Source organism: Typopeltis vanoorti, chromosome 1 (genome assembly GCF_054136105.1).
Source record: "Typopeltis vanoorti isolate ZY-2024b chromosome 1, IOZ_Tvanoo_1.0, whole genome shotgun sequence".
Taxonomy (NCBI): Eukaryota; Metazoa; Arthropoda; class Arachnida; order Uropygi; family Thelyphonidae; genus Typopeltis; species Typopeltis vanoorti.
The window spans coordinates 103,878,029-104,454,744 of NC_143549.1; the positions used below are offsets into that span (position 1 = coordinate 103,878,029).

General features: G+C 34.9%; 2 protein-coding genes and 1 non-coding gene across 3 annotated transcripts; 2 read left to right on the forward strand and 1 right to left on the reverse strand.

Annotated features, from left to right (window-relative positions):
* The first annotated feature begins 24,159 nt into the window (after window positions 1–24,159).
* fus (epithelial splicing regulatory protein fusilli) lies at window positions 24,160–147,638 on the forward strand. Its single transcript, XM_090392436.1, has 13 exons — window positions 24,160–24,563; window positions 57,353–57,496; window positions 81,419–81,638; window positions 94,282–94,371; window positions 104,876–104,930; window positions 121,048–121,158; window positions 124,974–125,149; window positions 126,211–126,305; window positions 130,339–130,554; window positions 130,794–131,027; window positions 132,143–132,338; window positions 140,657–140,838; window positions 145,275–147,638. Exons 1-13 carry the CDS (start codon window positions 24,438–24,440, stop codon window positions 145,428–145,430), a joined length of 2,001 nt encoding a protein of 666 aa, XP_090248562.1. The 5' UTR covers window positions 24,160–24,437; the 3' UTR covers window positions 145,431–147,638.
* TRNAF-GAA (transfer RNA phenylalanine (anticodon GAA)) lies at window positions 28,429–28,501 on the forward strand. Its single transcript has one exon. It is a non-coding gene; the product is annotated as a tRNA-Phe (tRNA).
* A 13,936-nt stretch (window positions 147,639–161,574) lies between the features above and the next one.
* Window positions 161,575–468,872, reverse strand: IntS8 (integrator complex subunit 8). Its single transcript, XM_090392448.1, has 25 exons — window positions 468,700–468,872; window positions 449,786–449,959; window positions 435,740–435,839; window positions 427,876–428,016; window positions 403,541–403,606; window positions 394,627–394,687; window positions 392,632–392,805; window positions 382,456–382,548; window positions 369,751–369,897; window positions 348,563–348,660; window positions 325,518–325,650; window positions 315,973–316,037; window positions 306,625–306,785; window positions 297,324–297,457; window positions 279,956–280,066; window positions 261,451–261,649; window positions 248,474–248,583; window positions 238,845–238,929; window positions 227,794–227,896; window positions 219,513–219,546; window positions 215,060–215,119; window positions 193,382–193,443; window positions 187,501–187,619; window positions 177,497–177,651; window positions 161,575–161,966 (listed from the first exon to the last, which is right to left on the reverse strand). Exons 1-25 carry the CDS (start codon window positions 468,818–468,820, stop codon window positions 161,667–161,669), a joined length of 3,006 nt encoding a protein of 1,001 aa, XP_090248574.1. The 5' UTR covers window positions 468,821–468,872; the 3' UTR covers window positions 161,575–161,666.
* Window positions 468,873–576,716: the final 107,844 nt, after the last annotated feature.

The following is a 576,716-nucleotide window of genomic DNA, read 5'->3' on the forward strand; positions in this document are numbered from 1 at the left end:
ATAGTTTGTTAACTGCAACCAAAGATGAGAATTGAAGGTAATTCGAGTTTAATGCGTTTCTCAGAACAGTTAAAATGCCGTTTCTTTAATGCAAAAAAAATACAAGTTTCATTCGAAAACTAACGTTTCATTGTTTTCTGTGTTGCCACACCCTGCATCACATTAACAAAAGTATTGAGTTGCATTTGCCATAAATGAATTTTATGTCCATAAAAAATAAATTAGCATATTTTGTGAATAATAATTGTAATAAAAACGCGATGTTAGGGGACATTTGTTTGGTCGATAAAGTTAGAATAATGATCTTTGAAAAGTTAAAGAATGCTAGGAGTTATTTGGCAAGAAAATATAGTTCTTCGAGAATATTCAATGCATTCGAACTTCTTGAAATACAAAATGAAATAAAGTAGCATAAAAAAATTAAAAATTAAAAAAAAAAAATGTAAGCGTATAAAGTGAAAAATAAAACAGAGCGTATAAAATGAACAGACATGCTTCTTCCTATTTGAATACAGCGGTTTTCTCTTTTTAAATTTTAATTATTTCTTTATTAAAATTTATTAATCTTTATTAAAAAATCTTTATTAAAATTTATCGATTTAATTAATTTTGGTTCAAATTATACACTGTGATTTATCTACACAGGATCTTATTGTGTAAAGTGGGTTATTCATTCTAGAATTACTCTAAAATTTTCTGTTGTGGGATTTCTTTTGGATGATATTATTATGTCAAAACTAAACAGACAGGGTGTGAAGAGCTGACACTAGATTGTTAATTAACAAATATTAACTATGAATGCTACGCAAGAAAACTCTTGTCTGGCTTTATATCGACTTTGATATCAACATTGTTATAGGTTGTGTTCTGAGATGGATAAAACCCAATGTATACAATGAAAATGTACCCGATGAAAGTCTGAAATAATTTGTTTTTGTTTATCTCTGAAAACAGTTCATAACAACAACAACAACAACAACAACAACAAAAAAAAACATAAGTAGATTAAAATTTTACTGTGAACATTGAGCGCATACTGAGTACTGATTATAGTATATTATTATAGCCAAATTGAATGAAAATCATTAGTTATCATCATCATTATTAATTGCCGGCCTGATTGGCAGAGTGGTTAGGATATCCATGCTAACCGCTCTTTCGAAATCCTATGATTGCACCTCTTTCGCAATCCAGTATACGGTCATCTACAGTTTACAAGTTCTTACAGACTTCTCACAGATGATGTTCACTGCAGTTGATTTTTGTCGATCATGTCGCAAACCAATAGGCCACAAATACTGCATCTTCTGATCGCACCTTTTTCGAAACCTTTAAGATCTTCTCCACAAGCCAATGTACAATCGATTCTAGAAATATATATCTGTTTTCCAAACAACAGACTGCAAGTTAGAATTCCGGCGTGAGCATGGATGTTTGCTGTTAGGTGGAGATGAATTTCCATAGTTTTTGAGACCTCCATCCTGCTTATTGGAGGCCTGAAGTGACTTGAAAAAGTTCCATGTTTGGTCTCTAGAGCAGGGTCTCCGGAATATGTAAGATGAATAAAATATTAAAAATATATGAAATCAATCAAAATGGGGGAAAAAGTATTAGTTCCCCACGCTTACGAAAGTACTATAGGTTTTTGCCAAGCAAACGTTTTGTGGGTAGGAACCACATAAAAAGAAAAAAAAAGTAGTTCACCAGAATTAAGACATTTTACAATATCATAACTTAATCGAAAGAATGAATTAAATTAATGACTGATTGTAGAGTTATTTTTATTTTGTTGACGTTCTTTTGGTTGTAATAGTAACTGGAAAATAAGTAGTGAGTAAAATTGAAAAAAAAAAAAAAAAAAAATCTGTTCTGATAACATCCCCAAAATGTAGTTTTATATCACTTCCTACCACCAAAATTTCCACTCCAAAATATCACTGAAAGACTTTTCCTTAATTTCCATACTTGCTATTCAATGCATTATAAAAAAGTATGCTACTGATAGGACTTTTCTGATAAATATAAAAAACATCTTTAAAAAGTTTATTAAATAACTTAAATTGTCACTAGTTAAGTCGTAAAAGATTTGTCTCCCGTGCATAGATCTCTGTATCCAAATGTTTTGCGAATGAAGATCACTATGTGAGACTGGTTACTTTTATTCTCTATTTTATTCTTTTTTGTTTTTTATATTTATTATATTTTATTTTTTCATTCTTCAAATTTATTTTTTACTCAATTTTATTCGCTATAATAATTCATATAAATAATAAATATGTTTGAACTTTCTTTACCTCTAATTTCTTGGTATTACCTGGAAAAATCGAAGGTCTGCTCTTTACTGATTCTTTCCAGAATTTCAATTATGTTTTTTCATCGACTGCTAATTCATTTCAAAATAGTACTTCGATCTTCTTTTTGTTTCAGAAAATCTTCAATGTAGAAATGGTAATATTGTATCAGTAACCATTTTGAATGTTCCTCTCCACATAATTCTTCAAAGAAAAGATAAATCTAGTACGCTTAAACCTCATCAAAACTTAGTCCTGTCCTTCCAAAGGAAAAAAAAAAGAATTCTTAGCACTTTGCTGACTCTTAATATCATCAAAATCATCAATCTCGATAACGTCACCTTCTTTGAAGGACTTTCATGTTTTTAATTTTATAGTTTTTCCCTCCAGGCGCTACTACCACTACTACTCATTAAAACGACTGATTTTTCCTCTAAAAATTTCAGATCCTCTCAGCTATGGAATGCTGCTGTCAAATCTGGGGAAATTTCGTTTTAAAGCCTCATTAAGACTTCATCTCCTGACTATCACACGCTCTTCTTCGCCGAAATTCACAGTTGAGGATGCACTCGGGCATAAAGATTTCCCCAAGTAATCTGTCACACCAACGTTCTATGCATAAGTCATGATATTCGACAATGTAATTGGCTCTATTGATTACTATAGTGTTTAAGAGAGTTTGGTTTGGTCTGGACATTCGTTTGTCGTTTGAAGGATTAGGAATAGCAAGCGACTACTAGTCAGTGAGCCTATATATATACTAGGGGGCTCCGCCTCCCCGACGCCTACTCCCCCGTTTCAAAAAACTTGACAGAAATTTTCAATTTGCTTAGGATCCGATAGCTGAGCAAATTAAGGAACTATGATACATTCACTTTCTTGATCACGAGCAACTTGTGCCTTTCGGTATAATGGATTATCTTGATGGAAGCACCTGTAGTGTGATGGGTAAACTGTGAGCATGAAGGTATGCACAGGTCGTCAACAGTGTTCAACTAGGCTGAACATTGTTCACACTGCTGTTGCCACACTGGCCCCGTTATTCAAGTAGAACCGAGATGCCCTGGAGCGACTTTTTTTCCCTCACTTTTCTGGTGTCCAGTATTAATTTTCCTTCTCCACCTCATGTCACCAGTTGTTTGTTAAACTGGTAGGAATTGAACTAGACGATATCATCTACTGTATATCCCCATCCATCCAATGCATTGTAATCCAATATGTTCTTTTGGACCGTGGATGTACTTGCACTGCCAATTGGCTGATTGAGGTTTGCCTGTTAGACTACACAATTCTCGTACCCTTCTGTTGTACTCTCATATGAACAAGCTATTCATAACCCTATTAACATTGGCTATGAATTTTTTGTACTTTGGTAAGAATGACCTATGTTCAAATTTTATAATGGACGAGAAGAACGTTTACACAGGCTTTTGAACTGAAAAGGAGTTAAGTAGTCTTACATGGCAAGATTTTTCCTCTTGTAAAACATAAAAATCTGATCAAGAACATAAACATCAAATTATGGAAGTAGGATTAGCAGTCTTATCGTTATTAAAATTATATGCAGCCAAATTACTTCTCTATAACATACCTTTGTTTCTTTTATTATTTTTTTTAATGCACTAGTTTTAGAAACTGTGGTTGTTTTTAAATCGATTGGTACTGTTATTTACATCGAAGAGCTGCCTATTTGATCAAAATAGGCAGTTCTTCGATGGCCCAATAATTATTAGATTTATTTCAGTTTGAGTTTGTATGTGCTGTTTATAAATATGTTTTTATCATGTCTGAATTATTTCTTATAGAAATATTAAATATATTGAAGCTTGAAAAAGTCTTGAAAAAGATAGCTTCTTTGCGGTGCGTTCAGTTCAGTTTTTGCAATTATGGTCACAGAACATACCATGAAGTCTGCGGTGCTAAGATTTCTGTATCTTCTCAACGAAAGGCAAGCTATCGTTCCTGCTGTAACTTTACCAAGAGTTAACCCAGTATTGCACTACTGAGAAGATATAATCGAGAAAAAAGATATCATTTTGTTAGTGCTATGTAGAATTTCACTGACCTGGCTACTGTTTCAAAGTATTTAGAAGTTTTTTTATTCGTATGATTGTTATCGACTGGAGATTTAAATATTGTGTTTTTATGCCCTTCTCAATATCAGAAAGTTTGGTTTCTTAGAACAAACACCGAGTTGGAATACTTAGTTTTAAAAACGGAATTGTGTTGTCATTCATTTTAAATACCTGAATTTATTTATTTTTAATAACTGGAGTGTGCTGCAATATGTTTGAATCCCCTTTCTGTAATAAAATTCATCTTTATTCAGAATGATACTGTCATATTGATGAGGACTTCATGTTGCTGTACATGAGGATTTGATCGATGTTAGTTTGTTGTTGTTGTAGTCCATAAATGGACAATTTATTGCTTAAAGTTTTCATTTTAACTTGTTTACAGTTATCGAGAATGCTAAATAATACGAGTTGAAAGACCTGATATGGAAAGTAAATTACTTCTAACAAAGAAGAGTTTTTTTTTTTTTTTTAAATAGCCAATACTAGAATAACCCGTTATGAACATCTAGGTAGTACGAGAAAGCTAGTATGAAATTTTTGTTTAATTATGCAATCCTCTTTCCCTCTTCCCCCCTCTTTTTTTGTCCTATTTCGGCTAAAATTGTATTATACCGTTTTGTCACAACGGCTGGTAGCCAAACATTGATCCCTGACGTTGTGATATGTGGCAATGGACAATGCTTACAATAGCAATGAAAGAAAGCTATCATATATTTCGATTTAAATTAAGTATAATAACTAAAACAAGTAAGTTTAGTTTGCAGCTAGTTGATTTAGAGAAAGGCTTTCTTATTCATTCTCTGGCTATTTATGAAGCATCATGACAGCATGTCAAAGAATAAGATCGTATTTTCATAGTATTAGAGGAACTGGATATCCAATCCATGAATGATGGATTGGATATCCAGTTCCTCGAATACTTAGTCTCTTAACAGACACGCAACGTACGTTTTTTTTTTTTTTTTGGACAATCCAGGAAGGAATTAAAAGAGCTTTTATATGCTTTTCATATGAAAATATTACATGTTATCTGGAGGTGGAAAAGTTTTACTGAGGGAAACTGACTTGGATTTTGCCTCCCAAACATGAAATATAAAACTGGATGGAGAACGCACTCAGCAACCAAACCAACCTTGATTTGGTTTTTCTTTTCTTTTCTTTTGTTTGTTATTAGATTGAACTCGACAACAAATTACTCTGGTAACATATCAAAGAACTCCTGTTAAGGAAGAATGTAAAAACATACAAGACACTTCCTTCTCCAATTATTTTGGTTTCATTTGGCCACTTCTTCCAGGTCAATATTTTTTAAACATTTTTTCAAAAGGCGCATCACACTTTTCGACTGATAGAAAATTCCCTTACGTATTTCAACTTTTTCCCCCCACAAAGTGTGGAGGAATATCTTATTTCAAATTTGAAGTATTATACAAATCCTCTTCTGAGTTTCAACCGGAGGAAGAGTAAGTAATTCTTCGGTTTCAGAAGATTTAAATTTAGATTATTTAAATTTTTTTTATTATTTTTAAAATTCATTAAATAATACTTCATTGCAAGCGAAATATGATTCCAAATTTTAAATCTTTCCGACTAACATGAAATCCCTTAGGACCATGCTAAACCATAAAAACCTCATACATTAGCCATCCACCAATACATAATGTAAAAACAAAGCGACTCATCACGGAGTTTTATATTATTTAAGACTTTCCAAGCTACAGTTTCAAATTAAAATTTCCTATTGCTAGCTTTCGTGCTTAAGAGTACGAAACCGTATGAATAAAAGGAGTAGCAAAAAAAAAAAAAAAAAAAATCGGAAAATGCCTTACTTGGTTGCTTTAGCACGGTGCTTGTACATATTTTAGGAGGATCTTGATATTCGTGGCTTACTGATAGAGATCTTGACAGTATATAATAATTATTATAATAATAAATAATATATAATAATTATTATTATTATACAGGCACCTTCATGGAGTCAGAAGACTCATCGCGGGAGACCCAATCTATCCATAAAAAGCAGTAACTGACTCTGGCAACGCATTCCACTCATTCACCACTCTCCAAGCAAGAAATCTATTTCTCTCATCCCCTACTGACCACACCTTTATTCAAATTCCAGGCATGACCTCCCCCCCCCCTTGTTCTGGTCCATATAGCGAAGTGCTGAAACATTTCCCTTGCATCTATCCTATATAATCTTTAAACAACTTAAAGGTTTCTATCATATCTCCTCTTTTTCTCCTATCAACCAACTTCCACACACCTTCAATATATCCTCATAAGGAACATTCCAAAGGCCACTCACCATCTTGGTCACTCGCTTCTAAATCCTTTCCACCGTTTCCACATCCCAGGGAACCAGACTTGATCATAGTAATCCAGATGTGGGCGTATCAGGGCCTTATCTTTACTTATTAATGTGTTCTTCAATAGCCAAGTAATCTTATGGGCTACCTTAGTAATATGTCCTCTCTTTAACTTTAACTCTCTCTCTATCACCGCCCCTAAATCTTTAGCTTCATCTGTTTCCTGGAGTACAGTGCCATCAATGTGATACACAGCTTGTAATCTATTTATCCTAAAATACATAACTTTGCATTTCTCGACATTATACTGACGCCCATTAACTTTTGTCCATACTGACAGCCTATTTAAATCTTCCTGCAAACTCTCCACATCGTTTTGATTAACTATTAGTCTACCTAATTTCGCATCATCAGCAAACAACTGAATATTTCCTTTCGGGTTATTTCCCATATCATTTATGTACAAATTAAACAGCAATTGTCCCAGCACTGAACCCTGTGGTTCAGTGCTGGGACAATTGCTGATGCACAAACACAGATGAATAGTGCACACCACTATTCATCTGTTTTTCGCCTCGATTCTGCCCTCCATATACCACTTTTTTGATATCTGTCCATTATCCACTTAAGCAGTGTCATATCCATCCTCATTTGTTCTAATTTGTATAACAGTATTCCATGTGCTATTCTGTCAAATGCCTTTACAAAATCCACCAAAATCATCGTGTATCCATTTCCTTTATCCAACTCAACTGTTACTCTATTATAAAAAGTTAGTAAATTAAGGCATGACCGACCCTTCACAAAGCCATGTTGACCCTCATACACTATCATATTTTTATCTACCCATTCTTGAATTTTCTTTTTTACCAATTTTTCTAGTACCATTACCACCACGCATTAGATACTGATTGGCCTATAATTTGCTACTGAAGTCTTATTATTAAATGATTCCTTATGCAAAGGAATCATTTTGCCCTCTTTCCACTCCCTTGGAACTTGAGACTTAAACAGTTTCCCTTGCACATTCTCGCAAAACCTTAACTGATATCCCATCTAATCCCGCAGCTGTATTTACATTGAGATTCTGCAACATCTTAAGAACCTCCAATTTATCCACTTCTGTTCCCATATTAGTGTCTGTCACATTGGTGAAAGCAGTAACCTCACTAGGAAGATATACCCTTGCAAAATGGTGACTCAGTAACTTAATTATTTTATCCGCTTCTGTCTTCTCGTGGCCATCATCATTCATTAAGGTTAATCTTCCATAGTCGTTCTTCCTTTTACTTGCCACATAACGAAAGAACTCTTTGCGATTTCTTTTGGACTGCTCGGCTAATTTCTTCTCATAATCTGATTTTTCCTTCCTTGCCATGCTGGTCACCTTTCTTGCCTGAGCCTTGTACTGTTTGTGAGTTTACTGGTCACCTTTCTCTTTATATACCTTCTACAACATTGTCTTCTTCTGTAGCTCGTGCTTAATGATACCACTCATCCATCTAACTCCTATCCGATTAACCCTCCTTACCCTAGGTACAAAATTTAATACTGCTTCATCTAGAAGACCCTTAATTATATCCCATGCACTACTAACATCCTTACCTTGCAGGGTTTTATGCCATGGTGCAGATTTAATCTTTTTTCTAAGCAAGTCAGTAGTGCCTTGTAGTTCCAAAAATATCCCTTCTTGATAGAATATTCCTCATGTTTTATAATCTCCCAAGTCAAGACCATGCGGTCTTGACTTGGGAGATTAAAAAATGTCACCAATTGGAGGCAATGTTGTCACTTTGGTTGGCTCTTCTGATTCTATGACCAAGTCCAATACTCTCCTACTTCTAGTCTCCCCCTCTATTACATGCTGCCTTAAGTAATTATCCCTCAGCAGGTGTATACATTTTATATCGTTTCTGCCATGTGATCTTTCTTCCTTCCAGTCTCTATATCTCCATAGTTGAAGTCCCCCATAATAATAATCACTCGACCTGTACTCATTGTACTAACTTGGAGATGCATGTCTTCAGATCATCTGTGGAACTCCCTGGCCTATAGCAACAGCCAACTGTATATTTGTCTTATTGGTCTTAATCTCACACCAGGTTGCTTCAAATGAACAGCCGCTCTTCCGCCTGTCTCCTATTCTTTTTGGTTGCAATTCATCTACTACCATCAGCAGTGCTTCCCCATCCCATATCTTATCTAGCTTCCCTGAAAATATTAAACTCTTTACATTCTATCCATGTAACTACATCATCTGCTGTTATCCAAGTCTCCCTAATGCCTATAACTTTTGGCGAGCAATATATATATATATGTTGCTAGAAAATGAGGTTGGAAATTAAAAGAATAATAAAAGAGAAACGCAGATGTTTCTACTAATAAAAAAAAATAGAAATAACACGATTTCTTTTTATTTTTAAATTCTCATTCTCGATTTTTCAAATCTGATTTTGATATCAATGGAAATATATAAACAAATAGTATAAAATTATACATTATAATTATAAATGATACATTTTGAGAGGTCTGTTATTTACATTAACGTGTTAACCGCGTCGTGATATACTTAGTTTTATAGTAATATCATTCAATTTGCTTATTATTATAATCATTTCAAAATCGTGTCCATTCTGCATGATAGACTACTTAGAGCTTGCACTTTTAACTGGTCAGTACTTTATAAGGGGGGGGGGACATATGAGAAGAAACTAATTACTGAATTTAGCGCAACATGTTTTGGGTTCCTTAGGTCCATATGCATACACACTGAATGTGGGCGCATGCGTATAACAAATTAAATGGTTGTAATTACGTATTTAATATCGCGTGATGTTCCGGTCTGAACAATGACAGTGCAACAACAATTAGATGTATTTCGCTATTATGGAAATTTGGGCCTTTTCGTAGAAGTCAGAATAAAAAGAAAAAAAATACCGAAGTTGGGATTAAAAAAAAAGTCTTGGCAATATTAATTACTAATCCGAAGGATCTGTACTTACATGGCAGTTTAATGGGATTTTATTAGTGATATTAAACTGTCATGTGTAAATTAACTAATAAAAAAAAGAGCAGACGAAACGCTTTATCTAATGGCAAACTCATTAAAACCTTTAGTGCAAAGTATATGAGGCCACGATAACAATTACATAACTGTTTCTTGACCCTGCGTCCTTATTTCTATACAGTATAATTGAAAATGGGAACTTCATGTCATCAGAAGGCTATCCGTATAATACAATCCTGATTTTTAAGGGGGTTGGACCATTATCATTTGGAAATTGTATTCTTATTTATTCCATTTTTTTTCATATAATATTATCCATTCATCTTTTAATATTTTTATTTATTTTTTTTACATAATCCTGAATTCCTGCTCGAGAGATCAACCTTAGAACTCTTTCAAAGACAGTGCAAGCCGCCAATAAACGGGCCGATAGTTTTCACACCAGGCTGATAAAATTTATCTCCCAACTAAAGCATTCACAAACACCCATACCAATGAAAGGAATTGAACTTGCAACCTGTTGGTCGGAGAGCGAGTACGTTAATTACTTGCCAACCATGGGGGCAATTTGTCCACTATTTTTTTTTTTTAATAACTCTAGCATGTGTTGATTCTGAATCCATCTTTGTGAATTCTCTATGCGACTGCGAGACTTGACGATTTACATTGTATCGCGTGAATAGAATGAAGAGTCAGACTCAGGCTTTTACAGATGTTTTCCACACTCCTGAGTAGATTACTTACCACAGAAAAGGTTATGATTGATGTAATTCAAGCTTTCTCTGTTTTCATTAACGTCCAATCGATGAAACGAATTGGTGTCACTGGGATCCTCGTGCCTAAAGCGAAATTAATTAGGTTAAGTAAAAGTTCCTTGTTAATACAAATAAAAAGTGATATATTATTATGCTGCTCATCAACTTAAGTGAACTTCAAACGAACTGCTCAGTCTGTATGAACGATAATGAGAAAATTTGTGTGTGTGTGTGTGTGTGTGTGTGTGTGTGTGTGTGTGTGTGTGTGTGTGTGTTTTCAGTTTTCAGTTATTCAAATTACTTGCTTGTTATGGTAGCTTCATGGTCATCCATTCTGTCTACATCGTTTAATATTCCTATAAATCTAACCCTGTGCCATTCTTCGTTTACTGAACAGCATCTTTTTATTTTTTTTTTTTTATTTTACAGGAATATTTTCCATTAACAAATCACAGAATATTTTTATAAGGATGATTTACGTACTTTTCTTTCAAATTCCGTGGACAGTCTTGGTGTTAGGGGATTTTCTTAAATAGGTCAAGTGGAATACTTTCTCCACTGTATTCCAACGAAAGTCAGCTTAACACATCTGTTGTCTTTTTTCTCTTTCGCACTATTTCTTTCTTTTTAATTATATACATTTACCTCTAGTGCAGGGCCACTAACCTTTTTTAAAAACTATGCATACCCCTGTCAACTAGGCGATTAGATGCACCCATGAGGAAAAACCTAGTTCAAATCGTTATCCTTTTTTCTTTTGTTTTTCCCATTTCTCTTTCAATTGACGTTGCTGTCATCACTATTCTGTCCCTGTTTAATTGTGCTTGTTGTTTGAGTACTTGCCACGAGGTTTTCTTCTTCTTTTGACTATTCCTTTTCTGCTTCGTCCACCTTAACTGGTCGTCACTTTACTGAAGAGACATAGTTCGTGGCATTTTTGTTAGCCAGTTCTCTCAGAAACACGCTTTACCGCATTCCAGAGGTCGTGACACCAGACAACAGTGCCAAACATGTGAGGGGTAAACTCCAGGGTTCCAGCGAACTCCTTACAACTGAAGGATAACTTCTTATCTTTTGTTGTATGTGGCTATAGACAATACATTAATGTGCTGTTATCAGTGATGTGCAGTATATTTTCTACAGACCTGTTCTTTTGAATAATTATCGCAAATTATTTTGATTATTAATCACATTCCAACAGAGTTGAAATACATGGGATTTGTAGCTAATGGGAACAATTTACTTGTACTTAATTGGACTTTTTAATGAGACACACGGAGTGGACATATCCATTTACTTATAGAGAGATTAACACTTGTAGAGATGCATATTATAAGAACTAATCGTTGCAAAACTTCGCTATTTCTTACAATATATTCATTTATTAGTTCTGTTGAACTACTTTGAGGGTATCTCTTGAACAGGCAGATGTGGCTCAGTCTTGTACTGTAAACCTGTGGAGATACTCTCCCCCCCCCCCTTTCATGAAGTTCCCTGTAACAAGTGCAGCGAAATAGTGTAGTTCAAAGTGATTTATATTGATACATATACGAACAATTTACTATAAAGAAATAAGTAAATAATTAGTACCCGTATTTCACTCGATAGCGTTCCCTTTAAACTAACAGTAAACGCTAAACTAGCAGTAAATGCTTTCAAAATTCGCATCAATGCAAATCGCCGCCCTCGTTAGCTGAGTATCCACTCACCAACCCAGAGGTTGCGAATTCGAATCCCGTCATTGGCACATATATTTTTTTTTTTTTGATTGTCTTTAGGTGAAAGATGAATTTTTCATCGCCGAATTGTGAGATCATCGCCCTACCTGTTGGAGGTCTGAAGTGGCCTTAAAAACTTCCATTTTTGATTGCACGGTTTCTGGATAATGTAAAAAAAAAAAAATATAGAAATAAATTCAAAACATATATAAAATAAATAGAAAATAGGGAAAAATGTCCTTAACCTACTCACAGTACTAATGTATTATAGTTTTACAAACTTTCCTGGGTGGGAGTCACATAAAAGAAGAAAACTATTTCCAGTTCATGACTTCAACTTACAACCAAGAGATATTCAAATCTAATAAAAATGAAAGGTTTGTCCTTGTTTATCAGTCTTCAGTACATTCAAGGAAGTACATTATGATATAACAGAGTATACAATGTGTTCATGGATTATTTCCTGTAATGTCACTCATTTACTTTTCAGAATTATTATTTTTTAAAGTAAATAAAACCTCTAGGCTTCATGTGTGTGTTGATCACCGATGGCTTCACAGAATTTACGACGTTTTAATCCAACTCATATCCAACCTATAAAGGCCATTGAATGAACAGTGTTCATCACAATCAATTTTCCCGGTTGTGATTTCTCTCTCTCTCTCTCTCTCTCTCTCTCTTTCTTTCTTCAGTATTACAAGGACGGACGTGAAATTTTTGAAATAAATGCAAACTTTTAATTTAAAAACAAATTAATATACACCATATTTTTCTTCATAATGGATGTTCATAAACACGTTCTCTTTCTGATATGTCCACGATAGTGCTATGATGATATTGCAGTCCAATGGCTTGTTACGCAAATAAAAACTTATACAAGTAGATCTTTGTGAGGGCTAATGTGCTACTTCCTGATTTGCAAGTAAACCTACACTTTACCGTGCAAGAGTTCGAAACCAAATCCGACGGAATTGGTTTCGAACTCTTGTTAGACGTCCTTATTCTGATATTGTCTTATGTCTATATGTTGCGTGTGTTCTTCTGGCCGGGTTTGCCTGTTTTGAGGGGAAAAAAACCGAGTTTCCGGAGGAAAAACTTCCACCTCCATATGAGAACGGCTAACTCACCATTTTATTGAAAAAACACCTGATAATAGTTAATCATGCCATAGCTACGGAGGCTCAAGAGCTGATGCATGTTGTAATAATAACAATAATAATAATAATAGTAGACAATTTGATCAAGAAACTGAAGTTTTCGATAAACCGCTAGCGACATATGAATTATGAAACTTACTGTATATTTGCGATCATTACTTTTCTTATGGTAATTCACCAACGAAAAACCTGTTAGCCTATAATGCATTAGTATTAGTACCGTGGACTGGCTAAAGATTAAATAATCGAGAAATCCCACTCTTTAGACTAAACATGGTACATTTTTTTTTCCAGGCCACTTCAGGCTTACAGTAAGCAGAGTCAGGAGTCTAACAGTGGGTGATGAAATTCATCTCCTGGATGATTTATAAATGAAATACAAAACATCCATGCCTATGGTGAAATTCGAATTCTCAGTGTATTGCTGGGAAGCAGATACGCTAACCACCCGGCGATCGCCAAATTGTACGCTATTATAATATTTAACTGTGCGTTGATATAACTGAGAAACACCGTCCTTGATCAGGGCCATGATGGATCGAAACAGCTGTAAAATCTTAAAAGATAGTATAATAAAATGTGAAGCATAGTCCCTACTGAAGATCACGCCTTTTAATTATACCATGGCATGCAGACTATCCACCGGAGATCACAGACTATTTCACAGTGAGACATTTCAATTTGTTAACCTGACTAAACAGTGCAAACATTGGTTTTTCCACGATGAAAGAGGACAGTATGTTAACAACTGTATTGGGACATGGACTAGTGACGGTGAGATTTCGAGTTATTGTTCAGTTTGAGGTTATTATAACAGCTTCTCTGACGGAGCGCTTGGTAAGTAAATAAATTTGCGTGTGTGTGTGTGTGTGTGTGTGTGGTATTCATCTGTAGAATCTTATTCCAACGCCTATCACATCAAACTATATCATTGCGAATCTGTAAAGCTTACATTTTCTAGACCATTTTATACAAAATTTTGTACTGTTTTATGAAATAATACTTTTAGTTTAGTTATGTTAACTGATGTTAAAGGTGAAATCAACCAATTATGAAAGGAGGAGTGCTAGAATCTAATCTTCTGGCAGTATGGTTAACAAGTCCCGTGTATTCTTACTTTGATTATTAATATTTTTAAGCATTTTGTTTATTATAAGTTTATACAATATATAAAATAGTTTCTATGCGCAGTTGGTAGTGAGCTTGCAAATAATATATCTAACCTAATAGACATACTTTCCCAAAGATTGCCGTTATTTTGAATACAATTTTTTTTAAACCAAACTATTGAAGTTACTTCATCTAAGATGTTTGTTCGCCTACTAAAAGACATGTGCTCCTCATTCTAATCTGTAGGTGTCAAGATGGCAGCATTTCAATGGAGAAAAAAATGCATTTTTGAGTTAGAGATTGGCAAATAACAATAATTTAGGCGGATCTATCAGGCTAATCTACTTCACGGGAAATGCATTAAGCGATGACGTGTATAAAAGCAATGGCTGATGTTGAGAAATGTCAATCTATAAGATTTCCGAAAACTTTGAATATTAATTTCCTAAAAAGGTTGCTGAGTGGAACAGGACCAGTTTCTCAACTACCTCGTAGTTCTATTCTTACACTTTCAGATTTCTTTTCTTTTGAAGTTACGTAAAGTGTAAAGCATACACATAAAAAAAGAAACGCTAAAAGAGAACATTACACACGCTATAGTTATTCGGGACATGGAGCACGTGGTTGATGTATTCCGAGCTCACGTTGTTGCTATTGATTTTTTCAGTACATTTTTGCACTTAAATTAATGACATTATTTTGAGGGGAAACCCTTTGTATACATGTAATATGCATATAATAATGAAATTAGTACCGATATTGTATCAGATTGAATTGTCCGCGCGGTTAGCGTAGTGGCTTTGCGCTTCGCAGCCATATGCCTGGGGAAGGAGTGTCCCAGGTTCGATTCCCATCGAAGACGTGAGGAACTTGAGGATCTTCCTCAGGCATAGCCAAGTTAGCCGGTCTTGGGCGCGGGAAGTAGGGTTTTTTCCGTCAGTTTATCTGGCGTTTTTCATCCCGCAAACCGGCCCCATGAACATACCTCTCTACAGTCCAGAATATATCCTCCCAGCAGCAGACTAGGCGACAGGTCGGTTGGGAGTGGTACTAACAAGTAGTCGCATCTAAGTAACACGCAGACTCTGCATAGGAAGCGGGAATAATGCGCAGTGAAAGAAAGATTGTATCAGATTGAATTATACTCATCTAACACAACACTCAAACTTCAATCAAGGAAATCATGACATTCACTAATTTAAAAAAAAAAAAAATATTGGGGTTGTGTTGTTGTTTGCAATTACAAAAAACGAAGTAAGACTATGAGGCCAGTGTATGTCTGTAAATTGCGTGTTTTCTTTTGCCGATTTGCCTGTTTTGCAGGCTGGATACCGAGCGAGGCTAAAAACAAATAGCGAAATATAAAACTGTAATCTATCAAACTTTCGCTTTTTGTTTTAATTTCAGCAAGCATTTACACATTAAAAATAAATACAGAAAAAACACTTTTCCTTACATACTCGGGTAAGTTCCATCAAACAGAACAGTTGATTTTATCACACTATAAAAATAATTTTAAAAATACTTAAGGGCACTTCTTGCCTATCTCGTTGACCAAGTATAGGGAACTGTCATTCTAATCAGGCTGAAGACTGGAATACAATATCATCCTTGGTGATGGATATTTTGCATTTGTAAATGTTGTTAGGTGGTAGATGAATTTCATTACTCAGTGTTGAGACAATCACTCTGCTTTATTGGAGTCTGAAGTGGCCTAAAAAGTTTCGTGTTGGTCTCTTCAACACTATCGCAATCCGATTTCAGAAAGTCACATTCATCATGCGAACTATCAGTAGGTACATAATCGAAAGTATAGAGCTGAAAAGGCTTCAATTTGGACTAAGTCAGATGTTAAAATAAACATTATTATGGATCCATGCATATTTTATATCCTGGAAGGAGGTCGTATCTTTTAAGTAGTGCATACCAAAGCAACTCCCGCTGAAGATTATATTCGAATAAGCCCGGTGGTAAATTTCGAAATTTAAGCTACTTTGTATATTGGGATATTAAATATGAGTGGATCTATAATATCCTTTATTATAGTTTCTTATCTCTGCCAAATTAAAACTTTTCTGCTCTATTCTTTAGTAACTGCTTATATACCTTTTAAGAGTTCACTTATGTTAAATATAACAGAAAGTTTTTTTTATTTGTTTGTTTGAAATCTAATTTAAGCATCAATGAAAGGTGAATATGCAGTCTCCTGGTGGAACTCCAGGTATTTTAAATAGTATATTTAAATAGTGTTTTTTAAGTAGTGCATACCAACCGATGCCGAATATTATATATTCTGATAAACTCTCAGGTACATTTCAAAATTTTAAAGTTACTTTTTTATATTTGGCTATAAAATATGGATGGATCCATAATATCCTTTATTTTAATAACCATTCCTATATTTTATTCACATCTAAAGCGTGTTGTTAAATTATCGACAAGCACCAATGAGATTGATGAAATTAGCGAAAGTGAAGATAGTTCTGTTATCTACTTGCATTTAATTGAAGTTATCAGTTGATTTTTATTTGTGAGGGGAATTTGGAAAGCACTACCATAAAACATTTTTGTAATTCGCATAATTTATTTCGCAAGAAAAAAATATTTTATTGATTATTACTTAAAAACAATTAAATAGATCTATCATCTGTATTTTTTTTATTTCTATAAAATTACACATAGCGTTTTGTAAACCTTATAGACCTTCAGATATTCTTATACTTACTTCTTTACATGTTATGTTTTATGTTCATAATTCCCTCTGAGCATTTGAACTAAATGTGTTGGCAAGTTGTTTCTAACAAAATTGAATAGCAGAAAAACGTTGTCAGTCAAATGACATTAAGAAAGTTTACGATGTTATCATTAATGGTCTCGCATTTTACAGATTAGGAAACAACCAAAAACTAAATAAATTTTAAATGTAATTCCAAAATGATAATCTTTTGTTTCGATAGTTTTCGATTCAATGTACCAAACACGAAACTGTAAAGTCAGACTTTTTGCAATGGCACTGTTATTTATGCTTTCAGCCATCCAAAATTATTAATAATTAACGTGTTGCAAACAATTAAAATACTTTACGAGCTAATATCCCCTTAAAAGCGAACGATTTAAATATTAATAATTTTCGCGTGGAGCCCAAGAGAATTCTTCGTGGACCACGAACTAGAATCTGTGAAAGGGGAAAGCGTATTTTTCCACGACACAACTGGTAGAGGCAGATAATCTGTTTTTTATTTCTCAAATTATTTATGCGTAGGCATAATGTGTGTGTGTGTGTGTGTGTGTGTGTGTGTGTGTGTGTGTGTGTGTGTGTGTGTGTGTGTGTGTGTGTGTGTGTGTGATAACCCTGGCGAAAAACGGGTATTTCTGCTTGAAATCTGTAAACATATAATTATCCCTTATCATGTTATTAATTCAATTTTTCTTGTTAATCCCAGTTTCCTAAATATACTATCATTATAAGTTAAAAATAAATGTTGATTTTAATATGTACATACCAAGAAACTGATGTCGAATTCTCAATATTCTGTCTTCTATTCCATTTATATGTGAAAACATGTCAATAAGTACGCTTAATACCTGACAAACTAGATATAAATGAAAGAATTGGAATATTCGTATTATTTTTGTAAATAATTTTACCTCATAACTAATATAAGAAGTGTTATTACATTTTCTTTGCATTTTTTTTTACAATCTAATGGCGCAGAAAAATTTCCAAATGATCCAAAACTCAATCAAAATCAAAAATAGAAATTCCATTTCCGTCTGATGGCCTCTGTAACACAGCTGGAAAAACTACAAATACCCTGTAGTTGATAAGACATGAATTCGAATTCTATAAAGGAAGAGCGAAACACTTATAAGAGCTTTACAACCGAAGGTCATTGTTATTTGGGGATTATGGAAGAGGCAACTAAGGCTTGTATGTGTGTGTGTGTGTGTTGGCATTTTGCCTGTTTTGTTATCCAACTTTTCCGGAGGAAAAACTCTTTTACCACCGTATGAGAATGAGTAACTTATTTTCAGATAAAATCAAGTAAGCTAACGGATCAAATCAAACGAAGTAAGCTAACTGATCTTGTAGAAGCGGCAGGGTATAAGTCATATACATCCTATGTCACAAGCGTCTAAGTTACACGTCATATAAGTATACACGTCACATACGCATATAAGGCAAGCATCATATGAATATACACATCATATAAGCATATAAGGCAAAAGTCATAAGTATACACGTCACATAAACATATACGCACACGTCATATTCGTCATATACATCAAAAGACCCCTTTTGGGAAACTTGGATTTTTCCCACTAAAAAAAAAAATAGATAATCGGCAGTAAAAAAACATGTAGTTAATAGAAATAATGCACTCGCTTTGTGGCTTTATTGCCTCTTTTTTGAAATTCTAAAACAATTAGTCTTATCTTTTTTCCTCACATAACTTAATTCCTCTATATGAAGATTGTCCCCTAATATCTCAAAAGCAAAGTTTTCGCTCTTTTTAATAAAAAAGCAACCTCGCGTACTTTATATAATACTCTTGCAATAAGGTATTTCAATGAGGTATTTCCTATATATATGTGTGTGTGTGTGTGTGTGTGTGTGTGTGTGTGTGTGTGTGTGTAGAAAGTTTTTTACCTTGGGTATATATATATATATATATATATATATTATATTATGTTAAAGATACCAAGCAATTTTATAAGCTAGGTTTTTTAATCCTTTTTCCCAAGTAAGCAAACAGTTAAAGATACCTGTTTGCTTACTTGGGAAAAAAAGGATTAAAAAACCTAGCTTATAAAATTACTTGGTATCTTTAACATAACCTAATATATATATATATATATATATATATATATATATATATATTTTTTTTTTTTTATTGTCACGTTTTTTTGTCTCTTCATTGTTTTGAAACGTCCAACAATGTGTTTGCCTTCATGAGACAAAAATTTGTTAGACGTTTCAAAACAGTGGAGAACCGGCTTATCAGCCCGGAACTCGGGAGATTGTATATATATATATATAAGATGTCAGAACTATTTTGAAGCATCGGTTCATCGACAAAAATCATAATCATTTGTAGGCAATAGCAGAGCTGGATTAGAAAAGGAAATCATATAAATAATATCACTTGCTAGAACGTATTAGCACAACGTTATTAATAAGATTATGAAAATGGAAGAAAATTAAAATATTTGCTTAAATAGTTACATTTTTCATTGCATTTTTCATAATATAATTTAACGAATTGCATTTGGAGTTCTTATTGTTCCAACCTTTGCTTACATGAAAGTAACTCTGATAAAACATGATTCATTTATCCTTCCTCAAATCGTCATTCTTTCTTTCCGTAGTTACTTGGCATTAAAAAAAAAAAAAAAAAAAAAAAAAAACTCAGACGTTTAATCACTGATTGCGCAGTTATTATAGTAAATACTGCGAGACCACAAATGCTAGACCCCTTGACACTTCTGCGCATGGCAGAAGACTGCGAATCCATTCCGATACCGATAGTAGGGTAATCAATGCGTTTCATGGGATGAGTGTTTATTATTATTACGCGTCGGAAAATTAACTTTTCTTTTATGATCATTGTAGTTTTTAAAGTGGTAACTATTTTGTTTGTACAACAGTTGGAAATGTTTATGTATAAAGCACGTGATTTTGCGTGTTGGTAACGAATTCGTACATCGCCTTATTCCTTTCTCCACTTCAACATGAACTGACTTTTCTTGGCACAGTGCCAGCCAAGGGTCTCGCATCTGTGGTTAGACAGTATCAATGTTAATAACCATAGATAACAGTTTTTTTTTTTTTTTTTTCATTTGTGACAACCTACCGAGAGGTTATAACTATTAGTATGACCGGTAGATTAAGAGTTAGCTAATCTGAAAACGCTGAGCTATAGATTTAATATAGAACTTGTTTAAGCCACCTCGGTAGTATGAGTCTTGCTTAGCAAGACTCATACTAAAAATGTTTAAGTACAGATGAAAATCACTGGGCAATGATATTCAACTACATACAAAGATTTTTTTTTTCTTAGACATCCATGTCCACATTCTTATTCGAACCCATGGCCTCTTCGTTGAACGGAGACGCTATTCATTCGGTCAAACAGCCCTACATCCCGTCATTTATATTAACTCCGAATGAATAACTGTTATTCCATAGTTAACCATTTCACTATCACAACAAATATTTATCGTTACATATAATCATTATTAGGTGAATTCGTCTGTGACTAGTTTCACGCCTAGTATGTTGAAACCGCTTTTGTACAAAGAAGGAAGAACTTACGCCAAAGCAAACATGCTGAGAAAAGTTACGGTCATAAATGTTACCTAATTCTTAACCACTCCTGATCGAATTCACCAGTAGTTAAAACAACAAGAATGTCCTATCTGTAGAGTAAACAGCAAATGTAGATGTTACAATCTTAATTATCTGGGTTTATCTGATAATTGGAAAAAGCAGGGAAAATCAAAGTGGCTGTTGGGGACGGGATAACTGTTCTTAGACATGTTAAGTGAAATATGTGAATATTCTAGGGATATACTTGAAGAGAGGCAATTTAAGCTTTAAACCTATTGAGATGTTAAAATAACTAAGTGACAATTTCGTTCAATAGAGCAACATGAAAGCGTTTATAGAAATAAATAAATAAAATTTGGTATAAGAACTGCCTAATCATAAAAGAATGTATAGTATGCATTGTTGCTTTTGTGATTTAGTAAATTTCATTGTTCTGATTAGCATGATCAGCAGAAACTTTTCTCCACAGGTGATTGTCACTCAGTGGTGATTCATAGGTTGCATCCATTTCCCCCTACTCCACCCATAGATGCAGGATAACATGAAGAGTATCACATTTCTCTGCGAGTGTCCTTCATTCACCGCTTGTCTTGTCTAGTTGACAAGTATGGTTTAAGTTTTCTGTCTAAGCAGGTGTCCATCACTAATTTTTCTTCTATTAACCTTTGGAAATGTGTGATGTGGATTGATGGGTTACTTAATAGCGATTTACACGGGTTCTTCAAGTGTGTTCTGGAAGCTATGGCCTCTTTAAGGATGAAGTAAGCTAATAGCACAACTTGATCACTTGTGCTATTGGCGGGTATTAGTTCAAGGAGTAGGAAACTGACTTTTTTTTCTGTGTCATTCTACACTATCACATTTCTCTCATCATTCAGTAGTTCAACTTAGCATTTTAAAATTATTACAGTTGATGAATTTTCTTCTAATATATGGAACACTTGAATATCCTTTTTTTAGTTAGATAAGTAGAATGCGATGTCATAAAACCAAAGGTTCTCCAAAGAAGATGAAACCAACACATGACCGCCATAGGATTACGAATTTAAATCTATCTTTAGATATACGCTTCGCGGAACCCCCTCAAAATAACCCTTATATCTTTAAAATTTGTAAGGATTATCTTTTTTAAAATTCAACGAGCTGAAGATATACTGTCTGGAGTATTCATAACTACCTGTGACGATCTTTACATCTACATCTAATTAATTTCAGTAATATTTCTCCAAAATTTCATCAAAATTCGTAGAAACTAATTAATTTGCATAAATTAAACCTCTTAATAAGAATCTTCAACTAAATTTTATCGAAATCTTTTACATGATATAGTTCCTTATACTACGTTAGGCTCATTACAGTTTAGGAAAATAGACTAAACTCCGAACATGCGCTTTTGCATCGATAAAAGTATTAAAAGTTTTCCAAAAAAAAAGGAAAAGAAAAGAAAAGGGGGGAATTAATTGAAGTGAAAACAGCACTTACTGTTCGTTATTTATTTTAGCTCATAATTAATTTATGTTCTGATAATTTCTGTTTTTTTTTTTAACTAAAATTATTTATCCTTTTAGTGCCCGCGAAAAGAAAAATATAAGAAAAATATAACTGTTGCATAAAAGCGAAATGAAATGGATTAAAAAAAGTTAATGCTTTGTATCCAGTTTTGGGTAATGATTGATGAAGCAGTCTTGTTGGAATAATCGAATTCATAGCTTGTATTATCCTATGTGAATGCATGTGATGTGGGTCATGGTCACTGTTGGATGAAACTCGGAAATCGTCCAGCATATTAATTATAAGCTCTATGCATAGAAGAATAAATGCTCAAATATGATCCATGAGTTACTCAGCTTTCTTGTTATATACTGTACTGATTTTTAAATTATATGACCGCAATAATTTTGCGCTGCATAAAACAATTTTGTTTCCGTTTTTAAAATTTCTTTTTCTAAAAAAAAGCAAAAAAAAAAAAAAGAGATTAAAGATGCTGGTACCATTTATACAATATCTACCTGTCGCTTTATGTGAACAGATTCATGTCCATTTCTGTTTAGTCACTACAGGTGCAGCGCCCTCTTCACAAACCTACTTTTATGATCAGTTAGGATATCATTTTTATCTTCGCTAATAAAATTATAAAGAATATACGCTGTAAATAGAGGGCGTTAAACCTAGACATCTGAAAAAAGAATAAAACAATCTTTTAGAAAGGATAAATTAAGTTATTGAACATGTTAATAAATAATATCTTTCAATCTAAATAATAAATAGCAACTGTGAATTTGTTTTCCATTTCGTGCTATAATCAATCATAGAAAATATTTTACAATAACATTAATTATTTAAATGTATTTAATGCACACTTGTTAAAAATATTAGCGCATTACAGGTACAGCGACACTTAGGAAGAAAAATAACAGTATAGGTAACCAGAAGAAAAAAAATTACATTCCTGCCAGGTTATCCTTCCTCTTTTTTTAAAATTTTTTTTTTAAAATAAACTAGTTTTTAGCTGTTTCATCAACACGTTTGGCTTCAGTTTTAATGAAATGCATTCAGCGCAACACAAGTATCATTATGATGTAAAGGCAATCTCGTGACAGATGGTCTGGCAGAATATTTGTCGTCTGCTGATTGGCACAACATTTTCGCTTTGAAACACGTACTTTTGTATGAAAATGTGAATTGTGTTTGTTATGCGGAATAGTTTCCTTATTTTATCAGATACTTCGAGCTTTGTATTTATCTAAATGGTGTATCACTTGGACTTAAAAATTTTTTTTTTAATTTTTTACGGTTACAAAAAGAAAATAAAGCAATATTTGCAATTCAAATTTGGTGTGTTTGTAAACATTCGCTTCCTGGAGTATTTTGCAAACAACTAGCTAAGAAGAGTGAAAGGTAATTAGCATTAATTAAGTCCTCTCATTAAAGTTAACGAATTGCTTAAACTCAGTTCATGCACCGCTCGCTTCACAATCGTATATGGATTGGATGATAAAAGTGAACCCTTCGACACAATAAAGAATTTTATTCACATTTGATGAAACAAAACGTCAAAGACAGTATATTCTCGCTTGACCTACACCAGATGGAGATATTAGGAGTCCAATGACCAGTCCTATCCGGGTGGTGGGGTCAGTGCTTGGCTTGAGTCCTTGTGGCGCCCACCTTCTTTTCCCAGCCACCGGACCTAGACGAGAACCTGTTGAACCGGCTTTCGTTCCTGACTTTTTATGTGGGCTCTGACTCCGAACGCCGCGGGGCTCGCGAGTTGCGCCTCTGCCCAACAAGATAAGCGAGTGACGCCGCAACTACCTGTAGCTCCAGGGACGTACCTGCGCACGCATACAGAGGTGCCACGTTTTCAGGTGTGTTGGCCAATGGCAAGTTGCCGGCCCGATGAAGCCGGGCGTCTCGTTGATGCTATCCAAATAGGCCTGTGTTGTGAGTGTATGTATGTGTGTATGTGTGCGTGCGCGCGCGCGTATGTATGTGTGTGTATCTCTCTTGTCTGTGTGTGTATGTATGCATCGTCGCATGTCATTACTACGCCGGTGGAGGGAGTGAAGTAGCAGCAGTCTCCGATTCCGCTTCGTTTCGGGTTGTAGTGGCGGGTATCTTGGTCCAGGTATCACTTGGGGAGGGGTTTAGTTTTCTCTTTCTGTCTGTCTATCTGTCGGTATGGCGTCCAGGTACCTGGTGGTGGTGTATGTGGTGACGGCGGGCCTACACGGCGACGGGCTCGGCAGCGACGAACAAGAGGTCGTGCTGCTTACCTGGTTGGTGGTGGACCTGACTAACAGCAAGGTAAGAGAGGCTCGATTCGGATCTGGGACGAAAGGCTGTATGTGTGTGTTTCTAGGATACTTACTATACCTTCATTTAAACATACTTACCTGGTAATGTGTAGTGTAGTTTTTTTAACTCTTCTGGTTGTCTGGGTTATTGGAAGGGGTTTAGTAGTAACTCTTCCGTATGGTAGGGTTGAATGAAGTCACGTGAAGTACTTCGATCGTCTCTGGCGTAAGGTAAGTTGCATGTCGCCTTTAACTTGACACTAACGATAACTGCTGTATGTCAGCAAAAAAAAAAAAAAAAGTGGGTTTTGAGAGATTGTGAGATCCTATGGTGTTTTTGGGAATTAATATTAATATTGAGAACCTTGAGATAGATCTATATAAACACGTGTGTGTGTGTGTGTGTGTGTGTGTGTGTGTGTGTGTGTGTGTGTGTGTGTGTGTGGTTGCCTACTATGTAACAAGAACAAAGTATAAAACATAGGTTGGGTTATCTCTAAGTACATTGAGTATAAATGTATCTGTGAAGTTCTTTATCAGGTTGGAAGACAGCGGATAAAGCGGATCTATTATGATGTCTTTTATTTACAAAACTTTTGATTTAGATAACAAGAGTAAAGGTGAAAGGAGTGAGAAATATCCTGCCGGCAATTCTGTCAACTGCTACCTGGTGTGTCGTTAAGTTTTTTTTTTTTTTTTCCTTTCTGAAGCGTTATACTTAAAAAACAGACTTCTGTCAGATCTACATTTACGCAAGCGCTCTTACACACACATATACGGTTCATGATTTCGTATATAATTTGCGAAGCCAGACCTTTCTCTTTGCTTCATGCTAACCTGTCTACCTCAGTTCTTACGGTGAGAGAGTACTGTCGGTTGGAGCGAGAGGGAAATAACCCCCAAGGGTATTCAGGCAGCCGTTCTCACCTGCCTCTACTGTGGACCGCCAACGAGGGGTGAAGAGGTTGGGGGAACTTAAGTCTGATAGACGACCTTGGATCTCATGCTCCAGTCAGGGAACAACGGACTAAAAAAAAAAAAAAAAAAAAATCTTACCGTACCTATAAATCCAAGGGAAAAACATAAAATTTATTTCAGAAATGTGTATAATTTTGTCACCCTTTATTCTTGTTATTTTCAAATTTAGTAGTTATGCTAGGGTGTTGAATTTACTCTGTAGAATTTCCATACACGCAAATAAAGATGACATATAAAGAAAACAACGTCAGTTGATTATAATAATAATTGGATTACCAAACATAGACTTTTTGCCGCTATATAAATAAATTACAAATGTACTACACAAGAACACCGGCTACAGTTCATTATATGAATCATGGCTTCGATCGGAAACATTGCAAATAACAGTAAGGTTGAATTCCAAAAATGTGTTAAGTTCAAATTCTATTTGATCGTCATATATATATATATATATATATATATATATATATATATATCAGAAAAAGTTTTGTTTGCATTTCATATAATGTCATGCCTTTTAAACTCTAATTCATGTAATAAGTTATGACAAAAAGCATCTTGCATATTAATTAATTTGAATACATTCCAATATTTCTGTTTCTTGTATATAATCTACTTTTATTTAAATATGCACAATGTTTCCACTAATTTAGTCACCGATTATCCTATTTAATTAGCCCTTTTCTTCTGCTTTTTTTAAATAGTTATGATTGTGTAAATTGATTAATTTTAGGCCTTATTTTCACTTCACAAAACTTAAGTGAAAATTCACAAATGCCAACAATTTTCACAATACTTGCTTAGATATGGGGGGGGGGGGAAACCACTTGGTTGAATTATTCTGTTGTCAGAGAGCAAACGGGTGATCCGATCGAGTATCTTCATACTCGATTTCCTACTCGACTTCATACTCCAACCTTCATAGCTACGCGAGCTTTTAGGAAGCTTTGTTTTTAGACTTTTTAGTTTCAGCATATCCATAGTTCAAATATAGACTTAGAGTTCCAATCCCCTCTTTCTTTTCTCGTATTACAGAATTGATTTATTATTACGTTAAAGGATACATAGGCAAAAGCGATGTATTTTTTCAAGAAATCTCTCAAAATGTTTTGAATACTTCTGAAAGTTTCAAAAATAACATTTAAAAACACTTCAGTCTGTTTTTAAGTCAAAAATTACAACCATTCTTACAATTGTTACGAGTTTTATAACTACATTTCATCGTATTTAAAACTCAATGGATATTGGAATTATTCGGTTTGTTTACGGACTTATTTCTAATAAGTGTGTGTATGTGTATCAGTTACTATAGAAAAGCTGTTTCAGAAGACTATGACATTCCCATAAGGAATAATAAATACGAAGTATAAAGTTAGTTTTAGATAAACCAAAGTACCAAACTATTAACACGATTTTTTGTTAGATTCTTCATTTGATTCATCCTGAATAATGATTACTTATTGCTATAATTAATTCTATAATATTGATTATTTAAAATCCCTTTTTATTTTTTGAAAATTTTTTTAAAATTAGTTCTTTACCATCTATAAATCTGTATTTTAAAAGAAACGTTCTGCTATCAAAATGTGATTGTATGCATTCATTTCAAATGTAAATGAAATCAATTATTTCACATTCCAAACGAAATACCAAACGATTTATAAAACATGCAGACTTTCTATATATATTACAATTTATCGTATCTTTTGTATAATATTCAGAAGAGAGGTAAACGACAAAATACTGAATTATTTTTAGCTATTGCTTATTATATAATTTACTTTAATTTTTCGCTTATAACATTCATTTCATCAGTTTAAAATATCAATGACAATAATTACCTATTTTTCTTACTGTTTGCTTAATTTATAATACATAATAAAACTAATGCTTTTATTACCGTATCTAAAAAAAAAAAACTGAATACGACTTAAGTTTAGATGTAATGGAAACTTTGATTCTTAAAAATATATTTTTAGTGAATTATCTTAATTATGAACAAAGTGGTTTTTCATATTTCCAGATAATTGGCCTAACTTTGAAAATAATTGAATCTGCACTTTAATTAAAACAGAGTAACTGACTATTTACGAATGATTTTGATATAATTGTATAAAAATCCTTAGAGTATTCTACTATTTTAACTTGCTTTTCTGTATGCGCGATTTGCTGTCTTGGGCCACTCCTCTTTGCAATGCAGAAGTCTGCTATGCTTCGATTGAGCGAGATACCTCACCGTGGTGAGAAGGGAAGGAGGGGGTGGGGGTGGGGGACATTTGGGTGGGGGAAGGTGGGGGTAGGTATTTTCATTGTTCTTGCTCATGCGATACAGCATTTAAGAACTACGCTATTTCCTTTGGAGTCTATTAAAGCACATGTAGCAACTATCTATCATGCATTCGGGCGTCCATATTTACTTATTTTTATTTATCGAACTAATTTATCTTCCTCTTCATTCATTTCTTCTATTTATTTTCGTTTGAACTGTCGTCTTTCATATATATTTTCTACAAAGTATAATTTAACGATGCTCAGATCTTTAATAAGTTTCTGTGAACTTATACAGTACTCTTCGTATTCTGTAGTTTATCGCGATGTCTTAGGTTGTCACAAGAGGAAATAAAACAACTTTTTTCTTTTTTTTTTAATTATACCAGATTTTTTTTGTAAGGAAAAAATGAGACAAATTTAAGATCTAGAGCAACTTCTTTTAATTTTTGAATAACAAGTACAATGCCTTAAAAAGGCATAAAGGTTTAGACGGCATTCTCAATTAGTTTTTCTCATGAAAAGAATGGAGAAATATGCAAATTTAATGAAGTATAAATTCAATATATATGTAAATATGCACATTAGCCAATACATACTACAACAACGATAGCTTTAGAGCAGCCGCCGAAATAGCTCAGTTGGGAGAGCGTTAGACTGAAGATCTAAAGGCCCCTGGTTCGATCCCGGGTTTCGGCAGTTTTTTTTTTTTTTTTCCCCTTTCTCTTTTTGCCTGTTAACTGAATGAATAATTCGTCTACTCTCCAACTTGCAGATTCCTGAATGTTTTTAAGCTGTTATTGCTCTCTATCTCAGTTTATTCAAAGTCTGAAATGGCTTGGAAAATTTCCATATTTGATTTCTTTAACAGGATTTTTGGATTTTCTAGCCCACTCATGAAAGATTGTAAACATAATAGGTTTCTATTATACTTAAATGTACAACAGGTTTAGAACTTTTCACGGATGTTATTCATATAAAATAATAATAATACCACAGTTTTTGTTTCTGTATGTTTTCAGAAGGCAATATCTTGTTATAAGACTGGCTAAACTAACCTTTAGCCTGAAAATCTCCATAAAATGGTCTTGCATGCTGTTGAGAATCTAGGCCCTCCCAGCGGAATGTCATATGTTTTTCCGACTGCAATATGGAGGTGTACCTTTCTCAATGAAGGCATAAACAACTATGATATTTTAGTAGTTGAAATTAAAATCTTAATTCCGATTTGGAATATCCATATTTCAAAATATAAATATTTGGAAATTGGAGCTATCATTACTTCATGGATTTAAGTAATTAATTAGAACTTAATAAATTTTTTCCTTCAAAATAAGTAATTTATTTTACTTTAGAGTATCTATTGATTGCTACTGTTATATTGTTTCATTTTCTCTTATTATTGAGATATGTAATCAGAACTTGTCTCTTATTTATTGAGGATTCCGAGGTCCATCTTTTGATTTAGTTTCAACATTACAACTTTAGTAAGATCACCAAGAACAACTCACTTAGTTGTTCTTGATATTTCTGATCATGCTTGGCATTGAGGCTTCCTTAGCAAGGTGCTATCTTGTGGCCCTCTCTCTCTCTCGTGTCCTTTGTGACTGTCCGTTGTATGATCCTTCTCTCACAAACTCCCCCAAATCACTTTCTTACAGATGTTGTGTTTAAACACAGTGCTTTTTATTTTTTATTTTTTAAATAGGTACTTTCATGGCTTCTCCACTGAACTGGCCATCACATCATCACCCCTATTCCTCTTCTTTTCTCTAACCATGTAAGAACACAAGCAGTTGCTTGTCAACATCTAGATACAGTTCAATTCCAAACTTATTGAAACAACTTTTCCTGAAGTTGATCCATTACGTTGACCTCTGTTCTTTGGAACAACCTCCCTGTACTATTTTTCTAATGAATACAGCCCTAGGTTTTCTAGAACCTCGTTACCAGAGGAGTTTTGTGACCTTTTGTGTATAGAGTTGGTGTGTGTGTGGGGGGACTTGTTGAGTCTTCGCAATTCTGCTTGTTGTTCGTTTAGATTATAAGCATGCCGTTTTTCTGAGAAATCATACAACCGCGATATTTTAAAATTTCTTAAGTTTTTTTAAACCTGTTGAACACAGTTCCGGGTTGTTAGGTAAATTGTTTTCTACCGGTTTCTGAGTCAACTTAACTGCCTTTTACTGTGTCTTTCGTTATATTTTTTTTTTTTTGTTTCTCTTTCACGTTCTCTTGACCAGCTGAAAGGCGCTTGATTTCCCCAACAAGATCATTTTTCTCACAAGCAGTTTCCGTCACTTTTATATTTCGGCATCACAAAGGCACTCTACACATCATAACTTGTAAAATCTCACGAGTCTGGAAATGACCTGAAAAGAAGGCAGTGTAGAAAAAAGGAAAAAAAAAAAAAAAAGAGTGGGGAGCGGGTCTGGCTCTTACTTCGCGGTACTCAGCTCTTTTTTTTTTATTTGAAGTGTTTAAGCAGAAATGGGGATAGAATAACAATATCAATTTTTTTTTTAAGTCTACATAGTAATTCCATACATGAAACGTTATAGAACCTATTACTGGATAATGAGGCAATGGCGAATATTACTAGTCATATTTTATTCAAATATTCAAGAAAGGACGAGTTATTATATATGTAAATGAATTCTCGCATAGATCTACGAGTGCAATGCATGAAGTTGTTTCCGCATTTTGTTTCCGATCTTTCTCTCGATGAATAATGTCAAAATATCTTGAGAATTTTTTTTGTTGACTTTTAGTTTGACAATCTTATTTACATTGTATAATCAGCTTCCTGATTTTCTACTAATTAGAATTCTAACTACTGGAATGATTTTACAAAGATCCCTCCCCGACCCTCTCTGTAAAACGAAACAACATTCTAGATGAAGGAATTAATAGTAACATAAAACGAACACTCTCGAATGATTCCCATTAAACTAACAAGCAAATTTCCATTTCCAGAGGTCATTAGATTACCAACCCTAATTCACTTTTGGAGTCTGTCTCTTCTTTGCTCACCCAGAAAGCAAAATTCTAATACCGACACGCTACATTCATTTAGTGAATTGTTCTCATGCGTACAACAGATTATTAGAATTAGAGTTTTTTAAGACGTGATTGGAAGCAGAGTCGAAACAAAGACCGTGATCCCAAAGGACAAAACGTGTAGCTCCAAAGGAAATATTCAAAAGAAAAAGTGGAATTCAAGAGAAGTAATTGAGTTACCACTTTTGAATAAGTGGAGCATGGCACTCGCCGTGTACTAAGAATGAGTTCTCGGAAGAACGGAAGGGCCTTAATGTAGAACGTGCTCTTTTACTTATTGCTTCTTTCTTTTAATTCTTTCAAATTCCCTTAGTTAATCATCTATTTTAGAAATTCACTCATCAAGAGGTATAATTAATAAAGATATTACCAAGGTTAATCACTGAGGTAGACGAAATAAGCCAACTTTAACAATTGTTCTACCAAGGTCTAGTCTCTCTCTCTCTCTCTCTCTCTCTCTCTCTCCCTTGTCCGATTAAGTGGTGGCGGTCAAAAGCATCTATTGTTCTCCATTGTTAATGGCCTTGCATAAACACGATACCAGGATACAATAATCCAACCGAACAAAAACAAAGGTAGTCAATATTCGTTGTCCTATAAAACACATCCAGGTGAGGTCAAAAAGAAACAAGACCATAAATATCTGTTCGATGATCCATCCAATGACCTTATAACTATAAATATCAACAGTACATTCCAGTTTTCAGGTATTGTTATTTGATGGATGATAACTTAAACAAGAGATCCTGAATTTTTAAGGAAAAACTGAATTCGAAGAGGATGTCACATTTTACTGTTTATCATCAACATATTTGCAACCATTTCCTGGTATTTGTCCTTATACATTGGTTTTGTAATGCAACTTAGGAACCATTTAGATGTTATGATGGTCTGTATCATGCAAATACACGTGGGGCGTTGTCGGGTCATGCATCATTAACCGATTCTGTGCCAATTCTCATTTGCAATATCTGATTTCTCTTTCCGTTTTAACCATCTCACCTACACACACACACACACGCCCACCTCCGAAAACAATTCGTTTCATGATGACCTTGTGATTTTCAGTCAACCGTGCCATACTTTTATTAACCTATACCGTAGGGGTTTTCTTCCTTTGTCCTGTTCTAATTTACATAGTTTTACGTTTGAACGCATCGATATTTCTGACGCAAGTGCTGAAGCATAGAACGGAAGGATGCTAGCTGTGTCAGTTCCTCCTGCTGGGTCATTTTCAAATTATTGAAGCATAAATTAGGATACGAGAGCGATTAATTAATGAAAGAGGCAAAACAGTGAGCTAAAATGTGTGGCACCACAGCGAAACAGATGCGATTAGAGTAAGTGAAATGTATCTAGTTCTATTTGCTGCATTATGAGTCGGGACAGTTAGTCTTTAGTGGCAATGAATTTATTGCCTAAAATAGGTAGTCGCAGAAATTCTGCTATATAGAATGTTTAGAGTCCTTAGAAGGTGTTTAATCGGTTTCTATGGGTGAATATCTTGCATTCCTGTATTCCACGTCATCACATCATTAAAATATAAACACTTTGGCTTGTTAAGAAATTCTGAAGCGCTTTATTACTGGGTTGTCTACTTTATAAAATGCTGTCGAGTACTTTTTTAGATTATTAATTTTTCTCTGAAAGCTGAGAGTTGAATATGTCCATTCATTCTCTCGGCTGGTTTCTATGGCCATTCCGGGAAATGGCCATAGAAACCAGCCTTTCGTGTTCATACAACCAGGAAGAATTGAGTAACCATACAGGAGAATGTAGATGAATGAAATATGTTGTAACGGATTCACATATAAAAAAAAAAAAAAGGGAAAAAAACATGACACCACGAAATTGAATAGAAACAGTACTGAATAACACAATGTTAAGCTGGTGGTAAATTAAACAGTTGCAGGTATTTTCAGGTTACTGGATTACATATTGATCTTATTCACTGTAGTGGCATTTAACGGAGGCTCGTTCTCTCTCTCTCTCTCTCTCTCTCTCTCTCTCTCTCTCTATATATATATATATATATATATATATATATATATATATATATATATATATATATATATATATATATATATATATATATATATATATATATATATATATATATATATATATATATATATATATATATATATATATATATATATATATATATATATATATATATATAGAGAGAGAGAGAGAGAGAGAGAGAGAGAGAGAGAGAGAGAACGGGCAGGTACATGAGTTATTTCTTGCTCAATATGTACGTATTTGTTTTTCAGTATTCAATATTCTCTTTCCTTGAAGTATTTTTGTTTATTTTTATTTATTTCTGGGTTAAAAACGTTCCCAACTGTCGACTTTGAAATTTAAAAACGTTTTTAATTGCCTATTTACTATTTTTTTAAACATAATTTGGCATAGGCGACATTAGGAATAATTTTATGCTTCTAATTTCAAAATCATTGATTCATTTAGTTCGAAAACGCTTTTCAGTGGATATTACAAGAACAATTAGTTAACACAAGTTTTGCTTTTTGAATTTTGAACTTCTGATCAGATATCCAAACACGATTAGATTTCTCCACTTGGACTCACTGGCATCTACGATCTTTCCTGGCATAACCATATTTCAACTATAGCTTCTGCAGCCGCCAAAAAAACTCGGTGTACTTTTTCGCACTAGACAACGCTACTTCACACCTTCTCAGCTGCTAACTCTATCCAAAGCCCAAATCCGCCTAGCCATGGAATATTGCTCCCATATTTGGGGTGGAGCACCAAAATCAATTTTAAGATTGCTCGATTCTATCCAAAAGAGAGCAATCCGGCCAATTAATGATCCCTCTCTCAGGTACCCACTTCAATTCGCACAGACGTTCAGTTTCTGCCTTGTGCCTCTTCTAAAGGTACTTCCACGGCCAGTGCTCTGCTGAATTGGCCACTATTATTCCTCCATTTTCCTCCAAAATCATTGAAACAAGAGCCCCTGCTAACCAACACCCTTTTACTGTCCATCTTGAAACTCACCGAACCAACTTCACTGCCATCTCTTTCATTCTACCTACTTCTGTCCTTTGGGACAGTCCCCCCCCACTCTGCCTTCCCCCAAAGATTATACAACCCTCAGCTGTTCAAGCAAAATGTGAACAGACTTCTCCTTTCTTCTATTCCTCTTGCTCACAGAAGGCACTAATGTGCTAGATCTTGTGGCCTTTCGTATGTTGATCAGATATCAAAAAAAAAAAAAAAAAGAGTTAGCCAGTTCATATCTGTGATCTAGCAGCTAAGCCAACAGTTTCTCTTATAACTCGTATAAATGTGTGTGTGTGTGTGTGTGTGTGTGTGTGTGTGTGTGTGTGTGTGTGTGTGTGTGTGTGTGTGTGTGTGTGTGTTACATACAGCAGATTCGAATCTCACGCGTAAAATTATGCGTCACATTAGGCTACATGCGTAAACAAACCTTGCCAATAATGTATTAATTTAATATTAATGATATTGATAGTGAAAGATCACAGATGCAGTAGCGACAAGGGATCATCTTCATAAGTACTTGATAGTACGTGGTATTTGTATGCACTTGTGTTACTTCGGTGTTTCAAATATTGAAAAATTAGAGAGTAATTAATGATAATATCAATATAAGAAAATAAATTAAAGATACCAAGAAATGATATACTTGGCTTAATCTTTTATCCAAGTATAAGCAAACAAAGTTTGCGCCTGAAGTATTTTTAGGACTGGGCAACTCGTATAAAGAAGCTAATGACTTTATCACTTGCCTTAGTATCCCATAATGCAGAGCACATCCTTTTGGCTACTCGTATATGAAAATATGACTTCTACATTGCTTCAACCTTCTGCGTCTGGCTCCCACTGATGAGACCTCAATAAAGGTCGAAACGGGTCTGGGTAATAACCTTCCCATAATGCATAGCATTATACATGTCCGTAAGGATATGTGCTTTGCATTATGGGATACTAAGGCAAGTGATGTGAAGTCATTAGCTTCTATGTACGAGTTGCCCCAGTCCTGAAAATACTTCAGGCGCAAACTTTGTTTGCTTATACTTGGATAAAAGATTAAACCAAGTATATCATTTCTTGGTATCTTTAATTTATAGTATAACCAAGTAGAAAAACTTCCATCAATATAGGAAGTTACTTGAATGCAAATTATTGACCACTTCGAAGAAAAATTCTTTAAATATTTTGTAGTGAAAAATAATAACCGACGTGGACTTTCGAAATTGTGCAAATGAAAAAATTTTACAGTGTTTTTGTGCTGTTAATTTATTTCGTAATTTTTTTTTTCATATGAGTTGCGATGAAATTCACACACACATTTGCAGCTGTGTGTGAAAGAGAGAGAGAGAGAGAGATGCTCTCATTAATTATGTGATCCTTAGTAGTTTTTAGGGTTTGGAGAAGATTGAAACGGTGTTAGTTATATGCTAAATGTTGAAGAATAAGTAGAAATATTTTTATGATAATACTTATTATTATTACATGTTGCAATAAAGCGTTGATTCCATATAGTATATATTATACTATATTCTATACTATACTAGACATATACTATATTCTATATAGTAGACAGATTAATTGAAATAAATTGCGGCATAAAATGATTTTACAATATGTTTTGGTTGCAGGCGCATCTGAAAATTATATTGGAAAGAATAGCAAGATGAAACCCCAATTTAACAGGTCAACTCATGTAACTTGACATCAGAACTTGTTCATAGCGTGATTATTGCATAGCCCAAAATCGAATATTCTATGAGTTGACAACTTCATTCAAACAAAAATGGACGTTATTCAGTTTAATCTTCACATGATTAATTTTATAATCTCTCACGTTTAACATATCCGTGCGTTTCTGTCATTATGAAATCCGTTTAAAATCTAATCTCAGTTCATGTGGAACAAAGTTTGTCTGGTTGACAACCTTGCTTATTTGACTGATCATAGAACGACTCAAACGTGTTTCACCTTCATATAAACTATTCAAACAGTTATACTAGCCCGTAACTCTTGCACCGATTCATTCTGTACCATAAAGTACCATTTTTCCTCCTAAAGTACACTTATAACACTTTTGGTTTTCAACAACGGCAACAAAAAACGTAGAATTATAAATTGCGTGCCTGTTAGGAGTGAGGATGTCCATTGCCAAGCATTTAGTAGCTTTGCATCGCAGTTGTTAGATGATATGTAAACAAATAATCTCCCGGAAACCTTGCATCTAACCTCGCAGTTTCAACAACATTCATCAAACGGTTTATTTCACATAACAAATGCGTCAACATTTCGCGTACTATCCCATATTATAAAAGTTATCCTTGGAGTAAATAATCAAGTAACACGGTTGAAAACGTCATGCATGAAATTGAGTGCAATATCGTATTAAAATATTTACACAGCCATTTGGATATTTTACTTTCATCTATGATTAAGTCGATTACCGAAGTAATCACACAGTTGATTGTTTACTGACAATGTTTCATATTCAAATCCTTAGGTAGTTTCGTATACAGTTTCATTAACGAAGTCCAGATCTCTACAAAACAGGACTTTTATTTTTTTAGTTCCTATTCATAGAGGGATTCTAGTTGTTCCATATATTCTTAGAAATATAAATTTAAACAAAGGAAATGGAAAATCATTGTATTTAATATCGCTTCGTCAGGTCTGTTTACGAACTAGTAACAAAGAAATTATTATTATTATTACAGTGCTGCCACTGGAAAATGCTAAAAAATCAATTCTATTTTTTACGATAATTTTAAATAGGCATGTTTGTTGGGCATATGTTACTCTACTATCATTGATATGCTAAACGTTGGGGACGAAAAAGCTAATTTTTTATCGTTCCATTCAAATATATGTGGTTGTCATTTTCAGAGAATATAAATGAACGAAGATCGCTCCAGATAATAACGAAGTATAGAGGAAGAGGGGAGGAAGCGTTTGTTTGGTCAGTTAAAGCTGAAGTAACAGTGGATGGCGATTGGTTTCCACACGGTGTTTTAATGTAGTTGCGCTATTAGAAAATGTGTGTTGAGACAACAGATTGGGCAACTTCGACTCCAGACCTCTATTTAATATATTATTCAAAAGAACCAGATGTTGTTTAAGTGAATAAATGCGTCACACACACACACACACACACACACACACACACACACACACACATTCTACTCTTTCCTGTGAAAATCAATGCGGTTACTGTTCTTCGTCAATGATTAATTAATTCTGTGATTATGCTGCCTTTTGGAACCTCACTTATTTGCGTATTTTTTTTTTTCTTTTTCGTTTCTATGGAATCAAAAATGCTGTCCGACTTTGTAGAATTGAATGTTTTGCATTACTGCATTACTTCATAGACTATCGTGACTCCTTCGATTTCATCTATCTATTTCCGACTGGAGTAGAATCTGCTGCAGTGTGTATCTTTATGGTAGATAATTCGTAGTTCTAACTTTGTTCAGATCCTGTTTGTCACACTAACATTATGATGGGGGGGGGAGCTTTATTGAACGAAAGATGTTTTAAAATCACCTGATTTTAAAACATCATTCGGTTGGCATTCGAATAAGCAAAAGCGAGTGTTTGTATGGTTTGTGAGTTCATTCCACCATCAGATGGCATTACGTGGATTTCTTCTGCCGTTTACCATCAGTTGCAAGGTGGCTGGACGATAAAAAAACATGGTCATACATAAGGCGAGCATCAATTGTTGCGTGTTAGCAGTATCCTATCGACAGAAGTCATTGCCATTTGGTAGACCTGTATGTCTCAAATGTCCAGTCACTGAAACAAGAATGGATTCGATGCATTTCTGCAGAATACTAGATGTTCAAGATGAGTAATTTGAACTTGGAATCCAACAACGGCCTCCATTGATGATAATGTTTGATGCACAAATGCTTTAATTGGAATAGACAGTTTGAGTGATCACTCAAAAGATTAACATCTCACTGTCTGGGTAGGGAAACAACTCACGGATTCACAAAGTTCTGTGGATGAGACTCTCTCTCTCTCTCTCTCTCTCTCTCTCTCTCTCTCCTCCCCTTCCTGATGTATTCTCCTGTTAAAAAAAAAGTCGCCATTAGCGAAGAAGATCATGGCAACAGTATTTAATGGAGTGCCAACCAGAATCGGATATAGAAAAATCTGAGATGGATAGAAACAAACTTTTGCTGCCCTTGTTTCGTGTAACTTTATTTTTTAAAAGAAGAATTATTTTTGTACTTTACGCAAAAAAAAAATGTATAAGGAATAAGATTTTTTTTTCTATTTAGCAAAAAAAAAAAAAAAAAATTGTGGGTTTTCTGCTCAGCGATGGAATTTATGATGGTTTGATTATAGTTTATTTAATATGCTTTTCGTTTTCGATGGCCTAAAATTGCTAGGCTCGAAAAGAATTCCTAACTATTTGCTAAGAAAACGCGCAACTAAACTGAAAGAACAACATAAAATTCATCTTCTTACAATGCGATGCAATTATCATTGTCATTTTAAATATTTTTCTTTCTGGTTTGTTTCGTGTTCAACATAAATTTTGATTCTTTTTTCCTTTTTGTGGCTCCATTATGTTGTCCCCTGGGGTCAATTCTTCGGTTTGTCCCTCGTACCAAATGCTACTGTAGCACTGGATCAATTACTGGTAATCAATAGTCGCAAATATCTTGGGTTTGCTGCATGAAGGTATTATCATGTTGCATGATAATTTCGTGCCGCACATAATGCCAACAGCACATGCTAGCGGTTACAAATGGGAGGTCCAGCAACACCCACCGCATAATTCTGATCCTGCACTCAGCGATTCCCACAAATATACAGCCTTCGGCAACTATGTTGAAAATTGATGTGTACTGAAGAAGGCTCACGCGGCATGCACTCGCCTATGTTGAAATAAAGTCTGCCACACAGTGCTTTTTATTGTTATCATAGTGTTTCACTCCCGAGTAATTTTATAAAATATTTTATGTGAATTCAAAATTTGCATATTTTGCTTCTCTGTAGTCAATGAGGTTTATCATATGACGAAGAATGATTTTGATACCTTTTGATTCGGTATAACAGTTTCATTTTATTTTAATTGAAATTTAACAGTTTAATTTCATCAGTATAAGAGCTTGCATTGGACTTATCGTTGCATCCATGACCATTTGCTTGTGAGACAAACTCTCGCATCGCGACAACGCATCATCAAGCTGTTATTTTTCGGATTCCAGATCGAAAGTGTGCTTTATCTTTCTGATCTGTTTTCATTTGTACAGCTCTTGAAACAGACAATTATTTACACTGAATAATTTTAATCAATTTCACCAAGATCCTTTGATTTAAATATATGAAAGAAAAAAAAAACTTCTGGTATGGGCTTAATAAATTACGTAATAATATTTTTGACATTTTTGAATTCCCTTCCGTCACAGACTTGCCTATAGTATAACGAACTTTGAGCATGCCCTCCCAAAAGACGAAAACGTTAAGTAATAATGGATGTCTTAATTAGATTGCTTTTGTGACCTTGCGAAAAAAATAAGTATTGAGGTGGAGAGATTGTTCAAATCCTACCTAGGAGGTGAGCAATATTAAAAAAAAAAAAAAAAAAAAAAAAAAGATGGTGGGGAAAAAAAAAAAAAGATTTTTTTATGATTCTTACGACTTTCAGAGGGGAATTTACATTATTGTTTTAACTGTTAAATTTACCCTTATTTGAAATATGTACATTGCTATAACAGCAGTAAAATAACATTCGTTATTAAAAAAAAATAATATTCAAGTAGCCACATCTAAACTGCAGCCCTTAGTTGCTTCGTTAGTACTTAGTTCTCACTATTTTGTAAATACTGATTGCATATTTAATTGTGTACACATTTTTTTTTTGGGGGGGGGGAGGGGCTTCAGCTGCGACCGAGACACGAGCAAATATACGCATGAATTATGACTCATTATTGTGATTCATCTTTTGAATGTAGTTGATGTTCTCTCTGCCTGACGAAATCCACGTAACGTTGGATTTGATATGTTCGCGTTTTTAAATAAAATTCTAATTCATTTTTTTTGCTACATGTGTAAGCCGTAAAGTTAATTTATAAAGACATTTATACAGTTTGACTATTTTTGATTTCACACTATGTATGATTTATGATAACGTTCGGTTGATTCGATCAGTTTTATTCTGAACAAATGATACTGATGTTTTTATTTCGGAAGTTACGAAACATATTTTATGTTTATTTTTTAAGACATTCGCAAACATCCACGTCACACTGGATTTGAACCTGTAACCTGTTGATTCGCTGAGCGGAAACTATCTACTCAGCTAGTGAGGCCAACACTATTTCTGTTTACAGATTAATCATGAAAAATAATAATCTATTGATAAAATTAATTTCAGAATTTGAATCTAATGAATATTGAAAGTCATAAGTGGAAGCCAATTTTAGAAGCCAAGTGTTGGCGTATATAATAGCTTGAAAATAATTAATTCTTTATTGACCTAGATGGATAGCAACGTCTACCAGTGCGATAACTTGCTCCGGGCTGCTTCCTGTCACTTGACTTACTTCACTAACTTAGCCTGTCTACCGCATAATTTTATCGATCTAATCCTCATCGAATGCTCGTGTAGACGTTCGAAGCTATAAGGACTTTAATGAAACCATGTTTGTTCAATGTATACAGTGTTCACCCTACCCTATTATTTTAGTTGATAGGAAATAACTGAAACTTTTTTTTTTTTTTACTCTTCTGTGCTAGTAAAATTGTAATCTAAGCAATTAGATATCGAAAAAACATCTCAGTGTTTCAAGTTTCCGTATATTAATGAAGGTATTGTCTCAGCAAGGTTGCTTTGTTAATACTTAGACAATTTTGCTTGTTTGATATCGATAAAAAAAAGCAGGGAGGAGTTTTTAAGCGAAATGAAAATCAGTTAATTTTATCAAGCAGTTTTCTAGATACTGGATGCATAACGTTGGGAATACATACTCTTTGAAACATGATAAATAAATCGCGCGCCAGGACAGTTATTAGGGGGGGGGGAACCGATTTGATACCTGCTATTTAAAAACATTACTGGGTGCTTTTTTTATACAACTTTATTTATTTTATTATTATTATTTTAATTTTTTTTTTTTTTTTTTTTTTTTTTTTGCGCCCTTAGTAGCTAGTAGCATTATACGTCGAACAACGATAGACACCACGCACATTTTAAATCTAATTTGATTTGAGACTCATTTATCTCTATAATTGCTATGCAATATCTAAAAATGTAGTTTTGGAATTACGTTAATAGATTACAGGATGAATAATTGCACTCATGTCACGGCATTGTCCAAATGTTTTCTAGTTACCCACTCAGATACAGTTTTAAATAAATAATAGGTATAAACCCATTATTCTTTATGAATGAAATCAGAATAATACGAATGATTTAACTAAGAGAACATCAAAATTGAATGGTCTTATCTTCATATTTCAAAAGGTAACCGGAGTACAATATTGTGTTTCCCAAATAACCCACCATGCTTATAAAAACTATATATATTGTCTGATACTAGAAACAGTTAACTCTGCAGGAAGCCCATCATATGTCAACCATTATTGCTTTTCGTTCTTGTCTCGAGTTACTTGCATGACAGGTATACGATCTCTATGAAGAAGATATGTCTTCGAGTAGACTGTGATGAATAAATTTTGTTACTTATATAAACTCTGTCAATTATGAAATTTTAGTTTGTCAATCTCACTGTTTGCATTATAAATAGGATGTTTCTGAAGGTTACGTACAGTGCATCTAAATCGGTGATTCCAAAACTGGTTTGTCAATCCTTTTAAGGGATTTAAAATACTTCAGGGGTTTACGTGAGGAAATTTTACTACCTACAGATGTTAACTTTTTTTGACCGGTAGTTTTTATTTTACCTGAAACAAATTTATAAAAGCAGAAGATATGTTATTCTTTTGGTTTTAATAAGCTTTCGTGGTTTTGATCTTATTCTTACAAGATACATTTAGAATCAAAAGTCGCTAAAGTTAAAACAAAAGTTCTTAGAGTAATAAATTTTAGTAAACGCTATTCTAAATTATAGCACGAATGCCCTTTGGAAAGAGCTGACTTCGAATCTTGTCTAGAAAGCGAAGAATCTGGTGAAACAAACAAACGAACTGGTCAGAAGAACCATAAAAAACGACAAAACAATACTAATGATGATGCTGACTGGGCATGAAAATGTTTGCAGTAGAAGTACAGAGTAAACGAATTTTTTATGTTACTGTTACTTAAACACACACACACACACACACACACACACACACACACACACACACACACACACACACACACACACACACACACACACACACACACACACACACACACACACACAATGATAAAAAAATAATAATGATAAAAAAAATTCATGATAATTTACAAAATTTAGTCCTCGTAGTAGCGATGCTTTTTTTGTAGAAAGATGACTTGGGTTTCTCGGTTTTTCAATCAAAATCGAGTCGATCTCATAACAGAGGTAGCGGTTTCTTTTCTCCTCCCTTCTGATTAATAAACAGAAGACTCGAGAACATCAGCCTGATACTGACTGACGAAGCAGATTATGAAGATGAGATTAACTTTTCTATCGACACAAAATTAGTTTTATAAGAAGCTACCAGGCCTTAACAGGTCGATCATTCAGCTTAAATACAGAAAGGAAGATATAGATGAGATCAGATAAGAATTCATAAAAAAAAAAACGAATTACTTATTTAGTGGACCTTTTTTAGATCTTCTTGCTTCAGATCTTGAGGTCAAATTATTCCTTTCGACTTTTCTTTATTTTGTCCATGTTTCTTCATAATCAAAATTATTATTATTATTATTATTATTATCTGAGACTTCTAGGGAGTCAAGGACTCATCGAGGGAGGCTGTAAATTACCCAACCCAGCTATCATACCGACTCTTGAATTCATTCACACCAGATGCACTCACCACCCGTAAGGGCAAATTATTCCACTCACTCACTGCTCTCTGGGAGAAAAACCTAGCTCTTAACCCTTTCTTAACTGAGAACAACCTTAACTTCCATGGATGCGCCGTGTTCTCTCCCCGCCTTCCATATAACGAAAAATTTCATCAGTTGAAATGCTATAACACCCATTTAAAAGTTTATAGACCTCTATCATATCACCCCTCTTTCTCCTGTTAACCAGAGTCTGTAATTCACATACTCGCAATCTGTCCTCATAATCTAAATCCCATAATCCGGATATAATCTTTGTAACTCTTCTTTGCACCCTTTCCACAGCTTCTTTATCCCGTTTTGAACCCGGGAGACCAAATCTGCGCATAGTAATCCAAGTGTGGTCTTATCAAAGCCTTATAAAGATGCAAAATTACTACCTTATTCTTACATGTCAAGGTTCGCTTCAACGTAGCAGTTATCCTCTGAGTTGTATTTGCAACTTTTGCTATGTGACCTTTGAACTTTAAATTCTTATCCATCAATACACCAAGATCCCTTGCCTCTTCAGTTTCTTGTAGCATAACCCCGCTAATATAATATGCCGCTGGAACTCTAATCAAAGTGCATAACTTTACACTTACTAACATTAAACTGACAGCCATTTTCGTTAGCCCAGCAGATTATATTGGTATATAAATTTTTTAATCGTTTTTGAAGTGTTTTTCTTACATCCTCCACTTTCATATGTCATTTTTTTTTCTTTCTAAATAAAGAAAAAGATGTGCGCTACAGTTTACCTTACTTTTTTTTCCTTTTTAATTTAATGAAGTGTGTCATTCCTCATACGACGACACCTCACTGAGAGTTGGACACTTCCAAGTGCCGCCCCATTTTCAATATTGTACAAAAGTACGAGTGTCCTTGCGTTTATACCTTGCCGTACCACGTGATTTCTTCCCGTTAAGCTGTACATCCAAAAAAAAAAAAAAAAAAAAAAAATGCATTCACAGAATAGTGTATATCTTACAATGTCATTAAACGTCTGACTATTTTTGTGTGTTTTCCGAAGGGGAAACCCAAACTTTCGGAAGGGAAAAATCTGCTACTTCCTTGTGAGACTGGATAACTGATATTAAGTTGAAAACCTTCAGAAATGTTGCTTGCTTCCTATACAGGATTTGAATCACATTCTTTCCAAACTAAAAGGAATCATGTATCGCATTATGAAGGCAGTTTATTTGGTGATTCTGTTTTTAGTAATATTTTAAATTCAAGTGTATAGTTAATTTTTTCGGAAGAATTTATTTTCTGTTTTCTATTTTTAGAAATATACTTTCATAATTAATAGAATTAGAAAACTCACGATAAATATTTTTATTCTTCCAATTTTAAGTAAATTTTGATATGATGCAAATATAAACTGTTTTCTAATAAATAAATAGTTTGATACGGAAATACATTCTTCTAATGACGGAAGATTTACACAATATTTATCTTTTATTTTCTCCCCATTTCGAAAAATTATTTTACGTACACTGAGCGGCCAGTTTATTATTTAAGTCTCCATCATTCATGGAATCCACCCTTACGTCATTTAATAGTCACTTGGCTGTTCCATACTATTATAAAACAGGCCGGCACGGATAGCATATAAGCAATTCAACGTGATAACGGGCCAATAGCGCGAACCTAAGTGACTTGACTTTGAGGGGCAGTATAATAGTCGGCGCCAGACGTGCCGGTACAAGCATCAGGAAAAGTACTGTCCTGAAGGGAAGTTCACGCACAACGGTGTCAGCAGATTTCCTAGAATTATCTCTCCACCAGAAAACACCCATTCTAATAAGCCTATGGATGAAGACAAGGGTGAAGTGAAAGCCCGACGGAAGCTAATAAAAACTTGCAATCATTCCAGTGGCGGCGGAATAGTGACAGCATATCAAAACGAACAACGCTTAGGACCCTGTGATGGTTGAAGTATCACAGCAGACAACCTCAGTGAATTCTACTTTTGCCAGCTAAAGGAATCATTACAGATATACTTGAAAGAATAGTGTCACCAGAACATATGAAAAATATACAAAAAAAAAAAAAAATCGTGATATGACTAATCCTAATTTTAGTTATTCAAAGCAGATGGCACTACAAGTAGTGTGCAACAGTACCTCGAATTGATGGACTCAATTCACTGTGGTAGGCGGCAATGGCAATGGCAACGTCTAGATTAGTAATGGTTTGGGAAGAATATTGATATACGATGAAGATAGGATGATATTGGTGAAATGCTAATTGTTGCAGCTTAGTTAAACATTCTAGCCGCTTAGGGCATCACAAGCATATCTTCCCAGATCAGCAGAATACTGTACTCTGTTAACAAGATATGTCATTCGAGAATGATTCAGGCCCATGACGTTGACTTGACCATACTTCATTGATTGAACGGGTCTCGTACTCGATGTGAATTGTATGAAAATCGTTCGCTTATAGTGATAGTTTCAGAGCGATCTATGCTGATATCGATAACAATTCATTACAACAAGAAATTTTACCAAAATATGGTAGAGATACACATCTTTGTTAAGGGAGAAAATATTTGATCTCTTGAATCCTTCCGTGAATATACTATACAATAGTGATATATGGTGCCAACGACCTCTGGTTGTAAATGCTCGGGTTCGAATCCAGTCTAGGACTAAAAGCATTTATAAGAGATATTCAACTGAAAATGCGTTAGACAATCTCATATGAAGGTAGAAGAGTTCTTTTCTACCAGAAATTTATTTATTTTTCTTCTGAAAATATAAAAACTAGCCAGAGGGATATATGTATTCTTTGCACGATAATAATTGATTATCGAAGAAGTGAATTTTCAAACCTTCTCCATTCTTTTCCGTATTTCGCTTCCTTCATATATTCTATCATACCCTCTCTCTCTCTCTCTCTTTCCTTCTTGGACGCTTTCTCTTGCACTTTTTCTGATTTTGTTTCATATCAAACAAACATTTGTTTATGTCAACTGCAAAACGAGAGGTTACAGGACTAATAATGGTATATCAGTACCTTGTATGAGCAAGTAGTTAAGGAGAAAGAGGTAATCTGTTGATGTATTTCAAGAACAGGTGGAGGTTGTAGTTCTTCGGGGAAAAAAGTGGTAAGAAAACTGTTCCAAAAAACAGAGATAGACGAAATGAAAGAGGAGGAAGAGAAATTGGGTCTGTGAATTTAAACATAATCCAAGGAAAATTTTAAATTTTCCTTGGATTGTATGGATAATGATCCACAGCTGCTTGTATTTTTAAAGGCTTAACTGAAAAGAAGGAATGATGGTGGCCATTTCGGCAAAACATTGTCATGAAAATCTCTTTAGAAACTTTAGAATGTGATCGAGTGGTTCTATAGTTCACATATTAGCTGGATTGCCCTGATTCGGTTAGTGCTCTACATTCTGGCTTTTACTGCAACAAGTATCCTTATTTCGAAAATGAGTTTTCTTTTTTTGTAACTTCCTTTGTCACTTCTGCACGTTCGTTTCCATCTTTTCCTAAAGTATTCGATATTTCCCCTCCATATAATAAAGTCGGAATTATAATTTTTTTTTAAATTATAATTTTTCTTTTTGGATTCATGGTGACTTTATCACACATAACCCTAGACAATGAATTCCATTTTTGCTTTTCTTTATTTTCTGGATGGAATTCAAATCAACCGGCTATGGGCCCGAATCTCACTACGGCATGAATTCTTGTGAATATCTTTAAGTGGTAAATGAATTTCATCGCCAAGTGCAAGCGGACTTAGACCGGAACTGATTTTGCAAAAGTTTGCTCTTCGGAGCACGTCTTCTAGATTATCTAAATTAGCTATACTCGTCTAACCTTTTGAGAAGAATTGACAAAAATGTTAGTTTCTAACTTCTACTTCTTTTACTTCCTTCTGGCTCTCCATTGCCTCAGTATTTTCTACATTGATTGTTAACTCTTTCACATCCAGTTTGGTTTGAGGAGCGGGTAGCATATGTTAAAAATGTAAATTCCGTTATGGTGATAACTATTTAGATATTTTTGAATGTATGTAAATATGTAAATGATTCTTATTGAAAGCCTGAATTGGCTTACAAAAAGACTGTGTTTTTGATCTATAGGGCAGGATTTCCAGATTATGTAACTTTTAGTCTGCCCTGGTGCTAACGTGCTATGATTTCAAAATTTTCATGCGTGGAAAAAAATATAGATTTTTTTTTTTTGCCACTCCATAATTTTCATATGTAACAATCTTATTCAATGTAGAAAAAAAAAACACGCTCATATCCCAATATGTCTCTTCCCTTTTTTTTTTAAAATTCAATGTAGTGTTTTTTAAAGAGAAATGGGATCAGAGTTAACTCTTGATGTAATTCTATCTTAATAGCAAAGTATTCTGTTAATACACATGTTTGTATTTTCCGTTTGGAATTTCCTACATTGCTTGAATCATATCTATTATTTTCTTTGTTATTTCTTTTTACTACAACCTTTTCTTGAATTGTAGGTTTTCTCTGTCATATGTGTCATAGTTACGGAATACCATATTCCTTGGCACTCTGTAATAAACCTCTTCGAGATCTAGAAATGCATTATAACTCTATTTTCCGCGACTTGAACCGAACTTTTGTGAAATTTCCTCAGCATGCATGTTACTTCAATTTTACGTTTCATAAATCAAAAACTCTATTTTTCCTGATACTCATGATGCCAATCTTTACTTTATAGTCCTTTCACAATTTTTTCAATAAATATTTCGTTAACTTGATTCCACTGTAGTTATAACATTCCAGTACGTTCCTTTTTTGTTAATAAATTGGTACAATAAGACTCTTTCACTGACTCCTTGTATTTCTGGTATTTATGGTATGTCTCTCTCTCCTTCAATATCACATTCGTTTTGTTATCAGTTCTACCCCCCACCCCATTCCACCATGGATTTTTATCACCTCAATATCTCACAACTTCAAGTGATTAGATTTGCTTGCTGTTTTCTCTGCCGCTTTCACTTCATGTTCCATGATTTTTGGCACATTTAAGTGTTCACTTTTATTTTAATGTATTCTTAAAGTATTTCTCTTGTTGGTAAACGAGTGGAGTATATAGAGTTGGAGGGAAGGAGGAAAAGAGGCAGGCCCAAGCTCAGGTGGAGGGATAAGATGACAGAGGATCTTAGGGAGAAAGGATGGAGTCCGAAGGATGCTCTGGACCGGGGAACTTGGAAGAGGAAGGTTAAAGATTGGTGCGCCGACCCCGTTTAACATGGGATAAGGCAGAGTGAAAGAAGAAGAAAAATAAGATTCTTAAGGTATTTCTCGTCTATTAGGATGCTGCCATTTTTATCATTATTTACCATTATACGGCGGAAAAGGTCAACCTGGTTGGTCGAGTGGTTAGCGTTTCCGCTTTCCAGCCAAGAGGCTGCTGATTCAAATCTTTCCAGGGGCATGGATATATGTGATTGTCCTACTAACTCTCTCTGGAAAGGGCATCTGCGACCCTACCACTTTTCCTAGACGAAGGCTTTACTCCCATGACCCAGTGAGGTACGGCAGTGATCATACAGATTCAAAATGACGTCACATGTGAATGACTAACTAATTGCCGAAAACTTTCCCAAACAGATCCGTTTCCTTCTTGTTCAAATTACCACAAATCATTTCAAGCAGTCTTCGTTTATCTCACTTACTTGCTTCCCATTTTGCTGCTTTCTTATATTCTTATATGTTTCTTTATATCATATTTTTCATCTAGTCCTTCAGTACTGCTGCTTCTCTTTACTGCTTCCTGTGTGCTTATTCCTTCTATCAAATTTCTGTCTTTTCGTTCTCTTCTTCTCTACTCAGTCTTCCTCTTTTCATCTTCCCCAGCTTCACTTTTCTCTACTTAAATGTTTTTTTTTTTTTTCATTTTATTTCCGATTATTTTTATTATACATTTTATTCCATTCGCGTTTCTTTATCAGGAGTAATTTGACTCACCCTTTAAGAATTTCTGTATACGCCCATGTTTGCAATCTTATGGTTGTAGAGTTACAAGCTACTTTATCATGTTGAATTAGTGACTCCACCATATTATATTCTATAAGATGAATGGTCAGTCATGACATGAAAATTTTACCCTACACATAATATGCTCTGAGTACTGGCTGACCTACTCATTTACAGAAAAGTCACCTTTTCGATGTACAACATTAGTTCGACCAAGAAGAAGTGGTTGTGAGCCTCGTGAAACGAAAGACCTTGACCCATTTTTCGGGACAGGTGCATCCTGAAACAGTTTTTTACACAGTATTTAATAAGTTAAAATACTAATTATTAATTATCATCAGGGCGTCGGATAATGAAATTTCGGTTACTATTAGCCCTTCATTAAGTTCAAAGTGCTTAAAATAAAAATCGAGAGACGGTGATATTAAGGTTTCTTCAAATCCATACTCAACATATGATGCTTTCAATGTGGAGTAGGAATTAAGAAACACTTTTATATTAAGCACTTTTGATGCAGTTCCAGTTGTACAAACTGTTGGTTCTCACGGTGTTTTCATTTCGTAAGCTGCTAAACATGTGAATAATACGTATATGCAAAATGTTATGTGAATAGAAAAATTGTAATTTATTTCTGAAAATGTTAACTTCTGAATAGGAAGAAAAACTTTATATTTTTAATGACAATTGAAATGCTATGATAAGAACTAATTTTGTGTCTTAGGAAATAAGCTTTATTTATCTCTTGAGCTATTCTTTTTCAGTAATTATAATAATTGAAAGTTGATCTATGTCACTATATTGGTTGTAATTATATAAGATCAGTATAATGTAGTTAGAGCCTCTGTAGCTCAGTCGGTATAGAACGGAGGTCTTTGTTTGGAAAGATCTGGGTTCAAATCTCGTAGAGAATGCTAATAACTTTTACCAGAGCTTTTCAAATGAAGATGAGTTAGCCAGTTTCATACGAATGGGATGGGGTTTTTCTTCTAGGAAACTCGATTTTCATCTCGCCAAGTCCCGTTAACAGACATATCTTATTATTATTCCTTCCCTCCTCTTTTGCCTTGCAGTGTCGAGGGTTTTTCTACATTTAATCTCTACCGTATCGAGGATAAGGTGGTTAGCCCTATGCCTCCCGATGTGTCTTATGTCTGTAGATGCGTATGTTTACGCGTCGGTTTGCCTGTTCTGGTCGGATGAGAAAACCCCCCCTAACCTCCGTATGAGACCGGCTAACTCACCTTTAGTCGAAAGAGACCAGATAAAGGTTCGTCACGTCACTGACGGGAATGAAACCCAGGTCTTTCCGACCAAAGGGCTTCGTCTATACTGACTGAAGTACGGAGACTCAACACACACACACACACACACACACACACACACACACACACACACACACACACACACACACACACACACACACACACACACACACACACACACACACACACACACACAATCTACAGACAGACTTATCTAGATTACTTAAACTAATAATACTTATCCTTAGAGAGATGCAGTAGAGGAATGGAAAGCTAGCTGCATTAAATTTCCTAAAACTACTAATTAACGGGACCCAACTCTCTTAAGGACGAATGAGAATTGGATGATTGTATGAACTATAGTTAATTGCTTTTGTGTTCGGCGGCAGATTTGTCTGTTTCTCAAGAGAGAGAGAGAGAGAGAGAGAGAGAAACTGTCAACTCCATATGAGACGGCTAATATCGTGAGTTGAAAAACTTCCATAAAGATTCCTTGCATCCTAGAAAGAATCCGCACAGAGGTTTTTCCCGGAATCGGAAATGTCGCGTGGTCCTCCTGGCTGCTTTACAAAATCATTAAATTGGAACAATCAGTAATTTCTAATACAAAATCTGAAGAAAGAAAGAAAGAAACAATTAAACAATGCTATTGATTTAAAACTATACCAAATTAATCAAAACGTATTTGTTGATAGATATGTATGAAAAACTAATCGTTCAACAGTATGAAAAAAAAAAACTTTAGAAGAAAACACACACACACACACACACATATATATATATATATATATATATATATATATATATAATATAATATATTATATTCGTGATCATGGTTACTTTATTTCCTATGTAATTATTTTAGTTTGTTAATTTGATGAGAGTTTTTAGTCATTTTTCGATATTTTGTCGCCTTGAGCTGCAGTCCAATCAGCCTATTAAACTTGTTCCCGTTTATGGGTAAACGCACTTGAATGTAATCAGTAACTGATATCTACTGTTAACAGAAGTTTAATTGCTTTTAGTTTTTTTTTTTCTCGGTATATTTATCGGTTATTAACAGCAATATATCAAAAGCAATTTTGCTTAAGGATTGTGTATATAGGTATAATATATTCAAAACAACAACAAAAAAGTGCATTTAAATTTTCTTGCTTCTCTTCTCTTTTATGTCATTTATTACTTCTTTGTTTGGAAAAACTCAATGGGAAGCTATTATTTGTTTATTTTTTTTTTGGACAATACTTACTACGAAAGGCTGTATAATGTATGATAAACCATATTAGTATCATGAGTAGGTTAAGTAGGATAGATAATCTGTGAAAGAAACAGAACATGGTCTTCCTACACTTGTGAAATCATCTTCTACCTAGAGACATTCACAATATTCATGCTGCAATGGACTTTGAAACCATAGCTCGCTGCTTGGAAAAGCAGAAACACCACTCACTTAACCAGTTACGCCAAAGTTTATACAAAAAAAATTGCTAAATAAAATAAAAACACATAAATTAACAAAATAAGTGTTTTTATTATTTTATTGTTACATATTATTTAATTATTAAAATATTAAATGAGCCGGTTTTTGGACTCAGATTAATATTTTTAATTTAATTTAATTTATTTCGAAAGTTTAACTATAGGTTAAACTTTTATGTGTAGAGTGCGCTTCCTTCAACTCTTTTCTGATTAACTCTGATTTGATATCGGAATGGTGTTTATGTCTAATATCGTCTGCTAAAGCTTAATGCTTATTTTAAATGTTATATGTATTTATTTTTTCTTTTTTTCTTGGTGCTCTAATTTATGACCTTAGCTAATTGCTGTAAGTTAGATTTTAATTTCTATTTATACCTGAGCTATTCATATAGGTAAAATATTGAAAATCGGTGAATAAAAATATAAATAAAATATTAGTGAAGAAATAAAAATTAATTAATAAATAAAATTAGTGAATGAATTGTTGTTATTTTTTTAAATTTAATTATTCTTATTTAATATAAAGAAATCACGTAAGGAGGTATGCAGCTTAATCGATTTTTAGACAAATATTAATCCATATTAATCAGTTAGCAAATTTATTATTATTATTATTATTATTATTATTATTATTATTATTATTATTATTATTATTATTATTATTATTATCATCTGCAAGCATCTACAGGGAGTCAGGGTCTCATCGAGGGAAGAACCTGGAAGGTGTAATTCCATGGCACCTATTACTATTATATCTATTCTTTAAAATATTCATCGATGATCTATTCACAGCGTCTACTGGTTTGGCAGCTTATTTCATCCACTCACTACACGCGCCATGAAAAGAAAATGAATCTCACATTCTTCCTCACTACGCTTTACTCAGCTTCCGAGAATGACCCTAGTTTATCTCCAACCTTCATGAGTTGTAAAATTTCTCTTGCATTTATACTGTAAGAACACCTTACCAGTTTGTATGTTTCTATCATATCTTTTCTCCTCTCCTATTTCTCAAGCTATGAAGACCACCCTTCTTCAGTTTATCTTTATATGTAATGTTCCGCAAGCCTGATATGATGTTGTTAGCTGGTGCTGAAACTTTCAGACTGTTTCCTTTGTGAATATTTTGAATTTACTAGTGTGCTTGATGTGTCCTGGTGCGTGATCATAACGAAAATAGGAAATATTTCCATGGTGATGCTGACAGAGTGAAGAGAGTGCAAAAAAAGGGTGTTAATGATGATTATTGGAATTGCAGAATAACAGATTATGAAGACAGATTGAGAATTTGTGGACTGAAGACACCAGCAAATAGGAGAAAGACGGATGATATGATTGAGACTTGAAACTTCTGAAAGAGTCATACAGGATACTAGTAGATGGAATTTTTCATTTTATGGAAGGTAGGAGAGGACGAGAGGGGGTTCCTCTCGATGAGTCCATGACTCCTTAGAGGTCTCTCTTAATAATAATGATAATAATAAGTCCCTTCCTCGGCCAATCTCTTTTTTTTTTCCTGAGAGAGAACAGCGATGCTTGCGACATTATTTTAAGGTTCATTTCTTCCCCCCCCCCCCCCATTTTATTTCTTATGGAAATGCTAGTGGTTTATGAACAGAAACCCTTACATTTCTGTTTGAAAAACGACCTAACATCGATCAAGAAGTCCCTAGAAAACTTCTTCATCGCTTCTCACAAATTCGAACACATAGCTACGAAGGGACTTTTGTCCTAACTATAGTGCATATTCATATCAGATTCATGTCGTTTCTGTGATCAAATAAAACAATAATTGATTTTATCACAGTTAGCAGAAATTGGCTTACTCCTAGATGGAAATCTTCTTCTAGGGCAAAAGTAGAGGTGCAAAGACACAAGAAGTGCACCTCTACTTTTTTTAATATATATATATATAAACCTTACAAAAAGTTACTTAATAGAAGATCTTTTTTGTTTTTCTGAAACAGAAAAGAAAATTTTTTCTTTTTAGTTTCTATTAAATAACTTTTATTTAACAGTAGTATTTCTATTAAATAACTTTTATTTAACAGTAGTATTTCTATTAAATAACTTTTATTTAATAGAAATACTACTGTGACGAACACACAGTAGTATTTCTATACTTACAGCATCGTATTTCATGATGAGTTTCTTGAAGAATTCTAACCTTTCATTTTATGAGGAAAGTCATCACGCTTTATTCATAACCTATACTAATTCGAAAAGCAAGCATGTTGACCAGTACACTAAATATGATACTCATATTCTCTTAAATCTAGGCCTGTTTATCTGCCAGAAGTTCCCACATGAAACACCTTCTTAGGGAGTAACGTGTAGACCTGCTAATTCTACATGTAGCAGATTTCGGTGAACGTATGGTCGCAAACATGGTATGTGCTTTCAGTTAGTGGGCTTGTGATCAGAGTGATTGATCAGTTGTTTTGGTATTTAGTTTACAAAGACCGTCAAATGCCTTATTGACTAACCTAACTGTTCTGGAGAGTAGTTCCAAATGAAGATACCAACACTTGAACCCTCCTCTCCCTCTCTTTCTGTGTGTGTGGGGGGTGACAGTTTAGCTCACCATGCAGAATAATTTACTAACCTTTACGATGATTTAGGGGATATAATAGATAGAAATTTAACAGGACTATATCGAAAGAATTGCTTAGATTGATACAAAAACAAATGATGTCATTATGCATCAGTAATGTTATGTAATATTATGTCGGTATAGATATGTATTTATGTAAATTGCAAGTATTTCTCGGCTTGTTTCGTCGCTAAGCGAAAATCGTTTATAGTTTAAAAGATTAAGAATTTAATTAAATATGTCGATTACGAAATGTTAAACGCAACGAGCAGTTTGTTTTGGAAGGTGACCATGCATGTGTTATTAAGCCCATTTATGGGGGCACTCAATACTACCGTCTGAGATTGACTGACCTACAGTGCAGACTGAAGTACAGATCTAAATAAAGTCCCTTCCATTTTGAGAGGATTCCAACGTAGAAGCATCGATTCTTCAGATTTGCAGAAGCTACAGATAAGGCTTGGAAGTAAAAAATTTAAACGATCTATTAAATAACTTTTATTTAATAGAAATAGAATTTTTAATTTTAATCATGTAGGGGTGTTGATTAATTTTTTTTAAAAAATAAACACGATAACATTATAAAATAATATCACCAAAAAGTGAAAGATGTGTTATATACACATTTTTTCATAACCATATTAACTTTTTTTTTTTCGGTTTGCATCAATAGAGGCAACCGAGACTGTGGATTGTATGAGGGTGCGGACAGACAGACAATACTGAGTAAGTATTTTTAGAAATGTATCTAAAATGTAGCTAGGGTGATTTAATTTCATCAGATGTTTCAAGTACAACTGCTTAAGTAGCTTGGATTCGCTGTGGGTGCGAAAATCACAAAAACAATGCGAAAAATGATTTAACGACTTAATTTTAATTAAAATAAATAATAAATTTAATAATTTTTGTAAAATTTTGCAAAAATTATCACACACACACGTACACACACACACACACACACACACACACACACACACACACACACACACACACACACACACGCACATAAATACCTATATTTTAATTTTAATGAATGGTTTCACATCCGTTCACAAATCTGCAAACAAATCAAGAATGTAAATTTGTGAACGGAATTACAGTAATGTAATAATAAAACTTTATTATTGTTAATATTATCATCATCATCATCAGACCTCCATGGAGTCAAAAGATCTAATCGCCGAAAGTCCCACTGTTTCCTATAAGTATCTTTTTATAATTTATGAATAATCACGCAGGATGCCCTTTCATATTTTGAAGTAAAGCGCAAATAATAAAGCTCTAACAAATAATTTATGAAAGCAAGAAAAAAACTGCAAGAAGGTATATCATTCTTTTTTAAAAGAAAATACTATTTTGAATTAAACAATATACAAGATAAAAGTTTGACAAGAAAAAGTCGAATACTGATTGTATTATTTAACTATGAATACTATTTAATTATTTTATTATACTGCTATTTCGAAACAGTTTAGTGTAATTTCTTCCCTTTATGAAAAATTGCGTTGGCAGTACTTCCTATGTAATTAAGTATAGCACTGGTAATATAATGCGAGAGATTTAAGCAAACACTTTTGCAAAAATAAATTCGCTGACTCTATATGAAGTCTTTCGCGAGGAAAATGTATATAAGAGAGAGAAGTTATATGACTAAAGCTGGAAAATAAAACATGGAAAGAAGCTCATCTCCTTAATGGTTGAACGAATTTTGATGAAATTTGATATTCTGGATCTTTACTAAAATTTTTGTAGTAATCTTGGGTTTGTGTAAATATGACCATATCTAGTAGAAATTTCGTAAGAAATATGTGCAAATGAAAGCACGAAGTGGGTGAATTCCATGAAGTGATGAATGAATGACGTCATTATTGCAGGTCAACGTAACGTCAACCCCAAGACTGAGGCTACGCTACCAGAAAACGAATATATATATATGACTCGATTTTCAAACAGTGATAGCAAGATCTCATTGGTCCATGAAACCTGGTACCTCGCTGTGCTGAACGTACCTGTTAGAAATATCCCTTACTTCTGTTCTACTTTTATATTTAGATACGAAATAGAAATGACTGATCATAGCCTAAAGCTATCAATCGTTACTGACACGAGTTGTTCACGGTAGAAGAAAGTTTGTTATTTGTTAGGTTCCGGAAATGATAATTTAATGGGCACAAGGAAATTAATTGATATTTTTAAAACTTTTCTTTATTATTATTATTATTATTTATTTATTTTCAACGAAAAATTCAAGAGGAAATAGTGTTTGTAAAAAGTTCATTTTAAAAATGCATTCCTTTTTTTTTTTTTTTTTTAAACAAAAGCATTAATCTGAAGATTATTTCGTAATGCTGTCAGTCAATCTCGGATATTCATTTAAAATTATACCAATATAATTAAATGATTTTTTCCTTCTTAACTGCTTCTTCGTACAGTTCCGTGAAGGATGAATCAGCGTACGTGATTTTGATTTAACTCTACGATCAGCAGAGCAGGTTACATGTGAGCATTGTCTCTTTTGCTTGCGTGCGCTTGCGCGCGCGCGCACGCACACACACGAGAGAGAGAGAGAGAGAGAGAGAGAGGGGTGAAGTATTACGGAAATAAAGTAGACAACTTTAAAGAGGAGAGATGAAAGTGCAAATAGGAAGGCAGAAACATGAAAAAGGTGTGTAGTGGGAGGAAGTTCAATATCAAGAACTAAAACAAACGAAAGCAGAGATGGCGTTCTTAATAAACGCTATAAAGAATCAAAATGTAGACTTCGTTACGAGTACAAGCTAGGAATTGTAGGTGGTTATTTATTTGGATTACGAGAATAACTGACGCTGATAGCTTTCCAGCACAAAGTAGCCTTTCAAAAATAGCCTGAATATAGTAATATTCAGGCTATTTATATTTATATTTCGGCTTATTTATAGCGTAATATTTGAACAGTCTTACGAATCAATATTGACTATTATTAAGGCATAAATAGAAAACTTCTGCAGATATATTTATGTATTTATTTTTCGTAAAATTAGTCATATAGAAGTTTTTTTTTAGTATTATATAATTTTATTTTTACTAATAATTTAGCAAAATTACATTATCATTTAGTCTTGCTAATTTTTTTTTTAATCCAGTGGTTGAAAGTTATTGATTTACATATTTCTTTTCTCTCTGTTGTCTTTAGGTGGTAGCGGCTCAACAACATCTGGTGAAACCGCGAAGTGCGGACGTTAATGAAAACCTACTCTCTGAAGTATGCCGTAACGAAGTAGGATTGAACGAGGAACAGATAAAGAACGGACATCCACTAGAGCAAGTTGTGGAACAGGTATGTCTACCACGTGATTAGCATTACTCACGGTTAATGCACAGATAGATCCTGGTAGCGATTATCCTCCTTGTGTGTATGTTGTCTTTACTGGACGTCTATGTCATTCGCAGTGTTCTCCTGCTGTCTGCAGATAACACACAGATGTTACAGCGCACTCTATCTTTTTATTTCGTATTAAAGCAAGTTTTTGATTATAAAATGAACTTTTAACAGTTGTTACGAATTTCGATTTTATTATAAAAGGAGTCCATATATTTAGCATACATAGGGGATATTTTTGAACAATTGCCATGATATCAAATGTGAGAGAAGAAAGACTATTGACTTTTATAAGAAACCAAATTGCTTTTCCTCAAAATGCTTATTTAACTTGAGAAATGAAAATACAAGTAGCCCTTTGAATATATTACTAAGAAAAACATTGTCTTTGTTGAAATGTATGCTGCTTTAAAGACCGTAAAGATACTTAATGAATTGCTACAGACCAGTCAGTCAGTCCGTTACGGTCCATTAAGCATCCGATAATTAATGGACTATTGCGCAAGCGTGATCCTTCTCTTTTTCGTGTGCGAATGACTTGAAGCGTATGCTTGAATTTGACTTCCATGCATGGCACAAGTTATGACTTACCGTATAATTACTTTTTTTTTTAATTATTTTAAAGCAATTACTTTTTAAACTAATAATATTCAAAACCGAATTTCAGAAATTCGCAGCCACGTCAATTTTAAATAATCAATCGACAATATAAACATACGTTTACTTTAGCTAAACGTGTTAAAAATATTAACTTGAGAAAATGGTTATTAAACTTTTTCTCAAGTTCACATTATAGTAAATTGACTGTGTTATCAACTTGTGCATAGTTCTGTGTAAGAAAGAGAGAGAGAGAGAGAGAGAGAGAGAGAGAGAGAAATTCGATTGAATATCTTCCAGCAATAATTCATAGCATCATTATTAAAAACAGCAGGCGGGCCATCATTAAAATATAGCAGTTTAGAGACTCTCCTTGCTTTGTTACATCCAGAGGCGTAGCTAGGGGGGGGGGGGTGAGCAAGGGGCAGTCTGCCCCGGGAGGCACTTTGAACCTTTTTGAACTTTTGCAGTTAATTCTAAAATAGTCTTGAGAACTCATTTTCAAATATTGTAATACTACTGCGTTTCCTCACAATTGCTAGTTGTGAGAGGAGTTTTTCTAAATAAAATTGATTAAGAATTACCTACATTACCATGAAACTGACTTTGCCAATGTTATCGACGATTTTGCTAACAGAAAAGCAAGAAAACTAGCATTTCAGAATGTTGAAATTAAAGTTTTACTTCAGAAATAAATATAGTGTTTTAATTTATTTCCCTATACGTCGTTTTGACTTTTCATAGTATTTTTGATGTGTATTGAGAGGGGCGGCAAACTCAGGGACTTAGGAAGCAAATTCTTCCTAATTCATCTTCTCCTTTTTTCTATTTTTAATTCGTCTTTCTCCATAGCCCATGCCCCCACTCTTTATAACATTACGGGAGTGACTATTGTCTTGTACACATGCATTTGATTTTCAGCATCTTGTCGCATCATTCCTAACATCGTTCTCTCTTTATTTCAGCTAGTGTTAATCTTCTCTCTCTCTCTCTCTCATCACTTCACCCAGGCTTTTCTTCCACAATATGTTTGCCAAGTATGTAAACTGCTAGTCACTAAACTGCAAATATCTACTCAGACACTTTTATCTTCATTTCCTATCTGTCCTTCAAGGTTATCTACGCTGATTCTCTGTTTCAACGTCACCCCCCCCACACACACACAACATTAATAACCTCCTCTTACTTTGTTGCCGCTTCTCAGATCTCTTTTGTACTTTATCCAATTTTTCTACTGTGATGAAAAGATCGTCTAATGCGATGAATAAAAATAAACAATATGAATCTCTTGTATAAACTAATAATAAAAGAACTAAGGCTAACTGTCCCAGACGTTTCTGCGATTTAAGTAGCCTTTATTATTCGAACTAACCTATCGCTCTTTTATTTCTTACTGCTGATCAGATTAACATCGGTTTTTCCATTAGAGATTTATTATTTCTTTTTGTGTATTCGGCCCAATGGTTTGCTACAAATAACTAACTAGACTTCTTATAAGCCTAATTTTGGTAATGATAGTTAATCTCATCTCACTAATCTGCTATCATTCAAAGCGCGTGTTCTCTGGCCAGTTTTCTTTGCACGAAGAAAATTCGGAATTTTCGCGATAGCTTGAGTTTTTTCGTGACCACTTCCGCTTTCATATGAGACTATCTAATTTACCTTTAACTGCAACGCCCTTAAATTTTATTCGTATCTTAGACAAGATCTAAACCTTGATCATAAACATTTGCCATTATTTCTTTAATGCTAACATGCATATACACATTAATGTAATGTTAGCGTTGTATAACGAATGCTAACACATTCATATTTTTTTTTATTTTTAATTTCTTTAAAATTTAGATGCCATAACAGTGCATAGCCTCCTGTGGGTGCGCAAGTGATTTCCACCTTCGGAATTCAGCTCATGGTAACTACATTCTTCCGTTAAGAAAAGAACCAGGTCGTGTTAAAGGAAATTTTTCTAAAAAAAAAAGTATTATCTATAGGAAAATTACTAGGACCTTAGTCACGTTATGCGGAAAGCTAAGAATATAATGCTGATGGGGCCCGGGATAGGGAAAAAACAACCCTACTTTTTTCTCTAATTCATCTCTGATGAGAAAACAATTATGTACTACAAAGCAATTTGTTCACATATTTCACTTATAATTATTCATGTTCGACAGCATCAAGGGCAGATTAAGTCATCAAGTGTTGTTCATCGTTGAACCTGAATTGTTTTATTAGTTAGTTTGTTTATGTTTGAAGACTTGCTGATACAAATATGGAAATGATCTGCGTATCTATATACACAGATTACATACATCAATGCGCTTCGTGCTTTAAAAAAAAATAATAATTTAAAGCACTTTTGCAAATCTGAGGATTAATTCTTAGAAAATTAGAAATCATCGACAATTCGATATGAGAAAAACATAACATAAATAACTTCCAGAAAGGGGTTATTTTTGGTACCCGAAGCGAAGTCCTAATATCAGAACAACAACAGCAAAACGTATGGAACTGACAAAAACTACAATTGCAAAAATGGAAAAAAAAGATACAGATTGATTAAAAAGAATCTGTTAGAAACAAATACTATGCGAAAGAAAAAGGAATCACAAAGCTTTCTGAATCGCTGTTACTGCAGTTGACTAAATCTCTCAATTTAGACCAAGACGGACTCGACTCGACTCATGTTGATTATGGGGTCAGTATAAGCTTTTCCAAAACTGCTCCTTCCAGAAAAGAAAAAAAAAAAAAAGAAAAAAGAAAAGAAAAGAAAAGGACAATAAAACTCTGGCAGTTTCCGTGATAATGTAATTGAATTGCTGAATCTTTGAAAGAAACACTGTGGTCAGATGAATCGAGATTTATTATACAGACAAGACCTAGGATATGGCTGTAACCATAAGACGATGAGGGAATTTTTACTTACGAATTCATGGCATTTATTTGTATTCGTTATAACTATGCAAGTTTCAATATCTCAACCCTAATATGATCTTCAGAATTACATTAGATAAGGGATAGCTAAGAATATAGAATCGTGTATCTGATGTACTATTCTAAGCAGAGCTGAATTCATGGCCCAAACGTGAGGGGATGGTAGTACACGCTGAAACCAGTAATATTCGTCATAGAATATGAGGCCGCAAATGCAGGCCGGATTCCGGTAGGGGGCGCAGACGCCCGACTGTCCGTCGCAGCCGGCGATGTGCGCGACAAGCCCGGTGTTTAAGAGAAGGTACGCCAATCACTATTCCGCCGTTGTCCCGCGTGTATCAACGTTGGTGGGCGGACTTTGGGCATTTGTAATGATCTCCAATAAATGTCACTTGGAAACCTGTGTCTGTCCTTCATTTCCGACTCCTCACTGCGTTTGCGGCCGCATATTCTATGACGAATATTGCTGGTTTCGGTGTGTACTACCATCCCCTCACGTTTGGGCCATGAATTCAGGGACACCCTGTATATCATTATCGCGTGTTGGCATGGCATAGTGGATAATATTGTCACTCTTCAAATGTAAGTTCAAATCCCACTGTAGACATGGATGCTCGTGAATATGTTTAGTGGTAGGTGAATTTTATGGCCGGGGTGAGATCTCAACCCTGTTTATTAGAGGACTAAAGTGGTTTGGAAAAAAGTTCTGTATTTGGTTTTTAGAGCATGATTTCGGATTATCTAACCCTTAGCCTACTCAGGGTACTAAATGAAATATAGGTTTACAATTTTTCATAGATGAGATATATATTAAGTCTGGATGAAGACTGACGATGACCAGTAGTAATAAGTAATTACTGCCGATCATTTCATGACGTTTACAAGAACTGTTCTGTTGAAGAGGCAATCGTGCTTTCATGTCTTGGCGACTTCTGTAGATGAGGAATATATTCCAAGTTTACGTTCATTATATAAGCCACATGGAGACTATTTGTTCATGAAAGAGTTCCAGTTGGCATATACATTGGATATAAAGATGAATTAATTCTATTCAAAAATAAGAAAACTCATGTAGATTTTAGCTGATTTTATGTTTCTTCTAAACGTGTGCAGAATAAGTTCCCCCCCCCCTCCCCCAGATACTTTGTATCAACTTTACATTCATTAATTTTCATTATTAATTTAATTAATTCTTTAATTAAATTAAATTTATATTAAATATTTATTATTATTTAATATAAAATGGAAAGTCATTACTTTACATGACGCATGTGAGCCTTATCCTTTAAAACTGTATACCTAAAATGTATACAGTGTTTGACAGAAATCAGCACAAGAAACATATAAAAATTAGATATGGTTTTTAGTCCTTTTTTGTAATTGAATATCCTTCCAATCTGTCTTTTCTTTTTTTCTTGTGGGAAAATTAAAATGGGAAGAAATATCTCGTTTGTAGTATTGAGGTCTTTTTAATATCTAATTTGAAAGTTTTTGTGTTTTCATGTTTGACATAATCTTCTTTTGATATTATTCTGATTAGAATATTGCTTTTACATATATATTTATATTGTTTACGCGTTATTAAGTTAACTAATTTGATTATAGTTAATAATTTTGTTATTATAATTTTAATATTAAACAACACTTACCATTCTGCTCATCATTCCGTTATAAATAATAATAAAAAAAATCGGTTTGTGCGAAGCTACAATAGAATATTTCTTGAAATAAAAGGCAATCGATACTTATTTTGTCATGTCTGTGCCTATGGAGACCATTTTATTGGTTGTCCAATTTCATTTCTGGTCTGATTGTAATTGAGATGATTTTGTATGCTTCGATGTTTTTGAAATTATTTTATAGTTAAAATTTATAATGTTTTTAGAATTCTTAACTTCTGGTTGGTTGATGGCAAGTCGCATAGATGTCTATAGCCGGATTCTCTGTAGATGTCAAAGTTGAGGTCTTGATTAGTATGCTACTGTTATTATTCATTTTTGATGTGATTGTGGATCCTGGTAAGGTAATGCCGCAGCTGTATATGTCTTTTTCACGTTGCTCGTCCTATATAGTGGCAATTGTCTGCAAAAAAAAACAAACAAACATTTGAAATGGCTGAAAATGGTCTGCCTGTAATGCATTTTAGATGTCTATAAAAATTCCAAAATTTCCGACATGAAACTTTTTTTGCACTTCATGAAATACAGAGTTTGTCTTTTGAACACTAGTTTCTAACTTAGCGGGACATTTTTCCGCTTCTGGATTGTGTAGTATATTATAAACTGACAAGATATTATATTCTTTTATCCATAGCCTACCAAGCGTAAGAAAAAAAACAATAGTAGTTTGCAAGGTAAATACCTTCCTACTTCAGGAAGAATACTTTACGTTGCATGAATACTTGCGATGGAAATACTTGAATACTTTTAATGAGGTAAACTGCTTTCAACAGCTTTTAGTGTACACATAAAGCAAGTCGTAAAGTTACTTAAGTGAAAACATTTTGTAAGTATGATTTAAATGAAATTTCTGAACTAGAGCAATAGGGCATGCCTTTCAAAAAATGTTTGCAAATTGATTTTTAAGGCAATTTCCCCTTCTACTTATGGGGCGGGAAAGTACTTTTCCACCTTCAATCTGAAATTATCAAGACGATATTATATAAGACGATAATAATAAAAAAAAATAATAGTTCATTTTTGTTTTACATAATAATTTAGTTCTAAAATAAGAATATTTTCCTAAGAATTTGGCTATTTCCCTTCTTTTCTATTAAAACAACAATAATAATAAAAATTATTATTATTATTATTGTTTGATCATGATCCCCCTCCAGATAATGAGGGGGATCATGATCAAACCGGAACAAAGTTTTTGACTAAGGTAGCAGTAGAGAGAACTGTCTGTTCAATATATTCTATGTAAGAATGATTTGAAATGTAAGAAAGACTTTATCTTCTCCTCCCTTGTCGTCCACAGCTACTTGTCAGCTATAAAAGGAAATAAGGTGATAGCAACGTCATTCTGAACATCTGATCTATCCAATCTTTCCTTTGAAGAAGGTTGAATTGAGGCAGTAATGATATAGCTCAGTCACGTCTACTTAAGATGTCAGTTTTGTTCATTTTGATATCGCGTAGCTTTCGATCAAGTTGCTGGAATTTTTTAATGTAAGATTCTGTTTCTCCTTGTTGGACCCATAGTAATTTCACTACATATTTTATTAATAGGCATGTTGCTGAATCGCTGACATTCATGATTGGAAGAAACATTGCGTCCCCCCATAAGGGGGGACGCAATTTCAAGATGATAATAAACCTATCTAGATTTGTCTGTTAGTTATTTTTTTAAATTGAAATCAAGACTCAGATGAAACATAAGGAGCATAATCCGCCTGGTCAAGGCACATCATACCATCGTAACGAGTCACGTATCTTTAGCCGGTATAAATTGGAGAAATATGTTGCTCCCAAGTCAGTGCAACTGTTCGGCTGAAATGGTTGCGAGAAGGGAACTGATGGAGTTCGAAAGAGGCGTCGTGATAGGATTCCATGTTGCAGAGCTATCTGTTCGGCAAATTGGGACATCCCATGTCAACAATCAGTGACACCATACTGAGATGGAAGCGCAGGGAGTCATCTGTAAGTGCTGCCCGCAGTGGACGACCCAACACACTCATCGAACGTAACCGTAAGGTGCCACGAAGGATGATATGTAAAAATCATTCGTCAGCCGACACGTTGAATGCCGAGTTTTTTTTTTGTGCAGGAATCTGCACAAAAACATCCAGAACCGAAGCTAACAGCATAGTTTCCATGGTAGGATCACTTGTGGGGCTTGCAATATGCAAGCCCCCACATTACTCGAACCAACATGTAGCGTCGTCTTCAGTGGTGGTGCAAAGAGCATGTACAGTGGGATGTGGAAGCTTGGAAAGCTGTGTTATGGAGCTACGAATTACGCCGCACCCTTTACCGAGCAGATGGACAGGTGTGGCGGATGCTCGGTGACTGTCTCTTACTGAAATTCAGAGGTGGCGGTCCTGTTTTTCCTAGTTTGGCTTCGGACCTATGTTTTTCTATTAAAACATAGTTTGTGGTGCCACAAACATTGAACTCCAAGAGGTATCGGAACATTCTGGACAATACAATGCTTCCTACTTTGTGAGTTTCTACGGAACTGATCGTTGTCTCTTTCAGCAAGACAATGCATCGTGTCATAAGGCTATTGCTGTAACTACCTGGTTTGTGGACATGAACGTCACTACATTTGACTGGCCTCCACAGAGCCGTGATCTCAACCCTACTGAACATCTGTGGGATGAGCTGGCGCTTCGGATGAGGTCAAGGGGTACCCGCCACACAACAGTCTAGGATCTCATCACATGCCTACAGGAAGAATGGGCAAAAATTCACAATGATCGCTAGCCTACGCTTATGGAAAGTATGCCCCATATGCTGCAATCATCGTAGCTCAAGGAGGTCTTACATCTTATTAAGATGGGAGCCATGGCTGATTCTCACACTATGGTGTCCTTGACTTCTTTCCAAGCAGTGTATTTTCTGCTGCAAGAATAGATTCAAATGAACTCGGATATTACATCACATCGAATTCAATCACTGTTATTAAGGCACTTGGAGATCTTTTATGATAATGAAGTGCAGTTTTTGTTCTTTTTCCAGCTATATATATATATATATTTGTATATATATATATATATACAAATTTTGTATATATATATAAATCGCTGCCTTTATTGAGACAATATAGCTGTTGTGCAATTTGACAACAAATCAACAAATGCATGACCACTCTATGAATTTGACATAATAAAGTTACGCGCCTCTGTAGCTCAGTCGTTATAGACAAAGCCCTTTGGTTGGAAAAAATTTGGGTTCAAATCCTGTTTAAAACGCGAAGAATCTTTATCAGAGCTTTTCAACCAAAGATGAATCAGCCAGTCTCTTACGGAGATGTGAGGGTTATTTCTCCTGAAAACTTGGGTTTTTCACTTTGCAAGTAAGCAGACCAGCCCCCTTCAACAGAATCAAAATATTTTTAGAGGCAATACTTACTACTGGAGTGACAAGCTGGCTGCATCAAATTGCTTATAACCCTTAATGAGTGAACTCAACCCTTCTTGGACTAACGAGAATTGGGTGGATGGATGAATACAGTTTGGTATTATTTAATTCAAAATTAAATTGTATGAATTTATTTTAATTGATATTCTAACGGAATAGAAATGCTATTTTAAAAGACAGTGATTCTATAAGGTGTTAGGCTTTGTTCCGAAGAGTAAAGTTGATCTTAACTCCTTTAGTTCAGTTGTCTTTATGCGAGGATTTTTACATCCAGTAATCGTGCCTTTATGAATGATAAAGCGTATTTTAAGAATCATGATGCTTCTCAGTTCTGTCCCAAGTTTTGTTTAGGATCACAGTGGGGAGGCTAAGGGAAGACATACTACCACCTCGATATGACATCGGCTAGCTTACCTTCAGCTGATTTAGAAACAAAACAAACATTGTAGTGGTCTATTATCCAAAAACTAGTTCATTCGCACTTGAAACATCATTATTTGTTTCTAATAAGTGATAGTTTCTTGATTATAATAACAATAATTTGCAGCTTACTGGCCCTTAAGACCCACGAACCTGTCTAGATTGACTTTCCTAATCATAATTTTAGGATGAGATGGTTAGTCTTGTGGCCTAAATATTTGTTCTTATGGCCGCTTTGCCAGATTTTCCGAGAGAAAAATCTTTTTCATCTGATAATTCACTTTTATCGAAAAGTCCTGATAAGTTCTTTACGTTCTAAACAGGATTTGAGCGCATTTTTTTTTTCTTTCAACCAAAGGACTTCGTTGGAACTGGATGAGGTCCGGAATCATCTTACACGTAAAGAAACATCAAGATGTTATTGTCGGGATGAACGTCTCTGCTATAATAGATTTAATTAATTCTTACTGTATTTAAGTTAATTTAGAATAATTATTTTGTTCTAAGTATGCAAATGACATTATAAAAACATTATTTTTATAATTTCATTTGCTTTGTTTTATTATTTTTAAAAACTTTTCCTAGAATTAGAATAAATAAAATTTATAGTGAAATCTCTTACTACAACATTTTCCTACTTTTTCGTTCGTGGAATTTCTTCCATCAGGCGACTCCGTGTCGGCATCGCTTAGGGCGATGAACCACTTTTTACAGTCGTCTAAGTTGTTCATCACGGAAAGTTGCTGCAGAGGAATTTCGTAATTTATTGGCTGTGAATTGCATAGCTTAGGCAACTTTCACCTTTAATTTAGTGCCCACTCTTTCTGGTAACAGAATGTCAATTTCGGTCTCAAAGTGTTTAAAAGTGTCAACATCCATCAGCTTAATTTTGTTATAATTTTAACTTGAAATTTTATATAAGAAGGGGGTAGAGAGAGGCTTTAACTTATTTCCTTCCCCGGAGCTTCAAGGCCTCGTCAAAAGGATGTGCAGTGTGGATCATTATTTAATAATGATTGAAAATGATCAAGGGAACAGAGCAGGTCGAAGAAATATTTTATACTGTAGAAAATAAAATGTGCTTGAAGCCATAAAAATATCATTAATACAAGGTAGAAAATCAGGTCATATCTCTTAAGTAGTATCATACTAAGGCACCTCGGAGCAAATGTGGAGCAAGCGCCATAATATTATCGCATAATTATGTGACTTTCAGAAATTTAATTAATTGTGTGAACGGATGAGAAGTATGTGCGTACGTGTGCGCATTCAAAAAAAGAACACGACGTTTTTCGGAAGAGCTTGAGCTATCTTAATTCAAGAATTACCGAAGTGTGTGTCATTGAATAGTATATCTAATTCAAACTCAGCAAAAGTACCTGCGAAAAAGAATAGTATAATTACTGAAATTATATCATCCGTTACAAGAACCTCTGCTCTATGTGCAATAGAGTGATGCGTTACAAATAGAATCTTAAAGTTTCAAATATAACTACTTCAGCTATGTTAAGATAAATTCGTATTTTCTCCTCTTTCCATCATTTTAAAACAGCATCTTTGAAACATTGTTCATGATCATTTTTATTGTTTCAATTAATACAAGATGTTTTACAAATAATTTGCACTATTTTTTATCATCTGCTCTGAGAATAATACCATGCATAATATAATTAAAAAGCAAATATAATCTAAAAAGAAACTTTTAAAGCTTGCATTGTTCACTTGCGAATAAATGGAAAATCCGTACAGTTTATTCAGTAATGCTCATTTAAGAGCATCGTCGGAGAATGACTAGCAAAGCATCGTCCTTTTGAATATCAACACCCAAACATTTTTTTAGCCTATAGTAGATGAACATTAAACTTTTTTTTTCAGTCCACTTCATGCCTTCAATAAGTAGAGTGATGATCCCACACTGGGCGATGAAAATCAGTTCCCACCTAAGACATTCGCAAACATCCATGCCCAAGACGGGATTCGAATTCGTATCTTGTTGATTCGAGAAAGTGAAAACACTCACACTCTTAGATTAGAAGGTCATTGGAGGTTCATCTTACGCGACAGAGAGAGAGACCTGAAAACACCTTTTTTTTTAATGAAAAATTTTATTCCCAGAAATCTTCTGTAGTATTTGATTGGCAAATATGCGGGCCATTTACTTTGGTTTTCATTTGTAACACGATGTTGCTAAAAGTCCTTCAATCTGAAATACTCGTTCCCTGGATTCGCGACTGTCTTAGTATAGTCATGTATTCCAGGATTACGCAAAAACTTACCTGACTTGAGCAAGACTTTCTGTGGCTACTAAGAATCGAACGAATACCACTCACTAGATTTATATGATCTTATAATTTAGTCATCTTGCTGAAAACTGTTTTCATCGTCATGCATCATAAAACACAAAATAAGGAGTCCCATCTATAAAAATCACAGACTGTAGCCAGCTTTCTTCACATTTCGAAATTCTATCACTGTAATATGCAATGACATTCGCACTTCGGTGGTTTATTGTTAAATTTAGACCAAAAAAAAAATATCGCTAACTTTTTTTTTTCAGTTTTATTTCAAAAATATACAAATACGAATGAGGGAATGCAAAAATTTTGAGTTTGAAAAACTATAATGTATAGTGATGACTTTATATACCCTGTAATACTGTATATCATATGCACCATTTATTGAAATTCCCACCCACTTGATGTGTCTAGTTAAAAAAAATAAATAAATAAAATAAATCCTGAAATTCCGCAGTAGAGGTAAGAGAGATGACGTAACCCCCTCTTTAATAAGTGACATGCATTAAATCTGCGCTTCTTAAAGTATACGTGAAATAAAATATTAATTTTAATATTTTAAATTTAATATTTTTCTTAAGTTTTAATGTTTTATTTTTTTATTTAAATTTTATTTAGTTTAAAGGGCTCTAAATTAATTTTTAGATTAATTTTTAGATTTATTTTTTAATAAATTATTTATTTTAATATTTAATTTTTTCATTAAAGATGCACGATTATATTCGCGTTACTAGTTTATTACGGAAAGTTTTATTTATTTAAATGAATACAATTAGATTAGCTTGATCAGATCTTCCTTTCTCATTAAAGGATGTTAAAGGACTGCTGCACTAGCGTGTTGTAAACTAGACCGACCACTCTGAAATCAAGTTGAAATGTTCTAATTAATCTCCTTGACAGTTAAAGTGAATGAACGGTTCTATTACCCATAAGAATAATTTATAGAGGATTCTATTAAGAAAAAAAAAAAAAACAGGGAGTAGCATTTTAACTGCAGAATTAATGTGAGGTTGTCAGGGAAATAAGTTCTATTAAAAAAAAAAAAAGCAGAGCAAGTGTGGTGAATGTAAAAGATATTCTTTAATCCGTTGGCCTAAATACGTGATTTGCAGACATGCGTGATGTAATGAGAATTACCACAACGAAACCTGTACCAAGCTCGTGCAGTCACGTGGTAATTATTCCGCCTTATTCTCAGTGGTGCACCATCATGGAAGCCAGAAACCAGTAGTAACGGTTAAAATTTTGGACGAGTAAAGTATAAGGTAAGATAACTAGAAGTTAGAAGTGGCCAAGTATGAATTAGCAAGTAGGACATGGCGCTGCGTCAGTAAAGCAGAGATTGAAAGGAGGGTGAGGTGGGGTGGGGGAGGAACAGCTGAGTGCTGCTGGTCATATGTTCTGGTTGCAAATGTTGTTTACCTTAAGGGTGCACAACTTTTTTTTTTTTTTTTTTTCCCTCTTTTAGTGGACAGGTATCGCTTGAAGGGAGCAGAAAACAGCTCGCATACTTGGGTTAGTTGAGTAGCCCCCAAAATATTATCCCTTTATCTCAAGCTTTAGTTAACGATACCTGTGGCGTTCGTCAGCGCTGTGGCTCAAATTTTCTTGCCTTAATCATGTCTTTTAGAGATGCCTGGAGGGTAATTACGGAATGTTAATATTGAAAAGGAAAGAGTTGCCAGCTAGGCAACGTTTCCGCACTCGTGCGGTTCGAATAACAACCGGGAATTTCCTGAAACAACAAGGAATCGTTTGTTGATTGTACCAATACATAAAAAAAAAAAAAAAAAAAAAAAAATTGCATTTAAAGATTAGCTACAGAATATTTTGAACCAGAAAAAAATTACAACTAGGACTCTTGACTTTCATCTTCTTACATCCAATCTTTGAATTAAACTTGATTCTCGAGAGTTTCTTAGGGAAAAAAAAAAAAGCATTTAATCTCAAATAATGTATTCTATTATTTATATAAATTACACTCATTAAACTTCACTTAATTTTTTTTAATCAAGCCACATAACGAAAGAACAAAGCCTTTAGTATATCAATAATGAATTAAGGGTTGGAATAAAGATGGAACATGCTGTAATCTTTGCAGGAAAAAATGGAAGTAGAAGAGAGAAAGATGAAGGAAGAGAATGTAGAACTAGAGTTGCAGTTGGACTTTGTGTGATTGTTGGTCAGTTTCTTTCTGTATTTTTATTTCTATAGGGAGAGTGAAGAGATTATGGATTCCATTCGACAGCTACCAAAGAGATGCTGTTAGGAGAATTTGGGGTTTACATAATGTGAACAGCTGCTCCGAAGAGAAAGTGCCTAGAATGAAATAGGATACCGATTTTTTTTTTTTTTTGTAAGCCGAAGAAGCTAAGGATACCACTTTTTATTATTTCATTTCATTATTATTATTATTTTACCAGGAATGGAATGAGTATACAGAGAGTAGTCCAAGACTTATATATATATAAAAATCTCTCTTCCCCATATGTCAGTTAAAATCAATTATAAAATATAATGATAATCTTTATCATCATCATCAAATTCTTAAGATATATCCTCAGGGGTGTGCACAAGATATTATGATATTTATGAGTGATAATCTTAGGCGAGCTATTTGTGATTAGTTAAGGATGGAGATCAGCTATCCCCCAGTTTCCAAAAGTTAGTTAGGGCTAAAACGGCCTCTAAAACTTCCTTTGGGGAATAAAAGGCGTTAGCCGATTTATTTATTATAATTTATAGTATTCGAACTGTTAAGGGGAAAAAAAAGGTAGAATTTTATTAACCATTGATTAATGGAAGTGAGAGTGTCAGGGAAATAAGTGATATAAAAGAAATAAAGCAGGTGTAATGTGTTATCAAAAGAAAGACCTTTTATGTGGGGAATAAGGCAAGTTTTTTTTTCTTCTTTTTTTACGTAAAACTGTTATCTTCGCTCCATTTAAAGACTTAATTATGGATGTTCATAGCAGGAACATCCATATTTAAGGCATTATAGCAGAAGATCTTGAATTTTTTAGGCAGGCATCCTCCGTTTTATTGTGGAAATAATGCGATTGTTTTTGGGTGTAAAAACTTGTCACACTGTCATATTCATTCTGCACAATATACTTCAGCTTGGTCGTTTTTTATTTATTTTCATTATGGTAAAAAGAGAAGATCAAAGAAAATCACTGAAGCCTTCTGCACGAACTGTTTTCATTATTAGCACGCATTGTGTATATGCATCGTATCCTTTCAAGGCTTAGTAATTGTTAATTACTGAGCCTTGAATTACCGTCTAATTTAATGAAAATTACTTTCTTACACTTGAGGAAGTGGCCTTCAGATACAAAAATTGTTATTTTTATTTAAAAACGTTTATTATCATATCGAATATTTACATATATACAATTAAAACATAAATTACATTTACCGTTCTGTACAAAATTCTGATTACATTAATTTATGATAAATATACTGGCCCAGAAATTAAGTATTTTTCTCCCCAAAAAATATTTTCTTTCTAACTGAGCACACATACCCGAGCAAGATGAGATTAATTTGCACATCTTTGCAGTTTCACACGAACTCTGACCTAGTTAGTCGTAAACTGGCTAGAATACAATTAATAGACATAATACACTAGTTTCATAGCCTTAGTTGTCTGGGCCGTAATTCTAAATAGCAACAACAACCTAGTTATCCGTGCAGACAGTGTTTCTTCCACTCTCCAACTTACATCTGCGGGCTCAAATCTTATTGTGACATGAATGTTTGTGAAAGTTTTTATTTGGTAGATGATTTTTATCTCACCCAGTGTGATCCTTAACTGTGCTTGTTGGATGTCTGAAGTGGCTTTAGATATCTCGTTTGGTCTCTGCTGCAGGGTTCTCAGATTCTTTAACCTTTACTACGCTCGTGGTTCTAAAATTACGACAGTTTTCCAACCATAAGATAAAATTTAATAAAAAAAAATAACTTATTTTCCCTACCCATTAGGTATTCTGACTGTTTATTTATGCGATTTATGCATATTCTATATGAATACTGAATGTCACTACAGTTTTGTGTTATTTCCATATAATGGGTTCCATTGTTTTAACTGACTTATTAAAAATTAGCAATAAGAGTATGGATTATGGAGTAGAAATCCGCTTGATAACACCATTTGAAAACCATCAGCAATATGCAGTCCCATATATTGGAGCACTTTACTATTAGCACAAAGCAGATAAATCGGATACTCATGTGTCATATAGTTGGGAGTATGAGTTGAGAAAAATATGTGAATAGATTTTTGGTAGAATTCTTTAATGAAGGGTGACTTCCGGCAAATACTTAAGCCCATTCCTGGGAGGTGCTGGATATCACAGTGCGAGTGCGTCTATTTCCTGGATTGCAGTGCAGGTGAAAGCAGAGTCAAACTTAGACATTTTGGCGTCTGAACGAAATATCCCCTTTGGCGACGAAATATCTAGCAAAAGGCTCAATTTTTAGGAGGATTGGCTGCTTTTATTAGTGAAGATCTGAGGCATCACCTGTCGGGTCTAGTTGAGATCGGGAATTAATTCGAGAAGTATTGTATGCGATTATACCATCAAGAATCCAAAGACTGTCAAAGGTCTCTGTTATGACAGTCCGTGAAATGCGCTGTTCTGTAAGAAAGTTACACGACTTGCCATTGTAGAGATCATGCGGAAGTCTACTATCCATAGAAAAGGGGATAGCTGCTGGGCTAATGACCAATAGAAAGGTGCTAAATAAAATGAGCTATATTAAGTTGGTAAGAGACAGCTTACCTCCTTCTTTAACCATTCTAAATGTCAAGGTGCAAAGAGCGAATGCAATGGACCTTGTAGCAGTGGCAGGGGATGATTTTGTGGAGCGATGACTCGTGCTATATTGCGGTCTTTTCCGCTACTCGTCTTCCTTCATATTATCTCATCTTGTGTTGGCAGACTAATTTATATATTCTTTTACTTTCGCGTGCAGCTGCTTACATGTTACCTACTTTGCTTTGAAAGTGTTGAGTTGTTCCAATATGCAGTATGTTGGAGAATGGTATATACAATGTATGGCATATTATGAAAATAGCTTATGAAAAAGACATGAAGCAAGAAAACTTTTGATTTTATATTATTTTTTAATTTGTTGTTTTTAATATGCAGCCACAGCGTATATGCAGTTATTTAAACGATTTAAAAACGAAACAGAAATTAAAATCACTCAGGAAAGTCTGAAATCTATTATATACTAATTTGGAATGGTAATACAAAGAACAGATTGAAACTCTGGTACAGTTCCAAGCAGCCTTTATTTTAACCTGCAGCTTTTGTAGTTTTAACTACAAAAATATAATAATAAAATAAAATAAAAATTGTGTAGTATAATTTGCATAATACTTTTGTTATGCAAATTAAGGGGAAAAAAGCCTACGATAAAGTCTGATTCTAAGTGTAATCGAATTCAACTTCTGAAAAAAAAATAATGTCGACGTAATAGCATGATAGTTTACTGTTCATTTTTTTATTTTGTATTTTGCGTACTATATCTGACTCGCAAGAGAAGGATATTTCACAGCGAAAAAAAACAACAACAACAACCGAAGAATACGTCGAAGTCACAAAGAAAAATAAGGGTGTACGTGTGTGTGTGTGTGTGTGTGTGTGTGCTTGTGGTGATTGGGTTGAGTTCTTTGGAATTACAGCAGAAGCATCTAATACCATGAGGGTAGTGTATTATGTCAATGTATTGTGTTGTGTGTGTGTGTGTCATTTCTTCCACAAACAAATACATAGTTATTGTGCCATTTCATATTGTGATAAGAAATTTTGATAACCAGATTAGGTGTAGAAATATACACGTGCCACACCTTTACTTACCTTCATATATAAAGTTGCTATATATGGGCAGACTACATCTGCCCTTCAAGGTCATTAACTTTTCTAATTCATTTCGCCCATTTTGCATGACGTCACCGATTTGCTACGGTGAACACTGTCTGTGTATAGGGGTGTTAAATCAGCCTACTTGTAAGATCCTTCGCTGTTTCAGATTAATGAGCAGGAATAGTTATTTGAATGTGTTTTTCTCTCGGATTCTTTGGAACTAATTGTCCACTGTTTGATATTATTATTCTTGTTAAATGTTATCTTTGTTGCCAGAGATCACCGTAAAGAATAGGGTTATTCCTAGAATGATATCCTCATCACTGAGAATGTAAGCAGATAAAGCGAAATCTTTTCAGAAGGAAAAAAACAAAACGAAACTTCAAGAAGCAAATGTAAATAAACGTAAAAAAGGTGCTCCCTAAATACTTCAAGCCTATCGGCCCTTATACTTGATGTTTGCCAAATATTTCTCAGGAATAATATTAACTTGAGCCTTGCTTTAACGAATTTCCTAATGGTGGGTATAAGAATTGTCTGTCTGTGCTAACGCTTTTTATCAAGTATGCAATCAATATCATTTGATCGTTTCCAGACCAGTTTAATTAAAGTTTTTCTTCCTCCTTTGTGTGCTTCTTTCACCTTTTTGTGATCACCAGATTAATTTTATAGCTTGTCGATGGAAATAATCCACATCCGGGTTTATTTGCATATGTTACGATTAAATGGGACTAAAAAAAACCAGTTTTACCGATCGAACAGCATTCTAGATTCAACAGATCTTCAAGGAGAGCAAGAGTAACTAAGTAATTTAATAAATCAAAAAAAAAAAAAAGTAGCGAAACCAGAAAGGGGAAAAAAAAACAAACCGCGTTCTCATTTCATACTGGTTCAGGTGGTAGACAGTGACGTGTTGTGTCAGACAACATCAAAGTTCATGGCTTTAGTAAACAGTCCGGTAAGTGTGGGTAGTCAGAGGGTAATTTTATTGAAAGACTGGTTTATGCAATTAAATATCAGCTACTTAATTTAGAGTATTTACTTTCTCTTATTATTATTAAAACATATTAAAGTAATTTGATAAAAAGAACTAAATCGGAAAAAAATTGTTTTTTTATTAAGAATTTCAGTTTTCTTTATTTTTCCGAGGGCCACATCACAATGCGTATCTAATAATACGCATTTGTGATGCGTATTACTAATGAACAACACTAATCGCGCGCTCACGTTCCTCGTGAGCGCCAGGAGCATGCGCATTGGAACAAAACAGTGTAAGAACACTTCTTTGACCCATGTAATATTTGAAAAACACGTGGGTACAATATAGTGATGTAAAAACACCAAATAAAATTATCAACATCGACATTATCGATTAGTGATAGAATTAAAATATCTAATACGCATTCGATTCAAATTGTTATTTTATTTTTCCGCTCGTGAAAATCAAAATCCACAGGCGGGCAGCACAAAATCGCACCACGGGCAGTGCTTTGGACAGCCCTGGCTTAGACCATTACCGGAGTACACGTGTTTATCATTGGAACTGGGTTCCCCCCCCCCCACCGAAAGATCAGGTTAAGTTATTGGTCATGGCTATTGTCCGAAAGTCAGTTTTCCTCAGTGAATAAACTGAAATTAGAAATGCAATATAGGTTATTGTATTAATACGAGTTTTTGAAGAACAAACATAATTATTTGAATTAGGTAAAAAATCGAAATTGTATTATTATTAAAAATATTGCAATCATTACGTGAAATTACGTTTTACAAGCTGTCAAAAAGTGATGCAAACAAATCTATTTAGAAATATTTTCAGGAGTGATATAAATTTAGACAAGGAGTTCTAAGTAACAAAACCAACTTTTTTTTTTCTTTTTTTTTTGCCAGGAGTGTTCGCAGTGTTTTTAAATAATTTTTAAATCGGTCCTTTTCTCATACTTAATATAAAAAGAACAAATACTTATTTCAAATTTGTTTTTTCAATAAAAACGAAGTGGAAAATACTAAAAAATATATTTTCCCATTCATATTCTAAATCGTATTTTTCTGGTCTTTTGATTGTTATTTGAGGATTGGAAAACAACTTCAATGACCGATCTCTTTCTCAGACTTAAAACCTAAGTGTGAGAAAAAAAGTTAAGAAATTATTATCATCACTTATCTTATCATCGTTAAAATTTAGATCAGGCTCTGAAAATTCTCCGTATTAACAATTTAGAACTATTTTCGGAATACTTTGTATTGTAATGTTAAGTAATTACAGTTTTATCTACAATTTGATTTCTGTTTTACGCATGCGAGTATTGTTTTCGAAACCAGATCTGACGGAATATTGTGGTTAATCGTTATTAGTCTGCCATGTCTGTAAGTTGAGTTTTTGACGGTTTGCTTGTTTTGCAGAATGGAAAAACCCGAGTTTCTGAGGCTCTGATGTGATTTAAGAAAGCAAATATTTTGTTAAATATTTTATTGGTACGGATAGTAAGCACATCCCATAATATTGTCTAAAATGAAAAAGACTCAAAATAACTAACTTATCGTTCACAGTTTATAATGCAACTGAATTAAAGTTAAAGTTTTTGTAACTTTTGGCACGCTCTCTTGTTTAATGTTGTAGACACGTGTTGACTATTTTAATATGCATGAGACACGTTACAAGCTTCATGTTCATATATATATATATTAACTAGTGCAGAAGTCATAACCATAGACCTTTGATTCGGAGATTTGACACCAGAGTGTAATAAAAAAAAAAAGACATTTTATAGATGATGCAAAGTAGCACTATTTGTTTGTAATATCCATCGTCACTGTGTTCATTACTAAATTTCAAAAAAATAAATAAATGATATAAAATAATAAAAAAAAGATGAAGCTCTTTGCAGAAAGACCAAAGGGCTTCATCTGGGTTCGATTCCCGTCAATGACGTGAGGAACCTTTATCTGGTCTCTTTTGACGGAAGGTGAGTTAGCTGGTCTCATACGGAAGTAAGGGGAGGGTTTCGCCGGAAACTCGGGTTTTTCGTCCACCAGAACAGGCAAACCGGCCCTGTGAACACACACATGGATTACAATCATGAATACGTCCCAGCCATATGCCAGTCCCAAGCCCGGATAAAATGGGGGGGGGGAGCAATGGTGAATTACTCTGTAAAAAATCTCACCAAGAACACTTTGTGGGCAAGCCTACAAAGTCACCTAGGGTCGGAAACGACTGAAGGGATAAAAAAACCAATACAGAATATACGTTCACGGCATGAAAGTTTCATTCTTCATGAAGATTTCTTCATTCTTTTCAATAAACTAAGAAACATCAAGGGAAAAAAAAAAAAATTAAAGAACAGTTTATTTTTCTTTCTATTTTCTTCCGGTGATAATCCAAAGTGCAAACATAAAAGAATAAATGAATTATTGCTTTATTAAAAAATTGGGTCTTAATTAGACAGTTGATGGGAATAAAGGTCAAAAGTCATTCCAATGGATCGCTGCATTATCGGCGAAATTCCTAATAGCCTATTAAATAACAGACCAGCTGCACATTGATTGATGTTTGTAGTACTGTACTTGCCAGCAACAGGTTGTAGGTTCGAATCTTACTGGGTTTTACATTTTTAAAACTATTTCCTTATTAAAAAAGTTATTACATTTAATTAGTGTATTGGGATAAAAGCGATGGCAAACGCTAAAACTAGATAAACTTGTTAGAATATCTGACAAACAGTCGCCATGTACACATTTCCGTCCGAAATGCATCTTTTTTTTTTTCTCCTCTATTCTGTTCTTTGGAACAATTTCCTTCAGATATAATTTCCTGAAAATTGCAATCTACAGAAGTAGTTGCGTGTCAACTGGTTCAACTCTAATCGTTCTATGCTGCTGGCTGTAGGTCAAACAGCCTTTCATTTTAAGATTTATAAAAAAAAGTATTCGGGAAAGAATGACGAAACACACGCCTTGTTAGGCATGTTTTTTCATTCTTTATTAGCTCTGAGTTACCAATAGGCTGTAATAGTGAGAAATAATAACGTTAAATAGAATTTATCTAGTAGAATGAAAATATAATGCGCGAGACCGGAAAAATGCATGAAAATCATTCTAAACAAGTCAAGTGATAACAATGACTACTCAAGAACAACTCGTTTGGTCGCTCTGACATATTTATTCTTAGAATGATTAATGATAAATGAGTAGTTTTAGGACAAACAGAGGCACTGCATGGTCGATTATTTTTAATATCTAAACTAGGCCACGAACGAACAGGTAGGAATTTTTTTAAATCCTTTATTAATGATTCAATTGTTACTTTCTACAATGTCAGTTCTTTTTTTCGGGAAGTTCCTTATGACAATTGAATATTCATTATTTAGGTATTTAAACTTCTTAGTTCTTAAAGGCGAAATAATCATTGATTTATAATTTTATTTGCTGATTAAATTAAATGTAACATTTTCAAGGTACAAAAAATAAGCAGACCTAAAGTTCATACCAAAAAAAAAAAAAAAAACGTATCTTATTATTTATTATATAATAATAAATTATTTTGTAGTTCAGTCATCTCCTCCTCACTTGCATCTTTGCTAGAACGACATCAATGTGAACAACTGAGTTTCATTTGACCCCTTGTGAAAATCAGGAAAATTCATTTTGCAGATGTTTTTAGTGTTACACAATCAGCTGGTTCAATGAAAGATTCCAAAGCCGTTTTTCAAAATGGCTTTGGGATAAATCCCAGTTCTTGTTCCGATTGTCGATGTACCAATATATTTTAATGATTGTAATTTAAAACTTTAAGGAAAAGGTAAAGTACTGTCTCGCATGTTTATTTTGAAATGAAATTAAAATTGCTGCATAAAACATATTGTTTCTTTAATATGTTTATGCAGCAATTTTAATTTCACTTCAAAGTAAACATATGAAAGAGTATTTTACCTTTTCCTTGAAGTTTTAAATTAAATTCATTAAAATATATTGGTACGTGGACACTCAAAACAAGAAATGGAATTTATTTATCTTCATATAAACTCGTGACATACTTTTACCATTGTGCATAGTGGAGTTTGCTATTAAAATTACAATATTTTCACACCATTCTTAAATAAAAACATTTTGCAGGACAGTTCCCCCTAATGTGAAAAAACGGGGATTTCAAAGCTCTCTTGCCTAACTTCAGAGCGAATTAGTCCCACCACACTGGTCTAAGAATCATATTTACTTCTGTCACCGTCTGTTATTGTTTTTTTTTTAATTTTTTTTCAATCTAATTTCAAAGAAGTGTTTCTTTTATTTTGGAACAAATTTTTGCCTGATCATAGTGCTTTTTAAACTGTATAAATCAGCTCTAGTTTAATAGCTGGGTTCCATGATTATCAATGGCACATTATTTTCTATACCATCGCCTTCATCTATCGCGAAAACAAGTGCATAAGCAACAGAACATTTGTTACCGTTGTCTTAGTTAACAAGTGAAATAAATCTGCACCCATCGTTCTGTATGCTTCGCACAACTTTTTGGCGTAAATAGGCTGGTATCTTGAAAGTTTTTCTTTTTAATCAAGGCACACCTATTCAGCCACAAATAATAAACATTGCTTCGCAAATTCTGATCAGTAGACCTTTGGGTTTTCACACTTTCGTCTGTCACTGCATAATTCATTACGAATTCGTTGTTTCTTAAAGATATTTTATTGGTAACTCGAAGAAACTTAAATTTTATTTTTTCTAAGTTTACAAGAGAAAGAATCAAATTGCTTTTAATGTTTTATTTATTTTTTTCGTCTAATGACATTTTATATATTATTTCACATCAGAAATACTTTTCTAAACAGATAAGACAAACTGGCTTGCCTTTGCTCTCAACTGGAAAAAAAAAACAAAAACTTGTTACTCCAGTTGTCTTTAAACGACTGCAGTAGCAATGCCTTAGATAGGATAATAACAATATACAAAAACTCATAAATAATTCAACTTCTTTTTTTTTAACAAGGTAATTTATAGATTAGTGAAATTTTGGGTTCGTTAAATCAAAGCGCACTTTTAATAAAAGGTTTGAATCTCACTACAATGTTTTGTTTAACATTTGATACCATTAATGATAGGAAAGGGATAAATAAACGTTGACTAATTCTAATTCAGTAAAAAAAAAAAATTAAGGCTAATAAAATGACAGATTTTATGGTTTACCAAATGATTCTCACACTGGCCACATTTCAGCATTTTAGGGAAAACATTTCTCCTCTGGATAAATGGACTCTAGGGTCAACAGTTATCGACATTTGCATTAGTGTTGTGCAGCAACTGTTCGAGAATTTTTTAAGGATGTAAATGTGTAATGAGACCATAGACTCGTGTAATGAGATTATGGAATCCCGAGTCTCATTACACGAGTGAATTTTCACTCAGTAATATATCGATTAGTGATAGAATTAAAATATCTAATACCATTTGATTCAGATTATTTTATTTGATTATTTGACTCATGCATAGGATACGATATATCAATTTTTTTAAAATTAATTTTGCATTCTCTTTTGCTCAATTAAGTTGTTTATGTATTTGTTGGTTATTTGGTTTTAATGCAACTTGATTTTAACTATTCATAACTGACATATTTCTCGTTAGATTTTTTCCATTATATGTATGCTTTTCTTCATTAACAACTTATTTAATTATTTACTTTTGCAGTTTGATAACTTTGTACGAGCCAAGATAGCCAATGACGTCGGACGTCCTTTTCAGTTCCTTACAGACGGTCAACTTCACCTTCGGCAAGTTCTACACCCTGAAACATGTCGTAAGGGCATCACCTTGCCAGACTACTACTTCTCTTTCTTTGATCTGCGTAAAGAGTTTAGAAACTTCTATCATTCCGATGAAATCCACTCTATACAAGATATGCTTAACTGTATCCTTTTTTAAATGAATTATATAATCTAGGTTTAATAGTTGTATTTCCAGTAGCGATTAGTTCTAAATCTATCTATCTATCCGTATCTCTAAATATGAGACAATAACGTGAAATGACGTTGAGAAAGATGTCCTGATAACGTAAACAAATTTGGTATCTTCTCCTCTGAAGAGGCTCTTCGTGACAGTTGACTCGAGTATTTATTCACTGAATATTCTGAAGCGAAGTTAAAAAAAAAAAGATACACCAGGTTTATGTATAATATTTATATTCCGTCTAATCGGAGATCTCAGTTAATATTTCAGTGTGTATGTTACACGAATTCTGGAAGGTTCTGGGTCTCCAATAGAAAACAAAATCTTAGCTTAAACAGGTTTTGGTCAATGTGGTTGTTGTTTTGGCTCACGCCAAGGTAGCTAATGGCCTTGCCATAAAGCTAGGGTGTTAATGCCTCTCAACAGCATGCGTTTTCAAGCCAGTTTATTTGGTTGGCGGGCAAAGAAAATCCGTTTCCTGGAGATAAAACGTAACTCCTCCATGTGTTCCTCGTGTCATAAGAGTAATTTTCGAGCACTGGTCTTTCCAAGATTATTACAACCTGTGTGATTTAATTTAATTTGTATTTAGTAAATTGTATATAATCTAGAAATAGAAATCAGTATCATCATCACGACTTTCGGATATCCTCAAAGAATAGTTAGGATACCATGACAGTCAATTCATTAACTTATTTACCATCGCCACTTTTCTGCCAAACTGTTTGACAGATCGCCACCCTGGCACTCTTAACCATTTTTGTTTCCACAATGTTTTTCTAACCTTTTCTGTCCATTAAGATTGTACCACCTTAAATTAGTTCTGCTTGATATCCTTGAATACTAATAATGTCCACTTCCATATATTTACCTAATATGGTTCTCTTATTGAAGCAATAAATAGTTCACTTCTAATTTTTTCTTTCTTTCTTTCTCATCATTGCAGATTTGATGTTTCAGTTGAGAGCCCTTTCCAACGGATTCTCCACTATATCATCTTTTCCATGCTTCACTTGTCATCTTCAATAAAAATTTTGCAAAATAGTTAAAATGTTTTACTTTATATGCTCAAAACTGAGAATGCAGAGATTTTTTTTTTCTTTTTATCTTTTAACTGATTTTCGTACCAAAATTTTTATAGGATATTTAATTTGATTAAAGATTTTTGAAAACGCAGAAAATTTAAGAGAATGACATATTTGCATAATGGAGAACTAAGCGTAATGTTTGAAACCACTTTTTTTTTAAAAAAATAGAATTTAAAATAGCATCCATTATGGATTTCAAAAAGTAATAAATAAATGGAGATAGCGTGCAACTCTGCAATACATTTAATTTAATATCGCACAATATTTCTGCACACGTCCTTGAATTCTGTTGACTTACAATTGAGATACGGTAAGTAATGCACATAGCCTACTGTTAATAAGGTTCTGTTTACATTACAATCTTTGCTCTTTTGAACAGTTTTGCCAAAGATGCTTTATCATACCCATTTCAAGATATACAACACTTGATAGAGATTCCGATATGCTATTTGTCTTAAGGTAAAAAGCTCTAGATGGTTTCTATTTGAGGATTTGAATGCTGGCCCTTTCCAAGGGTAGTAGGGACGGGAATTGTTATGATTGCACAACCCTCTTCCTTCTGGTTCTGAGTTTCTGGTGCTATATGAATTGTCCCCATAAATATATCGGACCTGTGTATGTGTATATATATATATATATATGTTAAAGATACCAAGTAATTTTAAACCTGGTTTTACTCCATTTCCTTGCCTTTAATACAAAACATCATACATCCCCTTCTTGGAGATGTGTTTTGGCATTAAGGGTAAATATTAAGATTAGTGATCTGATCTTGTTCCACCTTTGCCACGAGTTGCCTGGTCCTGCACTACCTGTGGGATCAGTTAGACTTGCATCAATTGCAGGCGCAAACTTGACTTTTAGTCTGTTTGCTTACTTGGGAAATGGAGTAAAACCATTAAGTAATTTGTGAATATATGTTAATACGTTTTTTTTTGCTAAATATGACAATCAAGACCGATTAAATAGTAGCCAACAATCTACTGTTCTACAAGGAATATTTTAACCTAATCTCGCGAAAAACATATTTTTTTTTTGTTTCGCACAATGATATTGCTTTAGAAATACTTTAATTATTAAATAAATAAAATAAAACTAAAATGGGAAAGATGAGGATTTCCACTATTTTTATAATCAAAACTGCACTTCCTTTCGAATTTCTTTGCACAATAGTTTCATATGAGTTTATTCAAAACATTTTCCTGTTCCTTGATTGCAATCTTTTTCTTTTCAAAGCGATTTAAAAACGTTTCTGGGTTATTTTCCCAATTTCGTGGGAAAATAACCCAGAAATGTTTTTAAATCTTAAATATTTTTTGCCCATTTAATTTTTCACGTTTTTTACTTCTTCTTCTGGTTTTGTGAACTTAGCCCTTACTCATTCTTCCATTTGGTCAATTATTTTCCGAATCAAACAATTTTGATTAATTCTTTTACACATCACCGATCTCAGACTTCAAGTGAAATTTTATCTTGCCGAACAAAAAATCTAGGTTCCTTTTTCTAGAATTAATGCGCTTAGAGTAATCGAAACACTGCATACGTGCTGTTTCCCAACTAGACGAGGAGGTTGTCGTCATCGGAAAGAAGCATCTTGCACAGGTGGACCACAGAACTGTACTTTAATACTACGGTGTTTACCTTTACAACAGGTGTGATGTGAGAGACAACGGAATTACCTTATCACTACGTTCCGAAAATAATAATAAATAACAATTATTTTGAAACTAACTGCACCAAGAATGTTCTAGTGAGAATTAAAATAAATTATTTAAAAAAACGTATATAATTTAAACTCGTATAACGTATCCCAACAAAATGCTTAATCATTAACAAACTTGTTTAAAGGATACTTTTTTCATAACGGGGAAAAATATCCTTTTGAGACTCGGTAAAAATTGGTTATCAAAAGGAAAACAGAAAATTTTTAAAAAACATTGGAATTGAATATACTGTTTTTTTTTAAAAAAATTTCCGTGAGTTTATTGCTCATGATACTATGCATATCTTGTTGACAACTGACAGTTGCATACGTCTATTAAGCGTCGTGCAGTTTTTGACTGCAGTGCTAGAATGAAATGGTTAACTGACACGCGTCAACTTGCCAAGTTGGACTTGTTAAAACGTTTCTCTGCAAAGCAGGCACGTTGCTGATCACGTGTGCATTAAGTGTCACATCTGTGGCATGATGAACACTTTTTTCCCCTGCGTTTTAATCAACTGATGGGGAGGGATGGAGGGGAAAGTGGATAAAAGCGATAGTGAAACGGGTATGGTTCCATTCGCACATGAAGACCATTATCTCTCTCTCTCTCTCTCTCTCTATTTCTATGGCAGATTATGATAACAAAGACTTCCCCAATAATTTGTGATAAGGGATTTGCACAGTTTGAAAGTCGACATTAATACGGCAGCCTACGTACACATTGAATCAGCAAACAAACTGGAAGTTCTCTCCAATGATTTCTGAGGAGCACAGTCAATAGATTAAAAAAAAAAAGGCTTTGCTAGTCTCAGTAAAAAAAAAAAAGAACATCGTTAAGCATTCATTAACCCTGACATGCGGAACTCTCTTACTGTAGAGATTAATTCGAGAAGGATTTCATTCTTATTTCTCTTTATGTAAATTATATTCTTAAAGACGTGACGGTGGATAAAAATTAGACAAAGTCCCAATAAACTTAATTACACTCTGAAACCCGTTCTCATATTCTGAGAACACATTCCCATAACTTTCTTGGTGGTAGAGAATGATGGAACTCAAGGCACGTTCAAACTTTGTGTCGTGTTTCACCAGAGTTAAATAAACTGGAATCCAGTTCTTATTTTTTAACCTCATTCTACCACTTTTTCTGAAAGTGAAGGACCGAAGATTGATTCATGATGTCAGTTGTGAAACATGTTTTTGAACTTCGAAACTGGAAAGAGTTTTATCCTGTTAATTTCAGGAATAATAATAATAATAATAATAATAATAATAATAATAAGGTGTTTTAACTATTTTTGCAAATAAGAGCATTTTTTTTTTATTTTAACGGCTGAACTAATATTCCAAAGGAAAGTATTTTCAAATATATTGTTTCATCATATGGAGGTTTAGCGCTGTAGATGTATTTTTAAATGATTGTTACATGCGAATTTACATCATCCATGAAATGCTATTACGTGAAAGTAGCACGACGATGTACAACTTACTATTATACTATTTTACGGTTTGTGATACTACCAGAGTAGCGGCATTTGACCGTATTTCTGTTTAATCCCAACATGTAGAATCCTATCATGCTTTTCCTTTCCTCTCAAAATTCATTAAAATTGTTACAGTTCCTAAGAAGCGCGACAGTAACTTTCATTTAATATTAATTTAAAAGCAATAACTATTTAAATTGTTTACCTGATTATTTTAAGTAGCAGCATGACGTTTATCGTCATCATCAATATTTCTAAATTCTTTACAACTTTCCCCCATTTCTTTCATCTAAAAAATTGTTCTAATTTTTTCTAATAAATAAATACTCTAATCATACTTTAACTATTAATATGTTTTTAAATTCTCGCTGGTCTTTGTATCCCAAATACTTTCCTTCCCCCAAAAAACAAAAACAAAATTCTTTTACTCGTTCAGATCTATAAGTAAAGCTTTCTTTTTTGCTCATTATTTACTTCATTTAAAATCAGTTATCATATCAAAGTTTTAATTTTAAAATAATATGGAAGCAATCAGTATAATATTTTATTATTAACACAAAAGAATGGTTTAGTTTTATCACAGCAATAATTAAAATATTTATGTACATTTAAAATCTATAAAATGGGATTAAATTCACTACTTCATGGTTAAATAAATTATCTGGGAAGATCTATAAAAAAAACTTGCATTTTTTAAATCACGAAACCAAAAATTACTGTGAAACTTACGACTCAGGAGTTAAAGTTTGCATCAATACCATACAGGCAGTGTTTATAAGCTCTGATGCAAAATACATACAAAGATTGTATGTATTTTGTATGTATGTATGAATTAGTATCGCGTGTGCAGGACAAGATCAAATAACAAAGCGCTGAAGATCAAGTACATTTTATTGCGCTTCAGGTTCTCCAATATGCAAAGTGATGGATGTCATATTAAATAATGAAAATCGTGTTATTTAAAGATTTTTTTTTTACAAATACTGATGCTATAGTAGGATTAGAATCAATAACCTGTGTGTGTGTGTGTGGAACAAGCGCAATGTTTCTATCTGTCGAAATATTCAAATTCAATGGTATTGATTTGGGTCGGTCACTAGACTATACGAAGAGGCATATTATATCATTACTTAATTTGAGTACCACAATGTCTGCATTAATCTATAAAATGTACAATCAATTATACCGTAATGGGTATGATATTACTGCTGTTGCTAATAAAATATCATAAACAGAATGACAGTAAAATATCAAAACAGTAACGAGTTCGATGTTTTACTGTTTAGTTTTTTTTTTTTTTTGTGGAAATGAACATTTCCCCACGTTCAATGACTAGTTCTTTAAATTTCATCTTAAACAAAATTGGAGCATTTTGCACAAAAATGGTTTTTATGTGTTGAAATATTCAAATTTCAGATACCAGATTCATCCAAATCCGTTCGTCCAAAGTGTATCTGTTATTTGTAACATTAATAATTAACAAGAGATTTTGTAGACTTCGATATTTTAAAATTATTTCCAGTTTTACAGACTATTCAAGATCTCAGAATTGGTTTGCTAAATAATTTGAATCAAGCGTTAAGATTGATCACTTTTAACCAGTTCGTATTTAAATATTTAAGTCATAATAGAAAACCAAATATTTATTATTATGTATAAAATTATGTTTACTAAAATTGCAAGGATGATTTTCATAATAGTTATTCAGAGACTAGTATAGATCGGCAATAGTCACAAGGATTTTTATTTTTTAAAGGGAAAATTATTTGCATTATAACACGATAGGAATACATTTGCAACTTTACTGCAAACACTCCCCATTTTTCTGATGGAAACTGTCTAATAAATGTCCACAAACTTTTTCGTTTTAGAACTTTGAAATAGTACACCTGTTAGAGCTCATCGTGATAATCATAGTTCTCTTCACGGGATTAAAGATTATTCCCTGTTCTTGCACGTATCTGATATCTCTTTGAACTTGAAGATAACGTAGTATAGATGGAGCAGTGGCCGCCACCCTTTATTTATCTTTACAAAGTGCTGATGAAATATTCCTGTTAATAATCCTCTGTCTGCTTCCTGTATTTACAAAGCAATGACTTAAAATCAAACAGATCGGTGATAATTTAAATAATCTTAACAAAAATTTGCTAATAATCCTTAGGTAAGATATTTAATGCTAAATTGTAAAAAATAGTTATTTATTTTTATTTAAATGAATATGCTAATCCGAGTTGTAATCAACAGTTTATGATTTAAAATTAGAGCGGGTGCTACCTAGTAACTATCTTTAATTTTTGTATTTGCATACTTTGGACAATATATTACTGTTTAATGAGCAGTGTTTAGGCCCATAATACTGCATTGACAGTAGAGGATATGAAACATATGATATTGCATTACTTAGGATTTTGCAATCAATGACTAATTCTCGCCTAGTTGATCACACACTCTATTCATTTGCAGTAGTAGTTGTAAACACTAAAGCAGTTTGATGAAGGATAATCGTCGTAGGCATATTGTGACCAGATAAAATGTGAAAATAATCCTGTGGTCTCCTGGACGTCTACCTGGAGTGTAATGGGATACCATGAAGTGTACGTGACTACAAGAGAAATAAAAGCAATACAGATGGCATTAGTATTGTTAGATTAGAAGGTAAGGTTCAGTGTTTAATTAAATTTCAAATCGATTTCCTAGTAAACAACTGGAATTTCCAAAGTTTCAAACAGCTGGCGATATTTCAGTTTTATAGTTCAGGTTGTTCCCCAACACCATTGAGTAAACGTATTGTAGATCCTTTATATATGTATTCATTTCTTGATGGCATGTTTCGAAAGAGAATGGAAGATAAAAGCGGAAAAGATAAAATCCAGATTTCTGTGGTGTTTTTTTTCATCTTCTTCTATCTACCTTGAGTTATTGTCACTGAGTTCGGACTCAGTCAGACTAACATCCATTAACATGCGTCAAATGAATGGCCCATTGATAATTAATACGAATTTTGATATTTTGAATTTCATCATTGCAAATATTAAGTTAGTAGGATGAGTTGTACAACTAACAAGATCAGTGACTCATTCTTAAGGTTTTTTTTTTAAAATTTCCTTTGAACTCAGAATAGTGTATATGATATCACACGACAGCACAGAATTAGTAATTATTCTGGCAGCTATCTGTAGAAATTGTGAATGAATGAAACATAAGAATGACATCAATCAGAACGAAGAATATCAGTAAAATATTTTGATGACTATCGTTTTTTTTTAGTTTATAATAATTTCCTTGTCAGCATGTTATTTTATAAGTTTTACCTGTATCTACCTAACTACTAATTTTATATTTGAATGAAATAATTTGCATTTATTTGAACTTTTCAATCCACACATCTATTACTTAAAGTTATCTGCTTCAAATGGTGGTTTTGCCACAGAGGTATAACCTGATACGAACAGATAGATTCGCTTTAAGGAAAAGTATTTCTCATATGTAATAATAATATTCATAGAGTTGAGTCTGTTTTCCCCATAACGACCCAGTCCATATTAGTAGATGTATATCTATTTTTATGCATGAATTTATGAGGCAATCACAAACATCTATGCCTATCGCAGGATTCACACTCTACCATGGGTTCGAATTCTGTACGAAAGAGGAAATCGATCTCGCCTCCTTGGTGGAATAACTTAAGGGGGAAAAAAAAGCAATCACCATGCGTATATCAGAATGGACTCAGTTTTAACATCCCAGTTTGCGTTTTATTTGGGGGGAGGGAGGGAAAGATTAATGTAGACTCGAGATACTATGCACTGAAGTTCCTCCGTGAGCATTACCACAAAACAACGAAGAGCCTATTAGCCTTGAACAGCCCAAGAAAATAAGCTCGAATCTTAGTTAAAACGACAATTAATATATTTAATTAGTAATCATATGGCATGTCTTTACAAAATATTGCGTTGTTTATATAATTTACTAATTTGAAGGAATTTAGAAGATTATGACGAATGTCAATTTTATTATTTTTACGAATCCTCACGTAACCAAAGAAAGTAGAACATTTTAAATATTTACCAAACTAATCATATTACTACTACTACTTAAGGCTTTGTTTCTTTTTTAATGCTTATTTTTGCATTAAAAAAGAAACATCCTTCATTGCGAACCTGTTCTGATTAAATGTCTCTCTTAATACCATTTCATAAGATAGTAAAGTCTTTACAGGGTTTCTCATATATTTGATAATTTTATGCAATTCGCATATGTCGTAGCAGAAGGAAATTTGTAATATCTGTTAGCGAATATTTTTAATTGAGGTTTCTCTTCCATCAATTTGTTTTCCTACCGTTATCTTTATTAGTCACTACTGATGGATCAACGATTTATGGATGAGGCTATTGGCTCTTTACTTCGATCTCAGTATATAAAACAACAAAACTGATATATTAGAACAATATAGAAGTTGCGCATGTACTTAAGTTATGTTTCTTTCTTTCTTTTTTTTTTTTTTTACTTCGTCGTGAATACTAAGCATAGCCTTGACCAGCTTTACATTGTTTATTGAAACAGAATTTTTTCCTTAGATGTTTTGGCAGCTTTCCCATTTTTTTAAGATGTTTAACGTGCAAGCGTGTGTATACCCGCATGCAAGCACACACACACACACACACACACACACACAGACAGAGTGAGTTTGGTTCACGCTCCATATTTGTTTGTATCATGCACTTGACACTGACCGTGAGAGATGTTGCATACTTCTTACTATAACCTGGATCACGGTCTTTATCTGATGACCTTGAATCTCTTGTATTTTTGAAATGAATATTACGTATACCTGAATGCTCTACTCTAAAAAAAAAAGGGGGGGGGGAAGACATACAGACAGAGAGCAGATTTACTGCTATTAAAAACAATTATTATCAAGGAAGCAGACAATGTTTGCTTGTGGAAGGCTCTATCATTATTCCTAATCTGAATTATTCAATAAATCTCTCTCTCGTAAGGATTTTAAGCATACTTTATGAATAATATATATATATATTTTCGAATTCTGTAATTACGATTTTAATTTTAATTACCAAAGTATCACAAATATAACAGTGTATCTGAACTGTTTGCAAAAAGTCTTGGTGATGTAACGTAACTGAAAATTAAACACACAAACACGTACTCCAAGAGAAAACACTTGTGTTATCACGTCATAACAATGTTATGACCACTTATAATACCCTATTTTATTTTTCTTCTTCATGGAGTCCAGAATGTTATTTTATGACCAACATGCAAAACACTTCCACAAAAGGTTTCTCTATTTTGCCACCACAAAATATAATAAATAAAATATAAACACAATAAATACAATTTGGTTTCTTTATTTGTTATATTACATACCCATCTACCCCCACTAACCATCCGCAATTAGGTTTGATTCCAGAATGAAGGCATAGTGTTACTATTAGTGGTCATAGAATAATTACAGAATCATGTATGAAGACTTTTTTCCCATTTTTATCTCCTATTATAATAATATTAGCGAAAACATGTTTTTGTTTGCATAGTAATTACCTTGAACATAGACGTAATATCACGCAACTTGAAAATTTGAATCCAACGCGCACTTTAGAAAGAATATATGCACTAAAGAACGAGGGGGTGTGTTTTGTGTAATCATTGGTGTGTGGATAGGTGTATTTTTCCCCGAGTTCTCGTAATCTACAGTTTTTCCCCCTGTCTATAAGTTGTATGCTGTGGCACAGAACCAAGACAGTTCAAATGAAGCGTATCTGATAAAAAATACTCAAGATTTGTGACATTTTCGAAATGGGAACGTGTTTCACGCAGTAGTTGCCTAAATCACTCTTGCAAAACGGCCACTCTGATTGCTGTTTTTGTTTATCTATCCATAACCATGAATAAGAAACTATTCCTGTGTGTGTGTGTGTGTGGTTCTGGCTTCAGTTTTCTAGTTTAATTCGAGTTCTCGAACATTTATTCAAACTAACCGGAAAATCGAGGTAAATAAGGCACTCTTGTTGTTAAAAAAAAATGTGCATACAAACACACGTCCATATGAAGCCATAAAAAGAAACAAGTAGAGATAGCAACATCCACCCATCACTGCTGTTACTATAATGCAGTTCTCTATTGTCTAGCTTTAAGCTCATCACCCTGTTCACAAACAAAAGTAGTACAAGAGTGTTCCTTAAGAAGTCATACTGGTTATTTTCCTTGACTTACGCAAATCTTGTAGATAATGCCACACGTATCGTGTAGAGGCAGGCAGTTGTACTTCAGTACCAGTGTATGATGACGTCATTGAGCTCCAAAATAACTTCCGGTTTCGTAACTCGGCTGGATGAAACGATTACACGTCGTTACAAAAGTGACGGAAACACCCATCTCTATCATCACAGGGAGTCTTAGTGCCATGACCTACGTGGGCTTAGTTGGAAACCTAGTATTGCTTGCATTAAGGAGAATGTAGAAATATGGAACATCAAGAGTTATTTATCCGTTTTAATTATTTCATCTGTCAGCTTTCTTTATAAACAAAAATAATACAGGTACGCATGCGCTCTTCGCAAATTCCTACATAAAAAAAAAAATTTGGGAGGATAGAGAATGTTGTATGGATAATAATTTTAAATGCTAATAAAAGGAAACGGGGATAAAAACAACAGCCTCCCCAGCTGTGTGTATAATTGCCTCAATCTGAAATCTATTTACTTATATTTTTCTTTTTGTTGTTACTGTTATTTTGCAAGCAATAAAATATTTGTTTGTTTTTCCCATTGCAAGATAAGAGAATTTGAGATTGCATAATCCAGAATAACGTAACATTAAAGAAACAAGGTCTTCGTATTGCTGTTCTTTGGAAAAACAAATGACAGTAAAGATGTCAGTTAAGCAGGCAACCATGTTAGCAATTTTCAGAAATGTATTGTGAAATCTTTTACTACGAATACCCGTCACAGTCGAAATAACAGTTTGAGACAGCCGAGGGGTGGATTTTCAATGAAAAGTATTAATATCCAGAACTAAAAAAGTGTACTTATTTAAGAAATGTTGATCGGTGCAGATGAAGGGTTTCCAAACTGAGATGCACATGCCGATGCGAAGGCATTTTATGCAGTCCAGATGACATCCTATACCCAACATACGTGAATATGCTGCTTTATTATATAAAAATGAGTACATTTTAAGTCGTCTTCTAGTGCGATATCGCCACCTTGCTTATCCGGTAGTGATTTCCAAGTAGCCCAAAAATCTTGACTAGCCCATAATAAATAGAGCACTGTAGGCATTTTATATTTCGTTAACATCAATTTAACATTGCTATTTGCACGCGCCGAAATTACAGCTAGTAACACATTAGAAATTAGCAATATGAACTGAATAACAGAGTTGGCTATCATATAAGATATCTCAGCTTTTTTCCCGTTTGGTCCTTAAGTCCTGATGTAAGTTTTATTTTCAGAAGGCATGCCACCTCCAGCGAGAGGGGAAAATAGCTTAGATCAAATTATATAATTTTGCAAACTTATATGAAATTAAACCGCAGCATTAAGATAATGCATAAGAATTCATTTTTAAGCCTAATGAAGTGTTTGATTTTGAGAATGTGTAAAACATGCTTAGTACACATGCGTATGAATGTGTATTATTATTATTATTATTATTATTATTATCACTGTGCATCATTCTTATGAATGTGTGTGAAGTACAACGAGATAACATACTATATGAATACCAGCACTTTATTTTGGAGCCAAATGGGACATCTAGTTTAAAATTTAAAACATTATGTTTAGTTTAGATTTGAACGAGGCAATAGCTACCACAGAAGTTGATCTTATACTTTTCCTGAGTGTCAATAAATTAATTTCCATAGGACTATTTTAAAAACACTCGTTTCCTTATTTTTTATAACAAAGAATATGATCAAAATTACAAATATTTTATTCAAGTGTAGCAAGTGAGATTTTACAGTTAAATCTTTATTTTAAAAACATGCTAATATAAATACATCTATTTTAAAAGCTACAGATTATGTTTTCTGCAACTAATCTGGAAATATTACTTTTATTAATAATTAGCATTTCTCAATTTTTTCGCGATGTTTTTTGAAAAACATCGTTAACGTTAAGTTAACGTCAAGTATTACTTTGTGTGTTTCTGTGTAATTAATAATACAAATAATATGCACTATTAGGCTGCTCAAAATATCAAGCAAGTATAGTTTGTACGCTTCCTTGAAACATAGCCTAATTACCCTATTAAGAATTTTTAAACTTTTGTTTTGTTTCCTTAACTGACTTTTCCTTGAAGATCTCGGATTGGAGGCTGATGGATCAGCAGACTATGGAATGCGCCAAGTGCAAGACATGGCCCGCATTATCTTACGGTTAATAGGAGATGGTAAGAAAAAGAAAATATTTTTTTTTATGAAACATATGTTTTTGAGAAAATTCATCAAAAGCAATTACCTCTTGTCTGTTTATTAAATAAAAAAATACCCAAACGATTTCCTCTTTTAAAGATAATAAGTACAAACAAACAGAAAATAAGATATTATGGAATAAAATATTTTTCCTGCATTAGATTTAGCCGAATATAAGTGGAAATGGATTTAGCATTTCGAAACGTCATATGAATCATGCTGTATCACTGTCTCCTTGTATCAAAATGGTCTTACTTGAAATGACTAAAAATAGATATTTTCTCGTGATGTGTGTTTAGAAAAAAAAAAAAATTAGGTTAATATACTAAATAGGAAATATGGTCTCCAAAATTCCCTCACTCCACTTCCATTGGCTGGTTCGTTCTCACATATATATTTTTCACTGTCTGATGAAATATCAGTATGCATTGACAAATGGTAGAATTGTTTTTATTTTTTTTATCTATTATCTTTTCTTTTCATTGTTGCATTTCATATATTTTAATTCAAAAACGATCTATAAAATTAATAATTACTGTATTTTGAAGAAAAAAAAAAAAAGAAAGAAAGAGCTTTTTTTTTTTTTTTGATAATGACAGTTTTACCATTTTGGTAAAAGCTGAGGTACATTTCCTGTTGCAATCAAAAGCATTTGAATAAAATGGCTGATTCTAGACAATTATCTAAAGAGGAAAAAACATTAGCTAACTGCATTTGCATAAAAAATACCTCTTCTTCCCCACACAGTTGGGATTATCATTTGTGCCGGAGATTTTCTACGGAAAATTACCTTGTTTTAAGAATCAGAACGCAGAGAGCTCGTCTTTTGACCGATGCAATCCATCATCTGAATGCTCAGTCACGGTTTCTGTCAAGAATGCGAGTTTTAAGATTTACTTCGCTGTGTGGGGGTTGAGAGTGATCATCCGTATGGACAGCACAATGAACTCTAAAGGTTGGATGACCAGTTGAGATAAAGCGTAATGGTGGTGGTTGCTCACAGCGACATAGAGCTGGTTTTTACAACTTGATATACTGACTTAAATGTCATCCAAGTTAATGGTAATCCCAATGATCATTACAGTGTTTAATGAATCCATATATTCTTACAAGACAGTTGATTAAAAAAAAAAAGATGGTATATAAAAATTCAGAATTTCATTTTTGCCTTTTTGTCATATTGCTTGAAACATGTTTTTTATTGATGAGAAATTTATCATTCTGCAGAACAAGAGCATATGAAAAAGATATTTAGATAATGTATTTTATTATTATTATTTTATTATTATTTTTTTTTTTACGAACAAAGACGGATTCATAGGCAATAACACACGTTGAGTGGATTCCATCAATGAGACTCCAAGATAAACAGTTTAATTAAAATCATGTTTTTTTTTAACAAAAAATAAAAAGCCTCTGGTTCTTCTGTCACAAACTGATTCATAATACTGCAAGTTATTACAGTTAGTTACTAATTTTTTTATTTCAGGAATTCACCTTCAATAGCGTGGAAATCTGAAAAAAAAAAAAATTAAATAAATCAACTTTCTTCTTAAATCCAGAACCATCAGGGTTGAACCATGATATTTTGAGTATGAAATGGTATCATCCATCCCATTTATCTTTTCTTTGGGCTTCAGATGTGTCGAAGCCCACAAATATAGTTTGGTTATGACTATTTTTTGTCATCTCATATTCGAAAGATCTTATCGTTTGGGGAATGAAATAGAATTCATTAATCTCTGCATGTAAATTTTTAATTTACATGCAGAGATTAATTTAAATTTAAAAAAAATAAAAAGCCTCTGGTTCTTCTGTCACAAACTGATTCATAATACTGCAAGTTATTACAGTTAGTTACTAATTTTTTTATTTCAGGAATTCATCTTCAATAGCGTGGAAATCTGAAAAAAAAAAAATTAAATAAATCAACTTTCTTCTTAAATCCAGAACCATCAGGGTTGAACCATGATATTTTGAGTATGAAATGGTATCATCCATCCCATTTATCTTTTCTTTGGGCTTCAGATGTGTCGAAGCCCACAAATATAGTTTGGTTATGACTATTTTTTGTCATCTCATATTCGAAAGATCTTATCGTTTGGGGAATGAAATAGAATTCATTAATCTCTGCATGTAAATTTTTGAGAAAAATCTTACCCAATTAATAACCAATAAAAAAAAACACTCGGTGAGCTGGCCGAATGGTTAGCGTATCCGCTCTCCAGCCAAAAGGCTGTAGGTTCGAATCCCGCAGTGGGCATGATTGTCTGTGAAAGTACTAGTGGTGGTGGCGGGCAGTAGATGGCGTTGGTGTAGTTCCGGTTTGTTGTAATTGGTAGAATGAATGGTAGAGACAGAGAGTTTTGAAGTAAGTCCTCCCTCGATGAGTCTTTGGACTCCTTGGAGGTGTCGCATAATAATAAAATAAACATTGACTCAAAATTTCATTAAAATAAACATTATTTTGTTTCTTCGAATTAGAGTCATAAATTAAGAGTTTTCATTTAAACTTGGGATTCCACAGTAGCTGAGAGTCATTGCTATGGGATGTAGTCAGTCTTATTAAGTTTGATTCGGACTTCGATATGTTATTGCGTAAAATTTTATCATCACACACACACACTTTTGTTTTAGTGTAAGCAATTAACGCTTGTAAGTAAACGAATCATAACCCAATGGATCAAATGTCAAAATATAACATGGTCACCGTTTTTCTTTACTTTTATACAGATTTCATTATTATCCTAATAATATAGTCAGAAAAACATCAAACTTAACTCAGATAGAGAGAGAGAGAGGGGGGGGGGATTTTTAGGAGATTTTAGATAAATTGAGTAATGAAGCCTTAGCAACAAACTAGCAACAATTATTGTAGTTGTTAAGTATCGTCTCTTTATAGTTATCTCATGTATAAGCAAATATGTTTGTTAGTTCTTTGTTATACGAATTTGATAATAAAGTAATAAAGTACTAATTTAAAAAAAAAAACTTAATAATTCAGAAATAGAAAGGTTCCCACGTAGCCTCGCAGAAATATTCTATAGTTTCGATTCTCGTTACTAACCACAGGAACTTTTGTACACTTTTTATCAACTGGTTTTCAAGATAGCCGATCTTTGGCAGCGCAAGTAAAAATAGATTATTTTTTTATCTCGGAAACTCAGTTTTTATTTATTTATTTTTAACTCCAGAAGTCAGTAAAATCAACTGCAAAACTCACACTATTTCATACAATAATATCAGGATTAAAAACATGAGGTGAAGAAAGTAGCAATATAATGTTCCGGCGATGACGAAGGTCGTTACCGGCTACCAACTGATTTCCAATGGGGCTAATAATTGCCAATTCCGTTGGAGAATAAAGCGGTCTATAGGGTTTATTTTTATTTATTTAGCAAGCAAGAATACTTTAAACTGTTTATTAAAATAAAAACTGATTCATAGATCTGAATAATGTGGGGATATCTATATCTATCTATTTTCCATACAAATTTCCAGGTTACTTACTTGGCCTATCACGGCCAACTAAGTAACTTGGCAACGTAGAAACCCGACTATTGTATATGGGAGGGCAGTTAATCCTAAGTTTTATTCTATAAATGTATATTGCGTGTATTCTTCTGGCCAGTTTGGAGAATGAAAAAAACCCGACTTTCTGGAACGAAAAACTTTCATCTCCGTATGAGACCTGCTAACCCATCCTCACCTTGAAAAGTTCTGATAAAAGTTCTTTGCGTCCTAGATGAGACTTGAACCCGCGTCTTTCCAACCGAACAGCATCGTCGAAACAGATTGAGATACGGAGGCTCTTTATATACCGCACTCCAACTAACAAGTTGCAAATTCGAACCCCGTGGTGGGGCATGGATGCTAGTGATTTTCTAAAGATGGAAAATGAATTCCACCACTCTTATTGAAAGCCTGGAGATTGAAACAGTTTCATGTTTGGTCTCTAGTGCAGGGTTTCTGGACTATGCTAAAAATAAATAAAAAAAATAGCAAAAACTCCTTAGGCCATCCACAGTATGAATGCATAGAGGTTTACAGAACAAAAACCTTTTTTTGTGTGTCGGCGGGATATATATACACATACATAAAAGGTCGCAAAATATATAACACAACAGTGCCGTATGTTGGAAAGACATCATGAAGAAAGAAGAATCCGTTAATAAGTTTCTTGAAAAGCAGGGTCATGTTGGTTGGGAAAAACAGCATGGGAAAAGCCACTCCAAAGAACAGAGGTAGAGGGAATGAAAAATGAGACGTTGGTTCATTACGTTTGAGTTGAATTGTGCTTGTGGATGTTGACCAATGGTTGTTCTTATGCTATTAGAGGAAAGTGGAGAAATGTAATGGCCAGTTCGGTATTGCAGCATTCGTAAAATTACCATGGAAAGGCATAAATGCAGAACCAGCGCTTATGAGAAAGTGACTGGAGAGAGTCTGTGCGAGATCGCCACTTAGACGCATTGCCCACTAATGTATATAATCAAAAATTCTTAGAGGGAGGGAATTTTATGTGCATTACCTCAAATGTAAAGACAATATTCTACGGTCAGTCGATTTTGGGATTTATAAAGTGTTAGGAACTGAGCAGAGAAGAAGCAGTGTTGTGAACGAAAAAGAACACGAAGTTTTCTTTTTTTTTTTTTGAGGTTGCGGAGGCTATGTATGTGATATATTTATGCCAGGATAAGCTAGATATGAAAATCAGTCCAAGAAGAGAAAAACTGACCTCAACTGAGATTGAAAGATTATCAAAAGTAAGAGCGAATGAGGTAGGATGTTTCTTCCAGGTAATAAGACAGGTCTATGTTTTGACAGTATTGAAATTCACTGTTATCTTCACCCTACTTGAGAATGGTGTGAAGACGAGTGTTTAAAATATTATTTATGAGAGATCTCGAAGATTGAACTATTTGAGTACAACAAGGTTTCTCGAATGAAGAGACATCAGCAAAACTATGGATAGTATTTGAACTTAGAGAGAGAGAGGGGGGGGGGAACGGGGGTTTGAAGTATATAAGTTAGAGCAGTGATTTTCAACCTTTTCCATAATACGGCACACCTAGACTAATTATTAAAATTCTGCGGCACACTAAAAATATGTTCTTTTAATTTTTTTGATGATCTGGCAAAAATAGGCATAATTTTGATTGATTTACACACACAAGAAGAACAGACCAGACACTAATAAATAAATGCGCAAATTACGACATGATTTCTTTCAATTAATTTGTTTTCATAAATCTCGCGGTACACCTGACGACCTGTCGCGGCACACCGGTTGAAAATCGCTGCGTGGACGAGAATGCAGCATCCTACGATACTCTAGCATTAATAAAGAAATCTGATGAGAGGAAATGATCTCCCATGACACGCAATGAGAGGCCTGAAAGGAGATTAGCAATCCAATCACAAAAGGTAGGAGGGAGACCATAAATTGTATTTTGGTAACAGAATATCGCGATGCCAGACATGATCAGATGCTTTAGAAATATCAAGAGCCACCCCATGAGTTTCTCTAGATCTTGAGAAAAGGAATTACTTATTTTTCTAACTTATTTCTCAAATTCCAGAAAAACATATGGGAACTGAACTTTCTTCTTTTAAATGCTATTTACGGTGGAAAGCTTCAAAGTATTTTCAAATTTGCGAAAGGTGTAAATTTGAAACCTGATGGTTTGATGTAAAATAGAGAAATACATACAGAATTGCATCATATCTTCATTCTCATTATTATTATTATTATTTACTTTATTTTCTAGAGCAGAGTTTTTTAGACGAACTTGCTCCACATACAGTTACTATACATTCTCATACAAGAAAAATGAGTTTTGCAAATTGAGCGAAAAAAGAGCACTCAGTCATCACCGACATCACATCATCTCATTGAAATTTTACAGGCTTATTTAATAAGCTAATGATCATTCATTGATTCAGTGACTTTGTAGTCTCTAAAACTAAACTGTAGACTTTAGGCCTACAGTTTAGTTTCGAGATCCTGTTGTAAAATAATATATATCATAATGTGTGGTAACTGTGTTCAAGTCCATCCAGAAAAGTCTTAAAACGAAATCTTATGTTTTCGAAAATAAAGTAAATAATAATGAATTACTAACTACGATTTCATGCATTTCTGTATACATTTCTTTATCTTTCCATAGTGGAAATTAAAAATACTATTGTATAGGGTTTCTAAACCGAAGTTTGGAGAAAAACAAACTGAGTTCCGGGTAAATAAAGGTTGTTAGGATCAGAGTTTCACTTTAAGACAAATAGTTGAGAAATTGAGGGAATATAATAAGCATCTGTATTTAAGTTTTGTAGATCGGGAAAAGGCATATGACAAGAAAATTTCAAAACACTACACTTATATGATGTAAATAGGACATTATATCGAACAATACTTAATCTATGTTTGAGTTATTAGTGCAGTTAGAATTGAAGGAAATATAGGAAGATGGTTTGATGTAAAATCAGATGTGAATAAAAGTACAGATGATGTGTACCCTTCTGGGTGCACATCATCTGTACATTCATTCATCATCTATATGAATCATATTATGAAGGAAAGTGACATTAAACCTGATATCAAAATTAGCGATGCTAATCTTATCTCTTTTCTTTATGCAGGTGACATTATACTTCTAAATAACTCCAGCACAAGTTTGAATGATTACCTTACTAAATGGAATAATTGCTGTTATAAATTTGGTATGAAATTCAGCAATAAAACGACAAATACAAAGTAGAAACATTGAAAGCATCAATTTCGCCTGAATAGAGAGGCTATAAAACAAGTAAAACACTTCAGCTACTTAGGCACAGTTTTTTAGTGAAGATGGCAGGTTAAATGTGGAAATAGACAACAGAATTAGTGAAGCTGGCATGGTGGGAAGTCGACTGAATAAATTTATACGGAAAAAGAGAAAAAGTAGTCAAAACACTAAATTAGTTGTATACAAGACAATGTTCACACCAATTTTAACTTATGGATCCGAGAACTGGGTTAGATGTAAAAAATGGCATCAACGGCAGTATCATATCAAATCAGGATATTAGAAGTTGATATTGTTAATATTCAGGAACGGCATTAGATATATGAAGAGCCAAAGGCTTCAATTCGGCGACATATATTCAGGAAAGTGTTAGCAGAGCCCATCTCGTGGGGTATGTCTCTTAAACAGAATCGGAGAGCAAAGGTTAGCGTAACGTGTTTTTTTTTTTTTTTTTTTTTTTTGCCAGGATGTCAGGAAAAAGACTCAGAGGAAGACCAAGATGTAGGTGGATCGATACAGTAAAAAAGTGAAGAGAGAAATATAAGATCTGATAATATTGGAAATTTGACAGCTAACAGATTAATTTGGAGGAAAACTGTCAATAGAAAGTTAGTAATGATGTAACTTTTTCATGTAGCTATCATATTCTGTACACCCCTGAGGATACATGTCAATAATTTTATTATATATATGTATATATTATAAAATATTATAGGGCCATACGCAGATTCTAACATGAAATGATTAACTATAAGGATGTTCGTCAGAAAATTTTTATTCTGAAATGCGTTCAGAAATTTTCTAAAATTTACAGTTCTGTTCTATTCTATCATCTACTTTTTCATAAATTTTGGATCCTTTGAAGACATATTAAACGGTTCTGCTTTTCCTACCACCAGCCCCACCCATATGAGTATGGGATAAAGAAGAAAAACATTTATTTTTAAGTGGATTTATTTAAAAAGTGTCAACTGCACCAGTTGTCGGTCTCGCAACCTTATGTGGGGGAAAGAAAGAAAGAAACATGTACTGATCAAGTCACTGCATTGACTCATATATTGGTTTTAAGGACATTTGACTTATCTAATCAAATAGAAATACTCTATATAACGTACCCTTTTGTTTATCTTTTATGTGGGCTTCAAGGATAAGTGAAATTTCCGGTAATGTGTTTTGATATAAAATTGTTCCCCATGCAAATTGAAAAAAGAAGTCCACATCATTAATAATATCTTATTCTTTTTGTTACGATAAATGAATTATCTGAATTCATCTCTTGATGCGAGTCGGCTGAGGAACGTTGAAAAACCGAAGAGAAGTTTAATGTTAATAAAGGAAAATAAACAAACTGCCCAGAGTTGTCCTTGAGCTAAAACAGTCAGTTCTGACCAGTGATTACATAACAGAAGAGATCATCCTCTTGCATTCGATTTAAAAAATGGCATATCAAAATTTTTCATAGAATTTAATTATAAAAATGCAGCACTGACTGAAGTCTATAAAATTTTCAAAATTGCTAAAAGTGTAGAAAAGGGAGTGTTAATAAAGTCTGTGGTTTTGTTTTTGTATGAATTGATATTCATCAAATATAATGACGAGTATCAAAGGTTTGCTTACATTAGGGCACAAATATTAGTTTATGGCAAGCCTAAGTTTTCTGGAACATCTGTGTGCTTGAAATGATTTCGAGTAATTATGCCCACAAAATTCATACTCTTGCGATTATCAGCCTCGTTTAGAATGTCGTTTATAACTTAAAAAATGAATCCATACAACTTTGTGTGGATTCAGAACTATTTTCTAGTTCTCTTCGATCTTGACGAAACACAGACATTGGTTTCAAAATCTTCATTTCACAGACAGTTCCTATTTTGTACGATAGATGGCGTTTTACATGTCCAAGTTCAGAAGTTTAACCCGAAAAATATTTAAACTTTTTAAAAAGGGTGAAATAAAATTGTTTGTTTCTTTACCACGTTTATAGAGAGCCTCCTAACAGCTTTGTACAAAAAGTGTGAAAATTTATATTCAACATTTTCACTTAAACGGGAAAAAAAATTTCGACACGAAAAGTACGAGAGCCACAAGCTTTGGACGAAAAAAATGAACATGCTAAATAACATCGTTTTTTGTTTTGTACGATACAACCAAATTGCGCTGCACAATCCATACCATGTTATCAGAATTTAACAACTAAAATAACAATGTTCCAGTATGATCTCGATAAAAATGAACCACTAAACGAAATGATGAACCGATGTATTCCGGACGGTTTGGTCCATGTATTGAATTTTATTGCTGTATGATAGCATATTGGCAGATAATAGTACAAAAAATTATATTCTAAAAGGTTAGACCTCCCATGGACTTTTCCTTAGGAAAACCAGGTTTCATGACTTTCCCCTTGAGGAAATTTCTTCCCCCACACTACTGATATATATTGTGTTAAAATGCTTTGACATTTTGCCCTATTAAAGACAATACAGAGAAATGATGCATTGACATTTCTTTTTTTTATTTTCTTTTATTTATTTTTTACCGAGATGGACGAAAAACTTGAACAATGATCTCCTGATGTTGAGGCGATTACTGAGTCTTAGAATTTTATGTTATGGTTTTGCTCAAAATATAAAAACAGAATGGCGGGAGGGTGGAGAGTGAGAGAAAGATGTGGACATGCAAACGAAACTAAAAAAGCGTCACACACTGCTGGTATTGTTAAGCAGGTGTTCGTGTTGTCTCCTCGTGATAGGCTTATCTGCTATTTGTATAGAGGAGAGGGGAAAAGATACGGGGGTCGAAAGGGGCAGTAGACAAAAGTGGTGGAGGTCAGTCGACATGCAGGGTAAAGAACGAGGGCAACAACCTGGACAGAGGTGGAGCCTTGCTACAAACCACGCCGGTAAAATGTTGGGATACAGGTGTATGCGCCCTTCGGCTACGACGCATGAACGCTAACACGCGCCAATGCCCTCTAGTGTACGCATAGTTAAGACCAATTATATTCTTTTGTTAGGTAATGCGGTACAGCAGAGAATCATCATGCTTAAGTGAATAATTTGAACTGATAAGTTTTGTTATAATAATACCAATGGAATTCTTTCTTTGTCTTTTGTAGTTGAGTGCAAAAACGCAGGACGAGTTTAAATTATATGTGAGTTAGTTTTGGTATTAATTCGATTGGTATTAATAAAACCAAACATTACTTGAATGATTATTTTATTTATTATTTTTTGTTGCATATATTTCATTTTGTAAAGAACTCAAAATGTAAAAATGTTTAATCAAAAATATACTTTCCTTTTTTCTTATTTACTTACATATTTATTTATCGAAAATACACGAGGAAAAGTGATAACTTCATCGGAATAAAAATAAATAAAAATCTGCATTCAGAAACCAGATCTAGCCACGAGAGTACTCTGTAAATAATTGGTTTATGTTATCAATTAGTTATAACAATCTTTCCAGGAGGGGAAAGAAAATAAGCGCTTTGAAAATAAAAGAACCCGTGAAAGTAGGTTACTAAAATCTTCAGCTATATCTCTGAAATTGTTTGAATAGTGTGTGTGTGTGTGTGTCGATTTATCGAATAAATATGTAAATAAATAAGAAAAAGGAAAGTATATTTTTGGTTAAACATTTTTACATTTTGAATAAATATCGATTTACTTATTTATCTCGTTGAATATTTTAGGACATAAGTTTGAACAACCGGAAGAAATAGATGACCATCTTGAACCAGGAATATGGTGAGCAATGTTTATGAACTTTATTTTATTTACTATCATTTATAAAAGTATTTCTTTCGAGACTATTTGCTTCAGTACTTGTGCTTTTAAGCAATCAGGCTATAACCATCCCCCCCCCCCCCCAGAATTTTATAATAATGAGTGAAGGAAATTTTTCACTGGATGCTGTCTTAACCCGAAATCGCACACTTTCCTCAGTGAGAAATATCAAGATTTGATTTAAACTAGAACCGTAGAAGATAAATATACAAACGCATCACACATATACACATCTTTTTAATAATCTAAATAACTAATCTTATGAAAAATTTTTTTTAAAAAAATCATATATTTGGCAACGCTAAATTATATAATCTATGGGTTAAGATCATCCCTTATTACGACAACAGCTGATGTACACCTTTAGAGTGTTAGTACTTACCTCTGTGGCAATAACAACAAAGAGTTTTTGTTAGTGTGTATGAGATAATCCTGTTTCTTCCAATACCTCCCACAAAAAAATGAAAGAGAGATAGAACACTATCCACTAAAGCAGCTTCATTTTATAATGTTCCGACGTAGATATAGGTAGAGAGTTTCTGCTTCCTCTTTTACGAGGTGGGGGGTCTGGAAAGTTCTGATGAACACCTAGAACAAAAATGATATTAAAGCAACGGATATAACCACAAGAAAGAACATACCAGTAGCAGAGTTATGAAAGTAATTTATGTTCTTCTATTCTTGTATTGTTCTTTCTTGTTTATATCAGTTGCTTTAATATCATTTTTGTTCTAAGTGTTTATCAGAACCCGAGATTGCACACTTTCCTCAGTGACATCTTTTTTTAATAATCGAAATCTCTCGTAAATGCATCAGTTAAAATAAAAACCTCTAAAAAATCGAACAAATTGAATCTGATACTCCCGAAATAAATCAGATCTGAAACTGTAACGGTCAGAGGTTCGAATTTTTTTAGAGCAATATTCTTCTTTACTAATAACATACAAATTTCAACCATGATTGAAATTATTTAAACGATCAGAATATACTGATGCCCATAAAGAATGTTCATTCTGTAAAGTAGAGGTAGGAACAACACCTTCGATTGTTAAAAAATGCGATTATTATTATTTCATATTCATTCATATATTATGTTAAATCACCTGTTAGGTCCAGTTAACATCTTTTGCGTAAATCCAAATTTCATTGGGATAGAGCGGCTAATCCTGTCTTCATCTGCTGTCTGCCAGAGGCATGCGAGTTAGTCAATCTTATGCAGAGGTAGAAAAATTATCGCCTTTCTCTCACAAAGGTACATACTAGTCGGAGAACTTACGTCATTATGTTAATAATGACGTAAGTTCTCCGATGTTAATAAAAATTAAAAGTACTGAAACTCCCCAAATGCTATATATTTATGTCTCAGTCCACTCAGAAATGACATATAATTCGTCATTATTTTATGATCTCCAGCATTTTTAAAAGTTAAGACAACAACTTTTGTGGTTTTCTTTAGTTTAAGAAAATTGTATTTGTTGAACAAAATTACGGTAGAATGGTTGTAAAATTTTAACTACTACTGCTAATAATAATAATAATAAAAAGATTTTAGGAAAGTGAAAGAACACAGGAGGTAAAGAATGGTTTCCGTATAGTTATGTAAAGTGTACATATTCCTTTATGAAAAAGGTGGAGAAATTATTTTTAAATAACGAGAAAGAACGAGTAAACTATTCTTCACCTTAGCCCAGGATGTTTCAAGCGTGACCGTCATTTTAAATCTTCACCAGAGAAGTCGTTTCCCCGCAGTTCACCTTGTACCACATTCACTGGCGGTAGACGGCCTCGTTCAAGGTCAACAGGCAAACAGGTAGTGAGAAGCGTTTTTATTTGGCGAACGAAGCACTGCTCTCTCTCTCTCTCTCTCTCCTCGGCGAGCTAGAACAAGTATTGAAAGAAAGATCTGGATGCACACACATGGCAAGTGTGACCGAAAGTGAAACGATGCCGGTTATTCCGGTTTGTGGAGCTCACAAGACAAAGAAACAGCCAAAAGACGGCTGGAAAAGTTATAGCAATTACTTCTTAGCCATCATTATCTTCAGCAACTTTCTGAGCCTACTCCGTTTTCTCTTTCTTTCTTTTCAGAATTTAGCCGCACTCTTAAGATTTATGGTTGAGTGCACAGATTGGTGCGCTGCAGAAAGGCTTGCCAGGTCCTTCACACCTTTTAACCACTGTAATAACGAGAAAACACCTTACGAGCACCGGACACCATTCGTAGGGAATTCTAATGCCATTTGAAATAGTTATACTGAAAGAACGAAGTTTAACTTTCCACTTATTTTTCAGGGAATTCCGTTTTATTGCATCTGTTGCAAATGCAGCTTTATACTGCTTCCCCCCCGTCTATTTTCTGTTCATTTTTTTACTGCCTCTGCTTTCTCTTCATTTTTTAACCTGACCTCCTCTCATAAATCTTAAATCAATTTAAAACTTTTAAATCGATTATCCTCAAAACAATCACCTCTATTACAATCAGTGTCTTTTCGTCAAAGTGGAGGATCCTCAACATGATCATGAGGACAGTTGTTATATATAATAACTAGTTAAGAAAAAAAGCCTCAATTTCCGAAGGAGAGCCCTGTTTGTCTCCTGTATGATGATGCGGGCTGTTCCCCTTCAAATCATAATTCAATACAGATGTTCCTAGAATCCCAAATAAGATTCCAATCCAGGTATTTTCAAAGGGAGTTGCTGTTCCTTCACTGTACCCTAGAAGGCACACAAACCATTTGAAAAACCTTAACCTGACATAAGTTTCGTATCATTACATGTAAGGGTATGAAAGTTCAGGATTGATTCCGTAATCATCACGAAATATTGCAGATTTTCAAGAATGTGATAACGCACTTATTTCGTTACGTTTTAAAGGTCTCCACTTAAAAAAAAAAATCATGATAGCACTCCAGAATGTTTGATTGACATACAGTCTGTTCCACTTGTAATAAGTCACTCACCGACAAATTTCATCTGCCACCGAGTTCTTACTCAGTGACTCACATCAGTGAGTTGCATCGAAATCGATTCAGCTTGCACTAAGTTGTTCCATCCTATGGGGATCTGTTCGAGGGAAGTGAAGTGCGTTAATGATCATTTGGAGATGTATCGCAGTGAATACTCCTGAGAGTTTCTGATGCATCTGAAGTGAATACGTGATTAAACAATAAAGAACGCTTTCCTCTTAATTACAAGTTCTTACGACCTTCCCTTTGGATCAAAAATAAATGTTTCGTTTTTCTAAATGTGTGAAAGCATTTCGCAGTCAACGTTTAAAGTTGATTGAAAGGTAAAATCTCTCTACGTTCATCTATATATCTATGAGTGCGAAAAAAAAAAAGAATTTAATAGATTATGTTTTTAAATTCATAATCTCGCTTCAAACTTCGAGATAAACCATGAACAGCGATTTTCTTTTTCCTTTCCAGGATGTTTTGCAGAGACGAAACGATTTTTGGATAGAATTAAATCTTTTACATAATCGGAAAACACCAAAGAAAGTTTTGCCAGCGAGGCAGAACCCATGTTTACAAATAGTTATGTGAAAGAATTAGTAATATAATTAAGCAATCAAAACTCTATTTTTTGCAGATCACGATTGTAGTTCATTGTTCTGCGACATATGTTTTCTTCAGACACACTTAGAGCAGTGCTTGGCAGGCTACAACAAATATACCCTAGGACTTAGGTGATCCACACTACAGGAACCAATTTAAACCATTAAATTTTATTGTGCATAATTTTGAAAAATGACTTCTTTTGCAATGGCCAATACAAAATACTTCGTATTTTTATACCAAAAACGATCACCAAGTTTTTTATTATTATTATTAATTTGTTTTATTTATTGGAGTTATTTTAAAATGTTACGTTTTGACATAAATAAAAATTTAAAGAAAACGCAAAGTTATGAAGGAAATTCCATTGGACACACGTATAAGTGTGTAAACAGTTCTCTCTTTCTCCAATGTTGCACGAATTTCGCCTTCCGCCCATTATTCAAGGACGCGACGCTGGTTTTAGACAAATACAGCGACAGTGGATTCAGTGTTTCATCGAAAACATATTGCGCCTGATCGTGAAGGAAGAGAACCAGTGAAAATCTAAAAAGCACGTGCAAAGAAGCACCGATGTGAAGGAAGAATGGTCACGACTTCGCCAGTAGAGGTCAGCTATACAACGCCTCGAGTGGAGCTTTTGAATAGAACTTCAAAGGCTGCTGTACCAGCTCACGCTTAGCTACATCCCTGGAAAACCACTTAATTACTTAACAATTTAGGTCTTGAACAATGAGCTTGTGTCGCATCCAACAAACTGGAAACTATGGATTTTAATTTTTATTTCCCACTTTTCCCTTGAACTTCGACATCAGACAAGGAAAGCATAGACAATAAATAGAAGGGGCATGCCTTCATTACTTACTATAAATACCTGTAGGTATCAGACGACGTTGATGTTAGCTAAAGCATGTTTAGTTCATAATGTGTGTGAAATTCGTTAATTATATGTATAGCTATTGTCTTTTGTACTTTTCCTCGTTCTTCAAGACTAAAACATCGTCTTTATCTTTCTTTGTCCCCCCCCCTCCACAATTTAAATATTTCTTGGCAAGAAGCAAAATTTATTATCAAGAAAATATTGCAAACCTTTTATAAACTTCTAATGAAATTATTTCATTCTAGGCAAGTAGTTGTCTTACTTGAAGGGGAAAAATATTTCGTCCCCCCAATTCAAATGAATATTTCTGGTATTAGTAGGACTCAACGCAGAATGTTCGAAAATAGTAGCGTGCCTATGTTAAAGCTTCTTAAATATTAAAGCGAAATCTTCTTCTACAGCTTTTCCCGCTTAAGTAGGGTTGTTGTTTGTAGTGAGTCTCCTCCACAACCTCCTGTCATGGGTTGTCACCACATTCAAGTTCTTCATCTTCAAGTCTTCCTCCTCCACCATCTCCCTCCATCTCTTCTTTGGCCACCCGCGCTCCCTCCTCCCCCTGCACATCCATCTGCATGACCTTTCTTCCCACATACTCTTCCTCCCCCCTCATCACATGACCAAACCATCTCAACCTTGCCTCCTGTATCTTTGCTCCTAAGTTCGTTTGGTCACGGTCAAATGACTATGTAAGACGATCCTTTCTGGTCACATATCACATCCACCTAAGCATTCTCATCTCCGCTACCTCCATCCTGCTGATGTTATTTTTCCTCAGGACCACAGTTTCCATAGCATATGTCATAACTGGTCTCACTACTGTCCTGTAGATTTTGCCTTTTAGATTGATCGGCACACCCTCTTATCGCATAGCACTCCAGCCATCTCTCTCTCTCCAGTTCCTCCATCCCACTTCATTCTCAGCCTCACCATCCTCTCTCATTGTTGAACCTAATTATCTAAAGTCACTGACCTTCCTGATGACATTTCCTTCCAGCTCCAGATCTGTCCCCTGGCTGCCATTTACTTTGCAACACATATACTCTGTCTTACTTCTGCTCAGTCTCATACCTCTCTCTTCTAGTACTTTCCTCCAACTTTCCAGTTTAGCTGCCACTTCTTCTCTTGATTCTGTACACAGCACGATGTCATCTGCATACAACATAGTCCAAGGCGCGTCTTCTCTCACCACCTCCATCACAATATTAAACAGGAACGGACTTAATGCTGACCCTTGACTCTTTATTAAAGCGAAATCTACTGTTGTTATGGGAAAATTGCGTTACAACTGTTTGTTGTTGTAAACTATCTTTTTCTTAATTATATAAAGTTACCAAATGTTTGTATCTTGTTCACCCCTTATGATGTATTTTAGAAATTTCACTTTCTCGTTTTCAGACACGTGCAAATAAAAGATTTCACAAGAAAATTAGCTACGAGTATACATATTTTTGATAATATCAAAAATTTTTCAAATATAAAGTCTAACTGCAAAGGGTCGGCTTTTTGTATGTTATATTTTCAGTAAATTTAATTTTTTTAAATATTTTGAGGTGTTTATAAGAACGTTTATCCAAAGCCGCCAAAGCTCTGAGTTTGAATTCTATAGTACCGTATTGTTGTGTCCCATTTTACAATTTTTATTCTATCTAATAATTTCCGCTTATCTATGTTCTACTATTATCTATGCTCGAGATATCACCAAAATTTTTTACTAATATCTAGGTTATTTCTCCCCTTAGTATCCCTAATATCTGTATTATGCTGTGCCTTTTGGGACATTTAGTTTAATATATTATATGCAAAAACAAGGAGAAAGAACTAAAATATGTCAGAAAGTGTAACTATGTTGCAGTCGTGACACTTTATCTCGTTTCTTAACACATTAATTTCCCGCGTGATTAGGTTCGTATTTTTCAAGTGGTGCATTGGACAGCAATTTCAGACAACTGTTTTATCATTGGACAAAAGATTTATTAAATTCCTTAACATGGTACAATTCAAATTTTAGTTATTACTCAATTCCATGCTATACTGAATATTTACAAACTAATATTAGCTAATTACAAGTAATTAGGCTATGATCCTATAATGAGTATTACGATCATACCGCCATACACATTCAACACATAACTTCATATGACATGGACATATAAGATTAATTCACACTATTTAACTATCCAAACTAAGTAGCTTAACTAAACTATTTACTGCACTAACACATAACTATGACATCTAAAAATTTCTATACATTACAATGGACATGCAAAATTCTTAGGACACGTAATTACTTATATATTATTCATGTTAGCAAGCTTACTTTCATTATATTCTGTCAGATACTAAAGTCCTAGTATAATATTTTCCTTGGTCACTTCAATAGTTCAGTATTAGAATAATGATAACTATTACAGACGAATTATAGTTAACACGAGATATATTTTACAGTACCTTTCTTTCTTGATTTTTCCATATGGGCCTCCACCCTTTTCTGATCGAACTATCTTGGTATAACCTCTCCGATAATCTGTTTCTCCTACGTTCCTTTTGGAATTGAACTATGCTTATGCGGTCTTAACCTCTCGTAACTTAGGACACACTTTGAATCATCTATATAACGACTGTACAACTCGGGACGTGGACATCGATTTCTTTACTTCTTTCCCTTTCTCGTGGTTGTCACTGAAGTTGAAACACAAAGAATATGTTTCCTTTTCTTTGACTCTATGGCATTCTTCGCTTCTTACATAGGAAATACGGAACCGAAATTCCGCTCACTTTTGTTTCCGTGTTGTGACGATGGAGATATAACTCCGATCTCGCCACTCAGGAAAACACCGTGAAACCCATACGAAGGAGCTCGCGAAGAACTCTCCTGGAACAGAACCAAAAACCAAAAGCCAAAAAGGTCTAAAAGCCTCAAAGTCCCGTGGAGGGGGGGGGGTTTCCAACCCTTTTATACTTGCTCTCCCAACGGCACCTTCTATAACTTCTTTTCTCCGCCCCCTACTTGATTTTACTTCACCGACCAATTAGGATGGCGTTTTTCTACCAAACGTCCTTTGGTCGGCGAGCCTGTAACGATGTCTTAATCCGGGAATCATCCCTGAGCGATTGTCTGTTGTTTTTCTCTTGCTAGCCTCTAACTTAATCCCCTTTCCAAAATTTCTCTGTGAATTCACTTAATATTTTAATCTCTAGCCTCTCACATACCATCTCTTATGACTAATCCTTTTCTGTCTTATTTAATTAAATTTTCTCTCTTATATCATATCACAACATTAATATATTCTTTCTTTTTTGTTAGTTAGTTCAACAATCACCTTTATATATTATATATTTTATTGGATGCAAGAATATTTCTTTTTCTTTTAATTAATTCATCTATTATCTTTTATGCAGGGTTCTTAATTTATTTATTCTTCATGTTACACCATGATAGCTGAGAATTCTACATTCTTAAGATATCAGGCGTAACAGTATAAACTACTGAACTACCTAAAACATCCAAGGATTTTTAAAATGTTCCACTATATATAATTTAAGTTTGTTCCCCAAAGAGAAGCAGTTGCTCCCTGTTTTGGGAATCAGATATTAAGAGATTAGCTATTGCTATGATAAAAATAGGAATAATACTTGAAAAGCCGAAAAAAATTATTCAAAACATTACGTTTGTAAATTAAGTATTTATTAATAAAATTTTATAAAGAAATTTTTGTACATAATAAAAAAATAATTGAAGTTTGATGTGAGTGTCTCATTCTTTAGAGAATCGTATGGTTAATACTGATAACTCAAGAATAAACTGCTTACTGCAAACACGTGAAAACAAGTATTAAGTTAATAATTTTAATTAAATATATAATACGCTAATAATAAGTCAATAATTAGGAAAATCGATTTTATTATAATTTTAAATTATTTGGAAAAGTATGAATATTTTTTCTGCATGATAACTGTAATGTTTTTTAGCAAACTATTTGATTGCGTTTTAGGCTTAATTGTGGTAGAGTTTTCTGAATTTTAATTACAGAACTTTGGTTGGCAGTACGATACTAAACAGATATGTATTATTTATAAGCCTATTTAAAAATTTATTTCTGGTACTCAAAAACTTTTCCAGTTTAAAGCAGCACTTGTGTAAGAAAAGTCTGGGTTACATATAAACTACGCTAAGAAACTTAAGGAAACGCAACCGTTATCTGAATTTTTAAAATAACTATCTGGGGCATGAAATTATGATGCAGCATGTGTTTTTTGTAAAGGATCTCTTTAAATGCTCTCGGTGCTACTACGAGAGTGCACCGAGCGAAATAAGTTAGTGATATACCTCGTTACAATGCTGGTTTCCACTGGAAAAAAAAAAAAAAACTATATTTTTATACTTACAATAATAATAATTTATTCAATATAAATTTAACAGGTTTGTGATGGCTATAGCACTTAAGTACATAGATGGGGGCGGGGAGAATAAAGGAATGTAAGCGTGGACTTTAACAAATTCTTATTTATATTTTAACAGAACAAATAAATTCTTCATACCAGACTTCTCCTAGTGACATTTTTTGGATGGAACTTTGGCAAACTTTTATTTTATAACAACAAAAATATCCCTATGTTTGGTCACCTGAAATTTCGCAACACTTAAAGAGTACATGAAACGTTTTATATTTCGTGCAACAGTGAAAACGATTTATGACAAGCATTTTCCAATGTTTTTATATGTTGCTTGCTCTCATGTTGAATTACGTTTTCCAATTTGTTCTAATTTTGTTAGCGAAAAGGTATCCCGTCTGCTCTTTTTAATGTTAATTTTTTTTTCTTCAGAAAATTCACTTTTTTTTTTTTTTTTGCGCGCGCGCGTGTGTGTGTGTGTGTGTGTGAAGTATCATGAAACGAGCTCTTTCTAGTCCCATGAGGGCTGGGTCGTCACAATACGCCAAACGATCATTACCTGAGTCACTGTAAGCAAGGACACAATGACTAGCCAAAAAGGTTAACAACTACGCAGTTTTCAGAAGCTGGGTTTGTTTTATATTTTTACATGTACGAGTTAGCGTCCAGTTAAATGAACTTTCTGCACATCCACCCCAAAACAGGGTTCCTCCTTAAGCCTTTAATTTTTGAACTAAACTTCCGTGTTTTTCTATGAAACTGAAAATTCAACTACTTTTTCAAGTACTGTATACAGCATAAGAAGCCTCCCCCGTAATATTCTTGTTGGATTTTAAGCATTTTGAATAATTAGATATCCTCTCATCATTCATATTCAGCAGCCTGAAAAATTACTCTTGATTATTACAATTTAGAATTTCAGAAAATTTACACCATACTCCACGGATCTCTAGACCTTGACGTTTACAAGGTTGTCTGTTTTACTTTAAATAGGCGATAATATGGTCAATTAAATATGTTAACGACATTCGATCACCGGTGGGTTTTACTTAAAGCCCGTTATTTAAATAAACTCTCTTCGAATTGTGTATTATTTCGTCATGATCTCGACAAAATGGCTATCTTGATGGCCGATTCAGTTTTTTTGTCTCTGGTCCAATAAACTGCATCAAGCTACACACGAACACACGTGAGCATGATTTTTACCTCGGAATTTAAAACGTTTAATAATGGGGGGGAAAAAAAAGAGGGTCAACCTTCATCAAGACTGCTGACGTTACTGCTAGTAACATTTGAACGCTGGCGGGAAACGTGATGTGAATTAGGACTGGTGTGATAAAAGTATCTTGGTACGTGGCAGCTATTTCTCTCTCTCTCTCTCTCACTTTTCTAAAACGAAGAAGGACGTTGAAACTCTGCTTTAGTAATCTAGGTCGCTGAGACCAGGAAAGACCTTCACAAGTGACTCCACCCTTTTCGAATTCGATTGTTTGAATAGCGGACCCCCCTTTTTTTATATACAGTATTATTTGCAAAGATCATTATTTTCGAGAGTGTTTAACGCTCACTTGGTTTCCTAATGATAAAAGGGTGTATCCAAGTGACTAAACATTTCATAAACAAGTATATTTTGTATATCGCTTAACACATATGTATTGTAATATAAAGTTAACGAATAGTGTTGAATAGTGTATTGATAGCATTTTAATTATCAGCAGATCAAAATAAGCCTAAAATATAAAGTGAAGCGTGATGAACTAATCATTTTTCATTGTCACATCATATAGTAAGATTTTCACATATTTTTATTTTATTTTATGTTGTACACAGGGACTGCTCGTGCATAGGCATGCGGAACTGCAGCACCCCCAATTTTTCTCGATACATAAATATATTTATTAATTTATTTATATTTGCTTGTAATATTTAATTTTATCATCAACAATCCTATACAATTCTCATATTTTGTATAAAAAATAATAAAAATCCATCTTGTAGCACTTAGGAGGGCGAAGGACGCTAGCAGCATCGTGTTTACCACAGTGTCATATTGCTACGCGCGCAAGCATATGCACGTCATAGTGAGATACGAGCTATTAGCGTAATGCGGCACTGTCGTCGCGCTGTTCCACTGTTGTTTATATGCAGTTTGCGCCAGTAGTAGAGTGTTCGTAGTGCTTGTCGTGGTTATTCCGTCTCTTTAAATATTTGGAGATTACAATTAAAGACATGACATTTGTTATAGTTTTTATTTTAGAACATTATTGGGGTTATGATAATGGATTTTATTTTTAAGTAATTTTGAATTCTACCAGACTGTATGATTTTATCGATAATAAACAATATTTTTTCATGTTTAATTTTTTTTTAAATTTTTACCATAATTTTGATATTTTATCCAAACACGTATGCACTGTACTTGCAGTGTGTATGTATATTTCGAAAGTTGCAGCACCTCCACGATTTCAAGCCACGCGCCTCCACTGGTTGTACATAAACTCATAACAGCAATACTGACATAGTTCCAACTCGCTAAATTAGATAATCATTATACTTAAAATATGTAAGACATTTTTTAATAAAAAAAATACTTACGTGACGAATCATTCTTCAAAGCGTTCAAGCCTCAGAGCCTCTTTAATCAGATATGGGAATTTCTTTGAATTGTTATTCTAAGAATGTTACTCGGCTGTTTTTTCACCTGACTGATATACGCGACCGTGTCTCCGTGCACAACCACACACACATTTTGTGCAAGAATAAGCGTCATTTACACTCACATCCGAAGTCCTAAGAAGCGAGCAACCATGCAGAATGACTCTCTTGAAAATAAAGTCAAACTTAAATTTTCTTACTCGTGTTAAAGTGTGAAAGAAATGCGTTTCTTAAAAGATTTCCAACTTCATAACAAGCGAGGATTTCTTTTCTTCTTTCTTATTTTTTAAAGGGAAGGGGGGGGGAAGGGGTTCGGAACTGGACTTCCGCGCTATCCTATAGCAAGTTTGCTGGCTAGTGAGCCAGTGCTTCTGTCTGCTACTACACTGTAGAGTCGATCAGACCCATGTCGGAAATTATTCAACAGTCACGTTCGACACGCACACGCGAAACGAAAACCAAGATATTAATCACGGAGATGCTACAATTACACTGAAGTCCACTGTTGAACCGAGAACGTTAGCCTCCACAAAAAAGAGAGAAAATAATGGATATCTATAGGTTGTATATTATAAGAATCACATATCGCCTTCATATGACAGGTGAAGAAATAAAAAACCAATTCAAACAAAATTAATTCCTTTCAAATTAATTAATTCACTTAATTTCGGCTGACTCCTAATGAAGTTCTAATTTCTGTGTTAGTACTACCAAAAGTTGACAGCACTTAAACATAAAAATTAAATATCTTAACAGTGTCTCCCTCTAGTGGCATAGCGCCCGTTATAATATAGATCATTGTAACTCACAAACGATGTTTAAATTACCTATTCCTAAATGGTTATTTTAGAAAAAGAAAACTTGGGAATATTATAAATAAATTTAATGCAATTCAGGGTGAAATGGCACGAATTAAGTATGAAAAATAACGCGGATTCGCATTTTCTTTAACTGCGAATAAATACTGAGGCACACCCAATCTACAGTTTCAGAGAACGGTATTTACAGGAATAATTGCATTATGATGATAACTTTCAAATACTGATTGAGCTTTAAAAATTCAACATGTTTTTAATTAATGCAAGAAAATATCTTATTCCACTAAAAACTGGGAGCATGAAAAAAAAAAAGTTACTTGTATAAGAGACTAGAAATTTTATAGTTTGAAGTAGGAAACATGCATAGCGGCCGTTTAGAGCGAACTCAACCACTTTTGAAACATCGTTGATTTTTTATTATTTTTAAGTTCTGATTCCTCTCCTTGAAGCTACAGTTACTGAAAGAATTGAAAGTTAAGCACAGCTAAAACACTGGAGAAAATTTATTTCGTAATATGAATAACGTTAATCAATTTAAATCAGTAAAATGGAATTTATTTATAAATTTATTTAAAACTGATTAAATACTAAATAAATTTAGCATTTATTTAACTCTGATATTTTAATTTGAACGCCTGTATCTAAGGAAGTGATGTTTGCATTCATCGCACTAGGCTGCCCAAAGAAAGCTATTCTGCATTTGATTCTAGTCGCCGACTAGAGTAACTTTTCTAACCTTTTTTTTTTTCAACCGGTTCTAGAGTTAGTCTGACACGGGCAAGCCGGTTGTTTCGTTCCATAAACTCAAGAAAATCGACCGTAGACCTCACACAATTTCAGACAAATATACATTATGTTTGGGTCGGGGAGACCACGGCACTTGTCTACCGTCTTTTAAGCTGATACCTTTAAAATTGGTGATAGTCTTGGGCCAGCTATCTCGATTGGCTAAGATTGAGTTTGACTGATCTCAGGCTTCAAAAGTTAGATAGGGCTAAAACGGCTTCGCCTATTCTCTATGGGAATAAAATGCGTTAGCAATTAAAAAAAAATTAATTTGAGCAGTCATTTGATCAGTATACGTGGTTGTAGGGGCCCTATGACATTTCGATACTTTCCAGCATAGCAGGTGTTCAAAGAAGTGATTTCGTTCTCGTTATTATAGCAAGTAGGAGTGCTTGTTTGCTACATTATTATTATTTATTATTATTATGCAAATACACCCAAGGAATCTTGATTCTCAAAGCAGGCCTCCCACGATAACTCATATAACGATTATCATATTTCCCCATAAACTGATTCATTGGTAATGCATTGTTACCATTTTGTCTGGCAATCTATGTCAGTCACATGTCACCCACCAGAGGAACCATAGGAAAATGTTTGTCCATATACTCTTGCTGACTCATATTAATTTTTGTAGGAATATCCCTTCATACTGTCCCCCCTCTTGACGTGTATTTATTTACAAATCTCTTGTACATCCGTATAGATTATTAAGGTAAATTATCACCCACTATACCAAGAACACATGCCTTCTCTGATTTGTATTTATTTTGTTTTTGCTTGGATACCACTAATTCTCCTAGTATAGATGGTATCCCACCAGAGTTTCAAACTTTGAAACAAATGTTTGATGTTATACAGAAGAAGGTAGTCCACTTAATAGATGATGACTTACTCACTCCAGTCATTTTCTCGTGGACGTTCTGTTTCTGCTCTTTTGCCTTTTATATAGGCATTTACATGGGAATGGCTCCACTGAATTGGCTACCATCATTTACTTTTGGCCACGTCAATATCCGTACACACTTCATCTTCACACTTACCGAACTAACTTCTTATTCTCCTCATTCATTTCAACTACCTATTTAAATCTTTAACTTGTTGTTAAAGACAGGAATGTTGGTTGGTGAAGCAGATGTGGAAACTTTTTTTTTGACAAGTATTATTACTATTTCTTTTTGTGGTGAGGGGGGAGATCGTTATTTTTTATTTATTTGATTTTTGTTGTATTTTATGTATTTTTGGATTTTTTGTGGGAAGATTTTTGTAATCTGCAGTAAAAACCGAATTTAAACAATGTGGTATCTCAACGTAGGGGTGGACGAAGGGTGAAATAAACAGGGGTAGGTACAGCGAGATTGAATTAACTGTCGGACATGCCGTTCTCATCAAGAGAGCTCATTCTCCTGTCAATTGCATTGGCACTGATATCAATCATCAGATTGATACCAGTGCCGAAAATAATTTCTCTTTTTAATGTGCATCTCGCCCAGGATAGGTTGTAAATCACGGAATTGTGTTTCGATTGTCAGCTATTGGCTAAGATAATACGGATTATTTAACAGATTATTCATTGATGAAATAATCAGAGAATACTTCCGGAAGCTGCTCTAGACACCAAGTATAGAATATTTCAGAGTCAAATAAACGGGATGGCGGTGGTCTCACACCGGGCGATGAAATTCATCTTCCATCTAAAAAACATTCATAAGAACGATCATGCACGATGAAGTCAAACCTGTGGAATGGAGAGCTCTCTCCGTTACCCTCTCCTACTGAGCCGGCATTCGTAACCATTTACACTATTTTTAGCTTTTAATTGTTTTTGTTAACGTTAAACCACTGACAACCCAAACCTTTGTGAAAAGGCTTTGATGGTAGTCGTAACATTTATAAGACATTGAAAGTGATTCAGAACACTCGACACTTATAAAGGAACTTCTCTTTCTAATAACTTCCAGCTGATTCTGTTTGCTGCTAAACCTTCCTTGTTAAGGAAATGACTTTCAGCAATTAAGGATATGCCTATCTAACATAGTGGCCGAGTACTGTGCAATTTCTTTGTTTTGTTTCGAATGTAGCTGCACTTCATGACTGACATGTAGGGCAATAGCATTCTCTCTTTCTCTCTCTCTCTCTCTCACTAACTCTTTCTGAGTTAAAAAGCATAGTTAAGGTATCTTACGCGATCATTTAGTAAGTAATTTGATGAGCTCAACGTGTCGGACATACACGGTGTATGTACACTCAGGCCGATGAACTGCATAGCAATCACGAGAGGGTACAACGCAGACAACTTAAACGTTGCCTAAAGGCGGTATGTGTGCAATTAACTGATGATTATACTCCTATGGAATCAATGCAGTTCCCTGACACTGTAATGTAAGAGTTAATTCACTTTTAGCACAAACTAAAATGCAAGAATGCATACCTTAGAGGTGAGTGTGTGTAATTTAAAGATGAGAGCCATATCCGTTTTGATTTTATTGATTCATGTCCGACCTATCTCAATTTAAAATTAGCAACAGAAATTCTTTCATATATTAAGGTAGAGAGCGAAGGAATATCCGTTCCGCTTCATCTACTTCTGTGGGTTTAATGATAATAAATTATAATGGCGAAAGAGATATGGTTAGACGTGATGTCATTAGAATTCCTCGTTAGTTCATAAAGAATCCATAACGATGTGGTAGGGCATCTTTTGCTATTGCTAAATGATTGTCATTGAAAGGAAAGAATCATAACTTTTTATTATTATATTTTTATTTATTTGGAAAATCTAAATCACCGTGTACATCCTATCAAATATTATATGAAAAGTTTAATGATCTCATAAAAATAAAAGGATTTTATAAGATGAAAACGGAACGTTACATCTCGTTCAAAGTATTTTCGACGTACTGAATTAGAATATGAATTACCTTCATTAAAACTAATTTCATTTATAGTAATAAACCAACCTAACGAGCTTTGTGTTTTCCATCTTGCAGTACGAAAAACGAAGTGGTGGATAATAACACGGTTGTGAGGGCGAGAGGATTACCTTGGCAATCTTCAGACCAAGATATTGCAAAGTTTTTCAGAGGATTAAACATCATGAGGTGAGTAATGCAGACGTTGTTAAAGTTTTGGTTTTATTTCGTTAATTTTCTAATTTGTTATTTTTTTGCGTGTTGTGTCCAAGCTATGAAGCATAACTTGATCATAAATGATGAATCCTCTTTAAGCTCTGGAGAAACTATAGGGATAAATTGAATATATTTGAACCTAGCAGGATTTGCTAGAGATCCATTAGAATTATTAGCCTTACAGAAATCATAAAATATAAAATTATTTTATAATTAATAGATAGGTGGTTTCATCTACCTTATATAATAAAATCTTTTAAGTTATAAGGTTCGTTTCTCAAAATGCTTAAACACCTTTTAGATTCATTTGGTCCGTCCACCGTCTGTCTATACACATATGACGACTTCATTCCGACCTGGAATTTAACGAAATTTAGTATTTGGGAACGTTTCGAAATGATAAAAAGTAATAATTTGTCTTTGCCTGCACGATATTTAATGAATTTGATATTTAAATATCAAATTTGATATTTGATATTTATAACTTTTCGCGAAAAGTTGTAAACTATCTAGAACACATTATTGTCTTCAATGATTTCCATACTTGTTTCCTTTCCTGACAGTCTAACCCACTATGAAAAAACGGTTGCATTATGACACATTAGTATCGTGGGTGGGATAAGGACTAAATAATCTAGCTCCAGACTAAACGTATAATTCGAAAATACGTATAATTATAATTAAACGTAGAACTTTCTGAAGCTATTTTAAGACTCTAAATAAACAAGGCGGTTGTCTTACATGAAATGATGAAAGTCATCTACCGCCTAAAGCTAGGGACAAACAGCCATTCTGCAATGAGTGTAAGATTTGATGTTTGTTCATTGATATCTGTCCACCCATTCGAACCCACGGCCTGTAAGCTGAAGATATTATTCACCCAACTAACGAGACGGACAGTGACCTGAATTTAAAGCATTTGTTAGGCTCACGTTTTCTGATATTCAAAAAACAATTCAGGATAGCGCAGGAAAAATATGATATTAAAAGAAAAACATATCTACCCTTGCATTTTTTGCCGACTAGTTATCAAAGAATTCCCCTCTTTTTTTTAAATTTCTTATCTACTTTTGTGATAATTTACTATCTATTATCTAGAAAGAGACTGAGCTCTACATTCGTGACATCACATCTTATTCCGGGTCCTCTTATCTTCTTTTACAGAATATTTCTGAACATTTCCCTGAACAACATTTTGATGAACTGGAAAGGTCTTTCTGAACATTTTTTAAGACAATCGATAATTAGTTTTTATTAGTGTTTGCACCATTGGGGCATAAAAGATATGCCACAATGGTGGTATATCTTTTTTCTTTTTTTAAATTAATTCGTGGATGAAATGGAGTGCAATAATGCTTCTTAAATTTTTTTAAATCGATTTGAAACAGTGTTCATGAACCGAACTAGCGAACGAAAAAAAAATACGCAACCTATCATTCTTGAGTGAGATTTACGCTGTGAGATTTTTCTTGTCTTTACTTCCTTCGTGATATCACTGAAGTATAATTAAAATTTGAAGAACAATGAAATATTTCTTAGGCATGCGTTTCTGGTCATTCAGAGTGTCATTTTCTATCTCATTATTCTTACCATTCTTTGTACTATGTTAGATCTTATCTCGAAATCTGATCCTCATAAATTAGACACATCAAGAAAACAGTAATGGAAAACATGTTTAACTACATACCGAAGGGTATTAAAAAATGGGAAACGTGTCAGTTGATCGAACGCATGCAATTGAAATGAACTCAATACAAAGCACTAAGAACGAAATGAAAACTCAGCCATTCTGACTTCAGCAATAAATGCAGTATAATAAATATAACATTAGACGATGGTTCCTGTAAAAGAATTGACCTCTTTGCCTAATAATAATATACGCTGTTAGATAAACCCTTAAGGGAAAAAAAAAGATAATAAATTAACGCATGGTTAATAGCGTATAATTTTGATTTCATGCCGAAAGAAAGAGTGAAGATTAATTGCTGTCCATAAATATTCATGGAAAGAAAAAAAAAAAAGAAATACTTTCTGCAAATTTGCTGTTGGCGTAAATAGGAAGTCCTGCGTACAAACTGAAGCAAAAACAGCTTCCTATATCTGCTGTTCCTTTGGCTATAAATTAAAAAAGAGAGAAGTAGGAAAAAGAAAAGACGAAAATAATCGGCTTACAGCATTCACAAAAACATGTGAAGCACTTGTGTGAGGGAAGCTAGAGAGAGAGAGAGAGAGAGAGATAGTCATTTTCCAGTTTCAGCTGTCTTGCTAATTCATACCAGGAATCATGCTGACAGTGTATTAAAGGAATGCAATAATGCTGGCGTCATGCACGTGTAAAATATTTCTGCAATAAAGATTGACGCTGTAAATTAAATTGATAGAGTTATGCGATGAGCGTCAAGGACCAGGAGGACGCGACACAAGCTATTGTTGATTTCATTACTTTGGATTATATTTCCTTTCAAATTACAGCCGTAACTATGTTTCACGTTCAGTAATCTGTCCACCTTTCTTTCTCTCCTCTCTCTGCTTCTTTTAGTTAATAAAAATGTGCAGTAGGTACAAAATCATTATTAATTCTCAATAGTTCTCCTTTGGAGTTGATACAAAGTCAGCTGTTCACAGACACTATCCCTAAAAATAATTAAAATGTTATTATAGTAAAGAAAAAAATTCTCAAAATATTTTCCTTCAAATAAAAATCCTATTTCGTATCTTTAAAAAAAAAAAAAATACGAATTCTGAATAATATCTATGCGTTTGTCTAGGTCATTTAATTTCTAACAGGAAGGTATGTTTGTCAGCTGTTTGTTTTCGTACGGATCTTCAGAATAATACTTTCAAATTTGTTTTCATAAATGACCTTGATATAGGTTTAAAGTTCTGCAATAGCTTCAATAATTCGTCACGACAGGATATTTTTTATCATTAATCCAATCATCCTGCTTTTCCCATGTAACTTTGGTTGATGTAATCGAGACCAAATGAGATTTGTTAAGTAGAGGTATAACCCGCTAGCTTTCGAGGATACACGCATAACAAGTGCGACAAAGAGAAAACAATTAAATAATTTAAAATACAATAACGTGTACATTTTCTACTTAATATAATTTGTTTTGAAATAATTCATTAAACACTTTAAAACATATATTAGCAAGTTTTTTATATACGAAATAATAAACTTATGCTTAAAATGAGCAAAGACAAGAAGTGAGCTAATGTAATATATAATGACGTCAAGTTACCACGACAACAGTACCGCTTTCAGTAGCTCAGTGGTACGATACATACTATTTCTACTAAATGTTCTTTCTTTCTTTCTTTTTTTTTTTTTTTTTAATCCTGTTTATATTCTGATCATTCTTTCTTCGAAAATATTCAAAATATACTAATTACTTCCAAATTAGTAAACATTTTCAACCTTAAGATCTAATAAGCTGCATCGAAAATTTGCAAGGAAAAAAAAACTTCCATGTCTCTAACTCGAGCCTTGTTATAACCAGCTTTCGATACTTCTAACCACATATCTTTGATTCTCTTTTATTGATCTAGTAATCATCTTAATTGATCTAATTTGTATTTTTCTCTTTTATGATCGTCAGTCGTGAAGGTCTAAGGACCATGAGTTTTATACTTAGCTGGTAAGCTCGCTAACAGAGTGTTCTTTTAGGAAGAAGACGAGAGAGGGGGGTGGGGGAATTCAATATAAATAAAATCCTATTTATGACTTTCAGATATGAATCAAATATCATATAGCTGATCGTAAATTATTTGTTTATTATCTATAGAGGAGGTGTGGCATTATGCTTGAGTCCTCAAGGTAGAAGGAATGGAGAAGCCCTTGTGCGCTTTATCAATCAAGAACACAGAGACATGGCTTTGAAGCGACACAAACATCATATTGGCCAACGCTATATTGAGGTCTATCGTGCAGCTGGGGAAGATTTCGTGAATGTAGCTGGAGGTAAGTGTTGTATTACTATTTCCTTGTACTGTGAGCAACAAAGAGATTCTGAAAATATTCGAATAAAGAAGATTAAAAAAAACATCAAAGAAATGCAGCTGACAGTTAGAATAGTTCTCTTCTCTTTGTGTGTGTGTGTGTGTGTGTGTGTGTGTGTGTGTGTGAGAAAGAGAGAGAGAGAGAGAGTATTCAAGTAGCTAGTACAGATTATGATGATTTACTCTTTATGTTTCTGTTTGTATATTATAACCACTGATAACCTATTCTGAAAAAACAATTATTCAAATCACTGGATATATTATATTTCGAATTAGTCTTGGAATCCATGTTATCACTACATCGTACGCTTAGAAATCTGTCTCTTGAACACACATATACTGTATATGCTTATTTTGTCTAGATAATTTCAGGAGTATTTTTTAAAAGATCACTTCTTCCAGAAACATTATTTAATGTGTTAAAATATTAAATTTACTACAAGATGTATTTTTATGACTCATGCTTCATTCTTCTGGAAAGTGGTTGAAGGATGAGCTTTTCAGGGGTTTCTCATGTAGGGTAAAAACGGGCAAACTTCCACAAATACAGGTATTTATTTGACATAATAGCTATAGTCCTGACTTGATCGATTCAATGGTAATGATACTTTAGTATCCTGAATAAGTACTGCGGGCATTTTAAGATTAATTTAAAGAGCTTCAGAGAGAATCAGTAACTTCCTCAAATTGAAAAGTTCTCGCGTAATGTGAGTTCCATCACAAATTTTCTGTTCTCTTAGAGTCTTCATAAAATAGTTTCTTTTAATATAAAACGTATGCTACAACCATATGAGTATTCCTGAAATGTTTTGTTACTGGAACAGTCAAGGCGTTTGACCTCCTGTATTAATATTAATGTAATTATTAATAAAATGAAGTGGGCTTGAAATCCTAAACTCGTTTTATCTTCTTTGTAGTTTCCCAAGTAGTGAAGTGTTCAAAAAATGAATTGCAAAAGTTTAATGAAGTTTAAGTTAATTTCAATATGTTATTCTCACTACTCTTTTCCCGCTTTTTTACCAGGTAATAACAACGAGGCTCAGGCTTTTTTGTCAAGAGGAGGCCAAGTGATAGTACGCATGCGAGGGCTACCATACGATTGCGCAGCGAAACAAGTGGTAAGTGTGAATATAAGAAGGGCTGGAAATAGAGATTCACGCTTGTTTCTTAGTACATATGTATTTCAGACTTCAGTGTTTCTTAAGATGCATATCGAAATGTAACTGGTTATGTTTCTGAATGGCCCTGGTAATTTACCAAATTTCTTTCATGAACATAACGAGTTAAATATTTTGTTTTTATTTTATTTTATTTATTTTTTTGCTTCGTTTGCAAAAGATTTGCTCCTTTTTTGTTTATAATGATTTAAGTAAAATTTTAAAATGAGTCTAAGTTAACAGTTTCATGTAAAATAAATTAATTTCACCCCAAAATGATAAAGTTTTCGATATACTGTATATGCTCTGTGATTCTAGCATATCTAAAATGAAAAGCTATTTGTCAAACAAACTAGTGCTCTCTGACACTTTTTGGTGTCATTGGCTTTCGTTCTCTTAGGATTGATTATTATCTCATGATTAAAATAAGAACATAATGAGAAAACAACATATTCTGTCAACATCATCAAAATGATGTCCTTCGGCAAGTGGAGAATTAAAAATAAAGTTGTTTTTTTTTTTAATTCTTTGAAGGTGAAATTAAAAAAACACGAAAACTATATTTCTACGTCTTCTAGAGCAGTGTTTCCCAACCTGTGGTCCGGGGATCCGCGAGTAATTCAAAGGGGATCCGCGGGATAGTTTATTTTCATTAAACTTTATCTTATCATGTTGCTCACACCTGGCCTAATTGATATGTTCATATTCTTCCGAATATCTCCATTTATAACAGTATTGCATTGTCATCAATGACACGTTTAGTGTTATAAAATTGTAATTTATTACTTCAACTTTATGATATGTAAAATATAAAAAATTTCCATTTTGGATTTTATGGGGGCTGCGGTGAATTAACATTAGCTACAGGGGGTCCGCGATATCAAAAAGGTTGGGAAACACTGTTCTAGAGTATGACATGATAACGTCACGGTCATCAGTGGAAATTAATAACAAGAAGCAACAGAAAACCATGCGAATAACAATGACTATCAAAATTTGCAATAACTTGTAACATATATTTTTATACCTTAAATTTAATTCCATGTCGTTGAAGTTGGAGACCACAAGTTTTTTTTTTTTTTTTTAAAGCAACCTGAACGAAATATCTATATATATTTAAGTGAAATCTTATATATATATATATATATATATATATATATATATATATATATATATATATATATATATATATATATATATATATATATATATATATATGTGTATATATATATATATATATATGCGTGGACACAGATATTGGCTATTCATGTCAGTTAAAGAACTATAACGAATCTAACATTAAGAAATGCGGTCTCGTCAATAAAAAGAAATAAAACGATACAAATAAGCAATCATAATAAATATAACGATAAATAATAATTCCATTAATTCATCATTATTTTCTTGAAATGTTTGAAATGTAGCCTTACTTTGTTTTGCGTCAGTGGAAAAAATCACCAAGACAACACATTAAACGAGTATGACCCTTGCAAACATCTCTCGCATCTTGACATAAACATTGTTGTAAGAATCTTTATTGCAAACTACACTAATAAACATCATGCATTTCATATCCTTGCAGTTGAATGCCATTGAATTCAAATCAAATTTAAGTGTCAGAGTAGCCAATAGTTTGTAGCACTGCTTCATTGTAAGGTTTCTAAATAGGCTAGCATATATATTTAGATACTGGCCTGGTTGGCCTCGTAGTTAGCGCATCCGCTATACAGACCAAAAAAAAGCTGTGGGTGTGAATCCTGCCAGGCGCATGGATACACACGCACACACTTTCAATACGGAGTGGATCGCCATGGGACAAGTAGACTCAACCCTCCCGCAATGGGAGAGGCCTTCACCCAGCAGTGGGAACGATACAGACTGAATATCATATATATTTAGATAGCTAGCTTGTCCAAACTGAAAATATTACGAACAGAATCAGGAAGTGACGACATCCAGGGCCATACTTATGCATAGGAGCTGGGACCCGAAAAATTAGGCCCAATTTGATGACCCCAAACAATGATGGAGGATTCTGGAGCACTTTAGCCTCGGGAAAAGTGTATGTACGGCCCTGACGACACCAACAAACAATTAAGTCAATCATGCCTGTTGTTTACTGTTTTTTCGCATGACTTGCTACATTTAAAGTAGAATATTACGTGCACGCTGTTTTCCTTATTATAAAATGTCATAAAGAAGGAAAGTAACATTGCACACTATCTCCATGAATAGAAAGCACATTAAACAGCGACTCAATTGACAGACTTCAGTATTTTTATTTAAATATGAATTTTTCCCCCATATCACTTCATCTCTTGGAAGAGCAACCGCAGACTATACTGTCTTCCGCCGCTATCGACTCTTTCTTCGGATTGCAGCTTCCTGCATACTTTTGCCTCAATGGCGGTCAAAGAAAGGGGAGGAGGAGGAGGAGGAGGAGGATGATATAGACACTAAAGATGATATAAGATTAGTGTACTGTAGCACACGTATTCTTCCTCCCACACTCTTTTTCTTCCTCTTCCCATTGCACATGCAGCCAAAACTTCCAACAATTGTAACATTACACTTTGTCGCATACCGCTACCCAATTGCTAATCTCATGATTAATTATGTTCTCGCATAAATCGTAACAGTAAGTTTCTTTATTATGCATATTGTGTAAACCTGTTTTATTATCTGCCTTTTCTTTCACATACACTCGAGACTTCTAGCCGCAAAGTTCAAATTTCCTTGACGTGGAATCTTTATGAGCCTCTCAATTGAAGGTGAGGTAGCTTCATATGGTGGTGGCAGGATTTTTCCCACTAGACAAATTCCAGTTTTTTCATCCAGGGATTTCATATGGAAAAAACCTGGAAAAGCAATTTACAGATTGCCAGTAAAAATTAACATTGACTTTATGTTAATTCAAGAAAGATCTAAAATATTAAGATTTTTTTTTTTTTTCTGCAGTGGAACGAGTGCAATCCTATTCGGAAAGAAATTACGAAAGTGAATTATTGTATTTATCCATTTTATACTTCAATCAAACAACAAAAGTTTGTTGTACGTGTAACTTCATCCCTTTCTATAAAATATATTTTGCGTTAAAGTGCATCTTAGGGAATCTTGAAGAAGAGTAAAAAAAAATTAACTGTCCGTAATCTGGTAATCCTATAGTTGACCCTCCTCGATTACTGTTATGTTTATCCACTTATTATATTAATTTTGTAAAGTAATGTTTGCAAAATTAATATTTTATCACTGTTTTCTTGTTTTCCATTTTTTAAAAATTTTTTTTATTTCGTTCATTTTCGTTATTACCAATAATGACATTTTCCCAGTGGACAACATTCTTATTCTCCAGCCAATAGTATCTAACGTCAGCAACCTTGCTGACGTTAGATACTATGTTAAGTTGTATGGCTAAGCATTAAACAAAAATAATTCATTAAAGAAAAACCAATTTGCGTAGCTCTTAGATAGGTCTTCGTATCCGAAAATGAAATTAAAAACGTTGTTCCAGACAATATTGGTATCTAGTCTACTCATTTTTCAGCAAACTATTTTATTGTCTCGATGTTCTGCTCAAAATTGGTAACTTTAGTTGCCTAATAAGTCATCGTTGAGCCTCTTTTAGAGATGGGCACTTTTTTTTTTACACATTTTGTGGTGTTTACTAATATTTCTTCAATTTTTTTAAAACTATTATATATATATATATATATATATATATATATATATATATATATAATAGTTTTAAAAAAATTGAAGAAATATTAGTAAACACCACAATTTTTTTCGAATAAAAACGTGTATCATTTCTTTTACTGGAAGCAAATAAATAGCTCAACTCTAAGATGTTAGATGTGTTGTTGTATTGTTATATGTTGTATTTGGTATAAGTCAGCCAGTTGTAAAATACGACTTGGGTGATCTAAACCGAATGCTAACTGAATGCTTTTACCCCATTTAAAACCATTCAAAGATGTTTATTAATTATTCCTAGATCGCTTTCTTTGCAAATGGCGATCACGCTTGTCAGGTGATGGATGGCGACGATGGCGTATTGTTTGTTCGAAAACCTGATGGTAGGGCTACGGGAGATGCATTCGTTTTGTTCGAAACAGAAGAAATGGCAGCTAAGGCTCTCCAAAAACACAGGGAAGTTATTGGATCTCGTTATATAGAACTCTTTCGAAGTACGACAGCAGAAGTACAGCAGGTAAACATTTATTTATATTCTATATACATTAATTTAGTCTTTCGAAATTTTTTGGCTCCATTCCAATATACAGTACTACATATCGTTGAGAAAAGGATTTTATTAATTTTTCCTAACCGGGTAACAACAGGATTAAACAAAATTATTCGTACATATTAATGTGGGGTAAATAATGGATACCTTTAGATACAGTACACGTGAGGATTTGGCACAACGATAATTTATTTATTTCTAACCAGGTACTAAATCGTAGTATGGATCCGAGAACGTATGAACAGCCGCAGCCCTTAATCGCCAGTCTTCCCCAAATACCTCTCATTTCAGCGCAGATTTTACCCCCAGGGTCGAGAAAAGATTGCATTCGACTGCGTGGTCTTCCATTTGAAGCTCAGGTGGAGCATATTTTGGAGTTCCTAGGCGAACATGCCAAAAACATTGTGCTGCAAGGAGTACATATGGTGTATAATTCACAGGTGAGTTTATTTATTTAATTTCTTCAGTTTGTAAGCATTTTATTAAGTGCACTTAATATATGCACATTCGACACGAAGACTAAAGTATACTTTAGTCTTCTACTCATTCTGAAACCCAGATGTGCACTGGAAAGTACCCGATTAGTGTTATTGGATTTGGAAATTACGTTTCATTCTCAATTTTAATTTTCTTTGCTAATAATAGGAGCACAAAGCTCAGTTATTAAATTATATAAAATGAAGAGATGAAATACAAAACAGCAACAAATAAAATCAATCGGTTATTACTTAAAATTGGTTTCGCTTGTTAGCTTCAACTATCTCTATTATTTGACCGTTGTCCTTGATTTTACTAGAGATACTCAACTAACTGCTATACTTACTCAGTTTATCGGTTTAATTACACACATTTTCTCTCTCTGACCGTTCGATGTCATGTAGTTAGATAATTCTCCACAAATATATCTAGAAATAGTGATTGATAGCTATTTGCTTTAAGTAAAGCAGTTGTATTTCATAGATTAACGATAATCATTCAGGAAACTAGGGATAAAAAATATTTTGTCTTTTATTTTATTCCTATTAACTGTTTTAATAGACATATATTCCAGTTCTGAAGGCACAGTGCTAAGAAATTCCTAAAGGAATTTCCTAGTACTGTATTAAATAGTAGTATAAGGGCATTTCCTAATACTACTATGCAGTATTAGGAAATTAAGATTAGAAAGATGCAAACAACGACATGAATTCGTGAACACATCATCTCAAGTGGAAGGACTGCAGATTGGAGGTGTTGGGCAGTGTGATGATTTCCTTTATTTATATTATGCTCCTGATACCAGCAAAGTGACACATGAATGTCAACCTACATGATTACTGCTATTAATCAGATGCGTGTATTCATGTTCTCACTATTATTTGTTAGCGGCAAAATAGAAACAAAATCCATAGCTCAGGCATGGTATTTGGGACATGAGTCACATAAAAACTACTATAATTATAAATGATGAAAGCTACCAAGACACATATACACACACAATATTGTAATGTTAAGTAATTCTGAATATTTAGTTCTTTCTAGATGCATCATGTTTATTGTCTTTTTTTTATTTTAGGGACAACCTTCAGGAGAAACATTTATTCAGATGGACAGCGAGCATTCAGCATACATGGCTGCTCAACAATGCCATCACCGTTATATGGTGTTTGGAAAAAAGCAGCGGTATATTGAAGTATTTCAGTGCTCTGTTGATGACATGAATTTGGTTCTCACTGGTGGTATTCCCATTCAGAGGTCGTTACTCTCAGCTGGTAAGTTATTTCACATCTTTTATACATAAATAAAAAAAAAAACTAGTGCTTTACATTTCACCTTTCAACTGCCATTTCAGTTAGCGAAAGGCCAAAAAAAAAAAAAAAAGACTGATTTTCCCTATACTTTTGAAAGTGAGATATAAACATAGTACTGGTTCCATAAATAGCCGGCCGAATGTTTAGGAGTATCCGCTCTCCAGCCAAAAGGCTGCGGGTTCGAATCGCGCCGTGGGCATGGATGTTGTGATTGTTTGTGAAAATACTAGTGGTGGGCAGTAGATGGCGCTGGTGTAGATGATGCGGTTCTCTGTAGTTGTTGAATTGAGTGGTGGAGACGGAGGGCTGTAGGCTAGGTGCCTTCCCTCGATGAGTCTGGGACTCCCTGGAGGTGTCAAGTAATAATAATATTCCTTCACTTGAAACGATTCAGTTCTGAATTCTGTCTGAGATGTAAGGAATATATATTTGGCAATTCAATTCAAACCCTTTAACTTCTTGACCGATGCAAATAATGGACACAGCATACTACATAGGATTATCTGCATTTCATTCCATTAATTACGTTTATATGAAGCCAAGTTACTTGTCTGTGAGAAGCCATTTCACTTAACAAATTTGGGGAATGATAAATGAGATATTAATCCAATAACAGCCATAGGATTTCTTAAATGCGGTATACAATTCTTGAACCACTCTTTATCTTTTGTGTTTTACAGAGCTCTCACTTTTCCTGAATTCCAAATCTTAGTATAAATGATAAATATATACATATATTCCATAATAAAGATATCAAATAAAGAACCATTTTGATGGAAATCGAGAAGAGACTGAGATTATGTAGTGTATGTGTGTGTATTTAATTTTTAGACGTGTATTCAGAGTTGAGAGATTGTTCTGTATTCTGATATCAACGTGCTCAAAAATACTGCATGGCTGCATGCATATTTTAATATGAAGTGTAATCAAAAATAGTAATCACTGGTTGATTATGAGCTATAATCGCAGCCTTATGAAAATATATAAAGAAACGGGTAAACCCATTAATAACTAAAAACAACTGGAATTGAGGTCTGGACACTGAATAATTGCTACAAACACCAGGTGCCGCCATAATGATGTTAACCACAGGTAACATCAGTAAGATGTTTCAGATACGTAGTGCACACTTAAATATACAATTATCATGCAGGAAAGAAATGAGAAGAGTCAGAAAACAAAAAATCACACTTCTGAGCACAAAATAAAGTCATAAAAAACAAATTGAGAGCAGTCGATGCAACTGTGTGCGGGTGAAACAGTTGCGAGAAGGAAACTGAAGGATGCGTTGTGATAGGATGATGTTGTAGGCCTATTTGTTCGGTTGTTGACAAATTGGGTCATCCTAGGTCAACAATCAGTGATACCATACCAAGGTGGAAGCGCAGGGAGTCAATTCCAAGTGTTACCTAGAGAGGATGATCCACTACACTCACCGAACGTGACCGTAGTGTACTACGAAGGATAATATGTAAAAAACCGCCATTCGTCGACCAACACGTTGAATGAGAAGTTCTACGCATCGATTGCAACACGAATCTGTACAAAAACATTCATAACCGAGGCTCACAACATAGGTTTCCATGGTAGGACCGCAATATGCAAACTCCACATTACCCGAACCAACATGCAGCGTTGTCTTCGGTGGTGGTGCAAAGAGTATGTACAGTGAGATGTGGAAGCTTGGAACTGCGTTATGGAGCGACGAATCACGCCACACTCCCTGCCGACCAGATGGATGGGTGTGGCAGATGCCCGGTGACAGCCTCTTACTAGAGTGGGTAACCCCCAACTATGAATTCAGAGGTGGCAGTGTGATGGTATGGTCATGTTTTTCCTGGTTTGGTCTCTGGTCAGTGTTTGTGATACCACGAACATTGAACTCCAAGAGGTATCTGAACATTCTGGACAATGCAATGTTTCCTACATTTTTACGAAAGTGATCATTGTCCCTTTCGGCAAGACAATACACTGTATCATAAGGCTGTTCCATATATATATATATATATGTATATATGGAGCAGATATATGTGCTATCTAACAATAATTGTCCAGACACTAGCAATTTACAATTGATACCAGCAGGCAAACCCTAATATCGGGTATGTCCACCTCTGGCTTTGATCACCTCCAACACCCTTTGGGGGAGGTTTTCCATCAAAGTATGAGACATCAGCTAGAATGTCTCCATTCCTCTGCCAAAGCAGTACTGAGTTCAGTGACACATCGAGGACTTGCTGCTCTGAATCAATCGCTGCTCCAATTTGTTCCACAGGCGTTCGATGGGGTTGAGGTCAGGACTCTGCGCAGGCCAGGTCAGTTATTTAACAGCCATCCCTTCATACCATTCCATAAAAACTCCAGGTATAGGCAACACCTGATTATCCAGAATATCAAGGTACTGAGCTGCCTTTATGGAACCAGACTAGTGGTTCCCATTCCAAACCAGCTGAATGAACCTCCCCACCACCACTCCCCTGCAACCAAGCTTTACTGTGGGTACAACACAGTGGTAACAAGTATTTACCAGGCTGCCTCCACATCCTGCTATCAGTCTGAAAACAGGTGAACCTTAATTCATTGCTCAAGAGTACTGTTTTCCAATGGTCGTCACTTGTCCAATTCACACACTCATTGCACCAGGCCAGATGAGCAGCCTTGTTCATCGTTGTGATGCTTCGCTTGTGTGCCACTGCTCTTCCGTGGAAACCCAGTAAATGGAGTTCTTTTTGTAAAGTATTAATGTTCACCATGGTGTTATTGGCACTCTGGAACTCCTCACGGATGCCTGTGCCGATTGCAACCGTTTTTTGTGTGCCACCTGTTTTAACACCCTCCTGTCCCTGTCAGTCATTTTCTGCAGCTGCCCTGGGTGTTTTCCTGCACTAGTGATGCCAAAACATCTCCATTTGTTGATTACATCGACAACTGTTTTGCGATGTTCCAGTTGAACGGAAAGGGCACGTATGGACATGTCCTTCTCTCAAAGTGTCATCTCAGAACTCAGAGCTCAACCTTACTGATCTTTGGGCTGAATTAGAATGCTGAATTCACTCCAGACCACAGTGTCCATCATCATTATTAGCAATAGAGGTAGCTTTGCATGAGGAATAGAAAAATATTCCTGTTGCGATGTATAAATTGATCGAAAGCATGTCCCAAAGAATATTTGCTGTCATTCATAACAAAGGTGGGCCCACTAAGTACTAGAAATGTAATTAAAATGCAAGATAGAACATAAAGGTAATCTATGTTCTTATATCCCTCATATGTTCTTGTGGTTATATCAGTTGCTTTAAAATCATTTTTGTTCTATGTATTTATCAGAACTTTCCAGCCCCCCCCATGTGTGTGTGTGTATATAATATATATATATATATATATATATATATATATATATATATATATATATATATATATATATATATATATATATATATCACTTTGCTATATACATAAACTGTGAAGAAATAAACTCAGAACAAGGGTAGAGTGGAAGAAACTCTTGCAAAATCCCATTCTCATAGTTCATTCTAGTATTGAGGTTATATAAACCAAGTTAAAATCTCAGATATTATCATTGCAATGTCAAGTTTTAATAACATTTGGCAGAAAACTACATGGTAAAACTATACAAAAATTGGAGCACATGGGAATTGGTATGAAGCTTGTGGCATGGATAGGGATGTCTGATGGACAGATACTAGATGTGTATATCAGCAGCCAAAGAGATTCTATTATCTTTCTATAGTAGTATAGAGTGGAGTGGAATCTAGGAGAATCAAAGAGATGAGTGAAGCGTCTTACTCTGTACTAAGGTCAATACTCTTTAACCTGTATATTAATGATATAGGAAATGATTTAACTGGGATATTTAGTTGTTTGCTGGTGATGTAAAACTTGAGAGGGCAATAGTTGATGTAGATATCTTGCAAGATGATTTAAATAAATTGGCAGAGATTGAGTCAAAATGTCAATTTAATGTTGCAGAATGTAAGGTGATGCAATTCAAAATGAAAAGATTACATGCCATGTATCACATTGATGGTGTTGGATTGCAAGAAATTGATGAGGCTAGAGACTTTGAGACAGAAAGCATATAGCAAAAGTTGGTAAAATAGCTCCAAGGATTACTTGAACGTTGAGAAACACACTAACAGGTAAAGGTAGGGAGATTATTATCCCTCTTTATAAGGCTATGCTGCTGCTGCATTTTGATTCAGAGATGAGTGATCAAGCTGGTGATAGGTTTCTGGAATGCTCTGTATGAGACAGATTAAAGGTGTGTGGTTGCAGAGTATTTAGTTGACAGGTAGGGAGAGGAAGCATGATGGAAACTTATAAATTACTAAATGGATTCTATAAGATTGACACAAAAGAAATTTTTCAATAGATGACAAGTAAGGATAGCACAAGAGGTCATCCCCTGAAAGTTGTGTAAGAATATGGTTAGTAAGGGTGTACAGACTAGATTTTTTTTGTTTGGAAAGTGGTAAATGAGTGGAATGGGTTTCCAGAGGTAGTTGTGTCCTGGATTTAAGGAAAAGTATGATAGTTATTGTGTGTATAAAGATTAAGTCTCTTGTGATGACTTTTCTGATTCCATGGAGATACACATATAATAATACTAAAATGCTATATTGAATGAAAAATGCTATAGTGAATGGATAAAAGATACTTAGGTGAACCAGACAAGTTAATTAGGAAACCTCTGTTTTTATCTTCTAAAATGTTTGAAAATTTGTAAGCCGTTTCTGACTAAACATATATAAAATAGTCAATAAAATGATGTGGAGTAAGGAAGAGATATGTTGCATTATTTACTTATATATGATATTTTTCACATTTTTTCTCTCTCAAAACATTAAGTCACATTTCTATGTAACAGTCTTAGTTATTTTTTAGGTCTTTTATAGCAGTAGTATTTACAACATTATGCTCTCAGATGTGATATAATGCCCTAAAATACACAAAGATTACTGAAAAGAAAATGAAAGAGTTTGAGAACAGGAATCAAACCTTGGAGATTCAGTGGCAAACTCTGAAGAAAACATTGATTGATTCTGCCAGAGAGGCATGTGGTGAGGTTGTGTGCAAGGATAAAAAAATCAGAACTCCCTGGTGGACACAGGAAGTTAAAGAGGCAGTGAAAGAAAAGAAGAAAGCATATCAAAAGTTCCTGGCAAATAAGTCAGCTTTTACTCTTACAGAATACAGAGACAAATGTAAGAAAGCTAAACAGTGTGTAAAACTAGCTAAACAAAAGTCATGGGAGAACTTTGGCAAGAATATAGAAAATAAATATCAAGAAGGTGGCAAAATATTCTGGAGGTTGTTGAAGAAGCTTAGGAATGGAGGAAAGAGTGCTATAAAAGGAGTTAGAGATGATAAAGGTGACATGAAAACAGGAGAAAAAGATATCCTTGAAGTATGGAGTAATTACTTTGAAAAACTGCTAAATGAAACAAGCAGTGATGATAGCACAGTGATAAAAAACACTGACCAGGCATGCAGTCAGGAATATATATCCATACTTGAAGTAGAAAAAGCCATCAAAGGCTTGAAATGTGGAAAGGCAGCAGGAGTAGATGATATTCGACCAGAAATGCTGAAGTATGGTGGTATAAAAGTCTTACAGTGGCTGCACTGCATAGTTCAGAAAGCCTGGACAGAGGGACGAATTCCCGATGATTGGAGTAGAGCTCTCATAGTACCCATATATAAAAAGGGAAATAAAACTGATTGTGAGAATTACAGAGGTATTTCCTTACTGAGTGTTCCTGGCAAGATCTATGCAAGTATACTTGAGAAACGGTTGAGAAGAATTGTGGAAGAAAAGCTTGGTGAAGAACAAGCTGGATTCAGGCCAAATAGAGGCTGTCAGGATCAGATCTTCACTTTACGACAAATAGTCGAGAAAGCATGGGAATATAACAAAGATCCGTATTTAAGTTTTGTCGATTTGGAAAAGGCATATGACAAGGTGCCAAGAGAAAAGCTATTCAATACGCTGCAGTTATATGGTATCAATGGGGCATTATATCAAGCAATACTTAGTCTTTATTTAAGTTGTAAGTCAGCAGTTAGAATTGAAGGAAGTACAGGAAGATGGTTTAATGTTAAATCTGGTGTGAGACAAGGATGTACATTATGAAGGAAAATGGAATTAAACCTGATATCAAAATTGGAGATGTTAATGTCAGCTCTTTGCTTTATGCGGATGATGTTATACTTCTAAATAAATCCGCTACAAGTCTGCAAGATTCTCTGACTAAATTGAATAGCTGTTGTAATAGATATGGTATGAAGGTCAGCAATAAAAAGACAAAGACAATGAAAATAGGCAGAATCATTGAAAATGTCAACTGTGTTGTGAATGGAGAACCTGTGGAACAAGTAAAACATTTCAGCTACTTAGGCACAATTTTTACTGAAGATGGTAAATTAATTATAGAAATAGACAACAGAATCAGCAAAGCTGGTATGGTGGGAAGTCAATTGAATAAATTCATATGGAATAAGAGAGAAATTAGTTGGAACACTAAATTAGCTGTATACAAGACAGTGTTCAAACCAGTTTTAAATTACGGATCTGAGAGCTGGGTCAGAAGTAAAACACTTGACCAAAGACTAGAGACCGCAGATATGAGAGTCCTGAGAAAGATTAGAGGCATGAACAGATGGCATCAATGGCAATATCATATTAAAAATGAGGATATTAGGAAAGAACTTGACATTGTCAGCATCCAGGAATGCATTAGCAGAGCTAATCTAAGGTGGTATGGTCACTTAAGTAGAATGGGAGAGGAAAGATTAGCAAAACAAGTGTTCTCTGCCAGGTTGGCAGGAAAACGACCCAGAGGAAGACCAAGATATAGGTGGATTGATAAGGTACAAAGTGCCTTAGACGATAGAAATATAAGATCTGATAATGTTGGAGTCTTGACAAGTAACAGACTGATTTGGAGGAAAATTGTAGATAGGAAGTTAGTAATGATGTAATTTTTTCATGTAGTACTGTCATATCCTGTACACCCCTTGAGGGTACATGGCAGGAATTTGATGATGATGATGCTTTTATATAATACAACACGGGGGGGGGGGGGCACTATGATAGTAAAACTTGTTTAACCACTACTGTAAACTAGAAATTAGCTGTCTTCTAAAGTTTCTATTTTCTCATGTCACAACTGCATTCAAGTGCAGCACTGGTACTAGGAATAAGCATGTAAAATATCTTCCTAAGTTTTTTTTTTTAATTAGCTAAAAGTGCCAAATTATTATTTTTTGACATATCAGAGTTTTGTCTGCTCAATTAAATTGTCCATAATTTTGAAAACATTTACTGTTGTCCTCTTTGAGATGGCAAAAGTTTTATCTCTTCAATGGGAAAAAGTAACTTGTAAAACTTAAATAATAAGCTATATTTGTTTACGTGTGGATTTGTAATCCAGAGGAGATGTTGCTCTTGTCTTAAAACTGGAAAAAGGTAAATAAAAATAAAACCACTTACATGCAAACAAGATGGATGATTTGCAAACACAGAATAGTTTCTTAAGCTCTTATTTTTAAGCTGCTAAAATACTAAAGGATTAGTAATTCATATATTAACAGCAGGAACTACATGTGTGTGTGTGTTTAGAATACAAAAGTTTAGGATATAAGAAATAAGCAAGCATAGATATTGTTCAGCATAAGGGCTATACTGCAAACAACAACAACAACAACAAAAAAGACTAGCAAAAAGTTATACAAAGATCATTATACAGAGCTTGTCTTTACCAAAATGCTTACTATGACAGAACTGTTAATGCTGAAACTAGAAGAAGGAAAATAAAATATACTGGCAATATCAACTATAAAAATGTTTGAGTATGATGAACAGATAATGTTCCAGAAATCTTAAACTTAATGGAAAATTGCAACAAGCAATTGTCCTAATTATACAAATTCAACCCATACTAATTAATATAAGGTTAACTACAAAAATAATGGAATGACTTTCTTGTGTTAACCAAATATAGCAAGGAAGGGGAAAAAATGGTTTTAAAAGTATTTTCATTAAACTTAATTATAATATAATCATTAATAATTCTGAAATTTTGTACAGGATTATTGTTTATTCAGCATCAGTAGATTATAGTTGCATTTTTAGTTCTATAAAATAAATATAAGATTTGAGTAAAGATATGAAACAAAATATTTTACATTAACTGCATTCATTGTTCAGTGTTGGTGAATATATGAATTTATAATACTGGTTTCACTTTCTAATTTAGGAGGAGGAATACTCCCACCACCTTATGGAGCCTATCCATATGTTCAGTCACCACAGGTGTTACCTGCTGTTACTCCATTGACACCTCGGTTACCAACCTATTACTCACCAATATTTTACTGGCCATACCCAAGTCCTCCAGTTTCTCCAAACACATACTATCCTACATCAGGACATGCCATGGTGAGTAGTTTTCTGGGCCTTTAGATTTTTGCCATAACAATATATGCACATTTGCATATATTGCAAGCAACTGGATGATATGTGAAAGATATTCATGTTCTCTTCTGATAGTTCTTTGCACTGATTACATATAAGGAATGAAGTAACCTCAATATAGGAATATAATAATCTCAATATATAGGAATAGCTTCAGTATAATAGGAAGAACTGGCATGGTCACAGGATGAGATCTTAGTGAGTTTGAAATATGCACCAACTTCAAGAAGTTTTGGTGCACATTTTAAAAATACTCAACAAGCATTAATCCAGAAGTACCAAACAAAACAGAATAACAGATATCTTACATACTGAATTCATTATAGATCCTGCATTTCTTCTGTTCTTGAAAACTTTTCTTCTTTTTCTTCCCCACTTCATATAAAGAGTATGCAATAGTCATCTAAAATGACTCAAAAATTTTGACTTTTCTTAAATATGGAAACTTGAAGTTTTATGAAATGAATATATTTTTCCACTCCAAATTCCTACACACTGACCGTTCTTTAAAACCTCCATGTAATAAAAAACTAAATGAATTATCCCCCTTCTCCCCTCATTTCCATATAACTTCAAGTAATTGAGATTGTATATAATAATTTTGTTTCTTTTCAAAACCCCATAATTATTAAAAAAAAAATTCTGCTCCTTTGTCCTTAAATGACTGTTTTTACCATTCCTCTTTTATAACAGCAATCTGCTGGTAGTTTTCTGAATAGATTGTTCTTCTCTTCAACCAGTAAGTTCTGGGTTTGAATCCAACTGCAGGCCTGAATATTTGCTAATGTATATGCCGGCCTGGTGGTTAGCGTATCGGCTCCAGTCAAAAGGCTGGAGGTTCGAATCCCGCCATGGGAATGGATGTCTGTGAGTGGTGGTCGGCAGTACATGGCGTTGGTGTAGATGATGAAGGTAGTTGCATTTGGTGGAGACAGAGAGTTGGTCGAGTAGGTGCCCTCCCTCGATCAGTCTTTGGACTCCCTGGAGGTGTTACATAATAATAATAATAATAATAATATTGTAGGTAAATTTCATTGCCTTGTGAGACCACTACCCTACTTATCTAATTAAAGGCCTGAAGTGGTTTGAAAAGGTTCCATGTTTGGTCTCTAGTGTTTCTGGATTATCTATTACTGCCTTCTCACCTCAATTTATATACATGCGAAACATTCCATTTCACCTTACTTACTCTTTCGCTGCACCAACATTCCTGGGAAAATACTCTAAATAAGGGTGCAAGAAATGAACCTTCAAGTTCAGATTACAATTTAATTTTTCATCTTCTTGAGCATGCTTTTCATTATATTTCTGAAATGAGAATCATTGTTATTCAAGAAATTCTGTTATATTTTTGAAAATCAATTCATGTTTCTTTTGACTAGGTCACTGTTCCTTCAAACAGTTCTTTGGCAGCTAAGTTTATGTCAAGTTCCAATGAAACACCTCCTTTTATAGCACAGATACTTAAAATATTCACTATTCTTATCCATCCTTTACCAACTGGATAAAACAACCCTAATTTTATATAAAACTGTAGCAAGAGAACTTTATTTGAATACATTAAGCTCTTATGAAGAATATTATCTGATACAACAATATGTTAGTTAAAATCTTAGGAATACTAAGATTTTAACTAAGAACATTGGCATTCCATTGTCATTTATAAGGCAGTAAGTTTAAAGGGTTGCCAAAAATAGCTATGTTTTTCAAACCATAATTTAGAGTAGTTATGGTTGATAGATTAGTTATATGTATCAAGCATGTATGTGTGCTAACATATAATGCAATCCACAGTTTCACATAGCTCCTAAGTAGCTGTTAGCATAATAAGGGTCTAATATACTAAAAGACTTCCTAATGTCATCATGTGAAATGATATTTTGGTTCCTGTTTTCAAACTACCATACAAAGAACTTTTCTCAATTCCTTTGAAGAAATGAAATGGAGATTATTTTAGAGATAGCACTGAAACTAATGGCCAATCCATTTCACTTTTCTGCAAACACACAAGCAGTAAAGCCAGACATCTGTTTGTAGCAATGCTACCTATGGTGTTTACCTTCCCAGGCTGACCTATGGTCTGGTGAAGTTATGAAATTCAAGAAGCTGAACTCCATGGCAACAATGCCTTGCAAATAGCCTGTGAGGAACAGCAGATTTTATAGGTACCATTTATTTCTCTTTTTTATGTGGATTCTGCCCATAAAATGTTGGTTTACAACATTTTATGGGCAGTCTTTTATGTTGTAGTCTGAGGAGCCCTGATCTATAGACCAAACATAGAATCTTTTCAAGCCACTGCAGTCTTCTAAATAAGAGAAGTAGCAATTTCACACTGAACAATGAAATTCATCTGTTCCATGCCTACAGCAGAATTCCAACCCATATATACCCTAGTGGCTCATTGAATGGACAGAATTTTGTCAGTAATGATTTTCATCACCTGGTGTGAGATCAATATTCTGTTTATTGGAGCCCTGTAGTGGCTTGAAAAAGTTCCTTGTGTGGTTTCTAGCAGAATACACATACAACAACAACGTGCACACAAACACACACACAGCTAAAATATACTATCACTTTCCAACTTGTAGTAGGTGGGAGAGATATATTAAAAAAAAAAAAAAGAGCTTAAATTGCAAGTAATGACAACTGATCCCATGAGTGCATTGTGCTGTACCCTAGACCAGTGCTTCCCAAACTTCTGGATGTCAGGGCCCCCTTTGCAAAAATTAAAATATTTCACGACCCCCTCGAAAAAAAATCGTAATAGAGAGATATATTATTATAATATTTATTGTATTTATATTCCATACAAAACATACACAGTGAATATTGCAAAAATCAAATGCATATATTACATTTTTTGCCTCTTACCATTTGGTTCTGAAGATGATGTGGGCTGTTCTGGTAAAATATGAAATACTGTCCTTTTTTTTTGAGTCTGTTTCTGCTTCTTCTGATTGTTCGTGGGAATTTTTTTTAAATTTTTTATCAGCCACTTATCCATCTCAGGGTTAAATTTTTTAACGTAGAATAGATCAAATAATGTCACCACTTACCGATACTGGCACACCACAGACTGATAACATGAAATTAGTGAATATTACCTGAATAAGGGAATCCCCGGACCAGGAACATTTTTCTCTTTTGTGACTTTTCTCCCTTTAAGGTAATTAAGCCTAACGCGAAACAGACAGCAAAGGCAGGTTATTAAAACGTGCATATGATTGGTGTGGTATTAACAAAAGATCACGCAACTGAAAGATAAAAGCATAGCTGACAATTGAGTTGAAATGCTAACTCTCTTCAACAATCGAATTCCATATGTGAAACTGCCATAACATTCATTATATATATATATATATATTACTTAGTTTTAACACTTTTACGAATTTTAACACTTTCGGTTGAATTTTATTGCTGCCTTGGGAAATCGAACTCACATACATCTAATTAATAACAATAGTTTTTAGTTAGATACTGTGTTTGCCCATGCAACATATGGTTTTGTTTCAGTCTATACAGCATAGTTTCTGTATGAGGGGACATGTGATTCATTAATTAGTGTTTTTATTCCAGTTGTCTCTAATTGCACTATTTGTTGAGAAATATATTACACAGACTCTTCATACCTTATTCACTGGCATAATAAAAGTACTTGTTTTTATTGCCTCTGCAGTATAGTGGCTGTTAGGGAGTGGTGTTGTTTACCACTGCAAGCGAGTTACTATCTCCCCACTTGAACTCGTTTAAGCTTTTTTTTATGTGTGAAGTATATGCGAAACTTTTATTGGTAACAGAAAACTAGCTCGGATGACAGTGATAATATAAAACGAGTTTTGATATGTATATAAAGTCAATATCAACAGTCTCTGATTATGAACACGTGATGAAAGGGACAGGAAGATTTGGAGCTTCCCTGAAGAGCATTCGAAGTAAATACAATTAACCATTGCTTTGAAATGAAACATATGAATAAGCAATATTTACTAATATTCATTAAGCGCCGAAATACGCAGGAAGCAAAGTTTGTGAACCAACACCAATGTGTGAATTTTTCCAGTAAAATATAAAAAATAATAAAAAAGAAATAATAAAAGTTAAATATCTTTTAAAATAAAAAAATCTACTTAGTCTTAAAACATTTTAAATTTGTTTTCATTATTTCACGGCCCCCCCTCAACAAAACCTATGGCCCCCAAGAGGGCCGTGGCCCACAGTTTGGGAAGCGCTGCCCTAGACAGTGTTCCACAGTTGACTACCTGATGTGTGTTGTTGCCATATTTATCTCTCAAAGTCTGTCTCTGTCTGCTCAGTTGGTTGCATGATAACTTAATAACCCTGTAGTTTTTTTTTTTTTTTTTTGTTGTTGTTGTTAATGCCATTATTTTTTTTTCCAGCTTACAGAATGCATTCCAGTACAAAGGAACGGTGATGGTCGACCTAATGGGGAGGCTTTGTTGGCTTTTCCTACACGAGCTGATGCAGAGAGAGTCATTCAAGAAAAGAATCGTCAAAATATTGGTAGAAGTTATATTGATATGTTTCTAGCTTGACGAGAGCAGCAATAATATTTGTTCCATCCATTCGTGATATACAAGTATATTTACTATAAATGTGTGTGTTTGTATATTTTATTCCATATAATTAACTTTGCACAGATGTAATATTTTTTTATCTGAAGAGATCTTAATACAACACATCACGTTGTCTTCCAATGATGTATATATATTTTGTCAATTTATTATGTTTGTGTTGTCCATTTTTAAGTGTAATTATAGATTTTTTTTGCTTGCTAATGACATTCCACTGATGGTAATAGTTTGAGCAATGTTACCATTTAAAATTTTTTAAAAATATTATACAAATTTATTAAGATTAACAATTGAAAAAATTGTAAATTAAATTTTTATAGCATTAATGAATACTATTTTTAGGAACTCACTTTTAATAATTTAGTGTAACAATTAAAAAACGGTTTGTATTTATATAAAACTGAGTTTCTACTCTCTTAATATGAACTGCTTTTAGTTCTTTTTATCAAGATATTTGTCCAGAAAGTTTATATAAAAGGGAAAAAATCCATAATTCACTATATAAGAATATATATATATATATATTAAAATTTAATGTGTTTTTCCACTTCTAGCTATTCATTTCTCTAACTATTAATATACACATATCTACATAATTATTGCTCACAACCTACGATTCACTTACTTTTCTCCACTATTTTTTTCTCTGCTTTTATTACGAATTTGCTGTACTGCCATCATATGTTGTTGCATGCATTTAAGACTTTCTTATTTACTAATATTTTATTTATTTGTAGTACTGGCAGATATGCCAGTGAAGTGCATTCCAAGTGCCTTATTAATAATTATTTTGTTGTTTTTTGTTGTCTAGTTTCATTTGTGTTTTTATGCAATGTATAGTTGTAATTTCAAGTGCAACATAAGTCATATCATTGATGTGGCATTACAGCCCTGCTGTTTGAGTCTCTTATATAGATATATATGAATGAGGAATGACTGAAATCAAAATATTATCTCCTCATTGTTAATATAGTGTGATGAGATTGAACATATGGTACTACTTAGTTGGTGCTCTGAGAGCAAAGTAACTAATGAATCATATCAGTACCATTCTCTTTTTGCAATGTAGTTTATAAGTGATGCAAGCCATGAAGTGCCTTTCCCCATATTCAAATATTTTTTGTGATAAGCAGGAAAAAAAAAAAAAAAGAGAAAAAAAAAAAGAGAAGGAAATATGGCTCTATACAGTCCATCTCATGAAGAAAATGCTGAAAAAAAAGCCTATGGAAACTTAATGACAAGACATTAGAAGTGCATATATGAATGTGTAGTCTACATGTAGTTTATCATATATATAGAGAGATAAATATATAGTAATGCTGCTTATACATAACATACTGACTTATTATATTTTTTTGCTGTGAATGTCAGTCTTTTGTAATTGTTGAAAGATTCTTTATAGGAAACCAACCTGTGTGATAGAGAAAAATATTTGAGACTATATTGTACTTTTTAAATGATCTTAAATGGTTGGACTGAGTCTGATTTGTTTATTGATGAATGAGCAGATAGCAATAAGTTATGAAGAACTGAACAAAAAATATTTGCTGTTTAAAAGACTAGTTCCTAAATATGAATGATGCTTGTTATTTCCAAATTACTAGTAATAACGTATAGAAGTTAATTTTTTCAACTTGCACTTAAAAAAAAAAAAAGCAATATTTGAGACTATGCTAAAAGCTATCTGCCCATTCCACCATACCAGCTATTTTTATTGATAATGTAAATAAAGTTTCGATCTCATATAAGAGAGACGCTTTTAATAATTACACATTTCCTAGTCTTTTCTGTGTTTGTTTTCCTTTATTAAAGAATTTTCACAGTGATCACCTGCATTTTCATTGCAATTTATTTACTATAGTATTTTATGTATGCATCATAGATGCACTCACTTAGTAATGAATCACTATTATGTACATGCAATATTTGTATGATAAATATATTTTAATAATCTTTTACCTGTCAAGAATTTTAAATTATGCAGTTCACTGTAATGATATAAAGCTGCTAGAAACACTTGCCAAGTTGACTGAATTAACAAGTTAAAAACTATACAAGCAATGTTTGTGCCTTCAAATTTTCATAACTTCATAGTTAACTTTTAAGCAATGTATATTTTACATGTTTTTCCCCGTTTATAATTTTCGAATAAAGTTTCTATACTTTATAGATTTTCTGCCTTCTTCTTTCTTTTAATATATATATTAACCACTAAGACAAACTAAGTGGTAATATGCATCTGTTGATTTGTGCATTATGATGTATGTAAAAATATAGTTAAAGGATGGAATTATACATAGTGACAAAGGTTAATTTTTTTTTCTTTCAATGAAGGATCTACCAATTATGTTTATTATAAAGTGAAAGAAAGGAAAAAAAAGGGAAATTCTGATAAATTAATAAATGTAGCATCTGTAAATGAATAACCAACTTTTAGATGCATATGTAAATGGTATTAAAAAATTATCACAAAACTGATAAATTATAAAAATTATGAGGACAACAAAATAAGGGGGCTGAAAAAAAAACAGCATATTTTTGTAATCTCTTGTTTCAGCATTTTCAACCAAAATAATTTAAAAAAAATTTTCATATCAGTAAAATATCATCCAAACACCTTTTATATAATGAAATGATTGACATTATAATAGCATTTTTTTTTCCTTTCTGAATACTCTTCACAAACAGAAACACTTAATGGGTTAAACTGCTTCAAAATTGAATTTTATCATGCTAAACATCCAATGGGTTTATGCTTTACAATTAGGGAATAGCCTCAAACTATAAATATGGAAGAGAATTTGAATACTATATTTGCACTCAACATTTAATTAAGTTAAATATGAGACATCAGTTTATTATAAGAAGCAACCAGAAATGATTGATGAAATCATTATATATCCTTGCTAAAACTGAAACTGCTAGCTGTTTTAAGAGTATGCTGGAGAAGTATGAGAATTTTAATGACTTGAACAGAGATGTAGTCCCTGCCTTCATCATGGGCTGCCTAAAATTGCACTCAGTATTTCATTCTTTAGGCACAATAGGTGTGTTACATTGGAAGCCTCCCAAAACCATGCTTGAGAAAAGCCTGGTGTTCTCCCCACCTATATTGCACACCCAAATCTTTTTCATACTCTGTGTCCTTACTAATCTTCCAGAAAGAATGAAAAAAATACCCGAAATGTTTAAAATACACATCAGTGATATAAAACTTAAACAACCACCTCAACAATAAGTTAGAAACTCTCCAAAGACCAAATGTTGGTTATGCCTCAAATTAACATTGTAGTATTACACCTAGTGATGAAAATAATTAACCTTTATTATTATTTTAAACCTTACAAAATACATGCTTCCCTGACTGATATTTATATGAACTCACAGACTCTAAGATAGTAACAACTTTATAAAACAAAGGTAGAACCAACCCAGCCATCGAGTGTTAACTTACTCTTGTACTCAATTACAACCTCTGATTTTTTAAACATTAAAGTCATCATCTGCATTTATATTATATTTTGATTTCACACTTCAGAAACTGTCTAACATGGAATCTCCTTTTACTATTCTTCTCTGGCTCAATTTCTTTGTTTCAGTCTGTTTGTCTGTCTCATATTGCTGCCTCCACCACTTCCTCCTGATATTCTTTTCTCAAACTGAGACATTTTTTCAGTCAGAATTGAATTCCCTAGTTGTTTTCCTCAGCAAGTTCACAATGTGATATCACAGTAATCTCACTCACTAAAATGTACTAAAATCCTTACTGTTTACTAATAGCACGTTCTAATAACACTTATGTTACCATATCCATAGAAAATCTGGATTGCAACTGGAGAAGCTGATACTAGGCATCACATTAAAAAAGAAGCAAAACACCTGGATAAGAAGCCAGATTTGTATCAATGACATCATTCTTCACCACAAGCGACTAAAATGAAAATGGAGCAGACATCTACCCAGAAGAGAAGATGAGTGATGGACCACCAAACTAACAAATTCGATTCCAAAAGAAGGGAAACAAGGCAAACGTCCTAAAAGAAGGCGGAGTGATGAATGTCAAATTTTGTTGGGAAAAATTGGTCAACCACTGCCAAGAACAGAGAAATGTGGAAGGAACTGGAGGAGGCCTTAGTCCAGCAGTGGGCAGAAAATGGCTGAAAAGAAGAACCATTTGACATTACAATAGGTAGCAATAAATTAAATAATATCATTAATTTCTGCTCTTCATTTTCTAGAATGAACTCTTGTTTTCTAATAACACCACTTTAACTAAACACATTACAGAAATTATCCTCATCAATCTAAGTATCATTATCTTTCATACACTTTTTCTTCTTTTTTTACTAATTAACTTAAGGAATTCACAGCATACACTAGAATATAAATTAAAAGTAAACTTTAATATATATATCCAATATTTCGGCAACGTCACGTTGCCATTTTCAAAGGAACTTACAATAAAGACACATGCATGCAGGCACTACATACAGTAAATGTGAACAAAGCAGGGAGTTATAGTTTCTCCTAAAAGTCCTGATGGTGCTCCCTAGTGGGCTAGGTAGGTATTCTTGGCCGTTGGGCTGAAGTTCTCATGATGCATGTCTCCCAAATTTGGGGTAGTCTCATGCAACCAAATTTGTTGAGGTTTGGCATATTTCTTAGGGCTGAGGCTGATTCCATAAAAAGTCTTCCAATTTTGTACTTGCTACGGTGTATTATTGTGGCTTTCTTCCACCGTATTCTGTGGCGAGTATCCAAAGCATGGTCTGTAAGACCAGAGTGGCTATACTGGTGAAATCAGATGTAGTCCTTGTGTTCTGAAATTCTGATATTTGCTGTCTTGCCTGTTTGGCCAAAGTAGGATAGCTTACAGCTGCAAGGGTCTAGGGGAAGTGGTCTAGGGGAAGGGGTTGCTCTTTAGTGGAGCGGATAAGGGATGCCAATTTTCTATGTGGTCTGTAACAAGAGGTCAAGTCATGTTTTTTTAAAATTTTGGTAATTTTTTCTGAGGTGCCTCGGTTGTAGGGAATGGTGATGGATTTAGAGTAATCCTTGTGAATGGGGAGGGGAATTGTTGGTGAATGTATCTGCCTGTATGGGTGGATTTTCAATAAACAGAGAAAACCAAGGTTCCATCAGGCTGGTGGGTGACTTGTGTATCTAGGAAAGGGAGGCTGTTGTTTTCCTCTTTTTCCAGGGTAAATTTGATTCTGGGGTGTTGGTTGTTTAAGTGTGTTAAGAAAGAGAGGAGTGTATCAGAGCCATGTGGCCAAATAGCAAACACATCATCAACGTAGTGAAGCCATATGGTTGGTTTTTGTGGGGCAGAGTTTAAGGCTTGCTCTTCAAAAGTCTCCATAAAGAAGTTGGCCAAGAGTGGGGAGAGTGGTGAACCCATGGCTGTCCCCTCTATTTGTTGTAGAATTTTCCTTGCCAAATTATGGCACTTGAAGAAGGGCTTTCTAACATGTTAAATCATGAGCTCTGTTCAATTTTAAATGATGTCTCGTCCACTGCGACAGATAAAGAATTTGAAAAAATATGGGGTCGACATATCAAGAAGTTTGAGAAATTAAAAAAGAACTCAACTTCCGAACCAAAACTTCCAACCAACACTGTAGTCAACCTTTCTTCAGTTACGTTGAAGCTTGCAGCATTCAGCGCCCTTTCACGTGGTCACAACTTCGCCATTGCCCCAAGAAAAATACCGGCTGAGGATATAATGATCCAGATCGAACACGGGATTTGCCACCTTCCAAACCACATCACCAATGATATTAGACTGGATGTAGCTTGTGTTCTCAACAAAACAAGACCACCAAAAACCAACATATCCAATAGTGAATATAAAGCTCTGCAAGGAAAGGAGGAAAAACAAAGAAATAATAATCACCAAAGCGGATAAGGGAAATGCCACCGTAGTACTCAACCAAAAGGACTACACAGGTAAGGTTAATGCTCTATTATTAGATCGGGCTACTTACCTCCCTATTGAATACAATCCCACCAACTCACAAATTAGAAAACTCCATAGGCTCCTTAAGAAGGTCACTTCTTGGCCTGTGGAAGTTACTAACAAATTAAAACTGTTTAACTCTATACCCCTCCCCCCACGTATTTATGGACTCCCTAAAATACATAAAGAAAATGTGCCATTACATCCCATAGTGGATGGCATTGATTCCCCCACATACAAATTAGCTAAACATTTGGCCAAAGTGCTCACACACCATACTGGCAACACACCATCACGCACAAAAAACCCAGCCCACTTCAAAGCGAGCATAGAAAACCTTACACCCCAACATACTGACATAATGGTCAGTTTTGACGTCTCCTCCTTATTCACAAATGTCCCACTCAAAGAAACCATAGAGCAAATCCAAGTTAAATTTCCTCCCGATATCTAAGCCCTATTTCAGTTCACAATGAACTCAGGCTATTTCGTTTGGCAAGGAAAATTCTACAAACAAATAGAGAGTACAGTCATGGGTTCACCACTCTCCACACCCTTGGCCAACTTCTTTATGGAGACTTTTGAAGAGAAAGCCTTACACTCTGCCCCACAAAAACCAACCATATGGCTTCGCTACGTTGATGATGTATTCGCTATTTGGCCACATGGCTCTGATACATTCCTCTCTTTCTTAACACACTTAAACAACCAACACCCCAGAATCAAATTCACCCTCGAAAGAGGAAAACAACAGCCTCCCTTTCCTAGACACAAGTCACCCACCAGCCTGATGGAACCTTGGTTTTTTCTGTTTATAGAAAACCCACCCAAACAGGCAGATACATTCACCAACAATCCCCCCCCCCCCCTTGCGCACAACAATATAGAGTCATCAAGACACTTTACAACAGGGCTAAGCTAAACTAATCTGTTCAAATGACAATGCCCTAACCACTGAACTAAATCACATCCTCAACACTTTCTCTGCCAATGGCTCCCCCCCCCCCCCAAAAAAAAATATTGATACCAGCAAACCACAACCCTCCACTCCCCCTTTCAAAACAAAAGGATTATTCTAAATCTATTACCATTCCCTATATCCGAGGCACCTTGTCAAAAATTACCAAAATTTAAAAAAAACATGACTTGACCTCTTGTTACAGACAACACAGAAAATGGCATCCCTTATCTGCTCCACTAAAGAGCAACCACTTCCCCTAGACCTACCTGGTGTATACCAGGTCCCTTGCAGCTGTAAGCTATCCTACTTTGGCCAAACAGGCAGGACAGTGAATATCAGAATTTCGGAAGACAAGGACTACATCCCCTTTCACCAGTACAGCCCCTCTGGGGTGACAGACCATGCTCTGGATACACGCCACAGAATAGGGTGGAAGAAAGCCACAGTAATACACCGCAGCAAGTATAAATTTGAAAGACTATTCATAGAATCAGCTTCAGCCCTAAGAAACATGCCAAACCTCAACAAATTTGGTTGCATGAGACTACCCCAAATTTGGGAGACATGCATCATGACACCTTCAGCCCAAAGGCCAAGAATACCTACATAGCCCACTAGGGGACACTATCAGGACTTTTAGGAGAAACTATAGCTTTCTGCTTCGTCCTCATTTACTGTATGTAGTGCCTGTGTGCACGTGTTTTTATTGTAAGTTCCTTTGAAAATGGCAACATGATGTTGCCGAAATATTGGATATATATATTAAAGTTTACTTTTAATTTATATTCTAGTGTACGCTGTGAATTTCTTAAGTTAATTAGTAATTATGTATAACCAGCGTATAAGCCTTTTCTTATTTTATCTGAGCCTCAGTACTTTGTTAAGGCAATCTGCATAATCTTAAAAAAAATTACATACCATAATTGATCAAAAGTATAATACTGAACTTCTGTACTGAGGCTTATAACTGCAAACAGATTACCAAAAAATTCATATCAAACTTTGAAAGGCCATTTGATATATCACACCATACTTTCTTTTACTCCTATATCCTGATGTGTTACATATAATGCTGAAATGAAGAGATGACCTGACATTATGCTTCTCCTCTTCAAATAATCCTGCATCAATACCCAAAGAAAATTTCATCCTACCATCTTAAGTACTCTACAGTTCAGTACATCTCACGATATTTCACCAGATAGTGATCAATAAAATAGAGAACCAACTGGATGGATATCACAATCTTTATGGTCTCTACAACTGTTCTCAAATGCTGTGCTTACCCCCCCCCCAAAAAAAAGACCTAAAATCTACACAATTACTGATTTGCTGGTCTCACCTTAGGGTGCTTAAGGGTCAAAGATGGATAACTGAGTGGAGATATCCACATAACCTTTTAAGGAATGCAGAGAATTGACCAGGAATTCTAACCTAATGTCCAGTCCTCACCTTCTTGTGGTGCACCCTATTAGATATCTATCTGGATACTGCATGAATGAGGACAGCTGTCAATTTCAGATTTAGTTGATAACTGTGTTCTTACTGGCTTAAACCATAATGCAAAATGATGATATAAAAAAAAATAGAATTTCATGCCACCTGGGTGTTACCCAGTTAAACAAGCCCCCATTATTTACATCAGGAAATCAGAGCAAACGGTGAAAGGACAGCTTTAGTGAAACAAATTCTAATACATCAGCAGAGTTAAAGATGGGAACCATCAACAGAAAAGAAATGGATAAGTACCAGACTAATAAAATAGGTGTTGCTGAAACAAAGATGATAAAAAACAGATCAGATCTCTCTCTCTCTCTCTAAGATCTAATCTTTAAAATGTGCCCATGGTCCAAGAAGATTCTAGTTAGGAAGAAATGAAGGAATTTTTAAAAGACATTAGAGAAGGCAACTGAAACAACAACAACAAAAAAAGAAAAGTTCGTCCTTGTTGGTGATCTAAACAGCAGAGTAGGAAATGATTACTAAATATAGAGGAATGTTCTAGAAAAATTTGGAGAAAACAGTAAAGCTAATAATAATAATGGTAAATACCTACTGGATTATTAATTACTAACACCATGTTCCAATATAAAAACGAATGTGCACAAATTCACGTGGAGAAAAGATGCAAGAACTAAGAAAAGTCTTATTGGCTATGTTACTGTTAATAGCAATGTTTTCTCACTAGATCAGAACACAGGGTTTTCAGAGGATTCCAAAGTAAAAGTGATTATCCTTCATATTGGAAAGAAGGGTGTATAAGAAAGTTTTAAAGCAGGGGTGAATGCTGGTCTAGAAATTCACGCTTGCTCTTGTTATCATTCAGGGAGTAAGAGGTATGATTGAAGTCTGATTACCGGAATAATGAATTACTGACCATTTAAAACTATATATTTAGAAATTTATGTACATTTAATCATACAAATGATATTCTATATTTTTTCAATTTAGCTACTTGAATACAAATTCTACCCTACGGTTCTTCTTTATGAACTGGTCAATAACATCGTCATAAAAAGTTGGTTGTAACTTAATTTTCCCAAGCAACACGCACACTTGTAAAGACTGGCTGAAGCTCACTGGCTAGAGCTACGTTGACTGCATATGGCCTGTGTTTTAAGCAACAGAGTGAGATGACGTGAAATGACTATGCACGCGCATGAAATCACAGTGCTGCTGTGAGGACCTGGAAGCTCCTACAACCAAGCAAGCCAAGGTAGCTTTGACTAGACAAGCAGGCATTGGCCTTCGATACACAATGCAAAGCTCAACTATTGCTGCGCAAGCTTAAGACATCTTTTGTCTACAAAAATAAAAGCATAATTGGAATGCTTATAAATGCATGCATTTATTAACAAATAAATATTACTTCTTTCTCAATTAATGAGCTTGCGCAGCAAGCATGGAGAATTCACCACTGTTTTAAAGGGAATCATAGTTGAGCAGCTTTCAGAGTTGAAATGTAGATTCAAATACACAAACATTATACAAGAACAAATGCAAAAATTGAAAACAAGAATCCAACCTTTGAGACTTGGTGGCAAATCTTGAAGAAAACAATAACTAATTCAGAGAGGCATGTAGTGAGGTTGCCTGCAAGGATAGAAAAATTAGAACTCCATGGTGGACACAGAAAGTTAGAGAAGCAGTTAAGGAAAAGAAAAAAAAAGCATATTAAAGTTCCTGGAAAGTAAGTTACTTTATGATCTTAGAGAATTCTGAGAAAATGTAAGAAAGTGAAGCATGGTATAAAACTAGCTAAAAAAAGTCATGGGAAGACTTTGGTAAGAACATAGAAAATAAATATCAGGAAGATGACAAAATATTCTCAAGGCTACTGAAAAAGCTTAAAAATGGAAGAGAAAATGTAAAAGGAATCAGAAATGATAAACATGACATGAAAACTGCAAAGAAATTACTCCAGACATCTAGAATGTTCGGAGGGATTACTTTGAATGACTGTTAAATGAAACAAGCAGTGACATGATAGAAGATAGATGGTAGAAGACACTCAATAGGAATGCAATCAAGAATACATAAATACATGAAGTAGAAAAGGCCATCAAAAACCTGAAACATGGAACAGCTGGATTGAGATTATAAACAAATAGATTATATTTGACTAGAAATACTCAGATATGAAGGCATAAAGCTTTACAGTGATTAGAAGTTAATTTTCCACTTGGTTAGACTATAATAAATTTAGTTTAATCCTTTACCCAAGTGTAAGCAAATAAAGTTTGTGCCTGAAGGACTGAGGCAACTCAGGAGATGAGGAGATGTGCTTTGCATTATGGGAGATACTGAGACAAGGAGTGATGAGAGCTTGGTCCATTTTTACAATGGTTAGTTCAGAGTTCACTGCATAGTTCAGAAGGCCTGATCAGAGGGTTGAATTCCAGATGACTGGAGTAGAGCTATCATAGTACCATCTATGGAAGCTTGGAGGAGGAGGAGAAGGATTTAAGCCAAATGAGGTTATCAGGATTAAATTTTAAGACAAACAGTGAAGAAGTCATGGGAATATAACAGTGATCTATACAGGTATCCCTTGCTTAAAGCAGCAATCCCTTGATATATGCGGCAAAAATTTTGATTAACGTACCTTTAATCCTGAGGAGCTCGCAGCTGATCTGACAGATACAAGCAAAATGCTTAATATAAATATTCTCACAAATTCAGTGTATAGCTTGGAGGTCATGAGTAGCTGTGCATTCATATGTTACGAGTGAATATTCCACACTGTTTTTTGCTGTCAGTTTGGTTTAACACATGATATGTAAAGGTTTGTGATATTTGACAGTAAACTGTATCTGAGAGATACCGTGACCTCCGATGTTAGTATAGTATGGTTTATTTTTTTATTTTTTTTATTCTTTGTTCACTAATTTTTAGATTGTAACGGAAAATAAATAAACCATCATGCATTACAATAGAGAGCCAAAGACTTATTTATCATACATGTCCTCTAGGAGATGTGCTTTACATTTATGGAAAATACTAAGCAAAAGTGATCTGGAGCTTAACTCCACCTTTACTACGGTTGCCCACAAGGTTGGTTATGCTTGCATCCACCGAAACTTTTAGTTTCTATATATTTGGCACGAAACTCTTGTAGTTTCTATATTCGGCTTCTAACATCACTATGAAATAATGTTGGATTCAATAACTTAATTTGTACCATCATGTATTATATTTGCAGTGTTTTTTCTTTGTTTTATTGCTTTTTTGCCTAGGTCTGGAGAGTCATTTTGCTTGTTATCATAGAATTTATGCCGATAAGAAAAAACACTAAAACTGTTCAAACATATTGATAACTTCTTTTGATAAAAAAATTGCTGTAAATAATGTAGGTACAAGCATTTATTAAACATTTACTTTGCATTCATTTTTTATCTTTCTTAAAAGAGTACCATATAAAACGAACTATTAGTACAGTAATCGATCAGGGACGCATTGTATTTTTTACCATTGATTATTAGTTTTGATTAACGCGATTTTGATATACCCGGTAACATCGAGGGATTAATTAACAGTGTTAATCGAGGGATACCTGTACTTAAGTTTTGTAGGTCTTCAAAAGGTATATGACAAGATCTGTTTAAAATGCTACAGTTATATGGTGTAAACAGACATTATATCAAGCAATTAGAATAAGCCAGCAGTTAGAATTGAAGGAGGTACAGGAAGATGGTCTTATCTCAAATCAGGTGTGAGACAAGGGTATACACATCTCCACTGTTATTCATCACCTACAAGGGTGGTCTGAAAAGTTCTTGGCCAAATAATGAAAAAACGAATTTATAATTTCAAAATTATTTTTCAACATAATCTCCCTTGAACACCAATACATTTATTCCAGCAATGCTCCAGCACCATTATCCCGTCCCTGTAGTGGTTCTCAGTAAGATCTGCAAAATACTCCTCTATAGCTGCAATCACCTCTTGATTCGAAGAAAAACACTGACCAGCAAAGAAGAGTTTTAGTTTTGGGAAGAGAGAGAGAAGTCAGAGGGAGCCAAATCTAGGGAATAGGGTGGATGTTCAAACAATTCATAGTGCAGATCCCTTAATTTTCCCATTGGCAAAACACCTTTGTGGGCAGGTGCATTGTCCTGATGAAAGATGATTTTTTTCTTCTGCAAACTGGCTCTTTTCTCATGGATTTTTTTCGTCTGGTCTGGTTACATGATCTGAATAATGTTCCCCGGTTATTGTTTTACCCTTTTCAAGATAATTAATAAACAACATCCCAAAACACAGAGAGATGCCATGACCTTTCCTGCTGATGGAACCAACTTTGTCTTCTTTGGTGCTGAACAACCAGCTTCTGTCCACTACTGTTTGGATTCTAGCATGTAATGGTGAATCCAAGTCTTACCCATAGTAATAAATTGATGCACAAAATCAGTTTTATTCTTGTTAAAACGCTCCAAGCACTGTTCAGAGATTTTCATGCGAGTGCATTTTTGATCTGATGTGAGCAAGCGCAGCACCCATCTTGCACAAAGCTTTTTCACTTGCAATTCTTCATGCAAAATATATCCTACATGTTCTTTTGAAATGCCTATAGTCTCAGCAATTTCACGCACTTTGACTCGCTAGTCATCCAATACCATATCGTGCACCCGCTCAATGATTTCTGGTGTTGTTACACTTTTTGGACGTCCTTCACGTGGATCATCTTCAAGGCTGGTATGGCCACGTTTAAACTCTGCAGCCCATTTCTTAATTGTTGAAAATGAAGAAGAGTGCCCATAAACTTTTATGACTTCGAATGAATTTCTTTTGGCGTTAAACCTTCTTTTACAAAGAATTTTATAACTGCGCGATACTCAATTTTATCCTGAAATGGATAAACTTTTGCTTCAGACTGCTGTATAAAACAAACTACTTGATAGAATGACTTGCAATTTCACATGGATGCTTATGACAGATGTATCAACTTAAAAAAAAATCTTGCTGATAGTGTTGCCATCTATGGTCGAGGCTGAGAACTTTTCAGACCACCCTCATATGTGAATCATGTTATGAAGGAAAGTGGTATGAAATCCAATATCAAAATTGGATATATATTAATCTCAGCTCTTTACTTTAAGTAGAGACATTGGAAAATTCAGTAAATAAATTCAGTACAAGTCTGCAGGATTCACTAAACCGAGTAACTGCTGTGATAAATTTGAAATGAAAATCAACAATAAGAAGACATTGAAAACATCAACTACATGGAGAATTCATAGAACGAGTGAAACATCATAGCTATTTAGGCAAAATTTTTAGTGAGGATCGTAAATTAAATATGGAAAGAGACAGCATAATTAGCAAAGATGGTACAATAGGAAGTCAAATGAATAAATTTATGAGGTGTAACAATTAAATTTCCAGAATAGCCACATATTGTTGCCTGTGTGTGGTGATTTGATTGGAGCCATGTGAGTAATCGTCTTTGTACGTCTTTTAACTAACATGTGCGTAAACCTCAAGCTGATAAACCCATTTGCTAGTTGGCTATTACAAAAACAATAGAGATCTGCATGTAAACTTTTGCATAAAAATGTGTGATCAAAATTTGGAGTGGTATGTTAACATCAGATTTTGTGTGAAAATTGGCAAAACTGTTACTGAAAAGTTGGAGCTGTTGAAAGTGGCATATGGTGTGGATGCTCTGAAAAAGTCAAGTATCTTTGAGTGGCATAAGAGATTCAAAGGTGGGCAAGATGTGAATGATGACTCCAGAAGTGGGCAGTCAAAAACAAAAATGACAGATGAAAATGCAAACAGAGCATGAGATTTGGTACAGTCTGACAGATGATTAAGTGTGTGATTAATGGCTGATGAATTGCAAATGAACTGAGAAACAGTCGGGGTAATTTTATCTGAAGAATTGGGTATGTGAAAGATTTCAAAAGAAATCACGACAATGTGCCAAGCCATAATGTGCTCATCGTGAGAAATTTTCTGGCCAAAAAAAAACGATTACCAAATTAGGTATCCTACTTATTCATCAGACTTAGCTCACTGTGATTTCTAGCTGTTTCCAAAATTAAAGACTGCACTAAAAGGAAGAAGATTTTCTGACATTGCTGATATCCAGCATAATCTGATAAAGGAACTCAAGAATATTCCAAAAAGAGTTCCAGGCCTGTTTCTAAAAATGTGAACACTGTCTAAAGCTATATAAATGCACAAGGGGGGAGACTACTTCGAAACATAGTAGAAAAATTAGAACAGGAGGATAACTTCCTTGTTCTACAGAGTCCTGAAATTCTTTAGGAAAAGCAGCCACAGCTGCTGCTGCAACATCTACACTTGCTGCCTCACCACATAATTTGACACTATAGCACTTACTTCGAGACATAAATCTCATGAACCAACCTTTGCTTCCTAAAAATGTTTCTTTGCCTCCATCTGTCTTTTTAAAATCCTCAAAAATTGTTTTTGCTTTCTCAGTTATAACAGCCTGTCAGAGGAATGTTTTTCTGATTCGAGTCATCCACCCATAATGATAATAATTTTTTCCATTTTTTCATGGAGTTTACCCCTGCTATAACTTACATGCTTTGCATTTAGTACTGCCGTAGATTTTTGCGCAGACTGTTTTATTCTATCTGCATTTTTCATAATTGTAGTAACAGTCGATGGAGGTAAGTTTATACTTCTACAGACATTAGCATGTGTCTGCCCATCTTCCATTCTTCGAATCACCTCCATCTTCTGTTCAAGTGTGATTGATTTCCGTGCCTTCTTAACACCAAGTTCTGCTAACTTTTCTGCACTTCTTTTATCAGATATGGTATATAATTACATACTTTATCAATTTAAATACATATGTATGTAAAAAAAAATTAAATAGAACAATTAGGTAGATTCAACAATAAAACTAGGTTTGATACATATACGTCGTAGTAAATCGGTAAACACCCAAACACTAGAGTGCCTGCTAGCATCGTTTCTCAGTCAGATCACACTACAGTAAGAAAGCACGTGCAGGCATCTGGCATTATTGTGAATCACCATAAATCGAGGGCTGCCTGTACTTTAAAAAAAAAAAAAAAAAAATGTAATGCGTTTGCATAGTTGAAAGAATAACAGGACTGTGTCCTCTGATTGAAAAAGACCCATGTTCGATTTTCATCATAATAATATGGACTCTTTTACTTTAAGGTGAGTTAGTCAATCTCATACAGAGGTAGCATGGTTTTCTCTCCAAAACTCAATATTTTCAACCTACATATACTCTGCTAATTGCATGTTCTCTGGCTGATTTGTCTATAAGCAGGTAAACTTGACAGAAACATGCAATTAACAATCAAAAATACTATTAGTGGGCAGCAGATGGTGTAGTGTAGACAGTTGTGATATGCCTGCGACAAGTCATTAGACAACTTTGGAGGTCACATAATAATAATAATAGCCAAAAAAAAAGTATACTTTAAATTCCTGAATTGTTTCAATGATAATTCTGGTAAGTGCAACAAGTGGAGGTGATTATATGCTAGTAATGAAACACCCATAAAATGTACTTTTTCTTAATGATTCTCATGATGGTTACCTTCATGCTTGTGAATTTGGATTAAATACTTATTATCAGTTCTTATGTAATATATATATTTTTTAAATTTAAAATGATGTGTTTAATTGAAGGTGCATAAAAACAGTACAGTAAGTAAATCAGCTACAATTATTATTATTTTCATTTACTATGTTGTTGCTTACACAGTAAGTAACGAGAAATATATTTACACATTTTTCATATTTTCACACGATCTAAAAATCTTTATAAATACTGTTGTGCCATTGCTCTCAGAAACTTTCCTTTACGCAGATTGGCTGCTTCTCTTTGAATTTCTTCATTGTTATTTGAGTTTAATTCTAAATGTCCAATGAGAGATAAGACTAGATGCCTCCTATCGATTTCTCCTCTACGTGCATGTAAGTTCACGAGAAATTCAAGAAGTGTAACATCCCAAATGCATGGGTAATAGACATCACAACTATCATTGCAAACCCTTTCACTCAATGATTTGAAGGCTTGAGTGTAGTTTGGTTCCTCTAAGAACTGGCTAAGAACAGCAGCCTAAATAAATAATTGCATAATAAAAAATAATTTAAACAAACTAAAATATGAGATTGAAAGACAATAACATAGGTAAAATACAGTAAGAGTTATATGACATATATTTGAGTCTAGGAAGAGCCACTTATTTAGAATAATTGTTATATGTTATATAACTCATGAGTTATGCATGAGAGATGCAAGACAAATATTATTAATTATGAGTATCTTCAGAGAGAGAGAGACCAAAAACTCATTAAAAAGAGAACAACACTAGTAATCATTTACACAACTCCTATCACTACCTTCATCAAATTCCTGATATGTACCCTCAGGGGGAGGGAATACATCATATACAGCAATCCCTCGATTAATGCGCTGCCGATTAGTGCATCATTTTTTTTCGATACCCAAATTCAATTAGTGTGCCTATATACATCTTAAAAATAAATGTTACAGATTTTAAAAATTTTCAATGTATACATTTTTTATGGCTAACTATTTTAAAAAATCACTCACCAGGATGAAATAATTTAGTCACCAATTTGAAACATTTTACAGAGTTATTGTTTAATGGCATACTACACTAGTTCCATGTATGCATGTTCCAAATTTATTGCCAAAATTTATGTCGTCTGCTTTACATAGCATTTTGCTGATCATATCTCATGCAATTGTTTTCCTTACTTTTTTATTTTAAATTATTTTCCTAACCTTTAATCATGAGTAAAAGAATTAGTGAGCAAAAAAGAGAAGTGTGAAAATGATTCGAAAAGTAATCTGATTGGAAGAAAAACTTGAAATAACAAAGAAAAATGAACAAGGCAAGTCCAGAGCAAAGATAGGACAAGAACACAAAAATGGGTGAATCAACTGCTGAATACAAAGAGAAAGGTAAGGTTGCTTGAAGTTCATCATGCATGCATGAAAATCAAAGTATTATAATGATTGAATTAGAGAGACTTCTTTTTACATGGATCGAAGATTGTAACCAAAAACGGATCCCGCTAAACACTGGCCTTATTAAATCAAAAGCATTGTCTCTTTGTAACCTGGAAAAAAAGGGCTATCAATGATGGAAAAGAAGAATTCCATGTTAGTGCTGGGTGATTTCAGGGTTTCAAAAAAAGAAATAGCCTACATAATGTTCTAATCACAGGCGAAGATGCAAGTGCAGATAAGGAGATATCCAGAGATTTTGAAGAAAATTGTATAAGAAGAGGACTATCATGATCAACAAATATTTAACGTCGATGAACCCAGCCTTATTTTGGAAGTGAATGCCTTCCAAGACTTTTCTAGGTGAATCAGAGAAATCTCAGCCTGGTTATAAAGACGCAAAGTCTAATGAAATTACTGTTAGCAATATGCGAGCCGTTTGGTAGCACATTCTTCCACATTGTGCAAATGATTTTAGAGGCTTTTCAAATTAATCTAATTAATTAAATCTCATTCTGAGAAATTGAGTGATTCCGACCTACTAAATTTAGATGCACAGCGGGAAGATCCTGAAGAAAATTTAATCACTGACAAGCCCAAAGAGGTTTCACAGAAACAATTTGAAAATAGTTTTCGTACAATCGAAGTTTTTAAGCAGCAATTCTTAGAGACTCCCTGGTGAAGAGAGAACCAGTAAAATTTGCAGAAGAGGCAATAGGGCCATACCATCAGTTGTAAGAAAAAAAGAAACAGAATGCTCGCCAAACTATGTTAGCTCAATTCTTTGTTAAGAAGCAGAATAATAAATTTATATTCTGAATATGTTTTATCGACTTTTAGCTTCATGGTTTTCCTTTAACTATGCCCTGAGACATACCCTAGTTCTTTTATAAAAAAAATTAAGGATCAAAAAAGAAATCTGAGGAACGAATTATACATTTTCCCATAGGTTATTATATTCAATAGTGCGTTTTCGATTAATGCACCTGTTTTAAAGAAAGCATTAATCGAGGGATTGCTGTAGTACCTGATATCCTGTACTGCATGAAAAGTTTACATTATTATTAACTTCCTATGATCAGTTTTTCTCCAACTTAACCTGTTATCTGTCAGGACTCCAATATTGTCAGCTCTTATATTTCATTCTTTCTTCTAAGGCACATAACTAAATTAAAGATGCCAAGAAATTATATTCTTCTTTAATCCTTTATCCAAAGTGTAAGCAAACAAAGTTTGCACATGAAATATCTTAATAACCAGGCTACTTATATATAGAGGCTAGTGGCTTTACAATGTGAAGTCATTAGCTATGCTAACAACTTTGGATATAAAGGATTAAACAAGTATCTACCGTATTTGCCGGGGTATAAGACGCACCCCCCCCTTTTTTGTACACATTTTGTAGGAAAAAAACTTTATCACTGAATATTATAATGAATTTACAGTATTTCAAATATAAAGTAATAAGTAGGTCTACTTTCAACAAATACCTAATCTAACTAGGAAAGAGTACCACCTTTTAATCTTCTTCATCAAAACCAAAAATTCATCTCCAGAGCTAAATAAGAGACACTTGAAACCTCTTCTAAATCAGAATCTGAGTCCTCATACAACAAATTGTCCTCTGTACCATCCAGTGCATTACTAATGCCACATTTCTTAAATGATTTAACCACTGTCTCAGTTTTTATAGTATTGCATGAAGCTTTGACCCACTCACAAACTTGCAAAATGCTAGGTCTCTTCCTTCTTCCTGATGGCATGACCTCAAAATCTGAAGACTGCACCCAGCAGTCTTCTGGATGCAGTGTTCCACTCTCCTTCATAAATCCCTGAAATGGTTTATTAATACAGACATCTAAAAGGTTGAAGCTGACTAGTTAGACCTCCTGGAATTACAGCTAATTGAATTTTCAATTCCTTGAGTTTATTTTTAACATCTTCTGTTCTGTGAAAACAAAACTGATCCCATAGAAGCAGGGCAGGCTTCTTCAACAGTCCACCAGAGCACCTAGACCAAAAGTTATCTATCCATAACTGGAATTCTCTCACACACCACAAGGAAGGAAGCAAGAAAGAAATCGCATAACTCGGAACAGAGAAAATTTCCAGAAATGAAAATAATAAAAAACTGAGTATCGGCATATAAGACGCACTCTGTTTTCAGACCTATTTTCAAAGAAAAAAAGTGCGTCTTACACGCTGACAAATATGGTAATTTCTTGGCATCTTTAATTTAATTTATCACCATGTGGGGGGAAAAAAAAAACTTTAAATGAACTTCTTTACAGTATTAATTCGCCTAGATCTTGGTCTTTCTCTGGATCTTTTCCCTACAATCCTGGCCAAAAAATAATCGCTTTGCTAACCTTTTCCTCTACCATTCTGTTTTAAGTGACCACATGCATTCTTGAATGCTAATCATGTCAAGTTCCTGTCTTCTAATATTCTCCTTTCTATGGTTTCTGCCATTGATACTACTTTAACAGGTCCTATTTTTTTCTCAGAACTCTTATATCTTGTGGTCTCCACAGATAGAAGAGCACTGAGACAATGTACCATTTACACCATATAACTGCAGTGTTTTGAATAGCTTTTCTCCAGTCTTTGATCATGTATTTTATTTCTGATTCAGCTCTCAGATCCATAAGTTAAAATTGATTTGAACACTGTATTGTTTATGCCAAGTGTAGTGTTTTGATTAATCATCATCATCATCATACGTATCAAGGATTTAGGCCTAGTATGGCCTGTTCCGGCCTTAGAAGTCATCGTTGAATCGTTTAAGAGGACGTCCTGGTTTTCTTTTTCCTAATGGCTTGTACTTTAAGGCTTGTTTTGGTAATCTTTCAGTTTTCATTCTTTGATCGTGTTCCATCCATCTATGTTTATATTTTTTAATTTTTTCAATTACTGGTTCTTGGTTTAATTCTTTCATAATATCTTCGTTTCTTTTGTGATCAAATAGGGTATACTTTGCCGTTTTTCTCATAAACTTCATTTCTGCTGTTGTTAATCTTTGTCTTTTTGTTTTATTGTCCAGATTTCGCTTCCATACATTAAGACCGGTAGGGCTAATGTATTGTATACTTTTAGCCTGGTTTGTTTTTGAACTAGGTTTGGTTTAAATATAGAGTTAATTACTCCTGTTATTTTTAAATATTTTGCAATTTTTATGTTTATATCTTTTTCATTTTCATAAGTGATCATACATCCTAGGTAGTTAAATGAATTCACCTGTTCTAAGATCTTGTTATCTAATACTATTTTAGTTCTTGCGAGATCTTGTCCTTTAAAGGCCATAGTTTTTGATTTTTCCATTGATATTATCATACCATTATCTTTAGATATCTCATTTAGATTTAAAATAGCTTTCTGTAAGTTATCTTCAGAATTTGTAATTATTATTTGGTCGTCTGCAAAGAGGAGAGTGTTTAAGTTAACTGTAGGTGAAAGTTTAATTCCTTGATGTAAATTTTTACTCCATTTTATTATTATTTCATTTAAGTAGATATTAAAAAGAGTTGCTGAGAGGGGACATCCCTGTCGGATCCCTTGGTTTATCTCTCTTGTATATGATAGCTCATGATTTAATCTTATTTGTATTTGATTATTTTCATATATACTTGTGACAGCTTTTAGGATATTATTTGGTATTTGTCTTTCTTTTAATATGTTAAATAATATGTTTCTTTTAACTTTGTCAAATGCTTTTTCAAAGTCAATAAATGCAATATGTGTTTCTAAATTATATTCTCTTCTTTTCTCTATTATTAATTTTAGGCAGACGGCTGGGTCTATACATGATCGTCCTTTTCTAAATCCATTTTGTACCTCTAGAATAAAGTTTTCGGAATATTTCATTAGTTTGTTATTTAAGATTCTGCTGTATATTTTGTAACATGAATTTAGTATACTGATACCCCTATAGTTTTTAGGGTCATCTCTATTACCTTTCTGAAAGATAGGAATCACAATTGCTTTTTTCCATTCTATTGGGGGGATACCAGTTGAGTAAATTTTATTTAAAAATAATAATAATCTTCCTTTGAATCTTGTTCCTGCGTATTTATATAGTTCTGAACCTAGCTTATCTTCTCCAGGTGATTTTCCGTTTCTTGTTTCTTTCAGGCCGATTTCTAATTCTTCTTCAGTTATTTCCTTTTCGTTTTCGTTAATTGTTTGCCAGTTGTCTTTTTTAAAATATTTGTCTGTCCACAGTTCTGTGTAGTAATTTAGAAATTCTTCTAATTTCAATTCAGTGTTTAATTTTATGTTTTCTTTGGTATCTGCATTTAGGTGTTTCAAAATCTTATGTACATTGGGTCTTATTTTATATACATCATGTTCTAAATTAGAAACAAATTTATTCCATGATTCTCTATGTCTTTTTCTGATTAATATCCCTCTTATTCCATATAATATACCTGGTTGACTTCCTATCATACCAGTTATGTTAATTCTTTGTCTATTTCCATATTTAGTTTGCCACTGTCCTTAAAAACTGTGCCTGAAATGTTTTAATTGTTCTGTATGTTCTTCATTCAGGATATAGTTTATGCTTCAGTGTTCCTGCCTATTTTCATAGTCTTTTTCCTTTTATTGCTGATTTTCATACAAAATTTACTACAGCTGTTATTCAATTAAGTTACAGAATACTTATGACTTCTAATGGATTTGTTTAGAAGTAAATCGTCATCTGCATAAAGTAAAGAGCTCAGCTGAATATCTTCAATTTTATTATCAGACGTAATGCCATCTTCCTTCACATTGTGATCCATATAGATGATGAATAACAGTGGAGATAATGTACACTCTTCCCTCACATCTGATTTAACATCAAACCATCTTTTGTACCTCCTTCAATTTTAAAGTCTGACTTGCAACTCAAAAACACACCAAGTATTGCTTGATCAAATGTACCATTTACACAATATAACTGCAGTGCTTTGAATAGCTTTTCTCTGGTTATCTTGTCATATGTCTTATCCAGATATACAAAACTTAAATATTAGATTTTTGTTATATTCCCATGATTTATCATGGGAATATAACAAAGATGTTGGTCTTAAAAGTTAAAATCTGATTCTGGCAACCTCTACTTGGCCTCAACCCAGCTTGTTCTTCTCTGAGTTTCTCTTCCACAATTTTTCATAGCCTCTTTTAAAGTATGCTTGCATAAATCTTACCTGCAATACTAAAGAAATGACTATGTAATTCTCACATTAAGTGTTACATAAGTGTTTCTGTAAGTTAAAGAACACAGAGAAAAATCATGATTGATAACTCAAAAACTGTATGATGAATATTCATGCAATTTTGTGAAAAGCAGTGTGATGTGATATGTGAAAGAAACACCCACAAAAAACTAAATAAATAGTTTTACTTCAGTAACATATGGGTACATGAAGACAATGGTCAAAAACAACAGATCAAAATGAGATTGTCATACCTCAATAAGGAATATGGTCACCCCGCAGCAATATAGTGCTCACAATCATGTTTCATACTGTTTATAATGATTTCCAGGAGCTCAGTTGGTAATAACAATTATTGCAGAAGCAATGGTTGTTATTACCAAATTGTAGTACCTGATCTACCCCTCCCCGAAACCTGAAGGTTTTGGGGAGGAGTAGTTGAGAGCAGCATCCAGACATGCTCAACAGGTTATCAGGAGACCTGGATGGCGAGTTCATATGTATGATAGGGTCTTTTTTGAAGATATTGGCCCATAAGCTTTGCTCAACAACAACAAGCATTATCATCTTGTAGGATAAATGTCTCTTTTGTAGCACTCACATATGGATGAACATGGGGTCCAAGACCCCCATCTCTCTAAGTTTCAGCATTCAGGGTTCTGCTAGAAAGCACATACAGGTCAGTGCACCCACCCCAAACCATTACACTATCTCCACCATGTGTCCCTTTCACGGATATTAGAGGAATGATGCCTGATATCGCTTTGTAGAGCAAATCAGGACTCATCTGTAAACAATAGTTTTGAGTCCAGTTGACATGGAGCATGGTCCAATTTAAATGTTCTCTCCTGTGGTGTGGGGATAGGAGCATGCAAACTATCATTAGCACATAGACCACCTTTGTGGAGCCTTCTGCACAGAGCGAAAGCAGATACTAATTGTTCCTGTAGCTGATGTGAGGCCAGATCATAGCTGATTTGGAGTAGAATTTGGTGAGGAGATATCGGTGCCCCACCCACACACTGTATCTGTATTTCCAGGATGCTTTTTTTGTGACTGTTAGAATTAGTTCCACAATCTGTGAACTATGTAATGACTCACATGTAACCATTTGGCTACCTCTGCCTGACTTTGGTTGGCATCCTAAAAGTAGGTCTTAGGATGCCTCACCACCAGAATTCATCAGTTAAATGATGTCTTGCAGTCATATCAAAAAATTGTGGTATCATGAAATGTTTTGTTCTCAGTCCTGACACAAAATGGAAAGCCACTCCAAAATGCTTGCTTCTATGACATGGCTTATTTACATATACTTCTGACAGTGCCACTCATTTGTATGCGCTAACTAGACTCAGTGTCACTTTTTACATCATGTACCTGACTTTCATATGTTCCCAACCAAGCTATTGCAGTTTTTCTCTTTGTTCCTTAATTTATGAAAACTGGTGTATTTCTTAAATATAAAGAGCCAATAGGCTTCATTTCGGCAATATAAACATTATTCAAATTAAGGGGATATTAAATCCCACATTGTTTTAAAACCGAATAAGAAACTCAAAGATTGGAATCAGAGAGTTTCATGCCGAATATAGTAAACTATAAAAGTATTGGCGGCCACTAGCGTGAGCTAATGCAAGTAGTCCTAGTACGTAGTACAATCTCAGGCAACTCGTTGCAAAGGTGGGGAAAGTTCTGATTGCTAATCTTGGTATTTTCCATAATGTAAAAACACATTTCCTAGGAAATGTATGCTGTTATTACATTATGGTGGGAGGTCACTACCCAGACTGGTTTCAGCCTTTTTTGAGGCTTCACTGATGAAGCCTCAAATGAAGCCTCAGTGAGTAGCTTCACTGATGAAGCTACTCACTGACGAAACCTCAAAAAAAGGCTGAAACCGGTCTGGGTAGTGACCTCCCACCATAATGTAATAACAGCATACATTTCCTACGAAATGTGTTTTTACATTATGGAAAATACTAAGATTAGCGATCAGAACTTTCCCCACCTTTGCAACGAGTTGCCTGAGATTGTACTACGTACTAGGACTACTTGCATTAGCTCACGCTAGTGGCTGCCGATACTTTTATAGTTTACTATATTCAGCATGAAACTCTCTGATTCCAATCTTTGAGTTTCTTATTCGGTTTTAAAACAATGTGGGATTTAATATCCCCTTAATTTGAAACTGGTGTATTTCACTTTTTATAGACTGGAGTAGAGCTCACATAGTACTACCTATCCTTATGTGGTGAATGAATGAATACTTTAATTTTATAGGAGGTTTAAATGTAATTTTAATCTTGTACCTCTTTATATTTCCAAATATTTTCTAAGTTTTGGTGTACACATATACAATACTGATAACAATGCTCATCCTCAAACTGCCTAAATTACCCAACTATAGTAACACTAATCTCTAAAAACCAAAATAATCACACATTAAATATGTATTGGATACTTAAAAGTAAAAAACATCAACAGGAGAAGTAAGTTTTTTTTTTTTTTAAACCGGTCTGGTTGGTTGAGTGGTTAGCATATCCACTCTCCAAACAACAGGTTGCATGTTCAAATCCCACCATGGATATGGATGTCTGTGATTGTCTTTAGGTGGTGGGAGCGCAGTGTGAGACTACTGCACTACTTATTGGAGGCCTGAGTGGCTTGAAAAAGTTCCATGTTTTGTTTCGAGGATAGGGTTTCTGGAATCTGTAAAAAAATACAGAAAAAAAAAATATAAAAGTAACATAACTATAATCTAGGCAAATAATTAACAGAAGTAAGTGAATAAATACATTAATATAAATTGACAAGATTACTATACGGGTTTAAGAAGAAACTGATCAGACTATAGAGGAATTCTGGAGTTTTACTAGATAGCAAGTTGAAGTTCAAGATTGCAAACACAACTCAGAAGATAATTATAATGCTGAGATAAACATTAACATGACCTCGTCTGCAGATCTGGTCTCCTGGTTTCCATGGTGATGCAAATGTAGTGGAAAGAGTGCAAGGAGATGTTTAAAGGTGATATCAGGCTGTAAAATGCAGATTATGAGGACAGATTGAGGATTTATGGATTGCGGACATTCACAAAGAGGAGAAAGAGAGGTGATATGATAGAGAACCTACAAACTCCTGAAAGGATCATACAGTAGTATATTAGTAGATGAAATTTTTAATTTTATGGAGTAGAAAGAGGATGAGAGGGAATCTATGGAAGTTGCAAATGAAAGAGAGAAAAATCTAGTTCTTACCATTCTCTCTCACACACACACACACATCATCACACACCTAGTTCTTACCAATCCCACACAGCTCTCACAGAGAGCTGTGCGTGTGTGATTGGCATGGTTTTGAGTGGGCAGCATGAATGAATTCAAGAATACATATGACAACTGGTGTGGATAATATGCCTCCCCCCCTCCTCTACAAGTCTCTGACTCCCTGAAAGTCTGATAATAATAATAATAATAAAACAACTAGATGTCAAAGTCCATAAATTTAATTTCACCATTCAATGACACTGAAAGAAAATATCTGCATCATCCATGAAATGAGTACTTAAAAGCAATGCAGCTACTATGGTAAGCAAAAAAATACATGTCTAAGATCATCAACCATCTAGTGTTTTGAAAAAGATGCCAAGATAGCAACGTGATCCCTAATTGCACCAAGCTGAAAAATAGCTTGGCTCCAACAAAGCTTTCTGGATATTAAGTATTACATAGAAAAAGCTATAATATGAGAACAAATTCAAGAAACAACCCTGTCTCTTCCCAAAGAGACAAGTTCACATTAGTCAGAATTCTCATCACAAAATCCCTATGACACTGAACTAAAAATCTATCTATGATTGAACCCAGGATATTCCTAGTAATGTAAATGCATACAGTTTTTTTTTGGAGTCATTACAATTACATCACCTTAATAAAAATTAGTAAGTCACTTTAGTATTCATAACTCCCACTAGTGCTAACACACAGTGTTTTGGTCTTGATGTGCAAACTCAGAAAAACTTATCTGTCTTTATATATCTCAGTGGGTTTCACTGAACTTCAAGTATACATCTTTCAAACTAAAGAGTATAAAGATGCTTTATGTACTTGTATATATATATTATTTTTTTTTCTTTTTAAGGATTGAGGATTAGCACAACATAGCACACACTCATGATAAAAAAAACTGTCTTGATAGGTTGATATACTAAATATGCTGAAACAAAAAAAATGCAATTTCTTCATTTTCAAAAGGCTATTTATGCTAAAGGGATGAAAACAACAGAATGGAGGAGACCAATTTTGCTTCACAGCCACTATCAAGAGTATCTCATAAAAATATCAAATTTTTATTTGGTTCCCTACATAATTTTTTTGCAATTTCAAACTTAGCCATGTTTAATTATTTTCACAAATTTTGAGGAAAATTTTTTCACAGAGGAAAGGATTCAATCAAGGTGATTTTGGGCATACATATTCCACTACATGAACAAATAAATCACACAAAAATTCAGACTTGTGCATTCAGCCTAGGCCTGCAGGGTAGAGTACAAAATGAGGGAAAACAGCACTCAGAACATCTAAAGCAATGAAGACATCTTGAAAAAATTAATTTGTCTGAAAATACAAATAAGAAATAAAAAATACACATCTTGAGCATTAGAATGGCAGTAAATCAGAAAGCAGACAATCTGGAAATAAGCTGTGATTTTTTTTAAAGCCCTCTGAAATGTGCAAATTCTGTAGTCTGTTGAATAAAAATGGCTATCATAATTAATAATAGGCTATAAGGACAAATATAAAAAATATTCTTTCATCTAAAGGAAAGGGCAACCAAAGAACTTATCAAATATGAATTATACAGATTCAATTTAACTTTTAATTTGATAATTTCATGCAGAATGACTGCAGGATTCCCCCCCCCCCCCAGATCCTGATACAACATATATAATATGAGAACAGAATCATTCATTCATTCAATGTGGGATTTAATATCCCCTTAATTTAAATAATGTTACATCGCTGAAGTGAAGCCTATTGGCTCTTTATATTTAAGTAATTTAATGGGTGCACCTTTTTGACAACTTTTCGCTATACCCTTGGTATTAATTTGGTCTACCTACTCACTGATGAGACCTCAATAAAGGTTGAAACAGGTCTGGGTAGTGACCTCCCACCATAATGTATAACATCATACATCTCCTAGGAGATGTGTTTTACATTATGGGAAATACTAAGAATAGTGATCAGAGCTTTACCCACTTTTGCTACGAGTTGCCCTAGTTTGTACTATGTGCTTTGGCTTACGCTAGTATTCGCTGATACTTTTATAGTTTACTATATTCGGCATGAAACTCTGATTCCGATCTTTGAGTTTCTTATTCGGTTTTGAAACAATGTGGGATTTAATAACTCCTTAATTTAAATAACGTTACATCGCCGAAGTGAAGCCTATTGGCTCTTTATATTTAAGTAAAAAGAATCATTCATTGTTTCATCATTATCAGTATATGTAATGCAACTTTACATATTAACTTTCCTTTGCATTTGTTTGATTTTGTCTGTTACCTTGAGACCTTTTGTATGTTATTAGTTAATCTAATCATGATTGTTGCGAATTACACACAAAATTTAATATTGTGTGTAGTTCACATTATTAAAATCTGATGTTAAATAGTCGGGTTGTTTAAGGGTCAAAGCTGTATAACTGAGAGGAGACCTCCACATAGCCTTTAAAGGAATGTGGAGAACCAACTAGGGCTTCTGACCTAATGTCCAATCCTCACCTTCTCGTGGTGCACGTTGTTGGGTATCTACTTTGATACTGAACGAACGAGGATGGGCTGGCAATTTGGGATTTAGCCGACCAAATTGTATTCTTATTGGTTAAACCAAAATAAAAAAAAATGATGGTACAACATGACAAAATTTCATGCTGGCTGGGGCGTCGCCCGGTTAAACAAGGCCCCCGTTGTTTTCGCCAGGGAACCAGGGTGAACAGCGAAAAGTCAGCTACTGGAACAAATCTGAAAACAAACCCCAACTCGACATCACCAGAGTTAAAGATCGGTACTATCAACGTAAGAAGCCTGAATGGCAAAGAAATGGAGCTAGCTGAGGAATTAGATAAGTACCAGATCGACATAATAGGGGTGACTGAAACAAAAAAGACCAAAACTGGTGAGATCTTTCTGAGCAATAAATACAAAATGTTATATTCAGGCAATGACAATCAAGGAAAAGGAGTAGCAGCCATAGTATTCAACACAAAATACGAGGCTAATATTCTTGAATGGCAGGCAGTCTCGAGTAGAGTAATGTGGGCAAATATGAGAATGGGGAACTGGACAATGAGACTTATTTGTGCCTATGGTCCCACAGAAGGTTCTACTAAGGTAGAAGTGGAGAAATTTTTTGAAGCTTTAGAAAAAGCAACTGACACAATGAAAATGGAAAAGTTGGTCCTTGTTGGGGATCTAAATAGCAGAGTAGGAAATGATTGTGAGACATACAAAAATATTTTGGGAAAATTTGGAGAAAAGAGCAAAGCTAATAATAATGTCAAATATCTCTTGGATTTCTGCTCAGGACATGGACTGGTTATTACTAACACCATGTTCCAACATAAAAATGTGCACAAATTCACATGGAGAGAAGAGGTGAGGAATAAGAAAAGTCTCATTGACTATGTTATTGTTGATAGTGATGTTTTCTCCCTGGTGCAGGACACCAGAGTGTACAGAGGATTTGAAATTGGAAGTGATCACTATTTAGTCTTGAGCAGGATAAAATTGAATTTCATATTGAAAAGAATGACATGTAAGAAAGTTTTAAAGCGAATAAAATTTGAGCAGCTCTCAGATGTGAACTGTAGACTAAAATACAGAAAGATTATTGAAAAGAAAATGAAAGAGTTTGAGAACAGGAATCAAACATTGGAGATTCAGTGGCAAACTCTGAAGAAAACATTGATTGATTCTGCCAGAGAGGCATGTGGTGAGGTTGTGTGCAAGGATAAAAAAATCAGAACTCCCTGGTGGACACAGGAAGTTAAAGAAAAGAAGAAAGCATATCAAAAGTTCCTGGCAATTAAGTCAGCTTTTACTCTTACAGAATACAGAGACAAATGTAAGAAAGCTAAACAGTGTGTAAAACTAGCTAAACAAAAGTCATGGGAGAACTTTGGCAAGAATATAGAAAATAAATATCAAGAAGGTGGCAAAATATTCTGGAGGTTGTTGAAGAAGCTTAGGAATGGAGGAAAAGATATCCTTGAAGTATGGAGTCATTACTTTGAAAAACTGCTAAATGAAACAAGCAGTGATGACAGCACAGTGATAAAAAACACTGACCAGGCATGCAGTCAGGAATACATATCCATACTTGAAGTAGAAAAAGCCATCAAAGGCTTGAAATGTGGAAAGGCAGCAGGAGTAGATGATATTCGACCAGAAATGCCGAAGTATGGTGGTATAAGAGTCTTACAGTGGCTGCACTGCATAGTTCAGAGAGCCTGGACAGAGGGACGAATTCCCGATGATTGCAGTAGAGCTCTCATAGTACCCATATATAACAAGGGAAATAAAACTGAATGTGAGAATTACAGAGGTATTTCCCTACTGAGTGTTCATGGCAAGATCTATGCAAGTATACTTGAGAAATGGTTGAGAAGAATTGTGGAAGAAAAGTTTGGTGAAGAACAAGCTGGATTCAGGCCAAATAGAGGCTGTCAGGATCAGATCTTCACTTTACGACAAATAGTCAAGAAAGCATGGGAATATAACAAAGATCTGTATTTAAGTTTTGTCGATTTGGAAAAGGCATATGACAAGGTGCCAAGAGAGAAGCTATTCAATACGCTGCAGTTATATGGTGTCAATAGGGCATTATATCAAGCAATACTTAGTCTTTATTTGAGTTGTAAGTCAGCAGTTAGAATTGAAGGACGTACAGGAAGATGGTTCAATGTTAAATATGGTGTGAGACAAGGATGTACATTATCCCTTCTGTTATTCATTATCTATATGGATCACATTATGAAGGAATGTAGTATTAAACCTGATATCAAAATTGGAGATGTTAATGTCAGCTCTTTGCTTTATGCGGATGATGTTATACTTCTAAATAAATCCGCTACAAGTCTGCAAGATTCTCTGACTAAATTGAATAACTGTTGTAATAGATATGGTATGAAGGTGAGCATTAAAAAGACAAAAACAATGAAAATAGGTAGAATTGTTGAAAATGTCAACTGTGTTGTGAATGGAGAACCTGTGGAACAAGTTAAACATTTCAGCTACTTAGGCACAATTTTTACTGAAGATGGTAAATTAAATATAGAAATAGACAACAGAATCAGTAAAGCTGGTATGGTGGGAAGTCAATTGAATAAATTCATATGGAATAAGAGAGAAATTAGTCGGAACACTAAATTAGCTGTATACAAGACAGTGTTCAAACCAGTTTTAACTTATGGATCTGAGAGCTGGGTCAGAAGTAAAACACTTGACCAGACTAGAGACCGCAGATATGAGAGTCTTGAGAAAGATTAGAGGCGTGAACAGATGGCATCAATTGCAATATCATATTAAAAATGAGGATATTAGGAAAGAACTTGACATTGTCAGCATCAAGGAATGCGTTAGCAGAGCTAATCTCAGGTGGTATGGTCACTTAAATAGAATGGGAGAGGAAAGATTAGCAAAACAAGTGTTCTCTGCCAGGTTGGCAGGAAAACGACCCATAGGAAGACCAAGATATAGATGGATTGATATGGTACAAAGTGCCTTAGACGATAGAAATATAAGATCTGATAATGTTGGGGTCTTGACAGGTAACAGACTGATTTGGAGGAAAATTGTAGATAGGAAGTTAGTAATGATGTAGTGCTGTCATATCCTGTACATCCCTTGAGGATACATGGCAAGAATTTGATGATGATGAACTTTGACATCACAGCACCAACTCTGAATTAAAAAATATATAAATGCAAAAAGACCAGTCTCCTGGGAGAAAGAAATAGTTTGGATAAGAGATTAAATACCCCTCCCCCCAAGTGCAGTTATTCTCAAACATACTCTACAAGTTATTAACTCATTTGGCTAAAGGAAGGAAAAATATATATAAACTGGTTAATGTTAACCCTTCTGTAAAGAATGCTTTCCTTTATGAAGCATATGAAAATTTTAAGTTCATCCAATATACGCATAAGTAATTTTAATTTTTATTTAAAAAATAAATTAGCTCATGTTAAATGTTTTTATTTTTGTTCTGATTCATGTGCATATTGTAGACAGACAAAACTTATGTACAACATTATTTGTAAAAATTGTGATTAACTAAACAGATTAAAACAATTAATGCATCTGTAAGATAACGTTCAATATATCGCAGGGGGAAAAATCTATATAATTACCTGAGTATGACTTTGCAGCTTGGTACAACAATGAATCATGTGTTTATATTGCACATCATCAAATAATACTCTGGATAAGGGCTGAGAGAAATAATCACTGCAAACCATTGCAGCTGACAAGTACTGCTTCATTGCTGCTGCATAATGTCCTTGCACTGAAAGGTTTCAATTAAATATTTGAAACTGGTAGCCTTGATAGCAAATAGTTATAATAATCAAACATGAAAAAAAAGGACTTTAACCTTGTGTAATTATTTTAAATTGCATAATACAATTTATTTGTATTATGCAATTTAAAATTTGTATTATGCATTCACATTATTTCTGTGGTCCTTCTAAAAATAAATCAATAAAGGTGATGGAAAATAAATGTGAATGCAGAAAAAGAGTTCAAAAATTTAAATAGACCTTAAATCAGATTTCAATACAAAATTATTTTCTTCATATGGATTAAATATGTTGTATTAAAATTCAAACTTATTAACAACCAAGATGGATACAGGATTTGTAATATTGCAAAAAGCTAACATGAAATTTCATTGATAAGGGCTAGCAGAATTTTTTAAACAAATTTAATGTATGTAATATAAGCTATATTTTAAAATGTATAACTTAATTTTGGCACAGGTGAAAATGGGATTCAATGGAAAAGAGGTGGAACTAGCAGAATTACAAAAAGACCACGTGGAAAACTAATGTTACTGAAATGACTAATACTGGTGAGATTCTTCTAGATAATAAGTACAAGATGACTTACTCATGATGCAACATAATCATGGAAATGATGGAGTATAGCATTCAACACTAAATACATAAATGCAAAGAGCAATTTCTAGAATGAGGTGGATGCAAGTAAGAGCAGCATATACGAGTTTTAAAATGTGACTTATGTCTACAGTCACAATGAGTGCCAGTAATAGTGAAGAACTAGACAAAATCATCAAAAAAACTTTTCTTGTTTTAGATGTAAACAGCAGATTAGTAAAGGAATTCCAGACATAAGTCCATTCTCATCATAATAAATTTATAAGGACCACAGAAATAATTAAAGCAGATAGTTTGCTTTAACATAGAGATTATGATTATGGGACTTTGGTCAGACATTTTCAGTGTTTTGTTTTAGTGAGTAGGTTTGTTATACATAGTGTTTGCTATAGTGAGAGCTGAGCATAAAAATGTTTTGGAAAACATTTATAACATACCATTAATATTTAGACTAATGTTAATGGTAATTATTTGTGAATTTCTGCTGAGGATATGGATTAGTTATAACTAATACCATGTTCCAACATATGGATATGCATAAATTTACATGCAGAGAACACATTGTTGTGTCGGAAAAAGTGATGAGTCATCCTTTTTCCCACCCAACATTAAGTTACCTCAAAAGGAAGGGATAAGGACATGCTTATGCCTCCTGATGGGAAGTGTACCGCATAATGTCCTAAGAAAATGTAAACATCCAGATGAGTAAATTCCAAACATTGTTAAGATAGCCCATGAGTTTATTAAGATAGCAATTGTGAATGAATTAAAGTAGAAAGTCATGTAGTATTAACAAATAAATATGTATAAGCTAAGTACAAGCTTAAGGCATGTAAAGACAGTTCATGGCCACAGCGTCCAATCGGCTTCCGCCGTATGCATGACGACATCGCTGAGTGAGGGAGCTGTTCCGGAGTATAAAAGTTTCGGCGGGAGTTTGAATCGCTCTCTTATCTCTTATCGCTTGTGTCTCGTCTCCGAGGTTTGTCGGCACCAAGTTTCCCGTAGGAGAGCTATGTAGAGCTTGCCGCCACGTGTAGCAAGGATCTCCCCTTACTATGCATGTTACATTGGTCAAAGCTACAACTACAATGTGTTCAAACACATAAGGAGAAAGAGCCGCTGATGAAATCCATGTCAGCGTACAGATCTGTGCATGAGTGTTTTCGGTTCGTGTAGAACAAAGGAACAAAGCCCGCTATCAGAGGAGGTACAGTGAACAGATCAGAATACCTAGTCAAAGCAAGAACGGTAAGCAAAGATTTTCTTATATTAATGTAGGATTAAAGTATCCGTGGAGTAAAGAAACAGAAATTAAGAACACACGCCATTTACGTGTTGTGCCACAAGAACAGTCTGCAATTTGGAGACACGTTTGTCTACTGTTAAGAAGAAAGCATATTAGGCTCCAGCCGAGCAGGAGGCCGAGCTCCAAACTGTTTAAGTGATTTAAGAAAAGTAATGTCATATGATCAGAAAGTGATTAAGTGTTAACAGATATTTTGGGGGAGAGAATTAAGTAGAAATAAGTACTATTGTCCTAGAGAGTTACATGTCAGATTTATTGAATTGTCTAGTGTTTATATGTAATGTTTCATGTATGATATTATCAGGTAACTTAATTGTGAGAGTCTGAGGATAGATATATGTACAGAAGTGAGGAGTTTATGTCTAGTAAGAGATCATAGTGCAGAAGTTTAAATGTGTTTAATTAAGTAAGGGGAACCCAGACTCTTTTAAGGTTAAGAATTTAAATAACACGTATACTTGTCTTTGTGAAATAATAAATGTGTTTCTTTTTACATAATCAATTGAGTTTGTCATATCTTCTGTGGATTTGAATTACCGTTTGGAAAATTTTGTACCATGCATTAAAAGGGGAAACCAATAGTGATATGAAAATAGGGACCACGACTGCATATATCTTGATCCCTACAATTTTCCTTAAGTATTTTAGATAGTGTATCAGAATTTAGTTGCCGGCTGGCGCAGTCCTTAATCTATACAAATTTGTCGGCAACCGAATATCTGAGAATAAGAGATACAAAACTTAATGTTAAAAGTTAAGGTAAAGTCAAAAACAATTAAAGATATATATAAAGAGGTCAGCTAGCACATAATCAAAACGGGGATATAACAACATAAAAGTATGAAAATACTTCTCATACTTTTTTTTATTTTTGACCAGACATTTTAGACTCTTTCAAGATACAAAAGTATACAGGAGATTTGAAATAGCAAGTGATCACCACTTACTGTGTATCACACAATGAAAACAAAAACAAATATAAAAGTTTACACCAGAATGAAAGTCAAGTATTATCAAGTGTTATTTTTTTATTTCTAATGATTTCCTTTATGTTTTCTGTGATTTCTTTTGTGTTATTTCCAGTGGTTTATTTTATTTCATGCAATTTTCTTTTGTTATATTTCTGGAGATTTCCTTTGCTCTGTTTGCCATGATTTCTTTTGTTTCACAGGAACGAGTGCAGTGGTTAGTATTTTACTCTGAATTCGATATAGCAAGCCTTACATTATAACAACCTATGTCTGTGCTCCATAGTTGTTGGCTATAGTAATTATCTACTATAATGTGGTATTATGAGTGTTCTGCTCATCCCTTGAGGATTAGTAATTTGATTATCTTTCTTTACAAAGTAACATTTTGAATGAATGAAATATATATATATATATACACACACACACACACGTGCCTACTTTATAATGAAGTATATTTTTCAAAATTTATATAATAAATATGAATGTTCTATACAGAAAGGCAGTTAGGAATAAAGCAAGTACTAATGAAACTGTGATAGTAAATTATTATTATATGAATTTTTGAAAAATTTGACACATTTACAGATTCTAGCAGAAACTAATTTAATCGATTCATACATTAGAGCGCCATGATTAATCTTTCATTTCTTAATCATGAAAACTAATAAATTTAGTTTAATCCTTTATCCAAGTGTGAGCAAACAAAGTTTGCTCCTGAAAGTATCTTCAGGACTGGGGTAAGGTGGTACAACACCAGGGCACTCCTTGCAAAGGTGGAGCAAGCTACCAACACTCCTATCTCAGTATCTCCCATAATGCAAAACACATCTCCTTGCGGATATGTATAATGTTATGCATTAAGGGAAGGGCCACAACCCAGACTAGTTTCGACCTTTATTGAGGTCTCTTCAGTGGGAGCCAGGCCCAAGTGGAGATACCAGGCAGAAGCAATAGAAAGGTCATCTCTACTTATACGAGTTGCCAAATGGTGTGCCACCCTTTTTTAATAAATTAGAAATCAATAAGAAACTAATCTGGGTTGTGGTCCTTCCCTTAATGCATAACATTAGACATATCCGCAAGGAGATGTGTTTTGCATTATGGGAGATACTGAGATAGGAGTGTTGGTAGCTTGCTCCACCTTTGCAAGGAGTGCCCTGGTGTTGTACCACCTTACCCCAGTCCTGAAGATACTTTCAGGCGCAAACTCTGTTTGCTCACACTTGGATAAAGGGTGAAACTAAATTTATTATACTCTAACCAAGTGAAAAATAAACTTTCAACATCTTTCTCTAAATACAGAGTAATTTATTAAAAAAGGGTGGTACACCATTTGGCAACTCCTATAGGTAGAGATGACCTGCTAATGCTTCTGTCTGGTATCTCCACTTGGGCCTGGCTCCCACTGAAGAGACTTCACTAAAGGTCGAAACTAGTCTGGGTTGTGGCCCTTCCCTTAATGCATAACATTAGACATATCTGCAAGGAGATGTGTTTTGCATTATGGGAGATACTGAGATAGGAGTGTTGGTAGCTTGCTCCACCTTACCCCAGTCCTGAAGATACTTTCAGGCGCAAACTTTGTTTGCTCACACTTGGATAAAGGGTTAAACTAAATTTATTATACTCTAACCAAGTGAAAAATAAACTTTCAAAATCATGAAAACTGATCACAAATTAGAAGTCCCATTTTATTAACTCAGAATAGTGAATTGCAAAAACAGACATGAGATAAAATAGTGTTCATAGAAGCATATTATATTGGTTTTAGTTATACGATGCTGATATTATTTCATTAATTAAAATGTTGTATTGCAAAAAATGTACATGGACTTCAAAAATTCACAAATTTTGGATGGCCTTTACTTTGCCATGTCAGCAAGCCTCGTTCTAAATAAAATGATCCTTATAGAAAGGTATTTTACTTTTTTTTTTCTTTTATGTTGGGCCCATATACAGGAGGTTGGCTGGTCAACCTATAGTACGTTAGTACCGTATATATGGGTGATGGGTTGTGAAAGGAGAAACTTGTTTACATTTGATTTGAACGCCTGTATATTGTATTCCTTGGGAAATACGTCAGGGGGGAAGACTGTTCCACAGTACTGTTACATCCTGAATGAAGAACTTTATTCAAGAAATAATTCATTCAGGATTTAACAAATCAGAAAAATCAGCTGAGAGAAAAAACTTATACTCGAGCAGAAGAATTAAAGTACTAACTGTAAATGGAAATAGAATTACCTTCTTTTAGTAGAATTGTAATACCATGTAAAGAACTTTGCGTATAAATTAGTATTATATGAATGGGTAAATTAGATGTAAACAATAGTCCAAAGGTCATGGGCAGGCCTGAGGCATTAGCAATCTCGGAAAGCGATGCACGTTTGTTTCCCGGAAGACGCTGCAAGAAATCTCGCGATGTACCGAAATTCCCATGGAAAAGTAAGAGGGCGCTATTGCAGCTAGTAACAGGGTGCTAAAAAGGGGGGAAGGAAGGGAGAATAAAAAGGGTTTGCACCCCTTTCTCAAGGCTTTTTTCTCACCTATTGGATGATGATTCGACTTCTCACGTGGACTGGAAGTTCCTGACGGTGTTTCTTGGCGATAGTAGGACATCAGACGGTGCGCTTTTCCCTACGATGTCTAAATTTCTGCTGGTACTAAAGCGTGAGATGTTGGCATATGCTGCCTTTGCTGAAAGTTCCGACGGAATAATATTGCGGATGTATATTATGAACCGGCAGCTAGAAACGAGCATCGCTGGCTCGAAACAGATCGAGAATAGACAAGGGAATAACGCCAGGTGCAGAGCATAGCTTAATCTGATGACCATAGTGATCCACCACATGGATGCAAGCTTATGGAATTATTGAGAGGTAATTCAAACAAAGGACAGTTCAGACGGACCTGGAGATCCTGCCACAAGAAATGATAAAGTACAGATTTTGTTGTATAATTACCCAGTCGGTAAAAGGGAGAGATCATTGTAGTGTAATAATGTATGGCCAATATTTAAGAACTTTAAGTGATTATTTAGCAGTGGCTAATGTCCATAAGACAAATTGTCTGGAATGATTACAGATGATTGTGACTAGTTTAATACGCAAGCCTAACATAGTAGGTAAAATATTGATTAGAGGTGTATAATGTGTATATTATGTGTGTTTAATCTCTAACTTAAAAGAAGGATTAATTGTTCATGCATTAGAGTATTAATCAGTTTGATACAGTTTGATTTAGCATGTCACTGAACTAATTGAAAGTGAGATTGGTCTAAGTGTATAGTATGTCTTTAGATTCCAATAAATATGTTTTTTCTTTTCTATACCTGAGTTTTGCCTGTGACATGAACCAAAACTACCACTCATTAATCTGAACCACAGCGGGGGGGGGGGGGGGGGGTGAAAGAAAGGTACAACATGTTGTTATAGAAGTTATGACTGCAAACCAGAATTTACTTAGCCACAGTAAAGCGTTTAGTTTATGAGTTTAAGCACTAAATTTATTCACCTATGTGCACCAAGAGTCTGGAAAAGTCTCCCTGAATAAGAGTCCCCTCTATTCTAAGATATTGGCTGGTGCAGCTTTAAAAAATAAATTTGTCAATATCTGAAGAGGAGATGGCCCCAGAAAGAAATTAGAGGATTCGTTTCTTTTAGCAAGGAATAACCTTTAACAGTTAGGGTAAGACCGTGAGAAAAATTAGGAATTGGCTAGAGATATAGAATTTACTTTCCTTACAGAAAGAACACGTAAGAAGTGATACAGATATTAGAGTCAGGGCAATTTTGTAAGTCTTGTAGTTATTGTAGAGAGGAAAATAAGGGAAGTAAATTATTTAACGAAGAGAAAATATATAACAGTACTGCAGTAGCAGGGATGAATAAGGAGGAGAAGAAACTTGTTCTGTGGGTTTCGAGGTGTACTGTAAAAGGATGTTGGGCAGCAGCTGTACGTGTTCTAATGGGCTTGGTACAGGGTGGGGAAATTATTGATGTTGTTTCAGATGAACCTTTCCCATGAAAGTATTTATAGAATATACAGATTGAAGAGACCAAGCGTCTATGTGAAAGTGGGGGGAGCGAGTTGGTGAGGGATGGGTCATTTATTAGTCTAATTGTTCCCCTCTGTATTGAGTCCAGCATTTTGGAGTCCCACTCCAGATGTGAGAGCAGTATTCGAGAACTGGGCAGATTTGTGACTTGTATAGTGTTAACAGCTGTTTAGAGGTGAAGTAGCATCTTGAGTGAAAGAGAAAACCTAGTTTTTTGGAAGTTGAGGATGCAATGGTTGTGATGTGTTTATGCCAGGAGAGGCTTGATGTCAAGGTAATTCCAAGAAAAGAAATTTCGTCTTGTCTGTGAATTTGAGTGTTACCGAAAACAATGCTGGGGAAAATGGTTCTTTTTTGTGAGAAATAAGACAGAACTGCGTTTTACTAGCGTTGAAATTGACAAGGTTGTCTGAGCCCCATCGGAGGATGGCTTGGAGGTCGGAATTAAGGGCAGTGGTGGTTGATGTTCTGTGGGTTGAAGTGAGTTGTGTAGGGTAGGGTTTGTCAAATGAAAGGGAGGAATGTAGTGTGCTGTCATCTGCAAAACTGTGTATTTGGTTAGAGGTCAACTGAAGTAGGTCATTGCTATATAGAAGGAAGAAGGGTTGGTGAGAGAACTGAGCCTTGAGGGACCCCAGCATTAGTTGGATGGTGAGAGGATAGGGAGCCGTCTACCATCACACACAGTGTGCATCCAGACAGGAAGCAGGCAATCCATCTGCAGAAATCCTGAGGCAGTCCAAATGATGGGAGTTTGCTTAGTAAGCCTTTGTGCCAGACTCGGTCAAAGGCGTTGGAGATATCAAGTGCAACTACTTGGGATTCGCAGAATTTCTCCATAGCGCTTGTCCAGTGATGGGTGATGTATGAGAGTAGATCTCCTGTTGAATGGCTTTGGCAGAATCCGTACCGGTGGTCACTTAATAGCTGGGTACCTTCAAGGTAGATTAGGATTTGAGAGTTGATGATTTTCTTCATTACTTTAGATAAGACTGAAGGGAATGAGATAGGACAGTAGTTAGATGGCAGTGATTTGTCACCCTTTTTAGGAATGGGTTGAATATAGGCCAGTTTCCAGGTTTTGGGATATATATACCAGTGGAGTAAGAGTGTGTGTACAGGTGACATAGGATAGGAGTTAGTTCAGATGCACAGACCTTCAGAATAATTGGAGGAATTCCGTCAGGGCTAGGAGACTTTTTTGTGTCTAATTTAGACAGCAGGTTTGTGAAGTCTTTTTGGCAAAAAGATATAGGGGGACATTGCATGTTGGGCAGTTGGAACGACTGGAGGGCATTTCCTATTGTCAGTTATGTGTGCATTGGAGGCAAAGTGTGATGCCAGGAGGTTAGCCTTTTCTATGGGTGATGTTGCAAATGAGCCATCTGGGTATGATAGAGGTGGGAATAGTGTAGGGCATTTCGGTTAAAAAGAGTAGGTGGGGTTTGGTGGACTGCATGTGGTAGTGGATGCTGTTGAGGTCAGAGTTGAGGCCATGGATGTTGGAGAAGGATATGCAAGGTTCTGTAAGGCATGGATTTGACCCCAAGGGTCCTGCACGTTTCTTATGCAGTGCCTGCATGCTGGTGTTCTTGGTGGCTACTGGCGTCACTTGGTTTTTGTACTAGTTTGGATTGTTTGTAGTCTATTACCCAACTATTGTCTCCATTTTGGCGTTTTTCTTCTAGTTGTTTTCGGAGTTGGCATCTTTGTTCTCTCTGGGTTAAATCAGATTAAGCACGTATGAGTGACTGGGGACAAGTGTCCTTTAGCTTGTTGTTTATCGCTGTTATAAATTTGGTTGTGTTTATTGGTGAGTCGCAGGTCACTTTCATGAGACGTGGATAGTTTGTTCCGTCCTTTCTTTTGTTTATGGGTCCGATAACATTTGACTATGTTTCTGGGATCGAAATTGTATTCTCCTGCAAGTTTGCCCGATGTCTTATTTTAGGAATTTACCGTTTTCTGTCGGAAAGTTCAGGATAACAGCGTTGAGTTTCCTATTTTCGGCCTCGAGCGACTCATGTACCGATGATGTGATTAGTTCACTAAGTTCGTTAGCAGGCATGGCCACTGATCGTTGAGCATCTCGAGCTTAGTTTCCAACTTTCCGATTTTGGAGGAGAAGGTATCGATCACGATATTAAGCTGCTGCTCAAGGTTTGCGACTCTTTTGCCTAGGTTTAGTATCTGTTTTGCGGAAGGGAGGCACATCGTACAGAAGTAGGGCTGGTTTAGATCGGTGAAAAGCTTGTGTGCCGATTCATTTCTTTTCGCGCAAGAAATATGTATCCAGTTGCAGCAGAAATTGCACAATATACCTTTTTTCCCCTTCTTTGACTTCTGTTTCACAGCTGCGGCACTTCTTAATGTCATTCGGTTTGTTGTTGATCGGCAAAGCTATGCTGACGGGACTTGAGGTAGTCTTCCGTTGTTGGCTTTTGTTGCCGCCATCTTTATTTCGGACAGTAGGCATAGCGATTTCACGTGGCTGTTTTTTAGTTGTAAAATATAGCAGATTTAATGGACTATGGGTACTTACGAGTTGTACTGTAGTAGTCAGATGCTTAGTACCTTCTGTTACTTTTCCGTTTGCTGCTTATTTTGTCCAAAAAACACTTGCAGCTACGATAAAATGCAGGAGCACAAATTTAACGATGATTATTCGCTGGCGCCACCTATACTTATCAGACCCAGAATAGATACCAAGGTTGAATTAATGCACCTGTATAAATATATAAAGGAATCATATATTTCTCATATACAAGGAATACAAGGTGTAGACTTGGTTACAAATTAAATTAAACTTGCCAATAAATTATATTCTGGTTCAAAGTAAATCAAATTTATTCTGTACTTCACATGCAATCACTACTGTTTAATTCCCTTCCCAAGAGCTTACCATAATATAAATCTCCACGTGTCCTTAGCCAAGAAGAATGGGTTGGATGGACTGAGAGTGCATGTTGCAATGTCTCCTGGAAAACTGCTGTAACTGATGAAATATTGAATACAGCAGCACTGAAAAATAATGATAATAATATATGCACTTTTTTTTTTTTTTTTCAAACTGAAAAGTACAACTGCAATATATATAAATTTCATATACATAATCCTACATAATATGTACTTTAATCTCTTTGTAGGTTAATCTGCATGTATCTAAAATTCACATGCAAACTTTTAACACTGCAGATTGAATATATCACATGAGATACTAAAAAAAATAAAAATAAAATCTCAAAAGTATTTCAAAAAATTGAAATCTTAAAGTTGGTATCTTATAGGAATCTTAGAACTCATACTTTCAAAAAGTAGTAGTCCAAAATCATCAGCGGGAGTCAGACCCAGAATAGATACCAAGGTTGAATTAATGCACCTTTATAAATATATAAAGGAATCACATATTTCTCATATACAAGGAATACAAAGTGTAGTATCTTATTATTAAAATACACTGGATCAGAAACAGTTATATACCTCTGAATCAAAAAATTGGAATAATCAAAGAAAATGTGTTGAATAATTTGTAATTCTAATTTATTGCACAGAAAATAATTATTACCAAATATGAATTAGCATAATCTAAATCTACATACTTTGTAGATTACATAAATTCTTATAATTTATATTACATAAATATGTAATATAAATTATAAGAAAACTGTTATTTGAAAACATTCACAAAATTAGAATAATTTTTAATATGGTGCAAAATATTGGAATATTTTAAAATTTTCCGATTGGATTTGAGGAGAGCATAGAAATAGCATATATTTCAGTAGCTGTGGGACTGACTCGTGTGAGGAATCATTTGTAAAATTTTCAGTTAATCATTTGCTAAACATATGCCACATAAACAAAGGCCAAACTGAACAGTATATAGCTAAGGAATTGAAATATTCTCAAACAAGCAGGAGTAGAGACGGATTCTATTAACCGGAGTTTTCAAAATAATCACTGCAATAGCGGCCGAAAGGTAATAACTACATCAAGAGATGAGAGGAGATTGAAGAATATCATGAAGAAAAACCAATTCCAAAGTTTAAGGTATTTTTGCAGGAAATGGAAAGAGCTAGATGTAAATATGCCTAAATCAACGACATTGAGACAACTTCCCAAATTGGGTTTTAAATCATGTGTGCCTAAGATTCATGGGTTTTAATTCATGTGTGCCAAGCAAAAGACAGCTAGAGTGCAATGGTGTAAGCAAAGACTGATGTGGGGTCAAGAGGATTGGAAAAGGGTACTTTTTAGTGAAGAAAGTATGTTTTGTCTGTCCCATTGTCATCAAGGGATACAAGTTTGTCATTTTAAGCAAGAAGCATTTGATAAAGAATGCATGAAACATTCAGTGAAATTTGCAACCTCTGTCATAGTATGGACCACAGAGGGTCCAGGAAGGCAGTGTATTGTTAACAAAAGAGTGAATTCCAAAGTGTACCAAGAAATTCTTGAGCACTTTATGTTACTGGCATTGGAAGATTTATATGATGGTGATTTCCTTTTTCAGTAAGATTCAGCTTCTTATCAAACTTCCAAGACCACTACTAAATGGCTCAAAGAAAGGCAAATCAATGTAATTCCTTGGCTGGCAAACCCACCAGATTTAAATTCCACTGAGAATTTGTGGGGTATTATGAAGAAACATCGTCAACAAGTTGCCTCAAGAGACAAAAATGAACTTGTTTCTAGTCTGCAGACCACGTGCGCATGTTTTGACAAAAAAGACTGTCAACCGCTAGTAAATAATATGCCCAACCATTTACAAATGGTCATAAAAGCTAAGGGGAATGCAACAAAGTACTAATTATCATGTTGTTACCCTTTGACTATAATTTTTGTGCATTTATTTTTGCATTATTCTAATATTTTGAACCACATTAAAAAGTATTCTAATTTTGTGAATGTTTTCAAATGACAGTTTTCTTATAATTTATATTACTTTTTTGTGTGTTTACATGGTTATATAATCTATAAAGTACATAGATTTAGATGATTCTAATTCATATTTAGTAGTAATTATTTTTTATGCAATAAATTAGAATTGCAAATCATTCAACACATTTTCTTTGATTATTCTAATTTTTTGATTCAGAGGTGTAGAAAGTACTTGGTAACAAATTAAATTAGACGTGCCAATAAATCATATTCTTGTTCAATCCTTTATCCTAGTGTAAGCAAACTTTTTTTTTTTTAATATACATATCTGGTCCACACATGAAAGGTCACAAGACTTACAGTCATTAGTGCCATGTGTGGGCAAGCAGAATAGAAGAAAGGAGGAATCTGTTCACATTTTGCTTGAACAGCTGTGGGTTGTAATCTTTGAGGAAGGAATAGTGGAGAGACTGTTCCAAAGGATAAAAGTAGATGGAACGAAAGAGGAGGCAGTGAATTCGGTTTGGTGAGTTTTAAGGTGGACCATAAAACGGTGTTGGTTAGCATTGACTCTTGCTTTAATGATTTTGGAAGAGAGTGGAGGAATGATAGTGGCCAATTCAGCACAGCACTGTCCATGTAGAAGTTCACATATCTGTAGAAGAGACACAAGGCAGAAATTGAACGTCTATGAGAGAGAGGAACTGAAGTGGATTGAACAATCTCATCAGCATTTGATACAAGGATATGATCTGCATTTATTAAAATTATTATAAGAGTCTGAATTAAAAAAAAATGGTTTATTTAGAAATCTCCATATTAAACCTCTCTATATTTGTGTTTATTATATCAATCTGAAGAAATACACAATAGTGCTGCAAGATACCATCTCTTCGAAACCTCACTGACTTCCTTAATGGTTTAAATCTAATTTACATCAGCGATAGAAGAAGAAGAAGATAGATCCACTTCCTTCTTGGATGTTCTCATCAGTTGACGATCATAACAATCTTACTTTTGAAGTATACAGAAAAAAGTTTGATACAGTATCTGCATTCACGTTCCCATCACTACTTGGCACAAAAAAACAGGGTATCATCAAAACATTAAAAAAAGCCATTATGTTATCAAGTGATCATAATAAAAAAAACAAGGAAATAGCTTATATTAAAGACATTCTTCAAAAAAATGGTTACAACATCAAAACTATTAATAACATTGAATAAACCATCACTGGCTCCAAGTAGTTATGCAATAACAACCAGACAATGATACAGACGTGGTTTCTTTATCTTATATCAAGAATGTTACAGACAAAACAGCAAAAGTTCTACAAGAACATAACTTAAAAGCTGTAATAAGTTTAGTTTAATCCTTTATCCAAGTGTGAGCAAACAAAGTTTGTGCCTGAAAGTATCTTCAGGACTGAGCTAAGGTGGTGCAACACCAAGGCAACTCGTGGCAAAGGTAGAGAAAGCTATCATCACTCCTATCTCAGTATCTCCAATAATGCAAAGCACATCTCCTTGCAGATATGTGTAATACTATGCATTAAGGCAAGGGCCACTACCCAGACCAGTTTCGACCTTTATTGAGGTTTCGTCAGTGGGAACCAGGCCCAGTAGTGGAGACACCAAAATAAACTCTCAACTTAAAAGCTGCCTTTAGACCTGTACAAAAATTCTCCATGATGTTTACCTAAACAACCCCATCACATCAACCTATGAAGAGACCAGGAGTTTATAAAATCTATAGCAATTGTGGTGTTTGTTATGTTGCACAGATGGGATGTCTTGGAGAAATCTGACAAAAAGAACATGTCAGAGATTTAAAGAAAAAAATAACCATATAAATCTGGATTGGCCTTTCACACTATCAATGAAAACCATCAAGTCAATTGGCAAATCGCCAAAATACATAAATAGAATTTAATACTTATGTATGTAAATTTAAAGAGGCTAGTGAAATAATATGATGTTTGACCCAGTGTAATTTAACCATTTCACCTTTGCAATACAGTCAGACATTGTTGCTGTTAAATAGCTCTTGATCAATGCCCAAGCAACATCTGTTTTCTTTCCACTCAACTCCTCTTTCCATGCTATAGCTCCATTTATCTCCTAAGTTTTTTATAATCACCAACCTTGTAGTTCCAGATATATTCATTCACCATGGAAATTCTCATATGACTGACTACAACCCAAGTAATCAGATAACCTCATGGTTACGCTTGACAACTGGGGAAAGATTAGACACTGAATTCACAATCATATCCTCTGATGATATAATCAGATCTAAGCCTCAATATTTATGTGCCCTCCATTACATACTGCCTAAGAAAGATGTCCTTTAAAAATTAAAAAAATTCATTCTCCTTATTTCCTAATGCTATTTCTTCATTACAACCAATACTTCATCATAATTAAAATTACCCATAATGATTGCCTTCTCGTACACGCTAAGTCAAGATGCCTATATATTTCTTTGTTTCCACCTTCCATAATTATTACCATTATTATTATTCTTGCATGACACCTCCAAGGAGTCCAAAGACTCATCGAGGGGGAAGGCACCTACTCTACAACTGTCGCTGCCACTCAATCCACCAAACTACATCATCTACACCAACGCCATCTACTGCCCACCACCATCACTAGTATTTTCACAGACAATCACAAACATCCATGCCCACAGCGAAATTTGAACCTCCAGCCTTTTGGCTGGAGAGCGGATGTGCTAACCACTCGACCAACCAACTCCAGCCTATAGCATTACCCAACTGAATATCTCATCCTGTCAACCTCCACTTAACACCATACTGCTTAAAAATTGTTGTCACTATTTACCTGTTACATCTCATCCTTGTGTGGACATAATTTCCTTGATATCATCAGCAGCATTCTTCCATTATCATCAGGATATCATTCTCATCAGGATATCATTCTCATCAGGTCATGTTTCACTTATTCCAACTATTTTCAGGCAAATAAATTCAATCAATGAACAAATTTCATATTTTCTTTCAGATACCGTTGGGATTCATAAACAAACATAGGAATTCATTTCTTGATTTATGAGTAGTCCTACTGATGCCACCCTTCACCTGTGACTTCTCCACACTTGTTTTTTCTCTGCTCAACTTTACCCTTAAACCCCAGGCTAAATTACTCCCCATGCATCACATGTCATTCCATTGCTATGCTGAACATCCCTATACATACATTCATCACTGCTTCCAGAATATACTCTGCTTATAACCCCCCCCCCTCGTTTCCCTGTCCAACATGCATACCTCTTCTCACCTCTCACACTACTCTCATCTCCATTCACAATCACTTCAGTCTCACCTGGTCCACTCTCTAACTCACTTACATTACCTTACCTCAACTGATACCTTGTTCACATCACACGTTACACTTCCTTCTAGCAAGAGGCTCTCCAGTTGATTTGCACCAAATGTTATGTATTTAAATGGAATCCATCTCTTTTATACAATTCCACACACTCCTTGAATGCATTCCAACACCAGCAAACTGTACTTGTTTTTCTCCTCACACAACCTGCTAGCATACCATTCATGATTTTTGCTCCTTGTCTGAACTCATCATACCTGGACAGCAAATTAACTGCCCATCCTACCACTGTTGTCCTTCATTCTTCTCAATAAACTCCTGATATCCATCCACACATTCCCCCCATGTCCAACAAAAACCATTCATTCCTACCCAGTAACTCTCTCGTATACTTATTTCTCCTATCCTGAGCATGAGAAGTTTCCTGTTTTTTTCAAAGAGAGAGAGAGTTTCCCAAGTATGCTGAGACACTTGATAACTATCTTACATTTAACATTTGCTATTTAACCAGAATGTCAGAGTGAAAAAAATGACTTCTTTTATACTTACTTGCTGACAACTGATGGCCATAACAGTTGGTATTCTAAAAATACTTCACCATTTGTGTCATCCTGTAAAATAAGTAAAAAATACTAAGTATTTATCACCTTATTTTTGTTAATTTAAAATTTCTTTAAGAAGTTAAATTAATATTTATATTCTAAGTGTAAGCATTCAAATTTTATATTGTTCCATGCATGGCATATTTACTAATACTTCTGCATGTCTATGTACAGTGAAACAATGAAAATCAGTATTGGTATTAGTTGTAATTATGGCCAAAGCAATTAAGGTTATGAGACTAGTATAATATGTCAGTTAACTGAATTTATATCAATAGGATGAAAAACAGTTTTTGGAAGAAAATTCTGTTATCTTCATAAGAAACCAGTTAACTTACAACTGAAAAACCCTTATTTATGTTCCTAAATCCATATTTTTTCAAAGTGAAGAATAAATGTTGCATTATCCTTGCAGTAGAGGTGTACCAAGTTAGCAACAAAGCTATTTGCACAGAATGTTTCAAAATGCCTTATGTCTGTTGGCCAGTCAGGCCAACAGGCATATAGTGGATATACAACCATTGGCCAAGTGGTTATTTATCCACTCTCCAACAGGCTGAAGGTTTGCATCCGCCAATGGGCATGGATATTTGTGATCAGCTTTAGGTGGAAGATGAATTTCCTTGCCCCAGTGTGAGACCACCACCCTGCTAAATTAGAGGCTGAAAAAAGTTCTGTACTTGGTGTCAGGGTTTCTGAATTATGAAAAAAAAAAAATACAAAAAAAAACATATAAAATCATTTTAAATAAGAAAACAAATATCATTTACAATTGTGAGGTATAGCAATTTTATTGCTATGCCCCACAGTTGCAATGTAATTACTAGAGCAGTACTCTTTGACCTGGGTAGTACCACCCACCAGTGGGCGATTTAAGCTTTCAGGTGAGTGGCAGAATAATTATATGCTATATTAAAAGCATTCAAAATGTACAAACTCGAATTTGTGAGAGAATGTATGTGAAAAGAAGTAGTTACTATCATAAATAAAAAGTTTAAAAAATATTTGTGAGATATGGCAAATAATATAATACGAGATTGTTCCAAAATGACTTTATTCATCATGCCTTGTTGGTTGGATGCTTGGAGTGCATATGGCTGTACAGATATTGAACATACATAAAACAAGATTGTGCCGAAATGTTTTCATTCAACATGCCACGATATTGGTTCATTGGTGCAGATAGCCTCTGTGACTCAGTTGAAACATTGATGAGATTTCTGATTTTTTCGTATTATTATTGTGTTGCGATTTGAATAATTTGTACAGCAAATATTGAAACCATGTCTTCTCAAAAAAGCTCGTGGATCTCAAGATCGGTTTCATCTATTACAAACAAGCAACTTCCAACGTGTTTACTGTGCTACAAGATATTTTCTAATGAAGCAATGAAACCAAGTCAATTGCAAGAACATCTTGCTTTAAAGCACCCAAAAGATAAGCCCATTGCATATTTTTAAGAACTATATATGAAAGATTTCAAAATTGTTCTACAATAACTACATCATTCAAGAAACAAAATGCAAATGCAAAAACAAAGAATGAAGGTGGATTAACTGCAGCTTATCATGTATCACAATTAATTGCAAAAAGTAGTAAAAGCCATAACATCGGAGAAACTTGGATAATACCTTCTATCAAAGAATTTGTCTCAACAGTGATGCATCAGGATTCAACTGAAGTTGTTATAAAAACATTGCCCTTTAGCAATTCCACGGTAAGGTGATGCATTGATGAAATGGCAGTTAATGTTAAAAATAAACTTATAGTGTTATATCGAGGTCTATATATTATCGATGTTTCTATATGATTTAATACAGTTATTTCCTTTCTGTCTTCTGTAATAGTTTTCCAATAAGTTAAATAAATCAGCTATCACTCTCCTTTTCTTAAACAAACTATAATTCAGGCCGGTCCCAAATTTTGTGATGTGTAATCCTTTCATTCATTAGGGCTTTGTCTATGTATGGGACAAGGCCCTAAAATTATGTCCTCTGAGAAAGTCTGCCTGTTAAATATTGACGAATTTATTTTTTTGCTGCACCAGCCAATACAGAGGATAGATAGGATTCTTATCCAAGGTGGCTATCTCAGAGCAATACACAGTAATAAAATTTCAAACACTAATCTAACTATTCTCACTTCTCTTTGTTTTACATGCAGTCGTGGTCTGAAAGATCAAACTATATTCATATGTCCCTCCCGCTAGGTTCGGTAGTAATTTTATGAGTGGCAATTTGAATTCATAAAATCGGCTGGATTCAGGCAAATGATATAAAACATATTTATTAAGACTTAAGAGATATACATGAAAAATATAAGGTACATAATTAACTTAGTCACCTTCCTAACAAAATTCTGATATCAATAATAACACTATAATACATAAATCATAACTTGGACCATAGAGTTTCTATAAACATACATATTTCCAGCTTAAATTATCTTATCATCCACTCTAGGGTCATTAATCATATCTCACAACATATCAAAGTTATTTCACATACAGATTCCTTCTAGGGTAACATTCTTCAAAGTAGGGACAGGGTACTGCCAAATGGGATAATCACTAAAGTTCTCTACAATTTGTTCATTCATAAATTAACCTATAGAGTTCTGTCATATCTTTAATTGGAAATCAGATGCTTTAACATTCTACGTTACCATCCCATGGAATGTCTTTCTGTTCTATCTTCAGCCTTGTCTGGACATCAAGGCACTGTTGTGGGCTACCGTTCTTCGGGTCACATATGATAGCAGCACGATCAGGTTCTCCGGGACGATAAGGCGGTGTGCCGCTCTGGTCTTTCTCTGGAATCGCAGGAACACATTTGTATCATCAGTCACACAATATAGCTCAGCTATTCTGTTATGAAGAGATAGCTAGCCTTGCCTCGCAAACCTCGATAAGCCTTTCATGACTTCTACGGCCGACCAGGAATCATCCCGTTGGCAGAGACGGAGAGCCAATGTCCAAGAACGCAGGAACCAGGAACCAAAAAAGCCTCGTGTGGGGGGGAGCTTGACCCTTATGTTTTCCCTCTCTTTCTCAGAGTCTCTCACGCTTAGCTACATTGTTTACCGCACGGCACTCATTCACTTGCGCATGGCGTTCTTCCGTGAAAGCGTTCTAGCTTCGCTATCCTTATAAATTCTCCTTCCCTTAGGCTACATTGTACTGGACAGCTAAAGTGTGACCTTTGGACTATAGCTTACACTCAACTTGCCTTCACACAATACATAGAATGGGATACTTTAATTAAATAATAACCTTAAATAAATCCCTTTATTTGACTCTGTACCAAACTGGTTAAGTCTCACATTTCTTAAACTAAACATTTCTTCAGTTTTGCTTTAAATTATAATGTACATTTCAATTTCCATGCCAAAACACAACATTTGTCTTAGAATGAAATATATATATATATATATACGGCATTCCTATATTACCCAGAGGCAAACATATGTGCTTACTTTCCTATTTATTGGGAAACCCATGTCGAACTATGATAAGATAGGAAATCTTAATTTCATAATCTATCACAATTCAACAATAGCTATTCTTCAAAACTCAACATTTTTCATGCAGTTGGACAATGTCTACCACTGCATATAATAATGCTTTATTGATAGAATAAGTATGGTACCTTGATAAAAACAGTACATTGCAAAAAGAAATATTATTTACTTTAAATCTTATTACAGATGCAAAAGAATTATGAATATTTACTGCTGTGAAATTGCTTTGCAAAAAATAATATACCCTTCAACAATACCGTTGCATGCACTACTGATGAAGCAACCATAAATGATAGGTCGCTATTGTGGTTTTGTAGGAGGAGAAAGTGCCAAATGTTTTGTGTATTCATTGTGTGGTATGTAGGCAACATATTGTAGATTTCAGTACAAGCCTTCATTCATCATTAAGTATAATAATTAGGGCTATAAATAAGATCAAATCAAATACCAAAAATGATAGAATGTTTTGACAGCTGTGCCAGGACAATAATGAGCAATTTATTAGGTTACTGTTACACAAAGAAGTTCGTTGGCTTTCAAAGGGTGCGTGCTTGACTCGTTTCGTTGAATTATATGAGTGTCATCATACAGTTTTTTGAAAGTGAAAATGAGGCTGTACTCTGTCAACAATTAAAAACATTAAAGCATGATTTTATTTGGTAGGCATTTTTAAGAAATTTAATGAAATTAATTTGCAGCTTCAAGGAGCCAACATAACATTTATCAGTTGCAAATTTATTCATTATTCAGTGAAAAACTTGATCTTTTCCATCATAATCTTTTGAAGAGGGAATTTCATCATTCAGAATTGTCATCAATAAAAGATGATGTAACTTCAGAGGAGATTGAAAGGTTAAGTAGTCACCTCAATAAACTTCAAATGGATATGGAAAAACAATTTAGTGATATTTTGAACTTGAAGGTGTATGAATGGATGGTAAATCCTTTTACTGCAAATGCTGCTGAGGCTGATATAACATGTCAAGAAGAACTATTAGACTTTAAATATGATGAAAAGAGCAAATCGAATTTTAATAGTGGTGGATACCAAAAACTCTGGCAAAATAAAAAAAAAAGCATGCCTTATATTCAAATACATGGAAAATGATATTTGATTTACTGCTATCTTTTCCTACCTTATATTTAGTGGAATCAGGCTTTAGTGCTGTGAATCATATTGTCACCAAACAGAGCTGTCCAAAAATCACTGAAAGAGGAGACCTTCGCCTGTTCCTTATGAAAAGCGAACCAGATATCCAAGATTTAGTTTATCAGCATCAGGCTCAAGGGTCTCATTAAATTAAAGGTGATTTCAATTAATTAAATTGTTTACGTAGAGTGTGTAACTTTTTTTTTCTATTTGAATATCAGTGGATAAGGAAATTTTACTCTCACAAAAGTTACAAAAGTGGGCACTAAGTATTAAAACGCTGAAGAGCACTGACATTTAAAATCTTTTGTGGATTGGGAGTCATAAAAAAATTGTGGACTATGAAGTTCACAGTAGTCTGATGAATTAGTTAAAAATAGATGGATCTATATGAGGAAGATTCTTTCATATAAGTACAAAGAGGTATGATTAATCTAAACAGTTTGATTACAAGGCACTTATTTCACTTTCTCTAAAGAAAACAATGGCAAATATTTCTTTTATGTTACAGGAAAAAATTGGCATAATAATCATCATCAAATTCCTGACATATCTTTAGGTGATGTACAGGATCTTATGATAGTACTACATGAAAAGTTACAACATTACTAACTTTCTATCAACAATTTTCCTCTAAATTAGCCTCTTATCTGTCAATGTTCCAATATCATCAGATCTTATATTTCTATCTTCTAAGGAACGTTTTACTGTATCAATCCACCTACACCTTGGTCTTCCAAAGGCAAAGAACACTTGGTCTTTCCTGGCAAAGAACACTTGTTTAGCTAATCTTTCATCTCCCATTTTGTTTAATTGGCCATACCACCTGAGATGAACTCTGTTAACACATTCCTGCACTAACAATGTCAAGTTCTTTATGACTCCTAATATCCTAGTTTTTAATATGATATTGCCATGAATGCTATCTGTTCAGTCCCTTAATCTTTCTCAAGACTCTCATGTCTGTGATCTCCAGTCTCTCATCAAGAGTTTTATTTCTAATTCAGCTCTGAAATTTTTAAGTTAAAATTGATTTGAATACTGTCTTGTATACAGCTAGTTTAGTGTTTTGACTAATCTCTCTCTTATTCCATATAAATTTATTCAGCTGAATTCCTACCATACCAGCTTCGCTAATTTTGCTGTCTATTTCCAAATTTAATTTTCTATCTTCACTAAAAATTATGCTTAAATAGCTGAAACGTTTTACATGTTCAATAGGTTCTCCATTCAGGATGCAGTTGATGTTTAAAATTTTTCTGCCTATTTTCTTTATCTTTTTAATGCTGATTTTCATACCAAATTTATTATAGCAATTATTCAATTTGGCCTAAATAAATCCAGGACAAGTCTGCAGGGAATCCAGCAGATTTACTACTTAAGTAATTCAATTAATTAATTGCCACTTAATTTTACACAAACACAAACAAACAAACAAACACACACACACACACACACACACACACACACACACACACACACACACACACACACACAGTCATCCCTTGACTTACGTCTGTTCAAAGATACATCTGTGATCCTATAAGGGAATAAATAACATTTTCAACTATACTTTCATGTGCAGTGACAACAGCGCAGCATTCAGCAGCACGTTCAGTAGGCAATCGGCACATGTCTTCAACAGTTCTTCTGCTGATTTTGTGTTTGAGAAATAGGTTATTTGTGTGTTTATCATTAAATATTTTGTGCAACATGGCCCCTCCCTGCACACCCCCCCCCCCAATCAAAAAACCTAGTGAAGAATCACAGAAAAAGAGCAATTGATCTTGAAACGAAGTTGCAAGTTATAAAGCAATGAAGCTGGTAAGCCCGTCACTGTGATCACACACGACTTCTGATGGTCTCTTTCTACAGTGACAACCATTTTGAAAAATAAGGATAAAATCGTAGAAGTAAGTTGTGGAGGGATCTGCTTCCATTAAATGGACTATAGTGATGAAGCAACAAGGTTCTATTGGTGATATAAAAAAGCTACTTGCATTATGGATAGAGCAGCTGAACCAAAAACACATATCCCTTAGCACTATGACCATAACCACTAAGGCTCTTTAACATGTTGAAGGAGAAAGCAGGGCTCAATTATGACTATGAATTCAATGCTTCTTCTTCTGGTTGATTCATGATGAAGTAGAGTTTTGCGCTGCATAATGTGAAAATGTATGGTGAATATGTATCATGCTATTAAAAATATTGCTGTGGCTTGGGACAAAGTGACCTCTCAATGTATGGGTGGCATATGGAAAAAGACATTAAAAAGGTTTGTTGGAAGTTGTGAAAAAAATGAAGACCTTTGTAAATTGAGTGAAGAAATAGCGGGCCTAAAAACAATCTGAATCTCGAAGTGAATGATGACGATATAGTGCAACTCACAGAAAGTGCCCATAAAAAGTCGACCAATGAAGAATTGGTCGAACTGGAGGAACAACATGTTGCAGAAGAGAAAATGAAGAAGGGAAAAGAGAAACAAGAAGGGGTAGTTAAACAATTCACAGTGAAGAGTCTTGCAGAAATGTTCTCTGAAGTTAGTGATGATCTCAAAATGGCTGAAGACATGGACCCCAATGTTGAACACTACTTATTAGTAAAAATGCAAGTACATGATGCATTTGTTTGCCACAAACAAATTCATGATGAAAATAAGAAGAGGAATAAGCAAAGCACATCAGACATTTTCATCAAAAAACAAAAGGTTACACCAGAAGAGCTGCAGCCTGGTACTTGACATAGAGAAGGTAATGAAGATGTGATTGTAGAGGAAGATTTGGGTCTCTTTCTACAGTGACAAACATTTTGAAAAATAAGGATAAAATTGTAGAAGTAAGTTGTGGAAGGATCTGCTTCCATTAAATGGACGATAGTGATGAAGCAACAAGGTCCTATTGGTGATATAAAAAAGCTACTTGCATTATGGATAGAGCAGCTGAACCATAAACACATATCCCTTAGCACTATGACCATAACCACTAAGGCTCTTTAACATGTTGAAGGAGAAAGCAGGGCTCAATTACGACTATGAATTCAATGCTTCTTCTTCTGGTTGATTCATGATGAAGTAGAGTTTTGCGCTGCATAATGTGAAAATGTATGGTGAATATGTATCATGCTATTAAAAATATTGCTGTGGCTTGGGACAAAGTGACCTCTCAATGTATGGGTGGTATATGGAAAAAGACATTAAAAAGGTTTCAAAGCTCTTAAAAAACGGTATGACAATTCTGTTAGGGGTGATGTGGCTGGATATAAACTGAAACCAATTGTGATATGGCACAGTGAGACTCCACGAGCCTTCAAAAACATTTGGAAGCATACTCTTCCAGTTCATTATCAGAGCAGTAATGCACAGTACAGATTTATATGGTTTAATAATTAAAATGACACTATACTTATTACAGTTAAGTCCCTAACCCCCTATAACTTTGTTGCTTTAATGTATCGACTTGCATCCTGCCAGATGGAACTGAACCCTGACGTAAGTTGAAGGATGACTGTGTATACATATATATACATACACAGTATATTCATTTTTAATATAAACTGACTATAAACCCGAGAATTATAACAAATTGAGATTTATTTGAAAACGCAACATGTTTCGTCGATATTGACTTCATCAGGCATTAAGAACATAGAAAGATATCAAAAGACACTGAAATAAACATTGAGACACCCTAAAGCTATACAATTATAAAGTTATGATATTCGACTGTAAATTACAGTTATTATGAACTTGTGCTATAGTCCTTGTTAAAGTTTTATTGTTGTACACTTGTGCATGTGTGGAACCACGCGATCTCCAGTATCTGATAGTAGAGCTGAAAGAGTCAGGCAAATTATAGCTGAGATTATTGTTCGTATGAAGAGGGTCCAAGGTGATTTCTTTTGACTCTACAATGCGACGTTCTACCTCATCATGGCAAATGTGTAGGTTTGAAGTTGTTGTCCAATTTACTTCGTGTTGGTGGCTTTCGTTGATCGTGTTTATTGAAAACAGGACATGGCTGACAGGGCAGTTGCTCTGGTTCTCTTATAAGCAATGTCTCTGAGGTGCTCCTCGAGACGTAGGAGAATAGATTTCTCCGTTTGGCCATAGTAAGGTTTTCCGCACTCACATGTGACTTTGTATACACCTGGAAATTGTGCCAACATGAAGTAAATTGGACAACTTCAAACTTACACATTTGCCACGATGAGGTAGAACGCTGCATTGTAGAGTCAAAAGAAATCACCTTGGACCCTCTTCATATGAACAATAATCTCAGCTATAATTTGCCTGACTCTTTCAGCTCTACTATCAGATACTGGAGATTGCGTGGTTCCACACATGCACAAGTGTACAACAATAGAACTTTAACGCGGACTATATCACAAGTTCATAATAACTGTAATTTACAGTCAAATATCATAACTTTATAATTGTATAGCTTTAGAGTGTCTCAATGTTTATTTCAGTGTCTTTTAATATCTTTCTATGTTCTTGATGCCTGATGAAGTCAATCTCGACGAAACATGTTGCGTTTTCAAATAAATCTCAATTTGTTATAATTCTCAGGTTTATAGTCAGTTTATATTAAAAATGAACATATCCCAACCCAAGTTAATAGTAGTAGTCATACACAGTATATATATATATATATATATATACAAATATACAGTGGTACCTTGACTTACGAACTGCCCAACATACGAAGTTTTTTCATATCCCATTTTGATCTCTAGATACGAACCACGATGCTTTTCTTTTCAAAGCCTGTTTTGCATTATACCATTTTTTAAACTTTTTTATGCACGTTTTGCTGAGCGCACACTGAACTGTCTCAAGTGTAATGATTGTTGTTACTACGTCGTATTTATTTGAAATATGACGAACACTGCACGTATTTGCTTTTTTGTGTATCTATTTCAGTATTTGTGTAAACAAACAATACACTTTGTGAAGATTTTTTAAGGTTTGTATTTATTATGTGTACTGTATGTATTTCTTTTTATAAGTGACGTGTTTTATTGTAGCTTCACGATTATTTTCTGAATAATCTACCAGAAAAGTGTCATTTCACTGATCAGCATATTATTTTCAACATGGAGCCAAAGAAAACTAAGAAAGAAGAGAAGAAGAAAATCACAATAGAACAACAAACAATAGAAATTAAGAAAGAGATTGTGGAAAAATATGAGAAAGGAGTCAGGCAAAGTGATCTGTGCAAGTAATATGACTTGTCCAAATCCACCATAGCTACAATTGTGAAGAAAACAGATTTTTATAAGGAACTGGATGTGACCAAAGGAGTATCTATCATGTCATCTCAAAGAAATAAAGTTATGGAAGAAATGGAAACTTTACTACTCGTCTGGATTAATGACATGCAATTGAAAGGAGATAGTGTATCTCAAAACATGATCTGTTTACAAGCTCAAACTATTTACAAAGATCTTTCGCAGAACTTGCCTACCCAATAGCAGTAGCAAAGACATCGGCAAAGAATTTAAAGCTAGCAAAGGATGGTTTGAGAAATTCAAGAATAGAACCGGTATCCATAGTGTTGTTAAACATGGAGAAGGTGCTAAAAGGTTGAAATTCCTGCACGAACCACTGAAAGGTTTGGAAAGGAATTTCAGAAACTGATGGAGTCAGAAGGTTACAGACCAGAACAAGTTTTCAACTGTGATAAAACTGGGATTTTCTGGAAGAAAATCCCTTAGAGAACATTCATCATAAGGAGGAAATGGCATTGCAAGGACACAAGTCAATGAAAGACAGACTAACTTTGCTTTTTTGTGCCAATGCCAGTGGTGATCTGAAGATAAAACCTCTGTTGGTTTACCACTCTGAAAATCCTAGAGTCTTTAAAAAGCAGAAAGTTAACAGGCATAAACTCAGCGTTATGTGGAGAGGTAACAGCAGAGCTGGGTAACCAGGTAATTCTTCTATGAGTGGATGACAGAGGTCTATGCTCCACAGTGAAACGTTATCTACAAGAAAAGGGTCTGCCTGAGAAAGTTCTTCTTATAATGGACAATGCTCCAGCACATCCACCACATTTGGATGAAGAGTTTAATTTCATCAAAATTAAGTTCTTGCATCCTAATACCACACCACTCCTACAACCAATGGATCAATATGTTATTTCCAACTTCAAAAAGCTTTATACCAAAGTTCTTTTCCAAAGATGTTTCAAAGGTATCACTGACAAAGAATTAACTCTCAAGGAATTCTGGAAGAATCACTTCAATATTCTTCATTGTTTGCATCTTATTAGTCAGGCATGGGAAGATGTTTCTGTAAGAAATCTAAAATCAGCCTGGAAAATGTTATGGCCCGACTGTGTCCGAGGAAGGACCTGAAAACAAAATTGACATTGTAGATACAGTTGTCTTCCTGGGCAAGACCATGCATTTGGAAGTTGATGAAGCAGACGTAGAGGAGCACAATGTTGAGATGACCACTGAAGAGCTACAGGAGTTAAGAAGAGAGCAGGAAAAAGAAAGGGATGAGGAGGAAAAGCAAATGTCTTCAGAGAATGAAGACAGCAACAAAAAAAGGGAGCAATTCCAACAAGTGATGTAAAATAAATCTTGCAGCACTGGGGCGAATTGCAAGAATTGGTTAACAAGTGGCATCCAAATCAAGGTGTTGTTTCTAGAGAGCCACGAATATCTTCAATGACAATGTCATTAATCACTTTGAAGGGTGTTAAGGAAACGACAGATTCACTCAACGTTGGATAGGTTTTTTTAAACCTCCCTCACCTAAGAGTAAAAAGCAACTGATGACAATAAATCGAAAACTCCTGAATCACAAAACCAGCCACAAGAAAATCGATTTTTTTACAATTTAATGGAAGATGATTTTCATACTAATCATGTAAAACCAAAGATTTCATAAATAAAAATTAATATGTAATGGTATACAAAATGCATATTTATAGTGTAAAAATGCTCCTTCTCCATTTCTTTGCATTTTCTTCATTTAGTTGAGAATTTTTTTTTTTTTTTGAATTTGGGAACGGATTAATTGATTTCCCATAAGATATAATGGAAAATTGGGTTTCGAGATATGAATCGCAGTTAGGAACGAATTAAATTCCTAAGTCAAGGTACCATTGTATATATATATATTTTGTATTTTTAAATTTATATTTCAGATAATCCAGAACCCTTAAATCTAGACATCAAGTGGAACTTCTAGCGACTTCAGGTCTCCAATAAGGGGCAGTGATCTGGGTGATGAAGTTCATCTCCCAGCTAATGACAATCACAAACATCCATGTCCATGGCAGGATCCAACCCACTGATAGTTTATTACTAGCCATCCATTAACAGTTTGTAATTCTTTTATATGGATTATAACTATAATTCATAACACTTTTCATTATTCTAGCAGAAAAACAATCTGAAAGAAAAGAGCAGTTAAGATACTGAAATCTAAACAACTTTTATAAGATACGCTGAATAAAAACATGCATTCATTATCCAATGAAAATCAATCACTGATATCATTCTCTACTGTTCATAAGTACAGTATGTTCTTGTAAAAAAATTTTCTACTGTTACAAAACATATTTTGAAAACAATATTCCTATTTAATCCCTTCACCTAAGTGTAAGCAAATAATACACAAAAGGATATCTTCCTAGTTGGAGGAAATGCTAACTAGACTACTAGGAGGTAGATGACCTTCATCGCCCCAGTGAAACACCAACACCCTGCTTATTTGGGACCTGAAGTGGCAAATGCTATGTTTGGCCTCCAGAGCAGTGACTCCAGCATCCACCCCCCCCCCTCTCTCTTCTCCATGCAGTGTGAGTGATACTTTTCAAGGGTATGCCTAACATATTTAGAGACCCTGACCCTCTATGTTTCAGCAGTTAAAACAGTGGTAACGCTGGCCAGTGTTACTGTTCAGGCCCATATATTAAACTGCTTTAATATATGGGCCTGAACCAGTCAATAACAAGTCAGGAGACTTCCTAGTTGATTGGTGCACAATCCCACTGCCACATGCTATGCTGGATCATACCTGGTGAGGGAGTCCAAGTAGTGGTATGTGGGAGACATTGTTGAGGTCAGAATGACAAGGAGACTAGTTGCTCTCTGTATGGGTGTCATGTTAATGTGTCTACCTTATCCACTGCATGTCCCCAACTCTTTACTTTCATCTAACAATAAACCAAACATGAAACAGACAAACAATGATGTCAACACTGTGAACAAAATAAATCTCCCTCAACAACAAATCAAACCAAACATAATATTTTAAACTTTACCAGAATCCCTACCAAAAAAAATAATTTCTGCACTTTCCAAATATCCATGATATAAATTCCAACATAAACAATATTCATCACCACTTATACACATCCAAAACCAGACCTCATTCTTTTAACAGAAACCCAAATTGCAGCTATATCAACAACAGTTCACCTCCAATGCCTCAATTATATTCTTCATTCATTTCACCACAAAGGTGGCACCTGTGTCTTTGTCCATTCTGACACTGCCAGCCAGAGAATGCCAAATTTAGAATCTTCTGCTTTTGACCTGCTCTGACTGAAGGTTTCCTTGCCCCACTTAGTAACATTCATCTGTTGCATTTACTGGTTTCCAAACTTTGAAAACCATAAAGACCTCTTCATCTTCCTCTCCATGAAATTCTACCATCTACAATCCACATATCCAACCCACACTACTAATCAAGTAGGTCAAAAGTTTTTGCTACAAGCAACGATCTAAAGCAAATTGTGCAGCAAGGGTGTAAATTGGGATCTCTGAAGATTAATGTTTCCCAAATTTTGGGAAGTTTCTTGCAACAGTATTTGTTTGCCAAACAGATAGGCCTGCAGCATGGCATCCTATCACAATGCCTCTTTCTAACATTGCCAGTTCCCTTCTTGCAGCTATTTCGCCTGGACACAGTCGTGCTGACTTGGGAGCATTATATTTCTCCAATTTATACCAGCTACAAACATAACTTGTTACATGGCATGATGCACCTTTCACATGGTGGTGTGCATTGACTTCTTTCCAAACAGTGTATGTTGGTAAGCTTTGACATCACCTCACTGTTTACCAATCTTACTCTGAATGACACCTTAAGATATCAAAATTGGAGATGTTAATCTCAGCTGTTTGCTTTATGCGGATGATGTTATACTTCTAAATAAATCCAGTACAAGACTGCAAGATTCCCTGACTAAATTGAATAACTGTTGTAATAGATTTGGTATGAAGGTCAGCAATAACAAGTCAAAGACAATGAAAATAGGCAGAAGCATTGAAAATATCAACTGCATTGTGAATGGAGAACCTACAGAACAAGTAAAACATTTCAGCTAATTAGGCATCATTTTTAGTGAAGATGGTAAATTAAATATGGAAATAGACAACAGAATCAATAAAGCTGGTATGGTAGGAAGTCAACTGAATAATTTTATATGGAATAAGAGAGAAATTAGTCAAAATAATAAATTAGCTGTATACAAGAGACTATTCAAACCAATTTTAACTAATAGATCTGAGAGCTGGGTGAGAAATAAAACACTTGACCAAAGACTAGAGACCATAGACATGAGTCCTGAGAAAGATTAGGGTGTGAACAGATGGCATCAATGGCAATATCATATTAAAAACGAGGATATTAGGAAAGAACTTGCTATCAGCATCCAGGAATGTGTTAGCAGAGCTGATCTCAGGTGGTATAGTCACTTATACAAAATGAGAGATGAAAGATTAGCAAAACAAGTGTTCTCTGCAAGGTTGGCAGGGAAAGACCCAGACCAAAAAAAAAAAGATCCAGAGGAAGACCAAGATATAGATGGATTGATAAAAAAGTGCCTTAGAAGATAGAAATATAATATTTGATAATGTTGCACTCTTGACAGGTAACAGACTGATTTGGAAGAAAATTGTAGATAGGAAATTAGTAATGATATAAATTTTTCATGTAGTACTATCATATCCTGTACACCCCTTGAGGGTATACAGGATATGAAATAATAAAATAGTTCATAAAATATTTCATAAATAAATAATAATAAAAATATCTTTTTCCTTCAAGAAACACATTTTTTATTAGTGGATATTCTGGATATTTTTCTTAGAGAAACAAAATTTATAAACAGATAGGGGAAACTGCTACAGGTTCCTCCTCTCATCCCTACTTGCAAATTTCCACAACAAAAATTTTAAAAAATGAGCTACAGACTCAGAACCACCTCCCCCTTAAACCTTCTATTTGGCTAAGATGAGTAGATGATGTGTTCTTTTTTTCACTTCATGGCCCAGACACATTAGACTCCGTCCTCTGTCACCTCAATAGTATACATTCAAGAATCCAGTTTACAACAGAAAAGGAAAGTAATGATTAGTTTACCCTTCTTAAATACCTTAGTGACTTGCCTTCCAAATCTAACCTCTCTTTCACTGTATACAGCAAACCAAGTGACATAGGCAGATACATTCATAAACTCTCCCACCACCATCCCCCTCAATTACAATCTTTGTTCCAGTGGAACCTTTTTTTTTCAACAGAACTCAGCCACATACAAAACACCTTCCTATCCAATGGTTACAGTTTGTAAAAAATTAAAAAAATAATCAGTCCTAACACTAATCTGCAGTCACCCCTTCAGAAGGATTTCAGAAATGCCATCAGCATCTCCTACATCTGGAGTACAGCAGAAAAAATAGCCAGCTTAATAAAAAAAATTACACCTCTGCACTGGAAACTTACTACCCTTATCTGGTCTACCAAAGATCAGCTCCATACTCTCTCAATGCCTGGAGCATGTAAAGCACCCTGTTCCTGCAAGCTGGCATATTATGGGCAGACAGTTAGATCAGTTTAGATGAATACAAAACTTATATCTGCAATCATGACTACAGTTAATATGATCTTGTAGACCATGTATTGGATACCACTCACAGGATCCCTTGGAAGAAAACCACTGTAAAACTCAATGTAGCTTAAAAATACCAAAGCGCTTTACATCAATTTTTAAGGAGGTCAAGTACTCTCATGAGAACTGTTACAAAAATAACCTTGTTTGTCTCTGTAATTTTTACTAAATATATAATGTAAATAACCCTATGGGAATTGATTGTATTTACCATTTTAACTAAAGTTTCTAGAATGTCAAAAACAAAGGCAATGCTTTGCCATCGGAACTTTGTATAATGTATAATAGCTATGTGTAAGAGCAAAGAAAGTTGTTTACGAGTAAGTGCGTGAGGAAAGTTGTTTGTAAGCTCTGTGCATGAACACCTTCAAAGCTAGTATCAGAGAAGTTTCTGCTGCCTGACAAGACAAAGAAAAAAAAGCACACGGAGGAGAAAAAAGAACGGGCCAGCCTTATCAACCCTTTATGCAAGGTCCCAAGAAGGTGAAAATAAAAGAGGACTGAGCCGAACATCGGTGGGCAGTTTCTGGCAGAGAACTAGAGGCAGTCGAATTCCAGCTGCCGAGAAAGAGCAGAGGCGAGGTCCAGTTAGTGAAGCAGGAGAGGCAAAGCGCTGTTACTGAGGAGAGCCAGAGGCAGTCGGTGGAGAACCTGAAGCATACTGACCCAGAGAAACTGACTTTATGGCGAATTCACGCCAGAGGAAAAAATTGGGAAGTCAACCAAAGCCAAAAGCTGCAGAACGATCTTCAAGCCTGTATGCTGAAACTTCTTGCCTAAGCTTTTTGAGTACCGGGAAGACTGCAGTACAAGACACCGCTGATATTCCGATGAAACACCCCCTGAAGCAAGGCCTGAGATGAAAGAAAAACCATAGCGACTTTGATACAGGACCTTTGGAAGGTGTCGTGACAAAGAGCCTCCATAAGTGTGTTCCAACCTTTAATGTAGATCCTTTTTGTAATCTAGGAGATATGTCATAGATGGACTGATAAGAAATAGTAATAAGAAATATCTATAAGAGAGTCCTCTGATTTGTTGTTAACTGGAATATTAATTGTAAGATAAGTTGCCATAGTTTGCTAATCTCTTTATGAGTAAATTAGTCTCAGCAATTTGGTTTTCTTAAGCAGAGAAGTAACAAAGTAATTACATTGTTTAGTCACTTAATATCGAAAAGGGAAAGTTTGTTTCTTTATACCAAAAGCATAAAGGATAAGTAGAGAAGAGTAACCTCCCTATCGCTTATTTAATGTACTTTATTTTAATGTAAATAAATGTGTTTTAATTATATGTCAATAGAGTGCCACCTGATTGTATATTTTACAATACACTGTTCCTAAAAAAAAATATCGGACTTGTGAGCGGGAAACCAAGTGAGATAGCCGAAGCGTATAGTTATAGTTGAGTTTTATGCCAAGTGAAAGATATTCATGGCACAGTCTCAATAAAATAAATTTTCTAGTATTCATAGACATAAGACTTGTAGTGCGAAAGGTAGATAAACATAGTACACAATAGTATAAGCAAGAATACGCAAGAAAGGTTATGAGAGAGAAAGCGCGCTCTGCTAATTAGAATAACAGTATTTCAAAGGCGCAGTAACCAAGAAGGTTTATAAATAACAAGTAATAGCGCAAACAGTTTACATCACAGTAAATTTAAAAAAGAAAGATGTCTTTGGAATCTGCAGCAGCACCCGGAAATCAACCAAATTTAAACAAATACAGGGAGGTTGGGATGAGGTAGGTTTCTTATAGCTGTAAGAAACCTCCCAAAATTTTGGAAACATTAATCCTCAGAGATCCCAATTTACAACCTTGGCCTCCTACAAATGCCCATAGAGGACACACTACCTAGATAGGACTTTAGAGTCATAGCCACATGTTTCATTCAGTACTGTGTCGCCTTTGTGTGTGTGTGTGTGTGTGTGTGTGTGTGTGTGTAACAATTGTTAGTTGTAATCCCTAAAGATGTCTCAGTAACTGAGATGAAATATTGGAAACATTAAAAATAGTTTTTAATCTTTTACAGAGAAGTATAGCACCATCTCAATTCCCCCCCCCTCCCAATTTTATCCGGGCTCGGAACAAGCATAGCTGACGAATCAGGCCTATGGCTGGGTCTTAAGTATTCCTGACTGTAATCCTTGTGTGTTCATGGGGCCGGGACCCTTCCCATAATGCAAAGCATTATACATGTCCATATGAATATGTGCTTTATACAAGTTGCCCGAGCCCTGAAATATCTCAGGTGCAAAATTTGTTTGCTTACACTTGGATAAAGGATTAAACCAAGTATATAGTTTCTTGGTATCTTTAATTTATAGTCTATGCCAGTGGTCTCCAAACTTTTCGCCGTGAGGGCCACATTGGGTACTTCAGCACTGTTCAGCGGGCCATAGTAAAAAAAAACTCTAGAACTAGATATGAGTTTTATTGAAAGCAGATAAAAACTGATTACAGAGTATGTGAGATTAAATTATCGTATATTAATGACAACAAACACTATCAGCAAATTCTCATATTTTTATCACAAATCATAATAAAACCATTAATGTGAATGATGTAACTATGTTTGTGTTTTTAAAATCTTATTAAACTCAGGTTCAAATTTTGAAGTGCTAAATTCATCAGATAAATTTGCTCTGTATTTTGACTTGATATATTTCATTTGGGAAAATGTTTGTTTGCAAAGATACGTTGTCCCAAAAATAGAGATAAATTTATAAGCGAATTTCTTCAAATTTGCTTGTAAAATTTTGTAAAATTCAAATTTTTTTTCTTCATTAGTCCATTTTAACTGACCTTTTACAGTCAGAAAGACCGTACCTTGGATTACAGTTATTTTTTGCTATTCAGGAATGTATTTTGAACACAATTTTAATTAATGCATTTGAAATCTATCAACACCCAGTGTTTTTTTTGAGGATTCTTATTGAAAAATTAGTCCAATTGGCAGGGTGGATAAAATCATACGCAGGCTGCATCTGACCCGCAGGCCTTAGTTTGGAGACCCCTGGTCTATGCTATCAACTATAGGGCAGAGGTGAATTTTACATTTGTGGAATTTAGATACCACATAAATACAAGGTGGTTGAACATGAACAAATTTTATTTTGTTAATGATTTCTTTGGGCCAAGTCACTGTTTTTCAATAATTTACAGACTTTTTTCTTTCGAGACATTGTGGGGTCTTAAGTAGAACTGTTACTTAGGAGATCCTGCATTTTTTTTTTTTTTTTTTTAATCCTCTTCATTTTCATGATAACTGTTTCATTACCCATATCAGCTTTAGTAATCACAATATGTTATATTCTTATATAACATTTTTAAAGCAACTATTTCATTCTTTTATTCGTATCTATTCATTTGATTCATATTTTTATTAGATTTGTTTAGGATGCTAGCTGTCTAAATGCATATTATTGGCTATTAAAGGTGGAAGATTGTAGATGCCATGTTCATCATAATTTCTAGTTTTAGAACTTGTTTAGGTGTAACAGTGAAGTTATGAATACAACTGAGAGCATTCTTGGCCTCTACTGTAAGTACTTGTGATGATAAATTTACGACCACATGATCCTGTCAAAGTTGCAGTTGGAGCATAGTACATTGGCATTATTGTAGAATTTCAAATTTCTTCAAGTGCTTGCTTTTGCAAATTCTTTTTTTGCTGAAACTTCAAAAAATGTGATACAGGATGGTCCACAGTTCAGGATTTAAAACATTAAATAGTTCTTCATGTATAGTGCTGTTTAACTTGGTAAACCATTATAGTGCTGTTTAACTTGGTAAGCTGCATGTCAGTAGTGGCAATTTTTTCTCGGTAAATACGATGTGCTTTAGCCTAATTGAACTTTTTCTTTAAATATGATAAAAGCAGGAATAATATTGCTGGAATGGCATCATTTAAGGAAGGCTAACCCATTCAATTGTTTGGCTAATTTCAGTTTCAATTTACCAAACTGTAACACTTTGTATACAATATCATCTCCGTGTAGGATCATCAATCTAATAGACCAGCTTAGATGTTCAACATTATTTATAACTTATTTTAACAGTATTACAATGCCAAATAAACTAAATTATATAAAAAAAGAGATGTTTATTACACACACACACACACACACACACACACACACACACACATATATATATATATATATACACACACATATTTTAAGATCTCTTCTCTCTAAAGCCTTCTCTTTTAAACTCTGCTTCTTTCTCTCTTCTCTTTAAAGATTGACCTTCTGCAGTCAAAATACCCCAACAGTAAGGTCATCCTTCTTGGGGACTGCAATGTCTACAACTCATATTGGCTCCTCTTCTCCAGTTTCACTGAACAAGCAGGCAGGAATACCCAGGTGTTTACCATCAGCAATGATCTAGCTCAGATCATCAACCTTCCTACCAGAATACCAGACAATCCCTTCCAATTTGCCAACACACTTGACCTCTTCCTAACAAGCTCCCCTTCCAGGTATACTATGGTTGTCAGTTCTCCTCTTGGTAACTTGTACCACAACTTCATACAAGTCTTTTTTGCCACCAAACAACCTTCACCCACCAGTTGACAGTCTTGTGTCCTTGGGAGGTTTTGTTCCATTGGACCTGATGATTCATATGTATGCATATGCATAGTTTGTTACTCCAATATACTTCAAGTAATGGACATAGAAACTATGTTCCTCCAGACAAATATTAATAGTTTTTCCTATTTGTCCAAAATATGAAAGTTTGCAGGAGCAAGGGGTGATGTAGACAACAGGATGGTCAAAACGATGGAGAGGATTTTTGATGAGCAGATAAGGGTAGCTTCAAGGAGATCTTTATATCGTACCTTTTTAGAACATGTTTTTTTTTTTTTTTTTTTTTTTTTTCTGGAGTGCCCCGGATGTAGGGAATAACAATGGATTTTTTTTATGTTCTGGATTTTATGGGAGGGGTTAGGTTTGGAGGAATAGGAAAAGAGTTCTACTGATTTTGTGAAGAGGAAAGCCATTGACTAAAATAATATCCCAGACATAATTGAGTTCTATGGAGAGACTAGTGTAGTCAGAGTAAATGGTTCTAGCTCAGTTTGATTTTTGATGATACCATATTGCCAGGCAGGGTAGTGATGTGATAGATGATGGATACATTTTCTGCAGAGTAAAAAAGTTAAAGTTCCATTAGGAAGTTTGGTGACCAGATTGTCAACAAAGGGCACACAGTTGTTGCTTTGCTTTCCTTTTCAAAGGTGAATAGAGTCTTGGGCGTTGGTTATTGAGATGTGCCAAGAACATATCCAATATATCCCAGCCACATGACCAAACAAAGAAAACATGTCATCCATGTAACATAGCCATACTGTGGGTTTGAGAGGGCTACAGTTTAAGTCTGTGTGTTCAAAATGTTCCATGAAAAGACTGGCAATGGTGGGGTGTGTGTGTGTGGGGGGGGGGAATTGGAAAGCCCATAGATGTGCCTTCAATCTGCTTGTAGGTTTTCCTTGCTATATAAAATAGCCAGAGTTCATGGTAATATTTAAGGCTTCTATAACAAGGAGAAAGAGTTCATTCTGTTTGTGAGAACTTCATAAAGCATTTTTTTCACAAATGGTTAAGTTAGTAAGGCTTAAACACAAATGGCAGGGTTTTCTCTCCAGAAAACAGACAAAGTGGCTTGTATTTACTAGTGTGTGCAAATTATAAACACATGAATCACTGACAGCCTAATTCCAGGTGGTAAAATAAGCAGGTAGTCAAGACTGCAGACAATTGATACCAGTAGAAATTGACAAAGGAAGATGGTAAAATATGCAGCATTTTTCATTCTGATAAATTTCGTTACAGTTTTGTAACAGAATTTTTAATGAGGTGCCATCACACTCCAAAAGCTTCATAATAAAATGTTAGTATAACTGTTAGAAAACTTAGCAGGTTTAAACCAATATTTCAAAATGAAGAAAATTCTCTAGTAGTACACAAAAACACACAGATTCATTATAACACAAATACCATAAGTAAGGTATAAAAATATTAGTGCTGGATACTTACTTTTAGGATATTATACAACTTTGCTAAACAGGAAATTATAACAGTAAGAGTCAGGGTATCCTAAAAATAGTTAAAAGAAAAAGTTGATATATAAAAAATTTATTTTATAAATGCAATATTTCACAACTATTAGAAAAATCTAAAAAGAAAAAGCTCATATTACTTAATAATAATTCTGCTTGTCTCATTCCTGTGAAAAAAAAAAGGCCAGAAAACTAACAATTTCATAAGTTGATGGACTTATCATTCAATGATAGTAATGTAAAAACGTGAATATTTATAAGCATATCATTTTACATGCACATTATTTATGGATGCAGTCATCAGTTCAATATATTGATTGGGTGGTTGGTAGATTAGGGATTTACTGGCACAAGGACAGCAAAGGTCATACTGCACCAAAAAAAAAAAAAAAGGTTATAGTAGTATTCAAGGTAATAATAAACAGTACAAAAAGAGATAATTTAGTAAATTACATTAAAAAAAGCAAGTATCCAAAAATAAATATAATTTATAATCAAACGTGTTTGTATAAATTAATTATTTTTAAAAAGTTCAAAATTCATGCAATTTGTCTGAGTCTGTTAAGATTAATTCTTTCAATATTTCGTGTCAGTTACAGAGACATCATCAGGTTGTACAATGAGACTTGTAACACACAAAGACAAAAGTGAATCAAGTGGATGAAAGATTAGAGTCCTAACTAGGTGGGACATCAGTCAGGGGGCCTAGGATGATCAGGCAACCCAACCTAGTTAGGATTCTAGTCTTCCATTCATGTACTTCACATAGTTATGAGCTGCTTTCATGTGTGTGTGTTATGTCTCATACTGTGCTCCCTGACGATGTCTCTGTAACTAAGATGACATATGGAAGAATTAAATATTTTTAATCCTTTCCAATGCTTTTTCATTCCATTAAACTTCTAACATAAGTTTTTCCCAAAACTTAAGCTTACAAATATATTTATACTATTTATATAATAACACATTATTATATTATTTATATAATAACAAACAAATTTATTATTTTCTTGAATGAAGTCACTCCATCAGAATGTGATAAATGGTGAGATCATCAGTCCTCAGCAAATAATGTGTGAAATGAACTGCAATCTATGCAGAGTCTAGAAAGAACAACTTCCTCTCTTCTGTTTCTATGCTGATTAGACTGCTAATGCTTAATTTCAAGTTTAATCTCGTGTAATTAATTTGTCAGTACTTCCAGCTATGATGACTGCCATTGGGTAATTAGCTTTGATCTTATAAACTGTAGTATGTATATGGGACTGACAAACAGTATGTAAAAAAAAAAAAATGAACTGATCTGGAGGTCCCATTTCCCTCGTTTTAATGTGGCTGGGAATCCAAGCACAACCAAACATCAAATTTAAGGTTCTTCATTTTAAACATACAATTTTAGAACCTCACAAAGCACTGGATGTGGATTGTACACAAAGAGGAGATGGCCTGTAAGAACTCAATGCATCTATATAAATCATACACTTTGATAGCAGTTTTCTTTCACATATACAAGCTGAATCAAGTGATATTAGATTGGACATGCTAAAGTCAAGAAATACAGCAGCCAAACAGAAGTCTCAGACCTTGAGCTATAATGGGAAAGAATTCAGAGTGTTCTGTTCTGTGTACATTAAATGGTGCATATAGAGATGATGGAGTGCAAGACTTTCTTAGTCAGAACAGTGATCAGGTGCAGGACAGAGTACAAACCTGCCATGGAGGAATGCTGTTACATTTTGTGTAGGTAATGTTGTCAACATTCATGCTCATAGCTTGCATAATCTCTTTAACACACATACAAAAGGGGCTTTTATCAATCTGACGTGTCATATTGAGCTGTGTAGGATGCTCTCAAAGATACTTTATTTTTAGAACAGATTTGGTATACTTCTGGATGGGCAAGGGGAGGAAGGGGATCTTTAGAAGAGCTGAGGAGGCTTTTTAATGTAGCCTTAATATTGCATTTTTTCTATTTTCTCAGATATATCCTTAATGTAAGGAATGGCTATGGACTTATTTAATTTTTTTTTTATCTTTGATAGCATTCTTGTGAAGGATTCTGTTGACTCTCTTCCTGTTGTAGTCACTCTTTATAAATGCTATGCTATTATTTGAAACTCATTTTGTGTTTTAAAAAAAACAAAATTACTTAAGTTGGTCGCCACATGCCCAATGGAAACTGTTAAAAACACTGTTATCACATTATGCTCATGTCCCTACTCATACACTAAAACAACATGCCAGCATAGCCAACAGAGGAAGGAAGTGACAGCCCTAATTATCACTTAGTCAAGAAAGTAGCATCAGCTTTCAAGGAATTGGCAGATCATTCCCTCTCTCACCTATATAAAATACACTAAACTTCATAAACAAAATTAAAAATGTTACATTTAATAATGAAAAGTTATTAGTCATCTCTGACATAACTGCCTTTTTTTTTTACACAAATGCCCAATCACTGATATGTTTCTTCCTATTCTTCTTCTACGGAACAAATTTCCAGCCAATATCATGGCCCTTTTTTACCATGTAATTATCTTTTACTGAAGAGTGCCTGCATACATGTTCCCCTGAAGATGCCCATTTAACTTTGGCAAAATGTTGAAATAATAAGCTAATTTATAGCATATCACATACAATAACTAACACTATTATCAATTTTGTATAATTTGAACAATGAAAGCAGGGCACACAGCATTTATCAGAGGTGTGTGGCTATTCTTTGAATTTGAAAGTACGGAAAATAATCAGAAAATCCTTGATACATGAATTTCAAGCTAGAGAATTACAAATGCACGACTCCTTTCCATTATTAATATTAATGTAGAATTAAGTAAAATATTACTCTACCAAAGTGAAAATATTTTTCTCTGTCTTTATCTGCACTGACCAAATTTTCCAAAAATATGGATTTCTTCTATACCATTACTTTATTATATATATTTATTATATATTACCATTATTATACATAACGAGAATTACTACAATGCTATTTTATTACACTAACAGGAAATTTAATATTTCCATTATTCTTGTTGAGAGGCTTATACGCTGGTTATACATGATAACTAATAATTAAGGAATTGACAGCGTACACTAGAAATATAAATTAAATAAACTTTAATATATACTTTCCAATATTTCGGCAAATGTCACGTTGCCATCTTCTTGGGAACTTATTACAAAGACAAGTGCACACAAGTACTACATAACAGCAAATGAGAACCAAAGCTAGGAAGCTAACGTTTTCCTAAAGTCCTGATGGTGCCCCCTGGCGGGCTATATTGGTAGTTCTTGGCCTTTGGGCTGAAGTTCTTCTGATAAATGTTTCCCAAATTTGGGGCAGTCTCATGCATCCAAATAAAAAACATGACTCGACCACCTGTTACAGACCACATAGAAAATTGGCATCCCTTATCCGCTCCACTAAAGACCAACCACTTCCCCTAGACCTACCTGGTGTATACCAGGTCCCTTTCAGCAGTAAACTGTCCTACTTTGGCCAAACAGGCAGGACAGCAAATATCAGAATCTCAGAACACAAGGATTACATCCGATTTCACAAGTACAGCCACTCTGGGCTTGCAGGCCACGCTCTGGATACTCGCCACAGAATAAGATGGAAGAAAGCCACAGTAATACACCGCAGCAAGTTCAAATATGAAAGACTATTCATGGAATCAGCCTCAGCCCTTAGGAACGTGCCCAACCTCAACAAATTTGGATGCATGAGACTGCCCCAAATTTAGGAAACATTTATCAGAAGAACTTCAGCCCAAAGGCCAAGAACTACCAATATAGCCAGCCAGGGGGCACCATCAGGACTTTAGGAAAACGTTAGCTTCCTAGCTTCGGTTCTCATTTGCTGTTATGTAGTACTTGTGTGCACTTGTCTTTGTAATAAGTTCCCAAGAAGATGGCAATGTGACGTTTGACGAAATATCGGAAAGTATATATTAAAGTTTATTTAATTTATATTTCTAGTGTACACTGTCAATTCCTTAATTATTAGTTATCATTAATATTTCCAATTCTAAATACCACTCTTCACAGCATCTAGAGTATAACTCAGCAATTTGTATATAACAAAAAACAGACACTGTAAACCATATTCAAATATTTAATTAATACAGCAGTATTTTGCCTACATCATGACAACACATCTTCAGCACAAAATACACTTTGACATGGATTTTAAAGCACTATACAGAATTAAAGATTTAATTAATATTGCAATGTTGTGACAACTGTCACAACAGCAAAATCAAATTAATTAAATCTTGTAATATTTTTGGTCTGTTATTTCTTTAACCACTGTGATTCAAGATAAAGGACACATCAGTTTAAAGACATATCCAAAGTTTATGGCAGGTTAAAATTAATAAAACTTATGTCATTTCAAATATATTATTAATGAATATGATACTTACAGTTATCTTTATAATAAATTTCATAAGTGAAGATCTGTAAAAAAATTATTCGATTTTTATGCTTATATAATGAACTCTTATTAAGTTACTTCATAATGCTATTGTAGATAGTGATAATTACTCATATTTAAACAAATAAAATATGGAAACACAGATATAACATACAGTACTGTAAAAATTACATGAAACAGCAACATTTCTAGTTTTTATTTTTTTTATTTTTTAATTTGAAAGCCCTTATCTCAATAAGTATCCATAATACTAACATATTATTGTTCACATTGTACATGTTTGTAATATTTAGTGTAAAAAATACAAAAATAAAACATGAAAATATACCCTCCTTCAAAAAACCATATATGTTTTTTTTTATTTTTTTAGTATCCTGTAGAAGATCCTTCTACAGAATACTATGAACAACTATGACAGCTTTGTAGTATTCAGGTAGAGATTTTACAAGTGACTGGTAAAAATCACATGATACCAAAGTCTCACGATTTCCACAATTTTAAGTGGCACCCAGTGAAGAGATGGCCAGCAAGTGCCATCAACTCGTGGTCCTTAACACAATATTTTTATTGTATGAAATAGTATGGGTTCCATGGAATTTCCAGAAGAAAAAAACAACAGTTCCCTGTGTAGGACATGATCAGTTCTTACCAATATCATATTCCAACATAAAAAAAAGCATGCATAAATTCACATGGAGAGAAGATGCAAGAAATAAGACAAGTCTCATAGACTATGTTATTGTTGAGAATGATGTTTTCCCATGGATTCAGGACAAAGAGCATATGGAGGATTTAAAATTAGAAGTGAATAAAGAAGAACCCTTTAGTTCTGATCAGATAAAATTTCAATTTCAAATTTGAATTTTATTGAAAAGAAGATCATGTAAGAAAGTTTTAAAACGAATCAAAGTTTAGCAGCTTTCGGTGGTGAATTGTAGAATTGCAAACACAATTCAAGAAAAAATGAAAGATTTTGAAAACAAGAACCAAACCCTGAAGATTCAGTGGAAAACCCTAAAGAAAACATCAATTGATTCAGCCAAAGAGATATGTGGTTAGGCTGTCTGCAAAATATAGAAAAATCAGAACTCCATGGTGGAATAAGGAAATTAAAGAGGCAGTTAAGGAAAGCAGAAAGTATACTGAAAGTTCCTAGTAAGTAAGTCAACTTATGCTCATAGAGAAAAACATTGAAAAATGTAAGATAGTGAAGCACTGTATAAAACTAGCTAAATAAAAATTAATGGGAAGCCTCCTTTGGTAAGAACATAGTAAATATCAGGAAGGTGGCAAAATATTCTGGTGGCTGCTGAAGGAAGAAGATAAGAAATGGAGAAAAGAGTACTTACTGTAAAAGGAATCAGAGATGATAAAGGTGACATGAAAAATCGAAGGTAAAGATACTGTGGTTGTTTGTAGTAATTACTTTGAAGGATTGCTAAATGAAACAAGCAATGTCAACATGGTGGTAGAAAATACTCAACAAGAATGTATCCAGGGATACATGTCCATACTTGAAGTAGAAAAAGCCTTCAAAAACCTGAAATGTCTAAAGGCAGCTGGAGTAGATGATATTCGACCAGGAATGCTTAAATATGGAAGAACAGAAATTTTACAGTAGCTGCACTATACAATTTAGAGGGCCTGCCAGAAGGTCAAATTCCAGATACTGGAATAGAACTCTCATAGTAGTTATCTATAAAAATTGAAATAAACCTGGTAAGATTTATGCAAGTATACTTGAGAAACAGCTAAGAAAAATTGTAGAAGGGAAGCTTGGTGAAGAATAAGCTAGATTCAGCTCAAATCAAGGTTGTAAGGATCAGATTTTTACTTTAAGACAAATAGTTGAGAAATTGTGGGAATATAATAAGGACCTGCATTTAGTTTTGTAGATCTGGAAAAGGCATGTGACAAGGTATCAAGAGGAAAGTTGTTCAAAATGCAACAGTTATAGGGTGTAAATTGGACATTATATCGAGTAAAATATAGTCTCAATTTCAGCTGAAGCCAGCAGTATCAAATAAATTAGATACGGGAAGATTTTGATGTTAAATCAGGTGTGTGACAAGGGTAAACATTGACTGCACTGTTATTACTTATCTATATGAATCACATTAAAGGAAAGTGGTATTAAAATTATATAAAATTGATGTTAATCTCAGCTCCTTACTTTATGCAGATGTTATACTTCTAAATAAATCCAGTAGAAGTTTATAAGATTCCCTGACTAAATTGAATAACCATTGTAATGAATTGGGTATGAAAATACGCGGTTGGTGGAGTGGTAGAGACAGAAAGTTGTAGAGTAGGTGCCCTCCCTCGATGAGTCTTTGGACTCCCTGGAGGTGTTATGTAATAATAATAATAATATTAAAAAAACAGCAATAAAATCATATATCTTATGATTTTATTGCTGAATTGCCTGACAAATCCATGCTGTGTGTGTACACGAAACAAATGAAGACGCGAAACACGTTATTATTGTCCTGTTTGCCAGGAAAAACTACCATCGTGTGTGGAAAATTGTTTTAAAATGTACTATTCTTAATTTGAATAAATTGTTTTTTATTTTATTGATTGGTTTTTATTGATTTTATTAGTTTTAAATTGATTTACAAATTACGTGTTATACTACGGATTAATTCGCGCTTGGCATAGGAGGTTGGTAATCGACATACGAGTATATTCGTAGTTGGCTTCTGAGGCACATATATAATTACTATATTTTAGTTGAAATTATTTCCCTTCTACCAAGCCCCCAGATGTGCTCTTCGCTTTATTCAGAATCCAAGAGTCCAAATTAAGTTAAATATATTAAGGGTTAACTCGTTTTTGGCATAGGAGGTCAGTAAATCGACATACGAATATACTCGTAGTTGGCTTGTAAAGCTCATACATGAACTACGAGTATACTCGTAGTTGGCAGCGAACGTGTTAAGAGTGAAGATATTAGGAAAGAACTTGCCATTGTTAGCATTCAGGAATGTGTTAGCAGAGCCAATCTCAGGTGGTAATGGTCACTTAAATAGAATGGGAGAGGAAAGATTAGCAAAGCAAGTGTTCTTTGCCAGGGTGGCAGGAAAAAAGACCCAGAGAAAGACCAAGATATAGGTGGATTGATACAGTAAAAAGTGCCTCAGAAGACAGAAATATAAGATCTGATATGTTGGATAGAGGTTGGAAACGATATAACTTTTCATTTAGTACTATCATAATATCCTGTACAACCCTGAGGATACATATCAGGAAGTTGATGATGATGATGAACTCTATCCTATGGAACAGACCTACTCATAAGTATTTTCCAACAACTACAACATCTGAACTCAAGAAAAGTATCAATATATATTTCTACTTTCTCAATCCTCACCTGCACACCACACAGCACTGATGTCTATAGGTTCTTCCACCTCTCATGTATGGAATAAATAGTGTTAGATTTGATTATAGTCTCAGAGGGTGTTTTAGTTAAAGACGTAACTATTCTTCCTCTGGTTGGTGACAGTGATCATGCAGAACTCACTTGGATAGTGGCTAAGTTAATGAATGTTCCATTCAGGAAAGGTTACATGCTGAACTACAAAACAGGAAATTATGACCAACTGAGGAGTATACTGAGTTCAGCACAATGGTATCGGTTCCTGGATGGGAAGAATATTGACAGTGCATGGAAAGCATTTAAAAAATATTTAAATGATGCAATATCAGAATGTGTCCCGAGAGTTCGAAGAATAAATAGGGTAGGAGTGAAATGGATGATGTGGAAGGAATACTGTGTTCAAAAGGATGATGTCCATCATGAAAATTATAAACAGCAGGCCAGAAGAGACACAACTGTTGTATGGAAAGCTAAGTCTGAGTATGAAAAGAAACTGGTTCTTTTTATGCTGCAAGTAAAAGAAAGAATAACTCTACTGAATGCAGATGGTGTGAGGGTGACAGATGCAGAAGAGGTTGTTGTTAGGGCTTGCATTTATTTTGCTAAAAGCTATCAACCTGGTGTATGCAACATTGAGCTCAATGCTACCTCTTCACTGGATGAAGAAACCGAGGTGTATGAGGAGGAAGCATTACAGCTGTTGCACACAAACTCAATAAGAATTCAGCAATAATGACTAATGGGATACTAGCACAGATGCTAAAAGAATGTTGCTGAACTGGCTATTACTTTAACCAGGCTAATAATTTGAATAAGAACAGGGTACATTCTGCAGCAGTGGTAAGAATGTATGGTAATCCCATTGCACAAGGGTTGTGCAAAGACCGATGTATTATCCACTATCAACCAATCAGTATCTCAGGCTTTTGAGAAAACAAAGAATGGAAGACAGCTGCATAAACTGGAGAATACGGGATTGGAATATAAACTATTGGCATGGATAAGAGAATTGCTGACTGATAGATATCAAAAAATCATATATTGGGGGGGGATCGGCAAAACTCAAGGTAACCAGTGGTGTGCCTCAAGGATCAGTGATCAGTACTTGGTCCATTGTTATTCGATCTGTACATTAATGATATTGGGTTGGATTTGACATGTGACATACAGCTATTTGCCGATGATACAAACATAGGTAAAGTAATCAGGATTGCTCCTGATGTGCAGCACTTGCAGAATGATTTGAATAGGCTAGAATTGTGAGCATGTGAAAATGACTGTCGTTTTAATGTTAATAAATGTAAAGTCAAATAAATCAAAGGCTTAAAATGTGGAAAGGCAACAGGAGTAGATGATATTCGACCAGAAATGCTGAAGTATGGTGGTATAAAAGTCTTGCAGTGGCTGCACTGCATAGTTCAGAAGGCCTGGACAGGGGAACAAATTCCCGATGATTGGAATAGAGCTCTCATAGCACCCATATATAAAAAGGGAAATAAAACTGAATGTGAGAATTACAGAGTGTTCCTGGTAAGATATATGCAAGTATACTTGAGAAACAGTTGAGAAGAATCGTAGAAGAAAAGCTTGGTGAAGAATAAGCTGGATTCAGGCCAAATAGAGGCTGTCAGGCTCAGATCTTCACTTTACGACAAATAGGGGAGAAATCATGGGAATATAACAAAGATCTCTATTTGAGTTTTGTAGATCTGGAAAAGGCATATAATAAGGTGCCAAGAGAGAAGCTATTCAATACGCTACAGTTATATGGTGTTAATGGGGCATTATATCAAGCAATACTTAGTCTTTATTTGAGTTGTAAGTCAGCAGTTAGAATTGAAGGAAGTACAGGAAGATGGTTTAATGTTAAATCTGGTGTTAGACAAGGATGTACATTATCCCCTTTGTTATTCATTATCTATATGGATCACATTATGAAGGAAAGTGGTATTAAACATGATATCAAAATTGGAGATGTTAATGTCAGCTGTTTGCTTTATGCGGACGATGTTATACTTATCAATAAATCCGCTACAAGTCTGCAAGATTCCTTGACTAAATTGAATAACTGTTGTAATAGATATGGTATGAAGGTCAGCAATAAAAAGACAAAGACAATGAAAATAGGTAGAATCGTTGAAAATGTCAACTGCATTGTGAACGGAGAACCTGTGGAACAAGTAAAACATTTCACCTACTTAGGTACGATTTTTAGTGAAGATGGTAAATTATATATGGAAACAGACAACAAAATCAATAAAGCTGGTATAGTAGGAAGTTTATTGAATAAATTCATATGGAATAAGAGAGAAATTAGTCGGAACACTAAATTGGCTGTATACAAGACAGTGTTCAAACCAATTTTAACATGGATCTGAGAGCTGGGTCAGAACACTTGACCAAAGACTAGAGACCACAGATATGAGAATCCTGAGAAAGATTAGAGGCATGAACAGATGGCATCAATGGCAATATCATATTAAAAATGAGGATATTAGGGAAGAACTTGACATTGTCAGCATCCAGGAAAGCATTAGCAGAGATAATCTCAGGTGGTATTGGTCATTTAAACAGAATGGGCGAGGAAAGATTGTCAAAACAAGTGTTCTCTGCCAGGTTGGCAGGAAAACAACCCAGAGGAAGACCAAGATATAGGTTGATTGGTATGGTACAAAGTGCCTTAGACGACAGAAATATAAGATCTAATAATATCGGAGTCTTGATAAGTAACAGACTGATCTGGAGGAAAATTGTAGATAGGGAGGAGTTAGTAATGATGTAAATTTTTCATTTAGTACTATCATATCCTGAACACCCTTTGAGGGTACATGTCAGGAATTTGATGATGATGATGATAAATGTAAGGTCATGCACTTTGGTGTATTTAAATATACAATGTTGTATTGCTTGAAGAAACTGATGAGGCTAGGGATCTTGGAGTTTTAGTAGGCTGGAAGTTGAAGTTCAAGGCTCATATAGCAAAACTAGTAAATACAACTCAGAGAATAATGGCAATGCTGAAATGAACATTCACATGTAAAGATAAGGAAGTCATTTTGTCTCTTTACAAGACCTTGATAAGACCTCACTTGGACTATTACTTGCAGGTCTGGTCTCCTGGTTTCCGTGGTGATTCTGATACAGTGGAGAGAGTGCAAAGGAGAGTGTAAAAAACGATATCAGGATTATGGAATACTGATTATAAAGACAGACTGAGAATTTATAGCCTGCAGACACTAGCAAACAGGAAAATAATGATTAAGACTTAGAAATTTCTAAAAGGTTCATACAGGATTTCAGTAGATAGAATTTTTCATTTTATGGAGGGTGGGGAAAAGGATGCAAGGGCATCCACTGAAGTTGAGAAAGGATGCTGTCAATAAGGAGTTAGGGCTAGAGTTTTCTCTCATAGAGTAGTATGCGAGTGGAATGGACTGCCATTGAATGTTGTGTGTGTGTGTGCAAGTAGTGTGAATGAATTCAAGAACAGGTATGACAGCTGGTGCAAACAGTACAGCCTCCCTCAAGAGTTCCTACTCCATGGAGGTCTCCTCTTAATAATAATAATAATAATAAATATTAACAAAAAAAAACAATATTACATTTCAACTGCATGTTTTTGTAAAATTTGCCTAGACGAATTTCATTGCAAATGACATCTATAATTATGCAACATTCTTCAAAATCTATTAAAACAAACAATCATTCCATCACATAGGTAAATGAATAAAAGGATAAGAGGGTGACACAATTGAGGTGAAACATGTGACTAGTGGTGTGCCACAAGGCTCAGTGCTGGGGCCATTGCTGTTTAATTTGTATATAAATGATATAGGAAATAAACCTGAAAGGATATTCAGTTGTTTGCTGATATAATGCAAAATTAGGTAAAGTAATGCAATGTGGAGAGCTTACAGGATGTTTTAAATAGGCTGTCAGTATAAGCAAATGATAACGGTGTCAGTTCAATGTGGAAAAATGTAAAATTATGCATTTTGGGATAAACAGCTTTCAAGCTGTGTATAGCATTGATGACACTGTACTCCAGGAAATAGATGAAGCTAGAGATTTAGGGGTGGTGGTAGACAGAGAGTTAAAGTTTAGAGGATACATTGTTATAAAGTAGCCCATTAGATTACTTGGCTATTGAAGAACATATTAACAACAAGAGATAAGGAAGTTGTTATTCCTCTTTATGAGGCCTTGATACATCCACAACTGGATTACTATGCTTAAGTCTGGTCTCCTGGGTTTCTTGGGATTGTGGAAGTAGTGCAAAAGATTTCAGAAGTGAGTGGTCTGTGGAATGTTCCCTATGAAGATAGACTGAGGGTGTGTGTGTGTGTGTGTGTGTGTGTGTGTGTGGATTGCAGAAGTTGGTTGATAGGAGAAAAAAAAGGGGATATGACAGAAAGATTTAAGTTGCTTAAAGGGTTTTATAGGATTGATGTAGGGGAAATGTTTCAGCACTTGGCTGGAGGGGGCCAGAACAAGGGAAGGAGGGTCTGTGGAAGTTGAATAAAGGTGCAGTTAGTAGGGGTGCAAGTACTGGATATTTTGCTTGGAGAGTTGTGAATGAGTGGAATGGGCTGCCAGAGTCAGTTGTGAGTGCGTTATCTGTTAATGGGTTCAAGGTATTATAGATTACATGGATAGTTTAGGTCTCCTGCGATGAGTCTTTGGACTCCATGAAGGTGCCCATACAATAATAATAATAATAATAATAAATTAACTTTCTTCCTGTTCATTCAATCCTTTTATCTCCTTTCTGTGGAACTGGTATTCTCCCTCATCCAAATTTTATTTAGTTTTTATTTTTTTCAAAATTACAGTGAGAGATTTTTATTAAAATCAAAATAGATAAAATTTTCAAATACAACAGTTTTACCTGGTCATAATAGCATGTAAGGCTTCTCTGGGAATCTCTTTTATAACTCCAGAACCTGATCGTTTATGATGTCCTCCTGTATTATTGCTAAAAATTGGTAGCACTAAGAAAAACACGAAAAAAAAATTAAAAAGCAGGAAAATTAATGCAAAAGGAAAGGAATATGATTTTTATTTCATTGAAAAAAAAAAAAATCTTTTTACAATAAACTTCTCATATTGCTTTATGAATGTACAATTTAGAATGCATTATTCCACTTAAATAACAATTTGCATAATAAAAACCCATATGCACTTTCACAAATGATTAAACATTTTCAGAATAAATCACCAGTCTCTTTGATACATTTTATGCAACATTTTAAACCTGCATTCTAAAGGAACAGCTTTTTATTTTTTAAATGAAAGCCTACAGTTCCATGTGAGAAATTCTGTGTTGACTCTCATTCTATCAAATTATGAAGAAATTGTATAATGTTTTAAAAAGTTTAATGAAATCCCACTAAGCATAATTCTCTTTGAAAAGAAATTGACTATAACAAAAACTACTTCTGAGGTCTCTGAGAGTTTGTTTTAGCGAGAGGAAATTATACTGCAACTAACCCAGTACTATATGTTAGTTGAATTAACTTATAATTAATATATTTATCATATACATCAAACTTTTCTATTACAAGCAGATCTCAATTTAAAATGGATTTTATTCTTGAAAAATTTTGCAAACTGAAACATGACTTTCCATAACATGCATCATGAAAAATAATGCCTTCCACAACAACCAAAAAATGTAAAACTAAAGTAATTAACTGTTGACAATGGATATATATGAATAAAGTATAAAATTAGATCCTAGCATATTATAGGATTATGGAAGCTGCACTTTCTTCAGTTACTTCTTCAGCATGACTCACAGTGAAATTATAGTTGATCATGACAGTAGGCCTTTTTTTTGTATGAAATTTCTTTGTGAAGTAATTATTGCAAATACAGTACTATATAATTAATAATTATAATATGGTAATGTATAAAGCAATAAATTAATTTAATAAAAATTAAATCAGTACTATCTGTAAAGGCTTCCCTTGAATTCTCGACTCCCTGGAAGTCTAATAATAATAATAATGAAAAATATTTAACAGTTATAATAAACATGAAATGAAAATGCATAACTTCCAATTTTCTTTCCTATAACAAAACAAAGGCATTTTTTTATAACTCTGAAATGATCAACAGCTATAATAAACTGCATCATGAGACAAAAGAGAGAATTGTGAAAATGCCAGTGGATGCATTGCAATTTTACAAATCGTAAAATCCAGAATATTATCAAGATAATTCAGAGAAAAACTTGAAGAGTTATTTGCACCTGTCAAGGAAGGTAACAGAAAACATATTATTTTCTTAAAGGTACCGAAAGAAATTCTTCAGTGTCAATTGTATAAAGACTCTTTAATAACTTATGTATCTATCAAGTCACCTCTTTTTCACCTATTAACTAGTCTTTAAAGTCCACAGATCTTCAGTCTATCCTAACAGGGAGTATTCCATACACATGTTCCAATCTTGGTCACTTGTCTCTGAACCCTGCCACCACTTCCTCATCCCCATGGAATCCATATGATCAGATCTATGCACAGCAGTCCAGATGAGAAATAATAATTCCTTCTGAAGAGAAATAATAATTTCCCTATCCCAGTCTTCGTCAAGTCGAGCAGTTATTGCTGTGTATCCATTTTTTTTTATCCAACTCAACTGTCACTTTATTATAAAATGTATACTGAACAATGAATGAATAACAGTGAAATTTCATGGGAAGAATGAAACCAAATTTAATGAACTATCGCCAGACATTTTCCTCAAGAGCATGTGACAAAAGGACCAAAAGGTAAAAAGACAGATCTGATTATGGTTTCAGAGGGGGAGGGGGTTCAGTGTTTCACTTAAATATGACTATTCTGCCTCTGACTGATGACAGCAATCATGTTCTACTGATCCAGGAAGTGGATATGTATAAGAATGTCCATCTCAGAAAAATTAATGAATTAAAACATAAGAAATTATGAACTGAAGAGAATAAGAGGCTCAGCCCTATAGCATCAATTGCTGGATGAAAAGGATATTGACAATGCATGGGATACATTTCTATCTAGTAAATAATGCAAAATCAGAATGTGTACCTAGTTTGAAAAATAAATAGGGCAGGAGTGAAATGGATGTGCAATCTTATAAAGAAAGAGACTTAAGAAAAAGATGATGCGGAAGGAATACCACATGTGCTGAGGATGATGTCAGTTATGAAAATTATGTGGCACAGGTCAGAAGAGTAACAAGTATTTTGCAAAAAAAAGCTAAGTCGAGTATGAAAAGAAATTGCTCTGCAAACTAAAAACAATCCAAAAGAATTTTATCATTATGTTGTAAGTAAAAGAAAGAATGAATGTGAAAGATGCAGAAGACACTGTTCCACTAATGAGTGCCAATTTTCTGAAAATCTATCAAACCAATGTAAAGAGCAGAGTGCTACCTCTTCAGTGGATAAAGAAACTCAGGTGTATGAGAGAGGAGGTACTAGAGCTGTCGCATAAACTGAATAAGAATTTGACCAATAAAATAGACAACAGATGCTAAAAGAGTGTTCAGCTGAACTGGCTATGTCATTGACCAGACTGTATAATTTAAGTCTCAGAAGAAGGAAGATTTCACAGGAGTGGAAAGAATGTATAATAATTCCATTATACAAGGATGGTGCAAAAACTGATGTGTCTAACTACTGATCTATCTCTGGACTGGTGGTGAAGAATTTGGAAAGGTTAGTAAGAGCTCACATAGAGATGAATCAACAGTGAATCTATACTTTGCGAAGAACAGCATGATTGAGCTACTTGCTCACATTTTATAATAATGTTACAGTTCAGTTCAACAATGGGAATGGATACATTTGTTAAGGCTTTTGGCAAGATGGAAGGCTGTTGCATAATTTGGAAGATATGGAATTGGATTATAAACTGTTAGCTTGGATAAGAGAATGGTAGATTGACTGACATCAAAAAATGATATACGGGAGTGAGAGTCTGCAAAATTTAAGGTGATCAGTGGTGTATTACAGGATCAGTCCTTTGTGCAATTACATTAATGACATTTAGAAGGATTCGAGAGATGACATAGAGCTGTCTGCTGATGGTGCAAAGATGGGCAAAGTAATCAGGAATGACATGCACTTACAGAATGATTAGAATATGCAGGAATTGTGGGCATGTGAAAATGGCTATTAGTTAAATGTTAGTAAATGTAAAATTACAGATTTTGATGTAATGAAACTGATCGTGCTAGGAATCTTGGAGTTTTAGTAGATAGAAAGTTGAAGCACAAGCAATTGCAAATATAACTCAGAGGATAACTGTAATGCCAAAACAAACATTGATATATAAGAATAAGGAAAAGATATTCTAAATCTTCACAAGGCTTTGATATAACCTCATCTAGACTATTGTGCACAGATCTGGTTTCCTGTTTCTGAGGTGATGCAGATACAGTGGAGAGAGAGAGAGTGCAAAGGAGAGTGTTAAAGATGATACTGGGACTTCAAAATGTAGATTTACTACATAAGACTATATAAACATAGTTACTATAAAATACTTGTTCTTCCTTTCAGACAGCAAGGGATCTAACTATCCAAAGTAAAACATGCTGCACAAGTAAGGGATCTGGTAGATACCTGAAAGCTAAGTGTAGGAAGTTTGTCATTAGGTGAAGAAAGGATGAAACTTTCATGACAAGTTGAAGGACACCACAATGTTGAGAGGCCTCAGCACTCTAGCAATATGGTCAGATGTTCCTTTAAAATATAAGGGAGAGGAATCTGAGAGATTTCTTCCTGAGACAGAGATTAGGAGCCTAAAACTATTAAATGTGTTGCCAAAAAAGGACTTTCATAAAACTTTTTTTTGTAGAAAGTCTGATTTGAGGCAATTCATGGAGTAATAGGTCCTTTTCTTGAACATAAATTATGAGCACAGTGCCTACAAGGTTTTGATGGTTCTGATTTTTTGACTTGGTTGATGTGATGTAGCATGGATATAACAATCAGTGTGCATTTCTTATCGAAATCCTGAGAAATGCAAACTAACCAGGATGATGAAGAATCAATAAATCTAGAAAGGCTAGCTGGTGATTTTTATTCTTCTCTAGAGTGAACTGAATTCTAGGATCAATTGCAGTTATTTTAAAGACAAAAAAAAGTTTTAAAACTGATGGAGAACCATTCATTTAGAAAATATGTTGTCAATATATTTGTACCACAAATTAGGTTCATGAGAAATGTCATTAAGGAAATAATTTTCAAAGTGTTCCATAAAGTAGCTAGCAAGTATAGGAGAAAAATGAAGGTACACCATAGGTGTGCCTTCAATCTGCTGTTTGAATGAAATTTGAAAAGGAACAGAGAGAGAGAGAGAGAGATTTTTCAAAGCATCTACATTATCCTGAATCTTTAATGCTTTGAATTTGGATAATTAATTATCAGAATGAATCTAAAATGATTTCTATCCTCAAACTGGCCATGCTTCTTTGGATATTTATTCATGTTTAAATAGTGTAAATTTTAATATTCATATTATCATTATATATTATTATAGATTACGAAATCTCAGTGTATAGCAGAAGTGATTATGATCAGTATATGCTTGATTATCTGTGCTATGATTTGTTCTTTAATTAAATGAGTATATGCACTATAAACATATACATTTGAGTATTTGGTTCAAATAAAGTGAATACATCCATGTGTGACATCTCCTGCACATGAAATGTCACACACTTTCCACTCTTCTCTTACACGCTTTCCTCTAGCACATAGTGCTAGAGGAAAGCGTGTAAGAGAAGAGCACATTTCTCTGTCTATGACTATCTAAAGAAGTCAGTGTTTCTTAGTGGTAATTTAACAACATAGTTTTTTGTTATATGTAACTTTTCAGTGTACACTCTCAGTAAATTGTCTGAAAAATGGAAAAAAGTTGTGTTCACTATAAAACAAAAGCTTCACTTGATTAAAAATTTTGAAATGTGAGCATCAGCAACAAGTAGCTTATAGAAAATATGGCATGGGCAAGACTGATAGGTGTGGATCCTTCCAAATGACAGAGCATGAAAAAGTCATTTATGGAGGGGATTTACCCTTACTTCAATTCAATCAAAAATGAGAGGAAGGAATACCAATCTCTAGTCCGATGTGTACATATATAACCCAACTTCTTTTGAACTCACAGGAAATATTTCTGGGATTCTCAAAAAACATGCAAAAGTTACATGTTGAAGTTTCTGGAATAAAAGATATGTAGAAACAGAAATGAAACAGATAATTTATTAAATAAAAAATATATTTACAACCTGACATTTTGCCAGCGCCAGCTAGCATTCAAAAGCACATTAAAGATACCTAACCAGCAAAGACTAAAATTAAAATGATCTCCAGAGCAAGGGCAGTCAAGTGTATGGAGGGTGGCAGTGGCGGCACTCTCTGCAGTGACGACGTTCTGTAATTATTACTTGCAGGGAGATAGGGCAGTGGTCTAAAATTTATTTAGAATTAAGCTATCATTTCTATTACCGTTCACTGGGTTCTGTAGCACGAGCTGCTTCTAGGAACAGTAGCTATGATTTAAACTGGGATCTGTGCAGAAGTTTTGCTTTTTTCCATATGACGAAATGATTTTCATCCAAAGCATGTTGAGCAAGTTTGCTTATTTGGTTCTCCATATTGAATAATATTTTATATGTTCTTTTCTTATTATAGTGATCTGTCTTGCCTGTAAAAAGTACTGGATCCCACACTGACAGCAGATACTGCAAACAAATGGGAAGGAGAGAGGATACTGGCAGTCCTTAATTTGCTTAAAGTGGAGACTTTTCCAAAGGTTTGGACTGTTCTAATATTGTGCTGTTTGAGGAGTGAGCCTAGTTCAGTGGTCGCCAAAGTGGTCAATATCGATCCCAAGGGGTCGATATAACTTTGTTAGGGGTCAATTCAGGCTCAGGGATCGATTGGGGGTCAATAGAAAAATATAAGACATCATTGTACGGGTAATATTTAATTCGGTTAACTTGGATTACCTCCATCCTGAATGACAATGCAATTAAGAGTGAATCGTGGGAACAGTGGCATGAATAGGACCTGTAAGATGGAGCAAGGTCATGAAAATAGTTACAGAGGCCAATCAAGTAGGCCAAAATGACGTATTTACCAATAAACGGATGTGGTGGTTCCCGCCTGGCCGGCGTGGCAGGAACGACATTGCAACATGTGCGCAGTTGCTTATTTACTTATACGTACACGTATTCGAACCCAGTCTCATTTTTGTGCATTGACATACAAGTGGGCGTTAATGTTCTAAAATTCATCAACATACATATTAAGTAATATTAAAATTACGTAATAGTAAAATAGAGGGGGGGTCGATAAAAAGTCAAGAAACTCTTGAAGGAGTCGATGGTCAAAGAAGTTTGGCGACCCCTGGCCTAGTTTATCTGTTGTACCTTTAATATAATTAGAATATATACAAAGATAATGAAATAAAAATAAAAATAAATGAAAAAATGTCAGAAAAACAATCTACAAACCAAGGAATACGACAGGGATGTCCTCTGTCTCCAACACTTTTTAATACTTATATTAATGAAATATTCATACAGTTAAATAACCCAGGCGTAGAAATTTATCAGAATAACAAAATAAATACACTAATGTTTGCAGATGATCAGGTAATAATATCAGATAAGGAAGACAATTTACAAAGAGCAATATATATTTGAAACATTAGTTTGGAATGAAAATGTCCATAGATAAAACTAAAACAATGCCATTTTGTGGAAAAACTCCAGCCAGAAGCAAAATAGTTATTAATAATAAAATAATAGAACAGTTAAATACTTTCAATTATCTATGTGAAATATCATATGAAAGAGAAAAAGGCATAAAATTAAAAACTTCAAAATTTTTACAGATTATAGGCCTGATAAATAGAGCACTCAATCCAAATATACAAAAAGAAACAACACGCTTGAAAATATACAATACTTTAGCAGTACCTACGTTATTATATGGCAGCGAAATTTTGGCAATAAACAAAGAATAAAATGAAGTAAGTGAAATGAAATTCATGAGAAGAACTGCAAAATACACATTATTAGACAAAAAAAAAGGAACAAGGATATTTTAAAAGAACTAAAAATAAAATCAATAGAAGAAAAACTAAACAATCACAAACAAAATTAGATAGAACATATAAACTGAATGGTCAACACTTGCTATCCGAAACTATTAATAAAATATAAACTAACTGGAAGGAGAAGCCTGGGATGAGACTATTAGATGGATAACGAAAATGGAACAGACCAATATGGTTTATATCCATTTGCGATGACGATGACCTTTAATGTGGGGTAGAGATATAGTGCACATACAGTCTAGTTGAAGAGAGAGAGAGAAATTTTTTTCTTTCCTTTTTAAGATGTTTGGCTTAAAGTTTAGGGGGATGGTGATGTGAAGAGGTATGCACTTGCTGTGTGTGTGTGTGCGCGCGCGCACATGCGCTCTTCTAATAGACTGAGCATATGGAGTCCTAAATTAGGAGTGCCATGTGACTAAGATATCCAAGAAGGCTAGAGCCCTTTCTTTTATCTCTTCAATAGTAAAGGTAATTTGGAAGTAGATATTGTTGAGAAATTATAAAAAGTTAGAAAGAGCCTGTGGGCTATGTGGCCAAATGGCAAAGATATCATCTATTGTATTTTGGTTTTTTTTTTTTTTTTGGGGGGGGGGGAATTACACGCCAACGTTTTTGAAGAATTCCATGTATAAGTTAGCAATGCAGTGAAATTGGGAAGTCCATTGCTATGTGGACCTTCAATTTGTTTAAAGAGCTTGTTATTCCAGCTAAATACCTCACTTTAAAGCAGTAGATTATGCAAATATCAGGGGATAATTATCAAAGAAAGAGCCAAACAACTACAGAGTTTGTACATATATTCAACTTTGAAATAATGTTGGATCTTTAATATCCCCTATATCTATATAACAAAGCAGTAACATTTTGGAAATGAGTTCTAGTGTATCAACCACTGGAACATTAGTGAAAAGGGATGACACATCAAAGTTCACTAAGTGATAATTTCTCCCCAATTGAAGGTTATATGTGGTGGGGTTTAAAATATGTGGAGTTTTTTTTTATGTATCATCATCATCATCAAATTCCTGCCATGTACCCTCAAGGGGTGTACAGGATATGACAGTACTACATGAAAAAATTACATCATTACTAACTTCCTATCTTCAATTTTTCTCCAAATCAGTCTGTTACTTGTCAAGACTCCAACATTATCAGATCTTATATTTCTATCGTCTAAGGCACTTTGTACCGTATCAATCCACTTATATCTTGGTCTTACTCTGGGTCATTTTCCTGCCAACCTGGCAGAGAACACTTGTTTTGCTAATCTTTCCTCTCCCATTCTATTTAAGTGACCATACCACCTGAGATTAGCTCTGCTAACGCATTCCTGGATGCTGACAATGTCAAGTTCTTTCCTAATATCCTCATTTTTAATATGATATTGTCATTGATGCCATCTGTTCATGCCTCTAATCTTTCTCAGGACTCTCATATCTGCGGTCTCTAGTCTTTGGTCAAGTGTTTTACTTCTGACCCAGCTCTCAGATCCATAAGTTAAAACTGGTTTGAACACTGTCTTGTATACAGCTAATTTAGTGTTCCGACTAATTTCTTTCTTATTCCATATGAATTTATTCAATTGACTTCCCACCATACCAGCTTTGCTGATTTTGTTGTCTATTTCTATATTTAATTTACCATCTTCAGTAAAAGTCGTGCCTAAGTAGCTGAAATGTTTTACTTGTTCTACAAGTCCCCCATTCACAACACAGTTGACATTTTCAAAAATTCTACCTATTTTCATTGTCTTTGTCGTTTTAATGCTGACCTTCATATCATATCTATTACAACAGTTATTCAATTTAGTCAGGGAAACTTGCAAACTTGTAGCGGATTTATTTAGAAGTATAACATCATCCGCATAAAGCAAAGAGCTGACATTAACATCTCCAATTCTGATATCATGTTTAATACCACTTTCCTTCATAATGTGATCCATATAGATGATAACAGAGGGGATAATGTACATCCTTGTCTCACACCAGATTTAACATTAAACCATCACTCTTCCTGTACTTCCTTCATTCAGTTCTAACCGCTGACTTACAACTCAAATAAAGGCTAAGTATTGCTTGATATAATGCCCCATTGACACCATATAACTGTAGCGTATTAAATAGCTTCTCTCTTAGCACCTTGTCATATGCCTTTTCCAGATCGACAAAACTTAAATGCAGATCTTTGTTATATTCCCATGCTTTCTCAACTATTTGTCGTAAAGTGAAGATCTGATCCTGACAGCTTCTATTTGGCCTCAATCCAGCTTGTTCTTCACCAAGGTTTTCTTCCACAATTCTTCTCAACCATTTCTCAAGTATACTTGCATAGATCTTGCCAGGAACACTCAGTAGGGAAATACCTCTGTAATTCTCACATTCAGTTTTATTTCCCTTTTTATATATGGGTACTATGAGAGCTCTACTCCAATCAGGAATTCGTCCCTCTGTCCAGGCTTTCTGAACTATGCAGTGCAGCCACTGTAAGACTTTTATACCACCATACTTCAGCATTTCTGGTCAAATATCATCTACTCCTGCTGCCTTTCCACATTTCAAGCCTTTGATATATTGTACTTGTTGAATTTGGATACCAAATGTTTAGTTAGCAAATTTATAGGTAGGGTAATTTATGGCATCAGTGAGGAAGAGGGGATCCAGGTTTGTGGACCTTAGGTAGCCCATACAGTCTTGGTGTGTTTGTGTGTGAGTAAAAAAAATTTACTTTGGACAAAGTTTCTTTCCATTGGACAGCTTGTAATACTGTCTAACAAACTTTTGGTTTTACTTTTTATCAATTGTAGATCCTTCACTATTGGAACATATAATGATATATTTGATAATAATTCTTTTATTTTGTTACTGTAGTCATCTGGATTGAGGATCACCATGGTATTTCCTTTATCGGCTTTTACTATAACTGTTTTTATTTAGTTTTAGATTTCTCAAGGCTGTCTTTTCTTGGATATTGTTATTTTTTGGAGGGTGTATGTTTTTTTTTTTTTTTTTTTTTTTTTTTGCTAGGTTGAGACTTCCGGCCTAATAATGTCAGCTTCATTTTGCAGTAATCTTTTTTGGTGAATTCAATGTTTACATTGATCAATGTGTAAAGAATATTTTTCAGAGTGTAAAATGAAAGCCTTTGCTTAAAATTTTAGTTGCAGTGTAATAGTAAAGGAGAAGTTCGCATGTGAAAACACCTCACGAGCAAACATTTCAATTTCTTGGCATCTTTAATTTAAATTTTCACTGATATGAATCTGATATATATGCACACAGAGTAGAAACAAAAATTATGAAATTTAGTTGACTGTGTGGTTTGAACCATTTGAATTAAAACATGATTGTATTTAACCAGAAGTAGTCCTAATAGCGGTTAGTTGATACATACAAATCCACACTTTGTTTAAAGCTTCCTTTAGATTCTTTAGTTATTGAAAAATTAATCATAGAAGAAACCCATGCTTATCTGAGACAATATAGTGACAAAATTATAAAAAAAAAAAGGGGAAGAATGGATACCACACTTTACCAGCAACCTATACAATCTACTTACTGTGCTGGTTCACCATTTGTAATTCTCCATATATCTATTATTGTATAATCAAATAAATTGTTTTTTTTAAAGAAAATAAATGTAATGTAATGCAGTGTATCAAATGACAGCATGATTTCAAACTTGAAAATTCATAATAATGAAATAATAAAACAAGGAAGCAAATTAAAGGAGAAAAGCATTTGAAAAAAAAAAAAAAAAAAGATGATGGGGAGGGATACAATTTTTGTAAATATACATTAGAAAGAAAATAAGTGTCTTTATGAACACTCACCCATTTCCCAGAGTTCTCTTGATGCTGCTCTACTTCCTTTATTCAGATATACATCACGGGATACTGCAGCAAGGCTACTGGACAACTTGAACAAAGCAATAGGTTTTATATGAGACAAATATCGCAGATTTAAGTGTAGCATAAAAGAATTTTAGTATCAGCGAGAGAGGCTTAATAAAATAAGAGTGCAATATACTTGTTTAGCACAAGGCTTTGGAGTAACTATGAATGTAATATCTAACACTTCAAACACCTTCAGTCACATTTCTGTTATGTCCTTACAATTAACATTCGTTCAAGTTATTCCATAACTATTCTTACTTTTACCTGTTGGGTTGTGAAAGAATTCTTTGGGATTTACTTTAGCCTGCTTAGCTAATTTTATTTTATTTATTTATTTTTTTTTTATGTGATTCTCACCCTTGTGTTTACTAGCAGACCTACCAATCAACTAATGAATAATCTTATTGCCATTTATTCTGCCAAGGTTGTGTGCATGAGGAGAGTGAGTATAGTGGTGTAAATGGTGGACTTTCAAGGTCACATAAAGGACCAGAAATTGAATTCTCTCTTTGTGGGAAGCATATCTATGGGTCTTTTACTCCTACTACATACCCCTACTCTTTAGCTTTTTTTTTTTTTTAACATTAAACAACCATAAAGGCAACATAAGAAAATTTGTTAGTATTGTGGATCAAAAAAAACTCCCTAAAATTAATACAAAAAACTTCCCATATCCACTTTGTCAAAATTTATGTTCTCAACATAAATTTGTTGTATTAATCTGCTATTCTTAACACAACCTCAACAGCCTCAACATATACTGTCCACCTCAACTTTCCTACACTGTATTATTCCTTCCATCAGAATGATAGAACCTGTGAATTTGAAATCTGATGTCTTGTGCCAGGAATCCTCACTTTTATGATCTACTGTGATTCAAAATTTACTTGTTCAATTCAGTTACTGAATAACATTCTCATAAATATTTCCATTCCTTTTGAGCTATTTACTATTTATCTGAGAAGCTTGATCATCCACAGTCCAAATACTGAAACAGTGAAGTTGTCTTTATGGGGACTTCACAATGTTCACAACTCAGAATGGCTTCCCTTCTCCAATTCTACTAATCAAGCTGGTAGAGATTCTAAGATTTTCACTAACAGCAACAACAAATTGCCCAACAGAATACACAATAATCCACTCCACTAACACAAGGCCCTTAATTTCTTCTATCAAGCATACTGATTAAGAAGAAATTAAGGGCATTGTGTTAATGGAGCGAATTATTGTATATTCTGGTGGGCAATTTGTTGTTGCTGTTAGTGAAAATCTTAGAATCTCTACCAGCTTGATTGGTAGAATTGGAGAAGGGAAGCCATTCTGAGTTGTGAACATTGTGAAGTCCCCATAAAGACAACTTCACTGTTTCAGTATTTGGACTGTGGATGATCAAGCTTCACAGATAAATAGTAAATAGCGCAAAAGGAATGGAAATATTATGAGAATGTTATTCAGTTATTTTTTAAGTCTCCTTTCCAGCAGAACACTTTTCAGTCACTCTTAGCCTAGTGTCCTTTGGCACAATAACAGCGTTAAATACGATGACCTGCATGACTTTTATTCCTCCTTTCCTATTCTTGGGCAGACTATTCTTTTCATTCTTCAGATCCAGATTGCTGTTCCAACTGAATAACTAAAATAATTCCTTCTGGAAGGGAGAACTTCATCCTCCACTCCACCCAAAGAGCCTAGACCATTATTCAAACCTTAAAATTAATTCTTCATAACACAAGTGGCTTGAAACCACAACTGGAGCATTCCACGTAGTCTACAAGACAGTATGTTATGCACCAGCTGCACAAAAAATCATCAGCCAGTCCAAATCTTACTTTGAAAGGACCACATGCAACAAACTTGCCTCTTGCCGAATGGCAATCAAGCAACCATTCTTAGTTCCTCACAAAGCCACTAGACAAATTCTGCCCATCCATATTTCCACCTCTCTCACATGCAGATGGTACCATTGTAACATTATCCAAAGACAAGGCTGATTATTCTATATCTGCTATATCACAGATGTATTGGGTAACATCATTTCCCCATATGCAATCAGCTGCAGGTCAATATTCATTCACTGTTCAGCTCCAACCATACTGAACTAACTTCGTTACCCCCCCCCCCCCCCTTTCATATCTTCTATCCCTGTATTCTGAACAGGCTTCCCCACAATTTTCTTTAAAGACTACAACATCTAGTTGTTCATAAAAACATAACAGGTCCTTCTTTCTTTTTGACAACTTGCCCACACAAGGCAAGGCAAGGCAAAAATGTATTATAAGTCTTGAAATCTCTCATGTAGGATTGATAAAAGACAGCATCAATGGTAAAATCATATTAAAAATACTGGAAAGAACTAGACATTATTATCATTTAAGAATGTGTGAGCAGAACTCATCTAAAAAAATACTGATCACTAAAACAGAATGGGAAATTAAAGATTAGCAAAAAAACATGAAACAACAAATGAGGAATACAGTAGGAAATATGCACTTTATAACAGCATTGTTGTATAATAAATTTAGTTTAATCCTTTATCCAAGTGTGAGCAAACAAAGTTTGCACCTGAAGTATCTTCAAGACTGGTGTAAGGTGGTACAACACCAGGCAACTCGTTGCAAAGGTGGAGCAAGCTACCAACACTCCTGTCTCAGTATCTCCTATAATGCAAAACACATTTCCTTGCGGATATGTCTAATGTTATGACCTGCTAATGCTTCTGCCTGGTATCTCAACTTGGGCCTGGCTCCCACTGAAGAGACCTCAATAAAGGTCAAAACTAGTCTGGGTAGTGGCCCTTCCCTTAATGCATAACATTAGACATATCCGCAAGGAAATGTGTTTTGCATTATAGGAGATACTGAGACAGGAGTGTTGGTAGCTTGCTCCACCTTTGCAACGAGTTGCCCTGGTGTTGTACCACCTTACACCAGTCCTGAAGATACTTCAGGCGCAAACTTTGTTTGCTCACACTTGGATAAAGGATTAAACTAAATTTATTATACTCTAACCAAGTGAAAAATAAACTTTCAGCATTGTTGTATAGTTGACACATTTATTATCACAACAATTACAGCTGCTTTTGTCACAGTTTGTCATGAAAACAATGCCATTTTAATTGAAAACATCACTTTTCAAATCATTCTGATAATAAAAACAAAATTATAAAGATGGGTAGAAGGATTGTTTAACAATGAAAATTACATCCAGAGGCATAATGACCCCTGAATATCCTGCGATCACTCTGACGTCAGCAGTCTTGACCTTCAATGTAGGCGGGAGACTTCCTTGCTCGAATGATCTTCAGCATTTCGTTTTCAAGTCCCAGACATAATCTTCTGTAATCCCATTTTACTTAAGGTAAAACTATTTCAATACTAGGCTATTTTTTACAATATCACTCCTGGATTTATATAAAGTGCACAATTTAAATATTTATACTATTTCAATAATTTTATAAACAATTCAGTGTTACTCTTTTTTTACCAGATACCCTTATGGGTTTATAATCAGTATGGCAACGTGTAGTTTTGTTATATTTATAATACTTATGACCTCTGTAGTCGATGCCTAAAAATTAAGAACTTCTCTTGCATCGAATTTTACAACTTCTTGAATCCCCAGGTCTGGAGTTTGATAGCACAGGATACTGTTGGGAATTTGGGACCATAACATGTAGCACTGCACTGTTTTCAGCACAAAGTTAGAAATATAACATAAAATAAATTTATGACCTTTTATATATGGGATTCAGATTAAAAAAAAAAAAAAATCATCGCATCTTTCCTTTAATATGTTATGCCAAATGATATGATGTAGCCAAGTAAAAACCAGTTAACACTCCATAGGGAAGTTAATCATATCCAGTGGTAACCAGCCATATGAGGGCATCTGTGAAGAAAGGACACACTTAGAACTACAATGGTGTCCAAAATATAAGGACGAACATTATTTCTGAAGATTATAACAGCAAATTTCAATGAATCAGCTTTTGGCAGTTCATATAATTGATGAACTCAGGGCTCACTTTAGTGAGTATGGGCGTGGCAAACCCGAGGTACCTGATGCTGGACCATGCCTTACTTCATGTAATATACATCTGTTATATTATCTGTAGATTGGTCCCTCCTCTTCCTTCCTTGCTTCTTTCTTCTCTTCTTGCTCCTTACCCCCACTGCTATCAGAGTATTCGAGGGCTAGGGGTGAATATTTCCTATTTTGCTGTGTCATTTCATCTTATGCACTATTGTAAGGCACCAACCAGTCTGGCCAGCGTGGTGCTATAAGTGCAAATACCTCCCCATGAGGACAATGCAAATGATGAATAAAGTAGGAAAATTACATACTGGCTGTCCGTCATCCAGCATAAAAAGGGACGCGTTCTGGACTTAGGCAGAGGGTTTAGGTCGAAAAATATGCTACAGTCTCCACTAGCTACAATGAGTCCACCTACAGTGCACAATGATAGAAGGATATTAGTAGGAACATATAACTGCAGATCTCTAAGGGATGATGATAGAGTGGAAGAACTGATGAAGAAATTGGACCATATAAAATTGAGACATTGTGGGCCTTTCAGAGATAAGAAGGAAAGAAGAAATTCTCATGCGATTAAAAGATAGACATCTACTCTACTACTGTGAATGTGACAGAAACTCAACTGGTGGTGTAGGATTCCTAATAAATAAAACAATCAAGAACAATGTCCTGTTTGTTAATAAAATAACATCAAGAATAGCTGAAAACTAAGTCTCTTAAATAAAAGATACCAACTGAAAATTATACAAACATATGCCCCAACTACGGACCATTCAGATGAAGAGATAGATTTCTATGAAACATTAGAATCCACATTAAATAATTCTAAAAAATTCTATCATAATTATAATGGGTCATTTTAATGCCAAGATCGGAAGCAGAGATGACCATCTGAACTCCATCAGTAAATTTGGATTTGGACAGAGGAATGAAAGAGGAGAAAGATTTATTGAATTTGCAGAAGAAAATAACCTCTTTATTATGAACAGCTTTTTCAAGAAGAAAATCAACCAAAAATGGACAAACTTACAATGAAATAGACTTCATTCTCTCCAACAGAACATATATAATAAATAATACGAAGTGCTTAATAGATTTAATACAGGAAGTGACCACAGACTAGTAAGGGCAAAAGTATGGACCAACAAAAAATGGGAACGGAATAAGCTCATAAGAAAAAAGTCCAATTTAGTGAATCTACAAAACCTCTACCACAATAAAAGCTGTTATAGAGAATCACTCAAAAATGAACTAAAAAAGTTAAACACAGCTACTACCATTTATGATGCTAATGAAATCTTAACAAAATCATCTTGAATTGTGCACTAGAAACAGGAGGCGTAAAAAAGACACCAAAGAGAGGAAAAACTAAGACAGGAAACCTTAGATCTGATGAAGAAAAGAAGAAATATGAAAAGAGATTTGAATGACACCAATAAAATAGAATATGCAGAAATTTGTAAAACTATACATAAAACAATGAAACATGAAATTAGATTGTATAATACTAGGAAAATTAAAAAAAACAATAGTAATATGAAGGTCCTAAGGTGAACATTATCAGTTGGAACAAAGGAAATAGCTGTTGTAAGAGGAAAAAATGGTGAACTTATAAAAAATAGAGATGCAATAATCAAAAGAATTCAGGAATTTTATACTGAACTCTATGAAGACAAAGACTGAGACATCCAAGAATCATCTATGGATAACTTGAGTGAAGAACGCTATGTCTCTGAGATCTCACAAGGTGAAGTGGAAATGGCACTGCGGGAAATGAAGAATGGAAAGACCCCAGGAGAAGATGGAATTATGGTAGACTTCTTAAAACTGGGAGGAAGCACTGTCATCAAACAGCTGACTAAACTCTTTAATAAATGTCTAAAACAGAGAAAAATTCCCAAAAAATTGGAACAATTCACTTCTAATATTAATTTTTAAAAAGGGCAATAAGGAAGAAATTAAAAACTACAGACCTATAAGCCTACTTCCCACCATATATAAAGTCTTCACAAAAATTATAAATAATAGAATAAAATCTAACTAGAGGGAATGCAATCCTGTGAACATGCTGGATTTAGAAAGAATTACAATACTTTGGACCATATTCACACATTAAGACAGCTCATTGAAAAATCAATTGAATACAATAAACCCTTATGTCTGGCCTACATAGACCACGAAAAAGCATTTGATTCAGTTAAAACATCTGCAACACTAAAAGCTCTTGAAACCCAGGGAACCGAGAAACCGTATATTGAAACACTAAAACATATTTACAATAATGCAACTTCTGTAATTAAATTATATCAAAAAAAAACAGTGAAAAGTTCCCAATACAAAAAGACATCCTGCAAGGCGACACCATATCTCCCAAATTATTTACAGCTGTACTAGAGTAAGTCTTTACAAGCCTTGATTGGGAAACAAAAGGAATAAACATAAATGGAGAAAGGCTGCATCATTTGAAATTTGCAGATGATATTGTCCTAATAGCAGATAATCTTGAAGATCTGGAAGAAAGGCTAAATCAGCTAAATGAAGTCTCCAAAGTAATTGGATTAAAAATAAATAGAGAAAAAACAAAAATAATGATGAATAAATACATAAACCATAGAACTGTCAAAGTTGAAAACCATGAAATAGAACAAGTTACTTCATATGTATATTTCGATCAATTGTTATCCTTTGAGGATTGCCAAAGAAAAGAGATTGAACGGAGAATTCACCTTGGATGGATGGCTTATGGGAAAATGAGAGACATATTCAGAAGTGACATCCATATGAGTCTAAAAAAGGAAAGCTTTCGACCAGTGCATACTTCCTGTACTAACATACGGAGGAGAAACATGGACTTTAACAGAAGCCCTAAACAAAAAACTGAGAACAACACAACATCGCATGGAGAGAAGTATGCTAAAAATAACATTTTTATGCTAAAAATAACATTGATCTGGAGCTCTGGCTCCAGATCAATCTACTTGGGTAGACCAACCTGTAGTGCCAATCTTGGCACAAATGCACCACAGCAGCTTCCAAAAAGTGGATGTTCCTTGTCACTCAAATCAAAGATAGGAAGACAAATACCTGGATAAGATCTCAAACAGGTGTCATGGATATTGTAAAATACATTAAACAGGCTAAGTGGGGATGGGCTGGCAATATTGCCAGATGCAGTGACGGGAGATGGACTAGAAAAACAACAGAGTGGAGACCAATGGATAGAGCAAGACAAAGAGGAAGACCGAGAAGAAGGTGGAGGGATGAACTGGAACAAATTGCAGGCGTGAGATGGATGGGAGAGGCAGAAAATCGAGTGGTCTGGAAAATCATGGGGGAGACCGTCCAGCAGTGGACAGAACCAAAAGGTTGAAGAAGAAGATAGTTTGAAATATTCTGAACTGACTTTTTGAAAAGTGGATATTTCCAGTATTTTTGCTTGTGTTATCATGAAGACAGTGACAAATTTTAATAGAACCTAAATACCAAATTTCATTAAATTTTGTCCAGTCAGGGTTGAGTTATTAATACCAATTCAAATCATTTTGCCAAATTTTGAATAAAAATGAGCCCATCAAGATTTTCCAGTGTGCAATCTAAATTCCAAATATTAAATTCCATCAAACTTGAGTGGAGTTTTGCAATATATTACTTCTAAACATTCTGTTTCTTTGAACCCTCCTAAGCATGTCTAAAAGAAACAAAAATAGAAACGATTAACAAATTTCTTATTCCACAGACCAAATCTCAATACTCTATGTCAGCCAGAGCTCTAGATCAATCTGCTTGGGTAGACCAACCTGTAGTGCCAATCTTGGCACAAATGCACCACAGCAGCTTCCAAAAAGTGGATGCTCCTTGCCACTCAAGATGCACTTCCCTATCTATTCAACTACTATTAATATGTATAAATCTCAATTCCCCTCTGAATATTAAATTTACATGCAGGGTGATGCACGAAAAATCTTCCTAAAAATACTTGATGCTGTCCAGAATAGGGAGATCTGCTTAAAAGATGTCTCTTCATCTCTCTCTCTTGCACAGACCTACTGCAATGAATTTTGCATACACCTTCATCATCATTTATTTATAATTTTGCAATTATAAATAGGGGAACCAATCAAAACAAATAAGCAGTGTGTGTACACTAAGATAGGACTTGGATGTTCTTATGACGTGAAGGAAAACCAGGCTTCTCTGTCATAAGCTAATTGATGGATCTCTGATGCGGAGAGTTGGGGGGAAAACAGCGAGAATATTGCTGATATACTTTCAATATTGAGAACGGGATCTGAATCTTTTTCTTTTTCAATCTGTAGGGGTGCAGAGGACCAGTGCATAAAGATGCAGAGGGTGGATGTCTGAGTTGGTGGTCGAGCCGTTTTATTTGGTTTCTTTGAACAGTGCTGACTAGAGGATCTTACTGGATTTCATCTAATATAGTAGAGTTGGGAATGTGATCTTGCCAGGAGTAATCCAAGATGTTTCTTAGACAGGTAGTTCCAAAGCTATTTATAATATTGGTTGCTGCTTTTGTTGAGATGTTCCAGGTTTCAGAGACGTACAGAAATGTAGACTGGCTGGTGCACTTGTAAAGACGAACTTCGTCTCCTTTGAGATGAAGCTCGACTTGCATATTTTATTAAGACTTGTGTGGAACTGTGCATACCTTATACTTTTTTTTTTATAGATATTTTGTTGTGGTTGCTTCACTGAACTGCATAACTTATTTCTTCACTTTTCTCTAAGCATATAAAAACATGAACTCCTCCTGGTCAATATCCACATAGATTTTTAAGCTTATTGAGCTCACTTCTCATCCTTCTCTTTCATTCCATGTACCTTTGTTCTTGAAACAGCCTTACTCACACTGTTCTCCTGAAGGACTAGGATAGCTGTTCAAGAACACCAACAAGGTCCTTTTTCCTTAACGTACTTTCCTTCACACATGGTACTGGTTGTGCTATAGGTTTTCACAGCCTCTTGTATGCAGTACTGATATAAAGAAAAGACGATAATGAAAATCCCTCGATTTTCATTATCATTGCCAATTATGCATATAAAGACTTTGAAAGATGTATCACTGGATTACATATAAGTAGCATTTGTCATAACTCTGGTAAATGCACTATCAAAAACCATCTGAAGGATTAAAGGAGGACTCATACTATTGAGATGAATATAATTTAGATTTCCATGAAATATAGTGCTATTGCCATACTTATTTCAGTACAGTCTCTATGTATTTTCTTTCTTATGTAGATCTGGAATGAAAGTGTTATTTTTCAACTATCCAAAATATTTGAGCAAAATACAAATTCAGATGTTTGCAAACAAGGAAATTTGTCTTCATGATTATTTATTAAAAGAGTTAGAGTCTGCTGTTTGCCCCCTCCCCCTTCTGCTTTGTAAGTATGTTTGCATTCAGTCTGAGTCTAATGATGCAATGAGTAAAAATATAAGTAAAATTATAGAAGAAAGAAACATACTTTTCCATAGTTTAATAATTTCTATAAGCCAAGATATCTAATTACCTCAAGGCAACCCTCACGTCTGGTATCTAACTCAGAGAGAATATCCCATTCTCGAAAATTCAGTAAAACAGCAGCACAGAGTTCTAGTAATGAAGGGTCAGGTGGTGTATCTAAGAGAAAAAAAAGAATAAACAGAAGATATAGACTTTGTTTATTTTAACAGTTATAAGACATACTATTATTATTATTACATGAACCTCCAGGGTGTCAAGACTCATCAAAGGAGGGACCTACATTACAACTCTCTGTCTCTGCCACTCAATCCACCAACTACAACAATGAACTGCAACTACCATGATCATTTACATCAACGCCATCTACCACCCACCACCACCACTACCATTTTCATAGACAATCACAAACATCCATGCCCATGGCAGGATTCAAACCTACAGCCTTTTGGCAGGAGAGCGGATATGCTAACCACTCAGCCAACCAGGCTTGCAATTTCATTTAATATCATTAATCTTGACAATGATCTGAATTCTCAGGTTTTTGATATTTCACATTTCTCAGGTTCATGACATTTCTTTTTCTGAATCAGCTTATGAATTTGCAAAGCTTTATCTAGCCCTATTATACCAAATCTGAAGCAGATTTGGTATAATAGGGCTAGATAAAGATGTAGTTCCAAAATGGGGAAGAAACAGATATTTCTGTGTGTTTCTTCAGGAAATCATTATTTACAAAAATGATTCACAAAAATTACATACTATTTAATCATCAATTCCAGATATGTACAATAAACAGTGTAAATAATGAATTTAAACTTAGAAAGTTTCAAAAATAAACCAGAGCTTGAGAATACAACCCTCAGCAATGAAGATGGCTCGGCCTGAACTACTTAAACTCTTCTCAGGAGCCTATATTCCTCACAGAATTCACGTCTTATAAGTAGTATAAACCAAAGCAACTCCAGTACTGAAGGTTGTATTCGCATACTCTCTGATCTATTTTTAAAACTTTCTAAGTTTAAATTTATTATTTGCCTATGAAATAAAGATGGATTTCTAATATTCTCCATTTCATTTATTTCACATCGCCAAACTGAAGCCTTAGAACCTTCTTCAAAAATTATGGTAATAAATAATTTTTCACCTAAGTTATCTGTAGTTCACATGAAACACACAAGGAAATAGTAATAATATTTATTTAAAGCCATATATTTCAGTCTGAACATTACAGGCAATCATCAGTGGCAATGATAGTTAATTACAAGGTAGAATGCAAACAATGGTTGATTTGAAACAGTAAGAGCCATATGATGTTATACACAAAACAATGCAATGGTATAACTGAGTAAATATTGAATTGTTAATTAAGTCTATTAAAAAAACCTTTAGTGATGTGTGATTAAAGATTTTCCCATATCTTAGATAACGAGAGGAAGATGTTCTGATTTAATTTTGGATGGTGAAGTAAGGGGCCTCAGCACTTTCTTTAAACAAACATTCAAATTTATAGTGACATAGATGAAGTAAGAATGTTTCAGACTATTGGATATTGTGGTCTGCACCAATTCTCTGCTGTGCCAAGTCAGATTTCTCAGATTTCCTGTTACTAATATAAGATTGTTGTTTTTCTATTCTTTTTTCTATTGAACGTTCAGTTTGTCTGAAGTAAGAACCATGATAGCCACAAGGAACTTGGTAAATACCAGGAAGAGCGAGAGGAGAACATTTATCTTTGGAAGATGGAAACCATGATGATATTTTGTTGATAGGAATTAAAGTAGCAACTAAATTGTATTACTTAAGAATTCTAGAAATGGGTTCTGAGATGTCAGAAATGTAGGGGAGTGGTAATGCACATAATATTTCCTTGTTACAAAATCTGAACTAGGATTATAGGAACTAAAAATCTGTTGTGTGGTCCTTTTTAAAAACTGCCTTGGTTACAGCCTGGGTGTGTGTGTGTTCACAAATACAGACATCTTTGATTAGACATACAAATGGCACAATGGGTCAAATTCTTAGCATTCTAATGGTTAAACCACTCAGAAGGCAAAGCAAAGTGTGCACTGTGACAATAGCATCCAGAAATCAATGGCTGTGCTTGGATATTTTGTCAATCAATCCAACTGAACATTGTCATTTGTCATGAGTTGCTGTTTTGTTTTCCTGAGTTTCATCTGTTTTTGTGTGTGTGAACTGCAAAATGACATGTTTAAGACACTGATATAGAAAAGTTTTTAATAAACAATTTTCTATAAATAATTTAAAACTTTTTTGCCGATCTTTACAATGGGAAAAAGTGTTGACAGAAGTGATGTACTGAATGTCCCATTTTCTGCCAAAGCTTTCATGAATTGTGTGATTATAGCCAAAAGAGATTGCAACTTGTGTATAAATAAGTAAGTAAAACGAGTTGTTTTAGCCTTTTTTTGGTTCAATCTGGGAAAAAATAAAATTTCCCAAGTGATTAATTTTTCCTGATGTCTGTGCATATTATATGGCTGTATTTAAAAATCTTATCAAAATTCAAATTATTATTATTATTATTATTGTATGGGAACTTTCATGGAGTCCAAAGACTAACTGCAAGAGACCCAAACTATCCACACAATCTATCATACCTGTCCTTAAACCCATTAACAGACAAAACACTCACAACTGACTCTGACAACCCATTCCACTCATTCACAACTCTCCAAGCTAAAAATCTAGTCCTTACATCCCCCCTATTAACAACTCTTTTATTCAACTTTCAGGGATGAACCCTTGTTCTGGTCCCTCCAGCCAAGTGCTGAAACATTTTCCCCTGGATCAATCCTATAAAACCCTTTAAGCAACTTAAACGTTTCTATCATATTCCCTCTTTTTCTCCTGTCAACTAACTTCTGCAATCCACACACCTTCAACCTATCTTCATAGGGAACTTTCCACAGACCACTCACCATCTTGGTCACTTGCCTGTAGATCTTTTCTACCATTTCCATATTCCCAAGAAACCCAGGAGACCAGACTTGAGCACAGTAATCCAGATGTGGATGTGTCAAGGCCTTATAAAGGGGAATAACAACTTCCTTATCTCTACTTGTTAACATGTTCTTCAATAGCCGAGTAATCTTATGGGTTACTTTAGCAACTTTAGCAAAATGTCCTCTAAACTTTTAACATTTTGTCTACCACCACCTCTAAATCTCTAGCTTCCTCTATTTTGTGGAGTACACTGCCATTAATGTGATACAGCTTGTAATCTGTTTATCCCAAACTGCATAACTTAAGATTTCTCCACATTGAACTGACATCCATTATATTTTGCCAATACTGACAGCCTATTTAAATTATCCTGCAAGCTCTGCTCACTGCCTTGATTGACTATTATTGTACCTAATTTCACATCATCAGCAAAAAACTAAATATTTCCTTTCAAGTTACTTCTTATATCATTTATGTACAAATTAAACAGCAATGGTCTCAGTGCTGAACCTTGTGGAACATCATTAGTCACCCATTTTCATCTTGATTCTGCCTCCCCTTATACTACTTTTTGATATCTGTCCAGCAGCCACCTTTTATCCACTTAACCAGAGTCATCCATTCCCTTTTGTTCTAATTTACATAACAGTGCTATGTAGTATTCTGTCAAAAGCCTTTGCAAAATCCAGCAGAATCACTGTATAGCCATTTCCTATATTCAACTCAGCTGTTACTCTATTGTAAAAAGACAGCAAATTACTAAGGCATGACCAATACTTGACAAAGCTATGTTGTCCCTCATACGGTGTCATATTTTTATCCATCCATTCTTGAATTCTGTTTTTGACCAATTTTTCCAGTACTTTGACCTCCACACACCTGAGATTCTGATTGGCCTATAATTTGCTACTGCACTCTTAGAACCTCCCTTATGCAAGGGAATTATTTTGCCCTCTTTCCAGTCCCTTGGAATTCTACCAGAACTGAGACTTAAACAGCCTAGTCAAAGGCATTGCCAGTTCCCTTGCACATTCTCGCAAAACCCTAGCTGATATCCCATCTAATCCCACTGCATTTACACTGAGATTCTGCAATATACTGAGAACCTCCAATTCATCCACCTCTATTCCCACATTAGTATCTGTCACATATGTTAAAGCAACAACCTCACTGGAATGACATACCATCACTCAGTAACTTGACTATTTTATCTGCTTCTGTAACCTTGAGACCAACATCACTCATTAAGGTTAATCTTCCATAATCATTCTTCCTCTTACTTCCACATAATGAAAGAACTTTTGGGTTTTTTATTTTGGCTTACTCAGCTAGATTCTTCTCATAATCTTATTTTGCCTTCCTTGCCATACTTGTCACCTTTCTCCTTTATATACCCTCCACAGCATTTTCTTCTTCTGCAGCTCATACTTAAGCAAGAAAGGTGACTTTGTGTTACTGGCCTTGGGTAAACAATTTAATATTGATTGCTCTAGATGACCCTTAACTATATCATACACTACTAACATCCTTACCCTGCAGTGTTTTATGCCATGGTACAGATTTAAACTTCTTCTAGAGCATATTACAATCACCTGCCTTGTAGTTCCACAAATATCCCTTCTTAATAGAATATTCTTCAAGCTTTACAATTTCCCAAGTCAAGACTGCATTGTCACTTTCATCAATTGGAAGCAATGTTGTCATTTGTTATGGACAGCTCTTCTGATCCTATAACCAGGTCCAATACTCTCCCACTCCTAGTCCTTTCCATCACATGCTGCCTTAAGTAATTATCTCTCAACAGGTGTATAAAATTCTATTTCCTTCTTGCCATGTGATCTTTCTTCCTTCCAATCCAAATCTCCATAGTTGAAGTCCCCCATAATAATCACTTGACCTGTACTCATTGTACTAATTTGGTGATGCATGTCTTCCAGATCATCTGTGGAACCTCCCTGGCCTATAGCAACAGCCAACTATGTTATTATTATTATTTTTACATGACACTTCCAAGGAGTCCAAAGACTCATTGATGGAGGGCACCTACTCTACAACTCTCCGTCTCCACCGCTCAAATCCACCAACTACACCACCACCACTAGTATTTTCACAGACAATCACAAACATCCATAACCACGGCAGGATTCGAACCCACAGCCTTTTGGCTGGAGAGCAGATATGCTAACCACTTGGTCAACCAGGCCAGCATTTTGTGTTACTGGCCTTAATCTCACACCAGATTGCTTCAAGTGAACAGAAACCCTCCTGCATGTCTCCTATTTTTTTTGGTTGCAATTCATCTGCTATCATCAGCAGTACTCCTTCCCCCATCCTATCTTCTCTATCTTCCACGAAAATACTAAACCCTTCACATTTGATCCCTGTAACTACATCATCTGCTGTTAGCCAAGTTTCAATAATGGCTATAACCTTTGGCAAGGTTGCACTAACTAATGCCAAAAACTCCTCCCTCTTGTTCCTGATACTTCTGGCATTAGTATATAGAAACTGCATTCCTTTAGGGCCCACCCAGCTTTACTTCCTTAGTTGACTACCCTATTCGATATTTTTTCTTGAGAGACTACATTTTCACAGTTGGTCATTTTCACACTCACTTGCCTTATGGATGTCTTAACATAAACTCGCCTGCATCCACCTTAATTGCTAAGTTTTCCTGAATTGGCGCTTCAGCATGCTCGGTGAACAAAGATGTCTTTCCAGACACTTAACACCAAAACCATTTAGATGCAGTTCAACAGCATTGTACAAATTCTTCTTTCTGTCAAATACAGACCACAGATCCACAAATCCTACACCATTCTTTCTGCACAACCTACATATAGACTCATTAACTAATAATGTCCTCCTTCTCAGTTTGCCTCTATAATTTTTTTTTTATTGCCCCTATCTCGCTTACCTCAGTCCTGTCGAAGGTAATGGAAAAAATCATCAATTCCCAACTCCTACACTATCTTGAAGACACTCACCAAATGAATGACAGCCAGTATGGATTCCGCCACTGTCGATCAACAGGAGATCTACTCATATACGTCACCCATCTCTGGACAAAGGCTATGGAGAGGTTTGGCGAATCTCAAGTGGTTGCACTAGATATCTCCAAAGCCTTTGACCGGGTCTGGCACAAAGGCCTACTAGGCAAACTACCATCATTCAGTCTGACCCAGGGCTTCTGTAGGTGGATCACCAGTTTTCTGTCTGGATGCATACTCTGTGTGATGGCAGACGGCTCCCTATCCTCTCACCACTCAATTAATGCTGGGGTCCCACAAGGTTCTGTCCTCTCACCAACCCTCTTCCTGCTATATATCAATGACCTACTGCAATTGACCTCCAACCCAATACACAGTTTTGCAGACGACAGCACACTACACTCTTCACTTGCATTTGATAAGCCTTATCCTACACAACTCAACTCAACCTACAGATCAACTACCGCGACCCTCAACTCCGATCTCCAAGCCATCCTCTAATGGGGTTCAGATAACCTCATAAATGTCAATGCCAATAAAACCCAGTTCTGTACTATTTCCGATAAAATAGAACCATTTTTTCTCCATATCCTTTTTAATGACACCCAAATCTCCAGACAGTTTGAGATCTCACTCCTTGGAATCACCCTCACATCAAACCTCTCCTGGCATAAACATATCTCAAACATTGCATCCTCAGCCTCAAAAAAACTAGGATTTCTCTTTTGCTCAAGACGTTACTTCACCCCCGAACAGCAATTAACATTATACAAGTTACAAATCCGCCCAACTTTTGAATACTGCTCTCACATATGGGGTGGGGACCCAAATTTTCCTCTTCATTCATCAAAATGCTCGACTCAATACAGAGGAGAGCAATTAGATTTATCAATGATCCATCCCTTACCAACTACCCCCCCCCCCCCTTTCAAACAGACGTATGGTCTCTGCAGTATGTATATTCTACAAATATTTCCATGAGAAATGCTCATTTGAAATATCATCACTAATTCCTCCACTCAGTACTAAACTCATTGGAACACATACAGCTGCTGCACAACATCCCTTCACAGTTCACCTAGAAACAAACAGAACAAGTTTTTTTTCCTCTTCCTTCATCCCTGCAACTGCTGCACTGTGGAACAGTCTCCCACCTGCTGTGTTTCCCAAGGAATACAATTTAAAGTCATTCAAATCAAATGCAAACAAATTCCTCCTTTCCCAACCCACCACCCATACACAGTACTAATGTACTATAGGTTGACCAACCAACCTCCTGTGTATAGGCTCAACATAAAAAAAAAAATCATGGCGTGGCAGGAGACATACAATCTTCACCGTCTCACTCTTCTGTTTTGCTTCTTCTAACAATTCGTTTACATCCTCTCTCATAGAATACTTCTCAACTCTCAAATCATTTGTGCCAACCAAGACAATCAATTCCTTTGACTCACCTTTGTTACATCCTGAATGAAGAACTTTATTAAAGAAATAATTCATTCAGGATTTAACAAGTCAGAAAAATCAGCTGAGAGAAAAAACTTTTACTCAAGCAGAAGAATTAAAGTACTAACTGTAAATGGAAATAGAATTACTTTATTTTAGCAGAATTGTAAGACCCTGTAAAGAACTTCGTGTATAAAGTAGTATTATATGAATGCATCATGTATACAATGAATGGATAAATTAGATGTAAGCAATAGTCCAAAGGTCACGGGCGGGCCTGAGGCATTTTTAATCTCGGAAAGTGACGCACATTAGTTTCCCAGAAGATGCTGCAAGAAATCTCGCGATGTACCGATGGATGGTGTTCCGTGGCGATAGTTCGATATTGGAGGGTGCGCCTTTCCCTTCGATGTCTGAATTTCTGCCAGTGCTAAAGCATGAGATGTCGGCACACACTGCCTTTGCTGAGAGTACCGACGGAATACTATCACATACATACATTATTAACCGACAGCTAGAATTGAGGATGGCCTGAAACAGATCAAGAATAGATGAGGGAAACGGATGGCCATAGTGAGCCACCACGTGGACGCAGGCTTATGGAAGATTCGAAAGGTAATTCAAACAAAGGACAGTTCAGACGGACCTGGAGACCCTACCCCAAGAAATGGTAATGTACAGATTTTGTTGTATAACTATCCAGTCGGTAAAAGGAAAAGATCATTGTAGTGTATTAAATGAGTATGGACAATATTTAAGAACTTTAAGTGATTGTTTAGGAGTGGCTAATGTCCATAAGACAAATTGTTAGGAATGATTATAGATGATTGTGTCTAGTTTAATACGCAAGACTAACACAGTAGGTAGAATACTGATTAGAAGAGTAATGTGTATATTATGTGTGTTAAATATATGAACAATAAATCCTTCTCTAACTCAAGAGAAGGATTTATTGTTCATACGTTAGAGTATTAATCAGTTTGATAAAGTTTGATTTAGCATGTCACTGAACTAATTGAAAGTGTATATTATGTCTTTAGATTCCAATAAATATGTTTCTTCTTTTATATCTGAGTTTTGCCTGTGATATGAACCAAAACTACCACTCATTTAATTCGAACCATAGTGGGGGGGGGGGATTGAAAGAAAGGTATATCATGTTGTTATAGTTTACGACTGCAAGCCAGAATTTACTTAGCCACAGTAGAGCATTTAATTTATGAGTTTAAGCACTAAATTTATTCACCTATGTGCACCAAAGGTCTGGAAAAGTCACCCTGAATGAGAGTCAATCTATTCTAAGATATTAGCTGACGCAGCATTAAAAAATAAATTTGTCAATATCTGAAGAGGAGACGGCCCCAGAAAGAAATTAGAGGATTCGTTTCTTTTGGTAAGGAATAACCTTAACAGTCAGGGTAAGCACGTGAGTAAAATTAGGAATTGGCTAGAGATATAGAATTTACTTTCCTTATAGAATGAACAAGTAAGAAGTGATACAGATATTAGTCAGAGAAATCTTGTAAGTCTTGTAGTTAAAGGAGAGGTTAAATTCATAAGGGAAGTAAAATATTATAAAAAGAGCAACGACGACAAAGATAAAAGATATATGTTTCTGGATTGTCTGACTAATATCGTGAATTTTTGCTCCAGGGAAATAATTTTGTCAAAAAACTTTCATAAAATATTCTCCCGATCATCGAGTCTCCTTAGATAATTTTCTCTTTAACTTATTTTTCTTTTTTGTTCACTCAGTATTTATTACTACTTCAGACTGCCTTCTTCTTCTTTCTCTTCTCAGACGTGCTAAGTTCTTGCTGCTTCTAGAATTTTTCAATTTTGCGCTTTTGTCCTGTGAAGGATAACATCATTACTAAATAACTTAAGGAATTCACAACGTATACTGGAATATAAATTAAAATAAATTTTAATATATACTTCCTATATTTCGGCAACGTCATGTTGCCATCTTCATGGGAACATAAGATTAAGACACGTGCATGCAGGCACTAAAACAGCAAATGAGGTAGAAGCACGGAAACTACTGTTTTTCCTAAAGTCCTGATGGTGCTGCCCCCCCCCATAGTCAAATGAAGGGCACTGCTGTTCTCCAATCAAAACAGGATTTTCATGGAGTGTTCACAAGTAATAGATTGATTTGGAGGAAAATTGTTGATAGGAGATTAATAATAATGTAAACTTAATTATGTAGTGCTGTCATAGTAACCTGAACATCCCTTGGGGATACATATCAGGAAATTGATGATGATGATTTTCATTATCAGGTATAAGACTAGGTGGCAGATGATTTTTATTGTCAGGTGTAAGACTAATATCCAGCATGTTGAAGACCTATAATGGCTAGTAAAAAGTTCCATGTTATCTGAAGATTTGGATTACTGGATTATCTAACTCTTTATCCACAATGCATTTATAACGTTCCTTTTGTAGGAAACTGCTTCTTCAACTACAAGTGAGTTAGTCTTACATTCCCTAGAAATACAAGTTTTACCTCCTGAAAAATATGCAAACCAACCTGTGAAAATACACAACTGCACGTCACAGAAGTTATAGAAACAAGACAAAGAAGACTATGGAAATAAGGGTTAGCTATCCGATTCTATCAAATATGATTTGGTAGTAGATACAGTTCTGCACAGAAGTCACAAAGTTACAATATCACAATACACTAAAATTTAACTAGAGGAAGGTAAAATTACAAAGCTGATATTTACATTTTCACTAAAGTCAAAATACAAACTTTGGATTAACATGCTGATGCCAGGCAGTGTCTGCACATGTCAACACTGCCCACAGGAACTAACTTCAGCATATGTATATGTTACTTCCGCTTTGAGAGAATACATTTTCATACAATTTATATGCCATGACAGCTGCAACTTTTCTGCTAGAAACTTATTTGCAAAATGAGTATTTGTGAACTGTCTTATGGATGCAAATATAATAGGGAACTGGATGATAAGACTTATTTGTGCCTATGGTCCAACAGAAGGTTCTACTAAGGAAGAAGATGAGGAATTTTTTGAGGCTTTAGAGAAAGAAGCTGACACAATGAAAAAGGAAAAGATGGTCCTTGTTGGGGATCTAAATAGCAGAGTTAGGAAATGATTGTCTGACATACAGAAATATTTTGGGAAAATTTAGAGAAAAGAACAAAGCTAATAATAATGGCAAATACCTGTTGGATTTCTGCTCAGGACATGCACTGGTTACTACTAGCAGAATGTTCCAACATAAAAATGTGGACAGTCACACAGAGAGAGAAACGGCAAGGAATAAGAAAAGTCTCATTGACTATGTTATTGTTGATAGTGATGCTTTCTCCATGGTGCAGGACACCAGAGTGTACAGAGGATTCGAAATTGGAAGTAATCACCATTTAGTCTTGAGTAGGATAAAACTGATTTTCATATTGAAAAGAAGAACATGATTTTAAAGTTTTAAACAAGTTTTAAAGCAAATAAAAATTGAGCAGCTGTCAGATGTGAACTATAGACTACAATACACAAACATTATTCAAGAAAAAATGAAAGAGTTTGAGAACAGGAATGTAAATTATTAATAATTCATTTATCAATAATGAAAGCATCTCTATTTATGCCTGTTCTTTCTCTCCCTTATATATCATTCTCCCCAGTTATTGTTTTTTTTTAATATACGTCTGAAAAGTTCTTGGCCTAACAATGAAAAAACAAATTTATAATTTCAAATTATTTTTATTTTTCAACATAATTTCCCTTAAGACCAATACATTTATTCCAGCATGCTCCAATGCCATTATCCAGTCCCTGTAATGGTTCTCAGTAAGATCTGCAAAATACCCCTCTACAGCTGCAATCACCTTTTGATTCGAAGAAAAATGCTGACCAGCGAGGAAGAGTTTTAATTTTGGAAAGAGACAGAAGTCAGAGGGAGCCAAATCTGGGGAATAGGGTGGATGTTCCAACAATTCATAGGGCAGATCCCTTAATTTTCCCATTGAAAAAACACCTTTGTGACCAGGTGCATTATCTTGATGAAAGATGATTTTTTTCTTCTACAAACCGGGTCTTTTTCTTTTCTCATGAATTTTTTTCGTCTACTCTGGTTAAAATATCGGAATAATATTCCCCGGTTATTGTTTTGCCCTTTTCAAGATAATTAATGTACAAAATGCCTTTAGCATACCAAAACACCGATGCCATGACCTTTCCTGCTGATGGAACCGACTTTGTCTTCTTTGGCGCTGAACAACCGACTTCTGTCCACTGTTTTGACTGCTGTTTAGATTCTGGTGTGTAATGGTGAATCCAAGTCTCATTTGTAGTAATAATTCAACACACAAAATCAGTTTTATTCTTGTTAAAACGTTCCAAGCACTGTTCAAAGATTTTCATTCGAGTGCATTTTTGATCTGCTGGAGCAAGAGCGGCACCCATCTTGCGCAAAGCTTTTTCATATGCAATTCTTCATGCAAAATATATCCTACACGTTCTTTTGAAATGTCTATAGTCTCAGCAATTTCATGCACTTTGACTTGCCAGTCATCCAATACCATATCGTGCACTTGATCGATGATTTCTGGTGTTGTTACACTTTTTGGATGGTCTTCACGTGGATCATCTTCAAGGCTGGTACAGCCTTGTTTAAACTTGGCAGTCCATTTCTTAATTGTCGAAAAAAAAGGTTGAAGAGTGCCCATAAACTTTTATGAACTTCGAATGAATTTCTTTTGGCGTTAAACCTTCTTTTTACAAAGAATTTTATAACTGCACGATACCCAATTTTATCCATTTCAAGGGATACAGACAACACTTTTGCTTCAGACAGCTGTATAAAACAAAATGACTTGCAATTTCACATGGATGCTTATGACAGATGTACCAACTTAGAAAAAAAATCGTGCTGATAGTGTTGCCATCTATGGTCGAGGCCGAGAACTTTTCAGACCATCCTCATATCTGTAAGCAAACATATTCATTTCCCCCTTTCTAAGGAAATTGAGTTATAACTGAAGAACTCATCATGATATGTGGCACATCCACCGATATGCAAAGCGGAAATTGTGGCAGGGTGAGGTGTATTTTCTTCACCCACCAGAAGGTGAAGGTGGTGGTGGCAGACCCAGTGTGAACGAGTTAATCATACTGTGTATCTATTTAAGGGGATTCTACCATTAACGATAATTATTTTTGTAGCTCACTGAAAAACTATCTCACAAACTGGAAATTCATGTTTATACATATGAGTGGTATACTGTTTTTTTTTTTTTTTTTGGACAATTCAGATCTTATCCACTGGGATTTGTAGTTATTTTCAAATGTAGAATTTTCTTTTAAAACACAGAATGTGTATGCCAAAAGTGGCTGGCCAAATTCCATTTTCTGAAATCATTTGAATTCTGATAAGCTTTAGACAGTGCTCTTATCCAATGTTGAACAGATCTCTATCTTCAAAATGAACATAATGAATAGTACAAGAAGGTAACTGTTAAAGAGTTAAAAAAAGGGACATGGAAGAAAAATCCTTATACGAGTCAAGAATAATATGAGTACTCTTTGTGAATGTGTCTAAACAGCAAGGTGATTTTATATGCATACCTTCTATTATAAATTCATACCTCTATCTTGGTAATAAGCAGCAATACATGCTTCCATCTGCTGAACAAGTTCCTGTCTTTGGTTTGAATTCTGATGTGCTGATATTTCAAGTAAGTCAAGGCGCAACATCTCCCATCCCACAAAACGTGATAGCTGTGGCATAAAGTTCTTGATTTCTTCTTTTACTGTTTTAAGGAGCTGTCGTGTTTCTTCATACCGCTAACAACAAACATTACTTTTAATTCAAAACAGCATTTAACTACAGAAATTCAGAAATATTTTATATAAAAATGTACCATAATGACACAAGGATAATATAAATGTTAAAATTTACATATAACTCTGAAATTAGCATTATAACTATTGGGTTGGCAAATAAGTTCGTTTGGTTTATGCATTAGTACAAGTTTACGCCGCTTCGCCTGTCACTATTGCGCAGTTGAAAGGCAACATTTCACATAACCTTTCGTTCGGCCTACTTCAGTTGTGTGTGTTTAACATATTTTTAGAAATGGAAGGAAATAATGTACATTACCGGCATATTTTGCTTTTTTATTTCAAAAAAGGCAAACGAGCTACGGAGGCCCATAAAAAATATGCAGCGTATGTGGGGATGGTGCCTTAACAGAATGTGTATGCCAAAAGTGGTTGGCCAAATTCCATTCTGGAGATCGACGTCAGTGATGCACCTCGTGCCAGTCGCCCGACTGAGGTTGATTTGAGTGTTGTGAAGGATATCTTCGACAAAAATCTGCCACAAACAGTGCGGGAGATTGCTGCAGTACTGAACATATCCCATACAAGCATTGAAAACCATTTGCACAAGCTGGGATTTCAAAACTCAATGTTTGGGTGCCGCATGAATTGACTTAGGCCAATATGACTGCTCGCATATCCAACTGTGATTTGCTACAACGTCGCCAAGAAAACGACCCATTTTTTGAAGCGGATGATTACGGGAGATGAAAAATGGGTCGTGTATGATAACATGGTACATAAAAGATCACGTGGGCACAAGAGCGAACCGCCGCAAACAACCTCAAAAGCGGGATTGCACGCAAAGAAGATTATGCTCTCTGTGTGGTGGGATTATAAAGGTGGTGTCCACTACGAGGTGTTACCGTCAGGCAGAACGATTGATTCAGCTGTCTACTGCTCACAGCTAACGCGACTGGCCTGTGCAATTAGCACAAAATGTCCTGAATTGGCAAATTGGAAAGGAGTTGTCTTTCACCACGACAATGCCAGACCCCACACATCGTTAACAACCCGGAATAAATTGTAACGTCTTGGCTGGGATGTTTTGCCACAACCTCTATATTCACTGGCCCTGGCACCTTCCGATTACCACTTATTCCGATCATTGCAGAATTCTCTGAACGGGAAACCTTTGCTAAAAGAGGAGGCTTTCAAAAGACATGGATCAATTTTTCACCAGTTAACTTCAGGAGTTTTATGAACGCGGCATAATGAAGTTGGTGGACAGATGGCAAGAGGTCATTGATAAAGAGGGTCAATATATAACTGACTAGTATGTATTATATATATTAAATAAAATGTGTTTCATTCCACTCTGAAAAATTGAATGAACTTATTTGCAACCCAATATTTCCAGTAAATCCCAATTTTAGTCAATGTCAGTTAATTCAATGTATGTCAACAAATATTCTGTTTTGCAAGCCTCATGGTTTATTTAAAATTACACTTAACTGTTCATCCAAATAAAAATTCTATCTAATGAGAATTGTAAATTCAATTGATCTGAAGCTTACAAAAATGCAACAATTTAGAATAAATAATTTTCTTACCTGAATTATTTATTCATAGCCTGTAAAATACCATCATCATACAATTAATGGATTTTTTTTTTTAAATGTAACTTCCACCCATGAAAGGTTATAACCTTATGGCACATTAGTACCATGAGCAGGCTAAAGATTTTTTTTTTTTTCCTATTTTTATTCATTTTATAGCTTTTTGTATTTTTAAATTTATTTCTGATACAATTTTGCATAACTAAACACGAACCTTTGCAAGCCACTTCAGGCTTTCAATAACCAAGGGAGTGGGTTCACATCAGGCAATAAAGTTTATTTCTCATCTAAAGACAATTATTACAAATATCCATTCCCATGGTGGGATTCAAATCCCACTGCCAAACGGCTGGAGAGAAGATACACTAACCATACAGCCAACCAAGATGACATTGCTAAAAATCTAAGTGATGTGTGTGTTCACTGCAGTAAAATTAACCATGCTATAACGATTCTAGAATCTAGTAGCACTTTTAAAATACATGCATTTATGTATTATGAAATACCTGAACTGAAATCTTTTATACTCCAATAATTATTTAATTTTTATTTAAATAATTTAATTTCAAATAATATACTAACACTATTATGATAGTTTTTTATTATTATTTTTTTATTGGTATTAAAACTTATTCATTTTCTGCAAGCTGTAAACATGCATACATACATATACGAATGTGTGGCAGCAAAAAGTATTTAAAAAAAAAAACTTGTTCCCAGCTATGTAAACTCCGGAAAATGCTGGTTTAACCTTCAACAAAGTCTCATTAGTGGGAGTCACCTCTAAAAGAGACACGAAAGTTGAATTAATGCATAAGTCATATATTTCCCATATACAAGTAGTGAAAATGTCTATCATCTTATTATTAAAATACTCAGAATCAGAGAGAGTTGTAGAAAGTTCTTTCACTTAAGAATTAAATTGAACTTGTCAAGAAATTATATTCTTGTTTAATCCTTTATCCAAGTAAAAGCAAACAAAGTTTGCACATCATTGAGTATCATGTAGAGCAGGGGTCGGCAACTGGCAGCCCGCATGCGGCCTAAACGTGCATTTTTAGCAGCCCATAATAGGTTGACCATACTTATATGGCATATTGCCCATATGTTGAATTATTTAAATAATACATTTTATAATATGAATAATAAATTAAAAATAATTTTATACCTATATTTCGTGATATCGCCATGCAACTTGGCACGAGTTAACTGTGTGAGTCATCATTAGTGGGGATAACAAAGGCAACTTCATGCGACGACAACCGAGATTTTGGTTCACTTTTGCAATTTTGTTCCTGGTCCGTCTTTTAATATAATTCAATAACATCAACTAGTATTTTCAGAGGATGTAGTATATTTGTTAAAAATAATTTCAAAAATGGGTTTAAGAAAACATAAAATTGCAGATGTAAGAAAAAGTTTTAATGATGAATGGAACAGCAAGTACCTCTTTATTGAAAATGGGGGTATTCAATTTCTATCAATGAAAGACGTTATGGACATCGTGATAATACTGTCAATTACATCTGACGCAACGGTCTGAAACACTGCCACTTTCAGAATCCATTAACAGAAATAGAATCAGAGTGTAAGGACATTATCTACTACTCAGCTATTAGATGGTTAAGTAGAGGTGCAGTGCTAAAATCAATTTTTAATTTACATGAAGAAATATATATTTTCATGAGGGAACATGAAAATACTGCTCACAACTATCGGATAAAAAATAGATTATGTCTCTTCCATTTATGGTAGATATTACAACGTACCTTAATGAATTTCATGTGAACCTGTAGGGCCAAGGTAAATTACTAGTCGAAAACTGTTTTCTGACATAAAATCTTTTGAAGGGCAAACTATGTTTGTTGAAGAAACATATGATGGAAGAAAATCTACATCATTATATATGTTGCAAATCTGCATCTACAACTGGATGGCAAACACAAAAGGAAACTTTTGTTGGTATTATTGAAGATTTACAAACGGAATTTTCAACAAGATTTGTGAATTTTCATAAAAATAGCATCGAAATGCGATTATTTTTGAACCCTTTTAATGTTGACATTGATGACGTACCAAACCAACTACAGATGGAAGTTTTGGAACAGAATGAAACATTGAAGAACACATTAGAAAATGTTGAAAAATATGAAGGATTAATCAGTTTCGCAAAGAAGATGATGGTCACATTTGGAAACACACACACATTTGCGAACAAGCATTTTCTACCAAGAGTTTTAGAAAAAGTAATTTTCTTCTCGACTGACTGATGAACATTTGCATGTTTCGATTCGAATTTGAACATCAGGTTATAAAGTGAATATAGATAATTTGACTAAGGGAAAACAATCACAAAAGGCACATTAAGCAGGGAGACACACATATTGTGATGCATAAACTATATTACTTTGTTTTTATGTGATAATAAGTTTTCAATAAGTTTCATATCTCGTACTTTAAATATTTCTGTGTTTTTTAAGATTGATATTTTAAAAATTGATAAATGAAGTATTTCTTTCACTCACTATTTTCTCTTAATTAAACGTTTTGCGGCCCGATTATTAAAAATAAAAGTTGAATGTGGCCCACGAGTCTGAAAAGGTTGCCGACTCCTGATGTAGAGTAACAATATTATACATTGGCTATTCATACCTATTATTTTTGAGAAAATTAGTGTATACTGAATATTAATTATATTAACTTTAATTAATACTTCTGATATTTTGGCAAAGTCAAATTCCCATCATCAGGAACCCAGAATAATGGTATGTGAACAAAGGCACTAACACTGGGCAAGTGAAGATGAAGAAAGTCCACCAATATTGGGTGGCCTTGGGCACTGGGTCGAAGATCTGAGGATGAGTACTTCCCAAATTTGGGGCAGTGTCATGCACCAAAATTTGTTGAGGTTTGGAATGTTTCTCAGGGATGAGGCCAATTCCAGGAATAGCCTCTCATATCTGTATTTGCTTGAGGAGTGGCCTTCTTCCAGCATATCCTGTGGTGGGTGTCCAAAGTATGATTAGCAATTCCAGAGTGACCATAATGGTGGAACCAGATATAGTTCATGTGTTCAGAAATTCTGATATTGGCTGTCCTGCCTGTTTTGCTGTAGTAGAAGAGTTTGCAACTGCAATGAACCTGATATACACCTGGCAGGTCTAGGAAATATGGCTGGTCTTTGGTGGAGCAGATAAGGAATGATTATTTATGTGTCAGTAAGTGGCTGTAATGTTTTATTTCTTTAGGATTTTTTTAAATTTAGACTAAAACGATCCCACCAACACACAGATGAGAACACTTTACAGACTCCTTAAAAAGGTCACCTGTTGACCTGTGAGCAGTGCTGTGCCGTGGTGAGGAGGTGCCCTTGTGCAAAACATTTTCAGCCCCCCATGGAACATTTTTGTGAAAAATTTTACTTTGTTAAATGTACAAAGCAGTTTATACGCATACATAAAAATAAATTTTATTTAACAATAGTAGAACATTGTAATCACTAAAATTTTCAAAAATGTTTATTTCGTTAATACATAAATACAACAGAATATATATATATATAAACAAAAATTACTTTTATTTTAATATAAAAAGAAATATTGCATAAAGATAATTTGGAGATATGCTTTTAACTATATAACAATTAGGATAAATGTAGATTTATTTTACATGTTTATTAGTCTTGTTTTAGCCACCACAAAATTTTTAATATCTTTAATGTCTAATGAATCCATAATATTAATTTAAATTAATATAACTGATAAATCCGTTAGATGCTCTCCATAATTTTTTATTAGTTTCGGTTTTGAAAAACTTCTTTGCCCTGATGCTACGGATAATTGTAATGTTAAATAAATATGCATTACAATTGCAGTATTCGGAAACATGTCGGTTAATTTATTTTCATATATATAATTTAAAACATCCTGAGGAGTTGACTCTTTTTTAATAAAACATTGTAAATTTATACATATCAAATTCCTCAAATAAAGTCATACCATCAATATCGTGATTGTCGTTCAGTTTTAAGTGCAAATCTTTATGTTTCATTAAATCTTCATCGCTCCAATCTTTTAATTTGCTAATGTCTCTTATAACTTTGAAGTCCTCGCTATGTTGTTTTAAGAGTATGAATCTTTCTGTGACTGAAGTTATTGTCGTGTCTAAAATCGCAAACAAAAAATTTATTTAAAAATTTTGTTTAGGATCATGCGTTGTCTCATCTGATGCTTCATTACCAAACATTTTTGTTTTTGTTATTTTGCGAATGTCTTGAAAAATAGGATCAATATTAAGATTGTTTGCTACTTCTTTTGCAGTTCTAATAATATTTTCAAAATATTGGTCTGTTTTCGGTGAGTATTTAATTCTTGTATAACATAATCAAGATTTTCTGTAATTTTTCCTATATCAAATGTCGGATTCTACATTATTTTGCTTGCAACATTTACGAGACTTAAGATTTCGTACCAAACATGAACAGAGCAAATAAATTTAAATGAATAAATCTTTGAAATTAAGTTGTCTGCCTGAACTCTAGAATCGATATCTTTAGTTTCATCTTCCGTAATATCAAAAAGAGTCTGTGCAGTTAGCCTAGTGGTTATGCGCTTCGCAACCATATGCCTGGGGAAGGAGTGTCCTAGGTTCGATTCCCGTCGGTGACGTGAGGAGCTGAAGGATCTTCCTCAGCCATAGCCAAGTTAGCCAGTCTTGGGTGTGGACAGCAGGGTTTTTTCCCCAGTTTATTCTGGGGTTTTTCATCCCACAAAGCAGACAAACTGGCCTTGAGAACTTAACACTACAGGCCATAGGATATACCGGGGCATAGGGCTGACCACCTTGTCCTGTAAATGGATTGAGGTCCGATGATCAATGGACCCTCCACACCGCAAGGTAAAAGAGGGTATAAAGAAGATGAGATGAGATGAGAACCATTTCTAAAATTTTTTGTGTTATAGCTTCAGAAATTATACAGATGATTTCATTTTGTATTTTATCACCTAAATAATGAGCAATGTTCCTTTTTTGTGATGTTTGGATGTGATTCGAGTGTTCTGCCATTATCAAATCAAATTTAGCGAATTTCTACTAACTTTAAAAAACTGTCGTTATCATTTTCAAAATGTTTTTGTGAAGAACCTCTAAAAGCTCTACACTGTCTTGATAAATACTGTATTATGTAGATTAACCATTCTATAACAGATTGCCAATATTTTTTATCAGTTTCATATAATCTTTGTTGTGTGCAACCAATAATGCATTTCTTAATCAATGACATTTTAAGTTCGCTGTATTTTGAACAGTTTTTAATGTGCGCGGAACTTGTCTCGTGTATTTTTAGTATATGACTCAAATATTGCCAATGGTTACAACTGTATTCATTAGTAACTTGGGAATTTTGACTACCAAATATTTTGCAATAACAACAGAAAACCGAATTTCACGATTCTGAATAAACTAAATAACTTCGTAAAAGTTTTTCTCCATTTGCTAGAGTTCGATAATAGTATGAATTGGAAAACTTGAGGCCGGATTCATCTTTGGGAAATTCTTTATTAACTACTTGATGCAGGCAATGCTCAACTAAACAATCTCTAACTTTGGTAGTTATATGATTTGGCCAAATACCTGGATCATTCACATTAAAATTTAAAGTAAAATTTGAAGTTTCGGGTTTCACTGAATCGGAATACAATATTTCTTCTGCTGCAACTTCTGCAAGTCAGGCCAGTTTCATTTTCGCATGTAACATTTGTTTCTTCATAGTTATCTTGTGTCCTCTCTTTTTCTGTAGTAGAGCTACACGAAGTATTTGCTTTGTCAGAACTTTCTGTTCTTTGTTTTTTATGCGGTCCTGAAGTTAAAATTTTATTCTGCGATCCGGCCAATTTATGTTCCATTAGTTCTTGTTGCAATTGTCTTTTCCTGTTTTGTGCACCAGATAACTTTTCTTTGGTTTTTTTTTTCTGACATCAAAGGGGTTAACAGACTTGGTTAGACTTTAACACGTTCGCTGCCACGCTACTTTGGCACAGTCTGTTCCCGTACGCCGCGCAATTTTACTTCTTCAAGGTCAGTACGGTACTCTTGTTGCTGGCGGTCAGCGTCATACGAGTATACTCATAGTTGGCTTGTGTAGCTGGTTTACCAACTACGAGTATACTCGTAGTTGGCAGCGAACGTGTTAAAATAAGAAGAGTGATAAAAGTTGTTTGCCAAAATAAATAATAATTTCTGAAATTTCCCCTTAAAGTTACTCTTTAACCCCTTAACCGACTATTATTTTTCAAGGTGAATGGCCCAAAACACTTTTTTTTTTTATTACAGAATTTGATTTTTCAGATGTTTTGAATAATAAATATGCTTACATTTTAGAAAATTAACATGTAGAGGTATTAGCCACTGATTGATATTTCAGTGATATTTATTTAATATTTTTTATATTCTAGTAATTGTTTAATAATTAAGAAATTTCTAGAATATTAAAGTTATTTATTAAAGAAATTAGTAAAAGGACCCCAACCCCAATGTCTTCCAATCAGAACAAGAAGAAATATATAAATAAATCTCTTATTGAAAATTATTTATTTTCTAGACGTTTACCCAACATAACATAAAAATCTTTTATTTTCAAAATAAGATAATTAACTAAAATGAAACAATTTAACTGATTTTCAAACTTAGCAAAAATATAATAGATGTACTTACTTTACGTGAATAATAATCCAAATTCACAAAAAAATTACTAAACAACAATAAATATATTTTATAAAACAAAAGGCAACTGCACAATAACACTGTAACACACAAAATGAAATGATGCAAAATACATCAAAAAAGTGTCAAGAAAGAGCCAATTGCAGTATGCGTAAACAAACTTAGATCATCTAAAGAGTTTTATAGCTCATAAATAACCTATGTTTATTAATTTAAGTTGAGCCGCATCAGCCTGATGCGCCGATAAGAATGCCGATAGTTTACCCTGCATATATACAGGATTTTTAGCTATGGTCCCACAGCAGCGACCCATATATATACGAGATAATCGGTTAAGGGGTTAAGAAGAAAAAAAAATGAAAATTATTCAACTATACAACAAAAATAAGTCATTTACAATTTATTTTTTTTTAAAAAAAAAATGTATAAATGTTTTTCGTGAAAACTAGAGGTTCAATTAAAATCAAAATTTATTTTGGCTGGTAAATTTTAACACCCTTTTTTATTTTAAAGATAATAAACACTTACTGTCGAAAAAAAATCAATTATGTTATAGTTTCTTACCTTCCAGAACAATGTCACAATCACACATCCACAAAGAGCAAAGCACAGCATAAGAATTCATTCTTACGCTGTGCTTTGCTCTTTGTGGATGTGTGAAGCATAGCATAAGAATGAATTCATGGTCTGTCTTAAACTAACAATTTCCACTAAAAATATAATAAACAATTGAGAATATTCATACAATTTTCGCTGAGTCGATGCTTACTCTGTGAAATAAAATCTGTGGTAATATTGATAACGTTTCACTTCAAACAAATTATAATAAAACTGATGATGTATTAAGTTAAAAATATTGTTAGATTATTAAGAATTCATAATAATTTGACTGATTTTAAATTTCATTTTTATTGCATTAACTATAATTTGTAATTGTGTAATTTACATAGTATGATATAATTCAAGAATAAGAAAATTTATATATATATATTTTTATTATTTCCCGTGGTGTAATGGCACCCCTCATCTTCAAGTGCCCTTGTGCAGGGCACAATCTGCACAACCGCACGGCATGGCCCTGCCTGTGATGTCACCAATACACTAAAACCATATAACTCTATTATGCTGGAGGTTTAATGGATTTTTTTACAACCCTCAAAAAGAATTAAATTAGAATTTAATACTTCCTATATTTCGTCCTAGTCACTAGGACATCTACGGGGATTACAAAAACAATTAATGTAACATGCACACAAAAACTTACAATACTAAGCCCAACCACGTGGGTGACACTAAAGTCCTATCTAGGTGGAGCGTCCTTTAAGGGCGGTAGTAGGTGGCCTGGAATGTAAGGTGGGACCTCTGGTGATGAGTGTTTCCCAAATCTTCGGAAGCTTAATGCAACCGTATTTGTTAAGATTTGGTTGGTTTCTGAGAGCTGCTGCTGCTTCTAAGAAAAGTCTCTCTTTCTTGAATTTGCTGTGGTGGAGCATGGTGGTTTTCTTCCATGATACTCTGTGGGTGGTGTCCAAAACATGGTCAGCCAAGCCTGAATGGCCATAGTTGTGTTTAACGATGTACGACTTGTGTTCCTCCAGGCAGATGGATGTTGATCTGCCTGTCTGTCCAAAGTACGCAAGCTTACAGGAACAGGGTACTTTGTAAACGAACGCCGCCATTGGCTCCTTACATTCAGAGCTCTCCACCGTTCTTAACCCTGAACTTTGGTCGATTCTCTCTGACATTTCGGAAACTTCCGCACAGAGAGAATTTCAAAAAAATAAAAAACAAACCGTCAAGAAATACAGCAACCTGGTTAAAGACAAACCACAACCACAAATTCAACCGCTCCAGACAGTAATAAACCTCTCTTCCAAAAGGCTCAACGAGGATGCCGTCAGCGCCCTCTGCCTCGGCCGTAATTTTGCTGTCACCCCGAAAGAAGTGCCGGTGCTCGATGTAATGGTTAACGTCGAACGGGGGATCGGTCGCTTACCGTCGGAGGTAGCCAACAACATCAGACTCGACATAGCCAACATCCTCGCTCACTCTTCGCCTCCAAAAAGTAACTTATCTTATGCCCAACGCATGGCTCTCCAGAAACTATACAAAGAAAAAAGTATCGTCATCACCAGAGCGGATAAGGGTAATGCCACAGTTGTTCTTAATACCAGCGAATACAATCGTAAAATGAACATTATCCTCCGCGATCGCGCTACCTACATCCCGCTAGAACACGACCCCACAAAAACACAAGTTAAGAAATTAAAAATCTTACTTAAAAAAGTAACCTCCTGGCCCCCTGACGTCACAAAAAAACAAACCTTTCCACTCCCGTCCCCCCCCGAATATACGGTTTACCAAAAATCCACAAACCCAATTCCCCACTCAGACCTATAGTAGATGCCACCAATGCACCTTGTTACAGACTGTCTAAACAGCTGGCCAACTCTCTGTCCCCCCTCACCGGAAATTCAGCTTCCTATATAAAAAACTCGACCCACTTTAAAGCCCTCACAGAAAATTTAACCTTGAACAATACAGACATATTAGTAAACTTTGATATCTCCTCTTTGTTTACCAATATTCCCTTAACTGACACTTTATCTCTCTTAGAAAACGTTTTCCCCTCTGACATCTTAGATCTCTTTTCCTTTGCCATCAACTCTGGGTATTTCTCTTGGAATAACAAAATCTACAAGCAGATAGAAGGAACTGCCATGGGTTCCCCCCTCTCACCCCCCTTGCCAATTTCTATATGGAAGATTTTGAAAAACGAGCCATAGACTCAGCCCCACTCAAACCTTCTATCTGGCTAAGATATGTAGATGATGTGTTCTCAATTTGGCCTCATGGCCCAGACACGTTAGACTCCTTCCTCGGTCATCTCAATAGCCTACATCCAAGAATCCAGTTTACTATGGAAAAGGAAAAGAACAATTGTTTACCCTTCCTAGACACCTTAGTCACGCGCCTGCCTAATGATACACTTGCCTTCACTGTATACAGAAAACCCACACACACAGGCAGATACATTCACAAACTCTCCCACCACCGCCCCTCACAACAATATGGCATCATTAAAACCCTTACCAAGAGAGCCCACAATCTTTGTTCCAGTGGAACCGCCCTCACTACTGAGCTTAACCACATACACAGAACTTTCCTCTCCAATGGCTACAGCGAACACAGTATCAAAAAAATAATCAATTCCTCCCCCATTCCCCGTCGCTCTCGTCAACAAGATTTTAAAAATGCCATCACCATACCCTACATACGAGGCACTTCGGAAAAAATAGCCAAGATACTAAAAAAGTATAACCTACACACAGCATATAAGCCCTTCCGCAAACTTGCTACCCTTATCCGTTCTACGAAAGATCAGCTCCCTCCTCTCTCTCTGCCTGGAGTTTACAAAGTACCCTGTTCCTGTAAGCTTGCGTACTTTGGACAGACAGGCAGATCAACATCCATCTGCCTGGAGGAACACAAGTCGTACATCGTTAAACACAACTATGGCCATTCAGGCTTGGCTGACCATGTTTTGGACACCACCCACAGAGTATCATGGAAGAAAACCACCATGCTCCACCACAGCAAATTCAAGAAAGAGAGACTTTTCTTAGAAGCAGCAGCAGCTCTCAGAAACCAACCAAATCTTAACAAATACGGTTGCATTAAGCTTCCGAAGATTTGGGAAACACTCATCACCAGAGGTCCCACCTTACATTCCAGGCCACCTACTACCGCCCTTAGAGGGTGCTCCACCTAGATAGGACTTTAGTGTCACCCACGTGGTTGGGCTTAGTATTGTAAGTTTTTGTGTGCATGCTACATTAATTGTTTTTGTAATCCCCGTAGATGTCCTAGTGACTAGGACGAAATATAGGAAGTATTAAATTCTAATTTAATTCTTTTTGAGGGTTGTAAAAAATCCATTAAACCTCCAACATAAAGTCCTCACAGCACTTAAGCCTCTACACAAGAAAGCATATAACTCTAGATCTCCTCCCTGGATAAATGGGCTACCAAAAATCCATAAAATGTACCATTACACCCCATTGTGGATGGCACTAAATCTCCCACATACAAATCAGCCAAACACTTAACCAAAGTGATCTCACAACATACTGGAAGTACCCCCTATATCAGTCCACTTTAAAGCCAGTATAGAAAGCCTTGCACTTCAACACATTGACATAATGGTCAGTTTTGACATCTCCTTTCAGTTCAATAATGTATGACTTAAAGATACCTTCTAAGGTGTCTTTAATACATTATTCAAGGCATATTTCTTCCCAATATCTAAGACCTGTTTCAGTTACCATGTACTCTATTTCAAGGGAATTTCTACAAACAGATAGAGGGACAGTCATGGGTTCCCTGCTTCTCCATCCTTGGCCAATTACTTCATGAAGACCTTGCCAGCAAAGGTTGGTCGATTGGTAGAGCCTCTGCTACTAATGGCTCACGCAAAAAGTTAAGCAAGGTTTGAGCATGGTTAGTAGTTGGAAGGGGCTCAATCATTCGATGTTGTTGACACACTCTCCCTTGATGAGTCTTTGGACTCCCTGGAGGTGTCACATAATAATATAATAATATAATATTACCTTTGAAGAGAAACACTTAAACTCTGCCTCACATAAACACACTGTTCAACTATGATACACAGATGACATATTCTCCATTTGGCCACATGGCCTGGAATACTCTCAACACATTCTTAACAGATTGAAACAATCAACATTCCAAGATCCAGTTCACCAAAAACTTATACACCAGATCCAGATTCCTGACATTCTCCATTTACAGGGAGCCCACACATACTTGTAGATACATTCAACAACAGTCATACAATTCCCCCTCCCAACAATATGGGATTATAAAAACCCTATATAACAGGACAAAATTAATCAGTTCTAATAACAGTGATCTAACTACTGAACGTGACCATATTCTCAATACTTTCTTAGCCAATAACTACCAAATCCAAAATATATTAAAACTCATAACCCCTTCCCTCCAGAACAGAGACCTATTCATTTGCACAAAATTTATCACAATTTCATTAGCTGGGGCACATATGAAAAATTAACAAAAATCCTAAAGAAACACAGCATTACAACCACTTACAGACAACATAAAAAATTGGCATACCTTATCTGCTCCACCAAAGACCAACCACATTCCCTAGACCTGCCAGGTGTTTATCAGTTCCTTGCAGTTGCAAACTGTTCTACTGTAGTAAAACAGGCAGGATAGCCAATATCAAAATTGCTGAACACATGGACTACATCTGGTTCCACCATTACAGTCAATTTGGACTTGCTGACCATGCTTTAGACATCCACTACAAGATATGCTGGAAGAATGTCACTCAACTCAACAGCAGCAAATACAAATATGAGAAGCTATTTCTGGAATCAGCCTCAGACCTGAGAAACTGTCCAAACCTCAACAAATTTTGATGCATGATACTGCCCCAAATTTGGGAAGCACTCATCTCAGAACTTCAGCCCAATAGCCAAGGCCACCCAATTTAGCTCACCAGGAGGCACCATTTAGAACTCTGGGCCCAACATTGGCTGCCTATTCTGCCTCATTTACCCAATGTCAGCGCCTGGTGCACATACCATTGTTCTTCTGTGTTCCCTGATGATAGTAATTTGTCTTTGCTGAAATATCACAAGGGTTAAAGTTATACTTAATATTCAATATATACTGTAATTTCCTCAAAAATAATAGGATGACAAATAATCAACTAACTTACAATAACAAATTTGGATCCTTATGAATCTGCTGTAATGAGAGCTGACTATATATCATATCATCATCATTTTGAGATATAAGTTAACCCTCACTATAGAATGATAAATAAAGTACACAAATACTGCAGAGAAAATGGTAACACATGGATAAAGAGATTACAGTTATCATCTATAACTCTGCAAGTACATGAGGACTAGAGTGAGAATTCTCTTTCTCTGCTCCTAGCAATTGCTTATTACAGTTGACAATGACCACACTAAACTTAAAGAGATCACCACAAATAGTTGATACTTTGCTGTGATGAACACTCTTTATGATAGCACTGTGCAGTGCATAAGGAGTTTAAATTAGGACTGTTTGGTAGTTTGCTATAGCAAGCAAGCCTGTTTATAATGGCATTGAATTCCTCAGTGCTGAGAAAGATCCATCTAAATTAGAGAGAAACAACACAGGACCAAAGTATGTGATGCTAAATGAATATAATGTACAGATATTGATTTCTGCAAGTCAGAATGCTAATTATAACAGAACTAGCTGCAGTTAAAACAAATTAAGTAGGCCTATTACTTAATAAATCTTCATTAACTTTCTTAATATAAAGGACTTAATTTGCAGGGACTAAAGCATAGCCTGCCCACACTGCTACTGTCTTAAGTGAATGCCAACACAGAACAAAACAGTAAAATTATAGCTAAATTAACTACATGCAAAGTTTAACATGGGTCATAAATAACATCCTATATTGATAATCTAAAAAAGTTCAAAGGGAACTTCACAAAGTGACATCATAGTTAAGCGGATCTGCATAAACTTCTTCCTCTTTATATGCACTAAGCAGAATAAAAAGTGCAGGGTATGCTATGATTATGCGACTGTGGAAAACCCAACCAACTTGTTGCAAAGGAGATTGCTTAGTTCAGTGCCATGGCATGTAAATCTGCAAGGGCTGGATGTCGATAGAGCATGGGAAGTGGTCAAGGAGCATTTACAGGAGGTTATTGCTGATTGTATACCTAGGGTCCAAATAGTAAAACAAGTAGGGGTTAAATGGATGAATAACACCATTAAGCTTGAGCTACAAAAAAAGAAACAACTGTAGAGGGAATTTAAATAGAAAGGTGACCTGCAGGCACATGAATGGCATAAAGCACAGGCCAGAAGGGTAACGAGTGTGGTAAGAAAAGAAAAAGCAGATTATGAAAGGAAACTAGCTATGCAAGCTAAAGAGAATCCCAAAGTTCTTTAAATATGCTGCAAGCAAAAAAAAAAAAACTGTACACGGCAGAATGATTTTAAGGAATGCTGATAGTAAGGAGGTCACTGAATCAGTTGATATAGTGGAATTACTGAGTGAGCACTTTGCAAGAGTATATCATCCAGGTGGTGATACTGAAAGAATGAAGGAACCATTAGTTTATACGGGAAATGTGATGAATGAAGTGGAGGTGAATAGTCTATTACAGAACCATAATGTGAATACATCTGGGGGATTGGATGGTATATCGGCACGGGTCTTATGTGAAGCGGCTAAAGAATTATCAGTGCTCTTGACCATGTTGTTTAATCTGAGTCTCGGGTCTGGTTTAGTTCTGAAGGCGTGGAAAGAGGGGAAAATAGTTTCACTGCATAAAGGAGGATCCAAGACTACTGTTGCAAATTACTGACCGATCAGCATATCAGGAGTCGTTGTCAAGGTCCTGGAGAAAGTAGTCATGGGAAAAATACAGGAATGGATTGATGAAAATGAGATACTGTTATGGGGGACAGTATGGCTTTGTGAAGGGTAGATCATGCCTCAGTAACTTGCTCAAGTTTTATAACAAGGTGACGGCTGAACTGGATAAGAGTAATGGGTTTACAGTGATACTGCTGGACCTGGCTAAGGCCTTTGACAGGATACCACACGGAATTCTAATCCATAAATTGCAACATATGGGAATGGATATAGGGTTGGTGAGATGGATAGGTGGGTGGTTGATGGAGATATCAGAGAGTAGTTTATTCAGGAGTAGAATCCAAAAGACGGCCTGTGACTAGTGGTGTGCCGCAGGGTTCTGTTCTTGGACCAGTGCTATTTAATTTGTTCATTAACGATATGGGGAAGAATCTAAGAGGAACGGTTCATTTATTCGCTGATGATGCAAAGCTGGGTAGGACAATAGTGAACACAGAAGATGTCAAAATCTTGCAGGATGATTTGGATAGATTGGAGGTATGGGAGAATGGATGTCAATTTAATATGACAAAATGTAAGGTTATGCATTTTGGGGGGGAAAAGATTAGCAGCAGTATACCACATTGGTGGACCTGTACTCCAGGAGATTGATGAGGCCATGGACTTGGGAGTGTTGGTGGATAGGGAGATGAAGTTTAGGAGACACACTCCAAAATTGGCTAAATCAGCTCATCAAATCACTTGGTTGCTGAAAAATACTTTGACGAGCAGAGACAAGCAAGTTATTGTTCCTCTGTACAGAGCCCTGATAAGACCTCATCTTGACTACTGTGCCCAGATTTCGTCACCTAGGTTTCCTCTTGATGGGGAGGAGGTGGAGAGGATCCAGAGGCGAGTGACCAAGATGATAGCAGGTCTATGGAATGAACCTTATAAGAACAGGTTGAAGATTTGTGGGTTGCAGAAATTGGTTGATAGGTGGAAAAGGGAGATATGATTGAGACATTCAAATTGCTGAAGGATTTCTATAGGATTAATTCAGAGGATATTTTTGAGATCAGGACTGGTGGTGGGAGAACTAGGGGACATCTATGGAAGCTGGGCAAGAGTGTGGTTAGCAAGGGTGTTAGAGCTGGGTTCTTTACTTTTAGAGTGGTAAATGAGTGGAATAAGCTGCCAGAGTCTGTTGTGGGTGCTACGACAGTGAAAATGAGTTCAAGACAAGGTATGATAGATACTGTGAGAATGTTGAATAGTTGTGTGGACATGATGTTGAGGGCCTCCCTCGATGAGTCTAAAGACTCCCTGGAGTTGCCCATAATAATAGTAATAATAATAAAAAAGTCTGCCATTTGGGGGGGGGGCACTTTTTGTGACTGTGAATGTTTGTGTTCATGGGGATGAAAATTCCGAATTTCCAGGTGAAACCCCCCCCCCCACCTCCATATGAGACCAGCAGGGCTGTTGCCAGATTAGATCTCCAATTACTATTTTGTTTTTATATAAAAGAGAAACATTAATGCAAAACGATTACATAATAATATTAATTGTTTGTTCTAGGGATTTGGCACAATAAAACTGTTTATAAGCTCTTCTTTAAAGTATAGGCTATGTTACCCTCTATCGATATAGTTGCTAGATCAACCAATCTTTCTTGGGTCATTGCTAAATTATTTGCTGTTCGCAAATAATTTTTAATCATTTAAGCTTGGAAAAACTTCTTTCCACACCCAGAGCCTACTGCAATATGGCTGAACGAGCACCCTTATTAAGCCGCGCCGTGAGGCAGGCTGCCTCTATGCTACACCCTGTCAACGGTACTGGAGACCAGCTAACTCACCTCTAGTTGAAAGAGACTAGATAGAGGTTCCTCACATTTTGGATGGAATCAAACCCAGGTCTTTATATTACATTATGCATTACACCATCGAATTCACAAATGCACATTAATGGAGCAGTAAGTAGCTGATGCGGGAGCCTCCGTAGCTCAATCAGTATAGAGGCAACAGCCTGTTCACAAGGTAAAAGAATATCATTTGGGGGGGGGGGGGTCTGATAAGTCATTCTTCACAATTCTATAGATTTTATGTTTACAATTTCAAGAGGACAAGATTCTGGAAGATTCATAATGGTGTGGAGTGCAGTTTTCTGACTTCACTTGGGTAATCATTCCAATAGAAGAAAGGGTGGAATGGCATGTCCAGCTGCTAGTTGGTTGAGTGGACAGATCTCTGCTCTGAAACCTACAGGTTGAAAAGGGGGGGGGGAAGTTACATTTGAATGCTACTGCAGTGTCTACCATACTTAATGGATCTTTAGTGCAGAACTCCTGGATTATTTAACTGTTAGCAATTGCACAGTAGAGGGATGCCTGTTAGATCATCTGCATGTAATATCAGTGATCCTTTAGGACTGCATTGGTATTTCAGTAAAGCATATGTCATCTATTCAAAAACTACAAACTACTAGACTACTAGTCTGGGTTTCTGTATAAGATATGATGAAATGAGTATATTATATTTATTAAAGTATTAATCAAGAGCATACCTTTATTTTCAGAAGATGGAGAGCTTTAGCTAATAATATGTACACCAATTCTTCATCAATATGGGATGCCGCTGTTTTCAAAAATCCTTGTACAAATCGTGGTAATTCCCACTATTATATAAAAAAGATTTTTATAAAAGTTAAACGACATTGTTTAAGTTATAAATAATTACAAAAACTTAGTGAAGTCCAATTTTGATTAGAACTTTATCAAAATTGGGCTTCAAATAAAAATGGAGAATCAAAAATTCTCCATAAAGTATAGTAAATTTTCTTTTTAATAAAATAATACAAGTAGATATTACTATTACACAGGCATCTCCATGAAGTCTGAAGCATCATCATAGGTGACCTATACTACTTATTCACACAATACTTATCTAGGCCTCCTTAACTCATTCACAGCAACATACTCATGACTGTCTCTGGTAACCCATTCCACTCACTCATCACTCTCCAAGCAAAAATGTTAGTCCTCATGATCTCTAGGGGCACATCATACTACTACACCATTACACAAGAATATAGTACAACAAGATCATAAGAACTAAAATCATAATTATTAGTCTATAAACCTCTTTATAACTCACATGTTTCATCATATACCCTTTTAGCCTATCAACTAAACTCACAGATGCTTATAGGGATCATTCCATAAATCCATCTCTGGAGCCTTTCCACCTTACCACATCTGTGCAGAATAGTCCCATTTTGGTCATATTGAAGCATTATAAAGCAGGATAATAACTTCATTATCCTGGCCACTGTGTTTCTAAACATCCTTTGAGTTATTCTGTCCACATTTGCAATATGTCCTCTTAACTTCAATACTGTTCATCATCACCTCCAATGTCTGCACGGTTAGCCTAGCGGCGTTGCGCTTTGCAACCATATGTCTGGGGAAGGAGTGTCCTGGGTTCGATTCTTGTCGCTGACGTGAGGAGCTTAAGGATCTTCCTCAGCCATAGCCAAGTTAGCCAGTCTTGGGCATGGACAGCAGGGTTTCCCCCCCAGTTTATCTGGGGTTTTTCATCTCGCAAGCAGGCAAACCAGCCCCGTGAACACACACGGATCTACAGCCATAAATACTTAACCCTCCATGAGGGGGGGGGGGCTCGACTTGCCCCAATAGGGATGGGGAAGAAAAGGGAGGAAACTCCATATGAATAAATAAATAAATCACCTCCAATTACCAAGCATCATGAATTTATTGCAGTTCAGTGCTATTTATGTAAGATATAACTTTTCTATTTCAAAGTGCATAACTTTACAATCTGTACTCTGAAATGGAAGCCATTATTTCTTGCCCAAACTGCTAAAATTCTCACCTGTTTAAACTAATTAGTAGTATTACTCATACTCAAATTTAACATCAGCAGAGGTACCATCAATGTAAGAAGTATCAACAGAAAAGAAACGAAACTGGCAAGAACAATTACAGAAGTACTAGAGTGATGTAACTGGTGATACCAACAGCTAACAATAGGTGAGACTCTTCTAAATAACAACCACAAGTTGTTATATTCAGGCAATAATGATCAAGAGAAGAAAGGAGCAGATATAGTAATTAACACTTACATGAAGACAATTTTCTTAAAGGGCAGGCAATATCAAATAGAGTGATGTGGACAAACATCAAAATGGGAAACTGAACAATGAGACTTATTTGTATCTATCATCTTACAAAAGACTCCACTAAGGAAATGGAGGAATTTTCATTTGCAAATGTAGCTGACATAAAGAAAAGGAAAACTAGAGTAGGAAATCAACACCAGACATATAGAAATATAGAGAAATTGGCAAAGTTAATAATAATAAGTAGCTGCTGGATTTCAGTTCAGGAGATGAAATACTCATTAAAAACACTAGGTTCCAACATATGCATAAATTCACATGAAGAGACACACAAGAAATAAGAAAGTCTCATTAATCTTGTTATTATTGATAGTGATATATTCACACTGATTTATCACAGAGTACATAATGATTTTGAAAGAACAACTGATCATTTAGTTTTGAGGAGGATAAAAAATGAATACCATATAAAAAAACAACAACAAAAAAAAACATGAACAAGCATAAGGGATTAAAGCCAAATAACTAGGAGACTTCCGCATAGTGTTTTAAGGAATGTGCAAAACTGAGCAGAGCTTCTGACCAAATGCCCAATCCTCACCTTCTCGTGGCATTATCAAATATTTATATGGATACTGAATGAAAGAGGATGGGCTAGCAATATGGGATTTATCCAACCAAACTGTATTCTAATTTGACTTAAACTAAAAGACAACGATGGTACAACATGAAATGTTATGCTAGCTGAAATGTTCTCTCTGACAAAAAAAAAACAAGGTGACCACTGTTTTGTCAGGGAACAAGAGAAAACAATGAAAAGTCAGCTACTGAAACAAACTCATCACCAGTGGAAATCAAGACAGACCGCACCATCAACCTAAGAAGTATCAACAGAAAAGAAGTGGAACTGACAGAAGAATCAGAGAAGTACTATAGTGACATAATTGGTGTTACCAGAACAAAGACAAAAGCAGGCAATATTCTGTCAAATAACAACTACTTATCAGGGAAAGGAAAGAGTAGCTAGATTATTCAACACTAAACACAATAATCTTCTTGAACAATAAGCAATTTTAAGTACAGTGATGTAGGAAAACATCAAAATGGAAATGAGACTTATTCGTGCCTATTGTCCAAGAGAAGTTCTACTAAAGAAGAAGTGGAGGAATTTTTCCAAGTCATTACAGAAAGCAGCTGAGTAGGAACTGAATACCAGACAAAGAAATGCTTTAGAAGAATGTGGAGAAAATAGCAAAGCTAATAATAATGGCAAGTCCAAGCTGGATTTCTGTTCAGAACACAGACTAATCATTACTAATATCATCTTCAACATAAAGTTGTACACAAATTCATGGAGAGAAGATACAAAAAATAAGCATTTCAATGATTATCATTAATAGTGATAATCTTTACAATGGTTCATAACCAAAGAGTATTCAAACCACAGGTGATGTGAAATAGAAAGTCACCATTTAGTTTTAAGCAGGATAAAAATGAATTGGAACAAAGAGAAAAATATACACACAAAAGTTTTAAAAATAATCAAGGTCAAGTAGCTTTTGAAAGAGAACTATAGATTCAAACATACCAATATTATTAGGGGGAAAAAATGAGTTTGAAAACAAGAATCAAACCAAACCATGGAAACTTAGTGACAGACTGGTTGATTCAGCTAATGAATGAATCAATCAATGTTTTTGTTGATAAGTGGGAGACACTAACAAATTGTTGGTAAGGACAGGAAAATCCAAACTAATATACACACAAAAGTTTTAAAAATAATCAAGGTCAAGTAGCTTTTGAAAGAGAACTATAGATTCAAACATACCAATATTATTAGGGAAAAAAAAAAAGAGTTTGAAAACAAGAATCAAACCATGGAAACTTAGTGACAGACTGGTTGATTCAGCTAATGAATGAATCAATCAATGTTTTTGTTGATAAGTGGGAGACACTAACAAATTGTTGGTAAGGACAGGAAAATCCAAACGTCCATGGTGGCCTCAAGAAATCAAAGAGACAGTACAGAGGGAAAAAAAAAAAACATACAGAAAGTCCAGGAAGAAAGTCAGCAGATGCCATGAGAAAATACACAGAAAAATGTAAGCTAAACTAGAAGGTAAATGAAAAGTAATTAAATGAAAGTAATGGAGAACTTGGTTAAGAAAACACTGAGCACACAAGTCAGAATGGTATGGTGTAAACAGGGAATGATATTAAGCAATATATAATCTCAACTTTTAAGTCAGCAGTTAGAATTGAAGGAGTTGCAGGAAGATGTTTTGATGTAAAATCAAGTGCGAGACAAGAGCATATATTATCTTCAGTGTTATTCATAATCTGTATGAATCACATTAGGAAGGAAAGTGGCATATCTGATGTCAAAATTGGAGATATTCAACTCAGCTCTTTATTTTATGTAGATGATGTCATACTCTTAAATAAATCTAGCATAATTCTAATGCAGGATTCCTAAACTAAATTGAATAATTGCTGAAAAAAATTTATTATGAAAATCAATAATAAAAAGACAATGAAAATAGGCAGAAATGTTGAAAATATTAGCTGTGCTCAGCAGAAAACCTACAGAACAAGTAAACACTTCTGTTATTTAGGCACAATTTTTAGTAAAGATGGCAAATTATGAAAATTGAAATAGCAAAGCTGCATGGTAGAAAATCAACCAAATAACAATATATGGAATAAGAGAGAAATTAGTCAAAACATTAAAGCAGCAATATACAAAACAGTGTTTATGTAAAACATGTACAAGGGAGGTCAGAAAAGTTCTCGGCCTAACAATGAGAGGGAATGTGGACTGCAGAGTTTGGAGGATAGAAGGAGAGGTGATATGATTGAGACTTTTAAACTGTTGAGAGGTGGTTACAGGGTTGACATTGGGGAGTTCTTTCGCTTGGTTGAACAGCAGGAAGTGTGATGCCGAGGCCATCCCTGGAAGTTACGAAAGGAAACTATGAGTAAGAGGGTGCGGAGTGGTTTCTTGGCATGGAGGGTGGTTGAACCATGGAATGCACTGCCTGATGGAGTGGTGAAAGCGAGAATGGTCAATGAGTTTAAGGAATGGTATGACAGACTTTGTGTTTCTTGGGGGGGGGGGGGACCACCCCTTGATGAGTCTTGATAGACTTTGCGTTTCTTAGGAAGGACCTCCCACGATGAGTCTTTTGACTTCATGGAGGCCTGAATAAAATAATAATAATTAAAAAAAAAACAATTTATAATTTCAAAATTATTTTTATTTTTCAACATAATCTCCCATAAGACTACTATTCCAGCTCCATTATCCTGTCCCTGTAAGGTTCTCAGCAAGATCTGCAAAATACTCCTTTACAGTTGCAATCATCTCTTGATTCAAAGAAAAATGCTGACCAGCAAGGAAGAGTTTTAATTTTGGGAAGAGACAGAAGTCAGAGGGAGCCAAATCTGGGGAATAGGGTGGATGTTCCAATAATTCATGGTGCAGATCTTTTAATTTTCCAATTGCCAAAATTGTGGGCAGGTGCATTGTCCTGATGAAAGATGATTTTATTTCTTCTGCAAACCGAGTCTTTTTCTTTTCTCACGAATTTTTTTGTCTAGTCTGGTTAAAAGATCGGAATAATATTCCATGGTTATTGTTTTACCTTTTTCAACATCATCATCAAATTGCTGCCATGTACCCTCAAGGGGTGTACAGGATATGATAGTACTACATGAAAAATTTACATCATTACAAACTTCCTATCTACAATTTTCCTCCAGATCAGTCTGTTACTTGTCAAGACTCCTATATATTATCAAATCTTATATTTCTGTCGTCTAAGGCATTTTGTACCATACCAAACCGCCTATATCTTGGTCCTCCTCTGGGTCGTTTTCCTGCCAACCTGACAGAGAACACTTGTTTTGACAATCTTTCCTCGCCCATTCTGTTTAAATGACCATACCACCTGAGATTAGCTCTGCTAATGCGTTCCTGGATGCTGACAATGTCAAGTTCTATCCTAATATCCTCGTTTTTATTATGATACTGCCACTGATGCCATCTGTTCATGCCTCTAATCTTTCTCAGGATTCTCATATCTGTGGTCTCTAGTCTTTGGTCAAGTGTTTTACTTCTGACCAAACTCTCAGATCCATAAGTTAAAACTGGTTTGAACATGTCTTGTATACAGCTAATTTAGTGTTCCGACTAATATCTCTCTTATTCCATATGAATTTATTCAATTGACTTCCTACTATACCACCTTTATTGATTCTGTTGTCTATTTCAATATTTAATTTACCATCTTCACTAAAAATCGTGCCTAAGTTTGCGAAATGTTTTACTTGTTCCACAGGTTCTCCGTTCACATTGCAGTTGACATTTTCAACAATTCTACCTATTTTCATTGTCTTTGTCTTTTTATTGCTGACCTTCATACCATATCTATTACAACAGTTATTCAATTTAGTCAAGGAATCTTGCAGACTCGTAGCAGATTTATTGATAAGTATAACATCGTCTGCATAAAGCAAACAGCTGACATTAACATCTCGAATTTTGATATCACGTTTAATACCACTTTCCTTCATAATGTGATCCATATAGATAATGAATAACAGAGGGGATAATGTACAGATTTAACATTAAACCATCTTCCTGTACTTCCATCAATTCTAACTGCTGACTTACAACTCAAATAAAGACTAAATATTGCTTGATATAATGCCCCATTGACACCATATAACTGTGGCGTATTGAATAGCTTCTCTCTTGGCACCTTATCATATGCCTTTTCCAGATCTACAAAACTGAAATAGAGATCTTTGTTATATTCCCATGAGTTCCCCACTATTTGTCGTAAAGTGAAGATCTGATCCTGACAGCCTTTATTTGGCCAGAATCCAGCTTAACTGGTAATTAGTTTACGGAATTAACAACGCATATAAAGTATATTAATTAAAGGTAACTTTAATGAATAACTTCTATATTTCGGCAACGTCACATTGCCATCTTCAGGAACATAAAGATATGGTATGTGCACTCAGGAACTAACACAAAGCAAATGAGGAAGAAAGCAAGAAACTAATATTGTTCCTAAAGTCCTAATGGTGCCCTCTTGCGGGCTAATTTGGTAGTCTTGGCAGTTGGGCTGAAGTTCTCATAATGAAAGTCTCCCAAATTTGGGGCAGTTTCATGCACCCAAATTTGTTGAGGTTAGGAACGTTTTTTAGAGCTGCTGAAGATTCCCCCCGATACATAAACAAAATACATTTTGTTCATGTATTTTTGGACTCCCAAAAATACATAAACAAAATGTGCCATTGCATCCCATAGTGGATGGCATTGATTCCCCCACATATAAATTAGCCAAACATTTAGCCAAAATGCTCACACACTACACTGGCAACACACCATCACACATAAAAAACTCAGCCCACTTTAAAGCCAGTATAGAAAACCTCACACTCCAACACACTGACATAATGGTCAGTTTTGACGTCTCCTCCCTATTCACTAATGTCCCACTCAAAGAAACCCTTGAGCTCATCCAAGCCAAGTTTCCTCCCGATATCTCAGCCCTATTTCAGTTCACAATGAACTCAGGCTATTTCGTTTGGCAAGGAAAGTTCTACAAACAGATAGAGGGGACAACCATGGGTTCACCACTTTGCCCACCCTTGGCCAATTTCTTTATGGAGACATTTGAAGAGAAAGCCTTAAACTCCGCCCCACAAAAACCCACTATTTGGCTTTGTTATGTGGATGATGTGTTTGCTATTTGGCCACATGGCTCAGACACACTCCACTCCTTCCTAGCACACTTAAACAACCAACACCCCAGAGATCAGTTCACCTTAGAAAAAGAGGAAAACAACACCCTCCCCTTCCTAGACACTTTAATCACCTGCCAGCTTGATGGATCTTTGGTTTTCTCTGTTTACAGAAAACCCACCCACACTGGCAGATACATTCACCAGCAATCCCCCCCCCCCCCCCTCACAACAATATGGGGTAATAAAAACACTATATAACAGGGCAAAATTAATCTGCTCAGATGACAAGGACCTGACTATTGAACTAAACCACATCCTCAACACTTTCTTAGCCAATGGCTATAACCCAAATAAAATCCAAAAAATACTAAAACCTGTAAACCACAATCCCCCTCCCCCCCTCCACAATAAAGATTACACCAAGTCTATCACCATCCCCTACATCCAGGTCACCTCTGAGAAAATAACCAATATCCTCAAAAAATATGACCTTACTTCCTGTTACAGACCATATAAAAAGTTGGCATCCCTTATCCGCTCTACCAAAGACCAACCACTTCACCTAGACCTACCTGGTGTATACCAGGTCCCTTGCAGCTGCAAATTGTCCTACTTTGGCCAAACAGGCAGAACAACAAATATCAGGATTTCAGAACACCAAGACTACATCCGGTTTCACCAGTACAGCCACTCTGGGCTGGCAGACCATGCCTTAGATACCCACCATAAAATTCGTTGGAAGAAAACAAAAATAATTCATCGCAGCAAGTTTAAATACGAAAGATTATTCAAAGAATCTTAATCAGCTCTAAAAAACGTTCCGAACCTCAACAAATTTGGGTGCATGAAACTGCCCCAAATTTGGGAGACTTTCATTATGAGAACTTCAGCCCAACTGCCAAGACTACCAAATTAGCCCGAAAGAGGGCACTATTAGGACTTTAGGAACAATATTAGTTTCTTGCTTTCTTCCTCATTTGCTTTGTGTTAGTTCCTGAGTGCACATACCATATCTTTATGATCCTGAAGATGGCAATGTGACGTTGCCGAAATATAGAAGTTATTCATTAAAGTTACCTTTAATTAATATACTTTATATGCGTTGTTAATTCCGTAAACTAATTACCAGTTATGTCTAACCAACGTATAAGTCTTGCTACTAGAATCAGAATCCAGCTTGTTCTTAACCAAGCTTTTCTTCTACAATTCTTCTCAACTGTTTCTCAAGTATACTTGCATAGATCTTACAAGGAACACTTAGTAGGGAAATACCTCTGTAATTCTCACATTCAGTTTTATTTCCCTTTTTATATATGGGTACTATGAGAGCTCTACTCCATCGAGAATTCATCCCTCTGTCCAGGCCTTCTGAACTATGCAGTGCAGCCACTGCAAGACTTTTATACCACCATACTTCAGCATTTCTGGTCGAATATCATCTACTCCTGCTGCCTTTCCATATTTTAAGCCTTTGATGACTTTTTCTACTTCAAGTATGGATATGTATTCCTGACTGTATGCCTGTTGAGTGTTTTTTTTACGACTGTGCCATCACTGCTTGTCTCATTTAGCAATTTCTCGAAGAATCAGTCCATACTTCAAGGATATCTTTTTTTTCCCGTTTTTATGTCACCTTTATCATCTCTAACTCCTTTTCGAAGCTTCTTCAACAGCCTCCAAAATATTTTGCCACCTTCTTGATATTTATTTTCTATGTTCTTGCCAAAGTCCTCCCATGACTTTTGTTTAGCTAGTTTTACACATTATTTAGCTTTCATACACTTGTCTCTGTATTCTCTAAGAGCACAAGCTGACTTATTTGCCAAGGAACTTTTGATATTCTTTCTAGGTTGTGTGCAAGGATAGAAAAATCAGACCTCCACCATGGAGGTCTGATTTTTCTATCCTTGCACACAACCTCAACACATGCCTCTCTGGCTGAATCAATCAAGGTTTTCTTCAAGGCTTGCCACTGAATCTCTAAAGTTTGGTTCCTGTTCTCAAACTCTTTCATTTTTTCTTTAATAATCTTTGTGTATTTTAGTCTACAGTTCACATCTGAGAGCTGCTCAACTTTAATTCACTTTAAAACTTTCTTACATGTTATTCTTTTCAATATGAAATTCAATTTTATCCTGCTGAAGACTAAATAGTGGTCACTTCCAATTTCAAATCCTCTGTACACTCTGGTGTCCTGCATCACTATCAACAATAACATAGTCAATGAGACTTTTCTTATTTCTTGCCTCTTCTCTCCTGTGAATTTGTGCACATTTTTATGTTGGAACATGGTGTTAGTAATAACCAGACCATGTCCTGAGCAGAAATCCAACAAATATTTGCCATTATTAGCTTTGCTCTTTTCTCCAAATATTCCCAATATATTTTTGTATGTCTCACAATCATTTCCTACTCTGCTATTTAGATCCCCAACAAGGATCAACTTTTACTTTTTCATTGTGTCAGATGCTTTATCTAAAGCATCAAAAAATTTCTCCACTTCTACCTTAGTAGAACCTTCTGTGGGACCATAGGCACAAATAAGTCTCATTGTCCAGTTCCCATTCTGATATTTGTCCACATTACTCTACTTGAGACTTGTCGTTCAAGAAGATTAGCCTTGTATTTAGTGTTGAATGCAATGGCTACTCCTTTTTCCTTGATTGTCATTGTCTGAATATAATGTTTTGTATTTATTGCTCAGAAAGATCTCACCAGTTGTTGTCTTTTTTGTTTCAGTCACCTCTATTATGTCGATCTGGTACTTATCTAATTGCTCAGCTAGCTAAATTTCTTTGCCATTCACGCTTCTTATGTTGATAGTACCAATCTTTAACTCTGGTGATATTGAGTTGGGGTGTGTTTTAGGGATTGTTCCAGTAGCTGACTTTTGGCTGTTCGCCCTGATTCCTGTCAAAAACAATGGGGGCCTTGTTTAACCAGGCGACATCCCAGTCAGCATGAAATTTTGTCATGTTGTACCATCATTTTGTAATTTGGTTTAAGCAAATAAGAATTACAATTTATTCGGCTAAATCCCAAATTGCCAGCACATCCTCGTTCGTTTAGTATCCAGGTAGATACCCAGCAGGGTGCACCACGAGAAGGTGAGGATTGGACATTAGGTCAGAAGTACTGGTTGGTTCTCCGCATTCCTTTAAAGGCTAAGCTTCTCCTCTCAGTTATTCAGCTTTAACCCTTAAGCACCCCTTTACCCTTTTTAAGATAATTAATAAACAAAATGCCTTTAGCATCCCAAAACACCGATGCCATGACCTTTCCTACTGATGGAACCGACTTTGTCTTCTTTGGCACTGAACAAACGGCTTCTGTCCACTGTTTTAACTGCTGTTTGGATTCCTGTGTGTAATGGTGAATCCAAGTCTCATCCATAGTAATAAATCGATGCACAAAATCAGTTTTATTCTTGTTAAAATGCTCCAAGCACTGTTCAGAGATTTCCATGTGAGTGCGTTTTTGATCTGCTGTGAGCAAGTGGAGCACCCATGTTGTGCAAAGCTTTCTCATTTGCAATTCTTCATGCAAAATATATCTTATGCATTCTTTTGAAATGCCTATAGTCACAGCAATTTCATGCACTTTGACTCTCCGATCATCCAACACCATATCGTGTACTTGATCAATGATTTCTGGTGTTGTTACACTTTTTGGATGTCCTTCACGAGGATCATCTTCAAGGCTGGTACGGCCATGTTTAAACTTGGCAGTCCATTTCTTAATTGTTGAAAATGAGAAGAGTGCCCATAAACTTTTATGAACTTCAAATGAATTTCTTTTGGTGTTAAACCTTCTTGTTTGTGCCTGAAGTATCTTTCAGGGGCAACTCGTGGCAAAGGTGGTATGACTTCACATCACTTGCCTTAGTATTCCATAATGCAAAGCACATCTCTTTGTGGACATGCATCCTATGCATTATGGGAAGGGTCACTACATATAGGAAAATATGACTTCTGCATTACTTCAACCTTGGTATCTCACCTTCAGGTCTGGCTCCCACTGATGAGACCTCAATAACTGTTGAAACCAGTCTGGGTAGTGATCCTTCCTATAATGCATAGCATTATACATGTCTGCAAAGAGATGTGCTTTGCATTATGGGATACTAAAGGCAAGTGATGTGAGGTCATACCACCTTTGCCACGAATTGTCCCAGTCCTGAAAGATACTTCAGGCACAAGCGTAATTAAACTTTGTTTACTTACGCTTGGATAATGAATTAAACCAAGTATATAATTTCTTGGTATCTTCAATCTATAATATAACCAAGTGAAAAACCTTCAACAACTAAATATGAATTTTTTTTTTTTTAAATATCTTTTAATTTTTGATGTCTAGCATAAGTAATACGTATAACATCTACAGTGTTTTGTATCATACAAGACAATATTGATGTAGGTACTGACAGACGATTCATCTTGTAAACAGATGAAGTAAACATATAGTATCGATAAATACAGTACAATACTGTAAATGTATTTTCTCTTATGATTTTCTTAATAACATTTTCTTTTCTCTAGCTTACTTTATTGTAAGAATACAGTATATAATACACAACTTACAAAATATGTTTTAATTGACTGTTTATGTTATCAGTAAGGCTTCTGGTCAACAGTAGGATATTAGTAGTTAAGTTTCTGGGGAGTCAAAAATTATATGCAGATTTTCGACTGCACGGGGAATCAGTGTCCCTAACCTCTGCATTGTTCAAGGGTCAACTGTAATTTCTCTTTATGAAAAGAAAGAGAGAAAACACTCCATTTTATCAGGATTACTTGTTTATATGATTATTTTATGTGTAATATGTAATATTTGGGATTTTTTCTGGTTTTCACCTTGCTTGTTTCCAGTTTGAAATTTGTTTTTTGTTTTCAATTTTGCTGCAGAATGATTTCTGGTGTTCTATGTGGCAACACATTTATATAGGGTTTTTATATGTTATATAAAAACCCTATATAACAGGGAAAAATTAAATAGTTGTGATAACAATGCCCACCTTCTTAGCCAATAGCCACAGTCCCCACCAAATTCGAAAATATTAAAATCCCAAAACCACACACACTTCCCTTTCTCTCCTGAACAGAATACATTAAACTATCGCCATTCCATATACCAGAGGGGTACTTCAGAAAACTAATGAAAATCCTAAAAAGATACAACATTACAACCACTTACAGATCATACAGGAAATTGCATTACTTATCTGCTTAACCCAAAACAAGCCACATTTCTTAATTTTGTCAGGTGTTTACCAGGTTCCTTGCAGTTGCAAATTGTTCTATTATGGCCAAACAGGCAGGATAGCCAATATCAGAATTGTAAACACAAGGACTACATCTGGTTGCACCACTACAGCCACTCAGGACTTGCTGACAATGCTTTGGACACCTACTGGATATGCTGGATGAAGCCGACTTGACTGTACTGCAGCAAATAATATGAGATATTATTCCTAGAATCTGCCTTAAGAAATTACCCAAACCTCAACAAGTTTGATTGCATGAAACTGCTCCAAATTTAGGAAGCACTCATCCTCTGAACTTCAGCCAAGACCACATATTAGCCTATTGGAGACACTATTTAGGAATTTTTGGAATTGCCATGCTTCAGCCTCATTTACCCACTGTTAGCTTGCATGCACATATCACATACTGTACTGTGTTCTCTGATGATGGCAATTTGATTTTACCGAAATCTTGGAAATATTAATTAAATTTATTATAGTTAGGACCATTCCTGTCATTAGTCTACATTGTAATTTTCTTAAAAAATACAGTGATGAATAGCCAATGTATAAACTTTTCCACCAGAAATGTGTTTATAGTTCCTTTCACAGATGGAACTCTTAAAAATAAAGTATTATTATTACATGGCCTTTTCATGTAATGCAAAGCACAATTATTTCAACTAAGTGTGACACTGAAAGCAGGCACAGTAACATGGCAAAAATGCAAGTTTTAAGTAACATTATAATATGACCAACTGAGGAGTATACCGAGTTCAGTGGAATGGGATTGGTTGCTGAATGGAAAGAAGACAGTGCATGGGAAGCATTTAAACAATACTTAATTGAGCTCACTGTTACCTCTTCACTAGATGAAGAAATGCAGGTGTGTGAGGCCAAGGTATTAGAGCTGTTGCACAAACTGAATAAGAATTCAGCAATAGGGACTGATGGAATATCGGCACGTGTGCTAAAAGGGTGTTCAGCTGAACTGGCCATTCCTTTGACCAGGATGTTTAATATGAGTCTCAGAACAGGGAAGATTCCACAGGAATGTATGGTAATTCCATTGCACAAGGGTGATGCAAAGACTGATGTATCTGACTATCGACCAATTAGTATCTCAGGAGTGGTGGTGAAGATTTTGGAAAAATTTGTTAGGGCTCACATTCTGAAATGGGTTGACAATGAATCTCTACTTTGCAATGAACAACATGGGTTTACTAAGGGAAGGTCATGTTTTAGAAACTTGCTCACATTCTATGATAATGTTATCACTGAACTAGACAAGGGGAATGGATACACCATGATACTTTTGGATTTTGCTAAGGCTTTTGACAGAATACAGTACAGCAGACTGCTGCATAAATTGGAGAAAATGGGTTTGGGTTATACAATATTAGTATGGATAAGAGGATGGCTGACTGACAGATATCAAAAAGTGGTATATGGGGGATCTGAGTCTGCAAGGTTTAAGGTAACAAGTGGTGTACCACAAGGATCAATGCTTGGTCCACTGTTATTCAATCTGTACATTAATGATATTGGGAAGGATTTGACAAGCGATCTACAGTTATTTGCTGATGATGCAAAGATAGGCAGGGTAATCAGGAATGCTGCTGATATGCAGTCTTTGCAGAATGATTTGAATAGGCTGGAATTGTGGGCATGGGAAAATGGGTGTGAGTTCAATGTCAGTAAATGTAGTGATTCACTTCGGCATGATTAGATATCCAATGTCGTATTATATTGGTGGGATTAGGCTAGAAGAAATTGATGAGGCTAGGGATCTTGGAGTGTTAATAGATAGGAAGTTGAAGTTTAGGGGCCATGTGGCAAAGATTGCAAATACAACTCAAAAGATAATTGCAATGCTGAAACGAACGTTCACATGTAAAGATAAGGATGTTATTTTGCCTCTTTACAAAGCCTTGATAAGACCTCACTTGGACTATTGTGTGCAGGTCTGGTCTCCTGGTTTCTGTTGTGAATCTGATATATTGGAGAGAGTAAAAAGGAGAGTGCTAAAAATAATATCAGGATTGTGGAATACTGATTATGAAGACAGATTGAGAATTTGTAGACTGCAGACACTAGCAAACAGGAGAAAGAGGGGTGATATGATTGAGCCTTACAAACTTCTGAAAGGGTCATACAGGATTTCAATTGATCGAATTTTTCAATTTACGGAGGGTGGGGAAAAGACGAGAGGGCATCCTTGGAAACTGAGAATGAAGGCTGCCAAGAAGGGATTGTGAGGGCTAGATTTTTTTCTCAGAGGGTGGTGCATAACTGGAATGGATTGCCATTGGATGTTGTGAGTGCAAGCAGTGTGAATGAATTCAAGAATAAGTATGATAGCTGGTGTGTGTGTAGTATGTGGCCTTCCTCGATGAGTCTCTAACTCCCTGGAGGTCTTTCTTAATAATAATAATAATCATTTAATCCAATTATTCCATTCTCAGTATTATTTTCACTTAACTCCTAGAAATACACTTTTATATTTCAAAAATTCATCATTGAATTCCTGATAAGTACTCTCAAGGGGCAGACAGGACACTATGTTAGTACTACATGAAAAAGTTTTCATTATGCCAGCCTGGTTAGCCAAGTGATTAGCATATCCACTCTCCAGCCAAAAGGCTACGGGTTCGAATCCTGACCTGGGCATGGATGTTTGTAATTGTCTGTGAAAATACTAGTGCTGGTAGTCAGCAGTAGTTGATGTAGATGATGAAGGTAGCTGCTGTTGGTGAAGTGTTGGTGATGGAAACTCATAGAGTAGATGCCCTCCCTCGAGTCTTTGGACTCCCTGGAGGTGTTACATAATAATAATAATTGCTTCCCATTGACATTCCTCCAAATTAGTTTATCTTTCAAGACTCCAATAGCATCAAATCATATAGATCAATCTACTACATTAATCAATCTTGTTTTTTCTGCAGATCTTTTTCATGACATCCTGGCATTAAACACCTGTTCTGTTAACTATTCCTCTCCCATTTCATTTAAGTTACTAACTACATTAGCTATGCTCAAACATTCTTGAATGCTAACGAAATCTTTAATATCCTAATTTTTCATATGATTCTGCTTGTGATGCCATCTGCTCACTCCCATATTTTTTCTCAGAACTCTCATATCTGACTCTTTATTATCAAGTGTTATTTCTAACCCATAAGTCAAAATTGGTTTGAATGCTGCCTTGTATACTGCAAGTTTAGTGTTTTGGCCAATTTCTCTGTATCACACATAAATTTATTAAACTGGCTCCTCACCATACCAGCCTTGTCTATTTCCATATTTAATTTGTCATCTCCAATAATTATTGTACCTAAACAGCTGAAATGTTTTACTTGTTCTATGGTTTGTCCATTCTTGATGGATGTGGGACATGTCTATCACAACTCGAAAAATTGTGTGCATTTTTATGTTGAATGGTATCAACAATGACTAGCCCATGTCCTGAATAGAAATCCAGCAGAACTTACCATTATTTATTAGCTTTGCCCTTTTCTCTAAATGTTCACAAAATATTAGTCTGTTATCTTTATTTCTGTTTATCTGGTATTTATTTCCAACTCTACTGTTCAGAATTCCAACTGCGATCTAGTTTTCCTTATAAATCAGCCACCTTCATCTAATGACTCAAGAAATCCCTCTGCTTCCTCCTAAACCTTCTGTGAGACCATAGGAACAAATAAGCTTCACTGTCCAATCTCTCATTTTGATGTCTGTCCATTCCACTTTTTATCTGGTATTTATGTTATCTTTATTTCTGTTTATCTGGTATTTATTTCCAACTCTACTGTTCAGAATTCCAACTGCGATCTAGTTTTCCTTATAAATCAGCCACCTTCATCTAATGACTCAAGAAATCCCTCTGCTTCCTCCTAAAACCTTCTGTGAGACCATAGGAACAAATAAGCTTCACTGTCCAATCTCTTATTTTGATGTCTGTCCATTCCACTTTTTATCTGGTATTTATGTTATCTTTATTTCTGTTTATCTGGTATTTATTTCCAACCCTACTGTTCAGAATTCCAACTGCGATCTAGTTTTCCTTATAAATCAGCCACCTTCATCTAATGACTCAAGAAATCCCTCTGCTTCCTCCTAAAACCTTCTGTGAGACCATAGGAACAAATAAGCTTCACTGTCCAATCTCTCATTTTGATGTCTGTCCATTCCACTTGATACTGTCTGCCATTCAAGAAGATTGTCTTCGGATTTAGTGTTGAATACTACAGCAACTTCTTCCTTTCCCACATTATTATTGCCTGAATATAGAATGCTATAATTGTTATTTAGCAGGATCTCATGATTTTATTTTTTTTTCAGTAACTGCAATTATATTGACATGGAACTTCATTCATCTACCAGTTCTGATTTTCTGTTGCTACTTCTTACATTGACTGTGTCTATCCTGAATTCTGCTAATATGGAGTTTGTCCCAGTACCCGACTTTCATGTCATCCTGGTTACATGACAAAAAAAAATTCTGCTCATAAAAATCTTAGTAAAAATATTTTCTGCTTTTTTTATACATAATCTGTGAAAAACAAATGAAATTAATAAATGTGAAGCACAGAGTTACTGAACAGTCTTTTTTTTTTTAAATATACTTAAATCCTGGATGATGATATTCACTAAATATTTGAAATTCAATTTCTGTTTTGAGTATGGAATTATTTATACAAAATAATACAATTACTACTTAGCAGAAATTTCTCATCCACAAGCCATAAATTATACTGAATTATTAATTAACAAATAACAAACTGCAGTAACCTTTTTGTTTAATGTCCAAAGTGGTTTAGAACTCCCAGCTGCTCTCAATTGATTTAGCAATGATTTAATTGTTGAAGGATTATGGGAAGTTATTAATTCACCTTCTAGTTGACCAATTCTTACAGAATTATCATCTGGAATAAACAATATATTTGTAAATCAAGTTGAGACAGTGATATTTATTTATTTATTTATTTTATTATTAAATTTAAATGTGAAACTTGTTGACACATTTCAAATCACAGGGAAATATTTCATACTGAACAATATTGAGAAATACTTTGCTTTTGTCTTCATATAATCACTTTATTCTTCAAATATATCTGAATACAATCATTATGTATTAGAGGCATTACTTCTGATGAGAAAAAATTATGAAGAAATTCTGAATTGCACAATCCAACTAAAGATTAAAAGATTTTCTTTAGGGATGCATTACAGTAAATGCTCACTACAGAAAATCTTTAGAGAACAGAGAAATAGTTTATTACAGCACAAAGTTCAGTGGATTTCATTTGGATAATTTCCTGAACTTACTCTCAAAACAAGCTCTAATTGGTCTGTTGGGATCACACCCCCCCTTCACACAGATAATACAGTAATTGGCAGCTAGCAATTATGAAGCATTTTAGACTTGGAATAGCTAAAGACTAAACTAGATTCTGTTGTCACAATATAATTTTATATTTCAATAAAAATTTTTAGATTTTGTACTGATAGAAGTGTAAATCAAATTCAAAATTCATATTGATATGGATGAAAACATCCAAATACTGCAAGCAATAGCAAAAAGGCAATAATAAAGGATAAAAAAGAAAAAAAAAACACATTTCTTCTTCTTTTTTTTTTTTTCAAAGAAAACTAGTACATAATAGCATAAAAAAATTTGACTGCCATGATTTAACAATGCATACTGCTATAGTGGTATCTCGCTAATCCAAACTAATAAAAACCGTGCTCATTCGGATTAGCGAATTTCCCCCCAAAGAGACAACAATAACTAGTGTTTAAGACAAAAATAATGAGATTCTAATGGTACATCAATTTAATTCTATAAATAAATGAAGTATCTGATACAAAAAAAAGTGCTATACTGTAATGTAAAACTTAAAAAATAATTCAGTACACAAGTTTATTTTAGTAAAAAATTTAGTTTGTATGTACCTGTATTGTTGAGGATTCTGATTTAATAAAATTGCATAGTTCAGTATATACTTAATTGCGGTAAAAAATATCATTTCCTTGTACACAACACACAAAAAAAGTTTCACAAAATAACACACAAAATAAGTTTTTTTTTCTTTGTAAAAAAGTCACTGATTTTCTTTTGCTTCTTGGAAGCTAAACTTTTCGTATGCGTTCTTCTCGGAGCTGCATTAGCAATAAAATTTTGTGGAATGGCGTATCATTCTTCTTAGCCCATTCTATACGCATATTAAAACTGTCAACTGCCTCTTGATGTTTTACTTTTTTTTTCTTCGAGTTCTTTATCGTCATCGTCATCATCTTCTAATTCATTTTGTAGCATCATATTTATAATTTCAGCATCTGATTTGATTTCAAATTCACTTAAACCATTGCGTAAACCATTCCGTAATATCTGTTTGTGAAATTTCAACATCTAAATTTATATTTTTAACCAAATTATGAATGTTTTGAATTTCCTCTTTTGTGTATCACCGTAGTTATACTGTATTGTAATAATAATAAATAAATAATAATAGTTAACATAATAATTATTAAATAAAAATAATAGCAAGCAAAATAATAAGTAATAAATAAAACTTTTTTTTTTCTTTCAAAGCACAGTTCGGATTACTGGAGGGTTTGGACTAAAGAGGTTTGGATTAGCGAGATACCACTGTGCTTGAAGAAAAAATAAATAAAAAAAGGCTTATAAATATCCAATATTTTACAGCCAAGACAACATGATTTTCTACTGAAGAGTGATAAATTTGGAGAGAAAACTGTAGCTTAGATCAGTAAACAAAGGAAACAAGAGGATATAGAATGAATGAATGAATGAAAGAAAGAATGATGAATATGATGACAGAACACAAAGGTCTGGTAGGAATAATATAGAGCACATAAAGCAACAACATGAACAAGTGTAATTTCAAACAATAATGGGAGAAATGTAAAAAGAAGAAAACTAGAAGAGTGAAATTATAAAAATTAAACTCCAGAATTAATGTTTAAATTTTAAAATGTTACAATAACATAATGTTACTTAGTGACCTACTCATAATGAATTAAATATGAAAACTTTGGCAGTCACTTGACTTTATAATTGGTCACCACCAATTATAAAGGAGACACAAGTGATAAACAGCTAGCCTGAATCAGTCAGCCTAAGGTGAAGGAAAAAGTGAATGATACAGCTGGTGATAACAAGTCAGCTTCCTAATTAGACAGAGACTTAATGATGGGCAGTAGTATAATTTGATATAGCTCTCTTAAAACTAAATAAAATATGGTATACTATACAATATTTTTTTAATTAGAAGATTAATCAAAAGTTGTGGAAGTGATTAAATGATGTGTAAAGGCTTGCTTCACTTAAAATGAGCAGTAATTGAACAAGACAATAACAAGCAAGTCAGAAAAGGCACTGGAATTAAAAATAATATAACAACATAGAAGTAAAAAAAAAAAGAGAATAAGACGGTTCTTTTAAAATTTTAGTACCAAATAAATGAATGCTGGCAATTATATATATATTGATAAGCAAAAACATATTAATCTTTTGATAGAGTGAAAGAAAGAAAGCTTGTGCATATCCAGAAAGAAGTACAGTACTTTTGAGATAAAAGAGAGAGAGAGGCACTACACAGAAATTTTATCATGGGGACTAACTAATCCAACATGTTATGTAGCTAAACAAAATTTAAAATAAATACTGTCTATTCTCTGCAAGAGTAACAATAAATCTTTATTTAAATATTAGAACAAGCTGAAAATGCAATATATATGTTACGCGTAAATTGTGAAATCGCACAATTCACGGAATGCGCAACACTTTTGCTCAATCCATGAACTGTATAACGCACTTGTACAGTTCGTGGAATGTGTAGAATTTTGCACAATTCATGAAATGAACATTACATTTCCTGCTTATTTCATGAATTGGGCCCTAAACCTAACCTAAGGTTAGGTTCCATTTTGGATGTAGGGATCTAAAATGTAACAAATATGGATTTAAAACCTAATTGTCACATAATTATATAAGCCGCGGGTCGTGCAACTCATGCCAATGAGAAACTAACCTTACTAAATACGACAAAAGGAATTCTGATGTTAGGTACAAATTTACTGTAACACTTGACTAACTGGTCAGGTTAGGTTAGGTTCCATTTTGGATGTAGGGATCTAAAATGTAACAAATATGGATGTTTAAAACCTAATTGTCACATAATTATATAAGCCGCGGGTCGTGCAACTCATGCCAATGAGAAACTAACCTTATTAAATACGATGAAAGGAATTCTGATGTTAGGGTACAAATTTACTGTAACACTTGACTAACTGGTTAGATTAGGTTAGGTTAGGTTCCATTTTGGATGTAGGGATCTAAAATTTAACAAATATGGATGTTTAAAACCTAATCGTCACATATTATATAAGCCGCGAGACAACTTTCAGCAACAATGAATAAGAAATGCTCTTCACTAGTTTATCACGAGATGCACCCAATTCATGAATTGAGAATTACGTTTTCTGCTCATTTCATGAATTGTGCAAAATTCTACACAATTCACGGAATGAGCAAAAGTGTTGTGCATTCCGTGAAGTGTGTGATTTCACAATTTGCGCGTAACATATACATTTAATTAAAAACAGAAATACTGCAACAAGGAGAGCACAAAGTTTCTTTTTTAAATTAAACTTTAATGCTATTTAAAAGTTATGTCATCATCAAATTCCTGACATGTATCCTCAAGTGGTGTACAGGATATGATAGTATTACATGAAAAACTTACATCAGTACTAACTTCCTATCTTGTATATAAACTTATACGTTGGTTATTCATGACTTTAAATTTTTCAGGAAATACCAATGTATAATAAAATATTAATTAAAACACTTTAATCAATACCTTCCAATATTTCGGCAATTGCCATCTTCTGGGAACATAAAACTATGATATGTGTACACAGGTACTAACAGCAAGCAAATGAGGCTGAAGAAGCCAACTGGCATTGGTCCTAGAGTCCTAAAGGTGCCCTCCCTAGTGAGCTAAATTGGGTTGTCTTGGCTGTTGGGCTGATGTTCTTAGGATGCAAGCTTCCCAAATTTGGGCAGTCCCATGCACCCAAATTTTTTGAGGTTTGCAAGTTTTTTAGAGCTCAGGCTGATTCCAGGAATAATCTTTCATATTTATATTTGCTGCGGTGTAGTAAAGTGACTTTCTTTCAGCGTATTCTGCGGTGGGTATCAAGTACATGGTCTGCAAGTCCTGAGTGGCTGTATTGGTGAAACCATGATGTAGAGAAACCAAATATAAAGACTATATTCAGATATCCTGATATTAGCAGTCCTGCCAGTTTGGCTGTAGTAGGACAGTTTACAACTGCAAGGGACCTGGTATACTCCAGGTCTAGGGGAAAGTGGCTGGTCTTTGGTAGATCGGTTAAGGGATGCTAATTTCTTATATGGTTTGTAACAGGTCGTCAGGTCATATTTTTTTAGGATTTTTTTTGTTAGCTTTTCAGACATGCCCCGAATATAAGGAATGGTGATAGATTTAGTGTAATCTCTGTTATGAAGGAAGGGAGGGGGGGGGATAGTTGTAATTAACTGATTTTAATTTTGGGGAGGGAGTGGGAATTGTAGCCATTGCCTAAGAAGTTGCTAAAGATATGTTTAAGTTCAGTAGTAAGGGCATTGTTATCTGAACAGATTAATTTAGCCCTGTTATATTGGGTTTTTATAATCCCATATTTTTGTGAGGGGGGGGGGTGATTGCTGGTGAATGTATCTACCTGTATGGGTTGGTTTTCTGTAAACAAAGAAAGACAGGGATCCATCAGGCTGGCATGTAATCAGTGTCTAGGAAAGGGAGACCGTTGTTGTTTTCTTTTTCCAAGGTGAACTGGATTCTGGGGTGTTAATTGTTTAAGTGTGTTAAGAAGTTGTGGAGTGTATCTAAGCCATGTGGCCAAATAGCGAACACATCATCCACATATCATGGCCAGACAGTGGGCTTTTGTGGGGCTGAATTTAAGGGGCTGAATCGTGCTTTTTCTTCAAAAGTCTCCATAAAGAAGTTTGCCAGGGGTGAAGAGTGTGGAGAACCCATGCTGTCCCCTCTATCTGTTTGTAGAATTTTCCTTGACAAATGAAATAGCCTGAGTTCATGGTGAACTCAAATAGAGATGAGATATTGGGAGGAAATTTGGCTTGGATGAGATCTAAGGAATATTTGAGGTGGGACATTTGTGAATAAGGAGGAGACATTAAAATTGACCATTATGTCAGTGTGTTGGAGGGAGGGAGGTTATTATTCCATAAAAATTTATTCAGTTGACTTTCTACCATATCAGCTTTGTTGATTCTGTTGTCTATTTGCATATTTAATTTACCATCTTCACTAAAAATCGTGCCTAAGTAGCTGAAATGCTTTACTTGTTCTATAGGTTCTCCATTCACAATGCAGTTGATATTTTCCAAGCTTCTGCCTATTTTCATTGTTTTTGTCTTGTTATTGCTGACCTCCATACCATATCTATTACAACAGTAATAGATATGGTATGGAGGCATTCAGTCATATGGTATTCAATTTAGTCAGGGAATCTTACAGACTTGTAGCTGATTTATTCAGAAGTATAACATCATCCACATAAAGCAAACAGCTGGCATTAACATCTCCAATTTTGATCAAGTTTAATACCACTTTCCTTCATAATGTGATCCATATAGATAATGAATAACAGAGGGGATAATGTGCATCCTTGTCTGACACCAGATTTAACATTAAACCATCTTCCTGTACTTCCTTCAATTCTAACTGCTCACTTACAACTCAAATAAAGACAATGTATTGCTTGATATAATGCCCCACTGACACCATACAAAATGTAGCGTTTTGAATAGCTTTTCTCTTGGCACCTTGTCATATGCCTTTTCCAGATCTACAAAACTTAAATACAGATCTTTGTTATATTCCCATGATTTCTCAACTATTTGTCATAAAGTGAAAATCTGATCCTGACAGCCTCTATTTGGCCTGAATCCAACTTGTTCTTCACCAAGCTTCTCTTCCACAATCCTTCTGAACCGTTTCTCAAGTATACTTGCATAAATCTTACCAGGAACACTCAGTACCTCTGTAATTCTCACATTCAGTTTTATTTCCCTTTTTATATATGGGTACTATGAGAGCTCTACTCCAATCATCTGGAATCCGTCCTTCTGTCCAAGCCTTCTGAACTATGCAATGCAGCCACTGTAAGACTTTTATACTCTATACTTGAGCATTTCTGGTCAAATATCATCTACTCCAGCTGCCTTTCCACATTTCAGGCTTCTGATAGCTTTTTATACTTCAGGTATGGATGTATATTCCTGATTGCATGCCTGGTCAGTGTAATTAAAAGTTATGTTTAAGTTATTAAACATAACTTTTAATTAATTAAACTCTGAATTAAAGAAATATTCATGCCATACACATTTCTTATATTTATAATATCCACTATTACGGTATCTACAGAACAGTATCCATTTATGCCAGCTGTCCACTAGGTCTTTGTCTAATTAGAAAGCTGATATGTTCATACAAGCGGGGTCCATCACTTTTAACTTCTTTTAAGCTGACTAATGAAGGCTAGCTGTTGATCATTGGAATTACCAACCATAATGTTGACAGACTACCTTGGTTTTAAGGTTATTTTTCATTTTAACAGAGCAGACTGCACATACTACATTATGAAGATTTGAACATCAATTTAAGCCATCATAACACAAAATTTGAATATCAATTCTGATTGTCATTTTCATAATTTTGTTTTCTTCTTCTTTACGTCTCCCATTGTTTTCTGCATTTGTACTTTTTCATGCTCTTGTCATGTGTGCTTTATATACAGTTCCTCTCCATCCTTTATGTTCTATTGTCATACAATATTTCCCACCATTTCCTTTCTTTACTGACCACAGATACAGTTTTCTACCCAAATTATCACTCTTCAGTAGATCATGTTGTTTGGTTATAAAATACTGAGTATATTTATTAGCCTGTCTTTTAAGTTTTCTCTCAAGTAGCAGTATGCATTATAAAATTGTGGTAGTCAAAACCTTGACTTATCCTCACTACCTCTTAACTTTTTTTTACTTCATTTTATTCACTCTTCAGTAAATAATCATGTTGTATTGGCTATAAAATACTGTGCATTTATTAGCTTTCATTTTAGTTTATTAAATTCATCATTTTCCTGATATGTACCCTCAAGTGGTGTACAGGATACTATGATAGTGCTACGTGAAAAGTTTATATCATTATTAATATTCTACCAATAATCTTCTTCCACATTGGTATATTTCAGTCTTCTAAAGCACTTCAAATCACATTAATCCACCTAGATCCTTGTGTCACTAGGTCTTGTTTCAATGCATCCTGGACTCACTCTAACACCAGTTTTGCTAGCCTTTCCTCTCCCACTCTATTTAAGTGACCATATAACCTGAGATTAGCTCTGCTGACAAATTCCTGAATGCTCACAATGTTAAGTTCATTCTTAATATTATTGAATATTTTAATATGATTTTGCTATTTGTAGTATCTCTTCACTCTTCTAATTTTTCTCAGAACTCTCATAGGTGGGAAGGGGGTACCCAAAAATAACTAGAATTATTATTATTATTTTTTAAATTTATTATCTTCATGAGTCGTTTTTAGTGAGTTAAAAAAAAAAGAGCAAATGAAAGAAGAATTGAATCATCCAAAATGAAATTTCTGCACAGAACTGAAGTAGTCACAATAATGAAAAAGGACAAAATGAAAAGCAGCAAAATCAGAAATAAACTTGGAATTACAAACTCCCTAAATGAAACAATTATATGCTATAGAGAAAAATGGGAAGAACACATACTGAGAACGAATAGAAGAAGAAAACCTAAACAAATTCTAAATTACCACCCAAAAGGTACCCGATGCAGAGGAAGAGCCTTAAAAAGATGGAATTGAGTCCAGAACAAGTCACTTGGCCTATAAGCCTAGAAAGGAAGAAAAATAAGAAGAAAAAATTTATTAAAGTTTATAATACAATATTCTAGTCTTCACAGTACTCTCCATGTGAGTCAATGCACTTGTCCCAACAATTTTTTCCCACTGCTGGAAACAGTTCCAGGATAACTGCTGATTCTACATCAACAAATCACTGCCCTTTCATGGTTTTCTTTATCTGTGGGTATTAAAAAAAGTTACATGGAGAGAGAGAGATCAGTGCAAAAACATTTGTAAATTTTTTTTTTATCCTCTGTGAGCAAACGAGGCACAAATTTAACACACACACACATTTCATTTGCAAATCTCCTGTTAAAATTCACTGGCACAAATTCCATGACAAATGGATCTATTTAGAAACTTGCTCAATGATCTTGCGACGATCTTCATGGATTGCCTGGCAAACCTTTTTGATGTTTTCATCATTCATCATTTCATCATTCATCTTCACATATCATGAGCGTAAACAGACCTCTTCCTGGAATTAGCAAGTTGACAAATTACAGACTAGTCAGTCTTATTAGTGTTGCAGACTATTAATTAAAAAAAATTAATCCACATCCAGACTATTAATTATAAGGATCACTTGTTGAGCAGGGTGCAGAATGATTTGGGGAGATCAATCAATTATGAAAACCTACTTAATTTGATATGATACATCGGATTTCTAGCAAAACCTTTGATAACTTTCTGCATAAGAACTGATTAAATTGCAATAAATGGGATTAATAATCAGATAATCAATAACCATCATGCATGGCACTATTGTGCTATAGGTTCTGCAACATCATGTATGACAGTGATAAAGGTAAGAAATTGGTTGATAAATAGATGAGAGAAAGTAGATTTAGAGGGGAGTCTACTAAAAGTGAGGTGACTGAGAATAGATAGCCCTCGGTTTAGTGTTAAGATCCTTGTTGTTTAATATTCATAAATGATTTCAAATCCACTGTGAGGGGAAAAAAACAAACTTGAACATGTTATTTTTAAAAATTCTTGTGACCTACTTCATAACATGAGGTTTGGAGAAGATTTATAATTTTGGTTATAATAAAATAATAATAATAATAATAAAAACTTACTTGTGAACGTCTGTTCAATTTTTAGGCTTTCTAGTCTCTCAGTTACAGCAGGAACATTAGATGTCAAAATCTCAAGTTGTTCTCTTGACATTGATAGTTTAGCCAAGATTCCTTTAGTCTCAAATTCTTTTAAAAATAAAGATGATATTGTACACAGTATCCTACAGTAAAATAATAAACAATTAAGATAATCAGTTTAAAAATCTTTTAACATTTCTATCAAGTGTGAAGGTTCATTCAATTAATGCATTTTTCACATTTATTTTTGTAAATTCTATAAATATTTATTCTTATTAATATGAATGGCATCAGTTATTTATATTCATGAATAAGAAGGCATGTACAATTAAAAAATAAAATAAACAGCAACTATAAAAGTGTTAAATGTGTGCACTCTAAAATTCCAAGTGCAATGCTGAGTATGACAATGAAATTCACTTATGATTATTATTATTATTATGAGGGTATCTCAATAGAGTTAGAAGATTCACTATGGAAGGTCCATTATTGACATAGAAGCCATTATTCACATAATATTTATCATACCTCTCCTTAAACTCATTCATTGAAAAAGCACTCACAATCACCTTTGGCAACCCATTCTACCCATTCATCATCCTCCAAACAAAATCCTAGTACTAACATTCTAAATCTTGTAAAATCCTATAAAACCCCCTTTAATAACTTATATGCTTCTATCATGTCTCCTCTTTTTTTGCCTAGCAACTATGTTTTGAAACCTACAGACCTGCAAGCTATACTCAGAGAGAGCATTCGCAATCTTTATCACCCAACACTGGATCCTCTCCACTACTTGGTTATCTTCAAAGAATCCAGGTGACTAGATTTGCATGCAGTAGTCCATATGTGGACTTATTAAAGCCATATAAAGGAAAACAATAACTTCCCTATCCCTGCTTGTCAGTATGTTCTTCAACCATCTAATCTGATGTGCCATTTTGGCTACCTTTGCAATATGTCCTCTAAACTTTAACACTCTATCCGTAATCAAGTTCCTGGCTTCATCAGTTTCCTGCAGTTCAGCTCCATCAATATATTATATGGCTTGTGATCTCTTCTTCCCAAAAGTGCATCACCTTACACATGGCCATGTTAATCTGGCAGCCATTTATCTTTATCCATACTGCCAGTCTGTTTGTCATCCTGCAGAATTTCTACATCATTTTTATTTTTATCACTCTTCTGAGTTTTAGATTCCTTTTTACATCATCTGAAAAAAAAAAAAAAACTGAATATTATCCATCACATCAATTCCTATCAGTGATGTACAAATTAAACAGCAGAGGACCAAGTATTTAGCACTGCGATATACCACCTGATGTCTATGCCAATATGATCAACAGTTAAAACATGCCGACTTGGACATCGCCAGGATGAACATGGTCTGCAATGGCGATCGGGAATGCATCAAAAAGTGGAATACCGAAAGGAAACAAACTGAAACTAACAGAACTATTATCAGTAGGAACATGGAATGTATGGACACTTTGGATGTCAGGAAAACTAGAATTACTTTGTGAGGAAATGAAGAGATATTGGTGTGATATACTAGGACTGGCAGAGATGCGATGGACATCATCATCAGGAGAGAGAGATTAGATGATGCAAAGTCATATAGTCAGGGCATGACACCAAGCACAAAGCAGGAGTTAGTTTCTTTCTTAACAAAAAAAGCTAGTAAGGCACTTTTAGGCTACAAACAGTCAATTAACGAATCACAGTAGCAAGATTTCAAGCAAAACCATTTAATATATCAATAGTTCAGATATATGCACCCACATCTGAACTTTAATCTTTAGAGGTACCTGTGGCATAATAAATTTAGTAACTTAACACGTATAAAACCAATGGTAATAACTTTAATGAATTAAAAGTACAAATATTTCATACTGAAAGTAACAGTACATCATCAGTGTAGAACAAACAGTTAAAGGAATGGAATACAAAGTACAGAACAGTAGGTGGATTACCAATTAAATTGTTGCCGTGTGCCAGAAGATTAATTAATAAAATATTATTAAATAATTCTTTAAAAATAATTATTTCACTGATGGTTGCATAAGATAAGAATCTCCCAAACTTTTGGGAGAGAGAGAGACAGTCATTTCGATTCAAATTCAGCCAATGTAAAAGGGCTTTGCAATTTTCTTTAAAAAGGCTTTCATATTAAACCTGCATCTGTGGAGAAGACAAGCTTTATCCCACTGGATATATAGTTTAGTGTCAATGCTATATTGTGCTAGACCAGACTTATGAGGTTTCATGTATTCGATATAATACTGATGTTCCTTCATTCTTTTTTTCCATAGAACGGCCTATTTGTCCAAAATATGATAAATTACATTCACATGGTATCTGGTAAACACCAGCCAATGATAGAGATGCCAGTTTGTCTTTTGTAGATGGCAACAAGTGAGAAATTTTGTTGATAGGAAAATATGTGGGAATAAGATGATACTTCTTCAAAATTCTGTTAATAGGTTCTGAGATGCCCTGAAATATAAGGGATTGGAACTTTGCGGTCTGTTGGAGAATCCTGAGGTGATGGAAGATGAAACCCACATCTGAAGATGAAACACAGATGAGGATATTGACTAATTTTACGAAGATCTGACAGAGACAATAGAAATAATACCAAAGCAAGATGTACCAATTATTGAAGGAGATTGGAATGCCAAAGTCGGAATAGATAATGATGGTTGGGAAAGTGTCATGGGAAAATATGGTTTTGAAGAAAGAATGAACAAGGTGAAAAAATGTTAGAATTGGCTGTGTACCACGAGATGATTATCTTTAACACAAGATTCCAGCAAAAGGAGTGTAGAAAATGGACGTGGTGATCAAATGATGGCAAAATCAAGAACATGATCGATATGATTAAAAGAAGATGGATAACATCAGTAACAGGAGCAGATATAGATTCGGATCATAGTTTAGTGATTGCAAACTTCAAGTTGAAATCAAAAAGAAAATATAAACTTCATCATCAGAAATGAAGAGATACAGCAAGAATAAGTGAAGCAGAAATAGGAAGAAGGTACAAAACAGTGTTAGAAGAGAAACTTAAAAGTGTAGATGGGAAAAAAAATTCGAATCTAAGAGTGAAAGGAGTAATGAAAGAAATAGAAGACACGGTTGAAGAAACAGTACCAGAAGAAGAAGAGAAGATTAAGAAGAAGTGGATTAGACAAGAAACATTGAAGTTAGTACAGGAGAAGAGAATGTTGAAGATAAGAAGGGATACATCAGAAGAAATAGAGGAGCAATATAGAAGGAAGTGTAATGAGGTGAAAAAAGCAGTCAAAATAGATAAGATGAAATGGTTCGAAGCCCAATACAATAATATAGAACAGCACAAAACTAGTGTTGTGTCCCAATTTATGATTTTTATTCTATCTAATAATTTCCGCTTATCTATGTTCTACTATTATCTATGCTCGAGATATCACCAAAATTTTTACTAATACTTAAGTTAATTCTCCCCTTAGTATCCCTAATATTTGTATTATCCTGCGCTTTTTGGGCCATTTAGTTTAAGATATTATATACAAAAACAAGGAGAAATAACTAAAATATGTCTGAAAGTGAAACTATGTTGCAGTCGTGACACTTTATCTCGTTTCTTAACACATTAATTTCCCGCGTGATTAGGTTCGTAATTTTTCAAGTGGTGCATTGGACAGCAATTTCAGACAACTGTTTTATCATTGGACAAAAGGTTTATTAAATTCCTTAACACGGTACAATTCAAATATTAGTTATTACTCAATTCAGTGCTATACTAAATATTTACAAACTGACATTAGCTTATCATAAATAATTAAGCTATGATCCTATAATGAGTATTACGATCATGCCGCCATACACATTCAACACATAAATTCATTTGACACAGACATATAAGATTAATTCACACTTTTTAACTATCCAAACTTAAGTAGATTAACTAAACCATTTACTGCACTGACACATAACTATGACATTTAAACTTTCTTATACAATATATTAGACATGCAAAATTCTCAGGACACTTAATTACTCATATAATATTAACATTAGTAAGCTTACTTTCATTATATTCTGTCATATGCTAAAGTCCTAGTATTGTTTTCTTGGTCACTTCAACAGTTCAGTATTAGAATAATGATAACTAATACAGACGAATCTTAGTTAACACGAGATATATTTTACAGTACCTTTCTTGAATTTTCCATATGGGCCTCTACCTTTTTCTGATCAAACTATCTTGGTATAACCTCTCCGACTGTTTCTCCTACGTTCCTTTTGGAATTGAACTATGCTTATGCAGTCTTAACCTCTAGTAACTTAGGACACACTTTGAATCATCTATATAATGGCTGTACAACGCGCGACGTGGACATTGATTTCTTTACTTCTTTCCCTTTTTCGTAGTTGACACTGGAGATGAAACACAAAGAATATGCTTTCTTTTCTTTGACTATATGGCATTCCTCACTTCTTACATAGGAAGTACGGAATCGAAATCCTGCTCACTTTCGTTTCTGTGTTGTGACGACAGAGATATAACCCCTATCTCGCCACTCAGGAAAACACCGTGAAATCCATACGAAAGAGCTCGCGAAGAACTCTCCTGGAACAGAACCAAAACCAAAAGCCAAAAAAAAGTCCCTCCTTCCTTTTCCTCTTGGGGGGGGGGGTTCTAACCCTTTTATACCCTCTCTCCTAACGGCATCTTCTCTAACTTCTTTTCTCTGCCCCCCTTTTTGACTTGACTTTACCGACCAATTAGGGTGGTCGGTAAAGTCATTTGATCGGTGAGCCCGTAACGAAGTCTCAATCCGGGAATTGACCCTAAGCGATTGTCTGTTGTTTTTCTTTTGCTAGCCTCTAACTTAATCCCCTTTCCAAAATTTCTCTATGAACTTACGTAATATTTTAATCTCTAGCCTCTCACATACCATCTCTTATGACTAATCCTTTTCTGTCTTATTTAATTAAATTTTCTCTTTTATATCATATTACAACATTAATATATTTTTTCTTTTTGTTAGTTAGTTCAACCTTTATATTTTATATATTTTATTGGATGCAAGAATATTCCTTTTTCTTTTAATTAATTCATCTATTATCTTTTATGAAGGTTTTTTATTTATTTATTCTTCATGTTACACCATGATAGCTGAGAATTCTACATTCTTAAGATATCAGGTGTAACACTATGGAGGTGTACAAAATAATTTTGAACTTGGAAAAAACAAAGACAATGGTATTTGGTGAGAAGAATATGAAAAAAAGATACAAGTGAATGGAACTGATAGAGAAAATGTAGAACAATTCACATATTTGGGAAGTAAAATGACATATGATTTGAACTGTAAAAAAAGAAATAAAGATCAGAATTGCAAAGGGAAGAACAAATCTGAAGGCCATGGATAACATCTGGAAAAGTAAAGTGATCAGCCTGCAAACAAAACTAAGAGTACTGAAACATGCATCTTCAGCAGTGTACTGTATGGATGTGAAATGTGGGTAATAAATAAGGAATCAAGAAAAAGAATTTTGGCATTTGAAAGAATTTGTTACAGGAAGATTCTAAGAATAGGATGGGTCCAGAAAATCACAAATGAAGAACTCTATTGGAAGATACAACCAAAGGAGAATCTAATGCAGAAGATTATACAACAGAAGCTGCAATTATTTGGATACATCTGCAGAACAAATGAGGACCGAAAGATAAAGACATTTATGTTTGGTATTATGGATGGCGTAAACAGAAGAGGCAGACCATGCAGAGAAGGGATAGACAACATAAAGGACTGGTATGGAATGGATTTACAGAAACTGCAACACTGTGCACTGGACAAAAAAAAGGTGGAAGAGGATAGCGAAGGTGGCATTGGACACCAACAGGCAGTGATTCGTGATGATGATACACCCCCAGTTATGGAGGAGCTGAGTTCTCCTGACTCAACTCCTCCATAAACTATTCTTTGACATCTGTCCTTCAACCACCCTCTAATCTAAATGCCAGATTCATATTATCCCCATTTGCTCAAATTTTTGCAAGAGTTCTATGTGGAATCCTGTCAAATGCCTTCGCAAAATTCAGCAGTATCAATGAGTAGCTATTTCCTTTATACAACTCAACTGTCACTTTATTATAAAAATAAGTAAATTATTAAGGCAAGACTTATCCTTCACAAAACCATGTTGCCCTTTATAATTATCATATTCTTGTGAACCCAGTCTTGCATTTCTTTTACCAATTTTTGCAAATTCCTTAACCACCACTCATGAGATATTAATTGGCCTATAATTTACTACTTATTTTGGAACCTTCTTTATGCAGTGGGTCTATTTTGCCTTCTTTCCACTTCACTGGCACCTTCCCAGTGCTGAGGCTTAAATTAAACAGCTTGATCAGAGCTGATAATTCTCTTGCACATTCTCAGAATACATAGGCTGATATTATCAAATACTATGGTTGTGTTTGCATTAATGTTCTGCAATATCTGAAGTATCTCCAATGCATCAACCTCTATTCTCCTATCAATGTGACACCTGGCATTGTAATATGGTGTACCTATCTAGGTACACCCATGTAAAATGATCATTCAATAACTCAGCTATTTGGTTTGCTTTTATTACTACCTACCATCAACACTTTTTTTAAAGCCATCCTTCCACAGTCATTACTCCTTTTTAAATGCCAGATAGTGAAAGAACTCTTTAGGATTTCTTTTGGCCTCATGAGCTAGCATTATCTCATAATTAGTTTTGGCCTTCCTTACCATGCACAAGCTGCCTTTCTTGTTTGCACCTTGTACTACTCATGGGCATGCCAATCACTTTTTCTTTACACTTCCTCCACAACGTTTTTTTTTTCAATGTAGTGTAGATATTGCACCTCCTGCATAATGATGCTATTCATCCATCAAGCTATATATGTGTGTGTGTGTGTGTGTGTGTGTACACACACACATTTACTTTCTCTCTCAGACTCCAAGTAGTTAAACTCTTAACTTCAAAATGAAAAGAAAACACTGAAACTAAACTTTGCTCTCTCTCTCTTCACTGGATATCACTTAAAATTGACGATAGTCTTGTGTCAGCTATCTCAGATTAGCTACTGGTGGAGACTGAACTGCCCGCTCAATCTCCAGAAGTCAGATAGGGCTAAAATGGCCTTGCCTACTCCCAATAAGGAAATCAAAGGCATTAGTGGATTTTTTTCATGATATTTATCTTAAGTCAGCATATATTCATCATCATCAAATTCTTACCATGTACCCTCAAGGGGGGGGGGGCAGAACAGAATATGAGAGTACTACATGAAAAATTTACAACATTATTAACTTCATATCTATAATTTCCCTCCAAATCAGTCTCTGTTACCTTGACAGGTAACAGAGACTGATCTGGAGGAAAATTATACTCCAACATTATCAGATTTTATATTTCTATCTTCTAAGGCACTTTTTACTGTATCAATCCACCTATATCTTGGTCTTCCTCTGGATCTTTTTCCTGCCAACCTGGCAGAGAATATTTGTTTTGCTAATCTTTCCTCTCCCTGAGATCAGCTCTGCTAACACATCCCTGGATGATGACAGTGGCAAGTTCTTTCCTAATATCCTCGTTTTTAATATGATATTGCCATTGATGCTATCTGTTCACACTACTAATCTTTCTCAGGACTCTCATATCTGCTTTCTCTAGTCTTTGGTCAAGTGTTTTAGTGGATTCTAGTTCCATCTCTCAGATTCATAAGTTAAAATTGGTTTGAATACTGTCTTGTATACAGCTAATTTAGTGTTCTGACTGGTTTCTCTCTTATTCCATATAAATTTATTCAGTTGACTTCCTACAATACCAGCTTTGTTGATTCTGTTGTCTATTTACATATTTAATTTATCACCTTTAGTAAAATTCATGACTTATTTTTCATGGTATTAACAACACCACAAACACTTTTATCAACAAAGATGTTTTATTAACGCTTATATTTCGCTGATTTTCAACTCAGCATCATCAGAGCACAACACACGAACACACATGTAAACGCGACAGTGAGTGAGTGAAACAATATAATTGCAAAAGACAAAAGATCTAAAGTCCTATTTTTTGGAGCCCTCTAATGAAAAAAAAAAAAAAAAAAAAGCAGTTATCCAGGAGTTTTTCTTAGGATAACCGTCTCCCAAATTTTTGGCTAATTTATGCAACCATATTTGTTAAAGTTGGGAGAATTCTTCAAAGCTTTGTTGACTCAAAAAATAATCTTTCAGATCTATAACGACTCCTAAATAGCACATTCGTTTTCCTCCATCTAATCCTGTGTGAAGGAGTGTCCAAAGCATGGTCTGCCAGTCCCGACTTGCCATAGTAATAGTAGCGAATGTATCTTTCATGTTCTTCCAGGCGGATGTTCACTGATCTTCCTGTTTGCCCATAATAGGCCAAGTCTCTCTCTCTCTCTCTCGGCACCTTGTCATATGCCTTTTCCAGATCTACAAAACTTAAATACAGATCTTTGTTATATTCCCATGGAACTTGCATAACTTGATTTAAATAGGCTGACAGTATAGACAAGAGATGATGGTTGCCATTTTAATGTGGAAAAGTGTAAAGTTATGCATGTTTGGATGAAAAGCTGATAAGCTGCATACCACATTGTTGGAACTGTCCTCCAGGAAATTGTTAAAGATAGAGACTTGGATTTTTTGAAGTTCTGAGGACATAATGCAAAACATGGCCAAGGCAGCTGAAGAGCATACAATAATAAGAAGAGACAAAGAAAGAACCCTAGTGACTCAACCTTAGAAGGTTGAGTCACTAGGGTTCTTGAGAATGAGGAAGTGGTTTGAAGTTGGCTGATAAGTGGAAAAGAGAGGATTTGGTAGAAAGTTACTCAAAAGGTTTTGTAGGGTTGATGCAGAGGAAATTTTTCATCAATTAGCTACAGGGATAGAACAAGAAGTCAACCCTGGAAATTTGGTTAGCAAGGGTGTATGGATGAGGTTTTTTTACTTGGAAAGTGGTGAATGAGTGCAATAGTTGCCTGCTGTGAGTGTTTGTTGTCAATGTATTCAAGGAGAGATACAACAGATATTGGACAGTGCAGGTCTCCTGTGATGAAACTTGAAACTCCATGGAAGTTCCCATGTGATAATAATTAACAAGAGCTCTAATAAACTAGCTTATTATAAAGGTGTCCATCAGAAAACTGACATTCCATTTTTAACAATATGAAATATTTATGCACTTTTCACATACTTCAATTACTGATTTCATATAAAAGGAAATGTGATAAATGGATGAACTATAAAACATAAGAACAAAAATTACCTTATGAAGTTTCTTACATATTTCTGCTGAAGAGATGTTAGTGATGAAACTGTTTGGCTGAGTGTCTATAATGAGGAAAGATATTTTAAATGCATTCAAATTATATATTTAAATGTACAGAAAAATCTGTTCAATTATATTAAAGCATTACCAACAATTTTTATACTGTTGATACTCAGAAATTATATTTTCTGAAGGGGGGGGGGGGATAATGATATAGGAGGCATTACTTTGGTACTGCTCTGCTCCTTGCATTTATTTGCTACCATAGCATGTAGACATAATGCTCAGCTAAATAATTTGAGAAGCTATTACCTTAATCACTTAATGAATACTTATTAGCTAACTTGATGAAATTTCTATTTGCTAGATAACAAGTCATGGACTCACATCTTGATGTAGGCATGGATGTAACACTGTTTACAGCTCGTAGGTCTACAACATATTTAAACTCTCCATTGTGTTTCTCTAACAAATGATATGGGCTATCCCACAAACTTTTCAGTAATCGAATAATTCCTACCTGCAAGTGTCAGTTGTTTAAACTTTTCACTATACTTAAGTGGTGGCTGAATTAACCTTGACAAAAAGCTCTGCCACATTTGATTCAGATAAATTAAATATCTCTTCAGTAAAGAACATACTAAATTTCTTGAATGACCTCCTTAAAAAATTTTAAGCACTAGCCTTATCTACCTCAGAATTATTATTTTTATTATTATTACATGACACCTCCAGGGAGTCCAATGGCTCATTGAGGGAGGGCACTTACTCTACAACTCTCTGCCTCCACCACCCAATTCACCAACTAACTACAACTACCTTCATCATCTGCACCAACGCCATCTACCACTAACCACCACCACTAGTATTTTCAGACAGTCACAAACATCCATGCCCATGGGAGGATTCGAACCCGCAACCTCTTGGCTAGAGTGGATATGCTAACCACTCAGCCAACCAGGCCGGCAATTACTGAGTGTTCTCTCAAAGTGCTTCACAAGGATCTGGATTCTTAGATGACACATCATCCTTTCAGGGATTTATGCCCAGTGGCCTGTTTTGGTTTCATTCCATCTTTTCTTCAGTTGTCCATTCCTCTATATCCTCCAACTGGGTGGAATTGGAGTATTTTTTGGGTAGTCTCAAACTGTTCATTCTTTTGAAATATTCAATCCACTTCTTTCGGTATTTGTATACTTTGTCCAATACTGAGTATTTTTACTTCTTTATGCATTTCTGTGTTTTTTTTTTTTTTTTTTTTTTGTTCCAGAGAGTTAGCATGCTGTCCTTTGCAAGAATTTCTCCAGTTTCTATTCTTTATTCTTCTGCAGTTTTTATGGTCCATGATTCACTTACGTACAGTAGAGAAGGTCTTGCCAAAACTTTATAAAGTTTTATTCTTGTATGCTTTTGAACTTGGTTAGGTTTGAAAATATTACTGATCATTCCTGTTCAGGGCCGCTCCTAGAAATTTTGCCTCCCCTTCTCCCTTATTTTTCGTATAATTTATGCTAACTTTGCCGCTCCGTGCAAATGCATGTCTTGCACCGTCGGTAGAGCCGGCCCTGTTCCTGTTATCTTCAGAAAGTTTAAAATTTTGATATCACTGTCAACTTCTTTTGTATGTGATACAGCACATCCAAGCAGTTAATTTGTTCTAAAACTTTATTTTCAAATATGATTTCACTTCTGACACTAGAGATGGTCTTTTAAAAGCCACTATTTTTGTTTTGTCTGTTGATATTTGCATTCCAAATTTTTTAGAAATTATGTTAAAGGAGTTTATTGATCTTTGGAGTTCATCTTCACTTCTTGCTATGATTATCTGGTCATCTGCAAACAAAAGGGTAGTAAGTATAGTTCCACGACCTAGTTTAAATGCTGGTTTTATATTTTTCTTCCATTTCTTTACTATTTCATCTATATAGATATTAAAAAGAGTGGTGACATTGGGCATCATTGACGGACCCCCCCCCCCTTTCTGTTCACTGATTTCCATTCTGTAACTTTTTCATTGATTCTTCGGATATTTGGTTATTTTGATACATGTTAGTTATTTCAGCAAGCAGTTGAATTGGAATGTTTAGATTCTTAAGTATGGTTCACAGTTTGTTCCTTAAGATTATGTCAATGGCTTTCTGATAATCTACAAAGGCTATGTGCATCTCTATGTTGAATTTGTAATATTTTTCCATTAAGATTTTTAACGTAAAAGCTGGGTCAATGAATGATTATCTTTTTTGGAAGGCATTTTGTTCTTCACAAAGCTTATCTTCTACATGTGATTTAAGTTTTGAAGTTAATATATATGCATAGAACTTATAATGACTATTTAGGAGACTTATTCCTCTGTAGTTTTCAAAGTTGCATTTATTCCAGTATATAAAAAAGGCTTTTTTATATACTGGAATAATAATTGCCTTATTCAAACTTTCTTGGCTGTCAGATATTGTTAAATAATTATAAAAGTTGTTTGATGAATAAGATGCCTGCATATTTAATAAGTTCTATATCTATTTCATCTTTTTCAGAGGATTTTCTTGATTTGCTTTGCTGTTTGTTAGATTTCTTGTTTCTTGTAATGCTATTTCTTTCACTGTATAGTCAGTAGTCAGATTCATTACCATCTTGCCATAAGTTTTGGAAGAAGTCCAGCCAAGTTTTCTCTTTGATTATTTGAAGTTTTACTTTTTTTTTTTTTTTTTTAAACTTGCTTATTCATATTTCTTAGAATTTTGGCCTCTTTATTGTAGGATCTTTTTCAAATTTGCTATGAAGTTAACCTATGTTTCTCTATTCTTTTTCCGGCATGCTTTTTTTGTATTTATAATTAATTTCTGCTTCTAGTGATTTTGTGTTTATTCATTGTTTATATTGGCTCTGAAGTAATGTTGGATTCAATATCCATTTAATTTGAATAATTTTACATTGCCAAAGTGAATCCTTTTGGCTCTTTATTTTCAGTAATTCTTGGTGCCTTTCATAATGTGACACTTTTTTTTTTGGCAACTCGTACAGTAAAGTATAAGTTCTGAATCACTCCAACCTGAGTATTTACATTCTGGGTATTGACCCCTCCCCCCATAATGTATAACATCATACATCTCCTAGGAGATGTATTTTACATTATGGAAAATACTAAAGATGGTGATTGGAGCTTACTCCACCTTTACTACGAGTTGCCCCTGTCATGAAAGTTTTGCTTATGCTTGTACCTGCTGAAACTTTTATAGTTTCTATATATTTGGCACGAAACTCTTGCAGTTTCTTTACTCGGCTCTGAAGTAATGTCGGATTCAATATCCACTTAATTTGAATAATAGTTTATATGCCTTTTTATTGTAATAAATTTAGTTTAATCCTTTATCCAAGTGTGAACAAACAAAGTTTGCGCCTGAAAATATCTTCAGGACTGGGGTAAGGTAGTACCACCGGGCAACTCGTAGCAAAGGTGGACCAAGCTAACATCGCTCCTATCTCAGTATCGCCCATTGCCTGGTGTTGTACTACCTTACCCCAGTCCTGAAGATGTGAGCAAACTTTGTTTGCTTAAACTTGGATAAAGGATTAAACTAAAATTATTATAATTAGAAGAAACACACGTATAAACCACGGCGAAAATTATTTAATTGTAAATATTTCATCCTAAGTATCTTAGGACATCATCAGTACAGTATTTAAACAAAATTAGGAATAACATACAGTAGGGTGCATGATTACAATAGAATCTCATGAAAACGTGCATAACGTGCTAAAGTAGTAAAAAAAAAAAAAATGTTAATTATTTAACACAATTTTGTATGATAATTTCCCATACTTTAGGAATAGTAAGAACGTCGTTGCGGTTTAGGTTTGGTCTGTGTAATAGGGTTTCAGAACTTTCTTTGTATAAACGTTCATGTTTAAATAAAGATCTATGTAAAAGTTTAGCCTTTTCCCAATGGATCCTATGGTTTGGATTTTCAATTCCGCGTTGAGAGAGGCCAGATTTCTGCGGTTTAAGAAGACGAATGTGGTCTTGATGTTCCGAGATGCGTTTCTGAACAGACCTACCTGTCTGTCCAAAGTAAGATAATTTGCATGAGCATGGAATCTCATAAACACCAGGTAACATCAAGGGTGAGAATTTGTCCTTAGAAGTTAATAAGTTGTAAATTTGGTTGATAGGTTTGTAAGTAGTGGCAAAATTGTATTTCTTCATAATTTTAGAAAGACGTTCTGAGATGCCTTTAACGTAAGGTATGGGAATCCTATGCACTTCTTCCTGTCTGGTTTGATGTATGCAGAAGTGATTGATGATTTTTTGAGTTGTTTTGGGATTATATCCATTTAGGATGGCTGTATTTTTGATAACTTCTAATTCCTGGCTTAAAGATTCTTCAGAGGAGCAGAATTTGTGTGCTCTGGAAACTAGTGATTTAATAATGCCAGATTTCTGAGATGGATGATGAGCAGAAGAATTGTGAATGTAGCGACCTGAGAATGTATGCTTGCGAAAGACGGACGTGTCAATGGAACCGTCTTCTTTTCTTTGGATGTGTAAATCCAAGAAAGAGATACCCTGTGGAGATTCTTTTTCTAACGTAAAGTTGATGCGATGATGAAGAAGGTTAATTTTATCTAGAAACAGTTGTAATTCAGGTTCGGGATGATTCCAGACTGCAAATACGTCATCGACATATCTTAGCCAAATTTTTGGTTTGGGTTCAAAAGTGAATATTTTTTCCTCAAGGTGTTCTAGAAACAAATTTGCTAGGTTTGGTGATAAAGGAGATCCCATTGCTGTTCCTTCCTCTTGCTTGTAAATTTGACCTTTCCAGGTGAAGTAACCTGATGCAATAACAAACTTGAACAATTCAACTATATCAGACGGAAATTTTTGAGTTAGTAATTCTACTGTTTCTTTATGGGGAATGTTTGTGAAGAGGGAGACAATGTCGAAGCTGATTAATAAGCAAATTTGTTTCTAGAACACCGGAAAAAATATTCACTTTTGAACCCAAACCAAAAATTTGGCTAAGATATGTCGATGACGTATTTGCAGTCTGGAATCATCCCAAACCTGAATTACAACTGTTTCTAGATAAAATTAACCTTCTTCATCATCGCATCAACTTTATGTTAGAAAAAGAATCTCCACAGGGTATCTCTTTCTTGGATTTACACATCCAAAGAAAAGAAGACGGTTCCATCGCCACGTCCGTCTTTCGCAAGCCTACATTCTCAGGTCGCTACATTCACAATTCTTCTGCTCATCATCATCCATCTCAGAAATCTGGCATTATTAAATCACTTGTTTCCAGAGCACACAAATTCTGCTCCTCTGAAGAATCTTTAAACCAGGAATTAGAAGTTATCAAAAATACAGCCATCCTAAATGGATATAATCCCAAAACAACTCAAAAAATCATCAGTCATTTCTGCATACATCAAACCAGACAGGAAGAAGTGCATAGGATTCCCATACCTTACGTTAAAGGCATCTCAGAACGTCTTTCTAAAATTATGAAGAAATACAATTTTGCCACTACTTACAAACCTATCAACCAAATTTACAACTTATTACCTTCTCCTAAGGACAAATTCTCACCCTTGATGTTACCTGGTGTTTATGAGATTCCATGCTCATGCAAATTATCTTACTTTGGACAGACAGGTAGGTCTGTTCAGAAACGCATCTCGGAACATCAAGACCACATTCGTCTTCTTAAACCGCAGAAATCTGGCCTCTCTCAACACGGAATTGAAAATCCAAACCATAGGATCCATTGGGAAAAGGCTAAACTTTTACATAGATCTTTATTTAAACATGAACGTTTATACAAAGAAAGTTCTGAAGCCCTACTACACAGACCAAACCTAAACCGCAACGACGTTCTTACTATTCCTAAAGTATGAGAAATTATCATACAAAATTGTGTTAATTAAGTTTTTTTTTTTTTTTTTTACTACTTTAGCACGTTATGCACATTTTCATGAGATTCTATTGTAATCATGCGCCCTAACTGTATGTTATTCCTAATTTTGTTTAAATACTGTACTGATGATGTCCTAAGATACTTAGGATGAAATATTTACAATTAAATAATTTTCACTGTGGTTTATACGTGTGTTTCTTCTAATTATGAACGCACCACAGGTTTCGTTATTTAAAAAAAAATAAATAAATAAATTTATTATAGTCTAACCAAGTGAAAAATAAACTTTCAACAGCTTTTTTATTGTCTTTGATTAGTGCTTCAATGTTTCCATCCCAGTTTCTTATTCCCTTTCTCTTCTTCCATTTCTTTTTTATTCCAAGGCATTCTGTTGCTGCATTTTTTAAATTATTCCATTCTATCTTTATATCATAATTTTCTTTTATTTGCTCTAGTTTTCCATTTATTCTTTGCAAAAAAAGATAGTTAATATATTTAATCTTCAAGAGTTGAACTCTAAAAGATTCCTGGAAATTTCTCTTAGAATTGATTTGGTTAATTTTAATTTCTGCACATCTAAATACTGGCTATCTAGTATCATATTAGCTGTTTTCCTATTAGCTATTATATAGTATATTATACTTTTTACGTTTTTTGCTTCCCAAATGAATTTATGGCAATCTTTATGATTAATTTTTAAGTTATATGTGGAAAAATTATATGTAGATGACACATCAGATGAAATATCTTTCTCAAGAATACAAATTCCTTGGAAACTGAAAGAATTAAAAGCAGGAGTAGAGTAATCATTTGATTATGAAACTGAAAAAAATTACAAGGAGGATTTTTGTATTCCACATCTTGCAACTTCATAATTCCTATTTCATAACAACAAGAATATCTGTTCAAAATCAAAAATTCATTCCTCCCCACAAATAATATGAAAGATGTTACTGATAACTGCTAGAGAAATTACAAATTCATGAGATACCTTTAAACTAAAATCTGGAAATTCAATATCAGTTATTAAAACTTCAGTAGCTACATTCTCTTGATTTAAAATGCTCTTTAGGATCACAGATAAGTCTAAATTTTTCACTTCCCCCTTGTAAGCAAATCTTTTATCATTTCAAGAAAATTCCATGTTCAACTGGAGCATGGGCTCCTGTGTCCAAGAGTACCTCATATGGAATTCCTAAAATAAGTGCAATGACGATATTCAGAAGATCAGAATAAATTAAGACTAAGGTTATAAAGCATTTAGGATTGGTAGAATGGACTGAAATGCTATTCTTGCCATTCTCCAAATAATGTTTTCAAGGTTTATGAGTCTGCAGCACATTTAAATTACAATTCTTTTGTTTACCAGAATTAGAAGATGGGGAAATTAGACTTGTCATTTTACTTAGAGGGTTCTGGAAAATCTGCAAGGCAAAACCTTGATGTGCAGCCGTTTTCAATGCATATGCAACATTGCAGATTTTGTCATTTTTGGTTGCTATCTTTTGACCTTATCAAAAGAGTGACCAAATGTTTTACATTTATTCATTTTAAGGTCTCCAATCAGTGACAGAAGCTGTTCTTGAAGCTTTGTTAGAGACTGAAACTTTATATTCATCATCATCATCATTATCTCCATCCTCTCACTCTCTCTCAGACTTGATATTTCTTTCTCTTTGCCATGTGAAAGGGAAATATTTCATATTAGATTCTCTTCTGCTAATGCAATATCCAATGCTTGTTCTACTGTATTATTATTATTATTATTATACAAGTATCGCCATGGATCAGAAGACTCATCACAGGAGATCCATTATTCACACAATACCTATGATACCTCTCCTTAAACTCATTCACTGAAAAAGCACTCACAACCACCTCTGGTAACTCATTCTGCTCACCATCCTCCAAGCAAAAAAAAGTCTAGTCCAAACACCCTTTCTACTGCATCAAAACCCTTTTTACAGACACTCCTTTTTAATTCAGGTTTTAAGCCATTTCTAAACTTAAAAAATAATCTTTCTAAGAAATCATAATCACAAGTGTTCACATCCATTCCATATATGATATCAGTGGGCTTGTCATAAAACTGAGAGACAGTTTTCTTTGCACTCTGAACACACTGGTGAATTTTCGAAAGTTAGGTTAATATACAATTTCCTTGAAAATTCCTGTAGCATTAAGAGATTTAATGTTGTATAATCAATAGCCTGCCTCACCTTTCTAGAACAGTGAGGAAATCGCTTATTTTCCTTGCAATTTTGCTTAAAGTAGCATCTAAGTATCTGAACATTTACCAAGAGGCCTAACTGTTTCTGAAGTTTCAAAAAATATCTCAAAGTTTTCCTGAGGTTCATCATTAAAAGCATGGATTAATCTTTCCAAATTAGCAAGCTTTGACAATTCTTCATTTTGGAGAGATACAGCAAAATCACCAACATTTTTTATTAGCGAACACATAAAATTCTTAAAATAAATTTTAGAATAAATAAAATTGGAAAGAAAGCCTGCCTGGCTGGCTGAGTGGTTAGCATATCCAGTCTCCAGCCAAAAGGCTGTGGGTTTGAATCCTACCGTGGGTATGGATGTTTGTGAATGTCTGTGGAATACTAGTGGTGGTTGGCGGTAGATGGCGTTGGTGTAGTTGCAGTCAGAGTTGTAGATGAGTCCTCCTTCGATGAGTCTTTGGACTCCTTGGAGGTGTGAAATAATAATAATAAAATTTAGAGAAATAAAAATTAAAAATGCTATTAATTCTAAAATTTTTAAACTCATCCTGCTGACAACTCTTTATTGTTTAAAGTGAAACATATATATGAATGTATTTGTTTTATATAAATATTTCTTTGCATGTTTTTCTTCTTCTGCAGCTATAATAAAGGTTAAGTTTATACCACAAGTATTATTTTAGTATTTCTGGTTTCTTTCCAATATATTTATTTACTTTAGAAGAATATTAGTTTTTCCAATACTTAAAATAAATCTCATATATTACATTCATTTATCTTAGTCACATAAATAGCACAAGAGAACTGCAATACAAAAAAGACATTGTTTAATTAATATAAAAAATAATACCAATATAATTATTTACATAAAACTGATTTAAAAGCAGGGCCGGCTCTACCGATGGTGCAAGATGTGCATTTGCACGGGACGGCAAAGTGGGCATAAACTATACGAAAAATAAGGGAGAAGGGGTGGCAAAATATGCTACTGCACGGTGTGGCAAATTTCCTAGGGGTGGCCCTGTTTAAAAGGATTACATGAGAGATACACTTTCTCTCACATGCTAACATATATTTAAATTTAATTTCAGGCAGGGAAGGGTAAGTTTTCCAAGAAGAAAGAAAGAAAATCAAATTCTTTGCAAATGCTTTGAGGATTAACAATTCTGGCACTTTCCAGTACATTCAACACAATCAGTTCCAAAATAAATCGCATCACTCTGACTCAAAGCCAACTTCATTCTCAAATTATTCTTCTTCCTTAAACTGAAAGAAAAATCATTTTGTCCTAAATGATCCAAATCATGAAATTTTGTAGGACTATTCTATCCATAAAGAATTACAAAAAAAATTTAATACAAAATCTTAGCTTATAAAAGTAAATTAAAAATCTAACCTCTGTTATAATGGATGATGCTTTTTCCTCTTTTCCTTTTATCAGTGTTCCAGGATTAGTTAGTACTACTTTTCCCTCTATCATTCTTCTTACTGAATTGAGTAGAGCAACTTCAAAATAGAGGTTTCCTGTGCTAAGACATAACAAAAAGAAAGATTGACTGATTTGAGGTTTTATGGTGCAAGGACATCAAAGGTCATACTGTGCAAGGACACAGGTTACAGCAGTACACAGGGTGGCGATAGGTACAATAAATAAATAGTTACAAGAAGATAATTTAGTAAATAATATAAAATATATGTAAAGTTATAAGAAGATAAATGACAAATAAAATGTATGTACAAAGTTTAGTATCTATAAACAATGCAGTATCTACATATAAACATATAAGCAAATCCATAATCAAATGTTTTTGAATAAATTAATGTTTTGTAAAAATCTAAAAATGTCATGCAATCTGTCCGAGTCTGATAACATCTGGCTGGGTGTATAGGACTTGGCCAGATAAGTAAAAATGTAATTTCTCTCTCTCGTGTGAATTGCTCGAACTCCATCAGAATATGACTAATGGTAAGACGTGTGTTGCATTTCCCACACATAGCTGGGTCATCAGTTCTCAGTAAAAAAGAATGTGTGAGATAACTGTGACTTATGTGGAGCCTAGCAAGAACAGATTCCTCTCTTTTGCAATTTGTTCATCAGTGCTTCCTGCCATTGGGCAGTTAACTTCGATTTTATAATCTGTGTATTGTAGGCAGTATAAGGGACCGTCAAACAGTATGTCAAGAAAGTATGAGCTGATGTAGCAGCTGCATTTGTAATGTCATTTCCCTTAATTCCAATGTGACTGGGAATCCAACACAACTGAACATCAAAATTAAGGTCTTTAGTTTGTATAAGAGTTGAAGCACCTCACCAAGCACTGGATGTGGATTATGCACTGGAGAGGAGACAGCCTGTAAAGAACTCAGAGTCAGTATAAATTATACACTTCTGGTAGGAGTTTTCTTTGATATGCACAAGTGTGAGCTGAATGGCATACAACTCTGCTGTATAGTTACTGCAATCCAGTGGAATCTGGTTGGAGATTATAATGTTAAGAAACACAGCAGCACGGCCAAAAGAGATGGGCAAAAAATAAGAGTGGCTGCTGTGTGTGTGTGCACTGAACAATTGAAGGCAGACAGATGAAGTGTATGATACCTCTGTAGTTGATATGGATGAATGCTGTTTTGCTTGGTGCAGATAATGTTGTCAACACTCATGAAAATAGTTATCATAGCCTCTTCAATGTGCATACCAAAAGGATGGATGGCAGTCTGATGTGTGATAGAGGACCTCCCAATGTTGAGAAAAGAGAGATGATCTGGAAGGAACTTTATTTTTAGGAAATAATTAAGAAACAAATGTTTTCACCTAAGTGATAGAGGAGATTCATTTGATTCAACACAAAGGCTTTGAATGGGTGATGTGTGAAAAGCGCTGGTAGCAAATCAGATACCCTGATGGATTGTGCTCTCCCTTGCCGAACTGCGAACCCGAGATCCATAATCAAGCTTTGAACATACAAGTGCACAATGAATGTGGAGCAAGGAACATCAATCAGCAGCTCATTCAGCAGAGGACATTCAATGCTTTTTTGCACTTATCCCAAAGATGACAAATGTGTGTAAAGAAAGTTAGTTTTCTATCAAAGATGAATCCCAAAAACTTGGCCTCTGGAACTACAGGGATAACAGTTTGTCCCATTCTTAAATCGGGATTGGGATGAGGAGTGCATTTCCAGCAGAAGTGTATACAGATGGCTTTTTTGGCAGATAACCTAAACCATGACAGAGAGCCTGTGATGAGACATGATCAACTACTTGTTAAAATTGTCTTTCAATGACCCTCATATTGCAGGAGTGACAGTAAATTGTGAAATCACTGACATAAATGCAATTGCCTATTATAGGAGGAAGCTGTTCAGTAATTGAATTTATTTTAATAGCGAAGAGGGTCTCGAGGAACATCCTCTTCTTGTTGATATGGCTGAGACAACATGCTTCCCACTTGGACTTGGAACTCATGGCTGGATAGAATGTTCTTAATAAAAACAAGAAGGTACTCTCCCCCCCTCCAGCCTAAGATTAAACAGGTCTTTTAATATGCCATATCCCCAGGCTGTGTCATAGGCTTTTTCCGTCCAGAAGAACACTGAAACCACATGTTCTTGTTTCAGGAAAGCATCTCCCTTATACATGTTTCTAAATGAACCAAATGGTTCAAGGTTGATTGATGTCTATGAAAGCCACACTGTACCAGAGTACACTGTAGCTTTCATAGTACCAGAGAAGCCTTGTATTTACCATTTTTTCCAAGATCTTAGAAAGACAGCTAGTCAGAGAAATGGGATGATAATTGTTGGCCTGGGCTGGATCCTTGCTTGATTTTGGGATAGCAATGATAAGCGACTTATGCCAAGAGTCCAGAAATACTTCGTCTGTAAATATTATGTAAAGATCCATAGAAGATGATAGGATGTGTTTTATCATTTCATAATGGTAATTATGAAATGATAAAACATAGAAATCATAATGTTTTATCATTTCATCAGGGCCAACTACACTAGGATGAAAAAAGAAAAATACTCTTTTTAGTTCCTCCTTAACAAATGACAGATTGTACAGCTCAATCCCCCTAGTACAAAAGCTTAGCTGCCTCTTGTTGTTCTTCCAAAATTAAAAAATCAGGAGGATAGGAAACTGTTACTGAGATCATGGCCAAGTTTTCTCTTCAAGTGTCTGCAATAGTTTTGGGAACAGCAACAATACATTATGTTCCAAAGTAGACAAATGGTGTGTTCTGAATCTACCTTTCATCTTTAGATTTTATCCCAGACAGTTTTTGTATTGGTTGTTTAATTAATCAATGATGTAAATTTAACCCATGATTATTTTTGACTCTGATGTCTCAGATAATGTGCTTTGGCCCAAGCACATTTAAATGCTATTAAATTTCTTGTGGTAGGATAGCTACGAAATACATCCCATCTATCTTGATCTTTTTTGGCTGCTTGGCACTCTTAATTCCACGAAGACTTTGGATGGAGTGGAAATCAGGATGATGTTTTTGGAACTGCTACAGTAGCTGCATGGACAATATAATCTATGACATACCTCACTGCTTCATTAATAGGTATTTGGCTGACTGCTTTAGTATTAGATCTTGCAAGATTGTAAAATTATTCCAGTTGACCTGGTCCATTTTCCACATAGGTATCCGTGTAGGAGGACATGGTTCCTGTGAAGACATAGTGATAAGAGGAAAATGATCGCTTCCATATATGTTTTCATCAACATCCCATGAGGAGTGGAAAAAAAGCAAGGGTGCAGATTATAAGATCAACTGCTGAATAAGTGTGGGTAGGTATGTGGAAGAGGGTATTTGCTTCATTATTAACAAGGGAGAGGTCATGGTTGCCAAGCATTCGTGGTGGCTAAATTTCTTTTTGCATTCTGATATGTTTTGTTCTGTTTTTGTATCTCTTTCTCATCTTTCCACTTTTGACATGCACAGGAGTATGCTGGATGATCTCCCTGATAGTTTACATATTTAACTTTCTTGGCAGACCAAGATTGGTTATTATGCTCTTTACTACCAACATCAGCACAGGTGGCAGAGCCATGGAGAGGCAGTTTGGGTATGTCTGTATTTCTAGCATTTGAAGCATCTTAGTGAATTAGGGATGTACAGTCTAACAGGACAACTGAGATACCAAGCTTCAACAGATGTTGGAGGCTTAGATGTATTAAATGCAAGGATGATGTTTCTGGATGGAACCAGGTGACCATCCCTATGGATCAGAAAGTGCCTCATACTTGTCACTCTTTGATCTTTGCTCTGAACATATCTCCTCATCAGGAACATCCAGGAGATCCCATTCTGAGATCACTTTTCTAGGAATTGAATGTTTTATGGGATGTGACTGTTATTGATATTCCACTCATTGATGTAGCTCTGAGTAGTTTTTTGGAATGTTGTTGACAAGTTGTTTCTATGAGGACATCGCCAGAATGTAATGACTTCCTGCAACCTCCTTGCAGGCAAGCCCACTAGATTGCTGATCATGGCCAGGCCATCCAGGATCACCCATCTTGCTGAAGTAAAGGCAAAAGTAGTGCAAGACTACTAGGATTCCCCCTTTCTAGATGTCCATGGGTTGCATCACATGGCAAACATGGTAGCCTGGAAGATAGGATAGTGAAAAACTCAGGAGAAGTACAGCAAAGAATATGTGAAGAAAAGCAAAGAAAAAGAGGAAGAATGAAAAAAGTCAGCACCATCATTGGGATGTCCCAGTCTCATTCACCCTGACCAAGTGCCTCGCATGGAGCAGCTAACAAAAGAAAGAAAATATCCCTGTGACTGTGCGAGCAGCCTTGTGCTACCATCTGTTGGCGTGTTCAATCTCGATTGTTCTGGAAATGTATGCCTTTTCTATTGATGCAAGAAAAGAGGCCCCCAGGTTTTAAAGCTTCCAAGGATCGTCTCACTTTGCTGTTAGGAGGAAATGCATCTGGAGATCATAAAACTAAACCACTGATGGTTTATCACTCTGAAAACCCACGTACACTTAAGGGCTACTCAAAAGAGGATTTGTCTGTTGTATGGCAGTCAAATAAAAAAGCATGGATTACTGGAGCTGTTTGAGTCCTACTTTTGCAGTGAACTGGGTCATGAATTGAAGACTTATTATGACAGGATAAATGTATCTTTCAAAATTCTTCTGCTTCTGGACAACGCACCAGGACATCCTCCATGCATCACTGAAATTGATGAGAATATCAAAGTTATTTTTCTGCCATCAAACACAACATCCCTCATTCAACCCATAGATCAGGGTGTTATTGCAACTTTCAAGAGTTATTATCTCCGCAGAACATTTTTGCAGCTAGTTCAAGATACATGTACTGACGGCAAAGATAAAATTTCAGTGAAAGAAATTTAGAAGAAATGTGATATAAAAATGGCAACTGACAACATTGGAGAGGCATGTGCAGAAGTCAAGCAGCCCTGAATGAAGGGAGTTTGGAAGAAAATTTGCTGGGAGTTTCTGATTCTAATGATTTTGATCTTGAAAGTGAGCATGCCAACTCAAGACATGACATAGTTAAAATTGCAAAATCTGTTGGATTTGAGGATGTAGATGAGACAAATGTGGATGAACTGCTCGAGCCCACTCATCAGAGCTCACTAATAAAGATCTTCTGGAAATGGAAAACAACATGAATGATGAAAGTCAGGAGCCATTTGTTGCTGAGTCCATCAAACAGCTTTCAAAAAAAAACAAATGACTGAATTTTTTAAACAGATTGACAGTGCCATCAGAATAATTGACAAAAATGATCCTAATGAGACTAGAAGCACTAATGTTGCAAGAGAAATTCAGAATTCTTTGACTTGCTACAAGGAACTTTATAGAGAGAGGAAGAATGCTGCCCATCAGCGGAGTCTCAACTGTTTCATTAAAAAAGTTGAAGATCATCAGCCTATCACCCTGGGACTTCAAGAGAGCAAGAGAGTAATGATGATCCAGACTCACCAGATCCAGTCCATTTATTATCCGATTGAAGACTGTCAGAAGTATGTAGTATTTAGGTGTTTATGACATTGTTAATTAAATCCATTCATTCATTAAAATTTGTGTGTTTTGTTCATAAGTTTAAATAATTCATTCATTAAAATTTATTTTGCTCACAAGTGTAAGTTTCATTTTTTTATCCTTCTGAAGAAATCCCTATCTCACCCATGCTATATTCAACTCACTTTACGCGATTATTTCATAGAACCAATTAATCACGTAAAGCAAGGGAAACGTGTATATATATATATATATATATATATATATATATCAGCTATGAAATATTGACTGATCTGTTTATTGTACAATGCAGAAATGAAGACTTAGACTCTTCTCTGATAATTACTCTTACACATCGACTGTCATTCACTTATGAAATACAACTCTCTAACACAGGACTGCATTGGTATTGAAAGAGCTTTTGGCCTCTTAAGTTTCTGATCTCTGATGATATCTAACAACTGTCAGACCAGTGAAATTTTAATTAAAAAAATGCACTAATAAAAGACATATATGGGTGCTTGGGCAGTGCTCATGTCTCAAGTAGTGCAAGCTCAGGCAACTCCCACATCACAGGTTGTATTCTCATAAGCTCTCTGGTCATTTTTCGACACTTTCCAAGTTTCTACATACATATTTGATTATGAAATAAGGAAATTTCTTTTTTATTTTTACATTTTCATGTGGTTACATGGTTAGGTGAATTATTATTATACACATTTTTTAATCTTTTTTCATTCTGCAATTTAACAAAAACCGAAGTGTGCTGAATTAAATTTTATAAACAAATGTTCTGAACAAAATTATAAATGTATTATGATTTTTTTTATCAGTTTTTAATGAGTGTAGTTTTTCTTCCCAAAGTATTTGTTTATGCAATTTAATTCAACATGCTTCAGCCAAATCATGGTTTCTGCACATCCTAGTAAAATGCTGTCACCTCATTATAAAAATTCTCAGCATTAGAGATAGATCTAGATATCCCCCCCCCACACACACACACTTTGTTTCAAATTAAAGTAAACTTGACAAGAAATTATATTCTTGTTTTATCCTTCATCCAAGTATAAGCAAAGTTTATGCTTGAAGTACATTCACAACTTGAAACCAAGTGGAAAAAAAAATTTTCATCTATCTCTAATCCAGAGAATTCTAATAATATGATGATACACCTTTTTACTATTTATATATGGAAAATACATGACCTCTGCCTTAATTCAACTTTGGTATCTCTTCTTGATATGGCTCTCACTGATGACATTTGATAATGCTTGCCTTTGGGTTTGTTTGCTTCCTAGGAAAAAAAGTGAGGCTCTGCTTGGTAGTGGTGGTTAGTGGAGCTACTGCTGAGTTTCCTGTCCTGGAGTCATTCAGATCAGGAGTAATGAGTTTAGTATTGATACTTTAGGATCACTCAGTGAAATTTTGAGTGATTTTGTAGATCACTCAGAGTTTTTGAAGATATCCTTGCACTTTAACATACCTAAATAAAGGTCAAAACCAGTTTGGGCAGTAGCCCCCCTTAACATAACATAGCATTATACATGTCTGAAAGGGTGTATACTTTGCATTATTGGATATAATAGAGCCTAATGTGAAGTCATTAGGCTCTATATACAAGGAACCTAATCATGAATGTACTTCATGTGCAAACTTTGTTTGCTTACAGAAAAGATTCTTCTAAACAGAAATACAATATATTATATTCAGACAATAATGATCAGGGAAAGAAGGAGTAGTTATACTGCGGAGCCTCTGTAACTCAGTCGGTATAGACAAAGCCCTTTGGTCGAAAAGACCTGGGTACAATTCCCATCTGTGACATGAGGAACCTTTACCTGGTCTCTTTCGACCAAAGGTGAATTAACCTGTCTCACACGGAGGTAGAGGGGGTTTTCCCCTGGTAATACGAAAATTGAAATTTGATAATTGAAAACCCTGGTTTTTCATCCTTCAAAATATGCAAACCGGTCCTGTGAACACACATGGCTTCAGTCATAAAAATATAATACAGCAAGGAAGGCAACGGGAAACCACCTTGCTCATAATCATCTCCGTAGTATGGTAGCATATAGCTACCCCCACTAGCTGTATGGCTGAGGGAATAGGATAGGATTTCCAGTGCGACTTAAAGCCAGGCTATTATTATTTAAGTGGGCCTGGTTGGCCGAGTGGTTAGCATATCCGTTCTCCAGCAAAAAGGCTGCAGGTTCGAATCCCGCCATGGGCATAGATGTTTGTGATTGTTTATACTAGTGGTGGTGGTGGGCAGTAGATGGCGTTGGTGTAAATGATGATTGCAACTGGAGAATTGGGTGGAGACAGAGTTGTAGATTAGGTGCCCTCCCTCGATGAGTCTTTGGACTCCCTGGAGGTGTCACATAATAATAATATAATACTCAACACTAAATATGAGGCTAACTTCTAGAATGATGCAGTATGTATCAGAAAACAGAATTGAACAATAAAACCTATTTGTGTGTATGGTCCCACAGACAGTTTTGCTAAGGAAAACATTGAGAAATTTGGAGAAAACAACAAAGAAAATAATAATGGTAAGCACATAATGAATTTCTGTTCAGGACATGGATCAATATTATTATCATGTTACAACATAAAGATGTGCACATGGATAGAAGACACAAGAAATAAGAAAAATCTCTGACTCTATTTTCATTGATAGCGATACTGTCATGCAGGTCCAGATGCCAAGATTACACAGAGGATTTGAAATTGTGATTATTTAGTTTTGAGTGGAATAAAACTGAATATGATATCGTAAAGAAAAAGTATGTAAGAAAGAATCAAATTTGAGCAGCTTTCAGAATAACTTCATCAATATTGTGGCTATGGACCACAAATACACAAGCATTAGAGAAGAAAAATGAAGTGTGAAAACAAGACCACACCTTGAACATTCTGTGGCAGATCAAAATCAACACTGATTCAGGCAGAAGGATGTGATAAGATTGTCTGCAAGGATAGAAAAGTCATAACATCATGGTGGACTCAAGAAGTTAAAGAGTCAAGGTAAAGTAGTAGTAGTATATAGAAAGTTCCTATCAAATAAGTCAGTAGATACCCTAAAAGAATAAAGAAAAAAATGCTAGAGCTAAACTAAATGTAAAAGTAGTTAAACAAAAGTCACAAGAATTCAGTAAGAATACAAAAGAAGAAGAAGAATATCAAGGAAGGTGCCAAAATATTATGGAGGTTATTGAAAAAACTTAGAAATTAAGGAAAGAATACTGTAAGAGTAATCAGAAGTGATAAAGAAGATGTAAGTGAAGATAAAGATATTCTAGATATCTGAAGGAATTACTTGAAAAAGTAGTAAATTAAACAAGCAATGACAGAAAGTGGTAGAAAACAGTCAAGAAGAATGCAGTCAGGAGTATCTATCAATACTGGAGGTAGAAAAAGCCATTAAAACCTGAAATGTGGGAAGGAAGCTGGAGTGGTTGATACGTGATCAGAAATGGTGAAGTATGAAGATATAAATGCTTTATACTGGTTGCACTGCATTTTCAGAAGGCATGGACCGAAGGTCAAATTCCCGAGGCTTGGAGTAAATTCTCATGGTACCAATCTTCTCTAAAAAAAAAGGGAAATAAAATTAAATGTGACAATTACACAGCCATTTCCTTAAGTGTTCCTGCTAAGACTTATAGCAGGAACTTAAAGCATACTTGAAAAAAAAAAAAAAAGACTAAGAAAAATTCTGGAAGGGCAAAACTTAGAGAACAAGCTGGGTTCAGGATAAACAGAAGTTGACAAGATCTCTGATTTTTCACTTTAAAGAAAGAGTTGAGAAATCATGGGAATATAACTAGGATGTGTACTTAAGTTTTATAGATCTGGAGAAAGCATATGACAAGATGCCAAGAGAAAAGCTGCTCAGAACACTACAACTATATGATGCAAATGCCTGTACTGAGCAATACATACTCTATATTTGAACTGAATGTCAGCAGCTAAAACTGAAAGAGGTAGAGGAAAATGGTTTGATGTAAATCAGGTCTGAGACAAGAGTGCACATCATCTCTACTGTTATTGATCCATATGGTTGTGGCTATGGACCACAACCATATAGAAAAAGAAATCAAACCAGCTTTCTAGACATCCTAATCTACCACTCCTCATCAGGTGAACTAATTACTTTCATCTATTGAAAACATATCTTTACTGGACGCTATTGCAATCTTCTGAGAAGGATGATGTGCAATCTCCTCACTAACTATTCTTCTCAGAACATTGCAATTATTAAAACTTTATTACATCGTGCACACATTACATATGCTAAACAGCAACAACTACAGCAAAAACTTCTGAACATCAAACAGTATATGAATTTCAATGGCTGCTCAGAGCAGACCACAGCATCTTTTTGATTTCTATGATCAAACAACAATGAAACAGTACGAAGAGTTCCTATCCCATATTTTTCTGCCATCTCTGAATCAATCTCTAGAATCCTTTAAGAGTATAATCTAGTGGCTACATTCATTCTTTCAATGAACTGTCAGCATGGTTCTCATTTCCAAAGAAAAACGATCTCCCTCTCACTCTTCCTAGTGTGTACCAAGTTCCATGGGACTGTCGTCTTTCTTACTTTGGACAAACTGGATGTTCAGTGGCAAAAAGAATACAAGAATACCGATCTTATGCCATTAATAAGAAATCTGGCCTTGAACAACATGAAATGGACACTGAGCACATGCTCTAAAACAGACTTACTTCATCATTGCTGCCATAAATTCGAATGTTTATTTACGGAAAGTATTGAAGCCTTAATCCATCCTCAAACCTGAATCGGAACGACTGCCTCTCACTATCGAAGATATGGGAGAGTTTTATTGTAATTAATCACACATAATTATTTTAATTAATAAACTATGTTTCCTCAATTATTCCTTTGCATTGTTTTATGTATAACATTACATGACTTGACAGTTTTAAATAATCCATTATTCATGTTCTATTTTGTATTCAACTGCCTAATGCTACTGATGATGACCTGTAATTTTCAGATTGAAATATATGGCTTTTAAATATATTATTCACTCTTTTCCTTGTGTTATTACATTAATTTATGAAATAATTAATTCCAAAACTTGTGAAGAACTATTTCCCATAAAAGGGATAATTTCAGTTGATCACTTCTATTTAAATTCGCATGATGTAGCAAGGTTTCACAACTTTCTTTATATAAGTGTTCCATGAGACGAGTACTTTTATGGAGAACCTTCATTTTCTTCCAAAGTATTCGATATCTGGTGGAGATAGTATGTTCTGCAAGTTCTTGGAATTTAATTTTTTTTTCTTTTTAAATTAATGACATTTTATTAAAATTATTCTATTAGAGCGCATTTCACTGCTGAATCTATTGGCTTCCGTTCTATAATAGTTATTTAATTTGAAAGTAATACAGAAGATGCCCTTAACGCTGAGGCAAAAATTAAATGCTAATAAAAATTACATAAGTCATCCACATTATGTTTAATTAGTTATCAAATCTATCCCTGTAACCATAGGCATAGGAAGGCTATGGCAATGGTGCCGGTGCTTCTAGAAGAGTGTGCCAATGACGGGATATTTTACCATTTATTAAAATTGTCACACTAAAAAAAAAGTGCATAGCTGTGAATTTGCTGAGGCATCAAAAACCTAGCTATGCTACTGCATGTGACTACATCATCTACTTTCAACTGAGTCTCACTAATGCTTATAATTCTTGGCTAGGTTGCATCAACCAAAGACAAATCTTCTCTCTTTTTCCTGATGTTTCCGGAATCAGTAAACAAAAACTGAACTATCCTGACAATATATTACTTTTAAAATTTGTTCATGAAGCTCCTTTATTGACTGGTCAACATAATAATTACAGTAAAACTTCATTTTACGAACTTAATTCATTCTGGAAGGCTATTCATATAACGAAAAGTTCGTAATGCGAAACTATTTTTATCATAGTAATTAATGTAAAATAAATTAATCCGTTCCACATGAAAAAATTTCACTTATTATTATTATTATAATTAAAAAAAAAAAAATAAAAATAAGAAAATAACATCAACCTTACCTTTACTGAAGATATATGGGGAGGAGGAGGGAGGAATTGTTGTTTTGAAGGTGGGTCACCTTCCATAAAAATGTTGGGTAACTGCCCCTCATGTGTCACTGCTCTTTTCTGTCTTTTTGTGGGTGGACTAGATGATTACAAACTTATCTAGAGTTGTCTGGGTTTGTCTTGTTCTTAAAATTTTTCTAAAATGTGCAATGATATTATCATTAAACATGCTAACACTGTCATTAACCATACATACATCAGTGTGCAACCTTTCAACAGTGTTTTGGATTTTTTCCCAATGGAAGCATGGTTCTTTAATTTAAGCAGTGGAAATGGTTCCCTTACTGGGCCCCCCTCCTCCTCTGAAAAAAGTTCCTTAAAAAAACTTCCTCATGCTGCTCCTTTTGCAGTTCTTTCAGCTCTTCAGTGGTAGGCTCTTTTTGATGATCTTCCACTGACTCCACTACATCAGCATTGTCCACTTTTAATCCCATAGATCTGCCCAGACACACAATTTCATCAACCACACAGATTCTGCTATCTCTGCAGGAAAACTTTCAAAATCTGTGTTTGTCACACACTCAGGCCACAATTTTTTTTTACAGGCTGAGTTCATAGTTTTTAAAGAAACTTCCCCCATGCTTTATTTATAAGCCTCAAACAAGGCAAGATGTTAAAGTGCTTTTCCAAAAGTCCCTGCAGGTCGGTTGTGTGTCAGATGGCACTTTGAAGCACATTTGAAACAAAATCTTAATTCATTCTGGAAGGCTATTCATATAACGAAAAGTTCGTAATGCAAAACTATTTTTATCATAGTAATTAATGTAAAATAAATTAATCCGTTCCACATGAAAAAATTTCACTAAGAGGAGTGGTATTCATCATCATCATGGTTTATCTATAATTGTACAATTATAAAACGGGAAATCAATTAAAACAAATAAGTAGTCGGTGTACACTAAGATACTTGGAGGTTCTTATGACATGAAGGAAAACCAGTCTTCTCTGTCATATGCTAGTTGATGGATCTCTGGTGCAGAGAGTTGGAGGGAAATGGGAAGAATATTGCTGATGTATTTCCAATATTGAGTTTGGGGTCTGCCTCTTTTTCTTTTCCCATCTGTAGGGTAAAAGAAAAAGGGCATAGACGACCACAGCATCAAAAGATGCAGAGGGTGGGTGTTTGAGTTGGTGGCTGAGCCATTTTATTTGGTTTCTTTGAACAGTGCTGACTAGAGGATCTTGCTGGGTTTCATCTAATATAGTAGAGTTGGGAATGTGGTCTTGCCAAGAGTAATCCACAATATTTCTTAGACAAGCAGTTCCAAAGTTATTTATAATATTGGTTGCTGCTTTTGTTGAGATATTCCAGGTCTGGGAGCCGTACAGAAAGATAGACTGGCTGGTGCACTTGTAAAGACAAAGCTTCATCTCCTTTGGGATGAGGCTCAACTTCAATACTTTATTAAAACTACTGTGGAACTGGAGTGCTTTCTGTTTTCTTAATGTCTGTTAAAGAATCTGAAATGTGTGATCCTAAGTATACAAAGTCCTCTACTTCATCAAGGCAATCATTTTGATTTATATAAATATGACCATCTATCTGATTTGATTTTCTTAATATCTTTGTTTTTTGGGGATTTATTTTTAGTCCAAATATTTCTGCGGTTCTCCTAAGGCTGTTGAAGTGATTTTGGGCAACTGTAACGTTGGAGTCAATGAGGACTGTATCATCTGCAAAACTCAGCATAATTTTAGGTGGAATGCCATAAAATTTGAGTGTTTCCCCATAGTCATTCTTTGTCAACAGAATCAAATGCTTTACTGGTATTAGGAGGTAGAAATAGGACTTTTATAAAGTTGTGCTCACTGGGTGAGCACATCCTCCAAGCCTGGGAGGGGAGGGGAGCTGAAGCAATGTCCTACAAGAAGTGCTCTCAAAGATAGATTGTTCTTTTCAAGATAGTTTTTTTACACTGGGGACAAACACTTCAGGCCTCCATTCTTAAAAAAATACCTTGTTACCCAAGATTTACTGTTAGATTTCCACATTACATGTAGTTTTACTTTTCATTACATTGTTTGATTTAAACACTCTGGGGTTTTCTGAGTGAAACGCTAACAAAAGTTTAATTTTATAGTCACCACTAGCATTATTGTTTGCCCACCATTTGTAGGTCCCTGCTTCGCGTCTTTCCAAGAATAGTCGATTCATGCTGAAGGGGAGAAAGAAATGAAGGACGTCCAAATTGGTCGCCAACACGCGAAATCACGTGCTTTATAGGTACAATTTTCCAACTGTTATACAAGCAACATAGTTAACTACAATAATCATAAAAGTGAAGTTAATTTTCCAACCAGTAATAATAAACAACTCATTCCACAATACGGATTGATTACCCTATTATCGGAATGGATTCTCCTTTTTCTGACATGCGCAGAAGTGTCGAAGGATCTCTAATCGGTGGGCGAACTATACCACATAACAAGAGTTAACCATTTTCCTTCATCGGTTTGTGTCATGGCAGTGCTTTCTCTTCTTGTGGGATATAAGTTCTCTTAGGCATCTTTTTCCAGAAAAGTCCTGTATCATCACAATTAAACACTTGCTGAGGAATAAATCCCTCCATCTCTACATAAGTTTTAAATTCATCAGCATTCATCATTAGCAGCCTCTTTGTTATCACAAGCAGCCTCCACATGCCTTACTACACTATGGATCCCAATTCTCTTTTCGAAACGCTCAGACCATCCCCTTCTTCTTCAAGTGTCATCCCCTGGAAGGAGGTTGGCAACCATGTCATGGAACCTTTTTCTTTCTTTTACTGCTCTGGAACATTTATGGTAATTCAAGCCAGTCCAGTCCTTAATGTCTTCAAACCACATTCCCCTGGGTCTACCTCTCCCTCTTTTTCCATCCAATTTTCCTTCTAATATTAATTTCTGAATGCCTTCTGGTCTAGTTAGATGTCCAAAATATTTAAGTTTTCGCTCTTTAATTATTTTCATTAATGTTCTTTTCATTTTTGCTTTCTTTAAAACATCTCCATTTTTAATTTTCCCTTTCCATGGTACAGTAGTATCTCGCTAATCCGAACTAATAAAAACTGTGCTCCTTCGGATTAGTGAGTTTTCACCCAAGAGACAACAATAACTAGTGTTTAGGACAAAAATAATCAGATTCTAATGGTACATCAATTTAATTCTGGAAATAAATGAAGTAACTCATAGAAAAAAAAAGCTACTGTGCTGTAATGTAAAACTTTAAAAGTAATATAAGTTTATTTTAGTAAAAAAATTTTTTACGTAAATTAAGTTATGTACTGAACATGCAATTTTAATAAAATTGCATAGTTCAGTACATAACTTAATTTACGTAAAAAATATCACTTTCGTGTACACAAAACAAAGTTTCACAAAATAACAGATAAAAGTTTTTTTTTAATTTCTTTCTAAAAAAAAGTCTCAGATTTTCTTTCGCTTCTTGGAAGCTAAACTGTTTTCGAATGCTTCTTCTCGGAGCTGCATTAACAAAAAAACTTTGTGGAATGGCGTATCATTCTGATTAGCCCATTCTATACACATATTAAAACTGTCAACTGCCTCTTCATGTTTTGCTTTTTTTTCTTTGAATTCTTTATCATCATCATCGTCTGCTAATTCATTCTGTAGCATCATATTTATAATTTAAGCATCTGATTTGATTTCGAGTTCACTTTCGATTCTACCTGTAATCCATTCCGTAACATCTGTTTGTGAAATTTCAACATTTGGATTTATATTTTTAACCAAATTATGCACGTTTTGAATTTCTGCTTTTTGTGTATCACCGTAGTTATCTTCGTAAATTCTAGAAGACCACAGTTTTCTCCATGATCCTCGAATTGCTTCAGGTTTAAGGATTCCCAAGCAACATCAATTGAGAATGCTACATCCTTCAAATTTATATTTTTTATTGATGTGGTAGCGTCATAATTTTGGGAAATTACATTTAAAATCAGGTCTTTACGATCTTTTAATTTAATGGATTGTATTATGTTCTGATCCATTGGTTGCAACAGTACAGTTAGTTTGGAGGAAAAATAATAGCACACAAAATAATAATATATAATAAATATAATAAAAATAATAAATAAAACTTTTTTTCTTTCAAACCGCAGTTCGGATTATTGGAGGGTTCGGACTAAAGAGGTTCGGATTAGCGAGATATTCTTCTGATGGTCCACATTTCGAAAGCTTCTAATTTTTTCTCTGCCTCATTATTTAGAGTCCAAGTTTCACTGTTGCAGAGAAGTTTTAAAATCATCACTAGATCCCAGGGTTGAATGCTTAAGGTCACTATGTAGTTGCTTAGCTTTTTCACAAATTATTGCCTCTGAAATACTGTCACCTGCAATTTGTTTATTGTTAATCCACACTAACAAAAGTTTCTCCATTTCCTCAACTCCATTTTCTAAGATCTTTTAGGATACAAAGTTTTCAATCCTTTCAGCGCATCAGCCTTTTTAATTGCATCTCTATTTTTAATAATAGTACAGACTGTCGATTTTGCCATGTTATAATCTTTAGAAAGTTCAGAAATACGAGTTCCACTTTCCCATTTAGCTATAAATTCTTTCTTGAGTTCAATAGCTGGTCTGGATGCTCTCTTTTTTTGTTTATTTTCATCACGGCACTTTTTAGGACCCATATTAACTAATTATTAAATAAACACAACAACACAACTGAAAAAAAAAAAAAATTGAATTAGAGAGTAAATTTATCAAAATTACAATACACACTAAAAAGTGGGTTAACAGCGCTTGAACAGAACCAAATGCATTGACACGAACTGATCAACAACTGCAGAGATAATGCTAGCTCACATGAGTGTTGGCACGTTCGTAAAACGAACAATGTTCGCTAATCAGAACAATTATTTTTCAACGAAAAAGTCCTAAAACGATTTGTTTGTAATTGGAGGCATTCGTATAAGGAGGTTTTACTGTATATTATATTGACCAGCTGTTTAAATGACTTGCGATTTCATGTAGCCTATTTTAGTGAAATCAACCCATTTGTCACTTTTATTCCAAATTTCTTTTCCTTTCCTCAGGAGATTGCTCTTCATAATTCTGAAGACACTGAAATAGTGTCATATTCAGAAAACAGTTCAAAAGGGTCATTCATCTCTATTTATTCATTCTTTTCTTGTGTTTTAATTTATATTTCTTCATCATCATCATCATCAAATTCCTGCCATGTACCCTCAAGGGGTGTACAGGATATGACAGTACTACATGAAAAAATTACATCATTACTAACTTCCTATCTACAATTTTCCTCCAAATCAGTCTGTTACTTGTCAAGACTCCAACATTATCAGATCTTATATTTCTATCGTCTAAGGCACTTTGTACCGTATCAATCCACCTATATCTTGGTCTTCCTCTGGGTCGTTTTCCTGCCAACCTGGCAGAGAACACTTATTTTACTAATCTTTCCTTGCCCATTCTGTTTAAGTGACCAACCACCTGAGATTAGCTCTGCTAATGCATTCCTGGATGCTGACAATGTCAAGTTCTTTCCTAATATCCTCGTTTTAATATGATATTGCATTTGATGCCATCTGTTCACGCCTATAATCTTTCTCAGGACTCTCATATCTGCGGTCTCTAGTCTGGTCAAGTGTTTTACTTCTGACCCAGCTCTCAGATCCATAAGTTAAAACTGGTTTGAACACTGTCTTGTATACAGCTAATTTAGTGTTCCGACTAATTTCTTTCTTATTCCATATGAATTTATTCAATTGACTTCCCACCATACCAGCTTTGCTGATTCTGTTGTCTATTTCTATATTTAATTTACCATCTTCAGTAAAAATCGTGCCTAAGTAGCTGAAATGTTTTACTTGTTCCACAGGTTCTCAATTCACAACACAGTTGACATTTTCAATGATTCTGCCTATTTTCATTGTCTTTGTCTTTTTATTGCTGACCTTCATACCATATCTATTACAACAGCAATTGAATTTAGTCAGAGAATCTTGCAGACTTGTAGCGGATTTATTTAGAAGTATAACATCATCCGCATAAAGCAAAGAGCTGACATTAACATCTCTAATTTTGATATAAGGTTTAATACCACTTTCCTTCATAATGTGATCCATATAGATAATGAATAACAGAGGGGATAATGTACATCCTTGTCTCACACCAGATTTAACATTAAACCATCTTCCTGTACTTCCTTCAATTCTAACTGCTGACTTATAACTCAAATAAAGACTAAGTATTGCTTGATATAATGCCCCATTGACACCATATAACTGCAGCACATTGAATAGCTTCTCTCTTGGCACCTTGTCATATGCCTTTTCCAAATCGACAAAACTTAAATACAGATCTTTGTTGTATTCCCATGCTTTTTCGACTATTTGTCGTAAAGTGAAGATCTGATCCTGACAGCCTCTATTTGGCCTCAATCCAGCTTGTTCTTCACCAAGCTTTTCTTCCACAATTCTTCTCAACCGTTTCTCAAGTATACTTGCATAGATCTTGCCAGGAACACTCAGTAGGGAAATATCTTTATAATTCTCACATTCAGTTTTATTTCCCTTTTTATATATGGGTACTATGAGAGCTCTACTCCAATCATTGGGAATTCGTCCCTCTGTCCAGGCTTTCTGAACTATGCAGTGCAGCCACTGTAAGACTTTTATACCACCATACTTCAGCATTTCTGGTCGAATATCATCTACTCCTGCTGCCTTTCCACATTTCAAGCCTTTGATGGCTTTTTCTACTTCAAGTTTGGATATGTATTCCTGACTGCATGCCTGGTCAGTGTTTTTTATCACTGTGCTGTCATCACTGCTTGTTTCATTTAGCAGTTTTTCAAAGTAATTACTCCATACTTCAAGGATATCTTTTTTTTTTCTACTGTATTCATGTCACCTTTATCATCTCTAACTCCTTTTACAGCAATCTTTCCTCCATTCCTAAGCTTCTTCAACAACCTCCAGAATATTTTGCCACCTTCTTGATATTTATTTTCTATATTCTTGCCAAAGTCCTCCCATGACTTTTGTTTAGCTAGTTTTACACACTGTTTAGCTTTCTTACATTTGCCTCTGTATTCTGTAAGAGTAAAAGCTGACTTATTTGCCAGGAACTTTTGATATGCTTTCTTCTTTTCCTTCACTGCCTGTTTAACTTCCTGTGTCCACCAGGGAGTTCTGATTTTTTTATCCTTCCACACAACCTCACCACATGCCTCTCTGGCAGAATCAATCAATGTTTTCTTCAGAGTTTGCCACTGAATCTCCAAGGTTTGATTCCTGTTCTCAAACTCTTTCATTTTCTTTTCAATAATCTTTCTGTATTTTAGTCTACAGTTCACATCTGAGAGCTGCTCAACTTTTATTTGCTTTAAAACTTTCTTACATGTTATTCTTTTCAATATGAAATTCAATTTTATCCTGCTCAAGACAAAATAGTGATCACTTCCAATTTCAAATCCTCTGTACACTCTGGTGTCCTGCACCAGGGAGAAAACATCACTATCAACAATAACATAGTCGATGAGACTTTTCTTATTCCTAGCCTCTTCTCTCCATGTGAATTTGTGCACATTTTTATGTTGGAACATGGTGTTAGTAATAACCAGTCCATGTCCTGAGCAGAAATCCAAGAGATATTTGCCATTATTATTAGCTTTGCTCTTTTCTCCAAATTTTCCCAAAATATTTTTGTATGTCTCACAATCATTTCCTACTCTGCTATTTAGATCCCCAACAAGGACCAACTTTTCCTTTTTCATTGTGTCAGTTGCTTTTTCTAAAGCGTCAAAAAATTCCTCCACTTCTACCTTAGTAGAACCTTCTGTGGGACCATAGGCACAAATAAGTCTCATTGTCCAGTTCCCCATTCTCATATTTGCCCACATTACTCTACTTGAGACTGCCTGCCATTCAAGATTAGCCTCGTATTTTGTGTTGAATACTATGGCTACTCCTTCTTTTCCTTGATTGTCATTGCCTGAATATAACATTTTGTATTTATTGCTCAGAAAGATCTCACCAGTTTTGGTCTTTTTTGTTTCAGTCACCCCTATTATGTCGATCTGGTACTTATCTAATTCCTCAGCTAGCTCCATTTCTTTGCCATTCAGGCTTCTTACGTTGATAGTACCGATCTTTAACTCTGGTGATGTTGAGTTGGGGTTTGTTTTCAGATTTGTTCCAGTAGCTGACTTTTCGCTCCCTGGCGAAAACAACGGGGGCCTTGTTTAATCGGGCGACGCCCCAGCCAGCATGAAATTTTGTCATGTTGTACCATCATTTTTTATTTTGGTTTAACCAATAAGAATACAATTTGGTTGGCTAAATCCCAAATTGCCAGCCCATCCTCGTTTGTTCAGTATCAAAGTAGATACCCAACAGGGTGCACCACGAGAAGGTGAGGATTGGACATTAGGTCAGAAGCCCTGGTCGGTTCTCCGCATTCCTTGAAAGGCTATGTGGAGGTCTCCTCTCAGTTATATAGCTTTGACCCTTATGCACCCCATTTTATATTTCTTTATGTACGTATTTTTAATCTTTAAACTATTTACAGTTTATCGTGTTTTTAAATTCATATCTAATTTATTCTTTTAAATGGTCTTTCAGATTCCCACTTGAGTTTAAGATATTTTATCTTTTTTACATACCATCTCAGTTAAATTAAGCATCAGCATATACAAGATGTTTTGTAAAGATAGTAGAAGCATGAAGGATTGCATTTCTACTTTAAAATATAATTTCAAGTATGTTTTTTTCAAAATATATTATCTATTTCTGATTTAATGTTGCATTTCAATGCACATTTCATGAATGTAAGTCTCAATCACTAAACTACAGGGCCTAATTCAAAAAGTAGGAGTGGTCCCAAACTATTCCCCCCATAGGCCCACAATTACCTTTACACATTGTACTCACTATCCAATTCAATTTTGTTACTCGAGAGACTAGATTCTGCAATTTTTGGTCATTTTCTTTTGGTCACAAATTGCTCGTGTCTAATTTATTAATTGCTCATGTCCAATCCATAAATTAAAGGTACCAAGAAATTATATACACGGTTTAATCCTTTATCCAAGTGCAAGCAAACAAAGTTTGCACCTGAAGTATTTGCTATATATGAAGTAGTCATATATAGAAGATGATGACTTCACATCACTTATAGTATCTCATAATGTAAAGCTCATATCTTTACAGGTATGTATAATGCTATGCATTATGGGAAAGCCTGAAAATATTTCAGGTGCAAACTTTGTTTGCTTATACTTGGATAAAGGATTAAAGTAAGTATATAATTTCTTGGTATCTTTAATTTATAGTATAACCAAGTGGAAAAACTTCCAACAACTATCTCTAATCCAGAGTATTTTAATAATAAGGTGAGACACCTGTTGTCTACTCATATAAGAAATTATGACTTTGGCATTATTTCAAAATTACAATACACACTAAAAAGTGGGTTAACAGTTCAGGAAAATACTTCAGGACCTTTGGTCCTGAAGTATTTTCAGGACTGGAGCAACTTGTTTGACAGGAGAAATTTGTTTGCTTACACTTTATCCAAGTATATAATTTCTTGGTATCTTTAATTTATAGTGCAACCAAGTGGAAAAACCTCCAATAACTCCCAATCTGCCAGCTTTATATAAGTCCTTACATCTATTAAATTCAGTTCAAAGGTCTACAAACTCTACACCATTCCTTTTTCTCAATCTACACATCTACTCTCATTTGCAATCCCTCCTCCTCAACTCACCTTTACAAAGCATGATAGCATTCATAATTTCTACTTTCTCACTTTTCTGTTTCACTTCTTCCAATAACACTTTCATATATTCTCTCACAATATTTTTCACATTTCAAGTGTCTATACCTATCAAAACAATTCTTTCAGCTTTAATTTTTTTGTAATCTGACAGCTTCGTTAATATTAATTTTCATTCCAGGGAAACAAGATTTAGTCACATTCTAAGTCACAAAACCGTAAGCATGATGACAAGCATTATCCATATAATGGAATCTTGCAAGAAAAGAAAGGATTATTCAAATCATATTTCAATGGTATTCAAAAACTTTTTTTTTTTTTCATATCAGTAGGGGATGTTATAAATTCATCCATCCTTTCACAGCCAAATGAATATAAACTTAGACAGTATAGACCAGAGAGCATATGAAAATACAACCCTCAGCATTGGAATCGCCTTAGTCTTCCTTTTATTAGTACACTAATAAAGTCTGAAGAGAAGGAGTCATCCATCATGGGACAAAGTGGCCAGAGAGGAAAGTAGCCATTCAGTCATGGAGGGTAGAAGGCAGACACAATAAGATGTAAGTTCGCTAAGTAAGCCTCTGCAAGATTCAATCTAATAATGCTTTTTTTTTTTCCAAACCATTATTCCATGACTTGTGTTCAAACATGAGGAATGATGACTATAGACAGAAAGTGGATGAACAGTTTGATATCCAAGCTATACAAGATTCATTAGATGTTCCTCCAGGAAGAGAGAGAGAGGAGGCGTCTGGTGAGCTATTCTTGGTATAGTGAAGGAGATTTGCCTTGGTCATCTGTGTGGATGCGAGAGAAAGAGAAGTGGAAGCATAGAAAGAAAGTTGAACAAGATGTGGCAAGAGACCAGGAGGTTTGATTATTATTTGGACAGGAGATTTCTGTGCTAAGCTGTCCCCCCCCTCCTTTTTTATTATTTTTTTCCCCCATCTATTGCAAGCTACATTCAAAGCTGAAGTTCTTGTCTCAAACTACTTGTGTTATGCTGAGTTTTTGTTTGGTGTACTTATTGGAGAACCAAGGCTTGAATAATGGACAGAAATATTTTTGTGGAATGGGAAATGAATATCTTCATTTCAGAAAGAATTATTTCAGCTATTTAACCAGAGCAGGTGCTCAGTTCAGAAGAGCAGAAACATTAATCAGACCATGGGAAGAAATTATGAATTATGGGTAGTCGTTAAATAAATTGTGCAACACTGGAGTGCTAAAGGAAATAAAGTGGTTGGGAGAAAAGACATTCTATTCTGTAGAAAAGGAAACTCTGGTTATAATCTGCTAAATTTCTGGAAGATTTTACACACACACACACACACACACACACACACACACACACACACACACACACACACACACACACACACACATGAGTGCAACGATTATGACTGTAGCAACAAATTGTACAATGCCATTAAATTTACAGACAATTTCCAGAAAGGAAAAAAAAAGAATAAATTACAACTGCATTAAATTACAATTTACTGCAATAATATATAACATAACAGCTAAACAAAAGAGGAGATATTACCTGCCTTGTTCTTTTAAAATATCAATTTCTAGAGCATCCCTTAGAGCAATTGGAAGCTCCTTCTTAACATTGTCTTGTAACAGGATGCTTACTGTTTCCTAAATTGAAAAGGGAAATTGCTACTGAATTCATTATTTTTCAGAAAGACAAAAAATATGAATAGTTTAAATTTATATATAAACTACATATAGTTTATAAAAAATATGAAATGTTTATAAATATGTACTATTTATAAATTATTATTGACATTTAATTAGAGAACTGATGTAAACATTTAACTTCAGAAAGGAAACTTCAAATTATTTGGCTTCAACTATTAGTTGGCTTGTTTAAAATCATTGCTGAAACAGCTAAGGATATTAGCCTAGTGTATTATGATTGTTAATTATGTATTTTTATGGCAAATCTGTATTTGCAGGATAAAAAATAAAATCCTGACACCTCCACCATGATGGAACCTCAGAGATATAGAATTCCAACAATGCTAGTTTTGAAGATTATGTTAAGAATTAACCGTCCACTTCATATCTCATAACACTTTTCCTCTTTATTCTAGGCTAAATTCCTTAAAAATGTACTTTGGGAAATTTGCACTCTTAACCCTTTAACTACTATGGTTGAGTTAACTAGAGTGCGGAAAAAATGGAGACCTTGCTATGATCGAGTTAACTCGATTTGAACTTTCAATGTGTAATACTCATTTAATTTAGTTTGTGAAAGCATTTGAATTGAGTGGGCTTATAGTGCCATCTCTTAGGATTAGAAGGAACTAATTTTCAAGCTTCTATCTGCTTTGTGGCACTATCTTCGTAAAAAATTGTGAGACCATGCACAATGTTATCAGAGTCGTCCTTGACAATAGGGGCCAGGCGATCATGTGATGCGGTGATTCCAGGGTTAGTAAAAATGGCTTCAACAAGCAGACAGCAGCGTTCTCTTACTGAGGTGGAATTAGTAGAAGTATTAGAAACTTTGCCTTCCGATTTATCAGATTTGAGTGACAGTGACAATGATGATATTTATTTTTTAGAAAATAGTGAAAGTTCAGATAACGAACCACTGGCACCAGTGCATTCATGAAAAAAAAAAATTGTACTGATGCGTCATTGTTTCAATGGCATGATACAAATTTTCGTCCAACAGTTCACCAATTCAATAATGATAATTCAGGTAGTTCAGCAATTATAGATGATGGTTCAACTGTTTTTGATTTTTTCAAACTATTTTTCCCCTTTCATATAATGCAACATATTGCTAACGAAACTAATAAATATTATGTATTTTTGACTCAGAAACTACCACCAGCATCCCAATCTCGTTTGCAAAAATGGAAAAATACTACCACAGAGGAATTATATATATTTTTTGGAATCATAATGTTTATGGCTAGGATAAAAAAACTAACAATAGCATTGGTCCAAGGATTCCCTCATAGGATTCTTGGACCTACTCCACAGATTACATGTCCAGGGACAGATTCCTTTTACTTTTACGTATTTTACATTTCAATGACAATGAATCTCAGGTTCCATGACAAAGACTACACAAACTACAACCAATTATCGATCATCTGAGAAAAACCTACAGTGAAGCATTTACCCCTTTTCAAAATATACTGTTCAAGGGCCCTCTCCAGTTCAAACAGTACATTCTTTCTAAAAGACATAGTCACACAACTCAAAGTTTTTGTGTTGTGTGACTGTGAGACTGGATATGTGTTAGATTTTGTAGTGTACACAGGGGCAACTACAAACACTATTTGAGAACGTGAATTTGGGATTTCTGGGGCCGTGGTGCAAACCCTAGTGGCAAAGTATTTGCAGAAAGGGCACATATTGTGGTTAGACAATTGATATTCTGGCCCTCTTCATACGACTGGTACATAAAAATGGTACCAATGCATGTGGGACTGTTAGGAAAAACAGGAAAGGATTGCTGAAATTTGATTGAAAAATTAGACAAAGGACAGGTAGAATCCAGACACACAGATAATATGATGGTGGTAAAATGGATTGATAAACGAGAAGTTTGTATGTTGACCACACTCCACACAGACTCTATGAAACAATCAGGGAAAGTTGACAGGACAACAAACACACCAATAATGAAACCTAAATGTGTCATGGATTATAATAGGAATATGGAGGCTGTGGACAGGACAGACATGATGGTCAGTTCTCTTGAATGTGTGTGAAAGGCCTTCAAGTGGTATAGAAAATTCTCTTTCCATCTCTTGGATCTCACTGTTCTCAATTCACATATTTTGTATAATGTACATACTGGTGAAAATATCACATATGCTGATTTTCAATTGACTCTCATCAGAGATGCCAAGACTGACCACTAAATCTGGACGACCATCACAGGGTAATGAACCCCTCAGACCAAGGGAAAGACATTTCCTAATACCTGTGCCACCCAGACCCAAGAAAGCAAATCCAACCAGGCATTGTCATGTGTGTTCAAATACCACATTGGGGCAAAGAAAAAGAAAATAGAGCCGATATATGTGTGCCAAATGTGGCATAGCCTTATGTACACCTTGCTTTCAAAATTACCACACTACTAAAGTACTGAAGTATTTTTGAGATGGTGTTTCTCACTTGAAGTTGTGTGTGACATTATTTGACATGGAATTTTAATATTTAAAAACAAGAATTTTTGAAAATTTGGATCATCTACAAACACTACATCAAGCCTGTCAAACTCGTTTTCCTCCAAGGACCAAATTAAGAATTATACATCAAACCACAGGCCACAACAGATTTTTTAATATTAACATTAGAGTATATAAGTACAAAATACAACCAATGTTACAAAAAATACATATAAAATAGAAAGTTTACATATTTAAATAAAATTATACATATCATTTTTTTGAAGAAACTTGATGTTTTTCATTAACAAAATCTTCAAAATTTGGTTGAATTTGTTGAGCTGTAGTTATTTTCAATATTGATTGTGCATGCTGGTCTGTTAATCTTGATCTTTCTGCAGTTTTATTATTCTTTAAAGTTGAAAATAGTTGTTCGCATAAATATATAAAATTATACATATCATTTTTTTGAAGAAACTTGATGTTTTTCATTAACAAAATCTTCAAAATTTGGTTGAATTTGTTGAGCTGTAGTTATTTTCAATATTGATTGTGCATGCTGGTCTGTTAATCTTGATCTTTCTGCAGTTTTATTATTCTTTAAAGTTGAAAATAGTTGTTCGCATAAATATGTGCTACCGAACATAGATAAAATATGCCTAATTGCACATAACACATTGGGATATCAATACAGAATTGCACTGAATTTCGATTAATTCCAACTGTAAATTGTCATCAACAGTTTCAACATCAATCGATAGAAAAGAAGTAAATAGGTGAAACTGATTTTCATATTTCTTAAAATTTAAAATCTTCTTTCGAATTAATTTTCTAATAACTTAATTTGATTGGCATATTCTGAAAATTTCAGTGATTTTTGTAATAATGATTGACAACATTCAAATTAGGATAAATTTTCTTTTTGAATTTGTTTTTGCCAAAGTAATAATTTCTGTTTGAAAATTTTAATAATACATTCGTGAATAAATTCCCCTTCAGTGAATAGTTTTGACTTGCTTGCAATTAAATGTGATAACAAATAACTGGTTTTTACCGTAGCTCTATTATCTTCAATAGGTTTGGTAAATACACTTTGTTGATTTTGAAGTGTCAACTTTAATTCTGACAATTTATCTTCACGAAGTTTCGCAACATATTTGTCATAGTTTTCTTTATAATTTGTATCGTAATGCCTTTTAATATTATATTCTTTGCAGACTGCAACAGTTTCTACATATCAGGCATAATTTTGTTTTTTCCTTGAATACAAAAATATTGTAACTTCCATTTTTCTTGAAAACTACGATGTTCTTCTTCAATTAATCGTTTTTTTTACTTATACTGGTTGAAGGTTTTGACATTATTTTTATAAATTCTTTATTAATTATGAAGAAACACTAACTTTCTTACTACTTGAAAATTGCTAACGGCTAGCCTCCGATTGCTGTGGTCAGCAGATGTAGCCATGCACGTAGACTTGCTCGTTAAAATTCGGTATTATGCAGTGGTGTAACAAGATTTTTTGAAATCACAAATAGAACATTATTTCCTTTAGAAATCAGAGTAGTTTGGCGTATAAAATAATCTTAAGTGGAAATGTTAATTTTTTAAATATGTTTATTTAATTTGGTGTTGTCAAAAGTTAAATAACCATATTGGTTACAAAGTGTGATGGGCCGCATGTTTGACATGCCTGATCTACATCATGAATGGTGAGTTTTTACAACATTTATGTTCATTTTTTCATGATCTCATATAATTATAAAATATTTTATAATTGTGAAAATAACTCAGCAAGGAGGGTCATACTGGTTATTTAGTATCTCAGCAGTTAAAGGGTTAACATTCTATGATACAAATAATTACCATTCCAATACAGATCAAGAAACTAATGGGAAATACATCTTATTTAATAAATTATTACAAATAATATTATAATTTTGTTAAATAACAAATACTTATTACTAAACTGTAAAATTAACAGTTTAATCATAAGCACAACTATATGCAAACAATGGAAACATCTAGTTTCATAAATTCTCTGACAAGTTTGTTCAGAACAAAAATATTTGAATCAATAAATGATCCTCAGTTAAATTTTAAGCAAATGTACAATTTTTGAATTTTGAAAATCAACAATGTTCAGATCCATTAGAGTATTATTAATATTATTATTATTGAACAGGCACCTCCATGATGTCGTAAGAGTAACTGTGGGGGAGACCTAAATTATCTGCACATTATCTATTGTACCTCTCCTTGAATCTATTAAGAAAGAAAGTACTCACAACTGACTTTAGCAACCCATTCCACTGATTCACCATTCTCCAAGTGAAAAATCTAGTCCTCGCACCCTGGCTAACCACACCCTTACCCAATTTCCAGGAATGATTTCTTGTCAAACTTCCCCCTATCTGGTTAAGTAGTGAAATAATTCCTCTGTATTAATCCTATAAAATCCTTTAACTTAAATGTTTCTATCCCCCCCCCCTTTTTTTTTTGCCTATCAACCAACTTTTGCAACCCACACATCCTCAATCTATCCTCTAAAAAAAAAAAAAAAAAAAAAAAAAAAAAAATCAGCTAACGCCTTTTTGTTTTCGTATAGGGAGTAGGCAAGGCCGTTTTTAGCCCTAACATTTGGAGACTTAGTGGGCAGTTCAATCTCCACTGGTAGCCATTCAGAGATAGCTGGCCCAAGGCTATCACTAATTAATTGGTATGTAGTGAAGAAGAAGATGGCTAACAAGTGCCGCCATCCTGCGGACCCTAACACAATATTTTTAATATCTGAAAATAGTGTGGGTTCGACGGCCGATTTCCTTGAGTTTATGGGACGAAAAACCCAAGTTTCCAGGAGAAAAAACATGCTGATATAAGTGAAGATAAACATATTCTAGATATCTGAAGGAATTACTTGAAAAAGTACTAAATTAAACAAGCAATGACAGAAAGTTGAAGAAAACAGTCAAGAAGAATGCAGTCAGGAGTATCTATCAATACTGGAGGTAATTCTCGTAGACAGGTTTATACGTTGGCTATGCATTACTAAATCACTTAAGGAACTGACAACGTAGATACAAATATAAATTAAATTACACTTTAATAAATATTTCCGATATTTAGGCAATGTCACGTTGCCATCTTCAAAAGGAACTTACAAAAAAGGAATGTGCACGTAGGCACTACAACACAGTAACTGAGAATGAAGTGATGAAGCTATTATTCTCCAAAAGTCCTGATGGTGCCCCCTAGTGGGTTAAGTAGGTCTGCTTGGCCGTTGGGCTGAAGGTCTGCTGATGTGGGCCTCCCAAATTTGGGGCAGTCTCATACAACCAAATTTGTTGAGGATTGGAGAGTTTCTTAGGGCTGAGGCCGATTGCACAAAGTCTTTCGAATTTGTATTTGCTAGGGGGGTGTATTATTGTAGCTTTCTTCCACCGTATTCTGTGGCATGTATCCAGAGCATGGTCTGCAAGACCAGAATGGCTGTACTTGTGAAAACGGATGTAATCCTTGTGTTCCTAAATTCTGATATTTGCTGTCCTGCCTGTTTTGCCAAAGTAAGACAGTTTACAGTTGCAAGGGACCTGGTATACACCACGTAGGTCTAGGGGAAGTGGTTGGTCTTTAGTAAAGTGGATAAGGGATGCCAATTTTCTGTATGGTCTGTAACAGGAGGTCAAATCATGTTTTTTTAAGATTCTGGTAATTTTTTCCGAGGTGCCTCGGATGTAAGGAATGGTGATGGATTTAGAGTAATCCTTGTTGTGGAGGTGGGGGTTGTGGTTTGTGGGTTTCAATATTTTTTGGATTTTCTTGGGGGGATAGCCATTGGCTGAGAAAGTGTTGAGGATGTGTTTTAGTTCAGTGTTTAGGGCCATGTCATTAGAACAGATTAGTTTAGCCCTGTTGTACAGTGTTTTCACCACTCCATATTGTTGTGAGGGGGAATGGTGGGATTGTTGGTGAATATACCTGCCTGTATGGGTGGGTTTTCTATAAACTGAGAAAACCAAGGTTCCATCAGGCTGTCGGGTAACTAGTGTGTCTAGGAACGGGAGGCTGTTGTTTTCCTCTTTTTCCAGGGTGAACTTGATTCTGGGGTGTTGGTTGTTTAAGTGTGTTAGGAAGGAGAGGAGTGTATCAGAGCCATGTGGCCAAATAGCAAACACATCATTAACGTGGCGAAGCCGTATGGTTGGTTTTTGTGGGGCAGAGGATAAGGCTTTTTCTTCAAAGATCTCCATAAAGAAATTGGCCAAGGTTGGGGAGAGTGGTGAACCCATGGCTGTCCCCTCTATTTGTTTGTAGAATTTTCCCTGCCAAACGAAATAGCCCGAGTTCATTGTGAACTGAAATAGGGCTGAGATATCGGGAGAAAATTTAGCTTGAATTAGCTCTAAAGTTACCTTGAGTGGGACATTTGTGAATAAGTAGGAGACGTCAAAATTGACCATTATGTCAGCATGTTGGAGTGTAAATTTTTCTATGCTGGCTTTGAATTGGGCTGAGTTTTTTTATGTGTGATGGTGTGTTGCCAGTATAGTGTGTGAGCGCTTTGGCCAAATGTTTAGCTAATTTGTATGTGGGGGAATCAATGCCATCCACTATGGGACGTAATGGCACATTTTCTTTATGTATTTTTGGGAGTCCATAAATACGGGGGGTGGGGGGAATTGAATTAAACTGCTTTAATCTGTTGGTAACTTCTATAGGCCAAGAAGTGACTTTCTTAAGGAGCCTGTATAGTTTTCTGATTTGTGAGTTGGTGGGATTGTATTCGAGGAAGTAAGTAGCCTGATCTAATAGAAGAGCATTAAGCTTACCTGTGTAGTCCTTTTAGTTAAGTACTACAGTTGCATTTCCCTTATCCACTTTGGTGATAACTATTTCTTTATTATTCCTCATTTCCTGCAGAGCTTGATATTCCTTGTTGGTTTTTGGTGGTCTTGCTTTGGAGAGGACACAAGCTATATCCAGTCTTGCACTGTTGGCGATTTGATTTGGAAGGTGACGGATTTGGCGTTCGATCTAGATCATAATATCCTCACTAGGTATTTTTCGGGTAGCAATGGCGAAGTTGTGGCCAATGAAAGCGCGTTAAGTGCTTCAGGGTGACTGAAGAAAGGTTGATTATGGTGTTGGCAGAAAGTTTAGAATTGACGGTCGAGTTCTTTTTTAATTTTTTCAAATTCTTTGTCTGTTGCGGTAGACGAGACGTCATGTAAAATTGACCAAACCTCGTGATTTGAAGTGCACGAAAGCTCTTCTTCAAAAGCTCGAATTGCTTCGTTAATGTCCACTAAGTGAAATCCTATGGTGGCGATTTGTTCCCCAAGCAAAGGGTAGCTGGTGTGGTTATAGATCCGGAGAGCTTTTTGTGAAATAAAACGGTGCTTGAATTTTACACAATTCGGGATTACCTGATTATCCCGGCAGCGTTTTAGGAAAGTTAAACAATTTAATTGTCTAGACAACTTCATTTTACCGTATCGGCGGACCTTCTTTGCGATGGCATTTCCGTGGATGATGGCAATTCTCGTAGACAGGCTTATATGTTGGTTATGCATTACTAAATCACTTAAGGAATTGACAACGCAGATGCAAATATAAATCAAATTACACTTTAATAAATATTTCTGATATTTCGGCAATGTCACGTTGCCATCTTCAAAAGGAACTTACAAAAAAGGCACGTGCACGTAGGCACTACAACACAGTAACTGAGAATGAAGTGATGAAGCTATTGTTCTCCTAAAGTCCTGATGGTGCCCCCTAGAAGGCTAAGTAGGTGTTCTTGGCCGTCAGGGCCGAAGGTCTGCTGATTTAAGCCTCCCAAATTTGGGGCAGTCTCATACAACCAAATTTGTTGAGGTTTGGAGAGTTTCTCAGGGCTGAGGCTGATTCCATAAATAGTTTTTCGAATTTGTATTTGCTACGGTGTATTACTGTAGCTTTCTTCCACTGTATTCTGTGGCATGTATCCAGAGCATGATCTGCAAGACCAGAATGGCTGTACTTGTGAAAACGGATGTAGTTGTCGTGTTCCGAAATTCTGATATTCGCTGTTCGGCCTTCTTTTTTTATATTAAATTTCATCTTCTTGTTTTTTTTTTGCTACTTAACCATCTTTTATAGGGCAGCTTTTTATTTAATTATTATTTTGATTTCATTGTCCCATATATGTAGTTTTTATTTTTATGATATTTTTGTGTATTCCTAGACTTTCATATGCTGTTGATGTAATAATTTCTTTTATATTATTCCATTCTTGGGGTGCTTAAGGTGAAAATTGTATAACTGAGAGGAGACCTCCAAATAGCCTTTAAAGGAATGCAGAGAACCGACCAGGGCTTCTAACCTAATGTCCAATCCTCACCTTCTCGTGGTGCACCCTGTTGGGTATCTACCTCCAAATAGCCTTTAAAGGAATGCAGAGAACCGACCAGGGCTTCTAACCTAATGTCCAATCCTCACCTTCTCGTGGTGCACCCTGTTGGGTATCTACCTGGATACTGAACAAACGAGGATGGGCTGGCAATTTGGGATTTAGCCGACCAAATTGTATTCTTATTGGCTTAAACCAAAATACAAAATGATGATACAAACAAAATTTCATGCCAGCTGGGGCATTGCCTGGTTAAACAAGGCCCCCATTGTCTTTGACAGAGAACCAGGGCCAACAGCGAAAAGTCAGCTACTGGAACAATCCCTAAAACACACCCCAACTCAATATCACCAGAGCTGAAGATCAGTACTATCAATATAAGAAGCTTGAATGGCAAAGAAATGGGGCAAGCTGAGGAATTAGATAAGTACCAGATCGATATAATAGGGGTGACTGAAACAAAAAAGACAAAACTAGTGATACCTTTTTGAGCAATAAATACAAAATGTTATATTCAGGCAATGACAATCAAGAAAAAGAAGGAGTAGCCATAGTATTCAATACAAAATATAAGGCTAATCATCTTGAATGGCAAGCAGTCTCAAGTAAATATCAGAATGGGGAACTGGACAATGAGAGTTATTTGTGCTTATGGTCCCACAGAAGGCTCTACTAAGGTAGAAGTGGAAGAATTTTTTGAGGCTCTAGAGAAAGCTGCTGACACAATGAAAAAGGAAAAGTTGGTCCTTGTTGGGGATCTAAATAGCAGAGTAGGAAGTGATTGTAAGAAATACAAAAATATTTTGGGAAAATTTGGAGAAAAGAGCAAAGCTAATAATAATGACAAATACCTGTTGGATTTCTGCTCAGGACATGGACTGGTTATCACTAACACCATGTTCCAACATTAAAATGTGCACAAATTCACATAAGAAAAGCCTCATTGACTATATTATTATTGATAGTGATGTTTTCTCTCTTGAGCAGGACACTAGGGTGTACAGAGGATTTGAAATTGGAAGTGATCACTATTTAGTCTTGAACAGGATAAAATTGAATTTCATACTGAAAAGAATAACATGTAAGAAAGTTTTAAAGCAAATAAAAGTTGAGCAGCTCTCAGATGTGAGCTATAGACTAAAATACACAAAGATTATTGAAGAAGAAATGAAAGAGTTTGAGAACAGGAAACAAATCTTGAAGATTCTTTGGCAAGCCTTGAAGAAAACCCTGATATTGATTCAGCCAGAGAGGCATGTGGTGAGGTTGTATGCAAGGATAGAAAAATCAGAACTCCATGGTGGACACAACAAGTAAAAGAGGCAGTGAAGGAAAAGAAGAAAGCATATCAAACGTTATTGGTAAATAAGTCAGCTTGTGCTCTTAGAGAATACAGAGACAATTGTAAGAAAGCTAAACAAAAGTCATGGGAGGACTTTGGCAAGAACATAGAAATTAAATATCAAGGAGATAAAAGGAACTAGAGATGATAAAGGTGAAATGAAAACAGGAGAAAAAGATATCCTTGAAGTATGGAGTAATTACTTCGAAAAATTGCTAAATTAAACAAGTAGTGATAGCACAGAGGTAAAAAACACTCCACAGGCATACAGTTAGGAAAAATATCCATACTTGTAGTAGAAAATGCCATCAATGGCTTGAAATGTCTTAAGGCAGCAGGAGTAGATGATTATTCGACCAGAAATGCTTAAGTATGGAGGTATAAAAGTCTTACATTGGCTGCACTGCACATTTCAGAAGGCGCGGACAGAGGGACGAATTCCCGATGATTTCAGTAGAGCTCTCATAGTACCCATATATAAAAAGGGAAATAAAACTCAATGTGAGAATTACAGAGGTATTTCCCTGCTGAGTGTTCCTGGTAAGATTTATGCTAGTATACTTGAGAAACGGTTCAGAGGAATTGTGGAAGAAAAGCTTGGGAAAGAACAAGCTGTATTCAGGCTAAACAGAGGCTGTCAGGATCAGATCTTCACTTTACGACAAATAGTCGAGAAATCATGGGAATATAACAAAGATCTGTATTTAAGTTTTGTCGATCTGGAAACGGCATATGATAAGGTGCCAAGAGAAAAGCTATTCAATATGCTCCAGTTATATGGTGTCAATGGGGCATTATATCAAGCAATACTCAGTCTTTATTTGAGTTGTAAATCAGCAGTTAGGACTGAAGGAAGTACAGGAAGATGGTTTAATGTTAAATCTGGTGTGAGACAAGGATGTACGTTATCCCCCTCTTTTATTCATTATCTATATGGATTATTATGAAGGAAAGTGGTATTAAACCTGACATCAAAATTGGAGATGTTAATGTCAGCTCTTTGCTTTATGCAGACGATGTTATATTTCTAAATAAATCTGCTACAAGTCTGCAAGATTCCTGACTAAATTGAATAACTGTTGTAATAGATATGGTATGAAGGTCAGCAATAAAAAGACAAAGACAATGAAAATAGGCAGAATCGTTGAAAATGTCAACTATTGTGAACAGAGAACTTGTGGAACAAGTAAAACATTTCAGCTACTTAGGTATGATTTTTAGTGAAGATAGTAAATTAAATATGGAAGTAGACAACAGAATCAACAAAGCTGGTATGGTAGGAAGTCAATTAAATAAATTCATATGAAATAAGAGAGAAATTAGTCGGAACACTAAATTAGCTGTATACAAGACAGTGTTCAAACCAGTTTTAACTTATGGATCTGAGAGCTGGGTCAGAAGTAAAACACTTGACCAAAGACTAGAGACCACAAATATGAGAGTCCTGAGAAAGATTAGAGGCATGAACAGATGGCATTAATGGTAATATCATATTAAAAATGAGGATATTAGGAAAGAACTTGACATTGTCAGCATCCAGGAATGCGTTAGCAGAGCTAATCTCAGGTGGTATGGTCACTTAAACAGAATGGGAGAGGAAAGATTAGCAAAACAAGTGTTCTCTGCCAGGTGGCATATAAGATCTGATAATGTTGGAGTCTTGACAAGTAACAGACTGATTTGGAGGAAAATTGTAGATAGGGAGTTAGTAATGATGTATATTTTTCATGTATTACTATCATATCCTGTACACCCCTTGAGGGTACATGGTAGGAATTTCATGATGATATTGCATTCTTTGAGGATGTCTTCATTTTCTTGTATTTTTTCTAAGTAGTTATTAATCCTCTGTTGATATAAATTTGTTATACCTGAATCATTTAGTAGTCTTACTTTGTAATTAGATTTTGTTTCTCTAGGTTGTTTATTTTTTTTTTGTAACCAATTTGGTGAAAACCTTAGTTTTGCCTGCACTAAATAGTGATGTGTCGATTTCTAGTGTGTGTCGATTTCTAGCCCTCTTCTTACTTTAACATTTAGGAAGAAGTTTGCTGCTTTTTCATTTGCTATAAAGTAGTCAATTATTGATTTTTGTCCTCTTGCACACCACGTATATTTTTATGTTTATAGAATGTATTCATTATTTTTAAATTATTATATAATCAATGAGTCGTTTTCCAGTTTTGTTTACTGTTGGTTCTCCAAATTTTTCTATATTATTATTAATTTTTTTCATTCCTATTCTGGCACTAAGATCTCTAGCTATAATTATATTGTCTGTTTTATTTCATTTTTCATATATTCCTTGTAACTGTTTGTAAAAGTCATCATTTTCTTCTTTTCCTTCTTCGGAGACATACCCTCCAACAACTGTTAAATTTTCTTTATTTTAATCGCACTTCTAATATTCTTTCATTCCAGTATGTATAATTAGATATTTTTGCTTTAATTGATTTATGGATCCAAATCATTACACCAGTTTCTGCATGTATTTGTTTGTCCATTCCACTATATATGATATTGTAATTAGCTGTTTCTTTTGTTCCTTTACATCTTTTTTGCTTCTGTAAGAACTGCAATTTCTATATTTTCGTCATTTAAAATTTTATCTAATTCTTCTTCTTTATATGTCATGCTTCTAATATTCCATGTAGTATATTTCACCATGTTTTTCTTTTTCCAAAGTTTCTTAACCTTTTCCCATGGTTTCTGACCAACTTTTTTTGGATTTTGTTGAGATTTGAAATAACGTGTTTCCCTATGTCAAGTTACTATCATGATGATAGGTATCCTAGTGGTAGGGCAGCAACCTTAAGGCAACTAGGCTTGCCTTTTTTTAGTACATAGTGGAAACTACAGTTTGAGAAGAAAGAGTCACCCCCCTCGCTCTCGAATTACTCTAATAGCACTGGGGAAGGGGAAGTAAGAAGTAAGAGAGAGAGAGTAGAAGAAAGCGTAGAAGACCAGTCTACAGATATATGCCAAGTGTATATTGTAGGAAGTAAGATCAAGTCACAAAGCCATGCTGTCCATCATAAAGAGTTATATTCTTATTTACCCATTCCCGAATTCTCTTTTTGAACAACTTTTCCAGGACTTTTCCACCACGTTTGTGATACTGATGATCTATAATTTACTATCACAGAATTTATGCAAAGGAATAATTTTGCCCTCCTTTCACTCCCTTGGGACTTTGCCAGAGCTGAGACTTAAATTATACAGCCTAGCCAAAGGCATTGCCAGTTCTCTTGCACATTCTCGTAAATAGGGAACTGATATCCCATCTAATCCCATACTATATTTGCAGTGAGATTCTGCAACATCCTAAGCACCTCCAAATTCATCAACCTCTGTTTGCACATCATTCCCTGTCACCTCTGCTATGGCAATATCCTCAGTCACCTCTACCATCAGCACTCATTAAGGTTCTTTCTACAGTCATTCTTCCTCCTACTTTCCATATAACAAAAGAACTCTTTGGAATTTCCTCCTGCTTGGCTAATTTCTTTTCATAATCTGATTTTGCATTCATTACCATGCTGGTCACCTTTCTTGCCTGGTCCTTGTTCTGTTCATGAACTTGCTAATCACCTTTCTCCTTGTATACCCTCCATAACATTTTCTTTTTATGCAGCTCATGATTAATGATACTACTCATTCATCTAATTTCTACCTGATTTACCTCCTGAATTTGGATATACAGCCTTTTATTGCTTCCTCCAGATACCTATTGACTACCCCCCCCCTCATGCCATGTGAACATTCTTCCCTTGCAGATCTTTATGCTATGGCACTGCTTCAAACTGCCTCCTAAGCTTATCATAACTACTTGCCTTGTATTTCCACATATACTCCTTAATTGAAATATTTCCACATGTTTCACTACCTCCCAAGTCAATACCACATGATCATTCTACCCAATTGGAGGCAATGTAGCCACATTATTTATGGACAGGTCCTCTGATCCTAAAATCAGATTCAACACTCCAAGTTCCCTCCGTCACATGCTGCTCCAAGTAATTATATCTCAGTAAGTAAATAAATTCCATTTCCCTACTTCTATGTGATCTTTTCTCCTTCCAGTTTATGTCTCCAAAGTAAGTCCCCCATAATTACTCGACTTGCACTAACTGTACTAATCTGCTGATGCATGTTGTCAACATCATTCCTAGTACCCCTTGGCCTAGAGCAGCAACCATCTTATGTTTTGTACTATTGGTCTCAATCTTACCAGATTACTTCAAAAGAAATTCTATCCTGACTGACTCCTATTCTTGTTGGCTGAAATTCATCTGTTAACATCAGTAGCACTCCACCCTGTCCTTCTCCACTCTATCCTGCCTGAAAATGCTAAACTCCCTCACATTCAATCCCTGTAGCCATGTAACCTGCTGTTAGTCAAGTCTCACTAATGCCCATAACTTTTAGCAAGACTGCACAAATCAATGCCATAAACTCCTGTCTCATTCCTACTCTTAGTATAGACAAACTGTAGCATCGCTTAATCCCCTTTAGTCCTCAACCAACTTTACATCCTGAATTGACTATCCTATTCAAATGGATAGAGCTAAATCATAACAGAAACAAAGTTATTCTTAAACAGCCACATTTTTCAAGACATCTAGTTCACCAACGACACTGTATGCAAGTTAAGACAACTAATCACTAGTACTGCCACTGAGTTTTTGTATCATTCTCTAGTGTACAAATTCAAATCTGATCCAAACAAATCAGAGTTGTCTAATTTTCTAATGACTATGATTTTGAAGAGAACCACACAATGTTACTTATGGACTAGAACCCTCTAAGATAGTAACTTAACATTCTTTTTATCACTACTAAACAAATTTACAAAACCTAAGTTTTGTAATTTTAGAGGAAATCAAAAGTCATTTCACAATTAAGCATAATAATACAAGTGACAAAAATTGTGAAAAGTGAAACAGGTTATTTATTCCTGCATTAGAGAAGTATTACATCACCCCCCCTCTCTCTCTTGATGTGCAGTTTAATCTCCTCTTGAAATTAGTCGATAATGCTGAGAGTAGCACAAGTTCCACTAATGTTCCTTTCATAAAATGACACAAACAGGGACAAAGAAAATTATCTGAAAATTTATATCAGCAGCTCATTTTATATATGAGGGTGGTTTGACAAGTTCTCAGCTTCGACCATAGATGGCAACACTATCGACAAGATTTTTTTTTCGAAGTTGGTACATCTGTCATAAGCATCAATGTGAATGCAAGTCATTCTATCAAGTGTTTGTTTTATACAGCTGTCTGAAGCAAAAGTGTTGTCTGTATCTCTTGAAATGGATAAAATTGAGTATCCTGCAGTTACAAAATTCTTTGTAAAAGAAGGTTTAACGCCAAATGAAATTCATTCAACATTCATAAAAGTTAATGGGAACTCTTTTCCTTCGTTTTCGACAATTAAGAAGCCAAGTTTAAACGTGGCCGTACCAAACTTGAAGATGATCCACGTGAAGGATGTTCCAAAAAGTGTAACAACACCAGAAATCATTGAACAAGTGCAAAATATGGTATTGGATGACTGGCAAGTCAAAGTGCATGAAATTGCTGAGACTATAAGCATTTCAAAAAAACATGCAGGATATATTTTGCATGAAGAATTGCAAATGAAAAAGCTTTGCGCAAGATGGTCACTCACACCAGATCAAAAATGCACTCGCATGAAATCTCTAAACAGTGCGTCAAGCATTTTAACAAGAATAAAACAGATTTTGTGCATCAATTTATTACTATGGATGAGACTTAGATTCACCGTTATTACACACCAGAATCCAAACAGCAGTCAAAACAGTGAACAGAAATTGGTTGTTCAGCACCAAAGAAGACAAAGTCGGTTCCATCAGCAGGAAAGGGCATGGCATCTATCTGTGTTTTGGGATGCTGAAGGCATTTTGTTTATTAATTATCTTGAAAAGGGTAAAACAATAACCAGGGAACATTATTCAGATCTTTTAACCAGACTAGACGAAAAAATTCATGAGATAAGACTAGGTTTGCAGAAGAAAAAAAAATCATCTTTCATCAGGACAATGTACCTGCCCACAAAGGTGTTTTGGCAATGGGAAAATTAAGGGATCTGCACTATGAATTGTTGGAACATCCACCCTATTCCGCAGATTTGGTTCCCTCTGACTTCTATCTCTTCCCAAAACTAAAACTCATCCTTGCTGGTCAGTGTTTATCTTTGAATCAAGAGGTGATTGCAGCTGTAGAGGGGTATTCTGCAGATCTTACTGAGAACTACTACAAGGATGGAATAATGGCGCTGGAGCATCGCTGAAATAAATGTATTAGTCTTAAGGGAGATTATGTTGAAAAATAAAAATAATTTTGAAATTATAAATTTGTTTTTTCGTTGTTAGGTTGAGAACTTTTCAGATCACCCTCATAAAAGCAAAAGAGCTTTGAAAGCTAAGTTATTTCTCTTGCAATAAGCTTCAACTGTGGAAAAAATAAGTTTAAACCCATCTTCGAATAGGCTTGGATAATCCAAGCCTTCTGATTTGCCCATCAAATTACAGGTAAAGAGTTCTTGTTACATCCTTTTTAAAGCCCTTGGGTTCTGAGTTCAATAGACAAGTAGTTGTTTCAATTTAAATTCTCCATTAGCATTCCCTCCAAGCATAACAGTTAAGCGATCTTTCGATACTTTATAGCTAGGTTTGCTTCTTCTTCTTCTTTTTTTTTTTTTTGATATAAAAGTTTTAGATGGCATTTTTTTCCAATAGAGGCCAGTTTCATCCATTGAAAGTTTGCCGGAAATCATAATAATTTTCTTCGATAATTTTCTGCAGCTCAGCAGGAAATGTAGATGCAGCATCTTCACATGCTATTTTCATATTCTTTAGTCCAGCCCTAGATTTAAAATTTTCATGCCAGCCTTTGCTAGCCCCGAATTTTGAATTGTCTTTATATTTAATCTCTTTAAGTAAATGTACGCCGATGACCTAGCAATCCTACATCAATCTACCTCCTTTGCCAACCTGGAATCAACCTTGAACACAGACCTGAACATCCTGGAAGAGTACTTCAAGCAGTGGTACTTGAAGCCAAATTCAACAAAAACTGTATCTGCAGTATTTCACCTGAACAATGCAGAGGCAAACTGACACCTCAACCTTTCTCTGTGGAAAAATGGTAGAACACGAGCCTCATCTGAAATACCTTGCTGAGCCTGGACAGAAGCATAACCTATAAAAGGCACATCACCAACCTGTCCAACAAAATTAAAACGAGAAACAATATCATTTCCAGGCTTGCTGGAACAACCTGGGATTGTAGTGCAGAAGTCATAAGGTCATCTGCACTAGCCCTCGCATTCTCTGCAGCAGAATACTGTGCCCCTGTCTGGGAAAGAAGTGCACACATTAACATTATAGACACCCAGCTAAATTCTACCATGCGTACAATTAGTGGGACGGTGAGAAGCATCCCTCTCTCCTGGCTGCCTGTCCTATATAACATTGTCCACCAAACATATGGAGAGGACAAGCGTCGATTAAGGAATTTAATAAAGTGATGAGCAACCCACTCTTGCCCCTGCACAAGACTCTCATAAATCCACCTAGTCTTTGCCTAAAATCTAGAAAACCTTTCTGGTCCATGGACGAACTCTCTTCAGCTGCCCTACCATCAACACCTGACGTGGAGAGAATACTGGTCCAACAATCTTCCAACAAATGGCTTCCTGGTAGAAGATCCCTGTGCTCCACAGCCTGGTTTTACTCTTCCTAGGAAGTTTTGGTCATCAATCAACAGGATCAGAACTAACCAGGGCAGATGTGGCTTACATAAATGGAGGCTGTTAGACCACCCTTATTGTGATTGTTCTCCCGTGGCCCAGACGATTACTCATTTTGTGAACGACTGCCCAAGATACCAATTTCATGGTGGTGGCCTTCAGAACAAGGAGACTGATGAGGCCCTGGATTGGTTTTCCAGATTGGACATTGACCTGTAGATTTTGTATTCCTTTTGCCATCAGAATAAATAAAGTCTCTTTAAGTCTTGAAAAGAGGCTTAGAGCTTTGGCTGTAATATTATACGCACTAATTGGAATTCTCTTTTGATTGCAGTCTTCCAGCCAAATAATCAACAGATTCCATTTCAACCATTATAGCATTACGTATGCATTGCATACTTGCAGATGTAGATGCAACTTTCTTTACCTTGCTCGTAATGCTCATCAGCTTTGGATAAAACAGTCCGTATTGTAGACTCATTAAAACCAAATTCACTTACAATCTTACTTTTACTTTCACCATATTTAAATCTTTTAATTATATCAAGTTTTGTATCTAAGGTAATTACTTTCCTCCTCTTTTTTTCACTTAATGACTCAGTTATGGGATTGCTCTTATTCTTTGACATGATTAATGGGCTGTAAAATTTAAGAAGAACGTAATTTGTAAATACAACAGAACAAGTAGAGCTTGTAATACACCCACTATTAATGCTTAATGGAAGGAATGCTGTCATCATGCTCACGACTTTCTCTTGGTCAGGAAACACTCCTCGAGGCTTGAATGTTTTTGCATGGTAAATTTAAAGGCATGTTAATTAAAACTTTTGCTGTGTATATAAAGGGACTGCCACAATTAATTTTGCTGTGTTAATCAAATTGCACGTTAAGCAATGGATACCTGTACTTGGTTTAATCCTTTATCCAAGTGTAAGCAAACAAAGTTTGCACCTGAAGTATTTTCATGACTCGGGCAACTCGTATATAGAGGCTAATGAATTCACATCACTTGTCTTAGTATCTCATAATGCAAATATATAATGCTATGCATTATGGGATGGGTCACTACCCAGACCAGTTTCAATCTTTATTCAGGTCTCATCAGTGGGAACCAGACCTGGAGGTGATATTAAAGTGGAAGTAATGCAGAAGTCATATTTTTATACAAGTAGCCCAAAGGTGTCACACCTTATTATTAAAATACTCTGGATTAGAGATAGTTGTTAAAAATTTTTCCACTTGGTTATACTATAAATTAAAGATACCAAGAAATTATATACTTGGTTTAATCCTTTATCCAAGTGTAAGCAAACAAAGTTTGCACCTGAAGTATTTTCAGGACTGGGGCAACCCGTATATAGAAGCTAATGACTTCACATTACTTGCCTTAGTATTCCATAATGCAAAGCACACATTCTTGTGGATACGTATAATGGAAGGGTCACTACCCAGACTGGTTTCGACCTTTGTTGAGGTCTCATCAGTGGGAGCCAGACCCAGAGGTGATACTGAGGTTGAAGTAATGCAGAAGTCATATTTTCATATACGAGTAGCTAAAAAGAGTTCTGGAAGAATCATAACATCCATGATGCCATCAAAAAGCATTTGCTGATTCTGGAGAGGAAGTGAAGCAATCAACAATGAAAAGGGGTGTGGAACAAACTGTGCCCTCAATTTTGTGATGATTTTCGTGGCTTCACAGAAGAAGACATTGCCAAAGCCAGAAAAGCTGCGATGAATAGTGGCAATGCACTGCAATTGGACATAGATGAAAATGATGTCAATGACTTACTAGAATCCCATTCACAAGAATTAACCAATGATGACTCTATGGAGATAGAGAAGCAGCTAATAGAAACACAAGAACATGAAGAATCAGATCCAGAGCCAAGAAAGTTTACAACAAAAGAATTAGATGAAGGCTTAGTCTCACTGAAGCAGGATTTGCTAAGCTTGAGGAGCAAGATCCTAGCATTGAGAAGTTTACAAAGATTTACCGTGCAGTTAGTGAGAACATAAGCTGCTACAAGGCCATTTATGATGGGGAAAAAAAAGACTTTAGTGGTAAGCTCCCCTCCTCCAGCAACAGAATCTGATCCTGATTCTCCAGCACCATCTCCATCATCATCTTATTATCAATGTTAGCCTACTCTTCTTGCCTCAAAAATGCCACTTCCAGTAAGCAAGACATTGATGCAACATTAGGTGAGTGTTAACCTTTAATATTCTTTTTGAAATTTTTTGATTTTTTTTTGGTTTTTATGTTTTGTTTGTTTGAATTAAACGAAAGAGCACAACAGATTCTGTAACTTATTATTACAAGGGTATTATTATTGCCCCATATGAGCCATTATAATATTGTTGTTATTATTATTACCATATATGCGCTGTTCATTGAGGATCTGAGTTACATACAAATTGGACCTAAAGACATTCTCAGGAATGTATCTTGTCCGTAACCCAGGGACTTCCTGTATAATTTCTTGGTATCTTTAATTTATAGTAGCAGCAAGATTATTTATTGACTGATCTGGAACTCTCCTAAACCATTACCATTATATTCAGTCCAAATGTACTATCTAACAGCCAATTTTAAAGTGCTGCATTCTTTGAAAATAAGAAAAATACTGGATCTTTCTATGATGTCTGATACCACTCAGAAACGACACACACTACGTACTGTAAGAAATGAATAAAAAGTAAACCTCACCTTTTTGCTAGAGGCCAAACATGGTTTTGATAGTTTCTTCCAGACTGAAAGTCTAATGCTGGTTGCCAGAGACACATGAATATGAAGGTATAAACAGAGGATCTATTTGCTACACCCAATAGACATCAAAGTTCAGCATACTCCACACTATGATGCGCAAAATGTCAATTCCACCAACTTCCAAGGAATAGTCGTAGACAATACAATCATGCATTCTGCCTCGGCTGTCTCAAGAAAGATATCTACAGCCCACTCTTAGGTCTACAATATAACTAAATTTCATGAAACAATAATTTAACAAATCATTACAATAATTTTCAATATATAATAACATAGGAATAATTTAATAATTCAATTTTGATATATTACTAACTTGGTGTCCAGTTCTGATTGACATCTGTAAATTTTCCCTCAAAGAAATGGCAGGAGTAGGGGTTGGGTTGCCAAGTAAATGAGTGCAAGCAGTACAATATCCTTTCAACCTGGCAGTATTCACTTTACAGAATGTTGGCTGCTCCAACTTTTTTTTTAAAACAAGAATTGAAATGAATAATTTTTAAATACTGATTAAGTATTTAAGAATATTTTTTTAACTAGAGCTTTAAATACTAGTAAGTATTTCATTGAATCTAGTTTATTCAAAAAGAGTTAATTTTAACATCTGAAGAATTATTTGTATGTCTTATACAAAATAGAATAATAAAAAAAAATAAATAAAAAAAAATAAAAACTAATGTCATTTACTTGAGGCCTGTGTGGCCCTGTGGAAATGGCATATGCATCCATAGCACTAGGCTACCCAAAGAAAGCCATTCTTAGTATGAATCTAGTCACTGACTAGAGGGACTTTCTCTAACTCTTTCTTCAACCAATTCTTGAGTTAGTCAATCTCTCACACAGGCAAGCAGGCTTTTTTCTACCAGATAATCAGGTTTTTTATCCTGTAAATACAAGAAAATGTACCATAGTACCCATACTACTTCAGACAATAACTATGTTGCATTTGGGACAATGAGATGCTGGCACTGTCTCCACCTCTTCACCTGATGCCATTTATAATTAGTAACAGTCTTTGGTCAGCTATGATTAGCTACTAGTGGAAACTGAACTGCCCTCACAGTCTCAAAAAGTTAGACAGTGCTAAAACGGTTTTGCCTACTCCCAATAAGGGAAAGGGAATAAAAGTCATTAGCAGATTTATTTTTATTATTATTTTTTTATTTACTTAACTACACATAAGGCAAACTATGTAACATTTATTCAAGTGAAAATCAACAAATACAATAAACATTTATTTTTCCTAATTAAAAAAATATTAAATGACAAGTGAAATTAAGATTAAATTTTATGACAATTAATAAATCAGAACTCAAAGCTTTTAATTCGTAGAATACACACAAAAACATGTGCAAATTGGCATATATACAAAACTTATGTAGCAGAAATAATCGTAATGCCACTGTTATTAATATAGTAATCAATGCATACAAGTTATAGAAATGGATTACTCTCAGGCTATAAAGATAATGTTCATTCATCATCTGATTATCTAAAACCATCCCAAATGTTTCCTGTGCACTAATATCTTGTAAGCATATGAACAGATGATACCCCTTCTCAGCCTTTTAAGGAATGCAGTGAATTGACTAGAGCTTCTGACCTAATGTACAAAACCTCACCTTCGTGTGGTGCATCCTGTTAGGATGTATCTATTTGGATAGTGAACAAATGAGAATGGGCTGGCAATTTGGGATTAAGCTACCTAAATTGTATTCACTACTGACTTAAATAAAGATGATGATGCAACAAGATGAAATGTCATTCCAGATGTCATCCAGTTAAGCAACCCCCCCCCCAGCTGTTTTACTCAGAAAAACAGAGAAAACATGAACAGAGGAGATTTTTTCTGAATAACAAACACAGACAATCATGAGAAGGGAAAGGAAGGAGTTGCTATATTATTCAATACTAACCATGTGAATAATCAATCTCAAATGGCAGACTAGAGTGATGTGGGTAAACAAAATTTCAAGTCACCATAGAAAGCAACAATACACATACAAATTTGTAGATCTGGGATGTAAAAAGGAAACATTTGTCTTTATCCGAGTTCTAAATAGCAAAATAAGAAATTAATACCAGAAATATAGAAATGTTTTAGGGAGAAAAAAAAAAAAAAAAAAAAACAGCATGGTAAGTACCTGCTTGGTTAAGGAATATGGTTAATCATTACTAACACCATGTTCCAACATACAGCTGTGCACAAATTCACATGGAGAAAAGACACAAAAAATAAGAACAGTCTCATTGACATGCAATTGTTGATAGTAATATCTTCATGCTGGTTTAGGACATGAGCGTATACAGGAGAAACATTCAGTTTTGAGCAGGATAAAAATGAATTTCAAATTGAAAAGAATATTTTCAAAAATTTTAAAAAGTGATTAGCTATAGATTAAATATACAAATATTATTAAAATAATAATAATAATGAAAAGTTGGAATACAATAATCAAACCTTGTGGGCTCAGTGGCAGATACCGAAGAAAACAGCAATTCAGCTAGAGAAGCATGAATGAAATTTTCTGCAAGAAGAAGAACCAGAACTACTGTATATAGGGGGGCAGAAAGTTAAAGAGGCAGTCCAGGAAAAGAAGAAAGTATATCAAAAGTTCCTAACAAGTAAGTCAGCATGTGCTCTGCTCTGTGAAAAATACAGAGAAAAACATAAGTGAAACATTGTGTAAACATAACTAAACAAAAGCCATAGGAAGACTTCTGTAAGAATATAAATATCAGGAATGTGCACAAATATATTCTGGAGGCTAAGCTATGAAAAAAGCTTAGAAATGGAAAAAAGAGCTGTAGAAGGAATCAGAGATGATAATGGTGACATGAAAACCAAAGATAAAGATATTCTAGATGACTGGAATAATTAGTTTGAAAGATTGCTAAATGAAACAAGAAGAAACAGAATAGTTGTAGAAAGCATTCAAGAGGAATGCAGTCAGGTGCATTACTTTATAGTGGTTACTCTGCATAATTCTGAAGTCCTGGTCAGAAGATTAAATAGCAGGTTATTGGAGTAGAGCTCTCATAGTTTCCACCAATAAAAAAAAAAAAGGGAAATAAAACTGAATGTGACAATTACAGAAGCATTTCCTTACTGAATGTATTCCAAGTAAGATTTATGTAAACATACTTGAGAAGAGACTAAAAAAATTACAGAAGGAAAACTTGAGGAAGAACAAGTTGGGTTTGGGTCAAACAGAAGTCTCAGATACCCTAAGACAAGTAGTTAATCATGGATATAAGAAGAATATGTATTTAAGTTTTGTAGATCTGGGAAAGGCACCCATCAATATCATATTGGTAGGATTATACTAGAAGAAAGTGGTCAAGCTAGGAATTTTGGAGTTTTAACAAATAGGAAGTTTAAGGGCCAGATAGTAAAGATTGCAAATACAACTCAGAGGATAACTGCAATGCTCAAATGAACCTTAATATGTAAAAATAAAGTAGTCACTTTGTCTCTTTAAAAGGTCTTGATATGACCTCACTTGGACTACTATGTACAGGCATGGTTTCCATGGTGATGCTGATACAGTGAAAAGAGAGAGAGAGTTAAAGATGATATCGGGATTGTTGAATACTGATTATGAAGATCGAATGAGAATTTGTGACTGCAGACACTAGTAGACAGTAGAAATAGGGATGATATCATTGAGACTTACAAAACTTCTACTGGAATTCTCTAGATGGAATTTTTCATTTTATGGAGGGCAGGGAGAGGACAAGAAGGTATACATGGAAATTGAGAACGAATACAGTGAAGGGGGGGGGGGGGGTATGAGATAAATTTTCTCTCATAGAGTGGTGTGTGAATGGAATGGACTGCCTCTGGAAGTTGTGAGTGCAGGCAGGGTGAATGAATTCAAGAAAGGGTATGACAGCTAATGAGGGTGATATGTAGCTTCCCTCAATGAGTCCCTGATTCTCTAAAGGTCTCTTAATAATAATAACAACAATCAGGATCTATATTTAAGTAATTATTAAAATAAAGAGCCAAAAGGCTTCAGTTCGATGATGCAAAGTTACATAAAAAAAAGTGGATATTAGATCCGGCATTATTTCAAAGCCGAACGTAGAAACTATGAAAGTTTCATAAGGTAAGCCTGTATTCCTGTAAGCTCTCTAGTCAACTTACCTTACAAAACTTTCATAGTTTTTACATTTGAATTTGAAATAATGCTGGATCTAATATTCACTTTGTTTATGAAATCTGTATTTAAGTTTTGTAAGATCTGGAATGAAATGGTAAAGGCATATAACAAGGTGTCAAGAGAAAAGACAAAATGCTACAATTACATATTTTTCTTTTTTTTTAATGTTGCCCTCACCCATGAAAGGTTATTTGTAAACCTATAGTACATTTTGTACCGTAAATGAGATTGATATTGAGCAATACATGGTATTTCAATAATTGTAAGTCAGCAGTTAGGAAGATAGTTTGATGTAAAATCAGGTAAAAGACAAGGCTATGTGCTATCTTCACTCAAAATTGGAAATGTTAATCTCAGAGCTTTACTTTATGTAGATGTTATACTCCTACAACTAAGAGGCTGCGGGTTCAAATTCCACCTTGGACAAGGATGTTTACAATTGTCTTCAGGTAGGAAATGAATTTCATTGCACAATGTGAGTCCACCACTAAGCTTATTGTTGGCTTGAAGCAGTTTGAGAAAGTTCAGTCTTTGATCTCTAGAGCAAGGTTTCTGGAGTACATAAAAAATATACAAGATATGTATAAAATTAATTTAAAAATAGAAAAAATTCATTAGTCCACTTAAGGTACTATTGGTTTAAAACCTTTCATGGGTGGGAATTGCATTAATTTTTTTTTAAATTTAAAATAATAAAAAATAATAATTTAAAATATAAATGAATAAATAAATAAATCCATTACAAGTTTTCAGGATTCTGACTCATTTGAACAATCTGTAACAAATCTGGTATGGTAATCAAAAATAACAACTATGAAAATAGGTATGGAAAACATCAGCTGCACCCCATATGCAAAACCTCTAGAAAAAGTAAAATATTTCAGCCTTTCAGGCACAATTTTTTCTGATGATGGCAATTAAACATGGAAACAGACAACAGAATGAGGAAAGCTGGCAGTGGGAAGCTAAATGGGAGGGGGGGGGGGGCAAATAAGAGAGAAACTAGTTAAAACAGTAAAGCTGTATACAGATCAGTGCTTAAATCAATTTTCAATATATGGATTTGAAAGGGGGATTAGAAATAAAACAGTTATCAGAGACCACATGAGAGTTCTGACAAAAATGAGAGTGAATAGATGGCAGAAACATGAAAAATGAAAGTATTAGGAAGAAACTTGGCATTGTTAGCATTCAGGAATGTATGAGTAAAGCTAATCTCAGATGGTATGGTCACTTAAAAAAAATGGAAAAGGAAAAGCCTGTAAAACAAGTATTTGATGCCTGGATGGCAGGAAAAAGACTCAAAGGAAAACTACGATCTAGGTGGATCTAAGTGCCTTAGAAGATGAAAATGTGATTTGATAATACTGGAATCCTGAAAGACACAGTAATTTGGAAGAAAATTGGCAAAAGGAAGTTGGTAATGATGTAAACATTTCATGTAGTGCTATGAATACCTCTTAAGGATACATATCAAGAATCTGACAATTAATTAAAAACTTTGAAGTAGGGGAAAGGTCACCAAGAAATTACTTTAAAACACTGTTTGAAAAAAAATGCCAGATCTTCTGAATAATTTTCAAGTTATTCCCAATGAATTGTTCCTTGATTATATTTATAGTAAAAGGAATTTCTTATTAGTTCTTGTTTTATATATAAAATAAGCCATCTATTGCAAAATTATATGGTTCTATGATAAAGTATGAGAATTTTGTCTAAACATGTGTATCAAATTCCAACATCTTAGATTATGTTTTTTTTTGTTTTTTTTTTAGCCTTATTTTGTGCATAATTAAACCATAAAACTGGATGTAACTGGTACCAACTGACAGCTTGTATGTGTTTTTTCTAACAGCAAGTAATTTATTTCATAGTATCATAATTCTAAGAGCATAAGAGTGATTTTTTATTCTACCTTTTTGGTTCAAATGTGACTGGTGAGACTGTGTCCATTGTTCAGCTGGCCTTAAAGACAACATCCCTCTCAAAATAGGATTAACTACTATAGCAACAGCCAGCATCCCCCAGTGTTGCCTCTGGGAGAGACAAAGGCTCCATTGATTTGACAGTCAGTCCTCTGAAGGTCAAATCAATGGAAGTGTCACTTCCCAGGAACAAGCTACAAATCTAAAAGTGCATTTTTCTTGAACTTGGTACCTTAGCAAAACTTAGGAGCTCAAGTCGAAATATAGTATTACAACTTCAGCTATAAAAAAACACTAAAGTGATGGCATACCATGAGGTCAGGTTTTGAGAGAGCCCTTGATTTTCTGTGTAACTTTGCCAAAGTTGGCAGTAATTTAACAAATTATTAAAAAAAAAAAAGGACACACTAACTGCTATGAGTGAACCAAAGAAAGTATTCAAAAAAATGAAAAATGAATCAAAAGTATTCAAGGAACACTTATAGGAATAATTATATGATATTCCCAATGAAATTGATACAAACAATGCATTTAACTCAATATGCTTACAGAACAAAGAGTTCTTCATTGGGATACAAAGATTACACAAAAATTTATCATGACAAATAAAAAGATCAAGAGGAACCTAATTACTGAAGTCGATCCAATGATGGGGATAAAATTGCTGAAAATTGGTATTAAAAATGCTGGAGAGAATTTGCTATTGCACCATCATACACAAGACTGTAGGCCTGTAGTTCTGCATTCATTTACCCACAGCTCATTGTAAAGCATGTTTTCAGTGGTGTTGTATCCATAAAAATTGGACAAGACACCAATGGGCTAATGTACACTTTACAGATAAGAGTCATTTTAGTCTTTCTTAAGATTCTAGATGACACTTGATCTGTCACAAAAGTGGTACTGCTTACTATTGCCAGAATGTTCTTGAAAGGAACAGATACAGCAGTGAATAGATAGGCAGAGAATTCATTTTTATGGATGACAATTCCACACCACATCGTATATGAGCAGTAGAGACGGAGGATATTAATTGAATCAAGTGGCCATCATGCTACCCAGATCGCTGTTCAAAATTCCCCTCCAAAAATCAAACCAGGGCTTATCTTTAGTCTGAAAGAGGAATTGGCCAGTTTGCTTCAACAACTCCTGAATCACTTGGTGCTAAGCATGGTACAACGTTGTAAGAGCTGCATCGCAGTTTAGGGTGGACACATTCCATACTGAAATGTCTCTACACATCATCATCAAATTCCTGTCATGTACCTTCAAGGGGATGTGCAGGATATGATAGTACTACATGAAAAATTTACATCATTACTAAATTCCTATCTACAATTTTCCTCTAAATCAGTCTGCTACCTGTCAAGACTAACATCATTAGATCTTATATTTCTATCATCTAAGACACTTTTTACCGTATCAATCCACCTATATCTTGGTCTTCCGCAGGGTCTTTTTTCAGAGAACACTTGTTTTGCTAATCTTTCCTTGCCCATTCTGTTTAAGTAATCATACTACCCAACATTAGCTCTGCTAATGCATTCTTGGATGACAACAATGTCAAGCTCTTTCCTAATATCCTCACTTTTAATATGATACTGCCATTGATGCCATCTGTTCATGACCCCCAATCTTTCTCAGGACTCTCATAACTGCAGACTCCAGTCTTTGCTCAAGTGTTGGTCTTCCTCTGGGTTGTTTTCCTGCCAACCCCGGCAGAGAACACTTGTTTAGCTAATCTTTCCTTGCCCATTCTGTTTAAGTGACCAAGCCACCTGAGATTACCTCTGGTAATGCATTCCTGGATGCTGCCAATGTCAAGTTCTTTCCTAATTTCCTCGTTTTTAATATGCCATCTGTTCACATATCTAATATTTTTCAGGACTCTTATATTTGCGGTCTCTAGTCTTTGGTCAAGTGCTTGACATCTGACCCAGTTCTCAGATCAAACAAGGTTCAAACAAGTTAAAACTGGTTTGAACACTGTCTTGCATACAGCTAATTTAGTGTTCTGACTAATTTCTCTCTTATTCCATATGAATTTAATTGACTGAGGAAGTCAATTACCAATTGACTTCCTACTACACCAGCCTTGTTGATTCTGTTGTCTATTTCCATATTTAATTTACCATCTTCAATAAAAATCGTACCCAAGTGGTGGAAATGTTTTACTTGTTCCACAGGTTCTCAGTTCACAATGCAGTTGACATTTTCAAAAATTCTTTCTATTTTCACTGTCTTTGTATTGCTGACCTTCATACCATATCTATTACAACAGATATTCAATTAAGTTAGGGAATCTTGCAGACTTGTAGCAGATTTATTTAGAAGTATAACATCATCCGCATAAAGCAAAGAGCTGACATTAACATCACCAATTTTGATATCTTGTTTAATACCACTTTCCTTCATAATGTGATCCATATAGATAATGAATAACAGAAGGGATAATGTACATTCTTGTCTAACACCAGATTTAACATTGAACCATCTTCCTTCAATTCTAACTGCTGACTCACTCACAACTCAAATAAAGATTAAGTATTGCTTGATATAATCCCCTTGACAATATATAACTGTAGCATTTTAAATAGCTTCTCTCTTGGTACCTTGTCATATGCTTTTTCCAGATCTACAAAACTTAAATACAGATCTTTGTTATATTCCCATGATTACTCAACTATTTGTCATAAAGTGAAAACCTGATCCTGACAGCCTCTATTTGGCCAGAATCCAGCTTGTTCATTGCCAAGCTTCCCTTCCACAATCCTTCTCACCCGTTTCTCAAGTATACTTGCATAAATCTTATCAGGAACACTCAGTACGGAAATACCTCTGTAATTCTCACATTCAGTTTTATTTCCGTTTTTATATATGAGTACTATGAGAGCTCTACTCCAATCATCGGGAATTCGTCCTTCTGAACTAGGCAGTGCAGCTACTGTAAGACTTTTATACCACCATGCTTCAGCATTTCTGGTCGAATATCATCTACTCCTGCTGCCTTTCCACATTTCAAGCCTTTGATAGCTTTTTCTATTTCAAGTATAGATACATTCCTGGCTGTATATCTGTTGAGTGTTTTTTTACCACTGTGCTATCACTGCTTGTTTCATTTAACAATTTTTCAAAGTAATTACTCCATACTTCAAGGATATCTTTTTTTTTTCTACCATATTCATGTCACCTTTATCATCTCTAACTCCTTTTACAGCACTCTTTCCTCCATTTCTAAGATTCTTCAATAACCTCCAGAATATTTTGCCACTTTCTTGATATTTATTTTCTATGTTCTTGCCAAAGTCCTCTCATGACTTTTGTTTAGCTAGATTTACACAGTGTTTAGCTTTCTTACATGTGTCTCTGTATTCTCTAAGAGCACAAGCTGACTTATTTGCTAGGAACTTTTGATATGCTTTCTTCTTTTCCTTCACTGCCTCTTTAACTTCCTGTGTCCACCATGATTTTTCTATCCTTGCAGACAACCTCACCACATGCCTTTCTGGCTGAATCAATCAAGGTTTTCTTCAAGGCTTGCCAATGATTCTCCAAGGTTTGGTTCCTGTTCTCAAACTCATTCATTTTTTTTTTCAATAATCTTTGTGTATTTTAGTCTATAGTTCACATCTGAGAGCTGCTCAACTTTTACTCGCTTTAAAACTTTCTTACATGTTATTCTTTTCAGTATGAAATTCAATTTTATCCTGCTCAAGACTAAATAGTGATCACTTATCCTTATTCGTTCAGTATCCAGGTAGATACCCAACAGGGTGCACCACGAGAAGGTGAGGATTGGTCATTAGGTCAGAAGCCCTGGTCGGTTCTCTGCATTCCTTTAAAGGCTATGTGGAGGTCTCCTCTCAGTTACACAGCTTTGACCCTTAAGCACCTCTTTTTTCCAGATCTACAAAACTTAAATACAGATCTTTGTTATATTCTCATGATTTCTCAACTATTTGTCATAAAGTGAAAATCTGATGCTGACAGCTTCTATTTGGCCTGAATCCAGCTTGTTCTTCATCGCGCTTTGCTTTCACAATCCTTCTGAACAATTTCTCAAGTACACTGGCATAAATCTTACCAGGAACACTCAATAGAGAAATACCTCTGTAGTTCTCACATTCAGTTTTATTTCCCTTTTTTATATGGGTACTATGAGAGCTCTATCCAGGATTCATTTACTCTGTCCAGGCCTTCTGAACTACGCAGTGCAGCCACTGTAAGACTTTCATACCTCCATACTTGAGCATTTCTGGTCAAATATCATGGATATCTCCCTGGATATGTATTCCTGATTGCATGCCTGTTGGGTGTTTTTTACCACTGTGCTATCATTCCTTGTTTCATTTAGCAATTTTTCAAAGTAATTACTCCATACTTCAGGTATATCTTTTTCTCCAGTTTTTATGTCATCTTTATCATCTTTAATTTTTTACAGGCACCCTCTCTCCCATTTCTGAGCTTCTTCAACACATTCCAGAATATCTTCCCACTATTTGATATTTATTTTCTATGTTCTTACCAAAGTTTTCCCGTGACTTTTGTTTAGCTAGTTACACAGTGTTTAGTTTTCTTACATTTGTCACTGTATTCTCTAAGTTCACAAGCTGACTTATTTGCCAGGAACTTTTGATATGCTTTCTTCTTTTCCTTTACTGCCTCTTTAACTTCCTGTGTCCACCATGATTTTTCTATCCTTGCGGACAACCTCACCACATGCCTTTCTGGTTGAATCAATCAGGGTTTTCTTCAAGGCTTGCCAATGATTCTCCAAGGTTTGGTTCCTGTTCTCAAACTCATTCATTTTTTTTTTTCAATAATCTGTGTATTTTAGTATACAGTTCATATCTGAGAGCTGCTCATCTTTTAATTGCTTCAAAACTTTCTTATATGTTCTTCTTTTCAATATGAAATTCGATTTTATCCTGCTCAACACTAAATAGGGATCACTTCAAATTTCAAATCCTCTATATACTCTGGTGTCCTGCACCAGGTAGAAAATATTACTAGCAACAATAACATAGTCAATGAGACTTTTATTTGGAAGAAAGTCCTTTTCTTCTCCCCATGTGGTACCGGTTAATTAGACTTGTGGTGAAAGTTCTAATAAATAATAATAGGCGAGTTTATCCGATCTCATATGAAGGTAGCAGTTTTTTTTTTTTTTTATTCCTTGTCTCTTCTCTCCATGTGAATTTGTGCACATTTTAATGTTGGAACATTGTGTTAGTAATAACCAGTCCATGTCCTGAGCAGAAATGCAACAGGTATTTGCCATTATTATTAGCCTTGCTCTTTTCTCCAAATTTTCCCAAAATATTTTCGTATGTCTGACAATCATTTCCTACTCTGCTATTTAGATCCCCAACAAGGACCAACTTTTCCTTTTTCATTGTGTCAGTTGCTTTTTCTAAAGCATCAAAAAATTCCTCCACTTCTACTTTAGTAGAACCTTCTGTGGGAGCATAGGCACAAATAAGTCTCATTGTCCAATTCCCCATTCTGATATTTGCCCACATCACTCTACTTGAGACTGCCTGCCATTCAAGAAGATTAGTCTCGTATTTAGTGTTGAATACTGTGACTACTCCTTCTTTTACTTGATTGTCATTGCCTGAATATAACATTTTGTATTTATTGCTCAGAAAGATCTCATCAGTTTTTGCCTTTTTTTTTGTTTCAGTCATCCGTATTATGTCAATCTGGTGCTTATCCAATTCCTCAGCTAGTTCCATTTCTTTGCCCACATCAGGCTTATGTTGATAGTACCAATCTTGAACTCTGGTCTCTCTCTCCACATGGTTTTCTGTAAGCACTGTACATTAATTCCTTAACTATATCATTAAAAAATTTCTAATATTTGCCAAAATTGTATTGCAATTTAAATTGTATGAAACTTATAGTACATTTTTTGTGTAATATAATTTATTAGTATGCTGGCAATCAATTTATGTCCATATTTGGCTGTAATCATCAATAGTCATGAAAATATTTTCATACACAAGGAAAAATTTAGTTTGTCTTAGCTTTACATTGCCTTAACTACATTACTGTAGTTAAGCCAATGTAGAGAGCTTTCAGAATGATTTAAATATGCTGACACACAGAAGATAACAGATGGTTTAATATGGAAAACTGCAAAGGTAAGATGAAAAGATTATGAATTTTGTTTTACATTGATGGAACTGTACTTCAAGAAACTCATGAAGCTAGGGATATGAGGAAACTGAAGTTCACTGGGTATGTTGTAAAAGTAGCTGAAGCAGAGTCACAGAATTACTTGGTTATTGAAGAACACATAGATGAAGAAGGATCAATTCCTCTTTATATAGTTTTGATACAGCCACATCAGGATTACTGTGCACAGGTCTGGTCACCTGGGTTCTAAGGGTATAAGGAAGTGGAGAAGAGAATCCAGAGGCAAGTAACCAAGATGGTGAGTTTTTTACATGTTCCCTACAAGGATAGACTGAAGGTTTGTCGGCTGCAGAAATTGGTTGATAAATGGTTATATCATGTCCCATCTAAGTTACTAAAAGGAGTTTAACAGAATTGATGCAACACTTAGCTAGATGGAAAAGAGCAGGGAGGAAGGGGAACCATCCCTGGAAATTGAATAAGAGCGTGGTTGCTAAAGCCTCAGGACTTTGCTTGGAGTGTGGTGAATGAGTGAAATGGGTTGCCAGAATCTTTTGTGAATCCTGTCATACCTTTCCTTGAACACATTGGTGAATGTGTTTAAGGAGAGGCAGTATAGACAGCATGGGTCTCCAATGATGAGCCTTCAGACTCGGAGATTACTGTGCAATGTGTGTGTGTGTTTTAGAACAAAATAAAGATCAATGAATATCCCTATTAATTAACCAGTTATAATGCAGTATCACACTAGAATTTTCCATCCAAAACAAATATAAAAATATTCCATACCTTTGGGAAGATATCAGCTGTCATCATAATCATATCATTAGCTTTCTCATGCTTTCGTTGAAAAAAATAGAAGCATCCAAGGTCATATGCAACCTAGAAACACAAAGTGAATTAAAAAAAAAATTTTAAAAAAAAGAAAAAAGCTAATTACAGAACGGGGTTTTCATTTTTATTTTATTTTCCAGAAAATAAGTGATTTATATAGCAAATATCAAAAACAGCTACTATGAACATCAAATATGACACATCTAAAGAAGTCTGAGTTTGTGAAAATAATAGCGCTATTATGTATGTTAAGTATGTATGGTATTAGCTGAACATCACACAAGAACAAAATAAATATAATTATTTAAGCTACTGCTATTTTGTTATGTTACAAACTAGTATTCTTGGACTACAAAAATTATCAAATCCAGTAACTGTGGATATCTGAAATCATATGTTCCTTATTTTCTTTCAGGAGGATGTTAATTGTCTGTTAAAATAGGATAAGCTGAATGTACATAGCAGTTTACATACTCCTGGAAGTTAAAGGATGGAGCTTGTCCTTAGGAGAATGGATAAGATCTTATATATGATTGGAGAGAATGGGGGGGGGGGCATGTAATATTATTTTATTCAGATTGTGATTGTCAGCCAAAACAGTGTCATAAATAATTGAGGTCCGTGACAAAAATAGTATCACTGAAACAAATAGCCCTGGCATCATCAACCAGTGCCTTAAACGTTGATCTCCATACCATCCTTTAATGGCATGACAACAATCTGGTCACCTTCAATACCATTAAAACCCAGTCTTGCCTCTTCTCTCACAAAAGGAATCTTAATTCACTTACCCTCAGTAACACACAAATCATCACACACAATTAGATCTCTCTGTTTTGTTTTATCTCTAGTCTCTTCTAGCATAAACACATTACATCAATCTCTTCCTCAAGTATCTAAAATATTAGGCATCCTCTTCCACTCAACATACTATTTTTTACTCCTCCAACTACTAAGTATAAAAATCCCAAATCCACCAATTTTTAGAATACTACTCACATTTGGTATAGTGTACCCCAAACCTTATAAAATTCTCAATGCTGTCTAGAGGAGAGCAATTCAGTTCAATTCAAACCTCTATCTCACATATGCAATGTCTCATATTCATATTATAAAAACCCTATAAGAAAGTGCATATACCGTTCTCCTACACTTTTCACCAAACATGCTGAAACGCAAATTCAGGTAAACTTAAGCAATTAGGGTGGAAGCAAGTGAGGCTCCACACAGCCTCACTTGCTTCCACCCTAATTGCTTAAGTTTCCCTGAATTTGCATTTCAGCATGATTGGTGAAAAGTGTAGGAGCGAATGAGTATGAGAATGATCAAGTAAGGAATCTAGCCTCAAGCAAAAATACTGAATAGGGTAGTCAATTCAGAAAGTAAAGGTGGGGGGGGGGCTAAAGGGATGCTGCAATTTCTATATATTAATGCCAGAAGTATCAGGAACAACAGGGAGGAGTTTTTGACATTGGTTAGTGCAACCTTGCCAAAAGTTATAGGCATTAGTGAGACTTGGCTAACAGCAGATGATTTAGTTATGCGGATAGAATGTGAAAGGTTTAGTATTTTCAGGAAAGATAGAGAAGATAGGATGGGTACTGCTGATGATAGCAGATGAACTGCAGCCAAAAAGAATAAGAGATAGGCAGGCGGATATGGCTGTTCATTTGAAGTATTTGCCAGGGAGTTCTACAGATGATCTGCACATCTAGGTGTGCCCCCCCCCCCCAGGGGCACACCTAGATGTGCAGGGAGAACTAGTGATCCCGGGGTACCCAAACTGAAGATGTCCAACAGCAAGCTGCATTGAAAGCAACGGAGAACCACCATGCACACTTTTTCTCTTTCTCTGAGTAATGATGATTAAGTCAAGATGGAAAAATCAACTATGCATAAGAACAGATGGGACCCCTGGGTCTGACCGTATGCAACATGCTACCAGGGAGGGGGATTTGTAGATCCATGTTAGAGTCCCAGCAGGATAAGGCCTCAAATGATGCTGCAGGATCAAAGTCTCCTGGAAGTTCTGGAGCTGATGTAAGAACACAACATAAGAAAATGAACCTCAAGGAAAATACAAACATGGGCACCTGGAATGTTAACTCATTGTATCAAGCAGGGAAGATGGCCAATGTAGTCAGAGAAATGAAAAGAATGAAGTTATCAATTCTTGGAATCTCAGAGGTTAGATGGAAAGGAGATATAAGAACAGACAATGTATTTAGATTTATTTACTCAGGAGGAGGAGAAGAACATCAAAGGGGTGTTGGAATATTGCTGGATAAAAGAACAGCCAATATGGTAGAGGGATATTGGCAGGGATCTGAAAGAGTAATTGCTTTGAGAATAAAAGACAAACCTAAAAATATCCTTATAATTCAAGTATACTTGCATTCATATTAGCATTCGTATCTCCCAAGTATACTTGGAAAATATGAATGCTAAGATAGGGAAAGGAAGAGAGGATGATCTGGTGGGCCACTTGGAATACAGACTGGTGGAGTTTTGTAGAAGACACAAACTGATAGTGACTAACACCTGGTTTCAACAACATGAGAGAAGACTGTATACTTGAAGAACACTTGGAGAGAGAGGTGAAGAAGTCAGAAATTAGATTGATTACATACTAATTAACTTAAGATATAGAAATATAATAAAAAATGCAGAAACTTATCCTGGACCAGACTATAACAGTGACCATAAGTTGCTCACAATTAAAGTAAAAATCAGATTAAAATGAATAAATAAAGAATATGCAACTAGAAAAATAAGAATTGATGGACTAAAAAGAAACAATATCAGAGAGAAATATCAACACTGAACTAGAAAATAAGGTCAGCAATACTGATAGACCCTTGGAAGTAATCTGGACTGATTTAAGAGAGAAAATCAAGGAATGTGCTAAAGGTATTCTGGGTGAAGAAGAGAAGAGAGGGAGGAAGTCCTGGATTACTGAGGAAGTGACAGAAAAAATGAACGAAAGAAGAAGAAAATGGAAGATTAAGAATAACAATGAAGCCTATGTCGGATATAAAGAGATCAATAAACAAGTAAAAATTCTGGCTAAGAAAGTAAAGGAAGACTGGCTCAATCAAGTCTGCAAGGAAATAGAGGAAAATGATAAAGCAAAGGATATGAGAAAGGTCTATGAAAGCTTGAACTTGATTTTAGGGAAAAAGAGAAGGACAAAAAGCAGCACTCTGAAGGATGAAAGAGGAAAGACCTTGCTGGAAAAAAATGATAAGGTGGAAGAATTATGTAACAGAACTTTATGGAGATGAAGATAATCTGGAATGTGATCAGATAGAAAATGATGATACTCCAGAAATTAAGGAAGGAGAAACTGAAACAGCCATCAAAAGAATAAAGGATAGGAAAGCTCTGGGAGTGGATGATATTCAAGGGGAGCTGCTGAAGGCATTGGGAAAGGAAGGAATAAAACTTCTATCCATCATTTTTAATAGAAGTCTGGAGGAGAACAGAATACCTAAAGACTTTATAAGATCTATTTTTGTTCCTATTCCCAAGACTATAGGAACGATGGATTGCAATAAGCACAGAACTATCAACATAGGTTGATTAGTTACATTGCAAAAGTTCTAATCAACATAATATATAGAAGAATGGAACCGATGATAGAGAGAGAATTCAATGAAGCACAATTTGGTTTCAGGAGAAACAGGGAAGCCATCACAACACTATGGATATTGGGGGGAAAGAACGATTGAGTGCAATAGATATAAAGATTTATATCTATGCTTTGTGGATTACGAAAAAGCTTTCAATAATTAATCACCCTGTTTTATTTGATATTACGCATAAAATAGGAATAGATGGAAAAATTATCAGACTGCTGTTCAGAATATATAAAACTCAAAAAGCCATGATTAGATTTGAAGGAGAGGATACTGAATGGATCCCCATAAGGAAGGGTGTGAGACAAGGTTGTGGGATGTCCCCACTGCTTTTTAATGTCTATAGTGAATGGATGATGAGCGAGGCCTTGGTACAATATCATCTATGTATAATATAAGATACATAGATGATATTGTACTCATGAGCGAAACAGAGGAATATTCGCAAAGAATTTTGAATAGACTGAACAGGGTTGGAAATGAGAGATATAAAATGAAAATAAATGTTCAAAAGACAAAAATGATGAGGATTTCAAAGAAAGGAAATGATGGGATGGAAATCACTTTGAATGGACAGAGAATAGACAATGTAAAAAGTTTTATGGGAAGTAGTGATCCTTCCCATATGCATTACGGGAAGGGTCGCTACCAAGACCGGTTTTAATCTTAATTAAGGTACTGCTAAAGTGAAGAGTTTCCAAAATCTATAAGATCACTCTAAATCTCACTGAGTGATCCTAAAGGATCACTGTTAACTCATCACTCCTGCCCTAAATCACTTCAGGAAAGGAAACTCAGTGGTGGTTTTGCTCAGTGATAGTCAAAAACTACCCCCCCCCCTCTCTACTCCCCCAGGAAGCAAGCAAACATTTATCAGTGGGAACCAGATCCAGAAGAGCTACCAAGGTTGAAGTAATGCAGAAGTCATATACACCTAAACCTCTTTTTATGCGACTTTTTTTCCACGAATTCGGAGTTAAGCGAATTGGGATATCAAAAATAATTTTTTTTACGTGACCAACCTAAAGTCTAAGTTAGGAAAAAATCCGTAATTCAAGAAAATTCTGAGAATTTCGTAGAATTGCATTCTCATGTCGATTAAGAAAATTCTAAATTCTTACGAATTTCATTTATTTGGAATTCCCGAATTACATAACTGACTGCGCATAAAAAAGCAGTTCTTAGCAGTTTGAATTTGGTGTTTGAGTAGACTACACAGTTACCGCATTTTTTGCATTTGCATTTTTTAAGTGAAATGAAAATAAAAATCGCGTTATAAAATTAATAATTTTGCCAAGAAATAATAAATGGTAAGCTATATGTAATTTTCAAACTTTAATTTCATTAACCGAAGATTTTAATCCACCTCTCACATGATGTTGCCGATAACCAAAAAAAAAAAAAAAAAAAAGGAAAGCCGTTTCCTTGGATATAAAAATTCAAATTTTAGATCGTCTTCAAACTGGGGAAGGTGCGACGACTGTGAGTAAGCATTTTGGATTCAGTGAATCAACTGTCAGATCTATAAAGAAAAATGAAGAGTCTATTAGAAATGCGGTATGTTCTGGTACAAAATCGAGTGCGAAATTATCATCATACACAAAAGATGTTGTTCTAGAAAAGGCCGAAAAAGCTTTAGTGATGTGGATAGAAGATAATGTACAAAAAAGAATGGCAGTTGACAGAAATTCCATTAAGCAATCAGCATTGAGATTTTATGAACAGATTAAAAAACTGCAGCCAGATACTTCATCTCAATCGAGGAAAAAATATGAATTTCATGCAAACAATGGTTGGCTGGCTAAGTTTATTAAAAGACATGCTCTTCATAATATAAAAATTAAAGGTGAAATGGCTTCTGCTGATGAAACAGCTGCTAAAGCATTTCCACAAAAACTTGCTAAAATAATTGAAGATGGAGGTTACACTCGTGAACAAGTTTGGAATATGGATGAAACCGGCCTTTTCTGGAAAAAAATGCCAAACAGAACTTACGTATCAAAAATGCAAAAAACTGTTGGTGGGTTCAAAGCAGCAAAGGATCGCATAACACTCCTATTTTGTTCGAATGCTTTAGGAGATCGGATGTTAAAACCACTGCTCATAAATCGATCATTAAGACCACGGCCAATGAAAGGCGTAGATTTTCAAAAATTGCCAGTTGGATGGCCAACAAAAAAGCTTGGGTGACCATTGATATTTTCACTGAGTGGTTCCACAAACATTTTGTACCAGAGGTTAGACGCTATTTGAATGACAAAGGTCTCGAATTTAAACTGCTTTTGATTCATTGATAATGCACCTGGTCATCCTGCCATAGAACACCCAAATGTGCAATTTTTTTTTTCTGCCACCCAATACCACATCATTGCTACAACTTCTAGATCAGGGTATAATTGCGACTTTTAAAACATATTATGTCAGACGAACATTTCAGTATGTTTTGAACAAGCTAAATGATGATGAACACTGTCAGTTATGGATGTGTGGAAAAAATTTTCGATTATGGATTGTATTGATCAGGTTCGATTATCGTTATCTGAATTGAGACCAGAAACTATGAATGCATGCTGGAAAGCTATTTGGCCCGCATGTGTTAAAGAGAATGCTCCTGTTCCCTTCAATCATACTGCAGAATTCCCCAATATAATAAGTTTGGCATGTGAAATTGGCGGAGAAAGATTTGATGAGCTTACTTCGGCAGATATCGAAGAATTGTTAATTGATAAACCTCTTAGCAAAGACGAAATAGTGAAGATTGTTTCTGAGACTCCTGAAAGCGAAGAAGTTAATGATAATGATCAAGATAATCCTACTTTTACTGCTGATATTATTAAAGGATGTCTTAAACTGGCCAGTAATTTAGGCAATTATTTTGCCCAACACGATCCAAATGAAGAACGTGCTGGGAGGTTTTCACGTGAGCTTAAGTTGTTAATGTCTTCATACAGAAAATTATATCGTGACTTATCTAAAGCATCAACACAGCGATTAATAACTGAGTTCATGCCTAAAACTACTGAAACAACCAGTGGTACTTTTGTTCAAGACATGACAAGAAGAATTCCACAAGTTGAGGCGGAAGTCAATGATGATAATACCATATCTAGTAGTTCTAGTGATATTACAGTCTCACGAAAAAGAAAGCTTTCACGTTTATTGTCAGAAACTGATAGCGAATAACATAATTTTTTTATAGAATCATTAGCAAACAATTGAAATATGTTTTTTTAAAGTTATTAAAATTCTTTATATGTATGTGTGTTCTCCATGAAATGTAAATAAAAATCTTATGATCCTAACGAATTTAATGTTTGTTTTTTTCATTATTTTGCTTATATTTCAGGTTTGGAACCAATCTTCACTTTTTCTATGGAGTCAGTAGTTCTTTTTATGCGAATTCTATTTATGCGTAATTTTTAGGAACGTATCTATCGTGTAAAAAGAGGTTTAGGTGTATATACATTCCATATACAAGTAGTGAAAAAGTGTAACACATTATTAAAATACTCTGGATTAGAGTTAGGTTTTGAAAGTTTTTCCACTTTGTTATAAATTAAAATAAAGATGTCAAGAAATTATATTCTTGTTTAATCCTTTATCCAAGTGTAATCAAACAAAGTTTGCACATTAAGCAACTTCGCGACTGGGTTACTTGTATATAAAGACTAACGATTTCACATTAATTGGCTTAGTATTTCATAATACAAAGCATGCATCCTTTTGAGTATGTACAATGTAATACATTATGGGAAGGGCTACTACTCAGACTGTTTTGACCAACATCATCAAATTCCTGATATGTACCCTCAAGGGGATGCACAGGACATGATAGTACTACATGAAAAACTTACATCATTACTAACTTCCTATCTACAATTTTCCTCCAAATCAATCTGTTACCTGTCAAGATTCCAACATTATCAGATCTTATATTTCTGTCTTTTAAAGCACTTTTTACTGTATCAATCCACCAATATCTTGGTCTTCCCCTGAGTCTTTTTCCTGCCAACCTGGCAAACAACACTTGTTCTGCTAATCTTTCCTCTCCCATTCTATTTAAGTGACCATACTACCTGAAATTAGCTCAGCTAACGCATCCCTTGATGCTAACACTGTCAAGTTCTTTCCTAATACATCCTCATTTTTAACATGATATTGCTATTGATTCAAAAGACATATTTCGGTGATTACACCACATTTTTTTATTATTCAGTTCTATAAAACACTGAAATAATAGTTCCCGACAAGTTTCGTAAATCGTAGGATTTACATCTTCAGGGGGTAAATAGTATAACTTAAAGTTTAAACAAGAGAATTAATAAATACAAATCATAACCGTCTGGCTATTCATAAAACTCAAATAACAGAATGTAGATATATAACGTTATTCACGTTGAACAATACTGGATGATGTCACGTGTGCTTGTTCTCGTTCATACAGTCCGAGCTCAGATTGAGGTAGATTTTTTATTAGAGCTGACCACACTTGGAGAATTAAACATTGATTTTTATTGCATTGGGTTGGGTTTTTTAGCATATTAGCAGCTTCTTTAAATTTCTTATATAACTGTTGTTTTCTATGTATGACATCGTCGTTTTTTTACCAGAGTACATCGTGTCCAGTGGAAGTGGTATGGAAAGCAAGACCCGTTTTTTGTTCTCTTTTGTATTGTACGTCTTTTTGGTGTTCAGCCATGCGTATTTCTCCAGATCTTCCTGTCTGTCCTACATAGCAAATCCCGCAAGAGCAATGGATTTTGTAGACTCCTGTTTTTTTAAGAGGATGATGAGGTGGTTTTGGTGGATGTAGGAATCTTGAGATTTTCTCCACAGGAAGGAAGGCTACTTTTATGTTGTGTTTGTTCATTAATTTGGCTAGCTTGTCTGTAACATTTTTGATATAAGGAAGCGAGATTGCATTTTTGTAATCCTGTTTTATTGTGTTGTTAGCTGGAGGCATTTTAAGGATTCTCTTGATGGTTTTTGTTTCATATACATTCTGTTGGAGGATTTGTGTTAAGTATTTTAGTTCTTCATTACATCTTTCTTGTGTGCTGGAGATATTGTATGCTCTGTCTCGAAGAGTTTTAATTAAGCTTATTTTTTGTGAAGGGCGGTGGTGTGAGGTTGCATTTAGTTTACGCCTGCAATTGCTATTGATGCCATCTGTTCATGCCCCTAATTTTTCTCAGGAGTCTCATATCTGTAGTCTCCAGTCTTTGGTCAAGTGCTTTATTTCTCTGGTTTTGATCTTACTTACTTAAAATACTTAACTAATATTACATTAGCTTGCTTGCTGCAAAAGCCAGTCAATTTAATACTAGTTTTAAGTATTTTCATTTTCCTCCTGAAGAAGTGTACCACAATGCACACAAAAACAGTAGAAATTAAAACTTAATTTTTCAACAAACAATCTCCAAAGTGATAGTTCTCAATAAGAGCTATACAGCTGAGCAGACATCTTGAAGCAGTTCAAGATGTACACATCTTTCATTCCTTAGGATAATTATTTAAATATAATCCATAAGGCAACACAAAGCAGGAATAGAAGAAACTTATTTTTTTACAGTACAAGAGGTTGCAACATACAGTATGTCAATCAACACTGAGTGGGAACAGAACTGAAACTCACTGATTCCTCCCCCACCTCACTTCTAAAGAATTGTGGATTCTAGTTCCTTTGAGAAAACTAGAAGATACAGAGAAATGTCCTGTGGATATGGGGGTCAGAATATGTATAGATGTTGGCTGTTTGCCATTCATGTTTCAATCAGCAGAAGAAAATGGAAGGACAGGCTAGTATTTTATAGAGACAAGATACAGGAAGGACAGGCTAGTTTTATTCAACAGCATCAATGAAATACCTACATAAAAGACATAAGGCCAGAAATAGATCACTTGTGTGCCAAAGAGGAAAGCATGTCATTTAATGGTGGTTTGTTAGTTCAACAGTTATTAGTGGATTGATCAGCTGAAATGCCATATTAAGAGGAGAATCAAGAAGGTTTATGAGGTTTTTTTAAGAGTGTGTATTTCTTTATATGCAATTTCCACCCATGAAAGATTGAAAACCTATAATACCTTAGAAATGTGGGTAGGCTAACAATTTCGCTTATATTTTTTTAAAAAATATTTTATTTATTTTTTTTACATTGTATGAAAACACTGCTACGCTAGAAACCAAAACAGAACTTTTTTTCAGGAAACTGCAGGTCTCCAATAAACAAGGTGGTGAAATTCATTACCCACATACACACAATCACAAACATCCATGAGAGAATTCAAACACAGCCTGTTGGTTGGGGAGCAGATACATTACCACTAGGCCAACCATTATCTAGGAGACATATACCCTGAAGTTGTTTAAACTTCAGTTCCATCAATGTCAATTAAGTGTCTTAGATATTTAGATTGTATTAGTTAAACAATAATAATACAATTATTTTTGAACTAGTCTATGTCCAGAAAAAATAAATCTAATGAAACCAACTTGGCATTTTACTTCCTCTTGACTCAGAATATGACCCTTCTCCCAGTGGTGATCAGTTATTGGAGATTCTTCTGTTAATGTCCCTATACATTCCATCAATGGCATACGCACTGCAAAATTTCCTTGCATTACCTGCTCTAGAAATAATGTTGACTGATCAGCTTCATCACGGATCTATAAAAGAAAAATTAAATCATTACTTGAAAGCAAGCACACATGCTCACATAGCATGCTTAAGAAACAACTGTAACATTTAATAGTTAAAAAAAGAAAGAAAAAGAAAAGGTACTTTATTAATTTTAACCAGAAATATCTTTGACTGTTACTGCAGTCTAAGCACAGAAGTAATTTATTTGAAAACCTAAATAAGATTATAGTATTACAATATAACATATTATAAACACACCTCACATACAAGTACTATTTTATGCTTGCTGAATGAATTTTTGAAACATCCAGGGATAATCAGGAGTTACACTAATCACATCATTTAGTCACATATTTGAGCATAATCTAGAAATGAAATATCTAGTCTTGAGACTATGGTAGGAACTGTTTGGCATATATTTTGGATAGTTCGACATAAGAATATAAGTCAAGTCACTGTCATGATACATTCTGATACTGCATTCCATTCTAAGTATATTTTTTAATGCTTCCAACGTACTGAAGACATCCATCTAGCAACCAATACTATGGGACCAAACCTGGTATTCTCCTCAGGAAGTCATAATTTCCTGTTTTGTAGTTCAGCATGTAACCTTTTCTGAATGGAACATCCATATACTTAGCCACTTTCTAAATCAGTATAGCACTGTGACCAATCAGAAGCAGAATGTAACAACTTTAAATGAACACCCCCCCCTCTAATACTATAATCAGCTCTAACACTCTTTGACCTTAAGTTACTTCTGTCACATTCTGTTTGAGGAAGTTTTCTCACAGTGGTCCAATAAATTCAGTTTCATCCTTCTCATGAGAAGAGGAAACATTTTTTGATCGTTTGAGGAGAGGAGATGTCATTTTTTGAAAGTGGCTATTTTCCATGATAGGGATGGATGTCACATGAGTATAATGAAACATGTGAACTGTCAGAAAGACTCAGAAGAGTCTTTCTGACAGTTCACAGGAAGCTAGATCATGAATAACCAAGATACCACAAGGCCTTCTTGTCCTGGTGGTAGTGTAGAAATGATAAAGAAAAAGTGTTAATTCAGGAGCACATCTCTTCAGTATAACTGGTGGGATGCTAGGAGATCTATAAGCCTTTTTGGTATCTAAGTTATTCAAGATTCTTCTGAGTCTTTCTGGAAGCAAGACAGAGGATTCAGGATTCATACAATGCAATGTTCCAAGGAAAACAGGAGGGGCAATTTGCATGGTTAATCTATGCAGGAGTTGGATGAGAAGAATGATGTCAGGTGGTCAGCTTTATCTCTTGGTGATATTGCACTGTCATCTGAGTGAAAAAGAAGGGGGGGGGAGAGAGAGAGAGAGAGAGAGAGATGGCAGTACAAATAGACAGAAATTGCACTCAACAGCTTTGCAAATGACGACCAGAAATAATAACTGCCATTGATTCAGAAAATATTCACTGCATTTCTCTTTCAAAGTCAGATCCCAACCTTGTTAATGATGGTTTTACAGGTGCTGTAGAGTTCAGTATAGGCAGTGAATGAAGCTGGAATTTTTGTGTCAAGCCACTTCAGGCCTCCAATAAGCAGGGCACTGGTCTCATGCCAGGCAATGAGATTCATCGCCTATCTAAAGACAATCACAAGTATCCATGCCCACAGCAGGATTCAAACCCGTGACCTGTTGGTCGAAGAGCAGATATGCAAACCACTCAGCCAACCAGGATGGCATTAATATATGTTAAGAATATAATAATAATAATACAAGGTAGTTAATAATAATACAGTTGTTAAAGTTTGATAACAACAATGATATTCAAACTACAGTCTATTGATAATAAAAAAATAAAAAAAAATGTACCTTTCTTACTATGCTTTCCATTATATCTGGTGGAATCGCTGTTGGATCATTCTGTCCAGGTCTTGAAAATAGTAAAACAAGGATATATAAATCATCAAAGATACACACACACACACACACACACACACACACACACACACACACACACACACACACACACACACACACATATAATACCAATAAATTAAAATAATGAACCAATTATTAGCTACTCTATATATAGAGTTAACTGAAATTAGATCTGTTTCCAGATAAGAATAATATAAGATTGGAGATTAAAGAAAGGATTCCAGTTAGGGATATAAATGCAGAACAAGAAAACGCACAGTAAACTGAATAGTAGTAATTAGTCAATGAGTAAATATATAGTTCTAAAATTACTAGCTGATATATATGCTTCTAAAAGTTTGGAATGACAGCCACTGTCAGTAAACACATCAAGCATTTCACTGGAATAGGGAATTGTGAACCACTGACAGTAAAGCAGGAGAGCCTGGCTGGCCGAGTGGTTAGTGTATCCACTCTCCAGCTAAAAGGCTGTGGGTTCGAATCCCACCATGGACATGGATGTTTGTGATTGTCTGTGGAAATATTAGTAGTGGTGGTGGTCGGTGGTAGATGGCGTTGGTGTAGTTGAGGTCAGTTGGTGGATTGAGTGGTGGAGACAGAATTGTAGATTAGGTGCCCTCCCTCGATGAGTCTTGGACTCCCCAGAGGTGTGAAATAATAATAATAACACATCAGTCTTCCTCACTACGTCTTGGTCGTGCTTTCTATATCCGTGTGTGTCAAGCCACTGATATAGTCTCACATCTGAACTACAGATCATAACTACTATAAAACTAACTATGATCACAGAGAGAGAGAGAGAGAGCCTCCGTAGCTCAGTTGGTATAGACAAAGTCCTTTGGTCGGAAAGACCCGAGTTCAATTCCTATCTATGGCCTGGTCTCTTTCGACTAAAAGTGAGTTAGCCAGTCTCATATGGAGGTAGAAGGTTTTTTCACCTGGAAACTCAGGTTTCTTGTCCCTCAGAACAGGCAAACCAGCCCTGTAAACACACATGAATTTACAGCCATGAATATTTACGACAACAATCTCCTGAATAGGAAACAGCACTTGAATGGGATGGGATGATCACATAGAGATCTTTTAGTAAGATTGATGGAGTGGATCTAGTAGTAATGGAGGTAGAGATAGGAGAGAATGATCTGGGATTCACTGTGTGGACATTTCTTCTGCATGTGGCAGGTAAAAAAAAAAGGTTGGCTTGGCCTCATCTTTTTAGTGTTCTATCAGGTACTGCTTTCATTCAATTTTTTTTCCTAACTCCTGTTATTACATCACCATGTTGTACAAATATTATTTAATCTCTTGCATACTGTCCACACCATTTCCTACTATTGATTACAGTACACTCCATGTAACTATCAAATGTTACTGTTGGTGACAAAGTCCAAACCATCATTCTGATGAAACAATAATATGCCACTCTACATCATTATGACAATTCACATTTCTCTTGGTTTCCTTATCATTTTCTACAATGTTTCATTTTCTTTCCCATGTCAGCATGCATGCTAACTTAACACATCCTGAGATTCTCCGACTTCAATCTGTCTTCTATTTCTCAAGGTTATAATCTATTTCCAATATAACTTAAACGTTTAACCTCCTTAGTTTAATTTCAGGAAATTCTTTTTTCCATTAAATACTGGAGAAAGTTACACATTTACTGTAGTGGGGCAAAATGCAATGATCATGTAAACAATTTTTATGAACAAAAAAATTTGCCCAAGCATGCCTTTCAACTTTACTTAATTTAAAAATTATATTAACCTGTAAGCAACTATGTCACTTTCTACTTTTAAAAGTATGGTAGCATCAATATCATAAAAAAATATTAGTAGTAATAGTAGCATTGTACAGGAATCTCCATGGAATCCAAAAGACTCATCATGGGAGTCCCCTGCTGACCATTGTTCACACAATGCCTATTATATCTTGTCTTAAACTCATTTTCACTGACAATGCAGTCACTCTGCTAACCAATTACACTTGTTTACCACTATCCAAGGAACAAATCTAGTTTTCACACTCTTATAAACCACACTCTTACCAAACTTCCAGGAAATTAAAAAATTTCATTTCTTCAGCATCTATCTATAATTCCCCCCCCCCTCACACACACCCTTATATTCTATCATATCCCAATCATTACCACCTATAAACCAAATTTTGTAGCCCACAAAACCTTTAATATGTCTATAAAGAGAGCATTTCATAGCCTGTCACTATCTTGGACATCTACCTCTCCACCACATTCTCATCTCCACGCAATCTCAGTGACCAATAGCAGCCTGGATGTAATTGTATCAAAGCCTTATAAAGAGGGAAAATAATCTCCTTACCATCTACACTTATCAGTATACTTCTTAACCTTCAACTGGTCTTAATTCAATAACTATGGCACAAAGAGAAATAATTCAACAGCAAGTTTAATTGTTTCGATATTGTCTCTGTCACAGAGACATCTTCAGGAATACAATGGTAAAATTGTAATAACAGACTAAAAAACATACAAGAAACAATAAGTAGAAGAAATGAAATTAGACTAGATAACGCTCTCTATGGATGCTGTTAGCTAGCCTTAGTTGTTGGGTGGGAGGCTATGAATTAGTTTCCCAAATCTTGGGAAGTTTAACACAACCATATTTATTAAAATTAGGATGCTTTTTTAAAATCTGCTACTGATTCTAAAAAGAGTCTTTCAAGTTTGTATTTACTGTGATGGAGCATAATAGTTTTCTTCAAGTGATTCTATGCAAGACATGGTCATTTAGACCTGACTGACCACATTTGTAATGGCAGGTGTATTTTTTGTGTACATCTAGGTGGATGTTAGATCTCCCAGAATTTTTTTAGAAGAATAGAAAAGGGAAGCTAGCTTCAAATGAGGCTTGAAAGCAGTGCAGAGATATTTCTTTAAGGTTCTGGCTAATTTTTCTGAAGAGCTCTGGATATAAGAAATAGTAATGGCTTTACCGTAAGATGTGAAGAGGTGGAAGGGACAGAAAATTTGTAGATCTTTTTAGCATTGCAACCATAGACATGAAGGTTTGGCAGATAAAGGTGAATATAATAACTATTATATTTCAAGAAATAACAACCTATACAAAATAGTAATTATAACTTTAATTAATACTTTCTTATATTTCGACAATTACACTGCCATCATCAGGGATCATACAAACAATGATACATGCACATAGGCACTAACATTGGTAAAATATGGCTGAAGTAAGGCAACCAGTCAGTAAGCCTAGATGGTGCCCCCTAGTGGACTAGACTGGATGGTCTTGGCCATTGGGCTGAAGATCTGAGGATGAGTGCTTCCCAAATTTGGGGCAGTCTCACACAACCACTGTTGAGGTTTGGAAAGCTTTTCACGGCTGAGTCAGATTCGAGGACTAGCCTCTCATATTTGTATTTGCTGCAGTGTAATAGTGGCCTTCTTCCAGCATATTCTGTGATGGGTGTCCAAAGCATAGTTAGCAAGTCCTGAGTGGCTGTAATGGTGGAACTGGATGTAGTAGTTGTGTTCAGAAATTCAAATATTAGCTGTCCTGTCTGTTTGGCCATAATAAGACAGTTTGCAACTGCAAGGACCTGGTAGGTCAGGGGATTGTAAAGATCAGCCACTTTTTTCAATAAATTTAAAGTATCAGAAAGAGGAATATTTGTGAAGAAGAAGGCAAGATCAAAGCTCACCATGATATCATCAGATTAAGGATTTGAAATGTGTGAATTTTTTTATATAAGTAGCATGGCCAGTAAGTGGAGTTAAAGATTTAGTTAACTGTTTGGTTAATTTACAGGAGGAAGAGTCAGTAGTGTCTACTATGGGACAGAGGGCAATTGGGTTTATGAATTTTTGGGAATCCATATATCCAGGGGGGGGGGGAATAGAAACTAAAAGGTCTGAATATTTTAACAACTTCAGGAGGCCAAGATGCGACCTTTTTTTTAGAAACCTTTTTAATTTTTTTTGTCTGAGACTTGGTGGGATCATAATCTAGTAGTTTATAAGTGGTGTGGTCTCTGAGCAGCACATTCATTTTCCAATTATAGTCAATGGAATTGAGGACAACAGTAGCATCACCTTTGTCAGCTGCAGTAATGATCATCTTGTTATCTATGAGGAGTTTAAGTGTGTGGAGCTGGCTAATGGAAAGATTTCTTTTTGGAGGAAATGTTTGTGATAACTTGTTAGCAACATCAAGCCTGATGTTGGCAATATTAGAAGGTAAGTTGTGCATGTTGCACTAATGCCACATGATCTCTAAAACAGAAATTTGCCAAGGTGCTAAATTGTAACCAAGGCTAAAAAGCACACTAAACGGCTATTTTATTGAGTCTTTTTGATGACAAGTTTACAACTTGTAGTGGCTGATTCTGTGGCTGAGAAGAAGAACTACTACTTATTATATTTTTAATATGTTCATGTTTTATTTTTTTTTTTTTGTTGAAATTCTTTATGGGCAGATTTCTCAGAAATATCAAACAGAATACTCCAAAGTTCAGGGTTGAGAATTCAGGAGTTTTGAAGAGAGCTAATGACTGTATCAATAATAGGTAATTTAGCACAAGTAGCAGTGATTTATTCATGAAGCAAAGCAAACTAGCATATCTGTCAAGGTGGAGAGCTTGAGGAGAATGAAATTTTACTTTAAACTTGACACAGGTGGGTATGATTCCATTGTCCCTACACTTTTTTTCAAGGAAAGCCAGCCGATTAAGTTCCCTGAATAAATGTAGTTTCCACTTACCATACTGTTTGGCTTGAATACAATGTCGTCTCTAGAAAGAATAAGTAAATGAAATAATACAGCAGTTTTATTAATTTCAATATTTTGTCTGTCACAGAAAAATCTTCAGAAATACAATGTCAAAATTGTAATAAACTTTGGAATAAATTGCACAAACTTTGGAAGGAGCCGCTTCCTCCCCACTCTGTTCCAGGTGTTTACAAAGTTGCAACTTAACAATTAGCAATTGTTGGAAGTTTTTTCACTTGGCTATATACTATAAATTAAAGATACCAAGAAGTTATATACTTGGCTTAATCCTTTTTCCAAGTGTAAGCAAACAAAACTTGCTCCTGAAGTATTTTCAGGACTGGGCAAAGGTTGAAACCAGTCTGGGTAGTGACCCTTCCTATAATGCATAGCATTATACATGTCCACAAGGAGATGTACTTTGCATTATGGGATACTAAGGCAAGTGATGTGAAGTCATACCACCTTTACCACGAGTTGCCCAGTCCTGAAAATACTTCAGGCGCAAACTTTGTTTGCTTACACTTGGAAAAAGGATTAAGCCAAGTATATAATTTCTTGGTATCTTTAATTTATAGTATAGCCAAGTGAAAAAACTTCCAACAACTTTCTCTAATCCAGAGTGATTTAATAATAAAGTGATTTAATAATAAACCTTTTGGCAACTCGAATAAGAAAATATGATTTCTGCATTACTTCAACTATACCAGATCTGCTAACATTTGTTTATATGAACACAAAAAATACATTTGCCACCACAACTATGGTCTGTTAGGTCTAGCTGACCATGCCTTGGATACCTTGCATAGAATCAAATTGAAGAAAACTACTATACTCTATCACAGTAAATACAAACTTAAAAGACTCTTTTTAGAATCAGTAGCAGATTTAAAAAAAAAAAAACATCTTAATTTTAATAAATATGATTATGTTAAACTTCTCAAGATTTGGGAAACTCTAATTCTTAGGCCTCCTGCTCACTAGTCTTTACACTAATTTCATTTCTTCCACTTATTCTTTCTTGTGTGTGTGTGTGTGTGTGTGTGTGTGTGTGTGTGTGTGTTATTACAATTTTAACATTAAATTCCTGAAAATGTCTCTGTGACAGACAAAATATTGAAATGATTAAACCTGCTGTTTAATTATTTCTCTTTGTGCTGTAGTTTTGAGTTAAAGACTACTTGGAAGTTGAGAAATAAACTGATAAGTGTGGATGATAAGGAGATCATTTTCCTTTGTTATGAGGCTTTGATACAATCACATGAGTCAAGGCTGATATGCTCACATTTAGTCACTGAGATCACTTGGAGAGGCAAATGTCCACGATAATGACAGGATGTGAAATGTTCTCTTTATAGATAGATTAAAGATTTTGTGCAAAATCTGGTTGATAGGTGTGACAGAGATGAAATACTGAAACAATTAAACCTGCTGTTTATAAATTAAAGATGCCAAGAAATTATATTCTTGGTTTAATCCTTTATCCAAATGTAAGCAAAGAAAGTTTGTGCCTGAAGTAATTTCAAGACTGGGCAACTCGTATACAGAAGCTAATGACTTCACATCACTTGCCTTAGTATCCCTTAATGCAATATGGGAAGGTCCACTACCCAGACCAGATAGAAATATGACTTCTGCATTACTTCAACCTTGTTATCACTTCTGGGTCTGGCTCCCACTGACGAGACCTCAGTAAAGGCGGAAATCGGTCTGGGTAGTGTCGTTTCCCATATCTCGGAAGGGCCCTTCCCAAAGCACATATCTTTACAGGATATGTGCTTCCCAAAGGAATACTATCCTGTAAGGATACTATTATAACAGGGATAGTATCCTTACAGGATATGTGCTTAGTATTCCATAATGCAAAGCACATATCCTTACAGGATATGTGCTTTGCATTATGGGATACTAAGGCAACTGATATGAAGTCATTAGCTTCTGTATATAAGTTGCCCAGTGTTATAAATGTTGGATCCTTATCTTAATTTATTATTTATTATGATTTAAGATGGTATTATTTAGATAGGGGACATAACTCTCTGATTCCCCTTTATATGCCCTATCGAAACTCAAACTACCTATCAATTCTGTGGCTGTCACTTAGATTGCTCATGTGTGCGAATTCGATAAACAAAGAAACTGCCCCTGGATAGAGCCAATTCCTTTATTGAAATTCTGGAGCTGTCTCCTCGTTGGGTTCTGGAAAATTTCTTTGTTAATGCTGAGCCATCCAGAACCCTTAGATCAAAAAAAGCTTCTTAATCAAGGAGTGAACTCTCAGAGTGACACACGGGTATACAATTTATATAATAACAGTTTTCAAGTTAGCTAAATCCCTTATTTTAAACTCTCATTGCAGTTGTGGTCTTCCCCAATTAATTAGTTGTGCTCAGGTTCTATTTAATGAGTGGTGTATTGGATTCATTCATCAGGCAATTTGTTAGGTAAAAGAAAAAGGGTTTATTTATCAAACTATCACAATACAAATTTACCCCCCCCACACAGAAAAAAACTACTGCTTAATGATACTACTCATCCATTTCAATGCCACCTGATTTATCTTTCAACTTGGGTACATTCTGTCCAATACTGCTTCTGTCAAATATTTCTTAACCATTTCTCATGCACAGTTGATATCCTTCCTTTGCATTTCTCTTGTAGTTCCAACCTGTATAAACTTTGGAAATGGCTTGTCCAAGCTGCCTCAATCAATGTGTCATAATTGCTTATCCTGCAGATTATATATAATCTTTCTTAACTAAAAATTTCACGTATTTAGGTTACCTACTAGGTCAAGATTGTATGATCACTCTCTCCCCAATAGCATGAGAATATCAGATGAATCTGGTAATAGCATCAGAAAATTTATAGATAGATCTTCTGATGCTATTACCAGATTCATCACTCTCAAACCCTGGATCCTTATTATCTGAAACACTGTGACCAAGGGATCATAGTGTTTCAGAAAATATATTAGTAGCTGCATAAATTTCATTTCCTCTCACATCCCATGTGTCCTTTCCTCCTTCCAATGTGTGTCTCCACAGTTGAATTCCTGCATAATAATTACTTGCCTGATATTCATTGAGTTAATTTGCCAATGCAAATTACAAGCCATTACAAAATTACAAGCAATAAAGTACAAGCCATTAGGAAAAAGAAAGCCAGGACGTCCTCTTAAACGATGACTTCTAAGGCCGGAACAGGCCATGTTAGGCCTAAATCCTTGATATGCATGATGATGATGATGAATTTGCCAATGCAATCATCTCCGGGTCAATGGTAGCAAATGACTATATATTTTGTCCTGCTGCTCACTTTCACGTCAGATAGCCACAAGTGTACTGTTTCATACACAGCCCTACTTCCTGACTCCTACTGAACTTGTGTTGGTTGCAATTCTTTTGCTGTATCATGAGCAATATATGTCACATTCTATTTAATTATATCCTTTATCAAAAAAATGTCACTAATGCCTATAATTTTTGGCCATGTGAAACTTCTATCCTTTCATCCATCAAATTCATTATATAATATCTATAAAGAATAAACTATTCATCCACATAATTTGTCCAATGACACATTTGTAATCATTGCGCTTTTTTTTTCACTTCTTCCAGTAGCTATTTTGCATCCTCTATCATTCCAGACTTCTTGCTTTTCAAATCATTTGCAGTTGCTTGATAAAAACTATTAACTTTTGACTTTCCCTTTCTGCATTCTAAAGGATCACTAAGATCTTTACTCTAGGAAAATACAATTTTATCATACTCTAATTAAGAATGCTCCAGATCATGAAATTGTAGAATAAGTAATAAGAAAATTTTAAAAAATAGGAGAAACAAGGAAAAATGGAAATGATGTCAAAACGTAGCTGGTACCTGAACTACATTTTTAGTGTACTTTGGCAGATCTGTTTCTATGGTACAAAAAAAAAAAAAAAAAAACAAGATCAACAGAGAGATAACAGTTCAGATATTAAAATAACCTTAAGTAAAATAAAAATGTAACATTCACAGAGATGAAAAAAAAAAAAAAAAAAAACATTTACAAAATAAGCATTTATAAATACTTACATCTGTACAGCAAGCCCCTTTTGTCCTCTAAGTGGATAACTGCTAAGAACAACAGCTCTAAGATTCCTGTGAGCAAAATTAACTCACTCTTTCAATAACTAGACAGCAACAGCATTATTATTATAATTATTAAGATATATGTTAGTATTAAAATCAAAATGCAGTAATACTTTGACATCCAGATCACTGTTCACTGCAAAAAATTAACCAAGATTTCAAGGTTGGGATATGTGTGTGTGGGGGGGGAAATCCTGGATTTCTTCAAAACAATTTTTATTTATTTTTTTATTTATTTATTTTTTTTATTATTACAAACTGCTCAACATAAATAATGCTCAGACATAAAAATTCTACTTTTTTGGGGGAGGAAACACACATGCACACAAGAAACATTATTATTATCATCAAACCTATTTAGTAGATGCAAAAACTATTTAGTAGATGCAATGTCTAAATGTATTCCAAGGGTGAGAAGGTGAAATAAGGTAGGTGTGAGATGGATGAATAAAGAGATTAAGCATGCGATACAGAGAAAAAGGGCATTGTGGAGGCAGCATAAGAGAAGTGGAAGTAACCAATTTCATGTAGGTCTACAAAGACCAGGCAAGGAGGGTGACTTGGTTGGTGAGAGTAGCTAAAGAGGTATGAACAACAGTTAACTAATGAAGCCAAAAAGAATCCTAGGGAGTTCTTTCGATATGTAGCCAGCAAAAGAAAGAATGATTATGGAAGGATGACATTGATTGGAGGAAATGGTATAAAGACAGCTGTTGCAGAATGTGTGGTGGAGATACTTAATGAGCAATTCATAAAGATCTTTCAATCTTGTGAATGTGACTTCATGGAGAGATTGAGAGCAGTTGATGATGGGGAGGAGAGACTGACTGTAAGTGAGCAAGAGGTGTTTGGGGAGTTGAGTAAACTAGATGTAAATAAGGCTGTGGGACTTGATAATATATCACTGCGTATTCTGAAGGAATGTGCCATAGAGTTGACACCTGCCTTGACATATTTTTTTAATACGAGTCTTGCACTTGGTCAAGTTCCTAAAGAGTGGAAGGAGGGCAAGATTGTGCCACTTCATAAAGGAGGTGATCGAACTCAAGCATCAAACTATAGGCCTATCTCTGTGTCAGGTGTTGTGGTTAAGTTGTTGGAGAAGCTTGTGAGAACTAGGATCCAGAGATGGGTTGACAACAATGGTATAATCTTTGATGGACAGCATGGATTTGCTAAAGGGAGGTCATGTTTTAGTAATCAACTTACTTATTACAATAAAGTGACTGCTTCCTTGGACAGAGGAGAAGGATACACAGTAATATACTTGGATTTCGCAAAGGCTTTTGATAGAGTACCTCATGAGAAGTTGACAGTCAAACTAGAGCAGATGGGGTTGGATATTAGATTAGTGCATTGGATTGGAGACTGGCTATCTGATAGGTATCAACAAGTTGTGTATGGGGGTGCAATATCCAGGAAAAGGAAAGTCACTAGTGGAGTGCCTCAGGGGTCTGTTTTAGGGCCATTACTATTTAACTTGTATATTAATGATATTGGCGAAGATTTGGATGGAGATATTCAGTTGTTTGCAGATGATGCAAAGTTGGGAAGAACAATAAAGAGTAGTGAAGATGTTGTGGCCTTGCAAGAAGACTTGAATAAATTGAGTGATTGGCCAGGAAATGGGGATGTGAGTTCAATGTTGCAAAATGTAAGGTTTTAAAATTTGGAAAACAAAGATGGGATGCAGAATTTATGCTTGGTGAGAATATATTGTTGGAGGTAGAGGAAATAAGAGATCTGGGGGTGATAGTGGATAAGGATCTAAAATTTAGGGGACACATCGCCAAAATTGTGAAGACAACACAAAGACTTCTGGGAATGATGCGGAGGACACTGACGTGTAGAAGTAGGGAGATTCTTGTTCCATTGTATAAGGCTTTGATTAGGCCACACATGGACTATTGTGCCCAGATTTGGTTCACCTGGTTTTTAGAAGGATGAAGAGATGTTGAAAAGGGCCCAAAGGCGACTAACTAAGGTAGTTTCTGACCTCTGGAATGTCGAGTATGAGGAAAGATTGAGAAGATGTAATTTGCAGAGTCTGGTGGACAGGAGGAAGAGGGGGAGATATGATAGAGACCTATAAGTTAGTAAGGGGTTGTTATAGGATCAATGCTGGAGAAGTGCTAAAGAAAATAGTGGAAGATCGGGACAGAACCAGAGGTCATCCCTGGAAACTGTATAAAGAGAGTGTGAGAGGCAGGTTTTTTTCGTGCAGAGTTGTGAATGATTGGAATGCCTTGGCTGAGAGTATGGTGTCTGCAAGAGTTTGAATGTGTTTAAGACACGGTATGATGAGATGTGTGTGTGATAAAAGGACCTCACAGATGAGTCTTTGACTCCATGAGGTCTTGGGAAATAATAATAATAACCTCCAGTCATAAGACTGTATGTGTGAGACAATGGGATGTCCCACTGTCTCTCTCTCTCTCACACACACACACACAGTTTAAAATTTCTTCTTGAAGAAACTTGGCCATTCAAGGTTTAAAGGCTTAGTATATTTATAAAACAGTTGTTGATGACATCCCTGTCTATCCACAACTTTACTTTTCCTGTTTGGACATTGAGATGTGTTGTTACCATACCACCTAAGATTAGCTCTGCTGAAACATTTCTGGATGCTAAACACGTCAAGTTCTTTCCTAATATCCTCATTTTTAATATGATATTGCAGTTGATGCCATCTGTTCAACCCCCTAATCTTTCTAGGATTCTCATATCTGTGGTCTCAGACTTCAGCCAAGTGTTTTATTTTTAATCCTACTCTGAGATACAGAAGTTAAAATTGGTTTTAACACTGTATTGTATACAGCTAATTTAGTGGTTTAATTAATTTCTCTCTTTGTCAATAAAAATTTATTTAGTTGACTTCCTACCACAATGGTTTTGTTGATTCTGTTGTCTACTTCTATATTTAATTTACCATCTTCATTAAAAATTATGCCTAAGTAGCAGAAATATTTTACTTGTTCTATAGGTTCTCCATTCACAATACAGTTGATATTTTTAATGCTTCTGTCTATTTTCATTGTCTTTGTCTTGTTATTGCTAACCTTTATATCATATCTATTACAACAGTTATTCAATTTAGTCAGGGAATCTTGCAGACTTGTAGCAGATTTATCACAAAAATGATGATGTAATACTCCACAGAAGTATAACATCATCCTCATAAAGCAAAGAGCTGACATTAATATCTTGAATTTTGATATCAGGTTTAATACCACTTTCCTTCATAATGTGATACATATAGATAATGAATAACAGAGGGGATAATGTACATCCTTGTCTGACACCAGATTTAATATTAAACCATCTTCCTGTACTTCCTTCTAACTGATGACTTACAACTCAAATAAAGACTAAGTATTGCTTGATATAATGCCCCACTGACACAATACTGCTGTAGTGCTTTCAACAGCTTCTCCCTTGGCACTTTGTCATATGACTTTTCCAGATCTACAAAACTTAAATACAGCTCTTTGTTATATTCCCATGATTTCTCAACTATTTGTCATAAAGTGAAAATCTGATCCTGACAGCCTCTATTTGGCCTGATTCCAGCTTCTTCTTCACCAAGCTTCTCTTCCACAATCCTTGTGAACAATTTCTCAAGTATACTGGAATAAATGTTACCAGGAACACTCAGTAGAGAAATACCTCTGTAGTTCTCACATTCAGTTTTATTTCCCTTTTTTATATGGGTAGTATGCGAGCTCTATTCCAATCATCTGGAATTCGTCCCTTGGTCCAGGCCTTTTAAACTATGAAGTGCAGCCACTGTAAGACTTTTATACCTCCATACTTGGCCATTACTGGTCGAATATCATCTACTCCAGCTGCCTTTCCACATTTCAGGCTTTTAATGGCTTTTTCTACTTCAAGTATGGATATGTGTTCCTGATTGCATACCTGTTGAGTGTCTTTTTACCATGGGCTGTCATTGCTTGTTTCATCTAACAATTTTTCGAAATAATTATTCCATACCTCAAGGATATCTTTTCCTCCAGTTTTCATGTCACCTTTATCATCTCTAATTCTTTTACAGCACTTTTTCCTCCATTTCTGAGCTTCTTCAACAACCTCCAGAATATCTTGCCATCTTCTTGATATTTATTTTCTATGTTCTTATGAAAGTCTTCCCATGACTTTTGTTTAGCTAGTTTTACACGGTGTTTGGCTTTCTTACATTTGTCTCTGCATTCTCTAAGAGTTGAAGCTGACTTATTTGTCAGCAACTTTTGATGTACTATCTTCTTTTACTTCACAGCCTCTTTAACTTCCTGTGTCCACCTCTGATTTTTCTATCCTTGCACACAACCTCACCACATACCATTCTGGCTGAATCAATCAATGTTTTCTTCAGGGCTTGCCACTGAATCTCCAAGGTTTGGTTCCTGTTCTCAAACTCTTTCATTTTTCTTGAATAATGTTTGTGTATTTTAGTCTACAATTCACATCTGAGAGCTGCTCAACTTTTATCCACTTTAAAACTTTTTTGCATGTTCCTCTTCTTTTCAATATGAAATTCAATTTTATCTTTCTCAAGACTAAATGGTGATCACTTCTAATTTCAAAATCCTCTGTATACTCTAGTGTCCTGCACCAGGGAGAAACATCATTATCAACAATAACATAGTCAATGAGACTTTTGTTACTCCTTGCCTCTTCTCTCCATGTGAATTTGTGCACATTTTTATGTTGGAACATTTTTTTAATAATAATCAGTTCATGTCCTGAGCAGAAATCCAACAGAAATTTGCCATTATTATTAGCTTTGCTCTTTTCTCCAAATTTTTTTTGATGAAAGATGTTGAAAGTTTATTTTTCACTTGGTTAGAGTATAATAAAATTAGTTTAATCCTTTATCCAAGTGTGAGCTTGGATAAAGGATTAAACTTTCCTTTATCCAACACTCCTATCTCAGTATCTCCTATAATGCAAAACACATCTCCTTGCGGATATGTCTAATGTTATGCATTAAGGGAAGGGCACTACCCAGACTAGTTTCGACCTTTACTGAGGTCTCTTCAGTGGGAGCCAGGCCCAAGTGGAGATACCAGGCAGAAACATTAGCAGGTCATCTCTACCTATAGGAGTTGTATCTCCTATAGGTAGAGATACAACTGGTATCTTCATGATCTTTGGACGATACTTTATGACGTCTCATGCGCATCGGCAAGAAAAGAGTTCGAAAAAATACGAAGTCGGCACTTGAAAAAATACGCAAACCTGACAAAGAATTCTACTTCCTTACCACAGCCACAACTCAACACAGTAGTCAACCTCTCGTCTGTAGTTTTAAAGCCTGAGGCACTCACCGCACTTGCACGTGGTCACAATTTCGCCCTAGCTCCTAAAAGAATACCTGCCGAAGATATCATGATCCAAATAGAACGTGAGATTCGCAACCTGCCTAACCATATCGCCAACAACGTCAGACTGGATGTAATCAGTGTTCTCACTAAAGCCAAACCTCCAAAAACCAACCTATCCAAAGACGAATATCCAGCCCTACAAGAAATGAAGAATAACAAAAAAATAGTAATCACCAAAATGGATAAGGGAAATGCCACTGTGGTGCTAAATCAAAAGGACTACAAAGGTAAGCTTAATGCTTTAGTACTAGACCGTACTACTTACCACCCTATTGAATATAATCCTACCAGCTCTCAGATTAGAACTCTCCACAGACTCCTTAAGAAAGTCACTTCTTGGCCTGTGGAAGTCACTAACAAACTAAAACCTTATAACTCTAGACCCCCCCCCCCCCGATTATATGGACTCCCAAAAATACATAAACAAAATGTACCATTACGTCCCATAGTGGATGGCATTGATTCCCCCACATATAAATTAGCCAAACATTTAGCCAAAATGCTCACACACTATACTGGCAACACACCATCACACGTAAAAAACTCAGCCCACTTTAAAGCCAGTGTAGAAAACCTCTCACTCCAACACACTGACATAATGGTCAGTTTTGATGTCTCCTCCCTATTCACTAATGTCCCACTCAAAGAAACCCTAGAGCTCATCCAAGCCAAGTTTCTTCCCGATATCTCAGCCCTATTTCAGTTCACTATGAACTCAGGCTATTTTGTTTGGCAAGGAAAGTTCTACAAACAGATAGAGGGGACAGTCATGGGTTCACCACTTTCCCCACCCTTGGCCAATTTCTTTATGGAGACTTTTGAAGAGAAAGCCTTAAACTCCACCCCACAAAAACCCACTATTTGGCTTCGTTATGTGGATGTGTTCGCTATTTGGCCACATGGCTCAGACTCACTCCACTCCTTCCTAACACACTTAAACAACCAACACTCCAGAGTCCAGTTCACCTTAGAAAAAGAGGAAAACAACACACTCCCCTTCCTAGACACTTTAATCACCTGCCAGCTGGATGGATCTTTGGTTTTCTCTGTTTACAGAAAACCCACCCATACTGGCAGATATATTCACCAGCAATCCCCTCCCCCTCACAACAATATGGGGTTATAAAAACACTATATAACAGGGCAAAATTAATCTGCTCAGATGACAAGGCCCTAACTACTGAACTAAACCACATCCACAACACTTTCTTAGCCAATGGCTATAACCCCAAAAAAATCCAAAAAATACTCAAACCAGTAAGCCACAACCCCCCTCCCCCCCTCCACAATAAAGATTACACCAAATCTATCACCATCCCCTACATCCAAGGCACCTCTGAGAAAATAACCAATATCCTCAGAAAATATGACCTTACTTCCTGTTACAGACCATATAAAAAGTTGGCATCCCTTATCCGCTCTATCAAAGACCAACCACTTCCCCTAGACCTACCTGGTGTATACCAGGTCCCTTGCAGCTGCAAATTGACCTACTTTGGCCAAACAGGCAGAACAACAAATATCAGGATTTCAGAACACAAAGACTATATCCGGTTTCACCAGTACAGCCGCTCTGGGCTGGCAGACTATGCCTTAGATACCCAGCATAGAATTCGTTGGAAGAAAACAAAAATAATACACCGCAGCAAGTTTAAATACGAGAGATTATTCTAGGAATCTTCAGCAGCTCTAAAAGACGTTCCTAACCTCAACAAATTTGGGTGCATGAAACTACCCCAAATTTGGGAGACTTACATTTTGAGAACTTCAGCCCAACTGCCAAGTCAACCAAATTAGCCCACCAGAGGGCACCATTAGGACTTTAGGAACAATATTAGTTTCTTGCTTTCTTCCTCATTTGCTTTTGTTAGTGTCTGCGTGCACATACCATATCTTTATGTTCCTGAAGATGGCAACGAAATATAGAAGTTATTTATTAAAGTTATCTTTATTAATATACTTTATATGCGTTGTTAATTCCGTAAACTAATTACCAGTTATGTATGACCAACGTATAAGCCTTGCTACTAGAATACAAACAAATTATGTACCATATAATAATTGTACATACATTTATCTGAGTTGTATGTACCATAATCTGAATCAGATGGAAATATTCTTTCCATCTTTTTTATTTTTATTTTTTTTTTTCTTTGTTTGTTAACATTTCCTTGAACAATATCTCTCTGCATGTATCTGGCCGGCCCAGGTTTTGCTTAGTTATGTTGCATATGTTGTCTATGATTACCCTTGCTTTCATATCTTGTTCTACTGTTCATATTACTCCAGGTTTTGCTTAGTTATGTTGCATATGTTGTCTATGATTACCCTTGCTTTCATATCTTGTTCTACTGTTCATATTACTTCATTCTGGACTAGTCTTTTCTTTCTTTCTTTGACAGATTTTACTAGCATCTTGTCTCAGTTATTTATATTTTCCTTCTTTAATCCTACTTGTTCTTGAAATAAAAACTTTGTACGATTTATTTCTTTTTATTATTGCTTGAACACATTCTTCATCAAACTAATCTTTTCTCTTGAGCTGATTTTCAATACCATAGAGTTTCTTCTGCCATATTCAAAATTCATTTTTTTTTTTTAAATACAGATCCTGCTTCTTTCTATATTATATTTTCTTGTTCTATGTTTTCAATTTTTTTTTCTTTCATTTTGTGCTGGAAATTGGTTTTTAATTTACCTTCTTTAAGCTCCTGCAAGTTAAAGTTTAGTATCTTTTCATTTCTTTCTTGTTTCTCGACTTAATATAATCATATTTTTACTTACATAAAAGTATCATTTTTGCACTATTATCATTAGAGAGGATATGCAGACTGTTTTCTAATTGTTCCTTTATAAATAACTTCCTATCCAACCTTGGCACCAAAATCTCTAATAATAATTTCTATATCACTAGAGAGAAATGAAAATAATGGGTTTCCTCAACACATTATCGGGTTGATAGCTAACTTGTACAGTGAACAAGAAGCTACAGTAAAAACAGATGTTGGATTAACTCATCGGCTTCAGGTTGGAACAGGAGTTAGGCAAGGATGCCTACTTTCTCCTCACCTGTTTAGTATGCTGGGAACATCATGTGTGTGTAGCAATGGATGGGCTTAACCAGGAATAAGGACAGAGGGCATGGATTAGTAATCCAAGGTACACTGATAATGCAATACTCCTTTGTAATGACAAAGAAGAACTAGGACAAATCCTTGACGGAGTTAACAAGATGGGCAAAAACAGAGGACTTAAACACAACCCTAGCAAGATAAAGGTTATTGTTCTCAAAGAAAATACAGATAGGGAAGCTCCTGAAAAACAAGTGTACCTTAATGAAGAAAGAATTGAGGACATCAGCAAATTCAAGTACCTGGGATTCATTATTAATGTGAATAATTGCTATTCAGATGTCAGAAGAAGATTAGGAATGGTAAAAACAACAGTCAGAGACTTGTCTAAAATCTGGATCTTTCTGGATACAGCTGTTTTTCCAACAGCAACTTCTGAGTGTGAGACTTGGAACCTTAAGAAGTCTGATAGGAAAAGGATAGCTGCTTTTGAGATGTGGTGTTACAGAAGGCTGTTGAAGATATCATATTGAAAGGTGGACAAACGGATGGGTAAAGCTCCTTAAGGATACTGGCAGAAGAAAGTTGACATACTTTGAACACAATGAAAGGACGGAAGGAGGCTTTGAGAAAGCCTCCTTCCATCCTTTCAAAAGAGGAAAAAGAGAAAGGGGTATACTGTCATTGAGATGGATGAATGAATGATGTTTCTGTAGTGATTCATCTTCAGAGAGTTGAAGCCTTCAAAAAATACAACAGGACCACCTGGTGAGGACTGGTGTGGCACATCGTCAAGCAACTGAGTGACCGTACGCATCTGGCGATGTCCAATGAACAGATGGATGAATGAATATCATTAGATATTGAATAATAGAGTTTCTCCATTTAAAAGAAAAAAATCCCTTTTTTCTATATCATCCTTTGATGATACAAAATGCTGTTTAATAGTGTAGAAAGTTGATTTAGTACTTATGTATTTTTCAATAATATCTTTAACCACCCTAACAGGCTTGATGTGTATCTATGTCCAATATTACATAGTGTCCACTGAAGTCAATATAATATTACAGAAATTATATGGATATAAAGCATATATTTTTTATATATTGCATCCATGTGGCTATTTGGTGGTTAACAGACATCCTATTATCCTTTAATCCAACTCCATTGTCATTTTATTATAAACAGTAAGCAAATTACTAAGGCAAAACCTACCCTTCACAAAACCATGTTGCCGCTTATAAAGTATTATATTTCTATCCACCAGTCTTGAATTATGTCCTTTATCCATTTCTCCAATACTTTAACCGCCACTCCTGAGATAGTGATTGGCCCTAAAATTTACTACTTCTATCCTTTATGCAGTGGGACTATTATGCCCTCTTTACATTCCACTGACACCTTCCTAGTACTGAGGCTTACATTAAACAACTTCGTCAGAGGAGATAATAATTTCCTTGCACATTTTCATAATACATAGGCAAAGATGCCATCTAATACTTTGGATGTGTTTGCATTAAGGTTATGAAATATCCTAAGCACCTCCAAATTACCAAAGGAGCCCCAGCCATAGCCCATAGATATAATGCCACTATAAAGAAAATTCACTATAGCAAACAATTATTGTGCACCCTATGAATTTGCTATAGTGAGAGTCAGCAGTCCATATATTTTTTTTTTTAATAAATTTAATGAAGGCACAACTAGGTTTATCTTCTAGCAAAGTTCTTGCAGAATTATTTCATTTTTATTTTTCATATTTCAAACTCGTTCAAGGAGTTTGAAATAAAGATATATAAACTATTATTACATACAGCAACATAAAGAATAAACACACATACACACGAATGCATCTTATGAAATGTGTTCAAAATTAATTCTTTTGGCAGCCATGAGTAGTCAAGATGCCTCACAAATGACTTATGAGAGCTTTATGTGATCAAAAGTTCCTGTTTGTGTTTGATGGCTGCACATATTCAAATATTCCTGCAGTTCATCAATATTCCTCACTAGGATAGAATACATCAGTGATTTCAAATGGTCCCACAAATAAAAATCCATATGATTTAGGTCAGGGTGACCAAGGAGACTCATAATTGGTCCACCTCAACCAATTCATCTTTCAGGAAACTGTTGATCATTCCATCTTAATCAAAAGCTTTTAATCATAAAGCCTTTAGACCTCACAATTGGAGATGTTTCCCACCAGTTTTTCAAGATGTCACTGTACAAAGCTTGTATAAACTTCATATTAGACACTTATAGAACTGAAAATGAATTAAAAATAATATTTAATTCTTCCAATATTTCATCTCTTAGGGTGTTTAAGGGTCAAATCTGCCTAACTGACCAGAGCTTCTGACCTAATGTCCAATCTTCACCTTCTTGTGCTGAACCCTGTTAGGTATCTACCTGGATACTGAATGAACAAGGATGGGCTGGCAATTTGGGATTTAGCCAACCAAATTGGCTTAAACCACAATATTAAATGATGGTACAATGTGACAGAATTTCATGCTGGGTGGGGCATCGCACGGTTAAACAAGGCCCCCGTTGTTTTCACCAGGGAACCAGGGCGAACAGCGAAAAATCAGCTATTGGAACAAATTCTAAAACATACCCCAATTCAATATCACCAGATTTCAAGATTGGTACTATCAACATAAGAAGCCTGAATGGCAAAGGAGCTAGCTGAGGAATTGGATAAGTATCAGATTGACATAACAGAGGGTGACTGAAACAAAAAAGACAAAAAACTGGTGGGATCTTTCTGAGTAATAAATACAAAATGTTATATTCAGGCAATGAATGACAATCAAGGAAAAGAAGGAGTAGCCATAGTATTCAACACTAAATACGAGGATAATCTTCTCGGATGGCAGGCAATTTTAAGTAGAGTGATGTGGGCAAATATCAGAATGGGGAACTGGACAAAGAGATTTATTTCTGCTTATGGTCTCACAGAACGTTCTACTAAGGTAAGTAGTAGAGGAATTTTTTGAGGCTTTAGAGAAAGCAACTGTCACAATGAAAAAGGAAAAGTTGATCCTTGTTGGGGATCTAAATAGCAGAGTAGGAAATGATTCTTAGACATACAAAAATGTTTTGGGAAAATTTAGTGAAAAGAGCAAAGCTAATAATAATGAAAAATACCTGTTGGATTTCTGCTCAGTACATGGACTGGTTATTACTAACACAGTGTTCCAACATTAAAATGTGCACAAATTCACATGGAGAGAAGAGACAAGGAATAAGAAAAGACTCACTGACTATGTTATTATTGACAGTGATGTTTTCTCTCTGGTGCAGGACAGAAGAGTGTACAGAGGATTTGAAATTGGAAGTGATCATCATTTAGTCTTGAGCAGGATAAAACTAAATTTCATATTGATAAGAAGAACATGTAAGAAAGTTTTAAAGCGAATAAAAGTTCAACAGCTCTCAGATATGAACCGTAGACTAAAATATACAAACATTATCCAAGAAAAAATGGAAGAGTTGAGAACAGGAACCAAACAATGGAGATTCAGTGGCAAGCCCTGAAGAAAACATTGAGTGATTCAGCCAGAATGGTATGTGGTGAGGTTGTGTGCAAGGATAGAAAAATCAGTTATCTTAATCTTAAGTAATCTATATACATCTGAAGGGAAGTGTGCTTTGATGCTAAGACGACTGATGTGAAGTTAACAGTCTCTATATACAAGCAGCCTAGTTGTGAAGATACTTGACATACAAATTGTGTTTGTTTATACCTGAATAAAGGATTAAACAAAAATATAATTTCTTGTTAAGTGTAATTCAATATAGGAAATTTAATAGGAAAATATCAATCAATAAACAGACCTGTAAATTATGAGTTAAATAAAGCTGAGACAATAAATTTAGCTCTTTGCTTTATGCAGGTAATGGCATGCTCCTAAACACATCCAGTGCAAGTCTCCGGAATTCTCTAACTAAACTGAATAACAGCTGTAACAAATTTGGCATGAAAATCAGCAATAAAAAGACCAAAACTGAAAATAGGCAGAAATATAGAAAATTTCAGCTGCATTCTGAATGGAGATCCTATAGAACAAGTAAAATGTTTCAGCTATTTAGGCACAGTTTTTAGTGAAGATGGAAAATTAAATCTGGAAATAGATAACAGAATAAACAAAGCTGGTGTGGTTGGAAGGCAGTTGAATAAATTTATATGGAATAAGAGAGAAATTAGACAAAACACTAAACTAGTAATATACAGTTCAAACCACTTGATCAATCGTTAGAGAATACAGATATGAGAGTTCTTAAAAAAATTAAGAAAGTGAACAGATGGCACCAATGGCAGAATCATATTAAAAAATGAAGACATTAATTAGAAAGGAACTGGACACTTTTTGCATTCAAGAATATGCAAACAGGGCTAGTCTAAGGTGGTATTATGATCAATTAAACAGAATGGGAAAAGAAAGGTAATCAAAACAGGTGTTTGATGCCAAGATGGCAGGAAAAAGACCCAGAGGGAGATTAATGTCTAGGTGGATTGATTCAGTCAGAAGTGCCTTAGAAGAACAGAATGTTAGATATGACAATATCTAGTGCTAACAAGTAATAGACTAATTTGGAGGAAAACTGTGATAGGAGATTATTAATAATGTAAACTTAATCATGTAGTACTGTCATGGTGGCCTGAATACTCCTTGAGGGTATATATCAGAAAATTGATGATGCAAATTATAGCAATAAACCTGAAAACATGAAATGAAGTCTCAATAGTTAAAGATGTTTTGTTCTTTCAGTTACTCAGTCATGTAGTAGAGGAAGTTAGGTAGATATAAATAACAAAATTAGCAAGGATGATTATGGCTCGAAGGCCAGTTTAATAAGGTTCTGGAGAATAAAAAACAATTCAGCCAAATCATCAAATTAGCAGTATAAAAAATGTTTTTAAAGCAAATTTAAACATTAATGGCAGAGCTATATTCAAAACGAATATAACCATAAAGAAAAGAAGCTTTATTAATATTGAAGAATGTATGGGGAAAGCTGGTCTGTGAATTGGCATGGCAACAATGGTATATAGAGGAATGTTGATTTGCACATATGTAAAAATACTTGATTATGTTTTGATAAAAATAATAAATCTTTGTCAAAAAAAGGATAGTTGAATGGATTACTGCACTTAATCCCCTCCTTTTTAATTGCAAATATTTATTATCATACCAAGTATTTACATATAACAATTAAACAATATCACATTTTGTATAAAAAAATTAAGCATAAAATGCTGATTCTATTTTTCCCCTTTAAGTATACATAATAATGATAAATATTAGAAAAAGATTTCTACTACTAACACAAATGATAATGGTAGAAATCTTTAAATATTAGTACTACTTCTACTACTATTGGATTATCTTCTGAAGTGAAACTTAGACTTATATGAAGATGCCTGAAGGTAAAATTAAGTAACACAATGCTTGCTAATAATGTGAGTTTGTAACAGATGTTACATACTTGATTAATACAATGTTACTAATACCATTTTAAGAATATATATGAAAGCCACCAAGGAAGCCCACAAGTTAAAGTGGGAACAGATGAGCACTAAAAAACATCAACTACCTAACAATGTTTGTACCATCCTAAAGCACGTAATGTGTCTACCATGAACTTCTAGAAAAGTCTCAGCAAACCTTGATGTAGTCTGTATTCAAGAAAACAGGCTGAAAATTAATTTTGAATGGAATATCACATCAAACTGCAAAAAATGGGCTTTATCTATATATCAAAAGATAAATCTAGCAGTGGGGAAGTGAGAATCCTGGTCAACAAAAGTATCTATAATTGCAGCTTTTCTATCTTTATAATCAACAACAGAATAATGGCTAGAACTTTTAACTCAAACCCAAAAAACACCTATAACCTGTACCAATGCATCCACTAAACTTCATATAAAAACTTTTTTTCCCCTCTACAATCAGCTCTTCGACTAGATCTGCACCACTGTTCCAATAAAGACCTTTCACATCATGAAATGTGAAATGGACAAATATAATCTATCATTTCCAAAATTACAAAAAATATAGGATTAACATCTTCTAACTGAACTATGTAATGCACAAATGGAAATAAATCATGAATAGATTATGTTTTAATCAATAGAAAATGAGCAAGATCGGCACAAATTTGCAGAGCTTACAATAATTTTGAACTTAATTCTGACTATAGAGTAGTAAGTGCACATATATAACTCTGACTTAACACTTAAAAAATAAAATAAAATAAATATCATTGTCCACTTGTTACTTCCTTCCATAGAAAGCCAGTATAAAGAGGTAATAAAAAAATGTAAAAAAAAAACAAAAAACTGAAAGTCTAATGCCATAGGAACAATCTGATTCTGATCTATCATTTTATTCTTAGCTTGACTTGCACTGCATAAATATTATACAGGTATCCCCACTGAGTAGGAGACTCATTATGAGAGATATATATTAATCCTTATACATACAATACCTATCATACCTCTCCTTAAATTCATTAACTGTCAAGGTACTCCTGACTAATTCTGGCAACCCATTCCACTCACTCACCACTTAACAAGCAAAAAAATATAGGTTTGAACAACTTCCAAGGATGACTTTAAGGTCTCACTCTACTCATCATGTATTGAAAAATTTCCTTTGTGTTGATCTTATAGAATCCCTTTAAGAAATTATATTCTGTCACATCCCCTCTTCCTCTTCTATCTACAAAAAAAACTTTGCATTCCACAGATCTCACTAGCTTGGTCACTTGTCTTTGAATCTTCTCCACTGCCTTCTAATCCCCAAGAAAGCCAGGAAACCAAATCTGTGCAGAGTAGTCAGCATGTGGTTGAATCATAGCCTTATAAAAAGGGACAATAACCTCTTACTTGTTAGTGTTTATCAATTTCAAAGTCATCCCTTGAGTTATTTAAACAACTTTTGAAAGAGGGATAATAACCTCCCTATCTTTACTTGTAAACATTTTTCAGCTTCCAAGTAATCCTTTGAGTTATTTTAACAACTTTTGCAATATGCCCTCTGAACTTCATCTCTCTGTACTATTACCACCAAGACCTTGCCATCATCAATTTACTGCAATCCAGTACAATCAATGTGATACATAGTATGTGACCTTTTCAACCCTAAGTGCATAACCTTATGTTCTACACCATTAAACTGACAATCATTATCATGTGCCACAATATCAATGTATTTAAATCATCCTGCAGAATATCTACATCACCTTCATCAACAGTTTTTGCTCAACATCAGCAATAAATGAATATCCCTCCCCTTTAAATCTTTCCCTATATCATTAATATATAAATTAAAGAGTAGTGGCCTTAGCACAGAACCCTAGAGCATTCCACTAATCATTCTTATTCTTCTAGATTCCACTCAACCATATACTACTCTCTGGTATCTGTTAGTTGTCATCTACCCCTATCCATGCTATCAGCTTCATATCCATTACCATTTGCTCCAACTTTTCTAAGTTTTCCATGTAGTATTCTGTCAGATGCTTTTGCAAAGTCCAGCAGTATCATGGTATAGCCATTTCCTTTATCCAATTCCATTGTTACCTTATTATAAAATGTGAATAAATTACTAAGGCAGGACCCACCTTTTACTAAGCCATGCTACCCTTGATAGTATCATACTCCTAATCCACCCATTCCTGAATTTTACCTATAATCAACCTTTCCAATACATTAACCATCACTCCAGATACATTAATTCGTCTGTAATTTGCTACTTCTCTCTTGGAGCTACCTTTATGTAATGGAACTATTGTACCCTCTTTCCACTATTTTGGAACCTTCCCAGAGTTGAGACTAAGACTTAACAATTTCATCAGAAGTACTTCCAGTTCTCTTGCATGTATATGTAACACACAGGTTAACATGCCATTCAGTCCCTCTGCTGTATTGACACTAATATTTTTAATATGTTCATCTACCTCAATTCGGACATCAATCTGTCACATCAGCAAGAGGTATGGATTGATTATCATGGTTCTTTGTGTGTGACCATTATTTTCTTTCTCAATTGGGAAACCTGCATTGAATCAGATTGCTCAAGTGTTGTTCTGAAAAGCATGGATCTTGAAAGACAGTTGACTGTATTAGTCAATTTTTCCTAAACTGATTAACTGTTTTCATGAATCAAGCATGATTTTGTGTTATGCTTAATTCATGGATTGAATATGTTAATTTTTGTCTTCACAGACAGCTGTCTGAAGCAAAAGTGCTGTCTTGTATCCCTTGAAATGGATAAAATTGAGTATCGTGTGGTTATAAAATTCTTTGTAAAAGAAGGTTTAACGCCAAAAGAAATTCATTCAAAGTTCATAAAAGTTTCTGGGCACTCTTCTCTTTTGTTTTCAACAATTATGAAATTGGCTGCCAAGTTTAAATGTGGTCGTACCAGCCTTGAAGATGATCCACATGAAGAATGTCCAAAAAGTGTAACAACACCAGAAATCATTGATCAAATGCACGATATGGTATTGGATGACCAGGAAGTCAAAGTGAATGAAATTGCTGAGACTATAGGCATTTCAAAAGAAAAATTGTGGATTTTTTTTTTTTGCATGAAGAATTGCAAATGAAATAGTTTTATGCAAGAATGGGTGCTGAGCTTGCTCACAGCAGATCAAAAATGCACTCACATGAAAATCTCTGAACAGTGCTTGGAGCATTTTAACAAGAATAAAACAGATTTTGTGTATCGATTTATTACTATGGATGAGACTTGGATTCGCCATTATAGACCAGAATCCAAACAGTCAAAACAATGGACAGAAGCCAGTTGTTCAGCGCCAACAAAACCGGTTCCAACAGCAGGAAAGGTCATGGCATTGGTGTTTTGGGATGCTAAAGCCATTGTATTTATTAATTATTTTGAAAAGGGTAAAAAGGGTAAAACAATAACTGGGGAATATTATTCCGATCTTTTAACCAGACTAGACGAAAAAATTCATGAGAAAAGACCAGGTTTGCAGAAGAAAAAATCATCTTTCATCAGGACAATGCACCTGCCCACAAAAGTGTATTAGCAATGGGAAAATTAAGGGATCTGCACTATGAATTGTTGGAATATCCACCCTATTCCTCAGATTTGGCTCCCTCAGACTTCTATCTCTTCCCAAAGCTAAAACTCTTCCTTACTGGTCAGTGTTTTTCTTCAAATCAAGAGGTGATTGCAGCTGTAGAGGGGTATTTTGCAGATCTTACTGAGAACCACTACAGGGATGGAATAATGGTGCTGGAGCATCACTGGAATAAATGTTTAGTCTTAAGGGAGATTGTGTTGAAAAATAAAAATAATTTTGAAAATATAAATTCGTTTTTTCATTGTTAGGCCGAGAACTTTTCAGACCACCCTCGTGTGTGTGTGTGTGTGTGTATATATATATATATATATATATATATATATATACAGGTAACCCTCATATAAAGCGGTACTTATACAACGCAGTTTCGATATAACACGGTCTAAAATTGTAGTAACCCTTGTTGAACGTGGTACTTATACAACACGGTTATGATAAAAATGGTCTATAAATTATAGTAGTATTTATCTTTTCATGTTTTTCACCGCGTGACTTAAAAATCAAATTTTATCTTAGTTAAATTTGTGTCTGCCTGTATCCCGCATGTAATTATAAGTAGCGAATTTATATTAGGGGAAATACCCTTTAGCATACATGTACCTCAATTGTTTACCTTATAAAGCGTTAATTGTTGAAAATTGTCCTCGTTTCTGACAGAAAAGTGCATTAAAATTCATAAGTGTGTTCATCTCAAACTGAGCACTTTATTTTCTGGTGAGTTACATACAATATGTAATGCTTGCTTTTTTGTGTAAAAAATTATTTTTATAGTAATGGCCACAAACTGCAATGAAAGGGAAAACCAACATTGAAAACAAAATTAATTTCTCTCAAAGAAAAATATTCAAAATCTTGGATTTGTTGAAAAATGGAGAAAAACCAGGAATTTTTGCAGGGACTTATGTAAAATATTATTAAGTGTCTTTGTGAATACTACAGAGGTTGAAAATAGGTGAAAAAAAATGTTAGTATGCCAAAGTTTAGATCAAAGTTACAGAAGAGATAAGTGGATTAAAACATATCCGGAGGCAGTCACGTACGCAAGGTCCAAAAGGTGCGTGGGAGTTTCCCCTTGGCACGCAAGGAAGAGCGATGCACGGAGTGCAGAAGAATTAGGTGCCAGGTATAAAACAATGACATAGTGGGGAGGATATCACAGCAGTGAATATATAGAGCTAGGAAGAAACTCGAGACTCTTTTTCCATCATGTTCCTGTCGTTTCCGGAGAAGGAAGTTCGAGTGTGATCGAGAAAAACGATGTCCATAGGCAGTTATGTGGTCAGAAAGAGATCCAGTGTGAGCATAGGCTTCGGCACAGCGGTATAACCAGTGTAGACCAAGATGATATGCGGAAACATGTGGACCAATCCCTGCAGACCAGCTTCGCCAATATCGAAGGAAGTGAATCGTGAATGTATTCGCTAGCCAGTCCTTTCTGAAAACAGTAAACCAGAGGAAGAAACAACAAGCCGTAAGAATAGAGCAGATGATCGAAAGAGAAAGCCAGATTGATCCTAATGCCCCAGTAATGTAAGAACTTTAAAAATCTTTTGTACATACAGGTTAGATTGTAACGAATACAGGAACTGATAAGTTATTGGACTTTCGAAGTGTAATAGGACTTTAGCATCTGATCCACATATAGAATGTTGTAGCTCTGTATATGAGGAGTTGCAAAGTGTTGGGATTGAATATATAGTTTTGTTATAGTCAGATAGTTCCTGAGACCAAGAACTGATAAATGATTACCTAGGCATGTTAAGTAATTAGAAGGAATTGATAATGTGTTTAGTATCAGATATTGCTTCATGTTGAGAAAGTTTAATGCCAAGGTTACACCTGCATGATTGAATTAGTTTAGTTAAGTAATGGGGTGCTTAAGGGTCAAAGCTGTATAACTGAGAGGAGATCTCCACATAGCCTTTAAAGGAATGTGGAGAACCGAACAGGGCTTCTGACCTAATGTCCAATCCTCACCTTCTCGTGGAGCACCCTGTTGGGTATCTACCTGGATACTGAACGAACAAGGATGGGCTGGCAATTTGGGATTTAGCCGACCAAATTGTATTCCTATTGGCTTAAACCAATATATAAAATGATGGTATAACATGACAAAATTTCATGCCAGCTGGGGCATCGCCTGGTTAAACAAGGCCCCCGTTGTTTTCGCCAAAGAACCAGGGCGAACAGCGAAAAGTCAGCAACTGGAACAAATCTGAAAACACACCCCAACTCAACATTACCAGAGTTAAAGATCGGTACTATCAACATATGAAGCCTGAATGGCAAAGAAATGGAGCTAGCTGAAGAATTAGATAAGTACCAGATCGACATAATAAGGGTGACTGAAACAAAAAAACAAAAACTGGTGAGATCTTTCTGAGTAATAAATACAAAATGTTATACTCAGGAATTGACAATCAAGGAAAAGAAGGAGTAGTCAAAGTATTCAACACTAAATAGGAGGCTAATCTTCTTGAATGGCAGGAGTCTGAAATGGAGTGATGTGATCAAATATAAGAATGGGGGAACTGGACAATGAGACTTATTTGTGCCTATGGTCCCACAGAAGGCTCTACTAAGGTAGAAAGGTAGGAATTTTTTGAGGCTTTAGAGAAAGCAACTGTCACAATGAAAAAGGAAAAGTTTGTCCTTGTTGGGGATCTAAATAGCAGAGTAGGAAATGATTGTCAGACATACGAAAATATATTGGGAAAATTTGGAGAAAAGAGCAAAGCTAATAATAATAGCAAATACCTGTTGGATTTCTGCTTAGGATATGGACTGGTTATTACTAACACCATGTTCCAACATAAAAATGTGCACAAATTCACATAGAGAGAAGACACAAGGAATAAGAAAAGATTCATTGACTATGTAATTGTTGATAGTGATGTTTCTCCCTGGTGCAGGACACTACAGTGTACAGAGAATTTGAAATTGGAAATGATCACCATTTAGTCTTGAACAGGATAAAATTGAATTTTATATTGAAAAGAAGAACATGTAAGAAAGTTTTAAAGCGAATAAAAGTTGAGCAGCTCTCAGATGTGAGCTGTAGACTAAAATACACAAACATTATTCAAGAAAAAATGAAAGAGTTTGAGAACATGAACCAAACCTTGGAGATTCAATGGCAAGCCCTGAAGAAAACACTGATTGATTCAGCCAGAAAGGAATGTGGTGAGGATGTCTGTAAGGATAAAAAAAATCAGAACTCCATGGTGGAGACAGGAAGTTAAAGAGAGACAGTGAAAGAAAAGAAGAAAGCATATCAAAATTTCCTGGCAAATAAGTCAGCTTGTGCTTTTAGAGAATACAGAGACAAATGTAAGAAAGCGAAACACTGTGTAAAACTAGCTAAACAAAAGTCATGGGAGGACATTGGCAAGAACATAGAAAATAAATATCAAGAAGGTGATAAAATATTCTGGAGGTTGTTGAAGAAGCTTAGAAATGGAGGAAAGAGTGCTATAAAAGGAGTTAGAGATGACAAGGTGAAATGAAAACAGGAGAAAAAGATATCCTTGCAGTATGGAGTAATTACTTCAAATAATTGCTAAATGAAACAGGCAGTGATAGCACAGTGGTAAAAAACACTCCACAGGCATACAGTCAAGAATACATATCCATACTTGAAGTAGAAAAAGCCATCAAAGGCTTGAAATGTAGAAAGGCAGCAGGAGTAGATGATATTCGACCAGAAATGCTGAAGTATGGTGGTATAAAAGTCTTACAGTGGCAGCACTGCATAGTTCAGAATGCCTGGACAGAGGGACGAATTCCCGACGATTGGAGTAGAGCTCTCATAGTACCCATATATAAAAAGGGAAATAAAACTGAATGTGAGAATTACAGAGGTATCTCGCTACTGAGTGTTCCTGGCAAGATCTATGCAAGTATACTTGAGAAATGGTTGAGAAGAATTGTGGAAGAAAACCTTGGTGAAGAACAAGCTGGATTGAGGCCAAATAGAGGCTGTCAGGATCAGATCTTCACTTTACGACAAATAGTTGAGAAAGCATGGGAATATAACAAAGATCTGCATTTAAGTTTTGTCGATCTGGAAAAGGCATATGACAAGGTGCTAAGAGAGAAGCTATTTAATACGCTACAGTTATATGGTGTCAATGGAGCATTATATCAAGCAATACTTAGCCTTTATTTGAGTTGTAAGTCAGCGGTTAGAACTGAATGAAGGAAGTACAGGAAGAGTGATGGTTTAATGTTAAATCTGGTGTGAGACAAGGATGTACATTATCCCCTCTGTTATCATCTATATGGATCACATTATGAAGGAAAGTGGTATTAAACATGATATCAGAATTGGAGATGTTAATGTCAGCTCTTTGCTTTATGCGGATGATGTTATACTTCTAAATAAATCCGCTACAAGTTTGCAAGTTTCCCTGACTAAATTGAATAACTGTTGTAATAGATATGATATGAAGGTTAGCATTAAAAAGACAAAGACAATGAAAATAGGTAGAATTGTTGAAAATGTCAACTGTGTTGTGAATGGGGGACTTGTAGAACAAGTAAAACATTTCAGCTACTTAGGCACGACTTTTACTGAAGATGGTAAATTAAATATGGAAATAGACAACAGAATCAACAAAGCTGTTATGGTAGGCAGTCAATTGAATAAATTCATATGGAATAAGAGAGAAATTAGTCGGAACACTAAATTAGCTGTATACAAGACAGTGTTCAAACCAGTTTTAACTTATGGATCTGAGAGTTTGGTCAGAAGTAAAACACTTGACCAAAGACTAGAGACCACAGATATGAGAGTCTTGAGAAAGATTATAGGCATGAACAGATGGCATCAATATCAATATCATATTAAAAACAAGGATATTAGGAAAGAACTTGACATTATCAGCATCCAGGAATGCATTAGCAGAGCTAATCTCAGGTGGTATGGTCACTTAAACAGAATGGCGAGGAAAGATTAGCAAATCAATTGTTCTCTGCAGGTTGGCAGGAAAATGACCCAGAGGAAGACCAAGATATAGGTGGATTGATACGGTACAAAGTGCCTTAGACGATAGAAATATAAGATCTGATAATGTTGGAGTCTTGACAAGTAAAAAATTTAGTAACAGACTGATTTGGAGGAAAATTGTAGATAGGAAGTTAGTAATGATGTAAATTTTTCATGTAGTACTATCATATCCTGTACACCCCTTGAGGGTACATGTCAGGAATTTGATGATGATGATGAAGTAATTATCAGTAGTTGTACTGTATTTTTTAAAGAATAAATCTTTTCTTGTCAACCTAATAACTTGCTTGATCTATGTTCTCAATGCACCACTCATAAAGTAGAACCTGTGCAAATCAAAATTTTGGGATAGCCACGACTGCAATAAAATTAAGACACATAAGTTTTGGTGAAATTTGGAATAGTGATTGTATGAATACTGTGCCATTCTGAGTGTTTTCTCCCAAATGACGAAGCTTCTCTAGTCTAATAATTTTGGATGGCGCAGTGTTAACAAATAAATTTTTCCAAAATTAGAAATGGGGTTGATACCAGAATTATAACAAAGGGATTGGCTCTAGCCTGAAGCAGTGTCTTTGTTAACAGTGTGGTGTATACCATCATTCAATATGTTTATAGCAGCCAACAGATAGAGAAATAATAAGATTTGTATGAGTAAGGAATTAATGAGACTTAAGAGAGACAAGTGAGTGAGTAAGGTTAGATAGGTAAAGGTATATATCAAATTGACGTCATTTTACATTGCCGCAGCCTGTAGAATAATTGAAGATTTAACTAGAGATTTAGTAAGGTCCGAGATAGGTAAATATAACAAAAATTAAAAATTAACAAAAACAACATAAATTTAACAATGTTAAAATCATGCTAGGATTATATGGTTTAAGTTTTTAAACCATATAATCCTAGCTCTCCTCTAGATTTAGTCCCTCTGCTGCATTCGCACTGATATTTTTAATATGTTTCTGTGTATTTTTAACAAAAATATACATAGTACACCTTTGAGACCTACAGTTGACTGCATTGGTTCTTTACATATAAATTGGCCAAATACTTAGTTCAAGGGCTCACTCTCATTACTGAACATGCCTGTCTCCCATGTTAAAAATTCTGTGCACTTCAAGTCTTGCTTTTCAGGCATAAACAACAAGATATTGTCAGTTTCTATACATAGCCTTCTTTTCCTAATGTCCCACTAAAAGCAACCTTCACTTATTCATTCATGTTAATAAACATAATGAATCGATGTGCTTGTATTGTAATGACAATAACAACAATGTGATTCTAGTTTTAGTGATAAAAGACAATAAGCATTATAAAGGAAGGAATGATATGAGATCAGTAATTTGGTTTGAATTAGGTTGAGCCAAATAAAGATCCCATATAAGACCAGCTAAATCATACACATCTGAACAGCACTTATGAAGATTTCCTGCATCACAGCAAGAGATAAAAGACAAACTTTTTTAGTTTACATATATGCATTTATAATCTGCTTTTAATTCTGAAATGAGAAAAACAGAAGATTCCAGCCATATTTCCTTAGCTTTTATCATTTCATGATTTTTTTTTATCTTTAAATGTTTGACCATCAATAATAATCGTGATTATTAAAAGTCTAACATTTAGAATGTAACTTTCTTAAAAAAAGGTTAAAATTTAATATGAAAGAGAAGTTGATTGACTTACCAGCAATTATAAATTATATGGGCAAAACGAGCATCAGGAGACATTTCACTTAATTGTAATGGAACTTCTGATGGAAGTTCAGCACCATTTATAATCTTCTGCAATTCTGTAAGCAACATATGCTGCATTGGTAAAGGCAATCTGAAAAAATAAATGCTTGTTATAAAATTTCATAATTACATGTAACAATATTAACGATTGAAAAGAGGACAGGATGAGGAAGCGACATGTCATTTAAGCATGTTACTATCTATAGTGTTTAGTTCATAATGGATAATGAAATGGTATTAAATAAAATGTACAGCCATTATGTCATGTGTATGATCAGTGCCTATATGTTAAAGAGTTAATGCACATTAGCCAATAATGCAATAATCTATGTAATAGCAGCTATAACTTATGTCTGAATATTGTTAATAACAATGATGTGGTGTGTTATGTCAACATACTTAGGCATGTTTTAGAAGTTTGTATACTCAATTTTATTCTTAGCTAACACATGTGTTTATATTTTGAGCACACATACACTTCAGTAATTCCTACAAAGTTGCAGAAGCATGTCCATTATTCAATATTTGAGCTTTTGTTACTATTTGCAATGAATGAATTATTTTTAACATTTCTTATTAAGTGTTCAAATGCATAATTACATTGTTATCCATTTATTTCAATGGCTTTTTTCATTACAGAGGTAATATTCCATTTTATATGGTTGATTCTCAATCTAGAAAACACCAGTATAACAAACTGGTTCCCTACAACAAACTATCGAAAAGCCCCAACTAGATTCCACAAGCATGATGCGAAAAGAAATTCATTATAACAAACTATTTGTATGAGTTCACTATGGTGAGTTGGTAGTATAAACTAGCAGAGATCTTTCATACATACACGGTATTAATTATTTTATTAGAGAAAGAAAGAGCTAATTGTTGCCTCTGATGGTGTCTCCACCTAATCAGGTTGGAAGAGTTTGTGCTTCTCAGTGATCCAAACTGCTATGCCAGTCAGACATGTGCTTCCAATGCCAAGCAGGTCAAAAGAAAACAGATTTAAAGAGATATCCTGGTACTGCAGTTTGGAGAGGGATTTGTTATGATGGGCTGACTACCCATTTAATGTTAAATAAACCCATAAGTTACAAAACCATGCACTAGGTTTACAAACTGGACAGTTCACAATGGAACTGATTGGAAATGGGAAATTAACTTCAAGTTGGAACACAGAATATAAAGCTTTGCTTAAACTTGGATCTTTTCAATGTGTTCTCATCAGAAAGATCTCACTTCATTTCTTACCTATGATAATATTCATCAGTCAACCTGATGAAGGCTAGAGTACACCTCTAGCCTTTCCTGGGATAAACATCACATCTATATCCTCTTAGCCTCCTCTTCTGTTCAAGACTACTTCTCACCTGTTTAAATTCTAATGCTATATAAATACCAAATTCATCTAACCTAAGATGAATTTGGGATTTAAACTCTAATAACTTTTTATAGATGTTCTGTTTCTGTCCTATGCCTGTTCTACAGTATTTTCATAGATACACTATGTCTCCCTTCCCTGCCTAAAAAAAAAAAAAGTGGATGCCATCATTCATCCACTTGAAATGCAAGATTTATATATTTATGTATAGTGGATTCTGGAAAATTGGGCCCAACTAAGCAGCTATCTAATCACGCAGAGTTGCACATAAAGAGTTTAAAAGGTGTACATGCATAAGAGACAAAAGATAAGTTTAAATAAGTTTTTTGTTTAATGAGTAGTAAAATTATAGCCTTATACATAAATATCAGTAGGCAAAGCCTTTAAACCCTATCTAGCTTTTGGAGACTGAGTGAGCAGTTCGATCTGTCCCAACAGATAATCAGAGATTGGTGGCTCATGACTATCACTAATTATAAGTGCAACCGATGAAGAGACCGAAAACAAGTGCTGCCATCTCTTGGTACCTAACCCTAACAGGATATGTTACTGTCTGAAATAATGTGAAAAATTGTAAAAAAAATTTTCTTAAGTTAATAATCAGCTTTAATTAAAGTAAAATATTTGCCATAAAAATAATTTCATTTCTATGCATATTAAACATGCTTACAGTTTTTAGCAATTAATGATGTTCCTTCATAATAATTATTATTAAAAGAGACCTATAGAGTGTCAGAGACTCATCAAGGGAGGACACATCTATCATACTTGTTCTTTAATTCATTCACACTGCTTGCACACACACACGCACACACAAGATCCATTTACAATCCATTCCAATCACGCAGAACTTTGCGAGAGAAAAACTAGCCATTCATTCTCAACTTCCAAGGATGCTCTCTTGTTCTTTCTCCACTCTCCATAAAATGAAAAACTGCATCAACTGAAATCCTGTATGATCCTTTCAGAAGTTTGTAAGTCTTAATCATATCATCCCCTCTTTCTTCTGTTTGCTAGTGTACATCATCTGCAGTGTACAAATTCTCAATCTATCTTCATAATCAGTATTCCACAATCCTGATATCATTTTTAGCACTCCCCCCCCCCCCCCCCCCGCCTCCACTATATCAGAATCACAACAGAAACCAGGAGACCAGATCTGCATACAATAGTCCAAGTGAGGTCTTATCAAGGTCTTGTAAAGAGGAAAAATGACATCCATATCTTTACATATGAAAGTTTATTTCAGCATTGCAATTATCTTTTGAGTTGTATTTGCAATATTTGCTACATGACCCCTGAACTACAACTTACTATCTACTAATACGCCAAGATTCCTAGCCTGATCAGTTTCTTCTAGCATAATTCCACCAATATAATACAGCATTGGATATCTTAATCACACCAAAGTGCATGACTTTGCATTTACTGACATCCATTTTCCCATGCTCACAATTCCAGCCTATTAAAAAAATTCTGTAAGTACTGCATTCCTAATTACACTACCTATCTTTACATCATCAGCAAAGAGCTGTATGTCACCTGTCAAATCCTTCCCCATGTCATTAACATATAGATTAAATAACAATGGAACAAGGACTGATCCTTGTGGTACACCACTGGTTATCTCAAATCTTGAAAACTCACTTCTCCCATATATAACTTTTTGATAATCTGTCATGTTGAATTGGATTTAAATGGTATTGATGCGAACACAGATTGATAAGAAAATAACTAATTATTAACTTAAAAACTAATATTTTGTTGGTATTATATCCAGCATCTTCAGGGCACACAAACAAAGTTTGTTACAAATGTGAGACAACCACAATTCAGTGTAACAGTGGGGCTAGTATAAGTAATTGCAGCGTGCAACACAAGACTAAAGTCCTAATACGGCACCATCTAAGTTAAAAATAAACAGTAGTCCAAAGTTTTAAAAAAAAATAAAGTAGTCCAAATAGTAGTCCTTGAAAGTTTTGAAAAATAAATAAATATCAATTTGAACACAAAAAATATATCCGGCACTTTCGCTATGTCAAGTTGGGTCTAGCAGACCATGCTTTGGATACCCCAGCACACAGGATCGATTGGAAAAACAAACGTACTGCACAGAAGCTTCAACAAGTCAGAGAGGTTGTTCCTGGAATCAACAGAAGCCTTAAAACATACTCCAAACCTTAACAAGTATGGCTGTATAAATCTACCAAAGATTGGGAGACAGTCATCCTAAGGCCAAGTTAATATTTATTTATTTTATTTTTTTCAAAACTTTCAAGGACTACTATTTGGACTACTATATTTTTTTCAAAACTTTGGACTACTGTTTTTTTTTTTTTTAAACTTAGATGCCGCCGTATTAGGACTTTAGTCTTGTGTTGCATCTCCAATTACTTATACTAGCCTCACTGTTACACCGAATTGTGGTTGTCTTGCATTTGTAACAAACTTTGTCTGTGTGCTCTGAAGATGCTGGATATAATACCAGCGAAATATTAGCTTTTAAGTTAATAAATAGTTATTTTCTTATCAATCTGTGTTCGCATCAATACCTTTTAAATCCAATTCAACATGTGTGACGAACACATAAGCCTATTTATGCGTTGATATTTGTCAGTCAGCCATCTTCTTATCCATGCTAATATTCTATAACCCAAACCATTTTCTCCAAATTATGCAACAGTCTACCATGCTGTATTCTGTCAAAAGACTTAGCAAGATCCAAGAGTATAATGGTGTATCCATTCCGTTTGTGTAGTTCAATGGTAGCATTATTATTGAATGTGAGCAAGTTACTAAAACATGACCTCCCCTTAGTAAACTCATGCTGTTCATTGCAATGAAGAGATTCTCTGCCAACCCATTTCTGAATGCAAGTCCTAACCAATTTTTCCAAAATCTTCACCACTACTCCTGAGATACTGATTGGTCAATAGTTGGATACACTGGTCTTTGCACTATCCTTATGCAATGGGATTACTATACATTCTTTCCACTCCTGCAGAATATTCCCTGTTCTGAGATTCAAATTATATAGCCTGGTCAAAGGAATAACCAGTTCAGCTGAGTACTCTTTTAGCACCCATGTTGATATACTATCAGTCTCGATTGCTGAATTATTATTGTTTGTGCAACAGCTCTAATACCGTCTCTTCGTCCACCTGAGTTTCTACATCCAGTGAAGAGGTAGAGATGCTTATGAGTGCCCATTTTGTTAAAATGGGCACTCATAAGTTGAACAACCTCTTCTACATCTGCCAACCTCTCATCATCTGCATTCAATAGTTATTCTTTCTTTTACTTGCAGCATACTGATAGCTATCAATAGATATAATCCAGAAATAAATTTCATAGCATCTGGTTAGTCACTAGTTCAAATTTGGGAGGATCATCCTCATCACTTTCATGTTCTTCTGATGTTCTGCTACAATTTCCTCCACAATTTCATCTGTAAAATCTCATCATCATCATCACTATCAAATTCCTGACATGTACCCTCAAGGAGTGTACAGGAGATGATAGTACTACATGAAAAACTTACATCATTACTAACTTACTATCTACAATTTTTCTACAAATCAATCTGTTACCTCTCAAGACTAACATTATCAGATCTTTTATTTCTGTCTTCTAAAGCACTTCTTACTGAATCAATGCACCTATAACTTGGTCTTCCTCTGGGTCTTTTTCTTGCCAATCTGGCAGAGAAACACTTGTTTTGCTAATCTTTCCTCTCCCATTCTGTTTAAGTGACCATACCACCTGAGGTTAGCTCTGCTAATGCATTTCTGAATGCTAACAAGGTCAAGTTCTTTCCAATATCCTCGTTTTTAATATGATATTGCCATTGATGCCATCTGTTCATGCCCCTAATCTTTCTCAGGACTCTCATATCTGTTAAAATTGGTTTGAGCACTGTCTTGTATACAGCTAATTTAGTGTTCTAACTGATTTTTCTCTTATTCAATATAAATTTATTCAGTTGACTTCCTACCATACCAGCTTTGTTGATTCTATTGTCTATTTCCATATTTAATTTTAATTTACCATCTTCACTGAAAATCGTGCGCAAGTAGCTGAATGTTTTACTTGTTCTACAGGTTCACCATTCACAATGCAGTTGACATTTTCGATGCTTCTGTCTACTTTCATTATCTTTGTCTTGCTATTGCTGATTTTCATACCAAATTTATTACAACAGTTATTCAATTTAGTCAGGGAATCTTGCAGATTTGTACTCGATTTATTTACGAGTATAACATCGTCTGCATAAAGTAAAGAGTTGAGATTAACATCTCCAATTTTGATATCAGGCTCAATACCACTTTTCTTCATAATGTGATTCATATAGATAATGAATAACAGAGAGGATACTGCATATCCTTGTCTGACACCAGATTTAATATTAAACCATCTTCCTGTACTTCCTTCAATTCTAACTGCTGACTTACAACTCAAATAAAGAATAAGTATTGCTTGGTATAATGTCCCCATTGACACCATATAACTGTAGCATTTATGATAGCTTCTCTCTTGGCACCTTGTCATATGCCCTTTCCCAATCTACAAAGCTTAAATACAGATCTTTATTATATTCCCATGATTTTTCAACTATATGTCGTAAAGTGAAAATCTGATCCTGATCCTGACAGCCTCTATTTGGCCTGAATCCAGCTTGTTCTTCACCAAGCTTCTCTTCCACAATCCTTCTCACCCGTTTCTCTTTCTCAAGTATACTTGCATAAATCTTACCAGGAACACTCATTAGGGAAATACATCTATAATTCTCACATTCAGTTTTATTTCCCTTTTTATATATGGGTACTATGAGAGCTCGACTCCAATCATCTGGAATTCATCCCTCTGTCCAGGCCTTCTGAACTATGCAGTGCAGCCACTGTAAGACTTTTATCCCTCCATACTTGAGCATTTTTGGTTGAACATCATCTACTTCAGCTGCCTTTCCACATTTCAGGCTTTTGATGACTTTTTCTACTTCAAGATGGATATGTATTCCTGATTGCATGCCTGTTGAGTGTTTTTTTTACCATTGTGCTGTCATCACTGCTTGTTAATCTTCGTTTTCATTATTGTTTTGAAGATTGTCAACTTTTCACTTTTAAAGGATGTCATTATCATTATTGGCATATCTATGATTGAATTTTTAAAATCGCAGTGAGTAAACCATTATTGAATGATTATGCTGGTTATTCTATGCCAGCTATTGGCCATAAACAGTACTGCTTGTAAAAGATTAAGATTTCATTAAAAAAAAAAAATTACAGTGGAAATTCAGCCAATTCTTAAAAAAATCAGATGTCATCCACACATTTTTGTTAGCATAGCACTGAACTAGCAAATTCTCCATTCTAATCCCTTTAGAACATCGATGTCTGGCACTTTTTCCAATAATTAACTGCTTCTGATTACCAGTTTTCTTACATATTTGATAATACTGGTACTTGATTTTGCTTTTTTAGATACAAATAGTATAGAAAACCACAGGAAAACCATTTGCCATGGTATATGCAAGAAAACAGACCTGGTATATCATCAGCATTAAATTTTTGAAGCAAATACATCAATTGAGCCAGCTAGCAACAAGGTTGCTGGCTGGCTCAATAAAGCAGTATTGTGTCCCAAATAAACGAAGCAAATTCTTGTCATATTCACATTTTGTTCTTCTAGACTTGTTCCAATAAACTGGCTTCCCCAATTAATTCATGGACAAATAATCTGGAATCTACTGCATTTGTATAGATTATGAGCTTCCAGTTATCCAGTTGTATACTCCAACCTAACAGCTGAGAAGTCTGAAAACTGATTGTTTTGCTATCAACTGGACTGTTGTCTATTATTCAAACACTGAACTTAAACTAACATCTGAAAAGTCCAAAATCCAATTGTTTTAGCAACTTTTATTTGAAGTTTATTTATCTAAATACTGAAACTGGAGCTAATATCTGAAGGGTCTGAAACTGTTCATTTTGGTGTTAGCTGTATGGAGCTCTGCATGTTATCAGAACATCAAATCAACCATTCTACACATCCAATAATTGCAAACAACCTACTAAACTCCTCTCTATAGAACCAAGGTGATCAGATATCATGTAAATATAATACCATGATTTAGAGGCATGACAGAGATGTTGAAGTCCATCATGAAGAAAGAAATATTAAAATGCTGTGAAGTAGTCCAGTATTTCTTTAGTTTACACTATGTTTCTTTTAAGTGTTCTTCTTAAAACCATAGGGATCCCTTTCTCCTGATGGTGAAAGGGATGCCTGGGGAAACAAAAGCAATACTTTAAAAATTCTTATTCAACTTTCCTACTGAAAACAATCAATAATTGATAATTTCAGATTATGAAATACTATAGAAAGGAACAGATAAAAGTACCACATACTTGCATATAATCAGATAAACACTACTTACTTTTTTTCAAAAGCATCTAGGTTCCATTTCAAATATGCTCCAACTTGAAGAGCTAAATATTTTAATGATTGCATCTTTTTAGTTTCTACTTCTTCTCTGGCTAAATAAATATAAAAAAGCAGCAAAAAATTAGTATTACTTTCTGACATATACTCTCAAGGAAAGGGAGGTAACAAATATTGTAACAGTCTAGCACAATTAAGATTTTATGACTAGTGTCCAATCAACAACTTTCCAATTAGTCTATTATTTTTTTAATCAAGTCTCTAACTTGATTAAATCTCACATTTCAATCTTTTAAAACACTCCATCAAAACTAACCATCAAAACTTTAAAACTGCATCAAACTCATCCATATCTTGGTCATCCTCTCAGACTTTTAATGACCATGTTTGTTTAAAATACTCACTTTTCAAATTCATCATCTTGTATTCTGTTTAAATGACCATGCCATCTTATGTTCACTCTGCTTAAGCATTCTTAATTGTTAATAATGTGCCATATTCTTCTAATATTTTAACATGGTTCTGCCAATATGCTATCTGTTCACACACATACAGATTTCTGGTATAGACATTTAGTGTGGTAGAAAGTATTATGATTCCTCGGTAATTTTCTGGATTATTTGCATTGCTTTTTTTGGATAGTGGTATTATCAGGCCTTCTCTTGAATGTGATGGCATGTTGGATGTAGCTAGAACTGTATTGCAAATATTTAATAGCTTCCAAGTTTCCAAAGCTCCTTTCCTCCATTCTTTGGGTTTTTAGTGTGGTTTCAAATTCTTGCATTCTAAAATTGTTATACACATAATGGGATATTTTTTTTGAATTATTATTTTTGGCAAAGTATCTGTAATGAAGTTCTCTGATGAATTATTCAACAGTTTTCAAAAGTAGTTCTTCAACACGAAATTAATGGTTACAATCCTAAAAAATATTAATAAATAAATAAATAGGTTATTATACCTTACACACGATATCAGACAAGCCATTAAATAACTACAAACCTGTAACAGTTTCTCATATCAAAGCAGTATCTAAAAAAGATTAAAACAAGTACAGTGGTACCTTGAGATACGAGTTTAATTCATTCCATGACCAAGTTCGTAAGTCAAAATGCTCATATCTCAAATCAATTTTCCCCACTGAAATTAATTAAAATGAGATTAATTCGTACCATCCCCCAAAAAACCACTCCAATTTTTTATAATAATGTATTTATAATGAACAAATATTGTACACAAACAAAATAAAACCAAATACTGTACATACATACATACATACATGTAAAAGAGAGTCTAAAGAAATAAACAGATGTTGGCGGAGCCGATTAGCGTATGGTATTAATTTTTTCTTTCACTTCACTTCTGCTTAACTTAATTTTCTTCTTCACTAGTTTTTTTTCTTTTTTGCCATGCTTTCATCACTTTCATCCACAGGGCATTTCAATAGAAACCTGTCCAGTTATAGTCCACCCTTTTAGAATGTTTCTGAAATGAGTTAGGCAAGTGTCATGAAATAGTGCCACTGCACGACCAGTTGCAACTTTTTCAGGGTGTTTCTTTTCAATAAAGTCCGAAACTTTTTCCCACATTGCCAACACTTTCTTTATCTCACTTGAAGAGATAACCTCCTCTGCCTCTGCGGTTGTACCAATCTCCTGCAAAACCTCAGTATGTTGCTGCGTGTGTGGTTCCATCACCTCCTCCATCGTCAGTTCCATGGAATGTGCGGCAACAAAGTCTTCGATGTCTCCCTCATCCCCCTCCAGGCCCATGGACTTTCCGAGGGAGACAATCTCCTCCAGCACTTCCTGTTCAGGTCTAAATCCTCCAAAGTCCCTTTCAGCCACAGCCTCAGGCCACAGCTTTTTCCATGCAGAGGTCAAGGTCCTTTTTGTAACACCCTGCCAGGCCATATCAATAATTTTGAGGCATATGACAATGTTGTAGTGGTCCTTCCAGAACTCTCGAAGGGTGAGGTTTGTGCTCTCCGTAACCTCAAAGCAGCGTCAGAACATGGTAAAAAATTTCTTGAAATTGGAGATCACCTTTTGGTCCATGGGCTGTAGGATAGGGGTGGTGTTGGGTGGAAAGTAGAGAACCTTTATAAAGCTGAACTCCTTGACGATGTCGTCCTCAAGGGCAGGAGCATTGTCAAGGATGAGAAGGGCTTGCAGAGGTAAGTCACTGACCTTGAGGTATTCCTTAATGGCAGGACCAAAGACCAAGTTGACCCACTGCACAAAAAACTGCCTGGTGACCCACGCCTTTGGGTTTGCCTTCCACATAACCTGCAGTTTTTCTTTTAAAACCTTATGTGTCTTGAAGGCTCTGGGGTTTTCTGAGTGGTATACAAGCAGCAGATTGATCTTGCAGTCGCCACTAGCATTTGCACACAATGCGAGGGTCAACCTATCCTTCACAGGCTTGTGACCTGGCATCTTCTTTTCTTCTGCCATTATGTAAGTTTTGCTTGGCATCTTCTTCCAGAAGAGCCCTGTCTCGTCACAGTTGAAAACTTGTTGGGGGATGTATCCTTTGGCTTCGATCAATTCAGCAAAGGTTTTTACAAATTCCTCAGCTGCCTTAGAATCAGAGCTCGCTGCCTCACCATGCCTGACAACGGAGTGAATGCTGGTCTTTTTCGGAAATTTTAGAACCACCCACGACTGGCCTTGAACTGCTCTTGTGAAGCCTCCTGTGCTGAAGTATCTGGGGTCTGCTGCAGCAAATCTGCATAAATGGCTCGTGCCTTCCCACAAATTATAGTCTTTGTCACAGTGTCTCCTGCGAGCAGCTTCCCTGTCAACCAAAAAATCAGCAGGTTCTCCATCTTTATATGGACAGAGTTGCGTAGCTTTGAAATAATTTTAACGCCCTTAGCTGGAGTTATAGCCTTTATCGAGTCCTTCTGCTTCAGAATAGTACATATCGTAGAAGTAGTGCGATTGTACTGCATTGCCAAGTCTATTACCCTTACGCTTTGCTCATGTTTGTCTATTATCTCACATTTTAATTCCATGGATATCACCTTTTTCCTTTTCTCACCACTGTTCTTTACATTCACCTTCTTTGGACTCATGGTTATATGAAAAAAATTAGCTAAATAACTGTACATACCAAAAAAAAAAAAAAAACACAAAATTAAAACTCAACATGACAGAAATGCTTCTGCGGTAAGGTAAACATGTGAACTGAATGACGTGCAAGACTCGGGAATCTGAGCAGAGTGGTGGTTGTGATGTCACCAAGTCTATTACCCTTACGCTTTGCTCATGTTTGTCTATTATCTCACATTTTAATTCCATGGATATCACCTTTTTCCTTTTCTCACCACTGTTCTTTACATTCACCTTCTTTGGACTCATGGTTATATGAAAAAAATTAGCTAAATAACTGTACATACCAAAAAAAAAAAAAAAACACAAAATTAAAACTCAACATGACAGAAATGCTTCTGCGGTAAGGTAAACATGTGAACTGAATGACGTGCAAGACTCGGGAATCTGAGCAGAGTGGTGGTTGTGATGTCACCGAAGCAGGCTCATAACTCAAAAAACTCGTATGTTGGGGCACTCATATCTCAAGGTACCACTGTACTTCGTAATTATTCAGTTTCAAAATTCCTATAAAACAATATTAAAACTAGTTTCCATATTCGTTCTCCAAAAGATGAAGTTCATCCATCATCAGTGCATGGAGTATATTCTATACACTCTATTTACCTGATAATTCTGCTTCATCTATATTGGTCATAACTATATGATTCTGTGAATTCCCATGTTCTCTTATTTTAGTTGCAGATCTGTTATTGTGAATGTCAATATTATGGACAGTCTGGCAGATCTACAGATAATAGAAGAGAAGGGAACTAGAATTATACAGCTATGAGCCAATATGGACAGAGTGAATTAGCAGCTCATGTTCTCGATACCTACACACAGTTTGATGGAGAAAGACTATCACTTTAAACAGTCTATGATTCAAAAGTGACATTGTTCTAAGAAACTGCTTATGCTTTGTAGAATAATCGCAATCTAAATAAGTATGGTTGCAAAAACTTCCAGACATCTGGGAGACTGTAATTCTGTGTTTAAATAAAGTAAAAACTGGCCTTCTTTGACACTGTCCATAGGATCCTTGATAACGACTCAGCTACTGTTAAGAAAAATACTGGAATAAAATTATCCAGTTTTTTTTTTTTTTTTTTTTTTTTTTTTAACTTCTGTAATGTAAATAACCATTAAATTTCTTTGCTATTACTATTTACTGTATCCAGGGGACCACAGAAAACATAGATAGAACTTGCCAATTATAATCTTTACAATTATTCATTATTTTCAATTATCCTCTGCACTATTTTACAAACTTTCATCTTGAAGCTGGCGGTCTTTACATGCTCTCCTAAAGACAAGCTCTGTGCACTCTCAAGGAATCTTTGTATACAAAGTTTCCTTTTCTTGTAATTTGTTGTATTATAGACAAACTGGAAGACTGCCAACATCCATCCTGAAGGACATAAGAAATATAACTACTTCCAAAATTATGATCCAAGAGGTCTGGCAAGTGTACCTTGAATACCTGCATAAAATCAAACAGAAAAATAACACTATGCTTCACAAGAGTAAATACAAACACAAAAGACTTTTTTTTTTTTTTGGAATCAGCTGATCCTAAAAACACTAACTGAACCTCAATACAACTGAGTAAAATTTCCAAAGATATGGAAAATAGCAATTGTTAGACCTACTATCTAAGAATGAAGATTTCCTGCCAGGGTCGACAGAAAGCATACTTCTTAAGTTTTGAAGCTTTGCGTGGTTTGTATGAACCATTAATAGTTTTATACTCAATCCACAAAGATGCCTTTGTGATAGAGACAAAATATTGGAATCATTCATTTTAAGTTTAACCCATTCCTTGTGCTGTCTTCATTCCATTAATGCATAACATGAGTTTCAACAAACACTTAAGCCTAAATACACAATTTTAGTCAATTTAATAAAATTTGGCCAGCTAAGTTCCAGTCTATCTCCTTGTTTATTCTGTATACAAGTGGCTACTTATCAGTGGGATATACTGTTAAAAGGTGAGGACTGGATATCAGATCAGAAGTGATAATCAGTTTTAAACACCACTCAGAGAATACAGGAAGCTATTCTAGTTCAATCTTTAAGTGATCCCATCAGTGTTCTCACAATATTTGTGGAGAATGCATTCCAAGATTTACACTGAACAGCAAAAATCCACAAATAATTGGTGCCCCTGCCTCATTACTCACTTCTCAGAAAAACCTTTTTTTTTTTAAGTAAATGTAACCCAACTTTCAGCGTGTCCAGAAAATTCACTGATAACAATTTATTGAAAGGCAATTTATTGAAAAAAAAAATTAATTGAATAAACAATTAATCAAAAAAGAAATTCACCAAAAGACATTCTTCGAAAAAGGACTTCTTCAAACAGCAATTAAATCAAAAACCAATTCATCGAAACTACAAATCATCAAATGAATTATAAGACAAGTCAAGTTTGTTTTGGGGTGCTTAAGGGTCAAAGCTATATAACTGAAAGGAGACCTCCACATAGCCTTTACAGGAAAGGGGAGAACCAACAGCTTCTGAACTAATGTCCAATCCTCACCTTCTCGTGGTGCACCCTATTGGGTGTCTACTTGGTTACTGAACGAACGAAGATGGGCTGGAAATTTGGAATTTAGTTGACCAAATTGTATTCTTATTCGCTTAAACCAAAATATTAAAGGATGGTACAACATGACAGAATTTAATGCTGGTGTTGCCAGGTTAAACAAGGCCCCTTTGTTTTCACCAGGGAACTAGGGCAAATAGCGAAAAGTCAGCTACTGGAACAAATCCTAAAACCCACCATAACTCAACATCACCAGAGTTCAAGATCGGTACTATCAGCATAAGAAGCCTGAATGGCAAAGAAATGGAGCTAGCTGAGGAATTGGATAAGTACACGAGATCGACACAATAGGGGTGACTGAAAGAAAGAAGGCAAAAACTGATGAGATCTTTCTGAGTAATAAATACAAAATGTTATACTCAGGAATTGACAATCAAGGAAAAGAAGGAGTAGCCATAGTATTCAACACTAAATACGAGGCTAATCTTCTTGAATGGCAGGCAGTCTGAAATGGAGTGATGTGATCAAATATGAGAATGGAGGAACTGGACAATGAGACTTATTTGTGCCTATGGTCCCACAGAAGGCTCTACTAAGGTAGAAAGGTAGGAATTTTTTGAGGCTTTAGAGAAAGCAACTGTCACAATGAAAAAGGAAAAGTTTGTCCTTGTTGGGGATCTAAATAGCAGAGTAGGAAATGATTGTCAGACATACGAAAATATATTGGGAAAATTTGGAGAAAAGAGCAAAGCTAATAATAATGACAAATACCTGTTGGATTTCTGCTCAGGACATGGAATGGTTATCACTAACACCATGTTCCAACATAAAAATGTGCACAAATTCACATGGAGAGAAGAGACAAGGAACAAGAAAAGTCTCATTGACTATATTATTGTTGATTGTGATGTTTTCTCCCTTGAGCAGGACACTAGAGTGTACAGAGGATTTGAAATTGGAAGTGATCACTATTTAGTCTTGAGCAGGATAAAATTGAATTTCATACTGAAAAGAATAACATGTAAGAAAGGTTTAAAGCAAATAAAAGTTGAGCAGCTCTCAGATGTGAGCTGTAGACTAAAATACACAAACATTATTCAAGAAAAAATGAAAGAGTTTGAGAACATGAACCAAACCTTGGAGATTCAATGGCAAGCCCTGAAGAAAACACTGATTGATTCAGCCAGAGAGGAATGTGGTGAGGTTGTCTGTAGGGATAAAAAAAATCAGAACTCCATGGTGTAGACAGGAAGTTAAAGAGACAGTGAAAGAAAAGAAGAAAGCATATCAAAATTTCCTGGCAAATAAGTCAGCTTGTGCTTTTAGAGAGACAAATGTAAGAAAGCTAAACACTGTGTAAAACTGGCTAAACAAAAGTCATCGGAGGACTTTGGCAAGAACATAGAAAATAAATATCAAGAAGGTGGCAAGATATTCTGGAAGTTTTTGAAGCTCAGATATGGAGGAAAGAATGCTGTAAAAGGAATTAGAGATAATAAAGGTGACATAAAAACAGAAGAAAAAGATATCCTTGAAGAACGGAGTAATTACTTAGAAAAATTGCTAAATGAAACAAGCAGTGATTGCAGCAGAGTGGTAAAAAACAATGACCAGGCATTCAGTTAGGAATACATATCCATACTTGAAGTAGAAAAAGCCATCCAAAGCCTGAAATGTGGAAAGACAGCAGTAGATGATATTATTATTATTATTACCGACACCTCCAGAGAGTCCAAGACTCATCGAGGGAGGACACATACTCTATAACGTTCCGTCTCTACCACTCAATCTGCCAACCCAATCACAATTACCATCATCATCTACGTCAACGCAATCTACCACTCACCATCACCACCACTAGCATTTTCACAGATAATCACAAACATCCATGCCCACCACAGAATTCAAAGCAGCAGCTTTTTGGCTGGAGAGTGGATATACTAACCATTCAGCCAACCATGCATGCATATTTGAACAGAAATGCTCAAGTATGGAGGTATAAAAGTCTTACAGTGGCTGCACTGCATAGTTCAGAAGGCCTGGACAAAGGGACGAATTCCAGATGATTGGAGTAGAGCTCTAATGGTACCTATATATAAAAAGGGAAATAAAACTGAATGTGAGAATTACAGAGGTATCTCCCTACTGATTGTTCCTGGCAAGATCTATGCAAGTATACTTGAGAAATGGTTGAGAAGAATTGTGGAAGAAAAGTTTGGTAAAGAACAAGCTGCATTCAGACCAAATAGAGGCTGTCAGGATCAGATCTTCACTTTACGACAAATAGTTGAGAAATCATGGGAATATAACAAAGAACTGTATTTAAGCTTTGTAGATCTGGAAAAGGCATATGACAAGGTGCCAAGAGAGAAGCTATTAGATAAGCTACAGTTATATGCCGTCAATGGAGAATTATATCAAGCAACACTTAGTCTTTATTTGAGTTGTAAGTCAGCAGTTAGAATTGAAGGAAGTACAGGAAGAAGATTTAATATTAAATTTGGTGTCAGACAAGGATGTAAATTATCCCCTCTGTTATTCATTATCTATATGGATCACATTATGAAGGAAAGTGATATTAAACCTGATATCAAAATTGGAGATGTTAATCTCAGCTCTTTGCTTTAAGCGGATGATGTCATATTTCTAAATAAATCAGCTACAAATCGCAAGATTCCCTGACTAAAGTGAATAACTCTTGTAATAGATATGGTATGAAGGTCAGCATTAAAAAGACAAAGACAATGAAAATAGGCAGAAACATTGAAAATATCAACTGTATTATGAATGGATTACCTAGAGAACAAGTAAAACATTTCAGCTACTTAGGCACGATTTTTAGAGAGGATGGTAAATTATATATGGAAATAGACAATAGAATCAACAAAGCTGGTTTGGTAGGAAGTCAACTGAATAAATTTATATGGAATAAGAGAGAAATTAGCCAAACACTAAAGTAACTATATAAGACAGTATTCAAGCCAATTTTAACTTATGGACGTGAGAGCTGGGTCAGAAGTAAAACACTTGACCAAAGACTAGAGACTGCAGATGTGAGAGTCCTGAGAAATATTATGGGCATGAACAGATGGCATCAGTGGCAATATTATATTAAAAACAAGAATATTAGGAAAGAATTTGACGTTATTAGCATCCAGGAATGTTTCAGTAGAGCTAATCTCAGGTGGTATGGTCACTTAAACATAATGGTATATGAACGATCAGCAAAACAAGTGTTGTCTTAAACATAATGGTATATGAACGATCAGCAAAACAAGTGTTGTCTGCCAGGTTGGCAGAAAAAAGACTCAGAGGAAGACCAAGATATTGATGGATTGATACAGTAAAAAGTGCCTTAGAAGATAGAAATATAAGATCTGATAATGTTGGAGTCTCGATAAGTAACAGGCTGATTTGGAGGAAAAGTGTAGATAGGAAGATAGTAATGATGCAATTTTTCATGTATTACTTGACATCATCATCAGGAGTTTGATGATGATGTCAAGTGTATTTAGCAAAAAAAACTGCAGTTTTTAATGGATTAACTTGTGATGTAAATTGAAGCTTAGTATAATATTCCCTTTATATATATTATGTAAATGTGCGTGGCAATTTTTTGAGGGATATTCCTTTCAGTTAGTATATATGCGTTTCTTGTATTTTATATGTGTTTTACATAACCTGGAAAAGATTATATAAAAAATCTCATTTACTATTATAATTTTTATTCCCTCTTATCCTCCTCCTCCTCAACTGAATGATTGGTGGGGTAACAATACAATTTTACTGGGGTTTACAAGATGATTTCCCAGTGTCTTCCTTATCCATTAAGCATTTTATGTCTGTAGATATGTGTGTTCACGGGGACCGGTTTGCAGGATGAAACGCCTGAGTTTCTGTTAGTGAAACCCTGGCATATGAGACCAGATAACTTGCCTTCAGTTGAAGAGGAGTGATAAAAATTCTTTGCATCATGCAGGTGATTGGAACTCAGGTCTTTCTAACTAAAGGGCTTCGTTTATACTGACTGAACTATGGAGGCTCCATTATTATTAATAATAATAGTGGTATTAGTATGGCAACATCTGCTCACAAACCAGTTATATGGGATGAATTTTATCTTGATTTGGTATTTGAAACTTTTACAAAAAATTGTGGAATCATTCCAGTTTTCAGTTCAACTATGTTTGGGGCTACAAAGAGACAATATATTGACATTTTATATTGCAACTCTCTGAGTTAGTGGAATACACACATGTATTGGAATTTGTAAAATGCACAAGAAGTCTGTGTGGTTCAGTTTTAGTTCCAATTTATTTATTTATTTATTTATTCGTATGGAGTGTCCTCCCTTTTTCTCACCCGTCCCTATTGGGGTGAGTTGAGCCCCCTCATGGAGGGGTTAAGTATTTATGGCTGTAGATTTATGGTTGTTCATCCCGCAAGCAGGCAAACTGGCCCTGTGTTCACAGGGCCAGTTTGCCTGCTTGCGGGATGAAAAACGCCAGATAAACTGGTGGAAAAAACCCTGCTACCCGCACCCAAGACCAGCTAACTTTGCTATGGCTGAGGAAGGTCCTCAAATTCCTCACATCTTCAACGGGAATCGAACCTGGGACACTCCTTCCCCAGACATATGGTTGCGAAGCACACAGCCACTAGGCTAACCGTGCGGACTTAGTTCCAATAAGATCACTTTTATTAGAAAATTTTGGTAAAGAAGTTTCAAAAAGATATTAATAATTCTGCTCTCGATGAAATTTAATGAAATTTTATAGTTATGATTTATATTAAAATTTGTCAGTTTTGATTTCAATCTGATCATTATTGTTTGTGAAAAAATAATGTAGAATGAACTTTGTCTATAGATAAATCACTATCTACACAATGAAATAGTAGGCACCCTTACAGAATTATTATTATTATTATTATTATTATTATTATTATATGACACCTCCAGGGAGTCCCAAGACTCATTGTTAAAGGACACCCACTCTACAACTATGCCTAACTCTACAGCTCATTCCACCAGCTACAACTTACCACAACTACACCAATACCATCTACCGCCCAACACAACTACTACTACCACCACCACCACCACCAGTATTTCCACAGACAATCACAAACATCCATGCCCGTGGCAGGATTCGAACCCACAGCCTTTAGGCTGGAGAGAAGATACGCTAACCACTTGGCCAACAAGGTCAATACTGTAAAAAAAACAACAAAATAATTATAACATCTCAGTGATCACCTGCATATGTTGTCTACATCTTGGGTTATGTTAGGTATTCTTACCAAACACTTTAAAAACAATAGTTTCAAGAAAATTGATCTTTCGATGAATTCTTTTATAATTCACAAAAAAATTATCAGTGAATTGTTTTTTCAATCAATTGCATTTGTGACGAATAGCCATGTGATGAACTGTTGTTCAACAAATTGTTTATTCGATAAATTGCTTTTTTGATTAATTGCTAATCGTTAAATTGTTGTTCAATTAATTGTTTATTTGATGAATTTATTTTTTGATGAACTGTCGTTCGATGAATTGCCATTTGGTAAACTGTCTCTCAGTGAATGGTTTGATGAATTTTCATGAAACCAACTGTCAGTGTTCAGAAGAAGTTCAGTGGCTCATTTCTTCCGCACCTTTTTGTTAAGGGCAATTTTCCTTCTTATAAATGCTAATATAATAAGAGAAATAGTAAAATAATTTATTATGAAATTTGCCAACTAGTTTAAATGAAAACTAAAGAAAAACAAACATATCTTATTAATTAATATAAAGGAAAAATATCAATTTCTTTTTTTATGAAAAAACAGTGTTATAGGAAGCTGTTTTTCTTTTCTGCTTCATTTCATTGTACAGCATGGTATATAGTGCAAATGTCTGTTCCAATTCCCAAGCAATTTTCATACTCCTTTCTACTGATGGATCTAATTTGCAAATTTTGTGCTTAAATTTCTGAAGTCTTTAAATAGGTCAACAAAAAGACTCTAGAATCCATTGGTTGCTTTTTGCATTCAAATTTTAGGAGAAAAAGTGATTTCACTTTTTCTCCTAAAATATCAAATTAATTGGCAATTCTATTTTATATTGTTTTCTCTCCACATATTCAGTGCTCTTTCCATTTTACTAAACAGTGTTTTGCATACATGAGAAACAATCTTTGCACTCTTTGGTGCACTAGCTACAAAACAACTGCAAATGTCTTTATCCTTTTTATAAATGTACAACAATGTAGACTGGTTAATATCACATATCTTCTCTACACCTGCTAATGATTTCAGATATTTAATAATTTTATCTAAAATCTCCACTTTATCTGCCAGTATGAGAACTTTTTTTCTTCTCTTGGTTTCACAAAAATTGCCAAATTTAGATCCCATTTTTAGTAGACAAATGTAAAAAAAAGTACCTGTAAAAGACAATATGCAAACATGAATGTCACAGGTAATAATCTCACAACTGATGAAAAAATTTGACTACACCAGTGTGTACCTGTGCCTTACTGAAGATGACACGCATACATGCATATATAGCTACGTGTATGTGCTATATATGTATTGCACAATGTGTATACAGGAAACAGACCAGATGCATGACTCATGCAAGGCACATTCCAAGCAGACCGGTGTGGGTGGTAGGATTTCTGCAAATAATTCAAACTGCAAAGTGAGAGACCATGAAAAGCAGGGGATCATTGTATACATATGGTATCACTTATGCAATCTGTTATACCATTGCTATGACAAAACAAAAAAGAAAATCTGGGAATCTTTAGAAAAATGTCACTAGATCCTAAACAATGAAATGTAAGATGAAACAGTGTCTTAGAATAAACTAATTATTTCTGTGCAACTATTGGTTTACTGCCTTGTAAACTATCTCTCTCTCTCTCACTCACACACACACACACACACACACACACAGAGAGAGAGAGAGAGAGATGAAGTATGAAAGTAATGCTGCCTTTTTTTTTTGTTTTCCAAGTACAGTTGAAAGCTTTACACATCACTTAAGTGGACAGTGATAGTAATCTCCAGTTCTATCCGAGTGAGGTTGTGATCAGTTAGGTGAGAGTAGCACATAAGCAAATGAGTTTCTGAGAAAAAGATGGGGATCATTCTTGTGGACTTTTTTTTTTTTTGGAGAAAGGCACAACAATTAATTTAGAACAGTACATGGAGATGGTTCAGAAACTGAAAAGATGTAAGTCATCCCACTAGAAACAAAAATGAAGTCTTCTCCATGGCAATGTATAACTACTCATCAGCTTATGAACAGGAGATGCAAGTGCAACATTTGGCCAGACAAATCTTCCCTATTCTGTCCACAGCCTGGAATATCCAGGCTGCGGAATATCCAGCACCCTCTACCTACCACCTGTTTAGCACTCTGATGGATGATCTGTAAGGATACCATTTTGTGAATGATAATACAATGAAACAAGCTGTTCCTGAAGAGCTCTAAAGTCAGAGTAAAGATTTTTATAGGATCTACATATAGCATCTCACTAAGCAATGCAAAACTTTGTTTGAAAAGTATACTGAGAGAATGTTCACAAAACAATACGTAAGGATTAATCCATAAAAGTAATTGTTAAATAAATTATGTCCTCTGAGGGGAGGGGAAGTGCAGTACAAAAGGACATTACTTTTGTACTGCACTTCATATATTAAAAATTAAAATGATCAAAGACCTGTCTTTGTTTAATTAGTTAACCTAACAAAGTCTGCAATATGTGTTCTGAAATAAGAATCCTCTTTCCCGATAACATTCTAACCAGAGTTATAAACAGCAGTTTTAGAAATAAAGCAAGTCCTAATACTAAAACCCATCCTTATAAAAAATTTGATAACAAAGCCATCCTAAAACAACTTAAGTCTTTAAACTTTGTGAGGGCCTTTATATTAATTGTATTAATTCTTTACAACATACGAGGGTGGGGGGGGGGGTCTGAGAAACTCTGATAAACACCCACAAGAAAGAACACATGAGGATATAAGAATATAAGAACATAAATTACCTTCATAACTCTGCTACTAGTACATTTTTTCTTTTCGTTTTAATATCATTAATATCAGTTGCTTTAATATCATTTTTGTTGTAGGTGTTGTTTATCAAAACTTCTCAGTCCCCCTCTTCCTCATAATATGCTCTAATGTGAAAGACTAACAGAACATATATCCATAGTGAATTTCTTTAGTTTTTTTACATTAGAGCATATTACGTTATAAAGAATTAATGTAACAGTCTGATCAAATTGACTTTTTTTTGGAAAAGTAGTGTATTTCTACTTTTATTATTATTATTTTTACCTATATAAAAAAAAAACAAATTTATGTTTTATTAGATTTCTACATTATTAAAAGAAATATAGATAATTACACTTCACTGATGGAGCTTCTGGTGTTCCTACTTCTGTTGATACTACATTATTATGCTGTGGTGAAGCAGATGGTGAAGAAACAATAACTGGCTGTGCACATGAATTGTTTTGCTCATGAAAAGGAGCTGTTGAATTAGCCAAGAACTGAATTATGAGATCAGTTGCTGAAGGATCTAAAAGAAAAATAACAATCCATTTTGCCTTTACTTCTGATATTCTGCAATAAGCTAATAATCTGTTCAGCTTGAAAAAAACAAAAAAAAATCAAATACTGCACTAAATAACTGAGTTTTTTTTTTCACATAAGAAAGCAAAAAAGTATAATAAGAGCAAAATTTCAAAATGCAATCCAACAGCTCTCATTAAATCACTGTCACAGAAAGTTCATTTTTCACAGATTAGTAGTGATTTGCTATAAAGTTCTTTCTTTCTATAGCACAGGAACATATTCGAGGAACAGTATTATAACTATCTTAAAATTATTCAATTAATTTAACTCAAACTCTTTGAGGTTTAAAAATTATATTATTATATTCTAATAGTAGAAAAGTAATAAGATAATAATACCAATGTTTGAATTAACACCTCAAAAGCATATAAAAAAATCTTGGATACACTGCTGAATGGTCACAATGAAGTGAGAAGCACATTCCATCTGAAGTTATCATTTATGTATATTATAAGCTTATGATAGCTTATAATGTTTATTTTCCTAATGATCATATTATACAAATAATTACAAGTGAATTGCAAGTGTTGTTTTAGTATACAATTCATTTAATTATTGCTCAGCTGACCACTCTATTAAAATTGATATTAAAAAAAAAATAATAGGGTGAAGCAACACAAACATATTTACAATAATGCAACTTCTGTAATTAAATTATATAAAAACAGTGGAAAGTTTCCAATACAAAAAGCATCCAGCAAGGTGATACCATATATCCCAAATTATTTACAGCTGCACTAGAGGAAGTCTTTGGAAGCCTTGGTTGGGAAACAAAAGGAATAAACATAAATGGAGAAAGGCTGCATCATCTGAAATTTGCAGATGATAATCTTGAAGATCTGGAAGAAAGGCAGCTAGATCAGCTAAATGAAGCCTCCAGAGTAATTGGATTAAAAATAAATAGAGAAAAAACAAAAATAATGATCAATTAATACATAAACCAAAGAACTGTCAAAGTTGAAAACTATGAAATAGAACAAGTTACCTCATATGTATATTTGAGCCAGCCGATATCTTTTGAGGACTACCAAAGAAAGGAGATTGCACGAAGAATTCTTGGATGAATGACTTATGGGAAAACGAGAGACATATTCAGAAGTGACATCCCTGTGAGTCTAAAAAGGAAAGCTTTTGACCAGTGCATATTTCCTATCCTAACATATGGAGGAAAAACATGGACTTTAACAGAAGTCCTAAACAAACAGCTGAGAACAACAACATTGAATGGAAAGAAGTATGCTAAAAATAACACCAAGAGATAGGAAGACAAATGCCTGGATAAGATCTCAAACAAGTATCATGGATATCATAAAATACATTAAACAGGCTAAGTGGAGATGGGCTGGCCATATTGCTAGACAATGACAAAAGTTGAACTAGAAAAACAAGAGTGGAGACCAATGAATGGAGGAAGAAGAAGAGGAAGACGGGGAAGAAGATGGAGGGATGAATTGGAACAAATTGCAGAAGTGAGATGGATGGGAGAGGCAGAAAATCCAATGGCCTGGAAAACCATGGGGGGGGGGGGAATCTTCATTCAGCAGTGGACTGAACCAAAAGGTTAAGAAGAGCAGTGTTTATACTTAACCAGCAAAAGTAAGTGACTTTTCTCATCTCTATCCTGTTATAACTGCAATGGCCCTGGGGAGGAATCACTTACACACACAGAAGAGAACCATTAACAAAGAACTTTAGTAATACAAGTCACTCACTTTTCACATTACTATAGGATAGGAATCTGAAAAGTGAGTGGCTCCTCTATTCCTCCTTGTCCCTTCCCTAATGTTCACACAAAAAAGCCTGCAGCCACTATGGATGCATGGTTAAAAGAACACAGCAGACTGATCAACAGGAATAAGAAGTGCATGCATATGACCTTTACATTATTGAGGATCATTTCTTCAGAAATGTTCCTCAAAATCATTAAGATATTTTATACACAAGCTTTGTTTGCTTATGATTGGATAAAGGATTAAACAAGAATATAATTTCTTATTAGCTTTAATTTACTTTGTAACTAAGTGAAAAAAAACTTTCTACAACTATCTCAAATCCAGATTATTTTAATAAGGTGATAAACTTGAGATGCTTAAGGATGAAAGCTGAATAATTGGGAGGAGATCTCCATGTAGCCTTTCAAGGAACGTTCATAGTGCACACTGTTAGATATCTACCTGGATGCTGAATGATCAAGGATGGACTGGCAATTTGGAATTCACCTGACCATGACAGAATTTCACAGCAGTGGCTTTGCCTGGTTAACTGCCTTGCCGGCCATTATGGATGAAATATGCATCCTCATACACTTCGTATCCATCATATATTTCAATGTAATATCAATGGTATTACAATTTTAATATGCACTTCGCATCCACGATAACCTTGACGTCTATAGACGTCTTGGCCGGTAGCGTGGTAAACAAGGCCTGACTGGTTTCATCAGGGAAATAGAGAGAGAATAGCAAAAAACTACTAGAACGAATACCAACTGAACATCAGCAGAGGTCAAGATTCGCACCATCAACATAAGAAGCATTAATGGAAAACAAATGGAACTAGCAGAAGAACTGAATGAGTAAGTACCAGGTCAACAAGATAGGCATTATCAAAAAAACAAAAACAGGCAAGATCTTTCTAAGCAACAAATACAAGATGTTATATTTGTATTTGTTGCAATGAATACAATTGCAACAATTGCAATGAAGATAAGGGAAAAGAAGTAGTTATGGCATTCAACACTAAATATAAGGTTAATCTTGAATGGCAGACAGTATTAAGTAGATTGATGTGGACAAATATTAGAATAGAGGAATTGGACAATGAGACTTTTTTTTGTGCCTATGGTTCACAGAACATTCTACTAAGGAAGAAGAGAAGAAATTTTTTGAGGCATTAGCTGACACACACACACACACACAAAAACCCTAGTCCCTTGTTGAAGATCTGAACAGTAGAGTAGAAAATGATTAATAGACATATAGAAATGTTTTGGGAAAATCTGGAGAAAAATATACAGCTAAGAATAATAGTAAGTACCTGCTAAATTTTCCATTTGGGAAATAGACAAATTATTACTAACACCATGTTCCAACATAAAAATGTGTGCAAATTCACAGTGAGAGAAGATAGTAAAAATAAAAAAAGTCTCACTGACTGTTATTGTTGACCAGCAATGCTTTCCCAGTGGTTCAAGACACAGAGGATTTGAAGCTGGAAGTGATCACCATTTAGTTTTGAGCAGGATAAAATTAAATTTCATACTGAAAGAAGATTGTGTAAGAAAATGTTAAAACGAATCCCAGTTGGGCAGCTTTCAGAGGTGAGCTGCAGACTCAACTACACAAACAGTATTCATAAAAAAAAAAAAATAAAAAAACTTGAAAACAAGGACCAAACCTTAGAGATTCAGTGCAAACTCTAAAGAAAACAACTGATTCAGCTGGAAAGGAATGTGGTGAAGTTGTCTACAAGAATAGAAAAATCAGAACTACACAATGGACTCAGGAAGTTAAAGAGGCACTCAAGGGAAAAAAGAAACTCATGACAGAAGTTTAATGGAGCAAAACAGAACTAGGAAAGGATTAAAAATAGTATTTAATGCTTCCAATATTTCATTTCAGTTAGAGGGAGTACAATATGAGACTTTAAAACACACACACACACATAAAGGCAGCACAAAACTAACTGAAACATGTGGACGAAACACTAGTCTTTCACCCACGTTAAAGACTAGATGAAAGATTAAGTAAGGTGCCTAGTTTCGTGCAGCTTATATTACAAGTCCCAGTTCATACTTCCAGATGATGTCTTTGCAACCGAGATGAAATATTGGAAGCATAAAAATACTATTTTTAATCCTTTCCTAGTGCTGTTTCACTCCATTAATGAGTTTTTGCAAGTACTTAGGTCATAGCGCATGCGTGTGTATGCACGCACACACACACAAAGTATAAAAATTTCGTGACAAGTAAGTTAGCTTGTACTTTTAGAGAACACATAGGAAAAATGAAAGAAAGACTGTAAAATTAGCTAAACCAGTCATCGGAAGATTTTCATAAGAACACAAAAAATAAATATCAGAAAGATGCCAAAATATTCTAGACCACTGAAAATGCTTAGAAATGAAGGAAAGAGTACTATAAAAGGGATCAGATGATAAAGGAGACTTGAAAACTGAAGAGAAAAGTATTTTAGATGTCTAGAGTAATTATTTTAAAAGACTGCTAAATGAACAAGAAGTGACAGCATTGTGGCAGAAAACACTCATCAGGAATGCCATCTATTAAAAACGTGAAAAGGTAATGGAGTAGATGATATTTGACCAGAAATGCTCAAATATGGAGAAATAAGTTTTACAGTGGCTACACTGTGTAATTCAGAAGGCTTGGTCAGTGGGACTAATTCTAGATGATTGAAGTAGAGATCTCATAGTACCTATCTATAAAAGGGAAAATAAAACTGAATGTGAGAATTACAGAGTAATTTCAATATTGAGTTTCCTGATAAGATTTATGCATGTACACTTGAGAAAAGACTAAGAAAGGAAAATTGTGGAAGGGGAGAAACAAACTTAGAAAAGAAACTCGGATTTTCACTTTAAGACAAATAATTGAGAAATCGTGTGAATATAACAAGGATCTGTATTTAAAGTTTTGTAGATCTGGAAAAGTCATTACAAGGTACCAGGAGAACAGCTGTTTAAAACAATACACTTATGAAGGTGGTCTGGAAAGTTCTCAGCCTAACAATGAAAAACAAATTTATAATTTCAAAATTATTTTTATTTTTCAACATAATCTCCCTTAAGACTAATGCATTTATTCCAGTGATGCTCCAGCACCATTATCTAATCCCTATAGTGGTTCTCAGTAAAATCTGCAAAATATTCCTCTACAGCTGCAATCACCTCTTGATTCGAAGAAAAACGCTGACCAGCGAGGAAGAGTTTTAGTTTTGGGAAGAGATAGAAGTCAGGAGCCAAATCTGGGGAACAGGATGGATGTTCCAACAATTCATAATGCAGATCCCTTAATTTTCCCAATGCAAAAACACCTTTGTAGGCAGGTGCATTGTCCTGATGAAAGATGATTTTTTTTTCTTCTGCAAACTGGGTCTTTTCTCATGAATTTTTTCATCTGGTTCGGTTAAAAGATCGGAATAATATTCTCTGGTTATTGTTTTACCTTTTTCAAGATAATTAATAAACAAAATGCCTTTAGCATTCCAAACCACCGATGCCATGACCTTTCCTGCTGATAGAACATTGTCTTCTTTGATGCTGAACAACTGGCTTCTAAATTATATATTTTGTTTAATCCTTTATCAAAGTGTAAGCAAACAAAGTTTGCACCTGAAGTATCTTCAGGAATGGGGCAATTCATGGTAAAGGTGGTAAGTTCTCATCACTTGCCTTAGTATCTCCCATACTGCAAAGCACATCTCCTTGCAGACATGTATAATGTTATGCATTAAGGGAAGGGCCACTACCCAGACCGGTTTCAACCCCATACTGAGTCTCATCAGTGGGAGCCAGACCTAGTGGTGGTGATACCACCTTTACAACGATTTGTCCCAGTCAGGGACAAACTTTGTTTGCTTACACTTGGATAAAGGATTAAACTAAATATATAATTTATGGTCTAACCAAGTGAAAAAAACTTCCAACATCTTTCTCTGATTGGCTTCTGTCTACTGTTTTGACTGCTGTATGGATTCTGGTGTGTAATGGTGAATCCAAGTCTCATCCATAGCAATAAATTGATGCACAAAATCAGTTTTATTCTTGTTAAAAGGCTCCAAGCACTGTTCAGAGATTTTCATGCGAGTGTGTTTTTGATCTGCTGTGAGCAAATGCGGCACCTATCTCGAGCAAAGCTTTTTCATTTGCAATTCTTCATGCAAAATATATCCTACACATTCTTTTGAAATGCCTATAGTCTCAGCAATTTCATGCACTTTGACTCGCCGGTCATCCAATACCATATCATGCACTTGATCAATGATTTCTCATGTTTTTACACTTTTTGGATGTCCTTCACGTGGATCATCTTCAAGGCTGGCACAGCCACGTTTAAACTCGGCAGCCCATTTCTTAATTGTTGAAAATGAAGGAGAAGAGTGCCCATAAACTTTTACGAACTTCAAATTAAATTCTTTTGCCGTTAAACTTTCTTCTACAAAGAATTTTATAACTGCACGATACTCAGTTTTATCCATTTAAGAGATACAGACAATCCTTTTGCTTCAGACAGCTGTATAAAGCAAATTACTTGATAGAATGATTTGCAATTTCAAATGGATGCTTATGACAGATGTACCAACTTAGAGAAAAAAAAAAATCTTGCGATAGTGTTGCCATCTATGGTCGAGGCCAAGAACATTTCAGACCACCCTCGTATATGGGATGTTATATAAAGCAATACTTAGTTTATACTATTATTATCTGACCTCCATGGAGTCAGAGACTCATTGTGGGACTATTGCACACAATGCTCATCCAACTGTGCCTTAAACTGATTCAATGTATCTACATTCACAATGCTCAGGTAATCCATTCCACTCACCAACCACTTTCCATGCAAAGAACCTGCTCCTCACACCCTCCTTATACAATTTCCCTGTGATGGCCTCTTGTTCTAACCCCCTCACATTCAACAAAAAATCTCTTCCATGTCAACCTGATAACAATCCCCAACTAGTTTAGGTCTAAATCAATTCCCCCTCCTCCCTCTTTTTCCTATTCAAGAGGCTTTGCAACTTACATTCTCTCAATCTGTCCTTGTACTCCATATTCCAAAGACCACTGATCACCTTTGTGAATCTTTTCTGTAACCTTTTCAATATATCCTCATCACCATGAAAACCCAGCAACCAAATTCTGTGCACAATAATCCATATGAGGCATTATCCGATGTGATGTATTCACAATTTGTGCAATGTGGCCCCTGAATTTCAGGTCCTCATCCACCATCACTCCTGGATCTCTCAACTCCTCTACTTCCTTTGAAGTTTCCCCACCAAGTGTATACTTTGCATCCCATCGTTGCTTACCAATTCTCAAACCTTACACTTTGCAACACTGAACTGAGAGTTCCACTTACCTGCCCATTCATGCACTCTATTCAAGTAATCCTGTAAGGTCATAACATCTGATTGACTCTGCATTGCTCTCCCCAATTTTGCATCATCTGCAAACAGCTGCATATCACTAGTTAAACCCATCCCAATATCATTAACATACAAACTGAACAACAATGGTCTCAGTACACCACTAGCGACTATCCTCTTTCTGGATACTGAACCCCCCCCCCCATATACAACTTACTGATAGCTATTTGACACCAGTCACTGATCCAACTTAAAAGTCTGTTATCCAATCCCATCTATTTCAATTTATTTAACAGTTTGTCATGTAGCAGTCTATCAAAAGACAAGTACACCACTATATATATATCTCTCCTGTCCAAGGTATTTGTCACCTTGTTATAGTACATAAGTAATTTAGTAAAACATGATTTCCTTTTAACAAATCCATGTTGATAACAATAGAGAATACTGCTATTATCAACCCACTTCTGTATCCTACTTCTCACCAATCTCTCCAGTACCTTCGCCACAACTCCAGATATACAGACTGGCCTAGAATTTGAAGCTACAGCCTTATCACCACCTTTATACAGTGGAACAATTTTACCCTCCTTCTACTCCCTTGGAACCTGTGCTGTTGTAACTCTTATTAAACAGGCATGCCAATGTTACTGCCAATTCCCTGGGACATTCCCTTAAGATTAGGGATCCCAGACGTCCCATAAAATACGGGATTGTCCTGTTTTTGGCTAATGCATCCCGTTGTCCCGAGAAAACTCTTCGGGACAACTTTTTCTCCTGTATTTTAGAGTTCAAGACAATAACAAAACAATGAATTACAATTTCTATTCTATTACAAACATCGCTCTCCGTCATTACAGGGAACTGTAGACGTGTTGTTATTTTCTCAAGGCGAGTGATGGCAACACTGCAACAATGATAGTTTGTTAGAACAGTATGCATGTGCATTGTCATTTTGGCGTGTGCTGTGATATTGGCTCAGCTTTAAGTAGCACGGAACAGTCCGCTTGACCCACACCATTTTAGAAGCTTACTGTATGGCTGCTGTTAAAATGTATGGTTTTTCAATTCTCCTGTGGCCCTGTTGAATGTTGAAAATGCCAAAAAGTGTGATTATACAGACGCTTTAAAGACTCTTTTAAAGCAATTTGATTTACTATTTGTTTACTTATACTTAGTAAAGTGTGTGCATAGCAAACCTTACCACACACACACACTTGGAAAGTTAGAATCATTTTGTAAGACTGGCATATGTGATGGACGCACATACTAAACTTTCACCCTCAGTCATAAGCAGGGGCGGCTTGTCTATAGGGGCCGGGCCTCACCTATATTTGTATAACTAGCCCAATAATTGTAGTTTTAAAAAATGTTTCTTGTAATTATTATTTTTTGATCTATTTCCAATACATTTTATTGTTTAATAAAAAAATTACTATAGTATTTTGTGGCAATATTGTATAATGCGACTTAGTACAGTGTCTGGGGCCAGCCGTGGCTAGCCCTATTTTATACATGTAGAACACAGGGCATGTATGAGGCAAGTGCACTAGTGATCGTGTTTGTTTACCGACGCAACGCTTATCTTGGGGCCAGTTTAGTCTGGCCCAGTCACTGTGTTAGCATGTACGTACATAGCACGCAATTGTTTGATTGTGAAGCAAGTGCACTAGCAAGCGTATTTGTTTACCAGGCACAACGCTTATTTTGGGGCTCGTTTAGTCTGGCCCAATCACTGCATTTGTACGTAAATAGCGCGGGATTCTTTCATTGTCTTATTATTTATTCTCTTTGTTGATCTGTTTAATTATTTTTAGTGTGTTTAATTATTGTTGTCGTTTTTTGTTATAATTTATTTTAAAGTTAAAATTTTTATTACGTCCATAAACCATACATTTTAACCATGAACAAAATCAATAGTTTATTGGAAAAATGTTTCTCGTTATTAAGTCTAGAAGAAAAATTGAAAATCAAAAGACTTGGCGAATACCAACCCAGAGATGTGTGTATTACTCAACAAGATGGTAAAAAAACAAGAACATTTTATGTAACCTGGTTTGACAAGAAATCATGGTTAGTGTGAGTGATGAAAAAAAACTCTGTTCTGTTTTTATTGTGTTTTGTTTGGTGGCGAGAGCTTGTGAACACTCAGTGGCTGTAAAGACCCAAAACATCTTTCCAAGCGAATACAAAAACACGAATCCAGTTATTATTAGAAATAATGACTTTTTTTTAACATTTGAAAAATGAAAACTCAAAAATATTTTGCAGGGCGGCCAGCTGGAGTCGAACCAGCATCTTTAGATTTCTGGTCTACTGCTGAGCTATGCCCGCAACTGCAAATCTTTTGAGTTTTCGCGTTATTAATACATTGAGCCTGCATATGTTACGTCCTAACAATTTTAAAAAATTAATAGCTCAATGCATCAGTGGATTCTGACTAAACATTATTGTAATAGAAATAATAACTATAAATCAATAATAGAACTCATAGAATATAAAAAAATTAAGTTGTTTTTGGCCCCTGGCCCCACCTGTTTATATTGTCACCAGCTGCCACTGGTCATAAGTGTCCCATATTTTTTCCAATGTATCTGGGATCCCTACTTATGATGCGTGGTGATATGTCAGGAAATCCTATTGCCTTATTGACATCAAGGTTATTTATTTCCTCAAATACCTCCTGCTCACTCACTATTAAGCCATCCTCTCTTATGTCCTCTAAGTTCCTCATTATTCCACCCTGATCAGGATGAAACATGCTTATAAACTGATCACTGAATGCCTCAACAATGTCTTCTGCAGCAGTTACCATTCTATCATTTTTATCCATTAACTTCATCTTACCATGATCATTCTTCCTTCTACGTGCCACATATCTAAAAAAACTCTCTAATGTTTTGCTTTGCCTTGTTTGCCAATTTCCGCTCATGCTGCACTTTTGTTTTCCTTACTAACTGAGTCACTCTCCTGGCCTGCTCTTTATACTCTTCGTGTAACTGATTATTACCATTATTCATCTTGTACTGCCTCAAAAGTATATTTTTTCCAGATTTCACACTTAAGCGCCCCATTCATCCATTTTACATCTACCTTATTCAGCCTTTTGGCCTTCAGAATACATTCACACATTGATGCTGCTAAGTATTTGTTTGCCAGTTCTCATGCAGCATTTATTTCCTTACTGCTCAACTCCTCATTCCATGCTAAAGCTCCAAGCTGTCTCCTACACTTTTCATAATCACCAGCCTTATAATTCCACATATATCCTTCCCTCACAAGTCTTCATATGGCTAACCACAATTCAAGTGATCACTTCACGATCACTCTCACCAACTGGAGGAAAGCGTGAAACCCTACTCACAATTACATCCTCTGACGAAATTATGATCGTGCTGCCTGAGATAGTTATCTCTCAGGAAATTTATTTTCCTTATTCCCAAATGCTATCTCTTCCTTCCAATCTATACTGCCATAATTAAAATCGCCTATAATAATTATCCTTCCTTTGTTCACTAATCCAAGTTGTTTATACATTTCTTCATCACCCTCCATATTTCCAGACCTATCGAAACATCCAACTAAATATGTCTTCCTGTCAACCTCCACATTACACCAAGCTGCCTAATAACCAATTCCACTATTTCCCCTCTTTCATGTCTAACTACTGTGGACACAAGTCCCCTGCTATCATCAGGAGCACCCCCCCCCTCCCTCTCAATCTTTCTATCCTTGCAAAAAAATACTCTATTCTTCCATTTCTATTCATGCTAGAATATCACCTTCATTCAACCATTATTCCAATGATTTTGGGGCACATAAACTCAATCAATGAAAGCATTTCATCTCCGTTATTTCTGATACTTCTGGCATTTGTAAACAAACACAGTAATTCGTTCTTAGGTCTATAAACAGTCCTATCCAAGCCACTTGTTGGATGTGATTTCCCCCACCACCACGCCTGCCCAATCACCTTTATCACCACTTACCACATATATCTGCTCAGTCTCAACTTCAGCACCCACATCACAATATACTCTCCCTATGCCATGCTTCCCTATCCACCCAGGCTTCCCCCGTTTCCCTGTTCCTCTTGCATTCCTGCTCTCTCACACTATAAACAGTCCTATCCAAGCCACTTGTTGGATGTGATTTCCCCCACCACCACACCTGCCCAATCACCTTTATCACCACTTACCACATATATCTGCTCAGTCTCAACTTCAGCACCCACATCACAATATACTCTCCCTATGCCATGCTTCCCTATCCACCCAGGCTTCCCCCGTTTCCCTGTTCCTCTTGCATTCCTGCTCTCTCACACTACTACTGTTTTTCACTGCCAAACACTTCTATCTCTTCAATACCATTCTCCTGATTTTTCACTTCATCTTTTGCATGCATCACAAACTGTACTCCCTTCTCCCTGCACAGCTCCGCTAGCATACCATTCATGATTTTGGCTCTTTTCCAACCTTTCCCGCTGCACTGTTATCTTTCACTCTTCTCAATAATCTCCTGATATTCACCTTCACATGCTCCTTACGTCCACTTAGATCATTTGTCCCACAATCACTACTAACGCTCTTGCTCGTTTCCTCCTCATGTTCAATGCCTGAATTATCCTACACATTCTCCCTCCTGGATAGCAGACCTTATGGACTCTCTCATTAACTAATCCTCTAACTATGGAATCTCCATATACTGTTATCCTGGAATCACCTCTTTTACTCCTTTTTCTTTCATTCTATTCTCTTGTATACTTTCATTACTTTCCAGTAAATGTCTAACATCACTCCACATATTCCTCATTTCATTTTCAATAACTGTTTCATCAAATCTTGCATTCCAACAATTTCACTCTCTGTCACTCCAGCAGTCTCACTACCTCTTGTTCTGCCATACCCCCTACTTCTGTTTCCTCATTCATACTTTCTTTTGCTTCCTTATCACTAAGTTTCATTTCCACATTCTTGCATTCTTTCACTCCCTCAGTTTCACTAGCATTCATTTCATTTACACTATCTTCTATAATTTCCGTCTGTTTTGTATTCACTGCCTTGTGGTCTAAGAATATATCGCACTTCCTATAAATATTTCAGTGGTAAGTCAGCGGTTAGAATTGAAGGAGGTACAGAAAGGTGATTTAATGCTAAACTAGATGTGAGACAAGGGTGTATATTATCTCAAACGTTATATGGATTACGTTATGAAGGAACGTTGCGTTAAACCTGGTACCAAAATTTGATATGTTAATCTCAGCTCTTTACTTTATACAGATGATGCTATACTTCTAAATAAATCCAGTACAAGTCTGTGGAATATGGAAATAGGCAACAGAATTAGCAAAGCTGGTAAGGTAGGAAGTCAATCGAAAAAATTTATATAGAATAAGAGAGAAATTAATCAAAACATTGAACTAGCTGAATACAAGACGGTGTTCTAATTTTAACTTATGGATCTAAGAGCTGGGTTAGTAATAAAACACTTGATCAAAAACTGGAGACCACAGGTATGAGTTCTGAGAAACATTAGGATGGTATCATATTAAAAATGAGGATATTAGGAAAGAAACTGACATTGTTAGCGTTCAGGAATGTGTTAGCAGAGCTAATATCAGGTGGTATGGTCACTTAAACAGAATGGGAGAGGAAAGGTCAGCAAAAGAAGTGTTCTCTGTCAGGATGGCAGGAAAAGACCCAGTGGGAGACCAAGATCTGGGTGGATTGATACAGTAAAAAGTGCCTTAGAAGACAGAAATATAAGATCTGGTAATATTGGAGTCTTGGGAAATTAATTGGAAGGGAGGAAGGAAAGGTGTCAGTAGGAAATTAGTATCGATGCAACTTTTTCATGTACTATATTATATTATCCTATACATTATAATCCTGACTTATATTATCCTATATCATATGTCAGGAATTTGATGATTATGATATATACCTTTTTACTACTAATATATGGAATATCGGCCCTGCATTCATTCAACCTTGGTATCTTTCTGGGTCTAGCTCCAACTGATGAGACCTCAATAATGGTCAAAAACAGTCCGGGTAGTGATCTTTATCATAATACACAGGAATATACACATCCAAATACAATCTATATGTGCTTTGCATTCATCATTATCATTATGAGCCATTGTCGATCCACTGCTGGATGAAAGCCTTTCCAAGATTACTCCAGAACTGTCTGTCCATGGCTCTTCTTTCCCATGTCACTCCTGCAAATCTGGCGATATCATCAATCCACCGTGATTTAGGTCCGTGTCGTGGTCATTTTTCCTCTCGTGGAATCCAATCCAGTACTTGTTTTGTCCATCGTTGATCTTGTCTTCGAGCAATATGCCCAGCCCATTGCGACTTCAGATGTTTCACTCTTCCTATGATGTCAGAGACTTTGGTTTGGTTTCTTATCTATGTATTCCTTTTATGATCCAGTCTTGTGATATCAAGTATACTTCTTTCCATACTAAATTGTATTGTTCTTAATTTCTGAATTTCCTTTGCATTTAGTGTCCATGTTTCACAGCCATATATGTCAATATAGGAAGAATACACTGGTAAAAAACTTTTCTCTTCAAGCACAATAAATTGGCTTTTGAATATTGAATGTAATTTTCTGAATGCTTTCCCCAAAATCATTGTAAAAGGTTTTGGGTAATAATGCCATTAATTTCTGATAGATCAGCATTGTCATCTATAATAAGATGTTTAAATCTATTGTTTAGTTTGTGTTGGAATATATATCTTTTTTTTTAATGTTGAGTTTTTGTACATCTATGTTTTGCTTTGATCTTCGAAACATTTTTCTTCTTTCTTTTTGGCAGTTTATTTGGATTTTACTGCATGCCATACGATGGTCACTTCCAATATTGAAGGTGTTTATAAGAAAGAAGAAACATTTTTCTTCTTTCTTTTTGGCAGTTTATTTGGATTTTACTGCATGCCATACGATGGTCACTTCCAATATTGAAGGTGTTTATAACAGAGCCGTCTTGAAAGATGTTTTTCTTATTGCTGAAGATAAAGTCAATTTTCCATGTCCACTTCCAATGTGTTTTTTTCTTGAAAAAGGAATTCATGATGTACAGGTTTTCTTTTTCTGCAAATTCTATTAACCTTGCTCCTCTATCGTCTCTCATGCCATATCCAAAATTTCCCATTGAGCTTTCATCTGATTGTTGTATACCAATTCTAGCATTAAAGTCTCCCATTACAATTCTGAAATGATGTTTTCTTTTATTGTAAAATTGGAATAGAAGGCTTTGATTTCTTAATCAGTATGACTTATTGTTGGTGTATACACTTGGATGATCTGAACAAAAGTGCTTTGCATTATAGGATACTAAAGCAACTGATATGAAGTCAACAGCCTCTATATACACACAGAGTTCACACAGTGCACAGTTCTGAAGATATTTCACACACAAACTTCATTTACTTATACTTGGATAAAGGATTAAACATTTTATAAGATTAGTAATTGTAATTCTAAATTAAAACTTTATAAAGCAATTATAAGACCTGTAACAACATATGAATGTGAAACATGGCCATTAACCCAAAAAGATAGATAGACTGAGAATCTTTGAAAGGAAAGTATTAAGGAAAATATATGGACCAATAAAAGAAGAAAATGGAATATGGAGAATTAGAACAAATAATGAACTTGAATAACTAATCAATGGTGAAGATATAATAAGATATATAAAGACACAAAGAATAGCATGGTTGGGGTATATAGAAAGAATGGAAAAAGAGGAATTAAAAAAATATTTGAATGGAAACCATTAGGACAAAGAAAGGTAGACCAAGAAAAGGATAGACTGATGATTTACAAGAATATTTTATAACTTTAAAAGTTAAGAATTGGAAGAATATTGTACAGAAAAGAAAATAATGGCTAAAAATTGTTTTGCAAGCTAAAACTCATAAAGAGTTGTAAAGCCAGAAGAAGTAGTGATGAATATCTTCACTCATCATAATTATATGGTTTGAAATGGTATAATTGAAAATGGTATAGTTTTTATTTTTTTTAGCAAATTTATCTTTTAACATTGAAAAGCATGTATGCAACATTCAAAACATAACCAAGCCTTTATCCTATGGCTTATTTTTTTTAATTTCAAAATGTGAAGTGATATCAAACTTTGAGCATGATATTTGAGTTCGCTTTCATAACCACAGAGATATGTACTATATCACTATATTCTGAGATTTTAAGCTGACTGCTTATCTAAATAAAAAAACATCTCCACAGAGCAATTGGAATAATAATGGGACATAGTGTCCTTTCAATGGAAAAGATAAGAGTTTGATTCTCAGTGTGATGAGGAATCTTTATTATATGGGGTTTTTTTCAATTGAAGGTGATTCAGCCGATTTCATATGAAGGTAGCATGGTTTTTCCCCTCTCCAAAACTCAGGTTTTTCTTCTCACAGGCAAATCAGCCATGAGAACACTTGATTTACAGACAAAAAGATACTATTGTTGGCAGTGGTGGGAGGTAGATGTTATTGTGTGTTGATGGTGGTAGCAGTGTCATTGTATGTAGTTGGAGGATTAAGTAGCAGAGACAGTGAGATGCATATGTAGTGGGGTAGAGTACGGTACCTATCCATGATGAGTCATTGAACTCCTTGGAGATGTTGTAAAATAACAGGAAAAATATTCTGATATTGCTGATGTTTATTTCCAAATGTCTTTTAAGAAAAGTTTCCTCTCAGCTACAGGCTTGTCGTCAGCATACATACATAACTATGCAAGAGACTCAGTTTCCCATTTACTATAAAATGGTGACATGCTAATAAAATGTGTTTTTGTTATCACAGGATTAATACAGCAGTAAATCAGTAGCAAGTGCTTTTTAAAGTTGTCAAAGCAAGGTGTCAAAATACATAGTAAAAAGATTGGCACTGCAAGACAATCACAATGGCATTAAGAAACTTAAAGCCACAGAAAGTTAAGTTATCGTGACTAAATGCATTAGATGAAACTGAGATATATACTCAGTTTTTATGTATATTTATGTACATTATATTTTCAGTTGAATAAAAATATGTAACTTCACTTTAAAAAAAAAAAAAAAAAAAAAAAATTGGGGATCTTATAAATGTCAAGTACATTATGAATTTTTTGAGAAAATCACTTCTTCCCACCCACGAACAAGGGATGCCCATGCCAACCAGACTGCTGTTCAGAAGATATGATTTTCACATCTGATTCCCTTCTTTTGACAAAATGTTGCTTTTTAAGTTCCTGTGATGGAACCAAACTACTATGAGACAAAACCTCTCAACGGGCTGTGGTCAATCATCATATTTTATACATGAATCCAAATGGTATGTAGGAAGGATCATATTTGCATTTCTTTCTCATTTCTGAAGATGTAATATCTTTGAGAAGTAGAAACTTTAGTACTTAAATTAATCTAAGGAAGCACTTGTTCTCTACACTTTCAGCAGCAATAACTATATTCATACTCAGTTCGCTCTTCGAGAGTGTCAGTAGTAGTTCCTTTAACTTCTGCCATTTTAAAAATTAAATCTAATTCAAGTTGTTTAATCATAAGTAAACAGCATGAGCAAACAGAATTTACACATCATTAAATAAATTTAATAAATAATTACAGTAATATTAATGCATTCATCTTGCATTAATAACTAGTGAACACCATCCCTTAGCGCGATGTTGAGGGATCAAGACACATTTCCCCCACTGATATGAATAGTTTCTTGACTGTTTTATTCTTTATGTTACCATTTGAAAACAGTTCCCTTTCCTGCCTGATTGTCAGTTTTTTTTTAAATTCAGCTTGGAATTCACATGATTTCCTCCATTGTAATATCATGTGCTCATCGCTACTCACAGTTCAATGGCATATTCAGGTTGATTTGTTTCAGTATCAGGAGAAAGAGAGAAGCTACTCAACCTCCAATAAGTAGAATGTTAACCCTGTAGAGATCACGCTGATCTGACAGATACAAACAAATTGTTTAATATAAATATTTTTACACATATCCAGTGTATAGCTTGGAGGTCATTAGTAGCTGCACATGCATATATTATGAGTGATATTCCACACTGTTTATGTGGTCAGTTTTGGTTTAACAAGTGTTATGTAAAGGTGTGTGATAGTTCATAGTAAATTGTATCTGAGAGATACCATGACCTCCGATGTCAGTATAGTATTGGTTTAGTTGTTTTTTTATTTACCATTGAAAATGGCTGGAAAAATATATCGATTGGATAATCCATCAGATGTTGAAGAGATTTAGCTATTTTGTTACTCGAGTTTGATGATGAGAATGAGAATCAAATGGGAAAGTGAAAGTGATATTTGATAGTAAATTACCAAGAACTCCGATGTCAGTATAGTATTGGTTTAGTTGTTTATTTCTTTGTTCAATAATTTCTAGATTGCAACTGAAAATAAATAAACCATCATGTATTATATTTGCAGTGTTATTTTTTTTTAATGTTTTATCGCATTTTAGCACATACTATTAATGAATGTATCTCTCAGATACATGCGACCTATGCTGCAATTTTTTCGACCATGACTTCTGCAGGGTTAATAAAATCACATGACAAACATATCTTGTCAACTGATATTATAAGTAATACTGTCATAAAGTACTGCTCTATTTTTAATATGAATCCCATCAAGAAAGTCTAAAGCAATTAACAGACAAAAGTATATGCAGCAGGTGGTAAATGAGGTATTAAAGACAATGGATTGTATAGTGCAATGGTGGCTGGAGCAGTGCTGTGTAGCTGGAGTAGCCTCCTGCAATGAGTCGTCCCCATCTGTCTCTCTCCATGGAGATATCATGTAACAGACAAACCATGATCATCAAAGAATACTGAGAAGTTTTATACTATATGTTTTTGTTTTAAATTCATCATTTATTATTTCCACATCATGTACATGTTTAGAGATTAAATTTTTAATAATTCAGTTTTTTCATCCTCTGTTTAATAATTAAATTATTCTGTTCTGCTCACACAAGATGACAGACAACCTTGGCTCCTTCTGATTTATTTTTAATCAGCCATCTGAAAGAAAAGAAAAAAAAAGGTATTTCTCAAACTGCAGATACCTCAAATACTAATAAACAGTAATCCCAAAACTGGTACGATGACATTCCTTCTTTAGTATTAATGCTTATGGAGATATTGTAATCACATAGTATTCCCATGAAGTCAGGGTACACTTCGGTAGAAAACTATGCGATCACTACCACAAACGAATTTGAGGCCGAGTGTTTTCTCTTAACAATTTGCTGTTCTGCGAAACACTTGAAATAAAAAAAATAAAAACATAAATAAAAAAAAAGCCCATATTCGCCTTCATTTAAACCATAAAACAAGGATCTGTGGGAGCCATTTTTCAGGATGAAGTAGTAAATAATGTCTTAAATTTTGACTTTTCTGTTGAAAAAAATATTAAAAGTGATTAATAACGCACACTAAAAAGACACGTGCGTTATTTATTCGTTTTTTGTTTTTTTTTTAAGTAGTATAATACGGAAATGTGCTTCGCCATTCGCAGACCGCTGTAAACAATCTCACCTGGGTTATCTTGCAAAAGGTGTTTTTCTAAAAGTGAAGGATTAAGCAAAAATTCAAACCACAAAATTTTAAGTGGAGTATGTGGACGACTGGCTGGTTTTGTTGGATTAAATTCCGTCATACTTAAGAAACAAAATCAACAGCTACACGCTGGGCAGCAAAAATCGCGCTATCTAAAATATTCTATACAAATTCCACGCTTATTGTTGAAAGCGCCACATGACGCTAAAGGCTGAACAAGCGCGAAAATTCATAAAAGTATCGGATAGTTTAGAATCATTAAAAATATATACTAATATAAAGAGAGAAAATACACGTTTTGCATGATTGATAAAAATAATTTTTATGATTGATAAAAATCGTATGAATTTTATCAATCTTTTTACATTAATTTTATTTTGATAAAAATAATTTATATAAATTAAAATCAAGACTTTTTATTGAAGACTGTCGCCTGTTTAGGAAAAGATGATAGCATTATCGCCAAAAACTATTTCCGACACGTGTGTGTGTCTGATTCATTTATTATTATTATTATTATTATTATTATTATTATTATTATTATTATTATTATTATTATTATTATTATTATTCCATTCACAACACTGCAAAAATCGCTTACAAAAATATGCAACACGACATCAATCAAATCACTAACTGGTTAACCGAAAACGGCATATATATAAATCCTGGAAAAACAAAGCTAATGATATTCAAAAATCCCCAAACCCTGCCCATAGAAACTAAATATCTCACTATCAAACATTCATCCTCCTATACACAAGGTGCAGAACCTAAAATCACAACCATCACACAGGTGAAAACAACACGCCTCCTTGGACTTCACTTCGATGCAGATCAAAGTTGGAATAGCCATACAAACTACCTACATACCAAGCTTAGGATAATAGCAAGCAAACTATACAGATTAAAAGACATTGCCCCAACCCACATAAAAATACTAATCTATAAAGCATTATGTGAAAACATTTTAAGATATGCAATCACATCATACGCATTCTGCGCAGACTACAGACTTAACAGGCTACAATGGTTGCAAGATAAAATGATAAAACTGATATTCTGGGAACAACCCACTCTTATGCAGGAAGCATGGACAAAACACAAAATATTTAAGGTGAAACACTTACGCCACTACACAGTCATGTTAAAACACTACTACAGCCCAACATATAGAGTAACTAGAACAACATATCAAATAACAAGACCACAGTCAACAAACTACATAACATAAGTACAACAATCACTACGGCAAATCCACCCGAAACTTCTACGTACCTGACATGATAAACAAACTGCCGTTCGACAACAGAAACCTAGGAACATACAGAGAGCTGAAACAGGCACTATATAAATATTATAGCGAGAATGAAAATTAGAGCAATTCCTGTTTCTCTCTCCCCCACCACACATACAAACACACACAAACCTACGACAACCCCCCCTCTCAAAAAACTACCACTACAAGAACACAAAGAAACAAACACACCATGTCTAAATCCAACCCTATTTGCACAAAAAAAAAAAAAAAAAAGTTAAACTGTAATAGCAGACGAAGTCCTTCAAGCACGTACCAACAAACAGTAAAATCAACACCTGGCTTGTGACCACTATAGGAACACAACCATGAAACCACCACCCTCTGTCATCTATTATCTTCCTCAGATAAGCTCTGCTAAGCTTCGAGGAAGAAAATTACTAACTTGCAAGTATCTGTTATACACACTTGCAATGCGTTATAAATATTATATACATATAATTACTACAGCAACTATGTATGCAATTCATCTCGGACATAAAAAAAAATAATAATAAAATAAAATTAAATTAAATTAAAAAAAAAAATTTTGTATAATCCTTATTGTAAATACTGTAAATATTATTATTGTATGTAACTTATACTGAGACATAATAAAATGTAAAAGAAAAAAAAAAAAGAAAAAAAATTATTCAAGGAAGGCAACGGGAAATCACCATGCTTCGTAATTATCTCCCTAGTAATCAGCTGCAACCCTGTCAAAGAGAGAAAGCCACAGGATTATTATTATAGGAATATTTACATGGATTCAGAAGAATGATTAATGGAGATCTATCATCGATACATTAACCATTATTCATATAATTACTACCATACCTTTCCTTGAACTAATTTAGTGAGGAAGCAATCGCAACCGTCCCTAGCATCCATTCCGCCCATTCACGACCCTATAAACAAAAAACCTAGTTCTAACACTTATGAACCACACTCATACAATTTTCATGGGAGACCCCTTGATCTGTCCTTTCCTGCCCTGCACTGGAGGAGAGTCTTCAGTTAATCTTATAAAACTTGAGGTTTACTTTTTCATCCACTTTCAATCACATTTTTTAGATATTCAGGAAACGCTCACAGCATCCACTCAAGATTACGGGGGGGGGGGTTACCCTCTGAAGTCTGCCATGTTCGAAAAGCTGAATTACAAGATCTAGAAACTTTTTTAAGCTTTTTTCTTCTTTCTGTTTTTTTTTTCTTTAGTGATGCAAATATCTTATGAACTCTTCTCATTGCTGCAAATCACTTTCGATCATGACATTACACGCTTATCCATTCACCCACACTCAAACGCATATCAGCAATAGGTTTTGATACGTGTACTAGTTGCATTATACTGAAAATATCGAACAACTATTAGCCAAAAAAGTAATCCATCATAACTGCTGTAAATCCAAATTAGTTGTAACTGTTGATACAACGTATCGTAAGAGAAAGCAATTCACCAAAAATGAATGAAAATGCAGTTTCATCTAGCAAAGTCTGTGAAATCACAACCGCATCCATGTTCGATTCTAGTCGCTAAGTAGCGGAACTTGACAGCACAGGAATTAAAGATGAGGGCAGAAGAATTAAAGCAGAAAAGGGTAGAAATACATCATAGAACATAATTCATAGAACAGCTTACTTGAGGCTATCTGGGGTAAGATCGAGGTTAGCTGCTAAAAAAAAAAAAATCAGCTAACGCCTTTTTATTCCCGTATACGGGAGTAGGCGAGGCAATTTAGCCCTATGGCTCAAATGTGCCGCCATCTCGTGGTCCCTAACCCTAACACAATATATTTAATGTCTGAAATAATGTGGGTTCTACGGTCGATTTTCTTGAGTTTACGGGACAAAAAACCCGAGTTTCCGGGAGGAAAAACCTGCTTGCCCGGAACCGGCATAGCTGACGAATCAGACCTATGGCTGGGTCAGTTTTCCTGACTGTAATCCGTGTATGTTCACTGGACCGGTTTGCCTGCTTGCGGGATGAAAAACCCACATAAACTGTTGGAAAAAAGCCCTGCTGTCTACGCCCAAGACTGGCTAACTTGGCTATGGCTGAGGAAGATCCTTAAGCTGCTCGCGTCGTCGATGGGAATCGAACCTAGGACACTCCTTCCTCGGGCATATGGTTGCGAAGAGCATAGCCACTAGGCTAACCGCGCGGTCTAGTTGCTATAATAATCCCCATCACTGACCAATCTAGCTACTCTTCCTCCCCTTAAGGAAAGTAATTATTATTATTATTATTATTACCAACAGACTTCAATGGAGTCAAGAGCAGAGGTTACTCGTGCATAGGCACTGCAGAACCCTCAATTTTTCTGGATACATAAATATATTTATTAATTTATTTATATTTGCTTGTAAAATTTAATTTTATCATCAACAATCCTATACAATTCTCGTATTTTGTATAAAAAATAATGAAAATCCATCTGTAGAACTTAGGAGGACGGAGTACGCTTGCAGCACTGGTTTACCACAGTGTCATATTACTATGTGCGCAAGCATATGCACGTCATAGTGAGATGCGAGCTATTAGCTTAATGCGGTACTGTCCGTCTCGCAGTTCCACTGCTGTTCATATGCAGTTTGTGCCAGTAGTAGAGTGTTCATAGTGCTTATCATGTTTACTCCGTCTCTTTAACTATTTGGACATTACAATTAAAGACAACATTTGTTATATTTTTTATTTTAGAACATTATTGGAGTTATGATAATGGATTTTAAAAAAAAATCAACTAACGCCTTTTTATTCCCGTATACGGGAGTAGGCGAGGCCATTTAGCCCTATCTAACTTTTGGAGACTGAGGGCAGTTCAATCTCCACTGGTACCAATCAGAGATAGATGGCCCAAGGCTATCACTAATTAAGCGGTACGCAGTGAAGAGAGACGGCTCAACATGTGCCGTCATCTCGTGGTCCCTAACCCTAACACAATATATTTAATGTCTGAAATAATGTGGGTTCTATGGTCGATTTTCTTGAGTTTACAAGACGAAAAACCCGAGTTTCCGGGAGGAAAATCCCGCTTGCCCGTGCCAGAGATCGACTAACTCGGGAACTGGTCGAAAAAAGGCTTAGAAAAATTTCCTCTAGTCGCCGACTAGACTCGAAACCAAGTTTTCCTTCGTGCGGCCAAGCGCCGTAGTATGCAAACGCCACATCCACTGAGCTACACAGGCTCTTTTATTTTTTTAAAAATCAGCTAACGCCTTTTTATTCCCGTATACGGGAGTTTTTAAGAAATTTTGAATTATACCAAACTGTATAATTTTATCGATAATAAACAATATTTTTTCATGTTAAAATTTTTTTATAATTTTTACCATAATTTTATCCGAACAGGTATACACTGTACTTACAGTGGGTTTGTATATTTCTAAAGTTGCAGCACCCCACGATTTCAAACCACGAGCCACCACTGGTCAAGAGATTCATCACGGAAGGTCCCATTCTCACAACTTATCGTACCTAGACTTAAATGTATTTACTGTCCCTGCATTCACACCAGATTGTCAGGCCATGCATGCCAATTACCCACTATTCTCCATACCAAAAATCGACTCCGTGCTCACATCCACCATATACAGCTTCCAGGTATGGCCTCTTGTTCTCTCCCTCTATCCAAATGTTCAGTGAAAAATTTCGTCAAAGTTCAAAAGTTAATCTCGTGATTATTCTTTATCAACTTATACCTCTAGACCATGTCTCTCCCCTTTTGTTTCTTCTATTCACCAGGTTCTGTAATTTGCATTTTCTCAATCTGGCCTCATATTTTATATTCCAGTGATGACCAGAAACCAACGTAGTCAATCGTCTTTGGACCCTCTCCAACATCATCCTTTTGAAAACCTGACGAACCAGTCTGTGAACAGTAATCCATATGCGGCCAGATCAAAGTCTTGTACAACGGAATCAAAACATCTTTATTTCTACACGTCACACTGTTTTCTGCATCATTCCCATAATCAGCTGTCTCATACTCACATTTTCAGCAAAATGTCCACGAAATTTAAAGTCTCTATCAACCACAACTCCCAAATCCCACATTTCCTTCACCTCTTCCAAAATATCCCCACTAATCCTATAATCTACATCCCATCTTTGCTTCCCAAATTTTAAAACTTTGCACTTTGCAACGTTAAACTGACATCCCACACACACACTCGCCATTCAGACAATCTATTTAGGTCCCCTTCAACACTAAAACATCAGGTCTACTTCTCATAACTCTCCCGAACTTTACATCACCTGCAAACAACTGTATGCCACCATTTAAGCCCTTTTCAATGTCATTTAGTTATAAATTAAAAACGAACCCCTGGGGCATACCACTAGTAACTTTCTCTTCCTGAATATCACTCCTCATACACAACTTGTTGATACCTATCAGAAAGCCAATCTCCAATTCAATCCACTAATCTACTGTCCACCTCCTGTTACAATTCAACTATTAGTCTGTCATATGATGATCTATCGAACGCTTTTGCAAAATCTAAATGCACAATTGAATATGCATTACCTTTGTCCAATGTATTTGTCAATCAATCAATCAGCTAACGATTTTTATTCCCTTACACGGAGTAAGTGAGGCCTTTAAAACCTACCTAGCTTTAGGGGACTGAGTGGGCAGTTCAAACTCCACCGGCAGCCAATCAGATATAACTTGCCCATGTCCATCATGAATTATAGTCGCCACCGATGAAGAGACGGGCAAACAAGTGCTGCCTTCTCTTGGTACCTAACCCTAATAATATATGTTAATGACGGAAATAATGTGGGTTCTATAGTCGATTTTCTTGAGTTTATGGGATGAAACACCAGAGTTTCTGAGCGATTGCTAAAACATGATCTTCATTTAGCAAACCCATGCTGTCCATTAAATAAACTTCTATTGCTGTCTGCCAAGTTCTGAAACCTTGTCCTCATTAGCTTCTCCAACACCTTGACCATAACTCCAGACAAGTAAGTTGGCCTATAATTTAAAGCCTTTGTCTTTTGACCTCCTTTATGAAGCAGAACAATATTGCCATCTTTAGTTCCTCTTCAAAGCTTCATTCTTTTGGGACCTGGTCTAATCTAAAACTCATGTTAAAAATGTACATTAAAGATGCTGCTAACTCCCTGCAACATTCCATCAAGATACGAGGTGATATATGATCAAGTCACATGGCCACGTTGACATCAAGCTTAGTCAATTCCTCATATACCACCTGCTCACTCACAATCAGTGGTGACCTCCGCCAATTCCCACTGCTCTTAAGTTTACATTATGTTGCAATTACAAGTATGGAATTCTTTGATGAACTGCTCATTAAACACCTCTACTATATCTTCCTCAGTGTTTATCATTCTGCAATTATCACTGACCAACATCATCATCCCATAATCATTCTTCCTTCTACTTGCCACATGTTGAAAAAACTGCGTAATATTTCTTTTAGTGTCATTTTTTTAACTATTGCTCATACTGCACTTTTGCTTTCCTTGATAAGTGAGTCACGGTCCTTGCTTGCCCTTTGTACTCCTCATGTAACTGATTATCTCCACTCATCATGTGCTCTTCCACAGTGCCTTTTTCTTCCAGATTGCATGCTTCACCTCTTCAGTCATCCACTTTACACCTATCTTAATTAATCTCCTGGCCTTTGGAATACACTCAGTCATTTCTTCTGCCAGATATTTCCTGAGTAGAGACTAAGCAGCATTGATTTCCTTCCTATATAATTCCTCATTCCATGATATCGCTGCAAGGTTCCTCCTGAGTGTGCCATAATCACCTACCTTATAGTTCCACATATATTCTTCTCATAAAACTCCTAATATGGTTGGCCACCACCGAAATGATCTCATTTCATGGCCACTTTCACAAATGTGACACTTCATTTACAACAATATCTTTTGATGAGATAATCATATCTAAACACCCTCGATCGACGTGTGGCCCCTGTTACATGCTGATTAAGGTAGTTATCCCTTAACAATTCAAGAAATCCATTCTCTTTGGTTCCTGATGCTTTATCTTCATTCCTGCCGATATTGCCATAATGGAAATCACCCATAATGATCACTCACCCTTTTCTTATTAGCCAGATCAATTTGTGTAAACATTTCCTTCTCACTACCTTCCACATTACCAGATCTATATCAACACCCTAATAAACATTTCATCCTGTCCACCTCCACTTTACACCATACTGGCTAAAACACTGTAAAAAATTTTTCCTGACATTTCCACCCTAGATGTGCACAGCTCCTCTGCCATCATCAATAACACTCCTCCTTTTTTTGCATTGTTTTCACAAAAGACTACATATTCATTCATCTCTATTCCTTAGAATATTATCCTCATTCAACCATGTCTTACTTATACTAACAATTTTTGCGTGAATGAATTCTATCAATGCTACAATTTCATTCCCCTTGTTTAGAATACTTCCAGCATTTGTAAATGTATACACTAGCTCATTTCTGTTTCTACAACATGTATCACTAATCTGGACGTGACTCCTCTAAACTCTCCCCTATCTATTCCCGTCTATCATCACTGATACTACATCTCTCCACACAAAGTCTTAAATATCACCACCACATCTTGACTGTCTTAATCCTTTCTTGCACACTCACACATCCACTTCTGAAAACATTGTCTACACTTTTTACGCAGTGTTTCACCTCTCAACCCTAACCTTCTCCACTTCTTCCTTGTCCATTCTGTGTTCCTTCTCTTTTATTCTCTCCACTCGTGCCAATCACCTCTCTATTCGCAAATTGCTCACCTTATTCTCCTGCTCTTCCACAATACCTCTTGCTTTCTCAGGTCTTACATTCACTTCAGTCATTCTATCTTTCAGGAACAGATTCTCCAACTGACTCACACCAAACAGATTCAAATGTTGCCTCTCTCTTTTATACAGTTCTAACTGCTCCTCAAACACATTCCATACATTCATAAAATGAACTACGTTTTCCGCACTCAACTCTGCTATCAGAGCATTCAAAATCTTCGCTCGTCTTCTCAACTGATCAGTAATCTTGAACTTGGAATTTGCCAGACATGCAGAATTTTCTGTTAAGATTACAGATCATGCGATTGTGATAAGCTGAGGAGTCAGCTTTCAGCAGTGCCATGGCTCATGCATCTCAGGAGTAGTAATTAAGGTATTGGAGAAATTGGTGAAAGACAGAATTCAGAACTTGGCTAACAGGAATATAATACTCTATCAGGAACAACAACAACAAGGCTTTGTAAAAGTTAGTTCTTTCTTTAGTAATTGGTTTACTTTTTATAATAAGGGGATAGTGGAGTTGGATAAGTGAAATGGCTACTTAGGGATATTGTTAGATTGCGCAAAAGTATTTCACAAGATTCCTTATAGAACTCTATTGATAAATTCAGAAAATGAGGATGTATATGAATCTGGTGAATTGAATTAGAGGGTGACTGATGAACAGGTACTAGATATATTAATTGATCCTATGTTCCTTAATTGTATATCAATGATATAAGAAATGATTTAGAAGAAAACATTAAATTGTTTGCTGATGATGATGATTATGATGATGCTAAACTGGGAAGAGCATGGTGAATGAAGGTGATGCAGAGATAATGCAGGAAGACTTAGACTAACAGTATGGGCAAAGGTAAATCACTGCCGGTTTAATGTGGCCAAGTGTAAGTTGATGCACTTTGAAAAGAGATCAAAAACTGTAACACAAATATGCAGGAAACCAGGGACCAGGGAAGCTTATGCATAGGCGTACGCAGTGGTGTAGCTAGAGCTTTTGCCGCTCGGGGTGGTCCCTGAGTTTGTCGCCCCTCTCAATACACACCAAAATACTACAAAAAGTCAAAACGACGTATATGGAAATAAATTAAAATTAGAATGTTGAAAACTTTAATTTCAACATTCTAAAATGCTATTTTTCTTGCTTTTCTGTTAGAAAAATCGTCGATGGCATTGGCGAAGTCTATTTCACAGTAATGTAGGTAATTCTTAATCAATTTTATTTAGAAAAACTCCTCTCAACTAGCGACACTTACAGCAATTGTGAGGAAAATTCGCAGTAGTATTACAATATTTTAAACTGGGTTCTCGAGACTGTATTTTAGAATTAACTACAAAAGTTCAAAAAGGTTCAAAGTGACGACCGGGGCGGACCTCCCCCTCCCCTCCCCCTAGCTACGCCTCTGGGCGTACGAGGCTCTGGCTGGATGCCCCGAAAAATTAGGGCAAATTTAAGGGATCAAACAGTGAGGGAAGGGTTCCGGAGGACTATAGTCTCTCTGGCACCGCCTTTCTGAGGAAAAATTTAAGTACAGCCCTGACATGGAGTTGAAGATTAGAGGGCATATTGCGAAGGTAAACAAAAACATGACATCAACTTGAATAGTTGTTGAAGAACACACACAAACATGATAATCTTATTGAAGCCTTATAGAGGGGAACAATCTAAAGTTAGTGCTCTCCTTTATAAGGATTTATTAAGATCACATCTTGACTAGTGTGCACAGATCTGAATCACAGGATTATGCGGGAATGAAGAAGTTGTGGAGGGGATCCAGACGCGAGTAAAGCTTCTGGAAGGTCTATGGAATCTCCCTATCAGAATAGAGTGACAGTCTTCAGACTTCAAAAATTAGCTGATAAGCCAAAAAATAAGACAAGATAGAAGCATTTAAGTTAATAGAGGTTGTATAGGATTAACTTTTTTTTCAGTATATGGCAAGAAGGGAGAGAACAAGGAGTCACCAGTGGAAGTTGTTTAAGTGTGTGGTCAGCAAGGGTATTATGATTAGAATTTTTGCTCTGAGGATGGTGAATGGGTGAAAAGGGCTGCCAGAAGTGGATAGTACTTCATTATTGAATGATTTTAAGGAGAGATATGATAGGTAATTTTTGAATGATGGATCTCCCATGATGAGTCTTCTCACTCCAATCGAGATACCTGACAACAATAATAATAATAATAACTTTTCCTAAATCTTTCTCTAATCGTTTGATAAGTTAGTTGCTCTCTAACACTAACTACAGAGTTAGATTTAGAGTTTGACAATATAGCACCTCTGTAGCACAATTAGACCAAGAGACCCATGGATATCAGATTCAACATGAGACTAATCAAAATAAGGGAGTTGGACACACACACACACACACACACACACACACACACACACACACACACACACACACACACACACACACACACACACACACACACACAGGGACTGAAGAATATAAGAGATTACATAAAGAAGTTAGAAGAGCCATCAAGCAGGACAAGGAAAAGTTCTATACTAATAAATGTGAAGAGATAGAGTTACAGATAAGGGAGACACAATTATAAAAGGATGTTTAATTTAGTTCGTGATCTAAAGCACAAGTTTAAGTCCAAATTGAACGTCATCAAAGACAGGAATATAGCATTACTAACAGAAGAATTGGAAATCAAAAACAGAGGGAAAGAATACTGTGAGGAACTATACAATAGACTTGATAAAAAAAATTCGGAGGAGTCCCTCTGACCAGGAAAATTCCGATTTGGAACCTTCCCCCGTTTATACATGAAGTTGAAAGAGCAGTTAACCTCCTTAAGCAATAAGGCCCAGGTGCAGATGGAATCTCAGCAGAGTTAATTAATGCCACAGGAGATGGGGGGGGGATAAGAATGTTTCACACATATTATAAGGATATGGGAGACAGGGTCATGGCCTAGAGACTGAAAGAAGTCGGTTTTCATACCACTACATAAGAAGGGAGATATGAAGGCTATCCAATTTAAAATACTTGATAATTTGCGGCCACCTTATCTGCACTTGCAGCTTCACCAGTGATTTGAACATTATGCAGGCTATTTCTTTTTTTGAAACGCTCAAACCACCCAGCAATAGAGTGGAATTCTTTTCCATTATTGATAGCCCTTTCTTTCAAGGTTGCAATGAGACTTAATGCTTTTGATTTAATAAGGTCAGTGCTAAGTGGGATCCGTTTTTGGTTACAATCTTCGATCCATGTAGAAAGAAGCCTCTCTAATTCTATCATTATAATACTATACTTTGATTTCGAGTGGTCTGCATGTATGATGAACTTGAAGCAGTCTTACCTTATGCAGCAGCTTGCTTAAAATTGCTCTTACAGTTGATTCACCCATTTTGTGTTCTTGTCCTATCTTTGCTCTGGACTCGCCCTGTTCATTTTTCTTTATTCTTTCAAGTTTTCCTTCCATGAGATTACTTTTCGAATCTTTTTCACACTTCCAGTTTTTTTGCTTACTAATTCTTTTACTCATGATTAAAGGTTGGGAAAATACTTAAAAAAAGTACGGAAAACAATTGCAAAGGAATCACAAGATATGATCTGCAAAATGATATGTAATTAGTGTTCAACATAGTGTACATGGAAAAAATGTAGTGCAATACAGTACTGTATGCCATTAAAATTAATTTTATAAAATATTTTAAATCGGTAACTAAATTATTTCATCCTGGTCAGCGATCTTTTAAAATAGTTGAATGATCTTCATAATAGTTGAAGATGCGCTTAGGAAAAGTTCCTCCATTCGGTGACTGGACTGGAACTTAAGTCTATCTTTGGGTGGGTTAGCCTACAGGATACAATTGCTACTACCACTGAGATACACAGGCCTTGAATAAATGATATGTCTTTATAAAGTTTTTACTTACGCTTAAGTCTCTCTCTCAGGTTTCAGTCAAAGTTTAAACTTTTTGATCCTTTTTTTTTGGTTTCTTTTCTTTTCTTTTTTTCCCTTTTTCTTTTTTTTCCCCCAGACTGAACATCAAACGCAAATCTTTAGAGACGATGTACGTTACATGTGTATACAAAGTTCTTGTGCAATTTGAATTTTAATTAACTTCACTACTAAATAAGATATAAACAGTCTGCAAAATATGATAGAAAGGATATTTATTACATAGAATATTTGATTGCAGCAATGGTAACTGTTAACCCGCGATTATTATGATGCAATACATATCACGATTTTCAGGTTTCCTGAACATATTCTGCAGTCTTGATTTATAGCACTGTTCACACCGTTATCCTACAGAATCAACGTCTTGTTGAGTAAACTTTAGTGTTAACATGTCTATCGGGAAAATCTCACTTAAAAATTCTGAACACTGTGGACGAAGTTGCAGGATGCTCCATCTAGCTGGAAGATTGAATTCCCAATAAGTCTTGATCGCCTCATTTCAGAAATAAAGTAATTCTGCAGCATATTCAAATAAACCTTCCCCATTCACAGTAATTCCTTGAAAAATACAGGAACAATTAAGTGTACTGTAGTTTTCCAGGAGTACACCAAACATCTAATTTAGAAGAATATCTTTCATGTTTCAAACTTTTTTTTTATTATTTTTGTATTCTCAAACAGCAATTATGGCAATTAACCTTGATGTTGCCGTGAAACTTTGCTTAATCAATTAAGTCTAGTCGCAGAGTAGAGGAACATTTCTAAGCCGTTCTTCGAACGGTTCCCGAGTTAGTCGATCTCTGGCACAGGAAAGCAGGAATTTGCTGCCGAAAACTCTGGTTTTTCGTCTCGTAAACTCTAGGAAATCGACCGTAGAACCCCACACTATATCATACAATAACATATTCTGTTAAGGTTAGATATCAAGAGATGGCAGCACTTGTTTGCCCTTCTTTAATTATGAGTAGAAGAATATAATACAAAAAGAGCAGAAAGCTCTTTTTGTATGATGTTCTTCTTCTTCCAACAACATTGGAGTTTAATCACGCATCCTCGCTTTTTAATTTTTTTTTTTGATAATACTGCGAACTGTCTTCTAGGAATAATTATTCCATTGCAGCCTGTCTTACTGATTTTCTTAGATTGCTTATAAAACCTATAAAAGGATCGTTTGTTCCTGGTCTTCTAATTCTTGGTTTATTATTAATGAAATCGCTTTCTTTAAAGCTTTCCATCTAGTATATAACTAAATTTCTAGGGACCTAGGGAGCCTGTGTAGCTCAGTAGGAGCGGCGTTTGCACTCTACAGCGCCTGACCGCACGACAAAAGGCGTTCGAAACTAGTCGCTAGAGGAACTTTTTCTAAGCCTTTTCTCGACCGATTCCAGAGTTAGTCGATCTTTGGCACGGGCTAGCGGGTTTTTTCCCCCCGAAAACTCGGGTTTTTCGTCCCATAAACTCAAGAAAATAGGCCGTCGAACCCACACTATTTTCAGACATTAAATATATTGTGTTAGGATTAGGGACCACCAGATGGCGGCACTTAGTAGTCGCTTTCTTCACTGCGTGCCGATTAATTAGTGATAGCCTTGGGCCAGCTATCTCTGATTGGCTACCAGTGGAGATTGAACTGCCCACTCAGTCTCCAAAAGTTATATAAGGCTTAAAAACGGCCTCGCGTACTCCCTATACGGGAACAAAAAGATGTTAGCTCATTTTTTTTTTTTTTTGCACTGCACGAAGAGATAAATGCCCTACATTGCCATGTTTTACGTGGCGCCATCTCTTATCACCAAACATTTACACGATTTTTTCTCATATAACCTGTTTCAGGGTTAATAAAATTGTAAAAGATTTTAAAATCATCTAGAGCAGAAAATATCAATGTTTTATATATGTTTTTGAAACTCTGGAGGGAAATTTGTATCTCGAAAATGAATTTTATACATATATGAGCTTTATTCAGAATAACATCGTTCAAAGGCAAATTCATAGCGAAAATATGTTATTAATGCTGATAATTTCCAAAATGTTTAAAATAGCTTATCGCATCTAGTATAAAGTGTGTGTGTGTGTGTGTGTGTGTGTGTGTGTGTGTGTGTGTGTGTGTGTGTGTGTGTGTGTGTGTGTGTGTGTGTGTGTGTGTGTGTGTGTGTGTGTGTGTGTGTGTGTGTGTGAGAGAGAGAGAGAGAGATTCCCATCTCAGTTGAGTCTTTTTTGAATATTGTCCTCTCATTATTATCTTATATGTGTTATACCGTATTTATTTTCAGTATTATTTATTTCCATAATAAAGAAAAGCTAGATATCACTCTGACTGGAGGTATGTGACGTACGGTTCATTGGAAGTTGCTGATTGACACAAGCAATTACGTGATCTGGGAAACCTCGAAAAAAGGTATGGTTGTAGGTACCAGTTGAAGAGTTGCAGTATCCAGGAAACTTCCAGTAGTATGAGCTGTGTCCAATCAAGGTTTACATGGTTATTTCCAATCATTGCACTACATCTAAAGTATTCATCTGAAAGACGTTACTAAATGAGTAATGATTTTAAAAAATGCATTTTCGGAAGAATCCAGTTTCTAGATACCATACGGACAATGCATAGAGAGTTATTACTCTGATTTTCGGATCCGGTAGAAACAGCCAGAAAATAAAAACGTTATGGTATGAGCAATGTTTTCCAACGAATCTCCTGGAGGTGATATCCATAGACTGTACTACGGATGATACAAAGTAGCTATCCATTATGGCTGATTACATATTACATACACCTCTTCATTGTGGCAATTACTGGCGTATTACCACAGCTGCCGAATTCTCCGGATATGAATTCCATAGAACATGTGTGGAATTATATGATTCGAGTGGAGGGGGGGGGATCGGTGTTTGAATCAGTCTACCCTGAACACTTACAGATCTATAGGAAGCAATCCTGACGACGTGGAACAGCATAGCTTCTGTATTGTTCAAAGTTAATAATTATAAACATCATGCCATGCCGTGTAGTGGCAGCATTGGCAGCAAAAGAGCTTATGAACTGTTAGGATGGTTGTCATAATATTTTGACTGGACAATGCATATTTCACGATAGAATATTTCACATTCCTAAGTTGGACTGACGGCTTTTTTCCAACCACAGGAGTCAACATTGGGTTTTATATGAAGTTAGGGTTTATGAAATACAGTACTGAGATGGTAACAGTTTCTTATTTTTCGTGAAAAAATATCGGTGGGTGGGGGGAAAGAATTAAAGAAACAGACAGACAGGCAGACCGGCACTGTATGACAAGCCCGTTTTCCTTAATGAAAGTAGAATAAAATTGGTGACATTTAAAATGGAATCATAAAGGGCATCACCAACTGTAAATAGAATAAATGATATTTAACAAAGTTCATTGACTTGGATGCATAAACTTTTTAATCGTCCGTTGTTATTTTATTTTAATTTTACATATCTAAAGATAATAATCAAGAAGTGATTAAATGCCCAAGTTTTATGTTTTGTCTCCCCCTCGATCAGGTTTTATCTGGTTTTCTTAACTCAAAATCAGAATTCTTCACACACACACACACACACACACACACACACACACACACACACACACACACACACACACACACACACACACACACACACACACACACACACACACACACACAATAATAATAATAATAATTATTATTATTATTGTTATTATTATTATTATGCAAGCTCCTCCTGGGAGTGAGGACTGAAAGAGTGGCTGTTCCATATTAGATAATGCCTAAATACATATTATATCTCTTTTTGAAAACATTCGGTGTATGAAGATGCACTCACAACATCTGGTAATTCATTTCACATACTACACCATAAAAAGGACCTGGATCTAACGTAACATACTTCCTAATCACATCAGTACTCAGTTTCCTGTCTGCCATGAATAGTAAAATCTCACTTGGGTCACCATCGAAAGCCCAATTTTGTTACTATCATATTTCTTCTATTCTGACTATTATTGAAACTTTTAAGTTCACATGCGCCTTGTCTATCCTTATATAATTTCAGTTTTTTCCTTATGAACCAAGTGACAACTATCAATGACAGATGTAACATATTTGAGGCTAATGATCTTGGAGATTTAGCAGAGAAGAAGTTGAAGTTTAAGGGTCATATAGCAAAAATTGTAAATACAACTCAGAGAATAACGGCAAAGTTGAAACGAATCTTGACATGTAAAGATAAGGAAGTCATTTTGCTGGTCTGGTCTCCTGGTTTCCGTGGTGATTCTCATACAGGGAAGAGAGTGCAAAGCAGTGTCAAAAATGATATCAGGATTGTGGAATACTGATTATGAAGACAGATTGAGAATTTGTAGGCTGTACATACTAGCAAACAGGAGAAAGAGGGGTGATATGATTGAGACTTACAACCTTCTGAAAGAGTCATACAGAATTTCAGTAGATGGAATTTTTCATTTTATGGAGAGTGGGGGAAAGGACCCCAAGGGCATCCATGGAAGCAGAGTAGTGTTTTGTGATTGGAATGGATTACCGTTGAATGTTGTGTGGTCAAATTGCGTCAATGAATTCAAGAACAGGTATGACAGCTGATGCGAATAGTATGGCCTCTCTCAATGAGTTCCCGACTCCCTGGAGGCCTCTCTTAATAATAATAATAATAATAATAATAATAATAATAATAATAATAATAATAATGGTCGCTTGTTCTATCTTTTATCTATGTTGAATTCAATTCTTATTCCTGATACTTCTCATCAGTGTTAACTCTATCACTCTGATATAGGAAGAAATGCAATATATTTACAGAAAAAATCAAAACGAGTATTGCATTTAGAAATAAAATACTCTGATAACAAGCAAGTAATGCTTCAACTTTATTACCAGTTGCTTCTTGATACACAATCCGAGGAACATTATCTTTGATAATTTAACTTATCATTACAGTTCTAAAGATTATTTAACAATGCTCATTAACGGATGTTTACGTTTAATCGGACAAATTGCTAAAACATATTGGATATATCTAATATTTGGAAATAGTCAGTCCAAAATTGATGAAATCTGCAAAGTCAATTTTTGGATCAGTTCTTTGCATGGTCCTAGAGCATTAAAATACAGGAATCTCCCCCCCCTCTTTTCGGAGGTAGGGTATTATGCTGCCATATATTGGAAATCGGACTGTGATACTGTTAACATGTTCAGTCAGAAATGGGCTTCTTTTATTCCTTTGTTGACTGAAGAGGACAAGGATGTGTTTTGAAGGTGGTGATGATGCTCGTGAAGAAGACAGCTTCTCATGTTTTCTTTAAAAGTATGTTTAAAGAAAATTGCGAGTAGGTTGTCAGTTGCTTTTCTAAGTGATGGTATCATTCTGTCTGCTCTTGTGTGTCGCAGATAAAAGTTATATATTATTGCTTTCGGAGTGATAAAAAGATAGTTGCAAACTCAGTGGTTTTATCATTGTATGAACAAGTTCAAGTATTCTTACTCAGAATGCAGACTGTCTCAGGATCGAGCTGCAGTTTCCTTAGATGAACGGAAAATTTGCAGTTTACAAGACACGCCAGGCTGATGTGAAGAATTTTTCTGTTTCTTTTGAAGAAGAGGCAATTCTCTGATAATTCAAAGTAAAATTTGTGTACTATGTCAGATATCACAGTGGGAAAAACAAATTTATTTTTTTCCCCACCATTGTATTACATGTTTTCACGAGATGCATAGACATCGGGTTTTCTACAATTTATTTTTGAAGGCCTTGCTCAGATGCGATATCAGAAGCACAGATTTGATGATGCCCATCTGTTCAGCTTGGTTCCCATATTTAAGGATTGTTTATCTCAAGCCATGTGAGTTTGGGAATAAAATATTCGTGACTACACACTTCGCCAACTCCATGCAGGGAAGAACAACTGTTGGTTAGTAGTAGAATTTATTATCCTATTATTGTGGAAGTGGGGCTCTTTGAGTATTTCCTGAAGTGAAGCTATTTTCACTGTGTGTTGTGGATCGAGACTTTTTTTACCTTTGCGGAGCATGTCTCTAAAAGGTGGTCAGATGTGCCAACACATGCGCTATTGTCATGCTTAGGACAGTAAAGAGGGAGAGACCACTGGCGGCAGAGGAGACGATATAATCTGTCTTCTCTTTATGTTGTTTTTTCTGATGCTGACTGTTTATGAAAAACAGCATACGGAACGTTGTTCCTTGTGCTGTTTTTCATAAGCTGATACTAAACCCTGCTTTCTCATATGAAGGGGAAGACAGAGCTTGTTGTAGAGAGCCAGTTAGTTTTTGTTAAATAGAAAGCAGTAGATTTCTGATTGTATTTTCTTAATGAAGTATTCTGGAAGAGCTAGAATATTTAATGTACGCTAAAGGACACTATGTGATTGATAATTATCTCTCTCTCTCCCTCTAAGAGAGACAGAGAATTGTGCTGTCGTCCACTTTATAAGTATTTGGTTGAAACGTTTAATAAGTATTTCCCAGTTCTTATAAGGTGTGTGTTTCCTAAGTGAAGTCTCAGGTATTTGTTTTCCACAGCAGACCAGTGATCAGACAAGACATAGGGATACCCATTTACGAGTCTAGAAGCGGCTGTAATCTTTTATGTTGTTCATTACAATATATTATGGCTATAACGTCCATTATAACATGGAATCGAGGTCGTCTTCTTCATGGGAAGTGAAGAATATTTATAAGAGGTTTTCAGATAAAGTGAGTTGGTTGGCCTCATCCACAAACCGGTCACTGAATGAAAACCAGTTATGCAGATGTGCATCATTTACGAAGCGTAAATGACTGGGTTGCCCATCTGGCTGGAGCCACGATTTTGAAACCAGCAGAGCTAAATGGTTTTTCAAAAAGGTGAGAATACCTAGAGTGTTTAATCAGTCGGAAAATAACCCACATTGCTTGTCTAAGAAGCGTAACTGTGGTCCCGATACATCTGTCGGGAATGAAATCGCCGTCGTCTAGAAGTCTTGTACGGACAAACAGAAACATTGACTGAAACATTTAGTGAAGGTTGTTCCCACTCCATATCTCACCAAACTATGCACAGAGGATTGAAGAGGGTCGGTATTGGCAGTCTCACGCCTTTACAAAAACCACTGATTTCTGCGAAGAACCAGAAGTTCATCTACAGTGATGTCAGTTACACCATGACTGTACACTGAGAGGCTGGAAAAAAGTCATGTGGTCCGACGAGTCAAGGTACATCTGTACCTATATACCTTCTGTACAGAAGGTAGGCAGAGAGTTTGACGGCAGCCCCATGAAGCAATGAACCCAACTTTTCTTGTAAAGACAACTCAAGGTCCTGGAGGTGCTGTCACGGTGTGGAGCATGTTCTGTTGGTACGGAACTAGTCCCCTGATATTACTCGAAGGTCGGGTGTCATCCAAGGAATATCTGAACATTGTTGCCAATAAAGTCTATTCTGTAATGTTGACTTTTAATTCAGTCAACATTCCAGGTGATGGTTGTCTCATGGACGACAATGCTACTGTCATCGTGCAAGAATTGTTCAGCAGTGGTTCAACAAATGACAGCTGAACGCGTATGAATCTAAACCCCATTGAAAATGTACAGGTGCTAGAAAAATAGATCCCAAACGTAGACCTCTTAATCCTACTTCGTCAAATCTTAGCCAGTTAAAGGACTGTCTGGTGATCGACTGATATGCTGTAGACGTAAATGCAATGGAATATCTTGTAAAATACGAGGCTAAACCGCATATGTGCTGTTGTAAATCGGCATAAAGAAGTTTCGTAATTCAGTAGCCGATATGTATATATCAAAGACAATTTTTCATCTTTGAAAATAGGAAAAATACTAGCCACGAGAATACAAGGCCTTTCATAGCCTTAGTGCTTTGAATCAAATCATCAAATCAAATAATCTTTTTCGACTTCCTCATGGCTGTGGACTGTTTAATATGTAAATTTTAAAATTTGTTTTATTCCTCTTATATTTGGCCTTCTTTTACGTTTTACTCTTTAAGATGCGGTTCTCAATTTTGTTAATTCCTTTTCCTAATGTACAAATTTTATAACTGACTATGTTCACGGCTGGCATTGTTCCAAGGTTCCACTTTTTTCTGTTAAATTAATACTTTTGTACTAATCGGATCCTCTCTCTCTCTCTCTCTCTCTTCTCCCACGATAATTTGCTCGGTAACTTTTTACAAATGCATGAATTTTACTTTTATCGTCTTCTTATTAGCTTTTATTATTTCTGATATTTTCCCGAAATTTATTAGATATACGATATTTTGCATTATTATTGATTGATATGTGATCATGTATACACGCCAGTAATAAGAATTCAGTGATGAAGAAATCTTCAGTTTTATAAACAAAAAATGATTTTTTTTTGTTTATGGTATGCTTTTGTTTATTATATATGTTGCTTGTTTCCGTGTTAGTCGATCTTTACCACAGGAAAGAAGGATGATTTTCTCCCTTGTAGAAACTAGAGTTTTTAAGCACAGTTTAAAAAAAAAAAAATTGACTGTATAACTCACACAGTTTCATAGATGATAATACACATACTGACCGCTGAGTTAGAAACTTCATTAAAATCAGTGGTTTCCGTATAGGCATGTGACTGCCAATACTGAGCATCTTCAATTCCCTTTGCATAGTTCGGTGAGATATGGATCGGGAACAGCTTTCAATAAATGTTTCGGTAAATGCTACACAAAGGAAGTTCTGTTTGTCCGTAGAAGCCTTCACCTTATCAGACAGCCATCTCTTTCCTGACAGACTGTCTTAGGACCACATGTAACCCTAGCAATATGGGTTATTTTTCCACTGATTAGACACCTGGGATATCTTATGTTTTGAGAAGCCAGTTGGCTCTGCCGTTTCCAAAATCGTGGCTCAGCCAGATGGGCACCCACAATTAGTCCTTTATAGAACTCTGAAGGATCCTTTGTTTTTCCCACGTCAACACAATTGACGATTACTGACCAGCAGCATTCTTAAATAGTTGCCCAGAACACGTGATGACACGTGACCAAGTATTTTGCGCTGCATAAGTGTCGTTTACGTATATCTGCATAAAGTTTTCTAATTATTCAGTGGCCTGTATGTGTATATACAGTGGTTGGATTAGGCACCACGATATAGTGGTAGTGTGGTCAGCGCCATCCTTCGGGATATCTTTAAAATAATTAATTTCTTCTTTCATTTATATTTGAAAAATTACATCGTGATCTCAAAGAAACATTAAAAACTCTCGAAACAGAATTATTAATTAAATATTAATTTCAACTGATAATGCCAAAAATTTGAGCCTCTTTTCCAGCTTAGCCAAAGTTCAACAACTTTGGAATATCAGCTGGGGGAGGGGGGGCAAGGAAAAGTTATATAGGAAATGATAACTAGAATCGAATGTCTTTCTTCTGCACATGAAGTGTTCACGACAATTACTAGAGGCTATGCAGTGCCTGAAGATTTAATTATTCTTCAATAATTCCATTAAGAAAATTTTAATATTAAAGAATATAACATTCTATTTATATTCCGACTAATTGTCGAAATCGCGTAACAATTCAAAACTGTCTATTACTGACCGATAACAACTCATTTGTCTGTTTACAGCTAAATGGGCCCCGTAACAAGTATGATCAACTGAAGCGAACAATCAGCAATATTTTATAAATGTGAGATTTAAGGATAGCATTAAAGTCTTTAATTACCGCGCGGTTAGCCTAGTAGCTTTGCGCTGGACATACAGATGCGACAAAATTTACGGAAGGGAAACAGGACCAGACATACTCAGGAAAATAAACAACATACTAAAAGAAACAATCACAGATACCATAAACAGAAACAAAATAACAAAACACCAATGGCGACAAATAGGTCTCATCTCAGAATTCGAAGAACAACTGCAAATCATAGAAATAAAGGACCCACCATAAATTAAAAAAAAAACAACATAAAACACACATATACACGATAAAATAAATATACATAAGCGAAAGAAAAGCATATTATAAACTTCTTCATTAAGCTGTATAACCACTTGTACATTAATTGCTTTATACTATAATTAGTTGTAATTCTGTGCATAATATTTGTCAATTATAGAGGTAGTAGTTTAGTTTTATGTATCAAAAAATGTCAATGACAGTTTATATAGTGGAAGAACCTGATGACATTTTGCATCCGGTGGGTAACTCAAATATCTGCCAAAATGTAACCCTCTCTTTCTATGTTAAAACAAATACTACACATGTATATAGACATTTGCAATCTGAAAAAGATAATAATGAAGCAATAAATCATGTAATGATATGCAAAAACAAGTTTTATTAATTATATGTTAAGAACATTTATGATATGTAAAGTAACTACATGTGTATGTATAAATATGGTATATGTAAATAGCGCTTAACACTTCATGATAAATTAATAATGTATAATCCAAACTATATCTGTATAATCCAAACTGTATATGTATAATGTACAATCCAAAATGTTCACAGCCAAATATAAAAGTGTCAATTCAAACATAACAAAGGGCTATAAAGAAGAGTCTCCGAAAGAATAATTATATGTATTATAAGTAAAATAGTCATATGCACAGAAGACGTATTGTAAAATATATTATATATTATATTATAAAATATTATATATATTATATTATGTAAAATAGTAATAGGTATAAATTGTACATAATATATATTATTAAGATCAAGAAATGTAAATCAAAATGCCAATTAGAATAAGCATTCTATGTACAAATGTATATATATTTATTTGGAGTGTACGTAGATGCTTCATGGTTAATAAAATATTCCTAGTGGCTTTGCGCTTCGCAACCATATGCCTGGGGAAGGAGTGTCCCAGGTTCGATTCCCGTTGTAGACGTGAGGAATTTGAGGATCTTCCTCAGGCATAGCCAAGTTAGCCGGTCTTGGGCGCGGTCAGTAGGGTTTTTTCCGCCAGTTTATCTGGCGTTTTTCATCCCGTAAATAGGCAAACCGACCCCGTGAACATACGCCTCTACAGTCAAAAAATATATCCCCCCACCCAGCGGCAGACCAGGCGACGGGTCGGTTGGGAGTAGTACTAACAAGAAGTCGCATCTAAGTAACACGCGGACCCTGTATAGGAAGGGGGAATAACGCGTAGAAGAAGAAGATTAAAGTCTTTAATTGGAATAAAAAAGAACGTAATCAATGAAATTCGTCAGTGCCTTCTATGCTAATATTAATAAATTACTCTGTATGGTTCACGAATTTTCACATATAAACTACAAAACTGCCGACAACATAAACACTCAATTAATTATGTTAGGAAGTCTCTAATTAATTATATGCTACAAATTCGGTCAAATTCTAATTTCTTGGAACATTCCAAGAAGCTGATTTGTGTAGTTTTTAAACTAGATCATGGTAACTGCATTCGTAAATTCACATTTATGAGAACATCTTTAAGGTAGCTAATAAAAACTCTCTTTTTTTGTACTTTAATGCCACTTGTAAATATAGTGGTATGGTAAGCAACCACGAGATAGCAGTAGTAGTCTGCCATACTGTACTCTACTTCCCGGATAGCTATTAAAAATCATTAATAGCTTGGTCCAGCTGTCTGTGATTGGCTAAGTGAGTTAGGGCTAAATGACCCCCTACGAATGAAAGGCGTTGGAAGATTTATGTATTTATCTATTAATAAACTACACAAATGCTATAAATAAATAAATAAATAAATAAATATATATATATATATAACATCATAGCAAACTAATCACATCCTTAAGAGGTAGATGAATTAATTTTGGGTATCGTATCAAAAAAAGGCCTAAAAATCGAAGAGATATCGCACTAAAATGTGAGATATCCTTAACAGCGCCCTGTTCTAGAGTTAAGACGGTATTATATCTGGGAAGCTCAGCTTTTCGGGCGTTTCATAAATTGTTTACGTATTGCTCCTAGTGCTCCTTGCCAACTGGAAATGTTGTTGCTCTTTTGCTTCGAATCCGTTGAATTTCGATCTCCATATCTCTATGCTTTTGTCCACTATCCTCAGATACTCTCTAGATCTCTATGCTACTCGTTAGCTACTGTCCTCAGATATTGCTACGTCAATAAATAAACCATACACGTTGTTGTCTGACTACAGTAATACCCGGTATGTTGCGTTTCAGATATCTGTCAGACTTTTAAAAATCCCCAATATTTTGTATTGCCATTTTCAATAAAATTTCAATTGAATGTGTTATTATTATTATTATTATTTTATTTTTTAAATTTATTATTGACTTTTTTATTAAGGAACTGAGGAATTTATTAAATTTAATAATATTACAGACCGCTAGAGAAATTAAATACCGCGTTAAAGAGCTAACGGAAAGGCAGTATAATTTAATTAAAGAGACAACGGAACTACGACAAGAACTAAACTCTTTAAAGCAACACTACGAACTCTTAAACCAATAGTATAAAAATGATCTCCTCATAGATGGTCTCCCAGCAATTGCTACCGAACATCTAGAAGACACCGTAATACAACTAAGCCAAAAAATTGGCGCTCCCAGAGAATGAAAAGATATGCAGCCAGTACATCTGTTAACACAAAAAAAAAAAATGAAAAGAGAAAGTAATCCCGTCCTCCTCCCGTCGATGCGACTCACTAACAGCCCAACAAAAATTACACTTATAAAAGCTAGCAGTATTAAAAAACCAATAGTCAAAGATCTGAAAGGAGCACACGACAATATCCCAATATACTTCTCCGAATACTTAACGCCATATTATCAGAAACTATTCTACCAAACACGAAAGTAAAAACAGAAAAAAATTACCAATTATATGGAGAGCCAAAGGCTTCAATTCGGCGACATGAACTTATTTAAGTTAAGGGATATTACATCCCATATTGTTTCTTAGCCGAATAAGAAACTCAAAGAGTTTCATGCCGAATATAGAAACTATATAAAGTTCGGCGATTTCCAAGAGTAAGCAAATACCTGGATAGCAGCATCTAACCCATTTGGTAGTGCAAGCTGAGGCAACTCATAGTAAGGGTGGAGCAAGCTCCGATCACTATTCTTGGTATTTATCCATAATGTGAACTTAGCTCCTAGCAGCTGTATTACTGTTCTACATTATGAGAGAAGGTCACTGCCTAGACCGGTTTCAACCTTTATTGAGGTCTCATCAGTGAGTAGGTAGATCTAGTTAATACCAAGTTTGTAGCGAACAGAACTTACATCCCTTCTATGAGAAGGGACAAGGGACCTTCTCATAGAAGGGATGTAAGTTCTGTTCGCTACAAACTTGGTATTAACTAGGCAGCAGGACTCCTGATCAAACGGGGAGGTTAGGAGCGAGTTGAGCAGAGTTTTGCGATTACGGAGTGGTGATGATTCTATGCTGACATTATTGATCTAAGAGTGATTAAGTGATACTGAGTGAGTTTTCTTTGATTGAGTTAGTGATTTACTGAAACTTTGATTCCCCCCCCCCACCCCCCCCCCCCCCCACCCCCCCCCCCCCCCACCCCCCCCCCCCCCCACCCCCCCCCCCCCCCACCCCCCCCCCCCCCCACCCCCCCCCCCCCCCACCCCCCCCCCCCCCCACCCCCCCCCCCCCCCACCCCCCCCCCCCCCCACCCCCCCCCCCCCCCACCCCCCCCCCCCCCCACCCCCCCCCCCCCCCACCCCCCCCCCCCCCCACCCCCCCCCCCCCCCACCCCCCCCCCCCCCCACCCCCCCCCCCCCCCACCCCCCCCCCCCCCCACCCCCCCCCCCCCCCACCCCCCCCCCCCCCCACCCCCCCCCCCCCCCACCCCCCCCCCCCCCCACCCCCCCCCCCCCCCACCCCCCCCCCCCCCCACCCCCCCCCCCCCCCACCCCCCCCCCCCCCCACCCCCCCCCCCCCCCACCCCCCCCCCCCCCCACCCCCCCCCCCCCCCACCCCCCCCCCCCCCCACCCCCCCCCCCCCCCACCCCCCCCATGGACCCATCGAATCCGCAGACAGTGTATTCGTAACAATGTGCAGAGAAGATGGGCCAACGTTTCTCCTTCGGAAAGGAATTATAACTATGAAATGGAAGGATATCTATATCGAGGACATAGCCACTGCCGTGCCAAACCAGGTAACGGGTCATCTGGGCCTGACAGAGGTCGAGAGTAAGTACTTCTGCAGAACTTTGAGAAAGTTAACAGAGTCAGAGATCAAAGAAGATATTGAGTGGTTTGGACGTAAATACTTCCAAAGGTTACGACAGCTAGGAAAGTTGAGTTAGTTCACGCAGGAGGGGGTAAACATATATATATATATATATTTTTTTTTTTCGTTTGCCCCAACAGGTTTATGATTATTAGTCCACAAAGGAGGGGGTAGACCTGAGAACCCGAGCTGCGAAGGCTTACATCGAGGCGGTGCAGCTCCGTTGTGGGCTGCATCACTCGGGCCAGGTTCTTCCCCCCCCCCCCACTCTGTCAATCCCTTTTTATTTTGGGAGTTTCATTTGAAGTTCCATTGATTTCTTTCAAAGTCATATCAGGTTTCTTTTTCTCAGACGAACTCCAGAATTAATTAATATTTTTTTCTTTTCTTTTCCTTTTTTTAAAGTTTTATTTCAGATATGTTACAGTGTAAACTGTAAAGAACAGACGTCAGGAGATTTTCTCCCCTCAGTCGCCCTTCAAAACAATGGATCCCTTTAATTCGGTACTAAGCTAATTAGTCAAGTTCCAAAATTCAATCCTATATAATTTAAGTTTAAATTGTTTTCCGTTTCTCTTTCTTTCAGGAACAAGAGACGTCTACAGACACCTGGTTTAATTTAATTTAAGTCACGTTTTTTTTATATATATAGAGCAATAGATGTTAGAGATGACATCTTCAGACACCTGGTTTAATCTAGTTTAAACTATGGGGTAAAGTAAAGTACGTTTAAAGTTTTTTTTAGAACAGGTGAGAAGAGATGACATGTACGGACCGTTCAGCTACAACCTCTTGGTTACATAGCTAAACAGGTTGACTGAGGCCTCTTTATTATCTCTTACTATCATACTCTACCTTTCTTTAACTTCCCCTATTACTACCTGCTGACCCTCAGCAATCTTTATACTCCAAAGGCCGATGATGAAAGACATGAACTCCCATTCTACCTACTCACTGATGAGACCTCAGTAACCTTCTCTCATAATGTAGAACAGTAATACAGCTCCTAGGAGCTAAGTTCACATTATGGGTAAATACCAATAATAGTGATCGGAGCTTGCTCCATCCTTACTATGAGTTGCCTCAGTTTGTACTAACAAATGGGTCAGGTGCTGCACTATCCAGGTATTTGCTTACAATTGGAATCGCCGAACTTTTCTATATTCGGCAAAAGTTTCTATATTCGGCATGAAACTCTTTGAGTTCCTTATTCGGCATGAAACTCTTTGAGTTCCTTATTCGGCATGAAACTCTTTGAGTTCCTTATTCGGCATGAAACTCTTTGAGTTCCTTATTCGGCTAAGAAACAATATGGGATGTAATATCCTTTAACGTAAATAAAAAATTACCAGTTTATATGGATAAGAGACAGCAAAATTTTCCTTAAAAAGACGCAAGATGCAAAGCCAATCCAAATAAAATCCGTAGAAGACCTCAATAGGCTGCCACATTAAAAAGAACACTTGATGAGTCGTAAAGAAGAGAACAACATACCAACCCACAAGAACGTAGACCACCAAGCAGATGTAATCGCCCAGGAACATGACAACTGGCACATTCTGAAATCGATAACAGAATGGAAACAAGTGACTATCCCAAAAAGGACTATCCATTCTCCACATCAACATCAGGAGCATTCAAAAATACTGGTTGACCCTGCAAGCTTATCTGAAGGAAGATATAGACAACATAGAGATTTTAATACTGACTGAAATATCTACGACAAACGAAGAAGCAACCATCTACCAAATGCCAAATTTCCAATAACACAAACACTGCAGACAAGCTAAACGAGGCGGTGGTATACTAATATTTACCAAACATAAACTAGAAGTAACAGAAATAAACAATAAATTCGAATTTGCAGAAAACATATGCATCGAAATTAAAAACATCAAACAATAAAACTCCTTGATATTAAACGCAATATACAGACCACCCACTATATACATACAGACCACTTAAGCACTACAAAATTTCTAGATGAATTAAACAGATGGCTTTCAACCACAGAAGAAGGCGCCTCAGAATACTTGATAATAATAGGTGACATGAATATAAACATTAGGAATCCAAATAAACCACAGAACAATACCTAGACCTCTTATCAGCATATAACATAACCCCATCCATGGTCGTATACACAAGAAGAGATAGTCAGAAATACAATCACCTCATCCTGCATTGACCATATAAATATACGGGCCCTTCCACACAGCAGCCGTCATAACGTGCAAACTGGCAGACCATTATTTCACAGCATTACAGTTACACACAGAACCAGAACCCATAAAACTCACTGAGACTACAAAACAGTATAATAGCATCCTAAACGAAACAATGGTAAACGACGAAATCAGAAAAACAGACTGGATGCAGATAGCATCTTTAGACACTGCTGATGCTGAATATAATAATCTTAAACTTGCATTTAATAAAATATATAACAAAGTATTAACAAAAATAAAAATACGCTCCCAAACTAAACAGAATCCATGGATAACAGAAAACATATTGATAGACATACAAAGAAAGGATGCCCTATGGAAACAACTTAAGAAGTCGCCAAACAATACCGTTTTACAAGCTGAATACAAAAGAAAACGGAATCTCTTAACATCACAGATTAAAACAACAAAACAAAACTACTACAGAAACAAATTAACAACAGCTCAGAACGACATAAAGAAACCCTGGCACCTGATTAATGAAATGCTGGACAATACACACAGAACAACTGCCTCAGAAACAATAAAACACAGCTTTGCTTGCGACCCCAAATCCCTCAAACAGTTCGCAAACAACTTTAATCAGCACTTCGTGAACTCTGTCCAAAACACTACAAGAAACAACCTTTCCTCACACAAAGAAACATTCTCCACTAGGTCCACGAGCAACCCAGTCGATGTAGTTCCCCACTGTAACAAAAGAAGAACTATAACTTGCAATTCAACAAATTAACCCTAACAAAGGACCAGGGATAGACGGAATCAGACGAAAAGACATCAAGAAACAAACTCAACCAACCTATGTCCAGTTATAGAAAAACTGTTAAATAAAATCTTCGAAACGGGACACATACCTGAAACACTAAAGACTGCATTAATCACACCCATACACAAACAGGGAAAAAGAAACATAATAAGTAATTACAGACCCATTGCCACGTTGTCTGTAATCAACCAAATCATGGAGCGCATCGTGCATCGCAAACTCTCCACATACGTTGAAAAATTTCAAATCATACCCACAACACAATATAGTTTTCAAAAAAATAAAGGAACAGCAACACTCCTGGAAGATTTCACAGACCTAATAAACGCTGCATTGGATAAAAACAGAATAACCTTTGTCGTATTCATTGACCTAACAAAAGCATTTGACACACTAACACACAAAACCTTGTTAACGAAACTAACACATATCGGAATCGGAGGTCGCTTACTCCAGTGGTTTAAAGCATACATGAAAAAAACAGGAAGCACACGTATAGGATCAGCGTAGTGAAGAGATACCGATAACTTGTGGAGTACCGCAAGGAGCTGTCCTGTCTCCCATTCTATTTAACATATTCACACACACGACATAAGTCATCTTTCCCTAAATAGTAAAATCCTCCAGTACGCAGACGACACAGCCATAGTATTCATTCACAACAACACAAATATCGCTTACACAAATATGCAACACGACATCAATCAAATCACTAACTGGCTAACCGAAAACGGCATATATATAAACCCTGAAAAAACAAAGCTAATGATATTCAAAAACCCCCAAACCCTACCCGTAGAAACTAAATATTTCACTATGCGACATCCATCCTCCTATACACAAAACGCTGATCCCAAAACTACAAACATCACACTGGTGAAAACAATACGCTATCTCAGACTTCACTTCGATGCTGATCAAAGTCGGAATTGCCATACAAACTACCTACTCAGGATAATACAAGCAAACTATATCGATTGAAAGATATTGCCCTGAAACACACAAAAATACTAATTTATGAAGCATTATGTGAAACATTTTAAGATTACGCAATCACATCATACGCATTCTGCGCAGACTACAAAACTTAACAGTTTACAATGGTTGTAAAATAAAATGGTAAAACTGATATTCTGAGAACCCACACTAATGGGGGCAGCATAGACAGAACACAAAATATTTAAGGTGAAGCACTTATGCCACTACACAGTAATGTTAAAACACTACTTCAGTCCAACCTACAGAGTAACCAGAACAATGTACCAAATAACAAGACCACAGTCAACAAACTACATAACATATAAGTACAATAATCACGGCGGAAAAGCCACCCGAAACTTCTACGTACCTGACATGATACTATTATCTTCCTCAGTTAATCTCTGCAAAGCTTCGAGAAGAAATCAGAAATGCCATCCAAAGAAATAAGTAAATATTATAATCGATTTAATAAAAAGTGAATAGTTATAAATTTAAATGGATCATTGTAAATATGTATGTGAAAAAAAGATGTAAAACACATTGTTAAAATCATTACATGTACAATTTAAATAAGATATTTTCCTAGCATTCTGTACAGAAAAAGAATTATATAGATAAATAGATAATCGTGTAATCTATCCTGAGTAACTGAACTATAACTGATTATAAACTATTACAAAAATTGTTATTACAACTAATAACACACGAATTGTTGTACCATATGACTTGCGCACTATACAAAGTCTGAGATAAATTGGAATCTGAATTGAACTACAAGTGAAAAATTGTAGTATTATCTCTTAAATTGTATGTAATTATACAAATATGTGTATTATATGTATTACATAAATTGTGTGTATAATTAAATTGTATGTATACTTATTGATTTATTAGATAGATAATAAAGTATTATTTGACATTAAAATATTATTATTATTTTTTTTATTAATTAATTAACAGAGTTCACAGTCAAATGTGCCCCCCCCGCCAAAAAAAAAAAACACGTTGAAAATAGTCGCATCTTTGACATGCAGATATGTTTATTTCAGAGTTCATATCAAATAGCCTAGGAATATTCACTGAATATCGCAATAAAATACAAGATGATCCTAATAATCCAGTTTTCTGGAGCTGATGATGGTGTTATCATTTGGAAGCTCACCCAGGTATTTCATACATGACAATGCTTTATGTGACTTCCACACAATGCTGTAAACCTACAGTAGATTATTACTGTAGGTGCGATTTTTTAAATTAAGTTTTGCTTTTATGATTTAATTTTTTTTAATTTTTTTATAGACCTTTGAACTCCTCTGCGCTAGGCCACCCGAAGAAGGACTGTTATAAGTTCGATTCTAGTCGCTGACAGGAGGAGGAGGAACTTATTTCTGAGCCTTCCTTCGACTGGTTCTCAATCAGTCAATACCTGGAACGGACTAGTTTCAACTCTCCCCACCCCCTGTAAACTTGGGCTCTTAATCCCGCAACTCAAAGCAAATAGATCGTAGAACTCTTTATTCTATGGGACCATGGAATTTATTTGCATTACTCTCCCCAGATGCTAATTAAAAATCATTGATGGCCTTGGGCCAGCTATTTGTTATTTGGATATGGGTGGAGAAGGCCTTTCCCTAGTCTTCAAAAGTTAGCGTTAAATGGCCTCGCTTTCCGGAGAATAAAATCGGAAACCTTGCTCTAGAGATCAAACATGGGACATTTCGAAAGCCACCGAATACCTCCAATAAGCAAGATAGTGGTCTCACACCAACAATGAAATTCCTCTCCCACTTAAGAACAATCGGAAATGTTCATGTCATCGGCGGGATTATAATCCGCAGCCTATTGGTTGGAGAGAGAGAGAGGGTACTTAACATTGGCCAACCAGGCCAGCAGATGGAACTGGGGTTGCTCTTCTGTTCTATATTCTTTGAATTTCACTCTTCAGATTTCTATACGTTCTCAATTTTTATACACTTTGTCTTCTTTCTGCTCTGTTGTCTTTTGGTATTGTTACGTCAATAAACCATACACGTTGTTCAACTACAGTTAACTACTACAAAAACTAAATAAATAAATAAATAAACAGGAGAATTTGTTAATGTCACAAAGTATGTTCAAATAACACATTTCGTTTTAAAGATATTTATCGATATATTGATATATGGATATATTTTGGCTTTTATCCAAAATTGCATACATTTATATAAATGCTTCTTTCCTAAACTGTGATTCGTAAGAATGGAGAGCAAAAACTCGAAAATGACATTCTACAGACTTAAATACAAAAAACTTGTGGAATGGGGGATTTTATTAAAATTACTTACTGTGTCTAAGTTTGTTAAGTTGATTTCAAAAATAATATCCACAAGTGGAAATCACAATCTGGCCTGGTTAGCCCAATGGTTAGCATATGCCCTCGCCAACCAATAGGGGCGGTTCGAATATCGCCATGGGTACGGATGTTTGTGATAATCTTCATTTTTTTTAACAGCTTTTTTTCAACATTTTTTGGGCTTCACGAACAAAGATTGTTAGCGAAATGAGAACGATTTAATACATATCAATCCTTTAATTAGCATTTTAAGTTTTTTAATTATACACCGATGATTCATTTATACATTTTAGCGATAAAATGACTTTGGGTTTAGATTTCTTTTGTATATTTATAGAATTCGCTGTTATAATTCAGTCCCTCATCTTATAGCTTAGCAACAGATGCTGCTTTTATATCTTCTATCGCAACGATGTGACCAGAAGGCAAATGGCTAAAAGACTACTGTGAGTTTTATCTGTTGATATAAGGCTAACGCGGCACACTTTTCGATAACTCCACCTTCGCTAAAAGGTGCCGATAAGAGCCTGCGGGAGTTTTTAAAGGAACAGAACGCAACAAAAAGAACGTGTAATGATAGAAATATCAAAGTAACAAAAACATCGATCCACTAGTCACTGAACATATGGCTGTTTCTCGTGAGCTGCGAGATAATATTCCTGCAACAGGAACAATATGAAATAAATTAGACTATCTGCCATTAAACAGTACGCAGTTATTCTGTTTTGGGTATTGCTTAATAAAAAAAAGCAACCCAGAAATAAAGTATTTTATAATAATTAACAAAATCTATCTCCAGTACCAAATTTACCCACAGTCAATTCTTTTTAATATGAATTCTACATCGGGGTGTTTGAAATTAGAGCCACAGTAACAGACCATGAGGCCAATATTGTGTTTTGTCCGTTAACTGAGTGTGCTCTTCTGGAAGTTTTTTTTTTTTTTTGTGTGTGTGTGTGTGCGTGCCTAAAAAAACCATACTCTCTAGGAGATGAAAACCCCTCTTCAATATGACATTGACTAACACACTTGTAGATGAAAAATCTTTTATATAAAGAATTTCTGCTTCTAAAGGATCTTCGAACCAGACCTTTCCGATCAAAGGGTATGTTCATTACCGATTGAACTACAGAAAAGGCATTCTGGGAGTAAAACCAATCTCCTTTGTGTGTGTGTGTGTGTGTGTGTGTGTGTGTGTGTGTGTGTGTGTGTGTGTGTGTGTGTGTGTGTGTGTGTGTGTGTGTGTGTAACGTTTTCTAGCTTTTTCTTCTTTTCCCTTCTTTTTCTTCTTCCCTTCTGTTATATATATATGAGACGGTTTCGACCTTTGTATAGGTGAAGCGGGCTATAAAAAATTAGACGATCCCGAAAGATCGCCCAACTCAGCGTTGTTCCATTCAGTGACAGGCTCACCATGTCACCCAGAAGAACTTCTCAGCATTGGCTCTACCCAGTGGCAGGCTTACCCCACCACCAAGCAGAGCCATAATCTCAGCGGTGGCCCCACTCAGAGACAGGCAAAAACTTACCCCCAAGCAGAGCCTCTCATGGCCAGATCCGCACCGGTTTCGACTTTTATTGAGATCTCGTCAGTGGGAGGCAGACCCGGGAGAGATACTAAGGCTGAAGTAATGCAGAAGTCATATATATCTCATATACACGTAGATGAAAGGTGCTTGACCTTATTAATAAAAATCTCTGGATGAGAGAAAGATGTAGAAAGTTTTTTACATTGGGTGTATTATACATTATATAATATATATTATATGAGATATATATGACTTCTGCATTACTTCAACCTTGGTATCTCTCCCGGGTCCAGCTCCCACTGACGAGACCTCAATAAAGGTCGAAACCGGTCTGGGTAGTGGCCCTTCCCATTATGCATTGCATTATACACGCCTGAAACTACTCCTCAGCATTGGCTCTACCCATTGTCAGGCTTACCCCACCACCAAGCAGAGCCATAATCTCAGTGGTGGCCCCACTCAGTGACAGGCAAAAACTTACCCCCAAACAGAGCCTCTCATGGCTAGATGGTGTGCTTTGCATTATGGGATGGATACTAAGACAAGTGATATGAAGTCATTGGCCTCTATATACATGTAGCTCAGACGTGAATATATTTCACGCGCAAAACTTTGTTTTGCTTACTTGGGAAAATGATTAAAACAAGTATAAAATTTCTTGGTTTCTTTAACGTATAAAAATACCCAAGGTAAAACAAAAACTTTCTACACACACACACACACACACACACACACACAGAGAGAGAGAGAGAGAGTGGAAGGATCCCTATTATGGGATAACTATCTTCAGTTGCAAAATCCATCAAATACTGTAAGTGCATAATAGGTCAGCACTGTGGCCTAGGGATCAGATACTCTGGAAGTTTTTGTCTTACCGAACAAAGACGGAAGTTTTTGTCTTACCGAACAAAGACGGAAGTTTTCCAAGCCATAGCAGGTTTTTACTGAGTAGGAGGGTGGTCTCAGAGCAGGTGATGAAAGGCGTTTAAAATAAAATAGAAATAAGACGACTTTCAGTATCAAATTATGAAGTTGCCTCATTTCCGTTTTCTTTTACACAGTGTATATTATCATACGTTAAATTCTATTACTTTTTTTTCATATTATAATTTTCCTCTAACAGATTTTTTGGGGAATATTTTCAATTTTGCAAATATAAAATAAAATAAAATAAAATAAATAACTTCATCAACTCACTGCAATGATCTAGCGCAGACAGAGTTGCTTGGGACAAGAACGTATACTGTTTTGAATGGTGCTTTCCTAAGGTCCAAAGAACTTAACACATGCTTCTTATAGATAAAACGAGTATTGCCGAACCATTTTCCGTTATGATAAGAAAACATTTGGTGATATATGTTTATTCAAAATATAGAGACTCTATTGCTGCTGATGTTAGACAAATATTGTACTTATGATGTCATGTTGCAACAATAAGTAGTAGGATATTGCTAATTTTCATTGATGGTGATTATTTATACCTAGATACATCTTTATTCAAAACCACTCACGGCTAGTTCAGTCAACCTTTTGGGAATCACTGACTGGAAACAAAACAGCCAATTAAGACATCCGGGACTCAGAAAATAAGCTACTCCTTAGAGAGTGAATTTCACGCAGTTGAAAACTCATTTTTTTAATGACCCCACTCCTCAAAGCGAAAAGTGCAGACAGTTTACTTGTGCTATAGAATTGGCTTAAAAAAAGTGCAGGAAATGAGTTTCACGAATCTCGTTATTGCTAGGACATGGATGACTTACTTTCGATGAAAAGACGACAAGATTATGAGTCCGTTGAAAAATCTACTTAAATATTCCATGTTATTACTCAGATATATAAAACTCATTTCTTTATTACGCAAAACCTCTCGTATAAACTTCTAATCAAGAATAGGGTAGAATGAGCCACAAATTATTTAATAATGCATAGGTAATGTTCAATGCACTATTTATTTTTCATCTAAAAAGATTCGAATTCTGATGCTGTGTTCGAGCACAAATAAAATCAAATATTGATCAATTCTACTGAAGAAAAAAATCTTGTTAGTGTACAATACGCGTGGGTAGAACAGGCGACTAGTGAATACGTTTATAGTATTAGAATTTTCGTATAAGGATCCAGTCACAACCGATACATTTTATTAACTAAAACTCGCTTTTTTTCTTTCATTTCTCTCACTTTCTTTCTCTCTCTCTCTCCCTCCCTCCCTCCCTCCTTCTCTCTCTCTCTCTCTCTCTCTCTCTCGGAGTTCTTTTGCCTTTGATTCAATGCCTCGCTTCGTTTAAGGTATGGAGTGCAGCTGTCCGTGTTCCATTCACGTGTTCCGTAGCAAATATAAAGCAAACAGAGTTAGAAAGGGAACAGAACTTCACGCTTCTCTTACGTGATATGTTTAAACCCTCACACCTGCCAAGCTAAGTTGCTTTCTCCAAGTTTTTCTTCCCTTCAGGAAAATTTGATTATGAACGCTTGCAGTTTTTTTTTTTGGGGGGGGGGGAACTATCAAAGATTTCCTTACGAACAGAAAAAGGAAAGAAGGATGTTTGAAAAAAAAAAAAAAAGCAAAGAAAGCTTATAAAAAGTGGACGTTTATTGGTTGTCTGCAGTTTTACCTTAAATAAGTTTGCCCTCGTTTCTAACTTACGGGCGAGAGGTTTAATATTTACTGCTGACTTATTCTTGTTTTATTATTATAATAATTCTTATTTTATTATTTTATTAAAACACTTATCCTTATTGAAATTTTGCATTATAAAATTGGATATGGTCTTTCTATATAATGAAAAGTTTTCTTGTCTGACTGACTAAAGCAATTATATCGTTCTGCTTTACTTTAATGTTTCCATGCGTAATATAAAATTAAAATAAATAAATAAATAAAATAATTAAAAAATATATATATAAATATATTTTAAAAAAATATTTATATTTATAAATATATATTTATAAATATATTTATATTTATCTTACGGCCTTCTTGCGATTTTTTTTAATCCACACTAATCCATTTTTATTATTTTCTGGCTGAGGAAGACTAAAAAAAAAAGGGAATTTTACGGAAAGGTATATCGGAGAATGGATATTAGCAATAGGTTATATAACAAATAAATCTTCTTTTTCCTCTTTCGATATTAAAAATAATATCGAAAGAGGAAGAAATTTCTCCAGAAGAATTCTCCTACGAGAATGATCAACTCACTTTCGGTTGACAATAATTATAACGGTCTTTCCTCACTCCATGAAGGAATCGAACCAATAATTTTCTAACTAAAGGGTGTAATTGCTACAGGCTTCTTCCTTACAGATGCAAGCCATACAAAAGATCCTCAAGTGTGTGTCGAAGGTGAGTGGTAATTTTTGAAATATACTAGGTGCTAGATTATTGCCATTGACTGCTTCATTGGGTATTGATTATTTTATGCAATGCATTTAACAAGTTTGATGTACTTTAGCCTAATCCTAAGATGTTAGATCCAAAACTCACTCAAATCTTATTGCTAACTGAGCCTATCATTTTAGCTCAGGTACTGGCTTAGAACACTACCATCATTATTAGCATTCATTGGTTCCATCATTGTAGTGCGGTCTTTTGGTGAAAATTCGACAAAGAATTATTTTAGTCTACACCATAGGTGACCAAATTGTTGCTAGCGTCACTTAACGGTGAGTACTTTTTGAATCGATAAAAAATTAACAATAACGTTCAAAATTAAGATGTTGCTCTTTTTTTTAGAAGATGAAGTGAGTTTTAGCAAAATGTTATCTTGCTAATTAAAAAAAGAATGTAAGATTTGAGTCATTCCAAGTCAAATTTTTGCTGAAACAGAGAAATAATTGCTTGAGATACAGGTTATTCCCCTTTTACCTTAGACATCGATTATAGCACGGATACGACTTAGGCGATTTTATTTCAAAATATGCCTATTGAACATTGATCGACAGCATTCAGCTATTCTTTACAATCTTTCAGTCTTTAACAGTGCGTTGAATTCATTCATTCACTTTAATATAGATATTGAGGATCTACCGTATATTGCATCAAAAGCAATTTTTTCCTTAATTTTGCTTGTAGATAGCAACAATGAACAGATTTTGGCCGAAGATTAAAAACGAACAAATGCAATTGCTTTTCACTGAAGTAACAGCCCCAAATGAAGAAACCATGATCAGTCATATCACATATTAGCTGTCATTTAGTAATTCAAATACGATAAGCACGAAAATTACTTCCCCACTTCTATTACATACAGATTCTTCTCAAAATATCTTTTATATTATATAAAAAAATACATAGCATATTCCCGATAGAAAAGCATTCTAGACACAACGAATAATCAGAATGATATGTGACCGATTATGTAGGATGTAAAAAAAGCAGTCGAAACATTGCAAGGGCGTATCAGACTGAGTACATACTCGTACTTTCTATTTGAGGCCTTTGTTTGCGTGTGTCTTTCTGTATACGATTGTTTTGGATTTATGGCCGAAGCAAGTAACGCAATGTTGTCAGTGTATTAAGTCTGTTAAATATGTGTGTTCTTCTGACTGATTTCGCAGTTTCGAGGGCGGGGGGGGGATTTTTTCCTTACGTTTCCGGGAAGAAAACCCCTTCCATCCCGTATAAGGGGGATAAATAGGCGTCATTGAAAACCGTGATTACAGAATTCGAAAACAAATCATTCTTTGTGTGGGTGGGTGGGTTTTTTCAGTTACGCATTATGTCATCAGTTCCTAGTATCGTAGTGGTAAAGAAAAAAAAAAGGGGGGGGGAATGACTCAGAAAACATTACGGAAATACTTACTTCAAATGGAGTTTTTAAAAATCCCTCACGTGAGCGCCCCAAATATGAATATCGGTTTTGGTAGTTACAAATTCGAATGCAAAACTCCATTTGACAAAGTTCAGTTTTTAAGTCTGTGCGCGCGCGCGTGTATATATATATATATATATATATATATATTGACTCAGTATGTAGATATGTTCATATTATTTACTTACTGAATTCCGAGAATTAGAAAAACAAGAAAAACAAATTAATTTAATCTAACACACAACATGTTTCGTCGGAATGCCGACTTCTTCAGGCGTGAGAACATTAAAAGTAAACACAAAAAAACACCGTAAAGAAACATTGTACACTACAATAGCAGACTATGAACTGATATCAAGTTTGAACTGAAGCTACAGTCCGGGCTAAAGTTCTATTGTTAGGCATATGCGAGCGTGTGACTTCACGAGTGTGCCAGTATCTGATGTCAGAGCTATGTGAGTCTGGAAAACCATAACTAAGGTTACTGTTTATGTGAGAAGAGTCTAGGATAATTTCTTTGGATTCAATTATGCGGCGTTCTACTTCACCGTGACATATATGAATGTTTGATGTTGTATTCCAGTCTATTTGGTGTTGGAGGCCTTCATTATTTGTGTTCATTGAGAACAGGACATAGCTTGAGAGGGCGCTTGCTCTGGTTCTACTATAAGCGATGTCTCTCTGATGTGCTTCGAGACGCAGGAGGATGAACTTCTCAGTTTGGCCATAATATGGCTTCACACAGTCACATATGATTTTATATACACCAGGAAACTGAAGATGGTTGTGAGCCTGTTTTGGTTGGCTTAGAATTGACTTAAGTTTAGGAAGAGTGGAAAAGCACGTTTTATATTAAATTTTTTCAAAATTCTTCTTAGATTCCGGGAGAGCGAATTGATGTAAGGTAAAGAGATATAACCCTTGGGGTTGTCCCGTGTCTCTGTGTTGTTTTGAGGACGGTGGTATAGTTGTTTATTGATGGTTTTTGAAGAGTAGCCATTATTTGTGAAGGTTCTTTTGAGATGTTGTAGTTCATTTTTCAGCTCTTCTTCATCTGACAATACAGACCTGGCACGATGAGCCGGAGTGCAGATGATACGCAGCTTCTGCTGGATAGTGGTGTGAGGACGCATGTAGGTATCTATCCGTGTGCATTGATTTCTGAAGATCGAGATTTTTAAGGAGTCAGACACCTTATTAAGTTTGATGTCTAGAAACGGAGATCCGTTTTCTTCAATTTCGATGGTAAACTTGATGTCTAGGTGGAAGTTTTTAAGTGATTTAAAAAGATGTGAAGATTATCTATATCGTTTTCCCAAATAAGGAATATGTCATCCACGTAACGGATCCAGATTTTAGGTTTAAGTGTAGCAATGAGAAACAATTCTCTATATTCTTATATATAAGAAAAATTCTGGAAGAGAAACTTGGAGAAGAACAAGCTAAATTCAGAAAACGTAGGGGTTGTATCAGATTTTCACTTTACGATAAACATATTTTGGAAATTGCGAGAGTACAATAAGGTATTAAGAGGAATTATACAGAATAATACAAAGTCTACTTGTGTGTATTTTTAGTGTAATTCATCAGATAGAATTGAAGGAAGTACAAGAAGATGGTTTATGATCTTCTTGTACTTCTTCATCGCTATGAATGAATCCCGGTTTAAAGAAAGAAAGTTTTGAGCACTTGGCTCGCCCTAATTAGGGCTGTGTTGAAAGATTTCAATCTGTGATCAGGGCCGCCTTTGGGCGTTTATGTTTCCATCTGTCTTTTTCATCGTAATCTGATGACTCACGAATGAGTAGGTTGGGATGGAGTGATACCTGAGCAAAGTACTTGGTTGCTATCTGGAGGAGAAACGTAGGTATGTCTGGCAGGTTTCCGTCTTGATGGAAGATAGTGTTCCTTACAAACCACGGGGCATCGAAGATCATTCGGAGGCATTTAGTTTGGATTATTTGTAATCTTTTGATGTTGCTAGGAGAGGTGTGGCTACACACTGGTGAACCATAAGTCAGTATGGGTCTGATGATTGCTTTGTATATTCTTAATTTGTTTTCTGGGCTAACTTTGCTTCTGCGGTTGAGTAGAGGGTAGAGTTGAGCTATTGCTGAGTTTGCTTTTGTTGCAGGCATGAGAGATTTGGGAGTTGAAGCTGAGATGGTTATCTAGTTTGATTCCCAGGTATTTTACTTCTTTTTGCCATGGGATATCAGTATTGAACATCGTGACTGCTCCATGATGGTCTGCTTTCTTCCTTGTAAATAGTATGGCCGTGCTTTTGTCTGCATTAACATTAATTCTCCATATCCGAAACCATTTTTCAAGATTCATTGCTGCGTTTTGTAGTCGTTGCGTGGCCAGGTATGGTCAGAGCGATCTGGTCAGTATCGCCATGTCATCCACATAAAATGCCATGGTGGTTGATGTCGTGCTCGGGAATTCTGAGATAAAAATGTTAAAGAGCAACGGCGATAATAGGGAGCCTTGCGGAACACCTGCTCTGATACTTCTTGTAGTAGATCTGAGCCCACGGAGTTTCACTGGAAATTTTCGGTCTTTTAGGTAAGAGTCTATGATTTGGATGAGGTTTAGTGAGTATTTTGCAGTTATTAGTTTGCAATAGAAGTGCAAGTTTGCACTTCCTAGGATTAGAAACTTGCACTTCCTAGGATTATTTAATCAAATTAAATAACATCTGTAAAATTTTTGGTGTGGAAAATCAGCAATTAAAAACAGAGACTACAAGAATAGTTAGGAACATTGAAAATATCAACTGCACACTGCAAACATATAATTTGATCCTTAAAACATTCTATCAATTGGCAATTTTTAGAAAAAATGGCAAATTAAATTCAGACAACCGAGGAGCCATTTAAATAAATTCATGCGAAATAAGAGAGAAACAGCCAAAACACTAAACTCCCAGTATATAAGACATTACTCAAACCAGTTTTAACTTATCGATCTGAGAGATGGGTTACAAATAAAGTAGTTGATCAATAACTAGTGTTATTAATCAATTGGGAGGTGTGATCAGATGGCATCAGTGACAACATGATATTGAAATGAGAATATCAGGAAATAATTCGACATTGTTAGCATTCAGGAATGTGTTAGCAAAGCTAATTTATGGTGGTATGGGCACTTAAATAGAATAGGCAAGGAAAGCTTAACAAAACAGGTCTTTGATATCAAGATGACAGGAGATCCAGAGGAAAACCAAGATACTTGTCGAGTGGTGAAGTTAAAAGTACCTTAAAAGTTAAAAGTTAATTTTTATAAGTTTAGCTAATTTGATGCGATAAATATATCAGCATAATCCCAATCATGCTAAAACATCACCTTCATATTAAATATTTAGAAATTAAATTCATACCTGGAGAACAAATTACAATTTAAAGAACAAATTACAAGATATATTCGTTTTCGATAGGATACTTTTGTGATCTATGATAATTTTCAAATAGCTCTTCTTGTGTTATAATTTTAATACTCAGTTGTCATTGTAAATTTAATCAAAATAAATTTATTTTATAAATAAATAATGTTTGATAATATTATACTATTAAAATAAAATAAATACATATTCAAATACTTTCTTATTTGCTATAAGGAACAAGTTACACTCGCTTTCACCCAAACTTTTGGAAATCGGTAGATAGTTCATCTCCATCGTTCTTACCAGCCTAATTTAAATGAAAGAAAAGACTCTCGTATTGTCGTGATCATAATTATTACTAGTAGTTTTCTGAGCTGTGTGGTTAAACACCGGAAGTTCGTTCTTAAAAAAAAAAAAAAAAAAAAAAGCCCACGCGCACCAAAATTTGACTCACCCAGCAATCGACTGAAAATAAGCCTTGCAAAATTCCTCCTCTAGTCGGTTATTGGAATTGAATGTGCTTCGCTTTTTTTTTTTTTTTTTTTTGTCAGTCTAACGTGAATGTAAGTTACCACGGAGTACCTTGACGGCTATTAATTAAAATATTAATTTACTTATAACATTAATTATGAATTTTTTAATTATACAATCTTAATTATGAATTTTTTAATTATACAATCTTAATTATGAATATTTTATAATTATTAAAGGAGAAGAAATATGGTCCTTAAAAATTTGCAAAGTGAAGCGCCATTCGAAAAACTCTATACCATTTTTGTACGTATTTCTCATCTAAAGTCTCTTAAGTCAACGGAAAACTAATTTGAACTACTGCACTAGAAACATTCTTTTCAGAGTTGAAATACAAAATAAGAAATAAATGCAAGTACAGCAATGTTACAGTTCAAGAATCTTAAAGCTCATACCATACAGATATTTTTATGGTTTCAGCGATATTCTGTTTTTACATACAGAGGATCAAGTGTGCGAAATATATCCCACGATTCACTCACAATTTTCAGAGAAAAAAATTATTACTGTGGGTAAAAAAAGGAGCGAAAGAAAAGGAAAACCTTAAAAAAAGACATTCTCATTAGACCAAATTACAGAAAAAAAAGAGCATATGAAAATTCCTGTTGCAAATTAGTTCAACAATGCATTCAACTATTTTTAGTTGTTTGTAGCGAACCGCATGTGCAGAGCATTTTTCTGATACAGTAATCTTTCCCAGAATCTGTTTATGCATCCGTGGAGGAAATGTTATTAAATATAGAGTTGCGCTTTCAAAAATTTTTCTCAACAAATTCCCAACGTTTCGTCGAAGGAGATTTTAGTGATAGTCAAGAATATCTGTCAAGAATAACGGAGCATGACAAAACCGCACTGTGTTATTATCAGTTTGCTCCCTTCTGAACGCTAAACGATGACACAATAACAAGCCTTGCCATTGCCTAGGGATTTACAATTGCTCCAACTGTTGACAGGTAGTCATCCACCTGTAAGTAATTCTTACACTGATATTCCACTACTGAAACGATGGCAAAAGCGCCCCGGGTGTTGCTGCTGCCTCATTGATTTCCTGTCTCTTCCAGTTGGTTGGAAGCGTAGGATTATCGTAAGAAGGCGAAAGAGTCATGAGTATAATTCGACATTGCTGACGTGTTTGCGTGTCGTAGCGCATACTAACACAAACAAAACAATGGCTAATGTATTTAATGCAACATCCAGCTCATATACTGCGTGTTGCCCCGAGAATTCCATTATAGCACGTCTATAATGAGACCTGTCAGCTTTACCGAACTTTTCATATACATTGGTCCCGATGCCGTGAAGTCTGTATTTATTATCCAGGAAAAGACTTGAATTGCAAAATACTATATCTTTACATTTTTTTTCTTTCTGGGACGGGGTAGTATCTGATTCACCTCATAAAAGTCAATCTTCATGTGAAGACTAGTTCAGGAACCATATCGTCCGTAGAATTTAATCAGGGCCAAACTCGGTCATGTGACCCACCGGGGAGCTAAAATACGTCTGAGAATTTGTGTGTGTGTGTGTGTGTTTTAGGATGAATAATGATGTTCTACGATCGTAATTAATGAGTCAACACTTATGAGAAAAAATGCGTATAAGTGATATTTTTAATTATTATATTTAGGATCGGCTGCAATAAATTCAAAACCTTTACGAGTTCAAACTACGGAACATTACAAATTAAGGCAGTTACGTACACCTGAAAAGAAAAATCGAGAATTCTGTAAAGAAACAGATCACCATTTTAAACTGGTTCAAAAAGTTTTCCTGCCAGAAAACATCACATTAGAAGAACGACCTTCGTTCTGGAATGACACTTTCGTTCGATTGCAAAACAATTCTTGACGCCATCGAATTCGATTCGGCCCATTAACATTTTAAATGGTCGGATAAACTCCAAATGATGCTTTCTGAGTTCATTTTTGCTAAGTTGATAAAATAAACAGAATCTGTTAAAATATTTGGCACGAAATGAGTCCACCCGAAATTAGCATCGCAATCTACCACTGTTGAACACTTACTGATCCTTAGCACGAAGGTTCCAACAAACGAATTATTATCCGCGGTCTTCTTCAACAGTCAAAGTGTACAGAATCAAGGGGAATCCACTCGGGAGAAACAGAAGTTGCATCTTGATAAGAACTTAGTCCGAGAACAGAGTTATGCACTTGGTGAATTTCAGGAGTTAAGGAGATTTTGAGAAGGTTGAAGAAAGATACACTATCAACGCTGACTTTTATTCTCAACAACCTGAGAAAGTGCTTGTTGTTCTTTGTGAGCAATGACAGGAACCTGGCAATCGAAACGCATGCTGCTCAAACAAGACAATGCACATAGCAATTCAGATTCAAGAAAAATCCATGGAGTTGGAGATGACATTTCGCACTCATATAACCATATTGTTCTAATGTTGATGACGTCGAGCCTAGATGTCTACAATTGTTCATGGTATCATGGATGAATCATACTTCTTTCATACTGTCGATTACCTTTCTCTGTTGGTTTAAAAGTAAAATAATGTTCTCCATGTCAGGTGACTAGCCTGGCGATGGATAGTCCAGTGGTAGGGCTACTACCTTAAGGTTTCTGGACTAGCTTCTTCCAAATTTAAACCTGGGAAGAATAGGGTATTTGAAGGGGAAAAGAGTAGCGCCACTTCCCTTGCAATTAAGATGAGTTCCCCTTATGGCCCTGTTGATCCATGAGTCCTTATTCAATATATTCTGACCACCCCACCATACTGGTGGGCTCCCCTATCCGCTACTCAGGGGACGCGCTCTCTAGAAGTTACAGTGTCGCCCTAAAGAGATTCAACGATGACTTGTAAGGCCAGAACAGGCCACTCCTGGCCTAAATCCTTGAAAAGCATGATGATGATCAGACTATTTTTTTAGGATGGATCAAGCCAGGACAATGTAATGAACCATGTCATGTTGAATATGATTTCAACTCTACTTCTAAATATTAAATTCTGAAACCAGCCACTTTTATAATTAAATCTCATTAGTCAGTATTTCGAATATAATGCCGTTTTTTTAATTAATTAATTTTTTGAATGGATGCCTTACTGATGATGTCGTTATAATGAGTCATTTCGGTTGCTTCCTTTCTTGACACGCCATTTAATTCATTGAGCAACTAAGTAACGAAAAATTTTAGGAATTCGTTAAAGTGAACAAAATGCTCTGGTTTTATGGAAGTACTTTTAAGAACAGAAACTGAATTTGAAGAAGTGCTTCAATACTTGAAATACGGAGAACTGACGATATCGTATTAACACATTCCCAGATCTCGTCAGTCATTTATTTGTTGAGGATCTCTGTTTTTTTTTTTTTTTTGGTGCAGATCCCAATAACTTTGCTTTCAGCCAACACCGGTTCTAACCACTTTTGATCTATAATACAAGCATTCGATCCATATTCGAATGTCTGAGAATTTACTTAATAACAAATAAAATAAATAAAATAAAAGTAAAATTCATTTGTGGTAATTATTTTCTGAAGTCGCTTATGAATAATTTTTCTTCTCTATCTCACTTTGGTGACCCCAGTGGTGTAGCTAGAGCTTTTGCTGCCTTGGGTAGTCCCTGAGTCCCCCCCACCCTTCCCTTAATACACACCCAAAATATTACAAAAGGTCAAAACGATAGGGAAATAAATTAAAACACTATGTTTATTTTGAAGTAAAACTTTAATTTCAACATTCTAAAATGTTATTTTTCTTGCTTTTCTGTTAGCAAAATCGTCGATGACATTGTCGAAGTCTATTTCATAGTAATGTACGTAATTCTTAATCAATTTTATTTAGAAAAACTCCTCTCACAACTAGCAACACTTACAGCAATTGTGAGGAAAAATTTGCAATAGTATTACAATATTTGAGAATGAGTTCTCGAGACTGTATTTTAGAATTAACTGCAAAAGTTCAAAGAGGTTCAAAGTGCCGCCCCTCCCTAGCTACGCCTCTGCCCTTACCTTTCCAAGAAATGGTTTTTATTGTAAGGATTATAGAATGCATGATTGCTGTTATTGCACTGATATGTGTTTCAAAAATCTCTAGAGTTTAGAAGATACTCGTTTTCGGTATTTAGTGTCAAAATCTCACGCTAGATCTCAGTGATCAGGATCTGGGAAAAAAAAAACGAAATTCCAAAACTATAGTTCTGCTTTTTTTTTTTTTTTCAGGAAGACTTCACTTTTTTTTTTTCAGTTTGGTAAAAGAAGAACTGTAGGTTTTTTATTCTCTAAAAACTGGCAAACTCTCATTGAACACATTGATCTCCAGACAATAATTAATTAATCGAAAAAAGGAAATAAGAAAAGAAAACTAGAAACCATTCATTCGAACGTAAGATTATTAAGGTCTCATAATATTTAACATTGATGTACTTTGACTCCCAAGAACTACTAATATTTATAAACCTAAGAAAACATCTAATATATGTATATTTTATTTAACAGATTGTCGTTGTGTTTCTGTTGAACTTAACGGTTTGGGGAGGCATAATACTCCCCCCCCGCCAATCCTTGTTCTATAATAGTTGCCTTCCTTGTCCACTAATATTCAATGTCTGTAGATATGCGTGTGTACGGGGACGGTTTTGCCTGACGAAAAATCAAAGTTTCTAGGAGAAAAATCTTCCATATTTTTCTCCACATGAGACTAACTGAACAATTACTGAAAAATCATGATAAAGGTTCTTCGCGTTATAGACGAGATTGGACCCCACATCTTTATTATTATTATTAATATTACATAACACCTCCAAGGAGTCTTTGGACTCCTTGGAGGTGTCATCATCTACACCAACGCCTTTGGAATCAAGGACTTCATTGAAACCAACTCAGACTCCATTTTTCTATAACAATAGGAAAAACATCTTATAACAGATCCATTCATAATAATATAAACATCAAATAATAAATCTTATATCTTTTTCTAATCTTATGATATTCGAATGTCGTCTAAGTGACGAAGATCCATTATAGGGCTTTTCAACTCAAGTTGCACTAGTTAGCCGGTGACCCTCCCCCGGAAGCTCTCGTTTTTCCTTCCCCAAAGCATGATGTACACCCGTTGGAGTATAGACAGAATTAACAGACATAATACGCTGGCCTCAGAATTCTTTCGTCCTTAATTCTACCTAAATAATAAATCTTATATCTTTTTCTAATCTTATGATATTCGAATGTCGTCTAAGTGACGAAGATCCATTATAGGGCTTTTCAACTCAAGTTGCACTAGTTAGCCGGTGACCCTCCCCCGGAAGCTCTCGTTTTTCCTTCCCCAAAGCATGATGTACACCCGTTGGAGTATAGACAGAATTAACAGACATAATACGCTGGCCTCAGAATTCTTTCGTCCTTAATTCTACCTTAATCATAATCCTAACAAATTATATATCATAAAAAATCTTATATTTTTCATAAAATAAAACATCTTTTGATGAAGAAAAATACACCTATTACACCTAATGATTATAATAATATAATACAATATTTAATAGGTGAAAAATACAAAGACATTTATTTATGCGAAATTTATTTAATATATATATGGGGTGTTTCTTACACACATCATATATGAACAAGAATGCGTTTCAAATCAATTTCTTCACTCTCCCATCTTGCTTAACTTCTTTCCATTTTAAAATTATATCTGTTGTTTTATTTGTACCTGCAGGTTTTACAGGCCATCTGTTATCTTTTCAGACAAATAGCAATAAGTTATTACCACTGCGTTACTCTTGCACATTTTCCTTCATTACATTGAGGTTATCACGTGAGTGATCACTTGCAATACTTCAAGCACAAATGTTATCGAACTATTAATTTTGTGAAGATTGCCCCTGCATTAAAAACTGTGAAATGCGATGAGCCAGATGATAATTTATGCAAACAACATTCATTAAGGTCATTTCTGCTGAGTAGTTAAGTAATGGCTGTGATATTCTTTTAATTTGCGCTCCTTGTCGTTTTGGGAAGAAGTTTAAATGTAGTTATTAGTCTCTTAGTTGAATTTTGAAATAGAATATTTCTCTTCCCCACCCAAAACACCGTAAACAGTGCTGATGAAATGTAATGTAGAAATTTTATACAAACGAATACTGCAGATTGCCTTTCAGCTTTTCGTCCTGATAGGAGTTATTGATTTAGTTGTTTAATTATCGATGGATTTTTTTTTCATTTACAAATATAGTTATCATTCACTGATATATTGGAGACAATATATCATTTTGGAGTAACTTATTATAGTTTTTATAATAAGTTATAAAAACTATAACTTAGTTTATAGTTTTTAAACTATAAACTAAGTTATATAGTTTAAATATATAACTTAAATTATATATTTAAGTTATATATTTAACTTAAATATATAATTTAATATGTATTAAATTATATATTTAATACATATTAAATGGTGTGCATTGGTACATTGGGTATGTACATTGGGTATTGAGTACATTGGGTATGATTACGTCATTAAATGATTAAACATGGCACTGTTTATTTTAATGACGTATTCATACCCATATACGTTCATGGTGTACATACTCCCGTGTTGAAACTAAACGTTAAGAACACTGACAAAGGTTATCAGCAACTGTAATTAATAATGTATTTCTTTCACCCAGGTGTATATCCATTTTTCTTTACTACAGATGAGTATTAATTTCTTTTTATATAATAAAATAATTTCATTTTGTGAGAGACGGATATGACAGAATGTTCTAGTAGCAATATTAATTTCTGCGTAGTTGACCGGTTAAAAGAAGTGATTATTTTAGAACAAGACAATATGAGATGTAGCTCAGTGGTAATTTTGACTTCAATTTTCAGTTGAAGCCAAACACCAGTAAACGTGACCAGTTATACCTTAACTGATCAAGTTTACTGGTTAACTTGATCAGTTTACTACATCACTACACTAACTACATAACTATATCATTACACTACACTACACTACATTTCATCATCAAAGCCATTCATTAAGTAGTTTAGGCCTAGATGATCGATAGTGACCTGGTAGGAACTGTGCAGATACAACAGACAGAAATATATAACCCGTTCAGAAGTAGATACGTTATACATGAGAGAGAGAGAGAGAGAGAGAGAGAGAATAAACTTTTATGATAGTACGGGAATTCACTGTCTTATGAAGTATAAAGTAGTATTCAAAACAACGCAACACATAAGTATAAAATCACACGTAAAATTAAATTTAATTTATTCTATAGATATTTCGTCTAACATAAATAATACTTAAAACTAAATATCTATAGAATAAATTTAATTTTACTGTTGTATACGTGTGATTTTATAGTTATGGATACTTCCTCATTTACAAGAAAAACGCAACACCTAGAAAAAGCATAAATAATTTTGCTTTTAATAGTAATAAGTGTATAAATATCGACTATATTTCCTGTGAGGAGCACACAAAGCTTTGTGTGCTCCTTACAGGTAATATATGTGCTATAATGACATCAGGATCGAAGGTGGCCATTCTTAAATGGAGCTCGATAGTAGTTAGAAAATTGTGTTTGTCTTAATGAACATACGCTGCCAAATATTTTAAAAAATGTAACCACTGCTATTATTATTATTATTATTATTATTATTATTATTATTATTATTATTATTATTATTATTATTATTATTATTATTATTATTATTATTATTATATTAATATACAAAGAACTATGCCAAAATATACTAAGATACGCTATAACAACGTATGCTTTCTGTGCACCCTACAAATTAAATAGATTAATGTCGCTACAGTACAAAATGATAAAACTGATCTTTTGGGAACAAAGAGAAAATCACGAACTTATATACATTGCAATGTCAGAACACAAAATACTGACAGCAAAACATTTATGTCACTATGTAGCCTTGCTAAAACATTATTTCGATGCCAACTACAGGACAGTCAGAAATACATACCGTATAACAAGACCTCAGACATTTAATTATATCATATATAAATACAATAATCACTACGGAAAGGCCACGCGAAATTTCTACATCCCAGACATGATAGACAACTTACCTTTTGAATACAGAAACCTTACAAACTACAATAGCCTGAAAAGAGCTCTAAGGACATATTATGAACAAGAAACACGCACCCAAAATACCATACAAACTTAATGAAACACAATATATTCGTTCAGGCTTCCAGTTCAGCGACATTCCAAGTTATTGTGTGTGTGTGTGTGTGTGTGTGTGTGTGTGTGTGTGTGTGTGTGTGTGTGTGTGTGTGTGTGTGTGTGTGTGTGTGTGTGTGTGTGTGTGTGTGTGTGTGTGTGTGTGTGTGTGTGTGTGTGTGAGCAAAAAATATGTGAGCAATAGAAAAACAATACATAATAACCAACTGGTGTCATCCGCAGATAAGCATACTAAAGCAGAGAAATTAGTTCTCATCCAAGATGTATCATATGTAACCAAATGCATGTAATGTATGTAATAACTGTAACAAAAGTATGCAATATAGAGTGATTATATCCATTGAATTGTTATAGAGTATAAAATTGAAAAGAAACATCTGTAATAATCATCATTATGAATATTATAATAATATACGTTGTAAACAGTTATTGTTATTATTATTATTTAAAAAACTTTATGTACGAGAAAGTATTTCTTATGCATAATTGTGTTCATATAATGTATGTAATTTATCTGAGAAATAATAAAAATGTTAAAAAAATGTAAAAAAAAATGTAAAAATTATTATTATTATTATTATACTAAGACTTCGATGATTACTATGCGTACATGTCATTTTGACATTTGCTGTTACATTTTACCTTCTCCTTATTCCTAAATTTATTTGAATGAAACCATACCTGTAGTGACAAAATATTGAATCGTTCTCCGAGTTAAGAACACTTTTGTCATGTGATGGGTTGAGAAATAGATAAGAAGCCACCAAACTTTACGTTTTTAAAGAGAAATTCCAGAAATGATAACAGGAATAGGATATCATGAACTCTCATGCAGTGTCTTATGTCAATAAATTATGTGTGTTCTTCTGACTGGTTGATTTGGTTTGTGAGAAGAAAAATTCTTCCATCTTTCCATGAATACAGCTGAAGAAGTAACAACTGGTCATGGAGAACGGATATCTTCTTATCTAGGTGTAATTTGCATGTTTAATCTTCATTATTGTTTTCATGTAGAATGCAGGAATTTCACTGATGTACTGTAATGCTATGCTGCTTCAATTTTTTATAATTTCATGAATATTATACAGATGTTAATGCTTTTGATGTGACCAGGGAAGAAATTCCAAAATAAAAGAATTATTCAGAATTATTCTTTCATTCTTGTCATGTAATCATGCAGTACCTGATACTAAAATTATGTTTTAAAATTTTATAAATTGAGTTAAAAATAAATAATTTGTTTTAGAGTTATAATTTGTTTTATAGCTCTAAAACAAATTATTTTGTTTTAGAGCTATAAAAACAATTATAAAGTTTTATTTTGAAAATCAATCGATACAAAATGGGAAGATTTGGATAATTAAAAAAAAAACAATAAAAAGAGCTTCGAGTGAATAATTTTAATTTCGTTCTGAACGTTTCTCGTATTTATTTGGAATATTAAGGAAAAGGGAAGTCATAAAAATCCATAGAACAGTGACTTTGAAAAATGCCCACTACGCTTAGCGATAAAGTGGCGTTATTGCCTGCATAGGACATGATAAAGGCGGAGTTCTGTGAAAGAAAAAACTACCATCAGTCACAATTCTTTAAATCATCCTCGGCTTCCCACGTTAACCAGTACTGCAATAGCTCTGCGGTAATCAAAGGCAAAGAAGTGTTTTTGGCATCTAACCAATAGTTATCTTTGCGTTTCGTGTTTTATAGATAAATACAAATAAACAGCAACCAGATGCCATCGCTATTTCGTTTCTTAAATGAAAGTTGAGCTATTTCGAATGGTGTGCGTAAAACTTCGGATATGTATTAGACAAATATGAAATAAAAACAAACTTTTAAAAATATTTTTAAAACGTTTTGTTTTTAATGTTGAAGGCGACAAATAATTTCAGCTATCTTTTCATACTAAGGACGAATAAATGTAAACAAAATAAATACAAATCACTCATTCTCTTTTTTATGTTGAATTAGTGTATTTTCGTGGATAAATAGATGTGTGCACCATGAAACAGTACTCATAGTTCGGAGATTGGTTAACGATAACTCTTTCAATCATCGCGCATTTTCCACAGAAGTAATTTTCATTATTGAGAGTATATATGGTTTTATAAAATTCCAGTAACAGATTTATTTTCTTGCTATATCCTTACATGCTGGAGACCATTTACTATTATCTTTTGGCGAAGCAATTAAGGCCATGAGACACATCATGACATACATGATATGTATTAACGCATAAATCTGTATCTTAATTATGTACATTCTCTGGCTTTGCTTGTTGGGCGGAATGACAAACCTCTGCAACCAGCTCCCCCCTTCCCCATATAGGACTAGATAATTCATCTTCAGCTAAAGAAAAGCATTTATAAAGTTCCTCTCATCCTGGATTGAATTAAAAACAACAAGGTATTTACTTACCAGCGAAGAAATTATCGGAAAGGTTCATGCAAATTTCAAACTGGTCTGCTCGAGATTCTCTGAAGATCGCTATTTTCTTTCCTTTAGTATCGTTCATATCTTTAGTTTCTTAAACTATTTAAATGAAAAATGTGAGTATATATAAAGTTCTTATTAAAATTTTCTTCTTGTGGACGAATATTCAGGAATTCAGGATATTCCAATGAAAGAAAGTGTTATTCATATTGCGTGCCTATAATTGTTTGATGTAGTTTTAGAAATACAAATCACTCATTCTCTTATTTATGTTGAATTAGTGTATTTTCGTTGTGGAATATCGATTCTTATCGTTTCGATTCTTATCGCTTACTACAATAACTTTCTCTAGGCAACTTTTGTCATCCGATTTCTGAGTTAAACCATTTCTGACAGAGGCAAGTACGGATTTTTCCCTCCCGAAAACTCGGGTTTAAACTATAATTTTAAACTTCGAATTTAAACTCAACTTAAAAAGAACGAAAAATAGAATAAATAAATAATCTACCGTAGAGTTCACATATTTCGGAAAATCATATATATACTTGTTATACCTCAGGAATACGAGTTGGCAGAAGTTTCTGAATACTTCACTCTCCTCTAATTATTCAGAAACAATCGATAAGTTTGGATTCAACTATCAGTATCGATCTTCCAAGAAGTTCGTTAGGGATAAAGTTATCTACTCACTTTGGGAAGTAAAAGGCATTCGAGAATTTCTTTATTTATTTTATATTATTTAGAGATCATAGAATTAAAAATAATTCTATGATCTCTAAATAATGATGAATACAATTGTACTATTTGCAAACAAAATTCAAAAGTATACTATTATAGCATTTTTGTGCAGTAATTAAAATAATGCTCAGACAACAAATAATGTGTGGTTTCTTGTGTAGTAGCCAAGTACTCTAAAACAATTGTATGAATTATCGGATTATTAAGAGTGAAATAATTTTGGTGTTTCGATTTTCAAAAATAAATAAATGATAAAATAAAAAATAAACAGAAAAAAAAAATCCTTTAATTTCTTGTTAGCCTTGTGGAGTTCCTCATCTTATTGATAGCCGATATTTTACTTGTTGGCTTATATTTTGTGCGGCATTGTGAGTAAAGCAAACGTGTACATAGAGCTACACAATTAATTAAATTTGTTTCAGATTCATAAATGCATATCAGCGTGCAGGAGGAGAATCACTCGTTTCTGGTTTATTGGAAATATGATTACATGGACAAATGCGATGTTCGTTGGAACACTATTAGAATGACATTATCGCTGTTAATTGGAGCAAAGTGTGTCCTTATGCAGAAGGTTCATCGATGCCTAAATAAATTTACTAGCACTTCAAAATCTAGTTGGATTGGTTAATAAGCGGATTTATTAAAACGAAAATCAGCCACAAGCACCTTAAAGAAAATAAAAATTGGAATAAGGAATAAAAGAAGGATTATTATTTTTTTTCCATAAGTATCTATATCTTGGAATAGCACTTAATGTATTGATTTATTAATATAATAAATAATAATAATAATCCCAATTGCACAAAAGTGATAATTCCAAATTGGTAGCAAGTTATATTATTCAGGTTTTTTTTAATTAAGTAAGATAGGAAAGAATAATAGATCTGCATAATTTTTTGTGTGTTTGAAGAAGTGCGGCATGCTGCAATAATTATACATCCTCTGTCCAAAAAGAAACCGAACTTTTAGAAAATAGAAGAAACTAGTGGCGGCACCTGTGGTATCTTTTTGTTGTCGAAAGCGGCAACTTTCATTAGGTATTCTTTCAGGCTGGCTGTTTATGACATTTGTTTCATTAGAAGCCGAGTTATAGTGCCAAGAGTGACAGTGTGTTTTGACGAATGGTCGGTCATCACAATATTCATGCCGAACGCGACAAATTCTCGCTATCATTCGCTTCAAAATTTCGAGATAAAACTCACTATTGACCGTTTGGCTAGGCGGAACGAATTCGTTTGGATAATGCCCTTGGAATTGTAGAAACAAATCAGCACTGTCTTTACTTTTGACTTCTCCAAGCGACTTTTTTTCGGTGTTCCTCTTCTGGTGGTTTCCACTCAGCACTCTGGCGCTTTGTTTCGGGCTCATACACAAAACACCATGTTTCGTCACCAATAATCGTTTCAAGGAAGTTTGAGTCCTTACGAGCGGCTTTTGAGGCCTTGCAGTATTCAATTCGATTCATTTTTTAGTCGTCGGTCAACTCGTGGGGAACAAATCGCGAATTCAATTTACGAAGGCCCAAACTCTAGGTCAAAATGTTGTGCACAGTTGATTTTGGAATCCTCAGTTCATCTTCAATCAATCTCATGGACGATTTCGGGTTTGCTTTGATGAATCACGCAATTTTTGGATGTTAACTGAGCTCAGTCCAGTTTTTGAACGGCCCGGCTTTTCGTCATCCTCAAGCATCTCACGACCACTTTGAAATCGCTTAAACCGCTCGAAAACTTGAGTACGGGGTAAGCATTCATCATCCTATGCTTTTTGAAGCATTTGATGCGATTCGGTAAAACTGTTATCAAGTTTAACACAAAAATCAATCGCAGCTCTCTATTTGAAACTTATTTTCCGACCGTTCGTCAAAACACACTGTCATTCTTGGCACTATAACTCGGCTTCTAATGAAACAAATGTCATAAACAGTTGACACAACACTAATGAAGGTTGCTGCTTTCGACGACAAAAAGATACAACAGGTGGCGCCACTAGTTTCTTTTATTTTCGAAAAGTTCGGTTTCTTTTTGGACCGAGGGTGTAGTATGCACCTATCATGTTTGGATTTCCATTGTCTTGCTAGTTCTTACTGTTGCTATAATACGCAATTCAGGATCATAAATTATCATTGCTTAACTCTCTAAAAATAAAATACAAATAATAAATAAGTAAATAAATAAAATTAATTAAAACAAATGAATTAATTAAAATTAATTAGTTAATTAAAGAAAATTAAATAAATAAATAAAATTAATTAATTAAATAAATAAAATTAATTAATTAAATAAATAAAATTAATAAAATAAATAAACACAAACAAAAATCATATGAATTCCATTTATTTTATAAGTAGAAAGCTCTACTAGTATTATTGTGTTGTTCCCATCTAAGCGATAAGGATAACGCGAAAATATTAATGGGCTAAAAGACTGTGGGCCGAACACTGGAGAATGCACTGTATCTTAAATAACATCTACGAAAAAAAGTAAGTATGAAATGATTGTATACAAGTGTTTCTTGCTATCTGTAATTCAAATTTTACTTTATTTAATTAATAATTCAATTAGTGTCATTGAAGCTTATGTGTATCATACCTCCCATTCCTTTTACCTTGCAACGTATTTTTTAAGAACTTGCTTATTCATCCAGTTGATTCCTAGTAGTCAATGTAGACAATGAAATGAGCAGATTGAAATTTTTCAGAATAAATTATAATCGAGTATATCTCTTTGTTCATCCTAGCACTGATGCCTCTAACATTAATTCGAAAGAAGACTAGCCTTTGATATGAAACAATCAGGAAAAGTATTACATTTGCTGAACATGTGATCTTTAACTATAACTCTTGGAGGTTTATAAATAATAACCATTAAACTATATCGAAAAATATACTGAGAAATTGAGTCACTATTCAAAATTGTCCTAATTTCAGTGCAGAAATAAATATGGAATTTAGACTTGATAAACACGCAACATTTTCTATGGTTTCAATGATAACAGACAGCAAAGGAGATAAGCAATCATTTTATATGCAGAAGTTAAAAAAAAAAAAAAGTTTGTAATATCTGAAAAGTCACAACTCAATGAAGGCAATGCTGCAACAGGAATTTATGAGCAAGCCATATAATCAGATCAGATCACCATCTGTCCTATAGGATGAAATAAGTCCGCTGATTAGTGGTCACGAAGAATTGATGCAGCCAGCGCGTCACTCTTCTGCTGCATACCTTAAGGGCAAGTATTTTTTTGGCTGCAGCGGAGCAAGTTTGCCTGTTCTGAAGGACAAAAAAAAAAAAAAAAAAACCGACTTTCCGGAGAATAAACGCTCTTCTTCCCTATGAAACTGGCTAATTCACCATTTGATTGAAAAGACCTGAAAAAAGGTTCCTCACGTCATAGATAGGATTCGAATCCAGGTTTTTGCGATCAAAGGGCTCGTGAACACCATCTGAGCTATGGAAGCTCCCTGTAATCAAATACATAGCAGTGTTAACTTACTGGACACACACACGCCAATTTTGACGTACTTGATCGTAAAATATGAAAGTTTGACAGTGAACTACGTATGCAAGGATATAAATCTATTATTCTTGTACAGAAAAGAAAGTGGAAGAGGACGTGGGTTTTTGCCAGTCAAACAAACAGTAGAATAAGAAAAGAGATCACTGGATGGCTGGATCAAGGTAAGCGCAGAAAAGATGCAAATTCTGCTTGCAAAGAAAAAGGAAAATTTCTCACAAATGTAGTAGAGCCAGAAAAAAAAAATAGACGGAGAAATCAATTGGAAATTGAAGGGAACATTGATCATAACTTGATAAATGTTTCATCAAGGCACTATAACAACAGTTTTAGGAAAGCGAAAGAAACAAACTCTGATACTTGCTACTCACGAACGGGCATTACGAAAAAATGTAATAAAGGTAAAGATTGAAAAAATCCTTAACTGTAGCAAATGCCGACTGTGAAGAAATAGAGAAGAAACATTGTGTCATCTGATTAGTTCTTACTGCAATATTGCTGAAACAGACTATAAAGAAAGGAATGATAGAGTTGCAAAAGCTGTAACACAAAGAATTTGGGTAATAAAATGGTTTCCCATCTTCCCACATAACCTATAGAGATCTGCAGATTCAAACTCAGTGAATATGAGAAAAGCAAAAAAAAAAAAAAAACAGCTCCGAATGTCATACGTTTGCTAGTAGCAATGCAAGAATTTATGAAACATATGGTAAAGCTGATCTTACAAGATATAACATAATCTCAATCCAGTAAATGGCATTATTCGGAATAATAATAATTTTTTTTATTATTATTATTACATATGATACAACATTACAGACATACATTACGTGCATTTTATTACATATGATACATACTTGATTACATATTTTTCTTTTAAAAATTTCAATCCTTTTTTTAATTAAAATTATGATTAATATTGCGATTACATATTTACAACAGGTTTAATTCTGGGTTTTTTTTAAATGAAATCGTACAGATTTTTTTCTTTCTTTTCTTTTTTTCCTGTATAATGTATTAATAATAATATTATTATTATTACAGCATTTATTCATTTAACAATGAGTTATATATATATATATATATTAGGATAACCAAGCAATTTTATATGCTTGGTTATTTTAGCTCCTAATCCCAAGTATGCAAACAATTAAGTTTGCGCCTGAAACAAAGTTCAAGTCTAAAGATGGTACAACACCAGGGCAACTCATTGTAAAGGTGGTTAAAGCTTTGATCACTATTCTTAGTATTTTCCCATAATGTAAAGCACATCTCACTAGAAGATGTATACTGCAATGCATTATGGGTGGGGTCACTACCCAGACCGGTTTCGACCTTTTTTTAGTAGCTAGACCCTTGGTATTTAGGGTCTAGCTACTCACTGAGGAGACCTCAAAAAAGGTCGAAACCGGTCTGGGTAGTGACCCCACCCATAATGCATTGCAGTATACATCTTCTAGTGAGATGTGCTTTACATTATGGGAAAATACTAAGAATAGTGATCAAAGCTTTAACCACCTTTACAATGAGTTGCCCTGGTGTTGTACCATCTTTAGACTTGAACTTTGTTTCAGGCGCAAACTTAATTGTTTGCATACTTGGGATTAGGAGCTAAAATAACCAAGCATATAAAATTGCTTGGTTATCCTAATATACAATATACCCAAGTTAAAAATTTATTCCCATATATATATATATATATATTAGGATAACCAAGCAATTTTATATGCTTGGTTATTTTAGCTCCTAATCCCAAGTATGCAAACAATTAAGTTTGCGCCTGAAACAAAGTTCAAGTCTAAAGATGGTACAACACCAGGGCAACTCATTGTAAAGGTGGTTAAAGCTTTGATCACTATTCTTAGTATTTTCCCATAATGTAAAGCACATCTCACTAGAAGATGTATATACTGCAATGCATTATGGGTGGGGTCACTACCCAGACCGGTTTCGACCTTTTTTGAGGTCTCGAATCATATATATATATTGTGTTGTATCATATATATATATATATATATATATATATATATATATATATATGATACATATATATATATTATGTGTTTACAATTTTGATTTTTTTAGTATATTTAAGCACTGTAACTACAGCACTGAAATGTGATATATGAGTTTGGATTTTTTATTTATTTATTTTTTATTTTATTTTTTAAATCTTGGATGAGATGTAATTTCTCAGCTTTCATCCTCGAAGCTTATTTGTAAGCTTACCTGAGGATGACACCAGTTAGTTATTATTTATTGGTTTGTTTGCTGTGTTGGGAAAATTACGAAATCAAACCAATGTTTAATAGGTTTGATTTCCACTGCAGCCGTTGATTGAGAAATTCGCGCACTCCACGCACAATACTACTACTACTACTACTAATAATAATAATAATAATTTTTTAACATCAGTTTATTATCTTTCAAAGAAATTACGATTGTAGGGTACATTTTCGCACAATACTACTACTACTACTACTAATAATAATAATAATTTTTTAACATCAGTTTATTATCTTTCAAAGAAATTACGAGTGTAGGGTACATTTTGTTACATGTTGAATGATATAATCACGTAATCACAAGAAAGATATTTATTTAACCAAATATTTCGGTCTGGAAATAGCAGACCATCGTCAGTGGTATTACAAGAACAGTTTAAAAAATACAAGCTAGAATACTAACAATAGATCGTTAAAATTAGAACACGCCGCGTGATGTTCACTAAGTATGAAACGGAATATTTTGAAGTGGAAACATGATTGAATTTGCTATTAAAAAAAAATCAAGATTACTCATTAATTATTTTTTTATTTTTTTGATATAACATCACGCGGCGTGTTTTAATTTTAACGATCTATTGTTAGTATTCTAGCTTGTATTTTTTTAAACTGTTCTTGTAATACCACTGACGATGGTCTGCTATTTCCAGACCGAAATATTTGGTTAATTAAATATCTTTCTTGTGATTACGTGCTTATATCATTCAGTCTTATGTCGCAAGTATCCTTGAAACAACAAATTTGTTGCATGTTATTAAGATTATTGTGATTATGACCATTTAATGCTATAATTAATATTAAAATTAATAGTAGTCCTAAACAAAAACAATTTACTGTTACAGTTTTACATAAAAACAATTTACTTTTTTTACACAGCTATTTTTGCATTTTGTCATTTACATTTCAATTTTACAATCCATTTTTATTCACAGTTCACATTAACCATTACTTTTTATTAACATGCAATAGATAATGCTATATGCTTTCATTTCACTTTTCACAATAATAATTAAAATAAAAAAATCGACAGCAGCAATGAACCAATGAAAGTTTACAATTTTGCAACTTTACAATTCTGAACTAACCATGTGTACAATTCGATACATTACTTTACTTTCACTTTTCATTACATCTCAGAGAATGTCATATATTTTATAATATTTATAATTCCTTACGCTGCACTTTCACTCTTAATATCTTTATAATTTGCATAATGCGGAATTCATAACAGAATAATAACGATTACAGTAATCGTTTGCAAATATAGTTCACAGTTACACGAGGTAGTTAATATGATTACATGCTGCATTTTACATTTTATTATACATTTATTTATTTCCTTTTTTTGAACAAAGTTATTATTATTCACAAAGTGTTATCATTATCATACGGCTATTTACATTTAGACTATTCACATATTATATTTTTGGTTTACTACAGATTGTTATATAACAAACAACAACAAATGACTATTATTATTATTATTATTATTATTATTATTATCGGTTAAGGTATTATGACTTGGAAGTTAATTGTAGTGATTGACTAATGAGGATTATTTTATTAAGCTGTGCTAATCCCACCTACTTCGAAACTAGGGTTAGCTTTAATGAAAAGAGTGAGATTAGCACTATTTATGTTTAGTATTCTTAATGGATGGAAAGTAGGTGTTGGTGCTGATGGTTTGTGAAGTGAAAACAGGTGTGAGTGCTATATTAATTATGTTGGTATAGCTTCCACAGTTCTGTTTTAATGTTTTGTAATTGTCTATGTGTTTTAATGTTTTGTAATTGTCTATGTGTTTTAAATTTTGTGGTAGGTTGTTGAGTAGCATGGGTATGAGTTGTTGAAGGATCTAAGGATATAAAGAGTTGTGGTAGGTCCTGATATACGATACATGTCTCTGGTGTTGCGATAGGTGTTGCTGAAGTAATTTCTTAGTAGCATTAAGTAGTGTTTCAGATTTTTTATGCTCAGAATTTTGTGCATTGGCACAAAGGGTTCGGTTAGTGGCTGTTGTATGTGAGGCCTCCATTCACTGTTGAAATAATTTTCCGATGTAATAATAATGATAATAATAATCTTCATTATTATACACCGTACTGACTGTTTTGTTACATAATTTGCAGTCTTTGATTATGAGGCAGATTAATCCCACCTACTTCGAAGCTTGGGTTAGCTTTTATGAAGAGTGGGATCAGCCTTCACTATTTATGTTGCTGTTATTATTTATGGATGGGATGGGTGTAGGCATTGGGTGCTGGTGATTTGTGATGTGTATATTAGTGTTAATGTATATTAATATTGTTGGTATGTTTTCCAGCGTTCGTGTTTTAATGTTTGTAGTTATCTATGTTTTAAATTTCTTGGTAGGTTGTTGAGTTGCGTGGGTATCTGATGTGATCTCATCTATAACACACTGATCTTATCTATGTGTTATACGATATGTGTCTCTGTTGTTTCGACAGGTGATGTTGAAGTAATTCCTTGTTAATAATATGTAATGTTTCAGGTTTTTAATGCTCAGGATTCCGTGTGTCGCCATGTGCTGATCGGATATTGGTTGTTGCGTGTAAGGTGTCCAGATCACTGTTGACACAATTTTCCTATGCAATGTTTCTAATTTTATTAGGCGGATGTTTGATGCGTTTCCATAGACTGTTATTCCGTATCTGAGTAGGGATTCGCAGATACCGTGATAGAGGAGTTTTTTATGATAGATGGAATAATGTCTTTTACTTGTAAGAGTTTTGCTGTGATGATCCGGAGTTTGGTGTGTAGGTATTCTATATGTTTTGTCCGTTTAAGGTGGCAATCTATGTAAAGACCAAGGTATTTTGCATGTGTTACAGGTTTTATTTCGGGACAATGACAGGTTTTTTGTGCATGATTCTCGGCTTGTGTATTATCAACATCTGTGTTTTAGTGCCGTTGATTACAATTGGGTTTTGGTAGAGGTATGTTGTTATTTCATTTAAGTCTTGTTATGCTTTGGAGAGAGCCGTGTTGATGTCTGTCTGGATTGCTAGTAGTGCGGTGTCATCTGCGTACTGAAATATTTGACTTCTTATGGCCAGGTTATGAACATCGTTAATGTATATGTTGAATAGAGAGGCAATCTTACATGATTATATGATTACATGATTTTATTACTTATATGATTATATTTTATTTATTATTTTTTCTTAGCAGCATTTTTAAATTTCTTCCTCTCAGATATAACCCACCCCGAAATAAAAAAAAAAAAAGAAGAAGTCAATCTGAAGCCAGTTCCTCGCAAACAACACCAGAATGGTATTTAAATGTTCACACGGCAAATAAAATATTAGGGTGAATTATTTAAAATAAAGAGCCAAGAGGCTTCGATTGATGTGGGATTTAATATCTCCTTAATTTAAATAATATTAGGATGAAGTTACTGAAAAATTGCTCAACGAATACTGTGAGTATTTTTGACGATGCATCAAAACAGATTATTTATTCATCATCCATGTTTTGAGAAATTTGTCTTTTCCTTTTAAATTAACGTTCGAGACTAACGTTTTGAAAGATCAATTAAAAAGAGGAAAGATAATTTATTCATTCTACGAAATTATGCAAATCCGAATCCACGTTAATTATGCACAACCAGAACATTAATTCAAAGGCAATCAAATAATCTTCAGTTTATTCCCATTATCGAAAAAAAAAGTACCGTAATTATTTTTTATTTCTTAACTTGTCAGCGTGTCTCATTGCAGTGATGGTTGATGCCGTACTCACAGAGAATTTCTGCCACAACATTCTGATTAAAACGAACGTATACTTACAGCAGCCCAATTAATTAAATTTGTTCCAGATTAATAAATGTAAATCAGCATGCTAGGTCGTTTTCTTTCGCATTTATCCATCTAATCACATTGAATATGCGAGATGGACAAACGCGATGCTAGTTAGCGACACCGTCAGAATCTTTTATTTAGACACTTTGATGTCTAAATAAATTTAGTAGCATTTCAATTCCTAGAAGGATTACTTAATAATCAGATTTACTGCAGACAAAGTTAAGTTGAATTGGGAATAGCTGGAATATAAATCGGAAGAAATGAAAATGATCTCGATGTTGCTTTCTCTAAGCATCCATCCTTAAATCATAAGGATGGGTGTTTAGAGTGATAATAGCGATTGCTAAAATTCCACGAAAAAAGATGGTCATACGAGTTTATAAATTATTACTAATTTGTGACCAGGTTTTCGATGTCAACTGCTTGTAGAAATGTGCTGCATTTTTTTTATGTGTGTATGTTTGATTGTATGATGGCACGATACGTACCCATAAACAGCGTGCGTAACTACAGTATGATTACAGACGTCGTAATGATATAGCTTCTATTCATATCTCGAATATCTTCAAAGTTGTTTGCTCCTTCTGTGGGTATAAAATGTATTATTTTTAGATAACTGCAATAACAATCATCTGAAAATAATAACCATTTGTACCGATAGAAGAAGCAAACAATCATTTAAAAATAATAAGGATTAATTCTCATGTTTCTAGAAATTTTTTTTTTTCAGAATCACTCATTTGAATTCGACATCATGACTCACCCTCATTGTGATCTGATTTTACATTAAAGCAGATAAATCAGTTTGGGGGATTACGTGTGCTTCATGTCTATAGCACTTTGTATTGTTTTTGTGCCAGTTCGATTTAAAACATGAGCATTATATGACAAGCTTTAACAATATTTACTACACCGGTTTCTTTTTATCTTGTTCTTTACGAAGCACGCTGCAATGCATTATGGTTGTTTTATTACTAGGGATTGAAATGCCTTTGGCTGAGTAACTTCCTCCAGTGATCATAACGGAAATGTGGTTCATCGTTACCATAGCAACAAGAAATGTCTCATCAAAGCGAATGCGTAGCCAGCACGACAAGGGCTAGACAATGTTTTTTCTCTCTCTACAAGATACACAAATGTTTACGGCCAGCCAACCAACGGTGCAATTACTTGCTGTATGGCTATGAAAGATGTTTACGGATCATAAACATCTCTACGTTTCACCATCGCCATTGTCGAGGGGATGGATCAGGTTGATATGTTTAATCTTTTTCGATATGTTAGAGAGTGCGTTCTGAGATACTGAAATCAAAGTCCTTGTCAGAAGTATGTAAACAATTGGGTGGTATCTGCATCACGCCTGCAGAATTCTCAGACTTATCGCTCTGTATTTTATTTTTTGTTGTTGTTATGATATTAAAGAATAGGCCATGTGTATCAGTAATACGTATTGGAGTGTGCACTTTAAAGTACATTTCTTAATTAATTATCCCTCCATTTAAAACAGTTCATTCTCTTAAATGTCAAAAACATCTAAAACTCCCGGAAGTTTCGAAAGACTGAGCAACTGTGCATAGAGATCTGGTTCTATCTCTTTTGGTATGTGCTCATCGTATTTCTCTTCAGGTAAAGACAGTTCATGTGTGGGTTTTCCAAGACGTAATCGCATCTGTTGACACTTCGAACACAATGTCTTATTAATCGGCACTGATTTGGTATTCATGCGTTCATTTTCATTATTCAGTATGACAACATTCCAAATCAAGACTAATTATACATGTGAATGAAATAATGTCATTTTTTTTTCTTTCGTCATATCCTGTGCCAAATGCTCTGGCATTATTCCGTTGTGCATTAAAGGCGAATAATCGATTTTTCCCCTTATGCTATATATCTAGAGCTGGATAAATTTCAGTGAGGATTTGATATTATATCTTCTTGACGACACTTCTCATCTATTCCTTAAACAGCAACAACAACAACAACAAAAAAAATTTTTTTTTGCTTAAAAACTCATACGAAATCATTGCGCGTTTACAATTTACATCACTTAACAAGTAGCAGGCCACATTTTAAGCGTTGGGTTTTGTGGTAGAGAATTATTATTATTATTATTATTATTATTATTATTATTATTATTATTATTATTATTATTATTATTATTATTATTATTATTATTATTATTATTATTGTTATTATTATTATTATTATGTGTGATTGGCGCTCTTTGTTAGAACAGTTTAATATTATTAAAAATTGATAAAGGAATCATATTAAATTCTTTCTTTCATTAGAAAGAGCCTCCGTAGCTCAGTGGGTGTAGACGAAGCCCTTTGGTCGGAAAGACCTGGATTTGATTCCCGTCAGAGATGTGAGGAACCTTAATCTGGTCTCTTTCGACGAAAGGTGAGTTAGCCAGTCTCATACGGTGGTAGGGAGGTTTTTTTCACCCTGAAACTCAGGTTTTTGTCTCCCCCATAACAGGAAAACCGGCCACTTGAACACGCGCATTTACAGACATAGGACATACCGGGAGGCATAGGGCTAACCACGTTATCCTCGGGACGGGTACGGTTTGGAAGGACTAAGGACAGCTCCGTAATAGGCCACTAGGCCTAATACCTAAAAAGAAGAAGATGAAGAAGACGATCATTAGATGTCTTTGAATACAAGATACAAGAGTGTCTTGCAGTACTCTTATAAATATGTTAGGAAAGAAAAAAAAAGTAATCGCTCAAGACAACTTCCAAACTTGAAAGCACTCTTCAACATGATCCAACGAACCCCTATTTCTGGATTAAATGCATCGTATTTAGACGACGATATTTTAATATTTCCCGATATCTAATGCTTATTTGTTCATACCCTTTCAATATTTATTATTGATATGTAGCAGTTGCTTGGTATTTGTCAACAAAGCTCTAAGTGATTAATTCGCTTCAGAATCCATATTTTCAGAATTCTTTACATCTTGAGATTGACCTTCAGGCAGTACTGGGTTAGTGAGATAAAGGAGGACCTTTAGTCATCTGGTACATTTTGTTGATCAACTGTGTTTAAGACTTGATAAGGAAAACCACCAGATCACTGAAGGCCCAAGTGATCATGGTTTGGGCTTCTCCAGCATCTTTCATTTTGTGACCTATGGCGTTTGTAGATTTCTTTGCGAACTTAATTGTTGGCTATCCAATCAGGACATTGATAATTGAGATGAATGGTGATTTTACATTTGGTTCAGATCTTTGTTATACCATTGTGCTGCATCATATGGTAACAATCCCACAGATTAAGGAAGTCTTTTTGAATGATTTTTTTATCAATATATGTTTATTCATAAGATTATTTCTCTAATAACAGAACTCGCTTGTTAGCTAATCCACCTGAGACTCATTCCACTTGAAGTAGATTATGGAGAACAGACGACTTCCAGGCTTTGAACACAAAAGCTCTAAAAACTCCCGGCATCTTATTATGGGCCTGGAGGTTTTGAGTGCGATTTAACATCTTATACGTTGTGGGAACTCAGCCATTCAACCTGTTTTCTGATTTATCCGGAAAACTACTGGAATTTAAAGATTGTCTATAGAAATTGTTAAAAATTGATTTAATTAAAAAAAAAAAAACTTGTTCATTTTAATGTATTAAGATAAGGGGATGGTCTGAAAAGTTCTCGACCTCGACCATAGATGGCAAAACAATCGCAAGATTTTTTTTCTAAGTTTGTACATCTGTCATAAGTATCCATGTGAAATGGCAAGTCATTCAATCAAGTAGTTTGTTTTATACAGCTGTCTGAAGCAAAAGTGTTGTGTCTGTATCCCTTGAAATGGATAAAATTGGTTATCCTGCGGTTGTGAAATTCTTTGTAAAAGAAGCTTTAACGCCAAAAGAAATTCATTCGAAGTTCATAAAAGTTTATGGGCACTCTTCTCCTTAAGAAATGGGCTGCCAAGTTTAAACGTGGCCGTACCAGCCTTGAATATGATCCACGTGAAGGACGTCCAAAAAGTGTAACAACACCAGAAATAATTGATCAAGTGCATGATACGGTATTGGATGACTAGCGAGTCAAAGTGAGTGAAATTGCTGAGATTATAGGCATTTCAAAAGAATGTGTAGGATATATTTTGCATGAAGAATTGAATGAAAATGATTTGCGTAAGATGGGTGCCGCGATTGCTCTCAGCAGATCAAAAACGCACTCGCATGAAAATCTCTGAACAGTGCTTGGAGCGTTTTAACAAGAATAAAACTGATTTTGTGCGTCGATGTATTACTATGGATGAGACTTAGATTCACCGTTACACACCAGAATCCAAACAGCAGTCAAAACAGTGGACAGAAGTCGGTTGTTCAGCGCCAAAAAAGACAAAGTCGGTTCCATCAGCAGGAAAAGGTCATGGCATAGATGGTTTGGGATGCTAAAGGCATTTTGTTTATTAATTATCTTGAAAAGGGTAAAACAATAACCGGGGGACATTATTCCGATCTTTTTAACCAGACTAGAGGAAAACATTCGTGAGAAAAGACCCGGTTTGCAGAAGAAAAAAAATCATCTTTCATCAGGACAATGCACACCTGCCCACAAAAGTGTTTTGGCAATGGGAAATTTAAGGGACCTGTTGAATCTGCAATCAAGAGCTAATACAGCTGTAGAGGGGTATTTTTCAGATCTTACTGAGAACTACTACAGGGATGGGATAATGGCGCTGGAGAATCGCTGGAATAAATGTATTAGTCTTAATACATTTTTATGTTGAAAAATAAAAATAATTTTGAAATTATGAATGCGTTTTTTCATTGTTAGGCGGAGAACTTTTCAGACCACCTTCGTAAATCTGGTAAATTTAACTTGGTCAAAGTAGGTTTTTATTTTGTTTTGTTGTGCTTTTTTGCTTTATATATTTCTGGGTTTAGTAGGTTTATCATGCAGAATACTCATTCAATAAGTGAGAGAAAGAGAAACTTATGCACGTGTGTATTTCACATGTGAAAAAATCTCTGTAGCTGTGGTCTCCTTATGATATTATTTTCTAGTTATCTGTAGTAACGCAAAGCTTTAAGTAGTGTTTTAACGCAATTATATAATGACAGAGGTATTTCACCTTAAATTTTATGTTCTGTTATTGAATGACCTTTAAGCATGCCATCCTGTTTAGATTCCCAGAAATTAAGTTTTTTTTGTCTCTCTCTCTCTCTCTCTCTATATATATATATATATATATATATATATATAGACAAAATATTTTTGTTTACTTTTGTTTTGTGAATACTTTTGTTTCTGAATGCGAATTAGCCGCTTTCAGCTAACATACGAAGGTGGCAGGGTTTTTCTTCGGCATATTCTGGTTGTTTTTTTTTTTTTCATTCCACAGACTACAGAAACCACGCCCAGTTGATGGTCATGATACATTGGCCTCATAGTGCTCGTTTATTGATTAATTCGGCAGCAATTCCAAACAAAAACAACAGTACAGAGCATCAACAGAGTTTTATGCTGCCTGTAGGAAAAGCAGTGTTTTTGAATGCTTCTGAAATTAATGCGAACTATTGACAGTCCTTCTCCTGCTGTTTCCATGTTCGTATCGAATCCTGAGAATCGCAGTAATAGTACACTGGAGTGATTTGCACTTCTTGATGGTGAGTGTTCATTGTGATTATTATGGTCCTCGCCTCTTTTGGATATGACCAATATTCCTTTTAATATGGAAACCTATTCAGATTTTTCTAAATATTTCACATGAATTAGGTTTGAGTCTTGAGTCTGTTTTCAGGAATAGACTCATAGTCTATTCCTGAAAACAGACTCAAGTCTCTCCATAGGAACAGGAAACTCGAAACTGGAAGATAAAACCCATGCCACCACCTCTGCATGAGAATTGGTAAGTGATCCATAGAACCCAGGAGGGCTCATGAGAACATCGTGGTCTTTAGAGCAGCACTTAGAGGGACGTAGACTTTGATGTTCGAATCACATATTGAATTCGTGGTATTATCATCAGTAGATTAATTAAATGTGTAGCTTGACAAGGTTACATTTTGAATGGGGCTGGTTGATTGTTTAAGAATACATCGAAAAAACTAAAAAAAGCAGTGTGTTATGTCATGATTGCCATATGTTCTCCGAGTGGGTTTATCTGTTTTGCTAGAAGAAAAATCGAATGATTTCCGCATAACACTGGATAACTCAGCTGCAGTTGAAATGAATGCAGAGAAATTCATTTCAACTTCTTTCTTTAGAGTGACCTCTGATATATATATTGGGGAAGTGCATTTTAATTCATTATGAAAGAAATGTTATTTATTATTTATACAATAAAATTTTAACTTTCTGCAAAATAAATACATACATAAATATACTTGGGCAGCAAGAGGATGGAAATCAATATTAGATTACTTTATCTTAAATGAAAATACATCGAAGTTCTCTTTAGATGTTAGAGCTCATAGAGAATATGAAATAAGCAGTGACCACTTCCTCGTTAAAATGAAATTAAGATTACCACCTAAATGGCTACAAGTAACAAGAACAGAAAGAAAATTTAAAACATTTGTTTATAAAACTAGACTATTAAATTACACAAATGTACAATGGCTATATGAACAAAGAATTAACCAATATCTAGATAAAATAAAACAAAATGAAGAAATACAATGGCTTAATATAAAAACGACACTAAATGTAGCAGCAAATAAAAGTTTAGGAAAGACCAAAAAATTCAATAAAAGGAAAAACAACTGAAGATATGGGATGATACAATCAAAGAAATAATCAAAATGAAAAAAGAAGCCTTTCATAAATGGTTAAGCAGTAAAAGATTAGAAGATGAAATAGAATATAAAAGAATAAGAGCCATAGCTAAAAGAGAAGTCAGAAAAAGGCACAGAGAATTATGGAACAAATTTGTTTCTAATTTAGAACATAAATTATATAAATACGACACAATGTATGTAAGATTTTGAAACACTTAAATACAGATACGAAAGAAAACATAAAATTAAACACCGAATTGAAATTAGAATTTCTAAATTTCTATAGAGAATTATGGACAGATACATATTTAAAAAAAGATAACTGGCAAACATTTAATGAAAATGAAAAGGAAATAACTAAAGCAGAATTAGAAATCAGCCTGAAAGAAACAAGAAACGGAAAAATGACCTGGAGAAGATAAGCTAGGTTCAGAACTATATAAATATTCAGGAACAAGGTTCAAAGAGAGACTTCTATTATTTCTAAATAAAATCTATTCAACTGGTAACCTCCAGTAGAATGGAGAAAATCTATCGTAATTCCTATCTTTAAAAAAAAAAGATAGTAGAGATGACCACTATAGAGGTATAAGCGTACTAAATTCCGGTCACAAAATATATATAACAGAATTCTAAATAACAGACTTATAAAATATTCTGAAAACTTTATTTTAGAAGTATAGAATGGATTTAGAAAAGGAATCATGTATAGAGCCGACCTTTTTTCTAAAATTAATCATAGAGAAAAGAAGATAATACAATTTAGAAACGCATATTACATTTATTGACTTTGAAAAAGCATTTGACAAAGTTAAAAGAAGCATTTTATTTAGCATATTAAAAGAAAGACAAATACCAAATAATGTCCTAAAAGCTATCATAAGTATATATGAAAATAATCAAATACAAATAAGATTAAATCATGAGCTACCATATACGAGAGAGATAAACCAAGGATCCGACAGTGATGTCCCCTCTCAGCACCTCTTTTTAATATTTACTTAAATGAAATAATAATAAAATGGAATAAAAATTCCCATCAAGGTATTTAACTTTTTCCTACTGCGAACTTAAACACTCTCCTTTTTGCTGATGACCAAATAATAATTACAAAATCTGAAGATAACTTATAGAAAGCTATTTTAAATCTAAATGAAATAGCCAAAGATTATAGTATGATAACATCAACAGAAAAATAAAAAAACTATGGCCATTAAAGGACAAGATTCAATAAGAACTAAAATAGTAATAGATAACAAGATTTTAGAACAGGTGAATTCATTTAACTACCTAGGGTGTATGATCACATATGAAAATGAAAAAGATATAAACCTAAAAATTGCAAAATATTTAAAAATAACGGGTGTAATTAACTCTATATTTAAACCAAACCTAGTTCAAAAACAAACCAGACTAAAAGTATACAATACATTAGCCCTACCAGTCTTATTGTATGGAAATGAAATCTGGACAATAAAACAAAAAGACAAGCAAAGATTAAGAACAGCAAAAATGAAGTTTATGAAAAAAACTGAAAAGTATACTCTATTTGATTACAAAAGAAACGAAGAAATTATGATGGAAATAAACCAGGAATCAGTAATAGAAAAAATTAAAAGATATAAACATAAATGGATGGAACACGTTGAAAGAATGAAAACAGAAAGATTACCAAAACAAGCCTTTTAAAGTACAAGCCATTAGGAAAAAGAAAACCAGGGCGTCCTCTTAAATGATTCAACGATGACTTCTTAGGTCAGAACAGTCCACACTAAGCCTAAATCCTTGATAGGCATGATGATGATGACTTTCTGCAAAATATCGCCAAACTTTTGATTAATAAATTTATACATTTTTATGAGTCTAGCACTATGTTATACAAATATGCTAATATGGGAGTAGGATGAAGTAGTTCTGACTTTAAGAGCAGACAATAGCATTTTCGAAGTATCTTTCACAATCACATTTGTTTGACAAACGACCAGAAGCTTATACGTGATAATTGTTTGCCATTCTTAATATTTCGCCATTACAGAAACTCTCTTTCTTTATAGTTGTATATATTATATGTAAGAAATACATTGCAAACTTTTCTGTACATAATGTGGATGTACAAAAGAACTAAAATAGAAAAGGAATAGAAAAAGAACTAAAATATAGACTACATTAACTACATTGAATAGCTGCCGCTCGCATTTTTATAAGTATAGAAGAAATAGAAAGAATGATGACTACTAGTTCCGTTGAAAAACAGCAGCATCCATAAAAAGATTTATTGAAAAAGCTTAGGAACTGAGATGTGTTAACGTATGTAATAGAGATTGGAGTAACCCTATGAAGAAGATGGGGGGGGATATACATTTTCTAAACTGACTTTTGGATAACTTCAAAAATTTTAAGAAAATGTATGTTACATATCTACAAATCTGAGAAAAGTATTCGCAATTTCGAATTTGTGAAAAGTTAGGAGAGAAATTTTGCCTTAAGCAGAAAAGAATCAAACTGTTTCAGAAGAGAAAGTGGTGATCTTGTGACTGGAAAAACTCGAGGTAAATGTTAGACCAAGAAAAATAGGGATGAATTTGTCCGATGATCTGATTATTTCTTCTTCTTATCCCTCTTACAGAGTTCTCTTAAGTCCACGCCCAAAACCGGTTAATTTGGATATGGCTGAGAATGATCCTTAAACTTCTCACGTCGGCGACGGGAATCGAACCCAGGACACTCCTTTCCCAGGAATGTGGTTGCGAAGCGCAGAGCCACTAGGCTAATTGCGCAGACGTATTTCTGGTGGATCTGGTTATTATAAAAAAATTACATACGATATTTTTTTGGGAAAATGAAAAGGTATACAGTACAGTTTTTGTTACATAGAACTTAACTGGATGGGCTGCTCATCACCATTTTAAAAACAGAGGCGAGACCCTCTAGTCAACTTCGTTGTAACTAGATAATAAAAGTCCGATTTGAAGATCAGCATTTAAGACATTGCTGTAGAAACTTGAAATGTATCAGAAATGCAAATGGAGTGTAGCAAACCATAAACATGATAAAAAGAAATAACTACCTTCATAATTCACGTTGACATAATTTTTAAAATTTAATTTTGCGGAAATTCTGAAAAAAAAATATGCAAAAAATATGATTTTCATTGCAATGATAAACATAAAAGAAACAATACGAGATCGACAAAAGAAAAACGTAAGAAGTACACGTTTTTTTTTCTTGTGCCTTAGACCAGTGGCGACAATATTCATTACCACCCGTTTTTAGCCTTAGTCTTTTAACTTAGCTCAGTTTTCATTTTCTTTTTATTTTCCGAATTATTCTATTCCTTTGCATTCTGTTGACAAGACTCGTTTTTTTCTTGTTTGCTGTCCATTCATTTACTAGATTCAAAGCATACTTTTTGTTTATCTCTTCACTTCTGATCATATCAATTTTGCCCCGCACAGTTTTCCTTTTTTCATTCCGTTTCTTTTCATTTCTGAAATAGTGTTTAGCTGTTTGAATCGTAGCTGTTTCTGCTCTTCTTTCAAAATAAATAAATAAATAAATGAAACAATAGTGAGTCATAATTAAGGTGAAATAAAAAGGAATATTAAAAATATCTAAATAAATTAAACAAATTTTAAATTTGAATTTGAACATCATAGAACATCTCTGGGATTATGTGGATCGAAATATCCATCGTTTGATAATAATAATAATAACAAACACTCGCATATATAAAGAAGCAGTCTTCATAAAGTGGGTACAACATGCTTCATTCAAAGTTCTTATAGAGTTCCCCCACCCCCGTCACACTGCATTGCGGCAGTATAAAGGGTCTATCAACTATTAGGAAGATGGTTTAGATATATTTAGTGGAGTGTGTAAGCAGAAATTGGGAATGAGCAAGTTTTGTTAGAGATTTATGTTATGAAGTGGAGGAAAGGAGAATTTTCAATTAAATTGTGCCATTTTACTAATAGAGTCGATTAATACGCTAACCACCTCTGCCTGGTTGGCGGAGTGGTTAGCGTATTCACTCTCCAAACAAAGGGTCAGCAGGTCCGAAACCATTCGTGGACATGGATGTTTGCAATTGTCTTTATGTGGAAGTCGAATTTCATTTCATGAAGTGGCTAGAAAGAGTTAGAAAGATTCTTGGTCTCTAGAATAGGATTTCCGGACTCGGAAAAAAGTTGAAAAAAATTTAGCCCACCCAAGGTACCTTATAAACTTATAGTAAACTATAAAATTAATGGACTATAAGTTTAGACAAAAATCTTTCTTGGGTGAGAGATACGTTTAAAAAATGTCGGGCTCTATTATTATTAACCCATTCTCAATTGTGATCAATAAATGGTCGCATATCATTGTTATTTCTCATAACATTACTCTTGTTCCATATTATACTATAAAAGTTGCAATATGAAAGTTGTATTAATAAATCATTAATATAACACCACTAATGTACAATGTTATATAATACAATATTAACACAACACTATTCATGTACCACGTTCCATAATAAACACTTTTTTAATCCACATAGGGAGTAGGCGAGGCTGTTTTAGCCCTATCTGAGTTATTATATAAACTAAATGGTTTATGCAAATATATGCATTATTATTAATAATAATATTTGGCCTCCTGGGTGTCATGGACTCATCGAGGGAGGATATATATCACACAAACAAACTAGTTGCCATGCATTCCCTTAAACTCATTCACACTGGATGCACTCACTAACTCTAAAGGCAAACCATTCCACTTACTTACTGCTCTATGAGAGAAAAACCTAACTCTTACTGCTATCTTCACTACCAACAAGCTTATCTTCCATCGATGCCTCCCCCGTGTTCTCTTCCCCACCTTCTATATAACGAAATATTTCATCAGACGATATCCTATAACACCCATTTAGAAGTTTATAGAACTTTATCATATCACTTTCTTCTGTTAACCAGAGTCTGTAATCCACATAATCTATCCTCATAATCTAAGTCTCATAATCCGATATAATCTTTGTAATTCTTCTTTGCACCCTTTCCACAGCTTCTTTATCCCCTTGGAATCCGGGAGACCAAATTTGCGCACAATAGCCCAGTTATCAAGGTCTCATAAAGTGGCAGAATGACTTCCTTGTCCTTACACGTGAAGGTTTGCTTCAACATTTGCTATGTATTTTGCTATGTTAACTTTAACTTCCTATTCACCATTACGCCAAGATCCCTAACTTCATCAGTTTCTTGTATCATAACCCCGATAATATAATTTGCCGTTGGAAATCTCATCACACCAAAGTGCATAACTTTACACTTTAACCGACCATTAATATTAAATAAATAATACAAAATATGAATAATTTATGTAAATAATATGTAATATATAAAATAAATGAAAGGTGCACCATAAAATATCGCTTATCTATGAAGTTAGCACTCAACAGTACTATTATTCCAAAATTATAAGAATAAATGAAACATGTTTTATGAAATATATGAAATATCATTAAATAAATTTAAGAAATGAATTTCATCAAAAATAGTAAAATATTTTAATTTAATATATGATTTGACTATAATTTTCTTTTTTTGAAATAGTTATTTTCTCTTCTTATGACAGTTTCATAGGAAGAATGTATCAGAATATAAAATCATCTACGAAAACTATTTAAATACTAACAGTCTAGACAATCCTTACTGATTAATATTGTGGTAAGACCTAAACATGGAGAGTGTAGAAGGACCCATCATTATCATATAACTGAGTACGTAGTAAATAATGAGAATGATTATTGCATCAAGAGAGTACAGTGACAAACATTCAGCGCTGTCACCATTGTTAATAATGTCACATATTTAGCAGAATTCAAAACAAGACAAGCTTTAAAGCGTATCCGTGCCGCAAGTATGTCCTTGACAGGAAAACGTCTATCTGTTTTGAACATAGCAGTACTTATTCAATAGGATTAAACTTGCTCGCATTTAGGAAACAGCACTAATGAGAAGCTTAAGAGCTAAATGAATGTCCGGACGTAATCAACATTGTACCTCTTCCATTAATCCTACAATACGCTGAAACAAGAGCGAAGTAATGAAACAAAATCTTATTAACTAGTCATTCCATAATATTGTAACAGGAAGAAGGCTCCGCTTAGATGGCTGTTATTCCTTGGAGGAAGTGAGAAAAGTCAGAACGGTATTTGTTTATTGTTCTAGATCACACACACACACACATACAAATCTTGGATTATAGCTTGATGTGCCCATTCTGTAAATCAGCGATAACCAAACCAATGGCACCTGCAGAAAGATCGAATTTATATAACTTTATATTTTTCATAATTATTCCTATATAAAGCCTCAAATACATTCTATTCTTCCTTAATGTCTGTTTATCTATTTTGAAATTGAGTCCTACATCTGCCATTGAAAATAAAAATGGTGACCAAATCTTTTTAAGTTGCCATCTGTGCTTCAAATAAATATTCGATTTCTATTTCTGTTTATTTTTTAAGTGAGTTGTGAGTTGGAATCTTTGTCGCAACTAGGATGATCGAGTGATATATTAGAATCTTTTAATTTGGATTGTTCTCCCACTGGCTTGCCAATCTTTTGGAATGAAAACCATACATTATTGGGAGGGGGAAACATTTCCACTTCTGTATAACACCAGATAACTCACCTTCAGTTGAAAACAGCTTATAAAGTTGCTTTGCGTTTTAGAGATGGAATTCGAATCCAGCTCTTTCCGATCAAAGAGCATCACTATTACAGACCACTAATTCTCTTTGATTGGAATACTTGACAAATGATCCTCTAAATCAAGTTGCTTGATTCAGAGGCCTGAAATGAAGTGAACCAGAAGTCCTTTTGGAATCAAATGTGATATTTGAATTTTCATGATGCTGTCTCTGTGTTTAAATTTATAGCTTATTGTCATATTAGACTCAGATTATGCCTAAACCATTTCGATTACCCTTACTCGAAAGAGTCAGCCATTGGATTCGATATTATACTTGGCAATAAATCACAAACGCAGTTCTTTGTTATATGGTCAAAGCTAAAAAAAAGAAAGAAAGTGCCTCTAGATGCTCCTGTTCAAGTATTTATGTATTTATCTATTATTATATAAATGTTTCTGATTGATATTGAGTAGAAAGCGACTATTAAAGAAGCATTTTTTGAAAATCTTTGCCAAGGTATTGCCTGATATATAAATAACAATAATGAATGTTCTTTCAATGAACAGATGATTGTCAAAATTAATGAATGAACAATTATGGATCAAGAGTGTACGTACAGAGATTTGGAGTTTTTTTTTTTTTAATGTGATTCCACCCACGAAAGTTTCATAAAGTGATGTCACCTTCACAATGGATATGAAGACGCCTGTACCAAATTTCATAAATAAGAAACTTACTATTACGTCTGTAGATGACGTAATGTATATTATATGGTGGATAGTGACGTAGTTATGTGGAGAGGTATGCTGTCCCTTAATGAGTCTTTGTACTAATTGAAGTCGTCACGTAATAATAATAATAATATGGTAACTTCATTTTCCGCACGAAGCGCCATCTAGCATAAACGTTTCATTCCCTTCAATTACGTCACCGATGTCACTTTTTTTTTTTTAAAGAAATGAATTAGAATCAGCAAAACAAACTAATGGAAAACGAGTAGGAAAACGAACGGTAATTAGAGTGATTGCTACAAAAAACAACAACAAGAAGATATGCGTTTTAACATTCCAAATGAAAAGCGAAATGTAACATTTTTAACAAATTCTTTCTTTCTTTCTGTTGTTCATTCTTTCTCTGTGACCTTATCCATTTATGTACACATAAATAGACAGAATACCACCTTTGACATTTCTTCGTTCTCCCAAAAGAAATTTTTCATTGGTGTTTTTGCTTCTTCTGCTATCGCTTACGCACAGAGCAGTGATCAGTGTCCTAATTTCTTTGTCACCAGCTCGAGGGGGTTAGATGAGTCTCCCCAATGCCCTGATCACGAGTCCTGTGTAAGGGGAGAAGTAATCATGTTTTCCTTCCCGCGTGCAGATCTCCTTTAAGACTTTCTTCTTCCATTAATCACCGCTGATTCTTGGAAAAAGTTGTTTGGTGTAGTAATACCCCCGGGAAATTTGTTGTTCGTTCTTTCGTTTGCGCGTCTTAACGAACGCTTATTTTTCTTTCGCACTAACAGCCCACGTAATTCATTACAACCTAAGTCCCTGTCCTCACATGATGCAGCTGTTTTTAGCACCACGCACATCTTATTCGCACATAATGAACAGCGACTATTTTTCCCGTTCTTGCAATTGCTCTGATTATTTCTGATAATAAAGCCACTCATGCGCAGTTCGACACGAACAGGACATCTGCGCAGGTTGTTTTTAGTGAACAACAAATCAGACGAAAGATTTAAAAAAAAAAAAAAAAAACTGAAAAATCGTTTAATTTTTTTCTTGATTTACTTGTTCATGTATCATTTTGCTTCGGCAAATAATTTCAAAGCAAATTATCTTCAGCTTTCTAACTTGTCAGTTAAACATCAAGGACAAGAATGGATCGACACTTCACAAAAATTGCTATTAATATACATTTGTATAATTGAACTTTTTTTTTAAAAAAAATCAGATTAAAATGGAATTAAGAGCCATCTCACTTACTCTTCAGTTTATGACGTGTAAAATATTCACTTACATCTAAGTATAGTACGCCCACAGATACGAGACCCTTCGACACTTCTGCGCATGTCAAAAAGAAGGAGAATCCATTCCGATAATAGGGTAATCAATCCGTATTGTGGGATGAGCTGTTTATTATTACACGTCGGAAAATTAACTTCTCTTTTATGATCATTGTAGTTTTTAAAGTAGTAACTATTTTGCTTGTATAACACTTGGGAAATTTTACGTATAAAGCACGTGATTTCGCGTGTTGGTGACCAATTCGTACATCGCCTAATTTCTTTCTCCCCTTCAACATGAATTGACTCTTCTTGGCAGTCTGCCAACGAGAGCTGTCGCTTCTGTGGTCAGACTAATTTGGCTTTTCTAACCGAATTTAAGTCGTATAAAAGATTGAAAAAAAAACAACAACTAATATTTCCATAATTATGTTATGCATCTCAGTTAAGTGCGCTTTTTTTAGTCAGTTTTTGTCATTTTGAGGGTTGTCGTTTTATAATTTGGGACATTACGGCCAAAGCAGCAATTGAGTTTGTTCTCCTGGTTGGTTTGTATGTTTTATGCTATGAAAAAAAAACAAAAAAAAAACAGGCATCTAGTAAGAAACTATGTCAAATGAGACTGATTAACTCATCCTCAGCTGAAAAGAACCAGTAACGTTTTCCTCTTCCTAGACGGGATTCAAACTTCTTTCCAACCAAACAACATCGCCAATACCGACTTAGCTATGGAGACTCCCATCATCACTGCAGTCTGGAGTCCATATAAACATATGCAATAGCGAGGGTTTCACTTTATAGTTTCAACATTTAATTAAAGATAACAGAAAATAGATAAAAGAAAATGGCATTTAAAGAATTTGTGTGTGCCGTGAATATTAAGATCTAATCGAATTTGCAGCAGGCTGTTGTTCGGAAGGAGGATAAGCAGCGCGTTGCCTTCGATCGAGTCCGGATTCACTTTCATTTCAAATGCTCTTATAAATGTTTCTCAATGACCTCAAAGCCTTACTTTCCACTTTAATATTGAAATCAAACGCAACCAAAGAATTCCCGTTTCACGCTCATACCAGAAAAAAAAATTGAAAGAAAGAAAGAAAAAAAGAAGACAAGTTTTTTTGTTTTTTTTTGTCTCGAAAGACTCCGGAGCTCAGTATTGTCGATGATGACCAGGAGAACACACGAAATTAACAAACACATCTCAGCTTTAGTTGTTTCTATTGTAATTCAAAACAAAGTTGATGAAATGAATCATTCCGAATAAATAGGAAAGAATTGGGGAAATGTCACTGTTCTTGAAGTTTATTTTCAAGAACAGCATTAGAAATCGAATGAAAAGAAAGTTGTGCTCGTTACAAATTGTGTGGTATCACTGTAATAAGTTCAAAAAGAAGTGATGGAATTATTGATGATATTTGGAATTAAAATTGGAGTATCTCCAGAAAACGCCCGAAACAGATCTTCGATGTGATAATGATTGACGGAAGTAATAAAACAGTGGGATTTGCTTATCCTTCCTCCAACTGGAAGAATTTTAACAAGATTTTAGATACCTCTCCGTAATGCGAGAGAAGTATTCATCTTATAGATGTCTGATTTATACGTGATTACAATGATAAAATTTTTTCCTCTAAGAGAAAAAGATAATTCTCTCCATCGGTAAAACTAGAACAAAGTGGAGTATAAAACTAGTAAGTTGATACCATAATTAGTAGAAAAAACTCGAAAAAGACCACACGTTTTTATGTCGGATATATATTGAAACATATCCATTTAGGAAACACGTGAGAGTAGAAAATTAATTTAATATTATTAATTCAAAGAGTGGCCCAGACTTAGTAATTTCTCTAGACTCACACGCCGTTACATCTAAAGTTGTAATTGGGGGGGGGGGGGGCAATAATTAAGTGTGCTTAAACTGAGAAAGGCTCTTGCTCTGTGAAGTTATCTTCAGCCAGGTGATCTAGGATGGCGAGGTAAATATTTGAATATTTCTTTTATATATATACTTTTTTAAAGCAAGAAAACGAAAATTAAAATTCTTCAAAAATTCTCCTTGAAAGTCGTTATCTTTCGCCTAACTCATCTCTCTCTCTCTCTCTCTTTAAAAATAAAAATAAAAACGTAAACTCATCTGGAGAGAAACTGGTTGACCACAAATACATCAAAAATAAGTAGTAAACGAATAATTATTTTGTTGCTATCTGTCCCAGCTGAATATTCTGAGACAATCATTTACTAGTATTTCAGTATCATCATTTACCGTAGTCCATCATGATATTTAATCAACTGCCCACATTACAACTTGTGCAGTGTGAAAAAGGATACGAAAATCTAGAAATGTGATGACATGCCGAGTTTGACGGAGCCCAATTGAGCAACTTTTGAAATTCAAGACACGTGCATCTTCTTGTCGTCAGGGGAAAAAAAAAAATAAAATAACCCATTTCTCCCTTTCTGTCTGAAATGGAGGGGTAGTTTTTGAAATACGAGTATCTGCGGGATCATTTATTTCCACCAAGCTATACTGAGTCCGTTTTATGTTGTTGCGTGACATATTTTAAGAAGAAAAACTCTCTTAGTGCAGTGCGCACATATATCAACTTCATTTTTGCAAAGGCAGTTCGATGATGCATGAAGTAAGCCACAGTTAAGATCAATAAATACCCCACTGGGATATAAATCATTAGCTTTGTATTATTAGATATCTTGTTGGACTGCAATGTTTGCAATACGACAAGGAAGTGGCTACTTTTAGCAAAATTTTATTGTTGCGAGACAGTGTTCGAAATTTATGTATCTGACCAAATCAGCAAGATTATATGCGTGTCTTCGGTAGAATTAAAAGCATAAAAAAATCGACTTTTTTTCTTTCCATTTTTCCTTATTATCTTCTAGACACTGACATAACCAAAATTACCGCGCAAACTCTCCACCACAGAGCATACTGCTATGCTCTGTGGTGGAGAGTTTGGGTTCTGCCTAAACTCTCCACCACAACTTTGAACTTCACCGAAACTCTCGGATACTTACTAGAGGTAACATAAATCACAGTTACATCACTGCCCTTGAATGTGTTCTGAAACACATTCAAGGGTAGCTTTACTAAGCTGCAGTAGGAATTTCAATTGTATCCATGCTTCTGCTCATCATCATCAGACACTGCCTCCGTTTTTTATTTTTTTTAAACAAAATTTCCAAAATCAATTATGGTGTCTCCTTTTTCTTGGCATATTATTGTAATCACGGAGCACTATAGATAAACAAACAAACAAAAAAAAACGCAGACTACGATTCAATTGAAGACCTCTGTCCTACAAATCATGGGTACACCGAAGTTATCCTAATGCTCTGGTGGAAGGGGTTTTAACCTTCCTCGATGCGCTTGTAAATAATTTGTTTACTACGAGATGGAAGGTACTGAAACTCAATATTTGAGATATGTTGATGATATGCTTTGTAGAAGTTAAACTGTAGTTAGAAGTCAAATTCATCGAAACCATTTATGTATTTACATTTGGTTAAAGTTAGTTTAATGATTCTATATCAATCAGTTATAAAGAGGAATAACAGAGAATTAATCTTTTGTTGTTTTTAGCGAATGGGGGTAACTAGGATACCAGTATGGGCATTTGGATCCGAGATGAGGTATTGGTCAGGAGTTACTATTCCCTAGCAGGGGGCCAGTGCAGTCTACCCTTAATTTATGTCTTCTATATCTGTAGATATGTATGATCACGGGGAACAGTTGCTTGTTTTGAGGGATTTCTCCCAAGGTTCCGGGAGAAAGCCTTCCATCGCCGTATGAGACTGGCTTACTCACTTGTAATCAAAAAGATCTGATAAAGGATCTTTGCGTCATAGCGGGAATCTAACCCAGATCTTTCCGACCAAAGAGCTTCATGTATACCTACAGAGCTGTGGAGGCTCCTACTCTGCCTTAAGATATGAAGAGGCCATAGAATATTCCCTCGGATAAAATAATATCATGTCATCAGCTCGAATAGTTTATTTTTTATTTTTTTTTTAAATTTCGTTGAGTTTAGTTTAAAAACGAAGGGAAAAAACACAGGCACATAAGTACAATTATATTTATTCATTATAGAAAAAGTAAACAATGAAACAAAGCCCTTTATATTATTTACTAGCATAGAAACAACAGTTATTATATGAAAAAGGAATAAAAATGTCAATTTTTCCGATTAATGCGTATTAAGTGAAGTGATTATTTCTATTTCAATTTGAAATTTAATTATGAAACATATAAACCGTGATATTCAGTAGACACGCATGCCTGAAAAAAGGGGAGTCTAAACTGAAATGAGAAGTGGCCTTTTGCCTATTGTTTCAATCATTTATTAATGTTCTAGATGGCAGCACATGCTAATTCCGTTAGAAAATCCCTGCCTATTTTTATCAAGTAGAAGGAATGCAAAATTCTGCTTCTTAAACAAGGAAAGATACGAAGTTTCGCTGCAGTAGCTTTACTAACAGTGTACTAGATCTTACCCAATCACACGATTTGTTTTGGTAAGACAATTTGTTTGACTTGAAAAGTACAGTCCTGAAGTTGGCCACATTTCTCCATTTGCTAATATTATATATATATATATATATATATATCTCATCTCATCTTCTTTTTACCCTCTTTTACCTTGCGGTGTGGAGGGTTTATTAATCATCGGATCTCAAACCGTTCACAGGATAAGGTGGCCAGTGGCCAGCCCTACTCCCCAATGTATCCTATGTCCGTAGTGTTGAGTTCTCAAGGCCGGTTTGCCTGCTTTGAGGGATGAAAAACTCCAGATAAACTGGAAAAACCCTACTGTCCATGCCCAAGAGCGACTAACTTGGCTATGGCTGAGGAAGAACCTTAAGCTCCTCACGTCACCGACGAGAATCGAACCTAGGACACTCTTCCCCAGGCATACTGCGAAGCGCACAGCCATTAAGCTAACCGTGCGGACATTATTTTTATGTATTAGGGTTTGGGTGAACTCAGAGCGATTTGTTCGTATCTTTTATATACATTCATTAGCCAAAACATTATGACAACCATACAGTCCGCCTAACCAGACAGTACGGTTTGCAGGAAACAGGTCGATGGCTGCGGTTTCTTAGTATGAGGATTATTCTAATGGATATCATTAATTGCTGCAGATCAGGTATTGACCTACATGGTGATAATGTGGCCCAGTGGATTTGGACTCTTCCAGTAAGATAACTCCCGGTGTCACAAGGCTTGCATTGTTGAAGCATAGCTGGAAGTGCATATTCCAGCAATACGTGAATTCCTCTGACCTCCTAACTTTCCTGACTTGAGTCCCATCGAACGTTTGTGGGATTGTGAGGAACACAGTACAGTATGCACTGGTCGATGTTAGTGGATCTTGGTCGTTGACCTATAGGATGTAATCTGTCTAGTTGGTCAAGAATACCTTAGGATATCTTTTGTGGTCTGATTAAGCCAATGCTAAAAGACGGGTGCAAACTGTTATCTCGACTAAAGGAAGCCCAACACGCTACTAGGTAGATAATTATAATGTTTTGGTTCATGAGTGTATACACAGGGTGATCCCACACCGCTGTCATAAACTTTATAAAGGCGGATTTTACATTAAAAAAAAGTAACGAAAAGGTGCCAATAAACATGGGCCCGCTTAACGTTTCTGAGATATAACTGTTTGTAGCTGCAGCGCCATTACTAACAACATGAATACAGATATGTAATTCGATGTTGCAAACAACCAGAATCTCATGCAAGACGTTGCCTCGAGTTGCATTCAGTCTAATAGGTTCTCAGAAAGCAAGTTGCAGTTGCTGTTTGCTTTAGTGTTTCTAAGTCATATGTATTTGCAATGGAGGAGGAGTTCACGTTCACCGAATTGACTAGTATGTGCTTTTGTTATCTACATTCCAAAGGAAATTACGCATAAATAACTTCAACTTTATCGAGCCTTCCCTAATCATTAAATTTCGTGCTTACGAAAGTTCTCGGTTCTTCATTTCCACCTTGGTGAGTGTGGTGAGTTTCTACCACAAAATGAAAGAAGGGACGAATAACAGTGAGAGTACTACATATGGAGTACTCAGGTAGTACTGCCTGCAGGAGTCTCTCGGGGAGAGACACGCTAATAGAGAGTAATTTCCACGATGTGTTCCCTGACATTTCCTTGGCATGGAGGAGATATGTGGTACTTGCATAAAGGGGATTCACCACAGTTCAGTTGCGAGCTACAATGTATTTGATCCAAAGTTACCTGAAAGATAGATTTGTTGAGGTGGACGGGACCAATTACACAATGATCTAAATTCTGTGGAGTTTTATTTGTGAGCCTGTTTCATTATTGGTGTATCCTGTCTCGGTGGGAAATATTGATGAACTGAAATGACGTATGAACATGCATGCATACACTGCCAACACACGGAAACTTTCAATGGTGAGATGTCTGAGTTGTTGCGTGAATGTCAGCGGAAGTCATTTTTGAACATTGTGATGAGGTATGGTCATCCTACAGTGTTTCATTTATCAAGTTTTTGTTACCAGTGTCTGCATATCACACACACACACACACACACACACACACACACACACACACACACACACACACACACACACACACACACACACACACACACACACACACACACACACACACACACGGTAATATAAACCTATATTACCGTGTGTGTGTATACACGTGTATACAGTATACACACGTGTATACACGTGTATACACGTGTGTGTGTATACCGTGTATACAGTAATATTTAGTAATATAAACCTATATTACTAACGTAATATAGGTTTATATTACGTTAATATAAATTTATATTTCATAAAAACATCAATATAGCAGTGAAGCAATGCATGTGATGAGTACGTTCACTATTCCTTTTTTATTTCAGAAGGCACTTACTTGATTATTTTCCCCCTAATCTGTTAGTAGTATATTGCAACTTGAAATTTTTTAAATAGTTAAAATAATTTATCTTGGTATATGCTTTCTTGTTCTGATATGGTTTCTTCGATTTAACGTTCATGCGGACATACGCAGTGACCAGAAACAGCCAATCCACTCTGTTGCTCCATCAAGTCCCAAATAGCCTTTTAGTGTTTTCTCTTTTATTACGTTCTTCCAGAATGAGGCTCTTTATGTCTTGCCAGGAAAGACCGTTATTTATTCAGTTTCTTCTCTCTCTCTCTCTCTCTCTCTCTCTCTCTCTCTCTCTCTCTCTCTCTCTCTCTTCTCTCTCTCTCTCTCTCTCTCTCTCTCTCTTTCTCTCTCTCTCTCTCAGTAAGGAGAAGCATTTCCGAGTTAAGACATTGGATCTTTCAGCTTAGTAGTAGAACTAAAGCAAAGCCACAAAAAGGATATTATTGGGGAGAAACTTTTAAAAACTTCAGGATGCCATTAGGATTTGAAATGAATGGCTTTAGGGCTTTTATCGCAAGCATTTGGATGGCAAGCAATAGTTTGATGAAAGGAAAGGAAATGTGTAAATAAAAAAAAATAAATATGTTTATAATTCTCTAAGCATAGAATGTTTACAGAACACTAAACACAGAATTCAAATATTCTTAGGAACAAAATGTGCACGAAAACTATGCACATGTTCTAGGTATTCCATAATTAAAATAGCCATATGAGCATAACAGTTGAAAATAACTGATGCTTAACGCTCACGTGTAACACATTATAATCAGGACAGTCTCAGCGATGTAAATTCCAGTCTGGAACTGACCGAATTTCAAGAATCAAATAACAGTAATGGAATACGCTGACCAATCCAATATCCTGTGTTAAGCAATGCTCCGCTAAGCATTTCAAACCCGTAGTAAGTGACAAATTCTGTGCTATCGTACAGATGACAAGAGAGAAAAGAAGAGATATAGTGAGAAGAGCTGTTAATTACTATAATTAACAGTTGATACTACTAGTAATAGTTAATAATTAAGTTTTCAACACTTCTTATTAAATATATTTAATCAAATTTTTATTTCCTCCTATACCTTTGTTTCACAATCGAAGATAAATCTCAAGGAAATATTAAATAAATCCTGAATGCCATTAGGTTGTTCTCTAAAATGTACAAGCAGCTTGTCTTAATGTGCACGAAAACTATGCACATGTTCTATAGGTATTCCATAATTAAATTAGCCATATGAGCAATCAGGACAGTCTCAGCAATGTAAATTCCAGTCTGGAACTGGAATCGACTGGTCTCACCTTCGCCGAGATTTAGTGCATTCTTGATGTGCTAAATAAGAAATTATGTTTCGAATCCTAAGAAATATTTATCTTATGTATTCTACGGTCGATTCTGCTTAACTGTGGGATTAAAAACCCGAAATTCTACTGGAAGAAAAAACCCTATTTGTCTGTACCAAGTTTGAATGAGTCTACAATTAGCAGAACTAGAACCTAGACCTAATTTCCTTAGTTGATAACTGGATTCTAACTTCTTAAGTCTTTTTTTTTTTCTGCAGACTGACTTAGAGTGATGAGGGTTAGTAAAGAGGCATCAGAGGCATATTAGAATTAACTAGAATATATACATGTAGGAGTGATTTTTATAAACAAATATCTTTATATTTTGTTTATTTGACTAAGAAGAATATAAAGGTCCATGTTTAAGTTCACCAATAGGTTCTACTGTTGCGTTTCCAGGTGGAAAAGAAACAGTTTGGCTTACTTAAAATTACTGATCGAAGCAATTGAAGCATGAGGCGACTGTATTGCGTCCGTCAACGGAGCATATTCTCAGGCCACTTTGCATGTTGTGTTGGACCAAAAGAAGCTGTGTCCAGAATTCAATAACCTTGCTATTTCCAAAGGAGTCAGTGTGAGGTTGTACTTTGTTGACAGCAGTCTAAGATGTATGTAATATTATGCCAACAAGATAATTTTCTTGAATACTAAATAACAGAATATGGACCGCGCGGTTAGCCTAGTGGCTTTGCGCTTCGCAACCATATGACTGGGGAAGGAGTGTCCCAAGTTCGATTCCCGTTGTAAACGTGAGGAATTTGAGGATCTTCCTCAGGCATAGCCAAGTTAGCTGGTCTTGGGCGCGGTCAGTAGGGTTTTTTCCGCCAGTTTATCTGGCGTTTTTCATCCCGCAAACAGACAAACCGGCCCCGTGAACATACACCTCTACAGTCAAAAATATATCTCCCCCAGCGGCAGACCAGGCGACGGGTCGGTTGGGAGTAGTACTAACAAGTAGTCGCATCTAAGTAACACGCGGACCCTGCATAGGAAGCGGGAATAACGCGAAGAAGAAGAAGAAGACTAAATAACAGAATATATATGATGCATAGCGTCAATAAATTGTTCGGAATTAAATTTTTCGAATTTTTATTTCCAGACTCTGAATTGGAATTTTGCTTCGAACTTAAACATTTACAAATGCTTTTTCAGCTAAATATGAATTATAGGATCATATGAAAGCCTCAATGTTAGCATAGTGTTAAAAGACTTGCTTTAATGGTTTAGCTTTCTAAACATAAACTTAAAACAACAGCAAAATGCTGCAGATGTTCAGTTCTGATTTGGCTTGGACAAATACCTAATTTCCTTGAGTTAACTCATATATCCACAATATTCACGAATACTTATAGGATTACTTCAGTTATTCCCACTTTAAAGGGAATAAATCCACTAAATTGGACGCTTCAATTTAAAATAACTTTTTTTCCCTTAATGTTTTTCGCTATCAAAGAGATGAGTTTTACGTATTCCCAAATACTAGTTCTACCCCTGTCGTGTCCTTAGAGGAATTCTATCATCTCAAAGAATTGCGATATGCCAATCGATATTGCTCATCGATTTACGAAACCAACTATTTGGAATCCAAACTGCCATAAATTGTCAATGTGACAAATGGAAAAGGAGGTTTTTCTGTAGAAGTAAGATTTAGATGTCTTGTCGATAGTAAACTCTTTCTTGTATTGAAGAAAGATAGATTCAACCTCGTAAAAGGCGAATTTGGTGAAACTACACGGCGATATTTCATGTCTCTTATATTATTTAACGTGTCTATACGCAGTTTTTTTTTTCTCAATAGAATAGAGAGCTTCTGCTTGATTTGCGTGCTCTCTAAAGAAATAACAAACTTCAGAGTACTCAGATAAGAAAATAAATGCACCACCAAATACGGCTTTAAACAGAAGACCATAATTGATAAGGCATCATAAAATGTGCATCGTAAACAGACTATTGACAAAGGACGGTTACCATGGTAATTGCGACGTTCACCAAGCATTTAGTAAAAATGGTATTGCGACACTAGGGGTTGCTATGGTAACAACATTTCTTCTATTAGGCTTAAGTGATAGGAGAGCAACCATTAAAAAGTTGTGTGGAATATTGCAAAGAATTTCATCCAGAAAGATCAGTTCACAGCGAACTAGAATCACCGACGACTACGTAAAAACTTTTATCATGAAATTGCTCCATAATCAATACATCGCAGTCTACCCCTCAGCAGATTTCTTTCTCTGTGGATTGGAGGAAAATGTAATGTTGTATTTAAAACTAAAATTTGGATAATTATGACATTTGCAAACCTAAAGGAACTTGCTATTTGGAGAATTTTTTAAAAATTTAATATTAATCCCTCCCACGAAAAAACTATTATGTCTTTAGTACATTAGTATCGTAAATGGGTTAAGGGTTAGATAGTCAAATCCTACTCTAAAAATCAATCGCGGAACTCTTTCAAGCCACTTCAGACCTCCAATGAAGTTCATTTACTTCTTGAAGCCATTTACAAAACATCCGCTCACAAGGGTAGACTGAGGACAGATACGCTAACCGCTCGTCCAACTTACCTCACCTCATCTTTGGTTGACGTCTTTCATCAACATTCCTGCTAATATTGAAAACCATTAAAAAATTGACAAAAATGCACGTCCAGTGAATTAATGCGCATGCATGTTCAAAAAACACGAAAAACTAATTATCAGTTGCACCAATCATGAGGTCAATACAAACAAGAAGTGCATATAACTAATAAGTTATTTTTAACTGTTAACTTCTTTGATTGACTGAGTCCTTGACTCCTTATCCCATTATCTGAGTTCTTGTTTGTAGGTGGGGGTTTAGTGTGGGTGCTTTACCCGCTCTTTGTGAGAGTTTTGCGTTGCAGCTTTCTTTTGTGATGAAGGCTTTCGGTCTTCTATGTTTGAAGCGGTCTGAGGGTTTGTAATCAATAGCTTGTTATATTAGCTGATGATTGGGATGGTTATCTGTGACTGTGAAGAGTTTTTCTGCCAAGTCTCTCACGTGGGTCTTGATGTCTGGTAGTTTAACTTCTCGGTGTAGATGGAGGTTTCTGTTGATGTTGATTTTAGACATGTGTCCCTCAGGTTGGTGAAGCGTAGGTTAGTTGAGGTCTTATTACTGATTTTGTAGAGGAGAACTTTGTTGTTTAGGTTTAGGAGGCTGTTCCTATTCAGAAGTGGGTATAACTGTGCTATGGTCTGGTTGGTTTTAGTAGAGACACTATCGATGTGCGTCTTGAAGTTTAGGCTTTTATCAAGCTGAACTCCTAGGTATTTGGTTGGTTCGTGCAAAAGGATGGTTTGTTCTAAACATTTGTATGGTTGTATTTGGTTCTGCTTCCCTTCTGTTGAATAGCTACGTAACGTTTTTCTGGATTGACTGAGATGAACCATTTGCTAATGAACCATTTCTCTTGTTCATTGATTACTGTATTCAGTTTGTTTATGGCCACTTGTGATCTATGATGTCATCGGCATAGAGGCTGGTGATGGATGGGGACAACTTCGGGAGATCTGCTATGTATGTGGAGAAGTGCAGGGAAGACAGTAGAGAGTCTTGGGAGTCTCCAGCGTGATTTTTCTTTCAGTGGATCTAATTCCATTCATTTTTATCCTAAATTTCCTGTTGTTCCATATTCTTCAAAAATGGGATCTTAACAAATACAATATGCTGATGAAATATTTTAAGTGTTTTTACGATTTTACGATAAATATAATTATGACTCTTAAAACAACTAAAGTACATTATTGGGTAATTGTTTAAGACGGTTGTTTAACACTAGCTACAAGATACTAAAAGCCGGTACATGATAGGCTGCTTAAAGAGTATAAGACGGATTTATTCATCTATGAAATTATTGTCTACTTATTTTACGGATTATTTGAGCTCCTTGTAATGCACTTTTCGTCCCTTCCAGTGGTCTACTGTGTAAACTGAACCACCTTGAAGTAATATATTATGCAGTATTCCTGAAGATAATTTGGAGATAAATGTTTGTGTTACTTCCGTAAACTACCTCCGTTGAGGGCCTTTAAACTTTCTTGGGAATTTCCTTCCCCAAATAATTGCATGCAATTTTCACAGGCCTTCAATACTGCAGAAAGAGCTTGATTTGGTTGCCGAAAGGTCATGCCATCAGAGACTATCCGTTGCACAATAGAAAATGTGAGCGGGTCGTTTAATAAATATCAAAGGGGCCCTTAAAATGCAGAAGCAGAGAATCAGAGCTGTAGAAGCACAAACTGAAAAAGCAGCGCTCTAGAGTGATCCTTCTAGATCTCTGCTTCTCCATATTTTGCTAGTCGATCAAATTCCATCTCTCTATTTCTCTTTCAATTTCGTTCTCTTTATCTGTCTTCTTCAACTTTGATCTGTTTATTTCTCTCTCTCAATTTCAATCTCATTCAAATGGGATCAGTCTCTCTCTATCTCACACACAACTTCAATTACTTTATCTCTCTCTCTCTCTCTCTCTCTTTCTCTCTCTCTCTCTCTCTCTCTCCCAACTTCGATAAATCTATCTTTCTCTCTTGCAAATTTAATCGGTTTATGTTTAGAACTCTTTCTACCGGTATAAAACCACAAACAAAGATGTCAAATAGAAACTGTGTTTTTATTTCAACTAGTTTCGTGAATTACTTTGTTTCACTTTATCAGGAAATAAAATGAATAAACTAAAAACTAGAAAGAAAATAATAACAGCTAACATTTCTAGTGAAAAATATTTTGAACAATGAAAGGCTTGCATTCGTTATTATGCTGGCTGCTGGTTCGTGGGTTGCTGTAACAAACTACTGGTAGATGATTGCCGGCTTTTTTTTTTGACCGAGTGGTTAATGTTTAAAAAAAAGTTCAATTCTTGGTCTCTAGAGCAACTCTAGACACATATAGACACATACGAGACACACTTACGAATGTAAATAAAGTTATATTTCTTAGGAGATGAAAGTTTTATTCGGTTATTTATACTATTTACAATTATCAAGGATTTTTCAGTACATATATCTAAGCTAAGATTAGCATGTTTGATGTGTTATTGGCTTGTATTCTGACTCACCTTCTGTTGAAAAGTCCTTGTTCCACGACAGGAATTGAAACTCAAATGAAAGACCATATTCGCTACCGACTACGTTACCGTGATGTCTTTTGGTAGGAAGGCTTCTGGAAGTGTCTTACAAATTGGGAGACAAATTCCTTATAGAAGCAAGGGAAAATTCTAAACTCTCTCTCTCTCTCTCTACATCTTTTCCATACTTTAATATACAAAAAAAGTCTGTCTATTTATCTTCACATCAAATCAAATAAATATGCAACATTTTTGTCAATAAATATATAATTTTGGATGTATTTACTGTTTGTGTCGCCTTAATGTTTTTCTATAAGGTTCATTTTAAAGTAATTTCCAAAATTTTCTCCTTTGATTTCATCAGATAAATGTAATATTAAACTTGAATCGTTACGCTCTTGCATGCGTGATCCTATTATTTTGGAAGAGTCTATGCAAATAAGTAAAACACTCCTATATTATTGATTACGTGCCAATGTCTGCGACTGTTCAAGCCATTTGTATGACACCGAAATTCTACTAGGGGGACCGGAAGCTCTTTGCAGGTGTAAAATTATGATGGTCTTCCATTTATCACAGCGAAGCGGAAGCTAAATTGGAAAACATAAATCATGTGCAAGCTCTAATTACTGCTGCCTTTCATTACACTTGTCTTTCATTCGTACGTGCGCAGGTAAATCTAAAAGGGTGTCGGTTGCAAGCACGTGCAATCGCGAGGTTCGTCCTACACTAACGTGTATTCAAACGAATGAATTATTCATGAACATAGAGAGAGAGACTATCGATTTACTGTGTGTGTATGTGTGTGTGTGTGTGTGTGTGTGTGTGTGTGTGTGCGTGTGGAGTCTCACAAAGAGAATATAGATGCAAACAGTCCATTGAAGGGTTGCAATAAATGAGAATAATATTATTCGTAGCGCTTCATACAAATTCAGAAACAACTGATATTTAATATTTAGCAGTTGTTTGGAAGATTGCTGAATGGAATTTCTGTTATATTTCTAGATAATCAAATTCAATTCATTATTATCATGAGCTGTGTTTAGATGGTATATTTATAATTAAAATGGTTTTAATGGCATTCACTTCACTGTTAAGATTGCAATAAGGTTTTTAAAGTTTGTGGAGTCTCTATAAGAATTTAAAAACCTTTTCAGATGTTTACAGAAAGTATCAAGAGCTAGTTTTTTAGGAAATGTTTTTCTTAAAGGCCAACGCCATAAAAAGTACTAAAATTACAGGCAATTTAAGCACACTAAAAAGCAAATAAATCTCTTTGCTTTTTAGTGTGATATTAATTATTCATATTAAGAATAATTATGATTAATGTTTTTGTAGCTTTTTAGACGCCTACTTTACTTAAAATACAAGATTTTTCTCTTTTTTTGTTGAGAAATTAAAAAAAAAACTTGTTGACAAGACAGCAAGTTCCATTAATTTTGATAAACTAGGACATGGTTTAGGAAGAGATTACGAATATTAAGATAATACCAGACTACCTTCACCAGAATTTTTTCTTCTTCTTCTTCTTTCATCTACTCGAACAGGTGGATTACTTTACTGAGCCTTCAATTTTCCAACACGAATATGTAGATGCATTTTGGGAAAATATTAAAAACTGTGATTTATCAATCATGATAACGACAGCGTCATGTGAATTTTTGCATCGAGAGAAAAAATAAGTTCACTCTCGGTGTATGGACCTGAATATTGATCCGAGATAGGGAGAAAGGAAAACATTTATTACTGGATCAAAAGATTCAAGAAAAATTCTCTCAACTTTCTTCTTGGTAATCGGAAAACCATCTCGCTTGTATCAAATGTAAAGGGGAAAAAGTGGGAACATTATATGTTTTTAAATCTGGGTTAAGCATAAAAAGTTCCTCCATTTTCACTGTAACGTGCATTTATTATGTTTGTAAAGTGTAATGGGATTCATAGTGGGTGCAGATTTTGTAGATATTTACTAAGGATGGCGTCTCAGTAAAATAATTAAAACCTAAACGACTGTTCTAATAAAGCAGGATGCATTACATATTACTTAAGTAGGTAACGATGACTCAAACTAACCAAAGGTAAAAATAAAAACTATTTGAGCAAACAACTGAAGCAACTATGATCACAATTCCTTCTACGAATATGATCAGATCTATATCAGTTATTTAGTAAAGGATATCTCCAATTCTTTACAGAGAAAGAGCCTTTCTAACACTAGAACAGAACATGCGGAAGACCGACATACACTGCTAGGAAAGAAGTCAACGAACACCATAGTGTAAGGAATAAACAGTCATGGCACCCCACCTTAGTAAGATGTAGGACCTCCTTTCGCTGCGATGACTGCACCAATATTACCGGTACGATAGTGATCAAAAGGAATTTTGAATCATTCTTTCTGTAAGCATGTAATGAGGTCCTGGACTGTTGTGGGCAGACCTTACCATCCCTTGACCTTACCGACGCTCCAGTTCATCCCACAGATGTTCAGTAGGGTTGAGATCAGGGCTCTGTGGTGGACAGTCAAGTGTGGTGACGTTCATGTTCACAAACCACGCAGTTACAGCAGCAGCAGCCTTGTGACACGATGTCTTACTGAAAGAGACAATAGTCAGTTCCGTAGAAACGCCACAAAGTAGTAAGCATTGTATTGTACAGAATGTTTAGATATATCTCTTGGAGTTCAATCTTCCTGGCACCACAAACAGAAGTCCGAGGCCAAACTAGATAAAAGGACCATATCATCACATCGCCACCTCCGAATTTCATATTTGGGGCTACACACTCTGGTAAGAGACGTTCACTGGGCATCCGCCACATCCACACACCCGTAGATCTTCTCGAGAAACAGTGTAGCGTGATTAATCGCTCCATAACACAGCTTTCCAAGTTTCCATGTTCAGTTTGCTCAACTGAATACGATGCTGCATGCTGATTCAAATAATGTGGAGATTTGCGGTCCTACCATGGAAACCAATGTTGTGAGTTTCGGTTCTGAATGTGTTTGTGCAGATTTCTGTTCTAGTCGATGTCCGGAACTCGGCATTCAACGTGTTGTCAGACGAATGGTGGTTTTTACATATTATCATTCGCGGCACCCTGTGATCAGGTTAGGTGAGTGTGGCGAATCGCCCACTGCGGGTAGCACTTACAGCTTCCATGGAAGCTTCCCTGTGCTTCCATCTCACTATGGTATCACTGATTGTTAACCTGGGATGGCCCAATTTGTCAACATGTTATCTTATCACAACGCCTCTTTCTTTCAAACTCCATCAGTTCTCTTCTCACAGCCATTTCACTCGGAACACAGTTGCACACTGACTTGGTAGTATAATATTCATCCAAATTTTATACCGGCTACAAACACGTGACTCGTTACATGGCATGATACACTTTGCCCATGGAGGCCTTTGACTCCTTTCGTTGACTTCTTTCTAAGCAGTGTATATTATTTTATTGGAAATACTTCGCTGTAAATCCAATATATTACATAAGGAATCTTGAGGATCTTTCAACCAGAGTTTAGTTATCTGGTCTCATATGGAGTTCACAGGACCTTTTTTTCTTTGAAAGTCTGGTTTTCTCTCCTAAAAACAAACGAACAGATCGAAGAACATACATTGCACAGGCACAACTTATTATAGGTGCAAATTGGGTCCCCCTCCTGAATGCAGTTCTAATTATATCCGTCCTTTATCCATGTCTCTGTAATTGTTATTTAATGTTTTCTAGCAATGTAATGTAACAGTTTTGCCATAAAACAATAATGAACGATAAAAGCATATCGTACTCATCATTTCGTATTTCAGTGAACACAGTTAATTAAACCACTCAATCAGAAAAAGAATGTAGAGTTCACCAGATATCAGACAACGATATCTGGTGAAATGCCAATACATGCGTGTGCTGCTGTATTCTCGCCCCGATGTCTCTAAAAGCATCAATAGGCATAGTTGAGGCTAAAGGTGGGGAATGGCTCCCTCTTAATTTCCAAAAAACTATTTCAGATCCAGAAATAAAAAACTTAAGAGGATTCAATTTTATTTATTTTATTTTTATGTTAATTACTATGCAAAAGCAAATGCCCTTTTCTGATACATGAAAATATGGTAGCGTTAGCCTCCAAAACTCGCAGAAGACTGTAAACCTATGGCACATTAGCACCGAAGTGAGTACGCTAAAGATTTTATAAATAGAATTGTATTTTTATTTATTTTTTCATAGTCTGGGAACCACCCTGCTATAGAAACTAAATATGGAAAAAAACAAGCCAATTTGAATGTCTCCAGGGTTGTGGTCTCACACTGAGTGATGAAAGAAATTCATTGTCCAACTGATAACTCTATCGTCATTCAGTATTATCATCTTTAAAATGGTGTTAAATGCCTTATAAACTCTCCTTGTACAGAATGCTCAGCACTTTAAACATTGCCTTGAAGCGAGCAAAGAAAATATAAACAACATTTAAGTGGACCATTTTTTTTGTAGGATTAAAACCGATCCATCATATTCCGCGATTGTGAGTCATCATGTATGTAAATATAGTCTATTAAGATAAAATATTTTCCTCAGATTAGCTATGTTTTAGCTAAATAGTGTTTGGCTAAATTAAACAAAATCATAAGATAAAAACACCCAATTTGCAAATGGGATTTGCTCCATTGCAAAAACAGCTTAGTTTTTTTTTTATCCAACCTTAAAATCATAAGGCAAATTACGATTGTCTGTTAGCTTATGTCGTTGATAAATGAAATCAATTCTTTTAAACATCGTGTGTGATTATGCAGTAACTGTGATATGCCCTATGACTAACTATTCAACAATAGAAAGAACTTATATCTCTAAATGCAAATAAGTTTAAATTATCTTCCTGATTAAATACTAAAACTGTTGAGCAAGAAAATGATTAAATATCTTAAAGAAAAATACGAGTTTAGGATATTTTGTTCATATCTTTTTCCAGCGCCTTTCAGAAACAGGCAATACTAGTGAAAAAAAAAGTTAACGAAAGTAAAACAGTATCAAGAAAACTACAATATACTCTTTGATAATCAAGCTATGAACAGCTGTTATCATTATCATCAAGAGTTAATTGGCCTTCAAAGCATAGACAAACTCTTTTGTGGAATCATCTGTTAAAAGAATGTCTACAATTAAATAGAACATAGCCGTTGGTTGAATATCATCTCTCCAGAAATGCATGAAATATTTACTTATTTCAGGTCCATAAAATACCAGGCTTTGATTGATGATTAGCAATAAATTTTTATAAAACGTTCAACCATTTGGTCAACACATATTTGTGAAAGTTATTTAATAGAATTCTCCATACCTGAACACGAGTATACAAATGAACTTGTGGGGAAAAATGGTTAAAAGGAAACATTGCAATGAATACAGAAGAATTGATTGCTTTATAAGTTCAGCCCATAAAGGAAGAGTGGCTCTCTCTGGTAATTAATAACAGGGTGTGAGTGGAGGAGATGATGAGGAGAGGAATGTATGCAAATGAGCTTATTAGCTATTAGCTAAGCGATACAGTAAGACTGAGTCTTATAATTAGCCAGAAATATACTGAAGTGATATCCATTCTCACCTTTTGTTTCACTAATTGTAGACACTGATTGCTTTTTAACATCACTCTCTGGGCTGTTACATTATCACACAGATCATTCTTGAATAATTTGGATTCTTTTGATTTACGAATGGCCATCAGAATAAAACAGCAGCAGACTCAATACAACAGTTACATGCAATGTAGTTGTCATGCACTGTGTAATTAGGTAGTGTACTTAGCAACGGTTGCTTCGCAAATTTACCTTTCACTTATTTTGTTCTATTTGGGATGTAGAGAGAAGCTAATAAAGTATTAATGGAAAGATAAACACAATTAATGACTAGATGATTACATTTTCAATTGGCTGCTTGTTAATTTCTAATCAACAGTTTCTTCGCATCGTTATGAGTTTGAATTCGAAATTACATTGCTTTTTTGTTTGCCAATATCGTTATATAGCGAGCAGCATTACATAGTTTTAATGATATTATTGATTATGTTTAATGACTGGATTCTTCTGCAGCAGTACACTTACATCTCTGTACAAATATTCACTTTCTTATCATAGTTCATGGTTCGATAGAATGGTTCATGGTTCAATTCACAAATCGTTCAATATAAATTGGTAATCATTCTACACATACCTGCCACTGAATTGGAAACTTTTATTTTACGTATAGGCATATAGGCGACTTCTAATACCAATCCTCTTCCATTCGCTGTGCATATTTCGGTAAAATATGGATCGGGAATAGCTTTCATTAAATGCTTCGGTCAATTTCTGCACACACACACACAAGAAGTTCTCTTTATCCGCACAAGCCTTCTTAGACAACCGCGATCTCGTTTCTGACATACTCTCTTAGAACCACAATTATACCTCGTAGACCAGCAATGCGGGTTATTTTTCCATTGATTAAACACTAGAGATATCTCACCTTTTGAGAAACCAGTCAACTCTGCTGTTTTCAAAATCGTGGTTCCAGCCAGACGGGCACCAACAATAAATCCTTTATCAAACTCCGAATGATCCTTTATTTTCCACATTGAAATCAACTATTGATGATTACTAACCAGCGGAATTCTTAAGTAATTGTCTAGAACATGTGGTGATGCAGGTCCAAATATTTTGCATATATGCTGCGTAAATGACGTTTACGTATATCTGCATAAAAGTTTCTAATTCAGTGACTGATATGTGCACTTTATCTACGAGATAAAGCGTAGACGATTTTTAAAAAGAATTATCACATCTAAAAATAAATAAATATAGATCCAAATATAATCATTCAAAGCAAAATGTTAAAAGAGTCTTCAGAATGGGTGGCAAACAACAGAGTCAATCATTCGCTATTTTGAGTAAATCAAAGCTAAAACGATCAAAACGTTGGTTCAGTTTTTTTAACCACGAAAGATTTTGACCTAATCTATGGTATATTAATATCATGTTAATATACCATATTAACATGCTATTATGGTTAAGGATTAGATAATCTGGATTAGATAGCTAAGCGATCCAGTAAAACTGAGCCTTATAATGAGCAAAAATGTACTGAAGTGATATCCATTCTCATCTTTTGTTTCACTAAGTGTAGACACTAATTGCTTTTTAACATCGCTCTCTGAGCTGTTACATTATCACACAGATCATTCCTGAATAATTTTTGATTCTTTTGATTTAAGAATTGCCTTCAGAATAAAACAGCAATAGACTGAATCCAACACTTGCATGCAATGGAGTTGTTTGCTGCTTTTTCAAGCCACAGGAAGACGAAAACTGTGTCCCGCCTTAAAGGACATGATGTATTAGTTTCGTAGAAGTTCGAAATGTATGCGACTCCACCAGTGGTGAATCCACTTGAGGAAAACAAAAATGAGTTCACAACCAGTTAAAATCAAACCTCTAATTACACGAAAATCGTAGAGTTCATGAGTATAGGAAATTAACACTATAAGCACATAAGCACATATTACAAAAAAAATCATTCAACAGACTTACATAATCAGAATAAGCTATATAAGTCTGTCAAATATCATGGCATTTAGTTATTTAAAATAGTTCGTCTTAATATTGCAGTACTTCCTTTCTTTTACGTTCATAAAATATGTTCGAAATTCAAAATTTAATATTCTTCTCCTGTAGGATTTTTTCCCCTCCCATTAATTCAACCATTCCATGTACTGCGTACGCATCCCACCATCAGTATATCAATTATTGAATATTTCATGTATGCGAATGGCACAAGACATTTTTCAAATTAGTTTCCTCCTTTCTAAAGAAAAATTTCTCCTAGAATTCTCGGGTATTGTCTCGAAGAAAGTAATAAAGAAGTGAGAGATGCCATCATCCTATTTCTTAGAGCTCGCCGTTCGCATTCCTTTGTCGTGACCGTAATTGCTGCACCCGTACAGAAAATATGGGCCATATTGTCATTTTTAGGGAACTCTATTTTAGCATCAGAATTCTCTGGCTTTAAGGCACAGCCAGTCGTGAATATTTAATAGCGCGCGTGGCTCGACTGCGTGATATTTTCCTTCTAAGTCCGTCGAAGACTGAAGCAACCATAAGACTTTTGGGAAGAGAAGAAAAATACTTTAGGAATGCCAATGAAATGTAGCAAGTTTGAGAAAAGTAGGAAAGTTTGATCTTTTATGTTTTTTCTCTCTGCCTTATAAAGTTCCACCATGTGTTTTCATCGCGAAAAGAGAAAGGCCAAATAAATAATAAAAAAAAGAAAAGTTTTAATCTTGGAAGAGAATTTTTCGTCTTTTAGAGGAATTCACCATTCTCACATTCTTGTCACTTTTTTTTACAGATTTTATTTCTTTTCATGAAATGTTTTCTTCGGAGAATATTGGGATCGACGGAAACTCTAGACTGATCGGTGTAGGGAAGTTGAGGAAGGATAAATGTTGTTTATGGCGTACTCTGAAGCTAGCAGGCTAGTGTTTATCTTTGTGCACTATTCTGAGTAGTCAACAGAGCTTATATTGTTGGTGCACTGCAAGCAGAACTTCCTACGTGCAAATAACGAAAAACCTATGCTTATTTAATAGGATGAACCATTTTTCAAATCTTAGTTTATTTTTCGATGGTTATATTGGAAAAGTAAATATCATTAGAAATAAATCTTGGTTGGATCTAAAGAGTAATTTTAAAGGGTAAAAAAGAATAAAATTTTTAAAGAGTAATTTTTTAAATCTAAAGATATAAAAAACAAATTGACTTCTAAATATTGTATTAAATTAACATTATACATATTTGCTTGCATTTGAACAAACGATTCGTGTATTAAAATAGAAAACTATAACACGCGAGATAAATGAGAGGTCTCACGCAATTATGGAATGTTAACTCTTTTGCAATTCTTTGCAGTTTTAGGAGTCAAATAGATTTCAATATTCTTTTGTTTTCGAAAATATTGAAAAACGTATTTTATATTTACAAACTCTTGTTAATATATCCAGGCTCACAACGTGACACCTTCAAGGAGTTCAATGGCTCATTGCGAGAGGGCGCTTCATTACTTCGTCTACACTACTTACACCTCCATTTACACACCAACGCCACTGATGATATTTTTTTCCTGTGTACAAGTGTCGTTTTACCTGCATTAATAAATAATTTACAAGAATTATAAATAATTTATAATAATATAAATATAAATTAAATATCTTTAATTTATATATAATATATAATGTTAATATATTATATGCATGTCAATAATTATATTGTGCCAAATTTAAAATAGTTTACTATTTTTTTTTATATTAATGTGTTTTTTCAAATTTTTTTCAAATTGTGCCAAATTTAAAATAGTTTACTATTTTAAATTTGGCACAATATTAATGCGTTATTTCAAATTTTTAGAACACCTGTTAAAAATCTAGAAATTTAAATTTAAGTAATGCTTATGAAACAGAAAATTTGTATACAATGATCCTCCCTGTGTGGTGTCCGGGATAAGAATAGCTCCACTGCAGCCCATGCATGTCGTACGAGGCGACTAAAATGGGTACCCGGGGAGGGTAATGGATGGCGATGCTGTAGCCAATGAAGTTCTAACTGAGGCTCGGCTATTGCTGTTATCCTGTTGCCACGATCAGAGCTTTATATAGCTTAATAACACCTTGTCCTTACACTGTCCTCTACAGATAACGGGGAATATGAAAAGCATTCTTGCTTCGCCCATCTAGCAAAAAAAAAAAAAAAAAAAATTGTATACAAATGCTTTTGTTATGTTACTATTTGAACAACGTAAGAAAATGAAATAAGTGTTGTCCTAAATGCGGCTTTCACAACGTCAAATTAACGTCTTACTAATTCCGGAAAGACAGTTTTATCAGTTCTGGTTTATTGAAAATTTTACCAGAAGCTACGAAGCTTTTGATTTTTTTGTATGCAGTGTGAGAATTTCGAAGTCGCAATTATTGTTCTTCTGTCTATTCTAAGTAGGTTATCAATGGATCCCCGCACCGCTTCCTCATCCCCAATAATACTCACTAGCAGGTCCCTAGAACTCTTCCCTTACGGGCTCAATATTTTATCGCAACAGAAGACTGGAACTGCATCGAAGACCTATGACAAGGTGGGTGGGTGGAAACAAGTACTAATGCTGGAAGCTCCAAGAAACTGGAATTCTTCCACAAGGAGACGAAACGATTGTAGCTTAGTCTACCTTTACCTCGAGTTGCCCTGATGTTCCACACACACACACACACACACACACACACACACACACACACACACACACACACACACACACACACACACACACACACACACACACACACACACACACACACACACACGGGTATAATTTTTTTGGTTATAACGAGCACTAGGGGTGCAAATAAAGTTCCTCGTTATAACCATTACTCACTATATCAGTGATGAGTTAAATCAACCTCTAATTTTTTTTTTAATTCTCAACAACTAGATAAAAAATTGACTCAAAAAACAAGAAATAAATAATATAATCACATACCTAGATGTTATTTATATAAATATGCTTGTATATACTACAATACCATTAATATTAGGCGCAATTAATTTATTCATAATTTTTAAAATCATACACTTAATACCAAGAACAGTTATTCCCCCATAATTGAAAACAACACTAATAATAAACACGATTTCAATTATCCAGACAACTGTTGTTACATACAAAATAATCGTGTCCAAATTGTTTAGCACAGCGTTTCTCAACCTTTCTAAGCTCAAGGACCAGTAAAATGCTTAAAACAATTCTACGGACCACTAAGTTACAGAGGCGTAGCTGGGGGTGAGGGGGGCGATATGCTCCGTGTGGCACTTTTTTGGCGTTTAAGAAATCTTGTCATATTGTCTATAAAACAGCAACTAAGTGATGAAATTGACTTAGACAATGTCATCGATGATTTTGCGAAGAGAAAAGCAAGAAAAATAGCATTTTAGAATGTTGGAATTAAAGTTTTACTTCAAAAATAAACATACTATTTTAAATTTATTTCCCTATACGTCATTTTGCCTTTTTGCAATTTTTTTTTTTAAATCCTATGTAGGAATTACCAACATTTCGAAAAATCTGTTCCTTTTATAACATAATAAATCTAAAAGCATGTTTTGAATACATAAAGAAACATAATTAAATTGGAAGTAAAAGATTAAAAGTGTATAATCATTGAACAAAGTTTTAATTTTTATTAAACAAATAAATAATATGATATAATTATTTCTTACTTACTACTTACTTTTAATGAGATGGTTGAGATTCTTGGCCCATGCAGAACTGCTGGATATACGACTCAATATTGGTCAACTTCAGTCGAAGATAGGCACACACACTAAGACGATTTCTGTATTTTGTTTTTATTTGAAGGAGCGATGAAAATCCTTTCTCACAAAGATAGGTTGTAGAAAACTGCAGGACGATTTTCAATGCTGCTTCAGATAATTCCGGAAATTCACTTCTCACTGAAGGCGAGATCCAAAATCGAGCCAAACCAAGATCACGGAATTGCATTTTAAGTCCACTGTCACTTGAAAGTTCAATTAACTGTTCTTTTTTCGATAACGAAAGGTCGTTCTCATGACTGTAAGCCTGAAATGGATCTCTAACCCACAGAAATTTCTTATAAAAGTTATTCGGAAAATATGTTTCAAAATTCTGTTTCAGAGTTTTGAGATGGTCACAAACCTTTCCAGAAACTCAGACTCAACAAAAAGATCATTTTCCACTAAAAAAATTCAAATGTTGGAAAAGGTATAAATTGTCTGTCTTTTACATAATTAATCCATAAAACCAGTTTTTTCTTGAATGCCTTTATTTTGTAGTAGGCATCAAGAACAGTTAAAGAATTTTCCTGAAGGAAGAGATTTAGTTCATTTAATTTCGAAAAAATGTCTGAAAGACAGGATAGTGTCGATAACCATGCTTCGTCAACAAGGAGTGATGCAAAATCAGAATTACGTTCATTTACTAATAATAAAACTTCGTGCCTTAATTGAAATGACCTTGTTAGTACTTTGCCCCTGGAAAGCCAGCGAATTTCAGAATGAAGCAAAAGTTGTGTATATTCACTGCCCATTTCATCGCAGAGTACTGAAAATAATCGAGTTTTAATAAAATTAACTAGCTTTACAGCTTTGTATAGCACAGTTTTAAATTCTGGTGGCATTCCTTTGGAGGCTAACGCTTCCCTTTGTACGAAACAATGCACCCAATTCATATCCGGAGCTACTTCCTTGACCATAGAAATAACCCCACTATGCTTGCCTGTCAGGGCGCGAGCTCCATCCGAACAGAAACCTATACTACATGTTTCCAACTGGATCCCTTGTGTATTATGTAATTATTGAGAGTGTGAAAATTTTCTTCTCCAGTTGTTCAGGCTGGCAAAGTTCTGCAAAACAGAATACAATCGTGATTGTTGTTATCATGCTCATATCTTACGTAGCATATTCACTGCGCATCATTTGTAACATCAGCAGTCTCGTCTATTTGTAACGCATAATAAGGGATCTTCTTAACTCTTTCGATTAACTGAGATTCTACGTCACCTGCCATATCATTAATTCTTCGACCAACAATGTCATTTGAAAGAGAAATCACATCAACATCTATTAGCAACTTGCCAAACATAGTTTTTACCACATCTTTTATAGCTGGAAGTAGCAAATTTTCCCCGATAGAACGAGGTTCCCTGTTTTCGCTGTGCGCAAACTTAAGAGATAGGATGCTTCCAGTGGCTTGCTATTAATGGAACCCATGGCCTAAACCATATCTTTCCCATGATTTAATGTCCTTCAGCGTCGCTGAAAAAATTCAATTGACTTATTTTTCACGTCACAATGTTTAGTTTCTAAACGTCGTCGGAGTTTCGCAGGTTTCATGCATTCGTTCGACGACACTTCATAACACAAAACACTTTGAGGTTTCTGTTCCCTTTCATCTCCACACCAAGTAAACCCGAATTCCAAATACGAACTGCTATATTTCCTACTGTATTTTTTCTTTGAACTGCTTGTCTCTTCTACTTGAATAGTATCCGATTTACTCGCCGTTACAACACGTGTATCAAAATTAGGGTTAGTATTACCTGTTTCATTTGCTCTTCTTTTCAGTGTCCTAGATCTAAGCTACTTTTCCATTATTAAAAAACGTTTCCGAAATATATAAATACTGGGGTTAACTCACGACACACTTTGTCCAAGTATCACTGAGCACTTCCGAAGATATACTGAGCCTTGGTTGAAGGAGGGAAACCTTCAATAATAAAAATCAGTAAACAACAAGCAATTTGTTGAAATGTTGATAACACATGTTCACTTCAAATCTGACAAAACAGCAAGGGAACGCGGAAGCAATAAAACTATATTGTTGTTCACTTCATCCCTCTTTTATTATTCGTCATTCTTCCACTACCAATTTAGCGCCAGAATGATGAATAATAAAAGAGGGGTGATGTGAACAACAATATAGTTTTATTGCTTCCGCCTTTGAACATTCTGACGCTACTTGTTGTTTTTTTAAGTCTCCATTTGATTTCAATAATTTTTACTTAGTTATTCAATTTTAATTTATTTTGTTTGAATAATTAAAAAATATATATTTATTTATTTAATTTAAGTCTGCCTGCGGACCACCTGTCCCATCGTCGCGGACCACAGGTTGAGAAACACTGGTTTAGCAAATTTGTCCTCTTGATCCTTTAAGATCGGACCGTCTGTTGACAGTCCAGCACTTACTGGTGTAGTGAACCATTGATGCAATGCTTCATCGATGTTTGTAAGCTCACACTATCTAAATTTTTTGTTTTGATTATGTTGTTATCCAGTGCCGATATGTAAACATTTTATTCTTCCAAAAAGGCAAAGAAAATTTTTGCATCAAAAAAGCAAAGAAAACTTTTTCATCGAATAATTTCAATTTTCGAGAAACGAGAGATATTTTTTTTAGTAGACGTTACCTCCGGAAGGATTTTTTTTTTTTTTTTTTTTTTTTTTTTTTTACTGATGATTTTACAGTTCTGGAAGTATGTTGGGTTCATATTATCATGCTGTTCAGTTAATTGGAATTTCATTATAAATAATTTCATTTGATTTTTATGTAGGAGTTGAGGGAGTATTGGCGTAAAAATCCAGACAGTGAAGGCAAACATGTAAGCAGTTTCCAGCCGCTGAGGGCCACATCACCCGACTTTTCCCACCTTCTTTCTCTAGTTTTTCAATTTTATAGCCTTTTACTGTATTTTATTTATTCTACTTTACAAGTTTTTTTTTTTATTTCCTGATTTTTATCGCAGACGTTTTAATGTTCATTTTTCTTTCCATTTAAGGTTTTTGATGCATTTTTGTGTTTTTGAGACTTCTCCTTTAAGAGTGAAGATTCAAACGACCTCTTAAGAAGTATGTAGTAGGTGAAGAGAGGCCTCTTTCTGTAAATCTTTTGCTGGCTTACTTTTATTATTATTATTATTATTATTATTATTATTATTAATTTTTTCCTCTGATTTTCTACTGAATCTCAGCATTCTTTTTATACTCTAAATCACAGGTGCTTAAACTTTTTTTTCATCCGCGATCTCTTTTCATAAAAAGAAATTATTACCGACCCTTGGATGTACTGGTTAAGTTAGGCTTTTGAGTACTCTATCTTGTAATAATGACATATTATGACGTTTAATACTCTAAAGTAGTGTATAATCATTTCAATAGTTCTATCATAAATATTTAATTTATTCAAAGTTTTCAATGTTTTCCGAGACTCCAATAATGTTTTTCGTGACCCACCGGAAGGGGCGCAAACCGTAGTTTAAGAATCGCTGCTCTAAAGGCCACTGAGACAAACCTGACCCCACACGTGTGGTGGATGATGTTAAAATATATATAATAATCAATATAAAAAATAGGGATAATGGTTGATTTTGTTTCGGTTGCAAGAATAAATTTTCAGTATTTCAATTAAGGGGATATTAAATTCCACATTGTTTTAAAACTGAATAAGAAACTCGGAGATTGGAATCAGAGACTTTCATGCCGAATATAGTAAACTATAAAAATATCGGCGAATACTAGCGTGAGCTAATGCCAAAGAACAGCGATCAGAACTTTACTCACCTTTGCAACGAGTTGCCCGGTATTATACTACGTACTAGGACTACTTGCATTAGCTCACGCTAGTATTCGCCCATATTTTTATAGTTTACTATATTCGGCATGAAACTCTCTGATTCCAATCTTTGAGTTTCTTATTCGGTTTTAAAACTATGTGGGATTTAATATCCCCTTGATTTAAATAATGTTTATATCGCCGAAATGAAGCCTGTTGGCTCTTTATAAATTTTCAGTATTATCTAGTTCTATTTCTTTAATGTTATTGTTATTGCTGTTATATAGCTATCATTACAGC

Bases quoted from the DNA above. Each gene is read 5' to 3' on its own strand.
- fus (XM_090392436.1), top strand. From the start codon at position 24,438: ATGGCGTCCAGGTACCTGGTGGTGGTGTATGTGGTGACGGCGGGCCTA. The intron at 125,150-126,210 runs GTAAGTGTTGTA...CTTTTTTACCAG, and splicing joins TTTCGTGAATGTAGCTGGAG to GTAATAACAACGAGGCTCAG. The intron at 130,555-130,793 runs GTAAACATTTAT...ATTTCTAACCAG, and splicing joins CGACAGCAGAAGTACAGCAG to GTACTAAATCGTAGTATGGA.
- IntS8 (XM_090392448.1), bottom strand. From the start codon at position 468,820: ATGACGGAATTTAATCCAACAAAACCAGCCAGTCGTCCACATACTCCA. The intron at 449,960-468,699 runs GTGAGATTGTTT...TTTTTCTTTTAG, and splicing joins CCTTTTGCAAGATAACCCAG to ATCCTTCAGCAACTGATCTC. The intron at 177,652-187,500 runs GTAAGCTCTTGG...GAAACCTTTCAG, and splicing joins ACGTGGAGATTTATATTATG to TGCAAGGACATTATGCAGCA.